Raw genomic sequence first — 516,756 nt, 5'->3', positions numbered from 1 at the left:
TTTTTTTTTAAGACCTTGTTGCAATTCTTTCTGCTTTTTTTCTAAATACTCTCAATTAAAGTAATATGGATTGATAACATTCATGTGGTACCATTTGTCAGCTATTACAGTCTCCTGTTTTTGTATACAAGCACCACATGTGTGCAAAGCATATTTGAGGTAGCAGCCTCAAGTTGTGTTGGTGAGATTTACATTGTATATGAGGAAGAAGCTCTTTGTGGAAATAGTAGTTAGGCATTGGAACAGGCTGCCCAGAGAGGAGGCAGAGTCGGCACCCCTGCTCAGAAATTTATGAGGATACACCCCAGCTGAGCGGCACGGTGAACACAATGGAAGGAAGGGCTGCCATTCAGAGGGACCTCAGCAGACTTGAAAGGTGGGCCCAGGTGAACCTAATGAGGTTCAACACAGCAAAGTGCAAGATTCTGCACTTGGGCCGGAGGAATCCCAGGCATCCATACAGACTGGGAGGAGCAGGCCTTGAGAGCTGCCCTGCAGAGAAGGACCTGAGGGTCCTGATGGATAAAAAACCTTGGTATGAGCCAGCAGTGTGCACTTGCAGCTCAGAAAGCAAATGGTATCCTGGGCTCCATCAGAAGAGAGGTGGCCAGCAAGGACAAGGGAGGTGATTGTCCCTCTCTACTATGCCCTTGCAAGGCCCCAGCTGGAGTACTGCCTCCAGATCTTGGGCCCCCAATACAAGAAAGACAAGGTACAGTTGGAGAGGGTCCAAAGGAGAGCCATAGAGATAATCAGGGGGCTGGAGCACCTCCTCTACAAAGACAGACTGAGGGAGCTGGGCTTGTTCAGCCTGGAGAAAAGAAGGCTGTGGGGCGATTCTCATTGCAGCCTTTCAGTACCTAAAGGGAGCCTACAAACAGGAGGGGAATCAACTCTTCACAAAGAGTGGATAATGGCAGAACAAGGGGAAACAGGTTTTAAGTTGAGGGAGCGAAGATTTAGGTTTGATGTCAGGAAATTTCTTTACCCAAGTGAGGAACAAAGGATCATCTTCTTACTCACTGTCATCAAGATCACCCCAGAGATCTCCATCCCAAACGTCAGGGGATACCATTAGTTTCCTAACCTGTATGATGTCAGGGGGGCAGGGAGCCTTCACAAGAATCATCTCAACCCTTTCTTCCAATTTTTGTCTGCTCAGACAGCTGAGAAACCAAGGCAAGTTTTGCTTCTGCTAAGAGCCAAGCAAAAATCTTGTGGATCATGCTGTTCAGAGTCCTGAACCACAGAGACGCAGAACAGCACAAACTATTTTATTGCTTTGTTACCTGCTGTGAGGCCAGACTTGTGTTATGAAGGTCAATAGCAGCAAGAGAGGGGACCCGGGACTCTGAAACTGTTTTATTTTCCTTTTTGAGATATCTGGGATGCCATCCTGCAAAATGCAACCAATGCACACAAGGTTAAAGAAGCAAGATGTGACTGCTGCAGTGCACATTGTTTCCTGCCACTTAGCATCCAGGTTTAACTTAGAGGACATTGAAGCTCATACCTTCCACTCCTTTCAGTTCAGGGAGATGATTTAGCTCTGGCAAATGCACATCTGTCTTAGAGAATTCCCGTTTCTTCTTACTGGCCTGAAGGATGTTCTTTTCATTAGAGACCTCGTGTACAGAAAGAAAAAACAAAGCTATTTTCAAGACTAAATCATATAGTTAAAGGAATCCATTCTGCTTAAATAGCTCAGACATTAAAAACAACTGAACAACCACAGCAGAAGAAACAAACAAAAAAGTAACTACAAGTGAAAAAGCAACACCAAACATCTAAATGAAATTGCTTTCAAAGACACAAAATACAACAGGAGAACAGCTCAGATTAGTTCTCTATATAAAGTCAAATATTCCTCTGACTTGGAAAAATAATTATCTAGGTACTGAGTGCAGTGGAGAACTTCGTATTTCACTTGTTTTCATTATCAACTTTATATGCATTTACGACGTGACTAAAGGAGACCCTGACAGTATTAAATCAAAATCCTGCACTCTGCTTCAACAGTGATGCACAAATGGTCCACTTCCTGGACAGGCAATACAGTGGATATACTCCATGTCTCACAAGTATCCTTGCTGACTGCTACCTTCATGTAAAAACTGTGCCCTTTAAAAAAAATTTTAAATGTTTCATATGGGGTAACAGTAACAAAGGATAAGGGATAACTGTAGGAATAAAAGGCTGAAGAACATTATTTCTAGTTGGGAATTATGGTGAAGACTGCAAGAAAGATTACTGACAATAAAGCACATATTTAAGAATTCATTTTTGCTTAGTCAAGGGGAAGGACATAAAACTTACCGAAGTCAAGCTTACACTGTAATGGCCTGCTGGAGAATGCTTCATTTGCTTTAAAAATGGTTTCAAATAATTCTTACTCCTTTCATCAACTCTGTAATTTCAAATGGCCCAAACTGTTTAATAACATGGTAAATGTAAATACAAACAAACATCAGACACTCAGAAACACTGTCCCCCCAACAGGGACCTTCTTCCTGGCTTGTATCAGAAATAGTGTTGCAAGAAGGAGCAGGGAAATGATTGTCCCTCTGTACTGAGTACTGGCGAAGCTGTACATCAAGTGATGTGTTCAGTTTGGGCCTCTCACTGCAAGAAAGACATCAAGGTCCTGGAGTATGTTCAGAGAAGGGCAATGAAGCTAGTGAGGGCTCTGGAGAAGTCTCATGAGCAGCAGAGCAAATTGGAATTGTTTTGCCTGGAGAAGAGAAAGCTCAGGGGAGCTCTTATTACTCTCTACAACTATCTGAAAGGAGGTTGCGGAAAGGTGGGGATCAGCCTCCTATACTGTTTAACTAGCAATAGGGGAATAACTTCAAGCTGCACCAGGGGAGGTTTAGGTTGGAAGTTAGAAAAAATTTGTAACTCTGAAAAAGTGTTCAGGTGCTGGAATGGGCTGCCAATGGAGGTGGTTGAGCCACCATCTCTAGAGTTGTTCAACAAATATTTAGATGTTGGACTACAGGACACAGTTTAGTGGGGAAATATTGGGGTAGGTGGATGGTTGGACTGGATAATATTGGAGGTCTTTTGCAACCTTGGTGATTCTACAATAACACTGCAGGCCCAGCTAACACAGAATTTTTGTCCAAAGGATAAGCCATTAGTTAAAGAAAGACCTGCATTGCAGCTGCTGGCAAATTGCTGTTGTCCCATAGGACTTTGCCGAATGCAGAAACACAGAAGCTTTCTGCATGGACCCTTAGAGCTGCCTGAGGTGAAACCAAGCTTTCTAACCCATGTACACACCATGCTTCACCCAGAAGCTGCTCCTCTCTGCATCCTGCCCCAAACCCACATCACCACCCTGCAGCTCTCTCAGCACATTACTGTTCCTCAGCAACAAGATCAAAAGAAACAAGTTTTTCCAGCTCTGCTCTTTTACCTGTAGTTACAGTTCCTAGGCACAGGCATCATTGCAGACACAGTGGGAGAAACATTCCGGTTAATGGGAGGAATAATGATGCCTGCATTCTTGATGTAGCCCAAGTTGCTACTGGAATCTTTCAGGTTGGCTTGAGAGCATATTTTGAATGGGTTGATTGCACTGTCATAGAGGGAGCTCAGGTCAGAAGATCGCTCTCCTTTCTCTCCATCAGCTTTAGAACACTTCACTTTGAACACCTTCGCATCTCTGCTCTTTGGGTCAGTGTTGAAATCCTGTTTGGAAAGATGAGTGTCATATTTCTTTTCCAGTTACATTTAAAAATTAACTTAGAGCTGCACATGGAGGAAAAAATTCAAAGCTTAAGTTAGTACAACTCTGCAAGGATCTGATGGAGATGGTTTAAGTAGTGTGATAGAACACCTGTCTTCCATTAAAGTTGAAAGGAGGAAACTTGTCAGGGATCCAGCACCCTCTGTAAGTAAAGTCACCCTGGAATGAGTTGGAAGTGATGGAGGAAGAACAGCTATATCATGTGTCACTTCTAAAGAAATAAGAACCAAGCCCAGTGTCACCTCAGCATAACTGTGAAGCCTCTAGCCTTCACATCTGGTTGAAAGCTAAATATGCAGTTTTGGAGACAGAACTTCAACACAGGTGAGCAGCTGCACAGAACCATGTTTTGCTCATTCAATGTGACTAACACTTCCTAACTGGTTTTCCTTACAATTCTCTATTTGCAAGTAACTGCATTGTCATGTGCTTTATTGACAAGGAAGGCTTGAATAGCCACCTGCAGACTGTCCAGCCAGGCATCAGCACAACTTGTAGCAGCCAGCTGGAATCAAACGCATAGAAAATCTACATGCCAGCCTGCTTGTTGTACTGCAGTGAGCATCAGAGTTGAAGGATACAGGCCTCATGAACTGCTTAAACTCACAGAGAGCTGAACTTCTCTGGCACATCTTTTTTCTAGTCTTTTTTTTTTTTTTAAATGAAATATAAAATTGTGTTTATATTTATATGCTAAGCAATTAAAGTACATCACATACTTATTTATTCATTTTAAAAGATGGAGAAAACACAAGAAAGCAAAACAAACAAACAAACAAACAAAAAAAAAAAACAGGAAAACAAAAAAACAACTAACCTGTACACCAACCATCTTCCTTTCTTCCACAGCATCATCTTTATCCCTTCTGCTGACTTTTGATTTTTTTTGTAACTGATGGTCCCTAGTTTCTTTGTGAGTTCTTAATTTAAGCTCCTGAGCAAATCTACTTAACATATCATAGTGGGGAAAGAGAAAAAGAAAAGGCTTTTGTTAGTATCAGTGCTCAGCCCAGGCTGCTATAACCTTCCAAATAATGAAACAAACCATGTATTTCTATGTAATTAGAATCCAATAAAGTAAAATATAATCCTACACATGCACACTTTTATTTTCACAGCAATAAAGGTGGTTGTATCCCAGTCTGATGTAGATGCACACACTGAATACAGTGTAAGATAATACTACTCAATATGCCAATATGCTGTGAAAGGAGGCCCACACCAATGAATTCATGTCATGACCATGTACTATGGTAAACATGCTACTGCAGTGTTTTCCCATTTAACTGTTCCCTCCATTTTTGGGAAGGCTCAAACCAAACAAAGCTAAGACACTCAGCAACCACCTGCTTTGCAAACCCAGCACGTACTTTTAAAGCTCAATTACTTAACTTCCTTTTAATCTTGTCCTGTTTTGAGTAAGAAATGTACCATTCACCTTTCAGCAAATCCATCCTTGTTAAAGAAATCGCTCTGCAAGAGTTCAGCACAGGATGGTCTTTTGTCTGGGTCAATCTGCAAACACTTCTGTGAAAACCAACAATAAACAGTAGAAGGCAGAAATGAAAGAAAGGCTTTAGCATTTCCAGATGATGTCAAGAAAAAATAGCTGCAAAGCTCCCACTTCTATAGCCTGCTACATGGAGATGGTCCCAAGAGATGTACCCTTTTTCCACAAAAAATATTTAATATTTGCTGGCTACATCCACTCAAATCACTAATGCTCACAAAGACAGATGGCCTACCTGCCACACAAATAATCCACCTCCCAGTAAACCACTCATTTTCAATTCTATTTGTTTGGCTAAGGCTTTAGAAGCTGGTTTGATCACAGGGCATTTCCAATACATTCAGGTATCTTACAGGTTATTTTAGTTACCCAGCATATCAGTGTTCCAGACTATTATCTGAAAGCAGAAAAATTCTTCAGAATCAGTTACAAAGTTGTATGCTTCCTAGCTCCCACACAAGTGCATGTATGGATGCCATCTCATCTGCTTGCAGTGTCTCCACCAGGATGCAGATAGAAGGTTGGCAGAAAACACTGCATCACACAGCTGTGCTAGCAAGGAAACAGTAAGGGACCACGTATTATCTGCAGCATGCTACAAGTCCTCCTCAGAAGAGGCAGCCCCTGTGGAGCTGGAGATGATGAGCTCAGTCTTCCCCATTATCCAGGAGAATAGCTGTTCTCACCAAACTACCAAACCAAGCAGTTGATTATTGCATGGGTAGTTGGTTAAGCCAGCCTAGCAACACTAGCTCTTTTTGCAGGCTGCAATCTGTTCCCCAGGGCAAGTGACAAGTATCTGCCAAAGGCACTAAATTCTAATGAGAATTTCCCACCTCTCCATGCAATTTCCAAAATGATCTCTTACTTACCTTGGCTAAATCTAGTACTGAAGCAGAGAGCTTAGGATATCTTCTGTCCAGAGATTCAGCCTCTTTCACTTCAGGCAACCTCATGCCAGCAAAAAGGGGATTTTTACAGAATAACTCTTGGTGTCTTGGAATTAAATTACCTGGAATCACACAACCATAGCAACCAAATGGAAGAAATGCCATCCTGAGAATATTCGAGAGGATGAAATACTGAGTTAACAGAACTATAAGGGCTATAATCTGGGTCATTCTTTCCATTCAAGAATCATGAACGGACTTCAGGGTCACAAAACTCCTAGCTCTCCCTCTTTGTAAAGGGGGCAAAGAAATCATGCTCTCAGAAACAGTTCAGCACACATCTTTCCTCTTCACACCTTCCTCCCCCCATCAAGACTTATTCAACCCCTTCATTAGGGAATAGGCACTGGGAGTCTGGCAGGCTGTTCTCACCCAGGCATTTGGTGATGTGGTAGAGCTGGTCAATGTCTGAATCTCCAGGGAACAGGGGCTCTCCTGTGAGCATTTCTGTTACCAGACAGCCAGTAGCCCACACATCCACAGCCCTGGAAGAAAAACATCCCCGATCAGCACAGCTTTATTCTTCGTTCTCAGCTAAAGGCTGAGCTGGGCCAGCATCCAGCAAGTTACAGGCCTTGAGTGCAGCTCTGACTCCGTAAACAGCAAGACAGCTGTTTTCCAAGCTTGCATACGCTCTGATGAATACCAAGAATTCAGCTCTTGAAGAAGGCAAAAGTTTGACCAACCTGAAATTCGGTCCTAAACCCCAACGCTTTCAAAATTCTCATGCAAAGTAATACATTAAAAAAATCTTGCCCTTTGGAGAACAGAAAACTTTTCTTTCTGCAGGCACCTGCCCTTCTGAAGCGTTTACTAAAAAAGGACGTTAGGTAACGCAGAACATTTATAAGCATACAGGGGAGTACAAACCTGTGAATGGCAGTTTAATTTCTGACGTGGTTTTGCAGCACTAGAGATCCCAGTAAGAAAAACTCATGCATCGCACCTCCTCCTTCCTGAAATACTTTTCTCAGCATGTCTGGAGTGATTTCTCTGCCTCCACGCCAGGACCAGCTGCACAGGGGGGAAATAGCCTCCTCCAATACTAGCACTGGCAACCAAAAAGCTCCTGTAGACAACAGACTGGGGATGCTGATGGCTCAGTCTTTCTTTCTGCTCTTCTGAGCCAGAAAAGCCTAGCGTTGGCCATAGTTAGCTCCACAGACACAGAGAGAAGAGGAAGGCTCAAATCCTCACAAATAATTAACCAAGGCATGATGAACAGCATTGCTTTAACCAGTTTAACAAGCACAAGTTCCTCAAAAAACAGAGTACCCGCACAAACCCCAAACCCCTCTGCAGCCTGGCCGGTCTCCTACCTGCCGTATTTCGTGTCTCCCACCAGCAGCTCTGGAGCTCTGTACCATCGAGTTGCCACATAGTCTGTGTAAGCTTCCCCAGAAGCTGCCAATGTGCGAGCAAAACCAAAATCACAGAGTTTTACCACTCCTGACTTGGAGACCAATATGTTCTCTGGCTTAATATCCCGATGTATTATCTGCACAGAGAAAAAGCAAGTCAAGCAATTTCCCCACAGGAAACCGAACAGCCCACCAGAAATAGTAGATTTCTCACATTCAGGTAAAAAAAACCAAATTTTTGTAGGCATGAAAAACACATCAAGTCTACATAACACAGGTATGTGCACACAGACAAGGACAAAGTGCCAACCCAAGGGCTTCAAAAACTTCAGTTTTTGACGGGTGTTAATTTTATGTATTTCACTGCATGTATTTACCATAGGTATTGCACAAATACGTTATTATACTTAAAAACTGGTCCTGATCACGAATTTTAAAAGCTCTAAGTGTTGCAAGAGGAAAAAGCACATCCTGCAATTAAATGTGAAGAGTATTTTAGGAATACTAGAAAGACAGTTTTCCCAATACAAAAAGAAATATATACGGATAGTTACAGGGTCATGACTAAAAGGCAAGCTCATATATTTACAGACACTATCAGAAACAAGCTTTTGAAAGAGAAACCACCTCCCTCTGTCAGAAGAGAGTTGGTGAGGAAATCTGATTCCTTGGACTTCTGCATCTTCCCTCAGAAGAGCTCTCATAGCAGTCACAGACAGACCAGTGCAGGAACTGCTGCCGGGCTCTGACGTTTTGTATGAAACTCGGTCAGGCCCTCCTGCTCTACTTCCAACTTCCAGTCAAAGCTTTATTTCTCTAAGCTTTACTAAGTGTCACAAATGCACACCCCTGTATCTATCCATTTGAGGTTAACTGCAGAGCTGGTTTCTCAGGCATACTTACATTATGGCTGTGACAAAATGCTATTCCTCTCAAAATCTGAAATAAGTATTTCCGAACCCTGCTGTAGTCTAGTCCATTTGGAGATGCCTCAAGATCATCAAGCACCGTGTGATCCACAAATTCAAACACCAGATACCACCGTTTCTTCTTTTTATACACTTCCAGCAGGCTCACAAGATTCTCATGCCTGAGTTGCTGTTATGAAACAGGAAATATTTTGTGAGAGCATGAAAGCATTTAATGGGTAAACTAAGACCAGATGCCTTTAACTGCAGTCTGGCCAGTGCCGAATGCTCTTCTTGTCTTACTTATCCTAACACCGACAGTCATTTGTTCTTAGAATTAGTTCAGTGATCTCCTCATTACTCCTCCCTCCTTTTTTTTTTTTTTTTTTTTTTTTCTTTTTTTCCCAAGTAAGTTGGAAGATTTCCACCACCTCATATATGCATATACCTTTTTTGGCCCCTAGAAATAAAGCACCAGATAAGACATTTCACTTGCAAAAAGCAATAAACACAGTTTGCTCCTTTTGCACTGGACTGTACCTGTGTCTCAACTTTCTTTACAGGACGTTCTCCTGAAGGCAACCACATAACCCTGCACTATGCTGCCACTTTTCTCGGAGCAGAGCACAGTGCAACTCTAGCTGCTCCTTCTGGCTGCATTTCAAAGCATTCAAAGGGTTGCAGAATACAGTGGTCAACATTTTGTTTTATAAAAATGTTTGCTTCTCTCAATAACTCAGCACAAATTCATCTTTATACCATTATCCCAAGAAGTTTTGCTCTTCTCTTTTACTTCCTTATCTAGCTTCTTGTTTCTACAATCTCTTACATTCTCATTTCAGTCAAAAACAAAAGCAGCTGTCTGTTCTATTTAGCTGCCAGTTCATCACCACTTAAAACCTCTCTATCTTGATTTTTCTAAGAGATCTATTCAAAGGTTTTTCTCTTAAGTTGCCACAATACCCACAGCATTTCTGTTGGCACTGTCAGCTTGTGCACATTACAACAGCATGTGCCAGAATACAGGCACATTGAATGGATAAAAGTTCAGCATTCCTCAAGCACTCAGTTAACAATTAAAGATCTATTAAACTGTGTCTAGTGGATTCTGGTTAATAAGCAACAAGACAAAGATTCAAAGAGTTTATTTTAAAAGGATTTTTAAGAACGTGTATATATTGTTACGCAGGAGGAAGAAGATGGAAATGAGAAAAAGATTCTAAAGAGAAAATAAAGCAGCTCTGTTTTCCAGTTATTTTGTTATCTCATTTTGACCAGGCCAAATTCCATCTCCAGTCTGTTACACAACTGTAACACCAAAACAACCCCCGCTACAATATGGAGTTATTTATCAACTTGGAGCCTAGCAGGGAAATACCAATGCCACAGGAAGCAGCCTGAAGGCAGAACCGTGCCTCAGGGAGTGTCCAAGCAAGACACAATAAGACTGCTGAGCACCGGACTCATATGGTAGGTGCTCTACTGACAGAGAAGTGCAGCCAGGCTGCAGCAGAGAGCTGGTGAGCAGAAGGCTCAGAGACTGATTTCTCAGATTTGAAAAATGAAGATTATCGATTAGAAATTTGAAAGAAAGACACAGTATTTTCTTAAGTTTTTGGTCTGAACAACACCAGAATACCTCCTACCTCACAGCTTGGTACCTCTGCCCGAGAGAGCTTCCAACTGCCCAAACATTGGAATGGAGAGGAAAAATGAAAAAAGGGGGGGTTCACAAGGAACACACAAATAAAGCAGCTACAAGAAGATTGAATCCCCAGGTAGCTATCCTCACTGTGCGAGGCCATTTGTTGAGATAGATTTCCATTCACCTAGGAAAACATGTTGATTTGCAAGGCACCTGGGAGGCAGTGTGTGCTCTGACTCAGTAACTAAGCAAAGCTTGCCAGCAGATCATGTATAATCCAGGCACACGCAGACTGGCTTTAAATGTGTTTGAGAGAACAGTGCTTATAGCTGCTGGCTGCATTGAGCTCCAGAACATACCTTCCTATCAACCCTAAGTGTCTGCAGCTCTTGTAGCGGGGGAGGAAATCACCTTTTTCCCTGTCTAACACAGGGAATACAGTCTGATAGACTTGGTTAGAGCTGCTTGTGGAAGCCAATTGCAGTGCAGGAGGCACGCTCTGCCACCCCACCAGCTGGGGAAAGGCCAGAAACACCCCAACTACACTCTCCTTTGCTTCTTCAGGAGACAGATCAGCCAACACCTAGACTTTTCACATGTGCCCATGGACAGACACGTGTGCACACAGGCAGGTACGCCCTGCACACAGCACTTTAAGATACCAAGGAATCTAACAGCTCTGTATGGCAGCACTGTATATATCATCACGGGAGCTCAAGGATGAAGAAAAATGCTGCTGCTACTGCTAGAGCTAACAGTGGAGAACACAAGGCTGAAAGGGGTCATAAAAGCAAGTAGAAGCATGGATGTGTGTCCTGGCGCAGAGTCCAAACCTGCACCCTTAGCTCATGAAGAAACTCATTAAAAAAAAATATGGCAAAAAAATCTTGCAGTGAAACAACAGGAACACGCAAAAGTCTCCCAGAAAAAACAGAGCCAAGAGAGGGAGCAGGAAGACCACTTGACAAAGCACTGAAGAGCATGCACACAAAAGCCTTGCCTGCCTGAAGCTCCCAGATTACAGATTACTTCCAGAATACCCTCAGCCTTAATGAACCCTTAGTGAACTAACCCACACAATAGACTGCACAGCCTGCCACCACGTAGTGCCACTGACAAGAAGCCACCAGGCAGAAGCATGACTGGACATGTAGGTGACCAAAGAACACCCACAGCTGATGACAGACAAATCACACACATCAGGAGCCATAATGCCAGCTGGCTGCAGCCTAACCACTGACCCATAAGCTTCAGTGAGCCTGGAGCTCGCCCTCCCACAGCCACTTATGGGTAGTTCAAGCCTGCCAGGAAAATGCCATGGAAAACCAGCATATGGCTATCCCAGCAAATGGTGCTGGGATCCAGTCTGCTTAGGCCCGCTGTCAGCCAGTCAGGTCACTGCTCACTTGCAGCTTTTATAGGCTCAACATAATCAACAGCAGCAAGGTGCTGCCTGTGGTGCACAAGGCAGAGTCCCCTCCGGGAGGGAATGGAGACCTTGTAGCTCATTTCCTTGTGCATTTACCTACTGAATTTGGGGCACGTAAATGTACTGCTCACCAACCTGGGCCAGCAGCACTTAGCCAGAGGGACAGCAGCTGTGCAAGGCTGCAGCTGTAGGCTTAGAGAACCTACCACAGCTTGGCTGCTTGTGGGAACACAGACTGAAACGGATCAAGCCTCCTTTGGTTTAGGTTTTGTTATTTGTGCTGACGTACAGTTTTCAAAGCCGACGCAGCGTGTGAAATTCACGCTCGCCCTGCACCTTCCCCTCAGCATCGCACTGTGAAGGAACCGCGGCAGTCTCAGCAGGCAGTGCTCTCCCCAGAGCCGGCCGGTCGCTAGGGAGGTTTGAAGCACCTCCATCACATCGACACTCGGACCACAGACACACGGCCGTACGTCCTGCTAAGAGGAGACGTTTGCCTCCTTGACTCGGGATTCGGTCATTACAGTGAACACTGACACTGAGCAGCCCCAGACGGATCTGCCCTGCGCGACCGAAGCGCAGCCTCCCCCGGGCCCGCTCACCTTCAGCAGTTTGATCTCCCGCACGGCGATCTTCCTCACTGCCGCGTTGTCCTCGCTCTCCAGGAACTTTTTGACAGCCACCACCTGCCCGCTCTCCTTATTCCTGCACCTGCTCACCACCCCGTAGCTGCCCTCCCCGATGAGGCCCAGGACCTGGTACTTCTCCATCACCTGCGGGAGGAGCTGGACCGAGCCGCAGCCGGAGGGCGACGAGCCCGGGCCGAAGGGCCACCGTCACCGGGGCAACGGCCGCCACCCGCCGTAACGCCCACGGGCGGAGACGAGCGCCCGGCCGCGGGGTCACCGCTGCTGCTCCGTGTGCCCGCCCCGGGGCGGGGCCTCCTCTGCCCGGCACCGCCTCACCGCTCCGGCGGAGGTACCGCCAGGGCTGTTTGTCGGCTGCGGGAAGCTGGTTTTGCTCTGGAAACGCGGCTGGTGCACGTGTAGTACCGACAGCTGGGGAAAGGCTGTACGTAGAATGGCGTGGGATGGAAAGCACCTTAAAGCCCATCCAGCTGCAACCGCCTGCCAGGGGCAAGGTTGCCGCCCTCTAGATCGGGTTGCCCAGGATCCCGTCCAGCCTGGCTTTGAGTGCCTCCAAGGAATAGGGCACCCCAGGCTTCTGTGGGCGGCTTTGCCGCTGCCTCGTTGCTCTCTGAGTAAAAAATTTCCCTCCTAACATCCATCCTAAATTCCCCCTTTTAGCTTCAAGCCATTCCCCCTTCCCTGGCTTTACCTCTTCTTGAAGCAAAGGTAGGAAACAATTCTTCTCTGCGTTTCATCTGGCTGTTTAATGTCCTCAAAGCAATGGTGAGGGCTCAGATTCACATCTTCCGGTGTCAGATCACTGCTTTGGTGCTTCGAAAAAGCTAAGGCAACAAGAACAACAAATCAAAAAGCCCTTTTCAGGCATAAAACATTTCAACTATTTGCCCTATCAAGTGAAGTCGTGTGAAGCATTTCCTGATATGCATCACAAGAGTATTTGACCTTGTCACGTCTTGCATTAGAAGTTAATCTTCAACTGGATAATGATTCTTGAGATTATCGTATTATTACCATACCCAAAGAAGAGTGTGAGGAGGGCAGGAGACACTGGAGTGGCATTTGACATAAAATAACAAAAACAAAACAAGCAGCAGTGACAACTTCTCCTGCAGTTCCTTTTTCTCCCCCAGTGTCTGAATTTCTTAGGTCATTTTTAATTTAATGTTCCTGTCACATTTTTGGTAGAGATGCACATAGTAGAAATACTGCAATTTGAAGAAGTTGCCTCCCAGAAAATCAGGACCACTATTCAAGATGCTCACTATTTCTTCTTATGCCATCCTATCTATTTATTGATATGAAGAATGTCAAATGCAAGCCTATGTATGATTTCCTGTTGCTTTTTTTGGACAACCTTTCCCGCTGCTGGCAGCAGCAATAGTGAGGAGCAGGATGAGGTTTGTCACAAGGGGGTGTCCCACGAGCCTGTTGCATGGGGTGTGATCCGTAAGCTGGAACACATATCAGCCCTTTCCTAAGTGCCTGCACATTTTTGCATGTTCATATACTTACATTTCCCCTATTAGTGGTAGATGATTTACAGGAGCACAGAGAAGAGATGGCTCCCCAGCAGGCTGTTTATGAGCTGCGTGACCTTGGTTTTTTAAGGGTTATATATTTCCCTTGAGCAGCAAAGGTTTCCGCTACTTTTAATGGCAGTGCAGCATGTGAGTCAAGGTGAGATACAGTTGCAAGCAGGCTGCACAGGAGAGAATTTCCAGGTTATCCTTAGGCAAACTTTGTAGTAGTAGAGGGAAAAAATACCTTCTCTTGGCGTGGGTGGTGCCAAACATCTTAACTCTTCATCAGTCTGTCCCAGCCGCATAGGAAAAAAAGATGGTATCAGGACTGTCAATCATGAGTAAGGGGCTATCTCACAAATGCTCTGGGGAGATAATCCAGTCAGGCAGGGAAGCAGGTTTGACACAGAACACAGTGAGCCTTGAAAGGGAGACTACCAGAGTGAGGAAGGTCACCTGAAGAACCAGGGGGCACTACTGGGAGAGAAAGAAACTCCACAACCTCTGCAGCTTTGCTCTCTGCAAATTTTAACTCCGCAATATAAACGGTACTAACCCCAGTCAAATACCTCCTGTGCGGCCAAGTGATGAGAAGGGCAAACACAAGTGACATGAATTCAAGTTTCCTGTTGCTGCAAGGGCAGCAGCCAGCTGGGGAATCTTCCAGTCAGTTCCAGTCACTCCTGTCAGCCACACACACACACACAGCCCCCGTTCAGTCACAACAAGGACATCCTTTTGAGATGATGATTTCTGGTCATCTTCTTCCCCAAGCACCAAGGCTTTACTGAACAGTTTCCACGGAAGAGTAATTCTGCTGACTCAGAGCCAAAAAACAGAGCTGCTGGGAGACCTTACCAGCTGGCTGGCTTTCTCCCCCCCCAGGGTATGTTATTGAATGCCCTCTATTTAGCAAACCATTCAGCAACTGGCCCACACAAACCGCAAATAATACCTTCTTACCTGAAGGCAATAAAAGCATTTTACCTTCTTTCATGCAACAAGACTGTTACATTAAAAGCCTCTTCAATTTTAAACACAGTGATTAACTTTTGTTGGCCCAATCACCCAGCTCAGAGATACTATCTGCTTCAGGTACTCTTTCCAATCCATGAAGTACCTAAGAGTAGTTATTCCTCCAAACAGAAAAATCACCTTGTACTTGCACAGAAGGACTGCCACGTTATCTAAAATCACAGCAACACCAAGTACCCTCTGAAGACAGAACTTTATCGAACCCCAAACTTTGCGCACTCCAAATTGTATTTTATAAAAGCTATTGTTTTGCTGCCCCATTTCAACGAATTAAATGCACTGCATTCATGCTCCCTTGGAAACTTCAGTATTATGTTTCTGTGCCACCACCTTTTCTATTCTTTTATTTCTTTAATTAAAAAAAATAAAATAAAATCAGATTGCAAGCAGTCACGCTCTGAAGCTGACGGTGCTCCCAGCACCTTTTCTTTTTCCTGAGTCAGCCCCAAATGGGGATCTCTAGGGTTCTAGTCCCCTTAATTCATTTGACTCCCAGACTTAATACCTAGTGCTGCTTCACCCTGGTACAGGTCATTCTGTTCTTTGTACCTCTAAATTACTGCCCCATCAACCACCTTCCTCCTACCTAGTATGCTACATCCTGTGTGCTTGTTCCTGAGACTCCCAGCATTTCTATGGAAGAAAGTGAATAAACCTGCTGAGTTTTTCTTTTCCTCCTCCTCCCACAGCAATACCAGAGTTGTGCAACAGTGTCACTGCACATGCTGTCAACCCCTGGGATTATCCAGATTAGATATAGAAAATAGTTAGCTTCAAGGTCTTTAGTCCACATTTTTATTTCTCCACTTGCAGCCAGTAGTGCTCCTGTAAGACCTCTCACAATTTGACCAGAAAAAAAAAAAAAAATAAATAAAAAATCTCTGTTGTGATTGTAAATATTTGTGCACAAAGCATAGCTATGCAGGTTTTAAGTATATTGCATGCACCAGACTGTGCATGTGGCTCAGCATCCTGGGCAAGAATAGGAGCACCGCTTCTTCCCTGTGTGCTTCATCCTGTCAGATGGGGATGTGCTGTGTCAGGCTCACCACGTGGGAAAGGTGCCTCAGCAAGAAATGTCAGACAAGGAGCTGTCTCAAGCTCATGAGCCGCTGCAATCTAAGTCATTTGGCTTTGAAGAAACCATCTGTGCTGCTTGCACTCCCTTGCTGTGATGTTGCCTTTGAAGGATAGGAGCACCTCCAAAATACCAACCAGGCAACTCCTGCTCCTACCTCAAATGCAGTGCCTAAAGCCCTCCCAGTGTTTCCTTGGTAAAATGAGACTGGCCAGACTTGTTAACATCACACCGCCCCATCTCAAAGCTTTCCTTTTCAAAGGAGGAGCCGTCTACTCACGGGTTCATTGATTCCCAGCCCAGCAGGAATGTTTGTTCAGGCACGGACAAGCCACACCTCTGATGACTGTAACAGGCACAGCTCGCTCTATTTTGATAGTCTATCAGCTAGGTTTATCAACGTATATAAACAAAAACTCCCCTTTACAGAACTCTTCCCACTTCCGGACAGTTATCCCGGCAGAGCATGCGGGGGCTGTGTCTGAGCTGAGCTCACCTGTTATTTCAAGAAATTTTAATAGCAGGTTTTAAGCTACTTATTTACTTTTTTTTTTTTTGGTTTGGACGGGGTTTTAGGTTTTAAAAAAAATAAAAAAAAAAAAAAAGACAGAAGTATAATTACCCTGGCACGCCTGCATTCCTGCTCCAGGCTCAGGAGGGAGGGGAGTCTTTCTCCTCGGTGCAGGCACGTTCAAGCCAGGAAGAGAACCGGATCCCTGGAGATCATTGCCGCCAACGTGTGTAACTGAAACCCACAGCCATGCTGAAACAGATATTATCGGAGATGTACATTGATCCTGACCTGCTAGCAGAACTCAGCGAGGAGCAGAAGCAGATCCTCTTCTACAAGATGAGGCAGGAGCAGATCAGACGGTGGAAAGAAAGAGAAGCTGCTGCAGACAAGGTTTCAGCAAAGAAGCCACTGCCAAAAAAAGGTAAGAACTTCCTGCTCTGGCCCAGATCTGACCAAGTCCGCTGCGCTCTAGAAATGGGAGCTAACATGTTCCCTAGAGCAATTTTTTCTCACCAGGACACATCATAATTGCATTTCCAAACTGTAATTAAGCCCAGCTCTGATGGGGTAGTTTTGGCCTTGCACTCAACGGTTTTATTCTCTGGCCCTGATGCTCTTTCCTTAGCCAAGTTTCTAAAATCCCCTTCCTGAGAAGGCATGGCTTACTTGCCCCCTAGAGCAAGAGCTTCATCTTATGCCCCCCCCCCCCCCCCACTCAATGGGGGTCTCTGAATCTATCTATAACATAACCTTGGACTTGAACACCTCTCCTAGGATGTCAGCAACATACAGGAGTTTGGTGAGTGCTTTTACACGGGCTGAGGCACCAAAACGGTGCCTTTAGACCTGAAGTCCCCTCGTCTTTGTTAGGATTACATAGCATGCTCTCTTCTAGGACTGCAGCACTGTTCTCTCAGCTCTTTCTCACCTGCTCTGTTTGCAGATAGCTCACCCCTCACCAGTCTCTGTACCAAGGGGTTGGGGAGGGCAGTGGCAAGGAAGTGGAGAAAGAAAAGAAACAGTGACATTCCTAGCCTCTAAAATCAAAAATGTCTCCTTCACTGATCTGGCTGCAGTACCATGAAATGAAAAGGCAGGTGTGTCCTGTGTCCCAACTGATTTTTTCCCATGTACTGCTGCTTTTGGAAGGGTACTGCCAACAGCAGCAGCCAAGGGACACAGGTCCTGCAGACAGCTGCTGAGCAAACTGTTTTCAAAAAAGCCACTTCTTTTCCAGCCAGCACGAAGTCTGTACAATGGAAGCTAGGTGCTGACAACGATGTCTGGGTGTGGGTGATGGGTGAGCATCCTTCAGATAAATCCTATGCAGCCATCTGCGAAGAGATCCAGGCACAAAGAGCCAAGCGGTTAGCAAATGAGCAAGGCAAGGAGGCCAGGTAAGCACCCTTCCCTTGGAGGACTTGGGGGGTGGACAGGGAGGAAAAGACGTTACTAGAAAAGGGAGGCTGCACTCTTCTCCGGGGACTCTCTGCTCTGTAATTTTTTCCCTTCACAAGGAAGCAAGCAGACAAGTCCAGCACTGCCACAGAGAGTAACACTAATCTTTTTGTAAAACCTCTTTTCTTTCCTTTGATGTAAAGCTTGGGGCTGGGCGTGGTCATCACTGTCACACTCTACTTACAGAGTAAAGGCACAGGCTTTCTGCACATAATACCAGCAGAGACCAACTCCAGCTTGGGGGCTGCCCCAGCTCCTCAGTCTCCCAGGATATCCCTACTGTGCAGTAACTTCACAATATCACAGGAAATGGTAACTATTTCTGCAGCAGGCCACGTGTTTGGATTGCACTGATTCACCAACAGGTGCCTGCCTGCCTACAGCAGACCAACAGTTACTCACAATGAGTAACTAATTTAATTATTCCATCTACCTGATTTGGAGACACAACAGCTGCGTGCAGGCACACTGCTCCATCACAGCACTACTTTGCTTATGTGTAATTTCCTGTGAGATGTTTATAGAGAGCCGAAAGTCACTCCCTGGTATTCCTAAGAACTGTCCCTTGTGTTTCAGAGAGACAGACTGTGCTGTAACACAGTCTCCGCAACCACAGCCACAAGTCCTGGGTGAAACAGAAGTTCAGGGAAAAAATAAAAACACTGTAGAGGAACAGAAAGAAGAGGCGAGAAAAAACACTGCTGGTACAATTGGGAAAAGCCAGGAGCTCAAAAAGGTAGTTTTTCCCTTTTTTCCACACTAATCATGATCATTTGCTTTGAGATCTAGGAAGTGCAGCAAATCCTGGTTGCTTTAAATAGAAATCTGAGAGAAAAGCCAGCTGACGATTAAGGCTTTTCTTCTGTACTTCCAGGACAAGCCATACTGCTACATCCTTCCTTAGGAACTAGAAGGTCTACATGCTATTGTTAGCTGGGACAGATCTGCTCAGCACCATTAGCTACTCTCAATTCCTTTGCTTCCATTCTCCACGGATAAATTGAGGGTCACAGTAATTTCTTTCCTGCTCTGTGTCAGTTTGGACTGCTTTTCAGACAAGACCAGGGCACACATCCCAGGATGGCCCTCAGATAAATCATCTACTTTCACAGAAGATGAGATGAATGTAGTTCCACCAGTATTCTCCAACATATGTATCCTCAAGTTCCCTCTTTTGTTGTCTTTTTTTCCTTTTTCTTTTTGTCTTCTAGAGAAGATGACAGTTTATAAACTTGACAGCATAGGACAAGCCAAATGCAGTAACTATAGTAACAGCATCTCATCTTTACTGATGTATTTTATTACAGAAATATTTTTCTCCAGTAATAAATATATTTGTACTGTTTAACTAGCTACAAAAAGCCATTTGCAGAGAACTGAGATTAAAAAAAAAATAAAAATTAGCTACCAATGCAATCACAGTTGAACAGAAAAGTCCTGCCAATTCAATGGGAGAAGTCCAATTTCATTCTGTGAGGTTTTCATTCCACCTTTCACTGCTAACTTCCGTGAGTGTATATTCCTCTATTACACAGCCATGCCATATTTCAGCATAAAAGCATTATAACTGAAAGCTGGGTTTGGGTCAAATGCCTCTCCCCCTGCTGCCAATATACTGAAGGGAATTTGGTGGCTGAGTGGCTGTCTCCTTTATCAGATGGTTCTGAATCACACAAGGTTTTTCTCAGCACTGTTTGCTCAAGTTGAGCCACTATGTGGGAGATCCCTTTCCCCCCCCCCTCCCTTTTTTAAAGAAAACTATTAGTCAAAATTAACAAAAAAAGAAACCCCAACACCAAATCAGCCAACTAAAAATCCCACTACCAAAAATACAAAACCTTATAAACTTCTGCAAATTTGAGGGGTTTTGCATATTTTACTTTCTGTTTTCTGTCACTGTATTATAAAGAAGTAATTTTCCCAGATTTCTGATGTTTTTGCTAGCCAAAGGGAGGATACAGACTGCAGACCCAGACGTTGCATTTTGTAAGCGTGGAGAGGAAGGGGAGCTTTCTCTTACCTCCCTTGTTATATTGCTTTTTCTGTACCTGAGGGCTCTGAGCATTGTGCTTTGCTGCAGAGGCTGTGGGGGTTGATCTAAGCTGCTTCACTCAAGTTTTAAGTTCGTAGTTCTTTGTTTAGGAGATGGAAATTGGAAACCCAGGTTTATATTGAATATTAGCTCAACAGGTGATGGAGAAGGCAAAGATGTCCTTGGTAAGCAGTTTAGTACAGCTGACTCAGCTGACTCATTGTACTGTGGGAGGCAGTCTGGGTCAAACAGGGAGGTGGGTGGGTGTTTGCTCAGAGACGAGCCCCATCTTTTCCTAAAAGACAGGTCTCAGCTGCTAGCACAGCCAGACTGGTTTTAGGAAAGAGAAAGCACAAGACACAAAGCTAGTTGGGTAAGTCAGACAAGCGGCTGTTTACAGTAGTCAGCTACAGCAGCAACTGAGCAAAGGCAGGTAGAGCTGTAGGTGGCAGGTTCTGCTAGGGCTTGATTTACAGAGAGAGAAAGAAGGGAAGCTGTCTGCTCCCTGGGACCACTTGAGAGTGTCACTTAGCAAACATAAGCAGACTTGGGATGATTCTCGACACCCCTGACTCTTTCTCCTGTGGCACATAAGATTTAATATGATGAAAAACATATTTTTGTCTGAGAAAACTGGCAAAATTTGTTAACATAGAAGTCACATTACTCCTTCTGCACTGAACTCCCATAGTCCAGCCACTTGCATATGCAGGAAGTGAGACTGAAGCGTACCTCAAGTCCTGGGCACAAACAAGATGCACTCTGGGAATGCTTTGCTGGTGCATATCTCCAAGGGTAAAGCACTCTCAAGAGTCTTGTGCTTTACCTGGGAGGAGAATGAAAAGGAGAGAGTAGCTGCTGCTTGGGATCAGCTCTGAAAATGCAGAATGCTACTGCCTGCCTTACTGGGCTCACCAGAGAAATCTGTGAGGAAAAAGCAGTCTGCAAAGCACAAAGCATGGCACTTCAACACAAAGAGCATTCCAAGCTATGGCAGCCCACAATCTCCACCTGCAATCATCCAGGTTTTTGTCAAGAGCACATCCAAAAAATGAGTGAAAGTCCAAATTTTGCTTTTATTTCTCACTGCTCTTTTCCTTTGCCCAGAGGGAAGCCCGGGATGTTCACCAGATGCTGGCAGACTGCCAGATGAGGAAGGGTGGCTTCTCACAGGTAACTCGCAACCTAGGATGCTCCTGACTTTGTGTCAGATCCAAACATGATCTTTAAGTCCCAGTCAGCCTGAGACTCATCTGAACCAAGGATGTTCACCTCTTGGCCCAGTTCTGCCCAGTACCGCCATGCTCCTCTAGAACAAAGCAGGCCAGCCTGGCAGACTGGGGAATAGCATGTGAAGATGTTTCAGATCATTTCTGTTTTGCCCTTCTTTTTCTTTCGTAACCTGCAGTAAAGGAAGAGGTTCTGCATGTTGAAATCAAAGGGATTCATAACCGAGAATGAAGTCCCTAGTTTTTCAAAACTAGCTGAAAAGCAGGGCTAAAGCTAGCCTGGAACAAAGCACTGAACATACCGTTTCTTTCACAGATGAAGGGAGGACACAGGAGAAATTCAGAAGAGACTACAGTCCCGCTGAAGGCAATATCCCAAAGCCACAAATGCTCAGAGAGCCAGAAGGTGGTGCAGAAACCCGATGAGAATGAGCCTGAGTGGCAAGAATCCTGTAAGATCTTAGGATGACCTTTTCCTATAGGCCTTGAGAAATCTTAGGGCTCTGTGTGGTCACCTCAGTCATTCCCTTGCAAAACTGGAACTCTGTATTTTTCAGTTAGTAGGTGGAAAGTACTGCCAAAAAATACAGAGCTGCATTATCAGAAATTTTCCTGTGTCCACACAGCATTGAAACTAGTGCTGGACAGTGAATTGGCAAATTTATCCTACACAAAATTCTCCACTTGTAAATATTTCCCATTTTCAGTCTTCTCTATATTTTGATTAAAGAGCGCTTGTTTTTGATTGAAAGCTGATAGATTTAAATAATAATCAACAACGTCAAGCAGAATGAGTCTTGCTGGCATTTGACAGCCCTCAGATACCCTATGAAAATAATAACAGATGGGACCCACATGAGTGTAGCCACGGCAATTCATTTTAAACTAAAAGCAGGCCTTCGGCAGAAATTTGCAGTAACCACTGCTTGTGTGGGAAAGAATTCTGAGTAGTGAGGATGAACCAAAAATGATTATTTCAAAAGCTCTTAGTTCATAGCAAAGGAAACTTTTCAAACTTCAGAAATCAGCGGGAAGGGCTTTTGCTACTCAGTAAAATTCTGTACTGTGCAGAAGATCAACACAGGGCCAGGGTAAGGCTCCTTCTTGCACAACAGGACAGTATTGTGGAGAGGTAAACTGATCTGAGACCTCGGAAATAATATGAAACATGAAAGAATGACATTGCATGAAACACAAAGGGCCACTCCAAGTCTCCCTGCTTCCTATCCTCCCTTCCTCAAGGTTGGACTTGATCTTGAAGATCTTTTCCAACCTAAGCAATTCTGTGATTCTCTGCAAGGCACAGTCCTCTCATCTGTTTCCCTTTTACACAAAAAAAAATCTCATTGATCCAGAAGCCCTGCTGCATCTTCTAATATAAAGAATCCAACAAACAGGATCAAAAATGACACAACAGTATGAGACTTACAGTAACACCTACCACTGCTGCCAAGTATGTCCTGAACCCTCTACTTAAGTTACTACAATGACTACATTTCCTTCTAGGATCTCTCATAGTAACCACACATCTCAAAGCTCAGTTTTCAGCATGACCTGATTAAAAAAATATATTCAAGTTGATTCCTTTTGAGGGAATCTTGCTGTGCAGCTTTTTCAGAGACTTGAAAAAAAGGGTCACAAGCTTAGTATGCAGAAAATAGAGAAATACCCTGCTCCTCTGCTTGCCTTTGTTTCCATCCAGGTTCAAGTTCTGCTCCTCACGTCTTCCTTTCATGGGGAGAAGGAAAATTGAAGGCAAACTTAATGCTTTTTTTTCCTAGTTTCTCCCCTACTCTTCAGTAGATGGCAATGCTGTACTACCATTTGTCTTCACTTCAGGCCAAGGCTTCTGTTCTTCTAATTAAAAAAATGAATTTGATTACAAAAGCACAGAAAGTACTAGCCTAACTCAGGCTGAAGAGCTGGTTACTCAGCAAAAACAAACAAAATAATATCCAGCCAATTTCTCTACTCCACAGAAGAGTCACAGCAACACTCCCTTCCCTTTGTAAAGCCCATCAAGATTTTCAAATCCTTTAGAGGATCCATTTGTGGTCATTTCAGCAGTTTTTCTGCCTCCCCAGTCTGCTGGAAATAGAAACAAAAGTTTCTGTTCATGTATTGCTGTGGCTTTTCCAACATTATTTCACCGCATGCAGCCTAAAATCTCTTTTCCTCCTGATCTTTATCAAAGTTAGATGACTGGGGCAAAATTCCTGTCTCAGTGCACAAATTAAATTGAAGGGCTAAAGGGCCACTTGCTTCTTCCATCTTCCTTTCTCCCACCCTCTCCAGCCTTTGAAGAAAGGCATACTTGTACCATTTATAATTAAGTGGGGATTTTAATTTGACAAAGTAATTGTGCTTTTTCCCCCCCCATTTCATTCAAAAAGTCTATGGGTCAGCTGAAAACATTTTCTTATCTTATTGAATAACTGTTCCTTCTTGCTCAGGTCTCTGCTCACACAAAAGGCATCACAGAAATACATATCTGAATCAAGAGCCACGTGAAACAAAACCAAGTCATTTCTAAGTACAAAGATAGAACTCAGATTTTTATCCGTTGAAGAAATAAGAACTGGGCTCTTTTAAATAGTAGCTGCCAAAAGTGGTGTGAGAGAGGTGACAAGTATTCTCACAGATAAGTGCATTACAGTGGCCAGAGTAGCTGAGCCCCTCAAGGCTTGCAGGGAAGATAAACGACTTCCAATACATGCAATCTAAGATGCCTGTTTGAAAATAGAGGAGGGGAAGTACTTCAGTTCCAGAGCTCCCTCCCTCCGTAGTAACACCACTTGTGCCTAGTGCTGGAGCACGGAGAGAACCTAAAAGATCTGAAATGCATTATTCTTCAGCTCCAGCAAGCAGAGAGATGGCTAAGCAGAAGCAAGTTCAAAACTTGCCTGCTTGTTCACTCCTGTATGACTGCTTTTCTGTTCCAGTGCGGAAATCCAAGGCAGCAGATGAGAAGAGACGCTCTCTTGCGCGGCAGGCCAGAGATGACTACAGGAGGCTTTCACTGCAGGGAGCCCACAGAGGGAAGCAGGCAGACATATCCAGAAATGCCACAGCGGGAGATCGGCGACCGCTCCAATACCCTCCTCTCCCACCAAAGCCTAAACTTCCACCTCCTGTGATGGGGAATGGCGGAGCAGTTAGGTGAGAAAAACGTGCACTGTTCAAGGAAGGGGAAAGGGAGTGGGATTCTTCTGCTCTGGCAAGGGCTGGTTGAGATGGGGAAGGCCTGTTCTCCTCATGGAGAGGAAACACTCCACAGGGAAAAATAAGAAAGCTAAACTATATTCCAGAGTAGGGTATAAAGACTGTGACAGAGCTGTTGATCAGTGATGAGGTATATTTGTTCACACCTGGAGATTAACCATCAGTCTGGGATTCTCACTGACATTACTGTTCACTAAAATAAACTCCTATGCCAAAAACTCCATTTCAGTGACAAAACTGAGACAGTTCCTAATAGGCTGAACAAAAAAGCAATTCTTGCCAGGATCCAAAAGCTGTCATTTCAACTTGATACGCAAATCACTGTCTTTTGTAACAGGAAAGAGGCAATCCAGAGAACAATCTCCAATTCAGCTGAACAAAGCATCATCAAGTGGTTCAAAGAGGAGCAATTCCCCCTTCGAGCTGGGTATCAGAAAACCACAGACACGATAGCACCTTGGTTTCATGGTGAGTCCTGAGCGCTTTTGCCCCAACCCAACCTATTAAGGAGTTGTTTCAACTAAGAGGGCTGCTATAACAGACTGATCCCATGAACTTTTTGAAGGTAGCTAAGTTTTCAATTTTTAAGTATGTACAATAGTTTGAATTTCTCTAATTATGACAAACACCAAGCTGAAGTCTTAAGAGTGAAAGCCAGATCTCAACTTCTCATAGCTAGTTGTAACAAGCCTAATATGCTAGATGTAGAACAGTTAGCACAAAGTACAGTTAGCTTGACACCACGGTCTGCTACAAGCAATGGCAGTACCTTTCTTGGACTGCTGGGAAGAAAACATGCAGGGGATAGAAGCATTGTGAATTAGTTTTAGAATGGTAAAGAAGGTTTCCTGGTAGAATTGCTCCATCTGCTTCTGAACAAATGCTTTTCTCACTTCAATTCTGTGTTGTGGCTTTGAACAGGTATCCTAACCTCTAAGAAAGCAGAGGAGCTTCTGAGTAAAACAGTGCCGGGGAGTTTTTTGATCCGTGTCAGTGAGAAAATCAAAGGCTACGTGCTTTCCTATCGGTCTGCAGAGGGATGTAAACACTTCCTTATTGATGCCTCCAGTGATTCCTACAGCTTCCTTGGAGTGGACCAGCTACAACATTCAACACTGGCTGACCTTGTTGACTACCACAAGGTGAAGGTCTAGCAATGCATTCATTAACTATTTTTTATGTAATTGCCTCAGGGCACTTCAAAATAAGAAGGATCAGATTCAGTTGTTATCATGTGGTTATCTAGTCCCATTTTATTTCTACTGGGTATTCTATGTGATGTTCCCGAAGGGTATATGTCCCCCAGTGGGGACAACCAAATACATCACAGATGTCTTAGACTTGAATTGCTCTCCCTTACGTAGGCAGAACACCTTGTACAGGGCTCAAGTTACTACACATTATTTAGCAGAACTGCTGATAAGACAATAGGTGACAGCATTCGGACTTGTTATGATTTTCTCTGTGGTTGTGGAGTTCCAGCAATTTCAATAAATAGAAAATAGTTCACCTCCAGCTTAAGAAAGCAAGAGAACGAGGTGTATTTATAATTTCAAAGCAGGCAAGGTACATGGATATGGAGCAAAGGTAGCAAATAATGGAAGAGAAGGAAGAAGGCTGTCAGGTCCTTATGACAGTAACATCAAGTGTTTGCTGGCACTGACTGCAGTTGCATAGGCTCCAAGGTCCAGACTGTGCATTCATTTACTGTAAGATCTGTCTAGAGACAGGACAACCATTTTGCCAAAAAGTTCACATAAAATTTATGCTTCTTTTAATTAAGTGCCTAGCATAATGTAGACGTGATTAAACTAAAATGGTTTATGAAGAAAATATCTATGCCCATCTGCTATGTGAGACTCGCTCTGGGCTACTTCAACCTGCTTCTTGCATAGGTTTCACAGTCCAGGCTGAATCTGTTGAAAGCAGGAGTTAGACAACTTACTGGCACCAGAGCTGGAAAATTTAAAGCCTGGGTGTGGATGCCTGTATTAAAAATAGAGTCACACCCACAGTCTGCAAAGAATCCTATGGACTCTACTACACTACAGCAGATGCGTGTGGGAGCAGGGCAAACCTACCTGGCTAAAGTGCTCTGGTAGGTTCTGCTCATCACCCACTGGGTAACCATGAAAGAAGGCGACTTCCCACCATACATCTACTACTGGGATTGAGAACAGGATGGGAAACAGAAACACAGTTTCCAGGGAATTCTTGTTAGAAACAGGCTAGCCAAAGCAGAAGGCACATACTCACTTGCAGGATCCACTCCCACCCCTTTCACAAACACCACTCCCACTTGTGGGCACCCCACCTGCACTAGTGGAGCTGCGGCAAGCTTGCAGTCCCACTAACTTGCATGCCACACAATCCTCACACCAGAAATTCCTGGGCAGGACAGCATTTCTCACCGTAGAAGCTGCTTATATTACAAGCTAAGCATAGCTGTTTCCAAGGCCTACCAGAATCATGTCACCGGATTACCACACCAAGCACAAACAAGGCAGAAACCAGCCATGCAAATCTGCTTCCTGAATTCCTAGGGCTCTTAGACATATCACACATTAATAGGTCCACAGTAATGGAGTGGCAATATATTGGGATATTCCAGGTATACTGGCCTGTTTGAAAAGTGTTTAATTGTATTCTTTGTCAACAGGATGAACCCATCACTTCTCTGGGAAAGGAGCTGTTGCTTTACCCATGTGGTCAAGAGGACCATGAACCAGATTACATCTCTCTCTTTGAGTGAAACTCCCAGTCTCATTATGTAGCCCCGTACCGTTTTCACCAAGACTGCACTTCAAACTGGAAGCGGCTGATGCTTACCTGAAACTTGCCATAAGTGCCTCTATTTCAAATCCTTCTCAACAAAGCAGGGGGAAAATAAGTGCTGTCACACAGGCTTATTGTTTCAACAGAGTTAAAAGATGCATCAGCCCAGCAAGCTACAGAACACCCAGATACATCATGCATGTGGATTAGACGATGAAGCATCAGTCGAACAGAGATTTTTGCAGATTTCCTCAGGGATATCTGTGTTCAAGCTGCGTTTTGCTCTTGAATGCAAGGTTGCCTGCTGTCTGGGAAACAGATTGGTACCTAAAATCGAATGAGATCATAGCTTCCTGAAGGCACCAAACAACTTGGAGAAGTGAATCAGCCTTGATAGTAATTTGTTTAATGTGAAACCGTGCTGTAAAATGCTGTGCCCTTGGAATCAAGGATGTTCAAGTAAAACATCCAAGCATACCCTTGGTGCCCTTGGTGCCTTTCAGTGAAATGTGTTCTCTGAAGAGGGATTTTTATGAAAAATACATTTTAAAAATTCCTTGAGCATCTGAATATAGACTATGAATATAGTTTTCTAACCTGTATCTAAATCCCACACTGGCCTTTCTGCCTAGAGTAGGATTAACCTTTTGCAAGGAAGTGGAGAAGGGATGCAAGAATTTGTTAGTAAGAACTGCATTCACAGAGCCTAAATAATGTAAGAAACAGGGCCTGTATCAGTATTAGTACAGTTTACGGAAGTGTTTGCCAGTAAATAACGCTGTTTTTCAGAACAGAGCTATTTATTACTAGTTGTGTCCAGATTACTGGGACGCAGATGGTGTGAACCATATAACAGAAATTTTTTTTTTTTTTTTTTCAAAAAAATGTTCTCTCTTTGTATCTGTTACACTGCTCTTAAAACACAATTAAGAATATTGAGGAAGAAGCTGAACAGAATCGCATAAATTAATCCTCACCCAGATTGCTTCAATTTGAATTGTTTCACATGAGAAAATGCACAACTTGGGATTATTGCGCATGACTGCTAACACCATCATTTGTTAGAGATGTGACTGTCAAAGAGTAAGCAAGTACTCACTTGTTCACTTGTTCCCTTCCTTCAACTGGATCAGGGATACCCTGCTTAACAGAAGCAGTCAAAAGCTTGAGTCTTATATGGACCAGCATTTTGCAGAACATAGATAAGAAGAAATTCTTATCATCACCTGGTCTTGAAATTTACAGTCATGCTGATAGGTGGTTTCCACAGAGAGCATAATCAGCACTCCAGCTGCAGCATGTTTAAATAACTAGAGATAAAAGCCTTAATGTAAATTAAGATTCTGAAAGTAGCAACTGTAATGGGACAACAGATTTAAGGAACTTCTTGAGCATTATATCACATATATGAACTAGGTATTTTCAAAATAATCGACATCAATCATGAGAAAGGACACTAAGCAGTCTGTAGGGGGAAAAAAGCTATCCTTCCCTCTTCTGAACTGCTTCTTCTGAGAAATTCTAAGTCACAGAATCACAGCACTAGAGAATACCTTCTCACGTTCTCAGGTGTACAGCATAGCAGTTGTCCTGCTGGAGACAAATCATACAGTATTTTGTGTAAGTATGGGCTAGTAAAAACCAGACAGTCTCTTTAAAAAGGTGGAGTCTGAGAGTTCTCAGGGAGAGAAAGCTTGGGAAACAGTCTGTTAACTTGCAGACTTAATGTGCAGGCTGATTTGGCACTGACACAGCAGGACCTCACAAACATGAGCAACTGTGTCTCTGAGATCCATAATGGGCCTCTTCACTGTTTGGACTGCTGACTAGTGGATACCTTTGTATTATAACTTCCTATTTGCAAGTTACCCTTAGAATGAGTGAAGCAAGGAAAAATCAGAGATGCCGGTTTTATTCAGTCTGTAGAAAAAGTCCACAATTTCTTCTTCAGTGGATGTTGTGCAAGTATTACAAGGGTAATAACATTAGTAAACTACTTGCTGAAACAATTATGACAGCTGAAAGGACATGTCAATTTATTTAGTCAAAGGCCTTCATTCCTTTAACCAGAACATCCAAAAGTCCTCAAAAAGTAAAAACAAATTCCTGTGTGACCTGTCCGAATGTGAATAGTGACCTGTATTCTCTCCCCAGCTAAGATCCTGTTAAAACTGCCTTTCTGAAAAAGATCACAAGATGTCTGTTTCTAGGACACGGAAGGTAGAGAGCTGCCTACCAAAAGCTACACTTATGTTGGATGTTCATATAATCAGCATGAAAGACCTCCAATTGTCTATGGAAGTGTAGGTAATAACAGCTTCCCTTTCTCTCTTTTCCATATCAGTACAGTCTCCATGCTTAAGCAAGGCCTACCAGACTTCTGCTGTGATTAGCTTTTCCTCTGAATCTCACTGGGATGGCCAATGACTGTGGGCTGGTGCTCTCATCACTGATTCAATCTCACCTTTTGCCAAACTAGTTTCTGCAGCCAGGAGACAGAAAGCGCATAGACAGTATTACTCCTGGCATCCCTATGGGAAAAGACATGCAAGAAAAATCACAAGAGATCTCAAAAGAAAAAAAAAAAAAAAAACCAACAAAGCCAACAAACTTAACTTGTGCAACTTTGACAGGGGCTTGATGATGTGCTACACCCAGAGTAGCAATGTATTGAACTTACAGATGCCCAAAGCTTAGAATTAGAAACTAATTTAGGTTTCAATGGACTTCCAGAGATCATCCAACCATGCTCAACAAGTAGGACATGCCAACCTCAGAGAAACATTAAGCTGCTCAGGGCTTAGGGTATACTTAACAGAAGATGATGGAAAATATCACAGGAAATAGAAAAGGTCAAGTTCAAGGCAGGTTGCAATTATGAAATTTCTACTATATGCATCATCCATTTTCAAATCCAGCTTAAATGGGACTATAGGAAAAGCTTTCACTTTGGAACAGAGCTGATCACAGCCCTCAGATGTATTCAACACGCCTGACTCCTCCCAGTACAATAACATTTGTCAGATTCCTCCATCAGAACAGATTAACTTAAAGAATTTATCATGCATGCTGGAAAGAAAACCATTCTTTGGAAGATCTACTTGAACTATTGCTGATAGCATTGTAAGTGATACATTAAGGGTTCTTTCCTAAGCATGGAGTTCTCTTTCCAGCAGATCCTTGTGTATTTTTGCACTGTTTTGGGACATGTTTGGTGTTCCACATGGAAAGTGCAATGAAGGTCACTTGCATCTAACAAAAGGCAAATATGTAAACGTACAAAGGAAGACGTACTAACAGTAGCAGCAGATTCTGCATGCAGTGCTTTCTAGAGAGGTTCACGAGCACTCTTCCTATCACTCAGCAAAAGGACAAATAGCATTTTATTCATTCATAATTGCTGTCTTTTATACTTGTTGCCCCTAGCTTTGACAACCCAAAAGCCACATTACAATCTAGTTTCAGACAGCCTTGAACTAGTTTGTAGCTATAAAACAAAGAGACCACTGGGAGAAGCAGCACTTAGGTAAATAAATGGGATTGACAAACCCATGCATTTTTTGTTGGCTATTTAACATTGAAATGATATACAGCAGTCAGCATTAAACCGCTCTACAAAAACAATAGCCCACTTGGAACAGTTAGATCATGGAAAAAAATCTATTAAGATGGCTGATTTCATGAACACACAATTGCTGTAAGAGAATTTCCAGGGTTCAGTAATTCATTAAAAAAATTTATTTTGTTAATTACAAAATCTGCTATGCCCTGGGCAAGATTCTAGATTTGGTTCAGATGGAATACTTTGGTATAAAGACAGAAAATTTTCATTAACTTTTGTAACTGGCATTCAGAATTTGAAGTTTCCTGCTAAACCAGTACTCCAAGTTGAAATACGTTTCCTCTTCTCCAGCATAAAGCTTCTTTTTTCCAGCACTCAGATTCTACAGTAAAATCAATTCATTTATCTGAGCAAAGTTCCCATCCAGGAAAAACAGAACTGCAGAACATTTTCCAAGCATTGGAAGGTTGTACTGTTTCCTAGTAAGGCTAGAATTTGAAAACCACAAGTATTGACAACTTAATTCCCAGGCAAAACCAAATCCATTTTAAAGAAAGAATGTTGAGATACTTACAGTATTCTAAAACAGAAATACACCATCTGATTCATGTGATACAGACAGAGACGATTGCTTTTGGTTTACCGTCCACAAAATAGAATAACACTAACCTCACATGTTCTGGAAAAATCACAGTTGACTGGCAGGATTTTCTCTTTCTGAATTTTAGAAAGCACTGAAATGGCTCTTGTCACTGAATAAACTGGTGAATAATCCTGTAAGTACACTGCAGCTGTCCCCCCCACCCAACTCCCAAAAAGGAAAAAAGACTTTTGGTCACTCCAGCTTAACCTCTGTTAATAATCAGATTTCCTTTTCAGAGCAGGTACTCTGTATCTTTGAACACAGGTTTTTTTAGATACGTAGAAAATAGCTCATTATTACTGATCCACCGAAGGGTCAATCTTTTAAACAACTGCATGCATCTTACAAACATTCCAGTGGAAGAGCATCTCCTTCATTACTGTATCACAGTGATATTTATGAAACCTTCATTGTCTCCATGACCTTTTATCTCACCAAGCGTTCAAGTCTCCCCTGGAAGCAAGTGCTGAACAAGCTAACGGAGAATTTAAAAGCCCTATTAAGGAAAGTCAGAAGAAGTGAGGACAAGCGCTTTCCCTCATCTGCTTTTGCTTCCAGCCCGTTGAAATCTTCATTCTCTTTCAGTCTTAACCCATCTTTTGTTAGCAAATTTCTGGCTTCAGGTCTTCTTACTGCTCAGTTTCTGTCTGTGGAGGTGAGTTTCAATCTCTTGCCTGAATACAAGCATCCCTAGCTGGCCGTGAGAAGCCTCATTCATGGCTTTGGATTGCATGCACATTTTGTACTGCTCTGGGGTCAGCTCGTCCAGACATTGTTTTTCATGCCAGAGATGGAAGAGACCCCTGACGGGTGTTCTGATCACGATGAGATTGCTGTGAAGGTATTTGCGGTACAGATGTACATCTTCACCACCCCAGCCTTTAATGTCCAGATCAAAGCCACCTGACACAAAGAAAATCCAGAATAACTCTAGAAATATGCATCTTCCACTATCAAATTTGATGCTATTAATTGCACTACCGCTGTTTTCTAGCTCCAGTCAGCCTTTGAAAACAGCTATGCTTTCTGCCAACAAAGTGTCCAAAATCCCTCAACTTCAAATCCTTCACCACCAGCCAGAATTGCTTAATTTGTACTAATCAGTGCTTTGATTCTGTTAACCTCTATGGCACTTGGGAATAGTCTGAACACCTGGCCAGATTACTGCTGCAAACAGAGGTATGGACACACTGGCCAGAGAAAGGAAAGTTGACTACAATTTCCTAAGTTTCAGTAAAACAGCCAATGTATTTGAGCGGATTATTCTTACCTATGTTGATAAAATCAGATCTGTACTGGCAAGTCATTCCAAAACCAAAGTCTCTCCAAAATCCAGTTTCTTTTTTAATAATCTGCATGAGGGGAAAGGAACATTTATATGGTAGTAGAAATGCTTACAGCATGAGCAGCAGAGAAACAAGTTCCCAAATGCAGTCAGAAACAGGAACAACTGCCCATTTACTCAACACCACGTAAATCAGTAGCTGATCCACCAGCATTTGTAGGTATTTATAGCATGCTTCTGCCCAGAAGAACAACCATGTCATCAGCTATCATGGATAAATCCCCTGACAGAAAAGGATCAGGTTTTGCTCCCTGACTGCTATTCCAGCTCAAATGGAGAAATATCTCCACCACAATCTGGAGTTCACTTCTTCAGAGGTACGTCAAAATCAAAAATCACGTGTAAGAAACATACTGGTAAGACAGAAAAGCCACTCTTCAACAGAGCTGATGGGTGGCATCTGGATGGTGGACAAGAGCTCTGGAAGAGAACAGATGTTCTGACCTGATTGTACAAATGACAGCTTCTTGATTAACTTAGTTTTGACCAAAATTTAAAAAGTGGTAAGGATAATTTTCATCACATAACTATTTTAGCTACCAGCTAAAACTAGAGCCCAGTAATGTAAATATATATTCCATAAAAGTCTTTGGCATAACAGATATGCCGCCCACACTACTGAAATGGACTATGAAAATATAGTGTATTATAGATGGAAAATCAGAGCAATTAGAGACCACAGCAATCATTTTCAAAGCAAACACAAAAATAGATCACCAAAGTCCTAATTCCCCTGTGTGAGTGATTTCAACTCTAAGAGTTTCAACAGACTGGGACAGGTATTTAAATCCTCTAAGGAAGTCAGCAGTACTACACCCTCTTCAAGGGGTGGTTACAAATCTACCCTTAAGCAGCTATTTTTGAAAATTTTGGCTTCCTTTGCAACAAAGTTGCAGGAGATGAGGCAGGATTTCCATTTCTGGATTTATCAATCCCAGCAGCATTTCCTTAACCAAAAATTCTTATTCCAAAATAGTCTCTCCTGCCTTCTCATTCATGCCTTCCCCCTCTTGTTCATAACCTTTGTCATTTTAGTGGCTTTTTTTATTTTACTGCTCCTGTTGCTCTTTCTTTCTTGTTTCTTCTTTCCCCAAAAAAAACCAAGCTGACAAGAGAAACCAATTAAAAGAAAATAAGATCTTTCAGGTCTGCACTCTAACAAGAAATCTCCGTAGTTATGCCCTCAAAGCAAGCTACACATATGCATTAGCATTATTATTTTCCATTAGCGCAAATAGCTCCTGCACAAATCAATTTATTTCAAAGATTTCAGAAGTTTTTCTTTCTCAGCAGCACGATTACCGGGACAGAGCTAACTGCCTTGTTTTAATGGCAGAGATCTGGCCTCCTGCCCAGGAACTAATGTGGGCTGAAAATGTAAAAATCTACCTAAAAATGAGATTGGCAGCACTTTCTGAAATCAAGAAGCTTTTCTGAAATAAGCATCACATTTTATGATTCAAGTATTAGCTATAAATATTTGCTCAGTCCTGACAAAGCAGTTCGTGGAATTTATGAGACTTTGTGAGCTAAACTCTATTTCCTTTCCAAGCAGTGTTTACAAGCCTGAGGATCTCTAGCATACTCTCCTCAGAGAGAAAACCTGAAGCAAATTCTATAGTATTGCCACAGCAGGTTTCCTCTGAGACAAAAGCAGTAAAAAAGATGTTCCAGACTCTTCAGTAACATTTGAAATAAATTTTAAGTGTGACAGCTTAAAAAAAGATTGTCTTTTCATAGATGTTGTGAATGAGGAAGTATTTTTTTAATCTCTAAGTGCTACACTGCCATGATCTTTCAACTACTTATTCCCTACATGAGTAGTCTAAAGCATGTTTTATTTTAGAAAGGAAAAAAAAAAAAAGGGTAGTCTGTTTTTTTTCCACTTGTGACTGTTGCTGGGCTTTCAACACCACCAAACTCTTAGCTACAGCACGAGTGCCCAGCCTAAGACAGGACAGACCCAGGCAGATGCAGCACCTGCAACATCAAGAGGAGCAGCTGTGGCAAGCACCAACTTCTCAAGACGTAAGGAAAAGAAGTAGTGCAAAGAGGAGATGAGAGCAACGTCAAGGACTTTTACCCCAAGACACCACGCCATGGGTGAACTTGTTAGCCAATTAAAAAAATCCCTTCTGACAGAGCAGCAGATAAAATTGAAATTCTTATTTTCCAGGTATAAAGTAACAAGCATGGGCTAAAATGAATAATATTTACATACTTTTTGGCTGAAATAATTGCAGAATTCACAGTGAGATGATTGTTATACTTAATTTTGTCTTCATAGCACTTTTATGCATGTCACTATGCACAAGGAATAGGGAAATACTTCCCAAGAGTACATGCACTGTTTCAAATTGAGAGTTTTGTACATGTAAAAGCAGGCATTCAGAAAAAAATATGCTTACCAGCTGCTGTTCTAAAGATGGTATGGAATCTTGATGGCCATAAATTATACTGGGATTATATTGGCTGAAGAGTACAGGATAGAAAACTTTCTTTCCTAGAAATGACAATGGGTTAATTATTTGTTTTTTAAACTGTATAAAGCATTTCTCACACATACAAGACACAATCCAGACTAAATCAAAACCATACAGTCACATAAGTTTTCAACTCAGCTTATATTCTTTGCATGGGAACACAAATGCGAGGATATAATAAACAAGAAGGCTCAGGTCCAGAAAGTTGAGGTGTCGAAGGCAAGGAATTCAATTACAGTAGGTGGGGGGGTGCTGTAACATTTCAAAAGCCAACCAGTGATGGTATTTCCATACGTCTTAATTAGTTCCCTACGTTTTAAGAGTGATTTACAGCAGCTTCATCACCAAATCAAATACAAGAATACTGTAGTGAAGTGTTACACAATGGCTGTGGATCTGCTGAAAGCAAAGTAGCAGTACCTGGCTGTGTGTTCAATCTACAGGAGTTCAGGAATTCAGCTGTGAAGTATATGTCCACATCACAAAAAAAGAGAACAACATTACTTCCTTTCCAAACTCGAGCACCAACATCTAATCCTTTGCCCCTGGAAAACTCTTCATTCAGTTGGATGAAAGTGAAGTTCTTGAAATTGGTTGATCTAGGGTAGGAAAATATTCATCAGCATATGCTCACTTCCAGCTCTCAGAGCAAGTGGAGATGAGAATCCATTATGTGAAAACTAACAGAAATTTATCATACCAGGGTTCTGAGAGCACTTTAGGGGAACAGACAAGCTCTTAAAATTTTGAGGAGATTTCCACTACGTGTACTTTCTGAGCTTGACCTGCATATGACTATGCTAGCATTCCTATCAAAGACATTCCTTGGGCAGACCTTATAAAGACCCCAATGCAGCTTAGCAGGACAAGTGTTTCTTCAGCATGCAAATGTAAAATACCTGTGGCCACATTACCTACGGTATCTATGTAACTAAGGGTCTTCTTCCAGCATGGGGATTGTAACAAAGCTGATCAAGACAAGAATTTTTGGCACGATGGTCAAAAGCACCTACTAGATTGTGCTCTACTAGATTGCCTGTACCTGTTAAGTCTGAAGACTGACTTTCAGAAACAGTTAAAAAGTCACCTTCAGAAATCAGGGACTGTCAAAATAACATCATTTATAACTGATACAAGGAATGTTTTTTTTTCCTCCAACGAGTTAAGGACTTTTTTTTTTAATCTTGTCTCCAATTCATAATACAATCACTGTGTGCACTGTTCATACATCAGATACTCAGGTACTTACTTGGAGGTATTTTCAAGTATAGATTTGACCTCATTTACTTGTTCTTTTCCAAAGTAAACGACTGTGAGGTGAATTCTCCCATCCTGCTGAATGCCCACTTCCCTAGAGAACAGAGACAGATTTATGATTTGTCCCAGAGGCTCACGTGCTTCAGTAACCAGCACATCCTGGAGAAGATGGTGTAGGGTGGACTTTGGAAGGCATTCCTGTGGGCATAATTCACCAGCAGAGATCTGTACACTGAACAAGCGGCTCACTGCTTTTTCTAGAAGGGACTGCAGACTAATCAACTTTAAGGCAGGTTGGATAACAACCCTCTAAATAGTGTTTGCTATTTTAATAGAGCCTTGTTTAAAACCCTCATCCAGATCCAAGAAGAATGATCCAGCAGGCATTAACTGTGCCACCTATAAGAACACGAGGGATTTTAAACAGGCTATACAATCTCTACTTCTTAACATCAATTTTTATTTATTTTTTTATATAATGGATACTTCCAAGTTCAGATCTTTGGCATTTTGCTAGGGAACTTTTTGTGAAGTCAAGTATCACCTGGAGACCAAGTCAGAAGCCTAAGGGTACAATTAATTTGTCCTAACGCTACACGTGCCTTACTGATACAAAGTTTAATTAGGAAGACTTTTTCCTCCAATCAATAGAAATCAGCATGACCAGAAGGTGATTTCTCCCATTCTAAAACAAACATCGCTCAGATGGTTGATTTGGACAAGGAGCCTATTTATAGATGGCTGTAATTAGCAAAATAAATCCCATTGCAGGAGTCAGTATCTGTTGCTAAGACAGCCTTTTCTGGGGAACTATTTAAAGCTACATTTCAGTTACATCTTCCCTCCTAAGATCACATCTACACTGAAAATGAAAAGGACTTTAAAACTAACAACTCCTAACTATCCTGAAGTTTGATTATATTTCCTTTCTGACTTCTATTGCCTTAATATTTTCCAAAATAAAGCCTGGCAAAGTGTCTGGAAGCACTAACCCTCTGTTTTCCCTAAAAATGTTCCTCTGCAACTGCCACCATGAAATTCTTACACTGCTACTCAGCAATAAGTGCCCAACACAAGCCAGGTACTACAAACTCTTCAGGAACTTGCTTCAGCAGGGGGGTTGGACTGGATAATCTTCAGAGGTTCCTTCCAATCCTATCATCTTAATACATGAAAATCAGAAATCCTCATGACTGAAATACAGTGACTTTTACTGCTAAATACAGTGCATTAAGAATCAAATGCCTTGCACTCACTGTAGATCACTCAAAAACAATTTCCTAATCACACAATAAGACGCTCTGTAAACATAGCATAACTTTTACTGAGGGAGGTCTCAACAACTCCTGAAGTTGCATCTTACTTAGTAAGTCACATATAGGAGAGGCAGCACTGGGATGGAGACCTACCTGAAATTCTGCATGAACTGACGAAACTTGCTGGCTCTCTTGGCCAATGGCACAATCACATTAATAAGCGAGTCAGCCATATTGACATTTTCATTTTTCACTTTCATTACTGGACCAAATGGCCGAAATAGAACAACCTTCTTGAACTCATGTTTTGTGTCCCCTTTAAAAGTCAGCTCGTACAAGGTGCCTTTGTCTTTTTCTGTGCGGTAGATCCCTGTGTGAAGACAAGAGATAGAAGATTTAGGAGTAAAACTCAGCTCTAGGACAGGGAGAAAGGATTAATGGACTACATCTAAGCTGAAAAAGCAGCAGAGGCATGAGCTATTTGCTATTATACCATTACGTGATTCAGTAGCATTTGGAGGAGGCAGTCAGACAGCGGATTGGGCTGTAGGAGTTACTTGGTATTCTAACAGATGCACACCTACACTTGGCTGAATTACAGCCCCCGAAGGTCACCATTTGCTCTCACACATTATAATCCTGCAGACACACTGTCCTTTTTTTTTTTTTCCAGACTGATCCAATTGTACATCACGCATTGCCCATCCCAGAACACAGCATGCACAGCAATGGTGATGCAGAGATAGTGTAGAAGGCAACCTGCCTCTTGGTATTATGAGCAATTAGGGCATCTTCCAGAAAAGCCACTTCCTAATCAATGCATTCATTTCTTACACTACAATGGAGGCGCTCTTAAAAGCCTTGTAATAAAACCAGATGCCATCAGCTTCACCTGTGGCTGATAAGAACAAAAACTCTCCTGCTCCTTAACTCTCAAGAGACTTTGTCTTTCCTTGTGGCAATGACGTCCACTCCTAGGCAATGGTCTGCAAGGATGACACTGTGGCATTTGCACAGAGTAGAAGCACGATAAATCCTTCAGAGTGTGCGGGACAGCTTCAAAAGATATTTAATCCATACCAAGTAGTCAAGAACTGTTACCTTGAACCGACTGCAATATGTCCATTCCAGCAGCATGCCAACCCCTCTGCACCTGTGTGCTGCCCCGATGTGGCTGTGTGAGGAAACACCACCACAAACATGGCTTAGACATTGCATTGAAGCAGGTGCTGTCGAGTGAAGGCCGCATACACATTTCTTAACAGGATTGGTATACTTGGTAGAGAGCATTTTTGGATGTACTTATTTACTACATGGAATGAACTTTTAACATCTTCCATGAGTGAAACTCATGGTCCCATGCTGAAGGCTGGAATGAAACATAAAAGTAACAGTCACATCCTACTGAAGCACTCCTCTGACACCTTAAATGTGACACAGACGGACAAAAGGTCATAGATGCTATCCATTCAAAATGACACTTCCAGCTCTGCAGTGCATACTCAAAGCATGTTCTTAGCCCTATCCACTACGCTTAAGAAGAGCTAGCATTTAATTTTTCCTAACTCCTTAAGCCCACTGTAAATATCTCAGCAACTTCAGCAGAGAAGTCTAATTCTACTCCATTCCCTTTCAGAAATTCAAGGGTCAAGAAAAACATGGTTGTTTTTCTCAGGTTGACTTTTTTTCTTCCTTACCTGATTATGAACAACAGTTTGACATTCTGTATTGAAAGACTCTTCGAATGGCCAAGTGACACCAGCTCTTCATTTTGTGTTGTAGGTCTAACGCTGGTATGGCAAGAACATCTGTGGGCTTGTCTTATCTTCTCTGCCGTTGCCTAAGTGTTTTTTTTTTTTTCTTCAATGTGCACTTCAGCTGCTCAATATGCGGAAATACTGACCTATTATGTCCTTCATGTTTTATATTTAATATCAGGTTACTGAGCAATTGTGGTATCACTCCAGCTTCACACTGGAGTCCAATGACACAGAATACACATCTTTATATTTCTGCCAGTCTTTTAGAACTGTGCTCTTGATTCTCCCTAGCTTTCTCTATCAGTCTGCCCACGGCACAAGCCATGAACTGCCATTACTCAACTTGAACCTGCAATGGATATAATCTGAATGGTGATATAATTGTTCTTACATTTCCTCTTTCTGATGGTCAGAAAAAGGAAATCTGGGCCTCTGAATTCTTACGATTACATAAAGCTTGCTGATAATCTGAGTGTATAGCTGAGTGTACTCTTTTCTTAACATAGGCCATGCCAAGGACGTTTGTTTTGTGGAAGAATGACATAGCCTTCTGATGTTAAGATAAACCAAAAAAATTAAATTAAGTCTGATATACATTTTCTCTAGAGTGAAGTAGATAGGAATGTTTCATTTTCAACTTAGGGAAACAACATTTTTCATAGTAACAAAGATAGGATTAACCAATTTAATAACACCTACCAGGTGACATTTATAACTTCTCTACATCCTCTCCTACAGCAGCCAAGAAACAGTGCACTCCTAAGTACCACTTCCCCAGAGATATATACTGTACTTGTAAATTGAGGAAGCTTCGTCAAATAAACAAGAGGCTCCTTAAGGGAAGAGCACATGGTGTCCCAAGGGTCCCTATCCAATGCTATACACACATCAACAGAGGCTTCTTCTAGCACCACAGTTCAGTTCAAGTCCTCTAAGACAGCTGAAAACAAGCAGCCCAGGCAAAGGCAAAGTTCTCTTGTGCAAGGTGGTAATCCAGAAGTTTATTGTAACATTTTATCTTTAAGGGAACTGCATGCAGTTCCCTTATAGTTTAAACGTGCATTGAGTATAACCATCTGGGCCTCTTTGTTTGTTTCTTTTTTGTTTTGTTTAAAAAAAAAAAAAAAAAAAAAAGAAAGAAAGAAAGAAAGAAAACTTTTTCCCAGGTTAGGTGCTAATGTAATATTTTTAGAAAAAGGGACCAATGCGATTTGCCCAAGGTCAGGAAACAAGCCTGGGAAATGAGCCTGAATGTCTTGAGTCATGGTGGGGACTCACATTTCCCCCCCTCTCTCCTTCCCCTCCGCCTCCCCCCCATTTCCAAAGGCACTACATCACTTTTGCCATTAGGACATTCTATTTGATTTAAAGATGCAAACACTCTCAATTTTAAGAGATGAGCTAGAGGATGGGGGAAAATAGACTAAAAAAAAAAAAAAAAAAAAAAAAAAAAAACCAAAAACCAACCAACCAGAAAAACCTTTCCTGAAAAGGCTGTTTCTGAAATATGGTACCCTGGAAAAGCTACATATTCACAATGGGTAAGGAAGGCCAGTTAGCACCTATGGCTTCCATCACAGCAAATGTGTCACAGAATTTGCACTGCTCCTTCACAGAGGTAGGAAGGAAAACCAAAGCCTTTGAAAACCCCATACAAATAGGCAAGTAAACAGCAGCTGTGGATCAGCAGAGAGACTAGCACTAGCATGAAGCAAAAAGGAAAAGTGATCAAAAAAACCGAACCTGGACTGAAGGATTGATTAAAGAGCATGAAGTGTTCAGTATTTGGGACAGCAATTCCTACGGCACTCTGAAGAAATGAACTGCCTGAGCTCTATTCTTTAGGGCAGGCAAACAAGCTTCACAGAGCTACATGATCTGTGAGAAATAGTAAACCGTCATGCCACTTCATCAAAATGCTCTTCAGTAGATGTCAATTTTAGCCTCAGTTCCACTGAGATGATAGATTTCAGGTTTTCCATTGTTAACAGAAACATTTCCTGGATGCAACATCGGTGGTAGGTGGATGGGTGGCCTAGATTATCTTAATGACTCCATGACTACATGAAAGCCTTCTACTGATGTTCTGCTGGATGATGCAGGAATCACGTACAGGATTTATCAGCATTCACCATTCCCCTTGCAACTCAACATTCCAGTGTCCTTCCTACTTCACAGAGTTTAAAAAAAAAAGAAAAGAAAAGAAAATCTTTTTAAGGAAAGGTATTATCCTTTCTTCCAGTAAGTTTCCAGGGTAAAAATGCATTGGGTAGCCCATCACTGGTCCCTGACAATTTGAGAAAGTAGAGCCACTCCTTACTTGTCTCACATCCTATTTTAAAACTCCAATGATTAGATAGCCACATACTTGAGGTAGAAAAAAAAAAAATACAATACAACATATTTTACAGTATCATAACAAGATTTTTTTTGATGAAAAAGATCTTTCTGAAGTGCTCCCACTGGTAACACTGCTTAAGCTTTTGAGAGTCTTCAAATTATTACCTCCATCTTTGAAAAAATGATGGACTTCCAAACCTGTTCAGCTGTACTGCAGCCTACAGAAATTAATGATCAAACCTGCTATTCTGCCCACTTAACAACTGGCTTCCAGTTGGAAACATAATAGTTCTTTGCCTGCTTATCATACACAGATTCCTGATCTTTCCTATGTTGTTACTTAGCCATTCCTAGAGGAAGAAATCCAGGAACCTGGAATAGAGAGCAGGATGAACAAAGAGCCAAGGGCAACATTATAGCAGCTGAATGGTCAAAGTGTCTCTCCGTAAACAGAGAAGAGCAGAGCAGTAGCCAGATGAATACATTTCAGGCTCCCAGGGGAAGGTGTGCTTCTGTTAGTTCTGAGCAAGAAAAAATGGAAAATTCCACCATGTGTCAACTATTGCTCTTGGATAGAGAACTTGTCTGAGAAGTGTATTCAAATTTCACGATAACAGAAAGTCTCCTCAGGAGGAATTTAGCTCAGATGTAAGGTAGTAGGGTCACAGTCTAATTCCTGTGCACAAGTGCTTCTGTCTATCAACTGCAGAGGATGCAACACTTGAGGATATCACCGTCACAGACATGAAACACTTCCCGTTAAGTGTAAGTACTTGAAGAAATACCTTCTTTCTGTACACCCTGCATAGGAGCACGTACATATTTAGCAGTAGACACATTGTGTCTACTGCTATACATTAGCAGTGACCTAGTACTGAAAAACTGATGGTGAGTAACAGATGCGAGCTACAAGGATAAAGAAATCCACACAAGACACCCAAGCAAATCAGGTTTAGTTGCTTCACTTAATACACTAGGCATGCTAAACTGCAGGATTGGCAATACACTTGAGTTACCAGGACTCGAGCCAGTGTCAAAGGTTGTTGATAAGGATAAAAACAGAGATAAGTGTCACATCAACAGCAACAGTTCAGGTTTTGAACTTGTCTCTAATCCTGATTACCTAATTTTCAATTTCATTCCTCCCACCTGCCCAATCTTGAGACAAAGGCAGTAACCACATGTTCTAGATAAGGGACGCACACAGCTTATGCATGCTGTTATTTCTCAAACAGCTAGATGATATAAAGCTTATGCAATTAAGTTTTTAATTTTAATACGTCTCCTATAAGAACTTTAGTTGTCCTGAGCAGCTCTGGCAAAAAGCAAACAGTCAGCTTTCCCAGCTAGCTAACACCACCAATAACTACTGTGCTCCAACATACACCCCTTCCACGTGCCTTTACACACACACTGGTTTCTGCCTTGGTCCACTGGTATCCAGGTAAATATCCTTGATTGTGCATTTAAAAAAAAAAAAAAAAAACATGCCTTCACAGAAGGAATAACTTCATTGGAACATGAAGCACTGTACATGGCAAGAAATGTTGCAGTAGAAATGTATTTAGAAAAGAGCAAAAAGAAGGAAGCAAACTGGAAGTGTGTAGCTTCAGTCAACTAGACAAGCATTTCTCAAATCCCTGCCCATGCCCTGATCCTTTCAGTAAAATAAAGATGTAAAAGGCAGGCATCTTACCAAAATGTCTCCTAAGTTTGCAGTAAAAACATTTAAAGATAAGGAAAATAATTTTCCATTCTTACATAAACTCAGCTTGGTGAGGTCAGCTGTGGATCAAATCTCATACTACTGAACAGCAGAATAGGTGATAACGCCTACAGTTGTATCCCAGACAGCCCCACTGGGTCATAGCGCTAACCTTGTCCTGTACATCTGTGCTACAACATTATCCCACCTCACTCAGTAAGGCAGTCTCTCTGAACCAGCTCACCAGGTCTGTAGGAGAACTAGAACCTGCTGTCTGCATACAAACCTTCCACGAAGTCTGAAGTTGTGTATACACGGTGCTTGGTATTGCTGTGCCCCTCCAGGCTGTTCAAATTCCCAACAGCTAACTCGATCACCTCAACCAGCTCATCTCGCTTATCCTTCCTCACAGGTTTCTCTTCTGGGTGGCGCGTCAGCCCTGTCTCCAACTGGTACACCTTCTGTAGAGTAAAGCTCTCAAAGGGTACAGCTGCATACTCTGTGGACAGCTTAACACCACTGTGCACCTCTGCTCTGTCTATTTGGGCACGGAGAAATGCCAGTAGATTAACCTGGGCCTTCTCTGGATTACTGTGGTCAAGATGAATGTACAAGGGGTTTGGGTTATGGTCCTGCATGCTCTTAAGCTGCTCGCTCTTGCCCTGGAGCTCAGCCTTCAGCTGGGCAATTTGCTTCTTCAAGCTGATGATGTAGTTGCGGTGCTGCTCTTCTCGCTCCTGCAGAATAGCTTCATATCCCTCCTTTGCAGTCGGACTGTGAACCCTGGGCAAGACAAGCTGCTCAGTATCACCCTTAGGTGTGCAAGCCAACATATAAACGATGGACACAGAGCAAAAGGCCACCACCAGCAGGCCTACAAGCCGAGAGACTAATACAAGAAATCCTCGTCGGGGCATCATCTCTCAAAAAGTAGAGTCTAACCCAACAAACGTACCAGTTCTTACACTCATGCAGTGCCACAGAATCCCCTGGACTTGGAGTACTTTTACTCAGATTCATGTATGTACTGGCAAGCAACCAGCTTGACAGTTCTCTTGAAATGTGTGCTCTGCCCACATATTAGGCTCTCTCTGATGTTTACCCAGCAGGATCAAAAGATAAACAGCAAAGCAGAAAGGACACCTCCTGATCCTCATGGCAACGCCTACACTGCTACAATGTGGCTGGTGGCTAATGGAGACTGAGGACCTGTAAGACAAATAACAAAGACAGTCATTCAGGCACATTACAATTTGGTCATTCAGTCCAGATGCTTGAGAGCATTCTAATAATTTATTGTCGTTTCCCAGTCACTCTGGTAGATCTCAGAGTCATGAAGTGTTTAGACTAAAAAGGTCCTAAGATCATTACACAGGCAGTTCTGTGTGCACAAGCTTACCTTTTATCAACATGACTATGACAACTGCCAACCAGAAAATAGTCCAGGTCTCCAAGTCGGTCATGCTTTATAATTGCTAGGAAGTCATTATCTGTTACTAATACTTTCCAGTCTGACATTAAGGTGCTCAGCTTATCTGAGCAATGCTGGCCCTCCGAGTTGTCAAATCCTGGAGCACTCAAATTTTGAAGACAGTTGGTCCCATAGTTAAGACATATACTTCAGCTTCCAGGGACATATTTTCCAAAACATCAGATTGCAAATGTGTTCCTGTTTAAATATGTGAAGCTTCATTTGGAGTGTAATTAGAGAACCAATAAACTAGAAGGCCAACTGCTAAAACAAAGACTTAGTTTGACATAACCTACCAGATGCTCACATGAAACAGAGAACTAGGGATGGGGTTTTCCAGGAGCTTTCAGATTAAGTCTCACTCAAAAATCAGGAGCAGCTTTGTCACCTAGTAGGCTATCATTACTGCACACTATCCTCACCTTTTAAGGTACTTTTCCATTACTCATAACATGGAATAAGCCTTGCAACAGTGCCTGACGCTACTGTGTTTACCACACATGCACACTATGCCTACGAGTGAAGACCACTGAGAAGGTTTAAGGGAAAACCAGCACATGCATCTTTAAATAAGAGAATCTAAAACTCAAAATTACCTAAGACTACCTTCAGTTAAAGCAGGAAACAAAAATTAGATGACTGAACATCAATACCGATCTAGCTATAAACTGCATTAAAACAGTTAAGCTGACAACACTACCACCGGGATTTTAAAAATTCCTCAGTCATGGCACAATTCCATACCTACGAAAAGACTTTCATCATTTGTTTGGCTGACAGACTTAGGCCAAGGCTGAGTAACATCCTAAATCACACTGTGACGCTGCATTGTTAGACCTGAACATAAATTAACCTCCAGACAGTCTCCCTTTGGATGCATACATGACATTATGACACAGGTTTTTGAAACAGATGTGTAGTCTCGTTAGTCATACATCCTTCCTGGCAGACCCTTAAGTAAAAACAACTTAAGAGAAAATGTGCTTTTCAGAGTTATTTCTAATCTTGAGCCAAAGTCTTTTGTAAGACTCGATCAACTTCTACATCGATTTTCCCTGCCCAACACCAGTGTCTTGCTGGACTATTATTCTCTATGCAGGAATTATCCAGGGGTATTCTTCATCTTCTATTTTCAATATTTTAAGAGTCCACAAAGCTGCTAGAAACAAAGAGAGAAGGAATTGAGGGGGCTAGAGTGAGATACAAAAATACTACCGTGTTTTTCCTCGATGAAACGCTGAACAGCTATTTAGTATTCACAAGATTCTCCAGAAAACATCAGTGTTTTCAAAGCAAGAATCACTGATGAAGAAAATACTCAAGCAGGAGGAAAAAGGATAGGATGATGTTGGCATCCTTACCTTTTTGCAGTGATCTCCTCTTTGGCACATCTTGGTCTGCCGCAGCTATTTCTCAGCTTGCCACAGTCATCACTTGTTTATCTCCCTTCTTACGTCCTTCCCAGAAAACACACTCTCTATAAAAAACACCGTCAGCCTCACAACACCTCTTCATAGCTTTCACATTTGCCAGCTGCCTGCATCTTCAGTCTTCCTCCTGCGTGGTGAAAGGCTGTAGTGGAGACGCTTCCTATGGATGCACTATAAAAGTTGGCTTCCTGCAATGCAAGAAGAGCTTGTCAAAGCTGGGCATTTCTGACTGTACAACAGATCTGGCTAGAGGACTGCAAGAAGGTAGTGAGACAGAGTCAGGAAGTGGTAAGATGTAGTACATAAAACACTGCTGCGCTTGTATGCTTCACTTCACACAATTAGTCCATTGACAGAATTGGCAGAAGCTGAACATCACTGAAAGGATTAGTTGTGCTAACATGGTATAAACTGAAATTACATCTCAATGCCTCAGATAAACACACGATTTCTATAAGCAAAATCAGATTCAGGTTTTGACTAAAGAGCTCTTCAAACTTTGACCTTAAAATACACATGCATTTATAGCTATGTTTGCTCAAAAATACTGGCTCTCTTTTGAGGATACTTCTTTCCCTTTATAGTTTTCTAGTTTGCAATCTCACTTACCAAAGAAGCCTCTTGAAACACATTTTAGGACAATAAATTAACTGAGTTGCTCCATCCTTTGAAACAGTGTTCTCATAAAAAGAAATTCAAGCCATGAGGATTTCTCCATCAGAATTAGAGGCATCCTAACAACAAGCACTCATTATTTGCCCCCTACTGTGAGAGCGGTCTCATTAGGTTGAACTGGTGGCTTCGGTGACACCGCCTTGTAGGCAGCATTTGACACTTAAATATAGAGATACTACTGTACCGCTGTCTCTAAGACATGCTTGTGGAAGCAGGTCTCATCTGTACCACTGCCAAAAAAAGCAAATTAAGTCAATACCAGAAATGGTCGTGGCCACAATCTATTAGCTGCATATACAGTACCAGGAAAACAGGGATAGGAACTCCTAACAACCATCCTGTTGATTTCACCAGACCTACAGTTTCACACTGAGAGCCTGAGATGAAGCAGAGACAAAATGAAGTGCCAGATTTTTCCAGGAACTGACAATAATGCCTCTGTATTTTACAGCAGTCAGCTGCATCAAGTAGTGTTAAGCTTAAAGGAACTTTAACGAAAGCACAGCAGTTAGTCTGATAGCCAGGGAAAAGAACATAAGTTCAAAAAAAGCCTCTGTTTGCAAAAACATCTTCAACCTCAGCTCAACCTGCTAGCTCAGCCAGAGATCAGCCCAGCTCACAAAGGTGCTTTTGAGATGTTTTCAGGGAGTCTGGGCCCAAAAAATTATTTAAACAAAGCACTAAGTTCTGTTACTGAGGTGGAAACTGCTCTGTACAACAGAGGGTGCTGCACTCAGCCCTAGGAAGTGGCAAAATTTAGGAAAGTTGGCTTGAAATTTTGGATGGCAAGCACTCAGTTACTCACCACTATCTGGATTTTTAATGGACTGCAGAGGTGCAATAAATTTATCTCTGCTCTGAAAGGCAGTGTGCCTCAAGCCAGAAGTTTTGGCTCTCAAAAATCCAAGTGTGAACTAATGCAGAAAGGAAACCCAAAACAACATAAGCAATCTATACAAATTTCTCTCCTCTGATCTCTACACTCTCCTTATTCATTACACAGAGGACTGAAATGCACAGCAGAAGAACAGAGTCAGCAGTGTCCCAGCACATACAGCGTGGGCAAATGTTAAGTGACTCCTTATCTTCACGAACTTTCTGCCACAGTTCCCTATCACAGGTGTAACTGAGACAGGCTATTGCCATTTTTGATTTTAAATGTTTACAGTATTTTTTTAAAGAATATGGTGAATGGCAGAAGCCGCAATTTGTTTTCACGTAGGCATTTGAGACACTTTCACTGAACAGCAGCATATGCTATTAGAATCATATTACCCATCAAAATGAGCTGCAGGGAGAAGGAAACAGATGTTTCACGCAGACTAAGAGTCTTACAAAAAAAATAATCAAAAGTACTGCAGCCACTTGGCATTTGCCTCGAGCTTTTGAATTACAAGGACTGTGCATAACACTGAACAAATTATTTTAAATGTTAGGATGAAGAAAAAGCCCTTACCCTCCTAACCTTCTTTATTAGATTGAAACCTAGACCACTCGTCACCATCGAACATGTCTTTGGGATTAGAATCCAGTCAACGTTTACGATGCAAGTAAAAGGAATGCAAAAATAAATTCTCTCCTTAATGCTCAATCATGATTTCTCACTACTTTTTTAGCACCGGGCATCTCATCTTAATCATCTATCCAGTGCTAAATTATACAAAAGGCTGGATAAAGAAAAGATCCTGTCTGATAAACTGACTAGATGCACCTTCATAATCTTACTGCATTGTTTGCAGTTGAAAAAGACACTCATGCATTAAAAAAAAAATAGTGTCCAGAATCAAAATGCTAAATTAAAATGTTACTTTTTTTTTTTATTATTATTATTATTTTTTTTTTTTGTAAATCACTTTTAGCTAGTTGAACATGAGCCAGCAGTGTATCCAGGTAGCCAAGAAGACCAATGTCATCCTGCCTTGTAACAGAAATGGTATCATCAATAAAACCATAGAGGTGATTGTCCCCTTGCACTCAGCACTGGTGAGGCCACACCTAAAACACTATGTTCACTTTTGGGTCTCTCACTACATGAAAGGCATCAAGGTCCTGGACCATGTCCAGAGAAGGGTGATGGAGCTGGTGAGTGATCTGGAGCACAGGCCTTATGACAAGCAGCTCAAGGAGTTGGGATTGCTCTGACTGGAAAAGAGGCTCAGGGGAGACTGTACTGCTCTCTACAACTTCCCGACAGAAGCTTCTATTGAGGTGGGGTCAGCCTCTTCTCTCATGTAACTAGTAATAGAACTAGAGGGAATGGCCTCAAGATGCACCAAGGGAGATTCAGGTTGGATATTAGGAAAAAATTCCTGTCAGAAAGTGTCGTGAGGCATTGGAACACTCTGCCCAGGGAGGTGGAGTCACTGTCCTCCGGAGACATTCAAGAAACATGTAGATGTGGTACTGAGTGACATCGTTTAGTGGCTATGGTGGTGAAAGGTTGATGGTTGGACTAGAAGATCTAAGTCATCTTTTCCATCCTTAATGACACTACGAAATACATCCTATAAAGTATATAGTCTATGTATATAGTCTATAATGAATAGTTACAACCTGATTATCTCGCAAAGCAGTTCCTATAACTATTACATGCAGTCTTGAACCAAGAAACCCTCAAAAACACCAACAGTAATAGAATTATCAATTCTCTGTTTGTCAGCACTCCGGACCCCCCATGCCGCTAGTTTCATTGCTTCCCTCTTATCAAGGTAAATCAGTAACTTTCCATAACTGCAGGAAATCAGCTAATAGAAGAAGGACAGTCTGCAGCCAGCTAACTGCTAGGAGTTACTGTCCTACTTTACTACAATGTCTAATTCAGCAGCTGCTCTGTATAGACGATTTCCAGAAAAAACTAAACACAGTTTAAACACCACACTAAACTGTAACAACTTCTGAGGTAGCTCAGAGTCAGCATAATAAGACACATACGAAAAATATATATTTCCTCATTAGAACAAGCAACAGAGGAGGTTTTCTTATCCACATAAGCCTGGGCATAAAGAAATGCTGTTCCTTTACTCTACAGTGTTTACATACATGCACTCAATAACGTACACAGGCAAAAGAAAACTGAATGCTACCACAGGGATGAAGAGTAGCTTCTTGTAAGAACACGGATGACCACAGACTACAAAAGTAGCTCAGGTCAGCAACAGAAGGGCCTGTTAAAATGAATGGACCTATAGCTATGTATACACACCATGTATGTTTATGCACCTATACGTACACCATGAATGTTTGCAGGTTAAGACCTATTTCTTCCATATGCCAAGTGATTTTATTACTTCAAGTATTTGTATAATCCACATACTAACGTCACTTTAGGAAAGGAGCCCAAGGGATTCTGCCAGATGTACATCACACAGTACCGCCACAGCCAGACATCTGACAAAATCTGGAGTTCTGTACACGTGCATGATGTGTGATGGAGGTAAAAAAAAAAAAAAAAAAAAAGGAAAAAGAATCAGTGAAGGATTTTGCGTGCTTCTAACTAAGCACGAGTTATTTTACCCACAGATAAAAATGTATGAGCTTGTGTGACTAACGTGGGTCCAGAAAAAGGCAGACTAACAAGACTGAGCTATATTTGTTTTGTCAGCACTCTGTATATAAACACTCTGACATTCAGATGCAATCATACCAGCTTCTCAGCTGGAGCTGCGAAGTGCAACAATACAGGTCCACTGCATTGAGAAGAACTGTTAAGTAATAAAGTACAGTAACAATGGCAAGTAACAAAAAAAAAAAAAAAAAAAAAAAGGAAGGCTTTCTACCTTTAATATTCTATTACCTATGTGAGCAAGAAATTTTTACATTAACTTACTTAGCAATAAAATATTCCAATAGGTTAGATGGTTTACTTTGCTTTAATTTAACAAATAGCTGTTCCAACTTCCACTTCACATCAGGTTTTGTGTGCAAGAATGTACACAGGCCCACAAAGCCCATCAGTTTCGGTCAAATGTCTGTAAGACTACATCTCTCATTTTCTGAAAAATTACATCACATTTCTCACTCCGTTAAGCATTCCAAGTGCTAATGGATACACGCCCAGCTAATTCAGTTTCTAAGATTTCATCTCTTAATCTCAAATCATAGCAAAAATAGGAACTAAGCTTCCAAGTTCTTTATAGATCACTGCAATTCAAACAAGTAGACTGATCTACTTATTAACAGCCACAATGATGATTTAGGTTGTTACCAGTCATCAAGAGACTGCAGTTCCCTCATTGAAATCTTCTACTTTCTGGCACTGAAAACGTATTTTTCGACAGCGAATGTAATTGCAGTTATTCCAGACCTGTCAATAGCTCTTGAAAAATCAGCCCTCCAGCTAGAGAAGTGTTAAGTTCTAAGAGTTTATTCAAGAGGCATCCTGGTTCCTTAACCTAGAGCTGATTGATGACAAAACTAAAGCCAGTTTCCCGTGCCAGTAAAAGCCAGGTTTTTTTTTCCATCTTTTGTTACACAAGAGAAGTGCAACCCACAGTCAGGTCAGCATTTCCTGAGTGGTTCCACAGAGCATAGCTCTTCACAACAACAGCTTCACACTCCAATTAGAAGCAAAGCACATTTTAGGCAAACTTATGAAATAACACATGCAATATGAACTTAGAGGATAACACTTTTTTCCTCACTTTATCACAGAGTTATCTCGCTCAGTTTAATTTAACAATTCATGCCTGAAACTTGATGCAAACTCAACTTTTTTTCCTTATACAGCATAATATCATTAAAGTAAATAGTTTCCTGAAATAATATACATTTACAAAGCTTTTCAGAAAACTAGAAAACACACGATTTTCATAACCTACCAGAATATTTTAAGAAAGATTTCCTTAGGAGATGAAGCTTCTTGCTATTGAGTCTTTGTTTCTGTTCATACGGAAACCTGCCTGCAAACGATACCTTTAAAAAAATAAAAAAAGATTGGCTTGAGCATGTGCTGGCACAGTTATGTGAGCTAATGAAATAAAAGCAGGAATTGCTGCTATGTCATTACAGATTTCTCTCTTCTCCTCCTTTTAGAACAGTTTTCTGTAGAATCTAAAATCATGCCAATTTCAAGAAGGCTGTTTAAGTCAGAGAAAGATATCCCCACCCCCACGCCAGTATCCTCTTGTCTGCCAGTTTTCTAATCCGTGAAAAATGACATGTGGCTGTGTTCTGTAGTCTCTTAAGAGTACGTTCTGTTCCATCCACTCCTGCTAAGGGTTTTCTCTAATTGCATAACACGTTCTGGACCACAGGTCTACAGGCTTCAAGACCTTAATCTAATAACTGATTATTCCTATTAATTTAATTGTTGAAAAAAACTAACACTATCTTTTACAGTGAAAGTGGTGAGGCACTGTAAGAGGTTGCTTAGTGATGTGGCTGATGCCCCATCCCTGGAGACTTTCAAGGTGAGACTGGATAAGGCCCCAGACAACCTGATCTAATGAGACGTCCCCACTCATTGCAGGGGAATCAGACTAGATGGCCTTCAGAGGGCCCTTTTAACTCTAAGGATTTTATGATTCTAAAATAGGCTACTCATACCTGATTTAACCACACCTCAAATGATTCTTAAGCACACAACAGAAGTGTGCACAGGAGACCGTAGCCGTTTAGCTCTCCTTGAAAACCAGTTCAGTTTGAATTTGCATTGAAAACAAAACAATCAATTCATCATCAAAATTGAAGGTGTTGAGGGAATTCCCTGTGTTTTTTAAAAAAAAAAAATCTAAAGTGCAGCCACTTGGCAAAGCAGATTAGCCATCGTTGTAACAGTCTGTATTGCTTCACTCAGATAATACCACATGCTTTGAAAAGCAGAAAAAATTTCCCTACTACAGAGGAGTTATTTTTAACCTTTTGTCATTTTGATAACCCATTCCAAGGATAATGTTGTATTACACTATTAGAATAATGTTGCATTCCTTAATTTCTCCTCTGGATTTTTAACTGTTTTAATTGATGTTCAAATCCTCATTACCACCCACTCCTTCAAAGTTGGTAGCCTTCTGTCTCCTTCCTTTTAAGAGCAACCGCACATTACTACTGACTGCTTAAAACCTTTGTGATAAAGCTTTCAGAAGACAACCTTTTCTAACAGCTGCTCTTCTTGCTCAACTGGTTCTTCTTCAACTGCTTTCTACTAAGTTGCAGTCAAAAGGATACAGAAAGGCATACGCCCTCAAAAGTAAATGCGAAGTTCAAAGGCGATTATTGCCTTACAGATAACTCTAGTGGGGGAAGAATACAATCACTGGGAGAACTTCCTTACTGTAAGCAAAGACATACATGGTGAAAGAACTTCTCCCATTAGCTAATTAGCACCTACGTTGCCTATTGGGTTGACTCCCTTGACTCCATCTACAGATGAGGAATCAGGTTCCTGCAGACAGATGCCTATGGACAGCACTCAAACTCTTACTGCTTTTGGGCTCTGAAGTAATAGCAGGCAAGTTCTGCCCAGGGCCTGGATCTAGAAGTACAAGAGCTGTCTTTATGAAACAGCCAATAAATGTAGTACAAGAGGTGATCAGAAAACTACCCATTCACACTGAAACATGAATAAAAGCAGGGAAAAAAAAAAGAGGGGGAAGAATGCAGATGTTCTTAAACCCTCCCTTGATTTATACACCTGTTTCTGCTTCATCCCAGATCTTCTACCTCAGAACATATGATTGACTCTAAATGCAAGAAATGCAAGAAGAACCAGGCACCAGTCTGAGTTAACGTGCTGCGAGCTAACTGAAAACTCCAGGTCTAAAAATAGCAATCCTCTGAGAAGTTGTTACAGCAGCAAAATGTGGCATATGGACATAAAATAATCTGTGGATAAAAGAAAAAAATGGTGAGAATCTATCACAAACAGATGGTTAAATAAAGCCATCTCATCCCAACTTGGAGTAGCAAATATTGCCATCATCAGTGACAACAGAACTAACTGCTCCAAATGGGGTGTCCCTGTGTTCCCTCAGACAAGCCTGGCTCCCGGGCAGGAGAGAAAGCTAGGAAAGTTGTCCTTAGCAATCTCCAAGTATTCTTCTACCCATTTTACATCTCTTAATGGTACATCTCTCCAAAACATCTCAATGTTTCTCACTGTTTTGCACTCTGTAGAGTGCAAGTCAGGTCCAGTTGGTCTCCAATGAACTTACTGCAACATCAGTGCCTGAAATACCAGACAGATAAAGGCCCACAGCTTAGCTTTCATAACAGATGTACAGGTCCATTCAAAGACCCTAGCAAAACAGTCCCGGCCTGTACTGAGACTACATTCTAATTACAGGAATTAGTCCTGAAACCTCAGCTACAGTACTTTGACTCCAACCTAGAAAAAAAAAAAAAAAAAGAGGATGAAAAAAACCTGTGTTTTCAAATTAGGATTCCTCTGGAATTTCAGAGACTTCACAGCTAGCAGCCTGAAGTGAAATAACATGCACATACTGCAGCTAAACAAAGGTTCCTCAGCTGTTGGCAGACAAAATTTCACATGAATCTGGCAGACAGGGCAGACGAAAGGAATCTGACGAGCAGACATGAGGCAAGCACCTATGTCAGGAACTCATCAGCATCATTCTTCGCTTTCTTCTTTTAAGCTTATTCCCTGAGGAATAATACTTTGATGCATGCACCTTTTCTATGTGGAGGCTCTATCCAATCCAGCACTCTCCCTGATTTCCAGATGCTCCATGATATTCACTCCTTTTCTGTACAAACCTATCTTTATGTAGGAAACTGAAGTTTTAAGGAGTACGTCTGCAGTTGAAAAAAGAAAACCTCAGCTGCGATTACAAGATGGGCCCTTCTACACTCATTAACAGAAGGAAGAGAGGATTTGTAGACAAGAGCAACAGGCAAAAAGCTGCTTCAACTACTCAACACAGTCCCGCTTGGTATGGATCCTTTATATCCAGCCAAAGAGAGGCAAAAATAAAAGTAACTTACTGTAATAGGTAGTAAGACTTGCTTTTAAGCAACCTCTCTTTCCAGAGTAATTCAAAACAAGTGGTTCCTAAGAACACACTCTACCTATGCAATGCAGCATTTCTTTGAAGCACACTTCATTATCTGCAAAGATGCAAACTAAGTTCTACCACTCATGTGTTCATTAGCAGTGGCTAAACACAGCTCTGCCTCATCCCAAATCAGATGTAGTTTGGAACTATGCCACAGAACACAAGTTACATTCATTATAGGCTGGTTCTAAGGCTTCATCGAAGTCAGTCACCAAGTCTCACAAAAAAAAAAAAAAAAAAAAAAAAACCACAAAAAAACCCAGAAAGTGTTTCTACTATACCTGTGGAAGACAGCTTGCCTTGTTCAGCTAAGAACTTCCTACACCAAAACTGCCTAACTGTGAAGACTCCAGCTTCTCCATTTTCTGGGACTATAAACACCAGATCAGTGTCAGCTGGGCAACACCGCATCACTGGGAAAACTGAGAATTCTTTCTCAAGGAGAGCAGCCTATGACAAGCCAGACCCTTTTTCCAGCTGCACAGCAAAGATGTAATTAGATGATGCTTATCTTAAAACCAAAACACCGCAGAGTCAGCTACCTGAAACAAAGGAGAAGGCAGACAGTGAAAGCACAACTAGCATTTACAGTTCGTTATGAAGAGATATGAAAGCATATTATATAAAAAAAAAAAAAAAAAAAAAGACAAGCACCCAAGGAAGCACTGGTCACTGGAAATTTTTTCCCTTGGAAAAAAGCATGGCTCCCCAAGGAATAGGCCAAGGTACTGAAACAAACATTTCACTTCTAGTACAGCAACAAACAGGACTTGCTCTAGTGTAACAGCAACCCATCACGGCACAGCGCTCTTGTGACTGAGAAAACATGCTGGGCAAAGCACTTCCCTTTACAAAGAAGTATAAGCAGCATTAAGAATACACTCACTATGACATATGAACACACATCAGATAAAATGAGGAAGCTACACAGATTATTTCAGTAACTCCAGACAAACTGAGTGAGAAAGAATTTAGACAAAGCTGTGGCAGTGCAAAGCAAACTTTTTCACACCTCTGATTTCATGCCTCATAGGTGCATTCTGAAGTCTCAGCAGATCCAACGCTATTTTCAGAGCCTTACAGCTGGATGTATTTAGCTCCTCTTTGCTACTTTTATCCTGTAAATACCCCCTTTCTCTATAAGCTTTCCATTTATTCTGGAATGATAGCAATCTCTTCAAGGACAACAAGGGATTTGTCTTATTCCCCAGTTCTCTTGGAAGAAAAGAAGAGGAGCACCTACATGATCTAAACGGGAACATCAAATTTCTATTTAGTTCAATAATGACTTACTGTGGAGATACTTGAATCATTTTAAAAGAAAAGGAAATTAAGATTCTGTCCAAGATTTAGGAAAGTATTAAATGCTGAATATCCACCTGTTTTTCTGGCACTGATGCCACAGGCAGGAATCACTATAGAGACCAACCTATGCACAAACTTTACTGAAAGTCACAATAACCATTCTTTCCTCCATACTTAGTCTATTCAATCTCAATGTCAAATCCCTGTCTTGCTCAGTGCATACACTGTAGCAAAAACTTTGAAAGCAGTTTCTAAAAGCACAAACTTGCTTTGTGTCTCTACAGTACCTGCACATATTCAGTAAGGAACAGAAAAATCTGTAAATTCATTACCAAACATGCCATTTGAACTCAGCAATCAAATTACAAACACTGTATCTACAAGTGACGAAACGTACTGCTTGCCAACACTTATACTCAAAGTAAATAAAGCAGCAGTCTAGATTTCCTAATGTACCAGGTTCTGATTTTTGGGTGCTGAGCACTCAGACTACATGCACACAAACAAGCTGCACGCTTACAAACATATAGAGCATGTGTTCAAATGACAAGCTTGCATTTTAGAAGCTGGAAGGGACTGCCTTAAACCATAGTTCGGGCAGTCCACAGCATCTGAGCTGGAGACCCACTTTCTTCTCTCCTTTCTCTTTGCTCTCTTTGAGTGAAGAGCACACAAGGAGATAAGAGAGCATTCGCAGAAGCCACTTAGAGTCGTGTTACCCCAATATTTTCTAAAACAAAAACACTCCAACGTGAATAAAGCAGCTGTAAGTTACTATCTACAAAGAGCCACAAAATCATAGTGTGGCTTGAAGAGGCTTTGCAGAAGGGAAGGAGCTGCAGCAGCTGGTTTGGATTCTGAAATATGTTAGAAGAAAAACGCACGTGTTCAGACCCACGACTTTGCAGAGAGCATCAAGAGAGCCTTAGTGTAGAAACAACCCCCAGACAAGAACCACACCCCTACTCACAAAAGAGCAAGGAGTGGACATAAGCCTTAATTCAAATGACCTTTTTTCCTTATGCAACCTTGGGAACAAAGGGAACCCCAGCTTCCCATGCTACTGGATTAAGAAGCACTTTCTGTTGGGTGTATTTCCCTCAGCAAGGCCCAGGGGGCCTGCATCCAGCTACAAGCATTCCGAGCACTTGTGACTGTTACGAAATTGAGTGATTCAGCCAAGCTACACCAAAGAGGGAACATGTTTTATTTGTTCACAGAAACTTCATAAGTAGTGGGAGAAAAAAAAAAGGCACAAGAGAACAGGAGTCAGAAAAGATGCATCCCTACAAGCTTCTACTTAAAAACCTTAGCCCTACCGGACTTCAGCAGACATTACTGCCCCGCTTTTTCTATCTCCATGCATACCTCTGATCATGCTGTCTCCCTCCCAGACACATAGATCTGCATTTCAGAGACTCTTCCCCATCTGTCACATGATGCAGTTGAATCAACCATATCATTGTTCATCTCCTGCCAGCTTTTCGGTCCTTATGTTGCCATTGCCATGGTAAGCAGAACATAATCTGAAATTTAAGGTCAAAACATGACCTATATATGCATACCACAAGCCATTTGGAAGATTCCTTTCTTGAGAAGTTCTCTTCCTTGGATTTGCACATCCTCTGTGACCTAAAGCCAAGTTCAAGTTGCAATCCAGATTCCAAAAAGCACTTTCAAAATGTCAAGGGGCAAGAACCTTCCCAAAAACCGTGAACCCAAGATTCATTTCCATATACCGAGAAGTACCTTACGGGTTATCAGCATCACTTGCTTGTATCAGCTTCACTCCAGAGTGTGGAGAAGTCCAGGTCTCTGACACATACCTGCACCGGTTTGCTAAGAACCATCAACAACACTTCAACAGAATCATTTTTTTTCCATCTTTCAGAAACCTTCCAGTCTATCCTGCATAAATTACGATGGTAACATAAGTTACAATATTTATCAAGATGAAGCAAACTTCTTCACCATTGACAACACTGCTGAAAATTGAATGTCACTCTGCATGTCTTAAATTACTCCCGATGAAGAAATTAGCCTCACAGTACAGTTACGTAAACTGTTAATCTAACATCAAGACTGAAAAAACAGATATCAAGTGAATCCTGGAAAGAGACATGAAGTACAGGCTGTCAAGGCCTCACATGCTGGAGTGTTGCAGGAAAGACTAAAATTAGCATATGTACATCATGATTTAGGCCAATCTAAGAGGGAGGCAATCAATTTTGTGAAAACCTGGGCTGACAGACGTTCAGCAGGAAAGCTTGTGTCCTGGAAGCACTTATGAGGACACAGACTACGGAGCACCAAAAAGGCAGAAGAGATGCCAGCAGAGAACTGTTGCCTATTCTGTGTCAGCAGGAGTCAAGCTTCCATCGCTGGAATCTATCAGAAAAATCAGATTTCAGTGTAAATTGACAGTTCTGAGCATCAAGCAGGACTTCTCAAGAAATAAGAACAAAGTGCAATACTGACAATAGTATTTACAGGCACATCCCAGCAGAAAAACAGCAGGCTTGGATGTGCTTTTATTTTCAAACCATAGTAAGCATTCACAAGCAACAAAAAAAAAAAAAAAAAAAAAAAATCAAGAAACACACAAAGCCTACTGCTGAATTTATATTTTAGTCACCTTCTACACTCTGCTTCTGTTGTAGACCACATATTCTAGGAAGCCACAGACCACAGGTTGAATGCTGCTCCTCAACATGAAACCAAACATAAGGAGAAGAATCACAAGAAGAAAGAGTCTTTTATTTGTACATCTTCACAGCCAGGGCAAAAATTCAGGATATGCAAGCCTCCATACGTAGAAGCAATCTTGCTACAGTCATGACACCAAATGGCAGATAGTGCAAAAGAGAACACAGTCTTTAACCACAATGCAGTCTAAATCCTACTGCCAACAGGAGACCCTGAAATAGCCAAAAGGGACAACTAAAAGAAGTGAGAAAGGCTACCAGACACTGTCACTGACAGAAAGCAGCAGTGGGGACACTCTGAAACAAGACAGTTCTCAAACTTGTTGACTATACCTTTGTTCATTTGAATGAGGCAGCAGCTTTCCTTGATACAATGCTTTCTTTCTCATGGATGTGGTTACAGGCAGCTTTCAGTCAGAGACTGAGACACTCACCTTGCACACATGAAGTCACAAACCAACTCAGCCTGAACTTAGAATAATTTTGCACTGGAAAAGACTGAAGCTTTCCACTTGTGTTATCACTTGTATCAAATGAACAACATACTTCATTTTAAGTCAGCTATCTTGGGACTTGTGCTACATGAAAGCAAAAGCAGCTTCACAACAGTTCTAGTTCAGAAGAGTGGCTAACATCCAACTTCTAACTGTAGAGTATGTGGATTCAAATGCAGGCCTACCTTAGCTTCAACTTAGGTACCACATAAGAAACATCAGCTAGCTTTCCCACTAATAATTACAGCACACTTTCTCTACTGGTAAGTACCCATGTCTTAGCTGCTTTCTGATCTGCAGCACCACCACAAATTAGAAATCCTTCCCCTCTAAACTGAAAAGCACTCTTAAAGGCACCAAATACACAGTTCACTTTAATCTGGATCACCAACAAGATGGGTGGGTAGGGTAATAACACAAAAACAGAGCTGAGGAAAACAAACACTTAACCAGAAAAAAAAACCAGGTATAGCACAAAGGAAACTGCCCCATGTGACAGAAATAATGCCGTAAATGTGCTCTGAACAACAAGAGCCAAAAATCACACTAGAGCCCTATTGTTGGGAAATAAGCTTGCTCTTGAAACAAGCTCTACAAGCTTAAATGCAAAAGAATGTCTTAAAAAAGAGCTAAAGCTCACTCACTGCACTGAGGTAACTAAAGCAGAGCATGCCAGAGACTTTCCAAAACACTCCTGTACTTTCTGGGTTACTATGTGCAGGTTCCAGCCTCTCTTCCACAGCAAAAGTGTCTGTGAGCAGGCCTGGAAAACAACACTGTTTGCTTCTTTACATTCCCAACTGTAGCAAAATCAATAATGACGACACCCACTGTAATTACGTGTTGAAACAGTACAGCCAAGTGCACACATACTCAAGATAAAATCACCACGGCTTCTTCCTCTTCACAGACAATAACGGGAATCCAGTCACGTAACTTCAGCTAGACACTGAGCTTAAAGACATGTGGAACTTGACAATCAAATCAGACTCCAGTGGTGTGCATGTTGATATCATTATTAAAATGTTGTACAATATTTCTCCAAAATCTCAATGTGAAATATTGGAAACCTCTACAAGGTAGTTTATTTTCCTTCCCTACTGACAAAACTATCATCACTTCAACTTTTTCTAATAAAAAGTCTACTTATTCCAGACATGGAGGGTGGAAAAAGCACCAACACCAGAGTTGCCAAGATCTGCAGCAAGAAAAGAAATTAAAGAGTCCTGTACCAACACGAAAGCTTTTCTCAAGCTACTTGCCCAACAGATTCCAATGACAAGCATTTCTTCATGAGTAGGACAATTTTTGTCAAACTACTTCAGTGGTGGCACAGACTCTGGTGACAGGACTTACCGTCACAGAGTGGCTCCAATAGTTCAAATTCACAGGGTTTTTAATCGAGACAGAAGAAAGGTGAAAACAGAATGGACAGGAAAGAGCAGGGAAGTCTTACTGAGGAGGAATATTTGCAGTGGCCCTCCTGGCAGGCTTGATGCTCAGCTGATAGGATACAATTCCACCAGCACGAAAACCATAGCCACCAGCTCTACAACTCCATAACTTTGTATGTAAATACAGTCCCATAACTCATTTCTCCTCTTTTCCAGATTTAAGTGATCACTTTAGAATCACATACTAGAAAAGACAACAAAACAGTACCACCAGCCACTCTGCAAGCTGCAGAAGAACAAAATGGCATTTTTAAGAAAGATCCTAGACTGCTGTAGACTGGCTGGCACACACAGCTTAGATCTCTGAAAAAAAAAAAATATATAGAGAAAGGGATTCAAGTGATTAAAGTACTCTTGGAATGGAAAAGACATTGAATAGCCTGCCTGTGTAGCTACACAGAGTAGCAACAGAGTCCTAGGCCAACACAGAGGAGAAAGGGTTCACAAAGTACTTAGGCTTGACCGGTCTGCAAGTCAGATCATATTGTTGCAGTAAATAAGTGAAAAATACTTCGTATCAGTGATAGGAGTTAAGAATCCAATAGAGATGACTTCACCAAAATGGCAGAGGGTTACAACAGTGATACAGAAGCCTGTAGAAAAAGCCCTTGAAAGGCTGCCATCCTAGGGAAAAAGTGAAATGGAATTTGCCAGATTCTTATTCCTAACTTGACTTCACAATTTTGTGTGTCTTTTGCTGTCTATGTTTAACAGGTTTACACATTTCTTCAGGAATGGACAGTAAAGTTCCTTTGACCCAGAGTTTGAAGCTGCCGACTTTCCAGTACTTCACAGACAAAAATATTCTAATCAGAATAGAAGAAACAGACAAGAATCTTAGAAAAAAAATTAAGTCTTACTACCAGATGAGCCTATTTCCACCATCCCAGGCATACAAAATATGGAGAGGGTAAGAAAAATCAAAGTCCTACAACTACTAGAGAAATCTCTTACGTACCCTTAGATCCCTAACCAAAAGAAACCCACATTTTCCTTGGGCACACCTCACCTGCCAACCTGTGCTAACCAAGAAAAACCACCACCTCTGTGGAAGAGGTGCTTTTAGTACACCTACCTCCCCCATATTTCCTGCAAAAGGCACATTATGGCATCTCCTACAGTTCCTGGCACATGCACCAATCCTTAGAATTGCTGACAAACAACTTATTACGGTGCCCTTCTTCAGCTTCTTCTACCTGGCAGATATGGCAAAAGGCACATCTGGAATCAAGGGAGAAAAAGTTAAAATCATACTTGGACAAGTGCACACATCTAAAAAAAAAAAAAAAAAAAAAAAACAGGGCTGCTGACTCCTTATAATACTTAAAGAGATGCTAAGATGTGCTCTCACAACACACTTTTTCATGCACTTGACATCTGTAACAAACCAGTTTCTTGGTGAAGTTAGTTCCTGAGCATTACAGAGTGAAGCATTATTTCCCCTTTTCTAATGCCGTGAGGTTTTCCTTTCATTCCTTCAACATTACATAAGTGCTTTTCATTTCCTGAACAAATCTCACAGAAAGCTGGGATATTTGTGGAATTGCTTATTAATTCGTTCATAAATCTAAATATTTGGCTCATTTAAGCATGAGAAAACTTCAGGATCCCATCAGCGCATTTTCTCAGGACTCGCCTTACACTGTTCTGTGAACTGGAAGATAAGTGACCCATTCTTTAGGCTGTTTTCTGTCCCTTGTCTCTACATCAGTTTCTGAGCTAGTAACCACCACTTTGATAACTAATGCAACCTAAAATATTTCACTACATTTCAGTTTGCTATGACTTGAGTCAATATTCTCATTTTTTATATATTCCTCTTAGAATTCCTTTAATAGCAAACTGATGAGAGAAAGGGGCAGGCAATGTGTTCCACAGTACACACTGCTGTGTATCTTGCCAATAGCTTTCTACATGCTTTCCAAAGTTAATTCAAAATCTCTTGCCTGAGCTCGAGAGGCTTCGCTTTCTCACAGAAAAAAAGTTCCCTGTAAAAAGTGTGCTTCAAAACCGTTACTTCTATTTTCAGGCTAATCTAACTGAAAAGCAGTGCTTTTCTTATGTACAGGTTCTACATTAAAAGCACACACAGGAAAGACTGTTTCACATGCCAGAGTAAAACCTCTCTTTTCCAAATCCATACAGCTCAAAGCTTCCCACTGTGAAGGATGTCAGTACCTGTATGTTCACTGTAAATATTAATGAATACGCTAGTTGTAGGATAAAGAAAGGCAAAGATCCCAAGTACAGAAAGCCATGTTCTGAGAGAAGGATGACACTGTCTGAACTAGATGAGTTAAAACCTAACAGCCCTAGCAGGGACTGCGTAACTGCAATAATAACAAGTCAGAACAAAAGCACTAACAATGCATCCTTCAAAACGCACTAACAATGCATCCTTTATTCCAACACTGATTGATTAGCATTGATTTCTGGCACACGTAATGCTACTTCAGTTATGATCACCACGGCCAGCACTACCACAGCTATCTTTTCCAATATAGGTTCACAGAGAAACACACATGCTGTGAGTTAAGTAAGGATTTAAAAAAAAAAAAAAATTAACACCTTCAGGACTGAACACTCCATATCACATAGTCCCAGATATAGTGACAGCAGCAGTCTGTAGCAAGAAATGGCAGTATAGGAGATGCAGTACCTTACCTTTCACCATTTGCATCTCAGCAAACTATGAGAGTGAAACACAAACCAGCAACCACCAGAGCTAGGGCTGGGCTGAGTAATGCAAAAGCCACTGAAGACACCTGCATTAGTGCATGTGGTCAGGAGCCCTTACTGTATTTAATCAGAATCCAGTGGCCTTCTGCACAGGCCCTGTTAAGTCATCCCACTACATACAACAAAACCGTAAGAGCATTCCCTCAAAACCTGAGCAACGTTACAGACAGATGATTAACACCGATATTGGAGGCAGGCTTTTGGCTTTGGAAATCTAGATTCAGTTTCTCACCCTGGAGAAAAAGAGAACAGGATTATTCAGTTGAAGAACTGACAACTATTTATAGCTTTAATTTAAAAAAAAAAAAAAAAACTAAAAAAAAAAACTAAAAAAAAAAAAACTTCTCAGAAATACCAAGCCAGAAGCCAATTGCTGCCTCAACCTTTTCCAGTAGAAACAGTTCCCAGGAGTCTTCGCATACTGTTCCAAGGTTGCTGGAGTGCATATTGTTCCACATCATCTTGCCAGTAATTCACAGGACCACTTTCAGTCACACAGTGGAGAGGAAAAAGGAAAAAACTGCTTTCTTCTCTCCTCAGGATTTCTCTTCCATAACATTTCTTGTCAGCCCTCGGCTATTCTTTTATTTATGAATAGCAGGGTGATGCCCACACCCAAATAGCTGGTTTATATCTACCTGTTATCAAGTCAATGTGAAGACTACAACTACTCACCTAAACAAAGGAAGCCCAGGTACACACTTGGAAATCAAAGTTCTCCCTATCTACTTGCTAACAAAGATGAAAACCTTTTCCTACTGATTCCCCCCCACACCTTATCTTCTTGCCTAGCTGATGGAGGTCACTAGTATAAAGCAGCTTACTTGGATGCTCAAGTTTTTCCATGCAGTCCAGCTGTTCCTACTACTTTCCTACCTCCACCTCCGTAAGGCCTTCTTTTGAGCAGGAAGCAAGCCATCAATTAAGCGGCTGAATGGCCAGATACCTTCTGTGGTTCTGCAGAAAACCTCAGAGTTTAACTCAAGTCAAAGATCTGTGCCATGTTTAATGCTGCTTGTACAATGTACAATGCTAATGATGTACAGTGCTCTCATGAACATTCATCTCACTGGCTTTCATGGCTTGGCATGGAACCAAGTTAGCATACAGTCAAGCTTAAATACATAAACCCATCAATGATGAACCAGAAAATAGAATCCAAACAACTGTTTTAAGATGAAGAAACTGAGCTAGTGACTGAAAAAAAAAAAAAAAAAAAAAAAAAAAAGAAGTTATTGCTTTTTATTTCTTTCAGTATAAGGAACATAGAGATATAAAACCAATAATTTTCCAGAACTGCCCATTCATTTCTTCCATAAATTCTAGTAAAGGAAAGGAACTATGTGGCCTGAGTTGTCTTTGACAATCTACGAAGGTGATGCAAACAGTTCACAATCCTCTTCTCCATCCCATGTAGTTAGAATGCAGTTTGAAGTGACTGTACTGCTGGCCCTTCAAAGCAAAGGCCAAAGTAAGTTCTGAAAAAAAGCAAGAGCAATCTGCAAAACTTCATGATTGATTTTTTTTCCTCATACCCACCAGTCGCTAGAAAATTCACAGCAGGCATCCATATGAAGAATATCACAACTAAGAATTCCAAGCACAGTGCCTGGTTGTTGTGTCTATTTCCTAACGAATCCCTCAGCAATTACTACCTACAGCTGTAGCTTAAATGAGTACTCAGTGAACCAGTAAGAGTGGAAACCCGCTCCTAAAGCCCTAACTTTTCATGCTTCTTTTGAAGCTGAGATACCACACAACACAACAAATAAAATTTTTTTCAGCTTGATAAATAGGCTCATGGTATTTCTTGAAGCAGATGCTGATAACTGTCACTGAGTTCTTTAAGCTCCCCAGAGGCTGTGGAAACGTTCAGGGTATTTTTTTTTTATCTCAGTCTTTATTCTTGAGCCTAAATGCAATCAAGATGCAATGAAAGGGTCCCACTCAATTGCATGAATAAGCAAAACCACTGGAGTTCAGGCAGGCCCTCCAGCAGCATGGCATGCTGCCAAAGGCCTCTCTTCAGACCAAGACATGACTTCAGACATGTCTCATTATTAGTAATATTATAACAGTGCTGAGAGGCCCTCACAGAGGCTGCATTCACACAACCAGTCTAAAACGCACACAAGATAGTCTTCATCAATATTTACACCCTGATAAAGGAGAAGCTAACTTACCACACGTGCAACACATGCATTGCCATCTATTCACTGGTCCTTAAACTGTTTAGTTCGTGCTCAACAAGTCTAACTAAACAGCAACACGTAGCTCTGTGCTACTTTCAACAGCCCTCTGTCTCATGTACCTCTACCTGTAACATTCTCAGAATGGAGTGTTTCTCCACTTCCCTTCACCTCTTTGCATGATATTCCTCTCTGACCACTCTGCTAGTAAAGACAGTTCCACTTTCTGCAAGAGAAAGTGACAGACCATGTCACTAGGATAATAAAACAAGTGGCCAGATGACGATGGCACAGGGCATGCAAGGGGAAATACACCAAGCTGCAAGCTCTGCTACACTGTCTAGGCAAACACTGGCATCACACATCAGGAGGAACAAATATCTTTTGGTGCCTAGTGGTAAGCAAAAAGCATGCAATTCAGTAAGATACCACAGCATGTCCTCCTGCCTCAAAGATCTCAAGAAACACAACAAGACAACATCAGGTCTCCTTCTTCCCCACAAATCTGTTCTGGCAGAGCAATGCCCAAAACATACAGATAAAATCCAGATGCCATCTAATTCATTGACGGAGGATTCAGAAAATGCACTCTATAATACAGCATCATTTTACTGCATTGCTTCATTTTATAGTTTTTAAGGCAAAGTCAATTTGAAATAGCTTCAGTTGCAGCAAATAAACTTTATAATACTGGCAAATGGGTTCCAGACCTAAATTATGTGTTCACATTGTGGCAGGATTTCTAACTCCCAAAAACAGATGTCAGAAAACGCTAATATCTGGTGTGATGCTGACTGAATAAAGTTGAACTTCAACGGGTCTTGACACCACCTTTGAATGAATTTATCCAGTTGAGAAAATTATAAATGCTTGAAGTGTTATTATTTTAAGATTAAGAATAGGTCACTGTAGCTCTATAACTCCACCCCTTATGATTCCGTATCCCATCTTATGTGAAAAGCCTCCTGACAAACCACTGAAACAGATCTCCAAAGTGAAGCCAACACTATTTGGAATTCAAACAACCAAAGTTTCAGAGATGTGAAAAGCCAAAGTTTAGAATGATTTTCTAAATGAAAAAAGTTTCCTGTAATTGCAGTATAGTATTGTCTGCCTTAAAAAATGCTGTCCCTTTTAAGAGATGCCACAAAGATTCAAGCAAATTGATTTAAAATGCAATGAATCATAACAATTGTACCCATCCTACAGAACAGGAAGAAGAATTAATCTTCCCTGAATGGCAACATCTGAAATGGCTTGAAAAGAAACAAACAAGTGGCAGTATTTTCTAATTCTCCAGACACTAATTAGAAGTCACAAACAGCAGTATCCCATACAACATTGCATTTTCAGGGCTGCTGCAAATGGCCAATGATGCAGTGACACCTTTCAGCTGAACTGATTATAATAGCAATTTAACATTGTAGAGTGATAAACTTCCCATAACAGGCAGCATTTAGTAGACAAGGAAAAAACATGACAGGAATCAATACTTTCCTAATTTTTTTAAAGTACTGTTAAAAAAAAGAATACATCAATAGTGCATTGCGGATTTGAAAACAATTCTGCCTAAGTTAAACATTACCATAAAAGTCATCAGCTTACAAGGAAAGTGATTCACGGTGGAAATCATTTCTAACTCAGTTTAGTGAAGTTTGTGTAACAATTGCCTGCCCAAGGAAAGAAACCCACTCACTTACAGACTTAATGGGGTAATATTAGAGGAGAAAACCAAAGCAATTACCAGAACGATACATCATTAATCTAGGGTACACCAGCTAATAAAAAACACAGACATACACATAATTGGTACTGATGAAATAATACAGGGTTGTAAGCATCACAGACAATAAACCATTCAGTGAAAAATATTCATATTATATCAACAAGGAAAATAAAGAGCAATCGGATAAATTTAGCAACTACACGTGAAAGAAACACTGCTTCTGCTTCATATTCTAATTTCAGAGATAGGGAAAGAGGATTGTCTTACCTCAGACACAGCCTGAAGAGAAACATCAACACCACGTCTACATCCTTTCCTAGTTCTCTCGATAGCGACCTAAGAAGAAATACAAAATAAGTAACTATCTTCCCTGCAAACAGCACGTGCTCAGGGGGCAGCACGCTGCCCAGTAAAGCAAGCTGAAAATAAGTTCAAAAAAAAAAAAAAATCACCACCACCAAAAAAAAAAAAAAAAAATCCTTTCAAAATAAAAGAGCAAAGAACTTGATATTTGAAACTGCCAGTAAGGTTTATTGCATTTTGAAGAGTAGAGAATCAATAATTAAACTATATAGACATAACTGTGATGTGACCTTACTATCTTCAGCAAAATAATCAAATACTTGTCTACAGGGTAAGGACAGCAAACTCATCTGCACAGAACTCAGCCACGAAAGACCTGAAAAGATTCCTACTCCTGGTGTAAGCACACAGGGGCTCAAATGATACAACCTTGCTAACTTGCTTTTTCCTCCAGAAGGACAGTGCTTCCTAAAGCTACACTCAAGCGTTAAATGCTTTGGTCAAGAGTTCATTCACTGACCTGCAATGAAAGCCTTGTGTTCAGCTCCAACATTTTCTAACAGCAAACAATTTTAAAAAATGGTTTCACGGAATGAACTGTTAAAAAAAGAAAATCCTCACATAAGCTTTTCCCGAGGGGGAAGAAATATCCACAAGGTTTAAATTGGCCAGGCGGATTTAAGAGGAAACGGAAAAAAAAAAAAGCAGCTCTTTCTGTTGCGTCAAAGAGCCCACTGTGCAATAGGAACAGTGAGCGGAGTTGTTAAACTGGCAAGCTTCTGCTGAAGACAGCTTTTCAATATGCTCTCAGCATCGTCTCCCAGGCTGGCTGGAGACAGTCCCACTCCTCTTATATGAGTTATGCTCCTTCAAGAGGCAATCGCTCTTAAGGACAGTTTCTATAAACACGCTGTTCAACTGGTTTTGCTGCACAGTGAAGTTAATTAGACACATACCTGCACTCACGTATCAGAATTTCATGTTCTTGGGGGAAATGCAGGCATATTTAAAGCAGCGACCATCAGCCCAGCTTAAGAGCAGGATGCTACTGATGACAGATTGTCAGCTAGAACTCTGTTCTCTGCTTACACCATTCTGTTTGCTGTTAGCAGTTTTGAAAGGCAGTACTGACAGAGAAAAACCTCAGTGTGATTCCATTGGGTGCTGTAGTCCAAGCAGCTGAATCAAGGAAATCAGTAGTCATGTGCTGCTGACTACCTCTGTGTGTACTGCAGAGCTGTGGCTAGCAGGGGTGAGTTAATCCCCCTCCTGGGAATGACCACCACAGGACAACAGAGGCTGAGGCAGTGTATTTACTGTGACAAGAGCATGGGAACTGAGCAACCTGGCTAGAGATGAACAGAGCCACAGCCATCACCAAACACAAGGATTTGCTACACAAACCTCCGCATATGAGAAAATCACCCTGAATCCCTTCTTCCACAATCAGTGCAGACTTAAGCAAAGGCATTCAGAGTGCAGGTTGACCTACTGCAGCATGTCATCATCTGATCAGCTCAACTGTCTTCTGGGCATCTCTAAGTATAAAGGGAAACAAGGATGACTTCTCAAATGAAAGGAGGTTACAGACACCAACACACTGAGGTGAATACCACGCCAAGTGACAAGGCTGTGCACACCTGTGAGATGTGTGCAGAAAGAGCCTGCAAGGAGCAGGAGAAGGATAGAACAGGTCAGAGATCCTGCTCCAAATACAAACCAAGGAATGGGCTTCTCAGCATGACTGCAGATTAAAAGCTGTTTTAAAAGCAGGACTAACATATGGCTGGATAGATAGATTTTTTTTTTTTATTTCTAGATCTTTCAGAATTGCCACAGAGATACTAAGAGCCTGAACAAGGGGAAGGCAGCAGGAGAAAAGGAAATATGTCGAGGAGATAAATCCTCCCTGCGTTATTTGTTTACTAATATGTCTTCTACAGGAAGAGCCTACCCATCTGTTTCAGCTACTTTCAGGTTAAGATGAAATCCTCCCTTAAGAAGTGTTTTCATAAGGAGCAGAACATGTTTTTTTTTTTTTTAAATAAAGTACAATTAATTTACATATGAAAGATGGCATTTTCTAAGCCTTGGCCCTGTTAACTGAATGCAAAGTCCCTTTTGTACACCAGAGATGCAGCCAATGTGCTGCTGCTACTTTCTGCTCACACCACACCCAGACAACTTACCACTTGCCAAGCTCCAGCCCTAGTGTCACTCGTGTCGTGTGAGCGTATCATTAGCACTGCGAGCATGATTAATAATCCTGTCCACGCCACAGGGAAGAGAACCAAGTCTGGTTCAACATCCCAAAGCTAACAGCTAGACAGGCATTCTGACATCTCTCATAATAACAACACCCACTCTTAAGACTGACTAAATCTTCCCCACTATAAATACAGATTGCACACAGCTCAGTGCTGTCATACTGCAGGCTGAAGGAAACTGATCCCATTTGCTTTGTCTGAAATGAATTTTTTTGTCCACCTTGGGACTGTAAAAGTGCAGTTATTTGCACTGTGAGCACATGGCTATACCAGATGCCCTCCTGATGTCCTTTGCAGCCTAAATTATTGTGATTCAGTTAAAATTATGCCAATTAACAAGAAATGCTTTCAGCTATTACAGAAATGAAGTGGACTGTGGCCAACTCTAGCATTTCAAAATCCGAATTTGGATTCAATTCTGAAGACTACAGACAGCCCCAGAACCAGAGACCTCTATTCCATCTCATGAGAAGCCACCAGATCTGCTGAAAAATGTACGTTTTTGTACTGACATTGCCATCTGTCATTAACAGATACCAGCCTACAGAGAGCTGCGCTGAATCCCAACAAACCCATGCAGTTCCACTCATGGATTCCCAGCCTCCTTTTGCTCTTCTTTCTGGTTCATCACTCAGCAGTTTAATCTATTACCTCTCACCATCAAGGGTGAGATAAGACACTTGGTCTCAGCCTCAAATTTGCAGTCCCTGTCAGCCTAGACACCTCCCAGCTGCAGTAAATTGCTCTGCACAAAGTCAATGGACACCAAAATGGTAAACAAAACATCTTCCACACAATCTCATAGTTTTTGCTACCTCAAAAATCTCCTTCTTCAAGACCTTGCTCATAAAATACTAAGGAAATTTATGCTTATCATATCTTTTCAATATTGATACAACAGCTTTAGAAAGGAGAGCAGATTGTCTTTACTCATGCCAACACCAGCTTTGATCTCTAAAGAATGCATGCAGGACTATAATTATCAGGTAAGCCAGCAGATGGATAACCATTTGTTGGGATTATACCAAGGCAGAAATTCAGAAAGTGGAGAATGACAATATCAAGTCCTCTGCCACTGTTCAATGCCAGCTTAACACCTTCTGAACACTTTCAGTTCTGTATTGACTGAAGGGTCACAGTCACATTCAGAGTCCCAGCCGTAGTGCAGACAACTTGATGCACTATGCTCAAGATCTGCAGTACTGCCTTTACATTCCACATATGCCTGTCCCTGTACTAACTGTATCAACAATGCTGCCTGAATCCCCCACACTTGATCTTCGCCGCTGACACCTTCAAGAAACAGGACAATTCTCCCAGGCAACACTAACCTTTACAGCATCAGATGACTAACATGCTTTGAGGTCAGCACTGTCAGTTTCCTGCTACAGCAGATCACAAAGCCTCTTCCTGATAAACAAGGCTTATGTAGGCATTCCAGCTGAGTCCCACATTCCTGCAGGAAGGAGGCTGTGCACACTTCCAGTCAGATGGCTAAGATATTGAGACCTTCAGCGTGCCCTGCATTGTTCACATCCAAACAGCACAATCGGTATGAGAACTTGGGAGAGCCACTCCAGGAGGGGAGGAAGAATCAGGTCTCAACCCGATAGGATTAGCCCAGCCCTGCCACCACCCACAGGCTTGGAATAGAAGATGAGTACGTCAAATCACTGGCACATCAGTGGTTCCAATTGAGCACATTAACAGCCCCAAATCACAGAACTGCAGGGCTTGGAAGGGATCTCTAGAGATGGAACCCACTAAGCTGCTCAGCTAAAACCAATAGCTTCTGTTCTCAGCAACTTCTAACGCGAATCCTATTGTGATGTGATAGAGAGTCAGTACTCGTATTCTTGCAACTGTCATTATTCCATGCCCTATTCTGATTCCCTTCTGCTGTGCTAAGAAATGCTGATTTCCAGCCACAAAAAATTATCACAGTAGTAACTACGATTCTATGATTCTCCAAAAAACAGTGATCCCTTTCCTCTTAGACAAGAAAAGCGTTGTTTCTTACTTTGATATTACTAAACCCAACACTCCAAACTCTCTTGATTTAAACTAGCTGCTTTTATGACTCCTTATGAAACTGAAAAAAGCCACAATTTCTGTCTAGCTGGTCCCTGAGTGTAGTTCTGAAGCAGATGTTTAGCGGGGGACTCCTCGCATACCCATTCTTCTTCAAAAGCAGCTTCTGATACCCACTATCCTCCTGTTGCCTCTTGTGGCATCCTAATTCTGGCTTCACAAGCAGCACAGAGCAAGCCAGGACCACTCACCCCATCACTCCTTCCGTGGCCGTTAAGAGACACAATACACACTGTCATGTTTTGAGCCCAAAAAGTAAAATGCCATCCTACAGCAGCCTGTGGGTTGAGTAATAGAGGCAGGAAAGAAAGATGAGGAAGTGCTCTGCATTCATTTCATGAGCAACAGCAGACTTTCTGCTGTGCTCTGTCACCTCTGAACAGTGCATTAATTACATATTTTGCACTCCTTCCAATGGCGACTGGTGAACATCTCTCAACAAAAGAGCTGAGAGAAGGGTCAAAGAACAGGATCTTGCACTCACTGCTGGGAACTGATAAACTGACAGGGTCGATTGCTTTCAACAAGACAATCCTGTGATAATTTTTCATGGCTACAAATCAGGATTTGTTAGCACAGTAGCAGGAAATCAGAACAAGGCATGAAATACTGACAGTTCCATGTCAGGCTAAAATCAGCTCTCCTTCAGAGGGCAGAGCCTTTGCAAACACACCTCTTTCTGAAGGCTGCATTTTATATACAAGTTCTCTTCCACAAGCACAGGCCAACATTGAGGCCACAGACTGAAACCAATATAGGATTCACACCCAAAAAGCATGGGTCGTTCCTCACACAAAGCTGGCAGTGGCTGTGGTGTTGGAGGAATTAGCAGCAGCGAGGAGAGAGGGTGAGAAGTCAAATTCCCAGCCCTCAGATGACTCCATTCTCAGCCCAAAAATGACACCAGGGACCATACACTTCCCCCAAACTTCGTAAAAATTTGTGACAGCCTACCACAAAAACACTTTTCCACCTGCACCAGAATAGCAAGAGGATCTGCAGACATCATAAAACAGCTGATAATGAGGCAAAAAATGCATCAATTAATAAAGCAGAAAGGATGTTACTCCTTATCTGCTTCAGAGACTTAGCACCCATTTTAAATATTTAATGAAGGGATTGTCTCCTAGATATAGACATATGGCCGTAAGCAGTGCAAGTTCACAAGAGCAAAGTCTGAAAGGGCTGTTGTTACATCAAAAATGAACGGCCTACTTGAAAGGAATAAATAAAATGATAACACTGAAAAAGTTTACACTTAGATAAGTAACAGGAACACCTGCATGTAATCAAGCATCTTAACACTGAACACCATAAACTACAGATAAGCAAATCTGTAAGTTGCTGAAGGTCAGGACAGCTTATGGACAGAAAAAGCTCTGCTCTTTGAGGATAATAACTGCTGGTTAACTTAGTTCTCAACTACAAGCACCTTTTATCAGTACAAGCCATGGCAGTGCTGTTAGGGCCTTGGACCTTTACAAAGTACTTTGATTTACACCAATATCCACTTCAAAAAGGGCACTGCTGTGCTGTAAACATTAGAGATGGAATCAGTTGACTCCAGCCACCATTATATTCTTAACACCGCACACAAAACTAAGAAAGAGAAGCTCTTGAGCCTGGCTCAGCCGCTATAGTACCTACTATCACTAGTTCTAAACGCTAATGGGTAGTACCACGAAGTTTCTCATAAGCCACAAGTTTTGAGAGCATAAACTGCTCCCCGAGCTACAACAAGTACTTCAGCCCTCCCTATCCATACAAGTGCTCTTAATTCCCACTTCCCTACTACAGATACATTTTCTGACCCTCAGCCCACACACAGTAAGGTCCCTATACCTCACTAGCCCCAGTGCAGCACAAAGACCCCCAACAAGGCCTATAGAGAAGGCAAAAGAAATGCCGCTAGAGCACAGCCTCGCGAACATCGCTAAAGGCCCTGGAAGGACCGGACAAAACGCCGGCTCCTGCACACGCCCTGAACCGCGCGTCGCCCGGATGGGGCGGGGCAAAAGAGAAGGCAGAGGCCGCCCCGGGGCATCGGTGCGCATGCGCGCCGCTCCGCCGCAAGATGTCAGCTCAGGGGGATTGCGAGTTTCTGGTGAAGCGAGCCCGCGAGCTGGTGCCGGGAGATCTATGGGCGGCCAAGGCCTGGCTCATCACGGCGCGGAGCCTCTATCCCGCCGACTTCAATATCCAGGTGAGTGCTAGCGCACCGGCGCCATATGAAAGCGCGGCGCTCCCCCACACGGCTTTGCGGCGTGCGCTGCGTGACTGACGGGCACGTCGGCCAATGGGCTGGGGGGGGGGGGGGGGGGGGCGATTGCCGCGGGGGCGGGGGGGGGGGGGGGGGGGGCGGGGCGAGCGATTGCCGTGGTGACGGGGGCACGGCGTTTCCGTTAATAGGCTGATGGAGCCGCCCCGCACTCTGATGGCAGCTGTCGGAAAGTTTTAGAGCTCCTCTTCGGCAGTGGCTTTCGAAGTAGATTGCGTTTCTGCCCTGTACTTGAGTGGGAACCTCAGTCAAGGAACTCGCTGGCTGTTTTGTTTGTGTAGAAATGAAGCAGCATGTTAGTATCACTGCGTGTATGTGCATACAGACGTTGCACATCGTGTGGTTAGACAGTGCCACAGTCGTTTCCTCTCAGTTTCCGTTATTCACACACGTGTCCTTTGAGTTGGTCCGTTGTCGTGCGGTTTTCTCGGAGCAGAAAGGATAATGCAATTGATGAATGCGCTCAGGAAGCCAATGTGCTGTCCTTGCCCCCTGCAGTATGAGATGTACACCATCGAGAGGAACGCGGAGAGGACGGCGTCGGCGGGCAGGCTGCTCTATGACATGTACGTAACATGGGGTGGTTTGTCCTACCAGCACGTTCTCAGATCACTCTGCATTCGTTGCATCAAACTCTGTTACAGGTTTGTGAACTTTCCGGACCAGCCTGCAGTGTGGAGGGAGATCAGTGTTATTACAGCAGCGCTGAGGAATGATTCACAGGACAAGCAGACTCAGTTTTTAAGGGGTAAGGATTTTACTCCGAGAATAGGGAGAGTCCAAAAGGAACATAAAGATAAGCCCTCTGGTTTCATAGCTAGTTGGGCAAGTACAAAAAGCATAGTCTGGTAAGCTAGAGAAATGACTGAGCATTTGAAGTCTTCACATTTGCTGCCAGCAGCCATGGGCAGTTTTGAAGGCACCGTTTACACCAGACTAGTTGTAATATTACTCTTCTCTGAAGGTGCACTTCAGAAACTGTAAGAATAAGCAGTATGTCTCCCTTTGTGTATACGTTACTCTAATTGAGGAAGTGTTTGCATTTTCATGGAATGGAATTCATAGGAATACATCTAAATTATAGGGAGAATATTTTCATTTCTATGTCTCATGGAATATTTAAATTGGAAAAGGTACTTTTTAGTTAAAGTAATGAAGTTAGACGTGGTATGTAAGCAAAGAATTAAATGAAGATCTTGAAGAAGCATGTTTATTTTTTCACTATTCTACTCATTAGCATTCTTACTTGTTAAGTTCAGTGCATCCAAAGAAACACAGGTTTCCTACAGGCTTCATTCAGAAAGATAGCATTTTAGGTTTTTTAGGCTCTGGTATTAAAAAACTGAAAGAAATGTAAGGAAATGTTTTCTGTCTATGTAGCAAGGTCACACTGACCTTGTCATTTACCCTTAATCAGCCACCTTTGCAGTTCAAACGCAGTGAGTTGCACTGTATCTTTTCTTTAAAGGATTATTTGAAACCCTTCCTGGTCGAGTGCAGTGTGAAATGTTACTGAAGGCCACAGAGCAGTGTTTTAACACACTAGAAAGGGCAGAAATGCTACTGCTACTTCTGCGACGCTTCCCAGAGACTGTGGTACAACATGGGGTAAGAGTAGCTCATAATAAGCGTTTTGTTTGTTTCTTTTGTAAATGCAATGAATATTCCATGCTTTTGGGGGGGGGGGAAGGGCAGGGGAGGGTGAAGAAAAACACACATACATACACACAGAGTGTTGAGGAGTAAAAAAGAATAACGCACATACACACAGAATGTTGAGGAATATTGTAGTCTAAGAGATAGTATTATTTGAGCTTTTTTTAGTTAATACTCACTGACGGCAAAGTTATACTTTGAGGTTATAACTAGGCTCAGAGCAGAGCATTTGCTTAGATGTACAAGACTATGGTGGAGCCCTTTAAATACTGGCGTACTTATATTGAAGCATAGTTTGAAGACTGTAAAACCTGTTAGTTCTGAAACTAACTTGAACTAACATATTGTACTTCATACCCGCAACAGGAAGAGTGTGCAGGTCAGGTGACAAGCTGCAAATGTAAGGTGTGGTAGCTTTCACCTTGCAGTGCACTTCTTTGATGATACACTCACAGGCACAATTCTTTTGGTCCAGGTTTTGTTATCGCCTGGCACTGCTTTTCATCTGGTATTACATGGTGCTAGTTTAACTACATAGATACTAATGCATCCAGTGAAGTAGTTAATTCCTACTGAATTACTTTCAGTGATTGTTCATCTCCATTGAATTGCAATTCCAAAAGTTTCCAAAAACACTGGTCCACTATTTGTTTTTTACCTCTGCTTACACAGGTTGGCCTTGGAGAAACATTATTAGAAGCTGAAAATATTGAAGACCAAGAATCCCCAGTGAATTGTTTTAGAAAATTGTTTGGTAAGAAAACGCTAATATACTTGTCTTTTTGTACAAGCTTATAGAATGGCAGTGAGATAAATTTGGAGTTAAGTAAATTGCTGTCTTAGTATTAAGATTAGAAAAGCACTTTATTCAGAACAGTGTCAGGCTGCTTTAGGGCAGGATTACCATCTGCCACAAACAGGTATTGCAGTCATTCATTTGAGGTTTTTTGTGATTCTTTGTGATAGTGCTTTTCTGAAAGAGTGGTCAGGTGCTGGAATGGGCTGCCCGGGGGAAGGTGGTGCAGGCACTGACCCTGGAGGTGTTCAAGGAGTGTTTAGGCTCTGTGCTCTGAGGAACATGGTTTAGTGAGAACTATTGGTGATAGGTGGATGGTTGGACTGGATGACCTTGTAGGTCTTTTCCAACCTTGGTGATTCTGTGATTCTATGATTCTTTTTGGTGTTTGGTCTGCCAGAGATGGGAATTTATGTTGCTAATTGAAAAACTTTACTTGGGACAAATAGAATTAAAAAATTCCGCAAACTCTAACGGTTTTGTTTTGCTTCTTTGCTATTTTAGTTTGTGATGTTCTTCCTCTAATAATTAACAACCCTGATGTTCGACTTCCTGCCAGCTTGTTATATAAATACCTGAATAAAGCAGCAGAATTTTATATTAACTATGTAACTAGATCTACACAGACAGAAAGCCAGTATCAAGGTAAGAGTATTTTTACAAAATCAGACTTTCTTAAAATACATTTTATCCTTACTGAAATAGGCTTATAAATGCATCACTTCAGTGTAATGTATCTCGTAGAGAAAGATAGGACAAAATGTCTAAGATGTCCTCATCCAACCTGCCAACTCTGATTACCCTGAAAGCTCAAACGTGTTTTTTTACTCTTCTCCTTAGTTATACATCTGTTTGATTTCTTTCTAAAGAGAAGAACGTATTTGTTTTCATAGGTTCACAAGATTCATCTGATCTTATGTCTCCAAGCAAACGTAGCTCTCAGAAATACATAATAGATGGTCTGACAGAGAAATCATCCCAGATTACAGATCCGTGGGAGAGGCTGTTTAAAATATTGTCTGTGGTGGGAATGAGGTGTGAATGGCAAATGGATAAAGGAAGAAGGTGAGAAATTTTAACTTTTCCAGGTATTCCTTCTTGAGGAAGATTGATCTTCTTAATCCTTAAGCAGATGAGTCAGAGAAGGACTTTAACATGAGGAAAGATTTTCTGTAAATTCAGCGCAGATTTATTTCAAAACTGTATAATGTAAAGTAAAAATGTGAGCCCCTTTCAAATGACTTACTGAACTATATCCTTGTTGACTAAAGTCATACATAAGAACGACAGTAGTGTGGGATGTCCTTTCCTAGGTGCCACAACAAATTAAAAGGTGAATATTTAGTGACGTTTTGCTGGGATGTGTCCCTAGACTTCCCTGACATGCAGCTGAGATTTCCTGAGCGAAAACATTAAGCTTTTCACATTCAGTTTGCTTTAGTTTTTGGTCTGTGTAACATGCTAATTTTTTCTTTCTTTCTTTCTCAGAAGTTTTGGAGATATTTTGCATAGAATGAAAGACCTCTGCAGATACATCAGTAACTTTGATAGTGATGCTCATGCTAAATACAAGAATCAAGTAGTGTATTCTACAATGTTGGTCTTCTTTAAGAATGCATTCCAGTACGTCAGCAATATCCAGCCATCTCTCTTCCAAGGTTAGTTTTCATTGCTAATGCCTTCAGGATCTTTCCTCAGAAAAAAACCCTTTTAAAACTATTGGTTCACAAAGTGACATGGATTCTCTTTTAAATTGTCCCAATCTGTTGTTCTTATCAGCAGAAGTGGTTCAGGACAACTTTGGTATTGGGTTGGAGCAAAGATCTGTTTAACGTAGTGTTACAGTTTCAAGCTCAGATAACAACAGTAGTCTAGAGAGGAGAGAAGCAAAAGACCAGATGTTACCTATAACATTGCTAGAATTCATTGCCACTGTTCTATCAGCATCATGTTGGTTTTCTCCTCTGATTTTGATTCTTTGAAGCTTACATTTTCACGGCTTCTGTATGGGAACTGCTGTATCATGGCCTGAACCTCTAATTGATCACCTGAGGCAAGCAATGAGTCAGGCATGGGAGTGCAGGTGAAGGTAATTCACCTGCCCTACCAGAAGGGGTGGAGCCTGGCTCCACCTCTCCTAGATCTCATTTAAGTGCTGACTGCCAGTGAGGAAGGATTTCTTCTTGGAGATTTCTCCTTGTTGAGAATATTGAGAGCCTACAACATTTTTGAGAGTTTTCTGTTTGTTATCTTCTTGTTGTGATGATCTTACTTAGCCTAACTTTCTTATGTATTTCTTACTTACAACATCTGTATATTCATTGATTATATAAGCTTTTTGCATAATTTAAGCATTATCTTTAAAAACCTGTATTGCATGAATCTTTATTTAATTTCTGAATTGAGCATTTTAACATGAATGTTATTTGCTGTTTTTCCTGGCCTCTTAAATCTGCTGCATTGTCAAATTGCTTTGAGATTCTCTTTATGGGAGTGTTTAGTAAGCCCTGATTCTCAGTAAGGGGTACACTTCTGTTTCTTATCTTGTCAGATTGTGTTTTTTGCCTTTCTTGGATAAAGTCTGATCTGAAATAGTTGTATCTGCTATTCTCTTTCTTTGCAGTGGGTAATAATTATTTATTGATGCTACAGTGGCTGACTAATAATGAAGTTAAAATTACTATTTTAAAGTATAATATATATATATTATATAATATATATTTCAAGTTAAAAATACTATGAGTATTGTTTACAAGTCTTAGTATCTTTTCCTGCTTGAGGTAATGATGAGTGGAGTAATTATACACTGTGTGGTAGGGAGAAACAAAAGCTACATTGTCAGTCTAGTAGCTCTGAATTTTGGTATGTGACTATCTTCTTGTCACATGTGTGAACTTAGAGGAGATCCTGAGAGAGAATTCTCAGTGCGTTTCTGTTACGTAATTCTTATTTGCCTCGTTGAGGACTTGAGAAGTGAATGAGGCAATTCACACTTCTTGGGCTTGACAGCAGTTGCTTATTTGGGCTGATGCTTTTAGTATTTCATTTATGACACTATGCAAGAAATAATTAAACTCTGTAACCTAGACTCTAATTAAGCTGAAAAACTTAAAAATGGCTGTGTATAGCATTCAGTGTAATGCAAGGGAAGGCTTGCAGCACAAGCAAAAGGTGAAGTTTGCTTAGATTTTTAAGACTGGAGGTTTTGGTGTAAAGATTATGGTATGTTTGCCTGCTACTGACAAGAACATATCCTTTGGAAAGCAAAGTGATTGCATGGGTGCTTTGAGAAAGGAGAGTGAGTAACAGAAAAGCCCTTTGCTTTTTTCTCAGGTTTTACAAGTAGGCAGCTCTTGAGACTTCAGTGTTAAAAGTCTCCCAGGATCCCACTTGTGGTACATACTTATCTGTTCTCACAAATGCTATTTTCTACATTGACTTGGCCATTTTAAGTGCGCACAGGTTACATCGTGACACAGAAAGATATGTTACAGTGGAAGTTCTTTGAATTTGCTATAAATTTTGCATAGGGGACATTTAACTGATGGTATCTGGTTTGAATCTAGTTGAAAGAGGTAAAATAGTCACTTAGTAAGCATAGTAGGTTGTTGGTGTAGTACCAACTTCTACTGACAGTAGAGTCAGTAAGTCTTAAATCACGCAAATAGTAACAGGGCGAATGCAAGTACAGAAAACTCCTGTTGGCATTACTGTGTTTTCTGGCAGATCTCAAAAAGGGAAAATGGATTAATGCATTTCCCCTTTCCTTTATGTTTCTTTTTGTCTGAGCTTTGCATATCTAGGTGTATTTAGGTTATGCCGACAGAGAAAACATTTTGGGAAGGAGGAATTTTGCAGTGGTGGGTGATTGTGTAGCAGTCTGTTTTGAGATTGTGGTATAGTCCCATTTTCTATTTAATGAAATGCAAGCATTGAGATCTGAAGTAACAAACACAAGGTCTCACAGATTGTTCTGTCTTATCAAGGAAAGCAGAAATAATGTATTTTTTGCCTCAATATGGGGCTTCTGTAGAAGCTTTGAGAGTGATGGAAGCTCCTGTACAACTGAAATTATATTGAATGGTTATAGTGGAAAAATCTTGCTTCTTTGAGGTATTACTACCTGTCAGCATATTATTTTGACTCCTAATGAGAATGTTTTTAAAATATTGCTATATTTGTAGCCGTTAAGTCTGGAGCTATCTGTTCTGTTTACCTGTTGAATAACTGTGTTGATATAACATTAATTAATGCTTGATGAGAAGAAAGTTTGTGAGAGCATATCTTACGACTGCTCTATAAGAAAAGGGCTCATAGATAGATCCTAAAGCCTGTAAGGTATTTGTTGTGAGTCTGGTAAATGTGTTCTAACCTTTACTGTAAGGCTGCTTTGAGGAAAAACAGCTTCACCATGGTTGCTTATGCAACTTAACTGAATTGCATTTGAGATTTTATTCTTTAACATATTCCTTCAGTGTGAAGGAAGAAGAATCGGCTCGATGTAAGCACAATACTTTTCAGGTCAGTTGAGATCTAACTTATGTTTAAACCCAGGTCCAAATGCTCCAAACCAAGCCCCACTGATTCTTCTTGAGGATGTGACCAATGTCTATGGTGATACAGATATTGATCGTAACAAACACATACACAAAAAGAGAAAACTTGCTGAAGGGAGAGAAAAAACAATGGTAGGTTCTCTAGATTTTCTTTCTGTGAAATGATGGCACTGATACTGGCATTTCAACATTAGAGGTTTTGATGTATTTTTAGAGCTACCCCACAATAGTAGCTTCTGATTATATTATAGAAACATGCATTTTGCTAAGAAAAGCAAGAGTAAAATAATTTTTGTAGCAACTGCTGTAGATGTGTGGATATGAACATTTCAGCTTAAAGAAGCTACGAAGAATGGCAGTAGCAGTCAGATTTTCTACAGGTGTAGCTGAATTAATTGACTTCATATTACTGGAACCGTGAATACGTTTACTTCAATAATGGAAAACATTTCATAGAATTTCTGATAGAAGTGCTTACACTTACATGGGGATATTTTCTTTGCATTATGCCATTGAAGACTTGAACTGAGTGCTAAAACGTAATATATATATATATCCTTGAATTAGGAATCTGGCTAAAGCATGTCTACGAGAATGATCTGTAGGGATACTCTTTATCACGCTATGCCACTGACTTTATTGGTAGCAAACCAGGTTGTTCTAATGTCAAAAAAAGCTAAGTGAAATAGTGAAAAGTCATGCGAAGACTATGAAATTAGGATGTTGGAATCTGTGTTTTGGGACTGCTTACTTTTGTTAAGTGGAACTTCTGTTACTTCAGAATTGTATGAGATCTAAGTATTGAATCTCTGGGTTTTTTGTTGATAAGCAGAGCTCAGATGATGAGGATCCTTCTGGAAAGGCACGAAGTCGTCATATTGCAGTTAATAAGGCAGACCTTGCAAACTCTATTGAAGTACTAGAGAGCTTTAAACTGGCAAGAGAGAGCTGGGAGCTGCTCTGTTCACTGGAATCACTTGACAAAGGTAAGCCTAACTACAGACAGTGCTACGCTTACTTATTATTACTGTTGTTTTAGTATTGCTGAAGCTCAATTCCAGCCAGTGGAAGCCTTTGAAATATGGCTTAATTTGCATCCCTGTTAATTTTTTTATCTGGGTTCTGTAAGAAGCTGTTCTCAGTTGATACTTTTCTGAATGTTATGTTTCTTGGCTTCTTTTTCATTCCTTGTGTCTTTGCTTGTTCAATGGCTTCTTTTGGAAGAAGCTTCCACTGAAGGAACAGTTGATTAGTAGTAGTGCTTCTAGGTGAGGACAGGCTCCTAATGGGTGCTTTAGTTCATGCTTAAGCAAGTTAGTTTTATTATCACATTAGATGTTATCAGACAATATATCAGAACAAATTTATCTTGGGGAAAAGTAAATACTGTTATTTAACAGTATTTGTTGGACACTGAAGAAAAGTATTACAGAAATATGGTTGTATGTGATTGTATTGAAAGAGTATCCTATTTTTAAAGGAGTTAACATTCATGCTGTTTTGTTTTCTAAATACAGCTGTATATTTCTGGATTGTTTTTTAACACAAAGCTATCATATGCTGCTTTTTTCTCTGATAACTAATACAGAGTTCACCAGAATTTGTTTGTCATGGAAGACTGAAACCTGGCTTTGGTTAAGAATCTTTCTTACGGACATGATTATTTACCAGGTAAAAAAGATAAAACATTGAAAACGACTCCATACTATTGCTCTTTCTTTTAGTGAAAAGCTACTCTGATTAGCTTGTCAGATGCTTTGTCTGCTGACTTCATCCTTTGAAGTATGACCCTTTAGGGGATGAAATCGCACCATTCTTAGTGCAGAGCTACCTACCTTACACACTATTCCTGTGTTAGTTTTTTTTAGTCCAGCTAGCATTAACATATGAAGAAGATGAAATGTGTGTGATGAAATTAAAATGCAGCTTGTCTGCCAATACTTTCTGTTGAGATACCATCAGAGAAAATAATTCAAATCACAGGTTTTAACATGCTTCAATTGGATTTAAAATTGGTTATCTCATTAAAAATTAGTTTATAAATATCATCCTACTATTTCCAGAGCAGAGGTTGTTCTTTCATGTATTTCCCTTTGTTTTGTTTTGTTCTTGCAGAACAAAAGCTGTTTCAAGACTTATATAACTAAATGGAGTGACAGCTAACTCCAGGGACCATAACTTATTACAGTTATGGGACTCTACATAAATGCTTTTTAAAGCAGAGTTGTTTGTCTCCAGCCTTGCAAGGGCTGGATCCATGCTTATGTACATAGCACATCACTGGGGAGTTTTCTGCTAGACAGAAATGTTGAAGCCTTGTTATTTAGACACCCACTTTTTTGAAAGCTCTCTATAAAGGAATTCTTATTTGTCTTTCTACCCATCTTACACGCTCTGTTCCATCTTCTTAAAGGGGCAGTACAAAAAGGCAATTAGCAGCCTGCATCACTTAGCAGCTCTTCAGGGATCTCATTCTCCACAACAAATTACAGGACAAGGATCACTAGAAAATCAGAGAGCGCTAATCCAGTTAGCAACCTGCCACTTTGCCCTGGGAGAGTACCGGGTATGTACAGCATTCCATGCACTGCTCTTTTAGATGCCGCTGTGGTTCCCATCTGCTTTGAGTTTCCATGTCAGTGTACTTCCAATAGGGTATCAAATGCAAGCCATGGTCTGCAGAAAAATTAGTGCTTCACAGGGAAAAGAATTGCCCTTACTGCCTAATCTGAGTATCCATTATTATCTCACATATACACTCTATTTGGTAGCTATGACTAGCATTGTTAACTAAACAGTGACTTACTGTAGCTAGGAGTATTTTAGTGGTCTGTCAGTGAAAGCTTGATTTTTTTTTTTTTTTTTTTTTAGCTGCTTACATTAACTGAAAGTTTTAAAATATGAAGATAATTCTTGTGTATAGACTTCATGTTGCAGGGGAAGGAAAGGTGTATAGAAAGTACAGATAGCTTGAGTAAGGATTTCAAAGCATCCTAGTTTTGTTGGAGTAGTCTTTCCTTTTTCTCCAATATTTTTTCATTAGGAATCTAACTATATATCTGTTCAGACCTCTTATTGTCTCTAGAAAATTGCATTAAAATTTACAGCATTTCTGTCATAGTGTTCAATTGTCATTTTCCTGTTCTATTTTTACCATGAACAGGACAAATTCTTAAAAACTACTTTAAGAATTGATTGGAAAATGTAGTATTTCAAGATTAAAAATTTTGCGTTTTTAATGATTTAACACTCTTAAGAACAACTAAAATGGTTTCAAGCTCTGAGATTGCTTCATGGGATTCATATCACAGCCTTGTCTCTTTGCTCAGTTAAGCTAAAATATGCATTCATTCTGCAGTTCTAGCACCAAATTTTGCCTTTTGCTTTGTCTGAAATTTTTAATATAATTAAACTTAAATTAGACTTGTCTATTTCCTGCCTATTTTGTTTCTATCTTGTCTCCTTTTTATAGCAAACATGTGAAAAAGTGCTTGACCTCATGTGCTATATTTTACTTCCAATACAAGAAGGAGGTAAAGTACAGGAGGAGCATCCCAAAGTCAAGTCTAAATTCAGAAAAGGTATGCAGTTGCTATTACCCTAAGCTCAGGATTGTCTCAGTTTCAGTCTTTGTTTATTTATGATGTATATAATTCTGTGTTATCTATCTATCTATATAGTATTATATATATCTGTATAATACATTGTGAAAAACAGAGGTAGTTCTTGACATCTTCTTTTATTAATTTGTATCCTGCTGATGCCTATAAAATTGCTTTGGGGACCAAGTCCTTACACAGTACAAGAGAAGGGAAGAATATATATTTTTAAAATGTATAATGTCACATTTTGAATCATTTGTAATTGCCTTCTAAGTTTTCTTCCCTACTGGAGACTGTAGGCAAGTGTTTATTTTTCTTCATTTGGATTTCTTCCAAACTTACAGTCAGAAGAGCACTTAAGAAGTCTGTGTTAAACTGTTCTGTTGCAGGGTCTGATTTGAAGCTTTGGCCATGTACCAGTAGAGCTATCATGCCTTATTGCCTTCATCTGTTGTTAGCTTGTTTCAAGGTAAGCTATAGTCTGCTGATCTCAAGTCCATAAGGCCTAACATACATCGCTGGAGTCCTGAAATTGCATGGCCTTATCCCAGTGGTGGCACTAGGTGTAAGTGGCTCTACTTCAAGTGTTTCTCACCTCAGTGGGTTTGTGAATGGACACTTCTGTTTGAGGGGAGGAATAGCATTTGTTCTTTTTTAGTCATTGAAGTTTGAGGCAGAGAAAATAGGGTTTACCTCAAAATACTTTTGCCTATATCTCTAGACTTTGCTTTAAGTCACTGAAGAGAATTAGGCTGGGAATTTCCAACCTGTTTTAAATATATATGTTAGGGCAGCTTGAAATAGACTTCCTAAAGAGCTTGTTTTGTATTTGCACAGAAGTAGTTAAATCCAATCAGTTTAAGTGTAGTGTGACTTTCCTTATCTTATCAATGCCTTTTTTTTTTTTTTTTTCCTGAAGCTCAGAGCTTTCACTGACAACAGAGATGACACGGCATTGGGCCATGTGATTGTTCTACTTCAGCATGAGTGGCCAAGGGGTGAAAATTTGTTCCTGAAAGCCATCAACAAAATCTGCCAGCAAGGGAACTTCCAGTATGAGAATTTTTTCAACTATGTCACAAGTATCCTTTCCTTAGCAGGGGATGTCTTTCACAACCAATGTTATTTGCCTGGGTGATGAGAAAGCTGATGGCTAGTTTCAGCAGGTTCTCTCTGTGAATAGTATTCTGTATAACGCATGTACAACGCAAGCCTCTCACAATAACTGCCGGTAAATAATGGACCCTAAATATGCCTTCTGTTACCCTTCAGACACTTTGAAGTACTTCTGAGTAGTGTTGGATGTTGAATCTTTCTCAGTAAGATGTGTGCCGTTGAACTACAAGATTGTTGTTTTACTATGCCACGCTTAGCTGGTGGTAACAAAAATGGTGAAGTGGCTTCAAAGAACTGAATCATTTTCATTATTATTACTTGAATGCTTTGTGTGGGTAAGCTTTGGGGTTGAGTAAGATAACAACTTATGTCAGGGTTCATGCAAAGCGTGTCTGATATGTAGTCGGCTTTCTTGCATACACTTGGATCAGTATATGCACACAGTTTAGTGTTTAACTGGAGTAGACATCCAACCACGGTCCTGGAAAGCTCAGGTTCAGATTCCTTTATGAGACAAAGCTCTGTTCAGAGGCTGCAATAATGGCAGTATTCAAGGAAGAAAAGAAATGGCTAAATAAAGGACAAAATAGGAAATAGAAAAGGTGGTATGTACCATTATATCCTTCAATGTCAGCTTTGCTTTGCAGAGCATAGGAAGAGAATGTGAAATCAGCTAGTGAATTTGTATGGTCCTAATGACATGAGCTTTTCTTGCAGTCAGACTGTATGTACAAAAAGAAATTGACTGACTGATATGTATTCCTGTGTAAAACAAGAAACAATTTACCAAAAAATTTTTTTCCTTTATTTCTGGAGGGCTGGGGATACATGCTGTGATCTTCTTTATCACTTTTAGGAATTGGATGCTTTAGTAGCTGTTAACTGTGGTTGTCCTGTGGGCATTGTGGCCTCTATGCAGGAGTAGGGATGTTGACTACATTTTTCTTCTTTAAAAAAAATCTTTAACGTGTTCTTCAGATATTGACATGTTGGAGGAATTTGCTTATCTAAGAACACAGGAAGGTGGGAAAATCCATCTGGAACTGTTGCCAAATCAAGGAATGCTGATCAAGTAAGGATGAAAATATATTCACTCTTTTTTTTTTTTAAAGTAAATTGTTCTATCATCACATTTATTTAATATTCAGTGTATTAAGTCTATCATAGCTGTGAGTTTAAATGTAAGGAGTTGGATAAGGAGCTCAGAATCTCTTCCACTGACCTGTGAACTCCTCTGTGGGGTTCTTCAACTTTAAATTCCTTATACAGAACTTTGTTATTAAGTGTTGCATTTGCTTTAGAATTGTGTATTACAGTGATGCCGGACTGCTCTTTCAGCCAGAGGCTTGACTTGCATTTGCAGGAATTCTTTAAGAAATGAAGCACGAGTGCAAGTTGTTAATAATTTGGCTGAATTACAGTGCTGAACAGAAAGCACTACTTGTTACAAACAAAGCTGTGAAAGGCTTAATATAAAACATCAATTATGTTCCAGGTGTATAACCTTTTGTCTGAATTAGCAGACCGTCTGTCATTATGTACTGAACAGCCTATTCTACTCAACTTTTTATTGGATGGTGAAGAAAATTAATAATATATATTAACTTGCGAAGTGTTCTTTGTTTGGAGTCAAGACTGAACTGTTGCAGGTTTCAAGAGGCAGGATGTTTGGGAATATCCTGATTGTTTATTAGAACTTGATGTATTTCAGGTTTACAAAAGGGAGACTAGTAAAAATTTGCCAGTGTTTTAGTGCAGGTCAGTGTATTCTGGCTGTTAACTTATAGTATAACGGGGCTAAAGTTTACAAAAAAGGTAACTGTTCAAATTCGAACAAGTAAATCAATTTTCCAGAGTACTCTTTCAAGCTCTTGATTTTCAAATTCTTTACTCTTGCTGTATCTCTGTTTGTAGCCAGATGCATGAAAACAAAAATCAGGGTGTGCTGCTTGATGTATGATGTTACATAGTAGTCTTTGTCAGCAAGAGCATTCTGCAGGGAAGACCACACCTGATAAATTCTTGGCTGCTGTCTCTAGTTAGTTTTAATAGCTTAGTGCTACTTCATTGGATTGCTGCTTTTTCTTTAATTTGCATGGCAGCTGTTTTTTATTGTTCTGACTTCACCTCAGAACAGGTGATGAGCAGTGCTTCTAGTGAGACAAATCTCTTTGCCCTCCATCTGACCAGTGTTATGTTTTCTGAATGATGGCAAATGCTTGCAGAAATCCATTTCTTTGTGCTTATTTTACTACCGTAGTCAAATATCCTGTCAGATGGAAGAGGCTGAGAGTAAAGTGTCTCTTACGTGTTTGAGATCCATCAGAGATGACTTTGTCAGGGAGCTGAGCGGGAGGAGACTCCCTGGTATCCCAAATATTGCTTTTGCTGGAGTGGTTTTGAGGGTCAGACGTAGTGCCAACAATGTTGACCTCAGTGACACTGGTTAGCTTACTTGCCTCCTCCAGCACTTCTAATCAACTGTCAGCACAGCTCTGTTTCCTAGGACATTAGCTAGCTACTTCTAAGTGGTTTGCAGGCTGAAATCTGCTTACTGGCTTTCATCTTTCAAAAGTCTCAGCAGTTCTGGTTGTTTGAGCTACTGCACCATCTTTCTAGTGATTGCAGAGGCATACTGTTCATGCACAGGAGGATGCTCATGGTTTTTGCCATACCAGCCTGAAGACAAAAATCTTTCCTTTGCCTGGTCTTTTCTCACAGTACATGAGCATAGAAGTCCTATGTCATAATTAACAGGATGACAGGTATATATATATTTTTTTTTTAAGAATGAGCTTTTGTATTGTGAATTCTTATAGAAGGTTTTCTTTCCAGGTAAAACTTAGATTCTTACACCAATATCATCCTCAGCACCTTACTCTTCATGGGAGACCATTCCTTTTTCTGAACTCAGGAAGTAAACTACACTTTTTCTTAAAAAGCTCATGTATGGTCTTGGTAGCCTCTCAGTCAGGTTCTGCAAAATGTAATATACAGCTTGTGAGGTTTCCCTTTCCTTGGTATCTATGGTGAGAATATGAAGTTCCACAGTTTGGGTTTCATCAGGTGGTAAAGCCAGCTCATATTTTGCACAGCCAGCAAGACTTGTACAATGAGATCTGAGTTCTGCTAATATTTGCCTTTCTACTCCATTGTAGATAAGATGGGTTTCATAGCTGTACTGATTACCTGTGGCTGCATTAGCTAGAGAGGTTAAACAGGAAAAAAACAGTATGCAGGAAGTGACTGATTGATATCATGCTCCTATTTTTGATAATCTTAGTCTAATTAGACTGATCTTAGACTACCAAACACTGCATGAACTTGATGTGAAAGCTGATCAGTTTTCTACCTCTATTCCCATTCCCAGCTCATCTCTCCTTGAGGATGCAGGAGGAATTCTTAGTTGAAGTGAAACAAACCATCTTGAAAGCATAGTTTTTATTCTGATTGTGCATTTGGGTATGTTTACTTTAGTTGATCTTGCAAACAGTCTGCAGACGCAGTTGTGCAGAATTCTGTTTGCAAACATCTGCCACCATGGGACCAACAGTGTCTTGCTGCTATTTTTCATTTTCTATTTGCCGTGTTCAATTTTGCCAATATTGTGTTCGTTCATGATGAGTTCTTGAAAAAGTATCTCACATGATTGAGTAATTCCTTTGAGTATTTTATTTCAGTTATCTGTACTGTAGAGGTTTTTGTGCTACTAATGTGTTTGTTCTTAAATTGAGGTGAATTTTTTTTTTCTTTAGCATAGCTCTCCATCCACATTTAAGTAGTATATACTAATCAGAAAGCTCATCTGCAAGATCTGGAGGTAGGCACCTAATTCAGTACTAGAGGCATATATGTCCAAGTTGGCTTCTCAGCTCCTTAGCATCTGTGGGAGTGAATTTCATACACTGCTTGAGTGCCTATGTGAGTTTTACACTGTTTTGAAACTTGAATTAAGAAGCTAGGCCTGTTCTCCTTATACCAAATTTCCCATTTCTCCCTAGGTAGGGCATTGGATTTGCTCTAGGATGTAAGTGTAAGATGATTATCCTGTGCTTTAAGTAGCGCACAGAGATGAGGGCTTCACAAAGACCAGCTGACACTTTTTGGATGGTAGTTCACGTGACTCTGGGTTGTAAGCATCACTGCAAATATTCCCCTTAACACAGGGAGGTTGCTCTGAGTGGGCATTTCTGTTGTGACATTATGCCACCCTATAGCAGCTTCATTTGTGTGTGGTTAGAATTTGAAACAGTTAAAAAGGTCATCTGTGGATTAACTAAAGGATATGTATGCAACCTGTAACAAATACTGTCATGTACACCATGTGGCTGATACCAGCTGTGCATGCATTTGGCTTGAGCTCAGCAGCAAGTCCCTTACCTCAGGCTGTGGGCTCTCCCTGACACTATCTTCTCTGACACGCTCTCACTGGCTGTGCAGGAAGACTGTGGTATCTGCAGTGCTCTTCTCCAACCCTGTAGTTTTATTGTCCTCTTATCCTGTGTTCTCCTTGAAAATAAATTTTTTGATACTTAGATGGATATAGTTAATGTAATTATTAATATTATATATAATATGTGGCCCAAGACAATTTGTCTTCACTCAGTGTGGCCTAAGTAAGACAAAAGGTTGGACACCCATGAATTAAATCTTTTCTGATGAGCACACTTCCTGGGACAACTAATGACAGTTCATTGTGTTACAGCTGTGAGTTGATTTCTGCACCTACCACTGTTCTTTCTCCACTCAAATATGCATATCTATTTAGGCTACATTTGCAAAGCAGCCTTAACAATGAAATCTGGGGGTGTTTGTATGTTCAGTGCTGTTCAGTCCTGCACTCCTTAGACTGCTTGACGGTCTTACTGCTTTTGGGCTCATCTTAGTTCTCTCTTGCCCCTTGTTTTTTTTCTGGATGGTTGTTTTGCACCAGAGGATTAATTGGTGTGTGGGTGTTTGAATACTGCTATTTGCTGTTTTTTAAAGGAATTCTAGCCCACCCATGGGGTTACTACAGCAGGAATTCATACCTGTGCTACAGCCCAGCATACAGACTGCTGACAGGTACCAAGTGGAAAAACCCCACTCATAGTGTGATGTGTTTTGTCTACATGTTTTACTGCCCATGGTTTTCAGCAACTTATTATTCAATATCTTTTTTTTTTTTTTCCCCTCCATTTGTGCCTACATTGCCTGGCAAATCATGTTGTTCTATTTAACTTTTTCTTTTATTTTTCCCATAAATTGCCAGTATCTGTGTCCTTTCAATTTAATAAATCACTTTTTGAATAAAACAAAAGTAGAAATTGGCCAAAACAATAGCGATGTTCAGTCATGTACTTGCAAGCGCATAACCTTTTCAAGATAACACTGGATCCATTTGTAGATACTTCTTGTCAGCTGAGCTGTTATGAAATGTTTTCTGTTGTCCAGGCATTACGTGACAGACATCTTCAAGAGTTCTGCTGTCTTGCTCTGTAGCTGTAGGTTGTTAGAACCTTTAGGTTGTAACTGTAACATAGCACTCACCTGCCAGCAATGTTTAAGACAGTGAAGTGGAAAATGACTTAGCCTGTAAACTGAGGATCCTAGAGTGTTTTCAGTGCAGTTTTGCTTTGCCCAGCCTAGCTCTAGTCTTCCAGTAGCCTCTTTGCCTTTTCCATGTGTAACAGAGGTCTCTGCTGCCTCAGCAGAAGGAGAGTGACTGGGAACAGAATTTGACTTCAACAAGTTTCCTCTCAAATTCTGGAATTGGTGTTTTAATTGAAGGTGGAATGCTATTTTTTTGGTTAGGGCAATTCCTAGACTTTGCCATTCTTCATTTCCAGCACTGGTGTGCCTTCACCATTTGTTTCCTTTCTGTCTCTCACTGTGCATGCTGGGTATGGTCCAGGTCTTCACTTCTTATTTCTGACTCAGGACTCCTCTCAAAGCTAACATTTTTACTTTTCCTCTCTCATTTGTTTTTATGCTGTTCCTTTAGTGGTGCTAAGGCTTTCATTTCAGGACATACCCTTTGCCTCCTGGACCAAGTGTGGCTTGCAGGTAGATGCTAAGAAGTTTGGGTCTAAATGTATGGAGTTCTGGATCAGTGTGAGTGGAGTCTGGAGCACTGCAGAACACTGTTCTATGGACAAGACTCCAGCTATTGAACATAACAGGCCAGCATGAGGAGCAAGAGCCATTAATAAGGAAGGCCTTTTCCAGGGCAGTAAACTGAGTTTCACCAGCCAGAAGTGCTTTAACTTGCTCAGTTAGCAGCCCTTTTGTTCTGTTAGAAAACAATTCTTGATCTTCTGCTTAAAATACTTCCCTGGTATCTAGTATCTCCCTAAGAGCTCACTTCTACTGGTGCACACTCAGCCGGGCTTCATTTCTGCACTTTGTGTCGTGAAGGCACTGTACTCTGTACTGTGAAGAGTTCACTGCACCTTGCATTAATTGGTACCCATAGGATTCTGTGCTTCCTATGTGCACCCTCCATGCAAGGAGAACATCATAAAAAGCTAGGTTAACAAAACACTTTCTCCCGTTATGCAGAACTGCATTGTTTTCTTTCCTAACAGCCACTATAACCAAAGCATTGAAAGCATAGTCACTTATAGAACTCCTATCTTTTGGAACACTCTTACACTATGAAATACTTACTTCAATAGCCAGTACAAGCTTCAGATCTCCCTCTATAAACTGAGGTATGATAGATGTGCAGGTAGTGACATGTAGTGCCTTTTAAATTTCTGTAGTGCTGCAAATAACCCTGATTTGGTTTTTGTCTCTCTTTCCTTCATGACTTAAGGCATCACACAGTTACCCGGGGTATAACTAAAGGAGTGAAAGAAGACTTCCGCCTGGCCATGGAGCGCCAAGTCTCACGCTGTGGGGAAAATCTCATGGTGGTCTTGCATAGGTTCTGCATTAATGAGAAAATACTGCTCCTTCAGACTCTGTCTTGAATGGACTGGATCATGATGCACCGTCTCCCACGGAGAGAGAGGCTTTTAGCTATCCTGACAGCAGCAGAGCAGTAGAAAAGTCGCTTGTCTAAAGGTACAGAAGTTCCCTGCAAGCAATAAGTTCTGCAGTACAAGAACACAGCTCAGCATTTGGCCACTGCTTGGTTTCCTTGTGAAATCAGATTGAACTCTATAAATAAAACTTGGTTTAAAAAGCCTTCTGTTATTAGTTGGTTCTGTTTTTTTACCTTTTCATAGGCGTTATGCTATGGTGTGTCTTATTTTCTTCCATATACATGCATAGAGAACAGAAGAAAGTACTTCAGGCTTTTTATTAGCATTAGTTTGGAAATCAAAACAGAAGTGAGTTGACAAGTATCTTACACAGAGATTAACTGGCCTGTTTCGTTTCTGGCTGAATCCCACCTGTATTGCTGGTTTTTATTTTCAGAGTTCTCATCCAAGTCCAGTTACAAGGAAGAAGTCCAGTTACAAAGAAGATTGCTCTGAGTGAACTTCTGTATCAAAGTGCTTGGCCCTTCTCCACTCCAAGTGTAGCATGTGAAATTCAGACTTCCTCTATGCTGGAGGTTTGTAATACAAAGCCCAGAACATATGTAAGTGAACTGCTAAACCTGTAGCAGCTGCAAGCCAATTAATACCCCGTTAGAAGAGGTCTTCAGCAGTAGGCTTCTGCAGGATGCTGGGGGATTGATCTCAGCCCAGATAACAGCAAAAGGCAAACAGATGAGCCTAAGGCCCACAGGCAGTCCTGAGCTTTCCTCTGCAGTTACTGCACTACTCACCCCAGTGCAGAGCTGAGGACACAGCCAGTGATACCTTGTCAAAGAGAAAATGGTTCTAAGGGACAGGCTGCCTGGAAGCTGATGTCTCAGTTGGAACAGAAGCCAACTACGATCCCAGATAGGGGCTGGGGGGGTGGCCTGGCCCTTCTCTGTGTTGCTCTTTCCCTTTTTCAACATGTGGAGTACCCCTGTCAGCAGGCATGGCCTTGAATCCAGGACTAATGATCTCTCTCATTTCTTCTTTCTTCCTTTTCCTCTTGAAGTAACACAAGGCTTACTGGAACTTCCTCAAAAACCACCCAGCTCAAGTAGGTATAACTGTGAGGGAGCCGACATGTAGGCGATAACCGTTTTGTAGAATTCACCTATTAAAGTTGATCCTTTTTTCTCTTATGCACAGATCTTGGATGTTGTTTCACTTTAGTATGCAGGGGGCATCTGCAAATCCAGTCATTTCTCCCTCCCTCCACAAGAGGGATATGACATAGCTGGACCAAATGTGTGCCCATAGCTGGTGCTGAGATATAGCAGGTGCCAAGAGCTTTTACAAGCCTCAGCTTCTGATTTGGGTGCCTTGTCACGTGCAGTGACAGTGACCATAGTCCCTTCTGATAATCCCTTGCAATCACCACCAAGCTCCCTTACAGTTCCTTTCATGAGCAACATCTGGCTGTCTTTAAATACCCAAGAGATGCAATATAGTCATTTTCTCTCTACAAAAGTAGGAGATCAGTAAAATATTTTAAAAGTGCAGTAAGTAGAAATAGAGCAACTGCAACAGATTAATAAGTTTTAGCTAAATACAAAAATATGGTCCTTAAGTGACATAAAATTATGATTGCAAATCCGTGGAAATGTAAACTTGCACGAGGATCCCTTTTTATTAATGCAACCCAGCAGAATTGGCAACATTTCAGGCTAATCCATCTTAGGTCTTTGCCCCAGCAGCACGTAGGCCTACTTGACCACCTCCATCAGATTTTCCAGAATATCTTTTTCCTGTAAAGTATATATGATATTATGACCCAAAGAGTTGTTGCAGTGAGGTTTTGAGTCAGATGCTCTGCATGGGATTGAGTATCTTGCATCTTCCACTTGAAAGGGAAATAGTTTTCAAACACTTCGTGTCCAATGTAGACCAGGATTGAGTTCATTCCTGAAAGTAAGCACAGGTCTTAGCCCCAAAAGAGCAAGCAGGGGCTTGCTGCAGAAGAAGCAGGCATAGGCATGCCAGGCTTATGAAATGGAATGGCAGTGAAACAATAACAGCCAATCCCAGCAGCTAATGTTCCTTGCCTCAAGGATGCTATGCACGTGTTTGCTTTCACACATCGTCTGAGGGACTTAAGCACTGAAAATGTTTATTGAAAACAAACATAGATATCCTATATGCTAAATTGAAAATACAACCAGATCGATCCTCCCGCAATTTTACTGGCAAGAATAATCACAGTTATTGTCTTTAGAGTGGCTGGGGGCCAACCTATTTGTTCAGATCTACTGCCTTTCCAAACAAATGCTGACTGCCCTTCAAAGCTTCGGGATTTCTGGTAGGAGATATGATACCATGCTGTTACTCTACCCATCTTCCTGTCCAGATACCAAAGCTGAATAAATGTTCCCCATGCTGTGGGTTTGCACTCTGTCTCTGTCCTCAAATGTTTGTCACGAGCCCAGTGTGGTTAAAACCACAACGGGATGCTTTGGGAGACAGGCTTATCTAAAAACACAGAGAGAACCTATGTGGCTGCCCAGGGGATTTTGTTTTCCACATCTTCAGAAGTGGTAGTACTCTGCTGACAGGCCTTTGAGTTTCCCACTAAGTTAGCAAAGTCTCTGCAGTCCTCTCCAAACCAACTGCGAGCCAGCTGCGGTATTTTGCTTGGTGCTAGGCAGCTGCTCTCTGAACTCAAGATGAAACTTAAAACAATCATGTGGCAGCAGCAGCTTCCAGTCCTTGTTTAAATACTGGCAGTCCATCTCCCTTACATTTCCAGTCTAGTCTCTAAGTTCTGTGCAAAAATTCAGCTCAAGCTAACCATTTTGACCTCCTTCAAGGTACCTCATTCAAAATCTCAGCTCCTTCGAAGGCAAAGGAGGTACAGAAACAGAACAATTCAGAAAGAACTGGAAGGAATGTGTTTCCTGCTGTGCTTTCACTGACCTGGGTAGAAAAATGGAGTACCTGACCACAGTCTCTTGACATCCACAAGGTAATACATCAGCAATAAGAGGATGAAGGCAAAGCAGCTCATGGTTGTCACATATGATGTCGACCTATGAACATTTTCAATAGGAGGTTAGAGAGGTAAGTGGTCCATACAGATCACAATACAAGAAAGGGAAAACTGGTAAAATAATACTTTAAGAAACTCATACTAAAAGCTCTCAGCTTACCATAAATTCTTGTTTATGGGAATAAACCCTTCTTCTTTAGAACATTTTGTCAAGATAGCAGAAATAATTCCCTGCAATAAAAAAGTTACTAAAGTTTATATAACCACTGCAACATTTCAGACAGTTTGTGTTGAACAAGACAAGTCGATTAAAAAGCTACCCAGTAATACTTAGACCACACTAGGTGAAATAGCTTACCATTACTAAGCTCCAGACTAAGAACCGGCTCATAATCTGTTTGTGCTGGTCTTTGTATGACAAGATAATTTTTCCCGCCTAGTACAAGCAGAATACAAAAAGCGAATTAAGGCCTGCAAATATATCTGGCTCTCAAAATGTAATTGCATTGGCTACAGGCTCCCTGTGCTAAGGCAAAGGACACAAAACGGTTTATATCAGCTAAGTGTCTGAAAGGCTGAGAAACTGAAACTTTGCAAAGAACATACACAGATGGGAGAAATACCTAAATGCAAATTACTCAGCAGCAGAGGTACCCCTCATATCCCTTTTCTACTCTGTTAATACTGAAGAATGGGATGAGCAACTTTGTTAGGACAACACTATGACTCAGACTCCACCTCCCAACCCTCAGCAAGGGAATGCACAAAGGAACAAACTGATGCTGACTCCCTGACCAGGCCAAACAGTTTCTTGGCACTGTATCCATCCCAGCCTGCTCAGAGCTCATGTTGCTTTTCAAGGTTAGATTCCACTTCTTTGATACCCACCTTAGGCTATGTGGCCTGAAAGCATTGCTCTAGAAAAGATTTTGTTAGAGCCAGTCTCAATCACAAGTAAAACAAGTTGCCTCCCCACTTCCAAGATGCTCTCAAATTTTCCCATGCAACACACAGAAAAAAAAAAAGGTACCTGCAGTCCCAGAAATGCCATTAAAATGGTATTTATGGTCCCCAGGATCCCTTCAGGATCATATGGCACTGTTGTTTGGTAAAGCACCTTAAACAGAGAGCAGTTATTACAAGGTAACCAAGCAACCAGTATCCTTTCTTTTCCAGCCTCCTCTTCAGCACACACATCTTTCCCAAGCACCTCCTCACAGCTGCACTTGGTGGCAGCCTGCAGCTTCATACTGCGGACCAAAACCTACTTACATTGCAAGAGGGATGCTGATATATATGCTTTTCTCCAAGAACCAAACGATCAATGTAACCAGCTGCTCCTCCAGTGCAGTTAGGATAGTTTCCAAAATCTCCAATGCCCCCAGGACCAAGATAGCCCCTAGGACAGAAACAAACAAGTTAGAGCATTGATGCTAGCTATCCTCTCTGGCCAGAGGCAGGCACACAGTGAAATGCAGGTCCTGTGTGACAGCTGGTCTCAAGGGTATGGGCAGGAACCTAAAGCAAAGCTTCAGTTCAGCCCTGGCTGTCTAGCTGGCTGCTCTACCTCCTCTACAGGCGCTGACCCAGGACTCGAGATGATGTTGTGATGATTGTATATTGCTGTACAAAGGCCTGAGAAAGACTGTAAGCCTCTTCTACTGACAGAAGCAATGATGTCACCTTTTCACCCCAGTTATTTTAATACCAAAGTAAAAGCTTCTTTTATATGATAAATTCTTCCCTTTGGCCTGCTGCCCTTAGAGCTTTCATCTTTGTCCTATCCCTTTAACTGTTTTTTCTCCTCCCACACAGAAAATACTTAGTATGATGCCCCACAGAAAGCAGTCTGAGTGCAGTCTTACCTGGGACAACCTGGCACTGGTAACAAAAATGTCAGGCACAGCCAAATCACTTCTAATGTCAGAATGAAGATCCACTGTGGCCAGAAGGGGAGAACATCCTGCAGAGCAGGACATGACATCTCCTGCATGAGATGGAGGGAAAAGGAAATATTAACTTGCAAGTGAAAAACATGCCCCTAGGGACATCCTGTACTTCTTGACAGGCAGATCCCCAGATACAAGAGAGGGCTGTTTTTGTTGAAAACTGGGCTCTGCCAATGGACCTTTCATCTTCATAGATGATTTCCAGACACTTAATTCTTTGAGGAGGGGGATAGGAAACAAACCAAAACAAAAACCCACAATGTTTTTCAGCTTGGAAAATGTCACAAGGAATTTTGAGTCTTGAGTAGAACAAAGGCTTTTGGGAAAACAGATTCCAGAAAAGCCAAAAAGCAGTATTACTTTCCCCTGCTGTGAAAAACCACTGCCAAAATTAACTGGACAAAACAGAGGCCGCAGGATTCAGCATAGAGATGCCCGTCCCTGCGGTCCCTTGGCGGTGGAAAGTCATCAGAAATGCCTGGGAATGTCTGCTTCTAAACACCATCAAGAGGGATCAGTGAAATCCTCAAATAAAGCAAAGATAGACATGATAACATGCAGAGGGGGACACTGAAAGGTGTGTGTTCCCTGACGTTTTCACCAGGTCACACTGTGTGGCACACCAAATAAGATGCTACATGTTCTTTATACTCAAACAAGAGCAAAAACTCTCAAGTCTTACTCCAGTATCATGTGTTACCTTCCCTTGTAACTTACCAAAGTCCCACTGTCAGCACCAGCTCTTGTAAACAGGAGTTCAAGAGCAGCAACCACTAGATATGTCAGTCCCAGTCTCTGGAGTACTCCGGGGATGCGCAGATTTTCCCAGGACACTGGAAAAAATACATGCAGTGTGAAAGAGAAACAGACACGGGCTCCTTCATGAATACGAAGCCACTCTTCCCCAGGCAGATCTGAGAGCCGCTGCACCTGCAGGTGTGTGGGGCACCTCCATTCTGCCACTTGACAGTCTGTAAATTGTAACCCCGGGCAAGTTCAACACTAAGACGATAAACGGTGCCCAGCACAGGGGTTAAATAGAAAGAACTGTGTCAGTCTCCTGTAGGAGACAGCCCAGCCAAAGAGGCAGAACAACGGAAATAGGGTTTCGCTCACATGCTCCAAGGCAGTAATTAGGATTCACAACTATGACTCCCAGCAGGATTAGCAGAAAACTCCTCCAGAGGATTTTCCCAAGCACCTTCTGCTTAGAACTTCCCCACCTCAGCATGGAGCTCAGCGACAGTGATATTGATGTGCCCATGATGAACACAAACCTACAGAACAGAGAGAGGATACAAAGCAGCTAAGAGCATTCAGCTGCTCTACAGGTTCATAGGGACCTTGCTGTCATCAAGAGGGGCAGGTTCCTAACAGCTGTTCAACACAAATTCAAAGGCAGGGAGTATGCAATGTTCCCCTGGCAACCCTTAACATCACTTGACACACTATTCTTCAGGAAGACCTACCATGGAAAAACCAGGTCTGCCACTGTTAATCCTACAAAAGAAATAAGAAAAAACACATTACTTTCCTCAAAACTTTCCTAAACTTTAACAACATTATTGATGAGTTTCCAGAGGAACTGCAGGCTGTTTGCAGTCATTTTATGCCCCAAAATCTAAAAAAATTTATAAGCAAAACATAGAAAGATCCAATCACCTTGTTTCACTGCTTTAACCATTCCTTAAAAACAGGTTCATAACTGTCTTAGGAAAGATTTCAGGACAGGAATCCTTGCTATTCTCCACCGGGGCAACACACTGCAGAACCCCTCCCCCATCAGCTTGCTGGTTGCACAGCATCAAGCACCGCAGCCTTGACTATAGCACTATTTAATGACCATGGTTCTTAAAAGCTAAAAATATTATACTATGTCAAAACTAACAAGTTTACAAACAGATTGTGATTTGAAATCATTGCGTACGCATTGCTTCTCCCATTAGCCTAACAGGCTAGATACTGTACTGATGCAAACCAGCAGAGCATCCCAGTCTTCAAATGAACAATGCAGCAGGTAACCCAATCTAGATATTGAACTTAAAATGCAGATTAGCTGTGTCTCAACTGTACTTTACCATTCCAACTCTCATGTTTGAAGAACCAGTATTTTCCTCCTCCATAGTTAACAAACACCATAATTATAAGAGAGAGGCTAAAAAGAAACAACGAAAACACAGAAAGTACCACATGTCAGTGAAATAAATATGTACAAACACAGTTAACATTTATTCCATTAAAACATTTCCAACTGTGAGATGTAATGTAGTTGATTTTCAAAGAAAGACTACATACGAAGCTTCCAGTACTGCTGAACAAGAAGCAGTATTTCAAAGATCGTGGTAGTGAACTGAAGTAAGCACCTTCACATTGCATTTTCATGCTGAATGTAGGTTGCTCTTTTCCACCATGAACCACAACCTTAACATTTCCTCAAATTAGATCTATAGCAATGCTTCAACAGTAATAATTAAAATTTTGATTATCGTTCAAGGGAAATGCTTTTGCAGTTCCACTGCTACATATTTCCATATACAATCAATCTGTCTTTGGACAAATCTCCCACCCCTTGGGAGAGCTGCTTTTGGGCAAGGTTTATGCTCACCCTCGGAACGTGTCCAGAGAACGCAGTCGTTGCCGAGAGGTTGCACACCACAGACGTGGGGAAGGATCACTGCCAATGGAGTCTGTGGTGCTTGGGGACCCCAGCTCCTGAAGGAATAAATCGGACACAAAAAAAGCAAGTCAGTGGCTGGCTATGGAACTGCATGGGTTTGCACACCGTGTTTGTCCTGGTTCTCCCCATCTTCCTTTTCTTTTTGCCTCCCCACTTGCTATTTCTAACCCCCTAGTGGCTCTGTAGTGCGGCAGTAGTATTTGACAGGAAAATGCAGATGCTCTGTACTCCACCTTTGATCAGGGTGGAAACAATAATCAATGAGAAAATCTTATGTTTGAGATTTGTGGGAGCTGGGTTCAGTCCAAATCAGCCACAGACTTGCCATCCCTGTGAGGGCAGCTCTACAACTGAGCTGAGCAGATCCAGCTGCTGACTCTCATCAACAGGATCAGTCCCATCCCATCCCATCAGCACTTGTATGACACACAGAGAGACCATTCAGGGAAATAAACCAGCAGAAAATGAATATTTTTAAAAGCAGGACTGGCTTCTTTCCAGACGGGTTCCCTAAACCACTCTGGTCAGCTCTAGTAGCAACATTGCTTTAACATGGATAACTGCAGATAAGCAACTTCAAGAATTGCCCCAGAGCTATGCTCCCAGTTCTCCTGACTCCATGCAGGTTCAGACCTCCTAGTATGAAGCCCAGACTGTGACATTCCATCTACATTTTAGTATAAAACATGGCCCACAGAAATGCCAACTCTAGGGCTGTCAAAGGAATCTTGATTTAAGCTCAGCTCCCATGAGAATTTCTATTGTGCTGCTAGCAAACGCACAAGCACTTCAACCCCACCCTTATACTACTTGTGTCAGATGGGGACAGTTTTCACAGATGCATGTCCTTCAAGGGAACTAAGGAGGCAGAAAGTTAGATATTCCCAGCTTGCGAGAGCACTGTGAGGAATCCATAACTCCCACCTGAAAACCCAGCCCAGCACTCTCCATCAACATAAAAATTCCTGTCTGACACCAATACAAGATTTGGCAAAGGCAACAGGCACAAGAAGATGGCAAATAACAAGTAATCCCCCAGATGCCCAGACAGCATGCGTTCTTCTGAGGTTAAACCACCACCACCAAATGCAAATGAAAGGTACTTCAGTCACTCACAGAATTAATCAGACGATCAGTTTCCCTAGGGTTCAGTTTCTTGTAAACCCAGTTTCTGACTGGACCAATTCTGAAAATTAGTAACAGTTTAAAAGACAAAACAAACAAAAATTGGCTGCTTCATAGCCAATTCCGTCTTAATGTCAACTATTCAGTAGTATGAATCAAAAGCTGGGATGACCCCTATCCACGTTTCTCCAGTTGATGTATGTAATACTGATATACAACCAGTACCTGTGACCCAAGTTACATCCATTTATCTAATGACATTGCCACAAGCTCAAGTTTGGGACCTCTACTCTTAGGCTGTCCACTGATAAGGCTCAGTACACATGAGATAAGACCACAGATGTTAAAAATGCTTAGGTCCCACTGACTTGTACTGCTGACTTGTTCCTAGGAACAAGTCACAGGAGGGTAAAGCAGAGTGTGCATCAGCTTACGGCTGATGTCAGCTGCTCTCCAGAAACTGCTCTGCACACGAGCTAGCAAGCTATAAGATAACCCTCAGGAGAAATCGCATCACTCTGCATTTGTCAATGCACGGACAGCTAGCACAGCTTGACCTGTACATGGCAGCCTGGCAGCAGGGTCTTACCTCCAAAACACTACCACACTACTTTTAAATGGGTGACCCTACCTCGTGTATGAGGAGATGTTACCACACTGTTCACTTACTTCATAACAAGGCGACAGATGATCAGGATAGCAAGGATCCCCGAATAAACCAGGAAAGCAAAGACGATAGCTACATGGAAAAGAGAAGAAAACAACTCTGTATCTTACACAACAAAACCGTTCATTGGCAGGGGTTTGCTCTACTGTGATACAAACACAACAACAAACTCAACCCACCATCCATCACACCACTCTCTCCACAGAATTTGTATCCCCAGCCCGAGTCCCAAAAGAGAAAAAAAAACAAAACCAAAGCAAGCTAGCAATCAGTAACTGCACATCTTGGCATAAAAAGGGCAAAATAAATGCGCACTGAAGCAATAGTGAAGGAAGAGTTGATGTGCCATATGTTCTGATGAAAAAACTAGAGATTCAGAGATAGCCTCAATGAGAAGAGGACAGGGAGATCGCAGTAACATTTGAAAGTGTGAAGGATTTTTCTTTATAGCTGGAGAACTGGAAGTACTGAAGAAAAACTTAATATAAAGGAGAGGAATGGAAGAGATGAGAGCTTAAAGAAGGCCCAGGAAGGGAGATGAACAAAAGAGTAAGACAGCAGGTTTAAAATTAAAAGCACAACAAAACAGAAATCCAAACACTATGGTTTGTTTCCTGTTTTGTGAGAGAAGCAGGACAGAGGGAAGAACAAGGGTCCCGTGTATTTTCAGAAACATGGAGGGAAAGAGGAACTAACGATGATAAAATTTCCCTGTGGATAAAATACCCACTGATTTTTGTGAGGCTAATTTCTGCTCCAAAAATGTGAAAAGACCTTATCCTAGCCAGGGCCTTCAGGCAGAGATGTAAAACATAAGCAGGCAAAACACTGAGAGAGAAGACGTGCAGGCCCATTGCACATTTCAACACAATGCAGGTAGCTACAGAGGCATTTTAGGTAGCTGGCTTTATTGAGAAACATGCATGTTACAGAATGAAAGAGGAAAGCTGAACATTACATACGGAGGTAGCTGTTGATGGGGCCTTCATTGATGACTATGTCACAAGAAATGGTTTTGGCACTTGTGCTTAGGGTCTTTACTATTAGGGAGTAATTGCCAAACTCTCCAAAGTGATACTGAATTCTGCAAAGGAGAAGAGAGACAGAACTTGCTGCTCCATGTAGATAACAGGGCATCACTCAGAAAGCTGAAGAGCGAGCAGCACCCTTCCTGAGCTCACATCACCCATTTCCTCGCACCACTGCCTCTATGCTAGTGAGATCAGGCCCCGGCAGGAGCCAGCCCCACACCCCGACCCACCCAGCGTCTCAATGGTCACGAAAGATGTGAAGGGCTGCGATAAATCTCAGTCGCAGCGCGGCGGAAACAAAAACCCAGCAGCACGGAGGGAGAGCCAGGGCGGTGGCACCTACTTGCAGAGCTCGCTGCCGGCCCGGGAGCCGTTGAGCAGCAGGCTGAGCGGATGCTGGGTGTCCACCACGGCCGCCGCGCCCGGGCCCCCGTCGCTCGGCGGGACGACGGCCAGAAGCTGGTAGGAGCACTGCGGAGGAAGCGGAGAGTGAGGCGAACCGGGCCGCAGGCCGCGGGCTAGTCGCCGCGCGCTAGTCGCCGCGCGGCTCGGCGCGCTCACCCGGTGGCAAGCTGCGGAGCGGACGGCCAAGCGGAGGCCCTGCGCAGGCAGCTCGTTGCGGACCAGCAGGAGGGCCTGGTCCATCTTGAGCGGCGGCGGCGGCGGCCCGGCAACGGGGGCCTCTCCGCGCGACTGCGTGCGGCCCGGCGCTAGCAGCAGCGCGCCCAACGCCGCCGCCACGGCCGCCGCCAGCGCGACCGCCATCGTTCCGCCGAGCTCCGCCCCGGGGCGGCGCCGCTCCGAAAGCGGGCTCGGCGCCGCGGCCCAGTCGGGACGGCCGGGAGCGTCGGGCCGGGCCGCGCTCGGAGCGTGGCCTGCCGCCGCTACGTACCGCGCGGCTGGGCGGCACGGGGAGGCGGTCGTGCGGGCTGCCATGAAACGGCCCCTTAGAGCCGTGCGCTGCGGAGGGAGCTGGCACCCCCCTGTCTTTCACAGGGGAGATGGACAAGAAAGCGCATTTCGTGCAAAGAGACTTTCCTCTCAGGGAGGCGCCTTCGCTGCTGCCGGTGCTGCTGCTGGTGGCGGCGCTGCTCCTGAACGCCCTGCTCTACCTGTACCTCGGTAACCCGCACGGCTCTTCGGGCCGTACCGACGCCGAGCCCAGCCTCTGCCCTTACGGGTCTTTCAGACTCGGGCCGGTGAAAAACTGCTCCCCCTGGCTCTCCTGTGAAGCCATCGATAGGGAAGTCAGAAAACTCAAATGTGTTGGCGAAGGAGCCGTGAAAAAGGTGAGTTGGGTTATCCTTACTTCTTTCCAGTGAATCAGCTAGCGAGGGCTTTCTTTGTTAGCTGCCCACGCTGCTTTGTTAGCTGCCCTTAAAGCAGCTGAAAGCCTTTGGCTACGAGTAAGGTAAGAACAGGCAGGAGAAACGTGACTGCGGCCAGTACCTCACACCAAACAACACCAGGCTGTGCGCGCAGCACCGCAGAGATGGGTGGAGCGCTTCGCATGGTGCAACTGCGCACAGCAAGTCTGGCTGGGTGCTATGAAGTCATTCCGTCCCTTACTTCATCCAGTCCAATGAAAGCTTAGGAAATCGTGAGCCATCCTATGCTGTACAAAATCAGGAAGGGCTTGCTGCGACACGTACGTGCAGCAGGTACGGCAAAGCCCAGAGGCTTTGCTGCTGACACAAACACTGTGCGGTCATGCACCAGCATAGGACTGACCGCACTGGGTGACTGTTGTTTGCGGCTGTGACTGAGCATTCACTCGGATGCCACATGGTAACAGTCAACGGAGGAAGGCTTTCCACATGTCTTATACATCTCTTCTCTGTCCTCAGGTCTTTCTTTCTGAGTGGAAGGAAAACAAAGTGGTCATTTCACAGCTCACCAAACCGGAGCTGAAGGAGGACTTTCTCCACGGACTGAAGATGCTGAAGGCACTACAGAGCAAGCACGTTGTCCGACTGCTGGGCTACTGCGAGAAGCAGTTCACAATCCTCACCGAGTACCACCCTCTAGGCTCCCTGAGGGGTTTGAATGAAACTCTGCACATCCCCAAGTACAAGAGCATGAACACTTGGCATCGAAGGCTGATGCTCGCTATAGACTATGTGAGCATAATTCGCTACCTGCACAGCAGCCCTCTGGGCACCTTAGTGATGTGCGATTCGAACGACCTGGACAAGGTGCTCTCGCAGTATCTTCTAACGAGTGACTTTCACATCCTGGTGAATGATTTGGACGCTTTGCCTCTCGTGAACAGGAGCGCCGGCAGGCTGGTGAAGTGTGGTCATCGGGAGCTCTGGGGAGATTTTGTAGCTCCTGAGCAGCGTTGGCCCTATGGAGAGGATGTGCCATTTGATGATGACCTTATGCCCCCATACGATGAAAAAACAGACATCTGGAAAATCCCGGATGTCTCCAATTTTTTCTTGGGCCACGTTGAAGGCAGTGACATTGTGCGACTGCACTTGTTTGACATCCATGCGGCATGTAAGAAGAAGGACCCAGCAGAAAGGCCTTCTGCCCAGGAGATCTTAGACACCTACAAGAAAGTTTTAACTCTGTTGATTCGGGAGGCAGCCATGCCTGGTATTAGGGAAATGTTATAGCAAATCATGAGACAAACGGTGGACTGAAGTTGATGTTCTTATTTATTTAGCTTGCCTGAAGGGCAAAATCCCTGTCCCTTCAACTGAGAAGATAAAAACAACTGACTTTGTATTTTACCTTTTGATTAAAAATTACCTACCCAATGCTGAAGTTGTGCACCTTTCCCATTGGCATGTTTAATCTATTACTGCAAGAGGAGGAGGAAAAGAAATTAAGTTTTGAGAATGAGGGAAATTTCTCAAGAAGCAGAATTTTTCTTTTGCAATATTCATTATAAAAACTCCCCTTTCAAACACAAAACATTTTTGTACAGAAAGAGTTTAAAAAAGAAAGAAATACAGTCCTACTTAAACAGCTCTGTGCTGATTCCAGTGGCTTTAGCCCATGTGTTGTGCACAAAGTCCTCACCCACTTCCCCATGGAGCAAAAGCAGTGGGCGTTCAAAAATGAGTACAGTTCTCTTCAGGTTTTGGTGAGCCCTGATGCCACCTTCCCAACCACCATATCCCTGCTGGATGGGATATTCCATGGGCTGCTTTCGGAGCCATGCAGCCATTGCTCTGTGGTCCCTGTATCCCACTAAACAAACATGTTCCTAGTTTGTAGGCCAGCAGATGATAGAGATACGGCTTAAACATGCATGGTTTTGGTTTTGAAACATTTGCCCCTACAGTGTTCTCAGCAAGGTTCTTTGGAGATGAGGGTTCAGGAGTCCTCTCGCTCTTTTTTAATCCACAGGAAGTGTGAGCTCTTTGGAAGAGGGCTGAGTGTATCTTTTATGTATATTCATTTTGTCCCTTTTGCACTCACTTTTGTGTTCACTGAACATAATGAATGGATGGAAGGAGAAAGAACAGGGAATGGGAAGAGAACATGACCTCCTTCCACAGCAAATTGTGCGTTGGAAAATAAAAGCCTTACATTCAGAGTAAACAACTCTGTCAGGCCTGAATTCAAGATGTATTCATCAGGAAGAAAAAAAAGAAAAAAAAAAGGCTGCTGCTTTGTTCAGTGAGTTGAGGAGAAAGCTCCTGGTACCAATATGATGGTACAGCCTGTAACAGGTACCAACCGCTGGAGGGAGAGTATAATGATGCCTTAATTCTGCAGTAGGCCCTGTTTGATGAGATTGGGATTGAATTGTGCTCTTGGTGGAAAAAACAAAAACAAAAACAAAATGGGAATACTGTGAATGAGATGTGGATGCTACCATTAGTAGAGGACATTTATACTATGGAGTAGGCCTTTGGAAGGCCTAAGGGCCTGGGACAGCTTTTTTCTTGTCTTTACTTGAGAGGTGAGTTGCAAGCAGAGAAGTACACTGTCCTTTCTGCTGAAGAGTTTGTTTCTGTTCCTTGTCACAGTGATAGTCCACTTCATCTAAACAATCTATAACTGAACTGAGAAAACAGGTTTTTTACTTATGTTCAACTGCATGTGTTCTTTTGCTATAAAATTTCATTGTAAATGAGAAGACTGTCCTGTAAATGACAAAATTCCTATCTGATTTCTTATAATGCTAGCAAGAGTTCTTTCAAAGCTGGTCATTATGGTTTTTCTTTCCCAGTGGGCAGTCTATTTTCTTAATTTAGCTGATTTTGCCATTTTCCAGCTGTGCAGTTCTGCCAGCAGAGCTCTTCCTGGCAGCTTTCCTATTCACGTTGTCAGAAATTGAAGCTCCAAAACAGAGCAGTTTTGCAGTTGGATACTTCATGTGTATTTTGGACTTTGATTCAAAGCACCTTCAAGAAAGGTGTGGAGAAAAAAAAACACAGTCCCTGCTGTAATTGTGTAAATCATCCCATGAGTTATTAATAGGGTTATCCAGGGTTTTACAGTTCCAGCATGAAGCTAGGATGCGCAGGTGTTGGAAAAGCATCCTACTGTGGCTGTTCAAGGCAGATCCTTTGCTTTTCCCAGAATAGCATGTGTTTCTTTTTGTTAGCCCTTATGTGTACCTGGAAGGAAAATCAGCATCTGATGCCTGTGAAGTAAACACACCATTTGTCTTGAATGGCAGTAGCAAGGACAGTCGAGAAGAAACTGCCAAGCTTCTCATGCTGGTCGCTTGCTGCTTGGATTCTTGCTCTGCTGTGTAGTACTGCGCCTTGCAAGCAGCCATATGAATTTCAGAGTGAAAAATAAATGGGGACAAAATCTGGTTCTGAATCTTGCCTTGGACATCTCTCTATTCCTGGGTGAAACAAATTTTATAAATGGTGTCTCCCTAACATTCTGCCTTAACACTGTGTCCTTCATATGCCTCTTCCCTGCTCCCTCCTACTCAGCTTCTGTGTTCTCCAGCAAGAATAAATTACATTTCTTCTGAACAGAGGAGCATTAATGGAGCTTTGAGGTATTTCTTTGGGGAACATTGTTTCTGTCTACATGGGAACACTAGATGGCAGCACGAAGGTCAGTTTAGCTTTACTTAGCAGCTGCAGTCTCTCATACTCAAACACAGCCCGGATCTGCCCTTGGGATCCTGCTTTTCTAACAAATTTCAATATGTCCCTGAAAGATGGCATGGTGTTTGCATTAGCACGACTGCAGAAACAAGGCAGATGTAAGAGCTCTCAGAAGAGCCACCATAACAAATGAAGGTGCCACCTCCTCTATAACTTGCTTGTTTTACTTGCATTCGTTACCATCCCTTTTGGTCTCATCCTGGTCCAAGCTCAACCAAGGCTGAGTGTCAACTCCTTCCAGCTTTTCAGGAAAATCAGAGGAGTTTGCACCCTCTCCCTCTTTCTGTTCTTCCTAATTAACCTCTTTCACAATCTCAAGATTGTATGAACCCTGTCATTCCTTCATTTCCAGCTGCTTTTCCCTTACTGAAACCTAGCTGAGGTTTCACAGAAGGGGAAGAAGCAGCTCAGCCCTATGTGCAGTTGCTTCCATTCTTTCTAATTCAATCTGTTGGCCATTCTGGTTTTCACCATCAGTGACAGTCATGGTCAAAATTCAAGGGGTTTTTCTGCCTCTTCTATAAACAGTATTTTTAATCTGATGGAAAACATTAAAGCATGAAGAGCAGGAACAGGCGTTTTTCACAGTGAATAAACCTGCAAGCTCCTCTCTTCTAATCCACACTCTGCCTGGCCTTACGACAGTGAACATGACTTCTGAGATGTCTACTGCCACAGCTCTGCTCTGTTCAACAACACCGATGGCTCTCATCCCAAGCTCAAATCAAGGCACTCACATTCCTTGTCCTTTCCCACAAAATATGCTTTTCCTGAACACCTGAGATGGTTACTGCTGGTCTTCCTATTGTATCCCTGTTCCTCAATCCCAAAAGTCCTGCCAAAGTAACTGGTCACACAGATGCAGGCTCCAGAAGGAGCAGGACTGCTGCTGGTGCTCTTCTCTTGCAGGAAGCTTCTCCGATCCACCTCAGTGGTCAGTGTCAAGACGTTGTCAAGTGTTTATTGGTTTGCTTTGGTCCTGTGTGGAGCCAGGAGTTGGATGTGATGATCCTTATGGGCTCCTCCCAACTTGAGTAGTCCATGATTCTGTGTTTTTTTTCCTCAGACTACTAGGTGACTGAAGTTTGATAGAGTGTGTTTCAATTTACGTGCCATGAGTTTCAGATTGCATCCTAAAAGCAGTCCTATAATCCTGAATCCAGGTGAGCAGACATTACAGCAACTCATCTGTACGTCTGACACCATTAAAACGTATGGTGTGCTTATAGATATCAGCTGCTATGTATGTCTGGATAAATGCTGAAGACGTAAAGTGGGCACACTTGGTTTAATTGAACAGAGCCTTTCCTTTGGTATCAGAATAGGCTGTGCAGGGAAGTGGTGGACTCGTCGTCCCTGGAGGTGCTTAAGGAAAGGGAAGATGTAGCACTTAGGGACATGGCTTACTGGGCAGTGTTCGTGGTAGGTGCGTGGTTGGACTAGATGATCTTAGAGCTAGTCTTTTCCAACCTTCATGATTCTATGATTCTTTTCTGGTTTTTAAGGGACACTTTCAAAGCCCGTGCCACTCTGTATTTAATGGAGTGGTAACTGTTAAGTGTATCTGAAGTTTAGAATACCACAAAAACTTATTGAAATTCTGTCGCAACCCTAAAACAATATTTGTCTTTGGTACCACATAAACAAAACACCACACTGCTATCTCTGTGAAACAGAGGCAGTGTTGCTTGCAAAATATAATTGTGAGATATTTGGCAGAACTCGCAACTGTAAACTGATTCTATCATTATGTCTGTAGTACATTACCAATAGCTGAATGACCCTGGGAACAAGAAAAAAGTGGTTCTCAAGTTCTTCTAGCGTGATATAATGCACATATTTGTAGAGTTCATCCAAATAAATTATATGCTAGATGGTACTTTGAAAAAAGAAAAAGGATTTTATGGTTTTAATTTAACTGAAATATTGTATACTTGAGATGACATACTTAAGATGACCACAGGATTTCCAATAATTGTCAGTCTGTGTTCTGAAGTCTATAATCCAGTATTTATCAGGATGAAATGGTGAGTGTATTTACATTACATTGATACTTATGCCTCAGCAATTTCTGATTTCCATTTAGCCCTGGGTAACTCAAAATCCATGAATAATTGTATATTTTTTATACAGACGCGCTCAGATTCCTTGGCCATGCGTTTCAAAAGACTGTTAGATTCCAGCATTCACATTTTCTATAGGAAGTAACTGGATTTTCAAAGTTGTCAAGTATTTGACAGCTTTCAGTCAAATTTATAGCAGTTAGCCAACGCTGAAGACTTTTGAAAATAGGATTCTTTCCGTGTAGCCCTGGAAGACTCTTTTCAGCAATTCTCTCGATTGTTCTTAATTGGACTGAAGTGAATGCTACATTTCTCCACAGGATGAGCTGAGCTTCCACTTTTGAAACAGCTGGGATTTTTTTAAATTAAATTACACAGTTACACTTTTTTCTCCCCAAGAGCCAGCTCCTATGAGAAGCTGAATCAGAACCATAGCTGAAACACCTCATTTGTATTTGGTATTGTGTAGTGCTGACAATCTAGCTGCTAAGCCTAGCCCCCCACTGGCTACATTTTGCCATAATAGCTTGTGTCAGTGCCACTTGTTATTATATATTTTTTGCTCAGTGCCTACATGCAGGATATATAGGTGTAGCACAAAATGACAGTCCTTCCCCTATAAAAAAACTTCAATATTAAAAAAAAAAACTAGAACTCACAAACTAATGTCCTTCTACATTAGCAGTACACTCTACTGTTGGCTCTTTCATTTGACTTAATCCAAGTTACAAATAAACAAGCTAAATGCTCTACATGGACAGGTCACACCATTTGTTATGCTTGTTAACTACAACTACAAGGCTTGACTTTGCTGACCAAATTCAACCTCAGTTTCTGAAAGGTGTTTAGGAGCCTAAGCTACGGAAGCCGTAAGAGGAAAGGCCAATGCACCAGGACGTAATAACCTAGCTTTGCAGTCTCTCAGCTTTGGTATTGAACCAGATTCCTCAAAAACGTCACATGAAGGCTTACACCCCCAGAAGTCCTATTGCAAAGGGCAGCAAATGGAAGATCACCTCTTCTGAGGTTTGCAAGACTGTCACACTTAGCACAGCACCTAACTTGTCCAACCTGCAGCTTAACATTTGCAAACTTCACAGAGATATGTGGGGAAAGAAAGAAAATCTCTATTTCTTCTAAGTAGGGAGTGGGTGGATTATCTGTTTTAAATGGAGTATTTAATTAACTGAAAGAAATCAAGTACCTGTTGGGTGAGGTAGAGTGCATTCCTATGTGCAGGAGGAAAACCCTGAGAGATGAACTTCTATTTTCTTGAATCTTGGTTTTCTCCAGAAGGGAAGCTGGGTACAGTCTTAGGGCATTCAGCATCTTCCCAAGTTCGCCAGAGTGAAGCTGCAGGGTTAATGAAGAGAGCACCTTTAGATAGATGTTAATTGCACCTTCTCTATACCCAGTACATGTGAGCTTGATTTCAATTTAAGTCTGTAGGTAGTAGTAAAATGTGAAGATCTATATTATGCTTATTCTTTGTCAAGCCAGTTGGCCAAAAAGTTCAACATACTGGGGGGGGAAAAAAAAATGAATGAAAAACCTCAGCTTTGTGAGAAATTGTTTTAAATCCCCATGAAACCAGGCTTAATTTACTGGTTTGAGTCATATTTCTTAACTGATAGACTCTTTTTATCTTAGTGGTTTCCACAGTTCTGTCCATGGCTGCCATCTCAATTTAATGACCTAGAATTATGTCTAATTGATGTCCTTCAGCTCTCCTTTCCCACACCATGGGGGGCAAGGAATTTTTCTCATGATAATAGTGTACCAGCCTTTAATTTTTAGATATTCTCATTTTTACTCATCTCCTATCCTTTTCTGCCCCTTCAATCTGTCCCATAGCATGGGAGCAGGGTGACTTGTTGCAATGGCTAGCCAAAGGATGCAGTTCCCACAGAATGCTTGGACATTTGCAAAGCAGATGCCATGTTAGCACAGTGATTAGCCCCCTCCTCAAATCAGTAATGAGCCAAGGAGAGTCCCTAGGCACAGGAGGACTTATCGTGAATGTCTGAAATAGGTTAGGTGCACCATCCCCTGAAAGTATTCTTTTTCCCTATTAACTTATATACAGCAGTGATAGCAAACAATTCCAACATAAGCACATATAACTTAAAGACATGTAAAGCAAAGGGAGATTAACCACATTTGTGATGTTTACACCAAAAGAGTTGTGAGACTTTTAAGATGTGATAAAATGAAGTATCAGGGCCAGAGCCGGCAGGGAGTGGGAATGGGAAGGAAAAAGGACAGCACACCTGGCCTATCTTGCAGCTCAAACATAGGAAATAAAGGAGCAAGAAAATTGTATGTGCGTGTGTTAGAACACCCTTTGCTTGCCTGGTTAGTCGTGTCTCAGTAAGTACTTCCTGCATTTCTAAGCTGAAGCACTCTCTCTGCACCTCCTTTTCTGCTATGTGAGAATCAAAGGTACTTGACGATCAGAGCCTTTTTCCTCTGACGCTGGTCACGGCTTGAACAACCAGAATGGGTGAAGGTGCTTTTTAACTCCACACCTGCCAACCCTTCGGGGCTGCTCAAGTCCTACCCCCTACCGCCCCGTCTGCCTGCAAGCGTTTTCCCTCGGATACAGGCAGCGCAGAAGCAAACAGCGAGTTGTGTTCGCGGTGCCAGCTGCGGCAGAAAACATCACCGACCACCACCTCTACCTGTCTCAAGGACCACTTACAGCAAAACAAGAATGAAATCACGCGGTGCGGGGGGAGTGGTCCCGAGATGGGAGCCGCCTCTCAGTACCCCCTCCCCAAGATGGCGGCGGGGATGCTGAGGCGGTGCTCCCCACGGCGGCCCCAGGGGCCGCGCGCCACGTCACTTCCCGCCTTCCTCGCTCGCTTCTAACGGCCGCCCCCCAGCGCCATCCTCTCCCATGGCGGCAGTGGCCGGGGGGGCGGGCGGAGGCGGTTCGGCGGCGCTGGGCGACAGCGGGGCCATCGACTACTCGGTGCACGAGGCCTGGAACGAGGCCACCAACGTGTACCTGCTGGTGGTGCTGGCCAGCCTCGCCCTGCTCGTCTATACGCGGCGGTAAGGGGGTGAGATGGAAGGGAAAGGAAGGGAAGGGGCAGCCGTGGTCGCCCCGCGCGTGACCGTGCTGCCGTGCCCCCGCAGGAACAAGAGGAGAATCCTGCGCATCTTCACTCTGCCCCCTGCAGCCGAGGCGCCGCCCGAGCCCAACTTCTACAACAACATGAAGAAGATCCGCCTGCGGCAACAGCTGGAGATGTACTCCATTGGTAAGGGCAGCTCGGCCTGGCCCCGAGGGGGCTCCTGCGTGGGGCGACCCTGTAGGGCTGTCACGTGGGGCCTGGCCCTGTGTGAAGGGGTTCCGCAGGAGCCCAGGGCGCTGCTGTGTGGCCTAAGGACAGCGCGAGGGAATTGCTGTCAGTGTGCAGAAGTCAAGAAGTGGATGCAGGTGTAAAACTGCACAGGACTGCCTGTGGAGTCATGAGTAATTCCGCTTCTCAAGCTGAAAATAAATGAGAATTTTACTGTATCACGAAGTGTTGCCACTCCCATCTGAATGCTGAGTATCGGGATTGAGATGGGAGAGAGGCCTATGGCTCTGATATTCTGCATTCCCAGCTCAGCAAAACACCTGCATTTTCCTCACCATATAAGCACCAGAAGATGGGCAAGGAAAACATAGTGAGCTGAAACCACCTTTTAAACTTCAAGGTTGTCAAACCAGGCCACTGCATTGTGTGCAACAAAATGGCCATACTACCTATAGAGGAATGCTAGCTGGCATTTGTTGTGTGTTGCACTGTGCACAATGCTTTGATCTTCCTTTTGCTAACGAGGTTGCTTTTGAAGTAAATATCATTGTTAGTATGTGGCTCCTGTGCTGCAGAGACCATGGAGAGTTACTGGGTGACTAACAAGTTGCTCAGAATAGTACTTCTGAAGCCACAGTCTTTAATTGAATGTCATTTTTTTTTAACAAAGGGATCTGAATGGAATGGTATTTCTTTGCCATCTATGCACTGATGTGTTGCTGTGACGCTGCTGCTCAGACCTTCCAAGGCCACGTGCTAAAGGATGAGTTCTGTACGGTGACTGAGACTTCTCATGCAGCTGAACTATGAAACAACATTCTATAATCTTAGATCTCTCTTGCTTGAATCATATTTACGTACTTATATAGATGTACGTGCACATATGTGTACATATAAACATATATGTTGTTAGTGTAATTTATGTTGATCAATGTTTCTTTTTTTTTTTTTTTTTTTTTCCCAGCAAGAAAATATGAGCAGCAGCAGCCACCAAAACAGACTGAAAGTGTACAGCTGGCAGTGGAGTAAAGCCTACAGCTGTAGGAACTCAGGACTTATTTCCAGAGCTGACAGTGCCAGTTGGTGTGGAGCTATTTTCAATGCCTCTTAATCGATGCAAGGGGGAGAAGAAAGAGGTAGAGTGTTCAAAGCTCTTGATAGCTTTCTTGATAGTTTCTTGATAGCTTTTTTAGAGCCTCATGAAGTAAATGGAATGCCTTCTGAATGAGAATACCCAGCACAGGACAGAGCCACTCAAGAAGCCTCTGAAGGCAGAGAGGTGCAGTGTTGTGAGGACCTTGGAAATCAGCTCTACAAATGGTACTGTACAGGAAGTAAGGCAGTACCGGACTGCCAGGAATCTGCCTGCTTCCTTAGCCAAGCAGTGCTGAAATTCCTTAATGCATTCAGTAAACGTGAGTGAGGATGCTGGCCACTCTGCCCAGAGTGGGTGGGCAGCTGAGAGCCACGGCCATGGCACTGGCTGCAGTGCAGGAGCATTGTGGTCTCCCTGTCAGTTTGTACACAGTACTGTGAACCTTTCTTGGAGAAGCTCAGAAGTACACATTGAGTTGCGGGTTCAAGTGCAGCTTATAACAAATGCTGTAACACTGTAGCAACAGGAGTTAACTACATTTGTCAACTAGTTTAAAGAACAGATTGTCTGTAAATATTTGTGTAAACAGAACCAGTACCACAAAGCACGGTTCAGTCCGAAGGGGCCTCACACCCTTATTTTTTTTTTTTCAGTTCCCCACTGTAGATCATTAGATTGGTTAATTTAAAGAATATTTCAGAAATGACTTTAATAAAAGCATCTAACAATGAGTACGTATTTACTTGAGGACGTATGTGCGAGAATTTGTGGCACTGCAGCATTTGGGTAGACTGGGACAGCAGGGAGCTGGGAGCGTGTCCTAAGACAGGTGTATTTCCGTGGCTGCGGGCATCGCCTCCGCGCCGGGGGTCCGAGCTACGGCGCTGCCCGAGCCTGAGCTCCCCCTCCCTGCCGGAAGTGGCGCCCCCTCCGCATCGACCTCACTTCCTGCCGCTGCTTCCGCCTCCGGGCCGCGCCGGCTGCTGTTGGTGCCGTCGCCGCCGCTGTTGCTGCTGCTGGTGCTGCTCGCGGGGCGCCCGACGGGCGGTGAGTGGGGACACGGCGGGGCACACGAGTGGGGCCGCCCCGCCCTCGCCCCTCCCCTCGCTGCCGGGGGAGGGGGCCGTCTCGGCGGCGGCGGCGGTACACGCGGGGGGCGATTGTGAGGCGGGAAGGAGCCGCCTGAGGAGAAAGCGCGGGCTGAGGGAGGAAGAGATGGATGGATGGATGGATGGATGGACGGACGGACGGACGGACGGATGGATGGATGGATGGATGGGCCGCCGGGCGCGCTGCCCCGAGCCCCAGCCTACCTAGGATGCTGCGGCGGCGGGAGCGCGGGGCCGGAGCTTTCCTCGTGGGCGTGTGCCGGCATTGCTGCTGCCCTCGGCTTCGCCCGGCGCGTCAGTAAAGCAGCGTGTCAGAGTGATCCATTCTTTCCAGTTCACCGAACCCCGAACTAAAGTCTGCCTGTCTGTAGCGAATTGTTTTGCGATTTTCCACTCAGCTGAGCTGGAAGCGCCGTGGAGTGCTTGGAAAGGCAGGGCAGCTTGCAGGGCTCTGCAGCACGCACGGACCTCAGGTAGCGACGCAGGTCACCAGCTTACTCATTGAGATGAAAAAAAAATTTGAAGTGCAAGAAATGCAGACGCCGTAGCACTTGTTATGGGCATTGTAAGAACGTTGCTCGAACCCTTAGAAAAAGGCGGCAGTGCTTGATTTTCCTGACAGAAATGCGTCTACTGACGTTTTATGCAGCAAAGTCAAACTCTCTTCTATTGTTGGTCTAATATCTCACCCTGTAGTACACATGCCTGGGACAGAAAGTGCAGCCAGGGCAGAACTTTTCATGTGTTACCTTCGAAATTTCTGCCGTGACTTTTACCAGTTAATTCACAGTTTTGCATATGGAAATAAGTGTTTTCTTTAACTGGCAATAAAGAAATCAGTGCCTGAAAGCAAAGGCAGTGTGGACAATAGATCTTTTCTCTGTGCCCATTTACAGCAGTCAGGCTTGTAGGCATACACAGGAACCTATTCTTATGCTGAATTTTTAGGAATCTTGGTCGGGGAAAGCTTGTGACCTTTAAAAAAAACTGTTCCAAAGTTATCTTTAGCCGTGTTCATTCTCAAGAATGCTGTACAGGGGCAAATATTTCTAGCTTAGCCAATACTCTTTAAAAAGCAGTTGCAATATGTAGATTCAGTAGTGTCTGATTGCACAAAGCGAGGGAGGGAAGGCTTTCAGATCAGTTAAAACTTTGCATCTGTACAGTAGCTTAAAAAAGCATTAGAGGGTTGCTGCCACATCCCACCCTGTGAGGGGGGTGGGAGGGAGGGGGGTAGGGAGGGAGGGAGAGTGGGAGGAGTGACCAGATTTACAGCACCTCCCCAGTTGGTTTAAGGTGAAATGACATTAAGATCCAACACAATCATCCATTTTACTACATAATGTTAAAAGTATTTGCACTCGTACAGTTCTGACTAAGTTTTGTGGCCTTGCATTACTTAATAACTTTAAGATAAAAAAAGAAAAAACAGAAGGAGAGAGAGGGGAGAGAACAGGAGAGAGAGAGAGAGAGAAATAGGGAAAGAAGTCACTGGCCTGGTTTCTGATGTTGGTCCGGGCAACGGGGTTCCTCAGTCTCTGGAAGCGCTTGTCCAGAAGTCACAAATTCCAAAGTCCCCCCACGAGCTCCTCTTGGGCATCTTTTTATACACACTAGATGAGTGGGGTTTGCCATCAACAGATGGTGAGCAGACTCGAGCAGAGGAGTTTTGGACAGAGCAAGGCCATCCTATCTCCACAGATCTCCCTGCTCCGACCACGTTTTCAGCTGTTAGCCTGCTGTCATGGCAATAGTCTTATCTCGTGAGTCTTTGGGACAACTCCAGGCATACCACAGATAAAGCATAACTTGGATGTTCTTGAGAATCTGACCGCTCTGTTCCCCCCGTGGAAGCTGCTGACAGTCAGATTTCTGCAAAGGCAGTCTTCAAGTGGCATTACAACCACGACTCTGTAATTTTATGTGAAAATTACAATCTTCTGTTAAGTGGTGGGAAAGTCATTGCAGCACTCCTCACTAAAATGTGTCTGGCTAGGTTTTGGACATAGTATTGCACAGAGCTTTTCCAGTGGAACTTGATAAATCCAATGTCAAGGCTCGAGAAAGTCTTAAATTTATATAAATGATGAACACGGCTGTGTTTAAGGCTGAAGATACTGCAGGCTCTGCAACCTGCAGTCAAAATACCTTTTGCTGTGCCACGAGTATTTTGAGTTTCAGTCTGCACTGTGTTTTGTGCCCAGCTGGTATGAACTGGCATGTGCCAGCCAGGACCAGATGGGAGCACAGCCCATAGCAGCTGCTGCATAACTCGTGGCGCTAGCAGTTACAAATTTCAGCAGTGTGGTGCTCAGGTGCCGCTAAGCTCTAAAATGTCCCTTCCGAAACTGCCTGATGGGTTTCTAGTGCTGAGGGGGAAGCCTGATCTGTACCACTGACAGAAGCTCTGAAGGCAGGAGGAGATCCCAGTCCCTTCATGTGAGAACAGCATTCAGGGAAGCTTCTTCAGTGCAGGGTAATTGATTAAGAATATTCAAATAAATGATGAATCTTTCCATAATGTGTGTTTTGCATATATGATTAAGCAGTGTTGGCCAAAAGCCTGGTGACAGCACAGGGCTCTGGAATGCTTCCCTGTTGCCTGGGTAGTTTATTCATGCTAGCTTACTTCCGTGAGCATAATCACTCCTTTTAAAGTCTTCCTGAACTCAGGAGTGTTGCTACTATTGGGCAACCTGAAATTATACACGCCGCAAAGAGAAAGGTGGGTATGTCATCACTCAGCCTCTCCTTCTGAGGAATTGAAGAGATTTTGCCCCAGCCCTAATTTCTACATAAAAGAAGTTGAGAATTGTCACTATGGCCAGTCTTCAGCAGGGAAGGAGCATCGTGTTGAACATGTCATTAATGCTGTGATGCCTCCGGCTTGTTATGCCTGAAGAGCAGCAGTGCTTGGAGGAGGCTTGCTGACAGCATGCGCTCCTCAATGACAGTGCTTACACTCAGAATTGGAAGCCATGATCAAAAGGCATTGCCTTTTTCCTCCAAACACCTCAGCCATGGCTTAGTCACAGTGAGGATCCTGGGTGATGTAACCCTAGGTTGTTAACGCAGCTGGGCAAACAAAAAGGCAGCAGTTGATCTTGTCCTCGAGACAGGGCTGCCACTGAAGGACAGGCGGTTTCTGTGCCACAGGGCCACAAGAGTGGAGGTAAGATCCTTTCCTTTGCAGCCTCATTTCTGTTGTTGTATAAGAGTTATGGGACAATGAGCAAGCTTCTTGTACCCTAACAAATTCCATCTGACATCAATCTCAGCGAGGGCAGTGGGTCTCCTGTCAGGTGAGGAGTCTGGTACTGAATATGACAGAGACACTGATGGCAGAACACCTCAAAAATGTTGTGAATGTCCAGTGAGAAATCTGGAAATCGTGGCTGCTTTTTCTGCAAAAGAAGATGAGAAGAGAGAAAAAAACAATTGTGCTAAGAGCAAAAGGCTTATTTGACTAATTTTTTTTAATTATTTTTTTACCGTAAAAGCCAAAAAGACATCAGTAAAACGCATCAGAGCTATGCTGTCTCCATGAGTTCTGTTTACAAGGACAGGGCAAATAACCTTTTCTTCTTTAGAGTGGAAGCTCTTTGCCTGATTTTTTTGCAAGGAACGTCTAAACTTTGGGTGTTACTTTAATAAAAATAATCCCTGATCTTTTAATGGAATTGCTTAAACTCTGGGCGTTACTTTAATAAAAATAACTCCAAACTCCAAGATTAACAGAATTGTTAAAAAGAGTTAGTTCTCAATGAGAAAAAAAAACAATCTGAATTTGGAATTTCTGAACCAAGCCCTTGAAAGCAATTTGTGGCAAAACTCCAGGGGAACTGAAAAAAAAAAAAAAAACAACAAACAAAACCTCATTTATATAAAATAACTATATGTCTTTATTCTTTGTTATAGCCATACTGCTTTGTAATGTGGTTATCCCCTTGCAGAGCCCTAGATATGGGGTGTTTTAGGACTGGGTTTAATTTTAGTCTAACGGTAACATGAATTGGAAATCCTCAAAGGGGCTGCTCAATTTAAGGATTTGCAGAAACTGGAGTCGGAGAAAATACAGTTCAGTTGTGCAGATCAATAAAAACTTAGCTCCCAAATCCACGAAGGAATAGTTCCCTTCAGTTTCCATCAGACTGTTGGACTTCCATGTGCAGTATATGTCCCACAGTATGTAAAAGACACACATGGATACATAGTTTGCCACGGAGAGAGACCACAGTTTGGCCGAGATTACAGAAACATTTGTCTTTATTATAGCAGAAGAGAATGTATTTTGAAAAGACCTGGCCAGCAGGAGGGCTGTATCACTTTCCAAAATATTCTCCGGCTCATCCTGAGAACATAGCTGGTAATGTGCTCTTGACTGACGGCATAGGGTGTGAAGCATAAATTCCTGAGCAGGAAAGATGTATGTTGGTTGTGCAATGGGAGACTCCATGTGATCTCGTTATTTATGGCACTTCTCTCAGATGTCTTTTCTGTGAACAGAGCAGCTGCTGTCAACTTAACCTGGCACAGAGTACCGGGTACGTTTGAGCTACCCTATTTTACCATTGCTCAGGTCATGCTGTGCACCCGTGAGCAGTGTCAGAAACAGCTTGTGTGACACTGGTTGTCCAAACAGTACGTTTTGAGGAGCCCTTCTACTGGCCGATGGAATTTTGGAAGGAAAAAAAGTGAGACTGTTCTCTTCCATAGCTTCAGCTGGTGGATGTCAGGCAGCGCTGTAGTGTCAGGCATCCCATTTCCTTATACTGCAGTATCAAAGAGAAGGTGGGCAGGAGGATGCCTTGCTTTTTCTTTGCACAGAGAAAGCTGGGAGGACGAAGGCAGTGGCCCAGGTTTTTCCAGTTTCATCTCTTTTCTTTGTGATCATCTCAATAAATGACTGCAACCATTGTTAGTAGGAACTTTCCCTCCCCATTGTATTGCATTTGGTATGTGACAGCACCATTGCTAAATAGATCCAAATCTACAGTCAGATAAGGCTTGGAATTACTCATGTTCTTTGTACAACTAAATAACTGAGTTCACATGATCTGTGAGTGGCCAGCACATTTTTTTTCTTAGGCAAAGTATGTACTGCTTGTATTACAAATTTATTTAAAGCTATTTTTAGCTCAACAGATTGAGTATTCTAGCAGCCAAAAATACCTTTGTTGAGTCCATTAAAAGATTTCCTTACCCAAACTGTGCTTTTGAATGTGACAAATGGAAAGTATCAGATCTTTTTCATTTTAAATTCAGTAATGATTCAAAAGCAGTAAAAGGTATCCCAGATTGCTTTTGCCACTGTTGATGGGAGAACTGTTCTCTGTCATTATTGCCTTCCCTAGGCAGAGGGGAAAATACTCTGCCCGAGTTAGAAGCCTTGTGGGAGGAGCCTCAAGAAATCAGTTGAGGAAAATCTGTCTGGATCAAGGTATTCCCTGAGAATGAGTGGGTGGCATAGCCATCCCCAGTTTGCAGGTAAAAATGTGGATACAGATACAAAGATTTATTGAAAGGAAAGCCCTTTTCAGACTCTGCAGAGAGGAAATGGAAGTTCAGGTCTTTGGCAGCCCCAGTAAGGCTTTTGTAGACTCCCCCTTATGTTTCCTCCATCTAGAAACATAAAGATTCAGTGGGGTTTTAAGAATGAGATGTAATTCTCTTGTAGGTGGCAGATCGACTAAGGCAGGTTGTCCTGGGCAGTGGTGTGTTACCAGATCTTTGCCCTCTCTTTTTCCCAGTAACAAGCTGGAGGATAGAGCACAACACTGCAGGAATAGTCTTGGAGGTGCTGGTGGATGGCAAGCTGGACATGAGCCATCAGTGTGGCCTCACAGCCCAGAAAGCCAACTGTACCTGGTCTGCATCCAAAGAAACATGGTCAGCAGGTCGGGGAGGTGATCCTGTCCCTCTACTCTGCACTGGTGAGACCTCATCTGAGTTCTGCGTGCAGATGTGGAGTCCTCAGTACAGGAGAGACAAAGGCCTGATGGAGAGCATCCAGAGGAGGGCCACAGAAATGATCCAAGGGATGGAGCACCTCTCCTGTGAGACCAGGCTGAGAGAGCTGGGGCTGTTCAGACTACAGAAGTGAAGTTTCTGTGGAGACCTGAGAGCGGCCTTTCAGTATCTAGAGGAGGGCTACAAGAAGGAAGGGGATAGACTCTTTAGCAGGGTCTGTTGTGATAGGACAAGGCGAAATGGTCTCAAGTGAAAAGAGATTTAGGTTGGATATGAGGAGGGTGGTTTTTTGCAGTAAGGGTAGTGAAGCACTGGAACAGCTTGCCCAGTGAGAGATGGTGGATGCCCTATCTGTGGAGACACTCAAGGCCAGGCTGGACCAAGCTCTGAGCAGCTGATCTAGCTGTAGGTATCTGTGTTCATCGCATTGGACTAGATGACCTTCAAAGGTCCTTTCTGACTCAAGCGGTACTTTGATTCTAACTTAAAGTGAGGGAGGAGGGAGAGAATAAGAGTAGCCCCCCCTGCCCTCCTTCTGTGTGAACCTGAGACTACCAGACTCTCTCTCTCTCTCTTTTGACACATGACAGGAGTATAATTCCCCTGAGTTTTCAGTAAATGTGTTATTTATTTGAATCCCTCGAGTAATTGTCATTACTTCTGGTTACTGCACAGAGAATTAAAAGGTTAACCTCACCTTGGCCCACCAAGTGGGACAGAACATAAGGCAGTGCTCTGGAACTTGTGGCTGGGACCACAGTGTAAGTGGCTTGCCTGAGAGAGCACTGTGCAAGAACTTGGTTCAGTCTTTACAGATGTATTGTAGAACAGGAAAACATTCATGAGCTCTGGAAAGAAATATTAAGATTGTTGCTCTGGAGCAGAATCCCTAACATTGCTACGTAGCCATTAAACATCATGGGGAAGTCATTGAGGAGCATATGCTGATTGGAGTCAACAAAATCACAAGTCTCACATATGGTACAAAAGCTGCATGGGACTGTATTATTCAGTGAGCTGACAGTTGGCAAAGTGGTGCACGTACCAGTTGTGTTAGCACTGTTTTCATCATTAAAGAGCTCCATCTGTTTATGGACCTTACATTAAGGGTAGGGCAGGAGTTGTCTCTTGACTGGTTCCATGCCTGAAGATCTCGCTAAAAAGGAAGAAATGTTGTAATTTTCATTTTGCTCGAGGGCAAAAAGTATTCACTTGACATAATTCACTAGTTCTACGCCCATAATCAAAGCACATGTGGTAAAACAGTGCTAGGCATGCGGCATTTCTCACAGATGCTCTAACAATTCTTTGATCTCTTTGAAGGGCCAGGAGGTATTCCAGTGAGATATCATCCAGTCCTGCTCCTTCTCTCCTAAGGACTTAGGGGTTACAATTCTTTGGCCTGGAGTGCAAAGTTTTAGCTCCAGGAGCTGCGAGAGGAAGACTGTGTTTTAGGGAATAGAGAGGATCCAGAACCCTCAAGGTTGTTTTAGTGTTCTCCCTTCCCTGTCTGCTGCTTCTGTATGTAGTTCTATTTTTTTTATTTTTGTTTTTATTTTTTGTCACCAAACTTCTGTTGAATTAAGGTGTGGCTTTATACCTTGATGCCTTCTGCAAGTGTTGTGCTAGAAGTGGCAGTGACCAATTGCACTGGAGCTTCAGCTACAGCTCAGCCTAAGAGTTTTCATGAGTACGTCATCAGCTCATCTGTAAGCAGCAGCAAAGGGTGAAGTTACTGCACACAGGAACCTCTGGCCCACAGGGACGCTGTTCAAGAGCACTGTGGGCTGGGCTGAACTCAGCTGGACACCATTCTTTTTTCAGGCATGGAGATGGGAGGGGAGCTCTTTGCTCAGAGGGAGAGGTTCCTGTATGACCTTCAAAACCGAGCATGTTGTGCTGCTTCTTTGTTTTTTTAGATGTAAATTTCTCGGAATCTCAAGGAGGCAAAGCAGTTTGCTTCTAAAGGTGGTAGGACTTAAATAGAAAAGATCAGAAAAGTGAATCTGTCAGATCTGGAATTGGGTAGGGGCTGGTGAAATTTTGATGGAGCTGCCAACTTCCAGCAGATCCCAGAAACTCTGGTTGTAGAAATATTGCTGGCTAATAAAGTTGCTAAATTATGGCTTTAAAGGCCCTCGGATCATGTTTCTGATCTACCAGAAAGCAGTGTGGCATGGTAGCTTATGGTGCAAGCCAGCTGGAGCCAAAGGAAGGGGAAGAGGTGGTTAATAGTTCCCACAGTGCAAGAACAAAGGGATGTTAAATGAAATAGAAAATAAGTACATTTGAAACCTCATATAATTATGCCACATGATATTACTGAGGCCAAAAGTTTAGTCAGATTCCAAGCAGACCTGAACGTTTATATATATATAATGATAATATCCAGAGTAGCAGTAAATAAGATTAAAAATAAATTAGGGCTATAAACCTTCATGCTAATTGATGAGGTCAGGAAGGAATTTCCCCTCCGGGTGAATCACATCATTGTTCACTCTGCAACCTTCTCCACCTTCTGAAGCATCTGGTCCCAATCAGGGTAGGCAGAACTCTCAGGCAGATGGACCAGAAATCTGACCTGTCTTGGCAGTTTGCAGCGCACCCACCCTGAGCAGGATTCTCTTGGAAAGGAGAGGCTTTTTTTTTTTTTTAAGGGATTCCTTGGCTCATCTATACTGCAGTGTGCATCTGCTTTCCTTGGTGAAAGGTGACAACTATTGACCAAATGTCTTTATGAAAGTTAGAGCACTGGCTGCTAATACGTCAGCTGCTCTGTGAGCAGCTCAGCTAATAAAGTGAGTTTCCTGCAGCTTCCCAGTTTTGGTAGCACTGCAGTAGCTGAAGCACATTTCTTTCCATTACCAGCAGGATGGTGTCTGAGAGACCAAGCACCACGTTGTGCTTTGTCAGTGTTTTAAGGAAAACGCTGTGCTTGCCCATGTTTGTGAAGCAGCTCATCGCTTGGGGGCTGCATCCCTTGGTTACTCTGCAAGTCGGTTGTTGCAGGGAGCACCTGTGAAATCTGTGTCCTTTTCCATCAGACGGGGTTGCAGTGGCCATGTCTGTGCATTAGACAGTCGGCACGGTTATGTAAGTGCTGTTTCCTGGGGAAATGAGGGAAAACACCAGTCCTGCAAGCAAGTTGTTGTGGAATGTTTTTCCCCTCAAAGAAATCAATTACGTGAACAGTTATACTGCATCTTTGAGGCGCATATGCCTTTAAAGCAAGTGCTGTCTAATCTAAACATTTTCCCCAAGGTATAAGGGGAAAGCTTCCTTGCCAAAGTATGGTAATTGAGTTAACAGCCCGTGGGGTTTCTGTGTTTTGTTATTGAGCTACAAAATTCTGCTGGTGTTGTATGCTATGAAGATCAAAGTTAGAAGGCGCAGCCTGCCAGCAAGTTGTCTCTTCAAAAGAAAAATGAAAAGTTTTTCAGTTGTTTGAGGCATTCAGGTGATGGCTGGCATCAGATCTTTTTGACATCAGGTTCAGCTGCAAATATTCGTCTTTTTCTGCAGTTCTCTGTGGGAAGGCAACAATGAGGAGTGCGGATGTCTTGTAATCTCTACTGTGCATATGCTGAGTGTAGACATCTGATTAATGAGTGAGGATGTTGTTAATAATTGAATTAATTGTTGCCAGATCATTTCTGGCTCTCATAAATAACGTGGAGTTACGATGATTACGAAACAGTGAAATTGCAGTTTCTGTATCTTGCATACAGTGATCATCATGATAAAAGATGGAGGATTACAGCAGTATACAATAATTGGATGGTTATCTGGGCATGTTCTCAGTGCTGGGGCTGCCTCTGCTTTTATACTCTGAGCGCCTGAAACCCATGGTAGTTGGATTCCCTGAGACCAGCAGCCATACAATTGAGGCATGGGCTTTGGAACAGTTTGCCTTGTAAGCACTTTTGAAGGAAAAGACTTCTTCAAGAGTTCAAAAATAGGTGAATGTATGTTTTTCTTTGACATGTGATCGCTGCAGAGCACATACGTTTCTGCCCAGTTACTTGTCAGCTATCACTCCTACGATATCCAAAGCATTGACAGAGGGGTTTCTTTGTCCAAGGCAAAGTTATCTTCTCTACTGCAGTGTGCGAGAGGCAAAGCTAAGCCTTTTGGTGCTGCTGTCTCTAAAGCTGTCCCTGCTTGCTAGCTGAAGAGAACCAACCCCACTGTGGATTTGCAATGTTGGTGAAGGGCAGTGCTGTCTTTCCAAGCAAAGTGAGCCAGGTGTATGGGGAGTGTGGCTGCCAAGGGCTTTTGTAGAAGAAAGGAGAGTTTCAAACAAAGGTGGAGTTCTGAACATTTGAGATAGGAACCGAAAGAAGTGGGCACTGCTCTGCCTTTGCTTGGAGGAAATTTGGGTGCTCGTGTTTTCTTAAATACAGCCTTAAACATAATGGGCAGGGATGAAATTGGTTTTGTGCTTTTGTCTGATGGAGAGCTGGCTTGCAGGCTGCCTTCGGTGACCTTCCCTCCTGATGCCCTTGGTCAGTATTTGGTGAGGTCACAAGGTGGGCGGAGGGCTTGGGCAGCTTGTTCAGGCATGAGGTGGCCGCGTCGCCCTGTTGGCCTTGATCACCTCATCCTGCTGCCTGCCTTTGTGCTATTGGCTCTGATCAGTGCTGTTGGCTCTGGGCCCACCTGGTTCCAAGCTTTAGGTGACTTCAAGCCCACTGAATGAAGTGCACGTGGTAACAGCCAGGCAAGTCCACCCCACCCCAAAGCTTGGGAATATTGTTCTGGGGACAAATATATGCTGGAAATAACCGAGGCTTTACTGAGACCTCTGTCACTGTTAGTAGCAGTGCTCCACTAGCTGAGAAGTGTGTAAAAAAACCCAAACATTGAGTGGCTTTAGAAGCAGTTGGGGAAGTAAAGTCTGTGACATCAACTGTGGGCTGTACCGTTACTTCCTTGGGCGAAGGCAGCTTCCTGGGTAAAGACAGCTCACACTGTGCTCGCTGCGGGTAGGGCAGCAGATGGGTCAGCAGGTACTGGCAGCGGAGCCGCCTGGTGCAGATGAGTTTGGCAGGCTTGGCACCTGAGGAGGTTTCCCACAGTATGTAAGACTGGCACAGGATTTCTTCTGCTCGTCGTGATAGGAGCAGAGACGTGGATGAGGAGGTGTCACTGGTTACGCCGACTGTGGCACTGGGTGCTTACACACCTGGTTTGGTGGTACTTTAGCAAAAGGAACTCTATTTCCTAAAAGGAACTTGAGTGAAAGTTGTGATTTTATTAAAGACACAGAGGCATATTATTATTCATCTTTCCTTGCTTCATCCCTGTGATGTTTCCTGTTTTGCTTCTTGAGATACAGGTGTCATGATGAGGAGCTTCTCAGAAACAGAAGTGGATGATGATGAGTGGAGATGAAGAAATCATACATTTAAGAAGTTGGCTCAAGTTTCCGTTACAGGCATGGAAAGTTTCTGAGACCAAGCCATGCGAGAAGAACATGAGTAAAGAAGAGGGAGATGTAGACCCAGACTTGCTAGAAGGGATTGCAGGATTGAGAGGACGCTGCACAAACATCATGTAGTTTGCTTGCTTATTCGTTCACCTGCACCCCTGGATTGTAATACCTTGCTTGCATATCTGCTTGGAAGTTGAAAAATCCCCTCACATCTGTGTCTTTAATATAATCATGGCTTCAAGCTTGTTTTAGGAAGAGCATAACTTATATCACTGTGGTTTTATCTGTGGATTAGATGGCTGCCACTTTGTACTTTAAATCAATTTCATTTTTCTGTCAAAACATGTTGAATAGGGAGAAGATCAGACGCAGCAGTTACAGAACAGGAGATCCGGGGTCTTGCTTGCATTTAATTAACAGCCTTTGCCTGTAAGTGTGACAGGTGCTTAGGTCAAAGCAAAAAAAGACTGCTGCCCCTCTGATTTGAGTAACCTCATAATGCATTGTTGTTATGCTATCCATAGACAGATGTAATCAAATATTAATCAGTTCAGTCTATTTGGCTGTTGCTCCCAAAAATGTTCCAGATAGAGAAGGCATTTTGTCAGAGCTGTGGGGTGTTCAGTGCAGATTTCTTACAGCTGAGTTGAGAGAGCTGTTTACAGAGGTAGTTACTTGAACATCTTGAGCTGTTCTGCGTGTTGTTGTAAGACCGATTCAATGTTAAGATTTTAACATTTATGTATTGAAACTTTTAACATTAAGTGTAACTTTCAGTGTTGAGCAGTGCTGCTGGTAGAGGCATCCTTGCTTTTAATGTGAAGTCTCATCTGGCCTTTTATCCTTAATAAGAGGCTACGGTTATTTTTGCACACTGGCTGAATATTTGGCCTTCAAGAGTATACAATTACTTAGAAGAGTAAAAGCAGTTGCTAAAGGACTGTTTTTCTAATGAAAATAGTTTGAAATCATGTAATTTTAGTTGCTTCAGAATGGATGTGATTAGTGTGTTGGAAACAGTTTCACAGTGGATATAAAGGGAACGGTTGAGAGACAGTGGCTGAGAATGTGTCCAGCTATTTTTACAGCTAACTGTTGTATTGTAACACTGGATTCTTTTTTCAATCTTTTTCCTTAGATATTTCCGTATAATTGAACAGCTGAATTATACAGAGATAAAAAAGCCATTTGCACTTCTTAATATTTATATTTTAAAATAGGTGTTATTGTACTAATTGATAAGTGAATCACAATGACTGTGAGAAAATCCTGGCCTATAGCATTACTTTGATAGAAAATTTAATATGGGATAGTATTGTCTGTATGATATTAAAATGTTTTCATGGATTTTTAGCTGCTGAAACTGGAATCAATAAACTTCAGTGTCTGTTGCTGCAAGCAAACAAGCAAACCTGAACATTGCTCTTTTCTTTGTATCACCTCTCACTCTGTGCAGCCGGTGTTTCCCCAGCATTGCTCCTTGCCTGGTGTACGTCTTGTTGGTCCACCCGGGAGGCACTCAGCCAGGAAGTCTTGCTTGGTGGACAGCTGTGCCTCTGAGTTTGTGCAGTGAAATTCTCTACGTTTTCTGAGGAAGTCCTTTTGAGCCCCAGGCAGCAGAGAAGCCCAGGATTGGTAGATGAGCTGATGGGACTGCTTGGAATTTTAAAAAATTTTGAAAGCATTTGTCAGCAGCTGGCAATTTTTTTTTTGAAGTAGATAAGTAACAGCCTTCTGCATACCTGAATTTCATGTTAGATTAGTGACACCGTCCTTCAAAATTGAATGTACACGACTGAAAAGTACGGTCTGCGTTCTGGATGGCTTTGGAGAATGGAAAATTATTCTTTTTCTCAGTTGAGAAATTTTAAAACTTGAAAAGATCATGTTTATTTTAAAACCCTGCTTGGTCAGATTTGAAGGAAAAAGAAACTTGCAATATAATTTAAATGTAATTTCTTTAGCTACTTGTATTACAAGAAGTGACTGAAAGGAGTTCACATCAACAGAATTTTTAAAGAAGACAGAAACTGAATTGCAGGAAGCAATTGGTTAAACACTTGGAGAAAGCGTTGATTGAAATATTAAACCCATTTTGGGAGTAATGTATTCCACAGTTTCAGAGCAACTTCTTTTTTTTTTGCATAATTGTGTTAATCAGATTCACTTCAATGCACAGTTAATTCAAAGCTGAGGAACTGACTGACAGTCGTAAGAATGGTGTGATTAATTTTCCCTTTTCAATTTCTGTGTAGAACAGATATGAAAGGAAATGCCTTCTGTGACTGCTGGAGATCTCAGTGACCAGAAACAACCAGTTGTTTATTAATGGTAGATTATTTGTGTAATTATTTTCTTTTAGTGTTTTTTTTTTTTTTTTTTTTTCTTTTTTCCTGATCTTCATTTTGAAGATAACGATGTGTCGTCTTTACACTGAGAGTGACAGAGCCCAGGAGCAGGTTGTCCTGAGAGGTTGTGGAGTCTCTGTTTGGAGATATTCAAGACCAATATGGACACCTACCTGTGTGACCTACTGTAGGGAACCTGCATTAGCAGGGAGAATGGGCTCAATGATCTCTAGAGGTCCCCTGCAAACACTGCCATTCTCTGATTCTGAGTCGTTTTTCCTTATCCATACCATGGAGGAAACAGTAGTCTCTTCCAAGTCCTGCAAGAACTGTGCACCACGCTTACACCTGTGCTCCAGAGGACCCTCTTCGCTTGATGTTGTCATACCTGGCTACTGTAGACTTTTTTTTATTTCTTTTTTGCATTCTTCTTTGAACAGGGCTGTGCTGAGGTGCTTATTCCTCACACTGGGCAGATTAAGAAAGTCTCTATCCAAGCTGTGGTGGGCACAGCAGAGCCCTAGCGTAGCTGTGTTTGATTTTTGCCCTTCTCCATTAAGGCAAGAGGAGAGGAATGTTTCTTTTCTATACCCTTTGCTATTACTTACCTCTCAGCTGCATCCATGCTGTCTTTCCTCCTTCAGGCAGCCATCGAGGTGCTGTAATGCATCATTATCACCATCACAGCTTAGCTATAAACACCTTTTTAAGAGGATAAGGCATACCAGTCACTGGCACTGTTTGCTGGTGCTATGTACTCAAGGAAATATCTCCCACTACCTTAATGACTTTCTCTTCTCTTTATAGCTTGTATGTCAGCAAGCGGAGAAATTTTAGCTGTTCGAGCTCTTGCTGCAGACGAATGCACTTGACAGTTCACTGGAGGCAGCGCGTGTCCCATTATGCTGCCCGTGCCTTTAGAACCCTTCCATGTTCTCCACTGAGACATGGGCTCTGGACTGCCAAAGTAGAAACACTGATGTTACCAGGGCTTGCTTGCAGGTTAAAAGAACCCCAGATAAAACACAGAGTCATCTCTTCATCAGCAGTCACTCATCTGAGGGGATATTCTTGATAACAAGGTCTGTGACCAACTCCCTACATTAATCTTGTTTGTATATCAACTTTTCCCAAGGTTTTCAGAGCTTGGTCTAGCACCGGAGAAACACTGAGGTGGAGACTGACCCTTTGCAGAGAATTAAGCCTGGCTTTGCTTGACCTACTTCACAGCACATGCCCTCAGTAAGTCCCTCTTGCAGATGTTTGCCAAGCCATGCACCCAATCGTGGGACATTCTTTGGCATGTCACATCGGCAGTGATTTAGTTACCAGCCAGTGTGACAGGTCTGTCAGCCGCCTGTTTGCTCCAGCAGCACCACCAGCCTACAGTGAAGCAACGTGTTAACTCTTTCTTATGGCTGGACCGCAAGGATCCTGTCTCACCACTGTGCTCCCCATGTCTGTAGCAGTGAAGACTGTAGGAGGTAGAAGTGGACCACTACACAGACTCTGAAGAACAGCAGCTATTGATCTTTGAGGGCAACCAGACCTATTGGGTGGCAGGTGCTGTTCTTCATATGGTCAGCATGTACTGGAGAGTGTGAAGAGGGAGCTCTCTCTGGTGACAGAAGTGGCTTGGACCTTTCTCCAGACAGTATTAAAGCCTGTGTATGTCATTACCGGGCTCCTAGGTGTCATAGCTGGCTACTGTTCCAACAGCATGAAGCCGTAGCCACAGCTTTCAGTGGCTGCATCAGTGTTGCCACCTTTATAATTTCATCACTGGTCCTTTCCTGCTTTTAGCAGTCAGCTAGCTCACTTCAGCAGTGCCTGATCTTCTGTCATGGTGGATATGCTGGTTTTGGAGGATGCCAGTGTGAGCCACTCAGGATGCTTGAATGTGTTGATAACTGCTTACTCATTCTGCCTCCCTCTTGAGAGAGAGGTTCACTGGCTTCAGGAGAGCCCTAGAGTTCTCTTGCAGCTTAGTGGGAGAAGACATCACAGCAGTCACGTGAAAGCCCAAACAAAATGAGAATGGCAGTTAATTTGGGGGATTGAGGTGTCATATTTCCTTTATATGAAAATTCCCATTATTGAATTCTGGCAACCTCATTCTGGCTTTTTACTAAGGAGATCTTTGCATAAGCCTTTGAATTTGTAAAACATTGAATTTCCAAATTGCCTTTAATGTTTTACAGCCAATTTTTGTGTTCCACATGTAGTTAGTATAGGTTGATCAGTAGTTTGGAATAATGCTACTTGAATTGTCAGCAGCAGCCAGGGTTTTTAGAAGTGCGTTGCCTATGTTGGTTGCTTACTTTAGAGGTGGGGCTCAGGAGGGAAGATAGTTGATAAAGTCCCAGGAGACGCAGGGCAGCGGTTCTCCCATTCCTTTGCACTTAATATGAATGTTGTAAGCCCAGCCTCAGTGAATCAGCCAGAGTTGGGGTGATACAAGTCCATTTGGTTCCTGGCATTAACTGGAGCAGTGCTCAAATCAGCACTGACCAAAGCCTTGATTCTCCGGAATGGTTTTGCTGCCTTTGAAGTCCTGCTGGCTCAGCATGAGCTTGTTCTGTGTGAGGCACTGGAATCAGGCTCACTCTCTCAGCCTCTGTCGTCCTCCAGGCCAGGCTTGGCCTCCAGCAGTTCCAGCTGTGGCTTCCTCCTTTCCATTTTCCCAGGGCTTACTTGCTCAAAAGATGATGGGTGGCTACAAGTGGAGTCACACTGCAGTATGGCAGCTCTCCCTGCATGCTAATGTAAGTACAGCAAGTTCACCTTGGCCATTGGGAATGGAAGTCTCCTCGTTGGGATGGCCTGTCCACCCTGGGAGATCAAGGGCTTGCTGGAAAAAATGTTTCACATGGCAGTGTGACAGAATTTGGAGTTGATAAAAAAAGACCCCCCGAATTTTTTGCTTTCTCAGAGCAAAAAGCACAATCCATCCCTGAAAGTCCACCAGCTTTTTAATTTTTATGTCCATAATATTGGACTTCACAGACAGTCCTGAGATTGTTTGAGATGGTTGAGTGAAATACAGATATATCTCTTTCTATTTGGAAATTATCCTGATAGATTACAGAATGTGTTGGAGCTTGACACCCAAAATGCAAAAGCGAGTACACAGATGTTGATCGGAGCAGGCTCCTTCCAGCTCAAGCAGTGTTTGTGGCTTTGCTCAGGAGTGTCTCCAGGTCTGCAGAGGAGAAATTCAGGGCCGTCCATCCACCTTCATCTCTCCTTTATGCCTGTTCATTTTCTCTTCGCCATTTGAAGGTGGGGATTCCCTGTAGGATCAGGAGCACAAGCACAGGGAAATCAGAAGTGCTGAGTTCCAACTGCATGTGGCTCCCAGTTTCAGAGTATCAGTAGGTATGCCAAAGTCCGAAAATTGGTCAATTAGCTTATTTAATTAACATCAGAGTGCAACTGGAACAATGTTGTGCAGCTTTTGGATGTTGTTATTGCATTGCTTTTTCTGACTAAACACAGCTTGAAGGTATTCAGATTCCAAATCCTACAATTTTTCATGTTAGAAAATGACAGCCAACCCCCATTATTTTCTTCTCAAGCTGTATGCATTTTAAAATACCTCTAACTGCATAAATATGTAGCTTTTCCATCTGAATGGCAAAAAAAAGGCAGTTACTTTTGATGTAACAGTGCCCTGAAGTTGCCAATTAATGCTGCTTTAGTTACTGATAAAAAGAACCTTGGCATCTTTCAGAAAATAATGCAAATTGATTACTTTAATCAGCCTATTTGAAGCAGAATATAAATCTGCCGACACTGGAATTGTTGAATCAAACAGGGATCCCTCAGTTGTGGACTTTCCAGAGTAAATTACAATCAAGAAGAAAAAAAAAAAATTACAATATCTGATTGTGATTGTAATATGTAATATTTATCATTTCTACAAATATTTGTTTTGATGGGAACCCGACCGGTGCCACCACTGCCAGAAGCCGAACCTCATCATTTATTTTGTGGTCGTATAAATTTTCCTTTGCCTGTTTCTTTAGTGGTATCCCAAATTGTAACTTTTTTTAATGATCAACCTATCTTGAATCAACTTTTCCCATGCCTGAGGTCCACAGTGCTGATTTAGCAGAACAAAAGCTTGAAAGATATTTCCTTTTTCTGTGCTGTTTATTATATGCTTTGCAATTGCTCTGAAGTTTACGTCAACAAGAAACCACGGCTGTGGTCAGGCTGGCTCATGGGAAGTGGCACCCAAAGGGTTCTACTTTGTTGTCTGTGTGGGTCTGAGATGGTTCCCACAGTGTTGGCTGGCAGCTTTGGCTTTGGGGATAGCTGGAGGTACCTCCCAAGTAGCCTGGCCGAGGAGTGTCCTCTGGAAGGCCTTCCTACCTGCATCTGCACACTTGTGGTGGCACTCCATGCCGGAGGGGCCCTTGTTCAGGGAGAGCTGGAGGGGGGCTGGATCTGCTTCTGATCCTTCGTGTCTGAACCATGCTTTACCATGCCAGTCATCAACAGCATGTTGGCTATAAACAGAACGTGGAATAACATTTTGTGTTCTGTTTTTTTCTTAGGTATTTTTTTCATTTGTTTTTCCTACTGTATAAAGCTAAATAAGTACTCCAAGAAAGTTTCTGTGTTTGTTTATTCACTTCCTTAAATCCTTGGAATCTGGACCTATAAATACAAGCTGACTTCATGTTTACAATCAGGTTCACTCTCATTTGGATTGATTGATGTTGCTTTTAAAAACTAGGATAAAAAGTGGGATGTGTTTAGATCTTCAGGAAAAGATTTACCTTCTCACTGTCAACATACATGGCTTTCATAAGAAAGGTAAACCAGTTTCTCACTTTTCTAAAACTGGTGAGCTTGTTTGCCAGCAATTACAACATGAAAAGGAGAGACTTTACATCCAGACCTGAGATTTAGTTGTGCACAAAGCTGTGTGCCTTGGGGCAAGCTTATTAATGGTTGGGTGTTGAACTTCTGTAAAGAGTTAACATTTCTTGTAAGGAATCCTGGTCTGATATTTATCTTTTATTTTTATTTTTGTTTTTTTAATTGGAAGATTTTAATGTCATTTCTGCCTTAGAGATTTCTAGCTGCAGATTTGCCCTAATTCTCTGTGGAAGATGATGTAGGTTTACCAATCTGCGTGAGTTTTTTTAACAAATATAAACCACTTTTCAGATCTACCAAATTATCCCTGACTGTGATCTGCAGCTGAGCTCAGTTTGGGAATCCCTTACCTCCTTGTTAAGCAATATTATGAGTTCATTCGGACTTGAAAAAATAGATGAGGTAAGAATTAAGTTTCCAACTCTACATTTGCAGATTTAAATCAGTGATTTGATTTTTCTCAAATGTGGAGGACATGGCAAATTTGAGTTTGTTATGTTTGAATGTGATTCAGAATGGAGGCAAATCTGAAAGTTTAGTAAAAATGTTAAGTTTGAAATGTCATTTACTTATGAACCAGAAGCCTGGTTTATCCTTAAAGTAAATCTACATGTATCAGGTTTTTAAACCACAACGATGAAGTTTTGATTTCAATTCCTTTCTGCTGTATTAAATAGTTTGATTGTCTCCTGTGGTATTCAAGGACATATTTTATATAAAGCTAAGCTGGGTGCTTTTAGGCAAACATTACTTTTACCCTGACACACATGCAAAATTTCTTCGCACTCCAAGGAAGGTGGTTCAAGGAATTATGCCTATGTAATCGGGGCTGAACTTTTGTAAGTGAAGTTGCTTGCTTAGGCATTGCTCCAGCCCGCACTCGTGCACATCTTCAGCTTTCTGCAGTCTGTGTAGCCTGTGAGACCTCTACTGACATGGATAAAGTAACGAGCGTGCAACATCTTTCCTCAGTCGGATGTGCATACTTTCTTGCTAAACGCACTTTCACCATTTACATGAAGCATAGGCTCAGTGTGCTTGCAAAGTGGGCTTCTCAGAGCCCACCCGATCACCCCAGAATGCCCAGTGGTCACTGCTCCTGGTAAGAGATTTTTTTAAAAAAAAGGAGGTTCACTCTCTGGTCTATGCCTGTGCTTGGGGGGAAAAGAGAGAGAGAGAGAGAGAGCGCATTTTGTTGTTTTAATATGAGCTTCCTTGGATTGGTTTGCCTAATGAGTGCAATTGTGACGCAGTGTTGTGTTTTATCAGTGCCCACCCCCAGCAGAATTCTTTGCTTAAGAGGAGGCAGATTTCCACCTCCTGAACACGGCTCTGGACTCGTGCTGATGCTTCTCGGAGCTGTCTTGAGGGCTCCCCTGTGCTGGAGGGAATTCTATCCGAGGACTGCCTGTGTAAGTCGCCAGCACTTTTATACCCTCTGGAAGTTTGCATGTTCAGATGTGGCTGTGCTGAATGATAGGCTATCTATTTTAGACTTCAGCCTCTATTTACAATCAGAAAGGCATGTCGCTGGCAGAACTTAGCTCCTGTTTCTCTTGAAACAACTTTTAAGTACTGGGTGAGTTATAAAGGTTTCTGTGCATGGCTTTCTTTTATAAAATGTAGTTTAAATATCCACAAAGCACTTGTTTGTTTTCCCTGAACAGATCGTAGAAATCTCTTGCGCAGAATCATAAAAACTATTTGCATGTTAGAAAGACTTTGCTTGGGCACTGAAAGATAAAACTGTTCTTTAGTACATAAAAAGATCTTTATCAACAGGTGAATGAGGACTTGTTGATACCTTGCCTAGCTTACTTCGTTGGTTTGTAGAATTACTGCTTATGCATGACTGCTTTCTATCACTTGAGTTGAATGTTTTTGGCAGCATGATCTCACTCTGAATAATTTATCTGCATTTTTGGCCTTTCGGTAGTGGGAACAGAGGTTGTTAGGATCTAGGAAAACATAGCATCCTCTGCAGGTTTTGGGAACTGAAGGTGACAGTGTCTCTCTGCAGTGTTAAACTTGATAGGAGTCCCTGGAAAACTGTGAACTTCAGTGGCGTTTCCATATCGAGTAGTAGTGCCAAGTATGCACAAAAACATAGCGACTGCATTAAAATAGGAACTGATTGATACAAAATTGCTTCTGAGTATGTGGTAATTGATTTTTAGAAGTGCATTGGTGGGTTTTGTGTCCTGGAGCATTAAACTTGCATCACGCTTGGCCTTGTGACAAGTCCTGTGCATGTAATTTAGAGCCATATAGGGATGTTCTTAGTCTCGAACGACTTGAAATGTACCACCTTCCGTATCACAGATGTAATATTAGTAACTTAAAGCAGGTACTTTGTGAGTCTTATGGTCCGTGCAGGAACTAGGAAAGATAAGAACTATTTTTGTGAACTGTCAGGGGCTTTGCTTATAAATCAGGTCTGGTTTCTGTGCAGCACTGTATTTAGTACCAATAGGCTGTAATGCCTGAGCTACTGCGAATTTAGAAGATCCCTGCACTTATATACATAGGTGGCAAGCCTTACAAATGTGTCTTATGTAAAAAACGGCACACAGAAATTTGGGAGGGATGGAATAAACTCCTGAAAGCCCCAGTGTGGTAAACGTTTGAGACAGACTTTTCAGCCACCGGTAATGAGAAGTGAAGGTCCTGTCGGTGCAAATTAAACACAGCAGTCTAACAAAATATTTGCTTTTTTGAGCACTGCAGGGGAGAAGAAATTGTCCTCCCCTGTATCTCTTGTCATAATGCAAAGTGGAGTACTTGTAATAGTTGTCTTTAGAAGTGGTACATTAGCTGCTGTCTATTGATATTTGTTCATAAGTGATCAACAACAGAAAAAACAACAACAACAAAACAAGAGTTGAAAATGGAAACTCGCTGAATCCCCATCCTGCCTGTAGCAGGGTGAAGCTTTAAACTCCACGACGGGGCAGCTGCTGAGAGCAGGTGGTTTGCATGTACTGTGATTTATGTACATTTTAATGTTTCACGTGAATGCAGTGGATTCTCCCCTAATTTTCAGGAGAGAGAAGATGAAAGAGCATTTATCAGGTCTCTGTTTGTTCCTCTCTGTCACCCAGCTGGACTGCTGGTGGGTAATGCACTGGAATCACTTCCTCAGACTTTGAACCTAGTCCTTAGCATTTGTTTAACCATTTGTCCCTGTTGTTAGGTGGTTTTGCTTTCTCTCCACCAACAATCTGTTTGGCTAAAAAAATAAGAACTGACAACATCATCTATTCAATTTCCTGTTAATTTTTCACCAAAACACTTGTCTACGCTTAGAAATGTATTGTGAATAGTTTCCAGAATAGCTCTCTTAGTAAGTACCCACATATAAACATGTCCTGAAATGATCTCCTGCTTCTTGCTTCCTGGCTTTTCCTGCCCATCTGCTTGTCGCTCACAATGAGCTGCGGTGCCCCTCTCCTGGCTGTCCTTCTACTCCTTTCCTCCGGGGAGGAGACAGACAGCAAGAGGCAAACTGACATCACAGGGGCTGTCTGGGTCATCTGCCAGCGAGGATGTGCTTAGCATTTCCAACAATCAGGTTTTTCGCATTGAAGTGCAAGTTAATAAGTCCACTGAAAGAGCCCACTTCATGAGGCCCAAGAATGCCACACTAATTATTGATCAGAAGAAAGCCACGTTAGCTAAAAACTTTGCCTTTAATGCCAAATTAGCTTCCCGTGGCCGGAAGACTCGCCCCAGCATCGTTCCACATGCACGCATCACAGCATCCCACAGAGGTGTGCACTGTGGCCCTGCAGGCCCAGCCTGGCCACACACCGCAGGGCCCTGTGCTCTGACAGGGTAACCTCTCTGTCTGGTGCAGCCGGCTGGAGAGACAACGTCGGTCCCACAGGTGAGGCTGAGGATCTCCCAGTGCTGAGCAGATCAGGCTTAATTGCATTTGGCATCACGGAGGCGTATTAAGAAAATACAAAAGGGCAAAAAGGGTTGGAGGCTTCCAGATGTCATGCAAAGCCGACGGTCTGTCAGACTCTCCTGTGTGGTGTTTCTACCCATTTCTTTTTTGTCCCAGCAACAGCTCAAAATACCGCAGCTCATGGGCTAGATTAGGTGAGGAGGGGCATAGCTCAGCGTGCCCAAGCATGCCAGATGTATTTTGGGCTCCAGAAAGAAGCACGCTGCAAGATTTAGTCTGTATTTAGTCACTGGCCTACTTTGCAGGATATTTTGCATTTCTGAAAACTTTCACAGAGGAGCAGATAAGACCGTTTTTTTCTTCCTTCTTTCCATTTCTTTCTTTAAGCTTTTAATATCTCCTACTTACTTAAGGAGAAAGTAGTAACACTGCTCAAACACTGCCTGCGTGTTAGTTTCTATTCTTTTCTAAACATGCCCATCCCCTTTCCTCTTTTCACTTGGATTTTAGATGTGCTAAAGACAAGGTATAGCTATTGCTGCGTTCTGGCCCTGGTAAAATTGAGTCAAGACTTCGGAGGAGGACCTCTGTGTTGATCCTTGCAGTCGCACCTTGCTGCAGGCATCCCTTCCTCCCAGTATCACATTCCAGGGATGGCGGTCACGTAGCTGCCCCTCAGCCCTTTGCCAAGAGCCCCACCAGCACACTTTGAGACTCTGTGATCTTCACCAGGAGATTTCGGAGCTCTTTGCCTCAGCACACCTATTTTCAACCTTTGTTTCTCTGGGACCACCTGGAGCTCATTCCCCAGGGAAGCTGTAAGGGCAGCCTTGTGGCTTAGCAGTTTATTATGGAAGCTGGATGAACTGGTTGAATAAATGCTGTCCTATGAGCTCTGCTGTGGTGGGGAATGTCACAATACCCATGCTTTCCCTCATCCAAGAGATTGGGTCAGCACAGAAAGTTGTGAGGTTGGTTGGTAAGTAGGAGACAGACCTCTGCTGGAAATAAGGATTTGCTAGCATCTCATGGCTCTGAAGGAAACAGGACTCTCATAACCACTGTGTTTGTGGATGCACGTGCATTTCAGGCAAGTTTTCCCATTTTATGGAAAGGATGCTGAAGCACAGAGGCTAACTTGGCCAAGGTGCTGTACAAATGCATGCAGGGTAAGGAATTTAATCATGAATCTCCAGTATCAAGGTAGGAGCTTGGTCCAGCACTTCATTTCTCAGCGAAAATTCAACATACATAAGTAAAAATGAGTGAATCTAACAGAGTAAGGAGAAATGTTTCTCTGCCCCCCATGCCTGCACGCTTACGCTCTCTACACAGAATTTTGAAGCAACTGTTCTCAGCTCAGGCAACAGCGAGTCAGTTCTCAAAATGCCTTGCAGGCTGAACTGCTCAAACCACCACTTCGTTAACACTTTATCTTGAGTAATCGTGTTTTCTGTTGTGGTTCCATCTGAAATGAGGTATGTAATAAGTCTCTCAGTATGAGGATGACTTGGGAAAGGCTCCCGGGCTATGGAATAGGCATTGGCATGTCTCAGTGTCTCATGGTTGCACACCACAAGTTTTGTCCCCCCTCTCAGGCAGACAAGCTCTAACTGTAATCAATTCTTCTGAATATTGTTAGCCTTTCCCCCTCTTCAAGTCTTTTCCCACTCCAAGGGCTGAGTGTTCATGAATTATGGCCAACAAGTCTTCAAATATGAAAAATGCATTGGGGCTTCGTTTTCACATGTTATCTCATAGTATAAAAATCCTTATACAAATGTTTTCAGCAGTTAAGACCTTCCAAGATGTTATTTTGGAGTGCAAATCATTCAGGGGTTGATGTCTGCTCCATATCTGGAAAAGACCAGAGCAACAATCGCCCAGCCTCTGCGGAGTCTGGAAGAAAAAAGAGAAATCTTTTCTCCTTAATATGTATGTTTGGATAAAAAGATCAATCCTTGACATAAACTTTAGGGCTTTTCAGGGAACGATTACTTAATTATTGGTGTGATGTTTCCCTTGTGGTCGTTCTCAATGATCCAGCATCTCAGGAATATGCAAAATCTCATGATTTTCTAATTTCATCATGATCTCTGAGGTTTTGGATGTTCTCTGCAGAGACCCTCTTTCCCTCCTAATGCAGACCTTCAGTGTATTCAAAAGAACTTCAGCGTGGTTTTGAAACCATGTGTGTGGATTTGTCGAATGAGGCTGAAGAGGTAGAGCAGTAGTTGGGCTCGGTGTTTGCCATCTGATTTCCCCCAAGTCTCTGAAATGTTTTTTGCAAGGTGTGCAGTTGGCTGGCAGGTATTTCCTGTTGAATATGCCCGTGACTCCTCACCACCTTCAAAATGGCACCTCCCTGGAGCGTAGATAGGAAGATGTTACAAGATGGCTTCATAGATGCAGATGACTGCTACAAGAGAAGCAGCCAATGGAAGAGGCAGATGGATTTTGCCAGGCTGGTGCTTGTTTCCAGCCTTTAACCACCGTAGTCCTTACTGGTTATGGGACCCGTGAGTCCTTACAGGCTTGAATTCAGCAATGCTCTGCACCTGTGACATCTAATTTAAAGATGAAGAGCTTAGGGGGCAAGTGTATGAAGGATTCATACAGTCTGTCTGAGCCAAATCTGGAGAATAGTAATTTTCCCCTACATGCTCTCAAAAATACTTTGGTTTCAAACTGCCTCTGTTCCATAGCATTCAAAGGGAGCTAGGTGACTGCTGAATGTCGAAGTGTGGTTTTTAAGTTTGATTTATATAAATATACCTAGTGGCTTTCTTACTGACCTAGAGATCAAGATATACCCTTTTGGATGGTGAAGCTTTTATTTCTTAAAACTCTTTCCTGTCCGCATTTTTGGTTTAAAGATCTCACACATATTTCTGATTAAACTAAGTAAAGACTAAGACATAGATAAAAAAGGATTTTGTACAATCAAAGTCATCAAAAATATTCAAATGTAGGAATGGTTTGAGTATAATAAGTTTACTAGTAATTAGTAACTATCTACAGAAGAGAGGAGATAGCTTAAAACTTTTTAGTCAGACTTTTCCCTACACTTATATAGATCTATAGGAATACATGGAATATTGTGATCACCGTGCTGAGTAGCTGTAAGAAGATGATATCCTTTTACTGCCTGGGATGTGATAATAGCAATATATGAATATCAGTGCTCTTGAGAGTATTTTGGTGACGTTTCATAGACAAAATCATTTTCCAAAGCAGTGCATCCCATTTACAACTGGTAAAATGGGACAGCTTTGCAGAGGGGATGGAGCTGGGCAGTGCCCATCAGCTGGGAATCAGGCTGTGTGGTGTAGTCTGTATGTCCTACATGCTATATGCTGACTTGGTGCCAAGGGCCAAAATGAATCCTTCTAGAAAGAGCTGCTCGGTAAATGCGGCAGAAAACAGCAACCTCTTTGAGTCCTTTTAAAGCGATCAAAATGTTTTCTCAGTCAGTCGTACTTCCAGAAGCATGTTGCTTTGGAGGTGACCTAATTTTAACCTTTTTGAATTGCTTTATGATTTAGAACAGTCACATGCCAAGGCAGGGTCCCATTAGGGGATTCAAATCATCTGTTTACTACAGAAAACAAGCGCTGAGACAGGCTCCGCAGGCTCTTTTTTTTTAAATTTTCTTTTCTTTCTTTCTGCTGCAGGACAGGACACCACCGCTGTACCAGTTTGGGAGCAAAATATGGAATGTTCTTCACTGCTGACTGAGCGCAGGCAAATGAACAGTATTTATAGTAGTGTGAAAATCGGCAGTTAGCAGTTTGTTCACATTCTAACACTACCAGAGAGAACTCATTGTTTACAAGAAATCTGCTTTCCAAATCCGTTACGGTTCCCTCCAGCCTTGACTATTAACTATTTGCAAAGGGGAAACGGATCTACGCTTTGGGGAAAGATGGCAATGGAAGAGTACCTGTGGATGGTCGTTGTGGGTTTTATCATTGCTTTTATTTTAGCATTTTCAGTGGGTGCAAATGATGTTGCCAATTCTTTCGGAACTGCCGTGGGCTCTGGTGTAGTGACTTTGCGCCAGGCTTGCATTTTGGCTTCAGTTTTTGAAACTACTGGCTCGGTACTGCTGGGAGCAAAAGTAGGAGAGACGATTCGGAAAGGTATAATCGATGTTAACCTGTACAACGACACTGTGCCGCTGCTGATGGCAGGAGAAGTCAGCGCGATGGTTGGTGAGTAATGCTTTCCTGTTCCAAGTAACAGTCACTGCACGTTTGTCATCCTGCTCATTGTGAACGTTTTAATTAAATTTACATCTTCCCATCTTCTGGACTCACATCCGGCTTTGTACAAATAGAGGGGTTTGCATTCCCCTTTTAGGCTCCTGCTTTTTAAAAGCACTTCTAATCGTTTTCGTTTTCCAGCTATTCAGCCATTTAACTAATAGAGGAAAAAATGTTTAATGTAATGGATCGTATAGATGTATTCCTAGAGTACCCAAAAAAAAGATTTTGGAGATTTATATTGTGGTAAATGGAAAATATGTCAGCATACCATTTGTGACTGCAGAGAAAATCCTGCAGGAAGTTTACAATGAATTAAGTATTAAAGCAATTGCCTAAATAGTTTTTAAAAATTAAAGAAAATGAAGCATATTTGCTTAAACTGGTGGTTTTGCTGACTGATTGCAATTAATCATACGTTTAATCCTGTCCCATGACTTCAAAGAGCAATAAAGATAGATGGCCACGCATTAAAGGCACTTTTACTTTTTCTAACTCAAACCAGCAGCAGTTCTGCGTACCTCTGAGTCTACTCTGTACACTTTTGTTTGCAGTTAAATTAATCTCTGTTCAGAACAAGTGGCATATTCTGAGGTAAGTAACATTAAGCCCTGGTATTTCTCCTTTGTTTGTATGCAAGAGGCTTTGTGAGCTTTTGGAGAGCTCCCACAAGGATCAACAGCAAACCTGCTTTTAAAGGGCAGGATACAGCAAGCAGGAAGCACTCTCCCCAAAGTTTTCAAACAGAACCCGCACAAAAAATAGGTGATTCCAAACAGAGATCTACTACATGCATTTTTTCCCGTTTCTACACTTTTAAAAAATTGTAATGGATCAAGTTGGGCTTAGACTGCCACTTTCTGGGCTGGACTGAGGTAGTTTTGGTGAGTGAGAGGGGCAGTGCTCCTCTTCAACCTTCACCACACTTGAGCTTCCAGAGGGCTGGCTGCCTTCCCTGGTGAAGAGGAAGAAGAGCTGATTAGCTGCTGTCTCGTACAAGGCAACTGCAAGGAACATCTTCAGCACTCCTGAGCTCCAATTCTTTCTCTGTCTTGATGCCTTGCAAGGCCAGCTGCAGATTCCTGCTCTTGCCCTCAAGCTGTGGGATGACTAAGGAGTGTCACTCTGCTTGCAGTATTTACCCTTTTCTTCCTGAGATAGCTCCATCATTTCCGACTCGCACCTGAGAGCAGCTCACGCCGCATGAGACGTAAGTAGTGACTTACATCTCCTGACCACCACCTGCAGAGCAGGAGTCTTTTCCCCTTTCTGTATCTCTTCATGATGTTCTGATCCTGTCTGGGCAATGTTTTATGTCCCCTATACCCCCTGTGGAGGCAACTGGCCAGAAGCTCAAGGAAAACAACTTATTTGCATGTGTGTTTACGTAAGCCTGTGTGAACTCCATGACCGGTTGCATTCCCTTCCTTCAGTAAGGGCATTAAGAACAAATCCCACATTTTAAATCTCTGAATTAAGCACAAATTACCAACTGCAGGTTCCATTTTTTTTCCCCTCAAATTCACCTCCAGCTTTCCTCTGGATGTACAATATTTTCTCTGTGTTTTCTCTCCTGTATATTTACTTTTCCTCTTTTTCCTCTGCATATTTATCTTAGTTCTCATACGCATCATGGTCATGCTTCCATGAACAGAATTAGCTTCTGAATTTCATTGAGCCTTCCACGAGCCAGCTGTATAGAGGAGACCAACAGTCATGGTGTTCTCTTTTGAGTTGTTACTGAAAGATATCTTGATGCTTGCAGACAGCAGATGGGGATTCTCAGAGCAACCACTGGTCAGAAAGAAGGAAGCAAGGAACACTGGGATTGTCTGAGGATGACATAATTTGCATTTACATTCTGTAATGTAGCATTTTGTAATAATTTGTAACCTACTAAAATATTGATTTTTGGTGGTTTTAATATTTGGGACTCTCATTTTTGGGATGCTGTAGCATACTTCTATTCTGGAGCATTCATGCTGTGGGCCAGGAAAAGCTCTAATGAGCCTTCTGGCTTCTGGGCTGGTTTTGTCAAGGTTGGAAACATGCATTTTTCGTCGGAGAGGAGTTAAGGATTGATGTTGATATTTTAGGTGTCTGCCTTAAGGCATTGCAAGCCCCAGAGGGAAGTCCTGTTGTGGCTTATTTTGTATTTTCTTCTGTACTCTAACATGCTTGCTTCAACTTCTTTAGACTACAGATTGTCCTTTTTAGGCTATTTATCAGTCCTCCAATACTTTCCCTCCTGTTTGTTTTCTAGATCGATTAAATAAGAAATAGTGCCATATTCCCTGTTTCCCCATAAAAAACCCCAGCCATCTCTGCATATTTGTAGTGCAGCTGTGACTTGGAAGCATTTTCTCTGTTTTTTAGAATGACTTCTTTTTGGTGCAATTATGTGTCTCTGGCTAACTTATCTCTTATTCATTTGGCTCTTCAGAGATGTTACCATGTGTGTTCCCTTTCACCTCACTTCCACTTGCTGATCTCTTAAGTTCATGTCACAGGTTTCACAGTGTATTTATTATTGTTGTAGTGTGTGGGAAGAGAGGCCAAAAAATGAAAGGGCAGGTGTCCCTTGATTGATCTAGAATTTCCAGTAGGTATACCAGTTGTTTTGGGATAATGCCCCAGGAAAGATTAGTGTTACAGCCTGGTTGACTTCCACACTGCATATGATGCCAGCAGACTGGCAAGACTTGTATTTAGGATAGCATTTATAAGGCAGAAACTTGACTGTATAAAGGCTTGTTTGAAGTGACAAACCAGTCTCTGAGGCTTGTTTATCAGAGTACCTTTCATTCTTCTCTTCAGTTCTCTATGCTTTCCCACCTGTCCTCTCTCCCAGCCTCTGCTGTCAAGACTGTTCCTTCACCATGCCTCATCGTGAGCATCACCCCTATGTTCCTTGTACTGGAGCCCTTGTGCAACTTGAAAAGGCATCAGTAATTGCCTCCTTGCTCTCTCCCTTCTTGATGTGTATGTCATGGAGCTGTAACACAGCTCTTTTTCAATGCTTTTAAACCCTGTTTTGTAACCAGACTCCATTTCAAGATCTTCAAACCATCCTCCCCTGTTGGAATTGAGAATGGAGGCTGGCATTTGAGTGACAGTGTGTGTTCAGCAGCCTTGCTTTATCACCTGTGTCTGCTACAGACCTGTAAAGACTGATGGCATGAGCCAGAAAATATGGGATCTCTCATTGCAGTTTGATTGCTGTCACCTTGGAGCTTCGTAACATAGTAAGATTTTGTCTCAAGACCACAAAGCGTTAAGATGAAGAAGAGATACTACTGAGAGCTCTCTAATATTCGACAAGCAGAAAACTTGAATCATCGCCCAGATGATTTTGATGTCCCCACGCTAACCCATTGTAAGAGGAGCAGGGGACCTTTTGTGCTGCGGTATGAAAAGAAGAGCAATGGAGTTGTATGCTGGTGGGCTCGCTGTCCAGCTGTGGTCTAATCTAACCATCAAAATCTTGAATCAAAACTGAATACAAGGTCCTCTCTGTGGTGCTAGAAATCTTTTTTTCCACAACTTGAATTCTCCAGTGCTGCAGTGAGCTACAGATGAAGATAGCAAACATCTTCACTCCCTCCTCAGTCAATTTATCATGTAGAGTACTCTGGATAGTGGCTGCACATCACTGAGAAGAGGCATGAAAGCCCCTTGAGCCAGGATTTGAACCTTTCTCTGGTAGCATCTGAATTCAGCAGTTGAATATCTCACCAGTGAAGCCATGGTTGGCTCCTGACACTGGTCATTTGGAGGCTTCCAGGTTTGTTTCTAGAGAATGAGGTTTTCTAAGCTTGATGCATACCTGGAGCTATTTGTGTGTTCATGTGATTCAGTGAATGAACTGAATGGTGAAAAATAGTGAAAGCCTTCAAAAAAGAGCAGCCCTGTTGTGCAGCGTTAAGTGCTGTTAGTAACAAAAAATAATGAATAAGATGCAGCGTTCAGAGCAGCTATTAGACTGCTGTAGTACCTGCTTTTGCAGTCAGAAAAGGAACAAAGTTCTCTTTAGGAGATCTCTCTTGTGCATGTGGAGCGTAGTCTGTGTTCATAAAGGAACAAGGGTATATCAATGAGAATTTTCTGTGTGACTTTTACTATTGTTGTGTACAGTTTATGCTTTTTCTCCTTCCTCACTTTCCAGGTTCTGCTGTTTGGCAGCTGATTGCATCTTTCTTGAAACTCCCAATATCGGGGACCCATTGCATTGTAGGTGCTACTATTGGATTTTCACTCGTTGCAATTGGCACACAGGGAGTTCAGTGGATGCAGCTTGTCAAGATTGGTAATTGCCATTTCCTTTTATGTGGGAGGGTCTGGGAAAAATTGTGCCCTGACTGCAGAAGCTTTCACAGAAGCATGTTTTTTACTGGCAGCGTTCCCTCTTTAAATTATTTTCTACCTGAGGGCTGCAGTGCATCTGCAGGCCAGCCCTGGAGAAAGGTAAAATGCAAGTTGTGCTTTTCCAGCAGTAAGCTGAGGAAACATTTTGCCTCCCAGACGTACTTCAAGGTGACACTCCTCCTCTTCTAATGCCACAAAAAGTGACAGCTCATACCACCTCGTTCTTATTCTGAGCAATATGAATGCCCATAGTCATGTGTCTCCACCCACCAGATCCAGGAAGGTGGAAGCTGAGTGCACAGCACATGTTTACATCACAGTCTCTCACTGCCACCATCAGCACCGCCAAGCAGGGATGTCAGGAAGGGTTCTGTGTTGTTTTGGAAGCCTTGTAACCCAAGTCACATCCTGAATCCTGCATTAAAAAGACTCAAGGTTGAAGGCACAGGAATACAGTTGAGCTTTAAAGAAGTTTTAGCAATGTGTATTTTTTTGTAATTCTGTCAAAAGTAAAATGAAGTTTTTAGTGAGCTTGGAATAACAGCAGAATCAACCTGTTAGCTGTGTCACAAACAATAAGTGAATCTGGATGAGATTTCCAGAGCTTTGCCCTAATCCTGTTTTATTGAAATCAGTGGGAGTTTTGCCACCCACTTCTGTTAAATTAGTACTGAACATTTGCAAATCTTGCCCGCAAAAAAATTTCTGTGTATTGTTCTGTGCAACTGATGCTTCTGTGGCATTTCGGAAATTGAGACTCTTACCCTGTGAGCCGTATGACATCCTGATAGATGCAGTTGCTTGCCACTTGCTTGCACCCTTCGCAGTTATGGTGATCAGGAATTTTTAGTAATTCTCTTAGTCAACTCTGCATCAGCTCAGATAATTTTTTCCTGATTAATTTGATCATTAAACTTGCAAAGTTATTTGGAAATGTTTTGGCTGATGTTCCTAATAGTGCCTACCAGTAGTTTGACTTTCATGAGTGTCAGTGGAAATTGAGCTGCTCCAGTTGTAAGTAAATATCTGAAACATTCCAGTTGTACAAGAACAGTTTTGAATGCATTGCTCATTGATTACTAGCTTCTTGACTATTATACGAGTTAATTATACTATATATTTCATGTTCTTTTCTGTCTTTTTTTTTTTTTTTTTTTTTTTTTCAACACAGTTGCCTCTTGGTTTATTTCCCCACTGTTGTCTGGCTTGATGTCTGGAGTACTTTTTGTGTTGATTAGATTCTTCATTCTAAAGAAGGTAAACAAATTCCATCATTATAATGAGTGCCTGCTACAAAGGCTATGTTCTGGCCCATCATTTGAATGTGGATATTTCCACAGAGTTGAAAGTTTGTGGCTTGCTTTTTGGATAGGAGACCAGTCATTCTTTACCTAGCCATTGGAACTCTGTTTGCTCTTAGCAATTTTGAAAGCTCAGATTTTGTAACAAAACGCATATTTGAAGCTTAGAAAGCGCTATGCAAGTGCATCATAAGCTAATTCATGTAGTATGTTCTGTTTCATTGAAAGATTATACTTCGCTGCTTTATTAGTACAAATATTTCAGTGTTGATTTAGGTTCATGGTAGCAATTCAAACTGTTATTTATAAAGAATAGTTCTCACTGGGAGATACTCTCATTAATATTTCAGAGAAATTTTAAGCTTTGGTTTTCTTGTGTATCAGATATTAGAAGATGGGCATCTGTTTATTTGGTAGATTCTCATGAAACCTGAATCAATGGGTTTTAGTGACCTCAGTCAGCTTTGAGGTAGTATTAGTTCATATATCTCTGGTGTGGAAGATGACTTTCTTCCCACCAGCAGAGACTGGAAACCAGAACTCTTTTGTCTGTTCTTTTCATTTCTCTCACACTACTCAATTTGCTAAAATAGGTGGTACAGCACATGACAAGGACCTAAAATAAGGGATACCATGTTAGTGGTTATGCAGGGAACTTAAATAGACGAGGAACTAATTCTTTTGCTATAAATAGCACCACCTGTAACCTCAGCTTCATCATTCTTTAGTTCTGATGTAAATAAACATCAGTGATAAAAGAAGGTGGCAAATTTGAACGGACACAGCTTTGAATTTAAATTGACTTGATCTGCATAAAGGCTGAGATACTGTAGGGAAAAAGTTCCCATTCAAAAACTTCACAACTCAGTAAATTAATCATCAAAATCACATGAACATGCCCTTGTGCATGTACTCCTGGTGTCTCTGCATGACTTTAGGAAACAAAATCTGGCCAGCCACGCCTTGGCTTCATCAGGTTCTTCCCAGCTATGGAGAGCCCATCAAAAGGCCAAGGCTCTCTTTTCACAAAGGCTTTTTCCATGCATTGCATTGTGCATTTCCTCAGCACTGTCAGCTGAGCCTCTGCTTGTGAGCACCAGGGACACAAGGCTGCACAGCTGCTTACCTTCTGTGCCCATTGCTGAGCTCTGTGCTGGGCAGTGAAGCACGGTGACATGCCTGCTTCAGTTAAAGTGCTTAGTCTGGCAGCCAGGATAGCCCCCTGCAAAGTAAAATGCTCTCAGAAAGAAGTTTGCCTCCAGGTCAACCAACAGGTCTGCAGCAGACCTGAAGCTACAAGAACAGTGTCAGGCTTCCCCAAAATACTGGTGCTTGCCAAGACCATCTCTGGAGGTTTGACTGTAACCACCCAGGTCAACATCCTTTCCTCACCATCCACATGAAGGCTACACCTGCTTGGCACTGGCTTGGGAGGATGTATTTTCCTTATGTTGGTTCATGTTTATATTAATCTGTTGGAAAACCTAGCTAATGCTTCCTTTTTTTCCTGATTTTTCTGCAGGAAGACCCTGTGCCCAATGGTCTTCGTGCACTTCCAGTTTTCTATGCTGCTACCATTGCTATTAATGTGTTCTCCATCATGTACACGGGGGCACCAGGTGAGCAAGCAGTCTGCAGCCAGAGGCACGGCTGGGAGGTTTCCTGCAGTTGTGTTGTTCCATTCATTGTGGATAACAGTGTTCCACCAGTGTGCTTTTAGGTAGCTGTAAACGCTACATTGCTACTTCTTTTATTAGGAGTTCACAAGGGCAAGAGTAAAATGTACTTGCATGCATTCTTCTATGTGTACTTGTGTTATTGTGATTCCTCCCTGAACACTGTTTAGTGCAGATGGGCACAGCTATAACAAATTCCCTTTTTAGAGGAAAGGGAAATATCAACCTGCCAGCTTTGGCTTTATAAATCTGATGTGCAAATATGTAGAGCAAGGAGGGAAGATCCAGAGCAGTCTGGTAGGCTGTGTGTGCTCCTAATGCTATAGCTCCACTGAAACCAGCAGAGTCATGGTTCTGACGAATCTGGCGCAGAGCCTATTAATTAAATATACTTCTTTATTTCCCTTCAGTGATAAGGAGCCCACAGTCTTTTCTGCATTTAATACATCTTCTCTCTTGGGTGCTTTTCATTGCAACTCAGTAGAAGGAAATGATACCTCATTTTCCTGACTTTAACTACATTTGTATTTTTGTTTTTGTCTATTTATGTATTTTAACATGTTTCTATACTTATATGCTTTTATTTGCATGTATATGTTTATATGCTTGCACTTATGTGTTCACGTTTAAATTTGCTTAAGCAATGAGTATTTAGACATAACCTTGCAGTAAGATAGTTCAGAAAGAAGTGTTCAATTCTCTCAACTACATTCCTGAAGAGTCTGGTCACTGAACATTATCTTTAGATTAGATCATTGCCCTGGAGCAGTGAATGATCACACAATTGGAAAGAGACTCCAATCTTTAATATGCCCCCTGAATTAAGAAAACGGGTTTAGAAAGTAACCTTTTGTGAATGGAAATCTGTTTTCTCTAAAATGTGCTGTACTAAATGTACTAGACAAATGCATTTGTTAAGCTGTGGTTGATAGTGTAGCATTAGTGAAATTAACAAAAAGCTTGCAAAGTTCCCACTTTGAGGGAAGCATAATTCAACTTTTCTTTTTTCTTGAGTCAAAATCCTCACTGGATGGATATCCAAGATGTTTCACAGTAAATCAGCTGTATAACCAACATTTCCTGACTAATTGTTTTGCAGAAGTAGGTCAGGCAGTCTGCAGTGACTCATTAAGCAAAATAAATGAAATAAGAATCTTAATGTCCCTTCTGTTTCAGCTAAGCAGTCTCTAAAGTGTGTGAGTGAAAAGGTGGGATTCCATTTTTGATATGCAGAGAATACGCGTTTAAAACATATTTCTATTCTCTATCGCCTCTACTCTGTCAGCGTTTATGAAGAAGTATGAATCAACAGCATAAGTTGCAAGATAAGCATGCAATGATGGAACAGAAGGGTCAGAGTCCAGGCTCTTTCTTCATCAAGGGCCTGATCACACTGGTTAATTGAACAAGAGCAAGGAGATCTCTTGGGAGAATGGAAGCCAGGTGGTTTTAAAGGATTACAAGTTGTTTGCAGTTTCACATAGCAGGACTGGAGCCTCGGTTCAGAAGTGACACAAAAAGCTATTATTATAAGCAGATAATGGCTTAGATTAAGCTAAGCAGCAGGTTATATTGACCAGAGCAGAGGTCAGGTAAATACTTAACCTAATGGGCAACAGAGTTTAACATGCATTAGTATATACAGTAGTGACAAACTAGTTTTGTAGCCCTGATATGGATGTTTTGCCACTGACTTCTTTGGAAATGAGGTCATTGGGGGGTGACAAATTGCTTGTAGGATCGGTCCCATAAATGTTAGCAGGTCAGCTAGACCTTTGAATATTGCACTTATATGACATATTCGTGTTAAAAATGAGCAACTCATTCATGCTGGGTTTGAATACATGGCAAACACGGGCTTTTGCAAGTCTGATGCTCCACTGCTTGAGATAAATAAGTCAAGTTAATTTACAGTTTGCTTGGGTTTTACTTTTGTCTTCACAGTACTTGGACTGGTACTGCCAATGTGGGCTATTGCTCTGATATCACTCGGCGTGTCCTTAGTATTTGCTGTCTTAGTTTGGATTTTTGTATGCCCCTGGATGAAAAGAAAAATAGAAAGTAAGTACTTGATTGATGAAATGTGAATGATTTCAAATTGTGGAGAGTTTCAATTCAGTACTGAAGTGCCCTTGAAATGTCATCTAGTCTTGTCCTCAGGCAGGGCGTGCTGAAGCTGTTCCTCATGTATTTATGTAACCTGCTCCTAAAAACCTGCAGTGGAAGAAATTCAAAACCTCTTTAGGCAATCCACTGCAGTGCTTATGCCTTCCAGAGTCTAGCAGAAACAGGAAAATAAATCCTGGAATATAATCCATTTTATGTTTTGGTAAGGAAATATTTAAGAGAAAAATCTGGCAGAATGATTATCTTCAAGTGACTAACTTCACAGTGAGCTGAACTGATCGCAGCTTTTACTTTTACAGTCTTTTACTTGTTTGCTTTGCTACTTTCAGCAAATAGAGCATTGCAAAATCAGAGAAAAGTTTCGGTTTTCATTAATTAATGAGCAGCTTGGTGCTTCACGTCAGGTACCTGTGCTGGTGAAGTTATAGAATGCTTCAGCATTTTCATAGTTGAATTTAACGAAGCTAAGTGTTAGAAATAATTAATGCGTAATAAACAGAGCCAAGCTACTGTATCCACGTGGATCTGTTCCATTGAGGCAAACAGTGGAAACATAAGCAGTGTGACAGAGAGGCTGAGTTTAGAATTACAGTTCTGTTATTTCATTAGGTCGGTTAAAGAAAGATGCTGCACTGTCAAGGATATCAGATGAAAGTCTTGATAAAATTCAAGATGAAGAAACACCAGTCTTTAAAGAGCTTCCCGGTGCCAAAGCGTCTGATGAGAGCTCAGTTCCCCTCACTGGCTCAGTAACAGAAGCTGCTGGGGCATCAGATACTATTGCAAATGGAAACCATCCACGTGTACCTTATGGTAAGAAACTAAGACAGACAACATCTTCTTGTTTTGATAGCAAGTTTTGCTGCATGTAAGTCTGTATCATAAATGGTAAGTTAGTGTTTGGGATGTTCGGCCCTAATCCCTCTTCACCACCTGTGGAGAAAAATTCTCATTTATAAATGACATTTTCTATAGAGAGCCTGAAAACAGTTTGGTTTGGTTGCCAGTGCATTTTATGAAAGCAGTACTTACTTTCCTTCCCGCTTTACTTGCTGTTCTTAATGATATTTCTATCCTTTTAAGCAGTGGAAAAATACAGAGAACATAAACAAGCTGATGTTTGAAGGTTAAGTGCAGTATAAAGATTACTAGCAGGAGATGAAAAGATTTGGGTTTTAGTTGACGAATGTATGACCATTTGGAGCATGTCCGTTAGAAAAATCTCATTGTTTTCTGAACGTATATTCATCAGAGGTATGTTTGTGTGCATAAAGCCCTTTTTGTTCCATGTGGTGGCATCACCCCTCTCCCACCAATTTGGAGTCAGCTGACTCTCATATCATTTTACTAATGTCTATGCAACCCCATCATTTGGTAAGTAAACGCCTGAGGTATTCAGCTGACTCTCACAAAATCAAAGAAGTCACGGTGGGAAGCTCTTTGAGCATGAGCTTCCACTTCAAAACCAGATAAAACATTTCTGAATGTTGCACAGCGGTAATTTGAGTTTCTTCAGAAATATTGGCTTAGCTGTGATAGGTCTTCTACAGCAGACATTGATGTTAAATGCGTATGGTAGGAATAACTACGTTGATAGAAATAAAATAAACAAAATATTTGAATAGCTGAAGAAATATTTTTTGCAGAAAGTGAGCTTTTTGTTTTCTGTTCTGTTAAATTATTTTTGAGTCGTGTAAATGTTTTTTAAATATAGGGGTTTTTGAAATGTGACCTCATATTCAGTATCAAATTGCAGAAAGACCAACTTTCCTGACATACTTACACATATTCAAAGTAAAGAAAACCTCAGAAAAGATCTTACTTTACAGATAAGGAATTTTTACATCACTGAGTTTTCAAAAAAATAGAGGTCTTGGGCTTCAAATATCACCTTTGAGTGGCGGGTCCAAAATGACTTACTGCAGGTCCTCCCAAATGTTTGTGGAAGATCCAGTGCTGGAACAAAGGTGTTTGTTTTAATATACTTTCTATGCAATCCCAACTTTTGATGGGAGAATTTATTTTGCAGTGGATTAACTCTTTGCTTGTTCAAAGCATGTATTGCGAATTAGCCTTCTTTGTCCCATATCCTGTGAAGGCTTTTCTTTTTTAGCCATTTCCTCTTGTTTTTTCATGTTGTGAAGTGGGAGGGGGTTTCAAAATTGCATTTCATAGAAATAACATCTCCAAATCTCTGCTTTTTTAGGAAGGGCCTTTTCTATGACGCACACCTCTGTGAAATCCCCTGTCTCTAATGGCACTTTCAGCTTTGATGGCCAGGTGAGGAGTGATGGCCATGTCTATCACACTGTGCACAAAGACTCAGGTTTATACAAAGACTTGCTACACAAAATGCACCTGGACAGGTCCACTGATGAGAAGCCTGCTCAAGAAAACAACTACAAACTGTTACGACGCAACAATAGCTATACCTGCTATACAGCTGCTATCTGTGGCATGCCTGTGCATTCCTCATTTAAGGCAGCAGATACATCGACTCCCGAGGACAGTGAGAAGTTAGTAGGAGACACGGTGTCCTACTCTAAGAAACGAGTTCGCTATGACAGCTACTCCAGCTATTGCAACGCAGTGGCTGAGGCAGAAATTGAGGCGGAGGAGGGTGGAGTGGAAATGAAGTTGGCCTCTGAACTCGCAGATTCTAACAGGCCCCCAGAAGATCCTGTGGAAGAGGACAAGGAAGAGAAGGACACGTCTCAGGTCCATCTGCTCTTCCACTTCCTCCAGATCTTAACAGCCTGTTTCGGATCCTTTGCCCATGGAGGGAATGATGTCAGGTAAGAGTGTGAGATTGCACAAACCAGCAATTTTATAATCTAAGTGCTTGGAGCAAGGTTTGATAGCTGGTCAGAAAACTTATTTCCGCAGGCAGATGGTAATCGGCATCGGTATTTTCAAAGATTGTTATGCTGATGTCCACAGTGCTTTTTACAAGTTTGGCTGCTAGGTCTATAGCTTCTTTTCTTCTCAATGGCAACATCTTTTCTCAGCTAAGAAACTGTGTAGTAGCTAGGTTAATTCAGGCTTAAGCATTGAGAGTCCCCCAGAAGATAGATGCCCTGGCATACTGACCACTCTAAAAACAAACAAAGCAGTCGCTGTCCTGCAAAGTTCACAGCCTATTTTAACTACAACAGTGGTGACCAACAGCAAGTGACAGGTTTAGGCTATTTTTGTAATTAGATGAATTTGTTCTCTCATCGTATCACATGACAAAAAGAGATACATGAAGAATGTCTTTCTTTGGATTGCTGCAGCCTTTATAAAGTTCCTTTTGCTTTGGGTATTCCAGGCACAAAGAGGGTCAAGGACTACGTGAGGTGGTATACCACTGAATAGCCCAGAAACTCTAACAAGCCTTGATGTTATTTTAAAGTTTATAAACGCAACACTTCTCCACCTGGCATAACTCTCTTACCAAACTAAATGTTGTTGCTAACCCTGAGGATCCCTGGCCATGTTTCTGTGCCTTGTGCAGGGAGAGGACATGAACTGGGACAAATTTCCTCGTTGCTCAGTTAGAAGATTCTCCTGACGCAGTTCTGATACGCAGGAGTTTTATCTGGAACTGCTATCACTGCTGAATTGCTCCTTTTTCTGACAGAAGAAGCAAATCAGTTCGTCTCTCAGTCATTTGGCTTAAGAATATCTGTCTTCAAACGCTGTGGCATTAACACCATTTTCAAGTAATAAAGAAAAAGGGTCATCCTCTGGGAGTCTTACCTCCTGTTTGTATTGACTCAGCCGACAAAATCTTGGAATTGGCCTTAGAAATAGTTTATCTGCATCTTTTTGCCATCCACTGCCTGATCATATCCTGTCAGAAAAACACCCTTACAGAGAGACAGTGTCTCTTTACTCTTTTGCCCATCTCTTTCCTTGCTTTTCTTTTTTACTCCATGACATACAAGACTTTTGACCAAAGGACTCAGGAAGTAGGCTCAGGGTGGAGCATTTTATGCCTTCCTCAATTGCTCATCTGCTTACCAAATAGCTTTATCTGCACAGACGTGCTGCGCCCTACCCTCTCAGTGGGTGAAGGGTGGTTTGCATGCTTTTCCTATGGGAAAATTTTTTCCTTTAGGATTGGGCTGAACTGCCTATTCCCCATGTGTGCACTGATCCACATGATATTGCTCCTGCAGAGATTTCCTGTGACAGCCTGCTCAGAGGGACTGACTGTAGAAGCAGCAGTCTGTTGGGTTAAGCTTGGGCCATCCTGAGTCCCCTTCTTGCTGAACCCTCACAGTTTATATGTGAGTTACTGGTGTCAGTTTCAACATTTGCAACGGGGCTTTACAGCAATCATAGCTTTCATAGCCCTCCTTAGGCATCTGTGCAAATACTGTCCCACACAGCAAGGAGAACAGTTATCGCTCCTAGCTGTTGTCAGCTGCCCAATTTAACTCACAGCTCATCTCAAAAACACTTAAAAAAAAAGGTCTCTGCTCTCCTCATCCATCCAGCGTCCTGGGAATTCAGAATAATGCTTTTTGAAGAGCCTTCTTGTCCCCACTTTTGCTACTGCTCTCTTCATTACAGGGATCTGGCTCTGAGAACGATGCCTTCTGTCTGTGGTGATGATGTCTTCCCTCTGGATCAGAGGGCAGCATTGTGACTTTCTTTTCACTTGCATGTTTCCCACTGATCAGGACTTGTGCTCAAGCACTCTGAGCAGGAGCAAAGGCCCATGGAGGAGTGTACCAAAGTTCTGGCAGAGGCCAACGGCAGGTGCAAACAGGAAGATCATAGAGGAAGAGCAAATAGTACTAATATTACTTCTCACGTATTCCTTCTCCCAGCATCTGTAGCTGAGAGGCTGCTTGCCTCAGAGCTTTTTGTCTGCAGCTCTCCTTTGATGGCTTTCTATTCTAGGGATTTGTCCCATTACTTTCTGAGCCCTTTTTGTTTCTTTGCTGATGCTGAAAATTTGTTGTCTGTTAACTGTTGTGTATATGGGAGCTGTCCTTTTCTTGCTGTGCTTTCTGCATCTCTTCTAGGTTGCCTTTCTGCAACTGAAAGGAGAAGAGACATGCCCACGCAGGGTATGGATCTGAAACTTGTATTCCTTTTTTCATTCGCCACTCCTTTTGTAATAACTTGTGAAGCCTCTTTGTCATTTGTAAAGAGCTGAAGTGCTATTTGAATAGATTTACTGCCATTTCTGGTTTTCTCTTGCTCCCTTTTAGCTGGTTATTAATCCCTAAGAGAGGCTTTCCTGTCATCTCATGACAACTTAATTTCTGTAAGGGCCCTTGTTGAAGGACCCTGTCAAAATCCAAGCACAGAGCATTCGTTAAGTCAAGGAGGCAGTACTTGGTTATGTCAAGATTTCTCTTGTGTCAGATAATCTTGAGCTGAGCGTCTAACTTTTGTAGCAGATGAATGGCTTTCCTTTGCCCCTCTTCTGGGGAAAGACCATTGTGGGAAGTTTGCACTCTACAACAGTAAGTACCTGTGATGCTCACGTGTGCTCTCTAACTGATGTCTAAAGGTATTCCTTGAGAACTGATATGTTCTTGCAAGCACCGCTTGCCTTTTCTGTCAGCAGATGAAGGTAGAAATAGAAGTGAACTGTAAGGAATGCAGTCCATTCAAAAATCAAATTTTGAGTTATCATAGAATCGTGGAATGATTTGGGTTGAAAGAGACCTTAAAGATGACCTAGTTCCAGCCCTGCTGCCGTGGGTAGGACACTTGCCTCTGTATCAGATTGCTCAAAGCCCATCCAACCTGGTGCTGAACACCAGGCATGGGGCATTCACAGTTTCTCTGGCCAGCGTGTTCCAGAGCCTCACCACCCCCCTTAGTAAAGAATTTATTCCTAATGTCTCATCTAAATCTACCATCTTTTCGCCTGAAGCCATTACCCTTTGTCCTATCACTACACTCCCTCATAAAGATTCCTTTCCCAGTCTTCCTGTAGTGCCCCCCCTTTAAGTACCAGTAGGCTGCTATGAAGTCCCCATTGGTAGTTGATAGAAGCTGGACAGGAAGAAAAATGAAGTTCAGACCCTGTTTGATGGTGCTCTGTTATGCCAATAGCATAGTTCCCCCAGAATTTTCCATTTAGGCTGGCTTGTTGCCTTGCCTTTCCTTTCCTGAAAATTCATGTTTTTTAATGTTTTGCAGATCTGTACTTATTTCTGTCAGTGTGATCCTCCCAGACTTGCTAGCAAGCATGTCTTTTTATTAAACACATTTCATTCCAAGATCTCTTAAGCTGAATTCATGTAATTGCAAAAGCAAAGAACAAGCTAGCTCATTTTGTCAGAGCTGCTAAAAATGCAAGCTGGTCATGGATCTAAGATCTTATCCCAGGTTGCAAATGAATCCTTTCTTGCAGATTTACTGAGTTCCAACTAGCTCTTGGAAGCTAAAGACAAAAATGTTGAGTTGATAAAATGCTCTAGGGATGCAGATTTCTGTCCTGTTGATTGTGTAGCACAGATATTTTACCTGTCTGCGTGTCTAGCAGAGCAGAGGATTTCTTACTGGGCTTTTGGCTCCTCAACATATTACATAAAGATCTGCAGAGCTTAGGAGACAATGTGTAGTTTTAAAAATAAGGGAGCAGAACCTCACTAGTAGCATGGCTTTCTGTCCACATTTCTGTGTGAAAGCAAGCCTTGGCAACCTGTCTTCCGTCACTCTCTGCTATTTTTCCTCCTGTCTTCCTCATTCCTCTTCCTTCCGCTCATTTTGAGTGGTGCTGCTGCTTTCCTATTCTTTCTCATCCTCGAATCCTGACATGAAAATCCTGCTTGCTTCTGCATTTAATTTTAAACTCCTCACTCATACATTCAGGGCAGCACCTACTTCATCCACAGCTTTTTCCTTGGATTTGCCTTCTCTGTTCTTTTTTTTTTTTATCTCAGAACTGTCCCTCCTCACACTTTTCCTGTTTATTTTCCATCAGGCTGTTTGCTATTATCCTAGGGATGGACAGGAGCAGATGAGAGGAGCAAAGAGAGACAATTTAAAAGCTGATAGAAAACAAGTACAACTTGCAGGTTGTTAAATGGTTACAATAAAAGGCAGCAGCATATGGTATGGACTGAGCCACGATACTGCTCTGAAACTCTTGATGGAGCAGAGGTGCCTCATATGGTTTGGATAGCAGTGTAGCAAGCAAAAAAAATCATATGTGAATTTCCCTTGTTTCATTCTGCAGTCCTTTCCCCTGGACCTGGGAGAACTGAATCAGTAGTTTGCATTTGACTGCAGAACTAACTCAGCATAAGAGTAGATAGACCTCAGTTTCTTCAGAGCTCTTCTCTGGCCATTCAGTGTTGCAATGATACCTATCAGCAGAGATAGCAATTGCTATCTCTGGGCACTGATGTTTGTCACTGGAGTTATGGCCAGCGGCTGCAGGGATCCTTGCCAAGGCAGCTGTATGTTAAAAGGAGCAGGGAGACATGGTGACTCCTTATTTGGCAGCCTGCTCAGTTCAGACCATCCCTTCCTGCTGCAATACTCATAGGCATGGTGTTGAGGATGCTGGAGCTCTTCCAGGGCCAGGACTAACTGAGCCGGGCCCAGAGCCTTGTGACACTCCGATGCACATGGGCTGAATGAAATCTAAAGAATTTAAAATCCCAACGAAATGTGTTGGGACAGACCCTCTGAAAAAATGTTGTTGTTGGACTTAATCAGTGGCGCTGAGCGTGCAGGTCACACTGGCTTGGCATTCGAGCACAAAGGAGCACGTCAGGTCATTGCAAGGGCAACAGGAGAATAAAAAGGGCAGGATGGAAAAAAAAACCTGGGCCAGGAGCGTGACATGGGGAAAGCTGCCAGCTTCCTAAACGCTTGTTCAGAGCCAGCTTTCCAGAGAAACTAGGCTTTATTGGTTATCAGGGATTATATGCACCTATGGTTGTGCTGGACCAAGCGCATTTCTGTATTTCTGTAAGCACAGTTTTGTTCAGCAGGAATCCTGGTGATCCGCAGTTCAGTGCCACAACCATGGCAGCCTGCAGTTACTGTATAGATGCAGACAGGGGAAGAACCACCAAAGCTGTAGGGCTGATGCTGCATAACAAAGCCTGAGTTAGTCCTTTCTTGAAAGCCAGGGAAGTTTCAGAGCTATTTTAGAGCTAAAGTACTTTGTATATTTCTAAAAATTATTTCAGTGTCTTAGAAGCTGAATCTCTACCAGATAAGGAATATATTGTTACTCAAAGTGACACAAATGAAACTAGGAAAGATCTGCTTGCCCAAGGAAACTTCTCCTTTCCCCATCCCTACAGGCTTAACTGGACTTACGGGTCAGAGCACACCAGCAGCACTGGGACTCACCTTTTCCCCTCTTCTCAGAGTAGATGCAATGAAATGAAAGGAGCAAAGGGCCAGAACATCGTCAGTATCTCACTGCACACAGAGCGCTTAGTGGGATTCGGTTTCCCTGCTGAATAAGGGATCTACAGGAGATATAATGAGGCCAGATTACAAAATAAACATTTCTTATTTCCTCCCTGAGAGCTGCAACCAAGATCACTTAGAGTATTTTGGAAGCTAATCTGCCTGTTACTACTGAGAGCAGCCTGAAATCTGATTTCTTTGGTTTTCAATAGCAGAATGTCCTGAAAGTACAGCTGGTCTCCTGAGTAGGTTTGGATCTTGTGTCTTGAATTACCCAGCTAAGTGCCTCTGTAGCAGTGCCATCACATCCTTGCCACACTGGCCAGTGAGAGAAGAGCAGAAAGAGACTATTATCTCTCCCTTTGCCAGAATCACACAGCACAGACATTTTTGGGAGTGGCTTGTCCCTACTGGGGTGCAATTGCTCAATGCCATTTGGGGAGAGGCATTTCTTCCTGTGTGTCTTTACCAACCTTGCCTCTCTAAGAGGTAGGAGTGGCAGGAATGTGTATTCCTGTGATGCAGTGAGTGGTAAAATGTATTTCATCTTTTCCTGCAGCCTGCAGGGATTTGTGTTTCAGGGCCACCATTTACAGTGCACACTGATGAGCTATAGGAAGAAACATGTGGTTTTTATGACTCAAAACACACCCAACGCTTGCACATCATGGGGCACAGCTGTGACACACAGTTGTCACACAATGGTGTGTACACATACTATGATACACAGTTCTGGAGGTTTTTGGAAGTAGGTTAAAAGCAAGAGCCCTTTCTTGATAATGTGAGATCTTTGGAGATTAGGATGTGTTTTTTGCTGTTGGCACACCACATGGGCAAACTTTCCTTGCAGTGTTTATCAGTTATGTGATGTCTCCGAGCATGATGGCAGTATAGAACAAAAATATATCATCCCACTTAATTTCCCAGTTGAAGTTTAGAGGCAAGTTTACTGTCATTTGTGAAAGCCTGTTTTGGAAAATACTTGAATGAATGGGAAATTTGTGACTGTATGTGTAATACTGGAAGTTTAATATATATTTCTCAGCTTTTTGCCCATAATTGAGTCTGAATCAGCAATAGTGTAGGCACTAAGCTTCTTCCAGTCAACCTGAAAAAATGGCAAAAACACAATCTGACTTTCAGGTAGCAAAGAATCAAAGCATGGTCATCACGTAGCCAGCAGCTCACAGATTGTAACAGAGACCTTAGTCAGTCTAGCATTGAACTACAATTAGATTTTCTTTTTGAGCCAATCACTAACATAAGAAGTGGCTAGGAAGTAGAGTGTTGCTAGTTCACAAAATATTATGGCAAGTTGCATGAGGTTTGGTGATTTACAGAGTTCTCAACTGGTAATATCCTTTCACTTCTGAAAAAATTTTTTTACTTAAAAAAAAAAAGTTGTAATCTTTGTTCCTATAAAGAACTGGACATGTGACCCAAAAGCACATAAAAATCTCTACTTGCATGCATGTGTGTGCATGTATGTTTGCATGGCAGACTGCTTATTTCTAAGCCTGTCTCATGACAGCTGAATGTTTTTTGTTATTGGTGGTAATACTATCTGTCTCTCAGGGGAGAAGCGAAGCCAACTCTATTTATAGTTCAGATGAACTGTCAAGTATTGTCTTTCACAACAGTTTTATAAATGCTCTGGGACAGATTCTCAACTGGCACAAATGAGCAGGAAAAGAGAAGTCATGCCAATTTATGTTAGTTGAGAAAGCTAAAAGATAACCAGGAAGATCAGCAAGCACTTCGGAAATGGTCCAAGCTGCTTGACTGTGCCATAGCGACACGTGTCTGTGAGCGCAAGTGCTGCTGTAGGTGTTTGCTAGTTCTGGATCAGGCATTTCAGGCAGCAGGCAGCTTGACACCTCTCATGCAGCCAAGACCAGCAGAAATAGTAAAAACTAGGAGTGGAGAGCATGCTTCATGGCAGACTCAGGGCTGGGACTCTCTTGCTATAATGTGTTGTAAATGCAGCACAAAATTAACTTGCATTGGAATCCTCTTTTGCTCAGTGAAAAAATGCGTATTATGACATTGATTTGTAGATATAGGAAACTAAAGTAGCACCCCAACAGGGTCTGTGTTATCTTGGCTTTTAGATGCAAAACTAGGTTATGCAGCAATGTGCTCCAAAGCATCCCAGTTGCATAGGAACCTAATGGCAGTTTTACAAAGAGATAGAAGCAGATGGAGGCCCAGACCCACTTGGTGACCACCTCAGGCCTTTTTCTTTTTTCTCTTATCTTCACCCTCTAAACTACTGTGAAGAAGACTTTCCCAGGTAGGAACTCCAGCACAAAAACACAGTGGTTAAAGCAAGTAAAAGAGCTGCCATGGGAGGATAAGAGAAAATCACAAATTCAAAATACTTGTGAAATGAATCTTGGCCAAACACTTGGAAGATTTTAGGTCTGCTTTTCTTCTGATCATATCTTGAATCAAATGAGACGGGTGGGAAATATTTGCAAACCACATCCTAACATAGCCCATATCATGGTTCAACTGCTTAGTCACTCAGCTGCAGGAGACGTCTGTTCACCACAGAAGGTCTTAAAACAAAGTCTTTTAACAACTTATTACTGATGTGTTATATCTCTCTTACTCTCCTGTTGGGAATGGTTATCTTCCATTGATGAACTCTTCCTAGTCCCAAGGATGGCTGGTTGCACATGGTAATAGCAGTGTCTTGAAGATGACACATGGTGTACCAAGATCCTAATCTTGGCAGTTTGTAAATCAGATTTATTCATTGATAACTTTTTGGCAGTTTTGTGGTGGGACAAGGCCGATGGCTTCATCTCGAGGTGTTTCCCACTTGGCACAGGAAGCTCTGATACCACAAGTCCCTGGGACTGGACCTGCTGAACAAACCCAGAAGCCATGCAGGTAGTGGATTGGAGACCCTGGCTCCACACCACTGCCGGTTTGCTGCTTCATGGTAGCCTCTTGCAGGTATTCAGTCTGAGAGATACGGTTGTTCCTAGGAATTGAATGTTTAAGCCATATTGAAAAAAATAGATAGAGAAATGTCTATGTGGTGTAAATAGCTACCTAGTGGTGTAGATACCCATGCATGACAATGCAGTTAATTACCTTTTTGACTTCTAAATATACACTGATCCAGTGCTCCTCTGTTCTCTTTCCGTCCAGAGATGGTATCAGAAGTGCTGCCCTCTGTGGTTTGGTACGGTCTCCTCCAATCTGCAGCATTATCCTCTTCAATCCTCCATAGCTAGGTACAAGTCAGTGGAGTTTTGCCTCGCCCTCTCTTGCCACAATAAGAAAATAAGCTTTTCTTTGAGGATTAGGATTAGTTGATTCGCAGAGTTGTAGCATTTGCAAATAATTAAAACTGGATTTTGGTACAAAAGACCATCGTTTTCTGCTGTTGTTTTTGAAGCCTTTTCTGTCTTCCCATTTACATTAGGACTGACAGTCAGGAATCAGTGCCTGGGCTTGCTCCAAAGGTACTTGTTATTTTCCACAGGAAGTTTGTCCCTATGTCATTCACCATGATAAGAAGGGAAAATCAGTTTTTTTTTCCTTTACTCATCAGATGTTTTAGTTACTCTCATCCACAGCTGCCTTCATTAGTTGAAGGTACAGTGAATTACCTTTAATAAGGCATTAAAACATGCATGTAATTTAATGTACACCTGCAAACAGTGGCCAAGAAGTTGCAAGTCAACTTAAAAATAATAGAAATGCTTAGTTCATGTATCTTTTCTACCTTCATGACAAAGCAATTCTTGCTTTCAGGCACTAAAGCATGACTGTACTTATGCATTCACAAAATTCAGCAAATCAAATGTATATTCAGGTGTTGAGATAGAGCAGAATGTCAAGGTATATTTGTTAGTAGAATTCACTTTATTTAAAAAGCATTTAGTTCTTCATTCCAGTTTCTTCAAACCCACTGGATCTTATTATTCATGTTAGCTCACTAATTTGTTTCCAGCATTTTTCTCAAAATCTTTAAGAATTATTCATTGCTTTTTATACCAGAGAGTGTTTTCAAGCACTTTTGTTTGCCTTGCTGTTTGACTGTTGTGTATGTTTACAAGGCAAAATGTCTTCCCGATCACTTTTCTGCAGGGGCACTTCTCAGTTTTAGGGTCTGGTTGCACATGGACCAGGAGAACGGAAGGAGGTGTTCTGTTGCTCAGACATGCTGTGCTGGCAGTACTGAGGACTTGGCTGTTAGTGTGCAACCTCTTCTAGTTTTCAACTAAATGATTGACTGTAGGTTGCGGTGGCTTACTTTGCTCAACAATTGACATTAAAAATGTCCCTTGTTCCAACTGTGTGCTTTGGAGCAAGACCAGCAGCTAAACTGAGACAGGGTGAGCATAGCTGTTGGTGCTGCACGTGTCATTCACCACCAGGGCTCTCTGTTATCACTTTTCAAAGAAGGGAGCTTCCTGTTCCTATTCAAATTTTGTGAACGACATTGGGCAGGTTTGTGCTGCTCTTTTTGTTATTTAGATTTACTTACAATACTGCCTTGCTCTCTGTGCTTTTACAATTTGTGCTAAATGCTACTCTGCAGGGCAAGTTTGGTTTTAGTGAAAACTGCCAAAAAAAAAGAGTAATGTCAAAGTTTTTATCTGTTTGTTTTTGGTTTTGTTTTTGTTTTTTATTAAAGCCTCTACAATAACTGGATGCCAGCTTCCAAGTTTTTCTGCTAACTCTCGTTCTGAGAAATGTCATGTGTTTTTTCAGAAGTCTTCCTCCAGGCACTGGAGCGTGAGTGAGGCACCCATATCCTGTGGCATGCCTTTGGAGTGGGGACTTCAGTGTCACTGAATTTCCATGGATTTCTAGACAGCAGTAGCAGGATAGTGAAATGAGCTTATGCCAGCTCGATGTCACTGAGCAGTTCTCTCTGATCCAGACTGATCAGTTATGCAGTGCATTTGGAGTCACCTTCCCAGCCTCATTCTTCTCATATCTCTAAAAGTTGCAGCTTATCAGACTAGATAATAGCTACATCTTCTCTAAAATTCTCTAGATTTATTCATTAATTTCCCTCTTTGACAAAAGATCATTTAAGTCTTGAATTTTAAAGATGCAGAGCTCTTGAATTGGTAGACTTTCAGTTAACTTCAGTATGATACTGAAAATGCTGCTTTTTGTCCCAGAACAGACATGTAAGATATTACCAACTCTGACATTTCTGGAAATGATTTATTAAAAGTGAATTGTTTTCAGCACTTGCTATAGTTATCAGTGGTGAAGTGACATCTGAAAAAGCAACATGATAAGAGTCCACTGCTGCAGTCTTCACAAGTGGAGTGTTGCTTGTAGGGTCAGCAGTTCTGCACACACTATGAAGAAAAATCAAGTACAAAAAATTCCCTTTGAAGGCAATTACCTTCATTTTTATAACTCGAGTGTTGTTCTTTTTTTTTCCAGTAATGCAATCGGTCCCCTTGTTGCACTCTGGCTAATCTATGAACAAGGAGGTGTCATGCAAGAAGCATCAACTCCTGTCTGGCTGCTGTTTTATGGAGGGGTTGGGATCTGCGTGGGTCTCTGGGTCTGGGGCAGAAGAGTTATCCAGACTATGGGTAAAGACCTCACTCCAATCACACCCTCAAGGTAGGTGCTCAGTTGTCATTATGCTAGTTGATCTTTGTTCTGTCTGAGAAACTGCTGTGGCAGTACTTTGCTGGTTTTGCTGTGCTTTAATGATAACCTGGCTTCGATTTCTGTGTCTTTCTAAAAAATGAGAAAGAAGAGAAAGGAAGGATGAAAAAAAAAAGAGAGAGAAAGAGAAAATTGAAAAATATGTATATACTTGTAAACTAATACAGAGTGAGTTTGAGGTGTGGAGGTCTGTGTGAACAGAATCTTCTGCTGATGACTTGACTAACGTGGCACAAGGTGTATGTGGAAATTGTGAGGTTACAGTGGCTTTCCTGGTGTGCTTCAGACTATTTAAAACCTGTGTATTCATTACAGTAATTTTTGTCCTTGGTACATATTAGACCTCTACTGATGCTTAACCAAATCACTAATCAGGCGTGATTCACTGCAACATAACATAGCAAAAGCTCCTGACGCAATGAGCCGTGCCACCAGTTACTGGAGGTGACTAGCTCATACTGTTTCCATTATTCAGCAATTCCTTGTTCTCTTTATTTGTATGACAAAAATCAGGTGGAGATAAATGGTTGAAGAAAACACAGGTAAGACTTTGGCAGACCGCACGTGGTATCAGTCCGAGCTGATGCAAAGAGTGATTGTGAAGTGTTTTCTTATGCTTCCCGCAGTGGATTCACTATTGAGTTGGCTTCGGCGTTCACAGTTGTGGTAGCTTCCAATGTTGGACTTCCTGTCAGTACTACACACTGCAAGGTATGCCTTCGCCGAGCGACTGCAGTCAGGGCAGTCTGGACTATTCATCTTTAACTATGCTGCTCAGATCAGTGGATAATGGCACGTTTATGCAAGGGAAGTGTGGCAAAGGGAAAACAGCTCTTTAAAAAAAATAAAAGATTCCAAATATTGCGTTGACGTCACAGTAAAGCTGTTGCAATTGGGCATGGCAGCCACCAGAGTGTGAACTCCTTTAGCTGTGGTTGAAGAAAAACATTGCTTACCAACACGTGAGCTCACTTTAAAGTAAACAATTGCAGGGGCATCTGGCAGTGAAAAGCCTGGTTTCCTCCAAAGGTGCCATTTGAACCTGGTCGTGTAGCATTTCTCCCTTGTTCAGAGGCTGCGCACCATTCATCATTTATACTTCACTTTCTTGATAAGTGCATGGCATGGGATTTCCTGCATATAACTCTTTTACTACAGGTTTTCCATATGTCTTTTTTTTTTTTATTTCTTCACAGTGGATTTTGCATTGAAGTAATGTGTGCGCTAACGGTACTTGTAGCCTCAAATGTGGGTATTCCAATAAGCTCCACCCATTGCAAGGTATTGGAGTTTGCAGTGACCCCATCAGTAAATCACATCACTAGGACAAACCATAACAAAATACGAGATATACCGATTGCTGCAGATTGCCTTCACTACGCGATGCACCATGCAGACAAAACACCATAGACTGTGTAAAGCAGGTACAGCTGAGCAAAGTCAGCATTACAAGTAATTGCACAAAAGTCTGGAATGTCTTTGATCCTTGCTTAGTCGTACTGAACTAATATAGACTTCTTAAAATAACATAGGCTCGTGGTTTGTGTGATCTGGGTTACATGTAGTTTAGAGCTGCTTGTATAAAAAAAAACAGCGTTACATCCTTACGCTAATAATTTAATTTCTTTCTTCTATTAAACCAATGCATCCTCACTTTTGTGCATTATAACACAGAATACAGTCTGTCTTTTATATATAAATATATGTACACACATATATGTTTTTAAAAGCCCAGCTTGAAGTATAGATAAGATTAATAAAGTTGTGTCACATACTATAGGAGGTAACCTGTGTAGAGGCTTGTAGACATCACAGAGCTTTTGGACATTTGCACTGCAGAAGAACACAGTGGGAATTTGGAATTTGATTCCCCAGGAAATTCATGAGTCCAGTATAATTTTTGCCTTCCCTTTGCTTTCCCATGGACTTCTTAGGCACTCAGAGCTGGCTGTATGCGTCACCTTCCTGTAGGGCGTGGTGAGGATCCCCAAAGCCAGAGCTGCCAGGCGCTCTGCTTTGAGATGTACCAGTAAACCCTAGCAGAGCCAGATCCTGAGGGATTCACTTGTGCACCTGGGGGGCCTTGGAGCCCTCCCAGCTCTGCCAGGGCAGGTTTTTGGGGCTCACTGCTCTGCAATGCAGCAGGCAGGCAGTGAGATACTGGGCTTACTCACCAGTGGCATTGAAAGAATCTTAAAATCCACAAATCTCACAGAACACCCAGAGTTAGTTCAATTGGCCTTTTCTAGTAAAAACTACTTCTTCAGAAAGCTCCCGAGTTGCAAAATCATTTATTTCTTTCTTCTGTCGAGTCCTTTGATCAGTAGCCAAGCCTGGACTGTTTTGAAAGGCTGTTCCCAATGTTGGCCTAACTGGTTCCTCTGATTCAAGCAGGGAAAAAGTTTGTAACACATGAACCACTTGTGAAAATGGTAGCTCCAAAACACCTCCCTTTCAGCTGACTCAAAGTCAAATGCCCAATGAAGAATTTGCCAGGGAGAATAATGCAGCTTTGATTATCTTCACTGTGTGCCTGGAGCCTTCTAGTCAGCCATCAGAAAAGAGAAAATGCACTTTGGTGCAGACAAATAGACCAACTTTAAATGCAAAAGGGAAATTTCTTGGAAGCCATCAGCTAATGAGAGGGCTGTGTTAGAATGTATTCATTGACTCAACACAGTCAAAGGCTTGGTCTTTTTGAAGGGCAGGGCACATTACTCTTCAAAAAATGCTTCCATTAAAGTAATTAATGTGGTTAAGTCTTCACCTCCTACCTGCAGCTTGCTATGTATAATTAGATAGGTTGTTCTTAGTGGGAGGATCTACTTCCTAACAGGATTAGGCTGTTCTAGAACATCATGCTGCTACACCAACTCAGTGTTTCAGCAAAACAAAACTGTGTGTTGAGAGATCAATTGGTCAAGGGCCCAGTGAAGGCATAAGAGAATGATTATCTGTCATTCACTCCATGGGAAAATGTCTCCCTGACAGCATTGCCAGCTCCTCCGTCTTTCCCTATGGAATTTGCTGCAGACACATCAAAGAAGCAGTTACCATTGAGACAGAAGTGTCTTTTTTTTTCAGTCAGCAGAAACATGATTTCACCTGTTCAGCCTGCCTTGAGGTTAGCATGGAAAAGCCAGTGTGCTGTGAATGCATGCCTCCCCATTCTGCTGCCCAGGTAGGCAAGCAGCCAGTGCTGGGTGCCTGTTGTTTACTGTAAAATGTGAGATCTACAAACAGGTGCTTCTCAGCTGCAACACACTGAGAAAAACAGAGTGCAGGAGGTAGGTGCTTTCTCTGTGCAAAAATAACTTTGTTGAGGTCACACTGCCGGATCTATTTTGCTGTTATTTCGGGTGTTGTAAACACTCTCTGTGTTGCTATTAACAGGGTTATGGTAGTTTGGGTATTATTTTGATGCACCACTGCACAGGAATTTCCTGTTGATCTGCTCTGAGCAGAGCATACTGAAGGCAAACTGCGCTGGTTTCAAACCAATCTCGAAGTAGATGTCATCTGAAATTCCACAGAAGGTGTAGTTGCCCTACACCGAAGTTTTAGCTACTCTCCTAACCTTTAGTCCATCTGAATTACTATTAATCAACTAAACTTTGATGATGTTTAAAACAAATTACCAATGCCATCATTGCTGATACCTTTTAAATTTCAGGAAGGTCTCAGAGATTACCGTATGTAGATTTCAGGCTTGCTCAATAAGCAACGCTTCTTGTTGTAGCATGTCACACTGGTGCTAAAATGTAAAGCAGAGACTAACAGCTGAGCTGCTGGAAAAGTACTGTTTCCCTGGATAAACACCTGAGATGTTCAGAAGCTGGGAGTTCCTTTTTGCTGGGCAAGGTGCTGCTTTTTCTCGAGATCCCTGCAAGCCACATACAGACAGGCCTCATGCTCCCCCAGCTAAGCACAGCCTAGGACATTGTCCAGTCCTGATGTATTCAGATTAAATATTATCTAGCAAATTTCATTATTAAATCAGGTCAACCTACAGACAAAACGAAACAATCTTTTAGTTTTATTCCCTCAGATGTATACCTCCTGTAAAGCATGATCCTTCGTGTAATTTCACACAGTCTTGAAGTTGACCTTCAAAGCGTTGGGTCCACTCCTCTGTGGGGACAAACATCTCGTGCTTTCTTTAAACCAAGTCCTTTCAAGTCCCAGAACATCAACTTCAATTTTTCCTTGTTCTGTCAAAGGAGCATTTGATTCAATGATATGAGAGTGATAGGGTTGTCAAGGAAGTGCTTTTGCCTCTAAAAAGAGAGGTTAGGCAGCAGTTAGAAGTTACATAGGTATTAACGAAGGTGTGGATCAGATATCCTCTGCTATCACGCTCCAGCATTTATAATTTCCCTGGCTCCACACATCAGTTGCTTGTAGCCTATATACAGGGACTAGTTCTCCCATTAAGAAAATGAATAAGGAAGAGGAAGCAGGGATGTCATTTCAGCCTGCAGGAAGGGAGCATAAGCCTGGTTGTGTTTTGGAGTTTCAGTTCCTTCAAAACTGAATATTCTTTCCACATTCTTTAATACTTTACTATCTGCTTTGAATAGACATGTATGAGTCTACATTGTTTTGTTAGTGGCAGAGTGGCCATAATAATATGAAGGGTTTACACCCAAGTTCATGAACTGGAAACACATTTGAAGGAATAAATGACAGACAGATAGTAGCTGTACCTTTGCTGCAGCATGTTTTATCTGAAACGCTAATCTCCTCAGCTGCCCTGTTAGTGTCTGTGAGGATATTTTCCCCACCTGAAACCAAGCTTCTTGATATTCCTGTAGTTTGCATGCCTCACATCAGGCTGTTGTGTTCATCTGCAGGGAGGATGTTAGCTCTGGGTGCTTTGCTTGGTGGCTTGTCTAGAAAGGCTGACTTTCTGTGGAGGGCTTGACTGAGGGCAGCCATCATCACCAGAAGCTCTATATCTCAGTGCGCCGGTTTCGAGCATCGCCTGGTATCAGCTGACTGGCATTGGTGCAGACATGGTGCAGGAACTGGGACATACCCCTCACATCTCTTCTTTCTCTCTCCTCCCACTCTTACAAGGTGGGCTCCGTGGTGGCCGTCGGCTGGATCCGCTCCAAGAAAGCTGTTGACTGGCGCCTCTTCCGCAACATCTTCCTTGCCTGGTTTGTGACTGTCCCGGTGGCTGGCTTGTTCAGTGCAGGGGTAATGGCACTGCTGATGTATGGTATCCTACCTTACGTCTGAAGAGCCACAAACAGGGGAAGTAGCCAAGCTAGGATTAAGGGAAGAAGCGTTCCCATGAAAGGACCGGTCGGAGAGAATCCATCTTCCATATCTAACTTCTTATCTACTGTACATAACAATGTGTCATATTGGTGACATGGTGATGTGGTGCCATTTCTTATGTATTAAATAAATATATATGCATATAGTAGGTAACAATACCTAAGTTATATTATTAGTGGGGTGAAAATAATTGCCTAGAATTTAATATTTAGAAAAAAAAAAAAACTGTACATAGTGTATCATTTTGGTGGCAATTTTTTAATCTTTTGAAGAGAAGTATGGATTAGGAAATGTTTCTTGTCCATTTGATATAAGAAGCGAGGTACAGGACTGCGTAACACATGAATTTTTTTAAAGCTACTAAGATACTGGAACAAAATGTGCATAAAGTGCTTTTCATAAGATAACTGTTCATATCATATTGATCTTGGTGTATCATAGCATAATGGTTATGGCTTTGTAAATACTTACAAACAGTAACTCTTAAATGGTGCATTTCCCTTATATATTTTGGATAAGAAAGTTTAGGAAGTACCAAAGAAGCAGGGGAATAGCTTGCCAATAGTACATTCTTGTCTACACGTGTGAATGTGTGTTGTGTTTCTTCACCTCTAATTTAACACTATTTTCACCAAGCTACCAATAGCCAGGCTCTTCCCATCTTAATGTAATTAAAAACAAAAACAAAACAAAAAAGCACACAAAAAAGTTTGTTCTACTTGTTGTTGCTTAGTAGGCAGAACACTGTTGTCCACGCTAGCTGGCAGTCCACTGACTTTGTTTTGTGAAGTGTCTCACTTCTTAGTTTCCACCTTTCCCTCAAGCCCTGGTCCCATTGCCCTGCCATCATTCTCAGTGCCAGCACAGACCATCAGTCTTCTCTGTCTCTGTCCAGTGAGCCATGGCTGCCTGCCTTCTGGTACAGGAGTGGGGCTGCCTGGCATGACTGCGGGGCCACAAAACCCACTCAGCCCCACTCTTATGGCTGGGGGCTTTGGCTGTTGGTGGCCAGCACTTGGGATGCAATTCCTCATGGCAGCTCAGGGGACTTGATGCAGGAGGTGGTGAACTAATCCCTGCACAGCTTCGGGAAGCACACTTGGGTGAAGGTTACTGTTTGGTGGGTGGGAGGCAAAGGGCAAGGGGTGTCTGGAAGAGGTTTGGGAATCTCTTACTGTTTAAATGCTGCTAAAATTTTGATAAACGGTCTTGGTACTCCATTGTGACTTTTCCATTGGTCATTCATACTAAATTTATAATAAAAGATAAACAGCCCCAATCACTTTTTACCTGTCATTTTTTAAGTGTTCCTCATCTGTGTTAGCCATGCTGGGGAAGGGCACCAAAGCAGGAAAAGCTCACCGACCCATACTGTCTCCAAGGTGGTGTGTCTGCGCTGCTGACCACAAGCAGTGTATGCTGCTCCCAGGGATATCTGAGATGAATTTGAAAAATTGGAAGGTCCTGGAAAGTTGGACAAAGAAAAGGAAAGTATGAGGTTCTGTTGCCTTCTGGGGCATCGTTTGCGAGCAGCAGGGCAGAATTTAGAAGAGGATACCTGCAAGAATAACTCAAGGGAGGGTGAGGAAGAAACAATGACACCATTTTGGCATACCATCCATATATGAAAAACAATGCATACAGCTCAAAAATCAGAACATGGTCCTAGAGTCAAAACTGCAGCCCTGTACCGCAGCCAATACCCAAATACACAATAACTGCCTACTGTAATCTACTCAGCTAGAGCCAGTTTGGGTGATAGCTACCACATGTGCTGAAGCTGGGGTCAGGTCAGGAGCAGACCAGCTTCACCCCAAGACTGCTAACCTCATCCCTCATCCCACCATTTTCATGTTATATTATTTAAGTAAGTTAAAGAATTGTAGGTGCCTCCACAGATCTAGTCCAACCCCCATGCTAAAGCAAGTTCACTAGAGTAGGCTGGGCAGGAAACTATCCAGGAGGGTTTTACGTATCTCCAGAGGAGACTGTCAGTCTCTCTGAGCAGCCTGATCCAGCGTTCTCTCACCCTTGCAGTAAAGAAGTTTTTCCTCATGTTTGTATGGAAATTCAATGTTCCAATTTGTGCTCATTGACCCTTGTTCTGTTACTGGGCATCACTGAAAAGAGCCTGTCCCCATTCTCTTGAGACCTGGCTTTTAGATATTTACAAGCATGACAAGATCTCCCCTCAGTCTTCTCCTCTCAGGCTGAACTGTCCCAGGTCTCTCAGCCTTTCTTCAAAAGGAAGATGCTCCAGGCCCCTCATAATCTTTGTGACCCCTCACTGTACTCCCTCTAGAAGTCCTCTGTCTTGAACTGAAGGAGCACAGAACTGGACACAGTACTCCAGATGTAGCCTCATGAGGACAGAATAGAAGGGGAAAGAACCTCTCCCTTGATCTGCTAGCCATGCACTTTTTAATGCAGTCCAGGATCACGCTGTCTTGCTTGTCCACTAGGGCACACTGCTGGCTCATGGCTAACCTATTTTCCACCAGGACACTCAGATCCACTCTGTGCTGTACATCACACCTGCAGTGATTTAAAATATGAATCTTGCAAGCCTGAAGCTTTTTGAAGCTTCTTGAACAGATCAACCTCTTGAAGTAGAATGGTTAGTAGAATGGAAATACTATGGTTGCAGTATCACCTTTCATTAGCAAAAGGTTTAACATTTTCACCTGTGAAGCGTGAAGTGTGGTGATTTTAATGTAATCACCAATAGGGTTGCTAGTGTCTATTTTAGCACCAAAGAGATAACTACCAAAGGAGCCCTAATACCAGAAAGATGCTTAATTTTACATGTAATCAGTTATAATCAGAACATGAAGGTGAGGACTTTCACTTACACAAAGAATTTTTACCAAGATGGGTAATTAAATGTGCTAGAAAACCTAGCTTAACCCCTACCCACTTTCCCTACCAGTCTAGATGCTTGTTAATATATTTAATATACTTTTTCTTTCCCTCCACAATTAGCACACACACACTGTTCTTTCTTAACATGTATATCTTTACAATCCTATAGCTAATCCAAGAGACAGCAACAAAACTATCTAGCCCCTCTCAAAAGAGCAGAATGTTTATATTCTGTCCCTTCTTCTTCCAGTATTCAGCTTCTCACTCAGAAAACCCCTCTGAAAGCCTCAAGTAGCAACATATGAGATAAAAGCAAGGGGATCCCAACACAATTTCTGACCTAAGTTCCAGCACCAGCAACACTAGTGCTGTTTTTTTTAGCCATAGCACAGCTGTGCCACGTGGAGTGACAAGGATGATTACAACCTGTTTTCTCACCTTATTATCCTTAGTAAATTTTAAAAGTATGGGAGTCAAAGAACTGCTCAAGTGCAGCAGCCAGTTTAATTCAGCTACTACAAAATACATTTTAGCGTGAAGAAAGAATGCAGAAACATGATTAAAATGTTCCAGACAACTACAGCTCTTTCCTCAGAGGAAATAGAAACAACATCAAAAAAGGAACTGTCTACTGTCTCTTACATCATGTAGAGGACCACTGGTAATATCCTGAACTCAAATCAGATAGAAGAGAGCCAACTGGCAGGCTAATAAGGGCTAATAGGCACTAATTGCCTTCATCCCCCTCTTGGGTTTCTCTGCTTTTGTAGTCTGTGGCCATGGCTCATAGCTCTACAGAAGCCCAGTCTGAACTTCCCTTTGTGGAAGATGTGCTGTAGAGGGGTTTGAGCCAACCTTGTTCTCTTTTAGGCTTGGCTTACTTGGTTTCAGAACTGCTTTGCCTTTGCACATCTACCTGATGGCCTCTACTGGGACTGGTCGCTGTTACTAGTTGTTTTCTGTTTGGCAGTGTGACCGCACTAGAAAAGCTGCTGTCTTGTGTTGTAGCAAGCTGTGTTTCCCTGTTCGTCGTCCTGGTTGGAGCATCTCTATTTCCTGCACCTTCCTGTTGGACTCATGACTCCAAAGTGAATACTCCGTGCTCTGAGGACAGTTAGAGCTCAGCACTCCCGGGTTTAGGGAACAGCCTATTCCAAATGTGCTGAGATTAATTCTGTTGGATGCAACTACTTGCAGGCTGTATTTGTGTATTTATGTTCCTGGGAAATATATAGGGTAGTGTAACAGAAGGGTATGGGGCACTACTTAGGGCTTCTTTGTTGTTTATTACTAGCAGGGGGACTCAGGCGTCTTGGTGAAAGCTTATAGCCTAGACCTGGAAACACTTGAGCAGTGAAGTGGCAGAGTATGGTCTTTAAGAAAAACAGTTAATGCTGAACAGGATCTGGATAAATATGTGCTTTTGAAGAACAGAAGGCTGTTTAGATGAAGGTTTATTTTTATGGTTCTATTTACATGCTGATATTCCTCTCTAAGGAAGGCAACTGTTGGGAAAAGTCTTTTTGAAAGGTTTAAAGATGTCAGACCTTGTCTTTTACTTTGTGTTTATTTTGCTTTAAAGATGCTGAGATGATTTGATAGATCTGATGGAGCACTGCTTCCATCTCCTGGTCTCAGAGAGAAAGAGAGCTGGAACTGAAGCAAGATTTTGTTGCCACTATGAAGATCTCTAAGCCTTCCTTCTGCTTAGCAACAGAGCCGAGCAGAAAATAATTGCAAAACACAAACTTTGGCAGAATATGTTTTTTAGTGCTTTTTGTTTGTTTGTTTGTTTGTTTGTTTTCCCCAGAGATCAAAATTTAATTGCGCTGGCTGTGTGATACTTCATTATTTTAGATCCCAGGAGAAAAAGATAACTTCAGTTGCAATGAATCAAGTTAGATTGTCTCGCTGATTGCCACAAGTGAACTTGGCTTGTGGTTATCCTACCAAAGTAACCTTTCTCTGAAAACATGTTACTGACCAGTGATACATTTTAGCATTGTATGGTTAAACACTTGGTCCAGCGTGTGTTGTTGCTTTGAAGGATCTCATATGCATGTTGCATCACTGTTCAAGCTAACTGGAGTTTCCAGAAGTACTTGGAACACCTACAAAAGTTTGCCATACTGTTAATCAGCCTCTAGATGCAGAATCTGTTTGTGATGTGGGGTCAGCACAAGCAACAAAAAGTGGATTCTTTCCTTATCAGTCTTTCTAATTGAAGTTGCTGTCTCAGGTATGGTAGCATCAGGTAACTTTAAGCACATAAAAAAAAGAGGATGTATTTCAGAGATATGTTGGGGTATACACACTAAGTAAAACTAGCAGTTACTGCCCTGAATGACTTCACAAATACGATTCTAGGCAGTATGCCCAAGAGCATTTTAGTCATCAGCACCAGTACATAACACTACTTGTTTCCCTGGATTAATGGATGGTAGAACCAAGAGCATCATAAGTAGATCTGCTAGTTTTCAGACTAGCCTGGCACATACAAACTTATAGCTCATATATACAATGCTTACAAGTTACCACTGCATTTTCAGTTCTGGTGGAGCCGAGTTCTATATATTACCCTATATAGAACTCCTGGCAAGAGCAAGCATTCAGGATTTTAATGCTGCCCTGCACCATTAATGGAAATAAGTCTGCTTTGAAATGTTCTGTTAAGCTTAAAAGGACTGAAATGCAGTTAACTTCCAAACACAGGGATGAGTTTGTCTTACGGTGACCTTGAACTCTACTGCTCTCAAATAAATTGTTCCCAGTGCAGTGTCTGATGGCAAACACATGCCAGCATTGCCCACTTCCCTTCGTTGAAAAAAAAAATGTAATTGTGCAAGAAAAATAGTGTGTAGTCACTGGGTAATCACAGCTGTGTTGAAGCAGGTGTTTGAAGGAATGAAACAGTGAAGTGTCAAGGAAAAGAGCAATGTGAGCAGTGACTGAAGGGCTATTTAGGTATAGAGCAACATGTGGATGCTTGAATCAGGACCACGGTGGTGTATTTCCCAAAAGATTACAAAATTATGTTCCTCTCCAAACAGCTTATTCTTACTGTCGAAAGAACTAGGATGCATCAAGATTTCTCAATGTTGCAAAATTTTAAGATTTTCCTGACCAGGGATAGTTTTATTGAGTCTGAGTTATGCTATCTGACTGCATTTGTCTTCTCACTCAAAGCCATTCTTCCCTGGAAAGAAGTCACGGGACTGTAAAGGGACCCTCACTGACTCAGAGGTGTTCATAATGCTTGCGTTCTGATGTATCTCAGAGTAGTGTCTTCCTTGAGAGCATTTATGTGGAGCTGGGGGTGAAGGGAGAAAGGATGAAACAGCAATAATGGCAACACAGTATCCTCATCTATTAGTCTGAGCTGGATTAGAATTGTTTTCTTCACAGTGTCTGGTATGATGCTATGTTTTGGTTCTAGGAAAAAAATGTTGATAACATACCAGTGTTTATAGTTGCCTGCTAAGCAGTGTTGTATAGAGCCAAGGCCATTTGCAGTGAAGGATCCAAGGAACTGGGAGGTAATAGTTAGGATACCTGTCTGAAAGTGACCAAAGGATATTCCATACCATATGACATGATGCAGAAGGAGTTTTGAAAGGAGTGGGAGCTCATTTGGTTCTCCTCCAATGCTTGGGAGTCTAGCTGGATGTCAGTCTAAGGAAGGTGAGCAATTACTTGTGCATCACTTTTTATATACATTTATATATGTTTAGTCATAACTATTATCCTTTTTCTTTTCTCCCTTTTTGTAAATGGTATTATCTTAACTCACATGTTCTACTTTGTTTTTTAATTCTCTCCCCGATCCCACTGGGAAGGAGGAGAGTGAGAGAATGGCTATGTGGTGTTGAGCTACCTGCCAGCTTAAACCACAACACTATGGCAAGTAGACCAATATTGTTTCTAAGAGTTAAGTGCCTAGGGAAAGCTATTGGCTTTGCCAAAGATGTATTTGACCATGTTTGCAAGCTGTTTAATGGGTAGTCCAGGAAAAATGGGAGGGGGTAAGAAACCAAAGGATGCATTATTCTTAGTATTGTAAGTAGCTAAATGTGTTGCATGATGGCAAATAGTCTTGACTACCAAGGAAGTGTGAGCAACAAGAAGTTCCACAAAAAGAGTGGCAAGGAATTAAAGGTGAGCTAGTAACTGTGTACTGAATCACCGCAGGAAGGAAGGAAAAGGAGGGGAGAGCAGACTGTTCACTGAAACATCAAATTTCCAAGTGTTCATTGTTAAAATTCTCTCATTACAAAGGCTGTTCGAAAAGGAAACTTGCTGCTGGGTGAGGACATGGCAAAGATGAGAGTGAATTAGGATGTAATGTGAAAAGCAGAGGCTCTGATTTAAGATGGTCAAAGAAAGTGAATATTTGACTTGGCTTCTTCCAAGATGCTGACTGGCAGCTATCCTCTGCTTTGCCAAGCTTGAGTAACTGTAGCACTGAGAGTGACCTACCCTCTGGTCTTCAGCTCTTTTGCTGTAACAATCTGACTTCTCTTTAAAAAGCAAACCTTAGGTGACTTTTCAGTCTCTATAAAATAAACTAAGCCCTATTTAGAGGATCAGGGCCAATGAAGTTAAGAAATCTGAATGGCAGAGAAGTGGTATCTCAAAGCTGAAAGATGGAAATAGCTCATCTTTCTTCACTGTCTTAAAAATGAAGCTAATATAGGAAGCTTTAACTGAATTCACCTTTCCCTTTCATCTGCTCTACAATCTTACTGCAGCTCATAAGAGTTCTCTGATTTCCAAATGTATTTTGTCATAATCCCTGACGATGTGCCAGAAGGAAAAGAGCTGTGCCAGCCGTCGCTAGGTGGTGCACGCCAACAGTCAGCCCGAGCTCTGGTTTCCCAGCCTCAGGGGGTGCACAGCTCCCAGCCCTGGGCAGAGTAGCTACAGGTGAGTTATGATGAGAAAGTTAAGAGAGAAACAGATCTGCGTTGTTGTGTACCCTGGAACCGATCATGCTTGTCGATAAAGATGTATTTTGGGGATTAGGAAAAATGTCTGTAGGACAGGTTTTTTCATGATGAGACAGTGTTGAAAGGAATATGTCGGTCAGCTGTACAGCTGTGGGTGCCAGGGAAAAGAAGGGTGAGCCCTGGAGTTCCTTAAGCAGTTTGTTGGCCTGCAGAAATGTCTTGTGGTCCATTCATGAACCATATGGTACCACAACAACTCAGTGTCATACAGATAGTTTTCCAAGAGTGTTTAGATTTTACATCTACAGCCTACAGGGATGAGGAATACGTTTTGTTACAGAAGAAATCAGGTTGATAAGCAAGTTAAAAGCAAGCCAAAGGAAACTCCTTCTTGTATATCACGCAGTTAAATCTGGGTAACTTGTCACTATAGGATGGTGGGTCTGCAAGGAGCTTGCAAGCACTCACTAAGTGTCTAAATTCAGGAAAAACAAAAACCTTGTCCTCAGTGGCTTTTTGACAGTAGACTTTCCAGTCCTTCAGTCCTGGAGTTTTATTTTACCTTGTTTACTCTGGGCTGATATCATGGAAGCAGGCCCTGTGACAAAAGAGCTTCATTTATAAGAAGACAGTCATGAAAATGCTTGCCAAGAAAGAGCTATTCTAAAGATCTTTCTGATTAAGACCAGACACTCGATAAAATGAGATTCTGATGCGCAGCAGAACATAGAGTAGAGCATGAAAAAAAGTGAAGGAGAGAGCAAAGAGAAGGAAAAGATTTCAGGTAGTTAGAGGTAAGCTTAAAAATAAAAACGGAACCAGCATATTTAAAAGCATAAGATTAAGAACTATGCAATGGCCTTGCTGAGAGATGGATGGCTTGGAAGAGCAGAGGTGGAGCTCAGGCACACTCTACAGCCATGACTTGACCTAGGTTGACTGGTAGTCTGTCCTTTGTCATAATAAATGGTTTCAATTCATTTGGCATTTATTCTCGCCTGAAAGTTTGTTTCTTACCATTTAGCAAAATGCCATATATCCTGCAAAGGCACCATGTAAAAAGGTCTCCTGAGTGCTTTTTCTGCCTAAACCAAGAAGCAACCCACATTCTTGTTGTCTGTTGCCTTTCCTTTAATGATTTACTTTCCTTTAATGATTTACTTTCCTTTAATGATTTAATTTTTGGTTTTGAAGCACTGGACTGAGTTGGCCATGTGCATCCTTTGCAGGTTATGAGATCAGCTTGCGTGTACTTGGAGTTAACCACAGGGAAGCTCTCTGTTTCTTGTAACCCTTTTTTTTGGGAGGAAGCTTTTTTTTTTTTCTTTTTCTTTTTTTTAATGTGGTATTTAGTTTTACTGCAGTACGGAGTTCCCATTCCTCCTTCTCCCTGGCTGATGGGGCTGAGAGCTGGGCAAGGTTCTCCTCTGAGCAACAGAAATAACAGTGTATGCCCACTTGTTTCTGCATATGTAGGAGAGCCCTTTCTATGTTCTCGAATTGCACAATATGAAGGTTTTATGTAGTAAAATGGTATTGCCAGCATTTTCCACCCTTTAGTCAATAGTACCCTATTGTTACTACAGGCCCCTTCTGGGGAAAAGATCCAACTGTGTTTCCCTCCAGAGACAATTCCTGAGCCTTTGCAGAATCTCTTCAACCAGTGAGAGTGCAATCCTTCATGCTCTCTGTTGCAAGCCAAAGCATCCTGTGGTTTGTTATATTGATGCCAACCCCTTTGAATTAAAACTTGGAACAGAGTCAAGGTGTTGATTGAACAAGAGTGTGCCTTAAATTATTAAAACTTGGGAGAGGGCATGAGGAAAAAAAAAAAAAGGAAGAAAGGAGAAGGAGAGAGTGAGAGGGGCTGGGGAGGAAAAAAAAAAAAAAGGCAGAAAAGCAAGTCACTGCTGAAGATCTCTTGATGTCCTGAGGGTCAGTTCACCTCCTTATTCTTCTGGGTTGGTCAAGCATGTAGTGGGGCCATGAGCCAGCAGCTGTGGGATTGGGAATGCCTTCTGATGGCATATTCAATTGGCCCAAAAGCTGTTGCTGGGTGGAAAGTGCCCAATATTACGTGCCGTGTGCACACCATACTGGCTGCACTTCTCCCCTTGTATGGTGGTAGTGTTTGGCAGGGGAAACACCAGAGGCCACATTAAGCAAGAAAGCTAATTCTTGACCTCCTTTGAGCTTGAACACAAGGTGTGTTTGTTTTGCACTACTCCACAAGAGCGTTACAGCATGGCTTTTTCCTGAGGTCTGCCCAAGATTGAGAACAGTTACAGTTACAGTTTCACTGGTTACAGTTTGGTTTCACTAGTCACCAGCTGGCTGCAAGTCTCTCTCTTAATCAGAGTGAGAATTCACAATTTTACAGTTCTGTACAGTGTTGTGGCAGTGGCTGAGCCAGAAAGAAACATGACTTTATTCCCACACTCTCTCTCCAGGGAGATACCTGTTGCCCTACAGGATGGTGTCTAAGGCACATCCATGTTTCAAAGGACTGAAAAGTAACCTGCTAGTATTTTAATGTTCTTTTGGGAGGTAAAAGAATAACCTGAACTTGTTCTCTGACTCTTCAGTGAGAAGTTACTCACAGTTCCAAGTTTAGTTGCATTGATCAGCTGGTGTTCTCACGGGTCTTTGATTATTCCGCTCTGTTTGGAACATTTATCTCCAATAAAATTAAGCAGGATGTTTCAAAACATCGATATCCAACAGTATGCACAGCACCAATGTGATACTTGTCAATACAACGAAAGATGAAAGAGACAGTATGATCATAGGACTTTCAATGTGTTTGTATTTTAAATTACTTAATATTATGTTAGAAGTATTTTTTTAAAGCATGTCCACAGGTAATATGAGCCAGAACACTCAAAATTTTTCAGAAAATACTGCAGAACAAAAAAAATTAGTTTACTATAAGTTGGAAACTAGTGCATAACACAAACAGTATGGTTGCACCTTGCTTTTCCAGCAGTGTCCAGTAAATTTGTAGTGTGATTTCATCAGTTACCAATCAGAAAACATTATGCTAAGTTACAGCACAACTTTTATTGAAAACCTTGTCACTGATTTATTACCATCATGAAGGCCTGTTATACATCTTGACGTGACTGGGTACTAATAAAAACAGAGCAGCATTAGTTCTGCCTTTATAGATATTTCTGGAATGCACTGATATTATTTTGGCTTGCTTTTATAAATTAAAAGTGTGCTCTGCTGTAACACAGCTGAATTTTTGTCCATATGAACCACTTGCACTTAAGAGAGCTCACGATAAAGACAAGTTGAAGTGGCGTGGGCAGCAGCTGTCAGATATTACAGTTCAAAGTCAGACTCTTTTCTATTCCAGATTAACAGATGAGGATTCAGGACAGATTCAGGTTGAATACCAAGAAAAACCTATTTTCCAAGAGAGTGATAAGACACTGGAATAGGTTGCTGGGGAAGGTGGTGAAGTCATTCTCCCTGGATGCGCTCCAGAAACATGTAGGTGTGGCACTTAGGGACATGGCTCAGTGGGTGCAGTTCCAACCTTAATGGTTCTATGACAGTTGTATTGACTCCTAGTTTTCAGTGGTATGGTTGCTATTAACACTTCATGGCATTTGGAAGCTGAAGGTTGTGGATTAAAGGCATGGATCATTCTGCTAAGTTTAGAAGTTCTCATTAGCTGTAGCTAGAAAAAAGATGCTATTCTTCACTGCTGTCTGAGGTGCACGGTAGTTAGAGACTGATCAGCTGCACAAGCTGCTAGCTACAAGTGATTAAGAACAGAGAAGCATTTCAGTTCGTAAAGAAACCAAGCTTTTAAGATGCACATGACTAGACACAAGGTATTTCTGGTTCAGCAGGGGCACATGTGATGCTCCAGTGCCTTAAGATCTCTCATTTACGAAGTTTCATCTCTTCAGATGAACCAAACCTAAGTCCCCAGCGTTACCAGCCGTTAGTAAAAAGCAGAAATACTTCCAAACGACATGATGAAATTGTTCTAGTGAACTCAATAGTGTCTACTCCCACAAGTGTGCTTTGAGTGAAAATAAGCTATTAGCAGCAAACTGAACTGGGGACTACAGATTTGATGCTGCTCCACTGGGAAGCACTATGGGAGCAGAGCTCTTTTGTTTGGAAGCATCCTCTGCAGATTTTCTGTAATTCCTCGAGATATTTCTGTGTAAACACAAGCCTTAAAGTTTTTATTGACCATTTGTGATTCATGCACTAAGGTTTCTGTTATTTTTATAGGCCCTGGGGCTTATGACAGAAAGAGAAAGTCCTTTTGATGTTCCCCCTTGCCAAAGTTGTTCTTTATGCTTGTTATTAGCAGACAAATACATGGTGCAGTAACTTGGCCACTTGTGTTCTCAGAAGTAGTTGAATTGCACTTTTTTGCTTATATTTGTTTTGGTCATATATGTTGAAAGTGAATTTGCAACATTAGCCTGGTGATAGAAAAACTCAATTTCCTTTGGGTTTGATTTTTTGTTTTTCTTATAAAACATACTTTTTCCAAAACCACATCTGTATTGTGGCCATGGAACACAATTCAGATCCTCAAACTACTTCTTTTCTCCTTGTAAAGGCACACCTGCTATTGCTATATGTGCAAATCTAATACTCTGATTGTAGTGCTGGGATTCTACACTGGAATTTGCACAAGGGCTTTGAAGTAGCAATGAACAATGATTCTCCTTTGGAAAAGAAGTGTCATCTTGTTTTCTTATTTTAGGATGTGATTCGTAGGATTTCTAGCTACTATGTGTTTCAGTTCTCCAATGGGAATATGTCTTTTCTGGGGCTCCGTTACAGTCACGGGACAGAATAATTTTCAATGGAGTTGGATTTTAATCTCTCTGCATGTATCTTAGCTCTGTATAATGTGCACTTCATTTCCACTCATTTCTCTAAAGGAAAACTCAGAAACATAAAAATGAGTAATGACTTTTTCTTGCTATGCACATCCCTAAGGCACTTGAGCACTGTTCAGTTGTGACAGACAATGCTAAAGGAGCTACACAGGCTGGGGAGTATAGCAATATGCAAAATGACTAAAGGAAAAAAAAGACTAAAGGGAAAAAAAGGGGGAAAAAAGATTTCATCATTTTTCGTCACAAAAAATTATTTTGGATATAAAATACCACAGAGCTACTTACAGATAAAAGCACAATAAAAGCAAGAAGTCTGGACAGATGCTTGGCCTGTGATGGTGCATAGCTCAGCGTAGGTTTGTAAAACTGGAAAGAATCAGAGAAGCAAGAGGAAGTGGGCTTTCCTTGCACCATTTCATACTGCTGTCTATCAGTGTGTCAGGATCTGTGCTTTTCAAAAGAATAAATACCCTTTTGGGCATCTGCCATATTACAGATACATACAAACATGTAAAAGAAATAAAGGGATAGGAAAAGGTAAGCAACCTCTCTCCTCACGGACATTTCTCTGTTGTATTTCATGTGCACAGCTGTGTCTAGGAACTTTTGCATCCTTGGAATTTTCTCTACAATATTCTTTCCAGGAAGAAAGATCAATGACATGTATTAAAGGACATGGGAAATTCTGAAGAGCCCATGTTTTTTTGCAAGAAAACCAAAGAAACATCTTGCAAGATCTCCTACCACTGACAAATGAATTCCAAGCTATATGCATACTCACTGTCTTTACTTTGCTTCTCTCTCTGTGACAGAAACATTGAGTTTAGAGCTCACTTAAAACAGCTGCTAGTGAGATTATCAGTAAATGTGTTAAATTTGAATTGAATTTGTGCAACACATGGGGAACAAAAATATGTATCATTTACTAGATCAGATATATCCTGGTGTATGTAATCCTACCAGCTGCCCACATCAAAGTGGTGAAATGCCACTTTCAGAAATGGATCTACGTAATGTTGTTTTCCTTCCTTTTTCAGAGAAATTAATGGGCAACTTCAATCATGATGGTTTGTACTGTGCATGATATAAGTTCTTGCGGACCAAAACAATCACACTAGAAGCTGTTTTTCAGTCTGCAGGTGGCCTTCACATCTTTTCCCATGACACTAGTAATCTTTCATATACTCATTCCATTGAGAAGATTGCACAGAAGTGTAACGTGGAGTTATTGGACTTAGGTGCGCAGGATGTTTAAGGCTCCCCAGTGATTCTTACTTGAGAATTAGAATCTACAGTCAGTGAAGAGACTTAAGCGTAGCTGGTTATTTGGATTTTTAAGTCCTTCTGTTGATACTGAAAACAAAACCATTGCAAATAGAGCCCTATTATGAAGCAGAGAAGATTGAGTAACACTGTTATTGACTGAGAGAAGCTGAGGGATGACTTCAGTGTTTAAAATTAAAGCAGTGTGTAGCAGGACTTCAACTTCATTCTCAAATTGCAAGACTTGGTTTATTGGTAAATCCATGCATTCAGCATGCTCCTGCCCAAAAAACACAACTGACAACTTAGGTACCTACAAGCACCCAAGGCATGTGGTGAGAAGGTAGCTGTGATGTGACGCTATTCACTGCCAGTGGCTTTGGGCACCGACAGCCCTGTCCCTGTTGTGCTGCAGTCTCCCAACAGCTGTATGATCCTATGCACTGGATGAGGATGACGAAGCAGAAGGAATCAAAGTAGAAAGAGGCCATCTCAGATCACAGGTCTTTGGTAAGATGGAAGACAAACAAGTGAGATTCCAGATATTGGAAGCAACTGAAATAGCACGATAATTTGATTAGAATTGCAATAGAAGAGAGCGTTCTGTCCCAGACAGCTCCATTTTTCATTTTTAATTATGGCAAAATTTATGCTACTGTAACACAGCAAATTTGAACATAAGTGGCTATTTAAAAAAAATTTTACAGTCTTGAGTTGAAGATCTGATCCAAAATATTGGATGTAGAGATTTTCTTTTAAGCCTTTTATGAGTCTTCGTGAATAAATAATGGGGACTGGTGATGTAGCCATTACGTGGCCTCCACACTTCAAGTTTTTATGCACCCCAGACACAGACACTAACAAGTACAGCTGCCCCACAAAAGCTGTCAGAGGTGAAGTGAAAGACTTTGGAAGATGGGCTTTTGACATCTGTGGATAGGAAGAAGGCTGTGAGATAGATAAATATGTTTTCTGGCTACCTTTCAATAATTCACATAACTGAATGTTTCTTTTTCCTCCAGCATGTTATTTCTGGCCACCAACAGGTGCATGGCTACATCACTGAGGCAGTTTAAGTGTTATTTACTTAGCCAAAATTTCCTCCAGGCTCCAGGTGGTAGCATACAGACAGTGCAGGCTATTGGTGGAAAGACGTGGGGATGTGGGAGGCTGCCACTAAACTATAGCAGAAGGAACACAAAGAAATGAGGAGAACACGTTCTAGAAAGGCAGAATCTCAGAACTCCCTGGGCTCTCTGTGTAGTACAGACCTTCATATTGCATCCATAAATATCAATTTACTTGTTCAATAATTTCCTGAAAACTGTCCAGTATATACTTGAGGAACAATTGCTGGTTATCTCGTTCGCAAAGGATCTCCACTGGAATCATAAAACAAGCATCAAAACTTACTAGCAAATTGCTTTTGCACTTGAGAGGGGGCAGTATCAAACAGCTCATGTTTAGAAATTTCTTTGTGCATAACTTTGTTTTCTGTAGCTTTACATGGCAACAACCAACATAAACTATTGAGTGCCTCAATGTAACAAAATACAGTTATCTCATAAGAAAGTATTTTAATCTGAAGGACAAGAAAATAAGCCCAACACTTGTCTGAATTCATATACAATATCCCAACACACCAAGAGATAAAGTACTCTTCAGAGCTGTTCAGCGTAGAGAAGTACCAAATATTTGTCAAATAGCAGTGTAGTTCCATACCTGAGGATGTTCACACTCACAGATGTAAGCTAGACAGTCAGGACAGGCAGAAGACAGCAGGCCCTACTGTACTAACAGAACAGAACCTCTATCATAGATTATTCCTGCCATTGCATCCTCTCCTCCCTGGTTCCAGCGTCACCCTGGTCACATTAGTCCTACCCATCCCACTGGCCATCAGAGCACCAATAGTGGACTGCTAAGTTGAAAACCTTGTTACAGGCAAAGCTGAACATCCTTCCTGAACTGTACAATACAAACTATATTGGCTTTATTCAAATTGTTTTGTCATTTTACAAAAAAATACATGCAAGTCATTTTTTTTTAAATATCATAATGGTGACATACAAAGTGAGCTTCATGGGACAGACGGACCAGAATATTATTCTTGGCCATTGAGGAGGAAGGAATGGTAAACTGCAACATGGAAAAAGGGGGAAAAAATTTCAAGCAGATAAAAAGCCTCCTTCTTGCTCTTTTATGTTCTTCAGAGTAAATAGCAGTCAAAACAAGTTAACCTTTTTGCCAACGTTTTGTGGTAGTTTGTCATCCAACATGTTCAGCAAGAAGAAAATTAGGTTCAGTGTTTTTCCCAGGTGGGTTTATTTACTGTTTAAGGGCAAGACAGGTAAGGAAAAATACAGCTGATCTTCGTAGGACAGGGTTTGTTTTCAATTTTAACAATGTGATGTTGGTTTCCTTTCATTATTTGTGCAATCTGCAGAATCAGAAAGCCTTAGAAGTGATGGCACATTTGGAGACTAAAACCTAAGCTATAATTCTAGGTAGCTAAAAGATGGAGATGGCATTCAATGTTTCTGCTAGGCTGTCACATACAAAGGTTTTTTTGTACTTCCCATGGTCAAGATAATTGAGAAGCTAGATATTATCTTTAATTCTTTTCTTTGAAAAAAAAAAATAAAATCTATAGATTGAATCCTTAATTGAATTCTTAGGGCTACATCCTCAGGCAATTCCCATTGATTTTGACAGTTTTCGGGCATCTAAAGTCCTTTGAGGATGCAGGTCACTCTTTTCCTGCCAAGGACCCTGAGGAAGCCCAGAAATAAGTAAAAATTTTTCCTCACTCTCTTCATATATACACCAGATGGAGAAAAGACTAGAAATAAGATTTTAATGGGTAACTTTTCATGTGTCTAGAATGTTTAATCTACAAGAAGAAGTTACTTTTATAAGTCCCTACACAATGGTAAATAATGGATAAAGGTTTAGAAAAAAAAGCCTCTAAGAAAGAGGGCCAGGAAGCATTAATAATAGAGATAGCAATAATGAATCATCCTTGATTTGATCAGAAATCATTTGTGAAAGGCATTAGCTTAGCAGTACTGCAATTATCTCAAGTTCATAAAAACTTTGTTCAGCAGCAGGTGGTGCTATTCTGCTTTATAAAAGAATCTTGTGAGCTACTAAAATACTAATTAAGCTCTGACTAAATGTAAACTTGAGATAAAAGCACTTATTTTCTCAAGCTTTGGCTATATAAAGCTATATAGAAATGGCTATAAGCCATTTCTGGGGCTGCTCTTTGCCTTATGTGTTCATATTCTTAAGAAGTAGGTGACTGTCAGTATACCTGATAAGAAAATTTAAAAAGTTTTTAGTTTTAAAAATAATTCTACTTAGTTCATGATTAACCTGACTATATACATTGTTTAGTCCAAAAAACGAATGCTACCTATGCCTCTTCAAGCAAGAAAAATCAGCTGAATCCAAAAGCACTGGTTGTGAAATAGCACATAAAATATACAAGCAAATTTTGGAATTATGGGCTGGATATTGAACTTGTTTTCTACAGTTTTCCTTGTCACATTTTATCAGTCTTTGCAACATATTAGTTTTATTTATATTAATTTTATTTATATTTATTTTTAGATCTTTGCTGAGAGTAAATGATACACTGATGTGAGCTGAGCGATGCCATCCTACAGTGTGCAGATTATCAATTATGCTGATTGTGGAATGGAAGCAGCAGAATGCAAAGCTACTTTTTATACATCTTGGAGAGTCACTTTTTACAATCTGATAGTAACAGGACTAGGTGACGTAGTCTGATAGTGATTTAGGCTAGGTATTAGAAGGAAATTCTTTACTCTGAGGATGGTGAGGCCCTGGCACAGCTGCCCAGAGAAGCTGTGGATGCCCCATCCCTGGAGGTGCTCAAGGCCAGGCTGGATGGGGCCCTGGGCGGCTGAGCTGGTGGGTGGCAGCCCTGCCCACAACAGGGGGTTGGAACTGGGTAGGTGCTGAGGTCTCTTCCAACCCAAGCTGTTCTGCAAATCTATGATTCATTCTACGACTATGAAAACCCACCTGTGCCACACTTCAGTCTTTTAAACACAGAGATGGGCAGTAGCAGCCTAAGTACACATCTCGCGAGTAATAACCTGTCCTGTTGTCTGAAAACAAACATCCACCTGACAAAATTGCTGTCATTATCCAGTAGTAATCAGCAGAAGACCAAGCAATACTGGAAACAAGCCAACATAGACTTGAAGAAAGATCCTACACAGAATTGCAGAATTTGTGCATATTTGTCTGTTACATGTCACAGTTCTGAAAAACGACATTCGGAATTACCTGTGGTTTTAATACAGCAGAAGCACATTTGGTAATGAACCCACTTACCAGAAAAGGCAATATCACAACACTGAATGACACAGTGTTAACTGACTGGTTTCTTTATTGGTTTTCATCCTCTGTGGTAATGCATAGCCCCTGCTTGCCCACTATGTCCATATACAAGCAATTTTCAATTTATAAGTAAAACGGAAAATACATATGACCCTTCAGATGGAAAAAAAAATAAATCCGTAGGCTATCAAATCTCTGTATTTTCAGATGAGCAGAAAATGTGGTCTCTGGATTGTTATTCCTGGATCCTTTCATTTACCATAGCTTAATGAAATAAGAGATGTGAACTTGATACTGAGCTGCCCCAGTTCATAGCTTGGCATAACAAAATACATGGAAGAAGACGGGCTGAAGTTAATATGCTGGACTGTGAATTGCAGCTGGTAGGACACATTCACAGTGCCTTCTCTGCTGTCTGTTACAGGAGTGGCTTCATAAGGAGAGACATGAGGAAGGATGCAATAGCCAGGAAAGTAACCTTGTGCTCAATCAGCAATTTGTCACAGCCCTTAGTTTCTGAGCTGAGTACAGTAAGGTACAACATTCTTCACTTGTAGGCATGATTAAACTGAAATAACAGCTTTTCCTATGAATATATCACCAGGACAAAAAACAAAAAGGGCAAATATAAACTAAGAGGGATCAGTCCTACTTGCTTAGCACTCCTTATTTCAATCAGATCGTCACAACTTCTGTTCTAACCAAATGGAGTTGCAGCTCACTCACCTCCACACAAGCTTCATACTTATCCCATCCTGGGTCTGCAGCCAACAGCAGCTCAGAGTTGGCAACTTTGCAGTAAATTGGGCTAAAGAAGTACGTGCTGACTCATGAGGAGTGGAAAAGTAAAATATATGTAGAACTGATTCATAATTATCTAATATTTCATTCTCCAGATTCAGTGGAATGATCAGATACTTTTCCAAAAAATTTCAGCTACCCACACAGAGCTAACAACTCATGCCTAACGATGTAAGAGGCAAACAATAAGCACAAAGTAATGATAAGCTGATTTTCATCTCACATAGCTAATGAAATCAGATCAGCCTTTGATTCCCCAGCACACTAAAACTTACTAGCCAACTCAAAGAGGGTGTTGCAATACGGCAAAAGTAGCTTTTTTTTTGTCTTTTCCAAGAAAGTGTGATGATCCAAGGACTTCTGAGACTGACCCTCCAGGGAATTGTTTCATACCCAAGAGACCAACAACCACTTATTTAAGAAAATAAAATGTAAAAACACTACGTCAGAAAGAGATCTCTTTCATAAGCACAGCATCACAATATTTGCTATTTCTTTTACAGAAGAAGCACCAGAATAGCTCTTGAACACAAAGGGCCTTCATAAGGCGGCTCAACTGGCAGTAAAAGTGCACAGATGGAAGGGGAGCCCAGGCGTGCTGCAATTATTTTGCATGCCAGGGTGCCTGCTAAAATTCATTTCTGTTGTCACTGCTCTGTTTTTACCAGGCTTAATATCCCTAATGCTTTTGTTTCTTTGCATTGCAGAACTTTTAAACTTTTCTCCGGTTGCATGAATTTCACTTGATTTAAAAAACACTGTAACACCACATTCTTAATACATAGTTAAATACCAGAACTGACAAACCTCGAATGTAATGATGACCTTACTTTTCTGTGGCATATTGTACACGCACTAAAATCTTGCTGAAATACAATAAAACAATACTTTATATTCCAGGGAACCTTTAATCTCTGACTCTACTACAATAATTCTTGTAAATGTCAAAGGCAGGGGGATTTGTAAAAGTTGCTTTGAGAATTAATCCTTCCAGCACAGAACTCTCTTTTAACTTTAGAAGCTTGTGTGCAGCAAAGGGAACGTAAACTTATCCAGGGGAAAAAACTGTACAGCTCTGAATGTATTCATGGTATCACTGTTGAATTTCTGACCCCTTTTTCCAGTTGTTATCTGCAAATACTGAGCTTAGCCACATTAAATGTTATCACTAAAGTTGTAATTAATATCTAGAAAAACATTCTATTTTTGCTGCTTATCAGCAACAAGATACTGTCATTCCGTATCTGTCATTTCATAATCTACATGCTCCTCCCCCCTCCCCTTTTTTTTCCATTTCAGCTCTCTTTTTCTACGCTTAAAAGCTTTTTTGGTGAGTTGTAAGCAATTCTAATGCAGGTTTTCACAACCAATTTTAGCCTTGAGTACAAATATTAGTATTAGATGACATTATCATGAAGGTCAGCATTAGGTGGTTGTAAGTAACACCAGACAAAAAGTGGTCTCCTGCGAGAAGGATCACGAGGACAAGGGGAAAATGACAAATGTCCTGGACAAGCCTTCTGGCAATGCTGTGGGGTTCTGATGGTAACGATCAGTCTTCTTGTTCTCTACAAGCAAACTCCAGCCCTAGAAATGAATTTTGCATTGCCCTAAGCAAATTGGAAAACACAACACCAAATTAAACATCACTGCTCCCTCAGGCATAAAAACTGTACTAAGAACAAAAAAATATTTGTACCAAATCTCTGCTGCTTTCTGTGGTGCTGCTGTTATGTAATGCTGAGCTCATAACCACGTATAAAGGACTGATGGGAATGCAGTGCTCCAGATAAGCTGTTCAAGTCCCAGGTCTATGTTACATTCTAGACTAACCTTTACAATCTCAGCATGTATGTGCAATGATTTTTGCTTCTCATTTGCCTGAAGCTAATAAACACTGCTAGCAGCTCTGGTTCTTAATCACACTGCGGTCAGATGTTAAGCTGCTGAAGGCTGATTATTTCAAGTTACAAAATATTTTTTTATTAACTGATGCTCCTTTCAGCAGCACCAACTTTGTTTTTTATTTTTCCAGTTCAGCTTAAAAAGATCTCCATTTTCTCTTTCCCAGTTTCACAAGTCTAGTTTACCATAGCAGACACACCGTGAGAACACAAAAGTTGCTCTATTTGTGAATAGAAAGAAAATTTCTAACCCTGCTATCAAATACATATTTCTAAGAACATTTGCAGGTGAAACACTCCAAGTTTCGCATCACACGATACCCACTAATGTAGTCACCCAGAAATGTGAATTGTGCCTGAGTGGTATCTCAGGGGATAAGACCACCACACTACTTCCATCAGCTTCCTGAAATTGCAATGTGGCGTATGGGAAGTGTTGAGTCACGGTCTGAACCACTGATTGATCACCTGGGGAAAAGATCAGCTCAGCCCTGGAAGCACAGGTGAAGGCAATTCAGCTGTGTGATTAGAAGGGCTGGAGCCTGGCTGCACCTCTCTTAAACCCCATTTAAGGGCTGACTGCCTCTAGGGAAGGATCTTTTTCTGGAGTTCTCTGCCTTATAGAGTTTTTCTGTGTGAGCCTACAGCTTTGGAGAGAGGTAAGCATTCTTTTCCTGTTTGTTATTCTACTACACTATTCTCCCCAACTGTAACAGTGTGGTATTGTAGAAAGTTCTTCTCACAGTGCCTGCTGCAGTAACGTTATGATTATTTAGAGTCTGTACACCCAAAGCTCTGTTAGTCACTGCTTCTTAGACCCAGAATACTGATATGCTCTCAGCTTTCTTATCACCACAGCCCTGGTGCTGTAGGACATGGCAAGAGTTTTAAAGTTGTTATTCTGAATAGATTTGCTGCTGTTGCCCATCTTGGGTGCGCCAATTTGACTGTAGGCAGTTCCCACATCCCTGAATTCAGTAGGATTTTGAAGAGATTGCCCTTCCCTTGTAATTTTTAGCTGGTATTAACATAAGTGCCAATCAATAACTGATTGCAAGCTCTTACTAGCTAGTGATCCTGAATTGCTTATAGAAGCAATCTGGATGAGATGATGTGCCTGACTAAAGCATCACAGAAACCTGACCTCCCTGTAAATGGGAGTAGAGAGCACAAATGATAGCTATGCACAGATAAGGACTAAGAACAGTAGAGATGTGGGTCACATCTCCATTCAGCCAGTGCACCGTGTCAGACAGGAATTTGTTGCAGGGCCCTGCAACTCTTTCCTCATCTGGAAAGACTTGTACGTTTTATATATATTTTTTATTTTCTCTCGGAGGAGGGGGGAAGTAGGGGGGTGGCGCAAGAGGAAGGGCAGAGATTTTGTGGGATTGACCCTTTTAGCACTGATACCTAAGGAAAGAGAATCAATTGGACAACTCGATTGTCTTAACCAACAAGAAAGTGGGGAGAAAAGGCTTTCTCGCCCCGGAGGAAGGTTCAGGGACGAGGAGTTCTACGGCTGTCAGTTCGAAAGGGTTCCACCGAATCTGCGACAGACCGCTGTTTCCTGAGATCTGCTCCCCCCAGGTGAGGATCCGGCACGGGGCAGGCGACAGGAAGCCCCAACAGCAGCCCGGCCCGACCGCCCCCGCCCCTCGGCGCGGGCCGCGCTTCCCCCGCCCCACGGCGGGCTCGGGGGCCGGACGGGCGGGGCGGCGGAGGCGGGCGGCTCGAAGGGTTCCCACCTGCCCGCTGCCGCCCGCCCGCAGTCCCTGGTGCCGCGGGGCGGGCGATGAGGGGGCCGCGGGCGGGCGCGATGTTCGGGGCGGGCAGGTACAGCATCCCGCGGCCCGTCACCAGGAACCTGGAGGACCTGGACTCGGTGCAAAGCGTTCTGCTGCACAGGTCAGCGGCGGGACGGGGACGGGAGGCCGTGGCGGGGAGCGGGCCCCTCGGCGCAGCCCCGCTCGGAGCGAGAGAGAGGCGGGCGGCGTGGAGCCCGAGCTCCCGGCCCTGCGGAGGGGCTCCTCGCGGCAGCCTTTTGTTGCCGGGGCAGGAAATGAAACGGGCCGAGCCCGTGTCCGCCCTCCCCTTGTCCGGGCGCTCGGGCTCCCGCGGCCCCTCGGCAGGCAGGTGGGGCGGCGCGCCCGGCTCCGCCGGAGCCCTGGGAGAGAGCGCGGCGTGTGACGCGGGTGCAGAGATCGAGGTAACAGAAGCTGTTGGATCCGTTCGTGGGCGCTGGGAGCGCTCCGTCAAGGAGAAGAGGAAAAGCTGAACTGGTGGGCAGTCGTTAGTCAGCTTGCGGGAGAAGCGCTGTCTGCTTTATCCCTGCCTTCCTCATCTCTAACGAGCGACGTTCCGTGCCGTTCATGACAGAGAACTCGTAGCGGTAGCACCTTATCCGATGGGCCGTCCGTGGGGCTCTGAGAGCCGCCTCGGTGCCGCCTCCTTTGTGCACAGCTGTATGAGAGAAGCACCGACAGAAGCGCGTTTGCTCTGTGAAGTGCCCGTTTCCTCAAGTATTTTCTCGGCTGTGTTGATTTATTTCCCACTAAAGAAAAAGTGCGCTCTCTCCTAGTGCTAGCTCCAAACATATATTGCTATGGGAACTGCCAACTGATTCTTAGCTCAGCTTCTCCCCAGCTGAAAGCACCAACTGAACGAATAGTTGCTTGAAATGCCTGAGGTGAAAGCAGTGCTTGCAGCAAGCAGAGTGCTCTGCAATTGGGTTGTTCCTATGCTGCTCTCTGCTGCAGCTCTATGAGCAGAAAACTTGTCTGTATGCTACCAGGGATCCTATGGCACCTGAAATGCTGTGAATGCCTTTGTTAGTGACTTGATAAAGAAAATCTTGTTTTGAAGTTGAATTAAATACACTGCCCGGTGCTATTGCTTATATCTTTGCAATTTCAGTGCTGTCAGGTACTTATTCATTCATGAAACATTTACATGGTGACATGGCGAACAGTCACTTTGTTCCAGGAGTGATGTGCTTGCTATGTGCAGCAGGTGATGCTGAAAGAGCTTGAAGGTTTCACGTGAAGTAAAAACGGAGAAGTTGTATTTGAAATTACAGCTGCTTTCCATGCTAATGGGAACTCTTAACCATGCAAGACTTTTCCTCAAGGGAATGAGACAGTTGGACTGCTGCTCCTGAATTCTGTCAATGTCCTCAATTGCTTTTATGCCCTTTTTCTGAAATACTATTTGTGATCCATTTTAACAGTTGCTTAGATCGGAAGGGATGCAGGAGCTTTAACAAAATAAAGAACAGTCAATTTTATTTATGCAGTATTGATTTGTTTTCATATAAAAATTCTTTTTTTACAAAGGTAGCTTTCATTCTCCGCATAGTCTGTTGAAATGTAAATTTCCCAATTAAGATGAGTTCCAGTATCCCTACTCAGTTTGTACTGCTTTGCTGCAAATGTTGGCTATGCAGTCATGTCAGAAAAGCTGTGAGCAGCAGCTCTTGTAATCACAATCTTATTTGTGTAATCTTCTGTCAACCTTATTGTAATCACAAAATCTTGTTTATTAAGAAAAGCCTATGAAAAGTGCCTTTTGCCCCTCTTAAAGAAAGGCTTTAGTGGAGTAGGGGAAAGCTTTACTGTTGTCATTAAACTTGAACTAAAAGGAATTCATTCCTTTTTCATGTTTTTGCTGATGCTGTGTACGGGGGGGAAGAGGAGGGGAGGACCAAAATGAATTGAACTTCCCAGCTGAAAGAACTGGGATAGCTGGGATGGGCTTTGCTTAGTAGCCTGCTACTTCTGTTTGTTTTCCTTCAGATGTTTGAGTAAAGGTGGTGTTAACCTTAAGAAACAGAGATGAAAATATTTTTATCTTAGTACTGTTTGCTTGTAGTGTGTCATATCTTATCTATAATGTATCATTTTATGTCTGTCCAGTTGTCAATAGTCATGTTGGAAATATTACTCGATTTGAAAACTGGAAGAAAGGAAAAAAATGAAGACATAATGAGCAATTCAGGCTTTCTTATTTAGTTGCCGATAACAAAGAGCTGTAACTTGAACTAAGTAAAAGCAAAGGGACACTTAAAATCTTGATTAAAAGATGGTGACTAGATGAAGAACAGATTCAGCCGTGAGATTGTGAGGTACAATCACTAGAGAACATTGCCAGCCAATTGCTGTTGCCACTGACTGCCACGGTGCTGCAGTCAGTTCTGCTCTTCACCCCCACTTAGCAGAGGAAATGACCCTGAAGAGGCATAGGAGGCAGCTGAAGGTTCGGCACCCGGTGATCCAATGTAGTTTCTGGTTAGTGTATTGGCACTTCATAGGCATAGACTGGATGCTCTTAGTGTCAGTCAGAGTTCTCTTGTGGTGAATGGAGCAGTAATTTGCTCCTGTATAAACAAGACTTAACGCTGCCTCTGTTTTTAGCCTTGTGTTGAACAGAGCGCAGCTACATCCATATTCAGGCCCAGCACACCTTCTTGAATGTGAGTCAGTGAAATAAATCTGACATACTGTCTGATTGTGGGTCCTGATGAAACTGCTGAAGTTTGAATTAACTATATGCAACCCAACAGGACAGATTAGTTACACAACTCCTAACTTTTCCTGTGCTCTTAAAGCTAATAGGAAAGATGGCAGTTCCCACCTTGTTTCTTCATCAGGGTGGAGGAATCAGTTGTTGATGTGTAACACTGAAAAACTGTTAGTAGTTGAAATTGTCAAGTATATGGTTAGGGATTGGAATAGGAGGTAAGTATTTCTTCAGCCAGACCAAAACTGGAGTTGTATGCTTTTTTTTTCCTTTGTTAGAAAGGACCAGTATACCTCATTGGTGTGTCTTATGCACTATCCCCTTTTAACTACAGTCTGCTCCTGAACACAAATGTGGGTCAAAATAGACTTATTTTTAGAGTGCAATATGTTTCGAAGCATGATATTAAGCTAAGAAGAAACAAGCAATTTACAAACATATGAGTTAGTTCGTCCAGAAAAACCTTCAGGCAAAAGTGTTAAAAAGCACTCTTCTGGTTCTTTACTCTTTTAATTATTCACTTCTAAATGACCATCATCCGGTTGTTCAGTAAGAGTGAGCAGTAGTAGTGATGCCAATGATGTCTTGTGGTGTATTTTGACCATCTGCTTGTCAACAACAGCAGCCAAGTGCAGAAGGGCTAGAGGTGCTTCAGTGAGAAGCATCAGCCCAACCATTTGGACTGAGTGTAAAGGATCTACCAGAAGACAAATTGTTTTAAATCTTTTCCTAATATTTATGCCCAAGAAATGATGGGAAGCTTTCTTAAGCAGGATTGTGTGGGAATGTTTCTTCACTCAAATAAAATTCTGCTGCATGAGATAAATCCTTCAATTTTTAGTTGTTCCCACAGCACCGAAACCCCACATTCATTTCAGAAGAACACTTAAGTGATTCCCAGCTATCTCAGTGAACTAAAATCTTCCAGTATCCTTTCCTCCATAATAGGTTCATCTCTGTATAATACCAAACAGTGTAAGACTGCCTCCAATTTTTGGAGAGCCTGTGTTTCTCACTTATTGAACAAACAACTGGAAACAATTAACCAACTCTTGAACTCAGTGAAATTTGACATAAGTAAAAGGATAATCTGGCAGCTATAACTTCTCTACAGAAACACTTCAGTGTGCTATTTACTGTATTAAAAGTGCTTGCAAATAGTAGTGGAATTAGGGTGGATGGGGACTGTATCTCATCTGCCTCTTTTAAAATTGTAACTCCTGCAGTATTCCTTCCAGAAAATCATAACTCATCAGGCTCTTTGGGAAATGTTGTTTATGCAGATTCTGTTTTTGCACCGTAAATTGTTTGAAAAGTTGGGTACTTCTAAAGCATTTTTTTCACCTGTTTTTTTCTGGAAGCAATAGAAATTATGAAAGTTGGTGCATAGCTTGCATTCTGGCAATTGGAAACAGATATAATTTATTTTAAGAATCATCTACCATGCATGAATGATATACTCTGCATAAAGTGGTTTTTGCCAGCTTGGTTAATTCTTTTCACTCTTTCTACCATGACTTGTCCTAACTTGAATAAAATCATACTGGAACAAACTTGCCTTTTTTTTTTTTTCTTTAGGTAGGGAATGTTTGTTTCTTCCCTTGGATAGTTGTTTATTCAGAAAATCCACACAACAGTAACATTTCCTTGAAAGAAGCTTTTCTACAGACATTTCAGAATTGCCACAACATTTGATGTAGGTATTTCTAACTACTCTGGTTGAAGTTGAATCACTGGGACACAAGTCCAAACCATTCCTGTCTGTTAATTCACTTAAAATCACTTTGATCAACAAATGCTTCCCTAAGACAGTTTCAAAGGCAGGAATCTCGTACCAGAGTTCTGCAACTCAAGCAAAATACTGCAGTGCTATAAAACCTCACTGCTGAGGCTGTGCAAGCATCCTGCTGAGCAGAGATTACATCCAACACATTAAAAATGTTCCAACAATTATTCTCTATCCCTTCCCTTATTCACCATGCGTGTCTTGATAGGTTTACTGACTCTGCTACACAGTGAGTTGCCTGCAGGGCTGCCATGGGTCTTGTTTTTCATGCATGTGAATAATTAATGCCTTGAAAATTGAGTCATTTTTTTGTTTTTTCTATCTCTCTACTGTGTACTGACTGCTTTCAGGGGCCAAAACACGTAGCTGGTTTGGCTGTGCCTCACATCCCTGCCCTTTCTCACTTACCTGCTGTCCTAAGCTAAGAAGCCATCTTCGTTTCTTGTGCTTCTTTGAATGACGATGGGATGTATTCTGCTGCTAACGGTTTGATGGTGAAAGTCAGTTTTTAATTGGAGTTTCTTTCTCCAGATAAGTTTTTGATTATAAGCAATGCTTTGGAGTTCAGCCCGGGACTGCGGTTCCATCGAGAGTCTCTTTTGTGGGGATGTTGCTGAGGCCTTGGTAACAGACAACCAAACAGTTTATTTCCATTACGTTTTCAGTGCTGACCCACTGAAGGATGCTCAAGTCCACCGAGACTCAGACGTGGGTGCAGAGGGAGTAACGGGCGAGACTGGGCGCTTCCAGGACTCTCTTACTCCGTGTAGCCCGAGCACGGAGGAGAGCGGCCCTCCCAGCCCGAGATCGCACTAACGCTTCCCGACCGTTGGCGGGGACCTCACAGGCGGGGCCGCGACCGTTAACTCTTGCGCGCGGCACTGCCGCGCGCTTCCCGCGTCTCCATGGCGCCGGGAGGAATCGCCAATCAGAAGGCGCTGCGCCGGTCACGTGCGGGCGGGCAGTCATGGCGTCCGAGGGGGACGGAGAGAGCGGAGCAGCCGCAGGCATGGAGCTGCTGCAGGGTGGTAGAGCGGGGTGCGCGGACACCGGCAGCGAGAGCGGCTCGGATAGCACCTCGCTGTCGGGCAGCTCCGAGTAAGGGCGGGGCGGGGTGCAGCCCGCAGGGCGGGGGGGGATGGGCTGAGCGTTGGCGAGCATCATTTTGGGCAAGAGTGCATAAATGCGAAGTGCATGACGTTTGTCCTGCCTGCAGCACCCTTACACGCACCTAAGTCCCTGCGGTTCCAGGCAGGGAGTGGTATCTCTATGGGCGTTTTTTTTTTTGTTATTTTGCTTTTTTCCACTCAGACCTTTTCTCTGAGTCCTAAAGGTGCTCTGGTGGGATGTCTTTATTATGTTCTTTCTCAGCTGTGCTCTCTAATTAATGCACTATTCAAGTTGTGTGCTGATGTTAGTTTTAAACGAAACTTTCTTCCTCAATGTAGTCAAATTATCTTGTTTTAGATTTATGAATGTGTGCTAGCTTTACTCAATTATTGATATGATTACGTATGTCTTCATTGTGCGTTTCCTTGTTTGATTGCTGTTGGGGCAGTCTCAGATTGGCAAGAGCAGAGATCTGGCTGCCCTCAGGCATTCCTGAGCTGCTCTTGGCTGTTCATGAGCATCTTTCGTGCAGAATATCTTAGAGTTTCTTCACAAAGTTGCTAATACTGACTTCTATGTGCGTGAAATCAGAAGCTTTCTAATGTTCACCTGAAATGTTTTGATAAATTAAATCACTGATGACTTTCCCTGCTGTGATGGTTGCTGATCCTTGTGCTCCTGTGATAGCACTTAGAGGTTTTGGTGCTGTGGCGTGGACAATTTGCCCTGCTGCCTTCTCAGCTATCTTCTTTTTTTCCCCAGCCAAAAGAGTGTGGTTTCCTTCAGTTTCTTTCCATTTAAGAGATGTTTATAAACTACTTTGTATTTGTCTCTGTGCTCTGGGCCTGTTCCAGTTATTATGTCTCTTTTAGACTATATGATCCAAAGCTGGACGTGGTTGACACATCACTATTGCCAAACTAGAATAAAAACTTCTTATGTCTTGCAGACAGCACTCCTGTTAATCCATCCTGCAGTTGCATTGCCTTTCCTATGCAGCATCTCGATGCTAGCGATCTACTCCAGCTGCCAGAACTCTTTCTGTAGCAGTGCTGCCTCTGTACTTTATTGTTTTGTATTTTTTGCACGCAAATCTGAATGTGTTATTTTGACACGTCTTAAAAAGTGTTATGTGGATTTCATTTTGTTCTTTCTTTTTGTTATTTTAAGATGATTTAAGAATGCTAGTCCTGTCTTTCAGCGAGGTTGCGGTACAGTCCAACCTATAAATGCATAAAGGAAAAATTATGGCAGAGAACAAATAGGATGCTGTTTTTTCTCAAATCCCCCTCATGCCCATGAATGTAATTACTAATTAAAACTAATTAAAACTTGGATGTGAAAGAAACATTTTTTTTTTTGCTTGTTTCCACAGAAGTCAGTAACAATAACAGTACTTTTTGCAATGATTGGAAGGCATTTGGAGAATCTGTTTTAGTGCTTGAAAGGGATGTCTTTCCTTCCCAAAGCTGTCCTGGAAGATTTCCCATTCCCACAGCAAACTTAAAGCATTAAACTTTTAATATTCAGGAGATCATATACTTTCTTGCCTTGTACTCTCCATATACCTTCCCTTGAAGTAAGTAGATAAGTGAGTAGAAAGACTGGCAGAGCAGTCTTTCTTATCAGAGCTATCACTGATTGTTCTTCTTTGTTTCCCAGTGATCTTGAGCCTGAATGGTTGGATCGTGTGCAGAAAAATGGGGAGTTATTTTATTTAGAAATGAGCGAAAGTGAGGAAGAAACTTTACTTCAGAATGCCTGTCCAGAAATACCATCGGTGAATCATGTCAGATTTCGTGAAAATGAAGCGGAAGTTATTCAAGAGGGATCACGGAAAGAAAGAAAGTATGAACTGAAGAAACTGACAAAAATATTAAAGAAGAAGAATCTTTTACCAAAGCATTCTAGTAAGAAAGGAAGTGGAAGCTGTAATGTGCGCTCCAGCGGTCCAACTTCCATACTGAAACATAACTCCACTCAGAAAATGGGTGAAATACAGCAGAAGTACAAAGACATATATGTTTATGTAAATCCCAGAAAACTGTTGGAGAATGCTGCAGAAGATGAGCAGCACAGGCTGCTAGAGGCCTTGGTAGGAATTGTCCATCAATCTTCATGGAGCAGCAGAAGAGCAGAAAAACAAGGCAAGAAGGATAAGGTTACCAGAGGAATCAGTGAAGAGAAGCTTGTAGTACACGGCTTGGTGCCAGGCAGTTCAGCAATGAAAACAGGCCAAATCTTGATTGGTAAGTTAATCATGTGAACATGCTCTTCTTTTAAAATGAATATTTTTATTGTATTTTGTTTTTTGAGAGGCAGCTGCCTTGAGTACTCCCAAGATGTAAGTGATGCTTACAAGTACTGTTTTGTAAATTCCTGAGGTACCATTTTAAGTAAATGTCACTGCATTTGGTGTTTTGTCACCTATTCTGTGTTTTATATTAATGGTTTTAAGAATATGTGACATAAACCAGAAGGCATTAAGGAGATGATTGTGTCTTTAGCCTACAAGGAGCAAGCATCTTCAATTTAGGAAAAAGAAGTACTGCTTTACATCTTTAATTTAATGCAGCATTTACTCTGTAGATAACTGCGCCTGTGGAAAAACTTGAGTGTGCCAAATATTGTGTTTTGCTTTTATTCTTTTCTACCAGTCTTCTTAGAATACGCTTTATATGGATTTTGAGACACACACAAAAAAAGAGAGAAAAAGCGTGGAGTAAATGCGTATTTTTTAGATTTTGCCTGTTCACAGTCTTGTTTAGTTGTTCTTCTGTCTAGCAGTGAGAAGAGCTTCTTCAGCAATTGTGATCAGCAGGCCTCTCAGCTGCAGAATGAGAAGGCAGTGAGTTAGCAGAGCAGCTCTTTTGTGTTGGTTTGGCTCTTGCGAGATGTAAGGCGATGCAGCTAAGTAACCTGGCAGGAAATAAACCCAGAAGAAAAACTGTTCATCTAGTTTTTGCTGGTGTGCTGAGTTAAACCGGATTGCAGAAAGCCTGACAGGCACCAGAGCTTGAGCAGCATACAGGAATGAATTTTCCTGGCCAGTAGTGAAGGAGCAGATGCATGTGCTCCCATTTCCAGCATCAAGAAGCCACTGAAATAAGTGACTTAGTACTCATGAACTCCCAACCTCAGAGACTGTAAATGTGAGACAGCTAACTTGTGTCTGCAAGGGGTGGAAGGTGGTTAATTGCCCTTGAAGTTGCTCTCTAGTAAGAGCAAGCAAAGATGTGATTTTGGTTAAAAGATCATGAAAATTTTAATACTGTAGTAGCACAAATCGCACAGACTCAGCATGAGTGCTTTTGGAATTCCAATGTTGTGTGTGTTAAAAATGCAAATCATGCTCTGACTAGCTCATTCTTCTTAGAATAGATCTTCAGTACGTTGCTAAAGAATACTCGAGGGAGAATTGGGTAGCTTTCAAATGTTACCAGAAAGAACTGATTAGTCAAGAAGTAAGTGATGAAGAAGGAGGGGGAGGAGGAAGAGTTTCAGCTTGACCTACTGTGCTTAATGGTATTTAATCTGATTAGTGTCAAGCTGGGCATTTATAACCTGTAAGTTAATTTTGGGACACACGTTTGTTATGTAACCACCTATTTGTAAGTGCAGCTGTGAAGTCAGAACAACATAGACACATACCAAATCGAGGAGAAAGTGCTAGTGGTACATCATCTGCAGCATTCAGTGTTTTCTTGAGCGAATGAGCACAATTTTGTTTTTTGTTTTGTCTTCTCTTAAGTACAAGTTTACATTTAAGTTAATCTAAAAAGTCCAGCAACTTCACATGTCATAGGTCTGACAACCAATAGTGCTTTGGTTTGGGATGTTGGAATGAAGTATTTTCAAGCATGTTACAGTTATCCAGCTTTCAGTTGGGAAAATGAGCTGTATTCTGTGCCAACAGTATAAAATATATAATTTGCAAGTATTTTTATATGAAAATTACACATCTACAGTGAACACTGAGTACTCTCAAATTTTTATGTGGTGTCTAGAAACAGAGCTTTGCATAAATTAGGTGTTTAGATTTCAGTGCTGTCAGCATAAAGATATACAGTAAAAATAATTTTGATTCTCTCAGAAAAACTGCTTGGCTTACTGTCTCTGTATTGGACTTTGGACGATGAGGGTTACATTATATACCCAAAGCCTGACTTAGAAACTGTAGTTTCCATGTAGTTCAGTGGAGGGCCTTACAGGAGCTGAAGTTGCACAGAAATTTGAGGAAAAAAAGTCAATACAACTTTGCTTCTGAGTTTTAGGAATTCTATTCAGAATTGTGGACAAACACAGTAAAATATATTTCTGTGGTCAGTCTAAAACCTGATCAGTATGGCATGATGCTGACTGACTGGAACTTTGTTCATCTTCTTTGACCTTCATATGCATAGGTGTTAATCTGTTCATGATTTTTTTTTTTTTTTAAATTAATATTTTAATGACCTGCAGTGAGTGATACAGACCATTTCTGTATCAGTATTTTTGTTTCTTTGCTCTTTGTTTTTAAGTGAATGCCAAGTATATTTTCCCTCTTAAAAGCCATGCTTTAAAGCAGTGGGTTTCCTGGTGACCAGCTTGCAGTGGCTGTTGCAGGCATTTCTGTCTCAGCATATTGTTCCTGAATTTGATCTGTTGTCAATCAACGTAAAACTTGAAGTCATTCCAGTATTGAGAAGACAGAAACAGAACAGAAAACTAATAACAATTTAGCAAGTGCATTTTGCCTACCTCCTTTGTGCTCAAACACCTCTCCTCTCCCTCTTCCTCATCTCAGCCCCCCTGTTCCTACCATATGCTAACTGCACATCTCCATCTCTTCAGGAAGGTAATGAATGGGGCAGGAGGCTGGGATCGTACGGGCGATGCCTTCCTTCTGCCACCCCTTGCTTCTTGTTTTACTTTGCCGCATCATAACGCTTCCACAGGCCTTAAGCTTTCAAGGAGTGAGAACCTCTGTGGGCCCCAGCCCTTCCTATAGTGGCTGCTGCACTCTTAAATACTTGGGCAGAAGTGCCACTGGCTGCCCTAGCTGGGCTAGATGTGCTGTGAGTTGCTCCGCTGAGTGGCAGGAGGTGGTTCATGGCTTTCCACACAGCTCACTGCTGCAGCACCCAGCTCCCCACATCGTGGCAGGGCTGCCCAGTAGCACAGTCTGTCTCTCTGGTCTTAAAATTTGAGCACTCTAGATTTTTATGGTTTTTTCCACCTCACGATTTGTGTTTGTGATATGGTAAATAATAACGGAGTTACTGGTTACTTTGTATTTTCCTTAGCAACTTAGTTATTTGTCAGCAGTAAGTATGGTTGCCACTGAAGTGGCTGCTAAGTCATGAGGGAGGCTGATTTTCTACTTTGAATGACCAGTTAAAAAGCTGTTATTACTTCAATATTTTGAATAAAAATAACTGCTTTTTTCCCAGTAAATAATCACTTTCCTCTGATAACTTCTTCAATTGATTCTGATACATGTATCCCTTACAGCACCAAACATGAAAAAATAAAACATCTGTTTATTATTTGTGGAGTGTACTTTACTTTTTTTAATGTGGGCATGGAAGTCATAATTCTTGTTGCTATATTTTATCAACCAAGCAGAATGCAGCCACTGACCGTATGACATAAACATAAGTTTTGTAAGCTAAGAAACTGCTGCTTTACCTCTGTAAAAAGATGGGACTCTGTTGTTTTTCAGTTCTTTTTAATGTTGTTGGGTTTTTTTTGCATTTAAAAATCCATCAGTCTTAAGTTGTCAAATAAAAAAATCCTCACTGCTTTTAAAATTCTTGCTGTCACTTCCATTTGGGTTAAGAGATACAGTTGTCTTTATCTCATGTACCTTAAGGGTTTTTTGGTTTTTTGTTTTTTTTTTTTTTGAATAATTTCTCTTATATGAGTTTATTAATAAAAATATGCAAAGCCTGCTCTGCTATGTAAAACTTTATAGTTAAATATTTGAATGCATCTTCAAAGACAGAAAGCTCCACCGAATACTCACTGTTAGATCCAGGGAAATAAGGGTTATAATAGGAAATGCCAGTATAATTTGATTTCCTTTCCCCTCCAAACTGAAACTTATCCAATTCGCAGCAGGGGATACTGTCTGTAACTGCTGCTGATGACCATCTTTACTGTGGTATAAATGGAAAAGTAATTCCAGTGACACTGAAAATGCAGAAAAGCTCTTTCACCTTACCCTCTCTGAAATCATTTTTCATAATTATTGCACTTGTCACTGAGCATCTGAATGCTATGCATAAATTCTCCCATCTGATCAGTGGGTTCAGCTGTTAAAAAGTTGTAAGAACTACCTAGGGAGAGGGATTATTTCTGAAAGTTAGTAAACGTGGACTGTAATAATCCAATTCTGAGCAACTGTGTAGAAGGTGCAGGCTACTGTTGCAGGCATCAGTTGAAAAGTGCAGATCCAAACCCCCTTATTGGCAAAAGGTTTTCTGTGGGCTTTTATTAATTCTCTTGGTGTTATGTGGGAGGGTTATTGATTTCCTCTGAATGAAGAAATGTTCAAGTAGTAATCTTTTCTCCTTTCATTTGAATAGTAAAAACACAGATAATCATTGTTGGAGGTCCAAAGCTCAAATCCTGTGCACAATATTGTTATTCAGCAATTGATCACAGATTGGTAAGACAGGCAGTTGTTGCTGGAAAGCAGAGTGCAGCATGAACTGGTTGTTTAAAACAATAATCCTTTTACGTAAGCAGCTTGCAGTCATCTTCTGACAGTTAAGGTAAATAATATTGGTGGTTGTTGTTGCTTTTTGTCATTTGCTACGAGCTAAGAGTTCTGTCAGAAAAATGTTCTTGAAAGGACCACAATGCTGTAAGAGTTTGAGATTTTCCATGGGAAATTGCCATATATGGTGTATTGTTGAAAAGTCTCTCCAATGTAGAGATGTTAAGCATACAAGATAGAAATACAGAGCTTGCGTAAGCCTTGCTGTGCTCTCACTGTGGAGTTGGGGATGTCGTTTATGTTCTTTTAATCTCCTCTTGAGGCATAACAGCATTGGTTTGGGTCGAAGCAGCTTGCTAACACATAAAACAAGTAATTGATCTGGCTTTCTTCAGTAAAATATGTTCCATGCTTTGCCTTTTTTGGAAGGGAGTGTGTGAGTATTTATAAGTACTTTTACTGAGCCATTACTAAGAACAGAGGAAATTGCATGAAATTAAAAAAGTCTCATTCCTCTCCCATGTGAACGGCATGGCTCTGATTTTTAATTCAGATTAAAATGTTCGTTTGCCATCACAGCATGGAAGTGGCATTCACTCATCAGCCAGTACCCTCTGGCCTAATGCAGAGTTCTGCTTCTAGAAGTGGGGTGTGCAGGTTTAGTTGTGTGGAACCAATATTTAACAAAGGTAATAAACCTGTGCCTCATGGGACAAAGTGACAATCTGTCCTGAGAGAAATATCTTAGTGATGCCAGCAGTTCCGAGACTTTACTCAACTTCATCTTCTTTAAATGGGGAAAAAAACTATCAATCACTTTCATGCCACATGTTTGAGATCAATACACGTTCTTAGGTAACAGTGGGTGAGAAGTGTTTTCTACTGAGATAAAACTGAAAAGGCTGAATGAAGAAAACAGGAACAAATTCTCGACTGTCTTTTGTGTCAGTTACATCACTTTAGTTCTTGGTTCTCTTTGGCACTGTGTGGAGAATGTATATGGACATCTAATAGTTTGTGGACTAGGAGCAAGTTTTTGCAGTAAATGATAGAACTCAAAACTTGATTATTCATTCTTATTGAACGCACGTGAATAGCTTACTGTGTTCCTTTAAGAGAAGGATATGTTTTTCTATATTTTTATTGACTCTAAGTTTGATATCCTGGATCTGTCAGAAGAAAAAAAAAAATTTGCCAAGTGCAGTTGCTCAAAATCTCTCTAAAAATGGAAATGAGACCTTGTCCTAATGTTCTTCATCTCATGTCTTTCAAGCCAGACAAAAACGAGCTGAGGGACTTATAGAATGCAAGCCAATAAGAGCAGGTCAAGTGCTATTCTACATAGTATATTATTATGCAGTATTATTTGAATTTGCAACTGTATTAATGAAAAAGCTGAAAAAAGTTTTATGTTTCTCTATAAAAAGTTTCAAAAGAATATTTCGTAGAAACATGTGCTCTTGTAATGTCTACTTCAGCAAAACCAGAAACATTCAGTTTAGTCTGCGTACTTAAGAAAAGCCAATTGTGCTTTTTAGGTTTTTTTTTTTTACTTACTTTGTAGAGCACAAGAATGATTGAAAAATGTACTTGCAGTGCCACCTGTACAACTGTTCTTGCAAAATGTCTTTCTGTGTGTCATTCAGCTACATTTTAGTCTGTGGAAATTGACGTAACTCTGAAAACTACCAAGTTTAAGAAACTGCTAATTACGTTTTTTTTTAGTTTATTTAATGTAAATTGATAAAATATGAGTGGCGTTGAATTTTGTATTTCGCACACAGTTTTTGATGGATTTAACATCTAAGAACCTGAGTCACTCTCACTTTTAAGTTGTTCACGCCTTTAAAGGGAAAGAAACGTTTCTTAAAGAAAATGTTGGAAGCAGTATTAACAAAGGAATACTTGCATATATAAACTTCTACTGTCATTAATTACCACCCTGAGTAGATCTTGTGGCTGTGTTCTGCTTTAATGTGCTCCATGTTCATAGTTTTACATACTTGCTATTGAGCTAGTAGTGCCTTTCACTGTTACTTAATAGTCTCTGTTCATTGAATTCTGTTCTGCTTGGTGAAAAGGCCAAGAGCCCCACCATCTCTGCTCTGAAAAGTCAGTACTGATGGGTGGAGTTTTTCTTAGTCAATGTCAATTTGCAGTTCTTCCATAGTGATACTGCATTTTCTGGCAAAATGAAGGTAGCCTTATGGGACTGCTTTGGCAGTGTCTTCTGGAAAGCTGTTCCATTTATGGTACATGATTACATTTTTACAAATTGAATGGAATAAATATTTATCTCTCCAATGAAAGTTTTACAGATATACATTAGATGTCAAATAAATGGAACACTTTGAGTCTAAAGCGTGTAAATACTGATGGATTTTCTTTCAAAGTGGATTTGTGTATTCTATCCCACCAGATGTGGTCCAAAAACATTCCTTTTAAGTGCTAAGGTGCGTATATCTTCAGTAAGCATATGCAGTTGGTTTGAACGCCATCGTGGAGCAGAAGATCAGATGCCCACACTTTGTCTTTATTGTAGAATTTCCCTATCATAATTTCCCTAACAGAACAAAAAGAATACAAACAATTTTTTGTTTAAACAGTGCTTCAGATTAGTACAGGAGCAACTTGTATTTGTGAGTGATGAAAAAAGAAGTCCTCCAAAGGAGCAGTAACAATTTTTTTTTCACCGATTTCTCTTGTCTTTCTTGGACTCTCCATTGTTAAACCCTCTATCTGTTTGAGGGGAATAAGGCAGAAGTTGTTATAAATTGTTAATACCTCTAAAATATTTTCCCTTGCTGTGAGTAGAAATTCTACTTTGATTTTTGTACCTTACAGTTGAGCATGGATTTTAAGTTTGTAAGCTTTAATTCAGTTCTATTTGCTTTTCATATGTGCCTTTAATTTTTCAATCCCTTTCCATCTGCAGTTCAAGACTTTCTGTGGGATCCTGTTTTGCAATTCTATTTTTAGTAATGGAAAAAGAGCTTGATTTTAGTAAAATTTTAGTAAATTCAAGACCTGCCTGGATGCCTACCTGTGCGACCTGGTGTAGGGAACCTGCTTTGGCAGGGGGGTTGGACTCGATGATCTCTGGAGGTCCCTTCCAACCCCTACAATTCTGTGATTCTGTGAAATGCAAAGTGTCATTAGGCAGGAAGAACTGGAGATAAAAATATGGAGAAGGCTAAGAAGCCTCAGAATGGGGCAAGGTGTGGGAAAGAAGGGAGAGCACTAAATTGTGGTGTGCCTTAGGAGACCAAGGAGGTGTAGGTATGAAATGAAGGAGCTCTGATTCTGAAGAAGATCAATAACATTTCACAAGATGATCTGCCAAACTAACTGCTCACCACTGCAATGTGACAGTGGCTGAAGTATCGCATACTGTCTATGCAGTCCTTTTTCTTTCTGCTAACTCAAGAACTCATTTAGAGCATCTAGGATTCAAAAATTATCTACATGGGGAGTGGATGATTTTCTGCCTGTTTACTGAACTAAGCTGTTATTGAAGTTCATGGGAAATGCCAGCACTACTTCAAAGAGAAAAGGGGAAGGGATGGTGAGGTTTTCCTTCAGCTGATGCTGGAAACCTCTTCTGTAAATAATGGCGTGGAACTTGTCAAGTGCATATAGGAGGAATGAATCAATAGGATGGACTGAAACCTGGATGGATGGAAAAGGCTTTGCTGGTTATTTTTGTAAAGCAGCACAAGCATGGCAGTAAGGACTTGAGAGCATTCAAGTAACAGCCTGCTGTTTCTAAGTGTAATAGATGTTGCAAGTAGATGTCATCTACTTACATGCAGTTAAGTCATTTTTAATTGGATGCCATATTCAGTTTTAAAACAACATTGTTTGGCTTTGTACTGTGCTGTAATAGCCTCTAATTTATGCTTTTATCTCTTTTATCTCCAGGAGATGCTCTAGTTGCTGTAAATGATGTTGATGTGAATTCTGAAAACATAGAAAGAGTTTTGTCTTGCATTCCAGGTCCTATGCAGGTACAGTTGAACATTTACTCCTAATGTTCTTTGTAAAAAACCAACAAACAAAAACAAAACAAAACAAAAAACCAAACAAATACAATGTATAGTCTTTTTTTTCCTTCAGAAAAGTAATCTAGGTGATCTTTCTCTCAGATGAGGAAGTTCTAGTTTTTTACTTAATTCAGTGAGATGTGCAGTCTGACAGTAGAATGTATGAAGCAAGCTACTGATGAATAGCTTGCAAATAACTGTCATCTGGAGTGGCAGTGAATGGATACAGTGCTATTTTGTTCTCCCTTGGAAATAAGTATGGTAGAGCCAAAGAATGGAGTATAAAAGAACGTATGCTTGGCATTTTAAATTTGATTATGTTGTTCTTAAAATAATAATTGCTGTATAAATACTGAGATGAAATGATTCATCAGTATAAAAGGATCACAAATCCTGATTTAACATGTAATGCTATTAAAGATATTTAAGAGGATTTAAATGGAGATATTGATAGTTTTTGCATTTAAATAGAAAAATAGTGTTTAAAAGCCTTTACCTTAAATGTTTTTAAGATCTTTCAATACTGAATAGTGATTAAAATGGATATTAAACAAATAAAATGGATAAATAATGCATTTTCTTACAGAATGCAACTACAGTTGTCTTCTAATTGAGCAATAATTTTGGAACTATAATAAGGAATTAAATAATAAAGAATTACAACAGTGAGTGCAAATTACCTACAATGTTAGTACCATAAAATTAAGTGTTTTCCACATCCTGGTGGACAAGAAGACAAGGTAAAAGTTGTAACTTGGTACAAGACAGGGGAGGTTAAAACGATCATGTATCTTATGTTATCTGTGCCTGTAGTCCCTGGTAGTTTTATTCCAGGTTGAATATGAGAGGTGAAAATAAAAATGTTTTACTGTCCAGAGATTTAAAAAAAAAAAAAAAAAAAAAAAGTGGAAGTTTTTGTTTTTGTCAAACATGCTTCTGTTCACAACTTGGTGCAAGTGCCTGTAGAACTGCATCTGCACTTGCAGTAAGACTGAGTACTGCAATGTCAGTTTAGGAAGCTTTCCAAGATACTCAACAGTATGAAGCTTGCCTAAGCTACCAGAGTTGTGGTCAGGTATTGGCAGAGTTCCATTGCAGAAAAACCTTGTCTTGCCTGTCTTAGACCAAATAAGGAGTTGATGTAGCTATTATTAAATATAGAATGATTAGAAAAACAGAGATGATATCCTTTCCTTAATTGTATCTTTGTTAGATTAGAGTGTACTTATACATTTGTTGCTTAAATGCAGTGCAACCCTTTGCATAGTAGTGATTTTTAATGCAACGTTAACATTTATGTTGTCAGTAAATTTATCCAGTGGACAGTGATTACTTCAACCATAGAAGTATTTGTCATGTTGGCTTTCCAAAACCTTCTATTAAAGTGCAATTATTCCTTTTTTACTGTGTAATTTTAGTCAAGCCAAAAGAGTGATTGCTGAAATAGACAAGCGGAGAACTTAAATACGTAGTTCTATTTTTTTTTTTGCAGTGTAGAGCTCTGTGCTCATGCTGCTGAAGAAGCAGAGAGTTGTTGTTTCTAGGATGTAGTGTATAAAGATAGCTGTTACACAAGCAAAACTGTTAATAACTTCACATTCATCACACATTGCACAAAATGATTTCTCATTCATTGGACATTGCGTACATTTTAAAAAGATGCAATTTAAAGCAGTCTTAACATCATTATGAATTAATTAAATAAAAAGCTGAGTCACTGCTCTTCTGGGTTCACTGTAAAAATTACTGCAAGTAATATAAAAAATGACTTACCTAACTGCTTTCAGATGCAACAGTTGGCTTAACATCTCTCATTATTGTGTTACCTTTCCCAAATTTTGTTTGTATTATCTGAGATTTGTCAAACTCGCTTTTCGGCATGTAGGGGCAAGAACAAGGCACTTACAAAGCAAGAGCAATCTGTAAGAGCAGATTGCTATTTCCTATTTCCCGTGCTCCCACATCAGAGCTTTTTCTGTTTGGGTTCTTGTGTGTCTCTTAGTCAGATAAAGTCTCAGTTCGAGTTAACTCATTTCAATATTCTTCAGCACTCATTGAATGTGACTGGCCAAAGCGTGCCCCTCCATCAATGATTGAGACAAGATAATAGAGCTATGTTCTGTGATCTGTACAATTTTACATTTCTGAAATCAAAATAGCTGCTACTTAATTTGATGTTGATCACTGCTTATGTGTTCTCTTTCTTCTATAACTTTACTCATGAACATTCACAGAACTTGATATTACTTCTCATTTTTTAAATGTATTCAAAAAAGAAAATGGGAATCTGTTTTGAGGCAGACTTGAATAAGTTCAGTGATTTGTTTTAATATAGCTCAGTTCATGGTACTTCTGTGCATCTGATGAAATGACTAAATACACATAGGTGACAGTTTACCTGAGTCACTGAGATAACACAACAACAAAACAAAACAACCCCCCCCTTGTATCAGTCTGTGATCTCTTCTAAGCAGGTAATTTGTAAATATCCAAAAGGTAATGTACCTTCATTTTTGGTGAGCTTTAGAGACAAATGTCCTACAGAAGCTGGTAAACTTCAGAGAAGCTAAATATTGCTCACAATAATGTGGTTATTCTTGTGATTTAAAGATCCAAAAAGGCAATTCTCTAACTTTGCTATTATTGCTCTTTAGTATGCAAGAATTAAAATGATATTGTGTGCTGTTTGTGACAGGTAGCGGTGATGCTTGAGATGCTTGTCTCTGGAGCCACTTATTCTTTGAGGATAAGCTTGGAAGCAGCAGATCCTCTGAGATGTTTAGCAGCACAAGACTGAGGAGAGACTGAATAGGAAGGAGATATGCATAGAAGAATATACTTTTCTTTAACCATATCTTAGAAGTTGCAGTACTTTCTAAACTTTCCAAAAATATTCAGCCTGAGGCAGATAGTCAGAATCAAAAATCTCAGCCTGAATTTTTAAATTATGGTTTGGCAAATCATAAGCACATGGAAAACACAGTCTTAAACAGGAAATGGCAGGCGATCTTGAAAGGCAGGCATTGCTACCAGTTCTGCCTGTAATAAAATCCATATTCTTGAGTGTATGGCTTTCGTGCAGATGAACATAGAGCATGCCTTTCTGGGATAGACCATAAGTGTAACAGGAATATTTTTCAATGTATTGACACTGAAAAATGTTTAGATAAAAAATATTAACAAAAAAGTCAAGTATAGAAGGATTCTGGCATGATATTTTTCTGGGTTCCCACAGTCCTAGTAACAGCTTAGGGACTTGCTGGATCACATACTAGTTTCTAACTTATTTTAATTTACTTCTTAAAATTCCTTTGACTTCCACAGCATCCTATAGCAGTGATTTTACTTAACTGATTTTTATATTCTGTTCCTTTCTGCTGGCTTTCAAGCTGCTTCCTAGTAAGTGCTTTTAATGCCTACAGGTTCCGGTGTCAGGAATAACAGCTGTCTGTATCTTCTTATTCTTCTTATCATTCTGTGATTTTTGGAGAGCTCTGTCATGTTTAACTTCTGTCTCTTTTTTCCTAAGCTGAAAAATCCTTATCTGTGTACCTCATTATTGTCATCTTTACCAGCATCTTCTTGCAGTTAGACAATTTTTTTTTGAGAACTCTTGTAAGTATTGAGAATATATACATGTTGTATATATATGGAGTGGAATATCAATATTTTCTGTGCTTTTTCTAATTCTCCATTTTGAAATAACATTTTTTTTTCCCGTTTTCTGCTGTATATTGACTAGATTTTCTTAAGAGAACTGGAGTCAGACAGTGAAAGATTTTATACTCAGTATTCACGGGAGAGTTCTTCATTTGTCACCTATTTAATCAGATCTTGGTGTACTGTTCAGGACAGAGCTTTCTTGTAGAAATGTAGTCTCTTGGTTACATTCTGTTACAGCATTTTCTAGCCTACATGATCTTTTTCACAGCAATTTTTAAAAGGCTAATTGTATAGTAGAACTTGGATGAGAGTTGCTGTATAGAATCTGGTAAACTTGGAAGGGAACAGGAAGCCAAATTATGGTGAGAGACCTTTCTCATAATGTAGTGACTGCTCGTCTGACTGGCGTGGCATTGCGTGCAGCCATGTGGGAGCCAGCATGGAGGCTGCAGGAGGAAGGAGAGTTACAGTTTTGTTTGGCCCAATTCATTTGAGCTCTTGCTTGAAGAGCCAGATGGTTATGTCTCTAAGACAAGACAGACAGAGATTTTTTTTAGTTCAAGAGGCTAAAAGATAGACTGCAGCAAGAATTACATCTGTGCATCGTTAGTGTAGGAACTGTAGCCTAAGTGTTGTGAGTAAGTTTCCACAGACAAGATGTAGTAGAAGTTAAGAGAAAGAACTCTTGAGTCTTGAGGAAATCTGCAAGAAGTTAAGCAGGGTATGAAGAAAATCCTCTGAAATACATGCAGATGGATTGACGTAGAAAGAGAACTGAGTCACAGAATGCTGCAGAAGGAAACACTACAACTGTGAACGATCGAGTTACTAGGTCATAAAATGCTGCTGCTGCTTAGCTGGATGCCAGTACTCCTTGAGTGCTTTTAATACATAGTTCATTGAATTGAAACTGAAATGATGAGGAAAGAGTGCGGGATGAGTTGTTGTCAGGAAAAAAAAAAAGGGGGTGGCAAATGACAGGAGAGCATGATGGAGTGCAGTGCCATTCCAAAGAATGGGAAGAGAAAGGATGGGAATAAAAAGCTGACAGCAGCCAAAATAGGCGAGGAAAAGATTAATGAGTAGTGTTGGGAGGGAATAGAGTGGGATGGGGAGAAGGCAGCACGTGACACAAGTGGTGTAGCTAGAAGAGATGATGATGGCATGTCTCTCAGATCTAGTTGGACAGGCAGTGAGTATTTTAAAGCATTGCAATTTCTTGCTGGCACTCCTCTCAAGGCTTGTGCATGCACATACAGACAATTATGAAAATATAAAAGTATCTATATTTAAATGTATAAGCTGCCTCTACTGAGGCTTTTTGGATGTATTGCAACTGGAAAAAAAAAACCAAAAACTTTAATTTGCACTAATCGTTGCACTAAGTCGTCACTAATAGAAGTGGGATTTGCTGTGCTACACTGTGTTTCAGATCTGCCAAGTCAACAAACATTTTAAGGTTATTTTGATGCAGACAAACAATCTCATATGAAATGAGGAACTGAGACTGTGCCTACTTAGCTTTGCTGTCCAGCAAAAATTTATTTTCCTGTTCAATTGTACCTGCCAGCGTGCTCAAAACAGCAATGAAACATCCATGAAGGAGCCTTGAGGATACATATGTATGGAAGTGCTAATATTTAGACTCAAATGTAGTGTATGTTTAAAAATGGTGGTAATACGTTTTGTGTTCAAACAAACTCAGAACAGTAAGTACGTTCTTTCCATTCTCAAAACCATAAAAATTGAGAATGAAAACACACCAAACCACATGCTTACTTACATGGCTCACAGAGCATATAATAGCTGGCTTTGTAGTTAATAATAAATGGTTACGGAACACTGAGCATATAACTGTTTTTCCTTAAACAGCAGCAGTTCTTGAATGCTTTCATCTTCTACAGATGCTTACAAAAATTTAGCATTGTGCCACGTGAAAGTTTGCCCCTTCATAAGCTATGAAAGCATCTCTTAAATGTCTCAAACTACATCCCTCTTACCTGACGTTAGAATGTAATTGTAAATGCATCATCGTTTTCACAGTAATTAATTGTTTTAATAGGTAAAACTCACATTTGAGACATTGGCATTTGAACCTGAAGGAGCCTCTCAGCAAAGGTATAAGCAGGAACAGTCAAGTATGAACAACCTGCTCCGGCTTTTGTGGGGGGGAGACAGCATGGACCTTCAGCAGGCTGTACAGAGCGTTCCTCATATTGTTATGTTCCTCTCACTGAAACTGGACTCTGAAACATCTACGGATGAGGTATGTGGCTAACTAAGAAAAGTGAAGAGGAAGGGTAAAAACTGACGGCAACGCATGCTATGCCTTTTGATACTGAAAGAAATAAAATCTTGCTGGTTTATTTCAGTAATGAGTAGTCTGCCAAATGTCTGTTTTGACAGAAATAAAGCCTGAAATTTCAGGGGGGGGGAAAAATGCCAGCATCACTGCAGACAAACTCTAATTGGGCTTAAAATTACTTCAACACCACTGATTGTCTTGATAGAGAGAACAGTCCAGGTGTTAACAGAGAAAGCAGAGGCAAATTCAGAATTACATTATTTTCTCAAATGCTCACTGTGACATTTTCAATACACAACTCAAACTGGATGTATGAAATCTGTCTAATCAAAAAAGCCTTTTCCTCAGCAGGAGCTATTGGCAGTCCCCATACATAATCTTTCTAAACAGTCCCCTCCTGTTTAAAAATGCTAATATGCCTTCCCTCGGAAGAGTCTTGCATGTCTGCTGACTGTTGATTCTTGCTTGGGCAATGTTTTTTCAGCTACCAAAGTACTCTTTCTTTGTCCCATAAAATTTCACGTCTCTTTCCTTTTGTGTTCCTCAGAAAAATTTTGCCAGTCTATGTATAACCTTTTGTAAGTTTGTGTAGATGTTCCTGATGTAGCCATAGCTACAGATGTTCTGCTCCACATGCTCAGCAGATATAGAACAGAGTGGAGGGCTGAGCTTGGCCCCTTGCCTGATCAGAAAATGTCTGCTCCTGAAGAGGGCACTTGGGGCACCAGTCATTTGGAAAAGGACCTTTGTCCCTTATGTAATTCTCCTCACATTTAGCACAGGGCCCTGTGACCTTTATTATCTGTTCTATGGATGAAGCACAGTTTTTTGTAGTCTCCAAGGTCTCATATAGCAGGACAGTGACAGTGTGTGGAACAGAAAATAAAACAGTTTTGTTTCCCTCCTGGGATGAATGCTAAGATCCAGGCAGTGCTGCATCCCTTCTCTGGAATGTCTTTATCTTTTTAATACTTTTTCAATTAATATGAGTATGTATTACTCTGATAATCTACAACAGAGAAAAAAGTGCTGCAATTATACCTAATGGAATTTTGTTTTCTAGAGACATGACTAGGGAGGAGAACCATAGAAAACTGCATATCATGATACCGTTAAAAATACAGTATGCAGAGTGAAATGCGTGAAAGCTAGACAATGACAGATCTGTGGCTACTTGTGCAACTTTAATTGAGCCATTTAGTACATATGCAGCATGACATTGTCCTTTCTTTTGAAAGATGCTAGGCTTGCATAAAGCCCAAGATGGGCAAGTGAGTGTGTAAAATTAAGACTTACGAGGCAACCGTAAATTCAGTACTTTGTAAATCTACAGAACTTGGCTTTGCAATATAAATCACTTTTTTTTCACTCTAATACTTTTAAGGTACCACATGCTTCATTATGTGTGGCAACTACATGCTAGCACTGTAAGCTTTGGTTTGCAGTTCTTTCTGGTCTCATTTAAGAGACTACAAGTTTTCATAGTAGGTACTTTCACTGGAAATTAGTTTATGTCAATTTCACTTACAAATTTTCAGTAGCCTTCCATCTTCTTATCTCCACCATGAGACTGCTTCCATTAAAACATGCAGTACCATAGGATTTATATTCTCTGTTATTTACCTATAATAAAAATGGAAAAAACTAATTTAACAATTAATTAAGTTTAAGATGCTTTATAAAAATTGACTTAGATGTTACAAATACCTCTTCTACCTTAAGCTCTTAGTTTGTCCTGTGTTACATGTACAGGACATTCATGGGGCAATTGCTACAGACTTAGACCAGTGTTTTCTTGGTTACTTACATAAATTCTATGAAATATTAAAAGAAGAAGCAAAGTAATTCAAGGTCTCTGACTCTGGTGGGTAAATAGATATGCAAATGCCTAACGGCAGTTCCTGCACTTCAGAGTAAATGAACAGTGTTCTCTTGCCCCATTATTTCTCTACTTTCCCCCAAGAAATGGGATTAAGCCTGAATGTTGAGTGGAGGTAAAAGAAGGATTGTAATGCACTTGTCCTCCTTTCACACCATGGAAGAATTGTTTCCTGGTAAGTCTTGGCAGTTATGCAGCCCTAAATAGTCTCTGATGTTGAAATATGCTTTGCTGGTATAACCAAGCCCTTTTTGTAACACACTGAAAAAAGAATGCTAACTTTTTCAGGGGATTTCTTTCATTTTCATTTGGTAAACAGTAAGTGACATTAGTGATGTAGAGGTACTATTCCAAATTTAGTTTACATTGGTTCAAATTAGCACTGAATTATTATATACTCATGCCATCTTACACAATGGAAAAATATAATGACCCTTCACTAAGCTTCTCTACCCTTATCTTAAATGAGTATGGTATGCAGATCACATCCTTATAAACAATGGAAACTTGGGCTAGTTACTAATTCTTCCACTTGTGAACCTTTGGCACCCAAAAATAGATTTAATGATCTCTAAGACTTGAAAGCTTTATCTAACAGTCCTACAGGAAAGCAGCCCTAGACAGTGTTTGTGAGTGTGTGTGTCGTGAGTCCCAGATGATGATGGCCTGATCTTGTCTTTTACAGTTTTAACTCAAAGTATTCTGATTATAGCATACAGTATTTATACCAACATATGTTATTTGCATCACCAAACATTATATTATCTTTATGCATTTGAATGATTATTTTTTTTATAATACCGTATTTTAAAATGAAGTTCGTATTCCTTCATCACGATAGTTTTACTGTTATAAACTGTTATGTAAACATGAAAAGTAGGTATTAAGGGAAGGTGTTAAAGTATCTTAGTTCACACAGACGCTTGTGTTTCCTGGGGCATTTCACTCAGTGTTTATAAGTTCTAAATTAATCTTAAGGAGCGCACAGTGTTCCTTTCATCTATTGTTTCTTTTTCTTTTTCTTTTCTTTTTTTTTTTTTTTTTTTTAATGTAAAGAGTAACTTAAAGCATCTATTGTCAGTGCACTGTGAAGGCTGTGCATTTCTTGCATTGTTCTGAATCCCATTTCATTTGTTGTCGAGCTTGCACTGAATGGAGAGGAAAAAAGCCTATTAAGATTTGGTTTGAGACATAAATAAAATAGTTTTAAAAGGAGAAACTGTTAAGTTAAAGGCTAAACTTTAGCCTAGATGCTCTGCCTGTTTCGGGTGTTCAGTTTGGTGTAGGGTTTACAGTTTTCTTTTAAATGAGCTGCTTCTAATTTAGTAATTCCATTGTCTTTGCCCTATGAACTTTGGGATAAAATGGTACTTTTCATTTTGCTCTGAGAACAGCTGATCCTGTATGGTGATATGCGCTGAACCTTGCTGCTTCATTAATATATATATATATGATTCAGCTACGACCTTTTGTTACAGTTGTCTTTTCTTTTCCTGGGAAAGTGTTCAGATAATTCTCAAATGAATTTTGCGTAAAAGACTCCATTCATAGTGAGGAGAGAAAAAGAGAATGTTTTCTTTTTAGCCCCTTTGTAGTGCTGTAATTAGAAAGTGGTGTTTTTTTTTTTTTTTTTTTTCCTGCTGAGGGATTGATTTAAGAAAAAAATCCATGTTACTAATGACTATTTGAAAGTAAAGCTAATTAAATTGCTTAAGAATGAAGAGTTTGCCAGGACTGTCTACAACGAAGCATTAATTTAACCATGACGAAGGAAAATTTTCTAACGGGTATTGGCATCAAACAATAAAATAACAAAGTTAATCACATCAGGGTTTCTTTTGTTTGTGTAGAAAAATAATTTAGTGTTCTCATTGTGTTGGATGGGCTGAACGTTACGCATCATTATTTGCCAGAAAGCAAAACTGTAGAGAATCACACGTTTGCTTATTAATGTTCTATTGTTATGGTGCCTGAAGTAATTAATATACAACTTTGGAGCATGCTTACGTAATACATATATTTTTAAGAACCAGTAAGAAAAATAACATGAACTGACATGAACATTCATCCTCACTGATCATCAGTTTCAACCCGACCTTTCTAAGAGAGTGCCAATAAATACAGCCAGAGCTTTGGTGATTAAATCGTTAATGGTGTGTATGTGATTTGAATATATACCTCAGTTTTATGTTTTGCACATGTAGAGTGAATAGTTAGAGATACAGGGAGAGATTTGAGTCATCATGTTCTTGTTGGTTTTAAAGAGCTGTCTGTTTGATGGGCAGTATGGCTCTTAATATATAATTATATTATAATATTAATATATCTTAATATATATAAAATAACAGCTTAAATACTGAAAGAAACAAACAAATGTTAGCAGTCTTTTGGAATCAGATTTGTTAACAGTGGACATAATGCTGTAAAATGCAGTGGACAAACTGCTTGTCGTTTCTTGTTTCTCCATATGATACCTATTTACTTATCCATACAACAGAAGTTAAATTGTCAAAAACATTCACTTGTGTTTTAGAACTTTCCAGCGTGTCTGTGCAGATCACTGCTTGTTTTGATACTGTGCAAAAGTATATGATAAAAGCTTTCATGTTTAAAAATAAAAATTGATGCCATTAAAAATATGCCAGCTTGTTTTCTGGTTTTCTTTTTGTTTCTTTGTTTTTACTTCCCTTATCTAACAGTTAACTTTGTTCACAGCAAGAAATTCTTTATCAATACCCCATATCAGAAGCATCCCAAAAACTCAAAAATGTGAGGGGAATATTTCTCACCCTGTGTGATATAATGGAAAGTGTTACTGGTGCCCAGATTCTCAGGTAAAAATAGTTGCGATTTTATGTGTTATTTGTTTTATTATTCTATATGTATGTGTACAGAAAAATGCCCGTGCGTGACATGTTCAGGTCTAGACAAAACAAGAATATGTCTCAAGTTGCGCTGCTCAGTTTCAACGTACATTGATTTGGGGTAATGTTTTTGTCACAGGTATCAGTGATTAGGATTTTTAGTTTATTTTATCAGATACTGATTTTATTTTATTTTATCAGATCCCTTCTTAGAGCTCCTAAAACACCCTTAGATAAACTTCAGTTGTTTGGCACTGTACATTGGCACACTGGAAATTCAACAACAGCTTCAATCAGATTAATAAACCAACACGTAAATATGTAATTCGATTAAATTCATGAGCGTCTGCACCTTCAGAATTCACTTCAGTACACATTTAATTTGCAATATTATAAATATTTTTGTATCCACAGACCAGAACTCTGGTTAGAAGACTGATGTAGATGGATTTGAGCTTTGTGGAGGTGGGTAGGGGTGGTGGAGATAGGTCAAGAGATGATTATATATTTGAAGGCAGACAATTTTATGATGGAATAATTAGGAGTGCGGTAGCACTAATTATCTTTTGGTTTCACATTTCATTCACTGAGAGTTTGTATGTCAGCTCACATCTCCTGGGTGCTTGGTCACAGTTCTCTTCTGCACTACACTGCCTTCCACATCACACACAAGGTGTGAATAGTTTTGGTGGTTTCTTTGTTTTGTTTTGTTGTATTTAAAGAGGCAACTGCTAGTGGGATTTCAAGCCCAAGAATTTAGTTTCAAGAAGGATGAAGGCAGACACGCTGTACAAATAGTGGAAAATATTGCCAAGAATAGAGAATTTCTTGAAAGGCAGAAAGCCTCTTTCACATGTTTAGGTTGAGTTTTCTACTTACATTTTTCTCCTGAAAAGGAATTTTTAAATTGTTTTTAAATGCTTTTGTTTACCAGAAAATGAATACTTGCTAATTTAATATTGTTTACATTTGGTTATTTTCATTTATTCTTGCTAGTGTCTTAGACTTAGACTTGCTAGTGTCTTGCTATTTTGACTGAGAAGCTTTAGCAATGTGTCTCTGCTGTGCTTACAAACTTGTAGTAAGTGAAAGCTCATAAAAGTGTGTTACTGATTTAGTGACCACTGCAAATGGAGAATCACTCTTTTAGCAGCAGCTACCGAACACAGGCTTTAGATCTTTTGTGTATGCTAATATTCCGAAGTAATGCTGCATTAATTAGCACAGGACGCATTTACCACTTTTCAATACTTGTGTGTTATTATGCAAATTCTCTCCAATAGAGGCATTTTTCACTTGTCCAGATTTTGTTTTTTAGACGTGTCTGAAATCAGTCTATGTGTGGATGATCTATATGCGTGCTATCATCAGTAAGACAATTCAGAAATGCATGTTAGAATCACTTTTCCTGTTAAGGTTTTCAATTCGCCACTTGTAGACGAGTTCTAAAAATATAAAAGGACCTCTGCTAGTCTCTGAAGACTGTTTCATATTTTCAAAAAATATAACAGCTCTTCTATGAAGCTCTTTCAGAAGAGAAAGTTATGGTAACTACTCAAGTTTTATGCATCATTTGAGATGCATATGTTTGTTGTTAATTGCATTATCGATTATATTACTTGTTTTGCTTGTAAAGGTGGCTTGAAGGATAAAAGTTTTCTGGAGACCTATGGAAATAGTTAGGAATTTCATAACTAATGAAATGACAGTGCTATGGTTTTATTCAGTTCCATCAACTTCTGCAGTATGACTGAATCAGTGGAACAACTTAATCATGGAGTCATTTTTTAAAGCTGAAATTAAAGTTACGTGTCCTCTGCTTTGCATTAGTGTTATGTTATTTAGAACTTGTTAGATCACACTATGAAAAGTCAGGAGACGAAATCAGTGCTTTTTAATAACTTTTCTAGATGGCCTGTAAAACAGTTAGCTCTAAGATGTTGTATGCAGTAAGTCTGTTGTTTCAAATGCCATCATAACAGCTACTAACTAGTACCAATTCACTGCCTGTTCACTCACCGGCATCGTAGGTGTCAGAGAGAAATTATTATAACTTAATTTATAAATGAGGAACTGAGTTACAGAATCTGTGTTCGTAGTCACACAAGTCGTCTGTAGCAGGGCTAAAAAATGAATTCTAGCTGTAGTCACAGCTGAGTACATAAGCAATCTTTTTTCCTGAGTTTGAGAACTGATACAAATTAAGTGTTGGAGATGTTTACAGACCTTACTTTTAGCAGCAACCAATAAATTAAATTTTATAATCTATTGCATAATATTTTATTTATTGCTGACTAGAACCTAACCTTCTGGGGTTGATGAGCTTTGTAGGGTAATTTCCTTTATAGGGAGATAGCATGGGAGTTCATACTTGTCACTGAGATAATAGATCCAAATAGCTCTTGGTCTTGCTATCAAAACCTGTTTGTGGGGTTTCTTGAAATGCTTTTGTGAGTAAGCATTAGGATCTCGGTGTGACCTCAAATGGCATTTACTTTCTAAATGAACTGTATTAAAAGGTAGGCATTGTAGGAAGACCTTAAGGAAGCATCTGAATCAATTCTCTGAGGAAAAGTGTGCTGCTTCAGTAATGGTTATTCCTCCTTCATGCTTGTACTTGAAAATGTTATTACTACTGATGTGACCTCTTAGAGGAGTATAAGTCAGAGGGTCTTTTGAGTTTTCTAGTAATTAAGGTAATTATATATTTCAATTGCATGCATGTCATTTTATATGAGCGTAAGACTTTATATATACAATACATATGTTCCAACTTGGAAGATGATTTTATTTTATTTTTACAACTTCATAGTGCTAACAGAAGTACTTCTGGCTTTTCTAGTTCCTCCCTTTTTGTATGTGAAAAACTAGTTCAAGTTGTTTACTGGAAAGAATGTGACAAGTTGCTTGTGATTGGCCTTCCTGAAGAAAAGTGAGTTTCAAATACAGTATTTTCTTTCTAACTTTGTTTTACATTTTTCTGAAATACCAGCCTCCAATTGTACTGTTCTGCCATTAAAGAACAAGGAAGGGAGGGCTTACAATGTTATCTTCTCAGTTTAGATAGATTTTATAGCTGGGATCCCACTGTTTGGATTGACTTTGCTCACATCTTTTAAATACCCCTCATTAGAATTTCTTCTTCTTAATAGATCTCCAGAAACATGTATAAGCTGTAACAGTCACTTTCAGTGTTTTGTGAAGTCATGCCTTGCTCAGAGACCACTGAGTAGCAGTAGTAATATTACATATTTAGGTTTTCTAGAAGTCAAGAACTTCTGAATGTTTTCTTCCAGCTTTACTACTATGTCTGTGTGATCATGGGCAAGTTACTCAAAGGAAACAAAAGTATGTTCTCATACAGTCCTATGAAATAACTTCTGTTTGCAAATGTATCACTGGTTATGGAGACTCTTGAGAAGATACCTATGTACATTCACAGTACTTAAGGACATAAACATAAGCAAACATTTTATTGTTATTTATTTTCAGTGTGTCACTTACTCAGCTGAGGAATATGATTGAAGATGTTGTCAGGACCTTAAAATTTATGTACAGCTCTTTAGACAGGTGAGTTATTTCAGAAGTATTTTCTTTTCAGTCACTAGCTTTCAATTGATGCTTATGGAAAAAGAGCATTAATTTCTAATATTTACATGGATTTTTTTTGCCTGTTCTTTTACCTTTGCGCAAAATCAGGATTCTGTTCTTCTTACTTTTTGTTTCATTCTTAATACCAGTAAGACTCTTTTGAAATAGTCTTTGTTATTTCAGAAAATGTTGTCCTTGATTAGGTTAAATCATTCACATAACCAAAGTCACTCTGGATGTCAACAGCACTCTGCAAGTCTGTTAAACCACTGTCTGCAAAATGTATATATGAATCACAGTGTTATATTTGTAATAAAATAAACACTCTAGACTTCTCAACTTTATTTGGCAGAGTAAATGTCTTTCTCTACATTTGGAAATTACCCAGAAAAAATGCAGTCTGACTGTAATCTAAATAAAATTGCCAAGGTGGACTATTCATATGCTTGCATTCACTTCAGGACTTAAGTGTGTATGCCATGGAGAAAATCCTAGCGTTTCTATTACTTTTGTGCTGTTCAGCACAGAAAAATGTTTTAGGCAGAACAGCCTCATGTAATGTCAAGTCGTAGCTTTTTCTCATAGCATTTTTAACAAGGAGCAAGTTAAATTTGTCATACTTGAAGCTATTTAAATGCATCTCAGAAAAAACTTAAGCTTTGAATACGGAAGATAAAGTACTTGATTTTTCTATAAGTATAGGAGGCCATTTGGAATAATGGAGTTTTTTATACCTTCTGAAGAAAATAGTCATACAGCACAGAGATCTATAACACCTAAAAATAGTTAAATAAATTACTGAAATAAGGGAAAAGAATGATCTGTTGTTTTTTTTTGTTTTTTTTTTTTTGTTTTGTTTTTGTAATCCAAAGCTGATCATTGCCTCATCTTACTTTGCTTTCAGCACGGCTGTTTCTTCTTTGTATGTACTGTCTGAGTATTAGCATAGCGTTTGCTTAAAAGGAATGTTAGGAAATCCAAATGTAGTTAGCGTGCTGTAAAGAGGCTTCGACAGCACAGAGGGTTATATAAACAAGCTACAAGTTTTTTGATGCTATTTTAACTTGCAGTTCATGTTTGTTCAGTGCTTTTTGCCAGGTGGAACATGTTTCTCGTCTGGATCATTTTTTCAACCTGTTCTTCCAACGAGCACTTCAGCCTGCAAGACTTAACTCAAATGCCAGCCCCAGTGTTCAACACTACACTACCTGCAGTGCATTATTCTTAGACAGTCTCCCAGGCTTGCGCTGGCTGACTTTGCCTCAGGAAATCAAGGTGATCTTGTTTTCAGATCTCTTTAGAACTTGTCTAAGTCAAGCCAGAAAACTAACACAGGTCTTGCATATATCTTTTGCTGACATTGTGTAATATAAATGTGGGCTGCCTATTTTCCTACAGGACCCTTCTCTTAAGTTTAAAGCTATGCAGTCATTTACACTGGAAACAGAATGCTACGACATATGTAGTTCAGTGACTTCAGAGTTACCTAGGAAGAGAGCACAATGATAAAGCAATTAAGATTACTTTAAAAACATAGATATCTGAATGTAGATACGTCACAGGGAAAGCGCGTCATGGTATGTAGCTTTATGTTTGATTCTCATCATTTATGTACTTATAGAAATACATTAAAAAAGTACTAGCAGTTAAAATATCTACTATAGATAAAATAATACTCCAGAAGCTCATGCGTAACTTGTGATTTAGGATACAATCTTATATTATCTTCTATCAATGCACTGAGTTACACAAAGGGAGCAGTATGCAATCACCAAAGAATGTAAGGGAAAACTTGTGAGAAATGACATTTAGGACAAATGCTGGTAATTGCTGCTTACGTGCAGAAAGTTACTCTGAAATGTTTTCTTTTTGATTTTTTTCTGATTTTTTTTTTCTCTGTTATGTATGCAAATCATCTTTAACTCAGTCTTCTGTTCTTTATATTTTCTGTTAATTCTGCTCTTAATGCTTTAATAACGTAACTGTGCATGTATTTGTTTAGAAATACTTCTGGTATCTCCCTCAAAGGGCAATTTGCAATTTTTTTAACTGTTTCTGTGCTACGATTTGCTATGATTTGGTTTAGTATCACTATCTAAGGGTTGTTTTCCATGGAGAGCAATGTTAGAACGTATTTTGATCTCACAGTAGGTTCAGATGTAGATAAGGTCTTGTTGGGTGCAGTTGGCTGCCATATTTTCAAATATATGCTGTGAGTACAGAAGTTAATCTGTACTTTGAAAACATGGAAATCAATAAATGATTGCTTCTGTGTTGTTGTTTTGTATTTGAGCAGTGTCCTGCTTTATGCTTCCACAGTCAAAAACAGAGCTGTATATTACTTTCAAAATAGAGAGCTGATAGTGAAATACGAAAGCAGTCTTCTTTCTGAACCACGTAGTCAGTAAATGAGTGAATCTCAGTCTGTACCTTTTCCAGGACACATACAGCAAATCACTGGTTACAGAAGAGACTTACATATTCTGACTGTAGATTAGGAAGCAAGCTTACAGATGTTATTTGGATTTTGCCACTCCTAAAGTGCAGCATATAACTTCCTCATTGTGATTTTATTAACTTTATAAGTAACTTTTATGATTCTCTCTGTTACTTCAGTCTGTTTTATGCCCACTAGCTGTAAGTACAAAATCTGATCCAAACATGAAAGAACAGTTTCTACTTGAGGAAACTCACTTCCCAAGACAGTGGTAAAAAGTAGTTTTGGATATGTTCTATATGTAATTATGTAAAATAATACTAGTTCTAAATTGCTAAGAACTCTGGATCTCTAAATATCCTACAAGATGCAGCTGTATTACGAAGATTAGGTCTATTAATACTTTGAGAGAGCATTTCGAGAAGTTGAGGATTTTATCCACATTGTGTTTAGAAGCTTTAGTATAACTCCCCTTCTGCTGTTCCAAATGTGTCATATTTCTTAACTGTTTCCAGAGTTTCTCAAAATCAGGTTAAACGTTCATATATTCCATGCAGCCACTATTTATTCCATTAGTGTGAAGACTTGGGGTAGCACCCATCTCACCTTCTGTTAGACCTGTTACTACAGCTGAAGTGCTAATCTTGAACTCTTCCTCTTATTAGTGGGGGAAAATCTGGCATTTCAACTGATTTACTCCAGCTTTTTGCTTTAGTATTTGATGAATAATGTGTTAGGACTCCAGTGCAGAGCAGGACTCTTCTGCATCAATTATGAAGCCTGAATCAAAAAGTAGCTCAAAAAGGTACTTCTACACTATAGGTATCATTCAAGGACCTAAATGTATGTCTAGACAGCTAATTATTTTGTAAATCTATTGATCTTTAATGAGACAGATGCATTTTAAAATTGAACCACTTTTTCTATTTAGAACAATCCGTTGTCATATAAACACTCTAATAACTAGTCAGGTTCCAGTTGAGAAAGGAACTTCCCATACAGCGCACGTTTTCTTTAATAAACTTTAGTGAATTGAGGAACCATTTTTGCTTTCATGATTTTCAAGTATATTCAACTCTGTATTAGGAAATTATTTTCCATTCCATGTGAAGAGCAGTTTGCATATCATATTTATGTGCGAAGGAGAATTTTAGTCAGACCTGTGCTTTTGTAGTATATGTTTTATTGACAGAACTACATGTCATGCTTGACCAACCTCATCTCCTTCTCTGACTGGGTGACCAGATGGTTAGATGATGGAAAGGCTGTTGATACAGTCTACCTAGACTTCAGCAAAGCCTTTGACATGGTCTCCCACAGTATTCTCCTGGGGAAACTGGCTGCCCGTGGCCTGGACTGGTATAGCCGCCTTTGGGTAAGGAACTGGCTAGAGGGACGTGCCCAGTGGGTAGTAGTTAATGGAGTTAAGTCCAGCTGGCAACCTGTTACAAGTGGTGTCCCTCAGGGGTCAGGACTGGGGCCCATTTTGTTTAGTATCTTTACTGAAGACCTAGCTGAGGGGATTGAGAAAGCACCCTCAGTAAGTTTGCAGATGACACCAAGTTGGGAGGTGGTGTCAATCTGCCTGACGGTAGGAGGGTGCTTCAGAGGGATCACAGAATCACAGGCCAGGGTTGGAAGGGACATCAAGGATCATGAATCTCCAACCCCCCTGCCACAGGCAGGGCCACCAACCTCCCCATTTAATACCAGACCAGGCTGCCCAGGGCCCCATCCAACCTGGCCTTGAACACTTTCAGGGACGGGGCATCCACAGCCTCTCTGGGCACCCTGTTCCAGCACCTCACCACTCCCTCTGTAAAGAACTGCCCCCTGACATCCAACCTAAATCTTCCCTTCCTCAACTTAAAACCATTTCCCCTTGTCCTGTAGTTATCAACCCTTTCAAAGAGTTGATTCCTCTCCTGTCTGTAGGGATCTAGGTAAGCTGGATTGCTGGGCTGAGGTGAATGGGATGAGGTTCAACAAGGCTGAGTGCTGGGTCCTGCACTTTGGCCAAAATAACCCCATGCAACGCTGCAGGCTTGGGGCAGAGTTTCTTGAGTGCTGCAGGACAATTGCTTTCATCTCATTATCCCAGTTATATCTGCTATCCAAGTGAAAATTCGTGAAGTGTGCCTGTAGTCCTTGTAACACACACCCATTCACTCTCTGACAAAATCCATGCCCTGTAATTGAGGGGATTAAAATGTTTATGGAATCATAGTTGTAGTGTGGTTAGTCAGCTGATGTATGTTAGAAATGTTACTCTGTGCACTTTATCACACATTATTTTTCCTATCAAGAAAATGATATTTTTATTTTCTTGTACTATTTGGTGGTGAACCTTTCTCTTCCTTCGTGCTTTTTTCTTTCTTTCTCACATTTCTGCTGAGAGAGACTGCAGTGCTTCAGTCTCTATTTTAGCTTGCAGGTTGTTTACCTTCTTATAAAATGACACGGTTTTAGGGGGATTTACAAAACAACTTATTTTAATATGTATGATATGAACATGGATTTCCAGAATTGTCTTAGGTCATCCACATCTGCAAGATTTTTTTTTCTAGACAAAGAGCAAATTTCTGGTAGATGAATGTAGTGAAGATGGTTTTTATTTGTGTATTCTCTGGAGAATGCAAATGTTAGTTCTTTTGTTGGGTGGAAAGCCATTTGCATTTTAAGTGAGGAAAAAGCTGAGATGCTGGGTACTTGCTGACTGCCAACAGTGTAGCTGACATTTCTGTTTGTGAAACTGGCTGTATTTCAATTAGAGTCAGCTTGTTTAAACAGCCCAGGGAACTTGTCATGGTGGGTTGTAGGTTCTTTTTATTAGTAGCGCATTTATGTCATGAACTTCAGCAGCTACTGACATGTTCTTTAAAGCAATGAATTTTTAGTAAAGCTTGCATTAACCAACAGCTCCTGCATTAAGAGAAATGCACCCACATAAAGCGGTTTCAGTAGGACAAAGATGATACGTTAGAAGGTTTGGGAAATTTCCTTAGAGGTAAGACCAATCCATTGTAGAAAAAGATTTTTCTGAAAACTCAGTTGGATATAGTAGCGTGGCAGATCTCAGTGTTGTCCCTTGCCTTCAAGGAGTAGTCTCTAGATTTCATGTTTCAAAACATACTGAAACTAAATGTGACATCTTTATATACAGCACAGTGGGTTCAGGAGGCATACAAGAAGAAACGTTTTAGTTTTAAAGAAGAGGGAAATGCATGGCAATTGGATATTTTTTTTTCATCTGATGAGTTGAGGTGTTCTTGATATTTAATATTGCTGTTAAAAAGTATGTGCTTTTTTGTCCATTCAACTTTGTACTTGTGAATTCTAATCCCCTGAGATTAGCCAGAAAAAGTGAATTATGCTTTTACTGTAAATTAGTGTGTTAAAAACCTCTACTAAAATGTACTGCTTAATATTTCAGATGGAAATTGACACAGCACTGAGTGATCTTGAAGCAGCTGATTTTGCTGAACTGGTAAATATTTACTTTTGTTGTTTGCATTGCACAGTACTTCTTTGCCTTCCTCATATTTGGTTGCTTAAGAAAAGCAGCAGTTAGTCAGCCATGCTTTGTAAGCAAGTGGGATTCAAAGCAAAAGTACACTGTGTTATTCCTGTTTTAAGATAGATCGATGTTACCCATTTTCTTTGTCCTGAATTTTTCTCAGTGGTTAATGTTATAACCATAACCATATTACAGTCCTCTAAGATTAGTCACTGAGTAAACATGATTCACTGTAATTTAAGTCCATGGATTGTCTACAAGGACATTTCTAATCTCAACAAATTTGTTGGTGGTTGTTTTTGTTTTTGGTTTTTTTTTTTGTATAAGTAACTGTGTCCTTCCCTAGTAATTGTGAATACTACAAAAAGTTTCAGTGGAGCACTGAGAACTTAACTTACCAGTTTGAATAAAGCAATTACAAGTTATACTTAATCTCAAAGGAGAAAATAGTAATTTACTTGACCATATGCTTTGTACTTGGTGAACAGGAAGGTGAGATGTAAATGCACTGATATCTTGTTCAGGTAATTGATGGCGTTAAAAATACAAGTTAGGTAGACATACAGTCAGCCTTTCAAAACAAATTTTAAAAAAATGGTATCAACCAGACTGGATAAATATTTTCAGAAGAGGTTGGTTCCAAGTTGTATCTTCTTGCAAATAAATGGATTGCACCCAATAATTCAAAATACTCTATCTCCACCTAAAGTTAGTCTTACTACTCTGAAAGCAATGAGTAGCTAAACTCAGAGACTACTGAGTAAGCATATTTGGGGTAAAATGCAAAAAACTAGTAAAAATGCTTTGACTTGGAAGTTTTGCTCAATGAGGGCCTCTGGTGTCAGTACTTATGCTTCAGTTTGCTATAAGAATTTGCATCTCTTGAAAAGTTTGTTTATGGACAGGTAAGCGCTGGATGAGAAATCTGAGCGTCTTATTTTGAGCTGAAAACTATAGTGACATGAAAATTTATAACGTAGGCTAAAACTTTGTATTTGATTTAACCGCTTGAAATATTCTTATTAATGCCATTTTGATGCCCTATTGATATAAGTGGTCAAAAATGAAAATATGAAATAATACTGATTGACTGGAATTAGTTTCCTTGTATTCACTCTGTAAAATAAAAAGCCTGATCTAAAAATTCATGCTTTTGTTCACAGTCTGAAGATTACTACAACATCAGAAGATTATATATGATTATGGGCTCTTGTCTCTTCTACAAGGTAGTATTACCGATTAAGGCGTACAGGTTAGGAAAACAAATCATTTTAAAAATCCTGTCATGCAGAATTCTTCAGAATCTCACAAATATGATAAATGTATGTTTGCTTTACATATGAAATTCTAGTGACACATCAAAAACACTGTAACAAAAACATCAACAAACAGATCATGAAGTGATACATGTTATACGATCAATAAAGCCCAAAATATTTGTTTGAAGCTGTCTTACGGAAATTCTGTTGCATGTGATGTAAAGAATCAAGGATGACAGTAATACCAGATGGAAGACTCACTTGAATTGATTGGGAATATTCTAACAGGATTTTTCTTTGCGTTGCAGTTATTTAATAAAGATGACAGCCAGTCATCCATCTCTCTTTGATCTGTCTTCAAATCAAAGATTTGACAAATTGGATTGCCAGCTTTTTCAGTTTGGCCTTAATTGTAAATTTATCTATCTTATTAAATGTAGGTAGTGTATTGGACAGTGTAAAGACAGTGGAAGATAACACCTTTTGCTTTAAGGGAACTGTCATGCAATTGATCTTTATACCAGTAGTATTATGAGAGTAAATTTCCAGCACAGTGTTTGGGTTTTGTTTGTTTGTTTTTTGTCAACAAGTTTCTTACTGAATACACTTCCTTTTCTGTGTTCAATTAAGGGTTACTTGATTGGCAATCACTTGCCAAAGGAAGATCTCATTGATATAGGTTTATATAGCCAGCACTATTGTCTGTTACCCTTGGCAGCAGAACAGAAGATCGGTCAGTTAGTGATATGGCGGGAAGTATTTCCACAGCATCATATCCAGCCATGTGAAGTGTCAAATTTTACAGGATACACTGAACCCGAAGCAAGATACTTCTTATTGATAGTTGGCTTGGTAAGTACCAAATTATGTGTACCCCTTTTTGTATGCTCTGTTTTTTTATTGTGTTTTGCCTGTTGTTCAGCAGGATCATAAATGTCCACGTGTTAACTTAGTAATTTTAGAAAATACTCATATTTTGTTTTGTGGGACGTTATTTCTTAGGTAGTAGAATTATTTGTATCTTGTTTTTTTATACTTTTCCACTTCAGTTGGAAATGTTTTACTGTAATGATCCTGTATTTTCAGGTAACTCACTGAAGAAATGTTTTTTAAAAGCACTGTTTTTTGTCTAATATCTGATGAGTATGTAGGCCATAGCTTACATTTGTGTGATAACTTAGATAATGTGAAAGGAAAAAGGGAAAACTGCTCTGGGGAGGAGGAAGGGCCCCTAAATATAGTACTGTTTTTTGTCCAAGCATCTGGTGAGATATAATACAGTAAATAGGGTATTTTAAATCAAAGGCTAATGTTGCTACCTCCATGTTTACAGAGACACTTTATGCTGTGTGTTCTGCTAGAGGCAGGAGGCTGTGCATCAAAAGCCATTGGGAATCCAGGACCAGACTGTATATATGTAGACCAAGTCAAAGCCACTATACTTCAGCTGGAAGGTATAGATGCCAGCATTGAGGAGAGGCTAGATTCTCCTTCCGTTCCACCTTTATCTTGTGCTGACTGGTTCCTGCCTACAACACGTGACAAGCTGGAGAGCTTAACCACCTCACCTATCCTAAGTAAGATACAAAATGCTTCTAGAACAGAAACTGCTCCAGCAAGCAAAAGGACTCTGTTTGGTGACTCTTCCTTAACAACACGTAAGCCAAGTCCTACAAGAAACAGTGGAGGACCCGACCATGGTAATGAAGCTCCTGCAGAAGAGGAAAGCAATAATCAACACACACTAGCAGATCAGGTCTGAGAACAGAACAGGTTTTGGTGGGCTTGGGGAAGAGGCAGTTCTTACCAAAATTCACTAACTTAAGCAAAAGTCCCAAAGCAGAGCTGAATAAAATGTCAAGAGCCCCTGAATTCAGTAGAAGATACTTGAGTTGCTTTGGGAAACTTTGAGACAGGCGCCCAGCTGTCACATTTTTATTTGGATTACTGTTGCTTCTAAATATTTGGTTTTCAGCTGACTAAACTGGGGACAGCTGTGTTGGAATTAGAGTAAGTAATTGGAGAATAGCCCCAAAATAATAATGGTGTAAACAAGAGCAATAAGGACAACTTGCTGTATGGTTGTACAACTGCTTCTTCTAATCAATTTTGGCCAGAAATAGCCTAAAACACATTTTACATTAATTGATGTGACTGGGGCTTCTCAAAGCAGTATGTTATTTTTATTTTAAATAGGTAATTTCTTTCTTTAATTCTATTCTTTCCTTAGCAATATTTTCTGTTAGTTCACCCATCTACTTGTTTTTCAGGTTGCTAGAAAAAAACATACCCTACCAAATCCATTTCATTTAGGAAACCTTAAGAAGAATTTGTCAGAGATGGACATGGAACTTTTTAATACTATCAAGTAAGAAATTGTTATTGTTTTTAAATAGTGTTTCACTTTAGAAGTCATACATGTATGTTTTTTAAGCTTTAGGGTTTGTTTGTTTGGTTTTTTTTTTTTCAAAAGTTGTGAGAATTTTTGAGAGCACAAGTTCAATAGCTAACTGCACTTACGTGTTAAATTTTAACATAAGCAGTCCAAATGAGCAGATTTCCTTGATATAGAAACAAGCACCTTTCTAATGTCTTCATTTCAGTACTCCATTGCAGCTACCAGAAAAATGATTATAAGAATATTGTACGTATTGTTTAACTGAAATTTCATTCAGATTTATTTGAATATTGAAATGATTATCCTATTTTTGAAGGTTGACATCTGGACCTGAGAATACCCTCTTTCACTATCTATCTTTGGAAACAATGCATGGAATCTTTATCACTCCAACTCACAAGGAAGTCGCACGGCTCGGGGGCTCCATCCACCCTCAGTTAATTGAGAATTTCCATCGTTGCTGTCTTTCAATTCGTTCAGTTTTTCAGCAGTCCATGCTGAAAGAAGTATGTAAGCTTTATCTTCAGTCTTTATCTCTATGTTCTCAATTTATTATTTCAATATTGTTTTCATTTCTTTGTTTAGAAGGTTCACTAGCAGGCAATTATTTGGTTGTTTAAAAGCACTTGATTCTCTTACTGCTTTAACAGAGTAAATTGAACATCCAACTATGTATACATGTAACTATGGTTCAACCTGCCATGCCCTCCAAATAAATACTCCATGTATTCAGTATGGAACTTTTCTGTTTGATTTTAGGGCTCTGTAACTTAGCACAAAGTTCCTACACATTGGGTTGAAATGTAGGAAGTAGCAAGAGAGGGTTGTTGGATTCTTTTAGTCATATTAATCCTATAAGGAAATTTCAGACTGTAGGAGAAAGTAAATGGATGCCCTCTCTTTGCACAGAAAACGTTTGATATGAGCAGTGCCAATGCTCCCCTTGCTGCCCTGATGGTGTGTCTTAACATTGACCTCAAGAGAGCCTCTTCTGAAGCTGAGGGAATGTTTGTTCTCAGTGCCTTTGTTCTCTGTACTACTTGAGATAGCGTATACATTTGCCACCCACTGATGTCTCTGGTAGCTTTCTCACATTGATATCTGTCTGGTCATAATGATCAATTCTTTTTAATTATGCTGGCAAATAATCTCTTGGATTTTAGATTATGTGGGGCAGCACAACAGGTGAGCTTTTTTCTCTTCACGAGAAGTTCATGCCTTGCTCTAGCCTTGGGCTTAATCCTGGTCTCATCTGCCAGAGCTTCACTTGAGTATTTGGTATTTAGGAAAACTTAAATAAAAAAAAAAAAAAAAAAAAAAATAGGAGAAAAGAGGATAGATCTGATGTCAGCAACTCTTCTGCCTTGATCTTGATTATAGTTTTCTGTTTACTTCAAACGATCCATGCAAAGTAAACTGTAGTAACGGTGCAGAAATCTAAACAATAGCTATGAGAATCAATTTGAGGTGCTCAGATCAGATGTTTTGTGTTCAATACCTGCTTTGTTCAGAGTCTGTTTTGTTAGTTCTGCAGTTGATTTTTACTGACACAAACGAATTAGGGTAGTATTTCATCCCTGCTAATTTTGTGACCTGTTTAGTTTCTTTGGAAAAAAGGACATAATTTAATATTATCGCAAGTGGAATACTGTATACCACTTGCATTTTTTTTAGATCCCTAAGCGGCAGTCCAAGTGCATTAAATGAGAAACATGGAAGAACAGTACATATTGAATCAATGCAGTTTGCAAGTATCAGTATTATTTTTCTCTGTCTTTTCTTGAAGTTACGGAAGAAGTTATTTCTGTTTAGAGTGATGTACCTCAAATCTTTTTTTTTTTTTTTTTTTTTTTTTAAAAGTGTTAGGAAAAACAGCTTAATTTGGTGCATTATGCTGTCAGCACCATAAGATGCTGAGGTTAGGCTGAATAAGATATTGGCAGTGAGTCTTTTGTTCTGTGCACTTTGGCAGATCTGGAAACCCAAAAGCAAGCAGAGAGAGTACAGAAATATTTCTTCTGATCAAATTGCCTTTGGTTAAAGTCGTTAAATAGGCAGCTTGTAGTTCAAACCAAAGATACCTGAGTAAACAAACCATTCGATTACTAAGCATAGTTCATAACAAGTGAAGAATGCATACTTCAAAGTGACAACTTCTGTTTTAGCAACAGCTGTGTCAGCACATGGTTTTCTGGGTTTTTCAGGTGTGTGTCTTTACCGTAAGCAGCAGCTAGGTTCATTGTGCCCTGAAAGTCAGAAATAATTGAACATGTGCTGCTGAACAAAGTTTCTTTTAGAGGAAAATCTGAGAAACCTATGTAAGCCAGCTTGTTAACTAAAAGTATTTTGACTCCAGAACTTCAAGGTAGTTTTTGTTAGTTGGCTTCAACAGTTAATGCTGTAATTGCCAGGTTGTATTAGGGCACAAGGAAAATGTAAAAGAATGAATAGAACTTCTTTTGAGTTCAGAGGGCTTGACAAAAAGAAAAAAAAAATAGGCAAAAAATGTACTATTATATTGTTAGTTCAAAGGAAGAGATGCAAGCTTTAGCTGTTTTAACATAGTTTGTTGTTAATGAAGCTGCTTTAACTCAGATGTCCTAATAAAAAGAATGCTGTTTGGCTAGACCAAAAAATCAAAGTGAGGAGAGCACTTCCAAGTTGTGTAAAAACGTTGGAATTCCTGTTGATACTGAAGTAACAAAACTGAAGCAAAGAATCATGTAAGCAAAATAGTTTTATCTTCTATCCGGCTGTTTGACAGCAATGTCATTCAGCAGCTTCCTGAACAAAGCATGTTAAAATTACATGTACTAATGTTTGCATTAAAAAATTATCTACACTTCACCAACTGTTTTACAGAAAAAGAAGAAAGCAGGCAGTAAAGTCTCAGAATTTAGTAGTACAGATGAAGACTTAGGTCCTGTAAGAGAACATGGAGTTTTGTTTGAGTGCTCTCCTGAGAACTGGAATGATCAGAAGAAACCACCACCAACACTGAGTTACTGGGTTGTGGGGTAAGTTTAAAGGCAGACAAATCTATTTCTCTCCAAACCTTCCATTTTGAGTATGCTTCTATCCTATTAAAGAATATTTTTTTTTCAATTGGGAAGATCAGATCCACTTACTGGTCTATCTGAGATGTTCTGGGGAAGGAGCATTCTTTCCTGGATTTGCTTTCTAAGTTCTGCTGTCAGCACAAATAATCTATTTACTGTGATGTCACATAATTTTAATTGAAACTTATTTGCGTGACAGAACAGTCTGCTGCCCTAGGTATTAAATATTAAAAATAAGAGCTTTTATTCAAAGTAATCATGTTGCATGAGAAAATAGTATGCATCATCACTTGACAATTCAGAACACTGCAAATAATTTAATTGTTTAAGACCAGGCCAGCAGGCCACATTCTGCAGCCATCACTTCTCACTAACCATATTCTGTGATGCTTAACATTTATCTGCAGTTAGCAGACAGTCACGTTAGGATTATTAGTCAGTCAGCAGGATGACCAAGGAGAGTCTGTTAATATTTACAGAGCTATATACTATAATGCTACATACAGTTATGCACAGGTTTATTAACAGCTTTCCTATTTTAGTTCTTCCCCTCAAAGAGTCTGTTGGAGTGACACACAGGTACATTGCAATGTACCTGCTAGGTTGTATTAAGTTTAAAAATGAGTAAATATGTGAATACTGCAGTTTGCTCCCATGTAACCCAGTGCAAAAAAAAAAAAAAAAGTAACATCAAAATACATACTAAAAACATAAACTTGTTAAATAGGCTTGAGAAAACTGAAGAAAGAATAACCTACCTTAGGAATCTAACATATGAAAACAGTAAAATCATGCAGAAGGGCCACAGAGATTTGCTAGTTGTATTATGCAGCAATTGCAAAAAGCTAACACCTGTGATTTCTTATTTTCTGTGGGGTTTTTGTGTGTTCTTTTTCTTCAGGAGACTCTTCTTGCATCCAAAACCACAGGAGTTTTATGTTTGTTTCCATGACTCAGTTGCTGAAGTTGCTGTTGAGCTGGCCTTCAAGCTGTCCTTTGGCTTAGCTACATAGATGAACTTCCTGAATATTCAGCCATCCTTGTTCTCCTCTCTCAAAGCATTTAAGGGCAGTGAGAAATGAACTCAATTGAGATGCCTGCTGATGGCATACCTTTGAAACGCTTTTAAAACGGTAAATCTACCTTGTGATTTGATACAGGTGAAACTTCAGAGCTGATTCTAATGACCTGATCAGCTGAATACTTAAGAAATTCCAGAGCACTGAAATTGTTGTATTTATCTATTGTCAAATTATTTATCCTAATTGTAACTTTATTATGTGAAAACCTCACATAATTAGTACATTCACTGCTGTTCACTGTCCAGTATTCAATGTAAGATGATACACTCAAATGTAAAATGATGTCCTCAAAGTGCTCTGTGAATATTTGTCAGTCACCGACAGGGAAAAGTAAATTTCCCAATTAATGAAAATTCTGTGCCTCTAAGCATGTGAAAAATACAGAAATATTTTCAGTAGCATCATGTTAATCACAACAAAAAGAAACCTTTTAGAAGAATAATGATGTTTAGCCACCCAAAACTAATGGTGTAACATTTTTGCTAGTGCACACTGTTAGACACTTGAGACCTACAGCGACTGATGTTTTACCTGATTTCAGGACTTTTATCATAAGTAATGCTTACATTTGTTAAACAAAAACAGTTATGAAGGCACATAAGAGGTGTGCTGAGGGTGATATTTTTGTTTAAGACCAATGCATGGATAGCTACTTTTGTATTATATTCATAATTTCATAATAAAAAATATATATTTTTAAAAGACCAGTACAGTGCTATTCTAATTTCTTTTAAAGTTACATATTTTCTTTTTGTTCATTTAAACAGTACTTGTTTAGCTAGATTTTCTATAATCTAATACTGGATACTGAAACAAATGTTAGGTTACACCTGTATGAGGTAGAGAAGGAACGCTTGCAAATTCAGAAGGCTTCTACAGAATTCAGCTTTCCTACTAATTGCTTAAAGGTTTGTGGTAGACAAACTAGCTGCTCTGGTTGTATTTGTTGATTTCTTTAGATAGTTTCACTGGAGGTCTAGTTTAAAATGTTTTATTTTCTTGGGTCATTTTTTTTTAGCCCCCATCAAGCACATTTAGATTTGGTTGCCTGCATGGTGTCTACTCACATACTTCGTCAATAGTGCAATTGTTTTTTCTTTTGCTGCCTCTATTTGCTAACAGTGGGATGAAAAGAAAAAATATAAATGTATTTAGGAAATTAAATTCAGTTTTTTAGGTTCTCATGATCAAATCCTTAGCTCGTTTCAACTAGTAAATTGCAGTCAGAGTAATTCTAAACTGAGCCTTGAAATGCCTTTGACTGCTCACGCTTACTGGCTGATTCACAACTTGGCTTGAATTGTTCAGGAGTTGCTCTCATTTCATAGAAGTCTTAAGCTTGAAGTTTAAGTGTATGATGGAAGGTTTTGTTAATCAGCCCTTTCCAAAATTGATGGTTCCTTGATGACAACGTAACAGTTTGAGATGAGCAGAGCAGAGTTGCATCAGTAGTGCTTTTACATTTTCATTCTCCATCTATAAATTATCTGAGAGAATTCTGTGTTTGAATATGGATAATATATGAACACCTTTAAAAATGATCTAAAATAACTTTGGAATGTTGTGTTTCTTTCTAGATGAGAAAAGGAACCCGGGGATGGAGGGGGGGAAGCAATCATTGCAAATAGTGGACATGACAGCTAGGCCTAATTCATTTTGTTAATTTGTTTTAGATGGTTTTCTTGGTTTTGTTTTTTTTTTTTTTTTTTTTTTTTTTTTTTTCTGGGCACTTTGCTGCCAGTGTAGTGGGCTGATCTCAGTTGACTTAGTTGGGTTTAGTCACTGCAGAAAAAAGAGTGAATATGTAGCGTGTGTGGAAGTAAGAAGGACTGAAGGGGCTCCTTCAGTAGCAATCAGCTACAAGAGCTGCTCTGGAAGTAACGTCTCCTATTTTATTATGTTGGCCCATGACATCAGAGGTGGATGTTGATGGTACGGCGGTGGAGGTTGAACCTTCCCACCAATGTTCTTTTACACGTTGTTGCCACGCAACAGATGGCAGCAGAGGAGTCCTGCCCCTAGGAGTCATTGAGAGCAGAGGAATGGTGTGCCCTGAGGTAACGCCCTGCTGCAAGGGACTGGGGAGCAGCTGTTGGCCTGGTGGAGCAGTGCCAAGCACCATGGCAGATGTGCAGAGCTGGTGGCTGCCCATCATGCAGGTGAAGCTGCTCCTGCAGCTGTAGGCCTCATTCAAGCAGATCCAGGCAGACCAGCAGTGCAGGGTTATGGTCAACTGCTTTGTGCGCATCCAGACAGAACAAGGTACAGACCCAGCCATTCTGTTTTACCACTATGGTTAGGAAAACAAACAATTTCAGAAGCCTCTCTGTAGCCACAGTGATGTCAAGCCAATTGCAGGCTGCTGGCGTTCAGAGGAGTGCTGCTAGGTGGGAGAGGAGGTAGGGAGAAGGTGCACTTCCCTTCAGGATTCTTGTTGATCTGAAAAACAAACCTGCAGCCACAAAGTCAGCATGCTTTTATGTGATGAAGCAGCAAAATTATGCTTAGTGATGGTTGTGGACATTTTCCTTCTGATGGTTTCTCAGAAGCAGCAGTTATTCAGTACACACCCACGTTGATATGGACGTAAGTGTACTCAGGAAAAGAAAGGAATACCTAGGCTTGATTTTTCTTTGCCCTTAAGGTATCTTTGCCTTCACCCACAAGAAGATATTTAAGTGAAGTGCATGACTGTGTGTTACGAAGCTCAGTCTCACTGCTGCTCACCACTGCCCACCAGCACAGGTGGGAGCCAGGCACGGAGCAGGGGCAGTGATGGCGAAAAGCATATGCTTTTCTCATGGTTCACGTAAGATTTCCCTCCTGTGTTAGCTCCTCGGCACCATTTAACTTAGTGCATTTACATTAGCATCCAGAGGAATCCTCTTTTTGATTTAGAAAAAGAATATCACCACAAAAACCCTGCAAAGTTTATGGTGTGTATGAACCAGTTAGTTATTGTTTTAGTATGGAGTCGGAGCACCCCCTATGGAAGCTAACCGGTATAGCCAGGCTCCTTCTAGGAAAGGACACGGGTTAAAGAGTCGGACGCTCAGTGGTTTCTCTTGACAGTTTTTTCTGTATCCAGACTGCAGTTGATGCAGGTATCTCTACTCTTTGAGAGATATAGAAGTTGATGAAAATTTATGGAAGTAAGGAAGCTGAAAGTGTTTCCCATTCCTCAGCATTTGCATTTATAGTTTCTTGTGCTAACACTGAATGCATGCATTTGTTGGTACACATCTGAATAAGTCCAGATTTCTAGCACCAAATGCCTGAGAAATAGAAGACCTGAAAAGTAGTATTTCTAACCTTTGTTATACCTCATATAAGTAGAAACAGTAAAAGGAATGCTGTATAAAAAACTACATGTAATACAAACTGTGGATGTTTATGTTAAGAATCCATTTCTTTTTCTGTAGGATTTTTTCAGTTCTGGCATGGCAACTTGGTAAATGTTATATGCTGTTTTCTAACAGAGGCTCCAAACTATGCTTTCAAAGACAGGTACAAACAGATTTTCATGTTCAAAGTGGTTAAGTGGATAAAATGATAAATAACTAACTTCTTGGTTCTGCTTCATAAACTCACTAGATCCGGCCAAGAACTGTGCAGTTCCTTCTGTCAGCACGGTTGGTAATTCATGGTAGTGTGTTGATAACATTTCGTAATTGGCATATTTAAAAGTGAGCATGGTTTTCTGTATAGCTTATTGTTGAAGGTAATGAAGTCTGACTTTTTCACTTCTGTGATTAACAACTCTGTGAAGTGCATGTAAGTAACCGGTCATAACTGCAGTCAAAACTTTCAAAGTTACGTTCAGAACACAGTGCTTTTGGTGCTGACGGAATTATTAAGATATATACTGAAACTCTTAGATTCAGGTACCAATGTTTCTGTTCTTTGCTAAAAAAAATCCCAATTGCATTTTAGCAGTTAAGATGGCACTAGCATGGATTCTAATCTCAAAAATGTTTATAGGTAATCCCACAAGTGAAATTAGAGCCGTTTTTATTCTAACATGGGAAGTTCTTGTGTTGTGTCCCTCAAGTGTGTCTGCCTTTAATCTTGATACTTTCCTTTGCATTGCTTGCTTGCTATTGTTACTGCGCAACTGCCTGACAGAGCTCCTACATAGTAGAATATGCCATACATTATTGGAGTGTGTACTGTTAATGTAGCTAAGTAATGGCCCTGTAAACTTATTTCTTGCCATACATAAAGCTAGAAACGTTTATGAATAGTTGAAAGATTTTGAGTCTAGTTTTGTACAAATGGAAGCAAAAAAGAAAGAAACAATGTTAAGTTATGGCTCAAAATGCAAATTGTACTTCTGAGCTATGCTGTCTTACCTTGCACATTTGTTCACTTCAAGAGGAAAGTTCCTTAACGTGGATGGATTCTCACTGGGACATAGAGGTCAGCACTCAGGGAATTAATTGCAGGGAATCTTGATCCTGAAATATAAAGTGTTGATAATGGGATTTGAAAAATTATATCAAATGTATTCATATCTGAACAGAAAATAAGTTAATATTGTTTCATTTAGAAATCTGCTTTATTTGTGTTTTTCTTAGGTTATCCATTTCACAATTTCTTTGATTGTGTTTTCATAATTTAAACAAAAGCCTGGGTTCTGTGCCACGGGCAATGTTTGTGCTATGAGCTTTCCTGGTGTTGCTTCCCAGGAAGAATGTTGTCAGTCCTTAAGTTTGGATTGATCCCCTGGGATTGCATGCAAATTCCTCAGCTGTCCTTTTTCAATTGCAATCCCTTCATATGTAAAGAGTTTTAAGTTGCTGTTTTCTTTTTCTTGTTTGAGTGGAAAAAGTAAAACATGCATGAGATACATAAGTGTTTATAGTTCTTCAAATTTCCTTTCTGCCTTCTAGAAATATTTCCAGATGGCTTACATGTGTATGTGCTTGTGACTTAAAATTTAGAAACATTCCACAAATAGCATTCAAGATTAATTTCTTCAGAAGGCTATTTAACAAAGTAGCGTTATGCATTATGGAAGCTCAGGGACTTGGGATGCTTTCTTACATACTTGATGCAGGATAGGAAATCCAAAGTATGGTGGTGTGCGTGATTTTTGCTTGGCTGGATTGTCTTTTGAAGAAGATTACCACAAACTTAAGCTTGTGGGGAAGTAAAGTGCAAAGAACTGAAGAAAGCAGGCTTAGTCAGCTTGCCAGACACTGTTGGTACTGACACAATACAGGCACAGTTGAGCATCTTCAAATTGCAGCTGTCCCCTCCTGCTTGCTACATGGACTAGATTAAAAAAAAAAAAAAAAAACAAACAAACCTGAATGCTGCCCCTTTTTTTTTTTTTTTTTTTTTTTTTTTTAGCATTCTCATGTTTTTACATTATTGTGCTACTCAAAGACTTAACTTTTTTTTTTTTTAATTTATTGGAGAACAGCTGCTTGATGGACTATTGATTACTGATCTGAATGTACATGCTGTAAAAACTGTTTCAGTATTACTAAAGGAAAAGAAAAGCTGTTAAATTTTAATAGCACTGAAACATTTCTAAGCTCCCTTGAGACTGGAGTGACCTCATTTAATTCTTAAGCCTTCTTTTTGCCCCGTACAGAAGCACCAGAAGAAGGATCACAGCCTTTCTAATCTTAGCTGTTGGAACCAGCTAACAAGGCATTACATCAGATAAATGTTAGGTAAAGATCTCTCTTTTGCTGTAGGTGAAACAAGAAGAAAACATTCCTCAGTGTTCTTTACCAAAGAAAAGCACTTTGCTAGGCATCTGAGTTTCCTTCTCAGTGTAGTGCAATAATGATTTCTTCTGATTATCTGCATGCAGAATGAGGACAGGGAACCCATAAAGGACCCATTTACTGCTTTATGACAACACATCACCAAGATAACGCTTAACACTTTCTTTCATGAGGCACTCCCCAGTATCCTTCATGGGACAGGAGGACATTAGGGCTAGCTAGTTCTTTGTCCTGCAGAGAAGGACTTGGGGGTTCTGATGAAAAGCTGGACATGAGCCAACAGTGTGCACTTGCAGCCCAGAGGACCGACAGTATCCTGTGCTACATCAAAAGTCGGGTGGCCATCAGGGAGAGGGAGGTGAACTGTCCCTCTTTACTCTGCCCTTGTGAGGCCCCACCTGGAGTACTGTGTCCAGGCCTGGGGCCCCCAGCACAGAAGGGACGCACAACTGTTGGAGCAGGTCCAGAGAAGGGTCACAAAGATCATCGGAGGGCTGGAGAAAGGTTGAGGAAACTGGGCTTGTGTAGCTTGGAGAAGAGAAGGTCCTGGGGAGACCTCATTGTGACCTTCTGGTACATGAAAGGAGCTTACAAGCAAGAGGGAGACTGAGTTTTTACACAGTCTGATAGTGATAGGATAAGGGGAGGAGATATAGGTTAGATGTCAAGCAGAAAGTTTTTACTCAGGCTGGTGAGGCACTGGCACAGGTTGCCCAGAGAAGCTGTGACATATCTTGTTTAACACATATCTTGTTTGTGTGATGTCTGCGATCATTTGCATAGTGTGTTTTCAGTTGAAATACTAGACAAGTGATACTCTTAAGTCATTTGGTTGTTTTTATAAACAGGCATGTACCAAGTTAAATACTTAAGGAATTAAAGAGCACTGTTTTGATATCATTCAAGAAACTAATCCAAGGAAAAACTTTAACCTTTTTCACAGAATGATCTGTGTTGCTGTCTTATTGATACTAGATGTTACACATCTTGAATTAAAACCCTCCAAATGTAACTAAGAAATGAGGAGACCCAAGCATATAAGCCTTTAACCAAAACATCGATTCTTTTTCAAGAAAAATTTAAGTAATCTGCAATTCTTGTCAGAAGGGAGGATAAATCTTACGGTGTGTACAAATCTACCCATTTTCATTTCAGGAGGAGTCTTCCTGTCATTTTTGAGGTAGTCATTTTCAGTCAGAGAAGGAAAAAAGAATTGCTGTGGAGTACTGATAACTTACAGATTTATGATAGCACAGGGAGGCCTATATGTGATTTGTTTCTAAAAAATAAAGGCTAGCAGGTTCCTGACATCTCCTTGTAGACTCTTTGGCACCACACAAAGCCCTCAGGTCCTGCAGTTACTACTACAACTACTTTTCAGCCCCTGCTAAATAGATTTTGTGATGTACAGGTTGAGAACTGGGGTGACGGATATCACCAGCTTCCAGGACCAGAGCATTAATGGAAGATACCTGAAGGGATAGGATCTGGTCGGTGGATGGAGCAGAACATGGGGGTGATAGGACTCATGTTTGTGGCTAATCTGATGTGAATGAATTTCGTTCATACTTGCAGATTGAACAAATGGTGTAACGCTAATGCATGCAAGCAAAACTTTTATGAACAAGTTCAGCTTACCCGTTTGCAATCTTATCTCTGACTCACACAGTCACACACCTGACAAAGCCAACATAGCAGCCCACGGCACTTTCTTGTCGCTATCACTGCACTGTCTGCATTCCCCACTGCAGCACAGTCCATCCTGCTGCTGCCAGATGTGCAGCTCTCCTGCACAGACAGCTGGCTCCACTGCACAGCAGCTTTGGGACTGGCTTGGCAAGTTGCACTGCCACACAAGAACATGTGCTGTGTGTCGGTTTGTGTCAGTGAGTGCGAGGCGCTGCTGCAGGAGCGGCGCGCTGCGGTGCCTTCAGTCACAGGGCTGGTTTTGTCCCAGCAGGAACTGAGCCGGCTTTGGTCATGGAGCAATAACCAAAGTTCTGGCAGGGCTGCCGATCCAGTCATTGCTTCGGCGCTGATTTGCAGTCTGTCCGGTGGAACAAAAGAGTGCAACAGTGTCACCTGCTGCGCTAAATCCAGGTGCTCTTTTCAGAGGGGAGCAAATACTTAGGGTGACTTTCCAGCATTGTTTTGTAGGGTTTTGATGTTTATGCCTAAAATGGTACCCGTAAAACCAACATACCTGCAGTGGGGGTAAGCAGGCTGCGGGCACCTTTTTTTTTCCGAGAAGGCAAAGCCAACGCCAGGTGTGGGAAGCACGGATGAGCGGCACTGACGGAGCACGGGAGAGCGCGCGCCCCTTTAAGGGGCGGGCCGGGCCCCGCCGCAGTACTGACGCGCGGCGCGGGGCGGCGCTCTGGTGACACCGCCTTCCTTCGTTTCCAGATCTTTCTGGAATGCGCGGCGCCCGCTGCCTGCGCGGCCCGAGCCCTTCCGGAAAGTGCCGAAGCCGGAGCCGGCGCCCGGCGGACTACCCGGCGGCCGCCACAGCGCGCCTGCGCAGAGGCGAGCAGGCGCCGGTTGGTGGCTGGTGCTCCGCAGTGGGGGAGAGGCGGCGGCGGCCGGTCCCAGCAGCGCAGCGGTCGCAGGCCGGCGGGTAGTGCCCAGCGCAGCCATGTCTGTGGTCGGCATTGACCTCGGCTTCTTGAACTGCTACATCGGCGTGGCGCGGAGCGGCGGCATCGAGACCATCGCCAACGAGTACAGCGACCGCTGCACCCCGTGAGTAACGCCGCTCCGTGCCGCCCTCCTTCGGGCCGCAGCCGCCGTTCTCCCCTGGCCCTCCGCTCCCTAAGGCGGCGGCGGCGGCGGCGGCGCCGGCCGGGCCGTCCCGTCCCGTCCCGTCCCGTCCCGTCCCGCGGGGCCTCCCCAACGCGGTCCGGCGCCGGCTGCTGCCCTGCCCTGCCCCGCGCGCCGCGGGCTTCCGGGAGCGGCGCGGTGCCGGCAGGAGGGCTGCGGGGCGCCGTGCTTGAGGCGCCGTTCTCCCCATCTCTCGCCGTGACTTCTTCGTGTCCTTGGAGGACCGCGCTGTGCGGCGCGGCACAGCGGGCACCGCAGGTTTCTGTTTGTTTCCGTTGCGATGGCTCTGTGCTCGCGTGCGTGCGTCCCGCCGCTTCTCTCCGGAGCGGCCGCCGGGTCTCGAACGGCCGTGTGACCGAGACGAGCGGGCAGCGCGGAGCTGTGCGTGCCTCCCCGCGGCCGCAACGTGCTGTGCGGGCAGCGGAGATGGGAGGATGCGCAGGCATCCCCCGTCGGTTTCGTTAGCGCTGAGAGGCCGAGAGCCGGCTCTGAAACTTTGTGCCGGGGAAACCCCGGTGCCCGTCCGTCGCCTCGCTATGTTTGGCGTGCGATATGTGCAAGCTGACCTGCCGTAGGTTTCTGTGTATCGAACGTCTCGTTGCTAATTTATGAGTCGCTCATTTATGAGTCGAGGCTCTTGCGAAGTGGCTGTGAAAGTGATCTCGGGCACGGCTAGTGAGATAGCACCGGGTGCACGGGTATGTACAGGCAGTGATACACGCGTCTGGATTTTCTCTCCTTTTCTCTAAATTGTCACAGGGAAAGTACAGTATAGAAAACGAACTCCCTTTCTAATGCTGTTGTCTGAAAGCAAACTTAACAGTGTTAAAATGGTTGTATCACAGAAGCTTGTTGAAGTAATTGGGTCTTATTTCAAGCAGGGTTTGAGCAGATGTAACACTTAAAACCGTCCAAAGTGCTCTGTGTCTCACTGAACAGCGCAGTAACTGAGCGCTTTATCTCTCTGTTCCTGTGGGAGAGCTTACATCACTCAGAAACCTGCAGTTAACCAGGAGCTGACATGGATAGGATGTGTCCCAAATACTTTGGCACTTAATTCCAGATTTACCAAGCGACGGTGTTTGTTGTGTTGGTGTAAGGCTCAGTAGAAATACCTGCACCAGTGCTGGACAAGCTAGGACACTCGTATTCACAGCGTGTCACTGAGCTTCCTAAAGAGAGGGCAGTGCTGGGTGTGCTTCATGGGGCTCCTTATGCTCTCTGCACAGGCCTTAGGAGCATGGCCAGCACCTGGGCTTTGCAGCCTGTTCAGATACCTGTGCAGTGCTGGTGCGGACAGTGCGGTGTCAGTAGAGCCTACTTTGCATCTACCTAAAAGCAGTATATGTTTGTGGAAGATGGTGCATTATCACACTTGAATGCAGTGCTCATTAAGTCCTGAATACTGTGTCGTGATGGTTAAAACATTCTGGTGATCCTTTACGTCAAACCCATCTTCTATAATTTAAGGTGTAGGATTGTTGGCATTTATAAGATGTGCATCTTTGGGATAAGCACTGCAGAAAGAAAGGTTCTGTTGTGAAGCTATCTATGTCAGGAGATGTAGAATGCTCCCTGGGGCTCCTGACCTTGGTGTCTGGTGTTAACTGAGACCTGGCTTTTTCCGACTGGAGAACTCCAGCAGGTCAGCTGCACACGTTCAGTGAGCCTTGGCTGCTGAACGCAGGGCAAATGGCTGTGTCTCACACTGTGACAGTGTGCAGAAAAAAAGCTGATGGTTGATAGCTCGTAATCTTTAATAATTTTTTTTCAGACCACATGCAATTAGTGTAGTCACAAGCTGTAATTAAAACCATTCTTCAGAGCATCTTCAAAACAGAGCTTGGAGAAGATTGCAGTCTCTTGGTGAGGAGAGCTGCCGCTGTTAGAGCAGTTCCTGTCCTGCTCAGATCCTTGCTTCAGAGGAAGGCAGGATGCTTTCTGCAGGGCTGTGTTCAGTGTGATGGTGTATAGAGTAGAAAAGTTGGTTGATGGTGCTATCCAAGTGTATGCAGTGCCCTCCCTCAGTGTGGTGAAGGTGGGGAGGAGGCAGGAAGTAGTCTGCTGCACTGACCTTTATGCATTCATTAAACAGTGAAATTTAAACCTTATGGGTCTGCGTTGTGGTTGTATGTTACTGATGAATGGCCTCAGGCAGATCCGTTCCCAGATGGGAGTAAATCCTACTTCCAATCTGTACAAGCAGAGCTGGTGATTGGGGGTGGGGAAAAAAAGCAAGGATTGTTGGCAGTACTTGGAAACACACTGGGATGATATACTGAGAGTAGAACGTGCTAGGAGGAGGACATAATGCAGTATGTGTTGTTGGAGAAAGAAAATTTGGTAGTTACTCCAGTTTTACTTAGCTGCTGGTGGAGTTAGTGGGGCTTTGAGTGGAGTTCTGTTGCCTTGTTATGTGTGTTTCTTGCAGGTTTTCTTCCTCTTGACACTAGAGGGAAGGCTGCTGGGGAAGTAGCCGTGCAGTGTCTGTGCTCCTGGTGAAGGGGTTGGGAGAGGAACAGAGCTGCATGGGGCTGCGGGCTGCTGAGGACCTCCCAGACCTGTGATGACTGGCAGCTGTAGGGTGTCTGCCTGCAGTTGGCTGTCACTGGGAGTGCCCGTGCGTTGTGGGGTTGGGCTGCTCAGCTACCTCAGGCTTGGGTGTTATTTTTAATTACTGTCTCACAATGATTGTTGGAAATTACTCCTGCAGTGTGAATGTAGTACTGTCAGACTCCGGGGTTTTTGCTTCAAGATAACTTGCCTGGTGACGTTCAGAGCTTCCTTTTTGGTGTTCCAGACTACTTTGGTTCCAAGCCATCACCTGGAATTAACTATTAATTCCTTATCTTTATTGTAGAATCTGTAGAACACTTCTGTTTTGAAAGAATTCCCTAAATGCCTTGAGAACAATTGTGGTTGCCAGAGTTTCTACACTAATTTGCAGAGAATGAAATAGCAAGAATTCCACAGCAAGTTCTGGTGCTTGATACAGTAATGCTGTTAGTACCACAACCGTATTCTTTCACTGTAGTTTTTGGGGCTTTGCTTTGTTTAGAATAATGTGGATATAGTTTATAACACTTCCTTTTAAAACTCAATTTTTTTTTTTTTCTCTTTTTTATTTAGAGCATGTATATCTCTAGGATCCAGGACACGGGCCATTGGGAATGCAGCAAAGAGCCAGGTAAATGGATGGAGGGGGGCAGGGGGGATACAAGAGCATATCACTTATCTGACTTGCATTCTGTTGAGCTTCAGAAAGAGAAGTAGTGAATAAACTTGATATTGCAAAGTAAGTTGTCTGTTACAAGTGTGCATTTTGCAGTATTACTGCTTCAGTATTCTATTATTCTAGTATTGTTTTTATTCTATTACAAACTGTTTTGTCATTAAGAATAGAGAATGGGAAGAAATGGACATCTTTCCCAGTAAGATATTTTTTTTCCTGACCATTTGTGACAGTAAGAGTACAGTTCCATATTATATCTCCATGTGGGGGATGGGAGGGATTCTGTGCTTACAGTTTTTGAAAAGTTGAAGCAGCTGTTCAACAAAAGCTTGATACTGATGCTAGCTAATTCTTTGCAACTTCACTTGTGGCTTAGGAGAACCAGGAATTGTTTTGGAAGGAAAATACTTAGAAAATTTAAAATAGCCACTGTGAATGTAGAAAGCCAAAGCAGATGAGATTTTACCCTTTTTCTTTACACTCAGACATTGTGTTAGCAAGCTGAAAGGAGGAGGCCTCCTTCTCCAAAGTGGAGTGCAGTTAACTGGAAATTGAACAGCAGGTTTGCTGAGTGGCTGTAGAGGTGATGGAGACTCCTGGTAGTACCATGAGCATTCAGGACGTGGCAGATGCTGTGATAACTTCAGTTCTAAGAAACTTTACACTGTTGATCTGAGCTCAGCCCCTGAGCTTGCTGGTGGGAAGGTGTCCTGCTGGTAATGTTTCCAGCTGTTCAGCTCATTATTTAGGGTAGTAAACTAGACTGGCTGATGCTGAAATAGGTTACCCTGGAGTATCTTCTTTTGGTAGCTCAATTAAATATTGTATGTGTTAGTGTGGGTTTCTGACAAAATCTTTCCTTAAAATAATCCAGGTGAAATACTTATAACATAATAGTTGGAGGGAGGGCTTTATCTTCTTTGCAATTGGAAGCTGAATTAGAGCACGATTTTAAGAGAAAAGGAGCACAGTGTGTGCACTTGTTGAAGCTTCATCTGAAGTGAATGTAGGTAATGGCTTTATTTGTTACTTCAGATTGCTGTTACTTCGATATGTAAATCGTCAAATCTTGTACACGATGTCAGAAAGCTCCTTTAAAATAAAAGGTGCAGCAGTTAACAGTTACTAAAGGGGAAAGTAAACTTGGGTTTGATAGTGGAGACCATAGATCTAAAAAGAGTGCTGCTTTCTTCGCACTCTGTGTTTTCCAGTAAATGTGTGACGCTTGAAGAAGTGTGTTCAGTATGTGCATTGAGCCCAGCATAACAGGAGTTACCATCTGAAGGGTTTCTGTAGTCTGCGTGTAATAAATAACTGAAAATGGAATATCTTTCACAGATTGTTACAAATGTAAAAAATACACTGCATGGCTTCAAAAAGCTGCATGGAAGAGCATTTGAAGATCCTTACATACAAGCTGAAAGGGCCAAACTTCCTTACGAACTTCAGAAGATGCCAAATGGCTCAGTAGGAGTAAAGGTAAGTTAGAACTTGGTGCGGAGTCATCTCTTGCAGTAGAGACCAGCACTTCAAACCTTTGCCATTTGGTGCATATTATATAATTGTGTCTCTTAGTGTACATGGTATCGAGAGGTATTGCATTGTCTCCCTTGCAGATGTCCTGTAAAACTTTTCAGTTACTAGTACCAGAAGCATTAAGCTTGGATTTCATTCAACTTGAATAAAACTGTGCAATAAACCTGCTCTTTTCAAGAGATGAAGAGCACCTTTTTTCCCTGCAATAACATTTGCTCAAGTATGGTACTTTCTCTGAGATGTCTGTCGTGGTTTCTCTTCGTTAGCTTTCTGTAGTCTCATTAGTAGTTTATACCCTACGAGGTTTACCTCTGCATAGGTATAATTACAGTGTGTGATTATTCGTGGTATCTCGTTTGTCTTATGGACATGCAGAAACCGAGTTGCTGAAAGCCAGGTGAATTCTGTCTCAACATTTAATCTGAACAAGTTATTTTTAAATTACTTCCAAACTAATAGTTGGAAACAGCTGTTCTTAACATTCAGACATGAGTCACTGACTGTAGGTCTTAGATAAGAAACACTATGTCTGAAAAGGTATTTGATTTTTTTTTTTTTTTTTTTTTTGTTTTGATTTTTTAATTATTTTTTTTTTTTTTTTTTTTTAAGAAAAATAAATTTTTTTTTTTTTTTTTTTTTTTTTTTTTTTGGTTTTTTTGGAGGTTTTTTTTTTTTTTTTTTTAAATCTTGGGCAAAGCTGTTTGTGTACCTCCTTGTCAGGAAGAGAAGGTTGTTGGTGAAAAATGCCATGCCGTTGTTGCTTACAGTGCTTAATGTGGGATGATTTCTTACAGAATTGCAATTTTGGCTTTCAGGTGAGATACCTGGATGAAGAGAGGCTGTTTGCAGTGGAACAAATTACAGGAATGTTACTGGCCAAACTTAAAGAGACTTCAGAAAGTGCTCTGAAGAAACCAGTGGCAGACTGTGTTATTTCAGTAAGTTGTCATCCATTTACTGTCATTTTGCTCACGGGTAACTTTATATAAGTTTGTGCCATTATGCCATAATGTGACAGGGAAGAGATACAAGTGGTGTGTAGAAATCACATTGACAAGGACTTGGGTCTTTATTACAGATGTTTTCCAATTGATAACACTTGTCGTCATACACGAGAACATGGAAAACTTGTTGAGTGTGCTTTGAGAAAACATACTGTGTAGGCTGATTGGGGCTGTTTTGCTGGAATGTAACTTGCTTTCTCTAAAAGAAATATTCTAATGTAAAGGCATTCTTTCCTAGTCCCAAAGAAGTTCCCAAGTGTATGGTCAATTTTGTAGTTGAGTGCTGTTTGGTTGTATTGTATTTGAAAGTTACCTGGAACTTACTGCTCTGAAGATAATGTACTGGGGATTTAAGAAACCTGAATTCCCATGTCCGTTGAAAAGGTGTTATTTATTTGGCTCATCTGCTTGGTGTCTTTTTTGCTATGCAGCTCACCCATGGGGGTGAGCAGGGGCAGTAGAACTTAGGCAGGAGGGTTTAGAGGGGATTTGTTCCCAATATAGAAGTCCTAGATGTCTGCTTTTCACTTTGTAGAAAAGTGGTAGCCAACAAAATAGAAAATACAAATATAATTCTGTGTTAAGCTTTGCTGAAGTTGAAGAAATGGCAACTGACTGCAGCCAGTTTCACTTAGAAACATTTAGGTCTGTGACTGTGCTTTGTCTATTTTTGGTGGAATTGAAGACTGCAGCGGACTGTAAGCTGGAACTGTCAGTTAGGTAAAATGGTACAGCTTGATATAGACCCAGTTGTAACACAAAATTTAGTTCAGAGGTTCTGAACCTAAAAATACTGTAGTGCTTCAGCAATAACTTCTGGGGCTGTGTATTTATGCATACTTATTTAAGTAAATCTTTTGGCTTGGGTGATAAGTGTTTTGAGCTCATAATGATTTTGAGATCAGATTCATCGGAAGAATGAAAACTTCATGGAGGTTTGTTGGTGCTTAAATATGCTTTTTTAAAAAACAGGTTTGAATTTCACTTGCATATTTTTGTCATGGTTTGAAATTTTAATTAAAGTATGGCATAAAGTGGATTGCTTGGCTGTTGTATTCAGACTGCCTTATTAATCTGAGGTTAGTTTATAACACTTTCTTGTGGTATTGAAATTTATAGTCTTGTTTAGTGGGTAAATCAGACTTCTTTATTTAGAAGTCCATATGTCATATCCTATGTAATTATTTCTTGGAAACAGGTACCAAGTTTTTTCACTGACACGGAGAGAAGGTCTGTAATGGCAGCTGCTCAGATTGCAGGATTAAATTGTCTGAAGCTAATGAATGAAACTACAGCAGGTAAAGTCCTGTGTGTACAGAAATAGAGCGGCAACGCATGTGAATGTTTTCTGAACAAACTGTTGAATCTGTAAGGGCTGTGATGCACTACTGTTACACAATTAGGAGCTTGGAAAAAGCTACTGAGGCTTGTATTGCCCAGTCCAACTTGAGAACTGGAAGCACAGTGAACTGATGAAGCTTAGGGGCCCTGAGGAGAGTTTGCGTTTTGTAACCATAATACGGTGCAACTTAAATAGCTCCCCTGCTTGTGAAGTGGGTATCTGTGCTTTCCTGTGTACCGTGGAGCTGCAGCAGGTAGGTCAGGAAAGCCTGAACTAGCTTCAGAATCAATCCCGCAGGGATATGCACCTGACCTAAATCCTCAGCTGTTGTATTAAATAGTACCATAATGTTGTGTTATCAGATGGAACTGCATATTTTCTGTCTGAAAGATTGCAATTAATCCATTATTTATGTGAGATGTGTTGTGGAGTCTTATTTTAAGAGTGATTTTTTTTCCATGGGTTTGCTCTACATCCAAATCACCTCATCCATATCTCTTTCTAACTTGTAGTTAGCTGCAAGTAAAGTTCTTTCCAATTCTTGATCAAACAGTAACACGACAGATTTTTCTTTCCAGCTTATTGTCTGTGCTGAAATAAAAATAAATTTCACAGTAGTGTGAGGAGGAAGTTGGTTTTTGTTTTTGTTTTTTCAATTAAAATGTATTTAGGGGAGATCTTAAAAGTGCATAATAAAAACCCCCTCATGTTTAACTTCTCATGTGTGGTTTAAAAAGGTGCCTCTACACAAACTGCATTGTTACGGAGTTTTATCTTAAGGCTCATTTGCTGATCATATTTAGAAACCAAAGTTATCGCTTTTAAAAATATTCAAATTGAGTAAAGTCTGTGGGAAAGTGACAGTTTAAGCCTGTTGCAGATCGGTCAGTTGTAGCATTAGCATGATTGTTATTTCTCTGAAGTAACTTATTTACTGCCCTTACACGGTTTTGATGAATTCTATGGCAGAGTATTAAAAAGTGCCACATGGGAACTGAAGTTGGAGTGGTTTAAACCAGTCATGTCATTTTTATTGATATGAATTCTTCTATGAGATCTCAGCAAGCTCTCTGGGTGAATGCTGGTTTTGAGATCTTAGTTTCTCCTAAACTATTTTGAAAACTTCTTGTTGAACATACTGAGTTGTGCAGAGCTGAGCTAAAATTCTGAACGTAATTTCAGAGGAGAGTTACATATGTGACCTTTATATGTGAATAATAACTGCCAACAAATCCTAAAAATTGTAAGTTAGGGTAGAGCGTGTGTTGCTAACGTCGTGCTTTGGAAGTACACAGTGTACAGTTGCTGCTGGAAGAGGTGACAGAGTGCTTGAATGGCAGTTATGAATTAACGTGAGCTGATAGTAAGACTATAAATCGAATGACAGCACAGAATTAGGCAACTCATAGAGCCTGAAAGTCATGTCTCTGCCCCCAAATATTCTGGGAGAGCAGAGTGATGGAAGTATTTAGTTTAAGTGTAATTAGCGCCTTTCTTTTGGTAGTGCTTCTAAAGCATGCTTTCCATCTGAATGCAGCTCTGCCTTGACATTCACACGTTTCTTTTGCAGTTGCTCTAGCCTATGGGATATACAAGCAAGATCTACCGGCTTTGGAGGAGAAGCCGAGGAATGTGGTCTTTGTCGATATGGGGCATTCTGCGTATCAGGTTTCAATCTGTGCTTTTAACAAGGGAAAACTGAAGGTAATCTGTTTTTAAGTCTTTGCAGTAAAATACCATATTTCCAAAGCATTTAATTAAAAATATTGTTCTGTGGAAAGTTTTGTAACTAAACAAAATCTACAGCAAATAGTATTGAAGTGCAGAATACCAAGATTGCCCGGCCTTTTTGCAGTTGCGACAAAGCAGTTTTCAATAACAAAATGCCCAAAGGTTGCCTTGCAAAGTGCTTGACAGTTGAGAAAATATGTGGCTTTTGTGCCTTGTTTTCCCAGTGAAATAGTTGTGCATTCCTAGTAATCTCACGGAAAGAGTGGTGATGGAATGATTGACTTACCTATGGGGTATTGTTGAATTGCTTTAAACTGTTTCTTATGATCATTTTTTTCCCTACCGTGTTATAATGATGTAAAATCTAAATTCAATCATATGTGAAACAAAACAGTATTTGCTTTCCTGTTTCAAAATTTTCATCTTTGAGGTTTGGTCTACTGCTGGCTGGGTGTTTCTGTACATTGGTCTTTGGTAGACTTCAGCTGAGGTCATGTGGAAGATGATAGTGGTGTGAGGTTTTTGTTTTTTGGAGAGAGGGAGAGTGAATCACAAGACTAGTAATAGCATAAAAAAACAGTTAACTTGCTTTTTCTTCAGTGAGCTACTAAACTGAGTAAAGGCTGCAGCATGGTAGAAAATAGCATGATAAATGTAGCTTTCATTTTTAGAATAATAATGGTTGCATTTTATTTGAGGAGGGCAGAAAAGAAGTGAAGTGAGTCATTTGTCATGTTTATTTTTTAAGTTGTTGTTCTGTCATGCAACTGACAGTAGCTGGTTCACATCCACAAAAGATGTGAACTTTTAAAACTATATGAAACCTATCCCTATATCTAAAGAAATGCCATTAGATAACTTGTATTCTGTTTTGTTTGTTTTTTCACTTTTATGCAGGTCTTAGCTGCTACCTTTGACCCTTTCTTAGGTGGCAGGAATTTTGATGAGGCTTTGGTAGACTACTTCTCCGAGGAATTTAGGACAAAATACAAACTGAATGTAAAAGAGAATCCCCGAGCACTGCTCAGATTGTATCAGGAATGTGAAAAACTAAAGAAGCTTATGAGTGCAAATGCTTCTGACCTTCCGCTGAATATAGAGTGCTTCATGAATGACCTTGATGTCTCTAGTAAGATGAACAGGTACCGTACGTTATTTTCACTGAAGTATGACCAGACGTGGTATCGCAGCTGTCTTTTAATATGGAACATTTTCCCTGTTCCTGGCAGAGCTCAGTTTGAGCAGTTGTGTGCAGCCCTTCTGTCCCGAGTGGAGCCTCCTCTAAGAGCAGCCATGGAACAAGCTAGTAAGTAGGAGTTGGGTGCTACCTTTGGTTCTAGAAAGTAATCAGTAATGTGGTTATCCTGGATCTCTTTAATGATTATCTTTTCAATGTATTTTTGTATTCATTAGAATTGCAAAGCTAAGTACTGAAAAGTTAAATGTAAGTTCCATTCATATGCTTGCCATGTATGCATGAATCCCATTCCTGCCTCATTTAGTGCACAAATGCGTATGCAACCCTGACTTATTGACCTTCATTCACCCTGTGTAATGGAAAAGGTTGGGCCATGGAAATATATATGTATTTTTTAAAGGGAAAAAATAAAAAAAAGAGGGGAATGATGGGAATGGGGGAAACCAGTGTACTGTACTTTGAACGCTTAGCAACTGTCTGGCCAGCCTGTTCCATATGTGATACGTAAGTCTTCACTGACCTGAGAACTTGGCAGTCTATTCTCAGAATTTTTGAAGCATGTGCAAATAACAGTTTCTTTTTGTTTGTTTAGTGAGAGAAATAGTCTTTCCTAGAAAAAGGTTTTATCCTATTTTTAGCATCTTCAACAAAAAGGGGAAATGTTCTGCTTATTTTTTGAGTTGGCTCGGTAACTAATGCTGGAAGTAAGAACTTGAATAACTGCTGAGCAAAAACATACAAGACTGACAGCTGTTTGAGATTCTGAGATCACTTCATGCTCACATCTGGAATCCAGAATTAAAGTTAGCCTGCAAGCACAGTTGAATATTTATTTTATGTTTTCAGTCAAGGGTTTTGCTTTTCTCATTGGCAACGAAAATTAATCCAAACATACGATGAGGTATGTTTGGGCTTTCTTTTATTCTTGTCTGGGAGGAATGAGAGGTGGTGTGAGTAGTACAGGGCTGCCAAGGGAAATGATTGCACATGTGGGTTTATGTCCACCAGAAGGGAGAGGGTGCACATATACAAGGTGTTCTTGAAGAACAGCTGTCACAACATGAGCTGTATTTGATGCTTTGCTTCTGCATTTTCCAGAGTTGTGCAACCAGTGAACTTCTTAGCCTGCAGGAGGGATAAGGGTTTTAAGGTGCTTCACTGCAAATCTGGTTTTAAAGATTTTGTTGGCAGTTTAATCAGTGCTTGTTATTAATGTGTAGTTAATAAGAGATCTCTGTCTAATTTTTGTTGTAGAGACATCTTTTTGGTATCTTGGTGATAAGTAAAGGCAATGCGCGCTCTTTCTTCTAGGACTTCACCGTGAAGATATCTACAGTATAGAAATAGTTGGTGGGGCTACTCGAATTCCAGCAGTGAAGGAACAGATCTCTAACTTTTTCTGTAAAGAAATAAGCACCACACTAAATGCTGACGAAGCTGTTGCAAGAGGCTGTGCCTTGCAGGTATGGGTATTAAAATTCAGTATTGCTTGCTTACTGTGACGTACTACTGCACTGTAACTAAGGAAAACCAAATATCACTGTGGGTGGAAGGAGGTCAGCTCTTACTTGCTTATTGGAACAGCTGGTGACAGATCACATCAGAAAAGACTGTATTGTGTTTGGTAACTTGTCACTGTCATATTAAAGGGAATGACCCTGTTAGAGACCTGTTGGATTTGATTGTCTGAATTTATTGGTCCACTTCTGCATAAGCCATTTGTAAGATTTCATTGTGTCATTACTGACAGTGAGCAGGGAAATGGTGTTCATTTAATTAATTAAAGTCAGCCAGTTCAATTATCTCCCAAGCCAGTTCAATTAATTATCTGCCAAGAGTAAAAAGATTCTGTTTAAAAAATGCTGTGGTAAGCTGGAACCTTCACGTGACCTGTATGCACTTAGATATTAATTAGTTGCTGTATTGCTATTTATTTTACTACATGGGTATAATAAAATTCTGATCTTTGTTTTCTAGTGTGCAATTCTTTCCCCAGCTTTTAAAGTGCGGGAATTTTCCATCACTGATGTTGTTCCATATTCCATAACATTGAGATGGAAATCGTCTTACGAAGAAGGAACAGGGTAAGTTGCACGATGTCTGCTGAGAAGTATGATGGTGTGTTTGTAAGGGGAAAAAAGCTGAGTTGTGGAGAAGGCCTTTCAGACTTGGAAGTTGTCATCTGATAAACAGTTCTTCTTTTTTTCTTTTTTTCCTTGATTTCTAATTACTGCTTAATTGAAAAGATATTTAAGAAGCATTTGCATGAAGTCACTTAATTTAAGTGACATCAAATGTTTAGTCCATCTTGAGACGCACTGGCCTTTAATGTGCAGCTCTCATCAGAAACTTTCAAGTAAATAGGTTATTTGGTGGCTTATTTAGCATGGCTGCTGATAATCCGTTATATTATGCTCAATGGTTTAAATTTTACGTAATATTTTACTGCTGTAGGGAATGTGAAGTCTTCTGCAAGAACCATTCTGCTCCCTTCTCAAAAGTAATTACTTTTCACAAGAAAGAGCCTTTTGACCTGGAAGCTTTCTACAGCCATCCGCATGAAGTGCCTTATCCTGATTCCAGAATAGGTAAGAATGTGTGAATAAGAAAAGCGACTTGTACTGGCAAGGAAGAAGTTTTCTCTGATGATCTTTACATCCATGCTTCCTACGTTATGGTAAAACCTCAGTTCTGTAGAACAACTGAGAACAGCCTACTTGTCTTTGATGCAGTGCTCAAACTGTATCAACATCAGATGATGGCAGTCACTAGAAAATTTACTTTCTTTGTTCTTCACTGTTTCTGAATGCTTCAGAAATGTCACTGCAGAGAATTTAGTGCTGTGTTGTCTGGTTCTTGCAACTTCAGTAAAATGTACAGCAGGACCCATCAGCACAGATTTTTTGAAGTAATTGCATTAAAGGAACTGTTATTGCTATTCATCTGTTCAGATATGAATTTATGTCACTTTTTGCTCTTCTGTGTACTTAGAACATAGACGTTTCCTGAATGAGTCCAAAGAACTGGAGGGTTGAATTAGTTTCCTGATAGCTAATACTGTTTTACTCATAATTTACTCAGCATCTTTAAAACTGATTTGTGACTTTATTTGCTGACTTGCGAGTCAGATATAAACTTGGTACTACTTTTTTGGGTGTCTGCAAGATACCCATCTTTAGGAAAGAGCATTCTCATCTGAAAGTGTGCAGTCTGCATCATTTTCACTCAACTTACAGCAGTTTTCAAAATACAAACCTAACTGTTCGCAGAAGCCTCAATAAATGGGCTGCTCAGTCTCCAAATGTCCAGTGTATCAGGGTAACTAAATCCAGGACCTTTCTCTGTTTTTTCTTTGCTAAGTTAGTGTAAGTAAGCCAGAGTTAAATGGGTGAAATAAATGGTTTGAGGTGAGTCGCAGAATAGTTCCTCTACTGTGATGGTTAGAAAAGGTAGCAGAGAGATTTAACGCTTGCTACAGTGTTATCTTGATTTTTCTGTCAGTAGTGACATTGTCCTGTGGCTGTACAACGTAACTAAGTGACAGACTAGTTTTTAAATTGTCTAGCTTCAGTTTTTGTCACAGAGCTGGAAACTAGGTAGGAAGTTTTAAAATAAATTTTATTTAGATCGCATTGTGATTTAAATTAGCCTTCAAGTTGTGGTTTTGGTGGTCTTGTGTTGTTTTTGTTTTTAATTTTCTGATCTCTTTTCTTAAGGGCGTTTCACTATTCAAAATGTTGGTCCCCAGCATGATGGTGACAACTCCAAAGTGAAAGTTAAAGTGCGTGTCAATATTCATGGCCTTTTCAGCGTGGCCAATGCTTCCATAATAGAAAGGCAGAACGTCGAGGGAGATCACAATGATGCACCGATGGATACTGAGTCATCAACTAAGAACCAAGGCAGAGAAGATGAGCTGGTACGTAAACTTGTAAATATCTACAGTCCTTGTAATTCTGACAAGAGAGATGATAATTGGAAATTGCTATGATTTCACCTCCAAAAGCTGTATGCTCTTTTTCATGCTTACATGATTTCTTCAATTATATAACACGTTTGTTTGTATTATTAAAATACTGGTGACCTGGCACTTCGAAAACAAAACTATGAAAACAAGTGGGTTCCAAGGGGGAATTTTCTTCCTTTGTTTTTTTTTAGCATCTCTACACTAGTCCTGGTATTACTGTGTTGCTCTCAAATGGCAGCACAGTTAATGTGTTCTGACAGATGAATTCTAAAGGTGTGGGTTTTTTTTCCAAGTACTACGTCTTCGTTGATTAAAGAACAGATGGTATTTTTTTCATAAGTCTTCTTTCACTTAGGATGCTGTATGTACTTGTCTATAGATAGTTCTTACGAACTGGCTTAAAAGCCTTGAGGGGAAGTTAATGGAAATACATGTGTGATAGTGTTGCCTTCAATACTGGAGAAATTACTGGTTTAGACATCATTATGTCACTGCTAGTCAATGCTGTACTGCTGTAGAAGTGCCTGCTCACAGCATTCTGCCTGTCAGTTCTCCCATCCTAGTGTAAGGAGGATCATTTTCTTTGCTGGTGTCTTACATACTACAGGTAGATAGCTGAAAGTTGCAAGAGTCAGCTCCTAGACTGACATGGTAGATGTTAGGACTGGGTGGCAGAGAGTGCTTTTGTGGCTGGGAGTGGCATACCAGCAGTGGTATCTGGCAGTTCCTGGTGGATAAGTGCTTTGCATCTGACATTTGCTTGGAAGTGAAACGCCTGGAAGTGACATAGCTGGCATTTTGTGTTATCAGCATGCTGCATGTCAAGGTTATTAATCTTAGTAAGTACACTGTGTTCAGTACAAGGGTAACCACTTCCATCCTCAGGCTTTGTTGGTTTGTATTACTTCCATTTATCCTAATACATCTTCTGTTTTACAATGGTGCTTGTCAGCAATTACCTTTCATTATTGAGGATGATACCCTCGACTCTGAGGATGAGGTTTGTAGTGTATATGTGTATTTCCCATACCCCCTCACTCCCAGTTGCTTGTAGGCAAGGTAGTTCCTTCTGGTTATTGCCTTTCCTGTGTGAACAGTAAGAACAGTAAAGAAGTTCTGTTCTGCAATGAGAATGCTTAACTTTGGTAAAAGTAGCCTGTTTACTTCCTACTTCAATCACTAAAACTTGGCTGAATTAACTAACGCAACTAACCTGCAGCACGTGCACCTGTGCTAGAGTTGGCTAGTATTTCACCTAACTAACAGTAGTGTTTTACGCATATGTGGTGTATAAATAAATGAGTTTAGTTCTTTGTGAGAAGTCAAAGACTACTTCGGTTACATCTTGACTACTCCTCAGAGTCTCTTCACTATTTATTCATGCCTTGGATTTCCAAGTACTTCCAAACAGTCACTCTGAAAATTTGAAACTTTCATTTATTAGGATGTTATGAAAAGTTTTTGCAGTGACAACAGGGAATTGGAGAACTTGAACTAATTCAAGTGATCAGCTCTCGTAATTGCAGTGATGTCTTTGAAGACTCTCAAATCTAAAATAAGGCAGTGAACTACTTACTGATAAATTCAAGTGAAACATGGAGTAACCAATAAATATAATTGGTCTCGTGCTGTGAAAGGCTACTACAGAAATGAACTTCCATGGTCCTGTGAGACAAGTGCAGGCAACACTTAAAATTATTAAATTACTTCTGTTTTAGATTATAACTTTTAAGGGTTGGGGGAAATGTTATCTGTTCAACGTTCTGGCTGTTCCTTACAGGATCTGTAGTTACTGCCTGTGATGGTGTTGTGCTTCTAGAATTTTATTTGCATGTATTTCATATGTATTTATTTTGAAATTAAAATGGAGTATTCCCTGCGCTTAATATAATTCTGTGGATAGCAACATCATAATTGATTAAAGAAGGAAGGCCAAATTGCTTCTGTTTCTATCTCAAATTAAACAGAGATGCTGTGTTATCAAAATGCCTGTTGAAGTAATGCTTGATTAACTAAATCAAAGACTTGTTGAGACTGAATTGAGCACATAAAGACTGTGATGTATTTTGATAGACATCAGTCTTAAATCATACCACAAACCTGTGCATTCCGTTATGCAACTCTTTGTCTAGGATAAAATGCAAGTTGATCAAGATGAAGGTGCTCAGAAAAGTCAGGTTGAACAGCAGAGCCAAGCAGACGAGGAAACCGAAAATGCAGGAATTGAAACAAAGGTATGTATTCAGCATTGATAAGGAAACGCAATATTGTTTTCCTTAGAGTCTCTTTTTTCTGCCTAATATTCTCAGATGTATTCCATTAATCTCCTTAGTTGTGATTCGTAGGGACTGTATTTGGAAGAGCAGAGAATTCTACCTTAGCACTTCCCTTTCAGTGTTGTAAGCCACGACTTCTAAAGTAAGTTTCCTTGATTTAACATAGGTTTGAAGTGAAAATGAAAATCAGGGAAGCTTGAGAATCTTGGAGAAGAACATGCAGTGTCTTCAGGTTTTTTGAACAGTACTTCACATTGTTTGAAGAAATTAAATTTCACCAATTTGGTTCAAAAGTGAAATAACTGAATTCTGAATAGCAGATGCTTGTGCTTCATTTGCATGCAGTTAATTTGTAGCTCTTAGTAATTTTTGTCTTCTTTGTGCATAAGTGTAGCAATATTGTAATTCTTTGAAGTTCCTTACAATTGCAAATCTTACAGGCTTCTTCTGGAGACAAGCAAGATCATCCAACCCTGCCAAGGGCTAAAACAAAAGTCAAGAGTATTGACCTACCTATCCAGGCAAGCCTCTATAGGCAACTGGGACAAGATCTTATCAATTGTTATATAGAAAATGAGGTAAGAAGCATGAACAGGTGATTACTCACATTAACATCAATAATTACTTTGTTTGCACAGCCTTAGAATTTCTTGAGGCTTTCCCTTCAGTAAGGACTTTGATTTTTGCCTACTTTTAGTTGGTGTCTTTTTCTTGGGACAATAAATCAATTTACTAGTAGTGCTTAATTACCCACATCTGAATGTAATCTATTAGACTGTTCTTACCTTGAACAATCAATGCCTTTCTTAAGCAAGAAATTCCTAGGATTTCCAGTAAAGGCTGCACAGTCTGTTATAGGAATGCTAATTGTTACTGACTAACCTGAATGGGTCAGGATTAGCATTTGCAGACTGTTTTTTGTGCTCTACCAAGGCTGTGTGGCTGGCTAGATCAGGTTTTTGCCCTTAATGGCTTTATCAGCAGGAAAAGTGTTGGAAAGTATTGCCTGTAGAACGCTTGCTTTCCACGGAATCCTGTATTTGCAACACCTTTACAGTTGTTATCTCCCATTGCAAAGATTACACTCATTTAAGATCTTCTCTGAAAGATGGTCAGTGCAAAGACTAAAATGGGGAATAAGTCTTCTGTAGAGCAGAATGACTCTTAGTGACTTCCAAACCCGTCAGTACTTCTGTTTTTGTGATGGTCAGACTATAATTTCTACCTGATCCGTTTACGCTGAAGCACTTCACAAACAGCTTCTGAATGTGAACAGTTCTCACCCCCATCCCCTCCCCATTTCAGTTCTTCCTGAGGTGAGGATAAGTTACACAGAGGAGAAAATTAAATCAGTATTGGTCCTTTTTGTGGTTTGGGAAAAGTCATGCTCAAGCTCAAATGCTCATTTTGATACTTGAAATTCTTAGTTTTAACTAAGCTTTCATCCCCCCTAGGGGAAAATGATGATGCAAGACAAGCTTGAGAAAGAAAGGAATGATGCTAAGAATGCTGTTGAAGAGTATGTGTATGACTTCAGAGACAAACTGTGCGGAGTCTTTGAGAAATTCATCACTGAAGAAGTAAGATTCGCCTGTGTGTTTCAGCTGTTGGAAAATGATTTTTCTAACAAAAGCTATGAGTGATACCTGTGGAGGCCACAGGATTCTATTGAACTTGTCTCAGAATGTGAAATGAATTAACTTCAGAAATGAAGTTAATTATGCATCAGCCTGTAATTTGAATTGCAAATACAAAAATGGGCAGAAAAATGAGTGCTTATTATCTGCATTTTATTTATTGAAAAACACTATTAATTCCCCACTTAAAAGTGTGGTGAACCTGGTGTGTTGCTGAAACCCAAGTAAAAGAGAAAGTGGTACACTTGGCTTTTGCAAAAGCAGAATTGAAAAAACATTTATGTAATAGTTTCTAATGGCTGTCTGTGGAAGTGTCTGGTACATAGGCAACAATTTTCTGAAACAGCCATTCTGCAGTAGCAGTTTCAAAGTCTATACTCCATGAATTACCTGGTTACCCAGCAACACATTTTGTTCTTTGCTAATTGATAGTGTCTCTGACTTGCTTCATAGGATACAAACAAGCTGACCTTGATGTTGGAAGACACAGAAAACTGGCTTTATGAAGACGGAGAGGACCAGCCAAAGCAAGTGTACATGGATAAGCTCCAGGAACTAAGAGTAAGGCTTCAAGCTCTTTAGAAAGAGGGGAAGGGGAATAGTGTATATACATGTTATGTGGCTGGTGTAAGTACATATCTTCTAATGAGGGATGTGTGTGTGCCTGCCTACACGTGAACTGGATAAATCCAGTAACACAGCAGTACGGACATGCAGGTTGTACCTGGGTGGTATTTAGTTGCGTGATTGAATGTAATACATAGAACTAGGGATACATAGAAGTAGGAATACTGTTACTGTCAGTTGTCCTTCTAATATGAAGATGGTCAGCTGAAGTTGACAGTGGCTAGTGATGAATAGTAAAATTGATCACTGTGAGAATTTTTTGTAGCTCTTGCTACACACTGAAAGAGGCTTTTCAGTATTTGACTGTTCTCCCAAGTATTCAGAACTGCACTTGTAAACAGATGGCTCTGGTTTCAGTGTTTATGATGGTCTTCAATAGCTATGTAATAAAACAGAAGTTTTGGTCTAACACCAAATGGTAAAGGTTAATGAATGCTTTAACAGTAACTTCCACTATACTGTTTGATTGGTAATGACCAAAAAAAGCCCATCTTAAGTACTTCTAAACTTAAATAATCTTGTGGGCAAGTGTAAATTGTGATGAATGGATATTTGGTTATTCAAGGCTATGTCTCCAGCTTTAGTTCTAACTGTTTCCTCTCAAGTGATGTTTTCCATTGTGGGAGAGGTCACTGATGGAAACTTGATAAGGGCAACTGCCTTCATGCCTGAATAGCAGTATTCAAGAGAAGGGGAAAAACAGACAATAGATAAAAATATAACTTTTCTGACTGTTTTAAAATTCAAACCATCCCTGCAGATTGTCTTGTTTCTCTTCCAAGTGCATTGTAACAAATGCTCTTTTTGCTTTCTTTTGCCAAGAAAGAGCATAGCACTAATCGTTTATTTAGACTTCTGGGTTTTTTTGGTGGTGGCACTGCACTGCAGCGAAGTGCAAAGATTAACTCTTGAATGGGTGTGAGGAGGAGGGAAAAGCCATGCTGCTTATGATTACATTTTTATTCCTTGACCAAAGTACAAGAAGCTTGTGTTATGTCATGATCTTTATTTCTGGGAAAATGAATTAGTTGCAGTATCTCACTTGGTTTATGTTTGCAGAAATTTGGACAGCCTATTCAGGAAAGATACATGGAACATGAGGAGAGACCAAAAGTTTTAAATGAACTGGGGAAGAAGATTCAGCTCCTTATGAAAGCAGTAGAAGCATACAAAAATAAGGTAGAAGCGTGGAATGATCTTTGGGTGTTTGAATTTGACTATAGGATTTTTTTGTGTATATGTTCTAAAAGAAAAAAAAATCTTCTAGGACTTAACTTTTAAGCTGCTTTAAAATGACTTGTGCTTACAGTCCTGAGAACTTCTAAAACTGTTCTTCACGGTTCTTTGTGAATGTGAATTGAACACTCGTGTTCTTTATGGTGATTTGTACCACCTGAAATGCCTACCACAGTGTTATGCTTGCTTCCATAACCCAAAAGGTTATACATTGGGGTTATTCAGGTGAGTCTGTGTGTTCTCTTGCAACTTTATAACACAGCTGTGCTTAAGCAGTGTGCCTTTAAAAATTTCACGTACCTTAAAATTTCCCGTGTTTTGTTCTACAGCTATTCTTCATACCAAACCCTTGTTTAAAAACAAGGTTTGATTTCTAGTGGGTTGTAGTAATGGTACTCAGTTGTGTCCATTAAGCTCTTAATTGGTTTAGAAGTGTGTAGTAATTGATTAAAAACATCTTTTTCCCTAGGATGAAAAATATGATCACCTAGATCCTGCTGAGATGGAAAAAGTTGAAAAATACATTAGTGAGGCCATGAACTGGTTGAACGCCAAAATGAATGCACAGAACAAACTAAGCCTAACTCAAGATCCCATTGTCAAAGTGGCAGAAATAATATCAAAATCAAAGGTAAATAAAAAAATAAAAAAATTGTCATATGTGTTGCAGTCTAGTAAGCTTTTCTTGAGTAAGATTTTGGCCTCTGTATTGAGCTAGAATACCATGCCTGCAGAGATGGTAAAGCTCTAAGGAACAGGGCTGGCAGCAGCAGTTTTATTAGCATTCAGTCCTAGCTCTTCACCTTACAGCAATACCTTTGAATAGCTGAAAACATCTGGAGCTATGGCACTGGTTGTGCTATAAAACTGATTACTGTAGGATTTTAACAAATCAGAAACATCTTTCTTTTAAGCTTCTAGATTTGATAGAAGTCTAGTCCTTGAAAATGTCATGTTGGTCATTACAGACATAAAAGAAATTTGAGATGTTCAAGTTTCATGCAGCTCCTGTGCCACCAAATAACTTGTTCTTTCACTTTTGTTGTAACTAGGAGTTGGATAGCTTCTGTAATCCCATTATATACAAGCCCAAACCGAAGATAGAACCTCCCAATGATGGGCAGTCAAAAGCTAATGGTGAACATAATGGACCAGTGAATGGACAGAGCAGCACTGAAACAGGACCCGATCCAGCGAAGGACAATTCTCAGCCGACCAAACCATCTGGAGAAATGGAAGTGGACTAAATCTTGTGTTTCCATTACTAAAAATAGTGCACAGGGTCCATTCTTTTGGTACACACCTCAGATGTTCAGTTACTCTTAGCCAACCTTCTGTCATTTGTTGCTGAGTAGTTTTGGAAGTGTTTCATATTAAGTACACCTCTGATGTTCATTTCCACTGATGCTGCTTATGTGGAGCTTTAGCCAAATGTAGATTGTATAAGTCAGTTTAAGCTTTCCCAATATATTTTATATCAAAACATACAGAATTGATATATAAATGGCAACAATCTACCTTATTTAAAGCTTTTATTGTGGATAAACCTCAGCTCCTTTATTCAGGAAAGGATACTGTATTGCACTACTGATGCTCAAGTGTAGATCTAATTGCATCTTTATTTTGGAAAAATATTGGAATTGAAGTGGCAACGCTTGTCACTTGAAGCACTGACCTTTTCTAGTTATTGTATTGTTATAATTTAAATATTAAAATAGAGGTTAGTTGGCATACTAGTCCATCTTGTTGATGTACCATGAAAATTGTACGGTCTCTTTCATATAAACTAATACAAGCATAAACATTTTTTTTAGATTCCCATACCACTAACAATCTTAGAAAATACCAGTATAATGGCTCTGCCATTTGCTGAAATTAAGTGAATGGTCTCATTGCACACTGCTGTACATAACGGACTGTGCTTATAGGATGATGCTAATGATAATAGTATCAAGTGGTAGAATATACAAGGACTTACATAGCTTTCCCTTGAAAATGTCTTGCTGCACATGTTACCATTTCCACTTGGTTTGTTTTGAATGAAATCTACATCTTGATTGCATATCATGCTGGGGATGAGAAACAGCAGAAATTGTGCTGTGTGAGCTGGATATTGGGCTAATGTTGAGGTTGCTTAAGTGCTGTCTGTTGCAAACTTGAAACAAATACTAAGCGCTTATTTAAGCCATGGTACTTGGCATACAATCCTTTTGGTCAAGGATCTAAACAGAAGAATATGCAAACTGGATATTACTACTCTAAAGATAAAAATCTACTTGATGAATTTGCATAGCTTATCAGTTATCCTTGTTCATCTACTTGATCTAATGGAAGTGTCTATTATGTATTATACAGCTCAGTCACTAGTTTCTTTGATCTGTCTTGGACATCATCAAGATCCAGTGTACATTCATATATACTGAATGCTTCAAGCCAGTCACGGCGGTACTGTAGCACTTGTTAAAACAAGCCACTCCTCTTTTGCTTTAAGCAGCTCTATTGCCAGAATAGAAATGGACTACTTTATGGAAGATGCTTTATTAGCCAAGTTAGCATAGCTGACTGAGATGAGTTGCAGTGTAACGCTTCAGTGACTTGAACTCCATTGCAGAAATGGATGTAGCTGTTAAGGCATCCCATATAACCTTGCTGCTGCTGTAAACAAGCAAAAGTCATGCTCTTGCTTGCAGTTCTGGCAGCCATTTTATTTTCAGCCATGCCCTGATATTTCACCACTGTTCCTGCTCTCTGGTCTCTGACACAAACTGCAGCTGATAGAGGGAACTGTATTAAGCACCGTCTTCACAGAGAAAGGAAGCATCACACGCAGCTACTGAAGTAACTCAGGCACTAGAGTCGTACTTCATGAGTGATACAAGTGACTGACCCATAAACAACTCCCCTACCAGCTGTGTGTGGTCTGGTGCCTTTTGTTTACGTATTTAAAGCCTTTGTACAAAATTTGAGTGGTGTTGAACTGTAGCTGCTCTGCAATCTCAGTCTTGATTTCCTCTGCTATAATTCAGACATATTTGGCATCAGAGTGACTGTACTTTAGTGTCAGCTGTCCCTAGCGTAAGCCAGTACATAACTGGGCAAAAGCTTTGGTCCTGTAGGCTTTTTGAATATCTTTCATGAATATCTTAATGGCTTTAACACAGTAATGACTGGTGTTCTTAAGTACTGGCTTCCTGAAACCCATCTAAACAATATTTTCTCAAGTAGACTTGCTGATACCTGGCAGGTGAAGAGCTTAGACAGTGGGAATCTCCAGAATGAACTCTCCAATAATTGGAGATGAAAATGTCATATATAAGGAAAAATTCTTTATTATGCTCTTAATGGTTAAATGTTCAATATGGTATTACAGGTGGTACTGGTGGTGAAAGCCTTCTTTAAGCATGAAGGACAGAGTAATTTTACAGCTGCTTAGTGTCTCAAGCTTAAAAGCAGGCATAGTAAAGAGAGTCTCAGTAAGGTTTTCGTACAAAAATAGTCATGTTTTTGCTGTGCATCTGCTCTATCTCTGGATCCCTGTGGTCCGCTGCCTGCACTCATCAGGTAGCAACTGGTCGCTGGTCAGAAAATACATGTTACAAATCCCATCTGTAAGGGCAAACTTGTTCTTACTACAATGGAGGTAAAATTAGCGCATTAACATATGACTTGTTAATCTGTTTTCTGTTACAAAGAGGAAAGCTTTACCATATAGGGTTCTCAACTACTTGAACCATGCACAACTTGCACAAGAGGTTTTGCATGCTGGACTCCAGTGAGTTACCTTTGGCCATCCTGGTGGGCTGCTCCAGAATGAATATCTTCCAGTATAACACAAATAACTGTGGTGACTGACAGTAGTGTACAACCTTGCATCTTCTAACAGCTATTCTTTTTTCATACTTAGTAATCTTTTGAGGGGAAAACATATATCTAATGTTTGAAGCGGTCCCCTCCATCTCATAAGAAAAAAAAAAAAAAAAAACACAGCAACACTAATGCCAGTAGACTTTTGAGTGATGGTAAAAAAAAAATGAGTCTACAACGTTACATAAAAAGTCAGTTACAAAAGAGCAGAACTACTTCCTTGTATTTTACTAGAAAGACCTTACCTCTTTTCTTGAATAAGCGCCAGTTCTATCCCTCCTTGAGCATGAATGCCCGTGCTTAACAAATGGCTTTTACAGTGCTTTAACAAGCAAACAAACTTGGTAGTAGCTATTTTAAAACTGCTTCATTTTCACACCTTTTATCAACGTTTTTTACTTCGGGCTTTTTCTGGCAATTCATTTCCACGCGTAACACAGTTTTTTTTAACCATCACTTAAGTTTTTATATGGTTTTTTTTTTTTTAATCTGACAAAGGAGTTTTAATGTGGTACACCTGTCTTGCTAGTTTAGTTACTGATTTGGCTATGGATGTCTGACGTTGAATGAAGAATCCTCTCCTTTCTTAGCATTTGGTAGTGCCCTCCTTCTACTGTTAAAAAGCTGCCTTTAGAATATGCTTGTAAAACATCAGTAGGATTAAAATCCTGCAAGCCCTTTGGGTGAAACACTTAACACATGTTAGAGCTGGGACTTCACAGACAAGCAGGAGGCATGCTCATACCCTGTCTGGAGGGGCAGCACTGGGGGGCAGCTGCTGTTGCTGACCTGTTCCTTCTGAGGTGAAGAGGTCTACACTGACACCATACGGACGCCTTCAGAGGGTACCTTGCTTTAAGGGTGTAGTATGAAGTTTTCTTTTGTTCTACTTAAAAATGAAAGCTGTTAATCTTAGCATCCAAACTGCCTGTTGCCTTTATATCTGCAGGATTTGATATTATTTCATTTTTTGAAACATGTCAATATGTCGAACTCCCCTTTCTGCTATAGCTTCTTCCTGTTAATAAGTTCTCAGATATTCCATGGTTGGTTTTTTTTTGTGGGTTTTTTTTTTTTTTTTTTTTTTTTCCCTGTGTGGAATAAGTTTAAGCATAATCTTATGATACAGGCTAAGAAATAGAGACTTTTTTCCTAGGTCTTTCTTGACATAGGTATTACTAAGTAGTTAACAGCTTAAAAAAATAAGTCTTCATTCTTCTCAGTACTCTGATTGTCCATTCATTCTGATTGCCCGACACCAGTTCTCAAAAACACTTATTACAGGTAACCATATTACAGGTACGCTGCATTTGCTGGTTTGGAGTACCTTTCTTGTTACAGGAAGAGAAGCTCAGTGCAGTTCCTGTAGAGAAGTTTCAGCATGACCCTCATCCTCCAAAGCAGGGCTTTGATTGTCGCATTACTACACAGTAATACTTCTACGGGCTGATACAGAAGCCCACCTGAACTGAATTCTAGATGACCAAACTTGAGATAAGAATTAGTATAGGATCTAGAAATGCTAAGCACGCTTACATGACCTGCTGCAGTCTACAAGTTTTCTTGAAACTGGATGAAAGAATATAATTCCACTACTTTTCTCATTCTATATTTTCTAGCCTTTCAAGCACCAGAAAACAGAGGTAGGAAAAACTGCGTTGCTTTACAAAAGCCACTGACAGCCTTGTAAATTTTCATTTCAACTCAACTATAGTATTTGGAGTGGAAATAAAATTGTTAACACACTAGCAATTGTTTGTCAGCTGACTCCTACGTGCATTCTTAGTTCACCACAGTTGAACTTGAGGACATCAACCATCTACTATACATGTAAGTAACAAATGAACACAACAGGACTGTTGGCGCTACAGCAGAAATTTGCTCGTGTGACGTACGTGAGCGTTGTTAAACCCCATTTTCTGTCTTCCTTATGAGAGGAAAACACATGAAACAGAGAAAAGCAGGAATCAATGCAACATAATACATAAGGAGAAATATAAATAAAATGCAATTCAGAGCTGTGCCCACCAGCCACCCTTAGAGAATGCTAAAATGGTTTAATTAGTTGAAAAGGAGTTAGTTACTGAATGTTGCATAATGGGAAAAGTTTGTTTACATATTCTGAACATATTTCCACAGGATGGGGGGGAGAGATGGGGATGTTAGAATTAAAGGCAGTGTTAAGTATGCAAAATGTTTACTATGTATGTAAATGGGATCCTGATTAGTGACAGATCATGTGCAAATTGACAATACTCAATTTATTTTTGAATGGCAATATAGATTGTCAAGGTTGTGTATAATGATAATAAATATATAAAACGCGACTTGAACTATAAATGGCCGCCGAGACCTACTTTGTCATCAGTGTTCTTAAAAGCAGCTTTACCTGAGTTAATGGATGCATTTAACACACCTTTGTCCAAAAGACCACAGGTAAGAAACAACAGGCATTTTTGCCTCACTCTGTCTGAATTTGCTCAGACAGGCAGGGTTTCTCTTGTGCTTCTCAATCCCAACTACTGCAGACGTGTCTGCAGACAAACTTCCCCATGTTGGAGCCCAAAGGTACTACTGCTCTGCCTCTGGGAAAAAGAGGTCATTTCCACATCTGAAGTCACATTTGACCATTTGGAAGAGTACAAATTGCCAAATGTCAATTAATTCCTCTTTCACTGAATGACTTATTCCAACTTGTGAAAAAGTTCTTTGAACTGATTGGGAAAGTTAGTGGCTTCAGGTGGAGGTGCTTCTCTGAGAAGAAAAGATCCTGCAGCACAGCCATAAAGCAAGCATTCAATGGTATTACTCATTTTACCAGCAAGGTTAGGGAGTAGACCATTAGGAGCAGACAAAGGTGGTTCTTTAAAAACAAATGAAGCACACATATATATTTATGAATGTTAACGTGCATGCAATATATGTATAAGACAAGTTTATGGAGTTACAATCTATGTGAGCTGGTTTCTGATAAATCAGTATTTACCAGAAAGAGGTTTTCAATTTAAGAACCTAAAAATCTACCTTAGGACATTCAAAGGAGGACTAGGGTAGTTTTTTCTAATAATTTCCTTACAAGTCTAAATCACAGAAAAAAATGGTATTTGCATTAGGTTTTGCTTGCAAGGAAATACAGCAACAGTCTAATTTACTAAATTATCCCGATAGGTCAAGACAAGCTACCTTAGTTCATACAAGAGAAACTGATTCTGTAAATATGCATCATCTTGGTTCTATAACAAACCATTAGATACCTACTTTGTTTTGCTTTCCATTGCCTCCATGACAGAAAAAAATGCCTCAGAGATCTGCTTGCCCCAAAAATGTGCTGAGAAACATAATTTGTCTTAATACGCTGACTTAAAGTCTTTGTCAATAAGCAAATTAAACTGGACAAAAGCATAAATTATATCCTTATGCTCAGCAGCGTTTTGTTTTCATGGATAATCTCAATAAACAAATTTTAGAAGCCAAAAGGGCAGATGGTAATGTATGAACAGGCAAAAGAAGGAAAAAGGAATTTTTCACACAAGCCAGTATGTTTCATACAACAAGAAGTATGGTAGGCGTTACAACCAAGACATCAGCACTATTGGCAAATCTTAGCAATGGTCTAATTGTTTCCATGATGATTCAGGCATGATGTCATCCTGGCTCTGGCATCAAATGGGTGGCTAATCTCACTGGTGCTATCTACAGAAACAGGGTTTGACTGTGCCACATAGTTACACATACAGTAACCTCACTAAGAGATGCAAAAGATAAGGAGGAAAAAAGCTTATGCTGGTACAAGTGGTGAAATTCCACTGAATTACATCTTGGTGGTACCACTGCTACCTGGCGTCATAGTTCAGCACAGTGAGCAAAACCAGAATACCTGCCCAGCTTTGATGGCATTTATATAAGCAATATGGTAGTTCTGTAAGCTAGACTGAGGCATGTTGCTGTAAAGCTGTAACTCCATGGGAGGGATCAAAGCTGGAATGCCAGTAAGAATTTATCAGGCAGGGAAAAAAAGCCTTGTGACATATCTAGGTTTTAGTCAAACCAGAATAGATCTAATAGCTAGCATTTCAGAAACAATTATTCTTTGCACAAGCTATTTTTTTGTTGTTGTTCACACACATCACAAAACCCCTCCACCCACACTCCTGAGCCAAGGAAAAAACATGTTGTCAGCTTCACAGATGAGTAAACTGAATCACATGGCTGACAAGTTTGACCTGTTTCTTAAAGATAGGGATTTAAACAAAACAAATACCGCTTTGAAATAAATGGATCTTTCACTAGCGTAGAAGAGGGGTGAGGAAAGAAAAAGGCCCTCTGCATTCTTTTATGGATCAGCTGCGGTGCAGACAGTGATGGCATGGAGCTCTCTTTTTGGTGTGAAACAGAAGTTCTCCCTGGAGAACCTGCTGTCGGGCAGACAAAGGGGAGTTGCAGCCTCTGCCTCTGCGAACAAGGCATCAATGCTGACACAGCTCTCAAGAGACCTGTCCAACTCCAAGCCTCACAACTCATACAGTCTGACATCAGTCTGCACGCATTTCCTCTGAACATGCTTTACAGAGAAATGTCATTCTCAGCAACTGCATGAAATGAAACTGAAGCGAAAAAAAAAAAAAGATATTGAAAATAATAACAAAAAAGCTCAGGCTGTAAGAAAAAATGGAGCAGCTGCAGCATTGTACTGCAGCAATACTATTGTTTCTCAGCCTTAAGATATAAAATATCACGGTTATAAACATGCCATGGAAAGTTCTCAAGGAAAACCAGTCTGGTCTCTTGATGACAGGGCAGAGTATCAGGGAGGAGAACTAAAAGCTCAATAATTAAAGCTCAGCATAGGCATTTGTTTAAGGACCGAGTTTCAAAGCAAAACCAACATGCTGCTCCACATACTCCAACCTCGGTCATGCTGTAAGGATACCCATGCCAATTTTAAACTGTCTTAATTCAAGTGACAAGTCTCAACAGAGGCTGATGAGCCCTGAAATACAGGCCTACTGTCAGGCCCTGCTAATGCTGGGCAGGCACTGATGCACAAGCAGTGGTGCAAATGTGAAGCTGTTTGGTCAAATTAGTCCTGAGACTGGAACGTGCAGAAAAAATACAACCTGACAGTATGTGAATTTTACTGGAAAAAACCTCACCAAGATTATTCTTGTTCTTCTTGCTGTTCACTATGAGTAAGTCTGTATACAACCAAGCTGGTAATGTCACCAAAGAAATGTAGCTTAGTGACTTCTGAGAATCTTAGACCCCAGTCTAGGAATCAAATTTAACCCTTGTACTAAGCAATGCCATTTTCGAATTTCACTGGAATTTGTAATTCTGGTTTATGTTTAGAGCTGAATGTAATCCACCACAGTTTGTGCCCTTGGAAAGGGATGTCCTATGTTTACTTCTGAAGTTCCATGGTTTAAGCAGGAACTTTCAACAAGTTCTCAGCCAAGATTGCGGACAAAACCTACACGCATTATGTTACTGACCTATTGCTAACACCCACAGAAATCTTACTCGTGTTGTTGCTAATCTCTCTTACTTTAGAGGAAGCTGGGGAGGTTATAGCTAGGTACATCTCTGCAGTTACACAAATGCTGATGGTTGTTTCATCTCCCAGGATTACAGAGATGGCCATTGCAGAGCATTTACTCACTCAGGACTCTTCTGTGCTTCATGTGATGGTAGGTAACATTTGATGTTTCAGTGGAAGATGTTGATAGCACAAAAGAACATGCTTCATAATACAATTCTGTATGTACCAGGTACATGTTTCCTCCTAAAATTTAGGCAGCTCTACTGCTGAGGAGTGTAAACCTCAGGGTAAATCCATTTGTTCTCTCTTGATAAACCAAAACAAACAGAACATTCCAAAAGGTGGTATAACTCCCCTTTCCTTTTCTTTTCCTTCCCCTTCCCATTCTCCTCTGTTCCCTTTCCCTTCCCCTCCGTTCCCTTCCTTTTCCCTTCCCCCTTCCTTTTCCATTCCCTTTCATCCAGGAAGTCTTAAAATGAAAGGTTGTCTATACTCAATAGGTTGCATTTTTGCTAATTTGTAAAGACAGTTCAGATAGGAATGAACCATTTGTCATCAAAAGCATTGCTTACTATACTCATGTCTTTTTGCATGGAGGTTTACAGTGCAGTTGAAAATCAGTTGTTTTCTATTCAGTGGTCTTTTTGCATCCTATGAAACACACAAAACCTGCTCACAGGAAGCTCACTGCACAGGAAAAAGCAATGAGCTGACTTCTGAAAACATATATATGGACAAATGCTAATTAGAAAAAGGATTAAAAATGACATAAGACATTTTTTACTCTCATGACTGTTGTGTAATTCTAAATAGTTTGGAAACATAGCTAACAAAGGAACTGTGCCTCAGGGAGCAGTCTACATTTGCAAACAGAACTGGCTGTCAACCCTGGAGCTTACGCCCACTGCTGGCAACTGAATATTCAAAAAGGGAGACCAAAGAAACCTCTAGTGAGCATCTAAATAAACTAATATGTAAGGCAACATATCTGGAGGGGGGGAAACACTGCATCGTGCAAGGATAAAAAACAACAGACTAATGAATCCTCATGTACTAAACCACATCCAGCATATGCTTCAGCCCACATGTCTATCTGTGGACTCACAACTCCAGTGTAATGAGTTGTCATCTGTCAAGGGAAAAAAATAAAGAAACACAAGAGGAAAAGGCTTTCAGAGCTGAAGCCAAGCAGCTAAAGTTCCACCTGTATGCCAACTGCAGGCTGGTGGGCACTGGTATGCTCAAGACAAAGAAATCAGAGACTGAAGTCTTTACAGGAAAAAAAAAAGAAAAAAAGCATCTACAATAAAGTAATGCTGCAGTGTTCTTCTCAATGCCAAAATTGGCATGCAGAATTAAACACAGATTAAATGGAATGAGGTGATGAGCATATTCTTGCAGTAGCCAGCACTTAGAAAGTTGGGGTTCTATTTTCTTTGTGTGGAGTTTTGATTGGCTTTGCTTTAGTTTTTCAGATTATCTCCTGAAAGATTATCTTCTCAGCTTAAAACCATTCTCCCTTGTCCCATCACTATCCACCCTCGTAAACAGCTGTTCCCCCTCCTGTTTATTACATGATCCCTTCAAGTACTGGAAGGCCACAATGAGGTCTCTCCAGAGCCCTCATTTCTTCAGGCTGAGCAAGCCCACCTCCCTCAACCTGTCTTCATAGTGGAGGTGCTCCAACCCTCTAATCATCTTACTGGCTCTCCTCCTGACCCTCTCAAACAGCTCCCAGTACTGGGGGCATCAGACCTGGATGCAGTACTCCAGATGAGGCTTCATGAAGGCCGAGTAGAGAGGGACAATCACCTCCCTGCTGGCCTGGAGCCCAGGATACCATTTGCTTTCATTTGCAAGAGCACACTGATGGCTCATGTTAAGCTTTTCATCCACCAGGATCCCCAGGTCCTTCTCTGCAGGGCTAAATGCTTCTGAATACTTTCACTGTGAAAGTCACAGAACTGTATAATTACAAACCTCAGCTTTAAAAAGTAAGTCCCTCTTCTTGACAGTGGTTGTGATTTGGCTCCTGGTGATGGAGACTCACAGAATTGCACAGAATTATCAAGGTGCTAATGCACACATGCAAACTTGCAGCACAAGCCCTGGTGCCCAAACTGCCCTGCCTGTCTTTCTTTGCCTCAACAGTTTGCTGCTGCTGAAATACGCTCCTGCACAAGCAGGCTGCTGCTGAGCTCACACCCTAGCAGGTCACAGCAATGTCTTGTGCATATGCTGCAAAGCTAAGGTGTAATTCATTCTCACACTCAGAATATAAAGTTAACACATCAAAGCAGTACTGACAGGGATCCTTTCAGCACCTTCCTGTGCCACACCTTCACTGTCTTGAGAGAGTGAATGATACATTATGTGGTTTATTTCCCTTCCTTCTTCCTTTCACCTGAGCTGAACATGTTATTTCTAGCATTTTCACATACTAAAGCAGTTCTACACAAGAGAAATTAAGCAAACTTTAAAAAAATAGACCTGAAGTTAACAAAGAACTCATCAAGATTTGTCATGTTTTCTAAAGCTTTCTTCAAAAGCACAGCCATCTCCCCTGTTCGTGGAGAGGTGAGGGATGATGTCTCTGAGTCATTCTCCAAGTGATGTGGACCTTCTTCACTAAGAGTGTCACTGCTAGCAGAACACTGTGAAGAGCCAGCAGATGTCCTGGAAATGCAGGGGGTCAGCTTGACCACCCCTGTATTACACAAGAAAAAACTAAGCTTTTAAAAGCAATCTTATTCTAAATAAAATATACAAATAATAATAATAATACAGTACTTTTGTTCACAGCAGCTGCAGCAAAGTAACATGGAGAGGTTCCCCCCTTAAACAAATTGGTCCCATTTTACAATAATATACATCTGGCAAAGGCTGGTAAAAGGTTTGGAATTCAAAGGACCATTTAATACCAAATACCATTTAATACCAAATACCATTTAATAATTAATCCAGAAATCCTAACCCAGTTTGTTGTTGTTGTTGTTGTTGACGTTGGGTTGCAGTATGATGATGATGTGAGAGACCATATGTACTAGGAATACCAGAGTCAAAATAAGGTCAAATCAACAAGGGGACTCAAACTGAGGTTTAGATATGTCATTGGGTAGGACAGAATGTCCCCCAGAGAAGAATCAGATTTAGATAAGACTCAGGAGTTCTTGTATGACTAGAAGGAGAAATATTACAGAGTGTCAGCGTGAAGGATTTCAGCAAATGAAAAGAAACCGAAGATTAATTGAAGTCCTTGCCATGCATTGGCTGAGCCAGAGTGGGGTGACTGGAACTAGCAGAACTGCCATAAAAAAAAGCTGTTTACAGAAAATAATTGGAGAACTATTGTTCATGCCTTAGCTAAGCAAAAATACAATTCTCTGATAATGAGGATTTTGGTGCCTAAATACAGAGAGAGATTAGAATTACTTTTCATCAAAGTTATAAAATACTGAAAATTGAAATGGCCATCAATGGCTCTGTCATGAAAACACGAGAAGTGCAACAATGAGCTTTAATGACAGCACAAAATTAGAAGCCATCACAAAAACAGAGGGCTGGGTATCATAGATGATGAATCAGATGACCCTCACAATTTCAATAACAGAGACAAAGTGAATTCAGCTCAGGAACCATTTCCAACAAGCACCAAAGACAAGGCAGCACCACCCAGGCATGCTCCACAGCAAAGTCCTCTAATATTACCTTTGCAAGCCTTGAGCACATATGCATTTCAACTTCACATTGCATCAAACGTGTCTACATCATTGTTCCAGAAAAACACAACTGTGTAGCAGCTCACTGAACATGTTCTAGAGCTTTGGAAACAATCACAGCCAATGACAAATGTGATGGAGATTTCAATTCATGCAGCAATTTGTGAAAGACAAGGGAGCAGTTAACACAGGCTGTCTCCAGATCATTCCCTTTCATGAAGTTTGGCAAGCCTGGCATCTTCAGCAGTCTAGCTGTGATACACCCAAAAAGCTAAACCCAGCATTTTCATAAGGTGCATTCCCATAGCTGATGATCTGTTACAGCTCAGCAAAACTTCAAAAGCAAATACTCAAGTGGAAGTTCTCTTTTGAACCCCTCTGTGTCTGTGGCCTACTTTCAGAGAGAAGCACCTCTGGGGTGAGCAGCCTACATGTCCAGGGAGTTGTGGAGTAACCACTCCTGTTGATGTCCATTACCCTTGTCACCAGGTCTTAGAATCTGGCATGAGCTGAACTCTGGTAGGTAGAAGTTTAGGTTCTCTGTTTGCAGTCAAACATTAAAAAGGGGAATGGCAAAACTGGGCAGCCTACACAGGTAGCTCTGTTTTGAGGGAAAAGGTGGCTAGACTCATCAAGCTAATTGTTGAACAGCAGGTCATGATGGAATTAGAGCCCGAGAACGTGCTCTGGTAGTAGTAGAAGGATGAAAAAAGTCATTGTTTTTAACTGAACGATTCACACGGCGTGGCAGAAGAGGACAGAACATACCCTGTCACAGTGATAATTCCAGAGCTGGACACAACTTCCTGCTGTACTGCAGCAGACTCAGTGAGCACACACCTGCCAGACAGGAGATCCCTGTCAGAGATCTGACCACAGCCACTCGTGTGAACCCATCTTCACCGAGTTATTCCTGCATGGCTAGAGGAAGCAAGGCACTTTCAGAAGTAGCTCATTACTTGCACATCCTACTCCTCCCACATGTACTCACGTTCCTAGGTGTAAGCAGCACAGCTTGGGTGACCTGTACTTTGCAGCAGCTTCTCTCTCCCAGTTAGCTCGCTGTTCTGTATAGTTTCAAAACACAGATGTGTTCTACCTCTACAGGCTATATAACCGTCATCTATGTTTCGTCAGTCCCCAGTGAGGCACTGGTGCCTGATTCAGCTGGGTTTGGTAGAACTTTTGCCTGCTCAGCATGCATGGATGGGAGCATCCACACCAGCTCTGGTGTCCTGGGCAAAATGGGTAGCAGTCTGCACTGCAGGCTGGGGGATACATCTCAGACCTGGGCCCGTGCCTCCTAACCTTTGGTCTGGTCATTGTCACCCTAATGGGGAGATGAGGGAGTAAAGGGCTTTTATGCACACAACGTGGGCTGTGACACACCATTAAGCCCAGGACTTGAGAAAGGTCTAAGGCTCTTTCAATTTACTAGCGCAGATGCACCCAGCAGGCACAGAGAAGAGTTACAGAGGCTGAGTTATGCATGGGCAAGAACAAACAAGCTTAAACTGACTACAGATGCATATAAATAGAGAAAAACATCTTAAACCTTCAGAACTGTGAGTTCCGAAAGAGCCTTTGAACAATTGCAAGACCTCATACTTTTAAGATGAAAAACTGTCAGTTTTTGAAACAGACCAGAATAGGCTGCCACAGCTTAATTGTACGATCCTGGAGACTCATTGCAGCCTAATGGATAAACACAGTAAATGAAAACCAGTGAATAGGACGAGTTGTTGTAACTAAACAACTTCTAAAATGCTGAAATTACAAAGATGCATGCAAAGCAGCCTTACTATTAATTTGCTTGGCTAAAGAAATCAAGTCTTGGCAACAGCATTGCAAGGGGCAGGGGGGAGGAAATCATTTATGAATCCATTGATTCCCTCATTCAAACTTCACCTTCTCTTGGAGCATGATGGAGGCTTCTGGAATATCACAACTTAATTTTTTCTCTAACTACTCCTTGCTTTTGGTTCCTGTGACAAAAGTGACCCACTGCAATCAAGGTTTAGTGGGATATGTTTGCTGAAGCACTGTGCTGTACAAAACAATGTGCCAAATTCAATTTGAAAATAGCAAACAGGGAGAAGTTCCATCATGAAAGAAAAAATCCTTTTAAGAATTGATGTTTTGTGCTGATTGATTCTCAGTTTAATGGTACTGAAAGAGAAAAGTGTAAAACAATGGGTTTTTTTTGCTTTTGTTTTTTTGGTCTGTTTGTTTTAGAGAGAGAGAGAGAGAGAGAGAGTCTTGATTGGAAAATAAAAGCCACAGCTCATGGATCATTACATGCTTTCAATTCACCATTTATTCAGGATATACCAAGAATGTTGTTGAAAACATTATTAGCTGCTACACTAGCAGATATATGAGAACTCCTCCCTGCATCTGTCAAAAGCAGCAGTCCAGAATAAATATGTATGTACCAAATCTGTGAATCTATCGGCATCATGAACGTGCTTGCCAAGATACAAGCAAAGCTGCAGAACAACTAACAATGACAGATTATCACTTGCAAACTATAACTTAATGCCCTGTGTTCAAGCACCCTGAAAGTATTCCCAGTGTGGACTCGTATTTAATTCTTACCTACATGGACTTCACAAACGTATCCATATATCCTTTAACACATTTTTACAAATGCACTGACTGCTTACAAGTTATAATTTCCTATATAAATAAAGAACTGAAATCAAACCAAAAAGCAAATCGTAATCAATGAAGTTAACATGAAAAAAGCCTGCTAAAATAAAAAGTTTGTTAATGATCCAATCCAGCAAAATCTTGTATATTCCTAATGTCAGAAATAAATACAGAAATAGACTCAGTTTTATCACCTTCACATTCTGACTATGAAATTCATCACACTAAACTGTAATTGCTGGCTACTTACAACCTAAACCAGCACACGGAAATAGGTCTACATCATGTATACCATATCAGTTATGGATGAGTACTGGAACCAATGGTCAGAACAAGATAATTAACCCCCCAAAAAGTAACCTGGGATCATGCTATTTGCATGATATACGACACTTTTGAACACACCTGATTACAGTGCAAAACAGAAAAGGCATGAGCCATAAAACCCTTTGTCTTTTTTTTCTAATCTTTTTTTCATTACAATGAGCACATTCTAACTCATCTAGAAACTGCTTGTACAAAGAGCAAATTACAAGACTGTCTGAGTCGTGTAATACTGAGCATAGTACTGTCCATCAGTCTACAAAACACTATCTACATGGACATTTGTGTAAGTACTGACATTGCACCTCTGCCATTTTGTTCAAGGTCAAAGTTGATTTGCCTCTTTACTGATAGACCTGAATGAATTTCAATAGCAAGGCAATTATCGTTGCTCATAAAATTAGCCTGTGCCCTAAAGCACATACACTTCTCCAGCTACAGTGGCTAATATTAAAAGGCATTATTTCTATCTACAAATGTTGTCTTTTGCATGATCATGCAGACTTTGAGTGCTGTTAATTAGCTGTGTAGCTGGCCCCAACATCAGTATGCATTGGTCAAAATTTCAACACATGAACACAACTCACACAACTTTACTCATCATATTTCAAACTAAAATTCTACCAATGAAGCTCAACTGAACGTCCCACTTTTGCTGATGTTCCAAACTAATTATTTAAACCACTGATGATGTTTAATAGCGCACAGCTCCACGGACTAATCCATTTAGTCAGCCACAGTTTCCTTTTTACATTTGAGGATTGTCAGTAACTGGAACATAGCACTTACCCACAATGATCAGGGACCCATTTTACAGTCACCAGGAGGAGATGATTCCGTACAACTTGCAGAGCAGCCTCCTGGAAGGTGCAGCATGCAAAACGCTGTATTTTATTCCAGTGATGAAAGCTGGCAGGCAGCAAAAACTGTCAAGACTTACAGTCAACAAGCTGGCAAAGACTGGAAAAGGTGGAATGCCACATCAGTGTATCTGCATGTCCAGAGAAGGGCAACGAAGCTGGTGAGGGGTCTGGAGCACAAGTCTGATGAGGAGAAGCTGAGGGAACTGGAACGGCTGTGTCTGCAGAAGCATCTTGGGGAGACCTCACTGCCCCCCTACAACTGCCTGACAGCAGGTTGCGGCAAGGTGCAGGTGCAGCCTCTTCTCCTAGTAACATCAGTAGGGTGAGAAGTAATGGCCTTAAATTGCACGAGAGGTTCAGGCTGCAGACTTGGAAAAGTTCTCAGAAAGCGTGGCGATGCACTGGCACGGGCTGCCCAAAGAGGTGGTGAAGTTGGAGTCACCGTGCCTGGAGAAGTTCAAGAGCTGTGTGGATGTGGCACTGAAGGACTGAGGGTTGGCGGGCAGGAGGCGATGGGTGGGTGGCTGGACTGGATGGCGTCAGCAGTCTTTCCAACCGTAACGGTTCTACGATCCAGGACGCCGTACACTCGGGGATCCCTCAGCAGTGTTACGTTTACCTCAGCGCCTCCTAACGGCCGACAGGGAACGGGTGCGCGAGGCTCCGCGCATGCGCAACACTCATCTCTCCTCCCCCCCCAAATTGAACGGTGGCGCCACAGGCCGTTCCGCGCGACGCGATTGCGTCAGACGCAGGCTCGGGCCGGGGCGGGGCCGGGGCGGTAACGGCGCGATTTTTCAAAATGGAGGCGCAGGGGGAGGGGGGCGGCCGCCGGGCCCGCGAGCGGGCAGGCCTGGCGCGAGGTGGGCGGCGGAGGGCGCCGTGATGGCGAGCCGCGGCCGCGGTCCCGAGGACAACCCCTAGCGAGACCCGAGGAGAGCGGCCGGCGCCATGGCGACCTGTATCGGCGAGACGATAGAGGTGGGCAGCGGGGGCCCAGCTCGGGCCGCCCCGCCATTTGCCGTGGGCGAGGCCGAGCCGGGCGGGGTCATCCCCTTCCCGGGTGGGAGGCGGCCGCCGGTGTCGGCGCGGCGGTTAGGGCGGCCGGGGGCCGCCTCGAGGCGGGCCGCGGCCCGAGCCCGGCCCCCGCGGAGCCTTGGGCGGCTCGAGGCGCCGCGCATGACGCTGCCATGGTAGCGGCGTCGCGGCGGGCTCCCCTGGGAGCGGCGGGCTGGGCGGCGGGAAGGTGGCTGCCCCGCGACGCCACGGGAAGCGGCGGGCGCAGTGTGAGGAGAGGACGGTGCGGGGAGGACGACGATGCCGGGCACGGCGCTGAGCGGCCCCGCCGCCCTCTGCTTGCGCTTCCTCGAGTGCTCCGTGCGGGTACTGACCGCGTCTCTCCGGCGGTTATGGGCTGCGGGCCTTCTCGGGGGCGCACTCTCCGTCGCGCTGGGGCTGACGGCAGTTTTGTGTTCACGTTGCAGGACTTCAAGGTGGGGAACCTCCTGGGAAAGGGCTCCTTTGCCGGGGTCTACAGAGCGGTATCCCTGAAAACCGGCCTGGAAGTGGCTATTAAAATGGTAAGGAGGCCAGCCGGGGGAATCTGTGGCTTCTGGGACCAGCAGAGGTGATTGTAGCAGGTTGGAGTGGCTGTGCCTGGACCTCGTTTCTGAGTAAGCGATGCTGAGAGCAGCATTTGGTCCTGGAAGGTGCAGCACAGTCGAAAAGCCCATATTGGTAACTATTAAAAGTGTTGATGTTGTTGTTAAAATGACTTGAGCTGAGATACTTGGTTGTAGTTACACACTCATCTCTGTAATTGTAATTCAGAAATTGGCACCCACAAAAACATTGTTTAGACTGTTCAGCTGGAGAGGTCCTGAGCACAGGAGAAGCTTGCAGCCCTTTAACTTGTGGCCTTGAAACACTTCCCTCACTGTAAGGGCGAACCTTTACAAAAGGAACTCTTGTTTCAAATACATTTTGCTAGTTTTTATTACAACTTGTAGTACTTGCATTTATCTACTTTTCTAATGCTAACTACCTCTAGCGTGTGTGCTTTGCGAACTCGGCACTGGATTTCTCTCAAAATTTTGCTACTGTTTATTTATTATTTGAACGACTGTGTTTTTCTCTGTTTTTCTAAGGTACTTGCATGAAAATGCATCTATTTTGAAATGCATACTAGATTTAAAGCATCTAGTAGGCGAAACAAAAACCTTGTTTGTATGTCAGGGTTTTCAGGCAAGACATGCATCGAACAGTTAAAATTTTGAGTTTGGTTAACAAAATGTATATAATCAGTGCTGCACTACTTGAAAAATATTGTGATCTATTTTCAGATAGACAAAAAAGCCATGCATAAAGTGGGAATGGTACAAAGGGTTCAGAACGAGGTGAAAATACATTGTCAGCTAAAGCATCCATCTATTCTTGAGGTAAGATTCATGTATTTTTAGCAATAACTGCATATGTGGCTTGCTGTGTGGTCTACAGGTATTCTAATCTCCTTGTTTTGTTTTTTTTCTAGCTTTATAACTATTTTGAAGATAGCAACTATGTGTACCTGATACTTGAAATGTGTCACAATGGTGAAATGAGTAGATACATAAAGAATAGAAAGAAACCCTTTTCAGAAGATGAAGGTGAGACTTTTTTCTATGAAGCTCTTTGTATTTACACGTTGACTTATTCACTAAGTTTGATTCCAGTGAAAGAGCACTTAAAACAGCTATCAATCTGAAACTGTACAGCTTAAAAACTTGTCAGAAGTGGTAACCTAGAGGTAAGTTATGATAAACATTTTCATTTGAATATTTCTGTGCTTTTAGTTCTGTTTACGTCCTTTGACAGTAGTGTGTGCTATTTGGGGTTTCAGAGAAGCTTACCTTTATACACCAAATTACTGTATTGGCCTTCCAGATTCTAGTTCATCTTATGTAGGATCATTGAAAATCTTCAGTGTGTTCCAAATGTGTGTGTAAATGAAGATAAAGCGGTTAACTCTGTACAAGTTATGTAAGGGCTAAGTTAGGAAGAAGTCCAGTATGAGGAAGAAATATTCAATTTGATGATTGGTCTAGAATTGTTTGAAAGACTGGCATCTGAGGAGAAATCCTGCTATAGTTTCACTTCTGTTTCTCACAAAAGTCAGCAGATAAAAACAAAAATCCTATCTTATATTTAGAGTTCACTGTCAGTAATTTTAAAACTTTAAATTGGCCATTATTGTGAATAGTGTTTGCACAAGTCTGCCAAAAAAAAACCAAAAAAACTTAACTGCACTTACAAACATAGTAATTTTTTTGTACAAATGAGTGTGAGAATTTCAGATGTAGCATGGATCATTGAAAGGCAAAGCGAAACAACGCAGCTCCAGAAGAAATAACAGGAAAGCAAGCTGCTGTGTGCACTGATTTACAGTGCAATCAGACATGATGTTCTGGTTTCACCCCATTCGGGTTCATTGTTTGTTGCCTCTGCTGTTCCTGGAATTCCTGAGTTGGTCACTGCACTGCTGTTTTAATTTACCTGCTTGTCAGTTTCTGGTCTTATTCTGTCAAACTACTGCAATTAGTGACTTCTTTGGAAGCTGTCGTAGGGCTGGATTAAAGGGGTACTGTTACACAGGCATCTGTTTAATCTGGGTCTGCTCCAGCAGAAGCAGTTCATATGATCATAACTGTTGTGCTGAAAGCTGATAAAACCACTGACTTGGGTTTAGGAAAAAAAAAAAAAGCCTGTTTCTTTGATAAGCGATTTCTTTAAATGTTTGTTCCTCTGCAGTCGTTGCCATCTGCAGAGAGAGAAAGGATTGTAATTTGTTTGAATGATTCTTAAAATTGCTGTAATTGAAACATAGTAAATGGTGCTGTCCGAGCAGCATTGGGGTTTTGTTGTTCTTGCTGTAAGCTACAGCTTGAATGTTTCCTGAATTTCATAGAATTTATTTTATAATGTATTTTGTAATGTTCATACAATTTATAATGTATAAGAACAGAAATATTATGCCAGTATTATAAATATGGAAGGTTACGAGAAACTGAAATACTTCTGGGTTTGTCTCATCCAAATTGTCTCCTGTACTTTATAACCAGTGTACAATGAAGATGTTTGGCTTCATGTATTTGTTTCTGAAAGTGATGAGAGCAATTTAAAAATTTAAGGTCTCCGAAGCCTAATTTAAGGGAACTTCGCAGATACTTTGTTGGCCTGTGGTAATTGCATGTTTCTGTTATCACAGAAACAAATTGGATTACTGCATTACAGAATGGTATCTTAGGGACTGTTGTAGAAGAGAGTAACGCTGTGTTGCTTCAAGCTAAAAAGCAGGAAGTGTTGTTCTTACCTCATTAGCATGACACTTAAACGCTCTTGTAACATCCTTGCTAGTTAAGAAAAGATAAAGGCGAGACAAGTAACAAACTTCAAAGGGTTATAATTTTCAGAGCTATGATTTCAGTTATTGCACTAAGGCTTTTGTTCTTGTGCTTTTGGCAGCCCGGCACTTCTTGCATCAAATTATCACGGGTATGCTGTATCTTCATTCCCATGGAATACTGCATCGGGACCTCACCCTTTCCAATCTCTTACTCACCAGTAACATGAACGTCAAGATTGCTGATTTTGGACTAGCAACTCAGTTGAAAATGCCTCATGAAAAGCATTATACCATGTGTGGAACTCCAAATTACATTTCGCCAGAGATAGCCACAAGGAGTCCACATGGACTTGAGTCTGATGTATGGTCTTTGGGCTGTATGTTTTACACTCTTCTTATTGGAAAGCCACCTTTTGACACTGACACGGTGAAGAACACGCTGAATAAAGTAGTATTAGCAGATTATGAAATGCCAGCCTTTTTGTCCAGAGAGGCACAAGACCTTATACATAAATTACTTCGCAAAAATCCAGCAGATCGTTTGAGTCTTTCCTCTGTGTTGGATCATCCTTTTATGTCCAGGTGTAGCTCTGCTCGGAGCAAAGATTCAGGAACTTCGGAAGATTCCATGGACAGTGGAAATGCTACTATCTCTACCACGTTTACGGGCTCTTCCAGCATCAGTACCAGTGGCTGCTTGAAGGAGAAGAAGAAGCTGTTAGTGGGACAGCCGCTTCCAAATAAAATTACTTTTTTTCCTAAAAACAAGAATCCCAGTAACGCTTCATCTGTCGATGGGAGTGGTTCTTTTCATCAGTGGGGAATTCAAGGGAAAGAAACTGGTGCAGGTGGCAGGGGAAGAGTCATGCAACTTGCTGAAGAGAGACCGCATTCCCGCTACCTCCGAAGAGCCCACTCCTCAGATAGGTCTGGCACATCCCACAGTCAGACTCAAGGAATATCAAATGTCATTGAGAGGTGTCACTCCATGGAACTGCTTTCCAAGCCTAGAGGAGGAACAAGGGAAAACACAGAATGCTTTTCGCCTGCAAGCAGTTACACTGATATGGGAGAAATATTCAAGGAAAAGACTTCTGGTAGTTCTGGCTCTTTTGAAGGGCAAATATCTCCACCTGTGAAAGATCAACCACAGTAAGAATGAGTTCTTATTATGATGAAATTTAGAGTTATCTTATGTTAGAAGCATTTCTTTACTTGGAACTAGACTGCGTTAAGTACCAAAAGTCTCAATGCTTGTAGCTTGAATACAGCATATAAAAGGTAATATTTGATGCTTTTGCTTTGGAGAGGTTCACCTTCTGCCTGCCCCCTGTCTTACAGTTCTTAGATGCAGCATGTGTACCAGCTGGACTGTAGCATTTATTTATCCTGCTAGAGCTCTACTAATTATTTACTTCCTTGTATAGCAAGCTGAGTTCTTTATTCTCCACAGTGACTGTAGTAGAGACCCTTGCTGACTTCTCCTCTCATCTGTGTCTCTTCTACAAGGAGAAGTCAATATGTGCATGACTGCCAACATACGTACTTGCTGCTCTGGGGTGTTTCAGTTCATCTTTAGCAGCTCTTTATACCAAGACAAGATTTAAAAAAAAATATATAAATTAAGGATTATACAATGAGCAACACTTTCCCTCCCAGAAAGGAGGAAACAAACAAACAAAAATATATATATAGTCAAATATAATGACCTGAAACTTAGTTCTGTATTTGTATTTCCTGCGTGAGAACTCTGGTTTCTTTACTCTCATTTGACAGATTTTTCCCAGCATGTACAAACCAGCCCAGGTGTCCACGCAAGGGATGCTAGGGTGTTTGGTGTTAGATGGAGGTCTGATCTTTATTTTCTGTGCACTGCTGTGCAACACAAACCTTTCTCATAATCTTAATCTTTGAATTCCCGGAAGTTTCTTTCCTGTTTCAATATAAGGTATATTTTGAGTTGTCACTTCTGCAGTTGTAACATTGTAACACTTGTGCAAGCATTGTTGATGTAGTCTTGATTACATATGTAACTTCTATTTTGCAGCTCAAATTTTCTCTATCCAATGAAGCCCCCCCCTGGTTTGTTAGAGCAGAAGTCCCAGGCTGAAACCATGCAGCAGTGGCTTGGAAGCATGCAGACAAACAGTGAGTTATGAATCAGTCATGTATCTCTGCACTTGAGGTAGAGTTGTAACCTGTAACTATTTCTGCTGTTTTTCTAAATTTTATTTCTTTGAACTTAGAAGGGATTCGCCACATAACTGTGATGCTGGAATGTAGTACTAGCATCCTAAATATTGGTGACGGATTTCAGAAGGCTTTTTAGATAGTACTCTTCCCAAGTTGTTGGATTGATGTAATGAACCATACATAACCGCCTTCAGAAGAGTGGAGAAACTGTTACTTGAATGCTTCGCTTACCAAAATGTGATTGTTTTCTTTTTCAGCATTTTAGCAAAAACAAATTAAGACACAAAGAAGAAAACTAATTTTTAGAACCTACCCTTGTTATTGAGTCCTTATCTGGACTTGTAAATAAAACAACAAGATTGGCAGGTGACTCAAAAGCTCTGTTAGTTTAGATGGGCAAATAAGCCTTGAAAGAAGATGTGACCTCAGTGAAAGAGAGAAAGATAATGAGGGTGCAGAAGGAGGGGTGGAGGAAAGGACAAAAGGCACAGAAGGGAAGGAGGTGTTCTTGTCCTGCATTGTGTTACATCATTTTCAAATAATGAAATTTAATCATGAAATGAAATCATAAATCCATTCATGCTTTTTTTTTGTTCTGATATTACTGGACTCCTTACTTCTTACCTATAGGAAACTGGAATCATGTGACATATGGTCCAGATAATCCTATTTAATTTTTGGTTGTTTCTCAGCTGTTCTACAACATGGCAGGAATGGGTTGCTTAATTGGGTGAGGCACCTTTGTTATTTAAGCCCTCAGTCATGGGCTTAAATATCAGAAGTAGAGAAGGAGTAATAGGAAACTGAAGTTCAAAAATAGTCTCTTTTTCTTTTAAACAAGTAACTGGAAGGCTTTTAGCATGCACATTTAACATTTGGAATATTAAAAACCCAGTTGATGTTAAACACTATTGTTAGCTAACTTGAAACATGTTAATCTTAGTGGTTATCTGGATGGCAGCTAATTAATTATCTTCCAACAGATTGATTGTTAAAGTCTTATGATTTTGTTTCACATTGCTTCTGTGAGGTGATTTGACATATAATAAGGCTGTCATAACAAATAAATTTATGACAACCTTAATTTTAAATAAACTTTTTTTAAATAACCATTGAAATTCTGTGAGGTCTAATATTGATTGAACTGAGTATTAAATAAATCACATTGCCTGCTTAAATAAGCTGCCTAAGATTTTTAAGAGCTTTTCAAAATATAGTAGCAATTTTTGGCTTACTAAGACTCTTGAAATCTCCAATGGTTCTTCTACAATGCTTTCAGCTCAGCTGAGACCACCTGAAGACCTGATTGGTAACAGTAATGCACATGGAGGCTTTCGGTATCATCTGGGTATGCAGCAAGATGCATCGAGGAATGGATGGAACACCTTAAAGGATATCCGGGATCATGATGCGTCCCATGATTATTCACATTCTTTGAATCAGAGAAAACCAAACAAATATATTCCCGAAGTGCTCTGCCAATCTGGAAAGGCTCAGACATCTTCATGTGGCCTTTGGCCGGCTTCAGAGCAAAACCAAGCGTGGGGCCAAGAACCATCAGCACGTCAGAAACCTACACTGCGAAGTATAGTCTCACCTCTCAGTGCTTACAGGCTAAAACCAATCAGGCAAAAAACAAAAAATGCAGTGGTATGTATCCATTTTCAAAACTGAAGTTTAAAATACACGAATGTCTTCTAAAAAATCACTTAGGAAATCAAATTTTTTTCCTAAAAATCTATAGGTAAAGTTAGGCTATATGAATTTATACTGCTATTAATTTAGTTCAGAAATATCAGTGAAATTCATTGCAGTTTTTCTGAATATGGACTACTGCAACCTTGTGGCCACTTCCAGCAAGTATTGTCGCTGCAATGCTTTTAGCTTACAAATAAAGACAAACCTACAAGAAGGACCTAAGAACTACTGGACACATGTATATTGCCTACAGTTTCAAATATCCAGACTGCTTATCTGTGCAAGTTGCACTTAAACTTTTGATATGGTTAAAACACTAATACTTCTACAGATCATGTGAATAAATGAGTTGTTATTAATATGTAAAGAATTTTGCTGTCCAGTACTTGAACATTTAAGTGCTGCTTTCTTCTTTTCTTGTAAATGAGGGAGAAAACAAAACAAATCAAGTTCCGTTAATTCCTCTGTTTGCGTGAGTGCTCTGGTTGTTGTTCCTGCTATCCAATTTCTGCCTTTTGTTCCATTTCCTACCATCTTGCTCGTCTCTTCTCCTTGTTCCATTTCTTATTATTTGCTTTTAAGAGCATAATACAGCTGACCTGTCTTGGTTTGGTTTATCACTTAGCCACATCCTCCCTGACCAGGTTTGTACCATGAAGAAACTTTCTGTATTAATCTAGAAATTAGTGTGAGAAGTATTTAACAGTTTGCAGTATATTCTAGAAATATTCTGTTGCATGTGTTTCTAGAATAAAGCTGTGTTTATAAGACATTTGTGGAAAAAATGTGAACTCAGCCTGTTAGGAAGTAAATTTTTTTGCAGTTTAACTTGCTGGTTTTGTTTTAAATGTTCTAGGTGAGCATTCTAGATACTGGGGAGGTGTGTATGGAGTTTATAAAAGAACACCATTCACAAGAATTTGTGAAAGAAGTTCTCAGAATATCTTGTGATGGAAATATGGTGAGAATTTGTAGTTTATTTAACATTATTCCAAGTGCTTGCTTGTTTTCTTTCAGTGTTTGTTTTTTTGTGTTTTTTTTTTTTTTTAATTCAAGCAGTTATGTGCTTGGAAATGCTTTGTCAATATGTGTGCAGACATGAGCTCTCCCTTGCTCCCATGCACTGCCACAGCACAGCCCTGTGGATTTGGACTTACGGAAGCATTGTTGAAAGATGCTGCCATTAAATAATCAATTAGAGGAGTAGAGCAGTTCATTGTAAATTATGTTAAACCGTGCCTTTCTTCCATGGAAGTTGCAACTATAAATAGATTTTTTTTTTTCCCTCTTTTGTAGATTGCAGTTTATCACCCGAATGAAGGAAGAGGCTTCCTTCTTGACGACAGGCCGCCCATTCTTCCTGAGGACAGCTGTATGTATAATTTTGACAATTTGCCAGGTAATGTGACATTTATTTTTAAACCATGATGACTAATGTGATGCTTAAATGAATCCGGAGGCTTTTACCCCCTGCTTCTCACATAATCAGGAGGATGAAACTCCCTTCAGAATGAGAGTCCAAGTAGTTTTACTGGAAGCTTTTCTGAAATATGCTGAGAACGTGAACACGTTTTTATGGAAGTGATAAAGAACTGCTTACCCTCTTTACCATGCAGTGTACTAAGCTTGAGATTATAATTATTTTTATATATTATAATATTTTTATTATTCACATTGGAAACTGTTTAAGTATTACTTGAAGAAATGTCAAGTGAACTTCAAAAAACGTTCTCTAATTTGCACTTCCTAATACTTACATAGCATGGGGCGAGAAGGGGAAAAAGATATTTGAAAGCATTGACAGACTACTTAATACAAACAAGTAAAGAGCAAACCTAACCTAACTACAAGTTCTTAAAAGAAATACTGTTCTAATTGGAGAGAGAAGTCAGGTTTCAGCTGGACAATGATAGCTACTTAAATGATGCATGCAGAATTTTGCTCTTTTACATTGATGTTCTGAACTATTTTGATTGAAGAAACAGCATCTGAAGTTGTATGTTTTTGTTGGATTGGTGGAAATTAAACTCAGTTTTGTATTTCTGTCAACTACTGAAATATTACTTAGGACATTCAGCTATAAAATAGATATTCAAGCTAGTGCACAGTGTTTTATCTGACAAGTGATAAATGTTTTCAATTATTGTCGTCTTTTGTTTTAGAAAAGTACTGGAAAAAGTACCAGTATGCAGCCAAGTTTGTGCAGTTAGTGAGAACAAAAACCCCCAAAGTTACATTCTACACAAGATATGCCAAGTGCATGTTGATGGAAAATTCACCTCCTGCAGATGTTGAAATATGTTTTTATGATGGTATGTATTCATTTTTGCAATTATGCCAAGTGATGTTTAAAACACTGAAATACTGTTAAACAGTGGATGCTTCAGGTTGGAGAAATGCAAGAAACGTGATCTTTATCACTCTGTCTTTATCCTAGCGCTCAAAGATCAGTTATTCATTAGTTTGTTTCTGGTATCTTCTTCAGTGAGTGCATTACAAAGGTATTATTGACCTACGTGTTTTCTTTTATGAGATCTTTGGCTCTACTTTTGGGAGTTAACCTGTTTACTGAAATCTGTGTTCCTGCTTCTCCAAGCTTGCCTTTGATTTCCACTGTCAACTTCAGAAAGCAGATGGCCACCTTCTCTAGCTGTGCCTTTAATAAGCTGGACTGCACTGACTTGTTTTCTCATCTCAGGCTTCTGTGAACTAGTTGAATTTGCCACATGTAGATAAACCTCAATGTAAGTTACGATGAAAAAATTACATAGGTAACAGTTCTGTGACTGAGGATCTGCTATCGAGAGAATGATGTCACATACTAATAGGTCGTATTAACCAATTTTTGGCAATGCTGTTAGATACACTAATTTTATCTCAGATGAATGTTTAGGAAGGCAGTTCTTACAACGTGATAAATGCATGATTCAGCCTGTTTAAGCAGTGATCTCTGAGTATGGAGGGTATTCCACTAATGTCACAGTTCCAGTTGAAGTTACAGAGCTCATCCAGAGGTGGCTGTATTATTGAAGTAATTCTTAAGTTAGTGAACTGCATTTCAATTGAGTGGAATGTAATGGCACAGATGTGTATTTCATAAATACTGGCACTGTATGCAAATCAGACTAGAAAATGCTTTTTACAGGAGCAAAGATACACAAGACAGCTGGTATCACTCGTGTGATTGAAAAATCAGGGAAATCCTTCACTTTGAAAGGAGAAAATGAAACAGTTTTGAAGAAGGAAATGCAAGTATATATGGATCATGCAAATGAGGTAAATGGCTTGTTGCCTTTCAAATGCAAAGCAGCCTTAAGAAATTAGATATTCTTTCACAAATGATCTAATGTCACTCTGCATATTTTTCATAACAGAGATGAGAGGTGGAAAGGGGCTTGTGGTCGTGACTGATATTTGTTTTTGTTTTTTAAAGAGCAAATATTGATGTAGGGATAACAGTTATGCTTGCCCCACGATGAAGACTTAGAGAAAACTCTTACTAGAGTTTTTCTTTGCCTTACTGAAGGGATTAAACAGATCGTGCAAAGCTGCTTTACACAGTTCTTGAGAATACAACAGAACTGCTCATGCTTAACTGGGTTGCCCGCTATCTCTTCTCATGTTTCAAGTCACTCAGTTAGCAATCACAGAAGTAGTTGCTATGTCTTTGAACTTCAGAAATAGTAAAAACATCAAAAAATTCCAATTCAGCCTGTCCTCTGTGACTTTGCGAATAGAATGTAGGGATCTGTTATTCCCCTCTCTAATCCTTCTGAAAGTTGAGGAGATGTGGATCAAGGGCATAATGCCAAATGTGCTGAAATTACCTGGGACTCTTGTGGTAGTATAGTTGTTTTGTTTTTAATGGCTATTAATATTCTGGAAGAAAGCATTTCCCTACATAGGCTCACCTGCCACAGTAAACATGTGAAACAATTAGACTGTTCTCATTCAAACCTGAACAAGCTCAATCTAATTTCAGGGACATCGCATATGCCTTGCACTGGAATCTGCTATTTTGGAAGAAGAAAAAAGGAGTGAAAGTGTTCCATTTTTTCCAATAATTGTTGGAAGGTAACATTTTGACCAGTACATATTGATGCGCTTCAATGTTCCTTCTAAGCAGCCTTATGCAGCTAATGGAAGCAAAGCCAGGGCTGTTTAGCAAAGGTTCATAGCCATTAGCAGAATAATCACTGTTGTTGTGGCATGTGTCAAAATGCTGGTTTGGTCCTGCATACCTTCCTTTGGTATTAGGACAAAAAAACCCAAACTAACAACTAGCATGTATAATAACAAGTCCACGGAAGACTGGTGTCATCAAGTGTAGCCTATGGTTTATGGAATGAAAAGCTAGGTCTTCTTGCTTGTTGCTTCAGTCCCTTTGGGAAAGGTAATTTTCCCTCTTGTCTCATTATTTTTCCAGAAAACCTGGCAATACTGAATCTCCAAAGGCAATACTGCCTCTGTTATTGGACAACACCAACTGTTCAAAAGAAGTTACAGCACTGGATAGAAATACAGCTGCCAGTTCTAACCCAATTCAAACTCCAAACTGTACTCCTGTAAGTACATGAACATACAGCAAACACTGTCCAGTAGGAATTGAAAAACTGCAGGCCTATTTGAAATAATGCAATTGTTATGAATGTTTGCCTTTACTAACCATCTGTAAGCATACTAAGTGGAAATTTTTGCTTTCAATTAATTTGTCATTTATAAATTTGAAATGGACTTCTCAAATGATGTCCTCCAAAGCTTTCTCACAAATGTTTCCTGGGAACTTAGCTTGAAAATTGCATTCTCATGTTACACAGAACAGTCTTGAATTTGGCTTTGGATGGCTCGGATTTGCCATCAGGCCTGTGTAGCAAATAGCAGTCACTTAGGATGCTAGCAGTTGAGGCTAACAGTCTGAGAAGGTGCTGCATTTGTTTTGTTTTGTTTTTTTTTTTTCAAGTTTTAAGTGTAAATATTTGTCTGTTTTCAACGGACTCTATATGTGCTATATGATTCCATGACAGAACTGTGTTTAAGATTCAATAATCTAGTCCTCAAGTAATAGCAGTATCTTCATTTCTGTAAAAAAAAAAAAAAAAAAAAAAAAAAAACACAAAACAAAAACAACAACAACAAAAAACACAATAAACCTGTCCAAATGGTCAGCTGAATGGAGGCAATTTCATAACTTAATATGTGCTGAACAACTTTCCTAAAGATGGATTGAACTTCCTGACAATCAAATATGGGAAGAATGAGTTTTAAGTAGGAAATTTGTTTAGGACAGAGTTTCACTGATTCCCCATTTTCATAATACTGAGCCTTAGTGTAGAAAAAGTCCTCGGACATCTCATAGGCTTTTCAAACATAATGCTGTTAAATGAAGCGTGTGGGGTAAATCTCTGTACATAGGAAAAGATTAAAGAAACAAGGGTGGTAATTAGCCACTATAGTTGGTGTATAATCTGTTGGTCTTAAAAGTAAGACTGCTAATGCTGCCATTTCTGGGTTTTAGGTGGTGTCATATGAAAAGTCTACACTGAAGGCCAACGCTGCTGAAAGCACGTGCTCCTCCATTCATCAGACAGAATGCAGCCCAAATTCAGCTCAACTTCTGAAGTCAGTCTTCGTGAAAAATGTTGGTTGGGCTTCACAGGTGATAAAGGAGTCTTTTTTTTTTTTTTAAATAATGAGCTTTTAAAATGTGATTTGTGAAGTATATATTGTAGAGAGTTGTGCTCTGCTACAGAGATAAGAAAATTGTGCAAAGATCCTGTCAAGTAAGCATATTAGATAAATACTGTGGTGAACTACATAAACTGAAAAACCGAAGTAATGCCAGTTTGGTATTTTATTTGCAGCTGTCACAGGTCTCTTATGGCTATTGCTAATGCCTATTAGAGTGCCTTCTATCATTCAAATTTCCCTCTAGATAAAAGCTGAAGTTGTTAAAATACAGTTTGCTTATGTAGAAGTACATGTGCTATGACAAAGCATTTCAGCTTCATTTAATAGAGTAATTCTAAATGTGTTATCTTTGATTTTTTTTTTATTTTTTTTTTTATCTTTCCAAATGATACTGCACTCTTGTTAGCTGACCAGTGGAGCAGTGTGGGTTCAGTTTAATGATGGATCCCAATTGGTAGCCCAAGCAGGTGTTTCTTCTATCACTTACACCTCTCCAGATGGCCAGACAACTAGGTGAGTGTCACTAGTGTCACTTGAAAAAAGTGAACTTTGTAACTGTTGCTTTTTGTTGCTGTTAAAACTTAGCTTTTCATCATCTCTTCAGCTGATTAGCTTACATAAGCTTTATGAATAAAAGCATAGAATTTAAGGTAAGAAATGATGAAGACTCCTGTTTAGTCTCAGGAAACAGCTACTGCATTTAAAAGAGGGAGGGGAAGACAATCTTTTATCCTTAATTTTTTTTTTTTTTTTTTTGCCCTTGTAAGATACTGCCAGTTCAGGGAAAATGTGTTAGGGAGATAACACATCAACATGGATGCATAGACCAGAAGTAATCAGATGAAGTTTTGGACATAATTTGGATGCAGGGCACTTGCCTGCATACAGCCATACAGCCATACAGTAATATGCTTCCTCTGTGTGTAGTTGAAGATGGTAACATATAACCTGGATATTATTATAGCTTACCAATATTTTTAGCTGTACTTATTCTGAAATAATTTTTCAGTTAAATACATACAGGGATGGGAGGGAAACAGGACTTAAGCCTTCAAGTTCCAGTTAATTTGTCTATCTTAGATATACATACCTGATTTAGAGGTTTGCATTTGAATTTCATGTTCTTATTTGCTTTTGCAGGTATGGAGAAAATGATAAGTTGCCAGAATACATCAAAGAGAAGTTGCACTGTCTGTCTTCTATTCTTGTGATGTTTACCAATCCAACAGGTCCCCACTGATAAAAGCAAAGCAGGTCTTTGGGCACAAGAGCTTAATAAACACACTCACTGACATGAAAGTGACTGATTTTCCTAAGCTTATCCAGAAATTCTTCAAAATTCTGGTTTTAAAAAAAAAAATAGGAAGGGAAAGGTTGTTCTACAATTTTTTTTGTAAGATACTTTACAAGCACATTTTTCCTCAAAATGATGGACGAACTTGCTCAAGCAAAACATTGAGCAACTCAATTCTATATGACCTCACATTTTTGGAAATAATCTTCTCTATTTTTTTTGTTCCCCCACTGCTTACTCAGTGATGATAATCAAGGAAAACATATCTGGCTGTTGAAGTGTTTGTGTTTGTAAATAACTTGTATTTTTACCTCTTACAAGTAATATATGTAAATATGTACATGTTTTATACCTTTTCATTTTTATTTTTGTAGCAGCAGCTTTTAAATTCCCTGCACAAACATTTTATACCCCCAAAAAATAAATGCAGTGGTAAGCGTTCAGCTCTCTTTGTTTCATGTTCAAGTTCACTGAGATCTTTTCCTGTAACTAGTAAAGTTCAACTGTACCAGAAGCTGGTGTGTTACTTTAGAGTATGATATGTTAGCATACGGACGGGTGAAGTTCAGGGCAAATAACTACGGAAACCAAAGCTTCTTCTCACTTGCTGAGCTGAACATTCGCACAGTGGTTTTGTATGTTTAGTGTTCCACCCCTGGGCTACAGGTAACTGAAGTATGTATAGATGAAATTTCATAGGAAAGCAAATTATACATTCTGAACTGATTCCATTTGTTATATAATCATCAGTTCTTATTAACTAGAGACACTTAGTGCGATTCATAATATGTAAGCTATCATAAGTAAGTAACAAACTGAACCAGCGCTGTGAGTAGCTGTTTGAAAGCATTTCTTATGTGTTGATACTCCCATTATTATTACTCATGGATAGAATGTGAGCATTCTTTCAGCTTTGTGATAAAACAGGTAGGCTGCAAGGCAGTCAGTGCTTTTAAAATATTTCTGTAGTCTTTTAATTATAGTATGCCTGCCATTCATAGTAACAATTCACCCTTGATGACGTGTGGGCCATCTCTGTGTTTAAAAACTTGTAGTATTGCTCACACTGAAAATCTTCAGGCATAATCTACTTGGGTGTGCCAACTCAGTGTACATACAGTTGAGACAAGCCTACGTAGCCAACACCAAAAGGTGAAAATGGCATGAATGCTTAGAAAATGGTTCAACTAATTTACAAAGAAATGTGACAGGGAGGTAAGTGCAGTTAAATCACAGTATAGACCAGAAAACCTTTCAGCAACAAGAATAGTTTACAAGATTCCAAGGCTGATAACCTGTAACAATCATGCAGCAGCTTAAACAACAGTGGAATTGGTGAAAATAAAACTCTTGTGGCAAAAGCATTTGAAAACCTGCAATCAATGTATTGTTAAGGTGTAGTAAGTTTTCTGAATATTTACCTGTTTTATCCTTAATCCTTGAAAATAATAAAAACGCTACTGCTACCTGCTTTGTCCTAACAGTCAGCACAAACTTAGTAGTAGAATACAAAATTCTAATTGCTGCTAGCCTCCTTGATAACAATTTCTAGACTCTAGTTTCTCATGTCCAAAGAACTCGTGAGTGATGTAACTCTAAGTTTTTCTTTATTTTCACCACTAATGTAGCAAAGTCATTTTTCATAACATCTTGGAATTCTGCAGCAAGAAATACTGCATTCACTTGAGTAGGTATTGAAATAATCATCTTTTAATTCTGTAGTCATTCAGTGCTTTAGCAGTTAAGTAAGATTACTTTATTACATTTAATATAGTAAGAAAACATCAGATAGCTGCTGTTTAACATACCTACTACAACTTGTATTTACTGCATTTATTTCAGGTTTTTCTTCCCCAGTAGGACTGAAACAGCAAGTGAACACATACAGATTAACTTAGGCCCTGTTAAGAATGAAAAATAATTCACTTTTTGAAGTAAAAATAATTGATTCAAAGGTAAACCTGTTTCTTGCACTACATCATCAGAAAATAAGTCTACAGAAAATAGTCAACATCTAAAGAACCATCAGTTTCTTCCTTTTTCCTTAATTAGCATTAGTTCAGACTGATCACTCAGTGGTGGCACAGTGCACAGTTTCATTGCCAACAATGGAAGTGTACACTATTATGCTTAGTAATTCCTTCTTAGAGAGTAAGGTTATGAAAAGCTATGTATACTCTTCTCTGTGCAGGTTACCCTTGCTATAAAAAGGCATTCAACACAACAGTACCAAAACAGTGTATTAATTACTATAGTTCAAGTAAGTCACCAAGATGGATTTTTCAATGGCTCCTAACCAACTTAAATAGCTAAATCCCACCTATTTTTGTGAAGTAGGCACCTGTTTCCTCTACAGTTGTCACACTTCAAGTCCTTGCATTGCCAATAAAGAGTTCCAAGTAAGACATTTCATATGAACCAATGCTCAGAAGCTAGCAAACCAGCATCCAGTAGTATAATTTACGTAGTGATTTTTCTGTACAAAGTGCTTGCAGCTTAACTAATCTCGTAGTTAGAAGAGTTACTAATCCCGATTCACAGAATCAAGATACACTGCTTCCTGAAAGGGACATTCTTAACCTGTGACCTTCATTGTTGTACTTGGTGTGCATGTGAGCATTTCAAATGTGCCTTTGTATTGATTCAACTCATTCACATCCTTCCTCTACTGCTAGAAAAGCAGAATACAAAAAGCTCTACTGCAGCGGTACAACCATGTGCTAGGATGTGATGAATTGAAATCTGTCAATGCATCAGTACCTATGTACAGTTCTTATCACACATCCAACAAGGTCAGTGGTTAGGCACTCCACGTTAAAAAGTAGCAATGGATTGTTATTTTTAAAATTGTTTTTGTATTCTCATTGCTTATGTATTTAACTCCTCTCTTCTTGCATCCTTCCAAATCTGACAGAAAATGCAATAAGTCTCTTGTATACTATTTCCAAGACTAACAGAGAGACTACAACCACTCCACATATTAAGCTAAATGCCCAGCGTGGTCCCAAGTGAGTGTATATTTGGCTCACAAAAACCGGTCCAAGTATGCGTGCTCCACTTCCAGAAGCAGTTAACCATCCCATGTAGACACCCTAAAACAGAGATAGGTACACAGGATTTAACTGGCCAGGAATTCCCACCAATTGTCTGAATTAAAAAGAGAAACGTCTAAGCGCTTCTTATTTTCCTGAATTTTTACAAAATAAATTATTAGTTCAATAATTTTGTGGCCTCACAAGAGCTAAGTAGAGGGGGACATTCACATCCTCCTCCCTGCTGGCCACTCCTCTTGTAATGCAGCCCAGAACACAGTTGGCCTTCCAGGCTGCAAGTGCCCTCATCTTAGTGAAGAGAGTGGGAAACAACAAATGAAACAAACTGATTAGGCATTGTGCTTACCTGAGGTTTTGGGCCTAGAATTTTTGAGTATAAAGTGTAGGACATAACGTTACAAACTGGATAGCCCAATCCTATTAGTATGTCAGAGCTGATATACTGAGCCAGATAGATCATGGGAGTATTCAGGCACCACGACTGCGTGATGGGGCAGCCTGCGGGTTCAGAGTGGTTGGATGGAAGCTGCATTGCTTGCAAATTCCAGAAAGGCATCACCATTTCAGTGGGGGTTGTTTGGGGAATGGAATTGTTCTTTATCGCTGTAAAAACAAGTGAAACATGCCATGAAGAAGAGATACAATAAAAAAGTTTCAATAAAACATGACTGTAGTTCAGCATAACTTGGAATTATACCTTGCCACTGGATATTTGGTAGTTTTTTCCCCCAAGGCAGTAAGATAAAGAATCCAATTAAGACAATCAGTAAGCCTCCATGGAGTATGGCACGTTCACCTGTCCTATCAAACAATGAAATTAAAGATACTGTTTAATTAAAATATTATTTGGGAAGGTGTTAATGACATAGCCCACTAACTTGTAGAAAAGATGCCCACCAAAACATTGCAACAAGAATAGCAAAATCACAGTAACTTAAAACTTGTTCTTCTTGTGATTCTAGGGTAAAAGATATACAAGGAAGGGGGTTGTGTTACCAGAACAAAAACAACTGTAGTATCACGGCTCTGTCAAAATCAGAAGTACTTCACTGTCACAGCATGCCCAAATTCACTGACAAGTAGGAGACTTCCAGAATACAGATTTGGACTGGGTATAAAACTTCCCAGGCGTAGCTAACATAAGTAACAATAACATTCCAAGAAAATCCAAGAACTCACTTTTTAGACAGCATTTTCACCACCATGAAAACAATAACTGATTCAACGCCAATCGCACTAAGGATTATTCCATTATAAAAAACAGCCTTTTCCCTGGTCCAGGAATACATATCCATCGTCAGTGGAGTAGCTATGCTGAATTGACAATGCAAAATCCCATTATTATTATTTATTAAGACAACATGTAAACAAAAATCCAAACATCTCTACGGCATTTCTGTATATATAAACAAATTGTCCTTAACATCAGAGTGGTGTAGAAGCATTTTCTTCCAGCAGGGACATCAGTGAACACAGACTGATTATAAACTATTTCTGTCATTTATAAAGTAATAAATCCACTAGACCAAATTCAATACTGCGACACGATAGCAGTTCTTGAAGCATACGCAATATATTTCAGATGACTTATGAAAAGATGATAGAATTATTTTCTTACATAAAGAAAATAGGCGAATGAATAGATTACCTCTTTGTATGTATTAAAAAAACAGGTAGTATAAAATTGTGTATTTAAAAATATTATTGCATAAACAATATAAAATATTGCAAATATAACTGCACTGTCAATTGTTTCAATCATTACCAAAATAAGCTTTACTGGAGCTTTCAGAGTTAAGAAGTTGAAGATACGTATACGCATTCATTCGAAACCTTTTACAGGAATGTTCCACACTGTGTACTACACTGTGCTACATGTTTTTACTTATCACTGCACATTAATTCATTACTGTCTATCAGGACACAGCAATTTAACTGCATATGGTTTGGAACTTAGAAACACTTCTATTTATAAAGAGTATGATTAAGAAAACGAGTACAATAGAAAAATTTGACATGAATACTCTGCTAGACTATGTTATATGTCACAGTATTTTGGGAGAACATCGACAAACTTACGTTTCAAAGACTGCAAAGACAAACAAGATGACAAAGAAAAGAAAATTTAGTGCTACAACAGCAACATGGTCAATGTTTCCTTCTGCATCCTGATCCAGAACACCAGTCTCTGAAACAAAAGAATAATCATATTTGCAAACTCAGCTTTTTTACATGATGATTACAGACAGTAACATATATTTTTACTTTGTTATGTATTTAACATGCAGTTTGGTGGGCAGGTAGACAGTTATGCTTTGACCATTTAAGTAAAACGTTTTTCAGATCCAAATGGAATTGATAAAACTCCAATTCCGCTGAGAGAAAATGATTTCAAATTGTTTATGCCATCTGCTGTCCCACTGTAATGCTGAGACTGACAAGTCCCGAGCAGCAGCAAAACAAGCAAACTGCTCTACACATCTTTACCGCGGGAAGCGGAACACCCGCAGTTCCTCTGATAAGGTCCCAAGTGCACAGCAGTGTAACTCCCTATGTGACAGTGGAGGCTTTGTTTCTCTAACCCCCCACAAAGCATCTTCATGTGTAGCTGGAAAGGACAACTTCCCAATTATAATCACAGGGTGAACTTCAAAGAAAACACAGATACCTTCTCCTTCACAATTGATACTGTTGCACTGCCGTCCCATGTCATCCACTCGGTGCTCCCTGGAAATGCAGAACTGTTCTCAGGAATACACATATTCACTCGATCTATTACTAAGCATATTTCTAAATGGCAGCATCTCTTATTCTAATTACTCCCAGCTCCTTTAAATACCACCTGCACAGCCTACATTTAACTGCAGTGACCAGCACTGCATTTAAAAAACAAAATACTCTGGTGGGAAAATATTGAACATCTGTGTACTGTCATTGCCACTAGTGGGATAACTGCATAAAAATGCTCTCTCAACCTTCTTAAAAGAAAGCCACAGAACCCTGTAAGCAGGCTACCTTTATTTCTCGTTAAAGAAAAAACACGTACAGAAATCAGTGTAATGCAAAAGACCTATATTACAGAAAGTAGAAAGTCTGAAGTAATAAGAAATAAAGATTTTCAGTTTCAGCACTCCAGATTTCAGGCTTACTATTCCTTCCAAGCAATGCAAGGTTCATTGCGATCCACCCACTAAACCGAGGGAGAATATTTTGCTATTTTTCAATTTGATTACCTGAATATAGCAAAGATGAGTATAATATTAATAATTCCTAAAAGAGCACCAAATAGAACTGGTGCTGTATACATGTTCAGCTGAAGATGAATTGATTTCCATGTTATTCCTTCCTCTCCAATAAGTGTAAAACAAGTCTGGAAAACTAAAAACAAGCATATTAAGAAAAGCACGTAGAATAAACATGTAACAACTTTGCTTACCTAGTTTTATAATTGCCAAATAAAATATTTTACCTGTCGGTCTTCTTACATTTTGAGAATCCTGTTCTAAATGAACTCATGGATACCAGGGGAATCTCAACTAGCAAGAGAAGTTCTTTGTAACATTTAAGTAATACGCATATAACATATATATTGTACACAAAACGGAATGACATTTAAGTAACTCAGTTTTGAATTCTGAATGTACCAGGTTAATCTTTGCCACGTGCAGATGATTGATTTACTCTTTTTCCTAATCCTTCTGTATGGAAACCCTTGGCTCTGGGACTGGAGCATCTCTAACGGAGAGCTAGAGAGAATAATACTATTTTATTTTCAATAAAGTTTAAATCATCACAGGGCAAAAGAGTGTAAGATTATGTCCTTTACCATGAGGAAACAAACAGTTCCTATCAAATTATAAAAAGGAATTAGCTGAATTTATGCTCTGTGCAAATTGCAGAAATAATGCAAATTTGTTTGCTGCTTGTAGACCCTTTAATACTGCATCAACAGCTGTTTATAGCAACTAGACAGCAGTTATAAGAGCAGTTATAATTCAAAAAAACGTTCTGCCCTAAGCTTCTCATTGTATCACTGTGCACAGAGCACTTCAGGCCTAGTGACTGATTATCTTCATCACCAACTTTAAGAGACAACTAAAGAGTAGAGGCTGCTTAGGATAACGTTGCTGGTCACTCTTCACAACACAAGCTCAGTCCAACCCATTTGTCCCATTAAGTTGATAAGGGTATCTCAGGAGCTGCATCACACCAGACCCAACAAACACCACTTGAGCTTAATTCCCTGAGTTCTCTGTAATATTTGTTACATCTTTTTATTTTTTGCCAATATGAAGACCTCCTGATGCTCACTATAAGATCAGAAAGATCTCTTGGATGTTATTTTGTACAACATGGGAAGCAAAGTAGATTTTCAGTCATTTCTAAAAGGTGGTAGGGTAACCTTAAACTCCCTTCTCAATGAATAAGCTTTCAGTACAACAAAGCAGCTTGGAAATTGTTTTTCCAGTGGTCAGTAACACAGAAGTGTCAGTTTTTAAATTACAAACAATTAGAATTTCTCTGGAACAGAGTATTTTGTGTATATTGACATATGCAAGCATATATGAGTGAATGCCATTTATTCATGACTTTACTTTGATATCATTGGCAAACTGCTTTGAAATTATCCCACATACAGCTGCTGAGAATTCCTACTTCCAAAGCCTGATTTCATCCTGCAGAATATTAGAGAAATGTCGGCTCCAGAGAGGTGAGGAAGTAAGAAATGCTCTACCTGGTCCTAATATGAAGCCCACTGCTTGGCAGGCACTGGTATTGGCCATGGCACTTGTTCTTTCTGTAAGAGAAGTGGCACCCGCAATGTATGACCGAACCACAGCCACGTTTCCTTAAAAAACAGAAACAAATGACAAGGAAGTGTTCAAGTAAATTCTAAGTTGCATTCTTAAATTCTCCAGTTATATTTTCTTATTTGACAAGAAAATATTATTCATTTACAACTACGCAATTACATGATTTCACAATAAACAATAAACACAGCTATTAATTTTCAGAAATGTAAGTTTATCAGTAATTACCTGCTCCAAATCCCACAAGAGCACGTGCAGTAAGCATGTAGTATTTGTTGTGTGAATGAGGTACGTGAACATAGGCATAAAGACAATTAGCAGCCACTGAAATTGCAGTTGAAATAACAAGAGGTTCTCTCCTTGGTCTGTAGTTGGACCATAAACCAAACAGAGGAGAGGCAGCCATTTGGCCAATGCTGTACGAAGCTATAATCCACCCCAAGAAACTTGCATCTGCTGTCGGATCAATCTGCAAAAACAAACGAAGCAGCTGTATAGGGAAAGTATTAACTCTTTTTACAACATCAACAAAAACATTTTAGATTCTTGAACTTCCTAGTACTTGAAACACCTGACTCTGCACTGTAATTCTGAGTGCATATGCAGTATTACCATGCAGTAACAGTGTGCAACATGAGCTACCACCGAACACGTTAGCACGTTGGCATGGCACCGTGCAGCATTACATAAACACACTACACTGGGCCTCAGAAGCAGTTGCTTTTGCACAGCAATTTGTATGGGCAATAAAGCTTTGCTAACTGTCTCAGTCAGGGCACCAAACCGACAGCAAGCGCTCTCTTTCTGAGATGGAAGTGGCTCATCTGCAGTGAATTAAACTATTCCTCATACAGCACCACTAACGTCACAGGCTACAGACCTAATTAAGCAATAGGGTAGAGTTTACAGGCTAGGAGCAAAGAATCACTTAAGTCACCTCTGCACATGCCTGAATCTGTCCTGATTTACAAGGCTGATGATGCATTTTCTTTTCTTCTCCAACACAGCACCAGCCTCAATTTTAACAGTATCTCTAACATTCTGCCCAGGATATGTTCTTCCAAATTTGCATCTGGAACAGTCTTCTACAATTGCATGAGAAGTACAATCCTAGCATAAATTAAAATAAAATTTTAGAGACCTTTTACATTGCTTTTGACAAGAATGCAACAAAAAAATAAAACTCTCTCTAGGAACACAAGAAATTTCCCATTACCACTATCAAGGTCTATGTGTAACGATCCAAAACAGAAAGAAGAGTTTCTAGATTCAGCTTCCTTTTGTTCAAAATGCAAACAAGTACTACATATTGTGCTTTAACTCTACAAATGTATTCAGATCTATAGATTTCAATTGACTCATTGTTCAACAGTGAAATAATATTGGAAAACCAAACATCTTGGGATTATGATGTACCTTCCTCAATTCAATCAACTGACAGATTTTATACAACAGTATAAGCAATCTGTAGATGGCAAAATAAAAGTCTCAATAGAACACAAATTTCCCCTTGCTGCACCTCTGTATAACACCACATAATTTCTGAGCAGAAGTTCTGTCCTCTGATTAATTCAAAAACATTAATATTTACAAACCTTTTGGAGATATGGCCATACAGACATAATTACAATTGAGAAACCTGCAATGCAGTAAAAACACAACTGAAGTTACTTTGTTTGCCATGCCTATTAGTAATTCAGTTTACTGAAACAACTACTGTGGGTTCATTCTTCTGCTCCTAAGTCTGCTATGGCTTAAAACTCAGTCTGCCACCTCAAAAAACTACGCGTTATGTGCTTGCTTAAAGAGTAGTAATTCTTCTGGAAAAGAAGGCCTATTTTTAAAAAGGATGTAATACAGTTGCATACGTGCTAAGCAAAAAACTCCAATGAAAAGAATACAGATGCACAAACAAACTGGACAGAATTTTTCCTCTCAGTGGAAAGACAACAAGGTCTCTGAGTAAAAAGAATGTCTTGATACACAGATATATTTGTATTAAAGAATTTTTAATACATCAAATTTAAAAACAGCAAACAAAACCCCTCTGAAATATCTCATAATCCTCCAGTTTTTTTCTAGGCCCCCAGAAAGTTGCCAGATGGCAAAAATCAACAGAACTGTCGCTTGGAGGGGCAGCGGTTTAGGACTGGAACAGGAACTTTTTCTGCAGTGGAGATGCAAAGTCCCTTAAGAGAAAACAAGCTTTGGTGTGTTCTTTGAAATAGATAACACACATTCTCACAAAGATATTATCTCTAAAGGGCCAAGCTTCTACTTTCATTTCCTGAAAGTTTTACTTTGGACACTCTTTATAAAAGTGTGACCTCTCCTTGGCTTGTTTCTATGTCACAACCACTACCTTCTACCATTACCCCAGACTACTTCAAACCCAATGAAACAAAGATTTAGATAAAATGTCATTTATTCTCAAAGCACGGCCATATTCATTTTACTAAAAGTGAACTTCTGTTTGATTTGCAAGCCTCATCTTCTTTTTTAAGAAAAAAAAACCCAGGATGCACATTTCTATGGGCACAAAAGTTAAAGGAGTTAAATGTTAAAGGAGTTAAGTAGTTAAAATCTGAAAACCCTGTCATTTTCACATCTAAATGTATCCACTAAGCAAAGAGCACTGAAATCCATCCATGATTACTCACCTACACTACTGAGAAACATAGTCAGATACATTATCCAGATAGACCTCCACCTGCTCTTGTAATGCTCCTGCGTTTCCACGACATCTCTGGTTTGTGAGGGCAAAAGAGAAAGAAATCACAATCATGTCCTCTCAGGACACTGTGAACACTTTTCATGCACACGGCACAGGACAACTGCATGAAGCGCTTTAACTCCCATGCAGCAAAGGACTTCTACATAGAAGACAACACTATTTTAGAAGCAGGCTCAAAAATACTACATTGAAAGACGTAAAAATTAATAGATATAGGATAATAAAAATATGATAACACATGTGATTGTATTGTATTATAACGAAAAGGAAACAAAAAAAAGAAATAGAAACGTACCACCAGGTACCACCGCATTCACAAGTGTTGCACTAGGAGAAGCTCATCGAGAGAGATCTCAATACAATCTCTGCGTCTGGAGCATCACAGATTTCACATACAAGCTTCAACAACCACGTATGAAGCCACAAAACCCCAGGCACCTCCCAGAGCCGTGACTAAAGCAAACAAACCAAAACCTCTGACCAACCGCTGCCTACGCTCAGCGTCGCAGCAAGTCTAGTTTTACTGCTAGCGAAAGGAAAGAACGACAGATGGTGCCCACACAGCAAAGGCGCTGTGAGGGAAAGCCGCAGCGGCGGGCTGCCGGGCGAAACCTCACGGCCGTTCGCTCGCTGAGGCCCGACCCGGACCGACTCGCAGGACAGAGGGCCGCGCCGCTGAGGGCAGTCGCCGGCTCCGGGGAGCCGGGAGCGACGCCGGCCGCCTGTTGCCGCGGCGCCTTCCGCCCGGCCCGAGCGGCCCGTACCTGCCCCGCCGTCGCCGCTGCTGCTGCTGCTGCTCCTGCTCCTCCTCTCCAGCCCTCAGCAAAGGCTCCCGCCCCTCAGCGGCCGCCATACCGAGCTGCGTCCGCTTCCGAGCCCCGCGCCGCCGGGATCCTCGGGGATCCGCCTCCCACTCCTCCAGGCCCGACGCCAGAGGGCGCGCGCCGCGGGAAGAACCGCCTCACACCGGGTGCCCGCCGGGCGCCTGCGCGCTCCGCCTACCCCGACTCGATCCGTCCCTCCCCACGCGGTGCCCAACGGATGCGGGAGGAGCGCCTGGAGCGCCGTGCCGTCGGGTGAGTGACCTTCCCGCGCAGGGGACGAGCATGGGGAAGCTGGCGGTTTGCACGCTGCGGGCGTCCGAGGGGCCGTGAGGTGCGCGCGTCCCCGCCGCGCCTCAGGGCGAGCTGCCTCCTCGCCGCGCCGAGCGCCGCTCCCGCTCGTGGACTTTGAGCCGCCGGGTGGTGGTGGGCGCCTGCGGGCCGCCTTTCGTCGGACCCCGCGTGTGGGCTGAACGAAGCGGCGCAGGCAGCGGAGCCTCCTGGCTTAGGCCGCTATGTTTATCTCGCGCTGTTCTGCCTCCAGGCTGGTGAGATCTCTGTGTGGCTCGTCTGTGACTCGTCGTGAGGAATTCTTCGTTTATTGTTCTTGAAGGCGTTTTTCTGCTGTTGGGGGGGGAGCGTGATCTTAGTTGGAAGAGAGAATTTTGTTTATTTATTGAAGTAACACGGCCGGGAAAAGTTCAAGGCTCCCAGTAAGCCTTTCAGAAATGAATCTAGCCTGTAGTTTTATAGATAGTCTATCTAGGATTTCTTGTTGCTTTCTTTGTGAGATTATGTTCTAAAATGAAAGGATATTTTAGCAGGCCGCTTATTAACGTGTCTGTATCTCTGTTTCTGTATTTCAGTTTCGAAATACAGTTCTGTGAAGCTTCCTGTGTAAGCCATGCACTGGCTGTATGCTCAGAACACAGCTGCTGGCTCTTGGCCTGCAGAACTGTGCAGCATCTTCCTCAGGTCATGATTTCCAACTGAAGTGACTTTCAAAGGGATCTTGTTGCCCCCTCCCTGGAAGCATTCAAGGCCGGGCTGGATGGGGCTGTGAGCAAACTGGTCTATGGGAAGTGTCCCTGCCTGTGGCAGGGGTTTGGAACTAGATGGTCTTAAAGGTCCCTTCCAGCCCAAACCATTCTGTGATTCTATGGTTGTTTCTTCGAGCTTAAGCTCTGCAGTAATAAATCTTTAGCCACATCAATAGCATTTGCCACTTGTGACAGGAGAGGTATTTGTATTCCTCTTTCCCTGTAGACATCGATGGGCAGTGGCTGAAGTTTTGTCCCACCCATTGCTATTGTATTTCAGTGATATTTCTGAGGAGTTCCATACAGCGTTCTTTATACCCTTTGAATTGTTCTTGTGGTGTTTTCTGCACTCTTTCCAGTAGTAGCTTAGTCTTGAAGCGTTCTTATTGAAATCTCCTGAATTACTTACGTGACTCCATTTAATCAATGAAGTAGAATAAAGAATGAAACAACCCATTCATCTCAGCCAGTGTTCCATTTGAATGTAATGTATTTTTCTAGGAACCTTGGCACTCCTTTATTGTAACAGAGAGCTCATGCCAGTGTCTGAACTCATGGCTAAATCCTCCTCGTCATTTTTTCCTCCCTGGTTTTTATTATGGAAAGAATTTAAAAATCTCCAGGCTGCTTTGCAAGACTTCAAAGCATTCATTCAAACTTCTTTCACGACTGCTGGTGAGCAGTGCAGTGATGTAACTGCTATTCTAGGGTTAGCGCATCTCACAGATTGTTCTGCATGTATTACTCAGGCCCATTCTTCTCAGCCTGCAGGATGCTCTCTCAGGCCAGCTGCTCCCTGATTTCCCCCAGCATCAGGAACATCCCAAGCTGTCTCCCTGCTCCAAGCAGCAGAGGTGCCTTGTGGAGGCTGACATCCCTACAGCACATGGGGTGGTTGTCTCCATAGCCATAGAATCATAGAATGGCTTGGTTTGGAAGAGATCCCAAGGATCGTCAAATTCGAACCCCCCTTTGCTAGTATATCATTACAGTATATTGCTGGTCACCTCCAAAGCTGAGCTATTGCTTCCCGTTTCTCACAGTGCTTCTGATAGCAGGTTTGCTGTGCTTTGGCAGATTCTGCCAGGAGCGAGATGGTGGTCTTTGGGATCTTTTCTCAGGAAAGCTTGAATTGAAGACTGCGAGAGGAAACTTTTTTTTTCAGAGAAGAGTACACAAGGTTGTGGGGTGCTAGTTTTCCTTTGGTTTTCTGGTACCAGGAAATACTTACTGTGTGAAAAAGAGCAGGAAGACTGGGCAAGGTCTTCATTACTTCATTACAATCAAAAGGTGACTAGAATTTTAAGAACCAATTTTCAGTGGTTTCTTTCAGTTGAGAAGAAGATAGCTGTACACAGATCTCTTTGTAAAAAGCTTGGTTTTGGTAGCGTGTCTGTGGTGGAAGATTCCTCTCTGTCTTTCCCCACCTATCTGTTTTGACACCAAAATACATGACTTGAGGTTGATACCAGCTACCAGTGCTTGTGTTGTTGTATTTATGTTATTTATGTTGGTTTATAGCTTATATTGCGTAACTTAATATTCCCTTGTTCGGGAGTTTCTCATGTGTGTATTTCAGTACCAAAGTAATTTATTCTTCTAGAGCAGGCAGATATGAATCAGCTATTTGAGATAGGCTGGTAGAGTAACACCTAATGCTTTCTGCAGTGTTAAAATAAAAGTTTCTGGTGATAGTATGTTTTTATTTCTGTCATATAATGACAGAATATTACTTTATGGGTTGCTTGTTTTAGCACTAGCCTATTCAATTTTGTTATTAACTTTTGATAAGCATTAAAGGGTTTTTTTTGCTTATTTTTTTGGTATCTTGAGTCTTAATGATGTATTAAGTATTGATTATTTGTTTTTAGGAGAGCAAAGGAATGTATTAATCTAACAACACTTTGAACTCATTACATTCAGACAAGTTCGGAATGACCATATTAAAATACAGTCGAATAAATTTAATTGGAATCAGCATGAGAAGCATGAACGAAATCACATTTTTTGGGGGTGTTGTGAAGTTATTCAGGCCTTTTACTATAGACGCATCTGGAAAAATTACAGGGTAGGGTAGGTGAAGGCAACTTATTAACCAAGTCTTTGATTATTGTATTTTTTTGTTGTCTTAGGTGTAGGGCAGACTCTGGACCTCATTTTCATTGAATAACCCGTATCCTGCTGAGCAAGAAACCAGATTGTTCTTGTTTGTTTGTTTTCCTTCCTTATTGGAAGAGCACAGTAGTGACTTCAAGCTCTCTTCAGTAAGTATTGCTTTGAAAGTAAGACAGAGTTGGCCTAAAGCCTTGTTGGCTTTAGTTGTATTTGAGCTAATCCATTCTCTGCGTAAAAAAAATGATGCTGGTGAAAGGATTCTGATGGTGTGTTTTGTTGTTTTTTTTTCAATTCTTTTGTTCTCTGAAGGTAGTGAGAGCTTTGTTTTCAAAATCATAAGAAATGAGTTGGGGAAAATTGGAAAGGAAGGGTTAAAAGAAGAGGTTTCCATTCTGAGACGCACTGATGGAAATTCATTTGGATTGAAAAATATTTACCATTATCGCTATATTGACAGGGGGTAGAGATCAATGCTTTTCTTCTTATTGGTCTAAGTAAAATACGCTTAGAACAGGCTGGAGATGTAATACTGTGACCTCATGTGCTTCTTCTGTAATCTTTTCATCAATAATGTGATAACTTTCTGGTTTCTTAGGTGTGTCAAATTCCTACTGCTACATTCCACTTCTTTTTTTTTTTTTTTTTTAAAAGCAAAGGCAGAATTTGTGTTAACTGCCTTTATGCTTTGTTTAAAAGGCAAAGAATTGACCTGAGTATCAAGGTTAACTTCCTTGTAATAAAGTGGTATGGCTTTTCATTGAAACAGGTACCAGAATAAGAACCAACTTAGACTAATAAGCAATGAACTTGCCCCTCAAGTTAACCCCTTTAACTGCCTTGTTTTTACCTGTTCTTTTTTCTAGATGTCAGTTTGCTGCTAATGGGTGTAAGTAAATTAGATGTCTTGTACAGAAAGCTTCTCCTCACTAAACTCTTCATCAGAGGATGGGGAAAGCCAGAGGATCTGAAGAGGTGACTTGTTTAAAAAAATAATAATAGCACAATCTGTCCTTGATATTAAAAGGAAACAAAACAAAATACCGGTGCTCTTCTGTGTGCTTTTTTGAAAAGTTATGCTGAAGTTTGTTATGGTCAGGATATCGTGTATTTCCATACTGAGGGAGTAACTGAATTTAGAAGTCTTAAAGGGATCTCTGAAATGTTTTTCTGTTTAAAGAGGATTTTCTTGAGAGAATGTGTGTGTCCAATCGCATTTTTCACTTTGAATATAAACCAACCCATTTTAAGTAGTGGCTCTCAAAAGTCTTGACCAAGAAGAAAACTAGCTAATTCTTTCCGGAGGAACTGTTCTGTTTAACATGAAGATGATCTCACTAACTTTCTGTAATGGCTGAATAAAAATGCATTTTAGAAGGGAAAGGTGTATTCAGAAATGTCTCTCATCCCCAAAGCAGTGAGCTCATTTTCTAAGAGGAGATCTTACCAGCGGTTAGAAGTATCTGAAGGGCAATTGTCCAGAGCATGAGGCTGGGCACTTTTAGGTGGTGCCTAGCGAGGGGCAAGGGGCAGTGGGGTGATCTGGAACACAGGGAGTTCCATCTCAGTATGAGAAAAAAGCTGTTTTGTTGGGGTTTTTTTGAGAGTGACAGAGCACTGGATCAGGCTGCCTAGAATGGTTGTGATCTCCTTCTTTGGAGATATTGAAGACCCGTCTGGAAGCTTTTATGTGTAACCTACTGTAGAGAACCTGCTTTAGCAGAGAGTTGGACTTGATGATCTGCAGAGGTCCCTTCCAACCCTTATGATGCTGTGATTCTTTTTTGGTGTCTTTAAAATAAGAGAATTACCAATGAATTTTTAAATATTTGCTTTTTTTTTTTTTTTTTTTTTTTCTCGAACTGTGAGTAACACTTGAAAATTAAACACTTGCATATTTTAATTGTTATTTTTGTTTTAACCTTTAAGTGAATGAATATATTCTGTGTCATGTAGTATGCAAATAGGAAATGATAAATCTCTACTGCATAAGCTAATTTGTATGTGTTTGAAAATCAAGGAAGGAAACTTGTAACAAAAGCTTTGTTTGCTGTGGAGAGTGATGGAGTCGTGCAGGCTGTTTGTTTTTTCAATCTCATTCCTTAGTTGATTTATCTCAATAGCAGAACAAAATTGTTGAATTTTTAAAACATTAATGCAGTTCTGTTAGAATAAGCAAAAATGTGTAGTTCACTTGGTTGTGACTGCAGCATTTCTGTATTGTATGTTGTGCGTGTTTGTCTGAAATGGAATGTCTATCAAACCCCTTCCATGAAAACTTTTAGGTTGGAGGACTCAACTGTGTTTCACTGACCCTTCTCCCCATCTTTTCTCCCCACTTAGTCTGTGGGGTAACTTCTGACTAATTCTGCTGTTAGCTGTAAGGGGTCTGCAAGGGTAACCACTCGTGTCAAACAGAAATGATGGTATCAGCCAGAGCTCCTCCTTTTCATGAGCTGGAGGAATGGCGTGAAATCCAAAGCTGTAAGCAGTACATGGGACAGACTCACTGGCCTGCTGATCTGAAAAGAGGAAGAACTTTTTCTTCGTGCTACCCCTGGGTGGATAGACAAGCTGTTCCCTGGCAGCTTGTCTTCACCCAGATGAAGAAAGAGAGAACACTGCCTCTTCACACCAGTGGGAGGAGGGAGTACACTCCCTTGCATGCTGATCATGCTGGGAATAGTGATAGTGTTTGTTTGTTTTCACTATGAAAACCCATTAGAACAATTTATGAGATTTCTTAGCGTTAACTGAGATTGTCTGATGTCACTGGCTATCTTGACTTGGATGTAATCTGAAGATTTGCTGAGCACACCATCGATGTGATGACCTGTATCCTAATTCTTTATCCTCAGCTCATTAACAAGGGTTGAAATTCCTCAACGTGTAAAAGGTTTTCCTTTCAATAGGTTTAGTATTCTCCAGGCTACAGAGAAAATATGTACATGTATTTTTGTAAGAATTAGTGTCAAGCAAAACATCTTTGCATTTAGTTCATCCTCCATACTCATGTCTCATATCTATACTCTTACTCTTAGAAATATTTAGTGCTATATTCTGTGTAAGAAAAGCAGGGTATACAGGACAGCAATTTTGGTGTGGTGATAAACTGCTTTGTTTGGTGGCTTTCTTTGCTTTTAGGAAGGTGAATGGGTTGTTCCTGTTGTACCATTCTTCTGTACTGGCCATCCAAATCTGCTGTTTTAGTTCTATCAGGTGATATATTTGCATGTGTTTAGAGACGTAAGAACTAGTGACTCCTAGCTCCGCTAGGACTCCGCTGTGTTTTGCCCTTTCACCTTCTACCACAGTGCTAAGTTCTGTTTCATCTTCTGCAATACTTTGTAGCCCATTTAAGTAGCAGAAGGAAGCAGCTCGGTTTGCCCCTAAGCCTTCCCTTCCCCAGGCCGTGTGTACTTGGTTTCTTCATTCTTTTTTTCATACATGATGTGTTCCAGTTATTCTAGCAGCACTCTTCTCAACTGTGGAATATGTCAGCATGTCTTAAGGACAGTGGTCCCAGAACTGGGCCGAGTATTCCAGATGTCATTTTATGAGTGTTGAGTAGAGGGTGGTCTCTTCCTTTGACTTTCTGTCTGCCTTTTTGCTGAATGCTGAGGCGATACCAATGGTCTTCAGAGCTGCAAGGCCATGCTGCAAATTCATGTTCAGTTTGCTGACTGCCAGAAGCTCTATGCCCTTTCCTGTAGAGCTGCTACCTGGCTGGGTGGTACCTAGCTTATATTGTCGCACAGGTCTAGATGCAAGACTTGGCAGTTGGATTGTGTTGAGCTTTAGGGTGTTTGCTGACTTGTTCTTCCAGCTTATCCAGGTGGCTTTGAAAGGTATCCGGCTATCAGCCTCACACTCCAATTTCTGTCATTTGTGAAATTCACTGAATATGGCTTGTGGCAGTTACACCTTGAGCCACTGACACTTTGACGTTGGTGGTTTTACCTTTTCCCCCTTCTGTCCATATCTCCCCAGTCTGTCTTCAAGGGTATGTAAGAGTAGGGGGTTCCGATGTCTTCATTTAGCTCTGAAAAATGGCAGTAGTTTTTTTAGGTATCAGGCTTAAAATACTATTTAAAAGCTGTGTAAGCTCTAGCAATATGTGGACTTTTTTCCCCCTTCTTTTTAACTTAAAAATGTTCTTACAGACCTGTGCCATCATAGTCTGACTGATCTGTAAATGTTTGATATTTTTATAGATTTAATATTTTAAATAGACTAAAAATTGAATCTTTTCTTTACTTGTTTGTGTTCAACAGAATATTTGAATTCAGAAAGATTATTGGAAACAGGGAAAAATGCCAGACACTGGTTTCAAGAGATTACCCAGTCTTTATTGACAAGGTATGTAAATGCAAAGGATACAGTTTAACTAAATTTATTTGCCTAATGGTACAAAAACGTGAAATAAATTTAGTCCTTTCCAGATTGATTTTAAAGAGTAGAAGTTTGAATTTTGATATATGTGAATCTTTATTTTCCTGATGTTATTACAGGATGTTCTGCCTCTGGGACTGTCAATTGGGAACTTGCTTTAGGGACTGTGTGCATATAGGGTGATAAATACACTCCTGATGATACTCACCTTCCTTTTGCTCATCGGTGATTTTCTAGCTGGTGGCATGAAGTAACTTCACGTGTGGTCCCTGTTGCTCTTATCAAGAAAAGGATACTAGAATTTTTCTGTGAAGGATGTAATAATGCTGTAGTGGCAAAATAAATGTAGTGTGAATTTCCAGACTGGTTAGAGAAAGGAGGCCCTATGGTTTCAAGTGAAATGCAGATGTAAGCAATCCTTGCCCTGAACACTTTTCAACCGAGGAAGTGTGAATAAAGGGGTCAGAAAAAGCCAATAGTTCTTAAGTCAAATAAATACACTTGTGATCATTTATGTGGCAAGCTAAATGCTTTCACCAGTAAAGTGAAATTAATAAACTTCACAATTAATTTTTGAGCCACTGCGAGTAGAATTAGGAGGCAATGGCAGAAAAGTAAAGCTTGGTTGGAAGGGGTAGGAGAGTGGGTGATCATATTTGTTATTAATAGAACTGAAGTAAGCTGTAAGATTGAAGTAGTGGTTGTTCAGATGCATTTAGATTTTTTTCTCAGTCAATAACTGGGAGTGGAGAGCATCAGATTTTAATTGCTGAAACTCAAAAAAGGCTCAAAACATGGTTTATATAATTGAAATATATGCTACTGGAGCAGCACAGCTTGAGATTATTACTTGGTTCTTTAAAAGGTCATTTATAAGGAAACATGAAAATATTTGGCTGTGTTGATAGATATGTATCATTCCTTCTGCAGGTTGAGGAACAATCAGACTGTAAAATCCTGGAGGGGCACTTCATTTCCCCTTTAGCTCATTATGTTCCGGGTATCCTGCCTGTTGAGTCTCTTGTAGCCAGGTAGGAGAAATCAAGTGTATTTCCTTTCTGAAGCTACTGCTGGAGAGAAATGAAAATGATACATCAGTGGTTTTACCATGAAGCCAATATATTGCTACACCAATTATCTGCAAATAAACTGCCTTTTTTTTTCCAGCCTACATGTTGGAATATGTTTTGACCTTAAAGTTTCAAGTAATCTTATTTGTGTGATAGTTTTGCTGTAATTATGTGAGAATTTATCTATGACTAGAGGAGAGCTTCTGTTATTACTAGTAATAACATGGAAAACTAAGTCTAATCTTAGCTGAGAGTGGATGGGTGGATGATGTAACTCTTTATGAAAAGCTTAAGCCACAGTGAGAAAAGTTAAAACCTGGGATTACCTGACTGCTTGTCACAGGATTTTATTCTGAAGTCTTGTGGGATTGGTTTGTTTGTTTTTGAGTGCAGAAATTATATTGCCCTTGACTATGGAATGTGTTTGTTTTCCGAACAAAGATGATGCTGGAAATCAAGGTTACTAGAGCTTGGACAGGAGCTGTTTGTTTTATACAGAACAAGAGAAATTATTTTTATAAAAGAAACCCCTTACATTGTATTTGAAGGAACCATTCAAATTCCATAAAAAAAAATACTGTCTGTGTACAGATATAAGTGAATGTAATTGCAGCAAGAGAATCTGTTACACTTTGCCAAGAAAAAAAAAAAAAAAAAAAAAAACCACCCATTCAGAAAGCTTAATAATCTGTAATAGTCAAGATACTAGATTGCATTTTTGCTGTTTTGGCACTAAAACTGCTTTGGAGTTGAGAAAACGAGAGTGTAATTTTTAGGTCAAAACTAAAAGCAAACACTTTCATGGCATTTGTTTTCTTTTCCCCAAGCTTTGTTTACTATCTTAAAGGCTGAACATACAAATTCAGGCATTCCTAATTAGTACCATAACTGAAAATCTAGTATACTGCCTGTTTTCTTGTGTTCCTTTGCACTGTGAGGCTATGTTATGCCATTGCATTGGGCAGTAGTACTGTTAGAGATTTGAAACTTCCCTTAAAATTGTCATGCATTGCTTTTTTGTTGTTTGTTTGTTGTTTTTTTCCTGAATGTAATTCAGTTGTAGGTTTGTGCTCCATCTTGTGGAGAAAATATTAGTGCCTTAGAAATTATGTATCTTTTGTCTCCCAATACGTTTCCTGTAACTAACTTCTGTGTAGCAGCAGAAGGCATTAGATGTTGTATAAAATTGTTTTGTGTTTGTGAGTTTTTTGAACTGTTTATATTTCATTTTAATGTAAACGTTTTGCTCACCTTATTCTTCAGTTTCAGCTGTTGTGCCCTCAGGAGAAAAATAGCAATATTGCCTAGGAGAGCTAGGCATTCATGTTCAGGCAGCTCTTTATCTGCAGTTCCACTTCTCTGCTCTGCACAATCTGAACTGTGATGATGAGGTAGTGGTCTGTTTTAGGAGCATGATCTTTCTGCTTGACTTCTTTTGGTCTCTGGAATTTATACTGTCATACTCTTGGATTTTTTTCTTTGCTGGATGTGTTTATGAAAGATGATATTGCTGTATCAGCAATTTGCCTGAGTGTGTCACAGAGTGTGTCGGTTTTTGTTTGTTTTTTAAACTTATTTATATGAAGCAACAGATACTCTTACTTTGACGTTTGTTTCTCGTAGGTTTCAGTTCATAACACCCAGAAGATGGAATAACAAGCACAGACCTGTATGCATTCATTTAGCAGGCACTGGGGATCATGTAAGTAAAATGTGAAATGAATTAGTGAGAAAATAAATATTGGATTTGATCTTCTTATGATTATGCATCTTACCTTTAGCACTTCTGGAGGAGGCGCACATTAATGGCTCGTCCAATGATAAAAGAAGCCTGTATGGCTTCCCTATTGCTGGAAAATCCCTATTATATCCTTTTGTGGAAAACAGGATTCTGAGGCAGTTTTCAGCGTTTTCTCCACAGGGTAGGAACCCACAGAATGGGACACGAGGTGGAATACAGCATAACGTGCTACTGTTACACGTTCTGATTTTGCTGAAAGCGTCTTCTGCAACTCCTCAGTGCGGTCATCAGAGTGAAAGTTCTGGCATTAATCTGTTTTCCCATTCATCATCAAGCTTACTAATGTGATTGATTAGTATAGTCATGGCAGAGTGAAAACTGTGCATTCTTTCTGCATCATACTGCATGACTTCTGGACGTATTAATGACAGAAAAGAATGTTATTTCCTTTGCTTTCCTTTTTCAAATGCTTATGAGAAATTTTATCTTGGCATTTAAGATCTGTTTTGGAGTAGAAGTTTCCATCAACTCATCAGCAACCTTTGGAACAATGTTACCACATTTCGTTACATAGAATCTCAGGTTATACTTTCTTTATACCTGCATAGCTGGTAGAAGTAAAACCTAATGTTATAAATTACATAATCCAATTGTATTTAATATGATTTACTTCCAGTTAAACATTTGGAATTTAAATTCCAAATTATAATTAATCACTGTGCTATTTATGTGATTTATTTTTTATTTTAATTGCCAATTTTTATGTAGACAATTCTTACTTTCCTTAACTTGAGACTTCTACATGGCTGCAGAAAACCTAAGGATCAAATGTAAGTATTGCAAAATACAGTCTTGTCAAAATACTACTACTTTTTTTTTTTTTCCTTCAGGAAGCTCAAATGAATATAAACTTTGTGAGCATGTTGAGAAAAATGAAATCCCAAACATCCTGTTAACATAAAATCATCAGCCTTTGTTGGGCTACTTTACTTCTGTTTGTGTTAAGAGATCTCTGTGATTGTGAAAGTTTGCATAAGATGGCATTGCAGTGTAAGAATGAGACAAGTGTGAATGCAAGCAACAGTTTGTTTTCCTGATCAGCTACTGTATTTGTCTGCATGCTGCAGTTATTTCAGTCAAATATGAGTTTGTTCACAGTTGATCTTGTTATTTTCGTATCTCAGCTTTACCTTTTTCTAGATATTTCGAAAGGACCACAGTAAGACATAATGAGTTGCTCGTTTGTTAGCCTGTTCAAAGAATGCAATGAGAAAATTCTAATGCCAGAAATGGTTTCTAAGTTTATTTTCAAAGCAGGTGCAGAACTTTATTTTGACGTAAGAACCAATTTTTTTAAGGTAAAAACCAAAAGAAAACTCAAAATTGCCAGCTGATTGTTATAAAAACTACTTTTTTAAGCAGGAAAAACACTTTTAAAAAATATATTGCATTTAGAGGTATACGATTATAGGAGAGGGACAAGAGTATGTGTGCTGGAATAGGTCAAGGTTTGTTTTTGCTTTTCCTTGTAGTTCAGTAATTGATGCAGAAAAGTAATTTGGTGAGGATATTTCTAACTCCTTTTTCTATTGTCCTAGCTTGACAGCTTAGTATATGAATGATGTAGACAAGGATTCTCTGAAAGGCAAGTGCTCAGTCAAATACCCCAAGCAATATCTGTCAGTCTTCAATACAAGCTTACAAAGCAGCAGCAGTGTTTTTAGTTAACGCAGTAGTAACAGTGCTTAGTAAATACAGCAGCTATGGAGGATTGATGAATCTTTCATAACAAAGCTGTCAGAAGGAATTACGTTAGCTGCTCTGCAGCAACTGTATTCATTTCTCCTGTGACTAGCACAGTATATTTCTTTCTCCTTATTTAGAGGTATGTTAATTGCTCTGTAAAATACTTCCACTTTTTGAGAGTTGCTCTGATGGTTCAGCTGAATAGCTTTCTCCTTTTTGTTTCCTTTGTTTTGATGCTTTAGAGTACACTACATGAATTTCTCAGTACCGTGACAAACTTCCCACTTTACAATTTCATTCTTACAATGACACTGCTGAGTTCTTCCAAAGCTGGCATACTGATTGCTCTTCAAATGTTGTGTGCAATTTTTCAGTGATGTGAAACAGGTAAATAAGAGGAGGAAAAGGAAAAAAAGGATTTTTTTTCTGCGTTTGAGATAGTATATGCGTAGGATTGAACTGCTCTGATTCTATTTCTAAAATACCCATTATAACTTGACAGCACAGAAGATTACTGCTAATGAGATTCTAACGTTGCTAATACTTGTTTCTAAACGACCAGGTGGTGAGTGATGTTAGAAGCTTAGCAGGTGTCTGTTCCTGGTCCTTGTTTAGAAAAATTGCCAGAGAATCTGGACTTGCTTCTTATGTTGAATCAACAGGAGTTAAGATCCAAAATTCTCTGGGAATGTGATGAGGCTTTGTATGAAAGTATGCGTAGAGTGATGACAGATGTCAAAATCTAATCTTAGAAAATAAATCCTGTCTTTTCCTTTTCTGGGGAGAAAAGACGGTCATGTTTAAAAAATGTCTCGGACCTGTTTGTGATGGGAGGAGCTCTTGTTCTAGAATCGGCAGCTCTTTTGCACTGGCTAGAGAGAGAAGGCTATGGACCGCTAGGGATGACTGGAATATCCATGGGAGGACATGTAAGCTTTCATATTTCCTGTTTAGTACATTTTTTTTTCACTTCTCATTTGATCTTTTAGCACATGGGAATAATTTGTTTTATTTCTTTCACGAGCGAATTATCCTCGCGCCTCAGGGATCTGAACTGAGGGCTTTGGGCACATAAACTGTTTTTACAGAATGCATCCTGTGGGCTTTCTATGAATAACCTTTCCTAACCTGTGTGAAGGAGCATTTCTACTTGTTTTTAACCTTTCCTCTCTGAAGGCCTTGAAAATAAATATCAAGAGTCATGAGAAAAATCGTCAGCAATTCTCATGCTCAGTAGTCCTGAATTAGTATAATCCTTGGTAAATACTGACAAATCATAGCAACCTTGGTCAGCCATCTTCTCTGAGGCTTCGAATGAATATCTTCTCACATAGTTGTTTTTTATCCCAGTGGGGAAAAAATCTTTTTTGACAGAAGATCCATATTGATCAATTGCTTGTTTAACTTCCTTTCCTCCATTCTTCTCAAAGTTGTTTTTGAATGCAATGAGTGAAATGCATTCTCTCTGCAGAGGTACCGTAACTACCATAACTTTCGTGACTTCTGGTGTTGGGTCTGTTCTCAATGTTTTTCCTCGTCTTTGATATGTATTAGTGAGGATTTCTGGAGTGTGGTGGGTAACATTTTATATGTGACTGTGCATGTTACAACTGAAACAGTGGTGTATTCACAGTAAGATGCTTGAAATCCTAATGCACAGTATTACTCTTGTCTCCACAGATGCATGTTGCTCTGAAATACATGTATAGAAAGCCAATTAAAACAACGTACCTCCATTTTGATGATCCCTTTCAGTTTATTTCTTGTCAAGAACTAAGTAGATAATTTCAATGATAGTGTCTACTGAAAGAAAAATAATTTTCCTCCAAAGCACGATTTTACAACTCTAAATGTCATGCATGTTTAAAATACCTTACGTTCACTTAAATATCATCCTGATGAGACAACTTCTGTGTTAAACGTATCTCCCCTGTCTTATTTATAAGCTGGATTGTAATTATTAAACGGATGTGTCCTCTGTTAGCAGCAGGCTACTACTTAGGCTTCTAGGTGAATACTGTAGGAATGACAGAGTGCTGTATCCTATACCAGTTGTCATATGCAGCATGAGTATAGCAAGAGGCAAGATCAGAGAAAGTAAGCTTGGAAACTCTCTTGGAATATTTTTCATTAGTCCAGAAGCATACATTTTTGACTCGTTCTAACAAATCTGAAACAGTCTTTAGAATGTATTTTGTAACTGAAAGGAAATAGCATTAATTCAGTTCTAACGATGGAGAGAGCTGGAACTGAGGACAAAGACATCTGGCTTTCTGACTATTGTAACATATGTATGTGATGCTTCTGTCCCTTTTTATTATTAAAAATATTTTGAATAAAATTATATAAGTTGTATAAGTCTACTTACTAGAATGTCTAGGACAAACATGGGATATTTTGTAGGAGGGATTTTACATTGCTTATTATGTTGAGCTTTTCTCCAATATTTCTGACATGATCAGAATAGTTACCAAAATATGTCCTGATTTAAAAACAATAATTTAGATTTTGAAGGACAGGAAAACAGTCCCATTAACATACTGAATTACTTCTCGTCTGTGTTTTGTTTCTAGAATATAAATTCAAAAGTGTGAAACTTTAAATAGTTCTTCTTATAGCTTGCTTTAGTTTTGCCTTGAAATAAGCTTGCGAGAGCCTGATGACAAGGCTGCGTAAAGTTTGTCACTGTTTGAAATAACTGTAAGAACAAATACCCCATCCAGAATTCTTGTGGTTACAAACTGTTCATGTGTGAAATTAATCCTGTCCACAGCAATATTTGTTACTGGGGAAATCACTGAAGAGCAGACTGAACCTTCTGAATTCCGAAGATGTGGAAGGATATCCAATTGCCCCAGTCCTTAAGCGCTTTGGTGGTACTTACTTTATGCTCTATAAATAAATAAATTGGAGATGAGACAGTTCTTAAAATACCTTCAAAAATATTATGAATTTAGGATTAAAATATATAATAACTGTGTTTAATTCTAGATGGCTTCCCTGGCAGTGACAAATTGGCCTAAACCCTTGCCATTGATTCCATGTCTTTCGTGGTCAACAGCTTCTGCAGTCTTCACTACGGTAATTGCCCAATATTTTTATATTAATATAGTGAAATGTGATCAGATACACGAGGTAAAATGTTTGGGTTGGCTACATTTGCCTTTGTTGTTAGGCATTTCATTGCCTTCTGGCCTTTATTAATAACTAGTGGCAAAAAGCTTAAGATACACCAAGTGATGCAAAGACAGCTTTGAGCTACTTCACTGGGTCATGTCCTAAATGAAGGAAAGGACTGATACGTGACACAGTGATTGCAGCCCTTTTCTGAATGTGGAAGGGTGAGGAAGGAAACTGAAAACTTTTTTCTGGTCAAAGCCTGGCTTAAATAGCTGGATGATAATGTAGTCACTGTTTTTGCTACTTCTACCGGGTAAGTGATTTAATAGACCGACATTGATAGTCCTCTCTGGTTTAGTTCAGTCTAAATATGTGTTTTATTATTTTTATTTCTTTGAGGAGAAATGTATTTCCATGTGTGTTTGCTGTATTGTATACAGGTTGTATGTCCTGTGTGTTTGCTTACGATGCATGCTTAAAAGCTTCCAGTAATTCTAAGGGTTATCTGGAAACTTAAGCCAGAACTGCACTGGAAAAATCAAATCCCAGGAACAAATCAATTTTCTTTGCATGTCATTATTTTAGAACAGTCTTTGGCTTTTGCTTGTGTACTGGACTCTTGTGTTTATAACTTCAGGGTGTGCTGAGTAAGGCAGTGAACTGGAGAGAGCTTGAGAAACAATATTATACACAAACTGTTTACGAAGAAGAAATCATTCAAATGCTTGAATACTGTGGAGTAAGTTCATTTTCACTATTTGCAAATGTTTACACGTGCCTAATATTTCAGTTGAATAATACCTGTTAAGTATAGCACTTACTACAGAGTTAATGCAATCCATACTGTTAAATGTATTCAGTCAAAACATGGAAAATACAGGCAATTCATCCCAGTAAATGGCTTTGTAATCTGGAAAGCTGTTAGTCTGACACATCTAATGATGAATTTTTGTCCTTTGAATTTGGAATTGCTTCCAAATACTCAATTTGAATAGACTAAGCAGAGGAAAGAAAAGAAAGAAAGAGAGACACATTACAGGAAGTTCAGCTTATGACATCCTATTATTTGGAGGAGGTAAATTTGTAGATTTTTCAGATTTTTTTAAATCAAACATCAAATCTGGTCAAATATATTTCTTGCTATTGCCTATTTTCCTTTTTCTGTTTAAAAACAAAAACAAAAACCATTGTTTACTTTTGGCTACTTTTTTTAAAAGACAGAAACCTGAGAAAAGCATAGGTTTTATGATTTATTTGCTCAGAATTGTAAGCTTGCCGAACTGTAGTCATGAATTCAGAGTTTAATGCAGAATTTAAAAGAGACAAACATTTGTCCTGTGTATTGCTGTAGGTAAGTACTTCCTTGAGCTGACAAATGTAGAATTAAAATATCAAAAGGCCATGGCAATTGGGATTTAATTCACTGTGTGACATGTAGACTGAAAATAGCAAGTACTGCCAGCAGTTCTCTTTGCCTCCTTTTTACTGAATATTGTTATTGTATGATTTGAAGACTAACATGAACTAGCTGAGGTAAACGAGTCCCTTAATAAATGACTTGTCTTTGTTTAGACAGATTCTTTCAAGATGGGACAAGATTTTGTTAAAAACTTTCCTGACAATGTGGATCGTCTGGAGGACATAGATGTGGCTTCCAGAATGTTCAGCTTTGATTCATCAAAGAAGACTGAGTCTAAAGAAGCTGTCCACAGCTTTACCACAAGTAGAAGTCCTCTAAGTGCCTCATCAGAAAGACTTCTAATGCAAGATGCTCCTAAAATTCAGTGCATAAATCAAACGTTTTCAACCAGCAGCAATAAAAACTTAACCATACAACAGGGACACAGGATAAATAATAGAACAAAGAGTGACACTTTACAGAGAGAATCATTAAGGTTCATGAAAGGAGTAATGGATGAATGTACTCATGTAGCTAACTTCTCAGGTATGTATTTATTTGTTTCAATATGGAGTTGGGAAAACTAAATTAGAATACTATGCAAAGAAAGGTATTCTCTGATTGGGCAAACCTGCTGTCACTTAGATGGAGTATGAAAGCATTCTGAGTCTTGTTCTGTAAAATCTATTTAACACTCAATTTCCTGGTGATTGGTTTGTTTCTTAACGACCAAATGATGATCAAGTCAGTTGAAAATGTGCCTTTCAGTATCTGTGCACCTTTTTTCTGTGCCGTGCTGTGGCTATTTTCAGATATGACATAGTGCTCATTCATATTACTTAAAAGAGCAAAGTGTTTATGTGATATGACTAATATCTAGATCTAATTCATCTGCTGTGTCCTGCTAGTAAGGTTTTTCATGCAGATTAAATTAAATCTAATTGGGCAGAAACCTAGTATTGACTTCAGTCAGAAAGTAGCCTACATAGATGAGAGTTAAACTTGAATGATACCTGAAGACAAATGACACCCGTAAGAATAAACTTTGGTCCTTCTGGGATGATGCAGTTTGAATATAGCATTTCCCAAGACAAGCACAGCATATAGAAGGAATTGTAGCCCAGTGAGTCTTAAATCTGATGAAGCCAAATTTGGTATCTAGAAAAAATCACTTTTAATGGTTTGCTTGCAGGCAGTGCAAACAAGTGATTTCTTCCTAGTACTGATTGAGGGAGTTCAGTTGACATGAAGATTTGGAATGGCTTTTGTAGACAGTCTGTGAAGACAGAATGGTTCTATTGTGCATATACCAAGTACTCAAACATGTATCAGAAAGTGCTTCAATTTCCGACAGGTTTCACCTCAGTTTTGTAATTCTGGCATTCATTGCCCCTCTGCCAAATGTAAATAGTTAAAATAATATTATTTTTTAAAATCAAATATTTATACTTAAAATAGATATGCTAAAAAGAAAAAAAAAAAAAAAAGAAAATTAAAACTTTATTCTAATTACAGATGTTCTTTTATATCTAACCACTTATCCAGGTATCACTTAGCTAAAGCACTGACCTTTCTTGAAATTTAAGAGGATGTGTGATCTCAGTGAGCTTGTTAAGGTGATGTAGTCCTTTGTCCCAGTTGCCTCTCAGGTCTCTTGATGCTCTGGGAGATACTGCATCCCTTGCCAGGGTATGCTTGACATATATCTGTGGAGGAGATCTGAAAATCCACCTAATGTTCAGATTTCATGGAAAATGGAAGGAAAAGATGGGATCTACCTTAACACTGTATATCTTCTATACATTATTTACTATATATGAAAGGAAAGGGTCTAAAGTTTTTTGTGACCCTCCCCTTGCAAATGCCTTAGTTTGTCCCTATCTGCCATACCACATGTATTTTTCTGAAGAGAGTGGTGGTCTGTGCTCTACTTTTGTGTTAATTTTCTAAACAACCTGTTAGTATTATTCCAGTTGATAATCAGATTGGTGCAATTGTGGTGATAAGTAGTAAGTCTGTACAACAGTATGTTAGGATCTTCATGCTACAAACAAAAGCAAAAAAAAGTAGGAAACAGGAAAAAAAGCATGCTGCACTTGCTGTCTGACTTCTAATACTGAAAGGTTTTTTTTTGTTTTGGTTTGTTTTTTTCCCCTCTTTGAGGGAAAAATAATACAAAGCTTCTACTCTATTGAATTCCAGATATCTTCTAGTTATTTTCCCTGGGCAAGGGGGGTAGCCCTCTTAGAACTGACCTGCATGCTATAGAGTCTTGTCTTTAAGGAGAAAGACAATTTTCTTCTACTGTAGCATCAAATATTGCTGGAGACATTAAAAAATATAATTTGACTAAAGGTTACTGGTATTTTTTTAGTAATTAGGAGCATATTGAAGCAGAAATCTTCAGCTAAAGTATTTCTATCATTTTCTAATCTTAGATTAATTCAATTTTGAGTTGTTTTTCTTTAGTTCCAGTTGACCCCAGTTTAATCATAGTTGTGCAAGCTAAGGAGGATGCGTATATTCCTCGAACTGGAGTGCGCAGTCTGCAAGAAATCTGGCCCGGATGTGAAATCAGGTATCTGAATGGAGGTCATGTCAGTGCCTACCTCTTCAAACAAGGACTCTTTAGGTAAGGTAGATAGGAAGTCATAAAAATAATACAGAACTTAAAACCATACTTTTGAGATATCACTTTCCTTCTAACAAACGAGTCTATAATTAAAGCAACAAATCCCAAATACTGCTTGTGAGATCAAATGATGGGATCCTAGAGAATGTCACAATTCTGTTCTGTGAGTGAGGATGATGTGTAATGTATCTCAAATCATTCACTAAGCCTTTGACAATAGGGTCATCATTATCGCTCTTGCTTTCCTATAGTTCTTCATTTGTTTCCTGGACACCAGAAAGTACTTTCTGAGCAGTGACCTCTTATGTTGTGTTACACAGCTGCTGCCTTTTTGCAGGTGTTATCTTCTGTGAGTAAATAGTTGAAGAATTGAGACATAAGCTTGATTGCAGATGAGTGATACTTGCACAAAGTCTTGCCTTAATAGTACTAGGCGTCGACTTTTTAGAGTCAGTTACATAAATCAGTTATAAAAATGCATTTATAAACCTGCAGTTCCTTAGTTTTGAAAAGGTAAATACTTGTGGTGTTAATTTTAAAACATAAGAAATTAGCAACTGAGTATACATCCCATTTAGGAAGTCTAGGCAACATCAGAAAGGAATAGCAGTGTACCAGGTCAGCATATGTGAACTCCCAGCTTACTGCTGTTTTAAACCATCACCCTCAAAAATAATTTATGTTGCTTGTCTGACGTACTTCCTGACATGTTTGAATACAAAAATCCTCATCAAGTAAAACTTGCATTCCTGTGAAAGGTGGGTAAGTAGTCTGGTTAACTTCTGAAACATATTACTAGATTGAAGTGAGATATAAATTAAGGAAAAAATGCCATATTTTTACTGAATGCTATTTTCAAGTTGTGGTGATATGCTTAATTTTGAAATAAATGCAAATCAGCAATTTTGTCTATTGTTTCCTAAATTATACAAGTGATCTACAATTAACTTGTTTCTTCCTGCTTTAGGCAAGCAATTTATGATGCGTTTGACCGCTTTCTTCAGAAATATGCTGTTTAACAATTTTCGTCATGGATTCAAACTGATCTTATTTTATTTCCCATTATTGGAACTCATCTTTGGAAAACAAGCCTCTTGCAGTGTTAAGTAGTTGATGGTCAGTTAATTTGAATGTTGTAGGTAACAAATACAAAAAATGATCAAGTCCCGGTATTACTTTTCTTTCAACCAAGTGCCATTCTGACATGCTTCAGCTTTACTTGTGAAGAGCAATGGTAGCATTTGTTAGTGCATGAATGGTTCATGTATTTCTTACTTTATTGCGTTATGTATAAATTCTGAGTAAATTCTTATTTCTGTATCTGTTGAAAACAGACTGATTTAAATATTGATAGAACATAAAATTTGCTGTAGGGCTAAGATTCTGTCTTATGTTTAGTGTATTTACAGTTTGTTCCAGCTACCATGTTTTCCTCTTGCTTCCCTGACACTTGCTATTCCTACTGCATTTTAATATGGCTTGGCCAGCACTCTGCCTCTTGTGTTTGTCACTGATTTTCTCTTATTCTGAATTGAAAATGATCTACAGTGGATGAGGCAGAATTAAATCTTACGAAAAGCTTTCAAAACCTGAATGAAGAGTGAGGGAGACATTTTAATTCAATGCATCCATTACATTTTTCTGCTGTTTATAATTAAATGGTGCCATTCCGGAAGACTCATGTAGCTATTCATTGTTTTTACAGAACTGGAATAACTCTAAATGGAGTGTCCAGTAATTCATTTTTTTACATACATTCAATTGGATAATGAAGATTTTTCTAGTAGATTTTGTAAAAAATTGCTAAAGGGAATAATAATGTAATAATTTTTATTGATAAACAGTGGCAGAAAGACTCTGATTCTAAGCAGATAAACCAACAGCAGATTATATGGTGCTATAAACATCTCCTTGAAAGCAGGGGTCCTTTTTAAAAAGCATTCAGTGCTGATATGCAAAAACACATTGTAATTGTTAAAAACTTATGTGAGACTAAGGGTTATCAAAACAGTCACATTAACTTCTTGTTTTTTGGAAGTTTTTTTTAACCGACCTTTAAAAAAGAAAAAGGTAGGGTTAGGAACACATTTAAGTAAATCCCATCTGTTGCTGCTTCTTTTGGGATCAAAAATGCCAACAAAGTAAAGTGAAATTAAAGGTCATCATGAATCAGCCGTGTGTGATAGCTGTCCATATCCTATGTAGTGGTAATGTCCTGCATCGTTCTTTTAAAGCAAGTTTGCAGGGAAGTTGAAAGCGAAAATGCTTCAATATTAATTTTAGTACTGTAATGGCTGATGTTACACAGAAACTAACAGAAAAATCCAGGTATTTCTTGAGATACGTGACTTACGTATCTTTCAAATCATACGCCTTATTGATTTCCATGGTTACCATAATGGTTTTTAATAGTGCATGAAGCAATCAAAGCTCTGTTTGTTCCAGCGTATTATCTTGAATTTCAGTCTGGCAGACAGAACTGATAACTGCTAGTATTGCTGGTCAGATAAACTGAGATAAAACCGAATGCAGCAATTTGTGAAAACCAAAGACAGTTAACATCAAAATGTACTGAAAATTCACAAGAAGGGATATTCTGTTGGAAGTTAAATAGCTTCAGGTGTTTTTATCATCATTTCTGTTAGGCATTGTTGTTTTTTTATCTGTATTGGAAGCGGGTGTAAAGTGACTAGCATGTTTCAAAATCTTAAAATACTGAATTTTGGAAGACTGGGAATGAAATATGTAAGCTCTGAATTTTAAAATTAAATACTTGAATACTAAACTGAAAGTTTTACGGGTTTTACCTTGATAACTAACTCACCTGTCAACTAAGAATGTTTTACAAGAAGGCTGTCGGCTGTTCACCAAATCTTTTGCATCTCCGTGCGTGGCCACATTTAAATGTATTTATGTGCTTTGTCCTGTTTCTGTTGCAGCTGTGAAAGAAAGGGAGATAACTGGTGGCAAGGGACAGGGCGTGAATAAATGGAAGAGGAAAAAGATTATTTTATAAGGCCAGGACTAAGCTTTAAAAAATCAACTTCTCTACACTACAAATGTAACATGCCAACATAAATATTTCTAAAGTGTACGATACTAGGAATTACACAACTGATGGGAACGTGACATCCTGAGGTTAGTGTTCTGATGATGTTATTAATGAGTTGAACTTTCCAAAAGGGCGTACTATGCAATGAAGCAGATATGTATGAATGTAACTCCTGTTTCTGAGAAAGGCTTTTGAAAGTAGTCAAGGACCAGTCTCCAACAATTGTAAATCCCACTGCTATGTAACTAAAGCAGTGTTGCCAAATAATAGAGTACAGTAAGAAACATAGAAAAGATTTCTCAGGTTAAAAAAAAAAAAAAAAGGAAATTATGTATGTGGTTCATGTCTGCCAGATATCAAACACAGGAGGCCATCAGCTGGTCTGTGTAGGTGGGAAAATTGATGTATCAGTGTTTTAATTTTAGGAAAATTGGCTTTTAAAAGTAAATTCTGAGTCCTAAGAAAGTATTATTAGCAAACCATTTTTGATGTTAAGTGAGAATGTGATATTTGATCCAGAAATTGCTTGAGAAAAATATCCCAGTGGCAGGTAAGCCATTCTGCATATCTTAAACTCCCTGTAAAACTGACCTTGATCATTTTTCAATGTTATGTTTTTCAATAAAAATCCTACAGAATTGTTGCATGGTGTTCTTTTCCCTTGTGAACACAAATTCAGAGTAACTCTCACTGTCACCCTTTAATTCCTGAATATTCCTTCTAGCACCGTAACATAAGAAGAGTGCTTAATCTAAGGCACAAGATAAAGGCTTTACATAATAAACAATGTAACTGCTTTCATGTTCTTCTACATTCAGCTCCTATCTGTCAGCTAATTAAGATATCACTGTGAGTCTAATTTTAGGCTTCTCCATGGCTTCATTGAACTTTTTCCTGCTTGTTCCTGTGCTCCACAGAAGGGTGTACTGTGCTGTAATGGACTCAGAATGTATTGTAGAATTGTGCAAAAGTAATTGTTGATGGTTGTTCTTCCATCTGTGTGGGGGAAGGCAGAGTTGGGCTGGTGGAGTGTTGTTCAAGAGGAGAAAGGAGGTGGCTTCATCAGCAGCAGTAGTCCCTCAGACAGATGAGAATATCGCACGCGAGCTGAAAGGCTGCTTTGGACAGATAGCTGTGCATGTTACTGGCCTTTCATTTCTGAGGCTTGCAGATGTTTATATACAAAGAAAAAGAAAACACTGGAAAACTGTTGTGCCTTGCTCTGTGGAACTGGAGCAGTCAATCTAACTGCAGTTTGCCAACTGTGTCCAGCAACCAAGGCACAATTGTGTTGCAGTGTTCAGTTACGGTGGCTAAGAATTGAAGACACTAGCAACACCTCAGCATGCTAAGATTGACAAAATGTGAGGGGGACAAATGGTGTGGGAAGTGGGCTTTGCAGTTGGAAGAAGCAGCTTTGAAATGTGTCTAACCAGCGTCAAATAGAGCTGTAATTTTTCTTCTGAAGTCCAAAAAATGCCCCTGAAACGTGACCACTGAGCTTGTGTTGTAGCAAAGGTAAATCATTTGTGTTGTGTTACTCTTTAAAAGTCAAAACACCCTTTCATGGCAAAAAGACATCTTGGCACCAAGTAATGGAGCCTGACTTTGTCTTACTAGAATGCTATATAAACTGAAATGGATACTCTTTAAATAGCAGATTTTATTATAAAGACTCTTGCTGTGATATATTTGCTTTGGGAGACACTACATATTTTTATTAATATTTTTATTTTGTCTTGTCACTTTTCTTTATACATGTTGATTGTAATTACAGTTGGTGGGGCAGGGAGCTTTCTTTATCTTAAGTTGTCAGGTTCTGTGTCAGCTTGGCTGTAATGATAAGTTACTAAGTGTTGAAGGAAAGTTTGTATAGTCTGTAGGCACGTCATTCCCCATGCAAAACCATGACATGAGTAAAATGCTGTTCTGTAATGCTACCATGTTACTGCTCCCCTGCCCAGCTTTCCTCCACCTCTTAACCCATTTCCTGCTTTTCCCTGGTCTTCAGGTGCCAGTACTGCAGTTCCTCATGTCCTGGCTGCCCTACAGACCTGCTGCCTTCTCCCCAACACTTAGAGAAGGAAAAGGAAGCGGGAGGGGTGTGCTGTTCTACCAGTGACTAGGTAGGGCTCTACGCTTTCCTATTGCTCTGGCAGTGGTCTTCAATGCCTCTGTCTAACCTCTGACTTTGGAACACCAAATAATTGCAAATTGTTCTGAACTGACAGTGTGGGAAATACTCCTCAGAAGCATAGGGGTAAATGTATGCAGATAATGCTCTTAGGCACTGGCAATTTCAAATTATTTCAAATGAATTTGTCACTGTGATGTGCTATTGGCATGTCCTTGCCTTGTGAATGTTGTGCACCCGAATAAGCTGAACTCTTACTTGCTAAGAAAAATGCTTCTAGGTGTAGCAAGTTTTCAAACCACTTCAACTGCATTTTTTTTTTTTTTTTTGCTATTGATTAAAAATGAAGAAAAATGACACGTCACTTGTACAGAAAGTGCTTCAGAAGCATTTGTAAATGTAGTGCTAGGAAAGATCTCACTTATTTCCAATGTTTTCAGCTTAAATCTGTACTGACAGCAATGTGTGCTAAGTTTGGCCAGATTTGTATCTACGTAACCTCAGTAAAGCAGAGTAATGGTGTCTCAAATGAGAGGTGTTTCCACCGAGGCAAAACTCCAGAAATTTGATTATTTGTAACGTTCCTTTTAAATGTACTTAACTAGCTTTTAAAGGAATTGTTTTCAGACCTTTATCGTTTCGTACGATCACGTAATTAAGGGAGGGAAAGGCCTATGAAACCCCACGTGCCCCACCCGTTAAACTCGAGACGTGACCCCGCGGCCCGATGAGCGCCGCTGCCTCCCGGGCCACGCGCCTCGCGCTCAGTCCGGTTGCGCAGCTCAGCCTGACCGGCAGCTTTCCAGCAGCGCTGCAACATGCATCCCATCTAACGCAGCTTTTAATGTGGTTTGCGAGGCGGGCCCCGGTCCCGAGTAAAGCGAAGCGCTCCCGGCCGCCTTTCCTGTCGCTGCGCGCGGCGCCGAGCCGCGTTGTGCCTGCCGGCCGCTTGGCGCGTCCCCCCGAAGGCCGGGGCGCGGCGCGGCCCTTGTGAGCTCACCGCGCCGCCGGGGCGGCCGCCGCCCTCCGAGCCGGCGGCTGGCAGCGAGCGGCCTCTTTCGCTCCTCCTCTCCTGCCCCCGCCGCGGTCGCCGGCGGAGGGGCCGCCGGAGCTGACAGGGGAGCCCCGGGAGGCGGGGCGGAGCGGCGGCGGCCGGGGGAGGAGAGACGGCCGCCCCGCCTCGGCGCCCCGCCGCCTTCCCCCGAGGGCCGCTCGCGGCGGCCGGCTGGGCATGTCCACCGCGCAGGTGTCCGCCGCGCCCGCCGAGCCCCCGGCCTGGGGCACCGAGGGCCGAGACGGGCCGGCGGAAGGGGCCCGGCAGAGAGAGGCCGGGAATGAGGCCGCGGAGAGCGGCAGCCGGCGGGAGCCCGAGCCCGACGAGCGGCGGCGGCCGGCGGCGGCGGCCGAAGCCCCTCCGCCCAAGGAGAACCCGTGGACGAAGCGCAGAGCCGCGCAGGAAGGCGCGGCCGACGGGCAGCACGCGCTGTGGGACCCAGGTGCGGGGCGAGGCGGCGGGCCGGGTGAGGCGGCGGGCCAGGCGGGCGGGGTGCTGGCCGGCGCCGTGAGTCGCTTTCGGTTCCGCGAAAACGCCGCGTGTGTCGGGGAGAGCGCGTCCCGTCCAGTCCCGTCCCTTTCCTCCTCCCCCGGCTCCGCTTTCCGCCGCGCTGCACGCGGCCGGCCCCGAGAGCTTCTACATACATGGGCACGGCGGCTGGGGGGAAAGCTGCGGCGGCTGGGGGGAAGGCTGCGGCCGCTGCAGGCCCGGCACCGCGAGCGGAGCGCTGAGCCGCCCGTGCGGTGCTGCTGACATGTAGGAGCGTTGCTGAATCCCCGCTGCTTTCCTGTAGGTCAGCTCTTTGTTTCTGTTTTTCTTTGGTTAGTTGTTTTATTTTGTTTTTACCTATTTATACAATTTCCCCGTTCGGTTCGCTCCTGAGTTTTGCTTTTTAGAAGGTTGGGCTTGCAAAGGCCTTAGTATTAACAGCTGTAGTCAGCTCGCTCGTGCTGACGGTTCAGGCTGCTTCTGTGGGAAGAAATGGAGACCAAGATGGGCAGCTTGGTACAATTTGCTGGCCTTTAATTACCCCAAATGTAAAATAAAGCTGTGTGAGAGCTCCATACGGACCGCGGGCTGCAGACCTGGCTGAAATTGCCCAGCGTTAGCTTTGGGCCCCTGTGGAGTTCCTCGAAGTCAGCACTTCTTGGAGTGCTGCTGTCAGCCTGAAGCAGCTGCCAGCCTCACATATTTAGCCCGGCGTGTGCTCCTTGTGCTCCAGCCTGTGCTCCTGAGGGCTCCTGACAGCCCCACTTGTGTTCTCCTGGTCTCTTTTATCCTGGAATTAATTGTGTGCCTCCCTCACGAAGAGAAATGTATCCCTTGACAGTTTCAAGCAGACATATGCAGGCAGACAGAAATGCTCTCTAGACTACAGAACTTTTACTAAAATGAAGATGAAACCTTTTGGCAGCACGTGTGCCATCAGTACCGTGGGGCTGTGCTGTCTGTGTGTACTGACGCACTCGTAAATGCCGACTTAGCGTCCCAGTGCTGTGCTGCAGCTGCAGTCCTGCCCGTACATGACAGGGAGCTCGTCACCTGCCTGAGCTGCTGGGGCAGTCCCAATAGTAATACAGCAGTACAGTAATGCCTCGTGGGCCTGGTCAGGCCTGTGCTGGAAATGCTGCTCTTTGCTGAGGTTTTGTTTCCCGCTTAAGGCAGAACAAAAATAGTTGTTGGGGGAAGAGAGAATGGAGGTGTGGAGTTCATGCGCCACCGTATGCTATGTGTTAAGTTTGATTATTTCAGAGAGCTTTAAACTTTTTCATCTGTGCGGAAGTTATTACTTATGAAATTACCACCTAACCGAGCTGTTGCACTGGAGTATCTTATTCAGTGGCAGAATTCAACAAATAGAGGAGTTGCTGGTGGCAGTGGTACCAGTAAAAGGCATGTGAGGAGGGGTGTGCTGCGGTGTGACTGCCACCGGGAGCTTTGGAGTGAGCTTTGGAGTGGCTGATCCAGCAGGGCTTGACTGTGTGTGTGCCCCCATCCACAGGAATTGTGTTCTGAAGCAGTGAATTGACAGCAGCGTCAGTCGCACTAGGCTCTTGTAAGTGTGGTAGTATGGAAATTGCGCATGTGAAATAGTAAGTAGGTGAGCAGAAGCACTGCTGGATTGGAATGTAAAACCATTCATACAGGGGATAACAAAACGGAAAAGAATCTCGCATCAAAGTAGCAGCTGAATCCTGTTCAACTCGTTAATCTTGGCCTAATTTGTTGAAAGTTTCCTGACACATGCATGTACGGCGCCGTGCTCAGTGATAGTTACACTCCAAGAAGGGCTGCTTTCAGGCAGTCATGCACTGTGGTGTTACTCATCTGTACCACAGGCAGAACCAACTCCTTTTGAAGGCAACTGCTAAATCACTGGACAGACAATAGAAGGAAAAAGTAATGGAAAAAGCTTAAAAGTCTTTCCTGGTGAAAGAGTTCTGTCCAAGCATTGTTATCTTTTAATTTTGGGTGTCGTGTATGTCAGTAGGTTTTAATAACATGGTGGTAAACCAAACACCTCATATGAACATACTTGATGTTTTTATGGTGTGTTTGTTACTATAGTTGGGTGTTTTGAAGTAAGCCTTTTATTAAACTCGTAAGTAGAACAATTTCAAAATGATACAACGGATGCTGCTAATCTGCAGTTAATTCATGGAGAAAGACGGGTAGCAAGATGGAATTGCCAGTAAAGTTCATGGGTTCCTATCTAACTCCAGGATCTGTGGTACAGGAAGGCAGCTTTGGCAGGGGCTGCCCATGGTTAAAGGCTGTTCTTGCAGCACACACCTTCCTCCCTGCTTCTCCTGTACTGCTGAGCTTTCACTGCGTCTTCATTTCTTCAAGTTGAATCTCGGTAATTAAGAGAGGAACGCTGCAAGGAGGAAATGCCGTGTAATCATGTTGATAACCATTTTTTACCAGGTAACAAGATAAGTTTTGTTTTAAATGGAGCCAAGGAGATGTGTCGCTACCGAGGCTGTGTAGCAACCCAGCATTATTCCAGTTTTCCTTGCCTTTCCTTTGAATTTTGTTTTATCTTAGCCTGCCCTTGGAGCCAGGCTCTCCCAAAAGAGGTTAGTTACCCTTCCTCCACTTACATAATTCCCAGCTTGGAGTTGTTGAACTGATTTTATTCAAAAGTTTTCCCACCTCTTTGATGAAATACTGCCTTTTTTTATTAGCTTCTAAAAGGGAACCCAAACAACAAGTTCTGTGGTCTGTATAGCTGATCCTGAACTCTAATGAGTCATTAGGTAATTGCTCTAGAACAGTCCATGAAGTTTATGGAAGTACTCTTTAAAGCAAAATATCTGTGGTGAGTTTGCTTCCTAGTGTTCTTTGATATTGTAGTTAATGAAAGTAACTGCATGCTTTAGTCTTTCATATTTTGCTCAATTTGTCATTCTTCACTCCATTGATTTCTGGACATTGAGGACTGCCTTCATCTGGTTGATGTTTCAGTAGCAGAAACTGACTCGTGTGATATTGATTAGCAATGGTCTGTTAATAAGCAGTTGTTGCAGGTACAGCTTAGTAAAGGTGTCCTGTGTTATTAAGGATAACAGACTTTACAGTTTTGATCAAGAGATACAGCATCAGCAATTATCCGACCCCTGGAGGGAGTAAAAGCATTCTCAAATCTGCTGTCTGTGTTTTCCAGACCTATGACAGCGCATAGAACACAGCATACATCTGTTTGCATGGTATGGTATTTTTGGTTACTAAACTGGAGACTGTTAGGAGAGAGAAATGCATCCTGCTGCCTAGAGCCTCCATGCAGACCTGGCTGTGCTCTGGCACGTGCTGGTGCTTCAGCGGGAGAGCTTTTGTAGAAACTGAGCCACAGGTTGTAACTTTCTATGAAGCAGCTAATAACCCAATAATAGTAGAAATGAAGCAGAGGTTAAGAAGTGTAATGATGAACGCATCATATGTTGGGGTCTTTTTTTCTATTGATTGTTCAGCACTTGTTACACTGAAAAGCTGATTCTGACTATAAACATGTGGAAGGATGCTGGTGACATGATGCAGTGCCTTGGTTTGTTCAAGTAGCGTGAGGAAGTTGGTCCAACTAATGCTGTTTTGCTATAAAATGCTTCAACTACTGTAGGAAAGGATGTTAGCATAGATGACTGTTCTTTAATTTCCAAGAATCTTGGACCATAAACTCATGCTTTAAATTTAAACTAGCGCATGTTCCAAGGGATTATTTTGTCACATTTGCAAGACATTTATTTGTTAAAATAAATAAAGGGTTTATAAAATAAATAGGCTAAAATAAATCTAATTTGCCTTATAGTTGGTGATACTTTGGTGATGCATCTTTATGTGTAAAGTTTGCTCCTCTACCTCTGCACAGCATCTGGTTTCACCCTTTCTTTGCTACTGCTTGAGGATTGCTGTTGTTATGCAATTTGTCTTTTGTCTCTTGCGAACTGTTGTCTCATACCTTGAAATACTGCACTTGACACATTGGCACATCCTTGTCTTTCTACAGAAGATACCTTGTGTTAGAATGTGATGTATGAAAATACTTGAACCATTTTTAAAATGGCTTTGAAAGGTTATTTCAGTTTTCGTGTGGATGGAATCTTCACTGGCATTCACTGATTGAATTCTGATTGTTAGCAATTAAACTTGCTCATCCTTGATTGATTTTTCTTTCAGCCCACTCCTTCAAAGTTCAGCCAAAACCCAACAGGTAAATTGCAGACAGCTGTATATTTTCAGGGGCTGCTGGCTTCTGCTGTGGCCATAAAGTGAAGATACCATTTCTGGTAGTCAGCGCTGTTACATGATTCTGAAACCAAAGGCTGGGTTAACATTCAGCATGGAGCTTTTATCTAAATGTATGGTAGAATGAGCTTTGTCTGTGTCCTGGAGGCTGTACTCCATGAGAATGTGACAGACATGATTGAGGTGAAACTTTTAAGGGAGCCCGTGTTTTGTACTTTCACTCTCACCCTCCTCCCCCCACCCCTTATCTTCTCTTTCATGCTTCACACCAAAATCCAGCTCCCAGATGATAAGCTGGCTGGCCAGGAGAGCTCAGTTACATCTGGGTCCGAAAGAGACCCTGGAAACCTGGAGGAGCTCTTGCTCAGCATGGGCACGATCAGCCAGGCAATGTTGTTGCCTGATGTTAATTTTCTTTTCACTTAGTGTGCAAATATATCTTTTAAGTCTTAGATTACTACATGTTAGATTTATAAACAGATAAGAAAGGTTACCTACAAAACAAGTTGGGTCTCATTTTACTTGATTGAAGGTGGCCTCTGTTGCTGCCTTGAATAATATCCTATGACTAAGCACTGCAGTGAAGCCAAGTTGGCTTTTTTTCTGTTTAATTCCTTGCTTTACCAAGGATGCAGTGAGAGAAGTTGTGACAAAGCAGTCCTTGGGTAGCAATTTAAGTAGAAGTGCTGTGAGGTGAAAAAGCTCTCTAGTAAGGTAACCAAACAGCTAAAGGAGAGCTCTGTTCAGAGAGCAAACACTATGGTCAGTTTGCTGTGGTGGGCAATTGGCAGCTTTGTTGTTGGCACAAATTAGCTTGTTGCTACATGACTGCAACCTTTTTTTGCCTAATTTCATAGAGAGTGGCAGTTTACTTCTGAATGGTAAGTAAAAATTGGGATCATACATTCATTATGTGCACTGGGCATAAGGGTGGGGTTCCCAGGGTGAAGCTGCAGTAAGGAAGATTAGCGAAGTCAGTGGATGCCAGAGAGATAAGGGCTGAGGAGATGATGTTATCCTCAAGGAACTAATAATCCCCTAGTGATTTCAGCCATGCTCAATGGTTTGAGCTTGACTTTCAGTAAAAGGCTGAAAAAAACTTTTCCATTAAAGGTTGTAGCTGCTTCTCTATGGGAGAGAAAACACAGTGAGAGTGAAACTAAGGCAACTGGAAGAATGTAATTAAAAAAATGTGCATATTGAGAACAGAACGAAGGTAGGAGAAACTAAAAGGTGACTTTATCTGTCTGGACCTACTCTCCCAGGAGAAGTTATCTGGTAATAGTTCTGTTGCTATTGAGTTGGGGTTTTTTCCCCTTGAATACTCAACAAAAAAAGCTAGAGTGCAATTAAATGGGAGGAAAGTGAGAAAATTGTGTTCATGTGCAGAATGGAAATTGCATCTATATTAAAGGGCATAATGACTTCAAATGGGCACTGTTGCTCAGGAGGAGTATTGTTATTATGAAGGTTAGGTCTTCTCGTAGGGTGGTTCTGAAAATGTCTGACTATCAGCTTTCTGGCAGCTAGTTACATTTATCATAAACAGGTTTTGTAACTTGCGGAATCTGAATGTAAAAATGTATCAGTACCAACCTTACATTTATTTTGTCTTTGCACCTTTCCTTTTATTTTTTGTTCTGTTGCTTTGATTTGTTTCTGACCAGTGTGGCTCACTTGTTTAGCAGTTGCGTGATTGCTTATGAATTGAAATTACTAAGAATTTGCCAATGTGTAACAGCTTTTTTTTCATGCTCATGTAAAGGTAAATTTCTTAAATGAATCACATGATTTAAACATAGCTTCTAATATTTGGGTATCTGTTTGTTTGGGATCTCATTTTTGCTCATACCTGAATTAAAATACCAATGATTGCGATACCAATGCGATAGGCTTGGCATTGTAGCTCATCAAATGCTTACATGCTGTGATGTAATATTCTGTTCACCTGTTTTTTTTTTTTGAGGCTATTTACACTTGTTGTGAGTTTTTCAATGTCATATGTCATATTAGCTATCTTGTGGTAATACTCTTGTAGTAATTACATTTAGGAATGTTCATTGGCTTCAATACCACTTCACTTAAAAAAACATTGGTGTAATATGCTAGGTAGCAAAGAAATCGTGAAAACATACTTTGTGCTTCGTAAGCACAACTTATTACATCACCTGAAAGTATTTTTTGCTGTTGTTCTTTTTCAGAACTAGAGAATTCCACTAAACATGTAAAAGCCACGAAAGCCAGGACGAGGAAATGCAGCAAGGTTTGTATTTTCCAGAAGAACATTTAGCTTGGAGTTAGTGGACTGCTTGAATTAGAAGTCCCAGTTAATGTAACCTGCTTATCTAAACTGGCATTTAGCGCTGCTGATAATACAGTAGGAAAATGAAATCGTTTCAAGGAAATATTTCTGATTGTGAATATTGACAGTAGCAAACAGCTGCTGCTGTTAAAAAAGGAAAAAAGGCAAGATATTTTGAAGTTAAGAACAGAAACTTCTACTTCATCTTCTTATAGTTTGACAATGGTTAATTTTGAAGACAGAAAAAGGTTTAAAAGAAAAAAGGACAAGAAAATTGAAATTAGAAAACTAAAGTGGTGTGTGTACAAGGGGGTTTGAACAAGTCACAAGATTATATAAAATGGGAAGGGGCTATTATGAAACAATGTAATTTGAGAATGTGGAATGGTAGGTTGGTTTTGGAAATGCTATTTCTGTATTATGTTAATAATGAGTGTACTTCATTTTTTGTTGTAAAATTACTATGGCAGGAGAGACGTTGAATCTTCTTACTGAAGAGTTAAATTTCTAACATTTTGTGTAGCCACGCCTTCTTAGATTGAGTAAAACTAGTGCTCAAAGGTCTTCCAAATGCTAAAAGCTGTTTAAAGGGGAAGATACCTTTAAAGCAAGTAGGGAGCCATCTGTAAGACAACAATTAGCCTTGAACGTGTTTCTTTCTATACTTCAGACTGAACTCATTAGTCTGTTCTAACAATTTTGCTTGCTTATCATCTTTATTTGGCCATGTCCACTTACATGTTCTGAGTGAAGGCATTCTTTAGTTGCTATCACATGGTAGGTAAGATGTGTTTTACCTCGTTTTGGATGTAATTGCAAAGATTGGTTACTTCTGCTGTCAATCTATTCTGTTTAAAATAGCTGCTTATTTATTTTGTGTATTTTTCAGCTTTTAAGAATTGCTAATTCTAACAGCTTTGTTCAAATGGGGATAGTCTTGTCATCAAAGTCAAGACAGTCATCTTCCATGTTTTAAAAGGGGCTAGATCTAGGAAGTAACACAAACTGACTGTCTTTGCAGGCTGGTGATTTCGTTGATATTGGAGACTGGCCAACACCAAGTGAAACAGCAAACAATGAAGTAAGTATTTATTGTTATCTGCAGTACTATTTTATTAAGAATCACGTGGCCTTCTGTGATTAATGTGGTTGCCATATTCTAGACTTTGTATATTATAATAATAATAATATTATATGTTATATATATATAATAATAATTCCAAATGCTGGGCTGTGCATAACTGTCTATCCTAATACAAGAATGTCTGAACCCTTCACAAGCATGCACACACGCACTCTTTCTAGCTTTGCCTGTGTGAACACGCAGAGTAAAAAAGTGCTGTATTTAATCCGCCATGTTTTTCTTTTATTTCCCTTTTCTGTTCTTTGAGAGGTTTATAAACAGCCACAGACCTGTAATTTTTCGGACTGTGAGCACGTTCCACTCTCTTGTCCTCAAACTGTTCTATGCATAGGTGTCCTGGGAGTTATCAGAGGAATGGGGATGGAGAAAGGATTTATTTTCCTATTGCCAATGTCATCAAATTCTTTATTTTACAATATCTCAAGTGATACGTGCATGCTATCTCAGACCTCTTTTGTGTTACGTTATTTCAAGCAACAGAGTGTAGGCAATTCCTGTATATCTGGTGCTGTTTCACTCTGTCCTTTAGTCCTAGCAGAGCATCTCTGATTTTTCTGCTTTTTCATGGTGAGGGAAACCAGAAGATTTGGATTCAGCACTGTGTGTTGTATAATTCAAAACATCCAAGTAGACGCTGAAAAAAAGCATATTAAGGTAGTTCAGTATGAGTCGTTTGTCCTGTGGGCTCAGATTCTAACACCTTCCCTTTCCCCTAATCAAGTCTTATCTTTATTGTTTATGTCAGCAACTAAACATCCTCAGGTTTCTCACCAGGCCTTTCACGTTGCAGGTCAAACTTCTAGATGTCTGTACATTTGACGCAGCACTATGTTTTCTTCTAGGTAGAATTTGCCTCTTCGAGTAGCTTTTTGTACAGAGAAAATCTTTGATGTTTCTAGAAGAATTTTTAAAACCTGAACAGATTACATGCAGATAAATTAATGGTTATTCAGTTACTGAAATACCAGCTGAAATATTTTAGTGGAGGCGTACGTGCCACTAAGGTGCAGGATTTATATAAGATCCTTGATTTAACTTCTCTTTAGCATTGATAAGTTCTGTCACTAACATTCGTGCCAGTTGTTGAGATGCTGCTGCTCCAATTCTGCTCAGGGGAGCAGTGGTGATATATTTAACAATACGAGGCAGGCGTGTTGATAGACTCGCCCTCTAAGACTGCTAATTTACTGGATAACATTCGCTGGGCATCAAACTCCTGTTTGATTCATAAAACTAGAAGCAGTTTCATCTGTGCATTTTATACCTTTGATGCAAAAGGTGCATCCTCTTCATTTGTCACAGTCTAATGACTCAAAAATGCCATTCCTGAAGATTACTCTTTCTATTTCACTATGGAATGCTTCTTATTTGTAATTTTTCAGATACACCTCTTGTAATACATGAGATGTAGGAGGCTCTATAGTGCAATTAAGTTCTATAATAATGCTTACAAAAATAAATTCCATACCATAAGTGTTCTGATTCTCAGAAAAGGAGAGGGTCTACCGAGCTTAGTTCTGCCAGATTGAATAGCATTCAAAGAATTACATTTTATATCTTTTAATAATACTTTCAAATGTTAATGCTGATCTAAGTCTACAGTATGCTTATTTTACCATCTCCTTTTTTTGGGAGTGTCTGGAAAGCATACACCCATATCTTTTGTATTCTGCAGTAGCACAGTGCTTTAACATCTGCCGGTTGTGTGAAATTTAGTGTGACTGATGATTTCTGTACAGTACTAATCAGAGCGGCTGAGACAAAAACACAAATGTCTGATGTTTTCTGAAGTAGTCTTTTTCAGGAGTATTTTTTTTTTTTTTTTTTTAATAAAGATTTTTTGCTTTCCCAAATGGTCTAGATTGTATTGCATGAATGTTAATTAAACTTCTGTTGGCTTCAATACGTGAGAATTTAATCACAGAAATTCATGTAGTGTCTGTTATACCAAACAATCAGTTTGTATTTTATCTCGGTTGATTTGTTTAGGAGAAGATTTTGTATTCAAAGTAATTATGGGGATAGTACTGCCATATCTACTGTATGCATTCCAGCAAGTTCAAAGCAGTCTCCACAAGATAGGAGAACTTCAGTTTGGCAAAAATGGTTGTAAGGTTGAATTTTGCGTGAAGATATCATACCAACTTCACATGACGTTTTCCACTATTTAGTGAAATGCTGTTTGCTTCATGTTCTTTGAAGCTTGCTGTTCTATGGGATTTCCAAGAAATGATGATTTGCAGCATGTTGGCACTACTAAAATGCAAACAGTTCTAAGTAAATGCTATATTCTAATTTTGGGGGGGGGGGGGGAGGGGGGGTGTGAATCTAATCATACAGCTCCACATCTGTTTTTGGCTCATGTTCTGATTTAATGAAATAGATTTGACAGAGTTAAGAGCTGTGGCTCCTTATAGTTTACATGGACAGCTGAGATTGGTAAATCAAAAAATCACACAATGCTGTGCATTCACAGTTGTGTGAATAGAGCTTTTAAAAGTCAATCAGTCTTAACAGTAGATACCAGTAAGTACATAATGTTTCTTTCTTTCCTGTAGTATGAAATTCAGTTTTGAGGTATTGAAATGTGAGTGTTGTACGTTCTGTAGCTTTGCATCTTCATGTTAAAAAGCAAACCAGACCCTGTTCCTTTTAAAGTATTGTTTTCATAGTCTTGCTAGACTAGCAGAAAACAGTTATTTTTTTAAAAAAGTCTTCACAAAGCAACATAGTTGTTAAATCTCACCATCCTGAAGATTTCAAGAACAGCTAATAGTAAAGGAATTTTAATAGGTGAAAGAAATTTATCTTTTGCTATCACCAACTTTGCTGTCAGGAATAATTACCAGTATTTTTTTCAGTGCAAGTCTGTAAGTTACAGTAAGAAGCCAACAAATAGAAAAGAAAAGGAGGAGAAATTTGATCAAAAAGGCGATAATGGAACCAAGGACAACCTGGAGGCTAACCCAAATGGTCCAGGAGATAACATTAGTGAAGATGAAGGTCAAACTAACAACCAAAGGAAAAAAGGTTTGTCTGGATACTAAGTATAATGCAGTAATTAATTGTTGATACATTTATGTTAATTCCAATTGAATGACCTGATGGAACATTTTGTCTTTCATTTTTTAGGTAATAACAGGATACATTGTGTTAGGAAGATGAAAACTGGCCTCCTCTCTCAGATTTCAGAGTGTCCTATTTAATCAAATAGGAATTCTGGAGAATAAGCAATTCATGTCTTGCTGATGGTTATATGGAGCTCTGACAGAAAATCACTGGAAAATTGTGGTTTCATTTGATTATCATCTTTCGTATTTTTATTCATTGAATAGTTAGAACTATGTTCATTTAATTTCATACACATATGTGCATGCATAGCACTGTAGGTGGCATCATTTTAATTTTCATATTTTGATACTAGCTTACACCTTGAAGTATCGCTTGAGAACTAAACCAGATTTGTTGTTTCCCCTCGATCCAATATGTTACATTAAAAATAGGAAGCAATTGTTTTTCTTAGTCAGTAAACTTGAGTGAAATGAAGACAGAACTGAGGTAGCTTTATAATATTGCTGCCATCAACTGCTTTATTTCTTGATTCCTTGCTGATAGTTCTTTAGATACTAAAGACCTTTGTTAATCTTGCTGTTTGTATATTAAAAAATAAAATCCTGTAGTGCTTTTAATTTTTTTAATCTAAGTTAAAGTACAAAGCAAAGCATACCACAGGAACAAACTTGTTTTTTTTTCCCCTCTAATGTGGATTATGAGTGTTATGTGTTACAAAGTTCACAATATCAATCAAGAGTAGAACAGTGAATATTATCACTAAGTAAATGGCCAGTAGAAGTTCAGGCCAGCCTTCAGCAAGGTACCGCTTTGCTTACTGTTTTTGATGCACAGAAATGAATTTAATCTGAATGTCTTGATGTAAAACTGCTGTACCACAGCAAAATTCTCAGGAAGTTTTGTATGGCTAGTGATTATAATCTTTATTTCAGTAATTAACCTGACATGCTATTTTTTACATAACGTTTCATGTGCAGATTGAGAAATTATTTAATAATGAATTTAGTGTATGTATTTAACTGTATACTTATGGAGCATGCATACGTCTAAAAATTAGAAAGCTCACCTTCATTTACTTATTATAAGGTTATCATTCATTTTGAGAAGTTCTTGCTTACTGCATCTGTTGTTGTTCAATCATTTCTTACATCTTAAAAATACAATTGGTATTTAAGCTGCTTCTCCTAGTTTTTTTCACATGGGAATTTACTGTTATTTACAATTTTAAAAGCAGTCTTAAATAGAATCTTAAATGGAATTTGAAACTTCAAGCAATATCATAATTAAGAGAAAGTTGTTAACTTCTTCAGGTAACAAGCAAAAATGGGTTCCACTTCACTTGGATGATGTAAGGTCAGATAGTCAAGAAAGATCAAGCTCTCGAAGTAGCTCAAGATCTCAGCTGGAAACAAGCAAGTTAATACTTCATAACAACAGGCGGAATGACACAAGAAGTAAGTAGTTTTCAATCTCTTTGGGTCTTCCTGTTTGTAGCAAATGAAGTGTGACTTAAAACCTCTTGGCTGTTAGCGTAAGTCCAGTCAAAGTTAACCAGAACATTGGGAGTGCTACGTTGCCCTTCTTTTTTTTCTCTGATGGGTGAAACCACGTGAGTAGGCATTAGTTTGGCAGTTGATGTTGAAACTTGACTTTTCCAGTACTAAAATACAAACCAAAACAAAAGAATAGTGTTAATATTTGCCAGTAATTCATAAAAATAAATGAATTGTACCGTAGTGTAATCTTCAAGTTTTAAACTGGAAAGTCTTGTTTAAAACGTTATATTAGATAATTATTTTTTAATTCTTCACATATTCATCAGAATTGTAACATCTCAGTCAATGACTCTTTGAGTAAAAGAGCTTGGTAACAGTCTATTTTTACAGTCTGTGCTGGTTCAGAGCCGTGTGTTCTTCTGATGGCTAACGACTATGTGTTGGGCTACAGTTTCACAGTGCAGAAAGTCTGATAATGTTCTTTAAAAGGTTGCTCTGTCCTGCTCTACTCCTGTTCCTGCGGTTTGTTGCGGCCAGAGCAGTTGCTTGTGGGACGCTTTGAATTCTGCATTGGCAATTCTTCTGGTACTGTTCTCTTCTTTTGCGTTCACTTCTCCAGTATATTTCTCAGCATGGCCATGCAAAAAGCTGTACTAGCACAACAGAGAGTACAGTGCACCGTAGCTGGTACTGCCTTTGGTCCTCAGGTGTTCTAAATACAGCTTGTCAGGAAGTAGAGATCTCAGGCTGACTCTAACTCTATGGTTTGTATATTTGCATTTAAGTTTCTGAATTGTGATTTGCATTAACAATTCAAGTGTTAATTCCCTATAATAATAAGTGCTGGACACCACTGAGATGAGTTTTGTTTTTGAAGTCATTTTAGAAACACTGATACAAGGGTTTTATCTGGATGTCTGAGGAACAGAAAGGGGCAGGGCAAGGATTTTTACTAGTGCTTCACTTTACTCCAGCAATTATTCCTCAGGAGCCCCATGGTCAAACAACCACAAACTTCTAGTGTAAACTTTACATCAAGGCTATGATCGCTTAAGATGAATTTCAGGGTGAGAGAGCATAAAACCTCTTCTGTTCTTTGGAAATATTGGTTATTTAAATTCAAACAAACATACCAAACCTGTGTCAGGCTTAAATATAACAGTTACTCTTGGATGTGTTATTTGTAGGGCTTTTGCATGTGCCTAGGAGCTGTGTGTACACAGTGCAAAAATGAAACTGGCTAGGGGAAATACTTCAACTAATGCCACATTTGGAATCTCTAAGAGGCTGAGGTCCAAATTCCCATAGAGAAAGACATGTACTGACTAGGACATTTGTAAATTCAAGTTATTATTTGACAGAAGATAGAATACAGAAACTTGAATGTACAAGCATACAGATTAGGTTGCAGGGTTTCTTTAAGATAATTGCTAGTAAAGCGGGATTTCTAATAGGAATTTTAAAAAGTGTCTTTAGTCAGCCCTATGTTGAAGTTAGCAGATCTCAGAGACATCAGATGAGGTTTGTACACCCAGCCATTCTTCTAACAAAGGAGTTCCCTGGAATACGGGGATGATTTTACAGAGCTTAGATTTACCTGTGTTATCAAAAAGGGATTCTTAAGTTAAAAGCTCCGTTTAGGGGAAGATCAATAGAGAATAAGATATTGCTGTTTAAAAAGCTGAGTCAGGGGAGTGGTAAATGTCTGCTTCTGGGAACAAAAGGGAGGTTCCAGGGGGCCTTGGAAATCTTCCCCAGAGCAGAATTATCAAGAGCTAGCAGCCCTGTGTAGCTCTCTGTAACTACTGGGAGTTGTCCACAGGAGCGGAGAGTTATTACCATGCCTCAAAGGAGAACGGCATGATGATGCATTCCTATCCTGGACTTACTGCATATATTGTGATCCCTGAGTTGGCATGAGTGTCCAGTTGCTTCGGAAGCATTTGAGACTGACTGCCAGTCAGCTCATTTGCTCGTTATTGCTAGCAGCTCCTCCCCATTCACACCTAGGCACTGCTATACAAACCTTTCTTCAGCAGTTTCATTTCCTTCAACGTTTCAGAGTATCCAAAAAGTAGAGAGTGCTTTTCTGTGCTGTTTTTTAACGTTAATATCTAGGAATGAATCGGAGACTAATTAATTTCACTGTGAGGTTTAATTATGATTGTGTGATTTTTTTTTTCTTTTAAAGATTGGCATCGTGATAGAGAAAAGAGAGACGATCACGATGAAGTGTGCAGTGTGAGAAGTGAGGGTGGCAGTGTTCGAGAATTCTCCAGAGGCAGAGGAAGAGGCAGAGGCAAAGGAAGAGGACGAAGCAGAGGAAATCCTAGAAGTATGCAAAGAAATAGATGAGTGGCATCTATTTTTTAAGCTATATTTGTAATGTTGATGTTCTCATATGAAGTTAGGGTTATCTCAAGGTACATATCCTGTAGCTTGATACTTTCAAGTAGTTTGTGGGATTTCTGTTTCTTTCAAATCAGACATTGAAAGCCAATCATGAAGTTGTGTGCTTGTTATGTTTATGTCTTAAAATATGTTTGTACCAGACTGAATTAATTTTTATTTTCACCTGCATTTTGAAGGGAACTTTGACTATTCAGTTGGTTATCAAGAACTGTATGGTGAAATAACTGACCAAGCATTTCTACCTGAGCTTAACTCTAGTATGACGTATTACTACGATGATGGAACAGGAGTGCAGATGTATTCTGTGGATGAAGTTCTTCTGAAAGAATATATAAAACGTCAAATGTAAGTAGACTGTTTAGTATGCAAATATTTTGAAAGATCATTTAATAAAAGGATTAAACACTCTTTGGAATGAGTTATTACCCATAAAATGGTGGGGATGAAGACATTTCAACTTGGTTTTGATTTGACCGTTACCAGTGTCTGTTTGAACTTACTCACAAATGGGGTGAAAAGCCATGAGCGATGGGGAGGAATTTTAAGGCAGCTGTTCTGCATCTTGTGCTGTAGCGTGGCTCTAACTCATATACCTTCTTTATTTATGGTACATAGCCCTTTTTTATGTTGTCATGTAATTGAGATATGGATGTCTCTGAGCTTGTGTTTTTCAGTACCATTGGTCTGTTTGCTTATAAAGCTCTTCTTGGGTGGTGCAGCTAGAGGTTTCCCTTATTTGCTCTCGATTTCACTTTGAGTGTTCTTGTTAGTTTTATGTTTTCAGAGTGTTTCACTTGGAACATTCAATGAAAGAGTAGTTTTGCAATGATACTTGATTTTCTAGTAATCTGAAATGTTTACTTTCTCATGTATACCATTAGGAATGAGAAACCATCTGGAAGACTGATTTTCAACAGGAGACATGTCAAAAGGGTCTGGAAACCACTAGTTCATTTTAAAGAGACAGTTTCCACCACTGGCAGATATTTCATCTTCTGTACTTGTAATGGCATTTCCCCATGATGCCTGTGTGGTGGTTTTTTATTGCCCTTGTATTCCATAAAGCAACTTGCTTATTTTATTCTTGCTTCTTTTGTTACAGTTGTCGAAAAAAAGGAAGAAAAAAGCCTGTATAAGGGCAGAAAGTATCTGGCATGTGACTATCAACTTCAAAACTTCTATTGCAGTCTTTTTTGTTACTCTTGCTACCAGGCCCCTATGACACCTGACAGTGGACATGTACCCCCATGTCAGGATAATCGGCCTGCACTGTCCTCAGACAAGTGAGGGAGGAGCACAGACACTCCACTGTTGGCCAGATTTCTGGGCATGCAGTGTAGAATCCAGACCTTCTAAGGTAGGACATGATGATGTCCCCCTTTGGTGAGAAAAATGTCAGTTGCAGCATTGGTCACATCTGACTTCTGGTTATATTTGTGTCTTATTTTAGCAAAAAGAGGTTGGCAGGTGTCCATGAAAGACAGCATAGCTGGCTAATCATTGCCATTGGTTGCTTGTCTGATATAGTCTCCCAAGGCATTTGGATTATGGAATTTGCTTTTCAAGAGAGAGAGATTCTTGAGTAGGTTTAGAATATACCTTTACCGTTTTTGTGCTCCTTTAAAAAAAAAAAAAAAAAAAAAAAAAAGTTGTTTTATTATTCATTTCTTATATCACACAAAAATGATGGGAAACCAACTTTATTCATCAGCTACAGTGATGTTCATCAGTGTCATTAACTCATCCATGGAGGTGGTTTGGTCTGCCTTTTGTAATTGAGTTCTAAAATATTAAAGTGATTGTGCCAAAGAAGGAGGCATGTACAAAAGAAAGCTGAACAGAATTGTTGGATGTTGGAGTTCCTTATGGAGTCTGAGATAAATGAGGAGGTGTTAGAGAAGAGAAATTGTTTTCTGTAGTGTATTGATGAATTTTAGAACAGTTAACCTGCATAAATAAGGAAAAATGTTAGATGCTGTGTCCAACTGAGTTGATTTGTAATTACAGTAAGAAGTACACTGCTGTCAAGAAACAGCTTTCTTGCTGTCCCAAGAAACAGCTTGATGTGCAAGAGGAATATTACAAGAATATCATTACCACTTTTAATTATGGGCTGAAATAATCAGCCTGGAATGTTTCAATGCCTTGAAACTCCTCAATGTGCAACATACAGTAGAACTCCAAGTTCTCTTAAAAACAGATAAATAAAAGCTCAGATGTGCATCCAAGTCTATATTGATTCAAGAATAAACAAAAAGATTCTGAGGAAAGTAAGAAAAGTGAAGCTGGAGGGTGTGTGTTTGTGTTTAGATTTGTCCCTCTACTTAAACAACCTTGTGCATTGTCTTTGTTTATCATTAATGTTCTTTCAAATTCCTTTTTCTAGAATGATGGACATCAAATGAGGCAGTTTGAGTCAAGTTCAGTCACTGTCCATTTCTGCTTGTGGAATTTTTAACTAGGTGAATCATTACAAGATTTTTACCTTTACTGTATGACTGTAAAGGTACCATTACGAAAACATTGACATGGCTTTTGTACTTGTCTATCTTATAGACTTTTAGGGGAAAAGAGTTACACTGGTTCAGCACAATAGATAGAATATTCTTGAGAGAAGCCTTTGTGCACAATTGCTTTGCTGATCGACTTAGTCAGATCTAAGTAAAAGCTTAATTCTCTAGGAGCTATGTTCTCTTAGCTGCTTGTTTCAATTTAACGGCAGTGTGTTCATTTGTCATATGTCTTACTGTCCAACTTCGAAGCTTTTGTTTTCATTCTGTCCTGGAGCTGAGTGTTTCATGTAGACAGCTTTTGCTTTAAAAAATTTTTTAGCCACCATAAGTTTTAGAAAGACATGGTGTCAGGCTTCTCTTTGGTTCACTGACGGCATTGCAATCCGCTCCTCTTGGTGACTTGAGCCTTGAGCCAGCTTCAGTGGAGATGTATAGCATTTTATTCATTGTTGGAATCAGACTTTATATTTGCATGTGTGTTTTTTCCTCAGCATTTTAATGCTTTTTTGTTTTATTTTGCACTACCTCTATTTGAGTCACAGAATAAACATTTCACTGCTTATTTTTTCCTGAACCTGATGAGTAGTAGTATTCCTTGGATGTAGTATGCTAAACTATGGAATGATGTGCAAACCCTGTTAGAGGCTTAGATTTTAGTCACAATTTTTTTTCTGTTCTCTCCCATAGGTTGTTTTCTTACTCCCATGCTTTGTATGTGTGATCATAATTTCAATTCTCCGCTTTTTCTCATCACCAAGTATAAAAGATCCTGACATCCTTAAAGTTTCATACGACGACTTCATTGTTTAAGATGTTGTCTTTCTGCAACTTTTTTGTTACTTGTCTCTCTTGTTCTGTAGCATTGTCAGATTCATGAAATGGTCCTTGTCCATCTTCTCCTTATTAACTAAGTATCATTTATTCATTTAGCCTCTACCTTTCTCCATGATCTGTTGTGCTGTTTGGTACAGTTTCATGAAAAATACACGATTACTGGTTTGGTTCTCTCATCTTCCCTCAAGCATGCTTCAAGTAGTGGTTCAGAGTGCGTGTATGTGCCTCAACACTCAGATAGGACACATAAATCTTGTAATGTATCCTTTCCCAGTTTCTGGTACAGTTCAGGATGAGGTTGCACTGCTGAACAGGAAATAAGATGTGAGCAGTAATTGTCCTTCATCTTATATGGAGGCTAAGAGAATGTTGTTTCTATCTGTTCATGTAAGTAATAAGGAGGGATGGGTGAAAGAAAAACAGAATCTTTCCACACACAGCTCATGCAAAGGTTGATGTGTATTCTTGTGTGCAATACTGGATTATAAGTCATTCCTAAGATGATGAGGATGCATGCATGCTGTTCCGAAAGATTTGTTTTTAACAATATAGCTGTTGAAAGAATAATGTTGTTGATTACAAACCGCTCTATTTTTAATGGAAGACTTTACCAAGGAATAATTTGGCTACTGTTTCAGGGTTTACTCTGTTATAATAGGCTCATATATACATCTTTTTTGTTTCTCTGTCCAGTGAGTATTATTTCAGCACAGAAAACTTGGAAAGAGACTTCTTTATGAGGAGAAAGATGGACCAACAAGGATTTCTGCCTATTTCATTGATTGCTAGCTTCCACAGGGTACAAGCTCTGACTACAAATGCTACACTCATTCTGGAGGTAAAATAATTTCAGAAACATATGTGTAGACAGTTTTGGTGCTTTTTTTTTTTTTTTTTTTTAATATGGATTTTTGCACAGTGCCATTGGAACTGAGGGTAGAATGCTGCAGAAAATGTTTTCATCTGCAGTTTGTAAACATTCTGAGAGTGAGGCTACAGAAGGGGGAGATGATGAAGGGCAGCAATTAGATGAAGATATCTCTACATCTGTAGACAAACCAAAGAATTATATCCAAGATATAAAAGACGTAGGGTCAGTAATTTAGTGCATTAGATTAAGCTTACTTTGTTTTTCTTGTCAGACTCCTACTCACTTCTGAACTTTGGGTATCCTGTTTTGAGTCAGAAGTTAAGGGAAATGTGGTCTTTAACACCCTCACAAGGTGTTCTCATGTGCATATAATATAGGAACTCCTTGTTGCATAATACAGCACAGTTCTTGTACATAGCAAAAAATTTAGGGTCATTCCAAGGTCATTCTTTTAAGAAAACAAAAGGAGGAAAATGTAAAGGGGATGTTATCTGATGCTGAGAAGTTGTAATATTGCCAAAACCTAGGAAGCGTATTAAGCCTATTAAAGAATATACTTGCAAGTCTCTCTTTTGTAGAGTCACTCATCTTCTGTTATTTCTTGAGGATTCTATGTTTTGAGAGGTTGAAACATGGCAAATAGGTGTTCTTAATATAGGCAGGTACTTTGAAGAAACTTCTGATGATTCCTTTGCAAGCTAATCATCACGTATTTAGAGTGAGTTGGATAGTTGCAGAAATACCCTGACACGTGTTTTAAAACAAATAAAACCAACTACAGGTTATGAAGGTTCCACATCACAGGCCTCCATGTGAATACTGTCAAGAGAGCCACATCTCTGTGTGCGGAGTGAGAGCGGCAAATATGTTTTGCTTGTTTTGCTCTGTTTCTTTTTTAGAGCAAAAAGAGTTGTAGAGATTATTCGAGTATTCAGTAGTCAAGATTGGGTTTTCACTGAGCTTGCCACTACTGTAATTTAGGGCAACTGTTAGATGGACAAAATCTTCAGGATGTTAGCACAAATTCTATTGTTTGGTCAGTGTCTCTTGCCAAGTTGGACCAGGTATTTCTAATAGTTTACAAGACTTTTAGGGAGAGTGGTTCTTGTGCCTTCAGTCTGAGTGGGAGAACTGGGCTGCTGAATTACTTTTCTACTAAAATAAGAACACTTTGCCTTAAGATTTCTGAAAGGGAACAGATCTTTATGCCCTTCTCTTCCAGGTGAAATTTTTTTTTAGAAGGCTGAAATGAGTATCTGTTTAAATTACGGCATAACACATTTGGCCAAGCTGAAGTGATCTTAACAACGTGTTCCTGAATGATGTTGAATTCTTCTCTGGCAATAATTTTCCTCAGGTCCAGAGATACTTTTCCAGTAGCAGGCTTGCCTTAATTGTAAACACTGCCAGCAAGCAAGGAAGTAGAAATTGTTCTGCAGAATCCACTTGCTGTTTAGCTCCTATTTTATTTTCATTGACTTTCAAAAGATGAATGTCAGCTCTCTACTGATCTTGTCATTCAGAGTATTGCCTATTAATCCTTAAGATGGTGGTTGTCACGCTGCTGCTACAGGGAGATGTTTTTCTGCTGCTAGCACAGAAACCTGTTGCAGTAAATTGCTGATCTGACCAGAAGCATACTTGAGATGTTGTCCTTCTCGTGGCTCTGAGGCTGACTAGTACTTCAGCAGCTTACTGATACGTGAGCCTCATCAGTCTAAAACAGAATTGATGATTGTAGTAGAGGATCTCTAGGACTACAGGTTATTCACTTGCCTGAACTGCAGACCTTTCTGTTTCACAGCTCTCTGTCTATGGTCTCTCCAAATCCTTTAGTGCTAGTTTTCTACTTAGTGTCTGCAGCCAAATGTGAGTAGAGGGTCTAGACAATCTTGAGAGGTCCTTTCCAGTCTTGACCACTCTGATTCTGTACTGTCTGTTAGCTATGCTTAGAATTAAGAAGAAAATGCGTGGGGTTGGAGTTAATTTTGGGGAACTAGAATTGTGGATAGAAGAGCTAGGGAGGAGTTGGTTTGGTGCCCTCTCACAAGGAAGGGGTTGCAGACTGGGGAGAGGGAGGAAGTGATATTTGATGAAATTAAAAAAAGATGATGAATGGTTATCCTTGAAAATGAAAAGATTATTTGCACCAGTAGAAGAAAGAACAGTCATTATGAAGAACGAGTACAAAAAGCTTGAATTCCCTTTTTAAGTACTACAAAAAGAGTTGACTGTCTTCCGTGGGCATAAGAAGGTGCTGGATATGTAATGTTTTCTTAAGCTGCAATGTGCTTGTCCAACAGGCCCTAAAGGACAGTTCAGAAGTTGAAACTGTGGATCAGAGGATAAGAAGAAGGGTTGATCCAGAAAAGTGGCCAATTCCAGGTCCACCTTCCTGTAATCTGTCAACGACTGACTTTTCTCAGCTCATCAATTGTCCAGAATTCATACCAGGCCAAGTCTACGGCTCACATACTGGTAAAGGATTTATTTAATAGAAACTTAATTTTGGGGCTGTCTGTCTAGCTGAGGAAATTTGCCTCTTGATACTGTTTTCATAATAGAAATTGTGCATTTGGTAATGGTTTATTCAGCTGATATTCCTGCCAGCTCTACAGTTGCGGCTGATATGGCTAATATGAAGTAGATAAAAAGATCTTCTGTGTGCTATAGTTGTGACCATTCTCCAGAAGAAGGTGTAATGACCTGGAGTCCTTTTTTATTACCAACAGCAGAAGCAGTAGTACTCTTCAGATAGTCATAAAATCTACTTCATTTTGATACTAGCTGAAAGTTAACTGTATTTTGTGTACGCTAGTTTTGGATGGGTATTTCATTCACACTATTAATATAGAGATTGCTTTGTTTGCAAACAGTGTTTGGCAAGTAAATCTTTTACTAAAATGTTGGCTCAAGGTAAATGGGAAAAATAAAGACTGAGTTAGGCAGCCATCCGGAGAGCTGGTGCCTGGTATAGGGGAAAACGTATCTCTAATAAATGAATTCTTGTTTTCTGAATAACAGAGGATTTCTCTGAGTCTGTTATATACTTTTAACTTAAGTAAGCTGATAAATTAGTATTTTCCTAAAATACTATGAAAATTGGTCTCCTAAACCGAAAACAAATTCTGCTTAATCAATGCTAACTTGAACCACAGAGGTGGCAAGTAGTGGCTGAGGTTAAAGGAAAGTCCCATGTGCAAAAAAAAAAGCAAAAACCAACCAAACAAAAAACAACACAACCTACTGTTTTTCAATGTTAGAGTCTGCACCAAGTTCTCCAGGAATGGGAAGCTTGTTGAGTCTGAAGGAAAACACTGAAACAAATAATTTTCAGACAATATCTAAAGGGTTGTCTACAAGTTTGCCTGATTTGGACTCTGAACCATGGATAGAAGTGAAGAACAGGCATCATGCATCCACTGTCAGAGTAAAGGTAAAATGAGAAAGAACTTTATTTAAATAAGCAAATGCAAAACCTCCCCGCTTTCCAGTTATAGTATGAAACAGTTGTTTTTGTTTTTTTTCCCACACTTCAATACATGTGATACTTGATTATATTAATTATATATATGTGGGGACTGTTCACCGTATCCAGACTTAGAATAACCAAGTGCATTTCAAATCCTGCTCCAGAGCTCACTGTAATGAAATGTAATTTTTTTTTTTCTGCTGATGGACAGTTGTACATGTGCTTTATTGAAAAGCTGTTGTGCTATGAGTATTATTCTAAAATCTCATGATGCTGAATTACTTAGAATAATAATTTACTTTTAAGCTTGATAAATATCTTAAAGTGACTGCATCATTTCTAATTCTGTATGTTCATTACTGAAAGTGTTCGGTCATGCTCTATTTGTCTTTTACTTGGATGATCATTATCTATTTCAAGTATAAAATGCTTCACCTTTTCTTGTTTAGGAATGCGTTCCTATACCTGATCAAGTATCAGGCCAACAACAGCCACCCCCACCTCCAGAGGAACAAGAACAAGAAGAACTTGACTTTTTGTTTGATGAAGAGATGGAACAAATTCAGGGTCATAAGAATAAATTCACTGATTGGTCAGATAGCAGTTCAGATTATGAAATTGATGATCAGGATGTAAACAAGATTTTGATAGTAACACAGACACCACCATATATGAGAAAACATCCTGGTGAAGGTCATGCTGGTAACCATGTATGTCACGGAAAAATAACATCAGAACTTGCTAAAGTTATTAATGATGGCTTATACTATTATGAACAGGATTTGTGGACAGTGCAGAGTGAAAATGACACTACAGTAATGGTAATTAGTTTTTCTTTCTTTTTTTTTTTTTTTAAAGCTTTAAACAGTGCCTGTGTGAACAGGGCCGAAGTTATTTTGGCTGTCTGCTGCACAACTAAACTATTGGCCTTTCAAAATTTGAAGGGAGCTTATGAACAGGAGGGGGAATGACTGTTTACGAGGGTGTTTAGTGATAGAATAAGGGGGAATAATTTTAAACAAAGACAGAGAGGTTTAGGTTAGATATTAGGGGGAATTTTTTCACACAGAGAGTGGTGACGCACTGGAACAGGTTGCCCAGAGAGGCTGTGGATGCCCCATCCCTGGAGGCATTCAAAGCCAGGTGGATGTGGCTCTGGGCAGCCTGGTCTGGTGGTTGGCGGCCCTGCACATAGCAGGGGGTTGAAACTAGATGATCATTGTGGTCCTTTTCAACCCAGGCCATTCTACGATTCTGTGATATGATAGACATTTTTGAAAGAAAGTTGACAGTTGAATTCAGTAGAAATGTAAATTATGTGTATTTTCATGATGATGTAGACAGTTGAAAGCAAAATTTTCTCTTGTCAGAGATTTGACCAAAATTACAGAATGGATATTTGTAGAACAATTTTTAATGTTTTGGAGATGGTTCAACTTTTCCAGTGTTTTCTTGTTTTATACGTAGCCTGTTTCATAAAAAGCACTTTCAAAACCCTAGTATAGAGGCAGTATAAGGACATATTTTTGATGTAAGATAGAGAGGAGGACATTATAGTCATTTTTAAGTAGTTTATTTAGAGGTTGCAGCTTGTAAGAATGTGCAGCTGTGTGAGCAAATTGTACTTGGGTTTGCACACCTTGTTTTATTATAGCAACCCTTTTATTTCCTAGCTTGTATTTGAGGCCCCTGTCATTTAAGCTTTCAAAACTTCAGAAGGAGCTTGTTAGTTTTGTGTTTTTCTTCTACTGATTTATTTTCATACAGTAAATAGATATAAAATTACAGATGTGTAATCTGTAAACTCCAGCACTTCATAGGCTGAGGTCAACTGGGAACACCACTGTCCTATCACTTACTGATTTTGGTTTATTAAGAATCCACTTTTTGTGAAAGCGAGCCCAGTGAGTGGCTTATCTGTAGGCAGTGCTGCTGTATCAATAGCAGATACGGTTCACATAGGAATAAAGTTACCCAAAGACTAAAATGATGAGATAAAGGAGCTTTACCTGTTGGTAAGGACAAATGTCTGTTATATGGGAAGGAGGAAAAGGGTGAAAATAACTTAAGGGAATGAAGCATGTGGGTACAAAAGGGAGTTGACAGAGTTAGCAATGAATGTAGAGAATAAAAGCAGGAAATTAAGGTGGGATTCAGAATATGGAATCTTTATTATGAAGAAAATGGTCCAAGAAAATCAACAGATTGGAACAAGACAGTCAGAAATGGCACACAGGAAGAGAAAATATTTTCTTGTTGTGGTGTTCTTGGCTATAACCTAAATGAGGTTTTTTTTTTTCTTATATTCCATGCATGCATGCCACACTACCTTCAGTTGAGCAGGAGCATGAGTGCTTTGAGGTGCTACTGTTTCATTTACAACACTGGCATTTCTTCATATGTAGCCTGAGGAAGGGAGCAGGTCATCTCCTGCCATTCTAAGTTGCTTTTCTTGTCAGACTTGAGGCAGAAGGCAGACTGCTTTGGTTTTGGCAAGAGATGGGTTCTCAGTCATTTCTGTTTCTTACCCTGTTAAAAAATCTTGAGCATGGCCCCATTGGCCTCTGTGTGCCCATGTGGTGGCCTAACTGTTTCTTGCAGAAAGCTCAGTGTCAGTTGTGTTGTTCATGTCAGCTAGGAACTCCCATTTACATTTAACCAGATCTGTACTGGCTTGTCTGAGTTTAGTTGTATGTGAATTCTAGGTTGCTGATTTTCTCTTAGGATATTCAGCCTTTCCTCAAGATGATGGCCATTGTGTTTTGTGTTTTCACTTTTTGTTTTCTCTAATTCAGCAAGAGGTTGAGAACTTCAGGAAGCTAAATCTCGTTTGTAAGGAAGAATTTGATAATCTTACACCAGAACTGATTGCTGATCGTTCCCAAGAATTTCGTCTGGGTTCTTCAGAGTTACAGATAGGTAAGCAATGAAACACAGGTATTTCTATTTTAGAATCTCTATAACAAAGCACATATTTTAACTTTTTCTGCTTGTATAATGTTTTATATTTTGTTCAGTCGGCAGTCTGAGAGAATTTTTCTTTGCAAATTTTCCAGTTGTCAGTTCTTGATCAGTATTGGAAGTCTCCGTTGTGTTAGAAGAAGCTGATACTGGTAGTACTTCTCAGAACAGGCACGATTATCTATAGGTAGCATTCTGTTCTGTTATGCAAAAAGCACCTAGCTGTGCTGTATGGTAACTTGCCATGTGCACTGTGTTACAAAATAACTATGGAGGTGAAACATGTTCTAGATTGGTATTATTCTGGGAAATGAAAATAGAAGGAAGTGGGAAGAATTTTCTACTCATATCACAACTTCACCAAGAAGTCACAATGTCCAAACATTACATTTTAGGGTAATTCTTATCTTATTAACATTTACTGGGGTACATGCTACTATCTTCAAAGTTGTTGAAGAAAAGCACCTAACCAAAAAACAAGAATGTGTTTACACTTGTTTACTTTGCCATTGTAAATACAGAAAAACAAGCAGAAAAGAGAGGATATAGGTTTTATAGAAAGTCGTGTTTGAAATGTTTATTTCATCGCTTTGAGCAGTCAGTCAGTACTGCTTCTGCACCAAGTGCTTTTTGTTATTTCAGTTATCCTTTTGGGGATGATGTAGTTCACTTGAAGTGAATCATGCCTTTAAGATATTTGGTATTTAGAGGAGCTTAAGATTTCAAAGCTCAATTTTCTTTTGAAAATAAAGTATTTCTTTCCTTTTTGCTGATTTAGGAGAGGAACCAGTTTGTAATTTGTTCAGTACTGAAGCACTTCCAGCAGCAACAGTGGCTCGGTCACTGCCAACTGTAGTTCCGGAATCTCCCCGAGTTCACCCCGGTTTCACCCCACGAACACCTCGCACCCCGAGGCTACAGGATCCCAACAAAACACCCAGGTTCTACCCCGTTGTTAAAGAAGCACAATCCATTGATGTGAAGGTAAATGGAAAGGCTTAATATCTTTTAAAATCTATGGAAAGCCTATAAAATTCATGTGTGTAATGTAATTTATAAGAATGTCAAGGCAAAAATGAAACAATCGTACTTGATAATTGTTTTTCTTCAAAAATGTCATATTCATCCTTTTTTATTTCTACAGAGTGGTTCCTGATTTTTCTCTGTAACATTTCTTTAAAGTCCATGATGAAGAAGCGTAACATCTAAAGTTTTTAAACTTGTTACATAAGGATAAGCTTAATAAGGTTATGAAGCTGGAGCATCTCGTGACTTTATATTTGGTTAGATATAACATAAAATGGGCAGCATGCTGTTTTGGGAGGATAAAAGTGAGTGAAATCAAATTGTGAAAATAAATGCTTCATTTACTTCCTTAGGCTCCAAGAAAAAGAAAAACACGGCACAGTACAAATCCTCCCTTAGAATGCCATGTCGGTTGGGTGATGGATTCCAGAGACCACAGGCCAAGAACTTCCTCTGTGAGGTAAGGGTTGGTTGGTTGGTTTTTAAAATTTCTTTTTGTAGCGTCGTTTGTTCTCACCACCGGTGCAGAAATAGGCTGCGATTAATTGAGAATTTCTGCATGCAGTGGAAGCAAAAGGGAGTGATGGAATAAAGGTAAATGGGGACTAGAGACAAACCTAGAATTTAGAAGTAGGACCATGTAGACGTGAGCTAATTAGCCTAGTCTCATTCTGTTCTTTGCTGATCCATGATACGATCTCGTTAATGTTACCTGAAGTACTGATGCTCATTGATGGTCATTGACTCTGTTTGCCTTTAAGCAGTCATTTAAAATCAAGTATTATATTAATCTTTGTTAGCAGCATCAAAAACTTTTCAAAGATAATAGCACAGAAGTAGATGTGCACCCAAAAATAGGGATGACTGGGAATCCAAGTACACATCACAGTGCATGTCGAGTGATCATACTGTACTGACAGTGCTTGTATACAGCTGAAATGTTGAAAGCTGATTCTGTGGAAAAGCACTGTCTGTAGAACAGAAATGTTTCTTTTGCAGCAGTTCCAATGCTTCACTTTCAGAAGGAGCTCCACTTGCAGGAGGTTATGGTTGTACTCCAAATTCTCTTCCAAAATTTCAGCATCCTTCTCATGAACTGTTAAAGGAAAATGGCTTCACACAACAGGTGTACCATAAGTACCATCGAAGGTGTCTGACGGGTAAGCCAATTAATGTACTTCCTCACTTTTTAGCAAGAAATAACCAGTTGTCACTCGATAGCAGTTTTCTTCGTGTTGTTCTTGATCCCTCATTTTTTGGGGGGAAAAATGGTGCTTTTATTTTATGATACTTTCTTTCTATTTAACTTCTAATTCCCTGACAAAAAAAAAAAAAACAACAACAAAAAAAAAACAACCTTAAAATCCTTGACGTTTTCCAGCAACTTTTTCTGTATTAATATTCATTGCTAAAAGAAATACTGAGTCCTTGAGAGATGATAATTAGTTGACTGTGAGACTTAATAAACAATGTTAATGAAAATATCTTTTGAAAGTTCAGAATTAAAATTCTTGAAGATCTTATGTCAGTGTTACTAATGAAAAAGCACTTGAAAATAGTCTGTTGAAGATATAAGAATTTGGGCCTGTGTGTTTGTTTCCTTTTCAGAGAGGAAACGGTTGGGAATTGGCCAGTCCCAGGAAATGAACACGCTTTTTCGTTTCTGGTCCTTTTTCCTGAGAGATCACTTCAACAGGAAAATGTATGAAGAATTCAGACAGCTTGCTCTGGACGATGCAAAAGAACACTACAGGTATGAGGTTTTTTCTTGAAACTGAAATTTAAAATTTTTTTTTTAAAAAGCTTGAGGTCTTTACCAGTCATTTTAATTACAGTGGGTTTTTTTTCATATATCTTTTTTTTTTTACATGTACTTTTTTTACGTACATCTTAAGAGAACATTTCTATTGTTAGATTTGTCTCTTTGTAAATCTTTAAAACAGCAGTCTGTGCAAGTTGTTTTAACACCAAATATGTGTTTGTATGACTTTGTGCTTTGTACATAAGTAGCTAAGTGTATGGTATTGCCTGACCTGTAGCTGGTCCTGAATTCTCCAAAATCATGGAGCTTGTTGACTCTGACAAGTCAGCTCTACTCTTAAGAAAGTTTCTGTGATTTTTCTCATCCATTCTTGACCTCAAATTTCTTGTCTTCCTACAATAGCAGAAAAAATTACCACTGCCACATTAGCTCTTCAGTATTCCCTCTCTTCTTCCCACACACTTCTTCTCTTTTGCGCACCAGCTTCTATTTCTCTTAATCAAAGACACAGGGTAGCCCAGTGTATTGAATGCTAAGTGAGGAAGTTTATAAAAATTATGACGTTTGGATACGTTGTCTCTCTAGAGTGTAAGGTCCGTGGGATGCAAAGGTGGTTTTAATCATCATTTTATACCTGTTGAGAGCTTTCTTTATGCTTTTGTGATTATCCAAGTATGTATTTTCCAAGAGAAACTTCAGAAGGCTCTTAAGGGATAGCACATAAATGCTTGACAGAAGGAGGTCCCATTTCTGCTGTCCTTATGTCTGCCAAATGTAACATGTCGTGACATCAGAAAGAGAAACTGATCCAGATCCTTCCTGGAAAAATAACTTTTGTATATTTATCTTTAAAAAATACTTCAGGCAAGTGCTACTGGCATTAATATTTCCCTTGTTAAGTGTTCCTTAAAGTTGTACTGATTACTTACATGCAACTTGACTTTAGGAGCTCTCACCATTGCTTAATTTCATATATTCATAGCGATACTGTAGTCATCTGATGAATGACCTCAGCACTCAGATAAAAGATGTGTGTCTGCATGGTAAGAGTTCAGTGTTATACAGGAACACAATGACTGGTTTGGTAGTGGGAGATGGATTAAAACATCCTTTGGCCTCAGTTCACTTACCTAGAAAAGCGAGCAATTTATTTTGACCTCCACTTGGCTGCCCAAGGCAGACTTGACACACGCATGCTAAGAATTCAGGTGGGTCCACAAAGCATTAAACTTGGAAGGTAACCAGTAATAACTGTAGTAACTTCTAGCAGTAGGGCTCTTTTTTTGTGACTTTCCCACTTTCTCAGCTAGTATGGATTGGGAAAAAGTTGAGTGTGACAACAAGTTTAATGCTTCCAACTAAGGTAAAATGAAGGTAGATACCTTACCTCAGCTCAGAGTAGATGATTGAGAAGCTTATGATTGAGTGGAAGAAGGGAGTGGCAGGTAGACTGGTGTCAGTTATTTATTCCCTCTAATAGGAAACAGGAGGGGTATGGAAGGAAACCAGAGTCCAAAAACATTGGAGGCCGTTATTCATGAAGTGTGTGAGCTGTGGGTCTCTTGACATCTTGAAAATGTAGAAGCATTCATTTTGAAATTGCAGGCGTGCATAGAGTCTGTAGTTCAGAAATTGAAGCTGTGTGACAAAACTGATATTCCTAAGTTAGTTTTGCCTATTTGTGAAGGTGTTTCAGAAAACAGAACTGTTTAATAAAAACTGAATGTAAAAGGAAGCATTTTTTGTGGAAAGGGAAAAATGAGACTATGCTATTTACATAAATGCAAGGAGAGACTGAAAACTTGCATGCTTTTGAGCAATTAGAGTGTAGTCCTAAGATTCCCATACCTGTTTTTTCTCTTCTAGGTACGGGTTGGAATGCTTGTTTCGATTTTACAGCTATGGCCTAGAAAAGAAATTCAGGCGAGACATATTCAAGGACTTCCAAGAAGAAACAAAGAGGGACTATGAAGCTGGTAATTATCATAGGCCAGCCACTGCTTACAGCAGGGTGACTTCAGCTGGGAGATAATCCCCTTTCCTTGGCACTCACTTGTTTAGTAAGCTCAGTTTTAGTGTAGTTTTTAAGAGCACCTTTAGTTTATCTTTCATTTATAGATACTGGTGAACAATTAGGTTTTTAGTTAAGTCTAGCCTTTGTAAATGGGTAAAATTATCTTCTTTTGTTATTAGGTCAGCTTTATGGACTGGAAAAGTTTTGGGCTTACCTAAAATATTCTCAGCACAAGACACCAGCCATTGACCCCAAGCTGCAAGAATACCTCAGTAAATTTAGGAGACTGGAGGACTTCAGAGTGGATGTAAGTTTCTACACCTATTTTAAGTAATTTGGCAAATCCGTTACTTCAAGTTAAACGGTTTCAAAACAGTACTTCAGTTCATGAAAAGGTAAATTTACAAATCCCATCAAGTCACTACAAGGCCTGATTAGAAAAAGTTAAATGGAAATGAAAAATGTGTTGTTCTGTTTCAGGTGTTATTTTTCAAAGCTGAAATATGGTTAGAATATGAAAAGTGCTGAATTTCTCTTTTTATTGTATAATGTGAATAGCAAAAATACATAAAAGGACATTTTACTGTCTAATAAAATGAAGTGCTGAGGAAGAACTTTGAAGGTTTTTTCAACTCAGTGCATAGTTTATTTGTCATCTGTTAAGACTGTCTACTTCTATGCTCTTCAGGAATTTGGCAAATTAATTAACACCTAGCAGTTCTTCAATGAATTGTGACAGGCATTGTCCTTTGCATGCCAAATTCAGCATTACCTTCTTATTGACAGCTGATTTCTTGAGCTGCATGATTCCAGACTGCAGTACTGCTGTGTTTGTTGTAACAGGGTTGTGATGTACTGCTCCAGTGCTGTCATCCTCTTCACCCCTCCTTTCTGGGAATTGTGGCAAATACTGGCTATTATGTAGTGCTCCAAGGTGTTGAAGTCCTAAACTTGTCATGTTTTACACTCATAGCTTAATGGCCAGGAAGGTTTAAGAGTATCAGTGGTGAGTTGTGAATAACTATTAGTATTACTGTGCCTAACTAAAGGCTCAATTAAAGAATGCTCCTTTCTGCTCCCTTACGCATAGGAAAGGGCAGATACCTGGCCTCACAGAACAACTCTTAACAAGGTACTGATGTTAATTTTCAGCCTCCGTTTAGTGAAGAATGTGGCAGGAGGCAGTTTGCTGCAGCAGGTGAGGATTCGGGTCATCGCAGACATCTGGCTCGTTCCTGTAGAACATTTCCTGTGGCTCAGCCTGCGGTGCTGGAGCACGTTACCAGTGGGAACACTGTGCAAGCACCCAGAGCAGGCCATCCTACTGCTGCCACGAAATCAATAGAAAGTGATGTACCGGAAAAATAGACTAAGCCTCGCAACCCTTGAGAATCAGCTTTTTCATCGCTCTTTTTAGTTGGAGATCTCCAAGGTGAGCCCATCTAGTACATGATTAAAAGTGTATGGGAAGACAAAGGACTGCATTCTTTTTCGTGGGATTAAGTTCCAAAACACCCTAGGAGAGTTGTTCTTGGTTTTGGGATCATCAGAAAGGTCCTAGGGAAGATTGATTGGCTTCAGTATTGCTTTCCCCAAGCTTTTGTTTACAAAAACTGCATTCCTTGCATATGCATAAAAATACTTTGGGGATGCCTTACATTTCAGCTCATGTTCCTTAAAAAAAAAAAAAAAAAAAAAAAGTATGGTATATCCATCTTACTGACTGCGCTTTCTTTGTCCCTTTGTTTGTATTTTACCAAAGCAAAAAAATTACAGTATTCATATAATTTTAAATGTAAAGAAAGATCTATGTGATTGGTTTGCTTTTGAATCTGTAACTATAAAGGTATGCTTTGTGTGAAAGTGCACTCAAGAATGTGCAGCTATATATGATACAGCACTGCTGGACTCTATTTAAAGACATAGTTTCTATTTTTTTCGGGGTCTCCATAGTTAGTATTAAGTATGGAGTTGAGTGGACATAACTGGGATAGCTTTGCAGATACTTCTTTCAATACTGATTCTTAAAAAGCCACAGTAAAATACAGGGAAAAATGGATCTGTTGATTCAGCGTCTTAAATTGACACCTAGCATCTGCAGTTGGTGCTGGTCATTCAAGTAGCTTCAGCTGAATTCTCATATGATGATCACAGAATCACACTAAAGCACTCTAACATGAGAGGCATCCTTTTTTTTTTTTTTTTAAGATTTTTTTTCCTCTGTATTTCAAGGAATAAAAATTAGTTTGGAAGGAAACAAAGTATTCCTTGTAAACTTTTTTTTTTTTTTTTCTTAATTTTACAATATTTGAATGAAGGTCTGCTTAAATTGTGCTCACTAAGGTAAGATAATTTCACACAGGTCTAAGCACAATTTCACTGAACGTAAGTTATTGAAATATATGTTCATTTCTGTAGCTAAAATATGTTTATATCATGCAATTTCTTTTACTTTCATTACTTTCGTTTAAAAAACACTGCACAAACTGAGTGGGTCACTTACTTCTTCCAAGGGAAAATGAGAAGAATTTCAGCTTTCTAACCAGTTAGCTACAGAAGAGCCCTCTGTTGAGAAATACATCTAGCACAAATGCCTTAACCCATGAAGTTGTCCAAACAGAATGACCATCCAAAGTCAGAGTGTCAAACTGCTGTCAGCTCTTAGAAATTGTCATAGTAAGTCTATTATTATTTTTTCATTGTCTTGTGAAACTCAATGAATTATGCATTGTAAATGAGTACATGAGCAGTGGCCTTCCCAGCAGCTAAAAGAGTTACAGTACAAAATAGAACAGGCCCCCTGTAAAAGGCTCTAAGTGAAAATTAACAACTAATTTAAGCAGCATCCTTTCCATAAGCTGAAGTGACACATCTCAACCCTGTGTTTGATCCATGACTCTTGCTATTCAGGAAAATGATGCAAATGTAAATTTGAATTGAATTTGTATATACAAGTAAAAGATTAAAAATATTTCACTTTTTTTTTCATTGGAAAATGTGCAGACTAAGCTTATGGTGTGTAATTTTGTGATATCTTGCCAAATTTTATAAAAACAACCCAGAAAACCCTCCAATAATGTTGTATTACAAGCTTTGTTGTTACTGTTCCAAAAGCATGAAGAAAACACTTGCATGGAGTCTAAGGCTGTAGGTTTGCCTCTGCTGGTTCTTAAAATGCAAGCCAGCTTTTTTTCAAGTTTTGTGATGACTTCTCACATGCCCGAGTGCTTTTTTCGAAGAAAAAATGACAGGTGAGTAGAAAATATGGCTGAAGCTAAGGGGAGGGAATACTTTACCTCTTACAGCTTTGTTTATAGTGTGGCCCTTTATTTTGGCAGATGCAGGGGACACAGGTCTGGCTTATAGCTTTGCCTTCCTTCAGGAACGCCCCCTTTGTTGTCCAAGAGACTCAGACCTTCCTTCCCTCCTTGGTTCCCTGTCAGAGTGGTAGAAAGAATGACAGCTCCACTGCTGTGCTGTTCACATGCTGAGATGAGAACACAAAGATCAAAGGTTAGAACAAAGCCCCAGGACTACTGGTTAAGCAGTTTGTTCCTCTGTAGGGTTCAAAGTTGTTAATTACCTTTCTGTAACCGGCATTCCTGTTGTGGAGCCATATATTTATCTTTGAGCAGGCATGTATATGTACAGCATCCTTTCTGCTGCCTTCTACATCCATTTAAGGTAACCTTCAATTCATTCATCTTAAGACTGTATCCTAACAGGTTTTTACTAAGTACTTATCAAGTTTTTGACTTTTCACATGTCTAAAAGCTCTTGTGTGCTTAATGATAGAATGCCTTCTTCTAGAGACGTTTCTCAGCAAATACTTCAAAACTATACTATGCTAAAAGCTCATTCATTAAGGTTTTCCTTCGGTCTTGCTCAGAAGGCTTTGTAGGGAAAGAAAGAAAACTGTTGTTCCTTATGGAGAGCAGATATTTTCCAACAATGAGAAGCAGTAGCCTGTCTGCATGACAGACTCTTCTGGAGTTTAGCAGGGATTTGGGTGTCTGTGGGATAAATGAGCAGAAAGCAGCTCGTACTCACAGCAGCCTGTGCTCTGTGTGCACTGGAATCAGGCATCCTGTGCTGAGGTGAAAAACCACCCTTTTGCAACTCCAGACTGAGGAAGAGACTTAACTGTTGGCTGATGTTCTTTTGCTGAGAAATCTCAATGCTACGCTGGGCTATGCCTGTAATCTTAAAGCTTTCCTCTCTGCTTTCCTTATCCTAGAGTTTTGGAGGGGAAAAAGGCAGTGCCCTTTGCTTCAACTTCTGCAAACTCCACTAGAAATGCAGCAAACAAACCCCCAAAATCTAACCTAGTCATGGGATTTATGTAGAAAATCAGCTTTTAACTTGTCTGAGGTGGCATTATTATGTGCCCAGATGACATGAGACTTCAGCTACAATGCCACTATGATAGAAAATTCTGAAGAAATTTAAGCATCTAGTTTAGCTGTTTTAAGGCAACGCTTTGGATTAATACCTTCAAAGCTCATCAGTCGTGGTTTCTTTCCAGTAAAAAGTGATGCCTTCAACTACATAAAATGAAATGACAGCCTTCACGCTCCCATAAAATCAGGGCCCAAGTCAGGCAGCAGAAATGTGTTTTTACTCCAGGATGCTCATGGACAATGACAAATCCAGACCTGCCTCCACAACTTCTCACATCCAGAGAGTTTTATTCTTAGGTGTTTACATAGTATGCTTGTAGGCTTTACCCAGTTACCTAGAAATTGTGACAGCTCAGTAAAGTATCATCGTCACAGAAAACAGTTTGTAACCAGAATGGGGATAATTAGGTTTTTTTTTTTCATTAATTTTGTAAGAAGGCTGTTCTGCCAGACTGGAACTGTGAAACACAGCAAAGTTGCAAACTTCTGGTACAGCAAAGTGCATAGAAACGCAGGCAACTCCACAGAGGGGAATGCTCCTGGGTTGGGTGCACTGGGTGTATTTTTCTCATTAAAAATACTTCACCTACATTTGAACTAACCTGGGTGGATATACCTGTTCATATTGAATTAAGTTTTCTATATTTAAGCCCTCAAGGCCAAAATGATATGATTACTAGGACTAAATTGCCAAACTGACAACTGCAAATGCATCGTTCCATCCATGGCTGAGAAAGCAATCACTGGTTGAGCTTTTTTTCCCCCCACAACCTATTCTTTAAACCATAACATGGAAATTGGAGGGAGCTAAGACTGCAAGAAGCAAACTAAGGACTTCATCACAAACATACTCTATGCTTAGTAAGGCAATTTCTAGAACACTTTGTTTCTGTATTAGACAGTCAGTTATGCTTCATGAAAAACTACACAGCTTTGATCCTAAAACACCAGCAAAAAAATCAACATCCATGAAGCAGGAATAAAACACAGGAAGAAAATTATTGTTCGAAAAGTAGAACTTCGAATATATTTTGTTCTATTACACACAGCAATGCATGTTTCAGGGTAGGGGGAAAGCTACCAGGTCCAGTTTAACTATTTCTTGACCTTTTCACCAAAGAGGCTGAAGCTGATCTGATTTCACAGGGAAAGAAAAAAAGCAAAAACAAGAGCAGAAAAATAGCTTACATTGTGATGGTTTATGACAGCTATTTAAAGTGTAGCAAAACAAGAAGCAATTTAAGAGAGCACCAAACTGCAAATCTTAACCAAGAAACAGCAGATCTGTGTCAATAAAAAGATAAGAACATGTACAAGCATGCAGAAGGTCAGTTCCATAATCTCCAGTGAAAATTTGCCATGTTCAAGATTAAGTAAAAATGTTTGTTTAAAAAAAAAAAATAAAAAAAAATCAAGATTTAAAAATACATTTCCTACCATCAAAACAAAAACTTGGGAAGTGGTGTACAAATAGGCCAGAAACATTTTAACAAATGACTGCTTCTAACCCAGAGTAACACTAACTCTAGCCCAAGAAAAGAAGTGATGGCAAACCGGAAATGTATTTTGCTTCTACTGAAGATGAGACCAGCCCCTTACGTTGCCGAAACAAAAATTCTGTCAATATCAACCCGTCATTTTTATTAGTTTAACAGTGAATTTTTACCAAGTGACTGCTACAACTACTACAAGGATGAGTGTCTCCAAAAAAGTTATGATACTGATTTCACTGAAGCTTCCAAGGATGTGATGTTCTGAACTCTGAGTGCCTACTGTATGCATTGACTTCCTGTTAAAATGAAGAATATGGTGTGTTCTAAAGCACTGTTTAAGTTGTCATCCTCTTATCACTAGTGACTTTTATGGCAAAATAAATAAGCCAAAGTCAGATCCACTCTGCATCAAAATACAGGGTTTTATCTATGCAACATGGTACTGCCAAAATAGATTTTGTGTTGCAGTCTTCAGATACTGCTAAGTTGCTTGAAAGCGAAAATAATCCTTTTACTCATCTTTGATCCCTTTTTTATTTAACCGATCTTAAACCATAAGTATTGGGGCATTGCTCTCTTAAAAAGTGTTTGAATAATTAAAATAAAAAAAAAAAAAACAAACAAACACATTCATTAATTTTGATCGGATTAAGCTTCACTTGCAGTTCTTTGAGCATGGGAAAGGAAAAGGCTGCACTGGGTTAGGAAGGCACAGCATGTGAAAACAACTGCTCTTTGCCCAGTAAGAAATTTCTACATAAAACAGGCGCAAGCAAGATAAACAGCTCAAGCTACAGCTAGGCCAGGTGTAGCAATAGTAATAGCTGCAATGAGTAAATAACAGGGTAAATCATGGTGGGTGGTAGGAATCTCCATCCATGGCTCTGTACAGTAGAAGCTGTAATACAATCAACTGTGAAAGTATTTTTATGTGGAAGGCTGAAAAAACTTTATCTGATTGTCCCATTTGATATGGGCACAAGACTTCTATTCCCAATCCACAGCCACATGCATCTTGATGCTGTAATGAGGTGCAAGAGCTTAAGCAAGAGCTAAAACGTGATATGCGTACTCCAACTACAGTGTAAACCTTTTGGATTTAGTTAAAATGAAACAGTAAGGTGTCTGGATAGCAAATTAACACTCAAGTACTCTTAGCTGCTGTCCTGCACAAGAAAGCTTTTCTTTATTTGTTGGCAGCTTCTGCTCTTCCATCTAAGTAGTATTCCTGTAGTTAGTTATACTAGCCTAACCAACATTGCAGCAGTGTTCAATGATTAGCAGATACTTATTACAGTAATAATGCACAAACAGAATATTGGACACTGCATCCATGCTCAGTTAACAAGGGTGTGACATAAACAGAAACCAGCACCTTAATGAATGGCACACACTAACTGGCCAGACATGTACCTAGCTGCATTGCTCAGTTCCTGTGAGAACCCGCAAATGGAGCCTGACTTGAAATGGCTTCAGTTCTGTTATTTCTTCTGCTGTGATAAAACTATTATGTTTCAGGCTTGCCTATGCAAGGAAAAGAATTTAATCTGCCTTCTAGGACACGTGAGTTATGAGCGATTCAGTGGAGGATTTTGTTTCATTTATATTAACACAAAACTTCTTTCAGTCCAACAGTAATAAAAACATTGTAGTTCCTGAAATTTCAGGGTTGACAGTTCAACATAATGGATGTATAGAAATCTGTTCCTGTAAACATACCACAGATAAAATCTTCAAGCACAGGTGCAGATGTAACTCATAAAACCATAAGCCAGGAACTTAATGGGGTCATAGTCAGAAATCTGGTAAAGTAGGCAGTGAAGTTTCTGCAAGATGTTTGCATTGCTCCACATGTATTGATCTCCAGCTGCAAGCGCCATGAAACACACTGCTTTTATTGTACATTATGAGATTTCCTAGAATGCTTATATACCATTACTTGATTTTTTTTCCACCATAAATACATTGGCATAGGTTTCATCCTTTAACTACAACTTACCTGAGTCTTTCAGTTTCTTCAAAAGGTGGGACTTGAAAAGAAAATCAACACCCCTGGAGCTAGGAACATTAATAACAGCGAATCTTTCATATCCAAGACTTCTTCCCCTTACTTTGTATTCCACCATAATCCAGCTCTGCTTCACAGCTTCTACATAGAGTCTGACAGCCCATTTGATATTGTACATGCTTTATTAAAATGGTACTCATATTTACAATATCTGCAGAAACAATCCTTCTCAAGTCTTGCATTCAGACAGACACGCACACAGACACACGCGCGCACGCCCCTTCACTCTACAGGGGTGTGAAGGCTATGCTCCCAGAAGTTAGGCAGCTTCTGGAAGAGGAGGAAGGGTGACTTTTTTTTTTTAAATTACTTAAAAAGAAGCGTGGGAGTATGCATTTGGCCATCACAATGCTAATTTAAGTATATGTAGTATTAACATATGGCAGTAACACTGAGCATTCCTCTTTTACATTCTATACACAGAATGACATCAAGGTTTTCCAGTCAACAGAACATTCTAACTTCAGTCTCAATGTTGCTATGTAGTGACTATGAAAGAGGGTTTTCCCTTAAAACAATTCAAGTCTATGCAAGCGAAATAAGGCACAATTAATATTTGATTTGATTCAGACAAATGGGAAAAAGGAGTGGGAGGGAGGCAGGCTTCAGATAATAGTTGTTGAAGAGGAAATAGTTTTACCCTATCCTTTTGAGAGAAGGATGAATTTTACCCCCATCCTGATCTATGTGGACTTCTCTTAGAGAACTGAAGTATTCTGCCAGGGCTACTAAGGCCCACGTACAAAACAAAATTGGAAATTCACATTATAACACCAGTGTCAGTAGTCTAACCTACTGATACTGATGTACATGAGCACATCTTTGTTTAATGCTGAAGGAGAAGACAAACATGAAACAAGTTTCAAACCTTTCACTGAGCTTGAAGACTCACATCTTTAGAGAGTTTGTAATATATGCTATTTGAAAAGGCTTCAGCTTACCGATAAAAAGGAATAGCGGTTTTGCCTTTAAATCCCTGGCCCCTCTTCACTAAGCCTTACCAGACATTACAAATAAACTGCAACAAAAAGTTTGGCAGCACAAATAATGTCTAGTATTCCAATCTTCAATTGTGACTTTATTATTTTCCTTGTACAAAACCTGTTGAATGTTTTTCGCAGCAGATGAACTGTACCCAAAGATGCAGGACATTCTGTGATGGGGAAAAGAGGTTGCAGTTCCGAAGGCCCCTGACTTTGGTTGTTTACAAAGTTCATTCCTGTTTAGTGTGATCCTTGGTATCTTCCTCATCTGTGTATTCTGATGGTTCTTCCCCTGGTTTTAGGAGTCTACCTACGTAGTCATATTTTTCTGAAAGAGATTCATGATTCCATTACAATCAAAAACAGCTTCATTCACAAGTTAGCCTGCACTGCTGCTACTTCATTTTTCCCCCCCACACATTAGGGTTCTGAACATGAATCACTGGCATTGATGGCAATTTATCAGTGAGCTCAGCTGCTAAAACCATCTTGATACCACTGCTGCTCACTACTTGTTCTACTCTTAGTACTTCAGTTTTGTTTCTAATCAGCTTGGCTTTTATCACATAAAGGCTGAAAATAGTGCTATTAGAACAAGCACGAATTTCCTCTGCCTGTTTCAATTTCAATTAATGTGAAAAAATTGTTTCCTCTCCCTCCAGAGGCATACTTCCATACATTTTAGAAATTATTTCAAGACAAACTTGTTCAACTCTTAATGCCCAAATAACTCTTTGTCCTAGTCATAATTCAATGGGATCCAAAGCAAACAACCTGAGAGCAGGAATTCCACTGGCTAAGCTACTCTATGCTGAATAGCTGACAAGAGGACACCTTTCTTGTATAAATCTATCACGGTAAAAAAGTTGTAGTGGGATATGGTGGAATCTTCTCTAAAGAAGAAAGCCCTGAAATTCATGGTCTTTTCCTAGGAAAGCCACATTGCACTGTTAATGTCACTATCAACATCTCTTTTAAAGATGTCCCAAACCCAAGTCAGTCATTTTATATTACAAGCATTTCCTTAAGCTAGAGATGTACTAAGAGCAGTTACCTTTAAATTGCATTTCCCACTCTCTTACACTTTCCATCTGTACAGCATTTAAGTCCGATAGGTCATCATATTCATCTCTGAGTGCATCTTTATCTAGACAGAAAGTTGCTAGTCCCCTGGAGGCATCTCTGCCAGCAAATATTCCATATGGACCCTCTGAAAACAAAAAGACAAAACCAATACCTTCAGGTCTTTGCTCATGGTGACTCATGTCAATTCTTCAGTCTGCCAAAGCCATACATGAAAAGTCCCATGCTTTTGCAGCTTTGACACTATGGCTGACCAATGTTCAACAACACTGCAATTCAATCTTAGGTATCATTAGGAGATAAAGTCTGCCAAGAGAAGCAGAGTCAAGAAAACAGTTTTGAAGGGGTATCTGGAAAAACCGCTGACCCTTGATGCAAATCAAGTGATGTTAATTCCAAAGAGATGGGAGGCCAGAATTCAAAAGAAATCCACTTCCATTAAGCAAAATACAGAGCATCTAAAAGTCGAGCATGAACAGAACCAAATCACATGGACACCTGAGTAAGAAATCCATCTAGAGTGCCAGCCGATTACTTCACTTGCAGAGCCATCTTAACTTAGCAATCAGTGGATCTTTTGACACATTTCTTACTACTGTGAACGTCACACTGCAAAACACAATTTAGAAACCAAAATCAGTCCTATATCAAGATGTTTTATTTACTCATTTATCACGCTCAGACACTTTTCACAAAACTGGTAAGAGGTAGTAATGGCTGCCAATGGCAACATAATGGAGAGCTTCTTCAAGCAATAAGTCTTGCTGTACTCCAAACCAGCTGCCATTCAAATGATATCGTTGTTGATGTTCTGAATGAGGAACCCAGGCCCACAGTGTTATAAACAGCTTTTACAAAAGATCACGCACAATTGGTAAATCCTTAAGAGGGACTATAAACTGCAATTTAAGCTCCCTGCCAACAGTACTTTGCCCCAGACTTTTTCCTTCCCATGAAGCATTTAAAACAAAGTTTCCATAAACTCTATTTATATAACATTCTCAGAATTTTGACTAACTGTTGTCAAAGGAGCACACTGTCCCTCCCTGAAGCTCTGCATCTGGGGTTTTACGGATCTCTACAGCCACTGCTGAGAGATCTCTACAGCCACCTCTTGATCCACCAGCTTGATGCCAATGGTTTCTGCTGAAGAATTATACTCTATTACTCAGTACCAAGCCCTGAACACCCTTCCATCTCAATAGCACATTTAGTTGAAAGTGTGAACGCCTTTAGAACATAAGTTTGCATTAAGACGATCAGTGCAAGATTTCTCCTAATATATGATAATGCCAGATGCCACTCTATGGCTACATCTTTTCTAAAACTGATTTTAAGCACTTGTGTTTCAGTGTGTTTACTACAAGAGCATTCGGGAATCGGATACAAACAGTCACACCAGGTGCAAGCACTCAGCAGAATGCTAACAAGTGAAAACAAGCCTTCAGACTCAGCACCTGAAATTCCAGCTCTGCGAATTTAACTTAAAAAATGCCACATTCTTTCATCCATTATTACTATTGAATTAAAAACATTTTAAGAAAACAGTAAAAATGAAAGCCTGGCTTCAACTTACTTACAGGGCTGGCAAAGTAGAAGTTCAGATATCTCAATATATGAGCAATCTACTTTAAGATTTAAAGCTTCCACTCAGGTAACTTTACACAGATTAATTTTAAATGTTGTAATTAGTACAGAATATACACAGCTGTATTTTGCTATGACCCCTTGTCTACTATTCACTTTTATATAAATACTGATACAGTGGTCCTAAAAAGGTATTTTGCACATCAGGTCCTGTGAGATCATTTAGGAAGGTGCAAGCATAGACAACTCTGAGTAAGAAACAGGCTGTGTGAACATTATCTTGTGGCAGAGACATCAGTGCAATCCCTGAAGTGCTCCCACAGAGTTCTTTCACGACCAGATTCAATTTACTGTGTGAGTCCTACCTACAGCCCTTCTTTTATTTCCCTTTGTCTGCCTGTCTATTTAGACTGGCTCCTGCTATAAATAATTCATTGTGCCACCAGTACACATACTGAAAAGATTGTAAAAAGAGATGCTAGTAGCATACATATGTAGACTAAATCAATTTTTCAAGACTACCACAGACTCTAGGTTGTTTTCTTTCTCCATACCTCCACAAAATTAGCTACTTCCTAGTCAAGTACTTCACAAACTCCTCCCACGTCTATTTAACATCTCAAAACAAGAGGAGAAGTCATGTAAGTATCAAAAAATCACTGAAATATCTCCACGTTATTTGGCTACACATGGTCATGAGCCTTACATTAAGGAAGCTTTGCTCCTTGAAGAACGTTTTTCTTCCCATCATTGCTTTCACGTATTACAACACTCTGTTACCAGCCTTTGTTGTAGTGTTAGCTCAGCTCTGAAACCAAACTGTTATCAAAACTACGCATTTGCCTGCCTATCTCTATCTCTGTAATACCACATTTATACACTGCCCTTTTCCCCATATAAAGCCCTCAATTACCTTACAACTCTACCTTAAATAAAATACGCGCTTCTTTAATCTAAGCACATGCAAATACTGCTACCCACTGCCTGGTACCACTCCCAGGAAGCAAGGATTCTCCCTTCCTTGTAAAATCCCCAAAAAATCTGCCCTTCCTGACAGATGTGTTCCAGCCTGACATTCACCTTTACCTACAAATGAACTGGGCAGGCCTGAGACATGGCAAAACCCAAGTCTCCTCAGTCAACAAATAAACCTCTCTAACTCTTGCTCTCACGAACAGGATTTCAGCATCTCTTAGTCCTGTTTTGGATCTTAAATGAAGATTTTTCTTTGCTTGTATACGTTAAGAAACAGCAGATAAGAAAAAACAATATTAGCACACAATATTTAGACACTTGGGAGATATTAAGCTATCCAAGCTGAGGGTTTTATTTGGAAGCATTTTTTCCAGTGACTTGGATCTTGGAACACAGCCTGCATTTGAATTCTCAAATGATTTCACCAGTAATTCCCCAAAACCTATGTTGGTGCTCAAACTTGGAGTAGATCTTCTCAGTGTACCAAAAGGACCACTTCAGTTATCTGTTGATTTTGATCCCACACTGCTGCTCCAGAACCAGTAATGAAAGTGAACGCTGTGCACCGAACTCCAGATTGCTCTGGCTGTCAGTACAGGGACCTGTGCCACAAACAGCTGCACATGGACTTGGTATCTAACCTAGTGATACTTCAGCTATCCTACTGTGTTACATTTCATGGGATTAACGCACGTTCCTTGAGGAAGCCATGCAGGCTAATGAGCTTCAATTTAAACCAGTTTTCATTTCTGAAAGCAGCCAAAAAACACTTCCGAGAAATCACTAAACATGTTGACCATAGCAGGTGTTCTTAGCATCTGTGCATCCCATGCAGCCACTGGAATACAGCCCTATTGCACCTGCAAGCTCAAAATTCATGGACAACATTCCTTAAGCCGCAGGAAAGAATAAAGGCAAATCTCTCTTAATGTAAGTTAAATGACTGAATGGAGAAAGAGCAAGAAATTGCTGACAGCTGCACTAACTTACCACTTTGTCTACATTCTCTGCTAAAAATCAAAGCAAATCTCTATCTGCTTAAAGTTTTCCATCCAAATCTTGAGACATCTGTTCAGTGTTGCTCCTTTTATGAGAGAACTAAAAAAGCTACAAGTTCAACAAAGCTGTCTTGAGAAAAAACTTGAGAACAGAAGCTTTCTAATAACATGGATCATTGAAATTCAAGGTAACATCATTTTAACTTTAAACCCACTCCAGATTTACGGGAATGGAAAGATGTGGATCAGTTTGAAGTTACAACTTGCACGGAAAGTAAACATTCTTAGGAAAATAATCCATAAAGCCTACATGCTGAAATGGCAACTGCTCGAGTCTAAATCAGACTTCTTAGGCCCAGGCCTCCCTCTGCCTTCTGCCAGCTTTCCCTCCAACTCTGTGGGAGAAGTGCAAGAAACAGTGACCTAACTTGAACTGGAGAGGCTGTCAGTGAGCACTGCTCAGACAGCCTGCAGCTCAGCTGTCAGGAGGCTCTGGCACAGATCTACACTTGGACAGGACACAGATCTCAAACTTCGCCTCAGGGAGAAGTACTCTGCCCATAGTTTGGTCCATTATAAAGTAAGCAGTGCTAGCCAGGGTCTTGATTACATCAAAGAGATGCACCACTGCGTGCTGGATTTAACATCTATACGTCATTAATAACAATGACACTACTGCACCACATACGTCACACTTGGCCAAGTCCCCAGATCCCCAGTTTAAATGATTTTACTAGGGATTTACTCAGCCAGCTGATATCAAGCAGTTGTTCAAGTGTTAAGGCACATATTCAGCTAATCAGTAAAGGCAGAGAGCAGCTGTTGGTCAGAGCGTAGAAGCTGCAGAGGGCAGAGAGCTGCATTCTCCTGCATACTCTGCACTGCTTCCTGCTCTCAGGGAATGGGGACCCTTTTGTCCCGGTCCCTTGTACCAGAAGCACAGAGACAATCTCTTCTTAGTAGCCATTTCTGAACCTTTTCAGTTTACTCGTTATGGTAGTACCTTACTTTTCCCAGAAACACTGGTTTCTTTGAGAAGCTGAGTCCCAGGGAGAGACCACCTCCCTTGAATAACACCAAAGAGCAGGCAAAAACAAAACAAAGCAGAAGACCCACGCCTCACAGGAAGTACTGCTCCCCCCATCTTATCCTCTGTACTTGTCTCTTAACGCTCATTGTGTTCTGCACATAAGGCCACCCGTAACAGACTTCTCCAGACACAGCGCACATGCTCCACGAGCAGCATCAATCAGAACAACTTTTAAATGCAAATTTAATTAAGTTCACAGTACTAAATTCCCAAGGAATTGAGCAGCATCATTTTATTCTACAGAAATGATGGAAGAAATGATAGTGTTCAGATTTTTTCAAAGAATTTAATATCGGATATTGTAGTTGTCAATTGCATTTGCAGCACAAAACAAAACCAATTCTCCCCTAATGAAAAATGAACTAAAACATAGATAATTATGGAAGGAAATGCTACCACAGCCTAATCTATTCCTCTTGGAAAAATGGAAAGTAGGGATCTTTGTGACACTTTGACAGAATTGAAGTGGGATGAGAAATGAGCAGACAGTGACAATGTATTATAGGAAAACTATCAGGAAATTGACTGTTTTAAATAATGAGAAATGAAGACCCAAGAAGTGATGTGGAACAGTTGTGTACATTGGATTGCGTACAACCTTGCTTTGTCACGCTCAAAAACGAGTATTTTTCATAACTACACAAAGTTGATCGAAACTAGTTTATAGCATTATACTACCATGCCAATTTAAACTCTAAATATTAAGATTACTTTATCTCTTACTATGCCTTTCTATTGACCAATATACCTTGAGGAATCTTAACGTTACAATAAATGAAACTGTAAAAAATGTCTCCTGTGATAAAGATATGAAAAAAACAAAGCACACACTAAAGGTATCAACCATTAGGCTCTCAGTCATGAGATGTGGTTGTGGATGGAGAGATCACCTCACCACAATTTATTTGATATTCTGGCTCCACAGTTTTTAAAGTGAGCCATTAATTGTTTGCTTGATTACTTGCAGAGTTTGCAGATGATAAAGGAAAAGGTAATGAAGATTAATAATCAAACAAAGCATTCTAGAACTCAAACAGGGACAAACAAAAGTGATATTTATGTAATAAAACTAAAAGTGAAACACTGAAACAAAGGGTGTGCTTGCAGGACAGAAGACTATCTTAGGAATTGTGAAGAACCTTCTATGTGATGTTTTTAGAGAGCACAGTATAAGAGAACTGATTCTTGGAGGCACAGACAGTTAAATGTGTGATACAAACTTCCTGCTTTCACCTGAAATGCACCACTTACCAAAGACTAATTACCACTAGGATAAATTGTGGAAAGCTTAAAAGAGTCAACATTAAAAAAAAAATTGGAAGATATTCTGATTAAATGTTCAAGAAATGGAAACTTTCAACCATGGCTGTTTGAAAGGATGAGATTAACAGTCTATCCACCTCTCTTAGATCTTAACTGTAGATCTTCAGTGGGCTCTTCACTGAAACAGAGCAAAGTATACCAGGATTCTGTGACAGAAATTTAAAAAAAGAGCAGATCTGCTAATAAAGTCAAGAGCTTCGCAAGACTTTCAATGGAATCTCACCTGTTGGACAAAAATGTGGGCTAGAGACAATTCCATGTATTAACCTTATGCGAAAAGTACCAAAGTAAGATTTGCATCCATTTGCATCCTATTGTGAAAAAAGAAGAGACTTTCCAGTGCCTCAACAAAACACAAGCAGCTCCCATTCCAAGCTTGTGCTGTCAGCCAAGTCAGTGCTCTCAACTGCTTCTTCTGTTTAACAGAACTTCACCATCGTTTTGTCGGTAAGCTTTGCACTTCTGCTGTACTCCAGCTATGAAGCACAGAATTACCAAGGAAGCTTCTGCAGACATCTGGTTACTGTGACAGACGTCCCTGTGGAGGGGTGCAGCTTTAAAAGCTGAAGACTTCTCCTAACTCTTCTCAGATCTTTTAAGACCTCCAACCACTCATTAGTTTTTTTTCTTCCTGGTCAGAAAACAATTGCAAGAAAATACTACTCGACATGCATCACACAGACTGACCACATCAGCATGATGTGATAGAAAGTACAGAACTGATGGATAGGTTGAGCACCAATTTCTAAATGTGTACACATAACAAAGATCCGACAGAAGAAAATTATACTGGGCCTGTTATTAAAAGGCATCTTTCAAAACAAGGAAGAAAAAAAAACAAACAGAACACACGTCCCTCTACACAAAAGCAGGATGCAGTGCTTTAGGGAAACCAGCTGCTGGTACTTATCAAAGAAGCAGGCTGATGTCCTTAAACACCAACTTTAGTTTCTTCACAGCAATGGGCCTCCAGAGGCAGAGGATGCAAAGCAGTGATAGTATCTACAGGGAACAGCCCAGAAATTGTCTGTTACACAAAACAGCCAAAATTAATGTTCAGACTGTGATTCAATGTTATTTCATGGGGTAATTTTTGAAGAAATCTATCAATTCAGACTGGTGCTATAAGTTTCACGTGCACACGTGTTGTTAATCTGTGTATAAGAAACACAGAAGCACTGGAGTTGGAAGGGACCCTTAAAGGCCAACTCCCCTGCAATAATCAGGGATACCTGCAGCTCAGTCAAGTTGCTCAGAGCCTGATCCAGACTGACCTTGAATGTCTCCAAGGATGGAGCATCCACCATCTCTCTGGGCAACCTGTTCTACTGCCTTACTACCTTTACTGTAAAAATAATTTAAAAAAAAAAACCAAAAACATAACTTCCTCCTCATATCCAAGCTAAATCTCCCCACTTTTAGTTTGAAACCATTTCCTCTTGTCCTGTCACAGCAGACCCTGCTAAAAAGTCTGTCCCCTTCTTTCTTTGAGCCTCTCTTTACATACTGAAAGACCACACTTAGGTATATATCCAGAGCCTTCTCCAGGCTGAACAGCCCCAGCTCTCTCAGCCTGCTGTCGTAGGAGAGGTGTTCCATCCCTTGGTTCATTTTTGTGGCCCTCCTCTGGACACACTCCAGCAGGTCCTTGTCTCTTCTGTACTAAGGACTTCACACCTGGATGCACAATTTCAGCTGAGGTCTTGCCAGCGCAGAGCAGAGGGACAGGATTACCTCCCTCCACCCGCAGGCCACGCTTCTTTGAATGCAGCCGAGGATACAGTTGGCTTTCTGGCCTATGAGAGCACATTGCTGGCTCATGTCCACTTGCCATCCACCAGTACCCTCAAGATCATTTCAGCAGAGTTCTATTCTTACATCCCCCAGCTTGTACAGATAGCGTGGGCTGCCAGAACCTTGGTGCAATATCTTGCACTTGCATTAGTTGAACCTCAAGAGATTCACCTTACCTGTATTTTTCTATCAGCACACAGGTCTCAGTTTAAAAATCCCTAAAGCATGAGACAAAAGAACTTCCTAAGTAAGTGTTTATAAGCTGCAGCACACCAGACTGTATCTTCTCAGCTTCACTCATTAACAGGTGTAATCCAGGCACAGCTCAGAGCCTAGTGCTAGCTTTTCCAATACCCAAACAGAAAGCATTTTGATTTACTTATGGCAACTTCCGTTTCTGTGACTGGCAGCAGCGTTGGTATCAGATCCCCTGAGCGTGACAAGAGCACAAGCATGGTTCAGTTGTACAACTGCTTGTCACAGTTTGGGACCAAACACCTGCAGCACTGCACTTTTATGTTTTTTATTTTTATAACCTATGACTTAAAAACAAAACCAAATACAAAAAAGCCATCTAACTTGATCTATTTCCTAGGGAAAAAAAAACACAGCATCCTCTCTCCTCCGCCCTCATACAAAGGCACTTGTCACACCTTCTATGAAAAACTCCTGAGTAATTTGATTAGATCCGGTTTTCCAAACCACCATTGTTTCAGGAAGAAAATGAGCAGCAGCCATAACTCTCACTTCCTTTGACACTGTGTTAGCACACACAGCTCAGCAAACTTGCCCAACTCATTACATGAAACCATGCATATTTATTCCTCTTAAAGGATCCACACAGCGAGCACGGAAACCTAACGTTGGCTCTGACGCACACTTCTTTATGTGTGAAAGATACGTTTCAGCACTAAAGAACCCTATTGTCTACCTTTCTGCCTGAGAGAGCAGGCTGCTTTCCGCACACACCTAGCTGGTGTCGGCACAGTCAGCCCACCAGCTCCCCCTGCTCGCCTCCATCCTGATTACAACTCCTGCTGTTATGTCACTTGCACCTTTAGGTAAGCAACCAGCTGGCTTTACTCCTCCCTGAGCTGTAGCAGCTAGAAGGCAGGAAGCGCCGCTCGGCTGCACGTGGCAAACCTACCGGCGGAAACAGAGAAAAACGATTAAAGCACCGCAGTCGCGCGTCCTCAGGCCGCTGAAAAACCACCCGTGAGGCGGCGTGTCTCGGCATGGCACCGCCGGGCCCGGCAGGGCGCTCCTCGCAGCGCCCGGACCGCCGCCCCCTCGACTCCCCCGGGCCCGGCCGGGCCGCTCCCACCTCCCCCACCCTTCACGACGCTCACCGGGCCCGTAGAACTTGCTGCCTTTGGTCACGTCGAAGACTTTGCCATTGACCGCCAGGAGGATGCGGGGGTTGCGGGTCCCGTCGAACTCGTGCAGCTGCTCCAGGGAGAAATCCCGCCGCTTCATCCGCGGCAGCAGGGCGGCCTGGCTCTGCTGGGCCGCGCCCCCCGGCCCGCTCCGCTTCCTCCAGCGCAGATACAGCAGGTACGCGGCCAGCAGCACCAACACCAACAGCACCACGTAGAGCAACATCCCGCCACCCGCCGACTCCCCCGCGCCGCCGTCGCCGCCGCTCCCCGAGGTCCTTAGCCGCCCATCCCCGCCGTCCGCCATCACCGCCAGGCCCGCGCCCGCCCGACACCACCCGCCCCCCGCCCCCCTCGGCTCCGGCCCCGCCCCCTTCGCCGCTCGCCGCCTCCGATTGGTCTTCGGCCCGCGGGCACCTCCCCCGCCGGCCGCGCGCCCCGCCTCTCAGTTCGCAAGAGGCGCGGCCGCCGCTACTGCGCCTGCGCGGAACGGGTTCGCTACTCTCTCGCGCGAGGCGGAGGAAGAGGGGGGGCGGCTTCGGGAGTTCGATGCGCGGGGGTCCCGCGCGGTGTAACGGCCGCAGCGCGTGCTCAACGGTCGCAGGAGGCGGTGTGTGCGCGCCCCGCCCCTTTGAGTCGGGTGTGGGCGGCCCCGCCTGCCGGAGGCGGGGATGCGCGCCTCAGAAGGCGGCGCGCTTTGGGGGGTTGTGGGTGGCAGGCGTCGTTGGAGAAGGGGTCGAAGGGCGGCTGTGCTGGCTGCCGTGGTGACCGCCACGTCGTAAGGCGCCCTTTAAGCGGTCCTTGAGAAAGTGACACGTCTGCTTATGGCTCTGGTGCAGAGGTCCCTCCCGGCTTTGTTCCCGAAAGCGGTCAGGCGTGCCCATGAGGTGACGCGGCAGCAGCCCGGCGGGGAAGCCCTTGAAGGGGCTGCTCGTTGCGTTTCGCTGCCCGTAAATGCGGGTAAGCAGCGCCGTCCATTTTGGGCCGTCAAAGCTGAGTGACTAGAGTTACTGTTTGTGCTGTAAAATCTAGCAGTGGCGGCGCGTACATCTTGTGTATCTGAGTGATGCAATACGCGAGCAAGAAGGAGATTACATGGTGTAAGACTAAAAGCTTTCTTATTTTCAAGGAGAGACTCGGTCATTTTTGTAGGACTACGCCTACCTGTAGCACCCGTAACGTCTTCACGTTCCCAGACGAAGCGGCATCAGTTTCTGGAGAGGTGCTACAGGTAGCTGGGCGATGCCCGTCGCTCCGCCTGGCGCTGCGCTGTGAGGCAGCAGCGCTTTGCACCCGCTAGACTTTGTCACGGCAGCTGCGTGCAGTAGAAGCATTCCTCCTACTAACAGCTGTGAGAGCGAGACACCATTTCGTAACTCGGTTACAAAAGCTGGAGAGCTCAAATATTTTCACACAGATAGGTAAACAGTGCAAGAACCCGGCAGAAAATAACACTTAGCGATGCTTAGCGTTTTCATAAAGCTCTGCGTTTTCAACACCTGTAATGGTCAGGTGTTTAATCTTCTGCCTTTTGAGCCTGTTTGGTAACGACAGCCTTTGTGAGCAAACAGGGTGAAGTTCTCACCAGCTAAGGACCCGCAATTGAAATTCATGGGTTGCTCTGAAAGTGATGCCTCCTGTTTATTTCCATGGAAACTCCAACAGATCCAAAGAGCATAATAACACTATTTGATAGGGCACGTTCTCAGCTACAAAACAATATTTTTCAGGAGTCTCTACCATTAGCTATGTGTTTTTTGCCAGTAATGAACAAGAGTCTGCGTGCCACACGCATAGCTATCTGTACCAGTGGAGGTGACCCACTGTGAGCACTGCTGAAACGCACCAACCAAAGCCTTCCTGCACTCACATCCACTGTTTGGTCTTCATAAACATTCAGCCAGCATCAATGCATGTGCAATTTCTTTTCTGCGTGGAGGAGTTCAACTACAGACCTTCAGTTACATCATGGGCCAACATAATAAAGTAGGTGTTACTTTTCGAGCAGCTCTCTTACTGCTACTTCTCTTCCTTCTAATCAGAGTAGCTTATATTATTAAATTCTATTAAGAGAGTATTTTTATCTTAATGAATTACATCTTGAGTGTATTTAAGAACAGGGTTTTTTTTTTATCATGGAAGCGTAAAGTGCTTGGGTACAGCTATGGTGTAGTTTAGGAAAAAATGGAGATGTACTTTTACCTATGGATCTGTTTTCTTCAGGAGTTTAAATTAGAATTTCTACGAATTTTTTACTATGTTCTGCTAATTACCTCTGCATTTTAAAGATGGTTTTAGAGAATAAAAACAAGTACTAAGAAATGTGAAGTACTTTTAACCATCTTCCTACCGAGTTACTGTCTCCAAATTCATACTGACCAATGTGCGTATCTCTGAAAGTACGTGGCTTCCCTTTGGATGAAAGTGGTGTTCTGCTTTCTTCTGGGAGGAATTATTTCACAAACCTGTGGCTACTAGAAGCCTTGGGGTCTTCATTTGTCTGTTCTGACTGCCCTCTTACAATTGTGTTACTACATCAGTTTATTCTGTGAGCTTTGGATATAGTACAGGAAAATAATGGCTGTTGCTCATCCCAGGATGCGAGCTGGAAACAAACAGAAAGTGAAATTGTTAAAAGGTCAAATGTAATGAATTTTGCTTGAAGTGATTTAAACACTAGAAAATGACAAAATAAAATACAAGTGATGCAATACAACATTTTTTTCACTCTGCTCCTAGCTTTAATTGCCAGGGAAGCTTGCTGGTTCTCCACTGTGACTGTCTGCAGAGTTTCTGCTTTGACTGTGTTTGGTTTGCCAAGATAGAAAGCCTCTCCCTATAAAGTGTAAAAATGACCTTCCATAAACCTATGACCAATTAAAGGTCTACAAGTGACCTTTACCGCAGTTTTTGCTTCTACTATTCTGTATGTGTATTTTGTTGTTCTTCTGGCATGAATAAATCTATCTAATTGGCAGCTGACTGTCACACACCCTGATCCATTATTCAGGAGCCCAAATGTTGCTAACGTATATAGTTGTGTGTGTAGTAATTACACCAACATGATTAGAAGACTGAAAAGAACATCAGGTGTTCTGGATTACCTGTTAAAAAATGAATACTTTGCCAAGTTCTAAAATTAAAATAGAAATACTTTCGTATCATCTTCCCAGAAAGAGTTTTGTCAGCCCTGGAAGTATATATATGAAAGAATTTCACTGATTTTCTAATTTCATGTTATTGCTCTGTAGTTTTTGTTTTTGAATGATGTTTTTTCCTAACAAATTTTGAGGAGAACCTAGAAAATGAGTAATTTAATAACTCTATTCCTGTGTAATCTAATCTGTTGTTACTTGCTTATCCTTTAGTTCTTGGAGGTTAATAGCCATTAACTTCCATATCAGTATCTCTGCCCTATCTGACATAACTTGTTTTAGCAACGAGGGAAAAATCTTCTAAAGTTGCTGGTCTTTGGAATGAGCAGTTCAGTCTTTTCTTCCATTAGTGTACATTTTCTCCTTCAAAATTGCTCCTGCAGTGTTAAAAACGTGTTAGATATCAGCAGATAAAGTTTTTCATTTCCCAAAAGCTATTTCCTAATCTTTGTGAATGGTAAGATAACTGAAGTGCCCAGTGATAAGATTGCAGCAACAGGTGAAGTTCATCTCCAACAAAACAGTCTGACTTGGTTCATCTGTTAGAAACGTACTCTGTCTGATGTTGTGTGTCACAGGAGGGTCTCTGTAGTTCAGACTGGGACCAGCAGAAACTCGTGGGCACCAGTGTAGCGCTGAGCAGCTGGCCGGCTAGTAGTGCCTTCCCTCAGAACCAGGGCCACGTTTCTGGTGACCCTGTGCTCTGCTTTGGGCATAGCCACCTGGAAGCAAGAGGACAGGTTTTTGGTATAAATGAGACATACTCCTGCACTCAGTAACTGCCTTTTCCTGTTTGAATGTTGATAGTATAGGAGAAATTCTAAATGCCCAGGCCTATTGTGTGACTATGTTAACTCAGGGTATAACAGGATATGCTGGCAGACAATGGAGGCATTGCATGAGACCTGCAGAGGAGTATTCTTCATCAGGTCTCCAGGAAGGAGCACAAACGAAAAAAAAGCATATTATGCAGATAGAAGAGAGGAAACTGGGGGTAAGACCTGTATGGAGACTTGGGAAGTAGATTATTCACAGGTACATTGCAGTTCGTGAGCTCAGGAACAGGTTTTCTTGCCTTCTCTCAACTGCAGTGCCTCCTAGTTAAGGTGGTGAAATAAATTATGAAACAGCATATGGGCAATGTAGAATTCAGGTCAGAAAATCAGTTGAATGGCTTAGTGCAGCTGCAAATAACCTCAGTGTTTCCATTCTCCCAACTCAGTTCTCACCCATGCAGGTGTGACCGTTAGCATAGTGGGCAGAATTGTACCTTGTGTATTTTCTTACAATACTGGCATGCCAAGCTCTTAAGTAACCAGGTAATGTTTATCTGTACAATGATACAGTTTAAATCCTGTGAAGTCAATGAAAGCTTTCCCACTGACTTCAATTCCACAGACTTAAAAATATTGGAAATCTTAACTTGGTTTTCATGAGCTGAGGATCTTTTTTGTTTGCTATTGTTATCTTCCTCTCTGGGAAGCACTGTTAATGTAGACACTTCTTATTTAGTTTTAGAACTAATACTGAATTAGACTATCCAAAATAGGACCTCTTCATTGGACGAAAAGTATCAAGGTTAAAACTCTCCAAATGTCATTGTAAGTCTTTAGCTGTTGTTTTCATTTATTTGTTTGTTTGTTTTTATGGAAAACGTGCACATATGCAGCTCCAGTTCACGGGCAGGCATTCATTGTAAGGGATAAGCTGCTGAATTTCTCTGTTGACAAGACTATTGGTATATTCATATAAATATAATATAAACATTCATGGCATATTTTTTAGTTTTTGCCTTCTTTTTCTCTTTTTCATTGAGGGAAAGTGAGGAAGGTGCGGAATAAAGTCAGAATATGTCTATCAGGTAATGATATGTACATCAGCAGATCCCCAGAAGCATTTGCCCTTATCAAATAAATAGTACTGAAAATTTATTATGCAGCTGAAATTTTGGTTGTTTAATTAATAAGGTGAATTTTGCAGAGTCGCTTCTGTTTGTGACACTCAGTGTTCACTGATGTAGAATTGTCACCAGAGTTTACAAAATCTCCTTTGCATTGGCTGAAGAAATTTCTCTACTGGAAGAAGGTACCACCTCCTTGTTTAGGAAAGCAGCATAGCTATGGTGTTAAACTTTGTAAATTGGGGCCTTTACCACAAGCAAGCTAGGCAACAAATTTCGTTTGTATTTCTGAGCATACACATATTTAATGAATTCTCTCTTATTTTGCAGGTGCTCTGAGTATGGAAGAGCCATTTTGGAGACTGAATAAGGCCATTGCTACACATAGCAAACAAATGCATTTCCAATGCAGTGACATCACTGTGGAGCTGCAAGAGAGAAACATCAAATTCTGAGACTTACTGCAGGTGCTACAGGAACAAGGAATAAGAAACTTTATGTCAAGGTAATAAAAGAGGAAAGCTGCTCTAGACCATTGAAAAATGAGGCACTTGCCTCAGTACATTTCTGAAAAAAAATTAGATACTACAGCAATGCCTAAGATGTACTAGAATACTTCATAAGACTCTCATTATTAAAGCATTTTGAAAGTCAGTATATAACACTGTTAAATCAAAACAGCAGCCTTTGACCTGCCTTTTCCATTCACCAAGCAGAAGCCTGTATGGCTAAATAAAACACAAGACATCAAAAAACAGGCTTGCTGTGTATGTATCTGTATTTTCTCTCTTTGAGCCCTCCCTTCTTTGCATTTTGAGTGTTGTCCAGAGCTTTGCCGAAATGAAATGGAAAAACCATCTTCCAAACAATTAATGCAGTATTATAATTTAAAAGGCTTTTAGAATGAGAAGCTGGAGGGACATTACCCAGAAATAGCCTGTAAAATGTAAAAAAGAGTTAACTTGTCTTCAAGACAATTTCCTGTTAACATCTGTGTTCAAAGCAGTCATGCAGAAGTATTCTGTAGAGACTAAATTTTGCTCCAGTGGTAACAGCAACAATTACTTCTAGTAATATGGGCTGAAAAGGATTGAGCTGTGCAGACAGTGTGAGGTGTATGTGAGAGTTCAGGCACAGGATAAAGTTTGCACAGAACTGTTTCCAATAGAAGTTTAGAGATTTTCTCTGTTCCAGTGCTATCAGTGGCTGTAAGGAGGTGAAAAGTGACACAAAAATTTCTACATTATACGTGAGCGTAGCTCCAAGTGTGCAGTTACGCTGCCAGTCTAGCATCTTTTTTACTGAAGGGCATTACAGCCTCTTTTGCTCTTTGTTTAGACCATGAATGTTCAAAATCATGTATACGGATGTTATATAAGAGGCATTCATGCTGTGTGGAGATCATGCTTATCCTTACTGGAAGGATCATTATACTATAGTAGGGTCACTTCACACAAGTATTTGGTCAGGAGATTTCAAACAGACTTGTACGCTTTATTCATGCTCATCTTAAAGTAAGTAAAAACACACAGAAAATATGAAGCACTATATGCCTGTGGTTCTTTATCAAGTAATATCAAGTCCATGCATGCTGGATTTTCTGGCAGTAAAAATTTGATCTGTGTTGGTGTGTATACATGACTGCATTTCTATCAAATCAGCCTGAGCATATGTTACAGTGTTTTTTTAGATTTTATGCCAGCTTTCTGTCAGCTAAGCAGGAAATATGCCTGCTTACTACGCACAATAGTAGAATAGTACAAACAGACAGTATCTCATCTGATATGAACTCACCTGGGATGAAATTATTTCTTCAAGGTATTTACTATCTCACAGGATACTTACCGTACTAACGTGTAGTAAACCCTAACAAGTCCTTAGACAAATCTTTTTCAAGTCTGTGCATGTCTACATCTGATTAACTGTAGAAAGGCTGACATATATTTTCCTCAGAGGAAAAAGAATGGAAGTCACAAATTCAAACAGCATTTTATACCTTAGGCACATACAAAAATACGTTAGAATATGATGTACGCAGAAATCCCAAGTGTACTTACGTATTAATGTAAACAATGAGATGGGAAACATTAATTCATAATGATAATTAGAAATATAATTCTTGAAATTAAAGGTTTAGGTTCAGGCTCATACTGTAAAAGAGGAAGATTTTATTTTGTGCATCCCTCCATGTTTCTTCTTTTAAATATGCAGCTGCTGTGTCGTGTCTTTGGCATTTCATCTTGAAGATGAATTGTCATGACAGAAGTTACTGGAGGTAAAGATAGTAAACAAGAATACTAGAGGGTGAAATGGATAATTTTTGAGTTTTCCTAAATCTAAGGGTTGAACCCATCAGTGTATACAGATATTGGTATATTTGATATAAAATTGGCTGAGATTGTTCAAGATTTCATTGGAGTTTTGCTAATTGTCATTATTTCCATTAGGATGTATGAGTTTACTGTCACTGAAGTGTTGTCTGTCTCTGACTCTGGGCTGTAATCAACTGCAATTCAACATTCAATGCCAGTTCTGCTTAACATAGTTTAAACAACCTTGGCTACTCATTTTTATACCTGCAGTTCAGTCTCTGCTGGGCAAGCACAACAATTTTTGAGGGATGTATAATGGATGAGCCCATAGAACTGATTTAACTGAAGAATAATAAAGGTTATGACAACTGATATTGTCTCTGATCTTTCTTTTTATTTTTTTTTTTTGTCTCTAATCTGTCTAGTTTATGGAAACAGATGGAGCTGAAAGTTTATAGCAAACCTGACAGAAGTGAGTGGTCATGTAGGATAAACTGAAGAAATAATTGTTCCTGGCAAACTCAAGGTAAAAGCCTACCTGTACCTCCATTCCGGAGAATAATTTGAATACTGTAAGGTAGATGAAATTATGCAAATGCAGAAATACTTCTGTGAAGTACGGTATGTATTGTAGGCTGTAAGTCAGCTTTGTTCTAGTACAACTGCATCTATACTAATTGTGCTGGTATATGTCAATGAAAATGTTCTCCTAACTGACAGAATTATGGTAATAAAACTTCTACATATACAAGACTTCCAAAAATTGGAATTATAATAAGTAACATGCCTGTCTCGTGTAAACAGTGCTCTAAATTTAGCAACAATTCTTATTATGCAGATCTTAGTTGAGAGTTTGTAGAGCTATGGATAATGTAAGATAGTGTTAATACAGCACTTTTGGAATATTCAAAAGTTGCGAATTGAGGAGTCTTTCCATTTCTCTTGAAAAATTGTAGTGAACTTGGAAAAAACTATTCTTGTCAGGGCTGAAATGTGTCTTTAGCAGTTTCCTCCTACTGTTTCTGCTACCACTATCACCTCTTAAAAGTTTGTATTTGTTCTCAGAATGACACCAGATTGTACTGGGAGATTGGTATTTTTGATAGTTTTCTGTGGAGGAATGACAGACTGTTGACTGCATATCACTATTCAGTTCTTACAAAGCACTCACGTAATGTACTCAAGACACATGCTTGGGCTTATGACCATTTAGATGTAATCTGTACTACTAGTGCTATGGTACTGCAGTCGTATTACATTATATGCAAGTGCTAAGTATGCAGGAGAAGGTAATGTAAAATGTGCCGCAGCACTGAATTTTCTGGAAAGAGATGCTTTGTTAAAGCATTAATAGAAAACTCTTCCAAGAGAAATTTGTTGAAATACACAAACTTTTGATGATACATAGCTTTTTGCTGTGTATGTAGATAGTCAGTAATGTCATTTGTCATTTGACTTTACCTGCAGAAGAAACAACAGCTATCCTGCCAATGATTACAGTGCACCTGGGACTGAGAGGGTAGAGCTACTGAGCCACAGATGCTACAGACACGTTTTCCTAAGTAGCTTTGGATGCTTAAAGACTCAGAGGAAATCACAAATCCTAAAGACTGAAAAATACTGAGTATAGTTGGCCTGATGGATCTGATTCCCTTAAATGATTGGGTTTATTAAACTGCTAGACAGCATGGAAAAGGATAGCAAGTGTGATGTGTCTGAAGAAAGCGTGTATAACCAAGTATCCAAGTGATCTTTGGTACACAGAGCCCTGATCTCTCAAATGCAGATGTAGTCCTGTATTATTCCTTCTTGCTTACATTCTCAGCGTCTGCCCTGGGCAGCCTGGTCTGGTATTAGATATGGAGGTTGGTGGGTTGGAGCTTGATGATCTTTGAGGTCCCTTCCAACCCAAGCCATTCTTTGATTCCATGATGCTATGATCTTGATTGCCAGCCAGTCTTCCATCAGTGATAAGTCTTGGCATTAAGCTGCTGAGAGTCTATTAAGAACCACTGCCCTTAACTGCTTGCCACTGCTCTCTGTGCTGCCATGCCAGTCATACCAGCCTCCAGAGAGCATGCTGTCATCAAAATGTGTCTGAGTAAGAGCATCTCGTTCACAAAAGGTATAATTCATCATTAAAAAGTAATGTCTATAAAACCTTACTAATGCATTTTTTTAATGTCAAAACCCTTTCTAAACTATTTTTAAACATACATGTCTTTTAAAATAAGCTATATTGCACCAGTAAGGCAAAACACAGAAATCTTTTACACAGGATAACTTATAATTATATGTAATTATTGTAATTGTTATGCTGTTAACTCCCAGTGCACTTAAATCTCATTGCAAAGCAGTGGCAAGTGGAACCCCAACTTAAGATTTTCTCACAGATGATAGGAAAAGAAGTCCCCCTAAATAAAAAAAAGATGCTTAGGCTCTCGTACTGCAAGGCAAAACTATCTTCTAATTTCTTGAGTAGGTCTCTACAACCTTACAGCCTTATGGAAAACCAATATAATAAATGTTCCTGTAAACAAGCATTTAAATTTTTTTTTTTTAGCTTCATTTTTTGTTAACATACATCAGGGCCTAATACCTATGCCAAAGCTTTAGCCCTCTGAATGATTTTTGAATTGCACGTAGTTATAGCTTTGTCTTCCCAGTCGCAGGCTTCACGTTGGCTTTGGAATGTTATAAGCAGTATCAAGGGTGACAACATACCTAGTGTGGAAAACTAGCCCCCATTTGCTTCATTATTCTGCCCCAACTATTAGCAGTATCAGGCCTACCTTTTCAAATTTAAAAGAAGAGGTGGAAAAAGGTATTTTAGGTAACTTGCCCTAGTGTATGGCTATCTTGTTATACTATTTTTTCCTCAATGTCTGTCCTACAATATGTCTATCCTAGTATCTGAGCTATGAGCAGGACCATTGCAGGAAGCAATTTTGCCTCTTCTAGTCTTGGACTCTGAGGCTAAGGGAACACAAAGGGCAGGAAATTGAGAGTCAGAACACTGGAGTTATTTTGGGAAATGTTGCAGCTCTTACGCCCTGGGTGAATTTTGTGCAGTGCTTTAAATATGGACTTAGCATAGCTGACACTGAAGTACTGGGATGGGGATTATCTTAATGATACCAGTCAGAGGGATCGAGGTTTGCGCCTGTACTTCTGTGGAACCCAAATTAGATGTGGTTTTCTTTTGTTTTCCCTTTGGCTAGTAAATTGCAGTCATGTACTAAGAGCATTCAGTTGTTATCCAATTCCCAGTCTCTTCCCAGAAGGAAAGGCAACTTTGATCAAAAAGACTGGTAAAAGATTACTGGTGCTTCATGTAATGGCAGTAAATAAAGTCATGGGCTCTGGCTCTGGAAGTGGCCAACGCATGTGGGAATGCTGTGCCAAGACGGATACAGTGAATGTATTGTTTCATGTGCTGTTTTCCCAGCAGCAGCCTGTTTTAAGGCGTTCCCACGTCTCACCTCAACTGCCAGCTGCTTGTTCTTGACACCCTTTCAGCTGTGCCAACACAGATATTTATGTGGATGTTCGTGAACTGAATCAGGAGACTAATTCAGTTTAAACTGCCCAACAACATCTTCTTGCAGTGTTTTTCTTTAATACCTGTTTAGTGCCCTGAGCCCAATTCATACTGCAGCCTAAAAACCAGTTTTGTTGATAAATTAATGTGGTTGTCAAGGGAACAGGACAGGCAGGAAGGAGGGAAATGTTGCTGGAAGTAACTTCAGTCAGTATTGTTGCCAGAGGCAGCATGCCTTCACGTGTGGCTTGTTGCTGCTGACAGCTGAGCTGAGCTATTACTGTTGCTCAGAGTCCAGTGTCTATGTCACAGTCAGCCTCAGCAATGCTGACACATCTGTGGGTACGTTTGTATTGCTTTGCTCATCAGTGCTGATAAACTAAAGATTAAAGTAAAAGAATGCAGTTGCTAACTGCACAGTCGATGCCTACTAACTTGAAGGCTAATAATCTTGCAACATTTTCTGCCAATTCTTTTGTTCTTCACAGTTCAATGGAAAGTAGTTTCCAGAATAGTTTTGAAAGGGTTGCAGTTTTACCACTTGCCTAATTCAGACTAACAGCGAGCAGTGGATATGGCCAGTTCTGCTCTTTCCTCAGACTTGCATCAGGTGCAGTCACCTCTTCTTTTGCACCAAATCAAATGGTCATGCCGTGCAAGAAGTCAGTTCCCTTTGAGAATCTGATGAGAAACTTCTTTTTTTCTGTGAAAACTCTTGTAAATTGAAGTGGTTAACAAAAACAGAAGGGCTAAACGTAACTGCTTAGAAAAGGATCATTCATAACCTTCACAAGGTTTTAAAAAGGAATTCCCCATTCTCTGCAAATACAGTACTGTTTGGTGAAGTTATGGAATAAAATCTGAACTAACAGTGTGTTTGAAGCTGAAGTTCTAATTTTAATTTTTATGTTAATTTTAGTTTGCCACAAGCGTATGGCCCAAATTACTTGTCACAGGTCTTTATGCTTCACTGCTGTCCCTGTGTGTCCCCTGTGAAGTTACTTATATCTGTGTAAAATACACATGAAATATTGCCGAGTCACAGCATTTTATGCACATTTGACACTCACACTGCGGCAAAAATGACTGCAATATGAGGCATCAGTGAATAAAAGTCTTGTGTTAGAAGCTGTGTTTTTACTATTGTTTTAATGGAACATTGCAAAACTGAAAAATCATTAGTAGTCCTGCCAATGCTTTAACATTTAGAAGGTCCTATTTTCCATTTCCCCATAGCCTCTTTATGCTACTCCATTAGTTTTAAAAGGCCGTAAAGAGAGCACATTTAGCCACTCAGGAGTGTTTTCATCTCTGTGTTGCTCTTGCCTTTGGCGCAGTAGATATGTGTTAGGCTGTGGCTGAGGAGAAAGGGTCACGGCTGGCCCGACTCTCTGTTCCAGCTATTCTTAGTTGCTGGAACAGTTCCTAGGGGCCTCAGGCTGCCGTTTGGACTAAAATTGCTGGTAGCCTTAAGACTATTCAAGGATTAATTAGCTACAAAATGTGGGTAATTGTGACAGAGTAGCTAATACTGCTTATGCCTGAACAGTCTAATTAAAGGCTGCACACATGTGAAGAAAAGAAAAAAAATCTTAAGGAAAAGAATTATTAAACAAGAAAATTTGATCTATTATTTTCAAAAAGTTGTGTTCCTTCAAGTAGGATCCTAGTATTGATTAAAAACTATGTTTTTAAATAATTTCCTCTCTGGGAGCTTCACATTCTGCTCTTTGTTTCATAAAAGCTTCTTTATATTTCTTAGAAGATGGTTGTTCACTGCAAGCACATTTCTAAGATCATTGCCTATGAAAAATCAGGAGTTCTGTTTCCACTACTAGAGACATAAGTAATTTTAAGAAGCCCATTTGGAGACATCACCATAGATATGTAAGTTCTAGATCTCCCTCTGTACAAAATGAGGTGGGGAGGGCAATAATTTTCTGCTGATTTGACAGTCTCTCTGTGCATTTTTATAGCTGCATTTTTCATAATTTGTACCCGTGTTCCTTTCTTCTGCTGCTCCTACAATCATTTGAGAGTACTTCCATTCCAACTCTTTTGTAGTGTGAGTCTTTGGTGCTACTTAGATATTTGCTAACAGAGTCATAAAACCTCACATCTCAGATGAATTCTCTATATTCTTTGCTGAACTGTAGGAAATTGCAGTTTTCTTAAGTGCAGGAGTCCCATGTGTGGCTGATAATATCTATTTCTTTCTGTATTCTTAAGTCTACCAGAGTTATAAGAGAACAAACTGCATAAGGTCCTTTTAAGAAGAGCAGGTTCAGAGGAAAACAGTTCCCTTTACTTCCTGTCCAGGTAAAACAGGTTGTTTTAGAAAACACTCCTTTTTGTTCTAAGATACCGCAGTATCTAATATCTTCTCAGCTGTTCTATAGGATGCTATAGCACTTCCCAGCCACCAGCCATTAATGTCACCACCCTCAGCAGTCTCTGTGTCCTGTTCAGATTTAGATCCCTACCATGTCTTTCAGATACAGCAGGCAACTTGTTCTGGTCTCCTGCCTTTTATTTTCACCATAGCTGCTAATGAGCAGCATAGGTGCTGCTTCCTGTCTTTCTCCTCCCATCCCAGTGGGCTGGCTGTAAGCCTAAATTTAATATCATTCTGAAAGTACACAGAAATACACAAGTATACAGCAGAATGGCATTTGTCTTGTTGCATGTTTATGACCGTGATCACTGATCAAATGCAGAGTGCCAAGCTCTTCATCCCCAAATAGTAGTAAGTAGGAAATCTGTGTTTTTTGGAGTTTATAAACATGAGGGAAATCAACTTTTTATACAGGTAGATAGCAGTAGGACAAGGGGGAATTGGATGAGGCCTTGGGCAACCTGATCTAGTGGCTGGCAACCTTGCCTGTGGCAGAGAGGTTGGACCTTGGTCATCCTTCAGGTCCCTTCCAACCAAGACATTCTGTATTTCTGATTCTGTGATTCTGTGACTCTATGGTTCAGTTCCTTTTCTAAATGCAAAGGGGAACTTGCTATGTTGTCTTGGTCTGTCCAGAGAATAGAGAACTGTGAACTTATGCAGGTACACAAACTGCAAAGTTCAAATCTGACTAAATTCCAGACATTTTACAGCCAGGAATACAAGTGTTCCCTTATTATGACACCTGCAGTTCCTTTTTTATCAGCTTCCAAGAGGATGTGATATAACCTAGTCTCCTTGAATAAATATATTCTTACCCTTTGTTGTGAAAGTGAATTAGAAATAACATTGCAACTGATTTACATACATTCTCCAAAACAAAAATAAACAAATCTCTGTTACCGAATGCAGTTTTTAACTAGAACAGGCAGTTTTTATGATTATCTTTGCGGTAATAATCAAGTGATCAACAGAGATTGTGGCTAGAATTGTTCTTCTTTTGTATCCCTTCTATTGATTTGCACTTGGGAATTCAATCAAGTGAGATGATCTGTGTTGATGTAAGAACTGCTATGGAAATGTGAGAACATGGTAGCTGATTCTGCTGCTCTTTGAACTGAGAGTTTGGATGACCTGACTGGCAACTCATGAAAACATTCCTAGGTAAAGAGCAGCTGTTGTGCCGGTCTATCAGGACGGTCCAATCTGAAGACTACTTCAGATTACTTTAGCTTGTTTGAAGGATGAGGATCAAAGTTCTGTGAATGATATAGAAAATCGTTGTATAGTCTCATCACAGATTTATACAATCAAGGAAGGAAGACTCCGAAAGTAAGAACGGTGAAATATCTATACTTTTTCAAAAAAGCCTGATGGATGTTGCTGTGGTATGCATCTCCACTACTTATTCTGGAGACATTCTGGCTGAGTTGATGAAGTTACAGCCACATAAGCTACGCTTTAGATATACCTGTCATTGCTCATCATTATTCACGTAACTTTGCGTAGATGGGAATAGCGACTTCTCTATGGGTACTATCTTACTGTAGAAACTGAAGGCTTGAAAAAGTAAATTAATGTGGGACAAATGCAGCCTCAATCTGGATGCATGAAAAAAGATCACCCTTAAAATTTTGTAAGACAAGTCTGTGGCTTGGGTTGTCGATGTTTTGTTTTTAATTGACAGTAATTAACATCTCACATGTAAGAATGTTAAATCTTTTTTCCCCCTGTATTTACTTCTAGAACTACAATTTGTCATCTTCTTATTTAGATGCTCTCAGACATATGGCTTGATTTTTAGGTGGTCCTTTGCAGCATCAGGTGTTGGAGTTGGTGCTCAAGGGTTCCTTCCAACTCAGGATATTCTGTGATTCTATGTATTGGTTTTTTTTTTATGCTGAAGATTTAGTGACATGTTTCCTGTCTTTCCCAGTGCACCTAACATCCCCTTTTCTCTACAAGTTGTACAAAATCAAGTATCACAAATGCCTGGCCAGTTCCTTTACTGCACCCTTTATCCAACAACAAAATGTGATCAGAGCACACATTAGAGAGATTTGTTTGTCACTGTTCTCGGCCAAAAAAGAAATTGGCCTAGATTTCCCAGCTCAGACCAACGGCTATGAATTGGAGTTGTTACTATAATAGAATTTCTGTGTGGTGGCACCTAAGTAGATGGAACAGAGCACTAGTAACCATACACTGACTCTGCCCTTTCGATCCACTCTAGGTAAGTACTGGCTAAGATGGTATCTTCAAGCAGCTTCTTGATCAGTTCTTTAGTTGTTTTGGATTTCATGTCTTTTGTATGCAGGCATCCACTGTATCAAGAGCTTAAGTATGAAAACAGATCTTTGGATTCCTGTGTCACTCAAACCTCATTAATATCTCACCTTAATGCCACCTAAGGCCTCTATACCACTCATCACCGAGTTTGCTGCAGTGTTCTCTAAGCTGGCCTAATGTAAGGTAGCTGTGTTGAGGGAATAGTGTTGTTTTATGGCAGAGAGCCCAGGCAAGGGAAAAGCATAAACTTACAGCCAGAGATGGAGGAGAGAACAGAATAGCTGTTTTCCACAACTGTGCAAACAGATTGGCCTAAGCTGATTGTGAAATCACAGTTATAATCCTTAGGTATTTATTTTGAGAAGCGTTTTTCTATTTTTACATAAAATGATATTGCCACTCAAGTTAAGCTAAGTAATTCATGCATAATACTGCATTATTTGGAAACTCTTTAATTCAAGAAGAACACATTATGAAAAAGATTGTAATATGCTGCTCTGTTCTGTGTGTACTATGAGTTTTGTGATATAGACTGTATATTCCTTTCCCATTGACAATGCTTTGTAATTGTGGCATGTATTTCCACTGATCTTTGCTCATGAGCAAGCTCTTAACACAAATAACTCAAGCGTGGATATAAAGGTTATTCCCTTGATTTTCAGCATCATTCATCACTGTAATGTTCTGAGATCATCTAGAGGTTCTGAATCACGGATGAGGTAGATAAAATCAATTTCAGTACACACTGATGCATATTGACATTTAAAATTACTACCCTACATTGTTCACCCCCACTCCTTTTGAAGGAATCTATTCCCCCACTTGCGTTGGATTTCTGGAGAGGGTGGGTTTGTGGCACGCAGTCTGCACATTAGCGAGCAGTGAGAGACTTGCATTTCTGAGTAAAAGTACACTACATAACGTCTTCACATCTCATTTTCCAAAGTTAAGAGCTGACATAAAACAGACATATCTCATTCTAAAGCAGCAAGGAGTACAAGGAGTTTTAAAGCACAGAAAATGAACAAAACAAGGATAGTGTTACCTCTGGATTAGGACTTGCTCCATTGAGCTTGCCTTTGAGCTTCATCGATCAGCTCTGGATACCCCTGTATTAGTGGGGAGAGAAGTGTGTTGTTGCCAACTTCTGACTTTGGAATTTGATTATGCATAAACAGAGATCTCCTCTTAGACAGAAAATTTATCATTTTTTTCAGCTGTTGTTTTGGAATTGCAAATTACTATTTTTACTTTCAAATTCTTTCTTCCTTTGTATTTGCATGGATATTTGTGTTTGCTTCCAGTGAGCAAAGGCTATGTGTACAGTGTCAGAGTTTAACCCTAAATTCGGTAGAAATAAGTTACAGAGCACATGGAAACATACACTGATAATCTTTGTGCCTTTAAAAAGCTAATCTGAAATAAACACTGAAATGTCAGCATGAGTATGTGCAAGCACTCTAGATAAGCAGAAAATAATTTGACACGAGGTTTAGACTTTTCAAGTGTTGGAGTTGAGCAATACAGGTACTGTAATCTTGTTACTTCTTTAGTGTGGCAGACGTAAATGTCCCCCCAAAAAAGTTAAAGCCATAAAGTTATGAATTACAAGACTTGACTACTAGAACTTTTATGTGTCAAAGAAAATAGATGATGTTAATTAAATGAGGGGAATTCATATTATATGTCATATGTCACCCACACTTGCAGTTTTCCAAGCTGTTCTTAGCCTGTACTGTGACTTAATATATGCACAGTGGCATTGCACAGAGCACATGGGAATTCACAGGCCTCAACACAGACAAAATCCTCAGTTTTGGCAGCATTTCTTCTGATATTTGTCATTTGGCTGTAATAGGACAGATTTAACCTTACACTCTCAGGTGCATAGTAACTAGAGCACGTTACTAGTTTGAATGATTTGAGTAGTGCATCCAATGCAAATACAGCAATTTATTGAACGATCTTTGAACGACCTGTGAGTATGAAAGATGAGGAGTTTTGAATCAGCTTTGTTATTGTTACTTCTAGAAAACAATTGCCTGACAGATATTTCATTAAAATATATTTATTTATTATTATAAATATTTATTTCATATTTCCCAACCAGAGGAGATTGAAAATTTTGGCATAGTGACAGACTAATGAAATTATGCTTCAATTCCTTGGTTTGAGAACTTTCAACTAATATACTATTCATAGGAATCAACAGCTTCTTCCTCAGTGGTTCATCCAGAACAATAGATTACCTAAATATTCTACCTGAAGGAGGACCACTCCTAAACTTAGCATGTGTTTTTAAGTAACTTGAATTGTAGTATGTAATTTAGACGCACTTTAAAAATCTAATTCATGTGATATCTAGTATCACGTGTGTCTAAACTTGGTAGACCAGTAAGGTAGATGATTCACTTGATTTGCTTATGTGGGTGGTTAGATTAGTGGTATAAGTAATTCCACAGACTCCATTAGCATTGGCTTCTATAATGTTAGGATGTTGCCTCACCCAGCTTATTGTCCCACTTTGGAGCTGGCAACTCATGATGCCAACTACCCTGGAAGGAAGTGTGTGACCTAATCTATGTATGCTTGAAGATTCCCAAAGCAACAGCTTTGCAGAGGCTTTCTAAATCAGCACTGGTATGAGAAGATTGCTGTTTGGTTAGTCTGGCATGATTAAAAGCAGACCAACACCTAGTTCCAGAACAAGGTCAAGAAATTAAAGGAGGGCAGAACAAGCCAAGAATAGCAAGTCATGCTCAGGGGCTTTGCAGGAAGCATTTTTGGCTGGGGTGTAAAGTTTTCCAAGAGATTTTTAGCAGGGAGGCACACACATTTGATGTGACACTGGATGTATTAGGGAAACGTGAAGAAGAAAATACTATTGTATAGAGAGAAGTAAAAGAGAACCTAGTTTGTCACAATTTTTCTTTTAGGCAATTGTATATATCAGGCAGACTCTACAGTTGCCAGTCCCATTCCAAGACCGTGATTCAGTCATTCAGCATTCCTGTAGCCTGGCTTCATTCCTGCAGATCATTGTCTGTAATTGTCAGAGAGGTAGGGAGGGAGAGAAAAGAGGATGCAATCTCCATTACTGACCGCAAGGTTTTTATTCCAGATGTTATTCCATCTGAGATCAGGACAGCGTATGGCATTCAGAAGACCTGGCATGCTAGAGGAATATTGCATTCTTTTCCAAATAGTATCCAATGATGGGCACTATAATTATTTTAATTTTAAGAGGTCTTATTCCATGTCCTATCACCACAGGCAATTAATTCATGGACGTCACCTCATGATTTAGGATGGCGTTAAAGAACATGTACAACTTTGAATGTGGCTGCTCAGTTAGTGTGTTCTGGGCCCTGCATCAGACTTGATTTGCTTTTTTTAAAATGATGAATTTAAAGAATATGGTGGGAAGCAGCAAAATACTAGGGAGATCGAGAATGATTTTTTTTTCCTGCAGCTTTCCTTTTACCTACAGAGCTACTGTTCTCAGGGTCAAGAAGTTGAATAGGATCGATATAGGTTGGTAGCTGAGATGTTTGTAGTCTCCTTTGACATTTTGTTCCAGAAGAGGGCTGAAAGCAGTAGATAGTAGCACTGAACCAGAACCAGATACAGTCTTTCTTTCCTGCTCGCACGCTTTGTAAAGCTGTATCTCATTCATCCTGGCTATAACAATACACTCAGCAAGATCATCCCATGCAGTAGTCAGAGGATATTCATTCTCTACAGAAAGTCTACATATAACAGTAGTTTGTACTTAACAGTATAAAGACAAAAGAAATTCAAGCATGAAGTTATGTTTGGTGCCATTCTGAACAATTTGGGACAGAACAGAGGGGATGACTGTGGAATAAAGAGATAAAACAGTTAGTCATACTTATAGCCTACAACTGGAACATACTGTCAAGGGAGTGATGGGGCCTTGTCAGTGTCTGTCACTGCCTTAGCTTTAGAACAGCAGGTACAGAGAGATTTATGCAAGAGCTCTTTTTTTGCTATGCTTTCATTCCTCAGCTTAACTTTGTTCTTCCCCAATGACGCTGCTTACTTGAAGGAGTTAGGTAGATTTAGTGAGTTTTTCTGCCACAACAGATACCTACTACACTTAGCTACACAAGTGCAGAAAGGTGTAGAATCACACCTATACATGATTTAATGCAAGCCTTGTTTTTCATATGCTATGCAGTAAAATCCAAATTTTCATATGATTCCTATTCTGGAAAAAAAAGTGAAATGTCTAAAAGTTAAATGTCTAAAGCAAACATTTCCCAAAATCATTCTCAAAGAGTATGAATATTTTGAAGTAGTGTACTTCCAAAAAATTGGACTGAATTTAAAATAATTCTGATTTCCTTCTGTTTCCAAACTGTTTCTTTTCAGTACAATTTTTAGTGCCTTTATCCTAGAACTTTAGTACCAAGTAATCCAAGTACCAAGTAATATTTAGAATTGGCTTACATGTTCTCTTACAATAAAGTTTTCCTATCACTCTTTCATTTCCACAGCCTAGTATTTCTTAAACTAGTGGTGTTGAAAAATATAGACCACTAGAAGAGAAGGGACTAAAAGCCCTTCTTGTATCTTGTTTTGTAGGCTCAGGCCTTTTCTAATGAAATTTTTTTTGCTGCCCAGAAGGGAAACATCTTCTGAATTGCTCACCTAATTGTGTGTCTTGTCTACAATCAAAAATATTCACTAGCTCTATAAGTCCATCCAGTGGCTGCATGTGGGAATTGCATATTTTAGAAAGTAAATTCAAATTCCTTGGGATTACATTTGCCAGATACATAGTTAGTATTATTATAAGAAGTAAGCATGAACTACAATAAGAGAATACTCCCAGTGTTTGGTGATGTGTAGCTCTTTATCTGTAAAAGACCCTTTGAATAATGGCAAGACAATTTATTACTACAAGAGGAAGAAGTTTTATTCATATTCAAACAATTTACTTTCTAGAATAGGAAATGGAAACCTGAGTTAAATGCTTTAGCTTATTTTCATTCTGAAATTGAGATAACTCAGGTCACTGTGAATATAAGCTTAGAAGAGTTGTCCTCAGTTCTCAGCATGCTCGTAGTTCTTCTAAAACACACCTGTAAAAAATTCTCTCTTCTCATCATTAAATTTATTAAATGCCACAAAATACTACATAATTCAATTTAAAAACAAGTGTGGTATAGAGGACTACATTTGAACAGTGTGAGTTTCAAGTCGCATTAAAAATTTATGTAGTCTATTTCCAGAAAATCCTACTTAGGTACAGTATTTGAATCTTAATGGTTCATCAAAATTAATCAGGCTAAATGGATTGTTTGAGAGTCTATAACTAGATGTAGCATTTTCCCGCAGTAATGACAGCAATTTGAGCCTCAATGTCTTGAACCCTCCTTCTAACATCACTTCCATTACTACCACCAGTGCCAGAGTTGTAAGTGTGGAAAACTCTGTGGAAAATGTGCTAACATTTTGCTAGCTAAAAAAAAAAAAGGTCGATTTGCTAAAAGCCTTCAGATAATCTGTTCTTGATAAATACAAGCTTCTAAAATCAAATACTTTATTCTTCCTATGGAAGTAAATCTAATTTTGCCATTTCAAGTGAATGCATTATGACATGGTGTACAATTACAATAACCTGTTATTTTCATGCTGTTACACTGTATAGGTTGGAAAGCATAAAGAGACTGACATTTAAAACATCAGCCTAAAACTAGCTTTTCTTAAATTTTAAGTGCTTTATGTTGCAATCTATGTAAAATTTAGTCTAGAAAGTTTGAGAAGTGTGCCTAAGACACTGTCATGGTAGGTACTTCACACATATTGAAATTACAAAATGATGACTACTGCAGACTGTGGAACAGCAGTTGCATTTATACATTGTTATACATTTCAGATCTCCATTTTTCATTCTGGAATTGCTACTATTGAGGTTGCTGTGATTGTGAACTCTTGCAGTTTGTCTCTAAGAATATATCTGGTTTTACAAATATTGTTCTAATTTGTGCTGATCTATTGCTAGATATCAGAGAAGAACTCAAAATGTAATAGGCCTTTTCTCTTGGCTGTACTAGAGTTTGTCTTGACCTGTACTGCAATTAAACAATAAACCTTGGAGCATGGAGGTTACAATCTGAAATGAAATTTACACATTTAAAAAACATTTTCAAATCAGGTGTAGTTTTTTAACTAAACAAAGCAATATTAATGAACATGTGCATACCTAACACTTTCTATGAGTGTTCTCAATATTTCCAGAGCCCATAGATTCTGCTTGAAGTTTACAAGCTTTTGCAGTACACCCTTAATCCCTTGCTCGGGATTTCTCAGTGGAGAAAAAACTTGAATATTCTAGTTTTTGTCTGTCAGAAAGTCTTCAGCAAGTTCCAACTGCCCTTTCACAACAAAAGCAAATGAGGAAAAAGTTTTCAAGGATTGCAAGCAGTGTATGTTTTTTCTAGAGTGAATACCAGTGAACAACTGGCATTGCTTTTTTTTTTTTTTTTTTTTTTTTTTAAAACCATACTGTTTTTAGTGATGTCCATCCACATATACTTCTTAGACTGGTTTTTCTTTTATCTCTTTTTTTTTTTTTACTGAATCAAGCACTTGTTGCTTGGTGCTCTTTTGCAGACAACAGAATGTGACTTAGAAAGGATTGTCAAACATCTTTGCAAAAACAGGTTAATTTAATACCATTATATCATATAATAGTGTACTTCAAATACACAATTCATTCTAAAAAAATGTGTTGGCACATTTTATAGTGTTCTGTGTTGTATTCCTCACATTTACATCCAGGGGTCTGTTTCCATTGTATTTTCACAAAGATAGTGATAAACAGTTCACAGAATCACAGAACTGTAGGGGTTGGAAGGGACCTCCAGAGATCATCGAGTCCAACCCCCCTGCCAAAGCAGGTTCCCTACAGCAGGTCGCACAGGTAGGCATCCAGGCAGGTCTTGAACATCTCCAGAGAAGGAGACTCCACCACCTCCCTGGGCAGCCTGTTCCAGTGCTCCGTCACCTCACTGTAAAGAAGTTCTTGCGCACATTTGTGCAGAACTTCCTATGCTGCAGTTTCCAGCCGTTTCCCCTTGTCCTGTCTCCACTCACCACTGAATAGAGTCCGGCCTCGCCATTCTGCCCCCCACACCTTAGATATTTATAGACCTGGATCAGGTCCCCTCTCAGTCTCCTTTTCTCAAGGCTGAACAGACCCAGTTCACTCAGCCTTTCTTCATAGGGGAGATGCTCCAGGCCCTTCACCATCTTTGTGGCCCTCCGCTGGACTCTTTCCAAGAGATCCCTGTCTTTTTTGTACTGGGGAGCCCAGAACTGGACGCAGTACTCCAGATGAGGTCTTACCAGGGCAGAGTAGAGGGGGAGGATCACCTCCTTTGACCTGCTGGCCACGCTCTTTTTAATGCACCCCAGTAAGCCATTGGCCTTTTTGGCCACAAGGGCACACTGCTGGCTCATGGCCAACCTGTCGTCCACCAGGACACCCAGGTCCCTTTCCGCAGAGCTCCCCTCCAGCAGGTCATCCCCCAACCGAACCAGTTACACAGGTGGTGTTAGTTTATAAAATTACACGTAGCTTTTGAAAAAAATTGTTTCACAAACACTTACAGTCCCTCAGTTTATGAAGGAAGCACAGACTGAGAAGACAGTATACTACACATGAGCATAAACTGATCTCATTGCTTCCACTAGGAGGCAGTACCGAGCGGTGTGCTTGCTTACAGCTGTGTGTCTGGAGGCATAGACTCTTGGTCTCCTCATGAATTAATGTCTTGACAGCGCTGGAGGGCTTCTGGGTATCCAGTCCTAAGAGATTTCCTCCTATAAATGTGCCTCCAGAATCTGCTGATTGACAAATAGTTAGTGAAAGACTAAACAAGTGATTTTTGTGTTCTAGAATTTTTTTCTGACAGTTTCTTATTTTCAATGTATTTAAAAAAAAATCAGTATGAAAGAATTGGCCAATGTCATAACCCTTTTTATTTTTAGTACTATATATTTAAGGATTGCAAAACTTCTACTTCAAGAATGGAATAGGCTCAGTCATTCCAATCCTCACAGTGAATGGTACTTCATTCTTCATAGTAAAAAACATTCTCCACAATTTACAAAAAGAAAAACAACAACAACAACAAAATAGCCTCAGTAGCTTCTTTGTTGGGATAGGATTTTCAGAACCGGAATTTTGGTGCTCAGATACCGCCTGTATCATCCCACAATGCTCCTGTTCTCTTTTTGGTGTGCAATTCTCTGTCTTAGACCCCTAAATGCCACTAGAGAATCCACAGCAACTGAACTGCCTTTGCAGCAGGAGGACTGACTGCAATTAAAAGGAAGTGGGATTACTTTAACTGGGCACAAGTTTAGTATAACGAATAAAATAGGAAAATCTTATTCCTAAAGAAGTACAGTTTGATCCAGAGGCATTTGATTTGTTCCTGCTACAAACACTACCTTACATATTAACAGAAACTCTTCTGTGATGTACATTTAAGAACAAGCTTTTATTCAACTCTTATGATAGTGTAGTATTTGTAGTAACACTGTAGCCACAGGAAAGCTGGGGAGGGATTTTTTAAGAGGGTAGGGAGTGACAGGATGAAGGGAAGTGGATTTGAACTGGGAGAGTGTAGATTTAGACTAGATATCAGGAAGAAATTCTTTTCTGTGGGGATAGTGAAACACTGGAACAGATTGCCCAGTGAGTTTGTGCATGCCCCCTGCCAGGAAGCATTTAAAGATGAGGCTTTGAATGGGCTGTGATGGGGCTGTAAGCAATCTGGTCTATGGGAGATGTCCCTGCCTGTAGCAGGAGATTGGAACTAGATGGGCTTAAAGTTCCTTTCCAGCTGTACAATCAATGAATTTACAGATGTTATAGTTATGAGATACACCAGAGAGCTTACCTACATAGTTAATACACTAAAGCAGAAAAGATAGGACACTTACCTGTGTCCTGGGCTCACTAAGTGAAACTCCAGCAGACCAAATCACTAGAAAAGATCCTTTCTTGTTGATAGTCAGCTCTTAAATGAGTCTAGGAGAGGTGCAGCCAGGCTCCACCCCTTCCAACAGCACAGCTGAATTGCCTTCACCTATGCTCCTTTGGCTGACTCAGTGCTCGCCTCAGGTGATCAATCAGAGGTTCAGGCCATGATTCAGCAGTTTCCATACACCAGCCCAAACCTTTCTGTAATTCTATCATTCCTTTACTATTGAGAAATAAAGCTCATATGGTGGAATGTGGTCATATAAATATGCATGCCAGAGATCTTCCTGGCTAATGAAATCACTCCTTTTAGCCAAAACCAGCAATATTTTGGTTTTGCTCTCATCATGCGGTGCTGGATCATGTTTTGCATGTAACCAAAAAGCTGCAAGGATGAATGGATTGAGCTTCTTAGTCTCATTAATCCTGTGCTTACTGGCAATGACTTTCAAAATCAGAAAGTACAAGGAATGATGAAAAAAGTAGAAAGAAGGACCAGGGAGTGGAGTTGCTGGGAGCAGAACAAAGCTACTGTAACCACGGCTGTAACGTGGCTTGAGATTACCTAAGCCTCTGAGCAAAGTGGAAATCTGTTGATGAATAAATGTATTAATAAAGAGAAACAGCAGTGTTTATTAAAAACAAAACAAACAGCCCACAAATGATACTCTTATCTCTGAAGTCTTAAGTTACTTTTATCTTGTTTCACTTTAAACAGTTTGTGTTTTCCAAATAGCGTTAAGTGGGCTGCTCTTGTAGTCTTCCCTATATGATAAAGACTTTCATCCAAGTCATTGTCAGATCTGATTAGAGTGTGGGTCCTAACACCAGACAGCTCACTGTCAACATATATTGAGTCTTTACTGGCTGTCATACATATGTTATGTAGGTCACCCATATATAGAATAGATGGGAGTGAACTGTCAACTATGGGTTGTAAATACATTAAGAGTCTCTTGAAGCAAAGCTTGAGTGATTTCTGATGCCAACAGAACCCTGAGATGATTAATTTTGCTGCCTGTCAATTCCCCATGGAGCATGTCTCCTTTATAAACAGTAAGAGAAAGCCAATGGTATTCAATAGAGAATTCGAACATAGACATTAAAATGGTAGTGCAGATATTTACAAGATGTCTTATTCTATCATTGCCAGAGGCAAATGCATACAATTGTGTTTCATTGATGTAGTTCAAAAAAGAGTTCTGAGCTTATGAAATATAATTTGCTTAATTTCCTGGCTATAATGCTGTTATAACTGGATATTACATAGAACAACTCTGTGTTTTAGTTTATTCTTAGTATATAAGTTAAGTTATATAAGTTAAAGTGTAAAAGCAGAAAACATGTTAGTGCAGAGTTAAACATGCAAGTTATGAACAGACTTAATCTACACTATGTGCTAAAGAATATCAATTTTCACGACAATGCAACAGAAAATGTTTTTGACACTAAGAATCTAAGATTTTCAAATAATTATAATCAGTAGTAGCAAAAGAAGAATAATTTAAGTCAATGATCTTAAGGGGAAAAAAAGTGAAACTCAGCTGAATTGTTTCTGAAAAATAGTCCCTAGACTTCAGTCATAAAAAATGGTATATTTTGCAGATTGCACTGCAAATGATTCCCAAACCTGTTGGCAGAATCAGAATGACAGTGCCCAATTGTACTTGCATCTCACCTAGTGGAGTAAGAGCACTGATCTGAATGAAAGGACCAAATAACAGCATGTCCTGTGTATTAACCAATAGTATCAGGCATAAACCCTGTCACAGCAAATAATAATCTTGTTTCCATAGAATAATCTATTTTTGACTCTGTGCAGCATAGTAATCTAAAGAAATAGTTTGTGATTGTGTTGAAGGATATTGCATATTTACTATAGTTAGTCTGAAGGAACTTTAAGCATGTTAACAGCAAAATCTGTTTCACTGGTTAAAATCTAGTCCAAAAAGGCAATGGTTGTGTGGATCAAAATCTAGTCAGAAAAACAAGCAAATGTGGGTGGAATCTATAAAACAGCAAGGACCTGTATGCAGAATTATCTTTGTAACAGTGCTGAGATGCAGGGTGCGTTTATCTGTAAATGTTGATTTTAAATAACCAAAATTTCTATTAAAATTCCTTTATATCTTCTGATCTCACATTTGAAAAGTCAGATAAGGACCATTTACCTTAAGAGGATGTGATTATTCTGCACTGTCAGCCTTCACCATCATTTGTAATGCTGTGTAAAACTGCAGATTATTTTCTAACACTATCTGTAAAATAGGCTGCCTTGACAAAAGTCAGATACACTGTGCCTTGGTTCTAATTCCTAATTACCAGAGATGCACAACTTTTTCTGAACTTGGATAGTTGATCAAACTTCTTCTAAAACGCTGTAGTACATGAAGCATAGAGAATTAATAGAAGCTTATTTTCCTAGCATTATTTAAAATTGATCTCCCTGCAGCTCTTCTTACAGTCTTGTTATAATACAGCTAACGTTATGTTAAAAATCAGTTAGAGGTTATGTGATTGCAAGTTAGAGGTGTTTTATTTATTGCCAGATTCTCTATGGTGGCAATGAAAATGCTTTCTAGGTTTCAGTCTAAAATGTGAAATGAGACTAAAAGTAATTACTCCTGTGTGAATACACAGTTCCTTCTTCTGACAGTAAATTTTTCTCAGTTATACTTTAAAGAAGTCTGAAGACACTGAGAATTATATTAAACATATTCCATGTGTGCAGAAGTGAAAAAGAAGGTTCAAATATATTAATTTCAGCCTCAGATGGGATATAACTCTTAATTTTTCCATTTGTACTCTGGACAATATCTCATAGCTCTATAAAATTTCTTATTCTAAATGCAGGTGGGTTCTTAGAGCAATATCGAACCTGTTCATTCCCTTTAGAAATCTAGAGTAATAACTCACAGCATAGAAAAATAAAAATAAATCAGTTCTATCCCAGATATGTTACTGTTTAAAAAAAAAAAAAAAAAAAAAGAGGAAAGAGAAAAGGAAAAAAAAACCCTACAAAACACAGACTTGATGTTCCTTTCCAGAGTTATTAAAGAATGGGTTAAATATGTGGCTTTACTTCCATATGGTGCTTAACATTGGTGGTTACACATGGCATTGGAGATAAACTACAATCCCATCACTGGACGCTGCCTAAATATGCAAGAACTGGATAACAGATTCCTTCAAACGCTTTGGTTCATCTCTCTTGGGGCTTTTTTTTTTCCCACCAGCTTGCTTAAAAAAAAAAAAATTATATTAATATTTGTGGGATTACATCCATTTCAGAGAATGCACAGTAAATTGCATTGTAGAGTGCAATAAAGACATTTATCTGTATAAAGTATTTCATTCTGTACATGTTAAGATGATATTCAGTAATACAGACCTTCATAAAATATTTTCAATTTTTGCCTGGAAGAAAATCAATCATTTATTCAGAGGAGGAATTAGAATATGCATCTTTCCCTAAAAAAGTAAACACTTCAACTCTGTAGTTTCTAAAGATTGCAAATTGGGGAATGTTGTGAATTTTGTTTTGTTTTTCATTAGAAGGAGCTGATGAGATGGAGACACCAGCACTAGAAGGAAGGGAGTTGGTAGCTGAGAACTTTGAATGAGGATAAACCCCTAAGTGCTTATGGGTGGCAAAAATCAGATCCTTTTGTTCTGTTTGTTTGTTTTTTGTTTTGTTTTGACATCACTTAGTGCTGTCTAGGAGGCAGTCCATTAAATTTGCTGGTTTGAATACCTAAATTTCCTGCATTTTATGGGGAATGTGGGCACCCTATCTCAATAAGTTGATTTTTATTGCAACACAGAAATCCCGGATGGAAGTAGGCCAAGTTGTTTTTTGTACTGTAAAAACTGAGGGATTTTTTCCCTTAAAATAAAATGCCAGAATTTTTTGTGCTCATTCAGCTTCAGACAGAAACTATAAATGAACCATTTTTCCTTTGGATGTGAGAATTTGTGCTGAGTTCTGCTAGCATGTGTAACTAAAGGAATGTGAAAAGTCTAATCCCTAGTGCCATATGATATGACAGACTATAATATTTCAGTTTGCTGCCAAATCCTAATCTAATATAGGCAGACACTTTTTCTTTAGCAAAAGAGTTTCCAGTCATGTCCAAAAATATTTAACCAAAGCAGACATGGAGATTGTGATCTGTCTTGGAGAACAGAGTAGTTGGTAATCTGGATAATATTTTGTTACTCCTTTATTGCAAAAAATTAGATTCAGACTTCAGCAGTTGCTATTTAGTGATGCCTTTATTTGGGAATGTATGGTAACTAATCATACTGGACTGATAAAATTATGCTTATGCATAGCCAAAGCATTCAGAAGCACAACAGATTAGCTTTCCACTGCAATTCTGATTCCAAATCATTATAGATCAACATTATTTCACTTCCTATTGGAGCAGAATAGGACTATATGGAAATAACATGAAACCATTCTGTGAAATCACTTCATAAGGAAAAAAATGGCATATTGCCTTTCTCAGACCACCAGATTTGTCAAGTAAAACAAATGATTTTTTCTTGTTCTTCTTTTCTAATACCTCGCTCACAGAGATGATTTGTGAGTAAATCAAGACATTCTATTAACATTAGATTTTTAAAAAATTATTTATTTTTTACTCTTTTTGTTAGAGTTATGCGTAGTCAGGTGTCGTATTTAGATCCAAATTTTTAATTATTTTTTATGTTTAAGATTTCTGGAGTGGTCATGTCTAGATTTAACATATGTTGTCTGAAATGAACAGGAAAGCACCCAAAGATAATAGCTTGAGGTGGTAATTAAGTAAACAGGTAAGTTGCTTTGAATATTCTACTACGTCAGGAACATAGCAGATGAAACGGGGTTTCACTTCTTTTCTGAAACAACCTGTTCTCATTTCATTTCCATCCCCTTTGCCCCCTCTACTTTCTGCTAGAAACCACTGGTGCTCACGGGATGGCACTATGCCATAGCAGGGTGTTAGGAAACCGTGTCTGCAGGTTCCATTTTATGGCAAGGTTTATGGCATCCCTTTTTAAACTCTAGAGATTAGTTCAGAACACAGTTTCCCTGTGTCACTAATATCCCGCCTTTCAGACCTACGTCACTTGGGGACTGCAGGAGATTTCTGCTGAGCAGTTTGAGGGAATACCAGTGCATACAGGGATTGCATTGCTAACGGATTTGGAAGGATGTCTAGCCTAAGGTCCCTCCATGAAAAAAAACCTGTTATCTAAAGGTTCCTCCTAGATAAGAACTGTTTGGAATACATAGCACATGTAGGCAAGAGGGTCTCCAAGAAACACAGTTAATCAGTTAAACAGGCTTTAACATATTCCATTCATATATTCTTGGCCTACCTTCTAACCATTACATTGCTTTATTTTTATTAAATATAAAAAGATTAAAGAATTTAAAAGACATCTCTCACATCATTTGTGTCAAGACTAGCACAGAGGAAATGCATTATCAAGCCCCAGCTACCTGAGATCCACTGAGCTGCTTGAGTCATGGAATGTTAAATTAATTGGGCTGGGTGATATAAGCAATGAAAAGTGAACAAGGTCAGTCCCCACCCTGCCAAAGAAATGAAAAAAAAAAAGCTTCCTGTCATGGAGCTGCTGTGCAGCTTTGCAGAGAGGAGAGCTGCTTTCTGGAAGAGGAAACAACCTTTGCAGCTGTGAAACCTGAGAGAACAATGGAGATTGTGTACACCAGCAGTTGAGGGGAGCTGCTTTCGGCTCTCCAGGGCTCAATGCCAGACTGGTCCCTCAACAGCAATCTTTTTTCTGTAATAAATTCTAAACTTCTTTTGGCCTTATTGCCACACTCTGAGCTGAAGTGAATCTGAACAATTGATAGAAGGCACCCCCTGTCTTAAAAGCTGTTGGCGTGTACTGAACTCCAACAGATCTGTTCTGGATGATGTAGGAGAGGTATGAAAAGTATGCTCCCACCCTATAGAAGTCTTCTAATGCAAAAATTGGTTCATTTCTGATTACTGAAATATCTAAAGGAATATGGATTACTAACTTAGAACAATTATAACAATTGGTGTATATTGTTAAAATTACAATCTATCTAGAAAAGTGATCTTTATAATTAGTGTAGCTTTTTTGCTTGATATTTTCCTTTTGCTGGTCTGTACACCCTAAGGAGTGACACAGCAAGGAGCAGAAAGCTTAAATGTGCTCACTGTCATCAGAATGGGAAGTTTTGTCTATTAGATGATGCCTGAGCTCTCCTATCTCGACCTAATTCTAACTGAATCAGTCTCATAATACTCTTCACTTTTAATTGGAGAGTATTCCTCTTCACATTCTGTTGTGCTTTCTCATCTGCTGCTATACCTTTTCATAAAGAGGGCTGCATTTTCACTGTAAGTGAAGCAGTATTTGAGTGTTTATTGCTCCCCAGGCTAGAAAATGTCTCATAGAAGTTCCATGGCATTGTTTACAGATACATAATGGGGTATGCTGTGTGGTTTTTTTTAAACTAACATCTCTGTTGGTCTGAAAATCAGTGTACCAAACACAATGATTTTAGTGATGAATAATAGTTAGAGTCTGACTACATTATTTTGCCTGACAATCTTTTTTTAAATAAATATGTAAATTTATAAATTTATAGTTTTCTCAGCAGTCCATTAGCCTGATTCTTCTTTACTTACCTTTTCAACACATGGGAATATTTGTGTAATGAGGCATTAATTAATATAAGTTGGGAGTAACACAAAAAGCTCCTGTGTTTTTTTCTAAGTACATAATAAGGTTATAGGCTCCAACACTGTGAAACTTGGACCTAATGGAGCTAAACAAAAGTTTGTTTGTTTGGTTGAAATTTTTAAAGGTTATCCCAAATACAGAATGATGATGAAAGATAAAGACAGCAATGATAAAAGTTTATGCCTGAAAATGATCGTAGAAGGAAAAGAAAAAAAAAGAAATGTAATGATTAATATTGTTTTTAGAATCATTACAAAGGCTATTTCATGGTTAATGCGTGCTTGTAGTCACTGTGGCTCTGATCCCCATGCAAACAAGACAAAAAGCATTTTCCTCTTGTTTGTAGACTGAGTTTAAACTAAAACCTAAACTTCTTATGCTTGTCTTAGCATTTTGAAAAGGAGCAAAGGAACTGTTTAAAACAAAGAGAAAATATTCTTCTAGACTTTACTTAGACTGCAAACTTCACTTTTTTTTCTGTCTTTGCTCTTTGGAAATATTTTCCTCTTCACTCCTTCCAACTTGCCACATTAGTGGTTCTCAAAGCCGTGACTGATAACGTGCAGGTAGCTCTTGCTTACCCTACACAGGCTCTTCTGTACATTGCAGTAGTACATACCATAATAACTCTGTGGAGAAAGAGCAAAGCTGTTTTAACATGCCTGAGTCCATTCCCTTCCAGAAATCTTATGATTGCTGTTACACGCTTGAAAGAGTTCTTTGTTAGGCCAAGCTATACAGATGCATGGTTTAGCTGCAAAACACACTGACATCTCATCCCAAAACATTCATCTATTGGTCATGGTGTTTATATAGGTAGACAGCTGTAATGCGTTTGTGGATGTCAGTAAGTTGTAGCAAACTAATTCTGTTATGGTCTGTTACGCATTAGAGCTAAAATAGAAACAGCAGTGTCAGAATACCTGCTTAATCTTTGGGGGGTTTACTCTTTTTTTTTTTTTTTTTTTTTTTTTTTGATTTTTTTTTTAAGGTAAAAATGATTTGCAAACTATAGTGGAACTGCTAAGTCACAGCCTAAAGCAGTGATTGAGTACCTGGTGGGAAGGCAGGGCCAACCCAGGGCAGCTCAGGTGCATGCAGTGTATCTGAGTGAGCAGAAGGGCTGGAGCCAGGATACACCACTTCCCAGACCTCATTTAAGGTAAGTAGGTGTGTGTGTGTCCTTTGGTTTTGTGTTTATGGCTGTATTTGAGTATGTTCTCACTTGCTGCAGCCTAGGACTTTGTAATTCTACTGTCATTGCTGTATTTTCCATTGTGTTACAGCATTATATGAACATAAAGTGAAACCTTAAAAATTGTAATGTTAGATTGAAACAACTCTGAAGGGTACTTTTTTGTTCAGTGTCATTTTGAAGCATTTTTTTCAATTTAAGGTCCTTGATTTTATTCCAGGTTCTGTGGAGTCTACTTACCACAGACTCTTATTCTCTACTTCATTATAAAACCTCCTTTATCTGTGTACTTATTATGGCTGTTGTTCTTTTAAGTTCATGGCTATGCTGACAATCTTGTCATGTGAACGTTCCTACAAAGACTTTTTTCATACTACCTGCAGGAGTTTACATGCGTTTATCTTGTAAGAGTGGGAACAAAATTATTGCCTCATCCTTAAGAATTAAAATCATTAGGATTTTCTATTTCTTACTGAATGAGACATATGATTCTAGTTTATGGTTTTTCTATGCATTGTCAGACCCAATGTATTTCTACAGTACAGCAAAATATTATTGTTTTTTGTATCATGTAATAGTGAACTTTCATAGTAAGTAGCCTGTAAGTATTAGATGAATATTCAAGGATTTTTTTATTTGTGTTTTAAATTGCATACCAGGAGGGGATTGTATGTTTTTTTTTTTACATATATGTTTGTGTCTGTAGTCTTGAATTGGAGCCAAGACTGTGTGAAAATATTACTTGTGTGGAAGCTCTGAATGTTCTTTTTCACACTTATCATTATGCAAGCATTTTCCCTCCTTACTATCTACTACCCTGCCATTCTATTTCCTTTAAGTGATGTTATTTCTGGCTCATACTGGAAAATATTCCATCTCCTTTCAACTACCTAGACTCATTTTAAATTAAGTAGTTGCTATCCTTATCTGATGAATGATGTAGTACTTTAACCAATACTGTTAAGGATTGGGAAGATCTGTAGATCAGCTGCTTGAAAATAATAAGGCTTCCAACATTGGTGCAAGCATTTCAAGTGTAAATTTTCTAAGTGGGCTCTTTAAGACTATTTGATGTTTAGTTGCTCCAAAAAACTTTACGCAATTGGCTGTAAGACTCTTTGCTGGTGCCTGTATTCGTACCACAACAACACAAGAGGAATGGAATTATCATTTCTTAATGATGAAATAATCTCTATTTTTCCTGGCTGGATTATATTTAAAATCTAGATTTATTTATTTATTTATTTATTTATTTTGACAAAAAAGGGAGATGAAGCTAAGGCCAGTGATAAATTTAGTCATGAAGAAGTTGAAGTGTGGAGTAAATGGTGTTCTACATCAACTATGTGCCATTTCTATGTAGGATGTGAACATGACAATGTTAGGGAAAATTCTGCCATAATTTACTTGATTTTATATTAAAAAACAAAACAAAACAGGATGATGCTGGGTTACTCATGCAAGACAGGCATTATTTTGCAGGTTTGTGTGCTTTTCACACTAATTCAAAGCACTTGGAGGCAAGTGCCTGTATTAGGAGAATTCCTAGAATTGCTCATGATTATTTCAAGAAAAAACTTTCCTACCACCCAGAGGGCAACTTAGGGCAGGAATTCAGCACAAATGACTGAATAACTCTCCTGAAGAGGCCCTTTTTCCTTACTTGTACACAGGAAACAGATGGCAACTAGCTGCCTAATTTATTGCATAAAAAAGCAAAAACGAGAGTTGTATTTGCCACGAATAAAAATCAAATCAGGGAGCAGATAGGAGATTGTCATAGGCCAAATGCAAAATTAAGTACTTAATGCTAAAACTAAAATTCTGAAAATGTCTGCTAATGTGCTATCTAGATTTTAGGCTTTCTAGCTTTTTCAGCTGTGCCAAGACATATCTGGAGATGCTTCTGATTTGGTGATTCTGGATAGGCAGTGTGTGTGTGTCATATCTCAGTGTAATCATGGTACAGAAACTATGTGTTTTCTTTCTTATGACACATACTTTTCCTCTATTTCTTGTTTATATATTATTAAAGATTTTAATTGTTAAAGCAGTGTTTAGGAGGCCCATTCAGGGGTGAGAGTTAATATAAAAAATGGAGGAAATTTTAAGCTTTTTACAGTTAGAGATTAACACTCTGATTGTGATGGATGCTACACAGTAACAGAAAAAGAAAAATTGTATAATTGCTTCAGGCAAAAACTATTTAAGAAGATTGTAAAGATTTTAAACCTGTTTTAATTCAAAGCAGGAGAAAAACTGTGGTTGGGCTGCATGAAATGGGGAATTGGTAGAGCAAGCACCAGGAAATCTAGCTGATTCCATCAGTGCAGCACAGTTTTGAAGCTTCTGGTGAAACTAAGTAAAACCAAGATAATACTATAGCTATATACTATATATAGTTTTTTGTGTTGACTCTTTTTTTTTCTTTTTTGCTTTAGTTCTAAGAAACAAATGGAAGAAATGTTAACAAAACCAATATGGGTTGTATTAATCAGTGGCAAAGGAAGAGGTAAGTTGAAACCAACATCTTGCTATTTCTCTATGTTAATAAATGTTCAACAACTAAAGAAATCCAGACAGGACAGGTTTGAATGAGTGTCTATAGAGAGTACATCAATAGATGTGTATTCAACAGTGCTGTTGTAAGACTGGCCAGTAATCACAGCCTACATTAATTCCAGAAAGTACACACAAATAATATTTCTTGGCTCCATTTTGAAAGCAGCATTTGGAAAGTTATTTGCACTAATCCTGTAACAATAACAGGATTTGTGTTTCCAACGTAAGCGTAGCTTTGAAAATGTAACTGTGTCTAATGCAATAGTCATAGAAATCCCAGACCTCTTGACCTCTGTGAAAAGGGAGAAATTTTGCCAAAATATTTGCCTCTAAACTAGAAAAAATGTCCTGTACCCTTTAGTATCCTCACCTCAGCAGTCTCTTTTTTCCTAGAGGGATGTAATATAATTAAAAAAAAATGAAGGAGGAGGAAGAGATATCAAAAGAACCCAAATCTCCTCCTTGTGTGTCTTAAAATCCCAAGCTTCTCTGCCAAAGATGTTATAATGCCTGTGATGAAGAATGGTGACTTTAAGTGCTGAGTGATTTAAAATGATACCATAAAACTATAGAAGGGCTTAGGTTGGAGGGGACCTTGAAGATGATCGAGCTCCAGCCCTCTGCCATGGGCGGGGTTGCAACCATTAATCAGGCTTCCCTGGATCCCATGCAACCTGGCTTTGAGCTCCTCCAGGGGCACCCATGGACTCTGTGGGCAACCTGTGCCAGTGCCTCACCACCTTTTGAATAAAAAAATTCTGCCTAATATCTAAGCTAAGTCTCCTTCCTCTTTTAGTTTAAAGCCATTCCCCCTTGTCCTATCACTATCTGACTGTGTAAAAAGTTGATCTCCCTCCTGCTTGTAAGCTCCCTTCAGGTACTGCAAAGCCACAGTGAGGTCTCCTCAGACCCTTTTCTTCTTTAAGCTAAACAAGCCCAGCTCTCTCAACCTTTCCTCATAGGAATCCTCACAGTAATCTTTGTGACTCTTCTCTGGACCTGCTCCAACAACACTGAATCCTTTCTGTACTGGGGGCCCTGTGCTTGGATGCACTACTCCAGAGGAGACCTCCAGAGGGCAGAGTAGAAGGGGGCAATCTGTTCCCTCTCCCTGCTGGCCACCCCTCTTTTGATGCATCCCGGATACTGTTGGCCTTCCAAGATACAAGTACACACCGCTGGCTCATGTCCAGCTTTTCATCCATCAGGACCTCTAAGTCTTTTGCTGCAGGGCTGCTCTCAGTAAGTAAGTATGCTGTTGTACTCTCCTCTTGCCTGACAATGCATAGTGTTATCTATTCTACTTCAGTTCCTGCTCCCTTCAGTCTGAGGAGAAGGACATATGGAATTGGATTTCTTTTTCTCTTCTACCTAGAAAGATTTGTGTATAAGCCTTACATATGTTTGTGTATAGAACAAGAAGTTATGTGAAATTCAGTGATTTATGCAGGAAAGTAGGAAGTAAAATCTGAATAATTTCAGCCTATGTTTTTCTGTTCAGAATTCTTGTTGACTTTAGAGGAATGCGAGATTAGTCTATTTTCAGAATAGAATACAATTCTCCACATTAAGTATCTGCCGGAATGATTGGATACTGGACTTTTGCATCATACTAGATGTTGTCATTTTCCTATGATATTGGTTTCTAGTCTTGTGTTTTGCGACAGGGATGTTGGTTATGATTATGTGACATATTTTAAAGGACATGTTTAATAACTTGTTTAATAACTCTGCTCAGAATAGCAGTATCTGAAGATTGCTGCCATGTATGGCACCCTTGTTGTGAGTCTGAATAAAACTGATTTTTTACTTCACAGACACAAAGTATTATCAGCATTGTAAAAAAAAAAAAAAAAAAAAAAAAAACTGCTTGCAAGCCAAGAACATAACCTAGTTAAGAAATACAATAAAGGATATTAAATAACCTTTCAGATATTTCTCCTTACCTCTCAGTTAAAAGGGAAATAATTTTCAAGACAGTAGGGTTTTACAGAGGAAGAAATATTACACACTAGTGAGGCTTCCAAAAGTGATGAAACTGCTTAAAAGGACCAGAAGGTGGCAGTACTCCATGCGTCGCTGAATTCCTAGCGCCCTCTGAGCTATCCAGTGTTCATTCTGAAGTGCTTGACATCTACTTATCATCAGATATATCCAAGGGAACTGTGCCCTTAAAATAATAACTTCCCTTTGTGGCTACGTTTGCTTTTCATGTATTTCGTGGAAGTGCACAATATGTAAAATAAAGTATTTCAAGAGGTCTGAAAAATGTGCTTGACCAATTCCCTTTCTACTCACAGGCATTCCTGCAGACTGCTGACTCTGTCTCTTGCTATGGTCTCCTGTGGCATGTTGATAAATCACAGAAGTCTGCCAGTTATACGTGTAGCTTAATTGATGTCAGGTGATCTGAAGTAAAATTTATCAAGGCTGAGATTTACTTGATCCTTTTACTTAAGAAAAATCTTGGATATTGGTAATGTAAAATAGTTCTGTATTTAGAGAAGTATCTCCAAGACACAATTTGAACAGGCTTCTTTATACTTTGAGCAGTCATTTTCAACAGAAGTAAAACTGTGGGTGTTAAGATGGAAGTAGCTGTGTTTTATCCCCCGTGACAACTATCCTCCTGTTTGTCCATCAGACCAAATCCAGCTAATAATGGATCCCTTTTTCCAATTTCAAAAAACAACTGAAGGGTCCTTGCTGTAAACAGGGGATGGTTATGGTGTATGGTGATGTATGGTATTCTGTAATTCTAAATGAACACGATACGTTTATTAGTGACTGTTGTTGCAGTAATAGGGTTGTATGTGTGGTACTGTATTTTGCAGTTCTCTGACATTCTGCACAGTGCTGCTCTGACCATAACTGTGCCTCTGACCATGTTACATTCGCTTTTCTCTGTTCCTTCTTCCTTTGGCCTTCTCACAGGGTTGGGATTGTTATCCTTGCGGTTGTCTTGCTTTTATGTTCTCTTTCCTTTCCCTATTGCCAACAGTGTTGCTGTTTTTTCCTAGTAAAGGACCAGAAAAGAAGTGAGCCACCATGCATTCAGTGCAAGTGCAGGTCTGTGTGTTCAAGATGGCAGTTATAAATCAGCAGTTCAGTGAGGGAGCAGAGTGGCAGGGAAAGAAATCTCCTTTCTCTGTTAAAGTCCTGTATTGATCTTAGTTAAAAAAAAAAAGAAAAGAAAAAAAAAAAGATTTTTTTAACTGTATCAACTTACTTGCTACTATAAATATTAAGAAAGATACAGATTATATTCCTCACTACTACTACTTTTCCTCTTGCAGTCATACTGCTTTCATTACTAAGGAGGTGGGCTTCTCTTACTGAGAGCTATGCTACTTTGATTATACCATTTAAACCCAGAAAATACAGAAGGTGGTAAGATTTTCCTTGAACCAAATTCATTTGTTGAGCAGAATGCCACAGCCAATAGTAAGCCAGCTGTTAGTTATATCCTCACTCAGGGTGTGGTTTTGTTTTTCTTGCTTTGAGGTTGAACTGGTCAGGTGGCTTGCTGCTGTTGAAACGGTCAATTCAGTTCCTATCTTGTCCTGGCCACACATTTGTTACCTCACTGGTGCTGTCTTCTGTATTTGTCTGATCCTACCATAAACCAGTTCTACTCACTAAACCAGAGAAAACTAATCCAACAAAAATGTGAATAGTTTTCTGTGGTTTGGTTGGAGCTGAAGCATTTTTCCCCAAATTCAGGTGAAGGAGTATGGAACTGCTTGCCCATGAACTGGATGAGGGAAGTGTTGAGTAGCATAGTGGTGTTACACTGGCTTAGCCATTCTGTGAAAACTCAGTCACAGTTTAGGAGATACTGGAAAGAGAAGGATCGTGTGTAAAGTAGAAAAAATAGTTAATGTGGGCCGAAGCATGCCACCATGAAGAAAATGGGTCATCTACTATCTGAAAATGCAGAGGATGGATGCAAAAGGTGTAGTTTTGCCAGATGATGGTTTTCCCAAGAAAGTCTGCTTAAGAATCTCTCTCTCCTTCCCTTAATGGTTTGTTTCCAATCTGCCAATGTAATATATTTTAGGATATATAGTGTAAACTGTACTGCTGAAATAATGTGGCTTAAGCATTTGCTCTTTTGGAGGTTTATTTTTATCCCAGTTCACTTCAGTGAAGCTAGTATCTCCTGAAAGTACACCTTTAGGATGGAATGATACGGTTCAATCCAAATTAGTAATTTAGCAGTACATCATTACTGAAAGAAGGAAGTTTTTTCCCTGCTGATCCAGAAAAAATTAACATCCTTCTGTCAGATTTGTGAGCTGAATCAGCTTACTGTGTTTCTGTATGTGCATGCATGCGGATCTGAAGCGGTCCTCAGTCCGAAGCATGAGTGGTGGAAAAACCTGTGGCTGGGAATGAGAGGGAAGGAGAAAATAGGGTCTCAGCCTTTTGGTTACATGAAGGGCTCATGATGGCTTAAACCAGTACAAGTACTTCCACCTGTCATGTTCATCCCAAAATACTTCATTGATGAAATAGAACGAGCTACATTAATGGCTGTACTAAATCTGGAAGTCTAGATTGCAGTTTCGCTGTGCTTGTTCCTATTTTCTGTATGTCGTGCGTTAACACGTTATTTGGTGTCATGAGCGCTAATAACTGCGTACTGATTTATTTATTTCTAACTTTGTGAAACGCTGTTACTAATTTGCTCAGGTAGCAACCATGTCCTTTACTAGCAAAGTACCTCCTACAGTATTGGGGGTAACTCTGAGGGAGAGTGTTCTGGGTGCAGCTACACTGTAAATACAGTGAAGAAGCAGCTGTCACCAGCCATTACTTTTTGGTCTGAGATCTTTCATCACTGGTTATCTAACATGGAAAAATCCACAAAGTCATCTATTTATCTAGCTTATCAAGTGTCAGGGAAGACCTTTAAATGTTCAGCAGCCTCAAACTAGTTAATCACCAGAGTGACTCTCTGCAGTACATTTAGTTCATATAAATCAGTCAATTGTTTGCTAATCAGTCACAGCTGATTTCCTCATTCTTGGCTGAGATCAACAACTTCCTTCTCCTAATCCCTGAGATAGTTATTTATTCAAAGAGGACTTTCTACTCCTCCATTTTATATAGGGAATTGCTTGATATTGCCCTGTCATAATCCGCATGTATAGCCTTATTGCAAGCTTTTGCTCTCTTTATGCTGCCTTCTATATAGTTAGTTACCCTGTTGATCAAGTACAAATCTTGAAGATCTATTTTCTTTTGTAGGAGGGAGTACTGAAGTCTTGTACTGCTACAAATCTTATTTTTTTTTCTTGTTATAGCATAAGTGCATTCAAATTTTATGCTAATGAAGTATTATAAAGTGCCAATCACATTCAATGAGATGAGAAATACTTTTAGTCACTTAAACATAAAGCTCCTGCTTAACCTCCCAGTATGGTAATGGAAGATCACTCACTGACCATAAGCTTTAAAGAAGCTAAACCTGTATGTACTCAAACCTCTTGAACTCTAGTAAATGTGAATCCTGTTCATTGTGCACAGAAGTAAACAAAGTGCAAAACAGGGAGGAAGATCCCTTCTACTGTTATAGCTGTAGATATTAATTCAGCAAGTTACAAGATCCTGTAAGAGTTTGAAGCTGATGAAGTATCTTTAAGATGAATTATTTCTATAAGGAATCCTGAAATTATTATAATTTAAACAATATTAGTCTTATCAATGACCCATTAAGAACACCTACATTCAAGTATGTTGTTTTTGTCTTACTGCACTCTTCAGAAGTCTGACAATTATACTGTTTTTCTAAAAGTCTGCTTTTCTGTCTGTCAGCACTAAGCAGTCAGGAATGCTATCCAATATTTAACCAAGCTTGGAGAATAAAAAGTGAATGCCATATGGACATCAGTGATTACTATCAAAGGTAGTTCCGGTTTGATCATCTTGTACATGAAAATATAGAATTTGCTAAATTTTCCTGGACAGAGAGAAATCCTCATCAGCTCTTCTGAATTAGTTTAGGGGAAAAAAAGGTGTGCTGTAATATGAAAGGCCATTTTAAATGGTCAGTAGAGTTCTCCCTTGTGCGTGCTTGGAGGCATGTAGATAGTTGGGAAATCACTTTGTGATGATTCTTCTGAATTATGTGCAGCTAAATCAGGCATAGAGTTGGTGAAAGTGTGCAGGATGTGTTAGCAATTCTGCTCTAAGCCATGCTTATAAGTAAATAATATTAATCCCTTCAGTGCAATGCACAACCAAATTATTAAAGCTAGTTTCTGAAGAAACTTAGACCATGGTGCTTAATAAAAATGTCATGTTCCTTGAGTTATTAGTTCCTCTCTCACTGCTGAGAATAGTTTTGAGCTTTTCTTTATCCAAGAATTTGTGTTTTGTGTGGAAAATGCAGCCATAGTACAATACTTACACTATTACTTCAGTTGGTTAAGAACAAAGCAGTGACAATAAAGACTGTAGGAAACACTTCAATATAGGAAGTTTTGCAGATAGCTAAGGCTATCTTGGCTAGTTTGTCCATTACAGTGTCCAAAATGAGTGAGTTGACTATGTGTCTGAATAATTATTTTAATGTCAGGTTTTACAGTTGAGCTTAAAAACACTAATGTTGTAATACAATGTTAATAACTTCTCTAAGAAATCTCATTTATATTTTTTTAAGTTGCCTCCATGTGGTAAGAAAAAGAATACCCACAAAAACAAAGCTAGTTTCTCAGTTGGCTGAAATCAACATACTACTTGTGAAACTAGAGGAGCTATATTGTGTATAAAAACCAGTGGTGAATCTAACCTACAGGTGTTAATGACATGCACAGTGAAATGAATCTATCCCTATGCATTTTCTGTGATGATCTTCCATTTTTCTATGTGGCTAATACAGGAATTACAAAGGCAGTAACTAAATTACATTTGTGAATATACAAATATCATTTTAATATGCAAACTAAGCATGTTGATCAAGGATTGTTAAGAGGCAGTAGACAAGCAGGCTCAGTGAGATATTTCAGATGCACTGTTTCTGCAGATTTCCATTGTCATGCCACTCCCTGCAATAATTAACAAATTGTTTATGTAGTCATTGATATATATGACTGGTCAGCAACTTATGTTAGGTAGTTTTGCTTTCATTAATACATGCCCTTTGATTGAATAAATCTTGATGTGATTCTCAAGAGATCCATATTTCATTATTTTTAATTTAAAGATGATCGATTCCTGATATCTTTTGTTTAGAATTTTAACATGTTTTGCTATTCAAATGTCTTCTATTTTAAATAATGGTTTATGGTAGTAAGAGGAAATTAATTTAGAATATATATATTAACAGGACAATATTTCATGTTCCTATTGTACTTAAGACAAGGGGAAAAAATAGACGCATCTGAGTGTATCTGATATGTAGAAAAGTTCTGAATACTTTTTAATAAAATAAAGATAAAATTTTTAATAGTGATCTGCTGAAAAGATAAGCATCTTCAGCAAGCTGAAATATCTGGGCCTATGTTCAACAAAGCCCTAAAGTACACATCTAAGTAGGCACATAGATAATTTTATTCCACTGTGGAAATCTTGTATTTGATTTTGAGCATGCATAGTCAGACTTTGTGGAATTAGGGCACTGGCACTGTGCATTCCCATGGAAATAGCCATTAAGATTCATCCTAACTTGTACAAAAGCAACAAATTCTCTCAGATGCAACTCCATACATCTGTATGCTTGCTGTTGTACAAATTGTAATTCATGAAAATAAAACAGGACTTAACCCAAGCACTAAGGCTTCTCACATTCTTGGGAGCAATGTGATTTTACTACTGGTGTAAGTAACTGTAAGTTTACAGGTGGCATCTTTTTTCTATAAAAAACATCTCTCAAATTTCTAAGGGATACAGCTTCATATCATTGTTCATCATGTCTACTTTTAACAGAGCAGTGTCTCAGTGTCTGGTTAGCTTCCTTAGCTGCCATTTATTTGTTATATGCTTTCATATTGTGATTTCTGCCTTGCCAATACTCTTATGATCTGCACTGGATTTTTCTTGTAATACACTTTCGCAGGAGGCAGAGAACAGCTGCAGTCCCTTGAAGAAGAAATCTCAGCACCGAAGAGATTGTACCTAATACATCTGTGGAAATGATTGCACTTATCTGAGGCTTATTCTGTCATATAGTAAGGATGGAGTGGATTTATCTTCTTTCTCATTCTTTAGCCTTGTTTTGAAAGCAAAGAATAAGTTGTTATCATGGCTTCCTCTGCTTCCTTTTTTTGGTGACTTGCAGTTTTTGCATTCAATTCTCTATGCTCCCAGCTTGCAGAGACCATGATTGTCACAAGCCCTTCTGTGCTGTGCATCCCCCAGTTTAAACTTCAGAATTATATGGAATCATCACAATATGGCTCTAGATACCATAATGCTTCTGAAGTCTTATGCCCTTTAGAAAAAAAACACTTTGCAGCTTCTTCCACACTGCCACCTTCTCACGTGTTCGTCAGGTATTGCTGTTCGTCCAAGATGCTTTATGTCAATAATAAATCTTTAAATAGCCTATGCTCAGCACAGCATGTGTTTCTCAAAGAATGATACGATATGTCTTTGAGCAATGAAGCAGAAAGCCTGAAAGAAGGAAGTTGAGACTTTTACAATGGTTGGAAATAGCATGAACTACTTGATAAAACTGCTTAGAACCACTGAGTTTTCCCACAATGCCTACAAAATACACATCTCAACAATTGAATGAAGGTACAGAGCCCAGCTGCTGAGAGCCTTGATCCCTAGTGTCTCTTGCATGATCTACATAAATTTCAGAGTCCTCAAAAAAGAACAGTGGATTTACAAGTCCTTCAGTGTTTGGAGAACTTGCAATCTCTGAGCAACTTTGTTAGAAAAATCATGGAATCTGGAGGCCATCTGCTCCAACCCCACTGCTCAAGCAGGGCCACCCGGAAAGGCTTGCCTAGGACCATATCCAGGTGGCTTTTGAGTATCTCCAAGAAGGGAGGCACTACAAACTCTTTTGGTAGGCTATTCTATTCATTTTAATTTCATAACCTAGATTTACAGATAACATACTATATTATTTCATTTTGTGAAAGTGATTTGCTATAAGATTCATTTGCAACAAGTGGGAATTTCTTTGTTTAGCAATGAAGAGATGATGAAACAGATTCATTTTGAAGCAGGAAAAAAATTAAAATGGTGCGTCAGCTGGGGGTATGGAGGTTCATAAAACTGCCTTACTGGGTGAGATATGTTGGAACAACACAAAATAAATTTGCAGCATAGCTACAATAATTGTGTAAATATAAATGATAGGTGAAAAATAGTTAGTCCAAGAAGTGTCTTTTCGTGTATTTCACTGGGCTGTTGGTCAGTTTCTTTGTCAGGTAGGAAGAAAGGATTTCCTTTGGCATGTTCTAGAAATCATCTCCTTAGAAATACAGTGCTTGTTAATGTTCATTTCTCCCATCTTTCTTTCTTTTGCTTATAAATTAACTGGCGATGAGAGTTCACAGGTCTTTATATTCAAAATATCTATGTAAGCCAAGGCTTAATTTATCTACTTTTTCAGCAGAGTCCTGATAAGCACTTAATGAGACAAGTAATGTATGCCTATCTTTTACTGTTGAGTATTGTGTCTTTGTGGCATTTGTAAGAAATGCTTTTGAGATACTGTCTGCTAACTATCAACGTGACTTGTAAACAAATTCATAAATACACACTTCTTACAGTTTTCTTAGGGATGTTGGAAGTCTAGTTATGTTGACCTCTCATCACTTTCAAACATTGACTAGCATCAGAATACCATTCAAGATCAGCTGTATTGTGTTTATGGAAGTCTATTATGTTTTATATACGAATTAGCACTCTATCTTAATTCAAATTATTCATTAAAACAATCATAGAATCATAGAATGGCCTGGGTTGAAGTGACCACAATGATCATCTAGTTTCAACTCCCTGCTATGTGCAGGATTGTCAGCCACCAGACCAGGCTGCCCAGAGCCACATCCAGCCTGGTCTTGAATGCATCCAAGGTTGTGGGGCATCCACAACCTCCTTGGGCAACCTGTTCCAGTGTGTCACCATCCTCTGTGTGAAAACTTCCTTCTAAAATTAGTTTCTCCTAGGCTTATCATTGCTAGTACATAAAATTTATGATGACTGTTGCATAATTACAAAAAAATAAAAATAAAAAAAATCCACAAGCCATCTTATAGCCTGCAGCATATTTTTCTATTCCTTTTGTTTTGTACAGTGTTGAACCACTGCCAGTCCTTAACTGAAATCCAGGATAATGTTTCCTGCCTAACTAACAAATATCCTTATGTCCATCATCTATCCATGTTGTTGTCATTGTTTATATATAAAGTTTTCACTTGTGTTTTTTTTTTCTTGGATTGGTAGTAGAATCTGTTTACACAGTTTTTCATTGTAGTTCATCAGTTCAAATTTTCATACAAACACCTGATAATAAATAATAGCAACTGCAATACAGTGCAATGTGTGCAGTATGAGAATATATATTTCCAAGACAAACATTGTTATTTATAACCCTCTAAATGTAAAGGAATTTAAAGATGCAAATAGATCATGGTAACTCAAATTTTAACAGATATCTAAACAAGATAAACTCATATTGGAGTAAGATTTAATTTTTTAAAATAACTTCTCAAAAACATATAAAGAATACCTATTTCTGCAGAATATACGTTTTTATTTTTCATCCAAATGTTTATTTTTCTTTATGCTGGAAAAAAAATGCCCAAAAGATATACTGTTATTTTTCACTTTGTCCTGTGATATGGATGAAAAAGCAGTGATTTTGATGAGATCCTAGTTCTATGGGCTATAGGATTAGAGTTTGGTTGTTGCTATTGTGTGCTGTTCATGTGATGTTATATATTCAGAGGTCTGAAGCATTGCTGTTGTTTTCTGTCTCCAACTTCTTTCATTATTTTTTTTCATTGAAACGTGGACAAGCTTAGCTTTTGGATTTTCATTGTCATAGGAATTCGGGTATGATTTATATAGCTTTACAACCTACACTGGGAGTACATGGATTTGGAAACATACGTAAATTATCTGCTATCCACAGTAGTTTACTTTAAGGGGCTAGATACCCATGAGATTATAAAATAAATATAATTTTTGATGAATTTAAATTTTTGATTGAAATACTATTTGCTAACAAAAAAAAAAAAAAAAAAAAAAAAATTCTGCTAGCATCAAAGGTTTTCTGACTTTTACTTAATAGGCAATAAACTTAGCAGAGGTCATATGTGACCTGCTCCAGAGAAATGACGTTTTGTTTTCAATTTCTCCCATACTGTAAGAATGTCCATGAGAAAAAAAAAATGCTTGCAGAACAGAAACTGACAATCTTGAATTTTTAATTTTGTTTTCGTCCCAGTGTAGTGACCTAGTTATCATCAGCAAGAGTATTCCTGTTTGATTTTTGTTTGTCTTACTGAAGTGAGTTAGAATGAAGGTTCATAGTTATCTGAGAATGTTCTGGTCTCTAAACCACTTTTGGCCCTGGTGTACAGGCTGTATATGATTTGTGCTAGCAAATGGAGATGGTGATATCTGTTGCAAGGAAATTCTAAAGTATATGACAAATCAAATAGTTAATTTCATTCGTAGTGCATAAACTTTATAGTAATTAATCTTAAAGTATGGTCAAACTAGACTGAAATATAATTGAATGATACTTTTTTTCAACTCCCCTTTATATGTCTTTCATTCAGTAAGCTTTATTAAACTTACTGGGATGAAAAATGAGCTACAAACTCTCTACAGATTTAACAAGGTGTATTAGTAAATTTCTGTTTTCTTGTTTCAACTTCATGTTGAACTTACTAGCTTTGGTTTCTATTGCTGGATCATCTCTGCTGCCAAGTACTTCCCAAAAATGAAAGCAACAACAGTACTACCTTGAAGTGATTTTATAGCAGTAGTTTCTCAAACAAACACTTCTCATAAATTAATCTACAAACAGCTGCTGATATGCTGGCAGTTACAATATTATAGCTGCACAGATCTTTATGGATTTTTTACAGGAAAACATCTACAGTGGTGGAAAACTCCTTACTTGATGGGTGTTCCTTGATCTGCTGGAAAAAGTAAGCTGAAGCAAAGAAGGGAGGGGAAAGAAGGGTTAAAAACAAGGATGCTTTTACTAATTGACTTCAAGTACCTTAATTTCCATTTAGAATGAGTTTGAGTACTATGCTTCCCTTGAGGACTGGTGCAGTTACAAGGGGTGCTTGTCTTATATAACATCTCCCTTGCCACTTAGTTCTTTCCTTCCAAGATATTATCTTCAAGGTACCACAAGCTTTCACTGCTCCCTAGCTGAAAGATCTTGCTACTCATCACTTCTAAATCTAGCACAGTGGACATCCAGATCTTATAAAGTGATGGTTATTCCCACTCTAAAATTCTCCAGCTAAACTGCACTAAGCCCTAGGCCCACAGAGAGCAGGGTCTCCAAAGCCTTTTGGAAAGCTAGCATTCCTAAGAGCCAGCTCCTAACCTACCTCAACCTAGATATATATCTGCCTGGGATATATCTCCCTGACCAGGCTCCGTCTCATACCTCAGAGAACTTGTACCCTTTCAATCTAATTTGTCCAAGGAGCCTGTTCACTAAACAAAAACTAGCTCTCAGACAGCCTCCTTTTGTGATGCCTTATCTAGAAGCTACCTCTAGCCTATCCCAGACTTTTCCCTAAGGAGCTTGCTGCTAAGCCTATAGCTTTTCCTAGCTAGTGCTCCCAGCTCAACATAGGTGCAATGGATCTGAAGCCTCAGCTCAAATGCTGCTGTGTTCTTCTGTTACCAACTGGCTTCAGAGGCTGTTTGGCTAACTCTCCTTCCCTTTCTCTCTGCACCATTAGTCATTTCTCTAGGTCTATTTTATATTTTCTGGACAATAAGTGGTCTTTTGGTTGCTTTGTCTGGATCCCTGAACTTCTCAACCAAGTTTCAAAAGTATGGATTACAGAGAAAAGAGAAAAGTGAGCCTCTCCTGAATAAAGAAAATCAACGTTGGTTACTTCCATGTGGAACAAGTGTAATGTAAGGTCTCACTTTTTTTTTCCCCCTTGAGGATGTGGTAAGTTATATTGTGAGAGTGATGTTGACTTGGTTAGGAAACACTGTTACACGTTTAGGAGATTGACTAGTCAATTAACAAGAACTAAATTAGTATCACCTAAGAGGAACTGTGCTTCTCACTGTTAGAGCTCAGCATCCTTACTCTGATGGGGAAACGTGTGCAAAATGAGCAAAACTAGTCTCTTAGAGATTTAACTTATATTGCTGGAAAACATCCAATAATGGATTGCATTCACAAAAAATAAAAAGTGGATTATTTGTGTGCTTTGGAAAACTACTCAGAAGTCCATGGTTGAAGCTAATTTTGCTTCTAGATGTTCTACTCTTGTACTGTACAAGTCTTGTTATACATAGAACGTGTTCTTCCTAAGTTTTATGGTACTTTCATTTTAGATTTTGTTTTTAATCTGCACCTAAATAAATGGGATTATTTAAAACATTTCCTTTTGGATTGTAGTCTTTCTGTTGTTCATTTCTGTTGGCTTTTGGAAGCATGAAAATTAGTTTTGATACCATGCAAAATGTCATTGGGAATATTAATAACTATATGGAAGAAAATGTTAACACAGACAACTGGTGATAGAGTCTTTGGCTACAGAACCCTCCTTGTCAGGAAATAGCCTTCATCCAGGAAGCATTTTCCCTTTGGAGGCTAGCCATTAAATGAGCCTTGGGAGTGGTGGATGCAGGATCCACCCTTTCTTAGTCATTTGGGAAGCAGGTGAATTGCTTGCACCTGTGCTTCCTGGGCCAGCCACTCACTTCACCAGGTGTTCAATCATCAGTTCAGGCTGTGACATAACATTTCTTTTACAGTTTTAAATTATTTTAATAGTGAGAACTCTCCAAAGTTTCTTTTGTAAAATTCATTGTTGTATTTCAGTATTTTTTTAAGGCTTGCTGGCTGTTTTTTCCCATTATTTTTCTTGTAAGTCATATAACTTTTTTAGTGCTAATCGAGTTGTATCAGCCCTTGGAGAAAATAGGTCTCTATGAATAAATCCCTTCTTTCTTCTTAAGTGCCTAAAACTTCATACAAGGTTTCCTCTAAAGTGTGGTGAAAATATGAACATGTGGTGTAACCTAAAAATTTACAATTAATAATGTAACTGTAAGCTATTTGTCAGGGAGTCTTGAAGTGACAGACAAATTCAGAGTGGGGTTAATGCTATAGAATTTCAAAACATTTTATGTGAATGTATTTTTTGGAATTTGGTTTTTGTGTTAGCTTAGACAGGAGCATTGTGTGCTATCTGGCAGAGTGTAAATCTTCTGGACCCCAATTTTAGCGTGATCTAATTCTAATTAAGTCTTGTTTTGTAACATGGCAGCTACTAAAAATGCTTGTGCTGTTTGGCTGAGTGAGAAGAGATGCAAGGCTTGCTACCTACAAATAAATCTTTAGCATGTCTATTATATTCACTGGAGAGACCGTAAGTTAGATACTGAATTTTCAAAAGAATTTGATATGTTTATCTGATATGCCTCAGAATTTCCAGGCTGTTTCAGAACACCTTCAGAAGGAACCGTTTCAGGATTTCACGGCAGTTTTACAATTTTCGCCTTTAAGCTCCAGTGTATGAATCAGTTCCTCAAAATGAAAGTACTTGGAGAAGTTAGAGAAGGCCAGTTCTTTATACTTGCCTACCTTATGTACAAAAGAAAGAATAGCATTAAACAAAGTATTTTGTGGTAGGAGATGCAGAGGGACAGCGTGTGATGTTCTGTAGATTTTTATAATAATTCAGTGACAAAGCCTAATAATTTGTCATTACATGTCTGTTTATAACCATGGAAATCTGCAGTTCTGTAATGGATGGGAGCAAACACTTTAGAAGTAAATTCAAATGTAAATCAAAGGGATTTTCATTCCAAGACAAATGCATAGGGTTTGAAAGTTTTTGTCTTCTAAAATGCTACAAGATTTCAGTGATGGCCTTCTGTGATGACCGCTTGAGTAATGAGATTTAATAGCCTAGGTTTGCCTCTGTATTTGCAGAATCATTCTCCCTCATTCACAGTAATCTAGAATTGAATCAATCTAGTGGTGAGGATGTGCTTTGAGACAGTTTCCCTCTTCTGGACTGACAGTGAACACGAAGTCTTGAAGTTAGGTGCTGAAGAGCTGTACATCTGCATATGCAGGGGTGCTAGGTGTGGACCAAAGGATGTCTTTTGGCTATGGCATCTCTTGAGATAATGGAGTTATTATGTACTCAGTAAAACTCACGTGAAAATCCTTACCAGTTTGGTAGACAAAGCAAAAAGCATAATGTAAGCAGTCATGTAGCTATGGAAAGTCAGAATCACTGCTTGCGAAGTCATGCTTTCTACTGAGCATTACAGTATTTCCGGTGTGTTTTGAGTTTTCCAGACTAAAAATAGTCTGATGTGTGTGAAGCAATTCACATTTGAATGCAGATGTGCCTTCTTTAAAATTCTGTTGTGAACAGATCTTTTGTTTTCTTTCCTGAAGGAAGGACCCAACTGGCGCTACACTTCTGGAGGGATGAGTTTTTTGTTGTTGTTTTAATGAAGCTTAGAACTGCTGCTGCTGTCAGAATCTGCTTGACAGTTTTTATGTATGAAGTTGTCTAAGTGATGGTTGCCTTTATGGCGATTTAAAAGAAATATAGCTCTCAGGTTTTAGACAAACAGAATTTTTAGAGATAAGCAGCTGTTAGTTGGATAGCAGTGAAGGACATCTGAGAGTGCTGGATAGCATAATCATAGTGAAGAATATGACTGGACTAATTTATTTATAGTTTATATTAATGAAATCCTGGCAAAATCATCTTAATCTCATAATCTAATGTTGCTTTCATTCTGCATAGTATTAAGTCTGCTTTTAAAAGGCTGTGTATATTTCATATGCTAGTGATAACATAATAGGAGCACATGGAAATCCTATAAAGGTTTGAGAAAAAACTCTCACGAGAAGAAAAACAGATGCAAAGTTATAAGCTTGCACCTGGAAATCTTTCACACGGCAGTTCTGTGTGTTCCCAACCACCCCATAAGGACAGAAACAACACAAACAGCTGATAATGTGATTGTGAGGAATGTGTTGACTGTGGTGATGACAGGGTGATACATTAACCCTAGAGAGCATGGGTGCACCTGTGAAATATTAGACTGTGCTCTTTTACTAGGAGGTCATTTAAGAAATATTTAAGAGTGAGCTGTAAGATGGAAGGAGAGTGCAGTTAAAAGAGGCTGTGAAGAGGTGGAGGATAGACATTTGGGGATAAGCAGAGCATGCTTGCAGAACAATTTATTACAGAGCTTTGGAAGCTTACTCCTTTCTCATTAAGAACAGATCTCAATCCACATTTCCTGTGCAGGCAAGCCTCTATCAGTGTAACTAATTAAATACACTGAAATTAGTAGACAAGGAGAGAGCTCCTAGTTTATATTAAAAATACATGATTTTACATTAGTGATTTATACTTGAAAAAGTGGAAAGGGTGGGTTTAAAAAAGCTGATTTGGTTGTGATGACTGTACATTTCTGATTTGAGTTTGATTTTTAACATGCCAAATGAAACAGGAAAATGCAACATGCATGGAAAACGTAAAATTGAAATTACTGTTCGTTTGGTATTGTTTGCATTTCCTGACTTGAAATGTTATCTTCAGTACTTAAAAATAAGTAATGCTTACAATTACGTTTAAAGAAAGCTTTGCATACTGGTGTTACTGTCTCTGAACGATCACTTTCCATTTTGGAGTTCCCTTGTGGTATGAAAGAAATAAGAATGAGTTTTTTGATGTTATTTCTATTTTTATTTATTTGGTACTGTGCAATGCAGCCTTACAGAAAATGTGGCAAACATTAAGTTGGATTGTAACAGATACAGGGATCAGGATGTTACAAGTGTAGGCAAGATTCTACTCAGTCACAACACTTTGTATCTGAGAAATGCTGAAATACATTGGTCGATTTACTTCAATATTGTGTTGGAACTTGATGAGAATATGTAGTCTTATACAAAGGCTGATAAAAGGAATAAAATATTGACTGTATAAAATAGGGAGTCTTTTACGCAGGCTTGTGAACAGATGCTAGCTGACATGTTTTAGCCAGAAACTATGAAATTGATGATTAGGTTTCCTGGGAAAACACTTCTGTGAACGTTTGAGGAAAGCAGTTCTGTGCTTAAAATGTCCTTGCACTCAACTGGATGAGAACTGATTTGGCCTTTCACCAAAGAAAAATAGTCTCTTCACTGACGTGACCTAAAAGGAAAGTCAGGTGCTGAATAGAGTTTAATGTTGAAGCAAATAACTGCAAGGAGACAAGTACTGAGTTTTATAGCGTGGAAGAAGTGACAAAGGATACCAGGAGACAGAAACAGTAGAACACATGGAGATAGAATACTTTTTTTTTTTTTTTTTTTTAATGATAGATCACATTTTGTTCGTATTTCTGTTAGAATCAGCCTTAGGAAGTGACCAGTACCTGGAAAATGAATTAATACTTTGAATACTTTGGAGGTCTCTCCAGCATTACTCCACCAGTGAAGTGGAGGAAATGAGTGTGAAGTATATTTAGGAATACATTATGCTGAGTCATACCGACCTCATTAAACATTCCACTGATGAATGGCTACAGTACAATTGGTAGTGGGACAAAGTTTGAACCCAAGACAGCTGCAAGACTGGTGAAGCTTCCTTTGACAATAAAGGCACAAAGTAGCTTCTTCAGAACAGGGCTGGGCGAAGCTTACATGGAATTGTGAAGAGGGTTATCCAGAAGGTTAGGTGTTGTCAGCTGAAGAAAATGGAATAAACTAATTGAAATCTAAGTGCACCAGGAACTTAGTAAATGTTGGGCTTCTCAAGCAGTCTTCAGAAATCTGCTAAAATGGCCCTGGTCCACATCAGAGTGCTGGAGGGGAAAGTCAGTGAAAGCCTTTCTGAGATTCATCTGCCTTATGCTTCATAGTGAGGGAATGTCTGACTTCAAGTGATGCTGGAGGATGCTGGGCACTGCTGCCTGCAAGCTTTAAAACTTTCTGCAGAACTGCAAGCTGTGAGGGCATCATCCAATGGCTCAGAGAAATGCAGTGTCTGTATAAAGGAGGAAACCGAGGAGTATGAAAGACTGGTACCATTAAGAGATCTAAATTAAATGAAAAAGGATGTTTTTCAGGCTATTTTACTCTAGTGTTTGTTCACTTAAAACTATCCTAAGTGGATGGAGATGATCTTCAGAAATAGGATGTGACTACTGATACTGGCACATAATGTTTCCAAGTATAATATTCCAGAGGAATCTGGGCTCAGAGTAGAAATACTGATGGGTTAAAATTCTAAAAAGAAGATTGACACCACAAACTTCAGAGAAAGTATTTTATTCATTTTGAGTGAGTAAACTACAGTGCCAGAGGAAGAGCTGTTAAATCCAGCGTAGCCACTGGTGACTGGTTTGTTTTACTGCAGTTAATTATGCATGTGCTGCTTTTGTTCTAGCGATGCTTTCACAAAATGTGTGGTTTTCAGCAATTTTTAAAAATTTTTGTTGTTTTAAGTCATACTTGAAGTTGAGAAATCTGAAAAAGCCAGTTTGCCTGCTTGGAATAGGATTTACTCTAGGATAGCAAGCAAGTAGTAATCCATAAGGTTTCTGTCAGTGAAGGGGAAGCCACAAATACTTGTAGGACGGTCAGCCTGTGGTGTCTTGTGTAATCTTGCTGAAGGGAATTTGATCCCTCAGGGTAAAGAATTCTAAAGTTGGCTGTTTGCTGTAAGATTTCTTGGTTTGCTAGCTCAGAGTGACTTGACGAGGGTCTGTACTTCCTAAAGTAATTATGATTTGAAAAATTTTGCAGTATGACATTCTCATTATCTGTCTGATTCAAACTAGTTGAAAGGCACATATATGATAGTAAAATAAACACTGCAAGGCTTGTTTCTTTAGGAAAGGATACTAAAAATCTCCTGTGCATCTCCTAACAACTTTTAAACCCCTTGGTTATTTTAAACCAAAGCAGATGAAGGAAAGCAGTCTTTAAGATACTCTATCTATGAGCTTCCTGAAAATACAATCCATTTCGCCTGCCTGCCTGTCAGTGCTCTCCTTGGCGAAAATGCAGTAGTGTCAGTTCAATTCTCATTAGTTGTTAGGTAGTCTGTAGGTGGCAGCATGGTATGAACGGCCTGATTATTTCTGTCAGATTATTGTTTTTGTAGACACAGGAGATTCCAGCAGTTAGTTCTAAAGCTATAGGAAATATACAGTCTACTAATTCTGCTGTCCATATTTCAAATCAGTTGCACTTGAGGCACCGGTATAAAGAAACCATAAAGGTGATTAATATTTGTAATGAAGCAATTGATACCTCGTAAGCCATTCACTTCAATAGACTGTTTACTAAAAATACTTAAAAACTTAAAGGTAATAATGAAATTCTATTTTGAGTACATACATTTGGATACTAGATTCTATGTCAAAATAAACTCGTTAGTATTGATTGATCTATTGCCTCCCAAAGAAGTAATCAGATGGTAACATAGTTATAGACAAATGAACTACTTAGTGTGACACTAAGTGTCGAAAGGCCAAATCCTAACTTGAGAGTGGAGAATAGTAACTTTGTGGTTATGTTGGGACTCATAACATGAGAAAGACTTGTTCCAAAAGGAAGTGAGGTTTTGCTGGATCTGTAAGTCAGAGGAGCCTGCAGCCAAGTTGATCCAGCAGCTTTGCTTTAATAGGATGTGCAGAAAGGATGGGGAGAGTGTGGTCTATTTCAGTATTGTGCAGCAAGGAAAGATAAGGTCAGCTGAACAGAAGCTTTTAATAAATTCCTGACTTTTGTTAAGTTTTAAAAAGTGAAAATATTGTGACTTTTTTTTTCCCCCAAATATTAGAATTAATAATAGGGATAATTCCTAATAATCACCATTGTTCAGCTTTACTGTTCAATGATTCACTATCACTCAGCTTGAGTCAAACTTTAATGTTCAAATATCAGCTAAAAGGTGATGGATACACAGATGGCCAATATTAGAATGCAAACACTAACTGAAAAATGTACTTTACATGGTACCTGCACTTTTTGAAAATTTAGCTCCAATTATCAGCTTTGAGATTACTCTTTCAGAGCATCTAAACTTCCAATTTGACTACTAGTTCAAACTACAGTAAGCTCTAACAGATACTTGTATGAATAAAATTTAGAAATGAAGCTTTCCACATTCCCACATTTCTGCTTTCGTAGCAGCTTACTGGTCAGTTCAGGATTGCCTGTCAGTCTTATGCTGTCACTCCAAGCATCAAGAGTTATCTGGCCAAAGAACTGGTCTGAGTAGGCACAATCTATGCAGGCTGCACAAGGGGTTGGCATAAGGTGAAGTTTCCCCTTTGCCTTTGTGATCTGCAGCTAGCACCAAGCCTGTCCTGAAGCAAGAGACTGTCTAACATGCTGTAGGAAACTTTTTAAACTTCTTCATTTAAAACACAGTTTAAAAAATAGTTAAAGCATCGCCTTTCTTGTGATGTCCTTGCTTTGGTTTCCCTAACCATTAATCTGTTGTTGTTCCTTTTGTATTGATAAATATTTAGGCTCTGCGTGGGAACAGGAGCAATGGAAAATCAGGTGGTGAGATCTTGGGCAAAGGAAGGTTTTGAGACTGCATGACTGTCCAAATTCCTTAACTACTGGGTAAAAAGATACTCCTCCTGCTGTAGTTTTGTAAAGATAATTCCTTTCTTGAAAGGAAAACTCAAATGCTGTGCTCTCTCTTATGGTGCAGTTTATTTTTTTCCTTAGGTTTGGCAAGAAAAAAAAAAAAAAAAACACACACAAAAAAACAAAACCACTTCTTATAGTTGACTTAACTGATGCACTTTTATTTTCAGACATGTAGCCTGTGCAAAAAAATCAGTTACGTCAGTGACTGCTCAATGATTTAGAGTAAGGCCCTTCGTAACAATTTTAGGCTTATAAACTGGTAATTCACAGCAGCTACCACTGCATTAGATGAAAGTGACTTGCACAAGCACTTGTAATGATCATACTATTTAAAGTGTAACTGTGGGTATGCATTAGGAAGCCTCTGAGCCAGGAAAGACTACAGGTCTCGTGAAAGTGGTCATTTATGTCCATATTTCGGTGTCTAAATGTAGACTTAGGCACTGGTTGAACTGCCTTTTGAATTTACTTTTGAAATATGTCCTTCCTAAAGCTAGCAGCAGTGCTGCCGCAGAAGGTAAAGCTTCTGTCAACAGCATATGCAGTACAGACTGGGGAATTTTGTACGTAAAATACCAACACAAACCTAAACAATCAAAAACAAGGAAAAAAACAGAACAAAAAAGAGCAACCTGGGATCTATTCCTGTGTATAAATAAGGAAATTGATTTTGATCTATTTAAAAATGAACAGGTCAAAAATTTAAGTTCTACTTTGCCACCTCATTGTCACAGTCTGAACAGCATCTTCAGAGCTGACTAAGTAGAGAAAGTACTGCTCACTACAGTACTAATGCCTCATGTCATAATACGAGAAAATGTGTTAAGGGCTCACCAAAGAACGAAGTCTCACAACTTCTGCTGATGCTTTGGGTTTTTTTCTTGAAGTAAACATAGTGCCCAAGTTATATATTGGCATAGATTTGTCCCCAAGACTTCTATGATTTTCACTTTTCACCATGAGAAGCTTATTTCCAAATGCAGCTGTATTCCTAGTGCTTTTCAAAATCGTTTTGTACAGGCTTGTCTTTGTATTTTTTTTTAAACCTTTTTACTCATAATGGCTGACTCTTAAGCTGTTCAGCTGTCTCTCTCTTGATCTGCTTGCTTACTCTTACCAGCTGCAGGTCTGTAGGATTGGGGCTATCTTTTGGCTTATCTATTGGCTGCCAGCTAAAAATATAAGGACAAAAATGTGTTCTGTAATATAACTTTGAAATGATGCTTGAAGTGAACTATAGATTGGCACAGAACCAAGGGAGAATGGAACTTTGAGGTTTCTCACATCGCCAGTTTGTAACCATGTGGTTTTGTTCCTTCTTGCCACTAAGACAACTCACATCTTCTGACTTTTAGTCAAGGGATTATAACATGGGGAAAGGCAAAGCATGCTAAATAGCTGTTTGGTGATTCTTGTTGTCATTTGATATGGCAGAACTTGGAAGGTTTGATGTAGCCTAGCTTTGTGAGATCAGGAAAAAAGCCAACAGGCATAGCTAATATTTAGCTGCAGGTAGTGGATGCTTGTTTTAATTTTACAGCTGGATGCTTGTGTTTTTATGAGGCTCCCATCTTAGTGGCCTGATCACATGGGATTTTGTGCAGTAGAATGAATGGCTTTGATTTCCTTCTAAATGCAGTATTAAAGGCTGTCTGATTTATAGGCATTTATAGTGGTGTAATGAATCAAAGAATGGACTGGGACTCAAGCAGTTTTATCACTGCTTTTCCCATGGGATGAGTACAGTAGCCTTACAGGTGAGCTAACCTTTTGTGTATCAAAAGTTGAGGCCTGGAGAAGCAAGTGACAAAGACATTGCTATAAAATAAAAGTGCATAAATATTTAAAAAACAAATGAATGTTACTGTCAGTTTCACTGTAGCATTTCCACCTGGGATCATGTCAGAGAGATTGTAACGCAAACATTTTAATTTTATTTCAGAGCCACTTCTCAAGCTTTGTGGCACTTAAAATGGTCAAAACTCATTCTGTCCATCTTTCTCTGTCCCTTTCATACTCCTACCTTTTCTCTCTAAAAATTTCAGGTTGAGGTGGCTCTCATTCTGACCTTACAACTGACAGGAGATAGACCTATGGGTTTTGTTTGTTTTGTAACAATGTCGTATCAGGTGCTTCTGTTTGTGTATGTTTATCTCAGGTTTGTTTATCTGGTGCTTCTTCCATCAGCAGCTTTTTTTTTCTGAAGTGAACTCTACAATGCAGAAGATTGATGGCAACCTGTACCTTCACTATGTATCAGTGTTACTATGAAGGCTTGCTGCATCTCTGTCAGAGGAAGAACAGTTTCTCAGAATTAGTCCTCAGCATTATCTTTGTACATATACTCTCTATTAAGTGAGATGAGGAAAATCACTTAGTTTTCTTTCCATTTGAAGGTTAAAATGGGGACTTGTCTAAAAGCAGGTTGCAGTAAACTGGAGGCTTATTTGAAAAGTATGCCAATATATACTACATCGATAGATTTCCTTTAGTTACCTCATCTTGAAAGCTGTTCTCAATAAACAAGAGAACAGTTTAGAAGTGATTTAGTTTGTCTGAAAATGAGAAAATCAGAGGAAAGCATAAAGCACCATGTTTTTAAATATGACTTCTGTTATGAAGAGCGATAGATAAACTATGTAATATGTTTGGCCCATTCTGCTTCTTCCTGTTCAGAACTAGCAGCAAATTTAAAAAAACTATCTGTGTCTGGATTCTGGGGTTATTCTGTAAATGTGTGAATGTTGGCTTATACTTTGTTCATAGATAGCATTTTGGTGGTGCGGTTGTTGGGGTTTTTTTCTTTCTCTTTTTTGGTTGTGATGTTAGTGTGACCAGTTTGATAGAGGTTATGCGAGTGGGCTCTGAGACAATGCTGTGTCATGACTTCACTGCCAGATGTTTTAGATGGCTATATGAATGCTGCATGTGCAAGATGCATTATCTATCAGACCTCCTTGCTTTCAGACATATTGTGAAGATTTTAATGATGATATAAATGCCAAGAAAGCTCATTTGTTTTAGTGTTCCACATAATTGCAGACATTTTGGCAGCATTCACTTAGCACTGCTTATGCATGTGCTACCCCTTCTGACTGAAGAGCTAAAATTAGGGGCCTTCTAGATTACCCTGTTTTAGAGGAGAAACTAGGGATTTCTAGGGAAATTGAGCAGCTTTAGTACAGCTAATGAGGAACATGTGCCAACCCTGACTTTTTTCAGCACAGCACAGAAGAAGATAGTTTTGTAATTCAGAGTTTTAAAATTCTTTCCATAAATACTCCATTTTGAGAATCCACTTGTTCTTAATCAGAATGAGCCAGTGATTCAGACGTGGATTTCTTCTCGCTGTGGCTTCTGAACTCTTTCCTCACAGAAGAAGCTATGGATGAAGAGTCATGTCTACATTAAAACTCAACAGCAAAATTAATGTGCCTTTGTTTTAGAAGGAAGTGAGGGACTGTAAGTGCAGTCATAGTAAGAATTTCTGATCTAATGAAGGGTAGTCAAGTCCACCATTTCAAATTTTGATGTAGTGTGAAAGAATTGTGACACTTTTAGATCTTCCAAACTACCCTTCCCAGTAACTATATCCAGAAAATCAATTCACAGGGGTGGAGTTTCTAGGCGACAGCTAGCTGTCTGTCTGATGACGGAACCATGCAAAACTGAAATTGTACTTTAAAAATCAGGAAATAGTAGATCTTCACCTACATGAAGATTTGTGTTGTGCTTTTACCTGGCAAGCAGTTAACACTGCGCTGTTGTTCTCACTTTCCCCCAGTTGCAGTGGGATGGGGGGAGAATCAGGAAAAAAAATGTAGAACTCGTAGATGGACATAAAAACTAAGGCAGAAAAGGAAGAGGGAAGTTAGAGTAATTATAAATATCTGTACATGCATGCACACATACAGGTCGCTCCAAAAGTAATGGTTCCTATTTGCTGACACGGAAACTGCAACAGATACAAAGAGTAAAGTACAACAGTATTTGAGAGAGCAAATTCTCAGCTACAAAACACTGTCTTTCAACACAGTCACCACCACTGGCTATGTATTTTCACTAGCAATGAACAAGGGCCTGCATGCCATGCTCATAAAATCTGCACCAGCAGAGCTGACCCACTGTCACTGTGGCTACTGTTGAAGTGCACCAGTGTGCTCACCATACACTGTTTGAGCTCATAAATATTCAGCAAATGCTGAATGTCAATGAGTGCAATTTTCTTCTGCGTGGAGGAATTCAGTGACACACCTTTGCTTCATCTGTACTTCCGTGTCAGACACCATTCTGTGAGAGTGCTCCTCTGCTGCCATCTGTCACATGGCAACAACATGTAATGGAGTGTTCATAGAAAGGTTCAGCCTCTACTGCCATACCACCAATGGCTGCTTCTGATGTCATGCCTAACTGATTTAATATTGCTTTCAGATATTATTTGGTGTCCTCCTCATAGATTTATGTTTTTCTCAACCCTAATACTGGACTATCCCCAGCTACTATGTGCTTGGATGTTTTCCCATGAAATATGATTTCCTACTTTTCATCCTTTCTACTGTATATAGTCAATTTTATGTGTGCAACCTTTACTTACAAGTATGTGCAAGTTTGTGTTTTGCTATTTTATTATGTATAATTTCAAAAATTACCTCCAGGAACATAACATTCTTTAATACTTTTGTACTAGCAAATTTTGCAATTTACTTACGTACTTATAAGACTTAAAAACAAAACAAAAACAACAACAAAAAAAAAAACCCACCAACCTTAAAACTTGTTAAAAACTTATAAAAGCACGAGATAATAGTTTGTCACAGAGGCAGTTGGGGCACCTTGTTTTGTTTTATTTTTCCCTTTGAGGAAAAAATAGCTTGGTCAATGAAAGATTTGACCTGGGCACACGCAGTAATGTCAGTGATAATGTGTACCTGGTCCAAAAATGTTCAGAACAGATTTAAATCCCTGTTTAGAGCTTATATTTTGTGTGAGCATTCTTCAGTATGCCTCTGCATCTAGATCTTTGTGGAAATATATATAAGAAAAACAAATTTGCTTGGAAACCATGAGAGTCTGTGATCCAAACACTGATACCTCCAGTGATGATAGTTCAGCACTGTTTTTACATCCAGAAGGTACAAAATCTGGAGTAGAATTAACATCTAACAATGTGATAGACCATACACAGTGATATGACACTGCATATCAGGGTTTATTTCTAGTAGGAAGCCATAAACCTGGATAGCTGTACTCACTTCTTACTCATGTGCTTGCAGTATATATAAGAAAGTTTCCATCTTGCTAGTTATTTTTCATGCAGGTGTTTTGGCTACTTGCGTTCAGTATTTCCTCATTGAGTTTGTGTTGTCACATGTTTTATGTGGCAATTTATCATTAATGATCCCAGGAGTTATCACTATGCTCAAGTCCACCAGTCGCTGTTCTTTGATGAAATTGCAGTTGTAAAGTGCTAAAGAACTTGGTGGCTTTGAGCTTTTGCTCTTATTCGTTCTGTCATTATTTTGCAGTACTGTTATGTCTTCCTCAAATGTTGCTATGCTGTATTTGAGAATTCTTTTTTGTTTCTTTTTTTTTTTTTTTGTATTTTGCTAAATAATTGGTAAGAGTAAAATTGGGGTTCAATCAAGTAACTTTTTTTTTTTTTCTGTTTTAAGATGTACTTTTGATGGCTTCACATATTTATTTATGTGAAGATAAAGACAGATTTGTGAACTTATTGTGCTCTTTTTGTAGCCATGGTTCATTGTTATATCCTTGCATCAGTCTAGTTAAAATTCTGTGCTTGCCTTTCTCTGTATTCTGGAAACTGGTAGGTAAATTTACATGCAGAGGGGCCAACTACCAAAACTGAGATACTGAGAAAACTTTTCTAACTTTACATGCATAAAACCGTGATGAATGTAAATCAACTTTGTGACATAAAGATGTAAGAAAGTGGCTTTTCATATTATATAGACTGTACTATACCTTTACTTTAAAAAAAAAAAAAGAAAAGAGCTTACAGGTGTTTATTTTCTGTGCAATGGGGCTGCTTCTAGAGGCCATCTGACTAAAAGCCTACATCCTGCAATTCATAGAACTAGGGTATATCATAGACCATTGTTTACATGACTCCTTATGTTACATGACATGTATCCTCACATACAGATGTTTTTCATCATTGACTGCTAATACTGAGTGTGTGTTACAGTTCTCTATGCATTTTTGTGGCATTTTGTGTGTTTAAACTATATTCATTTTGAATGGGAACGATTATGTATTTTGACTCAAGGAAATGAAACTCATCCCTGGGATACTTCTTGGTTTGCTTTCTCTGCTTATACAATGGCCTTTTACTATTCTAGAAAAAGGCACAAACCTTTCACCAGCTAAATTTTTGCACTGCATTCCTGGATTAATAGTGCAAGCAGGTGATATATATATATATGAAGTCACATGAAGAATGACAAGATGACAGAAAATGCTGCCACAGTACAGGGTAGAGCTGGTTTGCAGAAGGAAAGCACCAAAACAGAATGCAAGTGATATTGCAATAATTTCATGCTTCAAGTCCTACCTGAATAAAAAGGTAAGTTCCTTTAGTAAGAACTCCAAAGGTAAAAGGCATGGGGATTCATATTTCTTAGCCCTTAAGTGACTTTAGCTCCATTAGAGATTGGTTAAATGAATGTATTAACTGTTCTAAGTCACTTGAAAATGTGATTGCCAAGCTCTTTCTAAATGAGTGATCGGGCAAGGACAGGGAAGAAATTTCTGAAAAAATATACAAAACCCTAACTTTTCATTTTTTCTCTCTTCTCTGTATGTGGGAAAGACCTGTAGGCAACTAGTAAAAAAAGCCCTAGCTGAAAAGCTTGATTTGAAAGCGAATATTCAGACTGGATTCCATTCAGAATGGGAAGGAAAATGGAAAACTTCCAAATGCTTTTAAAGGCAAAGATGATGGGTGATAAATGTTGCTCTTCAATATTCATTTATATTACAGCTTTAGTTAAAACAAAAAATCACTTTCCATTGGAGAAACAATAAGTTGAAATGAATGCTCATTCTTCTGTTAGTTCCCACTATCCCCCATTATGCTTTCAGTATTTTCTCTTAAGTAGTCTTCTGAAAAACTGGACACAACGTTGTGTGATATTTTTATTTCACACCTGCTGTTCTTCTTCGTATGTTCAAAATCATTTGTGAAGGGTTTTAATTTCATGTAATGGAGGAATCCCTAAATGCTAAAGAAAGGTGAAAGGAAAACTTCTAGTATGAAACCCTGAATGAGCAAGTATATGCTTGTGTTTCTCATTGAAATAAATCTCAAAATCCTTAGAAGGGATGATTCTAAATCTGTCTTTTTAAATTCCTGGCTTAAATTGAGGAACTCTTACATATTTTATGAATAAGGCCATGTCACAAAACAGCTGAATTGTCCTTGTAAACTGTACCTAGAATTCTTGAGAAATTTATTTTAAATGGTGAGTTTTCTGTTCTCTAGGGTTTGAAAAGAAAACGAAGTAGTGTAAGAACAAACCAACAGCACAGCTAGGATGAATCCATGGATTTGTCCTAGAATTAATGGCCTGCAATTCTTGTAAATACAAAGGCATTCTAACGTTAGCTACAATTTAAAAGTACAATCTGATTTTAGCAAATGCTACAGCAGTGTGTGTAGATGGAAACGTTGTGTTGTGCTCTGGGATCTGAATTTAGTATTCTCTTGAGTTTCAGTGTTTTTAAAGCAACTTGGTTTGCCTTCATCAGCTCTTTCCTTCTTTGGCGGCTGGTTCCTTCTGCAGTGGCTTCTACTGCAGGAACAGTGTGATAGACACTCAGTCCTTTTTGCTGGTGTGAGTAGTAATGAGTTTCTATCTTTAGCCATTAAGACATTTTATTATTGCAGTTCATGTAATTTAATAAAAATCTCTTATAGTAAGCAATATACTATCTAATATTCTTGCTTTTCTTGTCAGTTTCTAGCTAGGAACTGGGAGGAGGTTGGGAAGATGGGTTGAAGTATAACTGCAGTAATACATCAGCATATAAAATGCTGCTAGCTGCAACAGTTATCTTACACCTGCAAAGGTTTTCCTAGCAAGCTGGACTGATACCCTCTGATTGGAAAGCAGGCAGGGAAGCACAACTGAATCTCACTCTGATTTCATTTTTGAATAGTGTAAATTTTGGAGGGAGATGTTTAGGAAGTGAATGACCTGATGAGATGGAGTGTCCTGTCTTTGTAGAGTGAAAGTCTGATATGTAGGTCTGTGATGTGGAGAAAGAGAGGAAAAAAAACAGGGAACACACACACACAAAATAAGTGTAAATAAATGCTTACCCTACATTTTGAACGTATATGGATTCTGTATGTACCTCCTACTGCATATGTGCCCACACCCTTCTTCCCATAAGCAAAGGGACAACCATTCTGTTCCATAACATTTTTTCTCATTCAGTTTAAACGCCTTTGTTTGAAAAGGAAGTGGTGAAAGCTGAATAGAAAACAACATGATTTTGAATACAATTCCAGAAGGTATCATTAATGTCTTACTTCCTAGGAGCAGAGAACAAAGTGGACTAAATTATGTACAGGTATGTGTGAGAAAATAATGTGGAAAGATAGAGGGAAGCACTTGCTTGTGGAATGATCTGACTGGGATATCGGATCATCTCATTTTGAACAAAATATTTTTCATACAGTTTCACACTTCTGGCATTTTCCTGTCTTTCAAATTGTTCTTAATACCTCTTGGCAAGGGTGGCATTTCTTATCAGAGGGAGCGACTTTTAATTAATGCTTGCCTTTTGTGAAAGTGGCCTGAGGTACTGCAAAAACTCACAGTTATTTGATTCAGTGGATGTATGGTGTGACCAGCTGACAAAAGTTTGACTACGGAGTTGGTGTGAATGGCTTATGATCAGCTTAAAAAAACATATAGCTGGGCAGAGTGAAAAGTGTTTCGAATTATAATTTTTAATTGAAGAATAATTTTTAATTTGATGTGTACAGAAAATTCACTTGAAAGCAACTGATTTTATTTCCTTTTAAACCTAAAGGAGCTGGGTTTAACACTGTTGAAGGATTTTCTGTGAGATGTTCACGCAACTCTGGTGGTGACAGTATCTTGGCTTCAGTTTTGAATTTGGTTCTAAATTTAGGATTCCTCTTTGCCTCTCCCTTGGAAATGTAGTTGTTCCCTTCTCTGCTTGGTATCAATAACAGTCTGTCTCCCTTTTAGCATTATTTCTATACTTGATACGTTCACAATATGTGAATCTCTTTATATCTTCTGTGACTATCACCATGTTCCAGGCATACATTACTTTTGTTCTCACAGAAGCAATTAACAATAGATGGATAGATGTTGACAGTTCCGGGCAGCAAGAGAAAAGAATTGTATCACATCAGGCTTAGTTCAGAATTTAAAAAAATGTTGCTGTCTCCTACCAAATTTCCACAACTGTCATCCATGTTTGCTATCTCATTTTTGGCAAGAAGTAAACAAAAATCAAGCAGAAACCTGTGAGGAGGTCATGCCTCAAGGACAGGTTATTATTATTCTTAATTTTCATCTTCATCAGGTCTCTTGTTAACGTGTTGCTACAGATGTTTATGTGGCTGCATCAGCAGTGCTAGCAGTCCTGTTGCGTGAAATGTCTTGTCTGCCATCAAAAATTACAAAGAGACAGCAGGCAACAAGACAATAGATCAGCCAGAGTGTCTACAGATGTTTTTAATCTGATCCTCTGTTATTTATACAGTGCCATAGGTATGCACGTTGTTTCTGTAGTTATATAAAACATGAGAGCTTCGTATCCTGAGGGGCTTACAACATACAGGGTTGTAAATTAAATCCTGCAAGATTTCTGGTCATGCTATCCAGTGCCCTTTGTGTATAGCTTGCAGCAAGCATGATATGGAATATGCCCATCCTTCTTGGCTGCGTGTGAGGAGAAGAAACATGTTTAAACAATGTACAGTGAGAGGACTATAATGAATCTTAAAGGCCCTTAACACTGCTTTAAACCTATCTCAGATCAGCAAAGTGCTCTTATTTAGGCCTGAACTGTATTCTGTTGAACAGGAGGACTTTAGAAAGTCACAAACACATGTAGCCCCCAGTGAAGATGGTATCTGCATATGTCTGTGGTTACTGCACTGTGCTCTGCACTGTGCTCTGTGGTCTGGAGGTAACAGTGTCTGCGTCTTTGACTCAGCTCTGTAAGAAACCATTCCTTATAATCACAATTAGTCCAGAGAAACATGGATCAAAGTAACAGGCACTGAGAGGAGTTTGATGCATTTTTTTGGTGCAGCCAAATCATTAGTATTTAAGAAGATTGTGATTTTAAAATTGACTCATTCAACTCAAAATCCCATGGATAATGTCTCTGGGAAGCTCAAAGTCATTATGGGCATTGTATAGGTAAAATTCTTCTGCCTGAAAGCACTGAATTATTTCTGCCTTAGCAAAAACTGCTTTTGTTTTCTAAATTGATAGCATTCCTTTTTTTTTATTTTATTCATGTGTATGACCTAAGCATGTGTATCCTACTGCATGTTTTTACAGATTTATTTTAGACAATTCCAGTATGGTGAACTGTGATGTCTCTTGGCTTTCTGGAGTTTGTTGCTGAAGCAGAACTTGGAAACATGCATATCTTTTCAGTGTACACATGTGTCTTACTGAGCAGTGCAGGATGAAATTAAAAACTGAAGGAGGAAAATAGAGATAACTCAACAGCTTCCATTCTAATAAAATAGAATGAATATTTCAGAAGCCTTTTTGTAAGCCTGTTTCTAAAGTGGCAAAGTTATAACAGTGATATTTTTGCAATATTTTACAGCCACTGTTCTGGAAGTCATCTTCAGAATACGTCTGAAACTTTAGTTTTGTGGTGATGTCTTCTCCCTTTGAGCTACTGAATATTGACTGGAAATTTTGACTTTTTTTTTTTTTTTTTTTTTTTAGTATAAAATGAGTACATTAGGAATGCGAATCAAGAAGCACTTTTATAGCCACTAATACTTGGTTAAGAAGTTGTTTACTCCCAACTAGGGACATAGTTTTCTGGCCCTGAATTGTGAATCTAGGAATGTATTGACCTTGTTTGCTTACTCCAAGCACAGTTCCCATTTTTCAACATGACTGGAAAGATTTGTCCTCATAAAAATATGTCCAAATGATAGAGCTTGAAAAATTTTTAGTTATTGTTGATGTGTGGGGTCATATAAATCATTGCCTCATATCTTTAACTATATATATATGTCTTCTTTTTTCCTCCTTCTTCCCTTCTTTCATGTTATTTTTCATTTCTGAGAGGATTTCAGGATGGAAAGGGAAGCATTCCAGGAGGAAGAAGTCAGGAAGGTAGAGGCTAAGAAAAGAGTTAAGTGGGGATTTTCCTTGCTATAAAACCGTTGGGCCAGAAGCCAGGCACTTAAGAGCTGGGGAATAGGAATTGCAGAAGTTTTTTCTGTGTGTTGCAGTCTGGGGGAGGGAAGAGGAACTAAAACAGGGCATGATTCAGAGAGGAAGCCTTTTAAGACAGCTTTCTGAGAGAATGGAAGCTAGGAGAAAAGATGGCAAAAAGAGTGTGCGTGAAATATGTTTGTTTTACTTAGCTCAGACTGCTGCTTAAAAATTTTTAACTGTGTTAATTAGCACTTGCTAAATGCTGCTCCAATATGCTGAATTCCTGTCTTTGTGCTCATTCATTTAGTTGGCCAGTTGCAGGCTGCGATTCCAAGTTTCTGGTCTTGACCAAGCACCAGAGATAGAAGGATCATCTCCATTTAAAACTCTCTGTGTATCCCTATCTGAGACTCAGTGCACTTCCAGTTTTCACTTCCTCGTTTCACATTACAGCAGGTGTAGTGAAAAGTGACAGGGATACTGAGATATGTGGAATGACTTCAACGGAAAAAACAGCCAATTAACCTAGCCTCCTTGATGCTGGGAAAAACTTGACTCTGAGGAGGATGTGACAGATTATAAAATCCTGGGTGGCTGAGGAAATGTGACTGAAGAACGAGGAACTACAGTTTCTTAAAACACAAGGACTGAGAGAGGTTCAAATGATGTTATTGGCTGGTAGGGTGGAAATGTGCAAGAAAGAAGGTAGTTCTGGGAAACTCACTGCCATGCTGTTATAGTAATGCCTGTAGTTATATGTGGGCTCAGAAGTGGTGAGACAAATGACAAGCAGGGCCTTCTGAATGCAAGGCCACCCTCTTGGCTCAGGGACGCACTTCATGCTGCTCTTGTGCTCCTTATCTGCCTGTCTGCTGCTGCTATTGTCAGAGGAAGTCTGTCTCAGTGTGGCCATTCGTATGGCACAGCATGTCTTACTGTGTAAGAGATGAAATCATCACTTTGGGACAGCACAGCTTTACTTTTGGAATCACTGAAAGTGGGTAAATACTTTAAATGCTCTTTGGATTCTGTCAAATAGTGAGGTTTTTTTGTGTCTTTTCCTGCTTTTAAGTGGTAAGGAAGTAATTACTAAAATCAAAGTCTATTCAGACAAAATAGCATTCCTGCAAAGAAGGATGCGCATGAAAATCTGCTGCATGGTACCCACCTTTGGTTTGATTTTTAAGTTTCATTATGTATCCAAGTGTAAAGAGGCTGGCAGAAATTCAAACAAGCTGATGTCAAAATATTGCTTCAACGCAGCCGATACGTATTTTACTCATAACGTGTAGTTCTAACAGTGGCAGGCTGAAGTCTAACTGTAGTTGCAGGAAAAGCTGTAGTCTTTTTGTTCTGGAGTCTTCCTTGAAGCTGAGATTTTGTTGCTCAAGAGAAAAACAGACATAGTCATTGTGACTCTAGATTCTTTAGGAAGTTCAACTCCTAGCTTTTCTTTTTAAAATCTTCTTCTTTCACTTTGCATCTGTAATTTTTTTTAAGCTCAGAATAGGGCCACTGACTATATTTTCACATCTGGATGATTTTTGTTGATACAGATTGACTGTGCCCTTGATTATATTCTGAGATTCAGTTTGGATAAACTATTTCTGCATGTGAATCATGATGTTCATATTATCTCACCTTTGCCACTTCGTTTCAGGGGTTACCTTTCTCTTTAGACTTTGTGCAGTGAGAGAGAGAGAGAGATTCCTGCAGAAAGTTGTACTGTGAACCACCTTTGACAAGAGATCCTTTGGTGAAAGGCCAGGAGTGAATACAACCAGAAGAAAAGAAAACTTGGTTGAAGGGATCTTGGTCTGTTGTTTTTCTCATCACTCCTCTGGCGCACAGAAATAATTCTGTTAGCAGCAAGAAGACTGTATGGTAGCAATAGGCATTACTGTGGTTAAGTCCCCTGCCATCTGATGAGATGTAAACTCCATCTGAAGCTTCTCTTCTGATGGAATTATTCATAATGTGCCTTTTACCTGTGGCCTCCCCAGTGTCTGATAACGGACAAGTTTGATTGGACTGAAATTGCCAAGGGGTACAGAAGTTATTTGGAATTTCACAGTATGTCTCTGTATGCTTCTGTTGGAATACCACAAGATATTCCTCCCCTTAAAAAAAATTTAGAGAAAAATCCCAACTAGTAGGCATGTGTATGATAATTGGACTTATTTAATGAAAAACTTATCACTGTGTAACTAAAATACACAGTGCTGTACCAGATTGCATTTCTGCACTGAAGTTCTGCTAACACAAATATATAGAGCTCAGTGTTGGAAATCTGTTCAAGATACGGATTTCTTGATTTTCTTTATAGGAGGAGAGGAGGAAAACATTCTGAACCACTTCTTATTTGACACAGTAATCTTAAATTATCAGGACCTAAACTTAGAAACTTGCAAGTTGAGAAGTGAGGTGAAAAAATACAAAAGACATGAAGAACAGCATTTGAAGCACTGGGCAATCAGAATGATGCCACTTGAACCAAATCTATGTTGTATAAATATTTGCAAATTTGTTTCCACTTCTGAAACTGTGAGGAAAGCCTTGACTAAAAAACAAAGATAAGGACAAATGTAACTTCAAAAGGCACCTACCATGGGAAGGAGGGCTTGGTATTAGCAGAAAAAAGTAGATGTTTTAGTTGTGTTTTGGAACAGGACGTTCTATCCTGCAATAGTGTGCTTCAATGCTTTGCAAGATCACTGCAAAGTGTCGTGATAATCCAGGCTAGTGTTTTGGTTCCAATCTGGCGCGACCTCTATGTGAGACTGAAGGATGCAAAATAAGTTGCTCCTATATATCTGTTGTTTATGTTTGGTTTTGTTGTCCTTTAACGAAAACATTTTGCATCTTTTTCAGACTGAAACTTTGTAAACGCAGGGTTCATGAAATGTGCATGCAATGTGAATTTCAGGTGTTCATCTGGAGAAGAACATATGTTGTTTGTTTGGCTGCCTTTAAAAGTCAAATTAATAGAGGAAAAAATACGAGATTCAAAGAGTATGTAATGCTCTGTAACATGGGACAGTTGGGGTGAGTCAGATCTGTGTGTTCTGATAGTGGTCATTGGTAGATCTTGGGAATAGGTTATAATCTCCAGTTTTTGAGAGTGTGTGAAGACAAAACAAAAGGAAATGAGCAATGAGAGATCCTCTGTGAAAATACATATCATTATATCTATTTGTCATGGCAGTAAGGTATAAGCTTCTGTGAGTTCTTCATTTAAAAGAAGTTGAGGCAGGAATGGAATCTGGGCCTGTGGCAGGTCTGCTTACATTTCTTCTTTCCCTATGTTTCCCAAAGACTGTAGAGTCACTTCTGGATAGTAGGCACAGCTGCACAGTCATTATTGGATGACAGTTTTCTTAATCTTTTTGTTCCTTATGAAAAATTATTTTTAATTAGACACGAGAGATCCTTAAGGAACGTCATTCAGATTACTTATTGAGATAACTGCTTCTTTGTGTCTCCACAATATCAAAAACATTGATATTGTTTGCTGCATCTCCTAGCACAGAGAGGGTTGCAAAACTGAGCACATTCAAGCTAAAAAGTGGCCAGCTGACCTTAAAATGTGATCAGTGTTTGTGCTCTTTTGACAAATTTTGATAAATTATGCCTATGAACTTTGCTGATTGCCTACAGCTACACTTAGGGTATGCAGTAGATTAATGTTCCCTTCTTGTAAAATCTGATAGGGCAGCTTTAATTCATGCTCTAGCTTTAAGATAAACTTTCTCCAAAATACACAGAAATGAAAAACCTGTAAGTGTAAGTAAGCCTCAGCATAAAATGCTATAAAGCAATCAATATTGAAATAATTTGGTTTTAATAGAATCTTACATAAGGAAATGAAAAAAAGCAGAATTCTTATGATGTACAGGGGCTGCTCTGAAAGTAATGCCTCCTATTTTATTATATTGGCTCACAACATCAGAGGTGAGGTATATGGAACTGTGTGTATGGAGCAAAGTTGCATCATTTTATTCCTCTGTGCAGAAAAAATTTCACCCATTCACATTCATTGATGTTTGCTGAATGCTAGTGGAAACCAAACAGAGGATGTGAGCACAGTGAGGAGTGGGTCGTGCGTTTCAGCACTGGTGTGACAGTGGGTCACCCCCACTGGTGCAGGTTTTTATCAGTGCAGCATGCAGTCTCCTGTTCCTTACTAGGAAAAATGCATAGCTAGTGATGGTGACTGAAAAATAGTATTTTGTAGCTGACAACTTGCCCTCTCAAATAGCATTATTGTGCTCTTTGTGTTTGTTGTGGTACACATCTTTGCTTCATGTGCACTTCCATGTCAGATACCATTTTATCAGACTGCCCCTCTGCTGCCATCCGTCACATGGAAACAACATATAAAAGAATATTGGCAGAAAGGTTTGATTTTTACTGCCATATCACCAACAGCTACTTCTAATGTCATAGACTAACATTAAAAATCTATATATATAGGAGGCATTAGTTTTGGAGCAGCTGTTGTATATCTGAGAAAATAATCATAGAATCATAGAATTGCTCAGTTTGGTAAGGAAAAGACTTTAAAGATCATTGAGTCCACCCACAGCCTATCCACACTACCCTAACAAACAACTCTTCACTAAATCATGTCCCTGAGCACCACGTATGAACAGTTTTTAAACACATCCAGGGAAGGTGGCTCAACCACCTCACTGTGGAGCCTATTTCCACTTTCAGTCTGAAAGCTCAGAAGAAAAACCTCTGCAGGAGGAACATTAGTTCAATTCATGCTGTTAATTAACACTCAATTTTTTCTGTTTGTTAGAAACTTATCTGTTTCAGAGTGGCATTAATCTTACACTGAAATTTTGCTTCAGTGAGTCTTTTAAGAACAAGGAAGAGAAAATAGAAAACCTTTTTTTTTTTAAATTACAAAGTATCTGGAACAGGAACAATTATGTCACATGAAAAACACAACCCTTCAATCTCAATAATATGAATAGCTGAAAGGCGGCATTCTTAACATTGCTGAAGTTCATTGTCATTTAAGTGCCTAATGTTAGCCAATTCCAATTCCTCCATCAAGCAAAGAGGAAATATGCAGTTTTGTGTGGGAAGAGTATATCAAAGCAGCCTAATTTATCTTGCAGTAGAAAAACCTGACTAGGTGTTGATTATGTCAGTCAATGCTAATGTCTCTACTTCTGAAAACTGACTATAAGCAAAAAATGATAGTTCAGAACCTTACTCACAATCCTCTTTCCCTTTGTTCTCCCTTCATTTGTTGGAAGGGATGCTGTGCTGCTGACATATACCAAATTTCTTTCCACGTTTTGAAGCAGTGATTTGTGTTAGATGAATTTGGAACTTTGAGCTTTATACTAATAAAGAATCTGTCTTTTTGGGTCAAAGAGTCACTTTCTTTTTCTGAGTACTGGAGCTGAGTTGAAATCCAGAGAATTTGACTAGGTTAATGTTTTTATTAAGGAAATTTTCCTACTCCAGTTGTTTTGTTTTGTTTAGGGAGCAGAGAAAGAGTTTGCATGTGGTGAAGTTGCTTTTCTATTTTATTCCCAGCAAGATATGGAATGTAGATGAATCTTCAAACATAAATATGGTTCTGAATAAAATAATCCAAGAAAGATCAGCCCATGTAATAACAGAACAACAAGACCCCACAGAAAAACATTTTGTGAGTTTTTAGCTGAGTAATACTAGAAGGGCTTGTATGCCTTGAACGGTCAGCGTAACTTGGTCCATAAACTTCATTGCAGTTAACAGGAACTCCTTGGTTTGACCTGGAAAACAAATGACTTTCATGGACTTATGAAGCTGTATAACACTTTCAGTAATCTGTTTTCAAACTGTCTCACCTACTCCTATTTGTGTATTTTTCCATTTCAGAGGCAAAGCAAACACAGAGGTCTAATCAAGATGCTGGATGAGTTAAGTAACCCAGCAGACTATACTGTATGGTGTTTGAATACATATAATTCTTATTGACACAGCCTGTGAGGGAAAAGAGTAAACCATCCAAAGGAAGAATCCAGACACAGAGATAGAGAATCTTTGCTTATAATGGCCTTATACACAAACGCACATAGATCATACACATGTCTTTAAGTAGTTTACATATCCTGTCAAGTCTCATAAATACCTTTTAAAACTGTCTGATCAGGACTCTGGTAAAGCCAGTGCTTCTCAGTATTTGTTAAGGGCTTTTCATTGCTACCAAAACCCACTACTTTCAGTGCTTTTTCTTCAAGAGCTAGCATTATCAGGATTAGATACCATAATAAATAGACCTCAGTCTTCACCTTTCCCAAGGATATTTCTTGGTGATACAGAGCTATGAATGAACTGGTTTGATATTTTTGTCCACACGTATGATTCGTATGATATGGTATGTCTGTTGTAGCTTACTGGTAGTATGTGACATATAGAGAGCATACCTGTAAAATGCTCCTTATAGTAGCATTAGCTTCTTTCTCCAGCCAGTGTCACTACTTTTCTGTCAGGTCTTCATTCCTTTCAACCCTAAAAGCAAACTTTCCAGCTTTTCTTAGGTAGTAAGTGCCTTCAAGAGGCAGTTTAATTAGGTGAGGTTTGTTGTGACCATTTATAGTGACTCATCTTGATTGGGAGGCTACTTTGGAGTTGAGAAAGACTTTCTTTCCTCAAGCAGTTGTTTTTCAGGCATGTGTCAACTATTTCTTCCATATGTCGAGCTGAGTGGATTTTTAACTACAATTGTTTTTAAGCAAAACTTGGTTCCAATGGAACCATTTCATACATTTTTGTCTAGTACATTGAGATGTTTCAGTGAGCAGAGAGAAAGTTGAAAAATACCTCACAATGTTTGTTTCATAGTCAAAATAAGTGTTTTACCAGCAGTGGATGTGAAGAAGTATTTTTAATTGTGGAAGTTTAGCTTTAATACAGCTTCATTTGCCTCCATCCTGTTGCATCTTCTTTAGCCTCATATTCTGATTCCCACAGTATAAAGTTAATATTTCTCTTACAAGGTCCAAAATAACTACCTTTTCTGGTTTACTTCTACTCTTTTGTATTACATAAGCTTCTGCTGCTGGGATATCTGAAATAAATCAGCCAGCTACCAGGACTGGTCTAGCTAAGCTCTTTGAAGTGGATCTACTCACTGAAGAGTCTGCTTATACCCTAATACAGAGTGCTTCCTTACAGCCATCATCTTCTTTCGTTGCCCTTCCTTCAGGCAGGAGTGGAATGTTTTGCTTGGCATATGTGTACATCTGAGCACTGTCTTAGTTTGTTGGAGTTGCCATGAACTGCAATGCCCATGAGAAGCAATATCGACTGACTTGACTAGTTCTTGCATACTTCTGCCTTCTGTGCAAATGAGCTGCTTTTGAGGAAGAAGTTCTTTAGCTTCCTACTCTGCTGTGCTTTGCACAGGCAAGGTAGAGCAATCTATATGCTGGGTTTAGATTGTAATTTTTTTTGCTTGTTTGTTGGTTTAGGTTTCTTTGTGTTTTTTTTTGGGGGGAGGGGTGGATTTTTTTTGGAGTACTGAGACTTTTGGTTTTTGGTTTGCTATGCTATGGCAAGCCAGCGTGCATGGTGGGACCCTACACTTCTGTTTATGAAGTTTACCACTCTTCAGATGCTTTTAAATGTGCTCTAGTCTAATGAGCAGGTGGGCTACTGTGGTTGTGATAGTTGTTAGGGACACAAAGAATGATGAGATATGAAGGAAGAGATCTTTTTTTGTGCTTTGTCCCTAAAGTGATTATCTATGGGTTTCTAGGGCTTTAGCCAGTTGTTTGATTCAAGGACTTTGGCTGTATATTTTGGAAACACAGTTCGGTATCAAGCATGTGGTAAAGCTAATCTGTTTTCCAGTTCTGGTGTATGGAAAGGAAATGAGTGACAGTGGCTTATTCTCCATGACAGATCTACATGTAAGTTCTACTATTCTAGTTCATATACTACCCAAAGAGGTGCCTTTTGCCTCCTTTTTAAGAAACAACATGATTTCCCAGAGAATAAGGCTGTTCTGTTTATTTGTGCCCTGGAGTGCTTATATATGCTTACGAAGTATTGATGTACATGTTTTGTTTCCTGACATCCAAGGAAGGTTCTCTCTAAAGAGGCAAACAGCTCAGCTAAAGATTGTAGCTGACATGGGAGAGTTGTTGATGTGACAGTACTGTGGCTACTGATGATAGGTTTATGCTGCTGTTTTTGCTGCCCTAAAGCATTTTTTGCTGAAGGTAGGAGTATAGCACAGGCAGTGAGAACTAGACAGCTGTTCATTCTGTCTGCTGGCTTTGCTTGTATTACCACTCAGCATAGCTTATAAGGAGATCTTTTGTGTAACCCAAAGTTTGTCACTGTGCAAGCAACACCTTTGTCTCTGACTGCGTTTCTTTATTGGTATATGAGGAACATAGATTTGCATTATGGGATAGAGGGGAAGATGTGTGGCTTGGGCAGGAGGAGAGAACCTAACTGTGCCAGCTGCAAGAAATTCTTAGCCAGGTTTCATAACCTGAAACATAAAATAAATGTTCAGTTCATCATGTTGTTCTCTAGAAAGCAAAAGATTTGATTAAGACATTTTTGAGCCACCAGAGATACATTTAAATACTTTTAAAACCTTGAATCCAATGCTCATCTTCTCCTGAATGCAGAAGTATGTGTGGGGGATGTGGAACGCCTGGTTTGGTTCATAGAAATAAATGTTTATCTGTGAGCAGTGCTTTTGGGGACCTATAATTCTTTTGAAAATTAATCCCTGAGGGACTGCCAGTGGCCCACTCGTTCAAAAGCCTTGAGCAAGAGCTTTAAATGAATTGCAAAAAGAAGGAAGTGTTTTGATGCTGAAAGAAGTTTGTCAACATACTGTCAGTGTATCAGGATGTGTCTCTTCCTCTCACCCTTCCTTTTGTGGAATCCTCTGTTGCTTGATCTTTTTTTGTGAAACAAAGCTGGGCTGTGCCAGGGATTAGAAATAAATTTATTCCTTCCTCAATACTTTCTTACATCTTTTGGGGGAGATACATTATATTTGTATAAGGGTATTTTCACGTAGAAGCAAAGAATAAAATCTAAAAAAAAATAAAAGTAAATATCCCACAGACCACTAAGAGCTGATTCCAAGCTCTGGATAGCATTTTTTTTTCTGTGATAGAAAAGCAGTTAAATGAGCAGTCAAGAATAAATTTTGCTTTTAGATCGGGCATGATGAGAGTGGTTGAGAGAAAGGTGGAGCTGAGAGAGGCTTGACGTTTGATATGGAAAGGGAGGAATTTGTGTAAATCTTGATTTTATATTTCTGTTAAGTTAAAACACCTTCAACGCTGGATGCAACCAGTAAACTGAAGTTGTACCATACCAAATTTTAAACAGCAAAGCTACACTTGGGAAAACTTAGTATACAAAATGACTTCTGCAAGCATAGTGATTTGTGCTAACAAGCATTGTATTTGCGTACATGGCTATCTAAGTGTGTTAGTGTGGATTTTGTGATTGTAAGCAGTCTCTTTTCTCACTCTGTTTTTTTTCCTGTTCTGCTGGTACTGTCACCTGGCAAAGCCTTTAGACTTGTGGCCATATCTTCTTTTGTCAGGCTTTGTCCACAGCAGCTTCCACTGCTTCTATTACAGTGACCGGGACCTTTTGAACTCATGGACTAGAACCAGGTGCTGCTTTTGGTGGAGGCCATTCCTAATCACGTTAGTCCTTGGACTTCTCAGAACTCTCACAGCTAGGTTTGTGACACACTGTCGTGTTTCTTTCGTGGTCCTTTTTCTCTGTAAAACTGCAGGTTACTTTGAGCTGAAGGAGACTGAGTAGATTCACATGTATGTTTTTGCTTTGCACATAAGTACTGTTCTGTTGGTATAGATCACTCCCTTCGCCCTATTTATCATTTCCCTGCTGCTTCCCCAAATGGCCATGAGCCACGTACATTCAGGGGTATGATGAATGGAAAAAACATTGTTAATAGAACATGAAAATACATTTAGAAAAGAATGAAAGGGAGCTTGTCCAAAATATTTGAATTTCAAGTGGAAGTATCTAGCTTTGTTAACTGAATGTATTATTTTGCCACCTTTCTTGTAAATGACATCATGATAAAAAGACCTCAACTTGTTTTCATATGACTGCATATTAATAGCTTCTAGCAGGTGCTCGAGAAATCAAGGCAATCTATGAAATTTTCAGAATACCCCTCCCCCAAGGGAAGCTTGTTTCTAAAAAAGTGCATGTGTTTTTAGTCCGGCTTATCAAATGTGTGAGACTGTGATCTGTTTGTACTTCTGCTGTTTTCAGACTTCTGCTTTTAGGACTTTTTTTTTTTAGTTAATATTTTTTTTGCAAGGATTCAAAGTGCATCTGACATAAGTGGAAATTCCACATGAGCTTAGCTATGCAGATGTCAAGGCACCTCTAAAGCATATCATTTTAGGGTCCCCAAAGTGCAGAAACAGTTGAGATAAAGCTTCAAGGATGGAGAAAGAAACAAACAACCACTCTCTAAAATCTTTTGTTACCTGAACTGCAATGGCTCCAACAATCCGGTGCAGAAAACTACAGAACTATGTTTCATCTGCAGATACAGACTCATGGATATTCTTTGTAGCTGACAGTAGGCAGTGAGGCGTAATTCCTTTTGTTCCTCTGGTTATTTAGCAGAGTAAGTAAATTTAGGTCAAACTCTCAATCATTTGATCACATGCCTGGAGATGTAATACATTTCATCTAATAGCCAGGGGAAACAGTCATTTAACCAAGTAACTGTTTCATTTCTGTAAGTGACTAATTTGACAGACAAGGCACAGTTCAAAGGAAAACAATAGATCTACAATGGGATCGTTCTCAGCTTGACCTTTGTGCCCAGCTGGATGCCAGTGGTGCCTTCTAACATGGAGATGTTTGCCAGACTGAGATGAGTCTGGCAACATCATGCATAAAACACAGTTTAAGTTACATTACACAGTGCGCTGCATCATGAATCCACTAGAATTTGCCTCTATCTGTTCCTGTCCCATGGTTTCTGAAAGAGTATGAAGAGCGTTTAGCCAAGTAGAAAGGCAAACAGCTTTCTATACCTTTAATTTCAGAATAGTGCAAGCTTGTGTAATTTTTACCCTTGTTTATACTGAAGATCCAATTCAGCACTTCATTGCAGACACTGGCTATCAACATAGGCAGCTAAAACAGCAGGTGGATTTAAAATGAAGGGACAGCTGTATGGATGAGCTGCTGTATAAGCAGATTATAAAATATGCAGTTTGGAGAAATGAAATTTATCTGCCCTCAGTGAAAAGTCCTTTGCTTTTGGTTGCTCAGTAAGTTCAGCCATCATCTCCTGAAGACCAATTTTGATACTGTTATTATAGCTGTGATGAATTTCAGCAGAAGTCATAATCAGCAGACAGCCACTGGAGAAATGGTTTTGTTAAATGAGATTTTTATTTTCTGATTTATCTGCAAGAATTTGCAAATTGTTCTCACCATTTTTTTTTTCTTTTTTCTTTTTTTTTTTTTTTTTTCCAGACAGAACAAGAGTTTTTCTCTGCAATCTTACTACCACACCTTTTATCCTGATGCTCATTGATGTGCCTCCTTGAGGGAAGGTCTTTATTGTACCTTCATCCATGATGAAAGTTTGCAGCAATTACCTCTCATTCTGTTCTTTCTCTAGAGTATAACATGTGCATGATTTTCTCAACTATGTGCCAGCTAATAAGCCTATTCAAAATAATGAGCCCCAAGGACACAGGAAAAACAAAATTAATATATACAATTTAGTTTCTCAAAATCTTTGATTTCAAAAGCAAAATTTGTTTTGCTGTTAATCACATAGCTTTCTTTCTTGCACTTTCACTTTCCTTGGGTTCTCTTGTCAGTGCAGTTGCTTTTGAATTCTTACTTTGTTGCATTTTTTTAACTCATTGTGATACAGTGATCTCATGTGTTAATGTGCCTGTGATTCCAAGTTGTATGTCAGATTGCCTGATGCTTTGCCTTTACTTAGCTTCACCCCCTTCCATTGTAAACTGCTGAAGTTGCTGTTTTGTCACTGCCTGCCTCTTATGCACACTTTCAATAATGGTACAGTTACAAACTCTTTCCGTTCTGTTTTAGATTCCCACCAAAATTTTTAGGGTTCTGTCTACGTAGAGCCAGAACATCAGCTGAAGTTTTCACTGCCTGGATACTTCATTCAAAATTTCTCACATTCAGACAGATATAGAGAAACGGTTTTCAAAAGAATGTCTTGCTTCACCTTCCTTCTTCCCTCTTATGGTCAATTTCATCCATGTTCAGCACCTAGTACATAAAAAGGTGTCTAATGCAACTGAAATAATGAAACTGTCAGGTTGCCACTCTTAAAAAGGGTGGAGAACTGGAAAACAACGCAGGCAAACACTGACCTCTGATTCTCTTAAATTGAACATGTACTAAATTAGTGTAACTACTGATACCGTTTTATCTTCCTATCTGGTCAAATCCAAAATAGTGTGCTTATTCACATGCACTATCGTGTATGTATGTATGTTCTATGTGGATGATAGCTGGGCTAATGTGCTTGTTATTATTTTTTGTTTTTAAATGTGCTGTGCACCTCTGAGAATAAGATAATCTTTATTTAGGCACTTACATGGATTTATTTCTTTACTACTAAATGTTTAGAAATTAAGTAACTGGCTTCATTTCTGACATATGTTGGGAATTGTGTGTCAGAACAGTGTGTAACATAGAATTCTCTGGAGACTCTTCTCCTTTGGTTTTACTATTAGTAATGTACGCATCTAACGTTGTAACTGAGAATGGAGCCAATTTTATGCTTTCTTTTCAGGTCTTTCCAATCCTCTCAAAGCTAGAGGAAATAAATGGGCTTGTTATTGTGTCCTATAGTTGATAAACTATGATTTGTTCGTAGGGGAAGGGGAGACCAAGTCTGCAAAGTGAGGAGCCACAGCGAAGAGCACATCTGCCTCCTCACAGTGGTATTTCATCCTGAGTGCTCAGCTGCTGGCAGTCTGCTATAAAGCAGTTATTTGTTGAGTTGTTTCTTGTATACACACGGTTTCTTCAAATACTTTAAAGCTATTTACCATAATGCTTTAATAATTTCATTAAGTAAAAATAAGCTTTCAAAATGCCGTGACCAGGTAAGGTCCAAGAAGTGGTCAAGTATGTGATTTGGGGATGCTGATGCTCTCTGGATTTGTAGATGGCTTTTGAGTTGAATATACAGTAGTTCATCAGGATTGAGAAGCCATCACAAAGAACCACAGGATATAGATTCTGCTAATCTAGTGACAGAGAAAAACACTGATGAGGTTGTAACCATAACTTCTTTCTGGTTTTCGGCAGAAATCCACTGGACTTGCTTCTCTTCTGTCCTAAATGGAAGTTTAAAGTTCAGTAGAACATTAGAGTTTCTTAGATCTACTAACTTTGTCTTATTTTTTTACTTCAAGTTGTGAGGACTAAAAAGAAAAGGAAATGACTGTACTGATTTATCATATGGTTGTTACTGGACAGGAGGGGAGGAAAAGGAAAAAAATATTCTGATTTGGGGCTTTTTGTAGTCCTTTTTGTTCTATCTTCCAAGAAGTTTATCACAGGGTGAAAGTAAGGCAAAAGCAATGCTTCTATAGCCTCAAGAAAGAAGAGGGAGATGGAGATGCTGAAGTATCTTGACAACCAAGTCCATGTCTAAGCAGATGTATTTGCTCTTCACAGTTTAGACAGATTAGCAAGAACATCTTATTTTATTGCTTTATAAACAAGCAATGGTAAGAGCATACACCTGTGTTAAATGACATGATTTCTTTTCTAGTGCTGAGACAGATTTGCTCTGGCTCAAACCTGGCCTTGGGGATGCTGGTAGCTGCTAGCTACATTGTGAGCACAAGGACACACCGGATCAGGATAGCCTTGTCTCAGTCACACAGATTTCAACTTGCTTTGTATTTTAAGGAGGAAAAAAAAAAACAGAAAAAAAAAAAAGAAAAAAAAAGAAAAAAAAAAAAGCAGCTTAATTTGTAGATGGCTAAGGGTACTGATTGTGGTGGTTTTTTGTTGTTTTTTTTTTTTTTGTGAGTAGATGCTATCTTTAGGGAGATTTCTTCTGTCCTTCTACTCTAAAAATAGAAGAAGTATTAAGTTTATGAGCTGTGTGTTTTATTCTTTCGATTTCAATTTGAGTAACAAAGGTACCACACCCATAACACGTAGATATTTACATCATGTGTAGCATTAGCATACAGTTTTAGTTGCTTCTTGAGAGCTAAGACAAAAGTTGTTGGTTATATCACACATTTTTATGTTGAAACACATATATGTATTCTTTCTGTATGGAGTCTACTTTATTCAGAAAATGTATTAGAAATTACACATTCCCAAGTACTGGGCTTTGCCTGTGCAGAAAAATAAAAGAAAGAGAAAAAACAATTGCGATCCCAGCACCAGCAATAACAATTTGAGGCTTTGTCCACCTGCGGTAGATAAACTGCCTACTCTGAAATCTCAAGGGAAGCAAGCTGTTTCTATGAGGTATTTAAGGATGGGGCTCATTGTACTCATCTCTTCATGGCTGACTATCTGGTTTGTTCTGTGATAAGACTAAAGACCCTCTGTAGACTAGAAACTGTTTCTACTAGTGAATAAACAAAAGAAACCCAATTCTGGCAGTTAAGACAGCTGCAGTGTTCCAGATGGCTCCGCAGTATTTGAACTAACTCTAATACTAAACAGGTAGGATTTCAAAAACTAGAAGTGCTGTGTAGATTTTTTTTCGCTCTGTTCTTTCCTGTCTCTTTTTAAATTTTAAGACTCATTGATGAAGACCATTGTTAAAGAAAAAGAAAGAGCTACAAAAACATGTGGTGCTTCACACCAAAAGTTTGAGAGACTGCAAGATAAACTAAACCTTCTGTTTGATTAGAGCTCTTAAAGTAAACTCATCATAGGAAGAAAACCCACGCTGATGATATCTGTAAATGATACAGGCTTGCCTAAGTGTGTATGTATATATCATCTCTTACAGTATCATATGTTTTCCAATGTGGTAAACAAAGCATTTTTGTAGAGAGAGCTGAATAGAAGTTAAATATTTTATGGCAAAATATAAACTGTGTTCTGCCAGATGGAGTCTTCATATTTATAAATTGCGAATCCAAATCTTTCTTTTAAAGGGAAGTTATTCAACAAGAAAGGCAAACAGATTAGGAACATGATGCGAGTGAATGGGCATGTACACTAATAATAGAAAAGTTCCAGGCAGTGCTGGAAGCAGTGTATTTGCAGAGAAATGTATTGATCCTAAGTTAAGAGTAGATTAGCAGAAGGAGAGTCCAGAAGGACCAAGAGCTTTGTTTCATTGATTCTTCAGTCTTCTCACAGAATTCCTGGGACTTGCTTAGAACAGCAGAGAAGATGTATTTAAAATTACCTATTGGAAAAGGATATTATAACTTTGTTCTCTTTTTCTTTGACTTTCAACAAAACTTTGAAAATACTGGTTTGAATGTTATGGTAGTTACAGTAAGTAACTTACTGTATTTGAGCGAATGCATGCTTATATCCTAGAAAAAAATAAAAATTAAAAAATTAAAAAAACAAAATTGCCTGATCTGTTTTGACTATCTGAATTATATTAGATCTTAATGTGATGATGATACTAGGCTTCCAGGCTAACCAGCTACTACTAGTTGACTATGAGTTGACAATGATTTAAGGAGATACAAAGTAGGAGTGACTCCAACCTAATGAACATTAGTTAAATAAATTCCCTGTGAGACCAACATCAGGTGGAAATGACCTTGGATGCAGTTAAAGTATCTCAAGTACACTGAAATTTATGAGGTTTTCAGTTCTATTCAGAAAAGGAATTTTTGTGTATTATAATTAGCTGCTGAATTGCAGCTCACTTTTTGCATTTTGCAGAGGCTCCTAAATCCATGAGAAGATCAGGACTGCTTTTCAGTTCAAGGCTTTTTCAGCTGAGCCTTGCACAAGAACTGTGGCCAATGATGTGGCTATGGAAAGATTTATGCTGGGCAGGGAAATTCTTTTGGGATGCCCCCTCTTTGCTCTTTGTATAGAACTCTGTGTCCTTGAAAATCTTTAGAGCACTCATGTAGATGTGTGTGGTGTGACTATGTAGGTCAGACGTTGCACATGACCTTTCCTGGTTTAACACCACAGAACTGAAGATGTAGGTTAGGCTTCACAGTCATTAGGTCTTGCAGTGACTAACTGACTAATTTGTTTTTGTAATGGAGCTGAAGATATATATTCTTTTCCAAAAGGTGGAATAGTCTCCAGTTATGTCTAAAATACTTGTAGCATAGGCAGTGAGTTGTCCAGTCTACACACAATGCCTGATATGTATCCTTCGTTATTAATAATAATTAAAAACCCTAATGTACTGTACTTAACTCTCCTGAACTGGTTTTGATGGCATGTCATGGCCTGCATTTGACAACAGTGACAGCCCTTGCAATAAATGCCTTCACAGCTGACTGAGCCATACATGGTGGTGTTTACCTCACTGACTGTTCCTCTTCCAGTTTGGGAATCTGTGGGGATCAAATATTTTTGATGTTTTCATCAATATCTCAATGTTATAAGGCAACGTAGCTTTGCAGACCGTGACTGCCAGTTTTTCCACTGCTACTAATTAGTAACAGGCAGAAACTGTGAGACTTCACTCCTAGCACATGTTTTCTGGAGTGTGAGTACCTGAAATGTTGTACCAGAATGAAGAGAACATGGGTCTAATCTGGTGATGGACTTCAACTGCATCACTACAAATGCAAAAATTTGTTGTGGGATGTTCAATATCTGGAGGACAATCACCTCAACCAGCCTGACCTCAGACAGTCAGGATGCTGTCAGTGGATGAAGGAAGAAGCAATTATGGCAGTGAGAACTCCCCAGAAGACACTGTGTCTTGTTTTCTTAGAGAAAAAGCAGGTGTACGAACATGGGTATTGTTTCACTTAAAATACTCTTGCAGTGTTTCCCTGCAGCTGCAGCACTGAGTCTCTTCCCCAGCACTTCTTTCCCAGGCTTTCTTGAAGACCGTGTTGTTCCAGCACAGAGTGGGAAGGTGATTTTGGACAGCATGTGCCAAAACTGTGCTAGGTAATGTTATGAATAGACTTTTTGCACATTGAGTCATTCATGTATAATGCTAATGTGAGTGCTGAAATATTTGAGAGAAACGAGAAGACAGTGCAGTATTTCTTGGAGATCTGTAGTTTAGGACACGAAACCCTGGAGGATAACTTACCTTCAGAATGTTTTTAAACAGTATGTTTTGTGAGGATGTTTTGTCCACAAGCCAGGCATTAATCCATAGCCCCCCACCCCCCCCAAAAAAAAAAAAAAAAAAAAAAAAAATACAATGGAGATGTAAGCAGTTTCAGCATCACCTTCACAGATATGCTGGTAGCTCGCTTTGGCTGTTACTTCCCAATGTAACATAACCTGAAAGTGAAGGTGCTTGTCCTCAGTCCTTTGTTCCCTTTAGTCTTTAACCTGCTTTTGTTATGAAATGCATCACCCGGTTTCTACAGCTAAACGCAATTAAAGAGGTCTGTTACAACTTGTTACTAGTACTCCACTTTTTTAATAAAGTGTCACTTTGTGACACTTCAGAACTGTTTTCTTAATGAAGCAACTGCTTAGATGTTGGGATATATCATTTATATTGGTATATGTTGCTTAAAGGTGGGAAACAGTTTTCATTCCATGGGTTGGTTTGGCAGGCACTGCTATGACCTGTTATATGGCTTGTTAATAACCATCCCACTTACCTGATTCAGTATTGGCCATGAACCATGCTCCCTAAGGCTGTAATCTTGTTAATGTTCATAGGGCAACTAGAATGGGACAGAGTCAGTATTGGCATGGAGAATGCCCTTGGGAAAACCTGAAGTGCTGAAGGAAGGTTGTCTGAATTGATAGATAGTAGTTTTTCTTTGCAAGTCCATGCTTTATCAGTGATAGTGTGTAGTTGGCAGGCAGTTTCTAAGTTGGTATCTTTTAAATGTCAGACTTTTTTAAACTAGTTGTGGTAATGAGATACCATGGTGACATTTACAAGCAGCGAGAAGCATTAGTCTGGAGATTCTAGCTCTCTCCAGCAAGCAAGAGGTGAACTTTGAAAACCTGCCTCTTCAGGAGTTGCCAGTGAGACCGTGCGTGCTGATACGCTGGTTGCAACACTGATCCGTGTTAAGATGACATGAGCAAGCAATATGTTTGCTGGCTATCAGTTTTCCTTTAGTCACATAAGTGAATTTTAAACCAAAAAGCTATAGCTGACAAAATACTAAGATAAACAAAGCCAGTAAATACCATTACTTTTCCATGTGGCACTATGGTTTCTTAGGCTGTCTCACCTTGCTGGTTTTGGAGGTTTATGTGTGGAACTGAGAAATCAAAGGGAAAACTCACCTGAAAGAGCTGACATGGGTGTCTGGGTTGTCAGCCATCAGAAAGAAAACCATGGGTATATCAGAGGACCAAATAACGTAGAAAAAAATCTAAGTAAAAATGGCTCTATAAAGCCTGAAAGAAGGAAGAACATCTCTACAGGCTGAAACTCAGCTATCTGGGGAGATGAGTAGGGGAAACTTGCCTGTTATAAAGACAATAGGCTTCTAAGAAAACCAAATTAATTTGAGGGATATTTAAGTACTCAGAATTCCTGGAAATAAGGAAATAACAAGACTTTATTTTTATTCTCTGTATAAATATAAATCACCAGATATCAACAAACAACCCCTGCAGTACAAGATTTTGCTCAACTGACTGTGAATGCAGAGTAATAGCAGGTCTCTGTTTTCCTGTAAAGTTGAGCGGAGTGACACCTCTGTGCTTTGCAGAACTCTGCCTCAGACCACAGAAATCTGAACTGCTGGGCCCCAGATAGGAAGTTTTAGATTTGCTTTAAAGGGAAGAGATGGCAATGGTTAGGTATGTCAGAATTCCTTTACAATTAAACTGATTTATTACATACTTTGTTTTTCATAGAGATGAATGCTGAACATTCAGACTCACAGGGTATGTTCCCAGACATAACAGTGAATGAAATTGCAACTTAAAGAATCTCTTGGTGCTTTAGTGATGGTGCATACGTGAAACAAAGAGCAGAAACTGATTCTTATACTTCTTGAGACAATCTAGACTCATATACTGGCATGAAGTTCACCTCATCTCCTGCGTCTGTGTTTTATTTCTTTACTTGAAAACATCTGTGTTCATATTACTACAGATAAAAGATTTTCTTTGAAAGAGAAAGTGTCTGAGCAGTGCAACTTTTTCTTCTATTTTATCTTTTTCTACCACAGCTCTGTTAAAGTTTCCTTAACATACTTCAGTGCTGATATCTGGGCTGCAACCTGTTTGCCCTTTTAAAATGATTATTCCAGAGTTAAATGGCTCTGTAACATACCTGAAATAGATTATTAAATCATGGAAAGCGTTTAAGAACAGAACCCTTATGGGAAACACGTGGCTTCTCTATCCTTTTCCTTTGTATTAATTGATTTCTTCCTCGACAATTTCCGCTGATCATCACAGGGTTCATATATATTGTGTTAGTTCAGAGAGGGAATGCTTTGTTGATGCGAATCTTTCCTTCTCTGCCTCACTTTAGACTATGTTGGTGTTGAATTGTCAGTCAGAACAAAAGCTGAGTTCCTTTTAGAATAAACAAAAAGTAAAGGCATGATACAGGAGCATACTTAAAGCATTCTAGCTGCAAAAGGCCAGCAGGATCTAGTTTAAAGTATTTTCCTTTCCTTCCAGAAATACCTGTAGGTTAGCATGGGTTTTTACTCCTAGCAAACATCTGTTTTTTTTTTTAAACAGACTTTCCTTGTTTCTTTTGATTCTTCTGCTTGCTAACGAAAGTATAGCCAAAATTGTGCTGTATTCTCATCAAACTCTGGAAGATTATTTAAATTAAGGCGTGAATCCTATAAATAGGTTTAAATATTTAGCATTTAGGTACTGTTTTCAACAGAACAGTTTTTTAATAAATGACAGCCTACAAATTCAGTTGAGACTTTGTCAGTAATACACCACACTGCAAAATACAAGTATTCAGCATAGCAGTTTGGTATCTTAGTTTTTAAAGCTCATGTTTATCATTACCTGTTTAATTTCTTTTGTTATCAGATATGCATGACAGAAGTCTAATAGGGAATTCTATTGATGTTGGCAGGAGTGAAATAGAACTCCGTTCTTTCATAGCTACTTTTTCCAGAGGTTAAAAGACCAGTAGATATTTTGATCACTAAAATAAATGTGAGGGGCTCGAGCTATATGAGGGAACACACCTCTGAAGTACAGGATGAGCAATTCCTCAGTGACAGCAACTTTCATGGACCTGAACTTGCGGACTGAATTTCACTAGCTGGCATTACAGAATCCCAGAGAAAAGCTATCTTGTTTCAAAGCATTTGCTATTTGTTTTTATATAGTAGCTTTTCTTCTAAACTACTTGAATATGGATAGCATAACTGCCACCACTCCATCAACGGCAAGGGTGACTTTGAAGAACTGTCAACATCATTTTTCTGAATGCTTCTTACTGAAGTCAATGAAATTAAACAAATAATATGCTTCTTTCTCTCTGCAGATTCTGCAGATTGCCTTTATGGTGTATTTCTTATGTGTAATACTCACCATTTACTGAGGCTTAAGGCTTGGAAATGCCTCTTTGCTGATAAATTAGTAAAATCCATTTACTCTCTGAATTCCCTTCCAATGATTGTAAAGTGCACAATAATGAGAAAATGCACCCAGAGAAACCTCAGCTTTAATGATGCAAAGAGCAAAGCCAGTTTTGTGTTATTCCGACATGTTCCAGAGGTCTTGTTTGAGAGTTTGTTCCTGTATAGCCTGTTACCTGAGATCAGTGTATGGCTTTTCCCTACAGAAATAATTCCTGGGAGTGGAAGAAGAGCTGCAGTAGCCCCTGCATTGATTGCTATGCGTGAGGTGCTTGGCCTATTATAACGCAATAACACTTGAATTAGCCAACTCTTTAACATGGTTGAAGCGATGACAAGAAAAGAAAATCTATTCTGCCAAGTGAGCAAGTGTAAGGTTACCTAGCAGAGAAGAAACTTCTACACTTACCTGTGAAATACCACAAAATGGAATCTAGACTTATACAACTTCTGCTAGATACATATGGAAAGACTTTTAATGGAGAAAATCTGTGTGGTAACTGAAAATTGAGGAAAAGCTGGTATTTGGTGGGCCTCCTGTTCCAGAGAAGCTCTGTGTAAAACAGGGAGATCTGTATGCTAGAGAACTTAAGGTTTAGTTTTGGAGGATACACTATTTAGAGAGTCAGGTGGTTGTGACCTAGGTGTATTTAGTATACAAGACTTTTTTAAAGCTAAAGCTATGAAGTGCTTGTGCTTCCTTAAAATGTAAATGTATGGGTATTAAGCTGCACACAGGGTTAAAGATCATTTTGCTTCAGTAGTCGTGTGCCACAGAAGAAATGAGCTGAAGATCAGAGTGTCCTGAGTCACAGGCTTAGTAATCATTGATTCAGAACAGCAATTGGACCAGGAAGTCTCATGAAATAGTGACAGAGAGAGACAGCATTCTGGAAATGTATCAAGGATGCCAAAGAAAGAGATAATACTTAAGCCTGTCCAAACCAAGCAAGCCTAAAGTCATGAAGACCAAATATGGAGGGCTGAATCCCAACAACTTGATGAATGTCTGGACAGCTGTTTCAGACTGCACTGTGTTTATAAACAGAGCTGGCTGGTGAAGTCCAAATCTCATTCAGTCACAGGATACTCACACTCCAAAACCCAGCAAGACTCCTTGGCAAAAAAAAAAAAAAAAAAAAAAAAAAAAAATCCTTCAGTGAGAGAGTGCTCCTGATCAACTAACAATGCTGCATCTAATAACCATGGGATCACCAATGTGATGCTTCTGCTGGACCAGTAGAGTCCAAGTGATTCCTGTCTTATTCCAGCTTATTCCCAGCTGCTATCGATATAGAATAGATAGTAATGGATACAGATAGTAATGGAAACAACATAAAGGCATATCCAAGAGGAACAGGAAAAGAAGAAAGAGGACGTGTCTTTTCATTCGTTTAAATGCATAAGACAGATTCTCCTCAATTAACGGAAGAGAATTTTGATGAAGTAACTGTACATCATCTGAAGCAGAGTAATTTAACCTTAAGTAGAAAGCTTCATTAGTGTCTTGGCAGCCAGGTCTAGCCTATCATTTCTAGTACAAAGACGCTTTGACAAGTGCTGTATACTTTAACTGTGTAGATTACAAACATGGTAGTGAAATGCTGCTGTGCTTTAGCTAGGTATTGTAGGAAGGGATGGCTCATCAGATTTTGGGTTCAAGCTAGTGCCTTTTCCTGGCAAATTTGTATAGCTGGTATACTTCCAAGTATTTTCTTTAGGTAGTTGGAACTTTCTATTTCTGTGTGTAATATCAGTTGAATTTTTTTTAGTTTATCTTCTGTTTTATGCTGCTTAACTAATAACTTTCTATTAATTGAAGAACGGTCTGTTTAGTGTAATCATGACACAGATTTAGACATGAAAGTAAAAATACTAAAAGATTCTGGGGGACATGGACTGAACAAGTTGAAATGTTCTGGCCACTAACATCCATTCCCTTTTCCTTTCACATGGGATCCCTTCACATGGGATCCAAGCTGTTCAATTCATTTGGTCTTTGATTCAAATGATGAAGGCTGGCACCAATGAGTATGGAAAGAAGCACTTCTGACCTTGTATCATGGGGCAAATATAACTTTTCATGGCATATACAAAGCAGATTTTAATAATTATGTTGCATAATTGGGATAAAAAAGACAGAGGCATTAACGTTCTACTTTTGTATTTCTTGTCTTTTCCTTTCTGAACTGCTACTGTAATACTGGAACAGAATAATTATTCATTTCCAAGTCTGGCACCTAAAGCAGTAAAGAATAAGGCTGTGTCTCCATGTGAAATGCAGCAGTCAGCATTTCTTACACAGATGAAATAAGGAAAGATGTCAGGAAATAAGGACATGCCAAACTGGAACATACATTCTGCACATACTCAAAGGGACACTTTGTGGTTTATCGTAGACAACAAAATAGCTTTGGAATAGCCCTTTATGTATGTACAGAAGGTATTCTGTTTGTTTGTTTTGGGTAAGAGAGGAAGACATGATGCTCAAATGTTTTCTACTGTTATGATACAGAAAAAAATTAATGTGAATATTTTATTTCAAAATTCAAATAGAACAAATGTCAGAAATCTACTACAATGTGATTCTGCATTCTCAATGTATGCCTGTATTTTGTTTTTAAAGAACAAAATTGGGTATGTTTTACGTATAATGATTGTGGAGATGACTTCATATGTATTTTCTTTTGCTTGTGAGAAGATATATGCGCACACAATAGGGGTAGCATTGAATAAGAACTGAACATGTCTTAAGGAACAGTAACAAAAAGAGAACAATTTCCTTAACTTTAAAATAGAAATCATTGGTACGCTGCCTTCCTTCAAAAAGAAAACAAACAAAAAAACCAGGGAATTGTTAACTGCCTCAAGCATATAAACACCCAGTCTGACAAAGACCTGTGTCTAATTTTATCTGTGAGAATAACCCAGTGGATGTCTTTGGAGCTAAATGTGTATCCAACAGTGCCTGTGGATACAGTACTGAAAACACTGGACACCATACTGTTTTAAGCAAAAATAACATCTTGTTTTTTAACCACTTGAAAAAAATCAGCACTCGGATATCTTGTATTATTTGGCACAAGAGAGAAGGAAAATACATTAGTAGAACAGCTTTATCCAAAAATTTACTTGCTACAAGTTGGCAATTGCATCAAACTTAAAATTTTTTAAATTCCATAAAATTTTACTTTAAAAGAGCAAATTAGTAAATATTAGTTGTTGGTATTGATCTAATATGTTAAAACATAACTGTTTAAAGGTTAGATTTTATAAATCATTATTTTCTAGAAGATTCCATATATGAAGGTTGAGTGTAAATTTGCAACTCTACCTGTGCTTTTTCCCTATCTATCAAGCTGATATCAAAAAAGCTGATATAGAGCTGATGTCAAAAAGTCTGTGGTTCTATGTCAATGAAAAGCAGAATTGGGCTGTTCTGTTTGGGCTGCTTTTCTCTCAGGTACACGTTCATGAAGTTTTTCAAGTTATCTCCCTAATCTCAGTGTAATAGAAGTCTGTCTGGATTTCCTCTGAGATCACAGCTTTCATCCTGTTATAATTCTCTTTATCACTAACAGAAAAAGAAGTTTGAGCAGACAAGCGTGAATGGAAAAGAAGCAAAACTGTTGGTGATATAGCTGCTCGTTGTTCCTGGAGTACTCACTGTATCTTTTGGTTTAATTTGTGTAATATATGTAATCAAAAACAACAAAGTGACAAAACTGTGTTTGTAGATTCAGTAGTAAGACATACCTTGTTCTGCATCTCTGTAAATCAAGTGATAAACAATCTGGTGGTGCTTTCTCTGCAGGATTGACAACCTCTAAATGCCCCAGCAGTTACTTGTGGAGCTTATCACATTTTACTTGTAAAAAGGAAGCCATTCAATTTTGCTGCAGGAATCTTAGAATGCTCTTGGCATTCCCTGTGTTTGGCTATGAAATTCTGACTAAGAATAGGACCAGAATGTTTCGCTAAGTCTCACTGGATCAGAGTCCTGTGGTATGGGTGGTTTTTCCTTTAACTTCAGAGTTGCTGCCCAGACAGGGGAAATTCAGATGAAATATCAGCAGTTAATTCAGAGGCATACGGCATTCTACAACCTGAGATTTAACAGAACTTAAAAGGATTGGTGCTGGAACCAGTGTTTTTTGACATCTTTGTAGGTGACATGGACAGTGGGATCAAGTGCACTCTCAGCAAGTTTGTAGATGACACCAAGCTGAATGGTGCAGCTGACATAAGAGAGGGAACTGATGCCATCCAGAAGGACCCGGACAGGCCTCAGAGGTGGTCCATGCTGACCTCATGAAGTTCAACAAGGCCAAGTACAAGGTCCTGCACCTGGGTCAGGGCAATTCCAAGCACAGATACAGGTTGAGTGGAGAATGACTGGAGAGCAGCCCTGAGAAGAAGGATTTAGGGGTGTTGGTTGACAAAAGATTCAGCGTGATCTGGAAACGCATGCTTGCAGCCCAGAAGGCCAACAGTACCCTGAGCTGCATCAACAGAAGCGTGACAAGCAGGTCAAGGGAAGTGATCCTGCCCCTCTACTCTGCTTTTGTGAGTCTCTACCTGGAGTACTGCATCCAGTTCAGGAGCCCCCAGCACAAGAAGGAAATCAAGCTGTTAGAGTGGATCCAGAAAAGGGCCACAAAGATGATCAGAGGGCTGAAGCACATCCCCTATGAAGACGGGCTAAGATTGCTGGGGCTCTTTAGCCTCAAGAAGAGAAGGCTCTGGTGGGACCTTATAGGGGCCTTCCAGTACCTGAAGGGGTACTTCAGGAAAGCTGGTGAGAGACTTTTTTTTTTAGAGGGTGGAGAGTAACAGGATGAGGGGAAATAGTTTTAGGGAAAATAGTTTTAAACTGGAAGAGGTTAGATTGAGACTAGATATCAGGAAGAAGTTCTTCATTGTGGGGTGGGGAGACACTGGAACAGATTGCCCAGTGAGGTTGTGGATGCCCCTTGCTGGAAGCATTCAAGGCCAGGCAGGATGGGGCTGTGAGCAATCTGGTCAGTAGGAGGTGTCCTTGTCTGCAGCAGGGGGTTGGAACTAAATGGTCTTAAAGGTACCTTCTAACCCAAACCATTCTATAAATGCTTTCTTTGAGTGTTTTGTTGTTGGTTTTCTGTTTCTTTTTTGTGTTGTTGAAAAAACATTACCTGATTTTTTTCTATCTGCAGACTACACAGCAACTATATAATGCAAGTTTTTAAGAACAATGTGTTTTATAGAAGTTGAGATATTAAAGCTTAGGTGTCTGTATAATCAAAAAAATATTAGACTGCTATAATCACAAAATAAATAAGAGAATAAACAAGGCAAAGTAGACTATGATAACAAAAGAGAATAAATAAAAGGCTTACCCCTATCCTGGACTCACCCACAAAACACCAGCAGAGCCAATCTCTGTAAGAGATCCTTCCCCACTGGTAGTCAGCTCTTAAATAGGTCTAGGAGGGGGGGCAGCCAGGCTCCACCCCTTCTGGCAGCACAGGTGAATTGCCTTCAGCTGTGCTCCTCTGGCTGACTCATGGCTCACCTCAGGTGATCAATCAGAGGTTCAGGTTGTGACTCAGCAGTTCCCATAGAGCGTCCTTTTAAGAACTTGATCTACAAACATTTGGGTACGTGCACTTCTGTGCATTGGAAAACAGAAACTCTATTCCGAGGACCAGTGACTTTACGATTAAAATATGTCTTTTCAGTGGGCTCATAAAGGCTGGAGACCATTTGAAAAGTTTGGGCTGAGCAGCAGAAACAGTTTTCATGTATGCAGAAGCTAGGCTCACGTACCACACTGCATGCAGTTTGGGTAAGGTACACACACGTGTGTAGGCATTCTGTTTACATAAATGATACATTTTTGTTTGTGATGACCTGTAGAATAAGAAGTAGAGCCTAAACTGAAGAAATGTTAAAAATAGACTTAAGACCAAGCCTTCCTACTTCTCTGTGCAGCTGTTTTTATTCCCTCAAACTACTTCAAGGAAACTGATAACTTAGCTGAAGTTCAGGCAACGCAGTTATTAGTGTCATCTGTACACAAGAGATAACAGTGACGTAATCTTAGTGCAAAGGAAAAAAAAAAAAGTAACGTCACTTGTTTCTTGCAGAAGTTTTTTCCTGAGGAAATGCATGTGGCTTGTAACTATAATGCACCTATGAGCTTCACGTCTTAGAAATTCTTTACTATCTTTTTGGTTTTGCAAGCTATGATATATTGAGAACTATAAAAACAGGAATTCTGCATGTCGAACAGATTTTTCAATAGGAAAACGTAAGTTGAACAGTGTGATGTTATTAATAGAGGTTAAAAATGTGAAAAAATTAAGATATCTTTGGTGTCCTATGTCTGTGATGCATCTAACAGTGGTCCTCAGACCTACCGTGTTAGTGGTTTGTTTGCTTTTTATGAAGAGTCAAACATTATCTTTTTTCCTGAAGCTTTTTTTTTTTTTAAAAAAAAAAGGTAGTCTAGTTGGAACAAAATTACTAAGTACAAAGATATGATATGTAATGATTTGGTCCAAAACTTGGGCTGCATGTGCACCAAAGCCTGTAGAAGTCATGAAGCTGGACAAGAACAAGCAGGCTATTTGGCTCCACAGCACGGTGTTGTGAAATTTGGCTTGGAAAAAGGGGAAGCATCTCACCAGTAGGTAACCCAAGCCCTTCACTTCTGGCTCTATTGGTGACCTTATTACACAGACTGAAGCAGTTCAGATCATGCCAAAAAATAAGAGCTGCAAATCTTCAAGGAATGTTGCAATCATGTGGGGAGGTATTAAACAGGTTTAGACTATTCCAGAGCAGGAATTATATCCAAACTACATTTTTTGTCTTGGACATCAGTGTCCTTTCAACCTACTTTCAGTAGCCTAGCATATTTTGGGTGGTTTTTTTGTGCTTCATGCTCTTGTTGCTTACCTAAACTTTCACAGTTCAGTGTATCTGTTCTGTGCTATGAAATGTAAACAGCATTAGTGTAGTAAGCACCTTGCTAAGTATGATTCAATTTGGTGACACATAGCTTTTAAACCTTCTGTCAACTAATTCCTTTCTGAGATGATCTTCAAACTGAGTACCATGTGTTACATTTGATATATCGGTTTATTAGAAAACATGAAGTTTGAATAGCAATTGATGTATATAATAATTCTGTGAGTATAATATGTAGGCTCAGGGGAAAATCCTAGCTTTCTGGTAGTTACTGAAGAGAGAAATTTAACTCATGCTTTTGGACTCAGTGTTTTTGTACAAAGTGTAGGTAAATGGAAAGAATTTTTTAAAAAAGACCAATATCAGTGTTGTCTTCCCGGAGCCAGGCTTCTAGAGTTCCTGATAGTAAAGTATTAGCATTGCTGTGTGTACTTCCTGTAGCCTGATCTTTGCAGTCTGCTGTTTTCTCATGGAAAGACAGGGAAAAAAAAAAAAAGAGAGAGAGAATTCAGAGAATATCTTTGGGAATTTTTAATAGATTTAAACCATAGAAGCTGCTATACTGATTGCCTTGTGAAGGGTAACCCACTTGCTTGGTTACTGGTCTCCCTCTCTGGGGACAGTATGTGGCAGATGTCCCCACTGTCATTACTTGCTCGTTCTTCTCACAAGAAATGCCAGGGCTTGTGTGACTGTTGATCTTGGTTTTATCGTGTTGTACGAGGTTTGGGACCTTTTGCTGTCACTGATTCCCTTCCCTGAAATCAAACCTCTGCAAACAAGCTATCTGTAATATCTGAGCATGTGTCAAGTACTAGTGAGTGCACAATACTTACAGCATTTTTTAAAGCACTCATGAAAGGTGTTTAAATTCCTTTAAATAGTGGGAGGACCCCAAAGAACACAAGAAACTGCTTTTTGTAAAGTATGAAATAAACATGTAAAGGTGCAGTGAAATCATCACGTTAGCTCCGGCCTCGGAGTGTGGGAGAGAAAATAAGTCCTGTGCTCCCTCTGTGCATCTGTCTGTCAATATGTGCTGTGTTACAGATGTTATTGATCCAGAGCACTACACCGGCATGCCAGTACAGGCTGTACTCTGGCATGTGACTGCTCTGGGGCTGGCACTCTTTCCATCTTTCCTGAGTTTATCTCCTGTAAACTTTTTCCCTTACTGTGCTGTGGCTGAAGACCTTGCTCTCTTAAGTAGCTGGGCCCTCCTCCAGAAGAGATTTGACACACTGTGGGCTCACCTTCAGCTTTGGCTGAGGGCAGAGATGCTGGTGTGGTTGGTTGAATATTTGAGAAGCCAAGTGGGCTAGAGCTGTGACTTTATTCCTTATATAAGGACACTGTGCTCGCTGCAGGATGTAAGCATTCCCCCCTACAGATACCAGGTTACAGACAGCTGGCACACTGCCTTCATGCCTGTGCTTGCACTTCCATGGGAAGAAAGTACCCTGCCTCCAGTTGTCAAAGAAAACTAAATGTGCACTGCTTGAAAAGCATATCCTGGATAAAAGCGCGAGAGATTTTTTTGTGGCTTGTGCAATTTGAGGAGCAAACATCGATGTTTACCCTGTGCCAAAATCTGCCCACATAAGCAGATCAGACTTTTTAAAAATGTTGTTCTGGAAGGTCAGAGACTATTTCGTTTGCTGTGGTTTTTTTGCTTAGTCAAGCAAAGTTCACAGGAGCCAGAGGAATGATTTGATTTCCAAGTTTTCTTCATTCTTCACTGTATGCTTTGTTAAATACATCTGTGGTAGTCTCAGCTTTGCGCAGTAGTGAAGAAGCTCTACCTTCTAAACAAGCAATAAACCCCTTTGTCAATTTTTAAAAAAATATCACTTCCAAATTGCTGAATGAATGGTATCAAATGACTGAGGGGCTGTTTATCTCCTGAGTGTCTTGTGTTATGTGCACAGAAGATGTGCAAGCTGTTTGAGGTATTGCTCTGAACCTTTTTGTGTGCAAAGGCTCTCCCACCTGCTACAGCTCATGTTGCTTTTCTGGAGTCAGAGGCAGAACTTTGGTTTTAGACACATCCAATGTGCAAATGCAGTGTTAACAAGAGTTGACCTTCTGTAGTGTATATGCTTCAACCAGCGCTGAAGGATTACACAACTGTAATGTGTTAGGGCTGAGTCATGACACTGTCTCTGCACTTTGCCAGCAACCATTTTCAGCTGTATCTCTTTAACATAGTTTATTTGCAAAGAAGGAAGTAATTCCCTACCTGTCAAGGGTACTGTGGGTTTCCTTATGTTTGTGTTGTTTGTTTGTTTGTTTGTCGTTGTTTCAATAGAGTATTTCTGATAGACTCTGATAAGCTCTCTCGAATAACAACACTCAGCACGGGCCACTTGCTGCATGCTTATGTGGCTCACTGAGATACGGGCTGTCCCATGGCTCCTCTCCACCCTTTTTGTTTTCTTTTTCTGATAGAGATGGAGTAGAGAAGGTGTAAGGGTTCTTTTGTCCTTGATACCTTGAGCCTCTTCGTTCCTCCTCCTGTGGACTTTCTCACTGCACGGTTTCTGCCTGCATACACACAGTTTAATATTGAAGCTGAAGTTCCTTTAGATTAGACAGTGTGGTGCTGCTTGATGAGCTGCCAGGCAGGCACGTGTGTATGTTTTAACTGAGATTTGATCTGCAGCTACCGCACTGTCATTTGCCTGAGGTTTTCACAATGCGTTCTTCCTGTACTAGGGGCATTACCTTGGCTGCTAATTACTTCTCTCATCATGAACAAAATTGTGCTGTTTACCTTAAAGGTGATGCATCAGCTTCATCCTGCTTAACTCGCAGACCTGCAAGTTAACCGCCTGCTTACGGCTGTTCCCCCGAGGTTCTTGCTCTACTGGTTTTCCGTCAGCTTCCACTTTGCAATTAGAGTCATTTGGAAGCACTCAACTTTCAGTAGCTGTACTTTTCGATGCCTGTTCCCACTTCACTTAAAAATGATTATACAATGTGAAACGTTGCATTTCTGTGCAATGATTGTCTTCGCCTTGCAAGAATATTTTAAGATATCTGTGTGTAAAATGTCATAGAGGTATACTTTGTACTCTGTTATAATCCAGGCCAAAGGAGAGGATGCAGCTTAATCATTACAGACTTTGGACAGGGAGGCATGACTTTTGGTTTCTATTCTTGGTTTTACTGCTGACTTAACATGTGACTTGTGCAAGTGATTTAACCTCTGTGTGGCCCAGCTAGCCCACACATAAAATAAATATTATAATCTCTGCTTCTCAAGTTTTGTCACTGAGGGCACTACAGTAGCCTGTTGCGAATACCCTGTTTGATGATGTGTTAAACATAAAGTGCAGCTCTGCAGATTTGTTTTTCATTCTTTCCCATCCATGCCCCTTAATGGCACTCTTCTACTTACCGGGATACCGAGCCAGTGGCCTCTCACAACAGCTGCATTTGAATAAAACAGAGGAACTGAAAACCATAAGAATGAGGCTTGCAAGTGTAGGAAAAAGCACATCTTTATGTGTACAGCCTCTGACTCGGCAGTTCCCTTCCACAAGCAATCATGGTAGAGTAAAAGGAAGTAACACACTACCTGAGCCTGGTGTTTCCGAGCTCAGGCATACCAAAATTCAGCTCTTGCAGTTATGGAGAAGGAAAAAAAGCCAGAGCACAAATGAATTTTTGTGGATGACTTTGTGTGATGGTCATTTGCCATGCTGCCATAAATGATGTGCTTGAATTACAAAAAACTGACGTGCGCATTTCTCTGTAGTCCGTACATAAGCTACATGAGCAAGTGGTTAGTGCAAGGGCTTCTGCAGCAGTTAAGAATATTCTACTGAAGCAATGTGTAAGTCATAAAGATTTATATGTGCCTGAGTTAAAATCTTTTCTCCCCTGCTTGTGTGAGAAGATCAACTACGGACAAAATGGACTTCAACAGGGCCTGGCCCAACAGTGCAGCTCCTCTGCAAGGAGTAATGGAAGCAGATTCCAAATATAAAAGGAGTAGCTGGTATTATAAAATTTTAAAAAAGAAAAAAGTGAATGGAAATATTGTAGCAGAAACTGCTGCAGCAAATGTTTTCCACTAAACCCTACACAAAAGTGCTAAAAAGCCACATATTCTTTCCTGGAGTTTGTGCATCTGCTCAGAATCAATAGTTGAGAGGGAGAACTTACACTGTATAAACATAAAAGAAAATTTAAATAAAATTTAGTATGGATTATGCCTAGTAAAACAACTTGGAGAAGGGGCTGCAGAAGTTCAGCATGTTAGCATGTTCTTTCCTGACGCATACTTTCCAGATGCTCCTAAAACAAATGTCAATACTGATATAGAGATGATTGAGAAAGATGCAAATTTACTTCAAGTGTGAGGTTTTATTAGAACAGAGTGCACACTTGAAGTGTAGAGGTCATTATTAGAGATTAAGGCTGAAATTCTGCCCCCACTACTGACCATGGCAAAATCCCTACTGATTCTATGTATGGCAGATTTTTACCCATGGTCTTGAAATTTAGCCAGCAGAGGCAGCAGAAAACTGCTATGTGGTCGTCTCTCCTTTTTTGATTTTCTCTTCGGTAGTCAGGTGTTTAAGGCAGAGTTACAATTTTTGTCTGCCCTGTGTGGCTTGTTTTTACCATCCTCCTTTGTCACCACAGGCAGTCCACCTGTCTTAGCAGGTTGAGCTGGGTGCTGATTTTATTGAGAAGTTAGGGCGGATCACTCATACAGTCACTTCTGCTGTCTGATGTTTTTAGGCAGGAATCATAATGGTGTCCTAAGCTGATAAAGCTGCTTCTGAAGTGAACAACTCATCGCGAACTACGCAGATCCCTTTTTTGAGAGCTGACTTCTGTTAATGATGCCCATGGCTTACCCTGGCATGCTTCATCACATACTTTCTTGTTTTACCATAGCTATATTGATATCAAACTTTATATCTGTAGTATTTGTGGTAATGGATGTTTCGTCCAGTATTTTTGGACATGTGAGTACGTTATTCCAGAATGGTGTCAGTGATTCCATATGCAGAGACAAAACAGACACATACTCTAGAAGATTGGGGTATTCCTTGCTTGGGTACATTTCCTTCCTCATAAAGCCCAGACTATCTGTGTTTGCAATGCAGAAAGCTCACGTTCGGTGAGCTTTAGAAAGCACATTTTTAGCCCCTACTTACTAAAATATGGTCCACCATCTAGAACGTGTTATTGTTGTGCTTTCTACATGCATGGCCTTGCATGGATTCCAAGGAAAATGCTTCCTAAACTACAACACATAACTTAAACTTGGCTGTGTATGCAAAGGAAAACCAATTAATGATAAAAATATTGTTTCAAATCCAAGGAGTTTGAGACAGGAACATTGTTATTGCTCTCCCTGAAGAAATCAGAGTGCATTCATATATAATGTTTTCTCAGCAGCCTGCTCTGAAATTTCCTAGAAAGAATTAAGAGAGGTGGCACAACCAGTAGTTTCAATGATCCATTACATTAACTGAACCTCTTAAATGAACCAACAGAACTCATATTCATCCTAAGGAGTTCATGAGTGCCCCAGGGGTTGACTGCCGAGTGAGGAAGCGCTGACCATGGGTCTGTATGGAGCACGGCAACAGGTCTGTGCTGACCCGATAATACACATCAGGGAGGCCTGTGCTCTCTGTCTGCTTTAGCAGCATTGGACATTAGCATTGGAGGAAGGTTTCTGGAATCTCAGGGAAAAGACGATGGGTAATAAAAATGTCACCCTGGCAATAGGGGGCAGATAACAAGATCCAGTGTGTGGCACGGGCAAACACCAGGGATGGGGAAAGCTGAGGCCCTGAGCCTTGCAAATACACAGGATGCCTGTGGAACTGCTCCCGTCTGTGCCTTCAATGTTCTGGGTTCCAAGAGTAAGAGAACAGAGAATTTTTTAGGATGTGTAGGAATGGGAGCCCTAGTGGGTGCCGGGCAGCTGTTACGCATCTGTGCAAACTTTATCACCTGAACTCCTCTGTTGGACCCAGACTGGTGATTACTGGGCAGGCCTAGGTGGCTGCACACAAACGCTGTGCTCACTGTGCTCTGCTCTGTAGTTCTGCTCAGCAGGGAAGCAGCCCCTTCTCCCCGTGCAGGGAGTACAGGTGCACGGTGTGAGGTAAAGTTTCGGTATGCAGAAACAGAATATCTGCATTCAAATATTCCTTATGGTTATGGAAAGTTTGGTGTGGAATTTAGTACCAATTTATGATCATTTCCCATCCTGCTAGAAAGATGTGGCAACGGCTCTTCTGGTGGGCCAGCAGTGAGGGAGCTGCAGGTGCCGCCTTATTCGTGCCCTGGCCGTTGTTTGCTATGGACGTGCGTTACAAAACTACCGCGTGCCTCAGCTTCTTTGCCTGCAAACCACAAAATGCGCGGTCCGCGGGGAACACCGTACCGCGTCATGAGCCCGCCCGACACGCACCGGGCGAGCGGAGCGGCCAGCCCCGGGGCCGTGCCACACGCCCTCCCCTTCGCGCTAGGGCGCGGTGCGGCCGCCGGCCCCTCTGTGCCGGGCCCGCTCGGAGTTGCTGCCGCTGCCCGTGGCCGGCCCCCCTTCCTCGGCTTCCCGTTTTGGCAGGGGATTAAAGCAGCTCCCCCCTGTGGCAGCAGTGACCCAGAAACGAGTTTGATTCACGGAGTCCTTCCTCCATAACAAGTACAAACGTCAGTCAGAGGGAGTCTCCGGCGGTGTGTGTGTGTGTGTGTGTGTGTGTGTGTGTGTGTGTGTGCGCGTGTGTGCGCGGCGCGCACGGCCGCTTTCCGCGCCCCGCCGCCGCCGCGCCGAACTCATGCGGCGGCCCCGCGCCCTCCGCGCAGGGGGAGCCCGGCCGCGCCGCCCGCCGCCGCCCCGCCGCCAGCAGGTAACCGTGCCGCCGCCCCGCGCCGCCGCAGCGCCCGCCGGGGAGCCGCCAGCACAGCCATATTTGATGGGTTTTTTTGTCGCTCCGGAGGCGGCGGGAGAGCAGTTGGGTGCCGAAGGTCGCTGCCTAGTGGAAATAAGAGAGTACGTCATTAACATGGCGCCGCGGCAGAGCGGGGCGGGAGGCGGCCGAGTTGCGGCTCCGCTATCCCGCGCGCAACTTGTGCCGGGCTGAGCGGGCAGAGGGAGGGAGAAAGGAGGGAGAGAAGGGGACCCGCGGTGTCGCGCTGCGCTCCGGCCCGGGCTGCGGGCTGCGCCGCGGGCAGCGCCTGCCGCGAGGAGTGGGGTGCGCCGGAGCCGCTCGGGAGGAGGAGGGCGGCAGCGGTCCCGCCGGAGCCGCGCCGGGAGAGGGCACGGCCGGCGGCTGTCACCGCGGTCCCGCGCGTCCCGGAGCCGCCCCGCCGCTCACCGCGGGAGGAGGGGCTGTGCGCGGAGCAGCGCGCTTACGCCGAGCGCCGGTTGGGACTCGGAGGGGAAAAAAACGCTTCGACAGCGTAAAAATCGCCCTCGTTGGAACGGGGCACAAGTTGTCACTCGGGCCAGGATTGGGGGGAGGGGGTGCGGCGGGCAGCAGGTGCAGCGGCCCCTCGCGATGCGTGTGCCCGGCGCCGCCCCGCCCGCCCGCACTCGGGGAGTTTAAAGGCGCGCGGGGCGAGAGCGGCCACGTGGGGGGCGCGGTGCAAACTTGGCGGGGCCGCGGGGCAGCTGCCGGCGGGCTCCTCCCGCCCGCGGTGCGGCACTCTGCCCGCGGGGTGCGCCGAGGGAAAATCGAACGCCGTGGCGGCCGTTGAAACGCGGACGCGGCGGCGGGAGCCCCCCGGCCGCCGAGGCGGCTCCTGCCCCTCGCCCCGCGGCCGGCCGCGGCGGGGTCTCGGAGCCCGGTAACGGTCTGCGCTTCGCGGGGCCGGCCGCGGCGTTTGCGGTGCGAGACAAAGCGCCGCGTCGCCGCCCACGGCACCCGCTGCCGGCATGGGCTCTCCTCTCCCCGCCCGTCCGTCGGCGCCGCGCCGCGGGGCTCTCCGCGTTTCGGGGCGGGCGGAGCGGCGGGCGTTTGTTTGTGCGCAGCGCCTGCTGGCTGCCGCCTGTGACAAGAGGTGATGCACAGTTTCCAGAACTGTCTGGGAGTGGGAGGAGAGACAGACACCGACACGAGCGCGAGTCCCCGCCGCTCGCCCCGGCCCCCCCGTGCTCTCGCGCCGAGAGCGGGGGCGGCGCCGCCGCCGTTCCTGCGGTGACGGCGCTCGGGGCGGTGGAGCGGCGGCGGGGCAACAAGTTTAATTTGCGGCCGGGGCCGAGCGGATTGGTGGCGGCCGGCAGCGGGGAGGAGCGGCGGCAGGGGAAGGAGGCGGGAGCGCCGGGCCGTTCAAATGGAGAGCGGCGGCGGCGCGGCCTGGCTGTTCCGTTCCCTTCGGTGGGGTGGACGTTGGGGTGGGGACGCCGCGTGAGGAGAGGGGAAGAAGAGAGGAGAGGATTGCCGCGCCGCCCCCGGCGGCGCCCGCGAGGCGGCAGATTTGAACTGGTTCCCGCCCGCCTGAGGGCGGCACGCAGCGCGCAGTGGAGGCGCCCGCGGGGAGGAGCGCGCGCGATCGGCGGCGGCCCCCTGCCTCTGGTCCCGGCCCTCGGCTGACAGCGCCGCTCTAGTAAAGTCCCTCGATGGCCCGCAGGTGAGCTCAGCGGGGTTCCGAGCCGCCGGCCGTGCTGTGAGAGCTGCCAGACGTGACGTGCAAATGAGCGGTTCGTGTGGCTGCGCAGCGGCACGAAAATGTGTGGGTTCCCCGCCGGTAGCACTAGAAGTTGGGATCCCTTTTAACGACACACCTTGGTTGGCTTTTTAATTCACAATCAGGAAGGTGCTTCTGTGCCGATTGCATTTATTTCTTTTTAGAGACGAATTTTGCCGGGACTAGGAATAGTGACCACCTTAAGCAGGCGCTGTCTGTTAAGTGAGTGAAAAGCTGCCCGCACTTGCAAACCTGAAGCTTTCACAAAGTGGTGCCAGAACGCGCTCGTTGTGATACTGTTTGGAGAGATTTCTCACCCTTAGCGGGATGTTGTTGGAGCGGTAGGGCTGTGCTCTCGGAGCAGTAAGGTTTTCCCTCTGGCTGCACACACTGCTTGCTCGCTGTTTTTGAGCTTTGTGTAATAGGCGTGTTTAAAATACAATAACCATAATAAACCTCCTTCTCCTTCGCAGCTGCACATTTCCCTTCTAGCTTCTCTGGTTTCATTCCCAGTTTGCTGCAGAAGAAAATGTGCAGTTTCCTCTTGTGCTTTCTCCCAGCTGTTCATCCTGCTGCCTGGTTCCAGTGGGACTGTCTGAGCTGACAGCTCCTTGGTGGCAGGACAGAATCGTGGTGGCTGTAGGGTGGGCTGGGTGTGCTCCCAGAGCTCAATTTGCCGGGACTTTGGGCAGTCGCTTCCCCCAGCACAGCTTGGAAATAGGTATTAGGAACCAACTTTGTACAGGTGCACCAATGAGCATGTGGACCTTGGGTGTGGTGGCCTCAGACATGAGCATGTACTGCTTTTCCTTATCGGGTTTGGGGCAGAGGCGCTGCAGTTAGTGGGAGCAGTCTTAGTGAAGAGTGCTCCCGGCTTGGAAACTTGCTGCCTTTGTTTAAGAAACCTTAAAGGCTTTCTCTCCAAATCTGTGTCTTGGGCTTTTTGTGCTGCAGGCTGTGCCACACAGCACTGTGGTGTTTCACCATAGGTTGAAATGCAGACTCTTCTTTGTGACTATTGAACGTCGCTTTCAAAGCTTTTATTGGTGCTAAAGAGTTTGAGTTAAGTTTTATGTAGGTTGGAATAGTTGATAATATTTTTGGTGTAACTGCGCCTAGAAGAAAACAGCAGTTTTCTCTTCTTGCGCCAGATGTCAGTTCATGAGGAGCAAGGTGATGCCACGACCCAGCTACTGAATTGAGCACAGCAGAGGAAACCAAATGTGTTCATCTGCTGTTCTTGTGATTAAAACTGTGTTATACTTCGATGTACACAGGGAGTGTTCTGAAGTGATCTCTGGTGTACTGGCTGTAATTAGGTCTTTGTTTCAGGGCATTTAGTGTGTTACTTTCAGGAAAAGCCAGTTTTCAGTTTGTCTTCATTGTGTGCATCTGTCATAATTCTGCTTTCTTTCCATCGTGTCTCTGCAGCTGCTCGTTGCAGTTTGTTACATTGACACCTGTTAACACAGTTATGGTTAGTTGTCTGTTAGAGTTTGAATGATAAACTTTCTAAGTGGAGATTTATCCCTGAAGGTACTCTAGTGAGAACTCCACTGTAGAAAGCCTCTGACTTGCAGAAGTAGACTTGTTCAAATGCAGTTATTTTTAAGAATCTGTTTCTTTTTCACTATTGGCATTACAAAGGCTTTGGCACACTTTACATCTCTCTCTTCAGCCATGTCCACTCAGGGTCAAATGGAGTGACAAAGTATATCGTGCCATAACTGCTTAGTAGCAGTGCAGAAAAAAAACCCAAAGAAGTATATATATATGCAACGCATGAGTGTGTGTACATGTGTATCTGTGTATGCTCACCTGCAGTTTTTATGGCATAGTGCCTGGATTTCTGCTCTGAGGAAGCTAGAGTAAAGAATTTGGATTTTGTGTCTTTGCAACTTTCAGTGTGTCTAAAAAAAAAAAAAAAAAAAAAGGGTTTTGGTATTGCTGTGCAGCTTCTGTTGTTTGTCAGTTGTTTCAAATCAATCTGCTGTAGAGGTAGGAAATGAGCAGTGCTGTGATGCTGCAGTGCTCTGTGCTGGGTCGTGTTGCTGTGCTCCCTGTGAAGAGTCAGCAGAAATGGCTGTGTTCTTAGCGACAGCTTGTTGGTGTGTAGGGTGAGATGTTCATGGCTCAGCTCTGCTAGAACATGTAGATCCACTGTGTGTTTGACATTGATTCTGCATTATCATTTCGTCATTCCATTCGTACTGCCTTTTACAAGTGTTGTGATGTAGAGGCTCTCTCCAAAGTGAAGTAGGCAGAAGAAATATTTCAGGCAGCGTAATCTTGTCTTTAAGATGATCACAGTATCAATTCTGCAGTGTTAACTCCAAGGTTAGATTTGTGTGTTTGCTGTTTGCCCAGTCAACAAGTAAAGCCCAGAGCTTGGCTTTCAGACCTAGTGTGATGACATGGGGGGATAAAGCTGCTGGTGTCATCTCTGGAGCATCATGCCTCAGGTGGGGGGTACTGCAGAGCCCACTGCAGGCTGCCTGTCAGCCACATTGCTTGATTTCTGAAACCGTGGCTTTGAAGTGGAGAAGCAAGGGTCCTTCTAAGAAGTGAAGCTGAACTGTTATGCAGAATTCAGTAAGATTCTTATCTGTATCGTAACCAGCTTTGTGAACAAGTCAAAACCTCACGTTGTTGCACTTGTGTAAGCACTGCTGTAAGCTGTGCCAGGAGTGCTCCCTTGTTATGGCAGGATAAGAGGTGAAGGTAGAATCGGCAAAACCTGAGCGCTTCTCTGTTACTTGGAATGGCAGCAAGCATCCAGTTGCTTTTGTGAAACTTAGGACAGGTGCTATTGCGTGTACCACCAGAGTTTTAGTTAGACCAGGGTATAACAGGAAGCTCAGGGATTGCCTGATGCATGGGTGATGGGCAGCCTTCGTTGTGTTTGGGCTGCAGGACTTTGTAGCTCTTGAGCACTGGGCTTACTCTACAGTTAAACAGTATATGGGCAAGTGCCCTTTTCAGGCTGCTGTATGCGTTTGGGAGTAATGGCAGTCGATGAGGAGTCATGGGGCACTGCTTGGTTGGCCGCTTCAGAGACGCACTCGTCTTGTGAAGGCAGTGGGAAGTGGTTCTGTGGCATGTGTGACACACTGAGTGCTTTGTGGGAACTCCACGACCGTTCAGCAATTATGCGGTTGTCTTGAGTTGCTGGGAATTGAGCTCAGTAACCTGGGTGGTTTCCTTCTGTCTCATTGCATCATTTTTACTTCTTATTGGTATGAGTCTTAAAGGTTGGTTTATATGTGTTGCCCTTTTATTGGTATTGTGCTTACATGTGAATTTGCTTTGTTTACATACATGCTTGTAGCCAGCTTGTACCGTTGTGCCACAGTCTTGGTGAGCCCACCGGTTGGAATTGCCAGGCTTACTTCTGTTTCAGATACATGTTTTAATGAGATCAGGGGTGAGTTACATGCATTATATTTGCACCTGAATACATTGATTGTATGTCAAAATCCAGTCAGCCTTCATGATCGGAAGGAGAATTTCAGATAAAGGTAGCACTGACATCCCAGGCTGGGAAGGAGAAAGAGGTGAGCAGTTTTAGTGGAAAGCCTGACATTCTGCCTTCTAAAATATAAAAACCTCTCCTTACTTTTAGTTGCAGATATCCCGCAAAGAATGATGTAGGATAGTCTTCCTTTCCAAAGTGACATGCATTTCCAGTGTCCTCTCAGAGTGCAAACTGTGTGCATGTGGCTGAACAGGGAAAGCCTGTACCATCAATCTGCACCTCAGCAGCAGCAGTCTGTGGTTAGCCTTGCTGCACTTCTTGTGTGACTGGGAGGTCCCTGTTAGCTGCCCGCAGCCTGTGGTGTTTGGGGCAGAGGGACTGTGTGTGGTACCGCAGGAGAAGCGGCATTTCCGTCTGCGTGGGTTATTCTTGTTAGCTGCAGATGGTGTATTCTGGGCTATGGGCTTGAGCATCTGGTGCACGATGTTTAAAAGGAACAGTCTGAAGTTATTTTAGAAGTCAAAAAATGCTTTATTTCTTTTAACGACAGAACATCTAGGGGTTAATCGTGGGGGGTTTAACAGTTGCTTAGGGCAGCCAAGTGCTGCTTTTCTGTCAGCAATGTAGCTCCCTGAAAACGCAGTGAAGTTCAAAGGTAGGGAAGGATGATCTACGGATTCCAACTCTCCTTTTGTATGCATCTGTAAAAGAATCTCACACAAACTTCATTGAATCGTGCATTTCCTTTTAATGTTATATTTGGGGATGTAGGCTTTTCAATACAGCTGTCTTTAGAAACCTGCCTTAGAGTGGATGGGTAAATGAACTGCCTTATTGAACAGTGTACTCCAGAGAAGTGGCTGCTGTGCTGGCTCATCTGACTACTGGAGAATAGCTAGCTAATCCTGAGGGCTTGACAGGGAGGGTGTGAATACCATTTGCTCCTTTAAATAGCAGTCAGGGAAAAAAAAAGCAGCATCGTTTGCTGTATTTTTTTTTATTTTTTTAAAAAGATACACAGTAGAAAGGAAAAGCTTCTGGATGTTCCTTATTTCATGTATTTGCTAAGTATGGTTAGGAGAAGATGAACTCAGAATATACTTGTCCAAAGAGATGCAGGGAGCAGAATTTTGGATTTCCTTGTTCATCCCAAGGCTGTGAATGTTTCCTCTGTGTGTATATGCAGTGTTACTTTGCTTTAGATTGCTTACTTTTCAGACCATGTTGAAAAGAAACAAGAAGTGAGGATTTTGGCCAGGAATATATAAGTAGCATTTATGAGACAGTCTAGGTATTTTTTACTTTATTCCATATCCCTTTTATTTAGTTTACAGGAGATATTTCCATACTAATGGAATATGCTCTTTTAGTTTGGTGGTATTCACACTTGTTTCAGTTACAAGAAAAGTATGTTAGAAAAAGTGCGTTGAGAAGCTGGGTTCTGGCCTGATAGCAGCTAGTTCTGTCTTAGCCCAGTTTGGATCTGAGTTGTTGCTTTCCGGTATTTCATAAGTAACCGTATGAGTACTTGGCTCTGGAATGGTCCATTTATACCAGATCCCTTCAGAGGATTGTGATGTTCTGTGCTGGTGTGTGTGTTTTTTCATTGGTGACCTTTCTGCTTGTCATAGATAGAAAATTCTGGTCTGCTATTCTTCTGGGCTGAATTCTTTACACACTGTAAGAGGCTGTCATTAATGATTCTTCATTCTCTGCCGTCAGAAGTTATATGTGAACTTTTACACGGTGGTGATGACAGATCTTGGTGAAATATTCACCAACTGTTCAATTTAATATAGTATAATATCAGAAAGGAGGAAATCTTGCAGTGCTTGGGCTCTAAAAGCAAATTGGAATTTACTGTAGGTGTAAAATAGTTTCAGATTCAGTTGCTTATGTGTTCCTAGAGAATGGAATGAATTGGATGAATTCTGTCTCAAAAATGCTTATTTCTGTGTGAATCCCTTTCTGAAGAGAAGATTTATTTCTGGTTTTTGTTTGTTTTTGTGTGTTTTGGATGCTTTTTTTTTTTTTCGGGAGGGGGGAGGGGGGGTTGGAAGTTGAGAGTAGTGTCAGGCTTTCTTCTCCTCACTTTGAGAATTACTCTTCAAAGTTGAAAGGGTTCTCCTGGAGTTTACTACCATGAGTCATTTCTCATTGAACAAAGTAAAGTAGTTACAAATCTCCTGAAGTGGTCAATGAGAAGAGCTTTGCTGAGAGGTTTCTGGGAAATTCCAGCTCACGTGGAGATTAAGAGGTTGGGCTTTCTGCACCCACCTAGAAGCAGAAGTGTTTTCAGCATCTGATTTTCAAGTCCGTGCTCTGAAGGCACATACTAGGGCTTTGCTGCTAGCGGAACACTCAGACCTTGTTGATAGCACAATTGATACATGGCAGGCAAAGGCTCAGGGGATTTGATGTTCTATCTGGAGTCCTTGTCAGTTCAGCTTAAAGTGGATGTGCCTTTCTGCACTTCTTGTCATGTTTTTTCTGCTTTTCAACTTAATCCTTTTATTAAGTGTTTACATACAATGCTGACTGGTTATTCACAGCTTCCTATTTGTTTTTTCCCTGAATTTACTTCCATTCTGCAGTACACACAGAATACCAGCACCGTGTGAGTAGCCAATACAAACATAAGGAACGTTTGCCTTTCCATCGCTGGTTTGTGTGCAGCTGAGCTCACTATTACTAGAATTCACCAACTTTGGAGCTTGGAGGGGCAGTGTTATCAGATGATGGTGTGATTCCTGAAAAGTGTTTAGGCAAGCTGGTGGACATGTGCCTGCAGGAGGAATTGACTGTGACCTTAGAGATGGTACCTTCTGGAGCATGTATGATCCATGTGTAGTTTTTCTGTGGAAGCTTGGCTTGCTATGCTGGTGTTTTTTTTTTTCTTTTATGCAAGGAGAAGACTTTAATCTTTGACGTTGCAAATCTAGCACTTAACACAAAAATAAGATTGTTCCAAAGGCATATCTGCCAAAGTAAATATTTACTGAGATGGTTAAAATGTTACTGTATTGCAAATCTAGTGTCAGGAATGGGTAGTGTGAGTTAATTTACTCAGATTCTTAGTGGTGTTCAATCTCTGAGAAACAAATATGCTTCTGTTTTGGGGTGGAAGAGTTGGTGGACCTGTCATTATACCCTCCAGTTTTTTTCACCTGCTCAGAGGGTAATTACCCAATTAAGTGCCTTGGAGATATTCACTGCTCGTATTTCAGATGCTGCTTAAAGTTGTTTGTTTTCCTTTATGTGTTGTAAATCCTCCGATGCCATCAGAAACACAGCCTGATGACTGCGTGTTATTATCTTGAGTTAAGTGCTGTCTGGTTGCTTTGCAGGCTGCCTGCTGTTTCCCGGGGAGATCATGAAACGACGTCGGCTTCCTAGCAGCAGTGAGAATTCTGACGACAATGGCAGTAAGTGCTCCTTTGTTGTAGAGTGCAGTAGGTTATGAGTTGGAAAATGCTTTTTAATACAGTGTTTCATGTGGCAGAGGCACTTTGCGTTGGTTGGCCTGGTGGAAACACGTGTGAGGAACCAGTTTTAAACTTGGTTGTTCTGAGTGCGTGTGGATGTGCGTTTGGGATTCCCCCCACTGTATTAACTGCCTGATGTTAATTAATAAGACAAAGCATGAGAAGTTGGTCTTTGTTTCTCTTTTTGCGTCTTCAGTTGTCATCAGCATAATATACACAAGGACAGAACTTGGGTAGAGACATGTGCTAACCTTGTGCACACATCAGTATTTGGTATAAGATTGTACTAGGATTTTAAGTCTGCTTCCATGTTCTCATACTTTTTTATGCAGTTGGAAGGTATGTTGCTGCAGACTTCAGCAGTAAAGACTGTTGGCACGTGAAAATATTTTGTTTCCATTGAAGATTATTTTACTTAATGCATAACTTTCAACAATCTGAATTCAACGCATCACTGATTCAAATGTACGATTTTTCTTTAAAAACCAAACAGAAAAACAGCATTTCCGTATTGATGTAACTAACACTGAGCTCTGTGTGGTCTCTCTCAAGTTTGGATTCCAGGGGCCTATAATCTTTCATTTATTTAATTAAAAAAAAAAAAAAAAAAGGCAGTTTGGGAAATGTATAGATGTGCCAAGGTGTTTTCTTTGCCCCAACAAACAAGGTGATTGTATTTGACTGTGGAACTGCTTATCCAGTTGTCAGAGCTATTTTCCTGCTTTTAATTTGACTTTACTGGGTGCACGTCTTCACATTTTGAACCTGGTTTTGAGTAAATAAAAGAAGGTGATGGGAGATTTTTCCATGTGATTTTGAAGGATTTAGTCTGAAGATGTAGCCCTGCACTATGGCCCCAAACGGGTGACTTCCTCACCTGCATGCATTTCCAAGAAGCATCTGTGCTGCATGGAAGAGCTGCTCAAACAGCTCTTAGGGTCAAATCAGTGCCTTACACCAACCCTACACAAACTATAGCTGAAATGAAGGAGTGATAAAAAGGATTGAAGGAGGTGAGAAGTAGCAAGCTGATCAGGAGCTCATCCATATAAGGATTAGCTATTAAAGTTGGGTGGGATTTAGTTTGGTTTTGCAGAACTACTTGAGGTTGGAACATTTTGGAAGACATTTGTTTTTCTTCCTTAGAATATTAGCTTGGATTATTAAAAACAAACAAACAAAAAAAGTAAATTGGTATGTTTCTATGAAGAAAAGAAGTATTCTTCACCCAAAAAAACGTATAGTACTACTTGTAAAGTAGACAAGTAGCAACAAATGTGATGTTAAGCATTAGAATTTTGCTCTACTGTATTCTCATTCCCTCTCTGACAGCTTTATGTAATAGTATTACATTTTGATAATAATCTTTATTTTTCACTCTGTTTTTAGTCTTTGATCTCCCTTCATGTGCCTTGTTTTTCACACTTCACCGAATATGCTATGAAGTAAATACTCTGAGTTGAAATTCTGCAATAAATATTGCTGACTGATCTGCTAGTGGTTATAATACTTGTTTGTAATATCTTTACATATATAAATGTCTGAAGTAGAGCTCTGTCTGGAATAGTTGGGTAAGTCAACAGCTCTATGTTTTCTAAAAAAAAAAAACAAAAAACCAAAAAACAAACAAACAAAAGAAACCCCAAAAAGCCCCCCACAAAGCTATATTTTTATCTGTTCCATAGATCAAGATCTAAGAAAATGAAATAGGGAAAAAGAAAAATCTTGCCCTTTTATAATTAAAAGCATCCTAAATAGGAATAACTGTTTCTTGAATAAATTATATGGCAAAAAACAGTGAAATTTTAGAAGTATTTTCAAGTATTGTCAGAAGTAATATATCAAATAACACAGCAGTTCTGTTTCATTACTCTTCCTTTTTTCTTTGCCTAATGCTGTTGTTTGTCCTTTTATTGAGGCAAATTTTACTGGGAAAATTTCAGATACAGGTTCATTTATGTTCGTTCTATTACTATACACATGTGGGAAAAGTTAAGTTAGTAATCAGAAAGAATGTGACCAGAAGAGAATATATATTGTACGGCCAGCATCTCCAAGGTTTCTTGTCTTTCATGCTTTCATGAGAACAATTTCTGACATTCAGGTCCTTTTCCTCCACTTCTGCTTTGATAATGTCCTTACATATTTGAACTCCAAAGCACTTGCCTGATGGTTTTTACCTTAGTTTAATCTTTGCTCATCTGTAGTAGAGTTACTGATCAGTCTTGCTATGTTAATTTCTGTATGGAGATCTATTATTACTTCATCAGTAGTATTTCTGATGCACTGTGCTGCTATTGGTGTTATGCAGAGTAAGCAATTTTTTTTTGTTTTGCCTAAAAGTCAAAAGGTAAACATTTCAGGGCTACTTGTTTGAAGTCCTTAAATAGCAAATAAATAGCAAAAGCTAGCTATTTTTCTTTCTTAGAGATCCCACAGATAGAAAACAATTAAATAGACTATTCTAAGCTCTTCAAACAGCTGCCTTCTAATTGAAAAGTTGCAGTTTTAATCAACACTTAGTTGGAATCCTGTTGCCAAACGTCTGTTTCCCTTCAGTCATTAGCACCTCTTGACCCTCCAGTTCCTCCTTCACATTGAACTCACTAGTTTCTTGGCTGAAAGTTCTTCACTACGCTCCCTCATCTTGTGAGGTGACGACTGGCACCTAGAAATAGGATTTTTTCTGTTCTGAAGTTGGCTTTTCATACTGTACTTTAGTAGACTGTGAGATCAGGCATCTTGGATTCATTACAGGCATCGCTTGGTGTTGTATTGCTGGAGTAACCTGCACAATGATACTTGTTTGGGTTGGAATAGTGCTGCCAGGAAAATGTTTTGACATGAAGAAATGAACTTTATTTTAATTGAACTCAGGAGCCTAAATATTTATAAGGTAATAGAAACTGTACTACTAATAATGCTGTTTATCTACAAAAGTAAATAAACACTGAGATCTTGTTTTCTGCTTTGTGACTACAAGGTGATCTGAAAAGAAACCTCAAACCCCAAGCTCTAAGAACGTATTACACTGAAGATTTAAGCACATCTGTAGTTCTTCAGAGGAAGAAAAGGTTGTTCTACTTCTGTAAGATGAAAGAAGAGTGAATTGTTACTGTTTAGAAGTAAAATATTATCAAAACAGAAACAAGTTTACTAGCATGGCTGCAGTTCTGGAGTATATGCATTTTTTTTCTTACATATTTCAGTGGGGGGCAGAAAGAGAGGGAATGAATATTATTTACAGTATTTTAAAACCTTGAAGCTTAAGAGCCCTGCTTTTCTCCTTACCACTTCTTTTTGTCCTCTGACTTGATTCTTTCCTATATGTTAAGGGTAAACCAAAGGCCAACAGAAGTGTATAGCTTACATCCCTCAGTCTAAGTTGTGCTGCGCGTTGTTGAGCTGTGTCCCCTTAAAATCTGACATCTACATTTAGACACAAGACCAAAATAGCGTATTTGAAGCACTGCGCAAAAGATGTCAGAGTTGTGCACCTCGGTGCTGCAGTCAGTCCCTGGATATCTCAGTGTGTTCTCGGAGATTCCATTTTCTGAAATTATAGGTCACATTTGAACATCTTACCCATGGAATAGAATTGAACAAAAAATGGCTCCAGACATACTTCAGGATTTTGTACTTTTTGCCTGAGTACAAACAAGAGGAATAGTTTTGGGAGATGCTTGGGGAAGGATTTAAGATTTTTTTGATGTCATTTATTTACATCTGGCAACTTCTTAGTTTTTGTCCCTTTCCAGGTAATGTATTGCAGCAACTGTAATAGATGTCTGAAAGAAGGACTGAAGAGGCTTGCAGATGGAAAGTACTTCTAGGCTTTGTAACATGTCAGTCACGTCACTTCTGAGAAATGAAAGATTTAATATTTAAGGATTATGAAATATAGGTGTGTGAGTTAGATGTACCCTCATGCTGTCATTGCTAAACTAATATTATTTTAATTGCAAACATCTTGCCTATATCCATTGCTTTAACTCAGTGACTGGAATCTTTGGTAAGAAAGGGCTTTTCACCCCCTGGACTTGTGTTGTTTGGGATGGATCCCAAAGTGCCATCACAAGCACTGCTGAAAACGTAACCTTAGGTGCATGCGTCGTTTTTGTGTGGCAGTTACTTAACAGTGCAGGTAATGCTGTGCAGCACTTTGGAAGCAAACACAACATTCCTTGTTTTTCAGTTGAATGAATTGCTGGATGAGGGATGGTGTTTAAACAATGGGTGTAAGGCAGTTGTAGCACTAAGATTTGAACAGAGCAGTGTAGAAGGTGTGGCTTTTGGAGTGATGACAGAGGGTCAGAACTTACTGCTTAGTTCATGACTAGGCTTGCTGGGATAGATGCTTAGTGATGAAGTTGCACTTTGATTGGAAAGCTTTACCTGGTTTGATAGGCTATTCAGAATCACAGAACACCTATTGTATCTGAGGAGGGGACTTACATATCCTGATCATCGTAGGCTTTGGAGAGGCACGTGTTTCTTTACAAAACTGCTAGTACTGAGTGTACCGAACTGCACTTGGATTATAAGTCTCAACAACATAACATTGTCAGCCTGTAAAGCTACCTTGAGAGATGCTGAAATTGGCTTCAGTTATCTGTAGTGAAATTGACAATAAAAGTTCATACACACCAATGGTAGAACAACGCTGTAATGGGGAGCCTTGGGCTGAGGTGCTAAAATGGCACTTAGGTCCAGTGATTTAAAAAAGAGTAAGATGGACTGTTGGAATGGTGATATGTCTCTCTGTGGTCTCTTGTTCTTTCAGATTATAAAACTCAAATGTGTGCCACTGAGAAAAGTGATGACAGAAGGCAGCTTGTATTGAACTGCTGTGGCAGTGTGCAGAGGCTGCTCGCTGCATGCATCGGGTACTGAGCAATTGAGCATCAGTGTTGTAAAGCTGCAGAGATCGTATGGATCCACGCAACAGTCAGCACCTGCAATTGGATAGCTGTGAAATAACGTTATTTTTTTCAGTAGTGTCAGTATTGACAAGTGAAAGGCAGTTGCTTTTCCTCATTTGATCTTGAATGAGATTATTGCATAATAGTATACTATTATCTACAAAGATAAGGACAAGTGCTCTAGCAAGAGAATCATGAGAAGGAGAATTTGGCTTTATAAAATGTACTCTTAGGCTCTGTTTGTGTATGTTCTGCATTCTCAGTGATAAGATCTGAAGATAAGTGTGCAGACAGCTCTTCCTATACCCAGCATAATGGAAAACTGCTGTCAATCTGTTTGCATTTTCTTTGTGCTGGAATTCTGATCTAGACATGCAGAGTTATGTCTAAATGATATGAAGCCTTCTTGTAAGCAGTTGTGGGCCAGGCACTAAATGAGAAGACTGTGAGCATCTATATTTTCTCTTCAGACTGCAGCTCTGTCTGACAGTTGGCAGCAGCACCTACTTTGTCTCAGAGAGCTGAGAAGGGATATAGGGATCTGGAAATGCCAGTGTTGAGCAGAAGTGACAGCCAGACATGCATCCATGCCAGAGGTGTTTTGCTCTTTTGCGCTGCGTGGTGTAATGATGGAGCAGGATTGTATTTACAGTGAGAGAAGTGCTTTCAGACGCAGGGTGATCTGAGTCTTTGAAGTGTTCAGAAGCTGCAGCGGCAGGTAATTCCGCAGGGGCACAGCTGGGTGCTTTGCAGGTGGCTGTACAACAGCCTTGTGCATGATACGTAATAGCTAAGCCTTTTCTGCTCATGCTGAGTAGCGTATTAGTTGTGGGGTAGAATTCCCTGAGGGTGTTAGAATTGTTTTATTAGTTCAAATGAATTTTCTGGTTTGATGGCCTTTCTTAGACTCAAAAGGTTTTTGACAGATCATTTAGCAAATTGATAGTTAGAATTGATGTCTTTTTTTTATTATTTTATTTTATTTTATTTTCCCTTTTGGGAAATGTGTGCTCTTCACAAATGCTTAGGAAGGATTCACAGTCCTTGATTGCTTTTTTTTTTTTACTGTCAGGAGGTGCATGTGTTTTATACACCCTGTAGCGGTATTATATATGGCTTACTCTGTTTTTATAATACCCTGGAAGTCTCCTTCCTAGTACCATCAGTGTGTTAGAGCTTTGCCTCTATTGCTGTGAGTTGCATCTCATTAAGTTGTTTTAGGGTTTGGGAGTTTCTTTGTCTTTAAGTGGATAAAAGTGATGGGAAAACCGAGTTATGTTTAGAGATGTAAGCCTCACCTCTTTATTCTTGGTGATGAACACCTAACCCATCTGAAGAGATCTTAATTAAAAGAACCGAGATGAGCTTGGTATTTCCTAGAGCAGTGATTCCAGCTAGGCTACTGTGTTCATCCTTAACTTTCCCAATCGTGTGAAAGGATAGGCACTTAATAAGAGACCTTTTGTGCTTAATTTCTTATGATGATAGCACTGCATCGTTCAGGTATGTTTATTTAGCTCCGCGCTTTGTGGTTGACTGTTTTCCATATTCACTGTTACTCACGCAGCATTTGGTGGTGTTGGTTCTCTCTAACATCTCATTAATCTTCCATCTGCTATAGAACTCATTTTCCCCGTGAGGTATTCTGTTACCTTACCAAGGTTTTACATCTTCAAACTTCCAGCAGTTCAGACTTCTATGGTTTCTGCTGTTGTTTTGTTATTTTTCTAGAACAGGGTTTAATTCTGTCTTGAGCCTTAGAGGTTTTTCTAGCCTTGGTGATCCTAGAGTTCAGAAAGCTGCTGCTGAATAATAGTCATTTCTTTTTATTGACTGTTTGAGGATAAACTTGCTGAAAAGTGTCTGGAATCTTTCTAAAATACTCAATTAAGTTAATGTGCTTTTGTAGTACAGAAGAGCTGTTCTGAATCCTGTGTTTTGACCACAGCGAATTGCTCCTTCCATATAATCCAGGAATGGTTCTTACTTCATGTACGTAGGCACAAATATCAGATCATTAATCACTGAAGTAGCGGTAATTGCCTGTTAACTTTGCCTTTCACTGAGGTCCCTCTTCTGGGTTATTTAACAAAATATGGACATAACGCTGCAAAGTCAAACCACATCCTCCATTTTCCTCCTGCACTTCTGTTGATTGGAGCGGGTGCGTTGCTCTTTGATGGAAGCAGCTTTGGGTAGTTCAGTGTTGTGTCTTGGCATTGTGAAGGGCATTGATATTTTGCTTTAAGTGCAGCAGAAGCAGAGCTGAGGCTTTTCTTCAAGATTCTGTAAGTAGTTAAATTTCATACTGTCACAGACTGAATATTTTTCTGTGATTTGACTGACTCCTGTAATTTCGTGTGCTTTTTTGTCCGATGGTAGTTATATGAATCTGTGAATGCGTGCCTTATAGTTGGGCTTTGTTTATTCAGTGAGTAGATGTTTTCCCTATTGAAGTGAAGCTCTTGCCAAAGGTTACCTGTTAGCTACGGTTACAGGGCTCAGCCAGTAGTAAAATTTGAGTCCCATGAGAAATTCCTCCACCTTTTCCTCGTAGTATTATGTATGGTCAGTTTACACTGCTCAGAAAATACAACAGTCCCTTTAGTAAGTCACTAAAATACCACGTTTTCACTGTGCATTCACCAGTGTTATGTTCAAGGAAACAGCTATTGCAGAACTGTATAAAAAACAAAACAAAACAAAAACCCACTTTCTTTCCTTTATCAGTGTAGGAAGTTATCGAGGTGGATAAGCTACTCAGTATAATAAATTCCTGAGGAAGCCTGGCTGTGTTCGAGTTGTCCCTTCACAGAATCGTAGAATGACTTGGGTTGGAAAGGACCTCAAGGATCATGAACTTCCACCCCCCCCTGCCACAGGCAGGGCCACAAGTCTCCCCGTTTAATACCAGACCGGGCTGCCCAGGGCCCCATCCATGCTGGCCTTAAACACCTCCAGGGATGGGGCATCCACAACCTTTCTGGGCAGCCTGTTCCAGCACCTCATCACTCTCTTGGTAAAGAACTTCCCCCTGGTATCCAACCTAAATCTTCCCTCCTTCAACTGAAAACCATTTCCCCTTGACCTGTGGTTATCTACCCTTGTAAAGAGTAGACTCACCTCCATATGTCCTTTACATATGGAGGTTTTGCATAGTGTGCTTTCATGGAGCTCTTGAAAAAGAAACACAACAGCAACAACAAACAAACAAAAAAAAAACACACAAAAGTTCTGTAACTTCAGAAGTGGTAACATTTGACTCTTCACATTGCATCCAATAGTTAATTAATGCAGTGCTCTAGCCCACGTGTATTGGGTCCAAAATCAGAAATAGACATTTAAGACTCTGTTTTGATGTCTGTCATCAGATGACCCAGTAAAGAAATAGAAATAGCACTTACATAGCCGTTATTTGACTTCTCACCATTGCAGTTTCTATGTGGCATGAAAGAGATGTGTGCATTTCCTGGGAATCACAGTGCTGAAGCTTCTGTATTTTTTTAATAACTGTGAAACACAGGCACTTAGGAAAAGTGATGGCAGCAATTCAGAAATCTTTCAAATCATCAGCCTTTGTATTGAAACACTAATGTTTGTCTAAACAAATTTTTGTGGGTGTGTTCTGACCTCAGAAAAGAAGTTTTTGTAGCGGGTTGCTGATTCGGTTTTGACCATTATGCAAATTCTGTGAAACAGGTGTTATTCACTGCTCAGTTTTGGAGTGGATTTTAATGGGGCAGATCCTTTAATGTATTACTAACTGAACAGGGATGACAAAAGTGCAGCTACAACGTCATGAATTCTTCTGATGACTTCATGGTGTCTTTCAAGTGAAAGTCTTGGGGAGAGAGCTTATCCCATCCTGAGCAGTGCATCTTTTGAAGAGGTCTGTCTGATCCAGGAGAGGATTCTGCAGGGTGATGTGATTGTTGCTTTTATGATCTGCAAACTTAACCTCCTACTCATAGTGTTTCTGTGCACAGGCAGAGAAGAGATGAGCAGTGTAGGAAGGTTTTTGAATTGATCCTGCTTTGTTTGTCTGCTATTAATACCCAGAGTTGCCAAGTTCAGCCTTTAGAGTTCCCCTGGTAGTTCCTGGCTTCCCACTCATCACAGGCATTGTTACAAGTCCTTAATTTCCTTACCTAATAAGAATTTATTGACACTTTTTTTTTCTTTTTTTTTTTTTTTTTTGCTACTGCTGTGTAATTGGCAGTGGAAAATACCTTCTGTACCTATAAATCTTGCTAAATTTAAAATGAGTTGATTTTCGCAGTTACAAATACACTCTGGTGTCTACTTTGTCAATGGAGTGTAGTTTCTTCCTTTCTCTTTTTCCTTTCCTCCTGTTGCAGTATTTGTGAAAGCTGACAGAGTCTGTGTCACAGAATTTCAAGGCAAAAAGGTATAATTTGTTTGGAACATAATGATTCCGCAGACAAAAATTGTCCAACCACCCTGGCTGAGAAGGAGAGCAGCATGTTTTTGGTGGCTGCACTGACCTGGCATGTCAATTTCTATTTTGAAAAGCCTTGCTCTAGGTAGAACTGGATAACCAGTATAGGTAATGAGAATGTGAATACATTGAACTCAAAGATTACATCTCAGGCTATGAACAGACACCTCATTAGATACTATTAGCCTGCAGAAAGTGCATTATTGATGTTCAGAAGCAAGCATGGTACAAGATGGCTGTGTTCAAATGCTGGGTGGAAGGCTGTAAGTGCAGTGCAGCCAATGCATATGTCATTAGAGATAGGATAACAGAGAAGCCACAACAGAAGTTGAAGACTGAATAGCTTCTATTTTCTGGTTCATTTTGAAAGAGTCTTTTTCAGGTTTGCTCTAGAAGCCCAGCTCTGGTTTACCTTACTCGTATGATCGTACTGGAGTAAATAGGCCTAGTTGGGTGTGCTGAGAGCAAGGAAGCTGCAAATGATCTTTTCTGTATTCTAGGTCTGTCCACCTGGTCCCAGCATTCCAGATCTCACCGTCGGAGGTCTTCATGTTCCAGACAAGAAGATAGAAAACCTTCTGAGGTATTTCTGGAATATGATTGCCATTTTGTTGCACCTACCAAATAAAAAGTGCATGTGTGTTCTGGGCATGTATCCGTGTCTTCTGAATTGTGCTTTATTTTCTTGCTGCTCCATTTCAACTGGCACTTAGTGCCCCCTCCTTTGCCTTTTTATTTCTGGTCAGGAGATGACAGAGCTCAGCTGCCAGCACCAGTGCCTGTCAGAGGATTTTGACATAGTCTGACATCCGTTCAACATAGCTGTAGAGTACTCTAGTGTTTTGGGCATCAGAATTGCCAGTGAAACTTTATCTTAGGTGCGCTTATTTTATAGATTGTACTGGGTCTTGATATGTGGTCGTTGTTAATGTGCTTGTCAAATCTGCTTCCTGATGGTTTTGTCTTCCATTGTGCTTTTAAGAAGTCGGATCAAGGGAGATAAAAATGGTTTTGAGTTTCCTTGGATAGATCAACTGTTAGTAACACGTAAATGGGATCCAATTCATTATGTATCTCCCTATCTTCACGCTAATACTGCATTGCAAACTCTGCAGAGGCTGCGAAGAAAGCATTAGATTTAGGAGACAGGATTTCTCGATTCAACTTACTTGCCTGATAACAAGTATTTTTGATTGATTAGCAAGTGTTTGGTGTAAAGAAACATGCTCTGTTAATCTCCCTGCAATACTCTAGCAAAATCCAGGAGAAGAGATTTCAAAGGAAGAATCTCCTTCATTCCTTGTTGTGCTACTTGGCTTTTGATCTTCATTTTATTTGGACTTTGATTTGATTTTTCTTTCATTTTTATTTTTTTATTGCTGACTGTTAACAGCTTCTTTATTTTTGTGAATGTGCAGAGCTCTGGAAATTCACCAGAGCCGTCAGTTGGTTTGCTTTCCTTAATTATCTTTTGTACATAAACTTAGACTCATTTTTGAGAACTAATCCATGAAACACTATGAAGAAATAGTTTCAGATAACCAGAGATCTTGCTGTTGTTTTTGTGTGCCTGTAATCCTGTTTCTCCTCTCCCTTTCCTTGTGTTTCTTGTCATTATCTTTCCAGTTTTGTGCTGTTTTCTCTTAGTCTGGATGGACTTCCATATACTTCCTTCATATACTTTTTCATATATTAGCTCAGTTTCACAGCCGTCTCACCTTCTCTTCCCCTGCTTTGCCATAGCACACTATTTTAATGGTAAGTGTGCTGGCAGAAAGGTGGTGCTTGCTAAACTCCCTGGGTGAAATCGTGGTCTCACTGAAGTTGACAGCAAAATTCCCATTGACTTCAGTATGGTCAGAATTTCACCCTTCAGCTTTGAAGTGTTCTGTGCTGCTGAGGGCCAAGCGCTCCAGTGAGCTCTGCTTTGCTCCAGGCAGTCTGATTTCATCAGAAATTAGAGCAGAAAGAATGGTGTTACAGGGCCACTGGCTTGGGAAGGAGATTCTTGGCTGTCAAGTACCGTGTTAGCATCTCTCTTGAGAGAGCTTTGTGAGAAGTTTATCTGAGAGCTCGAGTTGCTTTGCCTCTTGGATTGAGCAAGGTTTGCACCCCATTTTATATTTCTTACTCTTCCTTTCATTTGATGGCATTTATTCAAATAACTTTGAAGTGCAGGATCCCCTGACCAGCTCTGCATGCTCGTTATGTGAGACTGTTAGCTTTGTGGATTATTTTTCGTTTCTTGTTTACGGCCTCATAGGACTTGTGTTTTAAACACTCAGTTTACATCGTTACCTGTGCTTACCTCTTATTTCATACAGTAATATTAGTCTTCACTTTTAAGGATGGCAGGCTTTTTGACCACGCCAAGAGAAATGCTGAGAAAAATGTAATTTTCCTGCTATTTTAATGATAAGGGCAGAGCAGAAATGTACTGAGAGAGAAGTGGGGAGTACATGAGTATTGGGAAGGAGAAGAGTGTTGAGATAGGCTGCATTGTGAGACAAATCATACTTGTAAATAGTCTTGAAAGTCTGACTAGCCATCAGGTTTGTTGTTCCCCTAAAATACTTCTCCTACTAGGTAATCTGTAGAGATTTCAGGGGTGTGACCAGTGTGTGACAGAAGTTGCTGTCCTTGGGAGGCCTGTCTAATTAGCATGGTGTGTAGCTGTGGCACTTCTGCAGCCATATGCATTCCGGCAGCTGGCTGGAATTAGTGTAAAACCACTATTAGTTTGGGACTGGTTGGAGGCCCAGGAGGTTGTCACTTTGCTCTGTTAGCAGTCCCATAAGAGAGTCCAGGAGTACTTTCCTTTTAAAACTGTGCAGCGTGGGGCTGGATAGATGTTTACTGTCTTCTTGTCCCCACGGTGCTCATTTTTGGTCACTTGGTTGCTTTTAAATCCTTTCCTTTGAATGCAACATTTAATAGTAAAAAGCTTGCAGTGCTGTGGAGGTAAGGAGTGCTGAGTGCTGTTGCTGTCATTGACTGCAGCCTTGTCTTGCAGGGAGAGCAGGGTGGGGAGAGCTGGAAGATGGACAGACAAGTACAGACTTGCAGTTCTGATTCCTGTGATAACATCCTTTGCTTTCTGAAGTGCTCACAAGCAGTGGTGAACTAGCTGGGGCTGAAGCTGCCACAGCAGTGGTGTACCATGCCTGCTGAGGAGCGGATCTCTTTGATTTCACTCTGTGGCTCGTGGAAGATGTTATCACTGCTTGCAAATGACCCAAAGTTGGCTAAGATACTGCTAGGTTTAGAGGTGGATGCTTTCTCTAAGGCAAATGACAGCTTTGGTGCAGAGGTATCTGTAGCTGACAGAATAACAAGCGTGTCTGGTGAACATCAAGCTACCACCAGAATTCAAATCTGGGATTATTTTGTTGATCTTTTGGGTTGTTACTTTAAATGCTGACAAGTGTATGGGGCAAGAGTCATTTAAATAAGGCAAGAGTCATCTTGGTAGAATTTCCTCTTGTATCTGGTCATGGTGGAGTCATGCCTTGATTTCTATCGCAGGGAATTTCTAGAATGCCTTTGGATTAGTCAGAGCTCCAATAGTTGTGGGTTTTTTTGTTTGTTTTTTTTTGGTTGTGTTTTTTTTTTTTTTTTTTTTTTTTAGAGGTAGTTTGAGCAAAATTGAGTCTTCCTTATGCTGGTGATCTGAGACTAAAAGCTCCTGTGGTGTTTTATTGCAGTCAAGTTGGGTAGCATCATTCAGCATCAGTGTGGGGGGGAACACAGGACTCACAGAGAAAGTAGCTGAAGTCATTTGCACCTTTTGCTACCCCTTTCTCTGCAATAAAGCTCAACTTCTGTCCTGCAGTGGGAGGGGTTAGTTGACTTTTGATACAGTGACCTTATTATGCGCTGTGCTCCATGGTTACCCTGGAGCTGTGAATCATAGAGTGTAAATATCAAATGTCAGTGTCTCTATTTTTCTCTCTTGGTCACTCTCTTTGCAGGTGTTCAGAACGGACCTGATCACTGCCATGAAGTTACATGACTCCTTCCAGCTGAACCCTGATGAATACTATGTGCTGGCAGACCCCTGGAGGCAGGAGTGGGAAAAGGGAGTGCAGGTGCCAGTTAGCCCAGGGACCATCCCAGAACCAGTAGCCAGGTATAGTTTGGAGGAATGAAAACAAATACCTATTTATGCTAGCAGCTTGTGTCTATGTTGCCTTGGCTTTTTGAGCTTTGTTTCACTTATCTAGCAAGGAAGAACAACGTGTCTCAGCTTTTTGAATGGTTACAGCAGTCAAGAATTGGGTCTCTTTTGCCAATGTGTTGAAATACTAATGTCAGAGAAATATTTTTGGCCTGATGTTAGGATGAAGGGTGATGACAGAGCCTTAAAAATACTTTCCAGTTTTAAACCCAGGCATGATCTCATTCAGCACTGCTGGGAATTCCTCGTATGATGTGTCCTGTGCTTACTCCCAAGCCGTAGGTTTCTTTTCAAGGTAAAATTAGGCAAGCCAAATTTAAGGGCTAGAGAAAATACAGCATTTTTCTTGCTGTTTTAAATATTTTTGGGGTCATTTTATTTACTGACTTAGAACATTGTTCATTTTAGTTGCTGTAAGAACCATCCAGATGTGCACGTAACAATATGTTAATGTGAGATATTCCTGCTCTTGTCTGAGAAACCTGTATTTACTTTCCCTTGTTTGTTATGCTTAGAAGTTTACTTTTTCAGGTGAAACAATCCACTTGTAAGGGCAGGAGCATTTTGCAGCCATGTGTCTGTTTTATGCTTAGTTAGGACAGGAGTTAGAAGTGAGGAAAGGATTATTGCCATTTACGCAAGCTAGATCTCTGAGTAAGTCTAGTCTGGTGCATGAGGCATTACTAAGTGACACACCAGTGCCAACAGGGCCAGAACAGTCTATGACATGCAGCAAAAAAATGTTTTGGATACAACTTCTATTAAGGCTTTGTCTGGCAGCTTTAGCATTGGAGTAGTGGAACTACAGGAACATTTGTTAGTACCTCCTGCATTCTCTGCACAAACCTGTATGTAGACCACTGCACAGCTCCACCAGGCCTGTACAGTAAAGAAAACTTGTCTGCATAACAGATGAACCCTTTCCTTCTTCCACCTTCTGAAGAATCAGGCCTGGGGCTCTGAGGAAAGTTCAGCACTGAGAGGAGAACTCAGAACTTCCCCATCTGCTGTGTACTTCAGGGCATAGCAGCATTTAGTTCCCCCCCACACTTGCCCCTTGCTCCACACTGATCTCACCCACCACCTGCCTAAATGTCCACACTTTGTACAAGCGTGCTCACGTTCTCACTGTGTTTTCTTAGAAGCATTTTCCAAGCCTGCAGGGAGGCTAGGAGACCAGTGGGCTTTATTAAAAGGAGACCTTCCCAGGTGTTCACCAACATATATCTGTCTTAAATTTGAAGAGGTAGTTTGGTGGTTCTGTCAGGTCCGGGTGCTCACTGAAGACGGAGCCAGTCTCTGAAGGGCCAACAGAGAGTGGGTTCTGGAAAGGGGAAAGGAAAACAGGGTTCCCAGAAGTTTGATGCCAGCGTGGAAGGCACTGCTTTTTTTTTTTTTTTTTTTTTTTGGTGCTGAGCTGTCTTGAATGTTTGTGTTGGTGAATACCTGCTGTACAGTGGCCTTCTGATGCCTGAGAACTATCCTGTTTGTCCTCTCATGACATATTTGGGAAGCCCTGCCATAGTAATGCTGGAGTGTGGAACTGTTTGGTGCGTAACTGTGGGAGGGAGGGTTGAGATTACTATACTTTGGATCAGCAGTAGTCAAACAGTACCTGGTGCAGAACAGAAGGAAAATACAGCACAGAGTTTGGTCAGGGTGGTAAGAGAAGCGAGAACATGTGGGGCTTCAGTGCATGCATGTGCTGAGACACAAGATTAATTTCAGTATCCTTTAGGTATGTCACAACTTTTCTAGTTCTTCCTTCCACAAAAATAAAGAGATGAAGGTGGTCTGTTTTAAGGCCAAATTACCTTTGCTTGTTTCTTTTGTGCCACTACAGTGTCATCTAGTTGATATGTGCAGCATGCTGCCCAGAGGTTGTAATTTTGGTGTAGAGAGGTACTCAGGAAGGAATTTATGGTACAGAAGATTCAATGAGCAGTACTTAGTTTAAAATAAATTCTCCATCAGATGTAGTAGCTTGTAATATTTTAATACTGCAGAGTATAACCAGGGATAGTCCTGGCAATGCTGTTAGCCTGGCAAAATCATTCAGGTTCTTATTCTGCCACAAATCCCTTCTGCACCATATAAGCTCAGAATTCAGCACGGGGCTCGTGTCTGTGATTTCTCAGATTTATTATCTGAATTAAACTAGGTGGGGGGAAGAATTAGGGCTTTGCAGGAGACTGAAATAGGTAGAGAGTTCATAGAGATCTGTATGTGCAGATAGACTGATCGCAGAGCAGGAGATCTTTCTACTGTAAGGGCCACAGCTGGGAGCAAAATAGAGGAGCAAAAGGACATCCTCCTTGCTGTGAAGCTTAGGCTGTTGTCAGCAGAAAGCTCTGACTGCACCTTGTTGCCGTCTCTCATGTAGGACTGGAGTACAGAGGAGGTCCTCAATACCAGTGCTGCATGAGGAATTTATTTTGGTATGTGCATATAACTTAGAGAAGGTGCAGCATCCTCTGCTGGGAGGACCACGTTGTGGCTGAACTGACAGAGTTGCCTGGAAGTTAGGAGGCAAATCTACAGCTTGCTGGAAGAACAGCTACTGTCCTTTGCAAATGGCGTTTTTGCCCACTGCTCCTGACTTTGTGAAATTGCAGTACTTCAGGAATCTGATGTAAAATAAGTTATGTGCTGTAGGTATTTTCCTGTCTCCAGAACCAATACGTGCTGTTAAGCAAAATTTCAGTTGGCTTGCAGCTCAGATACACTCACATGTTTTATTTGTTGGTCAACTGGAGCCTCCAGATCCTCAGGGGAGATAGGATTCAGTGGCTACTGCTTAATACTTGCAGAAAAGGGTTTCGTGCAGCATGGGATTAGTGACTGTGAAAGAGGAAATGCAGAGCCAGGATGCCAGAGCTTGGATCTACTTGGGTAAGTGAAGGGAAGGCTGTTGCGAATTGCTGATTCTCTGAGGAAAGTTCTTCAGAATTTCAAAAAGATGGCGATGCTGTTGCTACACACACATCCCAAACACCCAAGAAGCAATATACCATGGAAATTAATGTCTTTATTTGTAGTTGGTTGGTAGTTAGCAAATGGATTTTGAAGTCCTGAAACAGTTTAACACATGTATATGGCAACCACTACTACATAAATACAGCATCTACTCTAGCTTTAAAGGAGCATGAATTTCAGGTAAGAGTAGCTGAGTTCTGTCTTCCAGAGTTTTCACTGCATTTATAGTTCTGGAAACAAAATGGATTTCTAATCAACTCCAGTTAATTTCTAATAATATTGCAAATCCTTTACAAAATTGTTACATTCTGTTTTCTGTTCCTTTCTCAGTGGTGCAAGATAGGCTTAGAAGATTGCTGTTGATTGTTAGCCACTTAGAATGAGGCATTGGGAATTCTTTAGAAATGGGTTGTTCAGCACCCCACCAATCTAGTGTGTGCTTGTCTCTTTGTTTTAGGATTGTGTCTGAGACAAAAGCTGTCACATTTACACGTCCCCGCAAGTATATTTCTTCATCAGGCACGAAGCCTCCAGAGCTGGGTTATGTTGACATTCGCACGTTAGCTGACAGCGTGTGCCGCTACGACCTCAGTGACGTGGATGTGGCATGGCTGCAACTTGCCAATGAAGAATTCAAGGAAATGGGTGAGCAGTGAGCATTTGTGCGGGTTTTATTTTTTGTTTTCATTTTTGTTTTGTCTCAAAGCTGGCAAGCTTGAGAAGAATTTTAAGAGGGGTTGGTGGTGGAAAGAGGTGATAAGAAGTCTGAGAAGCAGCTAATCACCACCTTGGGGTAGCTGCAGTCCTGATGTAATTAAGCCCTAATATGTGTGTCTTCATAACCACCGAATTGTATCTGCTCAGACCAGATCAGAATCTGGCCACATGGTCTTCTATGGTACTTACTGTTTCACAAGGGAATTTTCATGTAATTTATATTTTGCCATCAAGGCTAGCAATCCATGCAGCATTAATCATGTATTTTTCTCTGCAATATCCCTGGCCTCATTTTCAGCTAGTGATGTTCAGTGCAAAGAAAGTAGACAAGGAGTCTTAGGAGGTACAGCATACTTAGGTCAGTTGATCACACAGGAGATTAAGCAATAAAGAGTTCTTGCAGTGGTTTATTTGAGGTTCTTCCCGAACCTTGCTTTGTGTGCTCCAGTTTTGAATCATGAAGAGAAACTGTCACGGGGGGAGCAAACGTTGCCTTTCTAGGGGATAGGTTGTGTGGAGGAAGGCGCAGGGAAGGAACAAGGTTACTTATTTGAAAGATGAGTGCTTCTTGAGTGGATTTCGCTACAATTGGAGAGTCCCCAAATCGGCGCAGGACTTTTACTATATTGTTGACAAGGGAAAAGATCCTGTGACAGGTGGAAGAGGTTTGGATATGCTGTTAAACACTGCTGAGTTGTCTTTGCATTGTGGCAGTTCCCTGCTTTGCCTAGTCTCAGGAGTTAACATGGCTTGAGCCCGGGTGTGGCATAGCTCAAGACCTGGTAAGCCACAAAAATGGCCATTTATAACTTCTTGAAAGTCTTTCCTTTTTAAACCCACATATGGAAGAAACAGATGAGCCAGACTGGACCTATTCTCTTAAGCCTTTTTTTTCAGGTCTCTGTTCAGGTTTGGCACTGAACTTGGAAAATTAAAAATATTAATAATGAAGAAGTTTGTCTAAGAGCTTAGGTTACTTTTCCAGGTACCATCAGGAAGGCAGCAGCAGCGTCTAACTTCTTATAAAGAGAATTTGAAAGTATGTTGTGTGATTTGTAATTGATACCCATCTATGCAATACAGATAATGTACCTTATTCTTGCCAAAACCAGAGGAGATCTACCAAGGTGTTAAACTGAGGGTGATAGCAGTTGTGATGAAAGTGCACAGGAGGGGCTCTCTGTCATGCAGATCCTGTACCTGTACTTGAAGCTCATAGTACACCACAGATAGTTTCCCTACACGTAGGACCAAGATGGAAGCTGTCAGAAACACCCTGCTTGCAGTGTGGGTGTGAGGTGCTGCAGCAGATAGCTCTTCACATGTGGACACATCATACTTGGGCATTAAAAAGTGAACTACTTCCTGATGTGCAATTGTAGCCCTTGCTTGATGGTGTCCCTGCAGCTATGAGCTCCCGGTGTTTTCTTTGAAATCTGCAGTGTTTCAGGTATTGAAAACATATAATATTTCTTTAAAAAGCTGTATGTAAACCTTGGAAATGAAGCCACAGCACCTTCATTCCTTTCTTATAAGTCTTACCAATTACAGTCAGTGATGTCTCTCTGAGTTTTATATTTTTGTAAAGCAGTAGTAATTATGAAGTTAAAATTTACTTGCAAACTTGTCTAACTCCCGTGATAGCCTGCTTTGCCTTTGTAACATCTCTGGGCTGCAGGGCAATGCTCACTTGTTCATCAGTGGGATTTGGGGTGTTCCCGTTTGCTGCCTTCCAGCTTCTCAGTCAGTGTAGTAGGAAATGCACTGAACTCTGCCACAGGTTTTTACCTGTCCATAAGGGAGGTGGATGTACTTCGGTAGAGTATTCCTTTTCCAACCTGAGATCTAGGGAGGTATTTTTCTTCTCCAGCGTGTGGCTCAGATATTCACAAGGAGAGCTGAAAGGAGGATTTTCATGTTAAAGCACACATTGTGAGGTTATTATCTTCTGTATGTCTCAGTGAGTGTTAGGCATTAGGAGCTGGACAAAGCAGGATGTCATCCTAAGCCTAGGCTTCATTGTAGTGACTGAATAACTTGGAAATTCTTGTTCTAAACTGACTTTGCAAGGTGAAAATGAGTACTTTTAATAATGCAGCTTTCTCAGTTTCACATGTGTTTGTGTGTCATGTTTTTGTGGTAAAGCTTGGTGTATTACCAACTTTGGAAGTATTACATCTGTCTCTCATGGCAAGTGAGAAATGCAAGACAGAGGAGGAGCACTGACTGGGCCAGAACTCTTATTCTTTTTTTTCTTTTTTTTCTTTTTTTTCTTTTTTTTCTTTTTTTTCTTTTTTTTCTTTTTTTTCTTTTTTTTCTTTTTTTTT

At 40.2% G+C, this 516,756-nt stretch overlaps 15 protein-coding genes and 3 long non-coding RNA genes across 45 annotated transcripts in view; 11 read left to right on the top strand and 7 right to left on the bottom strand.

Moving 5' to 3' along the window:
• Positions 1-981: 981 nt before the first annotated feature.
• LOC122180365 (cyclin-dependent kinase-like 2) lies at positions 982-12,402 on the bottom strand. The gene is given in 13 exon segments (XM_042871970.1): positions 982-1,157; positions 1,160-1,192; positions 1,290-1,396; positions 1,514-1,625; positions 2,317-2,407; positions 3,419-3,693; positions 4,569-4,698; positions 5,190-5,278; positions 6,134-6,273; positions 6,584-6,696; positions 7,531-7,709; positions 8,476-8,670; positions 12,157-12,402. Coding segments are annotated over 13 exon segments (1,659 nt in total). The 5' UTR covers positions 12,325-12,402; the 3' UTR covers positions 982-1,130.
• A 1,566-nt stretch (positions 12,403-13,968) lies between these two features.
• On the bottom strand, positions 13,969-68,570 carry CSGALNACT1 (chondroitin sulfate N-acetylgalactosaminyltransferase 1). Of its 2 annotated transcripts, XM_042871967.1 has the most exons (11): positions 68,442-68,570; positions 67,886-67,954; positions 46,251-46,507; positions 43,705-44,627; positions 37,767-37,983; positions 36,350-36,451; positions 35,521-35,699; positions 35,026-35,120; positions 32,543-32,624; positions 16,460-16,600; positions 13,969-14,014 (listed from the first exon to the last, which is right to left on the bottom strand). In XM_042871967.1, the coding sequence occupies exons 4-11, from the start codon at positions 44,336-44,338 to the stop codon at positions 14,010-14,012; spliced, it is 1,455 nt and encodes a 484-aa protein (XP_042727901.1). In that variant the 5' UTR covers positions 44,339-44,627; positions 46,251-46,507; positions 67,886-67,954; positions 68,442-68,570; the 3' UTR covers positions 13,969-14,009. The 2 variants fall into 2 exon arrangements, with proteins under 2 accessions (XP_042727901.1, XP_042727899.1); XM_042871965.1 differs by lacking the exons at positions 13,969-14,014; positions 16,460-16,600 and adding an exon at positions 30,783-32,175 and having other exon boundaries at positions 68,442-68,569.
• On the top strand, positions 16,426-28,047 carry SH2D4A (SH2 domain containing 4A). Of its 2 annotated transcripts, none has more exons than XM_042871968.1 (9): positions 16,426-16,772; positions 17,589-17,748; positions 18,386-18,545; positions 20,949-21,014; positions 21,387-21,522; positions 24,013-24,229; positions 24,630-24,760; positions 25,214-25,434; positions 26,952-28,047. In XM_042871968.1, the coding sequence occupies exons 1-9, from the start codon at positions 16,598-16,600 to the stop codon at positions 27,042-27,044; spliced, it is 1,359 nt and encodes a 452-aa protein (XP_042727902.1). In that variant the 5' UTR covers positions 16,426-16,597; the 3' UTR covers positions 27,045-28,047. The 2 variants fall into 2 exon arrangements, with proteins under 2 accessions (XP_042727902.1, XP_042727903.1); XM_042871969.1 differs by having other exon boundaries at positions 16,703-16,769; positions 17,587-17,748.
• Positions 68,571-74,319: 5,749 nt separating the features above from the next.
• INTS10 (integrator complex subunit 10) lies at positions 74,320-93,453 on the top strand. Of its 4 annotated transcripts, none has more exons than XM_042871517.1 (18): positions 74,320-74,482; positions 75,056-75,123; positions 75,202-75,305; positions 76,026-76,165; positions 76,886-76,967; positions 77,514-77,654; positions 77,903-78,074; positions 78,498-78,667; positions 81,564-81,697; positions 82,398-82,551; positions 83,154-83,236; positions 83,979-84,131; positions 85,038-85,146; positions 85,557-85,636; positions 86,087-86,249; positions 87,262-87,355; positions 91,270-91,347; positions 93,080-93,453. In XM_042871517.1, the coding sequence occupies exons 1-18, from the start codon at positions 74,354-74,356 to the stop codon at positions 93,234-93,236; spliced, it is 2,211 nt and encodes a 736-aa protein (XP_042727451.1). In that variant the 5' UTR covers positions 74,320-74,353; the 3' UTR covers positions 93,237-93,453. The 4 variants fall into 4 exon arrangements, with proteins under 4 accessions (XP_042727451.1, XP_042727452.1, XP_042727454.1 ...); XM_042871519.1 differs by lacking the exon at positions 74,320-74,482 and adding an exon at positions 74,700-74,852; XM_042871518.1 differs by lacking the exon at positions 91,270-91,347.
• A 96-nt stretch (positions 93,454-93,549) lies between these two features.
• On the bottom strand, positions 93,550-104,826 carry HGSNAT (heparan-alpha-glucosaminide N-acetyltransferase). 2 transcript variants are annotated; one of them, XM_042870891.1, is made up of 17 exons: positions 104,621-104,826; positions 104,072-104,199; positions 103,660-103,781; positions 102,700-102,769; positions 102,022-102,091; positions 100,834-100,940; positions 100,307-100,383; positions 99,698-99,728; positions 99,345-99,505; positions 98,946-99,061; positions 98,145-98,266; positions 97,552-97,678; positions 97,310-97,396; positions 96,638-96,715; positions 96,440-96,510; positions 96,207-96,319; positions 93,550-95,198 (listed from the first exon to the last, which is right to left on the bottom strand). In XM_042870891.1, the coding sequence occupies exons 4-17, from the start codon at positions 102,702-102,704 to the stop codon at positions 95,017-95,019; spliced, it is 1,347 nt and encodes a 448-aa protein (XP_042726825.1). In that variant the 5' UTR covers positions 102,705-102,769; positions 103,660-103,781; positions 104,072-104,199; positions 104,621-104,826; the 3' UTR covers positions 93,550-95,016. The 2 variants fall into 2 exon arrangements, with proteins under 2 accessions (XP_042726825.1, XP_042726824.1); XM_042870890.1 differs by lacking the exon at positions 104,621-104,826 and adding an exon at positions 104,290-104,493.
• Positions 104,612-108,519, top strand: POMK (protein O-mannose kinase). The gene is made up of 2 exons (XM_042870892.1): positions 104,612-105,017; positions 105,576-108,519. The coding sequence occupies exons 1-2, from the start codon at positions 104,730-104,732 to the stop codon at positions 106,347-106,349; spliced, it is 1,062 nt and encodes a 353-aa protein (XP_042726826.1). The 5' UTR covers positions 104,612-104,729; the 3' UTR covers positions 106,350-108,519.
• A 5,246-nt stretch (positions 108,520-113,765) lies between these two features.
• On the top strand, positions 113,766-116,016 carry SMIM19 (small integral membrane protein 19). The gene is made up of 3 exons (XM_042870893.1): positions 113,766-113,938; positions 114,023-114,147; positions 115,154-116,016. The coding sequence occupies exons 1-3, from the start codon at positions 113,781-113,783 to the stop codon at positions 115,216-115,218; spliced, it is 348 nt and encodes a 115-aa protein (XP_042726827.1). The 5' UTR covers positions 113,766-113,780; the 3' UTR covers positions 115,219-116,016.
• A 242-nt stretch (positions 116,017-116,258) lies between these two features.
• On the top strand, positions 116,259-239,963 carry LOC122179785 (sodium-dependent phosphate transporter 2). Of its 5 annotated transcripts, XM_042870884.1 has the most exons (25): positions 136,003-136,138; positions 136,306-136,448; positions 142,621-143,160; positions 147,377-147,517; positions 148,748-148,833; positions 150,400-150,496; positions 152,498-152,614; positions 153,290-153,493; positions 154,887-155,475; positions 166,493-166,678; positions 202,119-202,705; positions 211,081-211,166; positions 216,928-217,131; positions 221,765-221,883; positions 224,756-224,845; positions 225,406-225,483; positions 226,590-226,779; positions 231,375-231,428; positions 232,622-232,684; positions 233,348-233,569; positions 234,051-234,473; positions 234,988-235,085; positions 235,432-235,621; positions 237,978-238,132; positions 239,076-239,963. In XM_042870884.1, exons 3-25 carry the CDS (start codon positions 142,872-142,874, stop codon positions 239,185-239,187), a joined length of 4,380 nt encoding a protein of 1,459 aa, XP_042726818.1. In that variant the 5' UTR covers positions 136,003-136,138; positions 136,306-136,448; positions 142,621-142,871; the 3' UTR covers positions 239,188-239,963. The 5 variants fall into 5 exon arrangements, with proteins under 5 accessions (XP_042726821.1, XP_042726823.1, XP_042726818.1 ...); XM_042870887.1 differs by lacking the exons at positions 136,003-136,138; positions 136,306-136,448 and adding an exon at positions 116,259-116,332; XM_042870885.1 differs by lacking the exons at positions 136,003-136,138; positions 136,306-136,448 and adding an exon at positions 136,523-136,615.
• Positions 239,964-241,446: 1,483 nt separating this feature from the next.
• On the bottom strand, positions 241,447-247,285 carry LOC122179789. Its single transcript, XR_006178830.1, has 3 exons — positions 247,201-247,285; positions 243,609-243,713; positions 241,447-241,708 (listed from the first exon to the last, which is right to left on the bottom strand). It is a non-coding gene; the product is annotated as an uncharacterized LOC122179789 (long non-coding RNA).
• Positions 247,286-247,564: 279 nt separating this feature from the next.
• HSPA4L (heat shock protein family A (Hsp70) member 4 like) lies at positions 247,565-273,219 on the top strand. The gene is made up of 19 exons (XM_042871163.1): positions 247,565-247,739; positions 250,947-251,004; positions 252,388-252,528; positions 253,401-253,523; positions 254,788-254,887; positions 256,502-256,635; positions 257,560-257,804; positions 257,892-257,968; positions 259,172-259,323; positions 259,838-259,944; positions 260,315-260,448; positions 261,577-261,779; positions 263,960-264,061; positions 264,544-264,681; positions 265,558-265,683; positions 266,194-266,301; positions 267,427-267,546; positions 268,073-268,234; positions 268,656-273,219. Exons 1-19 carry the CDS (start codon positions 247,633-247,635, stop codon positions 268,848-268,850), a joined length of 2,532 nt encoding a protein of 843 aa, XP_042727097.1. The 5' UTR covers positions 247,565-247,632; the 3' UTR covers positions 268,851-273,219.
• Positions 273,220-285,447: 12,228 nt separating this feature from the next.
• PLK4 (polo like kinase 4) lies at positions 285,448-301,207 on the top strand. The gene is made up of 16 exons (XM_042871354.1): positions 285,448-285,545; positions 286,049-286,144; positions 286,907-287,002; positions 287,095-287,209; positions 289,065-290,097; positions 290,993-291,093; positions 292,418-292,788; positions 293,693-293,797; positions 294,133-294,235; positions 294,999-295,148; positions 295,982-296,112; positions 296,819-296,910; positions 297,263-297,401; positions 298,352-298,492; positions 298,931-299,037; positions 299,665-301,207. The coding sequence occupies exons 1-16, from the start codon at positions 285,516-285,518 to the stop codon at positions 299,762-299,764; spliced, it is 2,910 nt and encodes a 969-aa protein (XP_042727288.1). The 5' UTR covers positions 285,448-285,515; the 3' UTR covers positions 299,765-301,207.
• A 303-nt stretch (positions 301,208-301,510) lies between these two features.
• On the bottom strand, positions 301,511-311,316 carry MFSD8 (major facilitator superfamily domain containing 8). 5 transcript variants are annotated; one of them, XM_042871355.1, is made up of 12 exons: positions 311,181-311,316; positions 310,343-310,428; positions 309,278-309,321; positions 307,911-308,151; positions 307,607-307,720; positions 306,105-306,249; positions 305,540-305,598; positions 304,951-305,059; positions 304,051-304,185; positions 303,569-303,672; positions 303,218-303,474; positions 301,511-302,910 (listed from the first exon to the last, which is right to left on the bottom strand). In XM_042871355.1, the coding sequence occupies exons 1-12, from the start codon at positions 311,267-311,269 to the stop codon at positions 302,695-302,697; spliced, it is 1,599 nt and encodes a 532-aa protein (XP_042727289.1). In that variant the 5' UTR covers positions 311,270-311,316; the 3' UTR covers positions 301,511-302,694. The 5 variants fall into 5 exon arrangements, with proteins under 5 accessions (XP_042727289.1, XP_042727290.1, XP_042727293.1 ...); XM_042871356.1 differs by lacking the exon at positions 311,181-311,316 and adding an exon at positions 310,712-310,971; XM_042871359.1 differs by lacking the exons at positions 309,278-309,321; positions 311,181-311,316 and having other exon boundaries at positions 310,343-310,589.
• A 97-nt stretch (positions 311,317-311,413) lies between these two features.
• On the top strand, positions 311,414-334,195 carry ABHD18 (abhydrolase domain containing 18). 5 transcript variants are annotated; one of them, XR_006178848.1, is made up of 15 exons: positions 311,649-311,785; positions 314,410-314,541; positions 315,256-315,364; positions 318,664-318,748; positions 319,712-319,812; positions 321,475-321,553; positions 321,633-321,717; positions 322,395-322,422; positions 324,129-324,267; positions 326,330-326,419; positions 327,096-327,197; positions 328,031-328,403; positions 330,327-330,489; positions 331,457-331,605; positions 333,429-334,195. XR_006178848.1 is itself a non-coding variant. In XM_042871037.1 (14 exons), exons 3-14 carry the CDS (start codon positions 315,273-315,275, stop codon positions 331,506-331,508), a joined length of 1,389 nt encoding a protein of 462 aa, XP_042726971.1. In that variant the 5' UTR covers positions 311,414-311,492; positions 314,410-314,541; positions 315,256-315,272; the 3' UTR covers positions 331,509-334,195. The 5 variants fall into 5 exon arrangements, 4 of the variants coding, with proteins under 4 accessions (XP_042726971.1, XP_042726972.1, XP_042726970.1 ...); XM_042871037.1 differs by lacking the exon at positions 311,649-311,785 and adding an exon at positions 311,414-311,492 and having other exon boundaries at positions 331,457-334,195; XM_042871036.1 differs by having other exon boundaries at positions 331,457-334,195.
• A 2,711-nt stretch (positions 334,196-336,906) lies between these two features.
• LARP1B (La ribonucleoprotein 1B) lies at positions 336,907-373,572 on the top strand. Of its 3 annotated transcripts, none has more exons than XM_042872033.1 (19): positions 336,907-337,171; positions 343,674-343,735; positions 344,796-344,855; positions 347,780-347,948; positions 349,301-349,444; positions 351,678-351,821; positions 352,075-352,243; positions 355,939-356,083; positions 358,420-358,594; positions 359,380-359,552; positions 360,038-360,409; positions 362,384-362,507; positions 363,328-363,533; positions 363,929-364,035; positions 364,578-364,735; positions 365,184-365,328; positions 367,204-367,313; positions 367,531-367,658; positions 368,504-373,572. In XM_042872033.1, exons 1-19 carry the CDS (start codon positions 336,907-336,909, stop codon positions 368,717-368,719), a joined length of 3,072 nt encoding a protein of 1,023 aa, XP_042727967.1. In that variant the 3' UTR covers positions 368,720-373,572. The 3 variants fall into 3 exon arrangements, with proteins under 3 accessions (XP_042727967.1, XP_042727966.1, XP_042727968.1); XM_042872032.1 differs by having other exon boundaries at positions 364,575-364,735; XM_042872034.1 differs by lacking the exons at positions 336,907-337,171; positions 343,674-343,735; positions 344,796-344,855; ... (2 more) ...; positions 351,678-351,821; positions 352,075-352,243 and adding an exon at positions 353,116-353,255 and having other exon boundaries at positions 364,575-364,735.
• A 1,843-nt stretch (positions 373,573-375,415) lies between these two features.
• Positions 375,416-386,828, bottom strand: PGRMC2 (progesterone receptor membrane component 2). Its single transcript, XM_042872035.1, has 3 exons — positions 386,495-386,828; positions 377,350-377,505; positions 375,416-376,623 (listed from the first exon to the last, which is right to left on the bottom strand). The coding sequence occupies exons 1-3, from the start codon at positions 386,826-386,828 to the stop codon at positions 376,526-376,528; spliced, it is 588 nt and encodes a 195-aa protein (XP_042727969.1). The 3' UTR covers positions 375,416-376,525.
• A 438-nt stretch (positions 386,829-387,266) lies between these two features.
• Positions 387,267-418,926, top strand: LOC122180158. 2 transcript variants are annotated; one of them, XR_006178936.1, is made up of 4 exons: positions 387,267-387,481; positions 391,907-392,081; positions 394,314-394,414; positions 418,859-418,926. It is a non-coding gene; the product is annotated as an uncharacterized LOC122180158 (long non-coding RNA). The 2 variants fall into 2 exon arrangements; XR_006178935.1 differs by lacking the exon at positions 387,267-387,481 and adding an exon at positions 388,242-388,507.
• LOC122180157 lies at positions 388,389-411,148 on the bottom strand. 3 transcript variants are annotated; one of them, XR_006178934.1, is made up of 4 exons: positions 411,096-411,148; positions 403,159-403,222; positions 390,231-390,398; positions 388,389-389,126 (listed from the first exon to the last, which is right to left on the bottom strand). It is a non-coding gene; the product is annotated as an uncharacterized LOC122180157 (long non-coding RNA). The 3 variants fall into 3 exon arrangements; XR_006178933.1 differs by lacking the exon at positions 411,096-411,148 and adding an exon at positions 403,365-403,382; XR_006178932.1 differs by lacking the exon at positions 411,096-411,148 and having other exon boundaries at positions 403,159-403,337.
• Positions 418,927-480,716: 61,790 nt separating the features above from the next.
• JADE1 (jade family PHD finger 1) overlaps positions 480,717-516,756 on the top strand; it is a 52,591-nt gene continuing 16,551 nt past the window's right edge. The window contains exons 1-5 of one of the 5 annotated variants that reach the window (XM_042870524.1): positions 480,717-480,892; positions 497,041-497,118; positions 507,060-507,142; positions 510,531-510,688; positions 514,170-514,357. In XM_042870524.1, coding sequence (XP_042726458.1) covers positions 497,067-497,118; positions 507,060-507,142; positions 510,531-510,688; positions 514,170-514,357 — 481 coding nt within the window. In that variant the 5' untranslated portion in view covers positions 480,717-480,892; positions 497,041-497,066. Of the gene's footprint in view, positions 480,893-488,163; positions 488,242-488,419; positions 488,439-488,482; positions 488,582-490,089; positions 490,162-497,040; positions 497,119-507,059; positions 507,143-510,530; positions 510,689-514,169; positions 514,358-516,756 lie in introns of those variants that run through there. The other 4 variants (XM_042870527.1, XM_042870528.1, XM_042870525.1 and 1 more) reach the window with 4 other exon arrangements.

The sequence above is a fragment of the Lagopus leucura genome, unplaced genomic scaffold (genome assembly GCF_019238085.1).
Source record: "Lagopus leucura isolate 7727_CA_CO unplaced genomic scaffold, USGS_WTPT01 Super-Scaffold_100004, whole genome shotgun sequence".
Lineage (NCBI taxonomy): Eukaryota > Metazoa > Chordata > Aves > Galliformes > Phasianidae > Lagopus > Lagopus leucura.
Note: the sequence above shows the minus strand (reverse complement) of the source record. Positions and strands in the feature narration are given on the sequence as shown.

Bases quoted from the DNA above. Each gene is read 5' to 3' on its own strand.
- PLK4 (XM_042871354.1), top strand. From the start codon at position 285,516: ATGGCGACCTGTATCGGCGAGACGATAGAG. The intron at 285,546-286,048 runs GTGGGCAGCGGG...TTCACGTTGCAG, and splicing joins GTATCGGCGAGACGATAGAG to GACTTCAAGGTGGGGAACCT. The intron at 295,149-295,981 runs GTATGTATTCAT...TGCTTTTTACAG, and splicing joins TGAAATATGTTTTTATGATG to GAGCAAAGATACACAAGACA.
- POMK (XM_042870892.1), top strand. From the start codon at position 104,730: ATGGACAAGAAAGCGCATTTCGTGCAAAGAGACTTTCCTCTCAGGGAG. The intron at 105,018-105,575 runs GTGAGTTGGGTT...CTCTGTCCTCAG, and splicing joins GCGAAGGAGCCGTGAAAAAG to GTCTTTCTTTCTGAGTGGAA.
- HGSNAT (XM_042870890.1), bottom strand. From the start codon at position 104,493: ATGGCGGTCGCGCTGGCGGCGGCCGTGGCGGCGGCGTTGGGCGCGCTG. The intron at 99,062-99,344 runs GTGAGCGAAACC...TATTTTTTCCAG, and splicing joins TAATTACTGCCTTGGAGCAT to TGTCCTGGGAAAATCTGCGC. The intron at 97,679-98,144 runs GTAAGACTGCAC...TTTCTGTCCTAG, and splicing joins CCAGTGCCAGGTTGTCCCAG to GGGCTATCTTGGTCCTGGGG.
- INTS10 (XM_042871517.1), top strand. From the start codon at position 74,354: ATGTCAGCTCAGGGGGATTGCGAGTTTCTGGTGAAGCGAGCCCGCGAG. The intron at 78,668-81,563 runs GTTAGTTTTCAT...GTTTAAACCCAG, and splicing joins CCAGCCATCTCTCTTCCAAG to GTCCAAATGCTCCAAACCAA. The intron at 84,132-85,037 runs GTATGTACAGCA...TCCTTTTTATAG, and splicing joins TTGCCCTGGGAGAGTACCGG to CAAACATGTGAAAAAGTGCT.
- HSPA4L (XM_042871163.1), top strand. From the start codon at position 247,633: ATGTCTGTGGTCGGCATTGACCTCGGCTTCTTGAACTGCTACATCGGC. The intron at 252,529-253,400 runs GTAAGTTAGAAC...TTTGGCTTTCAG, and splicing joins ATGGCTCAGTAGGAGTAAAG to GTGAGATACCTGGATGAAGA. The intron at 260,449-261,576 runs GTAAGAATGTGT...TCTTTTCTTAAG, and splicing joins TTATCCTGATTCCAGAATAG to GGCGTTTCACTATTCAAAAT.
- CSGALNACT1 (XM_042871965.1), bottom strand. From the start codon at position 44,338: ATGATGCCCCGACGAGGATTTCTTGTATTAGTCTCTCGGCTTGTAGGC. The intron at 37,984-43,704 runs GTTTGTATGCAG...GTCTTCACACAG, and splicing joins AACTTCAGACTTCGTGGAAG to GGATCTACCGCACAGAAAAA. The intron at 35,121-35,520 runs GTACTGCTACTT...TGTCATTTCTAG, and splicing joins TAGATTGAACACACAGCCAG to GAAAGAAAGTTTTCTATCCT.
- ABHD18 (XM_042871037.1), top strand. From the start codon at position 315,273: ATGGGTGTAAGTAAATTAGATGTCTTGTACAGAAAGCTTCTCCTCACT. The intron at 318,749-319,711 runs GTATGTAAATGC...TTCCTTCTGCAG, and splicing joins ACCCAGTCTTTATTGACAAG to GTTGAGGAACAATCAGACTG. The intron at 328,404-330,326 runs GTATGTATTTAT...GTTTTTCTTTAG, and splicing joins TCATGTAGCTAACTTCTCAG to TTCCAGTTGACCCCAGTTTA.
- SH2D4A (XM_042871968.1), top strand. From the start codon at position 16,598: ATGCTGAAACAGATATTATCGGAGATGTACATTGATCCTGACCTGCTA. The intron at 24,230-24,629 runs GTGAGAAAAACG...CTTTTGTAACAG, and splicing joins GGGAATGGCGGAGCAGTTAG to GAAAGAGGCAATCCAGAGAA. The intron at 25,435-26,951 runs GTGAAGGTCTAG...CTTTGTCAACAG, and splicing joins ACCTTGTTGACTACCACAAG to GATGAACCCATCACTTCTCT.
- LOC122179785 (XM_042870887.1), top strand. From the start codon at position 142,872: ATGGCAATGGAAGAGTACCTGTGGATGGTCGTTGTGGGTTTTATCATT. The intron at 202,706-211,080 runs GTAAGTTAATCA...TTTTATCTCCAG, and splicing joins AACAGGCCAAATCTTGATTG to GAGATGCTCTAGTTGCTGTA. The intron at 238,133-239,075 runs GTAAGTTTAAAG...CTTTTTCTTCAG, and splicing joins CTGAGTTACTGGGTTGTGGG to GAGACTCTTCTTGCATCCAA.
- SMIM19 (XM_042870893.1), top strand. From the start codon at position 113,781: ATGGCGGCAGTGGCCGGGGGGGCGGGCGGAGGCGGTTCGGCGGCGCTG. The intron at 113,939-114,022 runs GTAAGGGGGTGA...GTGCCCCCGCAG, and splicing joins CTGCTCGTCTATACGCGGCG to GAACAAGAGGAGAATCCTGC. The intron at 114,148-115,153 runs GTAAGGGCAGCT...TTTTTTTCCCAG, and splicing joins GCTGGAGATGTACTCCATTG to CAAGAAAATATGAGCAGCAG.
- PGRMC2 (XM_042872035.1), bottom strand. From the start codon at position 386,828: ATGGCGGACGGCGGGGATGGGCGGCTAAGGACCTCGGGGAGCGGCGGC. The intron at 377,506-386,494 runs GTGAGCGTCGTG...TTTTGTTTTCAG, and splicing joins CAGCAAGTTCTACGGGCCCG to AGGGTCCATATGGAATATTT. The intron at 376,624-377,349 runs GTAACTGCTCTT...AATCTCTTTCAG, and splicing joins GTGGGAAATGCAATTTAAAG to AAAAATATGACTACGTAGGT.
- MFSD8 (XM_042871355.1), bottom strand. From the start codon at position 311,269: ATGGCGGCCGCTGAGGGGCGGGAGCCTTTGCTGAGGGCTGGAGAGGAG. The intron at 310,429-311,180 runs GTACGGGCCGCT...CTCACAAACCAG, and splicing joins CAGCGGCGACGGCGGGGCAG to AGATGTCGTGGAAACGCAGG. The intron at 308,152-309,277 runs GTTTGTAAATAT...TTGTTTTTGCAG, and splicing joins TATGGCCATATCTCCAAAAG to ATTGATCCGACAGCAGATGC.
- LARP1B (XM_042872032.1), top strand. From the start codon at position 336,907: ATGTCCACCGCGCAGGTGTCCGCCGCGCCCGCCGAGCCCCCGGCCTGG. The intron at 349,445-351,677 runs GTAAGTAGTTTT...TTTCTTTTAAAG, and splicing joins CAGGCGGAATGACACAAGAA to ATTGGCATCGTGATAGAGAA. The intron at 351,822-352,074 runs GTATGCAAAGAA...TGCATTTTGAAG, and splicing joins AAGCAGAGGAAATCCTAGAA to GGAACTTTGACTATTCAGTT.